The sequence below is a fragment of the Schistocerca piceifrons genome, chromosome 1, assembly GCF_021461385.2.
Source record: "Schistocerca piceifrons isolate TAMUIC-IGC-003096 chromosome 1, iqSchPice1.1, whole genome shotgun sequence".
Lineage (NCBI taxonomy): Eukaryota > Metazoa > Arthropoda > Insecta > Orthoptera > Acrididae > Schistocerca > Schistocerca piceifrons.
The window spans coordinates 1,060,645,811-1,061,133,397 of record NC_060138.1 but is presented as its reverse complement, the minus strand read 5'-3'; the positions used below and the strand labels follow the sequence as shown (position 1 = coordinate 1,061,133,397).

The following is a 487,587-nucleotide window of genomic DNA, read 5'->3' as shown; positions in this document are numbered from 1 at the left end:
AAGAACACTTTGGCATGCCCTGGATGAAATCCAAGACATTTGACCTTGTATTGCTGAGCTTTACAATTTGTTTTTTGTCACTGAGGTAGGATCTGGTCAGAGATAGTTCTGAGCCTCTATAACCACAGCAGTAAACTTTTCTAGCAGGAGTCTATAGTTTTTGATCATAATTTTCACAATAATTGTACAAAATGCCTTCCAACATGCACTCTACATTAACTTATGGAGTATCTCTTTAGATGTGGATGAGGTGTTAATGTACTGATTCTTTTAAATTACTCTAGTGTAGAGAATAATGTGGAAGTTATGCAATAAAAAGTCACTTCCATTTAGTCTTGTGGCAAATAAATCCATAAAACATTCTATCACAGATGTACGGATTACGATTTTTGCTATTTAACATAATCTGTCTCTTCACTGAATCATCGCCACTTTATAAATTCTTTTACTAGCAGTGAATAACAATCTGAAGCTGGCGCAGGTAGGCTACTTTTCATGGAAAGATGTGGTGATGGTGGTGGTGCTAGTATTCATAGTAGTAGTACTGGCAGCAGCAGTAAGTGATTATTGTACAATTTGTGTCTGTAGATGAGTTATGATACCGGAAAGTTTCTGAGACAGGCTTAATTACATCTGAAGGAAACATAGATCCCATTTTTTATTGTACAATATGTATCAGAATAACAGTAAATAAATTTACATCTGGTAACAAAGTTTATCAATACATAAATCAGCAATCAACATATTATAACATCACTATACACAAACTTTTATAACCTAAACATATTTATACTATAAAACCTTTAAATAACAGGCCCATTTCTAGCATCATTCTGTCACTTTATGCTAAATATTTATAATCCTTATTTTACTATCTGGCTTTAAAATCTTCACATAAGCAATCCCCTATGTTAACAAAAACTCTGACAAGAATACATAACAATTTTTATTATGTATATATATTTCCAACAAAAAAAAAAAAAAAAATAGAAATCTTCCTGAGATGCTAACACTAAAGAACAGCCTTTACATTAAACTCTCTCAAAAGTTTTGTTGACATAAAGTAAAATATATTTCAGTAACAGCTATAATTTGGTGATGTCAGTAGAGAAGTTATTTATTTTTCCCATTTCCCACACCACTGCAGAAAAAGACGACTTAAAGTGAACCACATTCTCGAAGCTGCCTATTGCCAAGTGGCACAGGAGGCCTGTAATTTTTCACTACAAGGCCTTGAAGTTCATCACAAGGACATTGCTCTCCTGGTCCATAACAGCGCAGACTACGAAATGCTGAAAGCTGTAATAGAGGATAAATAATAAATATAAAGAAATTAACACTTAGTAAAGTAATGAATGATAAAATCTGCCATACGACTAAAATTACTTACATACATAAACATGCATGCTCTTACAAGCATGGAAGGAAAATTAGCAAATCCATTCTTTTGTAAATATACATTTTTTGTGTTTTATACATCCTTGAAGGTCTCATCACAATGGATCTATGGAATGAAGAATAGATCTATCTGTCCATAGCTCACATGTCCAAACAAAACTTCTGCATTTTTTTAACACAATAAATTTTTGAAGCCTGATGGTCAATAGTAGTCTCTACTCTTAGATGAAAGTGTTGCAAATCCCTATAGCAGCATATTATTGCCAGTAATTTAAATTTAGTGTAAGTGATTGCCACTTATAAGAGAGGTTGCAGCAAGGCACATGACATTCCTTCTGTGTATCACTGATAATAGTAGAATGTAGGATTTTAGAAGTTAAAAATAAATAATATAGTAATAATACAATGAAAAAAAGCAGTTACAACTGTATTAACTAAACAAATGCTTTTGTAGCCTTATTTCACAAATTTCGTTATTACTATATGACACGTATTGGGTTTATAAGGTCATTTATTATTGGCAACAATATTCTGAAGTCGGTGGATAAAGCTCACCAAGTTTTTCAAAGCATTCAATCAGGATCTATAACAATAGTCCCCTAGACAACTACTTCACAACAATGAGTACAATTTCTGCTGTTATTCACAAGAAGCATTGTAACTTGGAACATACGAACCAGCTTTACTGCCAGTGTTCTTACATTCTTAACTCATGCCATGGAATTCTGTTAACAGTATTTATTTTGTCTCCTAACTACTTGAACATTTCCCAACCTCTACAACAACCTGATCACTTCTTGCACCTTTCCAAACTTCAGTTTCTTGCCGTATTGTTGATGTCCTAATGACTACCTGTGCAAAACTTCTTATGTGCACACTTCTATCAGTCTATTCCAGCCTCATCATTGATTCAACTTACTTGATTATAGTGGTGGAGGGCCCCCTTATAAATGATGTATACAGGATGAGAAAAGTAAGATATGCCTCCCAAAATATATCTAGAATAAATCAAGGTGTGGTTTCTGCTAAGTTATAGCGGGCACTATGGTGAGTTTTCTAACACATGAAAGTAGTTTTTAAGGTATATGGCTGCCAGAATGACACTGCTTTTATTTTTTAAATGGAACCATACAATTTTTTCCTTAGCATTGGAAGGAGCCTTTGAGGAGAAGTTCAGTAACTTACTGTATAGAATCTGAGCTTCTTCTGGTGGTGTGACTGTTTTGCCACACCACTTATCTTTTTACTATTTGATCAAGATACACACATTATGTTTAAGTCTTCAATGAGTGCTCTTTCCACTGCCACAAAAAAGTATATAGTTCCATTAAAACATTAAAAAAGAACTCTTTCCTAGTTAGGGTGCAATAAATATTAAAAATTACTGATGCACATCAGTAATTCAGCACAATGTCTGTTATAGCATAGCAAAAAAGCACCCTAATAGAGTTGTTTGGGGTGTATTTGGGGTGGCCCATCTTAACTGCCACATGTTATGTGCAACTTTTCTTCAGCTTTCTATGCCTGCATGATGATTGTTGAGTATAATAAGTGGTTCTCTCAGTAATAAGTGTATGCTGCAGTGAAACTCGTACTGTGTGTCACATTGGGACCATAAACTTTCATATGAGCATACTTCAGTTGTAAAAAAACCATTAGGAGGATGCTAAGCCTTTCAACATGATGATATTTCTCTCAGGAAAGCTTTCCCAGCAAAGCATGCAGGAGAACATCCTAGTCCAATCAGTGAAGGAAAATCAGGGGAAAAATTCATATAGTCACAAATTATTGTACAGTCATAGGCAGATGTGCCATGAACAACGTGCTAAGAATCCTGAATGATGGAATGGGAGCAGGCATGTGGGCAGATGATTAAACGTCACTTTATGGGGGCAGATAATTAAAGGTCACTTTTTTGTTATTCTTCAATAATGCCAAAATCACAGCTTTTGGTGAAAATGTTTCTTGGTACAAAACTAAAATACATTAAATTTCCTACAAAAAAAGGGTACCGTTTTTTCTGGGACTAACAGTTTTCCACATTTCAGGGGAAATAAATTTTGCAGATTATTCAAAAATAGCAGTTTAGTCATATAAATTGTTAAATGAAATGGGTTAAGGACAAGTATTTAATGTGTGTAACACACAAAGATGCAACAGAACTTCATTAAGGAAAAAAATTGTGCTTTGGGGGTGTGACAGGCTGGATAGGGGGGAGGGGGGGGGGGGGGGAGGGACAAATGTGTGACGGAAGGTAGAGTAGATCACCAGATTGTGCTCATGCACTCGCTTCCTTCATAGATCTGCAAACTGAAGAGCGAGCAAGAGTGTCCCCATCTCCCTACACAACTAGTCACAAAAAACAATGACAGGGTGTTTCAAAAGTTATACCAAACCTCAACCTCCACCTCAACTTCACCCCCCCCCCCCCCCCCATGAACCATGGACCTTGCCGCACCATAGGTGCAACCACAACGGAGGGATATCTGTTGAGAGGCCAGACAAACGTGTGGTTCCTGAAGAGGGGCAGCAGCCTTTTCAGTAGTTGCAGGGGCAACAGTCTGGATGATTGACTGATCTGGCCTTGTAACATTAACCAAAACGACCTTGCTGTGCTAGTACTGCGAACGGCTGAAAGCAAGGGGAAACTACAGCCGCAATTTTTCCCGAGGGCATGCAGCTTTACTGTATGACTAAATGATAATGGCGTCCTCTTGGGTAAAATATTCCGGAGGTAAAATAGTCCTCCATTCGGATCTCCTACTCAAGAGGACGTCGTTATCAGGAGAAAGAAAACTGGCATTCTACGGATCGGAGCGTGGAATGTCAGATCCCTTAATCGGGCAGGTAGGTTAGAAAATTTGAAAAGGGAAATGGATAGGTTAAAGTTAGATATAGTGGGAATTAGTGACGTTCGGTGGCAGGAGGAACAAGACTTTTGGTCAGGTGATTACAGGGTTATAAATACAAAATCAAATAGGGGTAATGCAGGAGTAGGTTTAATAATGAATAAAAAAATAGGAGTGCGGGTAAGCTACTACGAACAGCATAGTGAACGAATTATTGTGGCCAAGATAGACACAAAGCCCATGCCTACTACAGTAGTACAAGTTTATATGCCAACTAGCTCTGCAGATGATGAAGAAATTGATGAAATGTATGGCGAGATAAAAGAAATTATTCAGGTAGTGAAGGGAGACGAAAATTTAATAGTCATGGGTGACTGGAATTCGTCAGTAGGAAAAGGGAGAGAAGGAAACATAGTAGGTGAATATGGATTGGGGGGAAGAAATGAAAGAGGAAGCCGCCTTGTAGAATTTTGCACAGAGCATAACTTAATCATAGCTAACACTTGGTTGAAGAATAATGAAAGAAGGTTGTATACATGGAAGAACCCTGGAGGTACTAAAAGGTATCAGATATATTATATAATGGTAAGACAAGATTTAGGAACCAGGTTTTAAATTGTAAGACATTTCCAGGGCCTCTGACCACAATCTATTGGTTATGAAATTATAATTACAGATAAAAACAGGTACAGTGTTCTGTCGAATAGTAGTGATGCCTGCAATAAGGATATTCAAAACGCTAGTGAAGTGATGCAAGACAGTGAAACAACGTCCGAGTGGATAAAAGTGTCGCTAAAAGGTAATCCCTTGTCCACTAAAAGAATAACAAACTCTGTAAAATCTGTCACATTATGCGATAAAAACAAATACGACATTTTGCAACAAAGTGAAAATACAAATAAACAAAAACTGACGTGTGTGACAAAGAAGAAAGAATCAAATTCGACGTCTTTGGAGACAGTCACGCCAAAGGAATTTCTCAAGAACTGCAAGTAAATAGTAAATCAACGACAGTCACAGGCATGGTTAAACCAGGTGCTGGTTTCAAAGAAGTGATGAAAAACATCGTAAAATATAACTATGACAAGCAGGACAGTGTTGTAATCTGCACAGGAGCTAAAGACATTTACGAAAACTATGCTATGAAAATGTATAAACAGCTCTTGAGTCTTTTGCGAGTACTGTCAAATACAAACATTTTACTGGTGAACTTTACCCACATGCATGATTTACCTGAATGGTCATGTGTGAATAAGGAAATTCACAGAATTAATGTGAAACTTAAAAGTAGTTGTAGGCTATTCAGCAATGTGAAATTAATTGACTCAAGCACATTTGACAGAGAATGTTTTATGAAACATGGGCTGCACCTTAACAGAAATGGAAAGGCCAGGATAGGAAACTTAATAAGGGAAGCAATTAAATGCAATTACAAAGTGACAGCCGCTGAACTGGGATGGTATAAATCTCCAATAGCAAAACACCAGCAAAAACAGGAGCAGCACGCAAATGGACCATCGAAAAAACAGTAGCAACAGAGGAACCTACTACTGAACCAACATTAGCAGCAGCAGAACTAACAACAGAAGCAATAGTTACAGCATCAAAAACCAACCAACCAGAATCATTAGCAGTCACAGCAACATCAGAAGCAGTAGTTCCAACATCAATAACCAAGCAACCAGAATCACTGGCATTCACTGCAACAGCACATAGCAGCAGCAGTGGTAATAGGAGCAGTCATCACACCAGAAGAAGGCAGCCACCCTTGAGAAGCCAGGATTTTTGCTGGGGCAAAGCAGTGAACAACAGCACATAACAGGGAAAGAGATAAATGCTTGCAAGCGGAGGAATCTACAACAAGGATTTTTGGTACCCGGCCTCAGTTACAAGACTAACATAAGGCAGATACCTTTAGATACACCAACTTCCAAGTCTAACTGGCAACAGACTCACCTCCACTGTCATCAACAGAAGAATAATCATGCCACCAGCCCATCTAAAGGATTTTTTAGCATCAGGTCTAAAGGGAAAGGCGCCACCAAGATATGTGAAAACAAATGCCTAACAGTGTTTCACCAAAACATTCAAGCCATAAAGAACAAAGCACAACAGCTAGAAGTAGAACTGGAAAATTTTGATAGCCAAATTTTGTGTATCACTGAACACTGGTGCAAATGGAAGGAAATTGAACACATTGCATTAGCCTCATTTGACCTTGCTTGTTACTATAGTAGAATCTCAATGAATGGTGGAGGTTCATGTATCTAAGTAAAAGAAGGTATGTCATTTAAAGTTAGATATGATCTTTTAGATCTGGGTGAGGACAAACATTTTGAACTTTCCACTGTTGAAATAATAGGACCTGGCACAGCAAAAAAATTAGTCATATTTTGTGTGTACCACTCTCCCAGTGGAGACATTGATATATTCTTCTCAAAACTGAATCAAAGCTTAGACAAGGTTTCTGGACCAAAAGCAAATGTAATTATCTGTGGTGACTTAAACATTAATATGAAGCCTGATAAGGCTAGCAACATATATGTGAATATTCTAAGCTGTTATGGAATATCCTCCCTTGTTAATTGTCCAACTAGAATAACAAAAGAATCCTCCTCATCCATAGATCATGTAGCTACAGATATTGATAGTAAAAAATGTCATATTGTTGTCCAAAACCTGGGCCTATCAGACCACCTCTGCCAGATCTTAAAAACTAACATTCATGTAGAAACTCCTCCTAAACTTTGTACATACAAAAGAATGTTTTCCAAATCAGCCCTGTATCAGTTTAAATCCCAGCTAGAATATGAAGATTGGAGGGAAGTCTATGCAGAAACCAATGCAAATAAGAAATTTATCAAGTTCATTTCAATTTTTAAACTCAGATTTGAAGAGATTTTTCCCAAAACTTTTTATCAAATTAAAACTACAAAGAGAAATCAATGGGTGACTACAGGTATCAAAAAATCCTCAGAAACTCTTAGATATCTCAACTCCATAAAAAATAATCAATCTAACCCAGAAGTTCTGCAATTCTACAAAAAGTACAGGAAAATATACAGAAAGGTGTTGCTAGCTGCAAAAAAACTTTCAAACAACAAAATATTACTTGAAGCTGAAAACAAGAGCAAAGCAGCCTGGAACATCGTCAAACAGGAAACATCTAACTCTGCTAAAAAGGACCTCAATTCACATATTAAAAACAAAGATGTACCAGTAGGTAACCTTAAAAAATTAGCTGATTTTGTAAACTCATATTTCAGTAGTTTTACAAAAAAATTACAGCAGAAATTTCCAGATACGTATGATTTACCTACTCAGAACCAGCCAACAAACTCAATGGTGCTCTTGCCAACTACAGAAAAGGAAGTGGCACTAGTAGTACACCAACTAAAAAATAAAACTTCAGTAGGACTTGATGAAATCCCAGTCTGCGTAATTAAAGATTGTATAGACTCCATAAAGGGCCCATTAACAGACATAATTAATGAATCTTTCGAATATGGATACTTTCTGGAGTACCTAAAACAAGCAAAAGTTATACCTATCCTTAAAAACGGAGATGTGGAAAATGTAGAGAACTACAGGCCGATCTCTATACTGTCTATCATTTCTAAAATAATTGAAATACTAGTAAAAAAAATGCTAAATTACCTGAATAAATGTAATCTTCTTTCCAGTGACCAATTTGGTTTTAGGCCCGGAAAAGGCACACAGTCTGCTATAGCACAGTTCACTAAAGTAATTTTAGAAGCACTGGACAAAGGTGAAAATGTAAGTGGTATATTTTTAGACTTGTCCAAGGCCTTTGATACAGTTGACCACAAAATATTACTTCATAAATTAGGGCAAATAGGAATAAGAGGTGTGACAAAGAAGTGGTTCAAATCATACTTGGAAAACAGAGATCAACGAGTTGAGATATCACAAGTTTCAAACAATTCCCTTATAAAACACCTGTCTGACCCAGAAAATGTGAATATAGGCGTCCCACAGGGAAGTGTATTAGGCCCAATATTGTTTCTTATATACATTGACTTCCCACAAAGTATCGGACACGAAGAAAAAATACTTTTTGCTGATGACAGCAACATAGTAATAACAGGTGAAAATCCAACACAACTGTCAGAAAGAGCAAACGAGGCTCTCAATGATGTCCACAACTGGTCATTAAAAAATAAAGTAACCCTAAATGTAAAGAAAACTAACTATATTAACTTCCAATTGAACAAAAAACACAATGCCACTAGAATAAAAGTTAATAATAATGAATTAGAATGTGTAACAAGTACCAAATTCTTAGGGATGAATGTAGACAGCCAACTGAAATGGACAAACCATGTCAACATCTTGGCAAAGAAATTATCCACAGCATGCTATGCTCTTAGAATCCTTGCACCGGTATGCAATAATACCTGTCTTAAAATCACATATTATGGATATCTACACTCAGTCCTCAGCTACGGGATCATGTTTTCGGGAACAAGTGCCAGTAACATACAAACTGTGTTCAAAGTACAAAAAAGAGCCATAAGGGTAATAACAAACAGCAACAACAGGGCCCACTGTCTAGAATTATTTAGAAAGCTAGGCATTCTAACTGTTTCTTGTGAGTATATCTTTCAGAACATACTGTTCATTAAGAAAAATCTCAACATGTACAACACAAACAGCCTAATACATGACCATGAAACAAGAGCTTGTCACCACCTCCATCTAGATAGAAAGAACAAGGCAAAGACGCAAAAAAGTATATTTTATAATGGGATAAAACTGTATAACAAATTACCACAAGAAATTAAAGAAATAAATGAGCCTCTCACTTTCAGACAAAAGCTTAAAACCTTTTTAGTAAGTAAAAGTTGTTGTACTGTAAAAGAATATTTAACATAGATGTAGATTATTAGCAACATATGACATTATCACCAAAATATTATGTAATTATAAATGTGTGTATGACTAGTTATAAAAACTACACAAAATATGAGAAACCTATTCCATTGTAAATGTAAATGTGTGCTCATGTGTTGTAAACTGACGACATCCATACAATATTTATTGTTCCTCGGATGAATAAATAAATAAATGAACTGTAGATTAAAACTGAAGAAACTGCAAAAAGGTGGGAATGTAAGGAGATGGGAATTTAAGGAGATGGGACCTGGATAAACTGAAAGAACCAGAGGTTGTACAGAGTTTCAGGGAGAGCATAAGGGAACAATTGACAGAAATGGGGGAAAGAAATACAGAAGAAGAAGAATGGGTAGCTTTGAGGAATGAAATAGTGAAGGCAGCAGAGGATCACGTAGGTAAAAAGACAAGGGCTAGTAGAAATCCTTGGGTAACAGAAGAGATACTGAATTTAATTGGTGAAAGGAGAAAATACAAAAATGCAGTAAGTGAAGCAGGCAAAAAGGAGTACAAATGTCTCAAAAATGAGATCGACAGGAAGTGCAAAATGGCTAAGCAGGAATGGCTAGAGGACAAATGTAAGGATGTAGAGGCACATATCACTAGGGATAAGATAGATACTGCCTACAGGAAAATTAGAGAGACCTTTGGAAAAAAGAGAACCACTTTTATGAATCTCAGGAGCTTAGATGGAAACCCAGTTCTAAGCAAAGAAGGGAAAGCAGAAAGGTGGAAGGAGTATATAGAGGATCTATACAGGGGTGATGTTCTTGAGGACATATTATGGAAATGGAAGAGGATGTAGATGAAGATGAAATGGGAGATAAGATACTGCGTGAAGAGTTTGACAGAGCACTGAAAGACCTGAGTCAAAACAAAGCTCCGGGAGTAGACAACATTCCATTAGAACTACTGACAGCCTTGGGAGAGCAAGTCCTGACAAAACTCTACCATCTGGTGAGCAAGATATACGAGACAGGCAAAATTCCCTCACACTTCAAGAAGAATATAATAATTCCAATCCCAAAGAAAGCAGGTGTTGACAGATGTGAAAATTACCGAACTATCAGTTTAATAAGTCACAGCTGCGAATTCTTTAAAGGTGGATGGAAAAACTGGTAGAAGCTGACGTCGGGGAAGATTCAGTTTGGATTCTGTAGAAATGTTGGAACATGTGAGGCAATACTGACCCTACGACTTATCTTAGAAGAAAGATTAAGGAAAGGCAAACCTATGTTTCTAGCATTTGTAGACTTAGAGAAAGCTTTTGACAATGTTGACTGGAATACTCTCTTTCAAATTTTGAAGGTGGCAGGGGTAAAATACAGGGAGTGAAAGGCTATTTACAATTTGTACAGAAACTAGATGGCAGTTTCAAGAGTCGAGGGGCATGAAAGGGAAGCAGTGGTTGGGAAGGGAGTGAGACAGGATTGTAGCCTCTCCCTGATGCTATTCAATCTGTATATTGAGCAAGCAGTAAAGGAAACAAAAGAAAAGTTTGGAGTAGGTATTAAAATCCACGGAGAAGAAATAAAAACTTTAAGGTTCGCCGATGACATTGTAATTCTGTCAGAGACAGCAAAGGACTTGGAAGAGCAGCTGAATGGAATGGACAATGTCTTGAAAGGAGGATATAAGATGAACATCAACACAAGCAAAACAAGGATAATGGAATGTAGTCGAATTAAGTCGGGTGATGCTGAGGGAATTAGATTAGGAAATGAGGCACTTAAAGTAGTAAAGGAGTTTTGCTATTTGGGGAGCAAAATAACTGATGATGGTTGGAGTAGAGAGGATATAAAATGTAGACGGGCAATGGCAAGGTAAGCGTTTCTGAAGAAGAGAAATTTGTTAACATCGAGTATAGATTTAAGTGTCAGGAAATCGTTTCTGAAAGTATTTGTATGGAGTGTAGCCATGTATGGAAGTGAAATGTGAACGATAAATAGTTTGGACAAGAAGAGAATAGAAGCTTTCGAAATGTGGTGCTACAGAAAAATGCTGAAGATTAGATGGGTAGATCACATAACTAATGAGGAAGTATTGAATAGGATTGGGGAGAAGAGAAGTTTGTGGCACAACTTAACCAGAAGAAGGGATCGGTTGGTAGGACATGTTTTGAGGCATCAAGGGATCACCAATTTAGTACTGGAGGGCAGCGTGGAGGGTAAAAATCGTAGAGGGAGACAAAGAGATGAATATACTAAGCAGATCAGAAGGACGTAGGCTGCAGTAGGTACTGGAGGATGAAGAAGCTAGCACAGGATAGAGCAGCATGGAGAGCTGCATCAAACCAGTCTCAGGACTGAAGACCACAACAGCAACAACAACCAAACCTTCCACAGTTCACCTTGTGCCAGATCTGTGCAGTGTTCTACACTGATTCTTAGTTATCCTGAATGGCAGTTGTAGTGTTCTTTCAGAATAGGCAGCTTCCCCCACCTTGAGCACTGCTCGCTTTTCAGTTTAGAGACAGATCATATCTAACCAGCATTTGCTATCCATTTCTCATATGTGAGTAGACAAAATAACTTCACTGAACTTGTGTTTGTACAGTGGAGTTATTTTCACTTTCCTCTTTGCAATCCATTGTTTACATAGGTTGCTTTGGTCTTGTCCTGTCTGCTGTCAGTCAACTGTACTCAGTTCAGCTTCCGCTTGCTGTCACCTTCTCTTCTGCAAGTGATCCTTCTGGCTTTTGGTGTAAGGTGTTTCTCTCCTGGGCTCTGATATCTGTGCGGGCATTCAGCCACTCAGATATAGTATAGGTGACAAGGAAAAAGGTAGCTGTTGAGTAGCATAATGCTAAATTAGTTTGCCTGCTGGAGCAAAAGCAGCAGCAGCTAATGCAACAGCAGCAGCTTCAGGTGGACAAACTCTGAGCGCATAAGGCCACTTTGCTCCATGCCTCAGCCGCCCTGCAGTCAATGCCACTATTCATCGCTGCATATGTTCTTTCTTCTCCATAAATTGGTGCCTCTGTCTGACCTCTGTTGACTAATTATTATTTTCAGAAATATCATGTGGTACCCTCTAGGCTCAAGTTTCACCAACACTGTAAACAACATGTGGTGCCAGCCTATGTCTCCACACTGTTGCACCAGCAATTCCCAATTCCTTCCACATCCATGTGGATTGGTGGAACACCTTGGCACACCCAGCACCAACTATGCCTTAATGGACACCACTGAACATCCTCCCTTTCTGCAACTGGCTGTCAAGGAACCAGATCTTCAAACATGACTCTAGTCTACCCCCATGGCATTGTCTGGGGTGTTTCCAACTACGTGCCTGTTTCAGAGGGGAGGATATGGTATCTGGCTGCACAGAGGTTGAATGCCTGCCAGAGGAAATAATCCTAGATGGTTTCTAGAGGGCACGATCTCACCACAGCACTGCAATTGCAGCATGAGCAGCCCTTCATCTCGCCATGTGAATTCTCAAGCCAGTAGTGTCCCTTGTGGCTGCTATAAATATGGCCACCAAGTGAACAGTCAGTCAGTTACATACTTGCATCTGATGCCATCGGTTACTGTCACTGCTGTACTATGGACTATTCAATAATAACCTCGCTTGGCACTTGGTCTGGTCATGATTCAAATTGACTTTCTCTTTGTTCTTGACCATTGATATTGTTGTAGCAAAGGTTTCCACTTTGCACTTGATTGTTTGTGGGTTGCTGTTGTCTTCTCCTTCTCTGTGTTCTATCTAGTGTCAGTCAGCTGTGTTTGACTTGGCTACATCTTGATATCATGTCCACTTCCACATGTGACCATTCCACTTTGCAGCCTGCCTTAACAGGTATGACACAATAATGGTCTAACAACTTTTAATATTGTACTTGAGAATGGCATAAAAGCCAGACTCTGGATAAAACAAATGTAGTAATAAACAGTCAAATGGCAGTTTACTCTTCTAAACAGTATTTTATGACTGTAGCTCAACATCTTCGAAAAGAATTTCTTCACTATTTCTACTATGCACAGTTTTGAGGTTAAGTTTGTTAGTAATCTCATTTCTGTTGCTTCTCAGTAGTTTTTTATTTTTGCATTGCTCTAAGTCCATATTCTATGCTCAATCTACCGACCATTCCATTCAGTACACCTTGTTATTCCTCCTCACTTTCACAGAGAATAGCAATATCGATAGTGAATTGTATCATTGATATTCTTTTACTCTGAATTTAATTCCACGTCTGAACCTTCCTTTTATTTCTTTATGACTTCTTTGATATGCTGCTTAAAATATAGAGTAGGAAGAAATGTCAGTTTCCTGTTACCTTATCCTGATTTGTCCCTATGAGCCTAAATTTCAAATAGTGTTTCATATGAGCAGTCCAGTGTCATCCAACTAAATCCCTCTTTTCAAAAATACTCGATTTTCGCAAGTTGCTAAGGTGAATGCTGGGATGGTTCCTTTGATTAGGCCATGGCCAACTTCATGCTCTGTCCTTGCCTAGTCTTGTCTTATTTTGTTTCTGTTTTTTATTTGTATAGTTCTGAGAGGTTCTGTTGCTTTTGTTCATGTCTATAATCTGCTGCCCGGTAAAAAACAATTTGTGCTTTCCATGATGATCCACATAAGGTGTTGGTTTACTTTTCTGCTGAATGCTGTATTAAGTATTTGTCAGTTGTCACTTAATTCTGCTAAACATACCTGACTTCCAGATACTCGAATTGGTTGTTTCGGGATCATCCATATCACGCTTTCGGTGCATGGTGGGGTTGTCAAGGAGCCCTCATAAGTCCAGTACTGACTGAAATCTGAAAAATAAACAGGCATTACTTGTAAAGAAACTATTAACTTCAATAGCTGATAAAAAAAAATTGAAAAATGCTGTCAAAACAATTAACAGCTCTCAATCATAAAATCAGCGTTAGGTTAAATTGCAGGTATCATAATTATGATGGATATTGAGAAAGTATAGAAGAGTAACGTTTAACCAATCAAAAAGATACTACTGATTCAAAATAAAATCATTCACCACATTATGTGTTTGCTACCAAGATAGTAATTGCTCTATAAATGAAATAAAATAAACAGAAGAAATTCTAACTTTCCTAGAATTACTTTGAAGGTGGTATTGACTTACTAAAACAGAAATATAGTCTTCTCTTTTGAGTACCCTGTTTACCTTAATGGAAACTTTCTTTGTTACAGTGCTATGCATTTTAGCAACTTTATCACTTCACTAATTCCATATCAGCTCTAAATACAACATGCTTAAGCTCATGTAGTGCAGACACTGTGAATTGTGAATTATGGTTTATTTGTGTCATGACATACATTTGCAATCCATTTTGTTTGTTTACAGGAGACATGTCAAATATTTACAATACATTTACAATGATTTTTGCATTAATAAATAATAAATAACACTATAATGATTACATTGGGATATGTAAGTTGTATCCAGATCAAATTACCAGTTTGTCCTGCAGGAATTCATCCACTGAGAAATAGTTTCAGTATCTGTACCTCATTGTCTTTCTTTTGGGAACCTAAAGTCATCTGAATTAACCTACTCCATTTTAATCTGTTGTAAGTTGTTGTTGTTGTTGTTGTTGTGGTCTTCAGTCCTGAGACTGGTTTGATGCAGCTCTCGATGCTACTCTATCCTGTGCAAGCTTCTTCATCTCCCAGTACCCACTGCAACCTACATCCTTCTGAATCTGTTTAGTGTATTCATCTCTTGGTCTCCCTCTACGATTTTTACCCTCCACGCTGCCCTCCAATGCTAAATTTGTGATACCTTGATGCCTCAAAACATGTCCTACCAACCGATCCCTTCTTCTGGTCAAGTTGTGCCACAAACTCCTCTTCTCCCCAATCCTATTCAATACCTCCTCATTAGTTATGTGATTTACCCATCTAATCTTCAGCATTCTTCTGTAGCACCACATTTCGAAAGCTTCTATTCTCTTCTTGTCTAAACTATTTATCGTCCGTGTTTCACTTCCATACATGGCTACACTCCATACAAATACTTTCAGAAACGATTTCCTGACACTTAAATCTATACTCGATGTTAACAAATTTCTCTTCTTCAGAAACGATTTCCTTGCCATTGCCAGTCTACATTTTATATCCTCTCTACTTCGACCATCATCAGTTATTTTGCTCCCTAAATAGCAAAACTCCTTTACTACTTTAAGTGTCTTATTTCCTAATCTAATCCCCTCAGCATCACCCGATTTAATTTGACTACATTCCATTATCCTCGTTTTGCTTTTGTTGATGTTCATCTTATATCCTTCTTTCAAGACACTGTCCATTCCGTTCAACTGCTCTTCCAAGTTTCTGTACAAATTGTAAATAGCCTTTCGCTCCCTGTATTTTACCCCTGCTGCCTTCAGAATTTGAAAGAGAGTATTCCAGTTAACGTTGTCAAAAGCTTTCTCTAAGTCTACAAATGCTAGAAACGTAGGTTTGCCTTTTCTTAATCTTTCTTCTAAGATAAGTCGTAAGGTTAGTATTGCCTCACGTGTTCCAACATCTCTATGGAATCCCAACTGATCTTCCCCGAGGTCCGCTTCTACCAATTTTCCCATTCGTCTGTACAGAATTCGCGTTAGTATTTTGCAGCTGTGACTTATTAAACTGATAGTTCAGTAATTTTCACATCTGTCAATTGGAATTATTATATTCTTCTTGAAGTCTGTGGGTATTTCGCCTGTCTCATACATCTTGCTCACCAGATGGTAGAGTTTTGTCAGGACTGGCTTCCCCAAGGCCGTCAGTAGTTCTAATGGAATGTTGTCTACTCCCGGGGCCTTGTTTCGACTCAGGTTTTTCAGTGCTCTGTCAAACTCTTCACGCAGTATCTTATCTCCCATTTTGTCTTCATCTACATCCTCTTCCATTTCCATAATATTGTCCTCAAGTACATCGCCCTTGTATAAACCCTCTATATACTCCTTCCACCTTACTACCTTCCCTTGTTTGCTTAGAACTGGGTTGCCATCTGAGCTCTTGATATTCATGCAAGTGGTTCTCTTCTCTCCAAAGGTCTCTTTAATTTTCCTGTAGGCAGTATCTATCTTATCCCTAGTGAGACAAGCCTCTACATCCTTACTTTGTCCTCTAGCCATCCCTGCTTAGCCATTTTGCACTTCCTGTCGATCTCATTTTTGAGACGTTTGTATTCCTTTTTGCCTGTTTCACTTACTGCATTTTTATATTTTCTCCTTTCATCAATTAAATTCAATATTTCTTCTGTTGCCCAAGGATTTCTACTAGCCCTCGTCTTTTTACCTACTTGATCCTCTGCTGCCTTCACTACTTCATCCCTCAAAGCTACCCATTCTTCTTCTACTGTATTTCTTTCCCCCATTCCTGTCAATTGTTCCCTTATGCTCTCCCTGAAACACTCTACAACCTCTGGTTCTTTCAGTTTATCCAGGTCCCATCTCCTTAAATTCCCACCTTTTTGCAGTTTCTTCAGTTTCAATCTGCAGTTCATAACCAATAGATTGTGGTGAGAATCCACATCTGCCCCTGGAAATGTCTTACAATTTAAAACCTGGTTCCTAAATCTCTGTCTTACCATTATATAATCTATCTGATACCTTTTAGTATCTCCAGGATTCTTCCAGGTATACAACCTTCTTTTATGATTCTTGAACCAAGTGTTAGCTATTATTAAGTTATGCTCTGTGCAAAATTCTACAAGGCGGCTTCCTCTTTCATTTCTTCCCCCCAATCCATATTCACCTACTATGTTTCCTTCTCTCCCTTTTCCTACTGACGAATTCCAGTCACCCATGACCATTAAATTTTCGTCTCCCTTCACTACCTGAATAATTTCTTTTATCTCGCCATACATTTCATCAATTTCTTCATCATCTGCAGAGCTAGTTGGCATATAAACTTGTACTACTGTAGTAGGCATGGGCTTTGTGTCTATCTTGGCCACAATGATTCGTTCACTATGCTGTTTGTAGTAGCTTACCCGCACTCCTATTTTTTTTATTCATTATTAAACCTACTCCTGCATTACCCCTATTTGATTTTGTATTTATAACCCTGTAATCACCTGACCAAAAGTCTTGTTCCTCCTGCCACCGAACTTCACTAATTCCCACTATATCTAACTTTAACCTATCCATTTCCCTTTTCAAATTTTCTAACCTACCTGCCCGATTAAGGGATCTGACATTCCACGCTTCGATCCGTAGAATGCCAGTTTTCTTTCTCCTGATAACGACGTCCTCTTGAGTAGGAGATCCGAATGGAGGACTATATTACCTCCGGAATATTTTACCCAAGAGGACGCCATCATCATTTAATCATACAGTGAAGCTGCATGTCCTCGGGAAAAATTACGGCTGTAGTTTCCCCTTGCTTTCAGCCGTTCGCAGTACCAGCACAGCAAGGCCGTTTTGGTTAATGTTACAAGGCCAGATCAGTCAATCATCCAGACTGTTGCCCTGCAACTACTGAAAAGGCTGCTGCCCCTCTTCAGGAACCACATGTTTGTCTGGCCTCTCAACAGATACCCCTCCGTTGTGGTTGCACCTACGGTACGGCCATCTGTATCGCTGAGGCACGCAAGCCTCCCCACCAACGGCAAGGTCCATGGTTCATGGCGGGGGGGGGGGGGGGGGGGGGGAGAGGGGGCTGTTGTAAGTATTCACTCCCATATCCCATATATTGAGGTGCCTGGGCATACAGTTCAAGGTGGAGGGAAGCATAAAGTTCTCTCTCTCTCTTTTTTTTGTGTGTGTGAGCAAAATGGTTTCCTCTCAAATAATTCCAGCCTAGTTTACCTCCTAAGGGCCAATGGCTTTGCCGCAGTGGATACACCGGTTCCCGGCACTTGGATGGGTGACCATCCAGCTGCCATGCACTGTTGCCATTTTTTGGGGTGCACTCAGCCTTGTGATGCCAATTGAGGGGAGCTGCTTGACCGAATAGCAGCTGCTCTGGTCAAAGAAAACCACCATAACGACTGGAAGAGTTGTGTGCTGACCACACGCCCCTCCTATCTGCATCCTTAACTGAGGATGACACGATGGTCAGATGGTCCCGATAGGCCACCTGTGGCCTGAAGACTGCGTGTACCTCCTAAAAGTCATCAGGTGCGTTTTCTTTAATGTTTCAGCAGATATTTGCAATTTTGGTTTTACATTGTGTAGATGGAGTCAGCCCAAAACAATACTGCTCATTATGTATTTCATGTGATGCCCATTGTCAATAGAAAGTGTCAGTTTGGTCTGCAGTCCAAACAAAATCATTTTTAAAGTAGATTTTTACATATCCAGTCAATAGAGCAGACCCACATTAGTCTAGTACTATATTTGTTTTATCTGTATTGGCAGGGACAGTAAAAATTAAAAATAATCAGTACTACAGCTGCACTGGCCCATGCTGGTTGCTACTGCCATGCAGCACTGTTGCTCAATTGCTGCTGGAGTATTGGTTATTGTTCATATTTTTATGTCCATGTCAATAAATATTGATAAGCAAATATCACACAAGACTAATTTGAGACCTCTAAGGAATAGTCACATAAAATTCCACTTCCTGTGTAGTCTGGGGGAACAAACCTAGCCTCGCTCTTTAAGATTTGGCAGTCTACACACATGTTCTGTGCTAATGGAAAAGCAGAACCAACACATGGTTTTAGATGTAGATCCCTTGAGTCATATTCAAGCCCCATGATGGGCTAACAATAGCTTCCTCACTCATTTGAAAACAAGAGAAGAAAAAACAAGCAACACACACCACAAAGCAAAGCATCTGGTAGTGGCTGTCATACTGGCTGGTCAAAAATTTGGTGTGTAAGCCCAATCTTTATTTTGTCTTATGCAACCTTAGTTTAAAACACCTGCTGTCTAAAATTGTTAGAGTGTAGCACTATCTCTCTTTTTGCAAACACCTGGTGGATTTGAATCTAGCACACTTGCATGAGCCAACCTTGAACCATTGTGCACATGCGTGAATTTTTTCCCGCCTGTTGATAGCATCAGTTTCTGGGAAGCAGCAGTTGAGTGAGGTAGTGTATGGTGCTTGTGTAAGTTTTTCATTGCAAGTGAAATGACAGAACGACTGGAGGAGCGCTACTGCATTAAATTTTGCCAGAAACTCAACAACTGCCAGGTGGAAACCATTCAGAAGATTCAGACGGCTTTTAGTGATGATGCTATGGGCTTCATGTAGATTAAGGAGTGGTACAACCGGTTTGAAATTGAAGAAGTGGTGAGAACCAGCAACTTTTCAACACATTCCATTACGATGAAAGATTAGGCCATGAAGAGACTTGACAAATTCCTGCCAAAGCTGCTGACAATGGAGCAAAAGCAATTTCACATTGAAGCCTCACAGGACATGCTGGCCTCCACAAACAGTGACCCTGACTTCATGAACACCATAATCACTGACAACGAGTACTGGGTGTACGGAAATGCTCTGGAAGCCAAATTCCAGTTGTCACAGTGAAAGCATTCAGCATCACAAGACCAAAGAAAGCCCGCCAAGTGTACAGCAATGTCAAAGTGATACTGGCTGTTTTCTTTGACTCAGTGCGATAGAGCATGAGTATGCACAACAGGGTCAAACAATCACCAAAGGTCACCACTTTAGCTCTGAAGAAGTCTCCCATAGTTGGAGAGGAAATGTTATGAGAAAGTTTTATACATTGACCACGACCTATTAGCCTGGAAGTCTGAAGTGAAATCACAAAAGATTACTACAGGGGTGTTCTCCATTGCCTACACGATGTTGTGTGGCACAAAAGACCGGGCTTGTGGTCAACAGGAAATTGGCACCACTGTCACGACAATGCTCCAGCACATTCCTCACACTTGGTTCAGAATTTTTTGGCAAAAAAACAGATTCCTGTTCTTCAACAGGCTCCTTACTCTTCTGATATGGCCCCCCTGTGACTTGTGGCTATTCCCCAAACTCAAGAGGCTATTGAAAGGATGGCGATTTCAGACAAGAGGATGTTGTGGCAGCAACAACAGCTGAACTAAAAAGTCCTTTCCAAAAGATGCTTTTTTGCCATGCTTCCAACAATTGTGGCACTGCTGGGAGAAGTATGTGGAGTCACAAAGGGACTACTCTGAAGGTGATAGGAGACTGGAACACCCCTCAACCTAGGGTGAACTTCCCCTCCTTTCCAATCTTTCTCAATTCATTCATTATGTACTGTAGCTCCCATCAAGAAGGAGAACCATCAAGGTTGTGGAATAAATGAAGGTATACTTTGACATAAGGCAAAGAGATCATAGAAACTTAATCTGTATACTGTATAAACAATAAACTATTACTAAACTGCACATATGCTTTTCATACTTACACCATTTACATTAGACCAAGTGAATTAGCAGGGACGCTGCTACTTCACAAAAGGCTGCTGCTTTCTCAGTTTTATGAAATAGCTGCTACTAGTAGCTTAATATGCATACTTGACAGCACAAAAAATGCAAAAAATGGCCATGGCTGGTATTTGAATTACCCGCCATGTTACACAGGAGCCAAGTACATTACAGGCTTTACAGATCTGTTCACAAAAGTGACAAAACTTCTAACACACTCACAATTATGAGTGTTAACACCTTTCTGACACTTAGCATAAGGGCTTACCCTCTAAAAACATGCAAGAAAACTGTGTGACATCATTTGTAGGATTGCAAACCTGGTAAAGGCACTTGATTTTGTGACGAGGAGTCAAGTAAGAAGTATCTAAATGTCAGCAGCTGTATCATAATGCATTTGTAGCTCAGTGATAACATTGGTGGTCTGCCTGACAGTAATGTTTGGTTTGTATCTGGCTTAGTGCAACTTTTCACAGTATTATGAAAAGGAAAGTTGCTGCTCACCATATAGTAGAGATGCTGTGTCACAGATAGGTGCAAAAAAGACTGTCAAACAAAACTTCCGAGGAGGAGGCTGGGGAGGGGATGGGGAGGGATAACACGGTAGGGGTGGCAAATGGTAAAGTGCCACTTGTGTAGTGCTGGAATGGGAGCAGGGAAGGTGATAGGTGGGTAAAGGACATTGACTGATGAAGGTTGAGGCCAGGAGGGTTATGGAAACATAGAACATATTGTAAGGAGAGTTCCCATCCGCACAGTTCATAAAAGCTGGTGTTGGTGGGAATGGTCCAGATGGTACAGGCTGTGTAGCAATCACTGAAATGAAGGACGTTGTGTTGGTCAGCATGGTCAGCAACAGGGTGCTCCAGCTGTTTCTTGGCCACAGTTTGTTGGTGGCCATTCCTGCAGGCCAACTGCTTGCTGGTTGTCATAGCCATATACAGTGCAGCACAGTGGTTACAGCTTAGCTTTTAGATCACATGACTGGTTTCACAGGTAGTCCTCCTGTTGGTGGGATAGGTGATGTTTGTGATCAGACTGGAGTAGGTGGTGGTGGGAGGCTGTATGGGACTGGTCTTGCATCTACCTCTATTACAGAGATATGAGCCTTGAGGCAGGGGGTTGGGAGCAGGGGCTATGTTGTTTGAATGGACAAGGATATTGTATAGGTTTGGTGGGTGGTGGGAAGGATAGTGGGTAGGACATTCCTCATTTCAGGGCACGACGAGAGACCGTTGAAACCCTGGTGGACAATGTCTTTCAGTTGCTCTAGTCTTGGGTGGTACTGAGTCACAAGGTGAATATTCCCCTGTGGCCAGATGAAGGGACTTTGGGAGGTGGTGGGTGACTGGAGAGATAAAGCAAGGGAAGGTAATTACAGTCTGTGAAGACCTCAGTGAGAACCATGGTATATTTCGAGAGGGACTGCTCATCACTACAGATGCAACTGCCATGGGTGGCAATTGTTGAAGTGGAGGTGGTGTTGATGGTTAGTAGATGTGATATGGACAGAGGTACTGATGTAGCCATCTTTGAGGTGGATAATAACATCGAGGAAGGTGGCCTGGTGGATAGAGGAGGACCAGGTGAAGCAAACAGGGGAGAACGTGTGAAGATGCTGGAGGAATGTGGGTAGGATGTCCTTCAGATCACGCAGATGTCGTTGCTGAATCTGAACTGTGTGAGAGGTTTGGAATTCTGGGTGGTTAGAAAAAATTCATGGAGGTGTTACATGAATAGGTTGACATAGGATGGTGCCAAGCAGGTGCCCTTGGCCGTACCCTGGATTTGTTTGAAGGGTGATATCTTCACAGGAGAAGTAATTGTGGGTGAGGATATAGTTGGTCATGGCCACTAGGAAGGAGGTTGTAGTTTTGGAATCCATTGGTCTCTGGGAAAGGTAGTGTTGAACAGTGGCAAGGCCATGGGTATTAGGGATGTTAGTGTATAGAGGGGTGGTGTCAATTGTGACATGCAGGACACCATGCGGTAAAGGAATAGAAACTGTGGAGCATCAGTGGAGGAAATGGTTGGTATCTTTTATATGAGATGGTAGGTTGTGAGTACCAGGCTGAAGATGTAGGTCTATAAGAGAAGAGATTCTCCGTTGGGGCACAGTAACTGGCCATAATTGGATGCCCTAGGTGGTTGGTTTTATGGACTTTAGGAAGCATGTAGCAGGTAGGTGTGTGGGGAGTGATAGGGGTGAAAGGAGAGATGGACTCTGGGGAGATGTTCTTGGATGGGCCTAGGATTTGAGGAAACACTGGAGATCATGTTAGACTTCTGGAATGGGATCACTGTGGCAGGGTTTGTAGGTGGATGAATCAGACAGCTGGCAGACTCCTTTTGCCAGGTAATCTTTGCAGTTGAAAACAATGGTGGTGGAGCCTTTGTCAGCAGGTAGGATTGTGAGGTTGGGATCAGTTTTTAGGTGAAGGATTGCGGTTCTTTCTGTAGATGTAGGATTAGCATACAAAGGTGGCATGCTGCACTACTTCCTGGAGGGCAAAAATTTCAGTGTGTGATATGGGATCCAGGGGAGACTTTACCAGATGGGATGCGTTAGTCTCCCCTGATCCAGAGTTGTGGGTGGCTTTTCTGAACTGTGCCTTTTTACCTAAACCTCTACAGTCCTATTCCTTCACCTCTCTTCCTTCCCCTTCAACTCTTCTGCCAAAAGAAGGAGCCACTGGCTCTGAAAGCTTGTAAAAGTTACACTTTTGTGCGTGTGTTCCCCTGCCATGGCTTGGTGAGTAGATTTTTGATTTATCAATAAATTATTATTTCTGTTATTATAAAAGTTCTCTCTTATTTATGCCATTTGTTCAAAGGAAATTATACATACAGTATTATGTGCTTTATTATACATGATACATAACTAATTCTTTTTTACTAGGAAGCTATCTATAGTCATTTGTTTCTGCTTATGATTCAACACTTGGCGAAGTAGTGACACAGCATATTGTCAAATAAATTTGTAGTGTGTGTAGCCACTGCTTTATTGTGGTGATGATTTTCAATGTACAGTGCACCTGATTCCCATGCTTTCAGTACTGCACCAGAAGGTTGCTGCTTTGCTGTTACCCCCTGACCCCCTGCTGTGTGTGTGTGTGTGTGTGTGTGTGTGTGTGTGTGTGTGTGTGTGCGCAGCTATACTTTTCATAATATTGTTACATTCCTCCCAGATTTTCCATTGTTTTATCTTTAAGACACATAAATTTCATTGTTCAAGAACATTCTGTAAGGATAATCTTGGTGTTCACCCATGACCATCTTGCAGACATCTGTTTAAGGAGTTACCAATTTTGACTATGTTGCTTCTTTATTTCATCATAAAGTTTGTTGTAAATGTCCCATTACATTTAAAAGGAATGATGATGTACATAATAATAACAACAGAAGAGAATAACATTCATTATTTCAAATTAAGGTCGCCTTTAGCACGGAAAGGGCTGCACAATGCTGACACTAAAATCGTGATCTCTTGCACAATGATATGAAATGTCTGACAGTCAGCAAAGCTAAATTTGAAAACAAACTGAAGAGATTTCTGCTTGACAACTCCTGTCTGATAGAATAATTTTTATTTATGTAACATGTCAAAGAAAGATGTAAACAACCATATAAAAGTCAACACATTTACATGTGAATGTATTATGATTAATCATACAAATTGTCCATGTCCATTATTATATGTATATTATTCAACCAGTATTTACTGAAACTGCACACAACATTGTGACTGCATAGGCGTTGTGAGCATATTAATTCTTGGTAGTCTCCTCAGGTTTGCTGCCAGGTACTAAAATCTAGATCACTCATTATTTCAGCAATGTATCTGTCCATCTTCAGGAGAAATGCTGCTGCTAAGTCCTGCTGAAAACTGAATTTAGTGGGACTCAGCAGCAGCAAAGGCACCATCTCTCCTGAAGATGGGGGGATCAGGTGGATCACCAAAATGTTAATTTACATCGATTTTAGGATCTGGCAGCAAACCTCAGCAGACTACCCACAAACAACATTTTCAGGTAAAATTTGTCAGTCAGACATTGTATTATTAAAGTGTTGTTATACAACATTAAGTGCTTCAAAACGTATAGACGAAGCCTGATGTGACTTACAAGAATAACTGAAAATACTGACCAGGTAATAATTTGTTGGGATCCACAGGATCACTTAGTTCAGTCTTCTGCCCTTTTAAGGTGATCTTTGGCAGAGCATCAACTATCTTCTGAAACTCCTCATGAACATCACCTTCCTATGCAAAAGAATGACTATGTTAGTCGATGAAATCATATTTAACTTAATAACAAGAAATAACAGATAACTCGTGAAGATGGTAAGCATTACATGGACACAATACTTTTAAGAGTGTACATTTCAGTTTGAGAGCAACAGAAGGGCATGTAGGCAAATGTTTAATAAATTAAATATCTTACCTCAACAAATATCCCAAGAACACCTAATCCATCTGGTTGCCTAGCTGCTTCACTGAAGCTTTGGTATTTGCTTATGTTCCAGTGTACAAGATGCAACTGTCAACAAAAAAGTTTTTTTTGGCAATGTTGAGCTGGTGGTATAGAGTAAGTTATGAATGGATGACTCAATTTCATGCATAATAATGCAAGATTAATGCTTTTATGAAACAAGTAATTAATTATGAATATTATACATTTCTCCATCATAAATTGTGTGATGATGCAATCATTTTCAATCACTAAGGCAGGTGGTGATTGAATGAGTAGTGAATGAAGTACTGTTCATTCAACTGCTTTGGCTGCTTTACAATGAATTTATTTATTTATTTTACTTATCCATCCGTTGACAATGAATGTTGTATGGATGTTGTCAAGGGTACATGTAAGCCATTTCAAAGAAATGGGACACAAACAATATATATGTAAAAAAGTGCAAAACAAAATAATACAATGAAGTTAATAATAATACTACAATGAAGTTAATAATAATACTACAATGAAATTAATGTAGTCTATATAAATCACCGCTTGTTATTTTAAATGCATAGTCTGTTTTTCATAAGGCTTTAATTTTCTCCTCCCTCAACAGCAAGTCCTCATATACACAACACTGCTTAAGTATATATTTACATCACACAACAGCTGTCCTTTAAGTATGTAAATGTAATGAATGATTAGGCACAGATAGTGTTTTCCATTTTGCCTTTATAAATATCATCAGAAAGAATACATAGTCATTTACAGAATAAAAACATTGATCTACTAGAAATTTTTTAAATTCTGTATTAAATTTGTTATCATCATCTAACTGCCTGATGTTGACTGGCAGTGCGTTGTACAGTTTTGCACCAATATGGCTCACATGCCTTTGTGTTTTCGTTCTTTTTGTTCGCTGAGTATGGAGTGCTGCGCTATTACGGGTATTGTAGTTATGAAAGTTGGCATTTGTCTGAAAATCTGCAATGTGGGTCCTGACATACAAAACACATTTGTATAGGTATAATGATGGTACAGTAAGTATTCTAAGCTTTTTGAATATGGGTTTGCAGTGTGTCTGTGGATGACTGTGAGTTATTATTCGGATGGTCCTCTTCTGCAACAAAAAATTTGTTTTAGGCGCCCTGTTGTGGAACCCCAAAATATTATTCCGTATGTGGCAAGAGATTAAAAATAGCCGAAATATGCCATTCTGGCACCCTCTGAGGTACAAACATTTGCAATAATTCTGAGGGCTATAATTCTGACATTAGGTTACATGGTGTCTTATTTTGTTCCTAATAATACATGCCTATATGGTGACACTTAACTTTGAGGCAATCAGCTTGAATCCTCATAGCAGAAGGAATTTTTGTCATTAGTATTTGGCTAGAAACAGCAAGAGGGGTCATGGTGTTAAGTTGTTGATCACCTTATTTTATGCCAATTCCTGGATTAAATCCCAAACTTCTCCAATGTCTCAAAATGAGAGACACTTCATTTCCTCACTCGCACTCCCACACACACCATTATGCAACATAAAAATGACAACTTCATACCACATGCACATTTGTTACAATCATCTATACGGACAACAGACTTAAGAGACAGTGCTCACACAATGTGTGGAAAGGGGCCTTTGTCACAGGGGAAGTAAACCATTCTAATCAGGTGGCTGAGCATACCAAAGTTTCCCAGTCAAGAATTCCATATGACCTTATTCTCATTGGCATCAGAACCATAGATGAAATGTGATTGACAGAATCCATATCAATATCAGACAACATTTTAAACACTAATTACAATAAAATAAAGAAAATGACAGAAGCTGATTGCACCTGAGTGCCATTTCTGGGAAAGTAAACCTGTCCTGGATCAAACCCCCTCTGGAATTAATGGTGCGGATTGTTGAGCTGGCCATCCTAAATGTAGTTTTAGGTGATTCCCCACATCCAGCTAGGTAAATGCTGGAATGGTACCCTTGTGCCACATTGGATACATGCTATACAAACAGATATAAAATGTCCCCACACTCAAACATGAGATTTACACAGACCAATAGGGTACCGGTACACAAATTCTGTTTTGGGGGAGTGGTAACATCAGGAAAGGCATCTGGCCACATACTGTCACTAACACTGCCAAAATCCATATAACAATTCCCTAGAGAAGCTGGAACAGGGAAGAAAGAAGAATAAGAAGAAGACTATGAAGTGCAATTCTGCTATCTTAACCTGTTTGTTTTGCAAATATGTTACACAATAATTTAAGTAACTTTTTTAGATGCACATATACTTGCATCATTCTAATTCTATTGTAACAATTTGGCTGATTTCACATTTTAAAAAATAAATAAACTAAAAGGACAATACTGCAGTTAATGTGACAATGAACATACAATCACTAGCATTACTGACTGATCTTAACTAAGTGAACAGTTACCACAATACAATTATTCAATAATTATAAGATCAGTTTTATGTTTGTGACATTCAATGGGATGCGCAAGTGAGAGCTCAGGAAGACATGTTACCTCGCCTGCATATCCACGACCATCGACTGTGTGCTCTGAGCAGCCCCAGTGGCAGTGGAACTGCTCAAGTACATAGGTATCTGCCAGAGGTCCTCCTCTGAGCTCTGAAACACAAACACACTTATATTCAAGATTTTTTTTCTTCTATGCAATAATAGAGACTGAAAACTGATGCGTGCACATGGGCTTTGCTTACTCTAAGGACATCTACCATGACACTGAGTGTATGTTCCCATTTGATTGGTGGCCATTAATGGCGTATTGCACTGGGAAACTTTTGAGTAAAACCCTCTACTTTGACAAATGTTTTGTCAGATATTCTACAGTGCCACTTAATCTGTCATTCACCTGAAGAAAATCTGTTAATCAAACCAGTTATCCCCAGATTGAGTATTACTATGTGACTATAATTTAGTGGTCTCCGGGCATTTTCATTAGACATAAGTTACCTTATTACATTAGACATATCATATAGAGCTGTATATTTGTTTAGTTTTAGAATTATTTTACATTAATACAGATATAAAAATAATACAATATCATTGGAAGCCTCCCAGGGATGAGTGTCTGCTGCTAATCTTACAGAATACTGTAGATATCATTGTTTGCCATTTCAGCCACATGTAACATGACTCCATACACTAGGCTTATTCTCTGTGCTGTCTGTTTCCTACAGTGTGGAGCAAAAGTAAAACATTTGTCATGCTGAGTGACTTAGTGGAGATTCTACGTTGTTTATCATCAAAATATTCGTTTTTCTGTCTCTGTTCTGATGATGAATGTGTGGCCTGCAATATAAATAGAAACAGCTGATTGTGGATTTGACATTTTATTTGCAACTGATTGAAAGAGTTGTGTGAGAAACCCAACCTAAACCTAATGAAAACCAAGTTCCTGAAAAAGCTCAAAACATAGCTGTGCAAATTAAGAAACAAACCACTGCACAAATTATAAATGGAGATCATAATGCAATCAGTTATTTTAAATCCAGGGTGATTTGAAATATGAATATGGCATGTGAGACTTCCTTTGACTGATGACCACCTTACAAGAATTTAGACAAAAGTGACACCAGAAACAAAACAAAAATGACTGAATTAGAATTGTGAAGTATCACAGACATATCTTCAAACTCAGCCTAATGAATTGTTTTTAGCCACTTCTGACAAAAAAAAAAAATGTCATAAATAAGTCTAAAATTTAACCATATAAAAACACGAAAGATGAAACGGAGAGAACAACAGTATAACTGAAGAGTAACACAGCATCAGGTGGAGACTTTGTGCTTACAGAATTTTTCCTGTATGCAGGGGAACTATTAGTCAGTTAACTGGAAGTAATGTTTGACAAGAATCAAAATCAAATGAACATTTTAAAGTTTATAACCTATTTTCCCACTTGAAGAGTATTAATCAGTGACATATTAGGATGTTGTTTTTGTTAATAAACAACAGGCTTATCTAAAGTTTTCAGACTTTTTTATGTACTCCAGATTCTTAGCTTTCAGGGCGAGACTCATGTAACTGGTATAGGCCAAAAAATATCTGTTCCGAATATTTTGATGTTTCTCTTATAATTCATTGCACATAATGAATTTAACCATATGGGAATTTAATCATATAGGAGATGCAATCTCTGTTAAACTGCAAATGTGGAATCTGCATTCACATTTATTTATTTGTCCATATAAATCTCTTTTTAAGTACATATGTTGTACACATACTGATAACATAAGAAGATGTACTTTGCACATTTGATCTGCCACAAAATGGACTTCAGTTGCGTGATATCCCCAGGAATTGGTTACTTCTGGAGCACTTCAACGTGGGTGGACATGAAGAGAATGACAGAGGTGCTAAAGATATGGCCTAAGTATTCAACTTGTTAGACTAAGAATTCATAATTATCAAGATTGAAGTGCAAGTTTACCTTCTGGAACATCAAAAACAAGGCCCATAAAGCGGCAGTTTTCCCTGTGATCAAGATGTCATCAAGATAAGTGGCCTCAAGTCATCGAGTAAAACAGAAGTAATATCCGGCGTTTCCCAAGGAAGTGTTATAGGCCCTGTATTGTTCCTGGCCTATATTAACGACGTAGGAGACCATCTGAGTAGCCGTCTTAGATTGTTTGCAGATGATGCTGTCATTTACCATCTTGTAAAGTCATCAGATGATCAAAACTACTTGCAAAATGATTATAGATAAGGTATCTGTATGGTGCGAAACGTGGTAATTGACCCTGAATAAAGAAAAGTGTGAATTTATCCACATGACTACTAAAAGAAACCCACTAAATTTAGATTACGCGGGAAGTCAGACAAATCTGAAGGCTGTAAATTTAACTAAATACTTAGGGATTACAATTACAAATAACCTAAATTGGAACAATCACATAGATAATGTTGTGGGTAGAGCAAACCAAAGATTGCGATTCATTGGCTGAACACTTAGAAGGTGCAATTGGTCTACTAAAGAAACTGGTTACACCATGCTTGTCCACCCTATTCTAGAGTATTGCGTGTGCAGTGTGGGATCTGCATCAGGTGGGACTGACTGATGACATCGAAAAAGTTCAAAGAAGGGCAGCACTGTTCCTCACAAGCGTCTTCTAACCAAACTGCGTGCCTACGGAGTATCGCCTCAGTTGTGTGACTGGATTCGTGATTTCCTGTCAGCAAGGTCACAGTTCGTAATGATAGACGGAAAGTCACCGAGTAAAACAGAAAATATTATCGCAAAATAGGGAAATAGTGCCACAGACATGATACGTGAATTGGAGTGGAAATCATTAAAACAAAGGCGTTTTTCGTTGCGACAGAATCTTCTCATGAAATTTCAGTCACCAGTTTTCTCCTCCGATTGCGAAAACATTCTCTTGGCACCCACCTACATAGGGAGAAACGATCATCATGATAAAATAAGAAATCAGGGCTCACACCGAAAAATTTAAGTGCTCGTTTTTCCCGCGTGCCGTTCGAGAGTGGAACGGTAGAGAGACAGCTTGAAGGTGGTTCATTGAACCCTCTGCCAGGTACTTTATTGTGAATATCACAATAATCACGTAGATGTAGAGAGTTATTCCTTCTCATTTTACTGATGACACTTGCTGCATATCTATTAGTTTCAGTTTTTATTGTTTTCATAATTTCGTCTGTCATAAAAATGCTGAAACAATCTTAAGCACTTGAGTTCCCGTTTATCTGTGCAGTAACTCCACTATGTTCCCGAAAACAGTAGCATGCGGCAAAACATTGTCTTCTGTCCACACTGTACCTTCGTCTTCATTTCGAGAGGGCCGTACCTTTTTGGGTGGCGGAGGAGTTTCAAATTCGGCAGCAGTTTTACGGCGTTTTTCTTGTTCACTTATTTCATCAGCATCGCTATTCTCTGCAAATTACGATATATGTATCTTAGCAGTGTTGCCTGCTATATACACGTAAAGAGAAAATCAAATAAAATCTCAGTAAATATATTTTTTTCACTTCGGCAACTTATCAATAGTAAATGTTTCATCATTATCTGAAACACTTCCCCATTCTTCAATATCTCCTTCAGAATCAGAATCGTCTTCTTCTAAAAGAGCTTAAATATCTTCATCCTAATTCGCTTAGAAAACGATCTTGCACACTTGCTGTCACTAGATACACATGCAAAAAACGCAGGAATTTTCGTAGTTGAAATTCAAGCTACACGCACGCAAAAAGTGCGAGAAACACTCAACAGACGGCAGCATATGATGCAGGAAGCTCGACGGGCACAATAACATGTGACGGAAAACTCTACCAACTTAGAAGGCAGTGAAAAATAAGCAGTTGACTGCCTCCTGAGTCACACTCGGGCGCAGGCCGCTCGGCAATACCAGTAAGCCCGAGTCAGCACTTGAGCGCCGCCACGAAAGTGTTAATGTTGTACTTGCCACATGTAAACTTTTTGGTAACTATAGTGTTAGGTTACTACACTGTAACAATCTCATTACAGGACATCTACTGTGTGTCCTAGCTGTTTATCGGCGTATAAATTATAGTAGTTGAGACTCAGTTTGGCCATAAACTGTATGTTATCTCATATCAAAGTGCATTTAAAGTATTTGGACTGTAAATCTGGGCTACATCATTTAAAACAGCCTACACTTTTAATCCAGATTTGACAGTCACAGCTACCGAGTGCATATTAGCACAGGTAGATACAACTCCACTTCAAGTTCCCTTCCTTCATTTCCTGCGTACTCTTCTATAGATCCAATGAAATAACTTGGATACTGACAGATTACAGAGGTGTTGCTGATGTGCCGCCAGCCCCTCTTTACAAGGCTTTGCTTCAGCTTGCAACACAGGGCACATGTGCAATTCAGAAAGAACTGAGTGGGTAACAGCTGGCGCCTACCATCAGTCTCTCTGAAAGATCAATCATAAATTTATTTTAACCCGTAGTATAATTAAAATAACTTGCGACTTTTTATGTTTAGTTCATATTAGGAGAGATGGCGTTGGCACAGTCCTTCTAATGGTGAGCCAGACTCCTCTCCCACACTACTGATTGTTTTGTTGGTGTAGTACTGTCTGTTGCCAGTCTACCAATAAGTAGGCACACCTTCTGTCACCCATGCAACATAACATGTGTTGTGCACTCAGTGAGTGCTGACAACAACTCACTCTCCCTCTCCCCCCCCCCCCCCCCCCCCGCCACTGTTTTTTTAATCATACTCATAAGTCCAGGTTATCCTCGTATTATGTTCACAACTTTTAGACTCAAGTAATTCCAAAACTGTACCAGATAAAGACAACTGACTTCCAACATGCGACAAGATAGCTTGTAAATTTTTTACATTCTTTTTGTTTTCCAGGTGCTGCAGATTTGCTGAAAAAGTCAATACCACAGGATAAAGCTGAGTATCTAGCCTGATTCAATGAGCCAAATTGTGATAACTCAAATGTAATGAAACTGAAGGACGCAATGTGGAAGGGAATCACCATACTGAACAACTATTCTGACTCTGCTCATGTCATTTATTGAAGCAGTTAGTGTTCTTTATAAATAGGAGTCAAGTTTTCCATCCATTATATATGCCAGCGTGGACAAGATATATCAGTTGTGTACAAGGAATCCAATAAAATCAGTGTGTATGGCAGCTGGAGAGCAGGAAATGCCATGATCAACAGTACATAAAGTCATGCATAAGAGGTTATGTCTGTATGATTACATGGTGTATCTACTTCAGATACAAAAGCCAATGAACCAACCCCAGTGCCAATAGTTCACAGTGAATATGCTAGCTGAGACTGACACAAACAATGACTTTTTTGAAAAAGATTTGTTTCTCCTATGAGTCAATTTTTCCATGACAACATCCATGTATGGAGATCAGAGTGTTATCGTGTTGTACATGAACTGATGAAGTAAAAAGAGACAACCCTAAGGTCAATGTGTGATACAGACTTGTGCACAATTGCTTTATTGGTCCACTGTTTTTTTTCCATAAAATGTGCCATCAACAGTGATGTTTTCCTGGATGTGTTACAAGAGATGGTGTGCAACAACTGGAACACTTGTAATGTGACATCTTCAAGCAGGATGTGGTACCACCTCATTGGTTACTAAATGTCCAGTTCCTGGATGAGAAGTTTCTGGATAGATGGTCTGGGCAAGATGGTCCAATTCAGTGGCCGCCGTGATCACCTGCCCTCACACCACTGGACTTCTTCCTACAAAGTTTTATAAAGAAGTAGAAGCAGTGAACCAAAGCTACAGATACACATGACTTGAGGACATACATTCTAAATGGCTCTGAACATGTTGGTGTAGTGTTCAGAGAGGATAAGTGGAGAAAAACTGAATATCAATTGGTTGTTGTGCCACAGCAGGTGCATGTGTATGAATGATGAAACAAAACTTTTCAAGTTATCTTGCCACTAATTGAAAACTAGTTGTTAGGATCTATTATAGTTTGAAAGTCATGAAAGTCTAAAGTTGAAACATAATTTATGGACACCCTGTATAGTAGTGTGCATATTTGCACATACAAGAAGACACATAGCGTCTCTCAGAGTTGTGGCCACTTCACCGAAGCCTTTGGTGATTTTTAGGCTGCGAGCTACTTCCCAGAAAACTGTATGTGCACTATCAAAAGTATCTGGACAACAATTAATGGACATTAATATGAGGCGTGTTCATCTTAGCGTTTATGACGACTTGAACTGTGTTGGTGACACTTTCAGTGAGGTGTCTGAATTTCTGTGGATGAATGACGGCCCCTGCTTCCTGAAGAGCTGAGAGAAGGTTGTGATGTTGGATATTGGGATACAATGTAACTCATCCCAAAGGTGTTGCATTGAGTTCAGGTCGTAACTCTGGCTAGCCCAGCCCATTTCAGGAATGTCATGACCAAGAACCATTGCCTCAGAGATGCTGCTTTATGACACTGCGTCGTCATGCTGATACAATCATTATCTCCGAACTGTTCCTCTACTGTAAGCAATACAGAATGTTGTAAAATATGTTCATATCCTTTCGCTTTTAACGTTTTCTTGAGCACAATAAGGGGAATGCACACTAACCACAAAAAATACTCTCATAGTAACACTACGCCCTCTGTACTTCACTGTCAATAATATATACGAAGGCGGCTAATGTTCTCCAGGCATTCGCCAAACCCAAAACCTTTCATTCGATTGCCACAGGGTATAGTGTGATCCATCACTCCAAATTACCCATTTTCAGCCATCTGTTGGGCAGTAGCATCACTCTGTACATCACCTCAAGTGGTGCTTAACAATGACTACGGAAATGTGTGGCTGCTCGATTGTTATACCCCATTCTTTTTAACACTGTACATATTGTGTTAGCTGTACTGCCGGAATAACTTTGGAACTAGTAAGTGTTTTCTTCCGCTGATTTCATGTGATTCTTTACAACCACCCCTTACCATCCACGATGGTCGATGTCCGTCAGTATGAGAAGTCTGCCTGGTCTCTGTTTAGCTGTGGTTGTTCGTTCGCGTTTCACCCCACAAAAACATGACCAACAGTCGGCTTTGGCAGCTTTAGAAAGGCTGAAATGCCCCTCATGGACTTGTTACTCACGTGACATTCAATTATCAGTTCTACATCTACATTTATACTCCGCAAGCCAGCCAACGGTGTGTGGTGGAGGGCACTTTACGTGCCACTGTCATTCCTCCCTTTCCTATTACAGTTGCGTATGGTTCGCGGGAAGAACGACTGCCGGAAAGCCTCTGTGCGCGCTCGAATATTCAGTTTAGGTGCTTTCTATCAGCACTTGAAGTTCCGGTACTTCACCAATGCAGATTCGACAGCTTACAATTACAATACCGAATGCTGCTTGGTCCCCGCATGTCCTGACTTTGCCCCGCACCCTTTGAGGTTGTTCCCCAGTTGGTACTTGCCTGAGACCATCTAACCTAAAAAACCGCCCAGTCCATGCCACACAACCCCTGCTACCCATGTAGCCGCCTAATGTGTGTAGTGGACTCCTGACCTATACAGCGGAACTCGAAACCCCACCACCCTATGGCGCAAGTCAAGGAATCTGCAGCCCACATGGTCGCAGATACGTCTCAGCCTCTGATTCAGACCCTCCACTCGGCTCTGTACCAAAGGTCCACAGTCAGTCCTGTCGACGATGCTGCAGACGGTGAGCTCTGCTTTCATCCTGCTAGCAAGACTGGCAGTCTACACCAAATCAGATAGCTGCCGGAAGCCAGAGAGGATTTCCTCCAATCCATAGCGACACATATCATTGGTACTGACATGAGCGACCACCTGCAGATGGGTGCATCCTGTACCCTTCATGGCATCTGGAAGGACCCTTTCCACATCTGGAATGACTCCCCCGGTATGCACATGGAGTGCACATTGGTTTTCTTCCCCTCCCTTGCAGGTATATCCCTAAGAGGCCCCATTACGGGACTGACGCTGGAGCTCCCAACTAGCAGTAAGCCCACCCTCCGCGACCGCCCAGATCTTGCAGACTGAGGGGCAACCTCTGGAACACAACAAGCAGCCATGTCCGGCCGAAGATCAGTATCAGCCGGAGACAGAGCCTGAAACCAGTTTGTCAGACAAACTGGAGAGGCCTTCTGTTCAGCCCTCTGGAATGTCTTTCGCCCCTGCCACACCTTGAGACGATCTCCCACTCTACCACGGGTGAGGGGTCAGCCTCAATGTGGGCAGTATCTTGGGCAGCCACAGCCGTAGTCCGATCGGGGCATGCGTGGGATGAGCTGGCTGTCCCCAGCCAACCCCCGTCCGGACCCCCCACAGTGATGACCATTGGCAACAGCCTCAAGCTGTGTGACCGAAGCCAACACTGCCTGAAGCTGGGAGCGAAGGGATGCCAACTCAGCCCACATCCGAACACAGCACCGCAGTCCCTATCCGTGCTAAATACTGTTGTGCAAAGAACGTCTGAACTAATTGACAGAGAACACAAACAATTCAACACAAAATTTAAACGGTTATTAAAATACAAGTCTGTCTAGTAAATGCAGTAATGCTGCTACTTGCGCACTGCTGACACACTGCTCGGCGGCAGAAGGCTAACTGTACTGTCAGTAACGTACAAAGACTATTTGAAAGAAATAAACAAATGACAGACGACTACACGACTTTACACATCACGGATATTAAAATGCAAATCTGCCCCTGCTAATTACGAAACTACACAATGATTTGACGGATTTAACTAAACACGTGCGCTAAGAACACTCAAACAAATTGGAAGCTACTGTTACTGATTCTCTACTGACAACACAATACTCCCTGCCTGCTTTCCTTTTATTCTAAAGCCTAGTTTACATGACGACATTGGGTTGCGCCACTCGTGTGGAATGAGCTGCAGGCAGGTGGTTTCATATATGCCTGTAGACACGGCGACACCAGTATACACTTCAGTTTCGCCGTTTTGTGGGTCCCTGAGTCGTGTCTAAAATGAAAGTTTTGGCAGCTGCACGTCGTACGAGTTGTGAGGGAGTTGAAGCTTGTTGCGTCGAATCACTGCAGAAGAAAATAAATAAGAAACTTGTTTCGATTCGTGACTGGATGGAGAAAAGATGTCAGCTCGGTTGCTCAGTATCCCTGCTGAAATAATTTGTAACTGAACATCCAAGAAGTTGTTTTAATTATATTAGAATGTCACCAGAACTGTTTAAGTTTCTTCTAAATAGAATTAACTATGCGATAAGGAATAAAGGTATTGTAATGCATGAAGCACTGTCGCCAAAACTGAAATTACGTATATATTGCGTGCATTACAATCGATTTTAGTTGGTGATGACGCTATTTTCTTAACACAATAATTATTACTGTTAATGTTAATAATTACTGAACATTAGCAACAATAATTATTCGAAGCAGGCCACATTAAGGAAAGAATGGTTTGCAAATTACTCTCTTTAAGATAGATCTGTACAGTGGCAACATTTCCAAATTCTAAGATATGTGAACAGGGAGCACTGCAGCAACGTTTTAAATAGATGAATATTGAATAAAGAATGCAGCTTCTTAAATTTGTATAGCCTTCCCTCCTGTCAACAATATTCCTTAACAAAGAGTTGGCCAACTCGAACGATGGAATTTTAGTCTTGTAGACAAGAGCATTGCCACAGCTAGAATTACACTTGCTTGTATTCTTCTTAATTCAGTTGTATATATGCTGCTAACTCAATAAATTTTGCCCTGCAGCTCAGATATTGTCAAACCGTCTATGTTATGATCGCATATGACGGTCTCAACGGCAGCAATATGTTGCTTATTTTTGTAATCAGCCTCACTGAAATCCCACCAACACCTATGCAAACCACAGATATCCAAAAAGCGAACATTATTCTCCATTCTCCACATCACATTTCAATTTGTCTACACTCTATGAACACACATAACCTCAAAACTCGTGTAACTAGTGTCGCCAAGGTTGGAACACGCCTAAAGTGTTTAGTTTCACCAACGAGTTGCGCAAACGCAGAGCACGCATGCGCAGTGGCTGGTAGCGCAGTTGCCTGCAACCTAAACAGTGTTGTCGTGTAAACTAGGCTTAAGGGGAGCCAGAGGTGCCTATGCTGCCCATGTTAAAATCACTAAGTTTGAGGAACATTTATGAATAAACTACCAAATAGAAAAATTTGAATTTTTTTTTACATATAGAGTGGTTTAGTATTGCACTTATGACAGAGGGGTTTTGGAGTATCTTTTCTAGTTTCCTTCCAATTATTTTTTTTTATTAATGACCCAAATTTTTTTTACAAATAATTGCTTTATAATTAAACTGAAATGAAACTACTGAACATATTGCCAAATGGCTGTGTTACAATGTAAGTTTGACCACTAGGAGTGCTGTATAAAAATTTCATCTCTCTAGCTTGAGTGGATTTTGAGAAAATGTTCCTTATATTCGAAAAATTCTAATTTACAGGAAATGGCTATCAAAGTTTCCCAATACATTCCTGTACTATAGGATGGATTATCAGGGTCTTCTTCTTCATCCTCCAAAAGCTTCCTCTTCTGTCTTCTTTTCTGGCCTGTTGTTCCATCATACTTCATATGCCTTCCTCTTCTTTCTGCTCCTCTTATCCTTTCTCTGTCAATATTTCTTAGTGCTCGTACAATGTTCACCCCAGCTGTAAATCCTAATGCCTTCAGAACTTCACACTGTTCCCTTGGTTGTAGGTTGCTATTGCATCATAAATGTGAAAGTGCAGTGTTTTTATGCTTACAAACACCCTTTTAAAAATCACTTTCCAAATCAAATTGTTTACACTCTCATTAGGATTCTGTGTCTTTCCGTGTAGGCATTTGTGTAACAATTCTGGCTGTGCTGTCATGAAAAATTGGTTTTATTGCATTTATCACAGCTGCTGGCAAACCATGTTTGTGATCATAGTCCTTTTTTGCATTACATTTGCACCAGGAATCTTTTGGGCACAGACTGTGTTGAGGCTATTCATTGGAAGAGACAGTATGAAGGAACAATGCCCACACTGCTTTTCACATGTCACAAACATTACTAGTATTTTGCCTTATAGCATACCCATAGTATCTCTGTAGACGTTCAATCACCTCATCAGTAAGCCTGCGTCTCCCTCCTGTCTTTCCATCACTGAGCTTACTTGAACCCAAAGTTTGTTGGAGCCTTCGAAACCGTGCACCCTTACGCTTTTGTACATGCCCAATGCATTCCCACTTTTCAACTAAAAATTCATTTCCATATGGTTTCAGTTCCTCTATAGTCTTGAAACCTTTGGAGTCACCATCCCCAAGGTAGTATTTGCTAGAAGATGTCACAGCGCTATGGCCGGCCATGTGTTGTTTAGTAGAAGAACGCACTGTTTCAGTAATTGTAGTATCGCAACTTGGTATTAGTGTTAATTTTCTTTTCCCTACGTTCTTCCTCTTCTTATATACACGGTTACTAAAACGTGGCATCGTAAGCAGAACAATGCTTTACACAAGAATTATAATACTACCAACAACAGGCGCAACACTGAACTAATTCGAAACGGTAAACAGCAAAGAGACGATGTTCCGCGCTCTTAGCGCTTCATTTGTCACAGAAAACAATGTAGCCAACCCTTGCACAATCGCTGTATGCGTAACATAAGGCGCTGTATGCGTAACAGGCCGAGAAAATCCCAAGCAGTTCGCCAGGAAGTCACGAGAGGGTGTGGGATGCATTCAGCGGCCGCCCATTTCCTCTGCAGGCGTGGGGGAAAATGGTAATAACTCCACTTCTAGGGCGAGTAGGACAATAATTCAAAGTTTACATTAAAGAGGAATGTTCCAATTAATTTTCGGTAGCAAAAAAAAAAAAAAAAAATCGTAATTTTTTGGATTTGACCACCTCCTGCTCCCCTTAAGAGTCCACCTCGCGTGACATCTAGTGGTCTGTTCCGCAGTTCTTAGGGGTGTACGGATACATCTGATGAGATAGTGGATACTTCTGGTGAGATAGTGTACACTGTACAGCGAGCACCGCGTGTGAACTCACCGGAGCCGTGATAGTCAAGGTCTGCGCGCCAGCCGTGGCCCGTGTTGACGAGCACGTTGGCAGAGCACGGGTAGCGCCAGGTGAGCGGCCGCGAGCTCAGCGACGCGTCCGTCAGGGTCCTGCTCGTGCAGATGTCGACGGGCGACTGCCGCGTGCCCGCCGCCAGCGGAAATTTCTCTGGCCATGTTTCTGGTCCTGCAGAGAGACCACAGTTGCAATTTATCACTGGAGCTTTACCGTTCTCCTCCTTCAACGTTTGGAATCTAAAACTGATCGACTTAGGACGACACCATAGAATGTTCATACTAATAGATTTACCATTCGATAATGTGTGACAATTTACGTACATGAAGAGTAAAGCAACATGTAATGCCTTTTTAAAAATAAGATGCTGCATTAGCATTAGAAGTAGGTAAAGCTGTCGGCTAGCCGGAGGTTAGTCTGGATATCCCTTGCCTTCCTGCCAAGTTATAACTGACGTACTAAGCCAGTTATAGGAGAACCTGAAGTTTAAGGTAGACTGAGCCACAGTACAATTTATACTATGAAGTTTTATTTCATTCAATACCTACGTAACCCGGTAGTTGCTATAACGGTTTCGGCTGTCAACTCATTAGCAACAGCCCTTAAATGTTCTTTGGCTGACGGCTGTGTCAAATCTTTACTGAAACTCGTACAAGAGGACTAATATATTCATTACCCAATATGCCTGACAACTGAATAAAGCTTTACAGGAGAAACTAATGCGCTCACTGATACTTTCAACCAAAAATATGGCAAATATGAACGGTAAAATTTTGCGTTTGGCTCTTCAACCAATCTTTCCCAGAGTTGAAAGACCGGTACCGATCGGAAGTTGAACCTTAGATGATTGGATTTATAGTCCGTCACATACCAAGTGAGCCACTGAGCCACATGTAAATAGTGTCGGAGGCTTTTATGCATGGCTAAGAAAATGGAGTTTCTGATATCAACAGTCAACCAAATGAGCCACATGAATAAACAACACTGCCGGTTCATAATTTTTTATTTTTCAGTTCTTCTCGACGCCTTTTCCAAAACCGACGAGGGTTCTCAAATTTACATTATAACTCACGGAGACGGGGAGGGGGGAAAACGCGGTAGCCGCAGTGATCAGTACCAGAATGAGATTTTCACTGCGCAATGTAGTGCATGCTGAAATGAAATAGACTCATGTGGTAAATGTAGAAATGCATACATCTTTTCAGTTATTCGACTTCGAGACATTGAGAAGTTTCTTCACGATAACAAGCTACTGCAGAAACTGGTAAACAACAGCACAGTCATGAAAGACTCACATTGGCACCTGTCCACAAAGTGGGAAGACCAATAATGCTGTTTTTCAACTTTTAGTATGTAAACCAGTGGTCTTTGTGGCAATAACGAAAATAAGTGAACAGATACAGGAAGAAAAAAATGGTCCAAATGGCTCTGAGCACTATGGGACTTAACTTCTGAGGTCATCAGTCTCCTAGAACTTAGAACTACTTAAACATAACTAACCTAAGGACAACACAGACAGCCATGCCAGAGGCAGGATCCGAACCTGCGACCGTAACAGTCGCGCGGTTCCGGACTGAAGCGCCTAGAACCGCTCGGCCACCGTGGCCAGCAGCACCTGCTTTACAGAGAAATATCGTAACACAGCGCTACAGATTAATTAAAAAAAAGAAGAAAAAGAAAGAAAGAGACAGCAGTTTCTGGGTATATATCGCACATGATTCCTGTCTCCTGGGATACTGTGAATGGCGACTTTAGTAACAGAAAGGGCATCAGGCTAGAAATTTAAAATAATATAAATCTGGAAAATCATGAAAATAGCAGAAAACTTCGTAGAACAGATAAACGCCAGGAAAGAGTGTGGCAGATAGTTTTTGGGGTAATCATCATAGGTTTTTGCGTTACCCTTCTGATAACTATTTTATTGTTCCATTTTCGCGAGAAAACTCGTCACACTATAGTTGCCAACATCTCTCAAAGGAATGGTTACCGGAATTTTAGCAATATGAAGTGACTTGCATTTCATGGAAAGCCTGTTTCATCATTACCTCTTTTTATTCAATTCCACAGAAAGCTAATTTCTTTCGCCAGACTGATTCTTGAGTTCCTGAAGCTGGCGTAAAGTTTTTTTATTATTAAAATGTTATACTGCGGGAAATGTACAAAATCTCCCAAGATCCATAACGTCTGACAGAAAGCTTACTTGAGCCTTGACATCACAGCAATCCACACGACCACTGTGAATGAGCGAGACGTTCAAAAGTGAAATAAAAAATTCGTTTAAAAAGAACGAATTTTAATATAACGATATTTTTTCCGGTAGCGACTATATTAAAACCACCTGAAAAAATTCAAGAAAATTTGTCAACACCCCTTTTACATCATTGTGACGGGTGCAACCGTTATGAAGATATAAGTAGCTTCGATATTATAGAGTATAGAGACAAAACCAGTTAGCCAATAAGATTATTTGAAACTTTCAGTTTAAGGGTAATTGATTAAAAATGCAGGTAACATTTTTTTTCGTTGTTGCATTAATGTTCCTATATTGAATGTCTCAGAAATTTTGATGTTTTCAACTTTTTTTATTTCTTAAATCTCGCCAACGTGAAGTGATGGGTTACAAGCTTTTAATAGAAATATTGCTCTTTTCACGTTAGTTATGACAAAATTTCTTCTAGTAAAGCCCGCATCGCAGATTCAGCATAGATAGTTATAGAACCTAAATACGGCCTGTCACACAGCACTTTCTTTATTGCACGCGGATTGGCTACGTCCCACACACGTGGAAAGTGAATTCCTCAGAAAATATCCCTTTCTTCTGGAAATCGCCATTTTTACCTAATCGCTGAAGAATGTCTACAGCATTCGTTGCGGCTTTCAATACCTGCAACAGTTGCAAGTAGTAAAAGGTCTCTCGGTCGCTGTAGGGATCTGGAGCTCCTGGTTCAAATGGCTCTGAGCACTATTGGACTTAATTTCTGAGGTCATCAGTCCCCTAGAACTTAGAACTACTTAGAACTTCTTAAACCTAACTAACCTAAGGACATCACAAACACCCATGGCCAAGGCAGGATTCGAACATGCGACCGTAGCGGTTGCGCGGTTCCAGACTGTAGCGCCTAGAACCGCTCGGCCACCGCGGCCGGCTTGAGCTCCAGTGAAGCTTACTAAGAGATACGTGCGAAAGACAACAGGATGTGCCCCGGCTAAGCTTTACTTACGTTGGACGACCAAGACGATATTACACATAAAAACTACAGTACACCTGCATATCGACGTCTGTGGGTGTCGTTTCTTCCCATACGAAATTTGAAAGTATCTTTGCATCTACATTACGGGTTTGATCTGAATAGTATATCCTATACACATCACTCTTGATATCATGTGGAGCACACACAAAGAAAGTTCTGAGTTTATGAATTACATAAGTCAAAAACTGTTCCGTGCGTGTTGCATAGTTCGAATTCTATAACTTGTAGTTGTGGAGTACCTATTGTTTCATAAGATTGTGAGAAACCGCTGAATGTGAATGTTCTGATGGTTCTGTGAGTCCACAGCCGATTTCCTATCCCATCCCTGTACAATTCTCTAAAGACATCAACGGCGGAATGTTAATCACTAATTTGCCTTCCTTTCTACCATCAGTTCAGGTATTGTAGTGTTGAATGCGACGTTGGTGGAGAGAATCTCCCATGTGCTGATAAAACTGAAGTCCAAGTTTGGTCTACTGCATTATCGTGTTACAGTGCCATTTGTCTTCTAGTTCTCACGTCAAACTTCTGCGAGGAAGATGCGAGATGACGGTCCAACAACCAAAGGGAACAATGCCTGAGTAAGTGGAGTTCTGTATCATGTACACCATCTGTGATACTGTCCATATTCAATTCAATATAACAAATATCCATGGCATGCTGCTTCTCTAAATAAATTAACCATCTTGCCTCTCTAAGACACCATTTCACTTGCTTTATGTTGTTTGTCTCTTGTTTACAAAGCTATGAATTTTCAGTGAAAATTTGTAGTCAACTAGAGAAACATGAGATGCACCCTATATTGGAAACAAGCTCAGTACCCTATGGAATAACATACGGAATTTTCTGGTCCACTTTCAAATTCTCTTGCTCGCCTAAACATTGCGTTGACAGAGGGATGCACGTTATTTTCGCCAATTTTGTTTCCTCTAGAAATCTATACTGAGGTGTCAGTCTTTGGCCAATGTGGGTAAACTTATGACAATATGCACTTTTCATCATCGCTCCCGCCTCAGTCCTGTTAATCAGTTAACCGTTCTGATCGGAGTAAACACTACTGTAAAAGAGCACGTGTCATCACATACTGTTGGGAGCAGTAAAAAGCGGGCTCACGAGAAAGTGTTCACCTCTAAGTGCCGACGTCCACTTCAGCGTGTGTGGGCGGGCTAATTGTCAGCCGTCAGCGTCACGACGCTCCGGATCTGTGGCACGGCTCCGTGCGCACGCTAGGTCAGCGCCTCCGTGACTCACCGCCCGCGTGAAATACGGTTCAGAAGATGCGCCGGCTCCCTAGCTTTGCACTCCGGCCACTGGAAACACCAGCGCCGACATTTCGAATGGGTGGTAAATTATTGTAATCGTACAGCGACAGTTGTCGCGTGAGCGGAGTAGTGTTCATAAATAGTCGTGAACTGTGAGTGAACCAGCATCTATAGGATGTGCTGAAACTCTTGCACCAGAGGGATTAATACCTGCCCCACTTGTATCTTTATTATACGCAAATGGTATAGCGTAAGAGATTAAAAAAGCTGAAATAGCTCTTTCAGTTGCTAACTTGAGTAATGTGATGTGAAGGAGAAAATTTCTCACCCTAGTATAGAGATGGTCTTAATTTTCAAAGAAAATAGTATCCTCTTTATGTTCGTACATGTTGTGCAGTGATGTTAGCCAAATGTCAGCTTGTTCTGCGGAGTAGTTTTGATTGTACGGTTTTTTAAAGTAGCCGTGTTGGGTATGTTTCATTCAAGTGGATAAATTGGAACTTTTTTTTGTTTTCGTCGATTCATAGCTAACGAGAACTTTCACTCTAAAGTCGACAAAAGTTGATAAGAAGTACGCTCCTAAATTTTCAATAGCGAGGAAATGGACAGCAAAATTCGAATGTGGTTCTACTTCTTCTGAGGACGATCCGTGCGAGAAAAGTTCAAACAGTGCAACCACAGATTAAGATATCACGAAAGTTCACAATACAGTACTCGGCGATCGGAAACTAAAATGTATGTGAAATAGCTATTGGCGTGTCAAAATGAAGAGCGGAGTACATTTGACAAATAGCTATGACAAAGGTTTGTACAAGGTTTTGCGTCGCATTGTTGAATGTTTATCAACAAAAAATTCGAAATGAATTCAGCAATTATTGGATCATTTTAAAAAGAATATAAATGTTTTTTGAGCCTGTTTGTTAAAGCGGATGGGATATGGGTCTACCAGATTAGGCCAGAAACGAGACTGCAAACAAAAAAGGCGCTGTTGGAAAGCTAATGGCACTGTGCAAGAGAAGACGAAGTCGATTTAATTTGACGGAGGGGTTATGACTATTTTTTCTAAGATGCAAAAAGAGCTGCTTCTTATTCACAGCAAAGGATAAAACAATAATAGATCATTATTACGTAAGCGTTCTGGACAAAAAGAATGGAAAGTGCTTGAGCAGAGAGCTGGAAACAAAAAATTATCTGCCAACAAGATAATGCACCTGCCCACTTAAGTGCGTGGCAATGGGAATCGAAAGATTTGAAGTACAAATTGTAGCCTAGTTAGTTAGCTTTATGTTCCGTGGATCATTTGCACGCTAAATCGCAATGATGTGGAAAGAGTCATTTTACAGTCACATCGCAAATTAATCTGTAAATATGGCTAAAGGCTGAACATTAAAAGCTTTTTTTTTAAATATACAGATGTGAGTTAGTAATATCTATCAATCATCTTTTACACATTACAATAACACAAATTATTCTATGGAATAGAAGGAGGTGTTATGGAGAAACTTCTTCAGTTTGTTTTCAAATTATATTTTGCTGTCAGACATTTCGTATCATTGAGTAAGTTATCAAAAGTTTTAGTTGCAGCATTGAGCACGCCTTTTTGTGCTGAAGACAACCTTAATGCGAATTAGTGAATGAAATTTTTCATTTTGGTATTGTAATTGTGTACATCTTTGTTCCTTTTCAAACGTAGCGCCCCCTTTAGAATCGTCGAATAATTAAAGAAAAATACTCATTCTTAAAATCATTTGAAGCACATGTTAAGAAAATAAATGTAGCTTACAATGCTAATAATTTACGTAAAGTGTCATGTTTGTCTAAGAATAAGCATACAGTTCGTTTCATGTTTTACTATGTACGCGACAATGACACTTTCATTATTCCTTCATTACCTTATCTGGTCTGATCTTAAGTTCGTCTGTACTATTGCTGCCTTTGTTCTGATGAATATAAGTGTAACTTCTGATTGAAATAATAATTACTGTAAGGATTCAGCAAACTACTCTTACGGCGTTTCCTATCCTTTACTATCCTGTAGTACCTAAATTTAAATGTGGCCTCTGAAATTTTACTAGCTGAATCTTGTGTGGTTTTGCGGACTGATACTGAATTACTTGCGGTCTTAATAGTCTTTACTTTTATCTTTCGTTTAATAGAATAGGTCTCATTTGTTTACCAAGTCCGATACTTAGGTTACGCGGTGTAGATCATTTATTCAGTAAAGATATTTTAAACGCAACCACACAAGCCGAAGCTACTCAGTAGCTTTGGTTGGAGCAGAATTTACTGTGTTTTCCTTGGAAAAGAAATTAATTAATCCAAATAGGAATGAAAATCATTATTACGGGCTGTCTTTGCTCGTAAGGAAGCGCATAGATCTTGTTTAACGTTGGATCACATTCCTCTCTGTTGCGATGAATTTGTAGCTAACGCGCATGAAATATTAATCCAAACCAGAAAAGAAAGATGTCATAATCTTCTTATGTTGAAATAAATTAAATCGATGTTAGAGGTCAGTTTTGCAACAAACTTCATGAGAGATTATTGTGACGCAGTACTCAGAACGCCCCACTTCTTAAACGGATGTGTTCAAGGTGTCGTGAATGAGCGTCACGTATTATTCTCACTGCACGTTTTTATCGCAATGAAGACTTTCTTTCTTAAAGATGAGTTATCCCAGAACATTATTCCATATGCCATTTTTGAATAAAAATATGCGAAATATGTTAATTTACTAATTTGTCTCTCCCAAGATTTGCAATAGTTCTACGCGCAAATCTGGTTGAACTAAGTTGTTTTAGGAGTTCCAAAATGTATTTTTTCCAATTTAAATTCTCATCAATATGGGTCCCTAAGAATTTTGAAGTTTCCAACCTATTTATTATTTCCCCGCCATGTGTTACACTTAGCATTGGTGTAGTACCTCTAGATGTGAGGAACTGAATATGTTGTATGTCTTTAAAATTAGGGTGAAACCTTTCGCATACAATCAGTCAATGATACTTTTAAGAACTTTGTTTATCATTTCTTTTGTTTCTTTATGTATGCTTGGATTGATTACAATACTAGTATCATCTGCAAAAAGATCTAATGGTGCTTATTGTATATTATGCGGAAGATCATTTATATGTACAGGGAACTATAGTGAACCTAAGATTGAGCCTTTGGGAACCCAATACGTGATTTCACCCCAGTCAGAACAATGTCCCCAAACTATAGTGGCTGAATTACCAAGTACAACTCGATATGACATCCATTTGTTGGTTATACCATCAATCCCCTAAATCTTCAATTTCTTTAGGAGGATACTGTGAGCCACACAGTTCAAATGCCTTAGACAGGTCTCAGAAAATACCAACCAGAGCTATTTTATTATGTAATGCTTGTAATATTGGTGAGTGAACGTGTAAATGGCACTCTCAGTAGAGAAACTCTTGTGAAAACCAAACTGTAAATTGGCGAGAGCATTATTGTTGCTCGGATGAGGTACTATTCCAGAATACCACACATCACTTTCTCAAAGTTTTTTGGAGAATTATGTCAGCAGTGAAACATGTCTGGAGTTATTGAAATCTCTTTTATCACCTTTCTAGGTGTCTGACATTGGCATTTTTCAATCTCTCTGGAAAACGTGTTGAGTTAGTGATGCATTACACACTTCAGGTAAGGCAGGGCTTATTATGTGCGCACCGCCGTCACCTTAGAAACCATATCTGATACCATTCTTCTGTCATCTAACCCCACATCTAAGGAAAGGGTTCGGCTGAAAGACATTGAGTCAAATGGAGAGAGAGAGAGAGAGAGAGAGAGAGAGAGAGAGAGAGAGAGAGAGAGAGAGTGAGAGAAATTTTGATGAATATTTTATACATTTTTTATTAAAAAGAGTCGCATTTTGGGGATGGGATTTACTATGTGGAAGGACCTTGTAGAGAGAGCATTAACCCAAAAGGATGCTAAGTCGAAAAACCTGGCAGTAAACTACAAAATGTGATGTCTGCACGGAACTGTAAGCGCCTCATCCATATACCGTTGAAGAAGACAGGAGCATTGCGAAAATGCTAACAACCGCCACCGCAACTCTCCAGGGACTCGTACTGCTTTCACTGCGAGCGTGTCTCTCACCACACGGGATGTTACTGGTGACAAGCCAAGGACGGTTCTGTGTACGATTAATTTGTTATTTCGTATGGCAGCGAAACGAGGTAGATATGCTAATATGTTAATGCAGAACCCATTTACACTGGAAAACAAATTAGTTCCAATTGTGGTCACTAGGTGCAAATCTGGCACTGTAAGACGGTGTGGCATCCACGCTATCGTTTGACAAACCACAACGTGAGTGAACTGTATGGGTATCGAGAAGAGAGACCGGGGGCTGTTAATGGAACTGTTTTATGTGAACGGCAGCAATCATAGCGCAGCACTGACAGTCTCGCCGACTCAAAGGTCTAAGGAAAGGCCCGTCATTAAACGGTCTAAAGAAGATGTAAGTGGAATTCGAAAACACAGATGAGCTTGGCGTGGCATACGGAAGAGGAAGGCGTCCTATACCGATGGAAGTTATTGACGAGGTTGCTGTTGCTGTAACAGACCATGCAGCTCGTGACTCTGATATTGTCAGTGTCCGTGCATTTTTCACGAGAATTGTCCATCCCGTGGTCAACAGTACGGAAAGTTTTGCGGTCTATTGTACACTGGTACCCGTACAAGATCGACACGGTGCAACAACTGAAACCTCATGATACGCAGCTACGTTCTGAATTTGCTTTTCCGTTTCTGGCACGGATCAGTGTGGTCGAACAATACTCTGTAGAGTGACGAGGCACATTTTACACTACACGGTGCAGTGAATACGCAGAACTGCCGAATTTGGAGTATGGTGAAACCACGTGCTGTGCACGAAGTGCATTGCACTCGTGGTAAGTGACTGTGTGGTGTGGATTCACCAGCACTTTTATTTTCGGTCCGTTCTTTTTAGAAGGCAATACACTCAGAGATACTGTCAGCTGTACCGTAACGTCTGCACGTCATCGAGACCACCTTGTAAAGCATATGATTCCTGCTTTGGAAGAGCGCAGCCGTGCGGAAACCACTGTTTTCATGCACCTCATACTGCTCGCCCAGTGAAAGTGCTTTATGCAACGTTCCACGAACATGTTATCTCCAGAGGCTTTCCAAATGCGTGGCGCGCACCATCACCTGACGTGAATCAATCTACCTTTCGGCTCTGGGGATGTCTGAAAGAACGCGATTACCAGGGACACGTTCGATATGTACCTGATCTGAAGGCCAGTAAACAGGAACGAGTTTCCACCGGAACTGCTGCGGCAACTATTGATCACGCCGTCGACTTCTCCGTTGCTCTTATTGAACAACCTGCGTAAGCAGTGGTTAATAATAAAATCAACATCATGCCTTTTTCAACTGTTTGACCTTTGCAGCTCACGTTCAGTTACTAATCCATTACATATAGAATCATTTCTATACCTCTTTCTTGCATTCACAGCGCCAGATTTGCACCTGGTGGCCAAATTTGGAAATAATTTTATCCTGCGTAGTTCGGTTCCACATTAACGCATTAGAATATCTCCCAAGTTGCGCTGTCATACGTAATTACAGCCCACACTGGACCTCTGCGAGTAGCCGCACTTTAAGGGGAGGTTTACTGTCTTTTGGTACAAAAAATCCATTTTTTTGAAATTGCATTTTTGGTTCCATAAAAGTGCTTAGAATCCTTCCCTGAAACGGTTTTTCCGAATACGGAACGGAAATGTTTGTTATTCGCGGTTGAACAAAAAAATGCACCTGCTTGAAATCGGCCTTTTTCACGCACCAGTTTTTTTTCTTTTGGAGGACGAGTTATTGTACCGGTGCTTGGGAGGAAACACACAAAATTCAAATGAAAGTTTGAACGCGTGTGTCTGGAAGTTAGCCCCCAAGCATTTGCATTCTGGTGCGAAGACTGTGGAGGTAGCGACTTTCCTGCCAGTGAGCAGCTTCAACGAAGGGTATTCAGCAATTCTGAACACCATGACGACGATGGACGACACCCTGGGACTCTATTCGACGCAGTTCGCCAAGCATTCGGACGACCACCGGATTCAAGCGGCCGAAAACCGCTTGTCACCGGCAGTGTGAGCGGCTCTGGAGCAGCGCAGAATGGCCCAGATCGAGCAGAACGCCCTCTGTGAGGAAGAGGAAGGACTAGATTATGGACCCGGAATATCAGATTGGACGTAAGTTGCATAATATTGCATTTATATGTAGTCAAAACTTCCAACGCGTTTTTCTCGAAATGCCTTTTTTATCGCACGTATGCTAACTTCAAATCTACTGAACCGATTGACGCGATTCTTTGTTTCCGACGAAGCTAACTAAATTGTCTAGGAGTTGTACCACTTTTATTCCGATTCATCGACTATAAATATTTTTACTTTGCCGACGAAGTTGAAAAATCGATGAAAAACCCTATTTTTTCAAATGGCCGCCATTTTGTTTCCTGTGGTCCAAATAACTTAAGCGAGGTACAACTCCTAAAGAATCTTATATACTTTGCTAACGTCAACTCAATTTTGACTTCAGTCGAGCCGGCTGACCTGTGACATACCGCGCGTGGAGGTCTACATCGAAATTTTGTTTCGTTCCGACGGCACTTCCGCCATTGCTGTTCGACATTTCCGGTCGAAAAAATTACAGTTTGTAGAGGGAATATCAATAAACATTTTGACCAAATTTGACATTGATATCTATAACACATAGCGAGAAAAAAATTCCCAAAGAACATGCTTTTTCCGGGCCAAAGGTAGTAAACCTCCCCTTAATTATAAATACCCCGTACTTTCCGAGCCGCGTAACCTGCTCTCGCCGTGGGAAGTGGTCGTAATATTTCATCAGCGCATTTGTTTTGCTAGCCAGTCAGTCACTTTTTTTTCAACTGTTTTAAATACAAAATTGAACTTGCCCTGTCACTTCATTTCTAATTTTAGACATTTTCGATGTGTTGGCTGCACAAAATTTTAGTCGTCTTATGGTTTTCAGGCCTCCTTTCAAACTAGCTTTATTAAATTCTCCTCAATAATATCTTAGATGCATTTACTATTAGTACTGACTACAAGAATGAATCGGGAAGTATAATGTAGCTGTGTGTTTCGAAATCATGTGATAATGTCCACTGTAATTTGTGGACACGTAAGTGAATTGGCACGCCGTGGACTGCAGAACCTATTCCTCGATGTGCATTGAAAGGAAATTAGTGCTTCTTATACCTCTCTGCTTAACGGCGTCGTTGAGAGACTGATAAGCTTTTCAAGAACCACGCGGCCCAATCGATTATAGTACTCAAGCGCACTGGAGTTCAGCTGAGCTTGCGAGTCGAAAGTGCTGCATCGTCCCTTTGTCGTCAGACGAGTATCGCTTGCTGCGCTATGGCTTCGAAAATAGCTGGCGACGCCTTTCTTACTCCTCAATATTATATCCAAAGACATCGCTAAACTTTTTATGTCACTCATAAGTATTGTGTCACATCGGGCACTCTCGTCTTATGTTGACAATAAGTATCGGAGTGTTTCTTAATTTTCGTCCTGTCTGAGCAAGATCTGCAAAAATATACACATGTATGAAGTAATACATTAGGATTTATTAGTTTTTAGTGCTGGAAAATTTTCTTGAAACAGCGCCACGGCCGATTAGTTGCTCTGTTTAACACTAATCATCCTCTTTCATCATCTTGACATTGGGAACATGAAATGATTGGGAAGGGATTATTCAGTCACTTTTTCGTTAAGAATGGAACCAGTGAGCCTTTCAGAAAAATGCGTCTCGCAAGGATACTTCATTCTTTCTACATTTTTTTTGTCTTTCTAGCAACGAGACTCTTAAATTCCACGATTCAATGTTCTACCAAAAACGGTTAGACTGGCTGAACCATTACGTCTGTGTCATATTCCTAAAACTGACTAGACTTTCGTTTTCTTAACTTTTTGTGAGTCAGGTAGGAGGCTATTACTCTCCATAAAGTTTCCGTTCTAATGCTATAAAGACTGCAGGTGCAAACATTCCTTTATCAATGCACATCTTTAAAATAAATGTTTCTCTTGAATAAGAAAAAACGGTTGTCAAAACTCATGCGCTGTTCTCAATGGTTTCCGGGATATAAATATTTGAAACTCATGTGCATGCAATGCTGGCCACTTGACTATATAAGAATGAAACCCTAATATTTATGTACACAGTAATTTTTGACGTTTCTTTTTAATCGGGGTATGGTGCGTTATCGTTAATCTAAATGGCCCGTTTTGGGCAAAAATTACATATTGTCAGACGAGATCGTGACTGACGGATTCTCTATTTTCTCATGAAAAGAATCACAAAAACGATTCACTATGCGGTAACCGGTTCGAACAGCCAGTGGTCATCAGACTGCCAACAAGAAGACGGGACAAAGAATTCTTATAGAATCTGTAGCGCATGTACTTTTACTAGGTATCTTTTTTTATCATTACGTTGATAATTACGCGACAGATTTTTCCAGATTCTATAATGATTCATTGTCTCCTCATTTTTCTACTGGCAGTCTGATGATGACTGCGTTATTAAAGGCTTTTGTGATCGTTGTAATAAGAAAGTAATAGAAGATAATTGCTCCCATTTTATCTAGAATATTTGAGAAATTCATAGCCGGAGCACTTACATGATGTTTGATTGGCGACAAAGCTGGAAAGCACTTGGAAAAAGGTTGGAGTCGTTCACTACCCGCAAACAACGGTAGGCGCCATGAAACCGTACCTGGAACCTGGACTTGTAGCGCGGTGTTGCATGGCCACCAAGCCACCCAGCTATTCCGCCCTTAGAAAACTGTTTGTGGGACTAGTCTACGGGCAAAAAGGGAGAAATTTGCTGCTAGCGTCTTATAAATGCTTGTGTGCGTGTTAAAAAGTACAGACGAGCTTCAAAATCATTAAAATAATGGGTGACTTTTGGAGATAGTTTGTAAAGGGATTCTGAAAAATAAATGCAGTATTAAAAGGTCTAAATGGTTCAAATGGCTCTGAGCACTATGGGACTTAACATCTGTGGTCATCAGTCCCCTAGAACTTAGAACTACTTAAACCTGACTAACCTAAGGACATCACACACATCCATGCCCGAGGCAGGATTCGAACCTGCGACCGTAGCGGTCACGCGGTTCCAGACTGAAGCGCCTGGAACGGCACGGCCACACCGGCCGGCATTAAAAGGTCTGTTGATGACGATCGCCTGTCCCATTTACGCTTTTGACAGTATCGAATAGCTGCACTTCGGAAGCTAATGACAGCAGCTTGTTGTACTGAAGATTTGAAATTCTGATCAGTTGTCAAACGCCACATGCTATTTATGCCCTTGATGCTGCTTCAATAAAGTTCAGCATTGTGTTCTATTTTTCCGCCGATCTTTCTATTTCTCTTTTTTCTTTATTCTTTACAGGCCACCTATTGACCATATTTTTCTTATGCTTAGTATTCTTAAAAAGATCTTCTTTAAGGTTTGCGGTATCTGAATACAGTATATTTTCATGTTATGAGATACAGGCGTAATAAGAAGTTATATTTTTCTGGTGATATGACTGTAGAGTCCAATTTGAACTTCTTTTGTAATTTTTTCATCATTCAGACCAGGGTACGCAAGGACTCCGGCCTACATTTGGCTGAGGGCTAATATAAATATTACAATTTCGTTGCCGGCCGCTGTGGTCGAGCGGTTCTAGGCGCTTCAGCCCGGAACCACGCGGCTGCTACGGTCGCTGGTTCGAATCTTGCCTCGGCCATGGATGTGTGTGATATCTTTAGGTTGGTTAGGTTTGAGTAGTTCTAAGTCTAGGGGACTAATGACTTCAGATGTTAAGTCCCATAGTGCTTAGAGCCATTTGAGCCATTTGAGCCATTTTGAACAATTTAGTTTCACAAAGAACAGTTTAGCCTGGCGTGTATACAGTTTTTTCAGAACCGTTTCCACCTTCAACTTTTTCATTCTTGTAATTCAAACCTGGTCCCGGCGGAGGTTCGAGTCCTCCCTCGGGCATGGGTGTATGTGTTTGTCTTTAGGCTAATTTAGGTTAAGTGGTGTGTAAGCTTAGGGACTTATGACCTTAGCAGTTAAGTCCCATAAGATTTCACACACATTTGATCATTTGTAATCCAAACATTCATATAATAAGAAAGAAACTTGTTCATTAGTGTTATGTACTTCTCAGCCTACATCTCATTAATACAGTGATAGATGCATGTGACTATTAAATACACATTGTGTACAGACGTTCAGAACACGTGGAACATAAACACTCTGTGGAAAATACACAAAATTATATGCGCAGGTTACAATTTTCCTTGCCTACAACATTTGTTATACAAACAGACGATACTGAATTATAATTGACATTGAAACAGAAGTGTTATTAAAGATGTACTGTTGATTCCAGCGAGATTATTTCACAAGGCGTCAGAGTAAGGGGCTCTGCTGCGTTACAAGAGCGTATTTTTACAGAATACTCTCCCTACAGAGCGGTCAATACTATCGTTTTATATAAGCCTGCTTACTTCTGAAACATGCTCATTGGGAACATCAATGTACTGTCAGACAATCGTCAATTACGATTGCAGTTGGATCGTCGGATTTAGACCGTGGATCAATGGAAATATGTCGCCTAGTCGGAAGACCCACGTTTCGAGATACGCCAGATAGATGGTAAGGTCTGGATGTGCTGTCATCCAGGTTAAGGCTGACCAAAACATGCACCACACCACGGACGCCGAATGATGGGGGCGGTATTATGCTGTGGGGTACATTCGCCTGGGCTTGAGTGGGACTTGTTGCAGTAATTAAGAGACACCATGGCAGCTGTGATCTACATGAACATAATTGCGGACGACCTGAATTCTTTCTTCATGCTTGATATCTTTCCTGACAGTGACGTAATCTTCCAGCAGGATAACTCTCCATGTCACAAGGCTAGAATCGTAGAATCGTGCTACAGTGCCTTGGCCACCAAATTCACCTAATCTGAACCAAATGGAACACGTCTGGGACGCTACCGGGCACCAGATCCGCCGCTACACGCCACGTAATTTACGGGAATGGCGTTACCTGTCTTGCTTAATCACATGCTGCCACATACATTCAGACACATAAGGAGGGCTTGTCGAATATGTGCAACGCAGAAACGCTTCTGTACTTCGTTCCATAAGAGGATCGACACGGTATCAAGCAGGTGGTCAAAGCGTTTTGGCTCATCAGCATAAACAGAAACGTAAAACTGGCACAGAGTATATTTGGCCAACGGATAGAATTATGAAAACTACGGTTCCGATGCGACGAAGATAAAGTTTCCAATCCATTGTTGGGTATTACAAGTTCGACATTGACTTTTTAATGCAAAAACCATTCAAAAGTGGAGAGATGATCAACAAGCGACGGAAAGATGTGTGTTGGAAATTGTCAGGAGACAGACAGAGAGAGAGAGAGAGAGAGAGAGAGAGAGAGAGAGAGAGAGAACGATCGAGGAACGAATGCGAGAGGCCGAAGTAATTATCATCATAATGGAAATGGAGTGGCGACAGGAGGAGCCTATACTACCAGCATCGGCAAATGCAGATACCTTGTGAAGGTATGGGGTAGAGGCTAGGAAAAAGAAGAATGAAAATGAAATGGAGATGGAGATGGGTAAACATGTAGCCAGACGAATGGAAGGTAGGTGGACCAAGGAAGTTCTTTCCTGGATTCCAAGAGATAAGAAAAAACCGAGACAACATAATGGAGGATGAAGTGAGAAAATATGCAGGAATACTGGGTGCATATAAGTGAAGACTAATGCATTTAACAGTCTTGAGGAAGTCTCTGTCCAGCAGTGGCTATCAAATGGCTAATAATGATGACACTAATGAGGAAGCTGTTGTTGATGGTGGGGAAATCTGCTCGTGACTCTTAGCGCAACGCTCTAGTTTGCAAGACAGGCTTGGGGGGAGAGGTCGAACCAGACCCAGATCGAATCCATGCAGAGTAAGTAACGATCGTTGGAAGTAACGATCGTTAATGTGGTACAGTGGTCATCTGGACTGTGGCCTCATGGAAGCCACAGTGGTTGTTCGTGGTAGTTTCAACATACGTTTTACTGTGCGAAAGTACACCAATGCGCCAAAACATTATGACCCCTGTTTAATAGTGTGTTGTTCCACTTTTCAACTACAGTACAACAGAGATTTTGAGGATTCCAGAAATACCGGGTGATCAAAAAGTCAGTATAAATTTGAAAACTGAATAAACCACGGAATAATGTAGACAGAGGTACATGCTTGGAATGACATGGGGTTTTAGTAGAACCAAAAAAAATACAGAAGTTCAAAAAGTGTCCGACAGATGGCGCTTCATCTGATCAGAACAGCGATAATTAGCATAACAAAGTAAGACAAAGCAAAGATGATGTTCTTTACAAGAATTGCTCAATATGTCCATCACTCCTCGACAATAGCTGTAGTTGAGGAATAATGTTGTGAACAGCACTGTAAAGCATGTCCGGAGTTATGGTGAGGCATTGGCGTCGGATGTTGTCTTTCAGCATCCCTAGAGATGTCGGTCGATCAAGATGCACTTGCGACTTCAGGTAACCCCAAAGCCAATAATCGCACGGACTGAGGCCTGGGGACCTGAGAGGCTAAGCATGACGAAAGTGGCGGCTGAGCACACGATCATCACCAAACGACGCGCGCAAGAGATCTTTCACGCGTCTGATAATACAGCTTCACTAAAAGCGCCTTTTCAGGTAACGTCAACATGCTGCGACTGCTGGCGCATCTGATTCTCTCTCTCATTACAGCTCCTATACACGATTGTCATGCACATTCACTGACGTTTTGCTGTCCAGCGCCATCCGTCGGACATTTTGTGAACTTTTTTTTTGTTCTAATAAAACCCCATGTCATTCCAAGCATGTGTGTCAGTTTTTACCTCTCTATCTACATTATTCATTGGTTTATTACGTTTTTAAATTTATACTGACTTTTTGATTACCCGGTATGTGAGACCTGTTGTCTACGTACAGGTCAAGCAATTCCCGCAACCTGTGGGATGGTCGTTTACAGGCATGCAGCTGCCGCCCGATTGTGTTACAGTGGGTACGTGTAAGGTACATTTGTTAGCCAAGGCATCCCTATAATGCCCCTCAAACCACTGCAGCACGATTCTGTTCTTGCAACACTGACATTTATCCTGCTGGAAGGTGTCATTGCCGTAGAGGGAGACTTCAAGCATGAAGCGATGCAGGTGGTCCGCAATAATGTTCTCTTAGTTCACTGCTGTCGTGATGGCTTCGATTGCCACCACAGACCCCACGGAAGCACAACTCAATGTACCCCATAGCACAATTCTCCCCTCATGTCTGCATGTGTGGCGCGGTGCATGTTTCGTGCATCCATTCGCCTGGATGACGGCGTGTAAGACGCAACCATCGACCTGGTGTAACAAGAAAAGGTGATATGTTTCTACTAATCTACGGTGAAAACTCAGTGATGCTATACCCACTGAAATCGTAACTGACGACGTCGTTGGATCAACACAGGAACTCGTAGGGGTCCTGTGATGTGGAGCTCCGTGTTGAACAATGTTTGAAAAGTATGCTCCGAAACACTTCGCCGTACTCTTCTGATCTGCCACAGATCGCTGCCTATTGTGGATTACACAGAGGGGGACTCTTCGACCTCTACGTTTTGATGAGACGTGGTCGTCCAATACCATGCGGTCTCTCGTTATTTCACCATCCTTCAACCACTTCCCATGTCCATTCGTCTCTGTTCCGCTTACAATCTTTCCTTACTGCGTCACGTGTCCGCACCACCACCAGGAAACGTCCAGTCTCGCGGTGGGCTCATCAATTGTGTGTGTGTGTGTGTGTGTGTGTGTGTGTGTGTGTGCGCGCGCGCGCAATAATATTCAGGTAGAACAAATAAAAACTTAGAAGTTTGTGAGTGACGTTGTTATTCTGTTAGAGTCGGCGAAGGACGTGGAAGAGCAATTGAAGGGAATGGATACCGTCTTGAGAATACGAGGTAAGATGGATAACAACAAAAATAAAACAAAGGTGATGCAGTGTAGTCGAATTAGATCAGAAGACACTGAGGGAATTACAAGCTAAGTGCAGAGGGACGATTTTTGTTATTTGGGTAAAAAAATAAGTAGGATGAGCAAAGTTGAAAGGATACAAAATGGAGATTAGCAATAGCAAAAAAATGTTTGCTGAAAAAGAGAATTTTGCTAACATCGAATATGTTGGGAAGTTTCTATTCAGACAAGAACAGAACAAACTTTTGAAATATGCTGCTTCAGGAGAATACTGGAGGTACTAAATAGAATTGTGGAAAAAAGAAACTTGACTAAGAGAAGTTATCGGTTGGTGGGACTCCTCACGAGGTATTAAGGAATCTCAGTCTGGTAATGGAGGGAAGTGCGGGTGGAGGAGGAGGGGGGGGGGAGTAAAAATCGTAAAAGGACCAAGACTTGCCTTTAACAAGTAGGTGCAAATGGACGCAAGTTGCAGGAGTTATGCAGAGATGGAGAGGGTTGCATAGCATATACTAGCGTGGAGAGCTTCTTCAGACCAGAACTCAACCTGTATACCAGAACAACACCAACAACATACGCCTGTTCATTGACGTCACTTTGTATCGTTTTGTATAACATTGCTTCTCATTTATTCCTTTCTTCATATATCTCATCCGGCCAGTGTGGCTGAGCGGTTCTAGGTGCTCCAGTCTATAACCGCGCGACCGATACGGTCGTAGGTTCGAATCCTGCCTCGGGCGTGCATGTGTGTGATATCGTTAGGTTAGTTAGGTTTAAGTAGTTCTAAGTTCTAGGGGACTGATGGCCTCAGATGGTGCTCAGAGCCATTTGAACCATACATCTCAGATCTGATGATGGCGTAGGCTAAAACGCGTTAAGTTGCTTTGTGTATGTGAATAGATGCAATCAAGAAGGAACATTGTGATAGTTGAATAACTGTGCTGTTATGATCGTGGACTAGTATTCATTGTTCACATCTTTTATGACATAATTATGAATAAGGGTAAGTAACGCATATACCAAAAACCTTCAAATGGCTCTGAGCACTATGCGACTTAACTTCTGAGGTCATCAGTCGCTTAGAACTTAGAACTAATTAAACCTAACTAACCTAAGGACATCACACACATCCATGCCCGAGGCAGGATTCGAACCTGCTCGGCTCCAGACTGTAGCGCCTAGAACGGCACGGCCACTCTGGCCGGCCCAAAAACCTTCCAAACATCTGCCAGGGAGAACGTGGATACGACCAGGAGAGGAACACAAAGGGGGCGCAGACACAATACGAGATGGCACGTAATCTCCCATTCTCTGGTGCTCATTAGCCAACGCTACCTGTTGCGCAGCTTGTCACTCGCAGTAGCGTAGTCTGCTTTCATGAAGAGACAGGTCCGTCACGGAGTCGTGATGTGGACACACTATCCTGCCGGCGTATGAGTAAGCACGCCTCGCATCGGAGTTGTGTAAGAGCGCGCCGTGCCGTGACCTTACCTGTCCACGTAATTCACAGACACTAGCGCCGACTCAAGGCCGTCTCTCTCTCTCTCTCTCTCTCTCTCTCTCTCTCTCTCTCTCTCTCTCTCCCTCCCCCCCGCCAGCCCCCCCCCCTCACTCACTCCCCCCTGTCTCTAGCTGCCTCTTCCCTATCTCTCTACACGTACCTCTTGTACATTTCAGTAGCTGTGTCATTAGCAGAGTTCGTTCAGCGGGTTTATGCTCCTAGATGTCTGCAACACTCTCCACTCAACACCCGTGGAGTGGCCATCGGCCATATGAACAACCCGCATGCAGGCGGTTTCCTCTTATCTCCGGCGATTTCGGTAGCTTTCAGGCAGTGTCTCTTTCTCGCAAGTGCAATGCTGGATTTCATCTCAAATTCCACCTCTTCTCTTTCACAGAGCATCAGAATAATGTTGAAAATCAAAACCAACACACACCAACACAGCTAGAAATACGCTTCTCACATATGTAGAGTTTTGGGGTTATCCAGGCAAAATATGTTACTGGAAAACTACTTTGAGGATATTTCGCAGCAGAAGCAGTAGCAGTAACAGTATATTCTTAAAATCTGCGACCTGTTTTCCTCGCTTACTAGTTCAATGCTATTTACCTCGTAGAAAAGAACAGCTGTTACAAATTTTTTACAACTGTATTTTGTTTTGTTTCTCAATCAAAAACGTTTCATTTAACTGCTTTAGGCATCTTCAACGGCATGCACATGCGTGTGGAGGTAAATGGTTGAGTTCAAGGCCGATCAACGGCTACGGTGCCAAAGAAGAAGAGGTGTAATACAGCAGAATTATTCCAATAATCAATTTCTTATTATACATACTTTGTTGTTATTTGACTGGGTCAAATCGGAGATAAGAAATCTGTTTACTGAAAATCGTTGATTCAGAAAAAATCCTTTATTGGTCAAGAGTCAACATCGTACATCCGTTCTGATGTCTTTTGAATAACATAGCGTGTCAGGTATGTGCTCACTATGAACGTGTGGACAATGTTTGATTCTATTATTAGTTGAAAACCGTCTTGGTTGCAATTTGTTTTTTATTTATCAACTACGCGTTTCACCTTTTTTAGGCATCTTCAGACTGATCTTAATTTGGTATTTCTTAGGACGATCCAGTAGACAGTGTAGCTAAAGGGCATCGTCGAGTACATCAGGCCAACATCGCCCTCGTTAACCTCAGTGAATACTTTTTAGATGGACATGAGTGACTCCAAGAACTCCAGGGACGTGAACGCGTTATGCAGGTCTTGGAGTCACTCACGTCCCTCTAAAAACTATTTAACGAGGTTAACGAAGGCGATGTTGGCCTGATGTACTCGATGATGCCCTTTAGCTACACTGTCTAATGTATCCTCCTAAGAAGTACCAATTTAAGAACAGCCTGAAGATGCCTAAAAAGGGTGAAACGCGTAGTTGATAAATAAGAAAACTAAAATTGCAGCCAAGAGTGTTTACAACTAATACTGTTAAAAACACTGGTTTGCTGATTCATGCCACAGATGGTGTAAGATTGATACTTTAATTTGCTATGATGAAAGCGGTACTGATGGACAATAAAAGCGGGTTAAAAGCTGTGAGCTGTCTGGGGAAGTTAATCGTGCATTACTGCGCAACTGTTTCACCAGGTAACTAGTCTAGGTTTACCAAATTCCCAATCAGACTAACATTGATTATAATCTTTTAATAGTCATACAACAACCGGTAATATATATATAAGGAGAACTTAAATAAAAAGAAAGAAATCAGTTTATATTTGGAAATTTATTTTAAGATTGATCATTGAAATTTCAGCATATTAAACGTGAGTTATAACTGAGCTGGTGCCTTATTTAGGATTGTGAAAATGTGAGATTGTAATCTTACCGAACACATAAAATATGGAGCCAAGATTGGGAGACTGCATACAACACTGCATTCATAAAATAACACACGAAGAACGTTGAAACATAAGCAAGAGGAAATTAACCACAACCAACAGATTCAGTTTTCACCCAAAGAAATTACGTTCATAGTACAATCCTGTCCGTCATGTAATTACCACACACTGGTATACTAAATTCATACTAACTCTCTGTGAAATCTTCCCAAAAAGAATAGCTGAGGGCTACTTTGATGATTACACCACATGCTTCACGTGGTCAACTTGGTTTACACAAAGCGTATAACTCCACAATAATTTTGATAATTAAAATAAATTAGATCGAAAAGCAATTTACAAAAGAAAAACCTCGAACTGGTTACTAACGTCTTACTATTAACCTGATGGGTCAAACAGTTATATAAGCACGTGGTACTGGTCTCGCAAAGTACACCCCACGTGGGTTGAACATAAAGAAAAGTTGCTATATTGAAAAATATTGTCGAGACGACACGTTATAATCACACAAGCATTCGCATTTAAGATTGATCTTAGTTAGAGTTACTGATCAACACGTGGTTCCACTTTACTCATAAAGTAGTGACAAAGCAACTACCGGAATATATTCTGAATTTCACACGAGAATTACACTGCGCTGCAATTTAAGATAACATTAGATATTTTAGAGCTAAACCTGAAATAAAGGTGATTAAATTTTCAGTTAGGCTGAACTTAAGAAATCCATTATCCTACGGACTTAACAGACACGCGCTTAGCCGGAGATCTTACCACTTCAGACGCTCGCCACGGTCCCTTTCTGAAGGTGGCTCACAAATACAAACGGAAGTGGCCAGAAGGGCAGCTTCCTATACCAACATGACAACGGACGGACAGAACCATACTAAGGATAGAAACCTCTTTGCTTTTAGAAAGCGTAGCTGCCTGTTCCGACGTTGGTCCTACTGTTCTCTAGCAGACAGCCTTGTCTGCTACCCTCAAGCATGCAACTAGAAATACATTTGCTCATTCATCCTCTCACACAGAAGGGAAGGGGGATGACAGTATCTTATCATATACAGTATATAAAAGAAAGCGGATGTAGGTTCCGTATGAGACTGTGTGACATGAATTACATATAAACTGTGTTTTAAAGTGTAGTAGTGTGACAGATAGTTCTTGTTTATGTGTAAAAGTAACACGTTCCACTACTCAGTCTCCTCCCAGATAGTCAGAAACGCCACAGTAAATTTAGAAGAGGAATTTATTCCATAAATGACAACAGATTTAAGAAATCGAACATGAAAGGAATCCAACAGAGACCTTTCAATGGACTAGAAGAATTTCTAATGTTTGATTCTATTATTACACTACATGGCACGCTACGATCGCGTAAACTGAGGTAAGACGTGTACTTTCAACTTACAGATTCTTGTGACGTGTTCATGCACTATATTATATCGTCATGTTGTAAGTCGTATAGGTAATTTTACATTGTTGTTCCATGAGGCTGTATGTAGTAATGAAGTTTAATCAAGGTATGACAATGTGGCCCGCTAACAGGTTACTTACACTAAACAAAAAGTTTTTGTGGTGTGTAATTTGTGATATAACTATTTTATTATAACAGTTTATGCAATAATGAGATTTTCGCTCTGCAACGGAGAGTGCGCGGATGTGAAACTTCTTGCCAAATTAAAACTTTGTGCCGGACCGAGACTCGAACTCGGGATCTTTGCTTTTCGCGGGGAAGTGCTCTACCAATCTGCTAGGAAGTTTCACATCAGCGCACGCTCCGCTGCAGAGTGAATATTTCATTCTGGAAACATTCCCAGGCTGTAGCTAAGCCATGTCTCCGCAATATCCTGTCTTCCAGGAGTGCTAGTTCTGCAAGGTTCGCAGAAGAGCTTCTGCGAAGTATGGAAGGTAGGAGATGAGATACTGGCAGAACTGAAGCTGTAAGGACGGGTCGTGAGTCGTGCTTGGGTAGCTCAGATGGCAGAGCACTTGCCCGCGAAATGAAAAGGTCCCGAGTCTCGGTCCGGCGCACAGTTTTAATCTGCCAGGAAGTTTCAGTTTATACAGTATTATTTTCCTAGATACAAGTTTCTATGTATTACACATCTGAAGATGCCTTATTAATTCAACCAGAAATTATTTATCAATAAAAAATTATGCTTACGATTTTGATTAATGAAGGTTTTTTTTGAATCCTCAACTTTCAATACGTATTTTCCTAGAAGAGGTTCAGTTTAAATACACTGTGTTCCTTAGGGGCACTTTCAGACTATCTGGTTGTTTACCTCAGTTATGAGTGACGTACATAGATCAATCACTTATTTTTATTTCTCCAATCTTCTACTGTTCCAATTGCTGATCTGTTTGCTATTTTGGTGAAGGAACAAAATAAAATTCAGTTTGCGGAATACGGGTAATAGTTTCCGTGTTATGCTGGGCAGAAATTGGTTCAAATGGTTCTGAGCACTGTGCGACTTAACTTCTGAGGTCATCTGTCGCCTAGAAATTAGAACTACTTAAACCTAACTAACCTAAGGACATCACACACATCCATGCCCGAGGCAGGATTCGAACCTGCGACTGTAGCGGTCGCTCGGCTCCAGACTGTAGCGCCTAGAACCGCACGGCCACTCCGGCCGGCGGCAGAAATTAGTTGCATCTCAACATCATAAGCAACTGTCAAATACCGGAACGCTCACATTTTACGGAAGCAATGTACGTGCTGAGACGCAAATACGAGAAAGCAACTACAGTTGTGAAACGTACCTTGTAAAGTGCACGGGGGAATTTACTAGGTTGTCCTCCTCTGCAACCGTTGTTAACTATTAAAGGGGAAATGTGTACGTAAAAAAAAAAAAAACAGGAAGAAATGCGAACTCGACTTCGGAGGCAGTATCTGTACACTTGCTGTAACATCAAGATGCTTGGGTACAACAGTTCATATAGTGAGCGGGGTGGCACTGTTCTGCATCGTGAGCAAAGCGACAAGATTGCCTACAGTAGCTCTCAAGCTTGGCTACCACCGGTCCCAGACAGAGAAGGAAGAAGATTAGAGATTACGTCAAGCCATCGTTAAGATAATTTAAGTTGAAGACTGGTTCATTAGGAAAGGGATAACAAGAAAACGGCCGTGCGGTTCTAGGCGCTACAGTCTGGAACCGAGCGACCGCTACGGTCACTGGTTCGAATCCTGCCTCGGGCATGGATGTGTGTGATGTCCTTAGGTTAGTTAGGTTTAACTAGTTCTAAGTTCTAGGCGACTGATGACCTCAAAAGTTAAGTCGCATAGTGCTCACAGACATTTGAACCCATTTGAACAAGGAAACCAAGACGTTATTTGTGTGAAGTGGGATAGGAAAACCATGAAAAATATAAACTAGAGAGGGCGAGACCGTTCTCAATCCATTCCTTTCAGAATACGGGTCAGGTTCCGTAATCACAACCCTTAGCACTCATCCATTGGTGGCTCAAGCTCTTTTTTCCGCCCAAGGAGACACTATGGGCTGCCTGGAAGAGAGAAGGATTAGCGTTGAACGCCCAGTTGATGACAAGGTACTTAGAAACTGTTACGAACTCCGATTGGGAAGGGATAGGAAAGGAAATAGGCGATGTTTTTTTTAATGGAACCATCCCAGCATTCGCTTTAAGTGTATTTTTGTAAGTCAAGCTCCCAACTGGGAATGTTTAGGAGAGGATTACAAATTCAAGCCCTTGATTGACAACCATGGGAAACCACCTCATAACCTTCGTTACAACCGGAGAATTGAACATAGTTTAATTGCTTGCTGGGTAATACTATCTCCGATGAAGATATTGCTTAGCAGAATACAAACAAAAATTGTCACATCTGAAAAAGCTTCGAATAAACGGATGTTAAAGTGGTAGCTTCCCAATGGAGAGAATCGTGATTCCATTTCCTGCGTGTCCATCTATATTTAAGATCTGAGTGCTTCGCTGCGACATCCAAGATCAATATTGAGATCTTCTTCGTACAAGGCCGCGAAAGTTTATCTTCCTCGATGCAAGGCGGATGTTCCGTCCAGAAATACTTCGAAATCGACAGACACAATATCCTGCCTGCCAAAGGAGTATTGCCTCCATATTCCATAAATAGAGAAAGAATAAAATTATCTCCTGCCTTTGGATGTTATTACTTCAGTAGAGTTCAACACCTTATTCGCAAGTAAAGCCTATTTCTGATAGTAGAGCGATACTCAGAATCAGTGATACACTCGATGACCACATTTTCAGATAAACTGGCCTATTATTTACAATAGGAAAGGTTAACTGTGAAGTTTCATATAATTTTATCGGAAAAAGCTGTACGCCTATCTCCTCCACAGGATGGGAATATTATTGTTGAAAAGGGTTCCACCTTAGATTCAAACCTCACATTTAACGCTAGACAACAAAGATTTGGTTTCTATATGTCCATCCTTGTGATCGATGGTCCGTGGGGCTTCGGCTGTTCACTTACTTTCACTATGTGTTCGTTTCAGTGTTATTTCATTATACGGCAACTAGTTTCGGTGATTCAGAAGCCGTCTCCAGGCCTTAACTGATGCTGAGGGCGTGAACCCCGATCGTATACACGATCCCATCAGTGGCCATCTTCTGTGATCTGGGTTCCGTAGCATACTGTATCAGCGATGATGTGTCAACAACCACCAACTGAATCGCCAGCCGGGGTGGTCGAGCGGTTCTAGGCGCTACAGTCAGGAACCGCGCGACCGCTACGGTCGCAGGTTCGAATCCTGCTTCGGGCATGGATGTGTGTGATGTCCTTAGGTTAGTTAGGTTTAAGTAGTTCTACGTTGTAGGGGACTGATGACCTCAGAAGTTAAGTCCTGTATTGATCAGAGCCATTTGAACAATCAACTGAATCAAGAAACATGTTACGTAGATGTTGGCCACTGATGGAGTCGTCTATACGATCGGAATTCGTCCCCTCAGCATCAGCTAAGGCGTGAAGACCGTGTAGTGAGATGCCGAAACTGGTTGCTATATAATAAAATAAAATCGAAACCACGGCAGCATGTGTTTCATTTAATTATGTAAGATTTGGTTCGGAAAAACGTGTCCTGATACAAGCTACATAGTGAAAGGGTGTCCTCTCTGGAGATGAAACACTTGGCAAATGTAAACGCCCGCGCTCTCGCGACTAGTGTTTGTTCGAGTAATTCTAAGCTCACAAAATTTCTATATTGTCTCCTTCTACATTATATTCATTAATACACTAAATTACAGGCCCATATCATTAACGTCGATATGCAGCAGGATTTTGAAACATATATTGTGTTCGAACATTATGAATTACCTCGAAGAAAACGGTAGATTGACACACAATCAACACGGATTTAGAAAACATCGTTCTTGTGAAACACAACTAGCTCTTTACTCGCATGAATGTTGAGTACTATTGACAAGGGATCTCAAATTGATTCCGTATTTCTTGATTTCCGGAAGGCTTTTGACACTGTACCACGCAAGCAGCTTGTAGTGAAATTGCGTGCTTATGGAATATCGTCTCAGTTATGTGACTAGATTCGGATCCCTGCCGGCTGCTGTGGCCGAGCGGTTCTAGGCGCTTCAGTCTGGAACCACGCGACCGCTACGGTTGCTCGTTCGAATCCTGCTTTGGGCATGGATGTGTGTGATGTCCTTAGGTTAGTTAGGTTTAAGTAGTTCTAAGTCTAGGGGACTGATAACCTCAGATGTTAAGTCCCATAGTGCTCAGAGCCATTTTGAACCATTTTCGGATTCCCTATCAAACAGGTCACAGGACATAGTAATTGACAGAAGGTCATCGAGTAAAACAGAAGTGACTTCTGGCGTTCCTCAAGGTAGCGTTACAGGCTTTTTGCTGTTCTTTATTATATATAAACGATTTGGGAGACAATCTGAGCAGCCGTCTTAGGTTGTTTGCAGATGACGCTGTCGTTCATCGACTAGTAAAGTCTTCAGAAGATCAAAACAAATTGAAAAACGAATTAGAAAATATGTCTGTATGGTGCGAAAATTGGCAATTGACCCTAAATAAGGGAAAGTGTCAGGTCATCCACATGAGTGCCCCGGAAGTAGCGAGGACTTAAAATTACTCGACGTTCCAAATTTGAATTAAAATGTGATAATAAACAAATGGAGTATGTTCTTGAAGTTCTACAGCTATCATTTGATTCTTACATCATCATAGTGGTGCTATCCTGAGAAGTCAAAAACCAGTTAATGAGTAAATAATAATACTATAGTTGTAGAATGTCACGAAGAGTTCCTTTTTGTTCATATCAAGATGTTCTGCCAAGAAACAATGGAGAGTTCAGTTAATGCTAATATCTGAACTTCGTAGGAATCTTCGTTAAAAATACCACAGAATCTATAGTGAAACAAATATATCTTACAATGGGCAGTAGCATGCATCCTAGTATTTTGTCTGTAAATTTATAACTTCTTAGGATGTATTTGGATCTAAGTTCGAGTTCCGGTCTGCTACACAGTTTCAATGTCGCATAGGATCAATATTGACTAGTTTTCTCGTTGAAATCTCTCACGCTGAACCGAACGTCTTCCATGATTCAGAAATAGATAGCCTACATAACGGTATCTTTGTAGCTGTTTACGGTGGCAGATAATTGTGGCATCCAACTAACATTTCGACAGTTACGGGGAAGATAAGGTGAGACAATAGATTGTCAATATAGCAGTAACATTCACTTCGCGCTTTTTATGTATAAGAGAGTTGTTTCTAAAGAGACAAACAGCTATGTGCGAGTAGGATTCGCACACTGAGGTTTCTGCACAAACTGAAATGAATGTTTTAATTTCAAGTTTGAAGTCAGATAACAAATGACAAAATAATTTTTTTCGTGTTATAAAATTACAAACATTAGCAATTTTCTATTTTTTCCTTTACTTGTGCTGTGAAACCTTTTTCCTTACCAAATTTCATAATTCTGGGTCAAGGGGAAGTACCATACAGGTTTTAGTGAATGAGTTTACGAGTATCAAAATACGTGACATAAATGGCCGTACTTTTGATTCCATTGACTTGGAAGTTTCACTTTTTTACATCGCCATGGGACCGTAGACTTTAATATTTGGCATAAATTTAAATTTGATACGCCGACCCATTCCTGAGAAAGAGAGTTCTGAGCATGAGGATGGACAGACAGATAGACGGACAACAAAAAAATGGCTCTGAGCACTATGGGACTCAACTGCTGTGGTCATAAGTCCCATAGAACTTAGAACTACTTAAACCTAACTAACCTAAGGACATCACACACATCCATGCCCGAGGCAGGATTCGAACCTGCGACCGTAGCGGTCGCGCGGTTCCGGACTGCGCGCCTAGAACCTCTCGGCCACACCGGCCAGCGACGGACAGCAAATTGATCCCATAAGGGTCCTGTTTTTACAGACTGATGTACGGAACCCTAAAGGGAATAATAATAATAAAATGGAGTGACACAGACCTAGAAGCACTCAATACACTTACACGATCACAATGCCACAAATATAGAATACATCACATACATTCAGCAACAGAAAGATTCACATTAAGCAGAAAGGAAGGAGGAAGGGGATTTATCGACATAAAAAACCTACATTATGGACAGGTAGACAATTTAAGAAAATTCTTTATACAACGAGCAGAAACTAGCAAAATACACAAAGCAATCACTCATATAAATACATCGGCTACACCACTGCAATTTCATAACCACTTCTACAACCCTCTAGATCACATAACATCAACAGATACGAAGAAAGTAAATTGGAAAAAGAAAACACTACATGGCAAGCACCCGTATCATCTAACACAGCCACACATCGACCAAGATGCATCCAACACATGGCTAAGAAAAGACAATATACACAGTGAGACGGAAGGATTCATGATTGCAATACAGGATCAAACAATAAACACCAGATATTACAGCAAGCATATTATTAGAGATCCCAATACCACAACAGGTAAATGCAGACTTTGCAAACAACAAATAGAAACAGTAGATCACATATCAAGTGGATGTACAATACTAGCAAATACAGAATACCCCAGAAGACACGACAATGTAGCAAAAATAAGACATCAACAACTAGCCATACAACATAAACTAATAAAACAACATGTTCCCACATACAAGTATGCACCGCAAAATGTACTGGAGAATGATGAATACAAATTATACTGGAACAGAACCATTATAACAGATAAAACAACACCACATAACAAACCTGGCATCATACTCACCAATAAAAAGAAGAAATTAACACAACTAATCGAAATATCCATACCCAATACAACAAATATACAAAAGAAAACAGGAGAAAAAATTGAAAAATACATCCAACTGGCTGAGGAAGTCAAGGACATGTGGCATCAGGATAAAGTTGACATTATACCAATTATACTATCAACTACAGGAATCATACCACACAATATCCACCAGTACATCAATGCAATACAGCTACATCCAAACTTATATACACAACTACAGAAATCTGTAATTATTGATACATGTTCAATTACCCGAAAGTTCCTAAATGCAATATAACATATACCGTACAGTTAAAAGGAAGTCACGCTTGATGAAAGTCCGCGTCACTTTCCATTTTTGACCAGACATAACGTCTGAGAAAAGAAAGAAAGAATAATAATAATAATCCGTGCCCTAACTACACTCCACGTGAGAAAACCTACGTGTTCGCTGCTAGTAATTTGTTTCATCTTGCATTTGCGACACACTTTGGTCAAGAATGTGCTATGAAGTTAGCAATGAATCGTGTACGAAAATGACCTCTTATTGACCAAAGGGACGATTTCGAACTTCGTGAGACTTATTTGACTCCACTGTGTGACAAGAGCAGTAGCTCTAACGACAGCATGTCGCAGAATCAAGACGACGTCAGACACATACGAAGAACTTTTCCTGTTCCTTGTTCAAGCTGTGTCGCTGCTTTCTGGAAAGTCGCGCTTCCAGGTACAGGATGACGCGGTAACGGTTGACCACAAGCGTGACTGTTGCTAAACTAGCTCGAGCCGTCCAACGCGTTATGCCATAAACCTCGCAAAATTCTGCACAGCGGCGTGGGTGCAGACATATGGCCTTAGGCAGTTTCAAGAAAAATACTCTCCCTTTTTCAAATAAAAAGGCAGCTTACGTTGCAGGAGGTAACTCTGTGTCACGAAGTATTTCACATCGAAATAAAAAGTATTGGCTCAGTCTATAAATATGGTCAAATAAGTTCACGCGCCCACACCTAGTTACAAAACTCGATTTCCTCATTGTGTTAACGTATCCATTTCAGACTACACCAAAGCAGAATGTCAAGTTTAGGTAGTGAGTCAATGTTTTAATTCAGCTTTCCTAGTCAAAGTAAAATCAGTGATTAGAAGTAGTTTACGTTCGATGATTTAATTTGTTTGGCCTTTTCTAAAATGTGATGTACGGTCGAACTAGAAAGGGGAGATGACAAGGGAATTAATGCTTCATAGAACGGAAATGACCACGCGTTTGCATGTCTATTCTTTATACCTTGTTACGCCGTATTTTATGATAGTAATATATATAAAGTCGAGTCGTTGAAAGTCCCCTGCAGATACACTGAGCCATTCTGCGTCATTAGCCGTCCGTAATTGCGAAAGTGTTGCCAGTGCAGGATTTTGTGCACGAACAGACTTCTCGATTATGTCCCATTTCGAGCGATCTGAGTGGCCAACTAACTCACTTGAATTGTGAGGAATGTTCTTCAAACCAATCACCGAACAATTGTGGCCCGATGATACGCCGCAGTGTCATCCATAAATATTCCAACGTTGTTTGGGAACATGGAAAGCATTTGCAGCTATTTATAGATTTCAAGTAGCCGAGCATAACCAGGAAGCGGTCCCTTCCATGTAAAAACACCCAGCCAGCCACCACCAGCTCGCACAGTGCCTTGTTGACAACCTGGTTCCACGGTTTCGTGGGGCCTGCGCCATTCTAACTCTACCACCAGCTCTACCAACCGAATCGGAACTCGTATGACTAGGCCACTGTGTTCCAGTCGTTCAGGGTCCAACCGATAGTAATAACTACTGTAAAAGAAATCAGATCCAGAAATATTTCAAGTCTATTATTTTTCCTTAGTCTCTGGACTCTTAGGTACTGTAAGGCCATCTTTTCATTAGTCTACAGCTTGTCATCTGCAACGAAATCGTTATTGAGAGATTAGCTGGAGAGCTCACAAATAATGTGATTTATAAATAGTACAGGGTGATTCAAAAAGAATACCACAACTTTAGGAATTTAAAACTCTGCAACGACAAAAGGCAGAGCTAAGCACTATCTGTCGGCGAATTAAGGGAGCTATAAAGTTTCATTTAGTTGTACATTTGTTCGCTTGAGGCGCTGTTGACTAGGCTGAAAACCAAACTACCCGAGGCAGCCCGTGACAGAGCACTTCATCACTGGCCTCCAAAAAGCCCTGATCTTACCCCCTGCGATTTTTTCTTATGGGGGTATGTTAAAGATATGGTGTTTCAGCCACCTCTCCCAGCCACCATTGATGATTTGAAACAGCAGCTATCCAAACAGTTACGCCTGATATGCTACAAGAGTGTGGAACGAGTTGGAGTATCGGGTTGATATTGCTCGTGTGTCTGGAGGGGGCCATATTGAACATCTCTGAACTTGTTTTTGAGTGAAAAAAAAACCTTTTTAAATACTCTTTGTAATGATGTATAACAGAAGGTTATATTATGTTTCTTTCATTAAATACACATTTTTAAAGTTGTGGTATTCTTTTTGAATCACCCTTTATTTTGCTGTGCGAAAATATTTCGCTGCTATGATTTGCTATTACTTAAGTTTAAGTTCGAATTGGAATATGGATCATGGATACGAACTTCGGAGGCAAACTGTAGCCATTGATCTCTTGTTTCTCCTGTCATCATGTGCCTTATAGTCGAACAAAGCCTGTAGTAATTTTTGAAATTTTGACGTAACTTGTTAACTTTCACTCAGTTTCAAATCACAAAATACGTTGGTTTGGCGAATCACAGCTTTAAATATTATGGGTGGGATGGAAACAACGCGAATACGAGCGCAGAGCGGATTTTCTGTGGTATGAGGAAACATAACTTATTCTCCGAGGTCTTCCTAAAGCAGTCGTTTAAAATTATAAAAATGGCTCTGAGCACTATGGGACTCAACTTCTGAGGTCATTAGTCCCCTAGAAGTTAGAACTAGTTAAACCTAACTAACCTAAGGAAATCACAAACATCCATGCCCGAGGCAGGATTCGAACCTGCGACCGTAGCGGTCTTGCGGTTCCAGACTGCAGCGCCTTTAACCGCACGGCCACTTCGGCCGGCTGTTTAAAATTATAATCAAGCTCTGGCAGAGTTCTTCGAACAATGAACAGACCGTTGATAAAGTGGAGATGGGCTCCGCCATTTTGATTTGGATCCTTTAGCGGCGTCCTATGCTACCGTGGCGCGAGGATTTCAACGTGTACCAGTGTACAGTCAAGTCTATAAAGTTAGCTGTTACAATGTAAGTTTCAGATTTCAATTTGCTTTTTTACACATTTCAGTTACTTTGGGTACTATCCGTCCCAGGTTTAGTGCAAAGATGCTATTCTGTACCTAGTATCGATTGCGAATACCTTGGTTACCATGGCGATAATCTGTGAGGTTTACGGGCAGTATCGTTTGGGCTGCCTAGTGAACGAAAGAAGCAGGTCGCTACCTCCCGCGCTAGGAACGCCAGGCTTGAGTTTTGAATGGACCTCTCTCTCTTGTCACACTGGGCGAAGAATGGACGCGTTTGTTGTCGAGTGCCACATACTGCTAGGCGCTGGTCGATTAGATGGTTGAGGTGTTGCTAGGACGCATGCAAGAAATGCACACTTGATGTGTGGTCTCGCTTATAATTTTTTGCGTCGACTGTGAGATTCTTGCTTAACTACTTTCTTCATCAGCTTCGCGAAGTTGCTTTACTTTCATGTACTGGGCACGCTTCCCACATGTGGATCTAAGTTCTTCGTGTCTCTGTGAGGCGAGTTCATTTCAAGGCTCGGTAAGAATCTGCTTGCTATTAAATCATCCGAAGTACAATACTGTCCATGGAGGCACTCAGTCTACTAGTGGATCTTTGTAAATGGTTTGCTGTCTGTTGGATCATACTTGTACTTTGGTTATCTGTAATGCTCCAGACAAACACAGTGTCTGTATAGTTGACTTATTCACTTTGCTGATATCAGTTATATTAATTTAGACGTTTTTTACAATCATTCTTCTTGTCATAAATTTTCCTATTTAAAAAATTAAGATGATTTGCTAATACACTCTCTCTTGATCTCAAAGCGTGTTACTTGTCTACCTCGCGTCGTATAACTTCATGATTTACTCACAGCATTTTAGATTAACAACAGTCGTAATCTTTACATTTCTGTGCATGCTTTCAGTAAACAAAGTTGGTTTTGGAGTTAATGCGGGAGGCAGAGATGCAATGCTTGTTCCACGGAAAGTGTGTTTATCAAGTATCTTATGTTTTATGTATCACTGCAACAAAGTGGATACCCATTCTCATTGCACTTGAAATGACTACAAGTCACGTTGCTTAAACACTCATGTTTTTAAGATATTTGGTGTGAATGCTCAGGCTTACTTACATTCAAATTTCTTTTTTGGTATGCGCACTGTAAACCGTTGTGCATATAAAGTAACGTTAAATACTTAGGTAAATTACTACATATTCTTTGTAGTCAGATTGCGTTCAAAAGTTTGATTCATGGGCCAAAATTTTGCATATGAGAGGAATAAGTTTTCCAGTGAGAGCATATTCGGATTTACTTTCAAATGTAATCCAAATTTAAAAACCTAGCAGTAACGTTACAATGATCCTCCGAAACAAAAAAAAAGTAAATTTTTTGAGGTGATAATTAAACCTTCATGAGTAGCCTTCGTATTTTTATGAATATGGAGGTTACGAAATTGCATTGGACATACACTGGGGCGACGTAAGTCATGGCATAGCGATATGCACATGTACTGATGGCGGTAGTATCGCGTACACAAAGTGCAAAAGGGCAGTGCATTGGCGGAGCTGTCATTTGTACTCGGGTGACTCATGTGAAAAGGTTTTCGACTTCATTATGGCCCCTCTACAGGAATTAACACACTTTGAACCCGAAATGGTAACTGAAACCAGACACATGGGACACTCCATTTCGGAAATTTTAGGGAATTCAATATTACGAGATCCTCAGTGTCAAGAGCGTGCCGAGAATACCAAATTTCTCGTATTACCTCTCACCACGGACAACGCAGTGGCCGACGGACTTCACTTAACGACCGAGAGCAGTGGCATTTGCGTAGAGTTGTCAGTGCTAACAGACAAGCAACACTGCATGAAATAACCGCAGATATCAATGTGGACGTACGATGAACGAATTCGTTAAGGCAGTGTGGCGAAATTTGTCTTCAGTAGGCTATGGCAGCAGACAGCCAACGCGAGTACCTTTGCTGACTGCACGAATTCGTCTGCAGAGCTTCTCCTGGGCTCGTGACCATATCGGTTTGACTCTAGACGACTGGAAAATCGTGGCCTTGTCAGTTGAGTCCGGAATTCAGTTGGTAAGAGCTGATGGCAGGGTTCGCCTGTGACGCAGAAACCACGGAACCATGGACTCAAGCTGTCAACAAGGCACTGTGTAGCTGGTGGTGGCTCAATAATGGTGTGGACTTTGTTTACACGGAATGGACTGAATCCTCTGGTCCAGCCGAGCTACCTGGAGACCATTTACAACCAGTCATGGACTTCATGTTCCCAAACAATGACGGAGATTTTATTGTTGACAATGCGCCATCTCACCGGGCCACAATTGTTCGCGATTGGTTCGAAGAACATTCTGGACAATTCGAGCGAATTATTTGGCCACCCAGATCGCCCGTCATGAATCCCATCGAATATTTATGGGACATAATCGAACGGTCAGTTAGTGCACAAAATCCTGCACCAGCAACACTTTCGCAATTATCGACGGCTATAGATGCAGCATTGCCCAACATTTCTACAGGGGACCTCCAACGACTTGAGTCCATGCGATGGCGAGCTGCTGTACTACGCCAGGCAAAATGAGGTCCTACACGATAATAGGATGTATCCCACGACTTTTGTCAACTTAGTGTAATTTGTTGCCGTTAGCAGTGGAGCGTCATCTACATCTATCTGCATTTATACTCCGCAAGCCACCCAAAGGTGTGTGGCGGAGGGCACTTTACGTGTCACTGTCATTATCTCCCTTTCCTGTTCCAGTCGCGTGTAGTTCGCGGGAAGAACGACTGCCGGAAAGCCTCCGTGCGCGCTCGAATCTCTCTAATTTTACATTCGTGATCTCCTCGGGAGGTATAAGTAGGGGGAAACAATATATTCGATACCTCATCCAGAAACGCACCCTCTCGAAACCTGGACAGCAAGCTACACCGCGATGCAGAGCGCCTCTCGTACAGAGTCTGTCACTTGAGTTTGTTAAACATCTCCGCAACGCTATCACGATTACCAAATAACCCTGTGACGAAACGCGCCGCCGCTCTTCTTTGGATCTTTTCTATCTCCTCTGTCAACCCGACCTGGTACGGATCCCCCACTGATGAGCAATACTCAAGTATAGGTCGAACGAGTGTTTTGTAAGCCACCTCCTTTGTTGATGTCCTACATTTCCTAGGACTCTCCCAATGAATCTCAACCTGGCACCCGCCTTACCAACAATTAATTTTATATGATCATTCCACTTCAAATCGTTCCGTAAGCATACTCCCAGATATTTTACAGAAGTAACTGCCACCAGTGTTTGTTCCGCTATCATATAATCATACAATAAAGGATCCTTCTTTCTATGTATTCGCAATACATTACATTTGGCTATGTTAAGGTTCAGTTGCCACTCCCTGCACCAAGTGCCTATCCGCTGCAGATCTTCCTGCATTTCGCTGCAATTTTCTAATGCTGCAACTTCTCTGTATATTACAGCATCATCCGCGAAAAGCCGCGTGGAACTTCCGACACTATCTACTAGGTAATGTATATATAATGTGAAAAGCAATGGTCCCATAACACTCCACTGTGGTACGCCAGAGGTTACTTTAACGTCTGTAGACGTCTCTCCATTGAGAACAACATGCTGTGTTCTGTTTGCTAAAAACTCTTCAAACCAGCCACACAGCTGGTCTGATATTCCGTAGGCTCTTACTTTGTTTAGCAGGCGACAGTCCGGAACTGTATCGAACGCCTCCCGGAAGTCAAGGAAAATAGCATCTACCTGGGAGCCTGTACCTAATATTTTCTGGGTCTCATGAACAAATAAAGCGAGTTGGGTCTCACACGATCGCTTTCTCCGCAATCCATGTTGATTCCTACAGAGTAGATTCTGGGTTTCCAGAAATGACATGATATGCGAGCAAAAAACATGTTCTAAAATTCTACAACAGATCGATGTCAGAGATATAGGCCTATAGTTTTGCGCATCTGCTCGACGACTCTTCTTGAAAACTGGGACTACCTGTGCTCTTTTCCAATCATTTGCAACCTTCCGTTCCTCTATAGACTTGCGGTACACGGCTGTTAGAAGGGGGGCAAGTTCTTTCGCGTACTCTGTATAGAATCGAATTGGTATCCCGTCAGGTCCAGTGGACTTTCCTCTGTTGAGTGATTCCAGTTGCTTTTCTATTCCTTAGACACTTATTTCGATGTCAGCCATTTTTTCGTTCGTGCGAGGATTTAAAGAAGGAACTGCACTGCGGTCTTCCTCTATGAAACAGGTTTAGAAAGAGGTGTTTAGTATTTCAGCTTTACGCGTGCCATCCTCTGTTTCAATGCCATCATCATCCCGGAGTGTCTGGATATGCTGTTTCGAGCCACTTACTGATTTAAAGTAAGACCAGAACTTCCTGGGATTTTCTGTCAAGTCGGTACATAGAATTTTACTTTAGAATTCACTGAACGCTTCACTCATAGGCCTCCTTATGCTAACTTTGACATCGTTTAGCTTCTGTTTGTCTGAGAGGTTTTGGCTGCATTTAAACTTGCAGAGAAGCTCTCTTTGCTTTCGCAGTAATCTCCTAAGTTTGTTGTTGTACCACGGTGGGTTTTTCCCGTCCCTCACAGTTTTACTCGGCACGTACCTGTCTAAAACGCATTTTACGATTGCCTTGAACTTTTTCCATAAACACTCAACATTGTCAGTGTCGAAAGAGAAATTTTCGTTTTGATCTGTTAGGCAGTCTGAAATCTGCCTCCTGTTACTCTTGCTAAACAGATAAACCTTCCTCCCTTTTTTATATCCCTGTTTACTTCCACATTCAGGGATGCTGCAACACAATCAGAACCTGACGCGGGTTCACGAGGACGCCAGCGGAGCCAGTTTGCGGGCTCACGCTGCCTACGCGGAAGCTACGGGGAACGGCGAGGCACGGCGCCGAGTTCCGCATGTGTTGCACGGACACGTGCGGCGTGCCGCTGCCGACTCGTGCCGAGGAATTATCTAATCGCCGCTGCCGGTGGGTGGGCGCGTGGCGCGTCACGGCCGCGACTCTCCACGATGCCCGGACATCGCCTGTCTGTCCGCTGCCTTCCTCGTGGCAGCTGCTCAGCCGAGTTCCAGCCTATCGCCCTCACAAACCAGTCTTGTTCGTATAAAAGTTTACTGAAGCCACTCCCGTGATTTCCCACTATATGATCCAAAGGATATGGACAAAAGCAAATAAATAAATAAATAAATAAAAATAAATGGCTCTGAGCACTATGGGGCTTAACTTCTGAGGTCATCTGTCCTCTAGAACTTAGAAATACTTAAACCTAACTAACCTAAGGACAGCACACACATCCATGTCCGAAGCAGGTTTCGAACCGGCGACCGTAGCGGTCACGCGGTTCCAGTTTGAAGCGCCTAGAACCGCTCGGCCACTCCGGCCGCCTGGGCGTAACATTGCGGAGCGATATGAAGTGGGACAAGCATGTAATGGCATTTGTGAGGAAGGCGGATAGTCGTCTTCGGTTCATTGGTAGAATTTTGGGAAGATGTGGTTCATCTGTAAAGGAGACCGCTTATAAAACACTAATACGACCTATTCTTGAGTACTGCTCGAGCGTTTGGGATCCCTATCAGGTCGGATTGAGGGAGGATATAGAAGCAATTCAGAGGCGGGCTGCTACATTTGTTACTGGTAGGTTTGATCATCACGCGAGTGTTACGGAAACGCTTCAGGAACTCGGGTGGGAGTCTCTGGAGGAAAGGAGGCGTTCTTTTCGTGAATCGCTACTGAGGAAATTTAGAGAACCAGCATTTGAGGCTGACTGCAGTACAATTTTACTGCCGCCAACTTATATTTCGCGGAAAGACCACAAAGATAAGATAAGAGAGAGTAGGGCTCGTACAGAGGCATATAGGCAGTCATTTTTCCCTCGTTCTGTTTGGGAGTGGAACAGGGAGAGACGATGCTAGTTGTGGTACGAGGTACCCTCCGCCACGCACCGTATGGTGGATTGCGGAGTATGTATGTATATCTAGATGTAGATCTTAGCGGGATTAATCCAAAGATTCAGTTTAACATGGAGAACGAAGCAGGCGAAAGATTGAATTTTCTTGGTGTGCTAGTTTTCAAGAAAGAAGATGGTAGCTTTGGACACACAGTTTCTGGAAAACCCACGCACACAGACCGTTACCTACACCGGGATTCGAACCAACACCCACAACAAAAGCGAGACGACATAAAAACGTTGGCGGACAGAGCAGGGAACATCTGCGGACCAGAGCTGCTTGACGCGGAATTGAAACACGTCACCAATGCACTACTCAAGAATGGTTATTCGCCCACTAAGGTAAAAAGAGTGTTAAGACCACAGCTCAGAATTAATAGCGATACACAAGCGCATGTGAAATCGAATGTTTTCCTACGTGACTTACGTCACTGACAGCATAGGAAAATTCTTGGAACAACGGAACATCGCGGTACCCTACAGACCCAAACGGAAGACAGAAGATCACTTAAAACTGGTTAAGAATGCTCGCAAACCGCTGGAAAAAGCAAGAATTTATAGGATTACACATAGTTGTGAGGTGTGCGTAGGTACTGCAAAAAAAAAAAATTCAAAAAAACGACTAGAGGAGCACAAGGGCAATTGTAGAAGAGGATAGACTGATAGATCAGCTGTTGGGGAACATGCTTTCCAGCTAGGGGACCACCTCATTCATTTTGATGGGAGTGAAGTACGTGCAGCCACAAGCGGATACCATGGCAGACTATACGGAGAGGCTATAGAGATTGTGAAACACACCAGGAATTCCAACAAGGAGGAGGGCATGAAACTGAATGATATTTGGATGCCGGTGCTGAGCTGCGCGGAGTGGCCGCGCGTTTAAGGCGTCATGCACGGACTGCGCGGCCCCTCCAGCCGGAGGTTCGAGTCCTCCCTCAGGCATGAAAGTGTGTGTTGTTTTTTGCCTAGGTTAGTTTAAGTTAGTTTACGTAGTGTGTAAGTCTAGGGACCCATGACCTAAGCAGTTTGTTCCTTTAGGTATTCACACACATTTGAACATTTTTTTATCCCGGTGCTGAAGAATGTGTGTACCAATCTTCCATCATGCATCATGGAGTGATAGCAACAGCTGACTTCGACAATCGACAAGGGCCATTTGCAGTTGGGTTTTCAAAACACGTAACTGCGAGGAAGAACGCATAAACTGAATTTTGCTGCAGTCAGTAGCGACACAGGTTCTGAACCGGACGCTCAAAGGTGTTTGTGAGAAATCGCATGAAATCAGTGGAAACAATGACTCGTGTGTTCCGAAGTGCTACCAGCAGTACACATAGTGCAATGACTGTACGTAGGGAGTTAAAGCGAATGGGAAAAAATGATCTAACAGCTCCTTATCAGCCATACATTTTTGTGGACAGTGCTAAGCGACGCTTTATGGTGGTGTAAACAGCGACGCCACTGGACAGTGGTTGACTTGAAACGACTGATGAATCACGCTACTTCCTCTGGCAATCCAGTGGAAGTCTTCGGATTTGGCGAATGCCTGGACAGTGTTGCCTCCAGTCACGTGTAGTGCCAACAATGAGGTACAGAGAGGCTGGTGTTACGGTACAGGGCTGTTTTTCGTCGTTAGGTTTAGGTCCCCTTATTGCACTTAAGAAAACGCTAAGTGCGGAAAGGTATGAACACATTTTACAGCATTTTGTACTGCATACAGCAGAGGAACAGTTCGCAGGCGCAATGGATCGTATTAACACGTCAATGCACGCTGTATAAAGCAGTATCTGTGACGAGTTAGTTTTGGACAATAACGTTCTGAAATGGACTCATCTGCCCAGAGTCCCTACTTGAAACCAATGGAATACCTGTGAGATTAGTTAGAATGTCGACTTCGCTTCCAAGCCCAATACTTAGCTTCGGCTCTCGAGAGAGAATGGGCTGCCAATTCCTCCACAGACTTTCGGACACGTCATTGAAAGTGCACCCAGTAGAGTTCAAGCTATCATAAAGGCCAAGAGTGGACACACGGCTTATTAATGTCTAGTAATAAATCTCCGGATACCTTGCATCAGTTAATGTATGCTGATAAGTAAACACTTCGTAACTACGTACTACACTTCATTATCTACTAATCTCGACGCGCTTCGGAAGGTTGGTCCCATTATCAGTTTGCAATTTAGGGTCTTGGCTCATATCTGTTCTGATGCTAAGCTCTCGAAGAAGATACGTTCAATAAAAATGAACTGCACATAAGCAACAGCACTTCCAGAAAGTATTATTTTGCTCTTTCTTCTAATGCAGATGTGATCGCAGAGTTAGGTGTCACTTATTTCTAAAATTTACATCGTTATTCTTTTCTTGAGGATCACGCGTCTGAGTTAACACTCAAAACGTTCACATAATTGTGCGCCTATATCGCTGACGTTAATCCATTTCAGAATTATGGAACTCATCTTATGCTTGCATGATACAACTTTTTGGAGGACGGAAGATCTCTTCTGTAGGAATCAGCATGGATTCCGCAAACAGAGATCTTATGAAACTCGGCTTGACCAAGAGATCGTAAGAACCATAGTTCATGACGCCCAGGTTGAAGTCGTGTCCTTTTAACTTCCAGAAAGCATTCTATGCAATTTCGCACTGTCGTTTACTTGATAAAATACGAGCATGTGTAACGCCGATGAACAAAATACCATCATATAGAGCGTTGTACCAGTTTGTGATTGGATTCAGGATTTTCTGGTAAAGAGAACTCAACAAGGTTTTCTTAACGGGGTGAATTCGACAGATGGGAAAGTATCTTCGTGGGTATCCCTCTTCCCCCCCTCCCCCCTCCCCCCCCCCCCCCGCCTAAGGATTGTTATAGACCTTTCATTACTCCAAAAACATACCAATACTCTTGTGGCCACCGAGTGAGACGATTGTAAGTATGAAAACGGCAATCCCAGAAAATACAGGAAGACCATCACAGGATCAAGGATTGGTTTGGGGACTGCCAGTCGATCCTAAACGTAAGTAAATGAAAGCCGCTTCGCATAAACATGCGGAAAACCGACTACTGTTCTATTCCTTCATTAGCGAAAAATTAACTTTTAACAAGAGCAAACTATCTAAGGGTACCCATTCGGAGTACCTAAACCGAACAACCATATAGATCTAGCTGTAGGAACAGTGGGTGCAAGGCTGAAACTTATTGAAAGATGCGCAATGGACTTTAATTTATCCGGAAAGAAAGTGGCTTACAAAACAGTCGTTCGATCGATTCTCGTATATTGTTCGTCAGTCTACGACTGGAAGTTGTAGTAGAGAAAGGAGAATCCAAAGTAAGAAGGTAACTATCGCCACCGGCATCTTTAGTCGACTACTTCATCAGGTTCCTTTAAAAAAATGGTTCAGATGGCTCTGAGCACTATGCGACTCATCATCTGAGGTCATCAGTCCCCTAAAACTTAGAACTACTTAAACCTAACTAACCTAAGGACATCACACACATCCACGCCCGAGGCAGGAGTCGAACCTGCGACCGTAGCGGTCGCGCGGTTCCAGACTGTACCGTCTAGAACCGCTCGGCCACCCCGGCCGGCAGGTTCCTTTATGTTAGGGGCTCTAACGCATATGGATAGTACTGGTAAACTACTTCTATTGACAACACTGGTAAACGTATTATTGTACACTTTATTAGATCACGTCAGTTTAAAATAAACTTTGATGTTATACTGCACTAAGAACTATATGACATGCTATACGACGAACATAACATGACAAACGACAAGACATGACAACAGCATGTACACACCGGTAAGCAGACAAGCAATCAAGTGGAGACGTAATGAGAATGACCAAAGCAAAGACACTGGTACATAAAAGCAAAAACATACAAAGATTACGGCTCACTAGAGTCCACAGATGTTCATTTGAGTGCTTTCGACTAAACTCCAGAGTTCAGTAAATGCAAGAGCATTACAGAGATGCTCATCAAACTCCAGTGGCAGATATTACGACAGGCGCGGTGTACTGCACAGAGGTTTAATCTTACACTTCTGAGAGGACATATTCCAAGAAGAGTCCAACAGTATATCATTTCCTCCCATATAGACATTGTGTGACTACCATGACAGGGAAACACAGAAATTAGAGCTCATTGGACGCTTGCCAACGGATGCACTTCCCAAGTGTTATTCGCGAATGGAACGGGGAAGGGGAGAAACGAAAGTAGTATTGACAGGACCCGCCCCCATCCTCTGTAAGGTAGCTTGCGGAGTACAGATGTAGATGCAAAATTGTCACCCAACACGCGTTGTAAATATAATAAATATTTAAGTCTAGTCGCTGGTCACGAAGTGTTTAGTTGGGGGGGGGGGGGGGGGGGGACTTCAAAAATTAAGTCGCACATTATTATGGCAGGCCAAGTAACTTCATCTGAATGCTGCATTACATTTCACTGACATCAGCACATGTCAATATTTTTCAACATAGTCACCACTTATCTGTAAACAACAGTCGGACAAATCCAGGACGACAGAAATCAGTTCCTTCCTCAGGGGGCCACTCGAGAACCGCTGTGTAAACGTCGTCATCGTTAGAAAAATCTCCCCCCCCCCCCCAGACGTTCATTTAGTTTACCGAAAATATGGAAATCGCGTTGTGCAAGACCTGAACTGTTTGGTGGGTGCTTCCAAACCTTTAATCGAAAACGCCTGAAGCAAAGCTTGTGTTTTTCTCGTCGTGTGCGCTGCTGCACTGTCGTGCAGAAGAACAACGTCTGCTCTTAATTTTCCAAGCATCTTGTTCTTCATGGAGGTGTGCAGTGACGTCATTGTTTCACAGTACGAATCAGCTTAATGGTTGTGCCCTTTGTCATAAACTCTATTTGCAAAACTCCTTCACAGTCGATGAAAAAGGTGGGCATGACCTTCCCTGCTGATGCCGCAACTTAGCATTTCTTCCGTGGAGGCGAGGTGGTGTGCGCCTATTCTATAGGCGCTCTCTTTGTTGCAGGCGTGGAGCGGTGGATCCGTGTCACATCGTCTGCAGTAAAGCTGCTAAGGAAACCAGTTTTCTACGGAGTAACGCGCAGGGAGGTCCAGAGACGCCACAAACCTTACGCCACTGTGCAGGTTACAGCTATCGCGCAATGCAGCTAGAGCGCAATTTAGGATATTGTAAACGATCTCTGACTAACTACAGATATGTCCAGCTGCTGAGCAAAGCCCACAAGAATCCAGTTGCGATTCCTGCGAACCAATTCCTCAATTCCCTGGACATTGTTGTATGTCTCTGTTGATCCACTGTGGACGTGGGACAGCAGCTGGTCAAATGTTTAACAAAGAAATTCGCCAAACATCCGCGAAAATTGAGAAGTTATTTTATTTAATTTCATTTTCACTACCAGTTTCGGCAGTTCAATATGCCGTCTTCAGGCCCCACATGCACCTCTCAAACTTTATCAATATTGGGATAATGGGGACATCTGTTTTTGGATGTCGTGAATTCTCAAGTCCTTCCTTCGAAAGCTTGACTGCAACTGTTGCAATCAAGTCATCACACAATCCGCTGCAGAAAGGAAGGTTTGCTCTGTAAGTAAAATATTTCTTTTTCTTCTCTACAATTTCCTCGAACGTTTTAGTGAGTAAAAGTAAATTTCAAGAATTAAAGTTAGTTTACTTTTGCTCCAACATGCAGCTATTCTCACATACTAATCTAAGGCATGAAAATAAATATTGTTTGCTTCTTCGCTCTTCTTCTATGCGTTCCTACAGCAGTCATCAGCTTACGATGGAACTTTGGTGAGTTGTTGTATGCGCGTCGGTGAAGATTTTTGTGCGTGTAAGAAATACTTACCACCCAGAGGGATGGGGGTGAAAAAAGGGTGACATAGAAGCTTAACTCGATGACGTCTGGATCAATTTCAGTCAAATTTTGTACGAAAACATTGTGCTGGAGAGAGGACGTGACGTGTCAAAATATTCGATAAGGACCGATAGTAGTTTCAAAGCTGTAGTTTTCGGAGTCGCTAGACTTGCTGGTGACAGTCAGCATAACGTTTCAACATTGTAGTTGCGAGAGGTACAGAGACAGTGACGTATCGGCATATCTTTGTAAGGTCTGAAAGAATTTCTACCAAAACTGGTACAACTATCTTGAAAAATTTTCTGTGCCACTAAGACATCCGAGAACCCTCATGGCTGAGGGTTTGTGGTGAAAAGGCATGACAAAAAAGGGCAACTCGGAAACGGCTGGACAGTTTCAACCAAATCTGAAATTAACATGACTCATTACTTACATAAAAAATACTGTGGGAGAAAAACACTCGTACTACTGCTAGGGGTGAGGATGACGCCGAGGAGGGGTGATATCTAGAAACTTTCGAAGCCAACTTATTGGTATTTCTTTCCTACCCTTAGCTGACGTGGAATACTTTAGAAGTATGAAGAGCAGTCTAACGCTTCTTTGCGTTCTTCAGTGCGTCAATTACATCGTGAGAATGAGCAGTGCCGCGAGGTAACACTTTCGGCAGCGTCTTTCGGAGCCAAAGATCATACCACAATGCTCAAAACCACAGATAAATTTAACGTCCTCTGTGGAGTCACCTGGTGTAAAACAGCGGGGTATCAGACAGTAGCCAGCGAAAGTCGTTTTTCTTGAAACGACAGTCAAGTAACTGCAGATTTACAATTTTCCTCAGAATTCAGATGAAGCTGCAGGGCGAAAATGATTACAAATACGAATGAAATGTGTGTGAAATACGTTACATGTAAGTGAAATATACAGGCTATAACTAGTATAAGTGCGGATATTTTTACACGTGGTACCTTAATATGTACACACTTCAGTAAATGATTAAAACAACTGTGCATCAGTCAGTCTTCCCGCAAACACATTACATAATTTACTACCTGATGTTTCCTGATCGGCCATGAGGGCACAACTAACTGGACAACTGTTAGTACAGATGATCCGTTTTGCATCCACGTGTCCCCCACTTCAACACATGAGGTATTGCCCAGGAGAAATAATCTTTAATGTTTGCTTTTGTGAAATATACTTTCTTTCTTTCCTTTGCTTGCGCCTTAGTCCCACAAAGATGCAGGGTCGGCATGGTTAATCGGATGTGGCTAGGTTAATTGATGGGGTGGCCGGATGCCCTTCCTGCCGCCCCCCCTTAACTCCCGGGACGGAATTAGTGTAGCCCAACTGCCTGCGACTAGTGTAATCCATGGAATAGTGCGAATGTGTTCAGATGTCTGCGAGCCGTGTAACTGAGGTGGGACGGGGGGACCAGCCCGGTATTCACCTAGTGGGTTGTGGAAAACCGCCTAAAAACCACATCCAGGCTGGCCGGCACACCGGCCTCCGTCGTTAAGCCGCCTGGCGAATTCGATCCGGGGCCGGCGCGCCTACCCGAGTCCAGGAAGCAGCGCATTAGTGCTCTCGGCTAACCTGGCGGGTGAAATGTACTTGGAGGCACTAAAACCAGAACTATCACGCAGCCTGCAACACACGACACGTGGTCAGAGCAACTTCCATTTGTCAGCGTCATCTACCGTGGCAACGATGCATTTCCGGACACATGTCAGAGGACCTTTTTCCCTCCATTTCCGTGTGTGTGTGTGTGTGTGTGTGTGTGTGTGTGTGTGTGTGTGTTTTATCCATAAGCAGATAAGCCGGAGGAAAAAAGCTCGTTAATTATACCAGAAGGGCTACTGTACGTCAGCAGAGAGTCATCTTCCTTGGAGTGACATCCGTATAAGGGAAGCCTGCAGTGGGCATCTCATCGCATTGCAAGTGAGTACGCGGCTGGAACGAAAACAACACTGTTACAAAGGAGAAGGCTCGCTGCAGTGCGGAGAGAATTAATGGACCAGAACCTGGCGTGAAGCCATTACTGGTCACTCACTACGTCCACCCGCCGTCACTCTAATAGAATTACTCTCGGGAAACGCAGCTGTGTCAACCTAAACGTTTGGATGGCGCATCTAGAGGGTATTTCCATGATGGTGATACAAATTCACAGAGATAATGAATTTAACGATTGAATCGAAAGCCTTAAGCGAAATGACATCACTGCTCCGCACCATTCTGCCACACCTGTTTGTATGTGTCCGCACGTAAAGAAAAAAGAAAAGAAAAAACAGTCTCTGTCTAATACTGTGATGCGTGTCCTCTTATAATCGTTAAAGAAATTAGACGCAATTATTTTGTGAAGACTTATTCGCTAAGTTCTTCCGTACAGCTTATTGGAATGAAGACAGCATTCACCTCTCTCAGGCACCGCGTTACCTCGCATCAAATTTCGGATGGCGTCCGGTCAGTGGCATGACACTTCAGTTGGCAAAGATGTTAAAACTTTTGCAAGAATTGTTAAAATAATTTTGGCGGTTTGAAATTAGTTGCATTTCTTCCATACCTTACTTCATTCAAATTAGTACCCATTGTTCCCAGGCGCAGTTTCTGGAGCTCCTTAAGCTTGGGAAAACCACATTCGGATTACTTTATTCGTTAACAAGATATTGCGGGAAGGGGCGGAACACTGACCTTAGTCCATTAATCTGCAGCAGGTTTCCTATCTTGCTACTCGTTGCCCCACAGCATAGAAGAAATGCATCCGGATTGGACTCTTCCTCCGATTCGCGAGCCGTATTTAGTCGGTGGCACCTGAAAGCTTTTGCTCCTCCAAGACGCTAGATATGTTACACCCCCTTAAAGACAACTTAGGTCTTAGAGTACCTGGGTTGTATGGTGTACCCTTCGAATGTGGTAGAATACGACAAACTCCTCGCATTTACATGGGGGGATACAATTCGCGCCGGCCGCTGTAGCCGTGCGGTTAAAGGCGCTTCAGTCTGGAACCGCGTGACCGCTACGGTCGCAGGTTCGAATCCTGCCTCGGGCATGGATGTGTGTGATGTCCGTAGGTTAGTTAGGTTTAATTAGTTCTAAGTTCTAGGCGACTGATGACCTCAGAAGTTAAGTCGCATAGTGCTCACAGCCATTTGAACCATACAATTCGCATCCACGCATGACAAACTATTCATATTGTTGCTGAGCGTTATGCTGAGCGCTCACTATACATTAAACAAAGGGACTTGAGAAGGCGGCTGTGGCTGAACAGTGCCTAGAATACGGACATAAGACAATTCGAAGAGACGAGTATCTTGGCTCATGCATCATCATTCCGTTATAAAAGAGGCGGCCGAAACTGGAGTAAACAGGATCGGTTTTAACAGAGACGATGGGTACACACTTAGCAAGACGTATGGCGCGCTTAGGATACGAGCGAAAGCGAAAGCGAAAACGGACGCTTGACGCTTGTAGTGTGGTGGGAGCGACAGTTTCATATGTGGCATCGGCCCCTCGTGGCATCTGACGTCACTCGGTCCTGCGGTTGGTCTGAGCTGCCACTGAAACCGCGAAAGACTCAGAGGGCATATTTTTATCTTAGTAAGTACTCTACTTGCAGTCTGAAACAACTTCATAAAGTTTGTCTACATCCCTGATAGTGTTGTGATAGCTGCAACAGTTACGAAGGTACTATAAGTAGCTTCTTTTATACGAAGTATACGTGCAAACCATTTGAACAACAACATTATTTGAAACTTTCAATTTAAGGCTGATCGTTTGGGAATGTGTTGTATTTGAATTAAACACAAGAAAAATTTGCTTGGTCCTTACATTCATTACGTTGTCTTCCATTTGCTTAATGTTTGCTTATACATAGTTACGATACGTCATTTCTAATAACAGAATACTGATTTTGCGTGGACATGATCAACTGCTTGTTCTTCCCTAAACAATATATTATTTATAGCAATGTTAATCATGTTGAATTATTTATTGATTTCAATTGTTTTCATTTTTTAAACTCATCAATTGGTTACATAAATTTTTTATGCAGTTAAATAATAAACTTTAAATGTTGCGTCATAGGCTTCAAATTCGATTATTATTCCAAAATGTAATTTTTTACGATTTACCATAAAAATTTTCCCGGGTAATGTCTGCGCCGAAGGTTCAGTCTACGGATCTATATCACATAAATACGGCCTTGACAACCATGGTGTCGTTCGAACGACTCCCCGGCGGCAGCAAGAAATGACAATAAATGTGAAAAAGGTAGCTTCTGAGTTGTGCATACTATTGCGACTACCATCAAGAGGTTTCTGTATGGTCGTTCTAGTGGTAAACGCAATTGAGATACTATGAAACGTGTAAGTTACTCTTGTGGTGATCAGTTTGGTTCATACTTTTTTTATTGGCAAGAACCAAGTCTCGTGTCAGTGGTAGCATTCTTAAATAAATCATAGCAATGGTGTCGACAGGATGGACTCAGTACAGTGTGTGCAGAAATAGACTGAGAAACTTGCAGCCTAAAAATTACCTTCTGCTTCCCCACACGACTTTCATTTACGTTCAGTCTGATTCTAATCATAATTTCACAAGTTCAAACGTTTTCTACAAGGGCGTTCAGGAATTATATTGCGTGTCTGTTTGGACTTAACCATTCCGCAAAATCATTTTGGCTAGTACGCTGCGTTTTGCTTCGCACCGCAATGTACTGATATGTAACTGTTAATGCAAGTGAACGGCGGCTCTTTGAAGAGCAACGGATCTGCAAACACCTCCATCAAGAAAATAAACATATCGTAAATTACGACATAATTGCCCAGGCTGTTTAGCTACGTATTATCAGATATCTGAGGATGTGTCCCGCTTAATCTTGCGGTAATTTGCCTGATGACGGGACGACGCATGGTATCTTCTACAAACACTACTTAATCCCTAAGCATAGGTATAGGCAGGTCTCTTGACTCAGAGGAGACAATACACCGATGAGCCAAAATATTACGACCACCTGCTTAATAGCTTGTTTGTCCGTCTTTGGAACGAAATACATCACTGATTCTGCATATCAGGGATCCGACTGTTTGTTAGTAGGTTTGTGGAGGTATGTGGCATTAGATGTCTACGCACCTGTCGTGTAATTCGCGTAAATAACGAGCCACTGATTTGTGTACCCGGTGATGGCGCCCGATAACGTCCAGATGGGTTCCATGGTGGTTTACATCAGGCGAATTTCGTCGACGAGGCGTCAAAGTGAGTTCATTATGATGCTCTTCAAAGGCCTGTAGAACGGTACTGGATCTGAGACACGGACATCTATGCTGCTGAAAGATGACATCGCCGTTTGGGATGCAGGTGGTTCGCAGCTGTCAGCGTGTCTTCGGTCACTACCACAGGTCCCATGCAAGGCCAGGAGAATGTCTTCCATAGCATGATACTGCTCACACCAGCCTCAGTCCGTGGTGCGTTACACGTTTCGAGTCGCCGTTGACCTCGATGATGGCGTTTGTGGAGACGACCTTCGACGTAGTATAGCAACAATGTGGTTCACCCGAACAGCTGACACGTTTCCATTGACTGATGGTCGAATCTTGATGGTCCCCTGCCCACTGCAATCGTAATGGACGATGTCGATAGGTCAACATGTGAACTCGTAGGGGCGGTAGCGGCGGAGCTCCATGTTCAACAATGTACGACGAACAGTGTTCTCCGAAACACTTATGCGCGCTCTTTCGGCAGTGATGCCGGATTACTATCTATCCTACTTTACAGAGCAGATAAGCCTCCAAGTCCCACGTTTTGTGAAGAGCCGAGGACGTCCAACCATTTAGCGCCTAGTGGTTGTTTCACTGTCCTCCTACCTCTTTCTGTAGATGCTCACGACAGTAGCATGTGAACATTCGATCAGCTTCATCATTTTCGAGATACTCGTTCACACGCTCTGCTTAATAATAACATGCCCTTTGTCAAAGTCGCTTATCTCAATGGACTTCCCCATTTTCAGCCCATGTCTCCGGTAGGGTGGTGATTCCCCGTCCGTGTCTGCTCCGCTTACATATTTTTGCTACCCCGTCACGCGCCCGCAAAGTCAACAGGCGGCAATTAACGTCGCGGTGGGCGGTGGACATTATGTTTTGACTCGTATTTCTACTTTACAGTTAACGAGAACGTAGAGTATACTTATGCTCTGATGAGCTGCATCAATAAAGTCAAGCTCATTTAAACACTCATGTTCTGGAGAAATACTGTTGATCACCCACGAGTTAATTTGGTGACATGAAACAGCTCAGCAAAATCTTAAAAACTGCTTAATGGAACAAGCCATTAAAAGAAAGCATAAAATAATGTTCACATCGTTCCTATTTCTCTCATTTTCGCGCTGCATTATTTGATGATATGGTAGAGCATAGTGAATAGATACCGCAAAAAAATTTCGTAGAAATAGAAGGAAGAACCGTATGGCATTGTTGACTGGGAGGCCCCTAAAAAAGTTCGCGCACAATTGCCGCTTTCCACGCAGGGTGTCAGTTTTGTCCCAGGTCTATCTGATGAGTGTATGTGACTAATGGGTTTTTGTATAGCGTGGCGTCATGTGTGTGTTCCATGATGATGAGAGAATGGAGAGGGTGAACCTCAGTGCCAGCACACCTCAGGAATAGCGCCAAGGGGGTCGCCGGACTCCATGTCTACATCTAACAGGAAGATCACTGTCAACAGTGTCATCAGCCCTAATTTCGTACGACATTGTGGACTGATTTGGAGACTTTAATTCAGGACAATGGAGCAAAGTCTGTGAACATGAACTTTACGTCACCACCTCTCCTGCCTTTGGCGGCCAAATACTGGTAGTGAAAGTTCCTTTTCCCTCAAGATTCAAATCCACTACCTCTGAGTCGTGCGTAACTGCACAGGCATGAGTTACCGACCTCGGCTACGGAGACGAGTTTATAGACGAAGATGTTAACACAATTTTCGCTCAGCGTTATACACTACTGGACATTAAAATTGCTACACCACGAAGATGATGTGCTACAGACGCGAAATTTAACCGACAGGAAGAGGATGCTGTGACATGCAAATGATTAGCTTTTCAGAGCATTCACACAAGGTTGGCGCCGGTGGCGACACCTACAACGTGCTGACATGAGGAAAGTTTCCAACCGATTTCTCATACACAAACAGCAGGTGACCGGCGTTGCCTGGTGAAACGTTGTGATGCCTCGTGTAAGGAGGAGAAAACCATCACGTTTCCGACTTTGATAAAGGTCGGATTGTAGCCTATCGCGATTGCGGTTTATCGTATCGCGACATTGCTGCTCGCGTTGGCCGAGATCCAATGACTGTTAGCAGAATATGGAATCTGTGGGTTCAGGAGGGTAATACGGGACGCCGTGCTGGATGCCAACGGTCTCGTATCACTAGTAGTCGAGATGGCAGGCATATTATCCGCATGGCTGTAATGGATCGTGCAGCCACGTCTCGATCCCTGAGTCAACATATGAGGACATTTGCAAGACAATAACCATCTGCACGAGCAGTTCGACGACGTTTGCAGCAGCACGGACTATCAGCTCGGAGACCATGGCTGCGGTTACCCTTGACGCTGCATCACATACAGGAGCGCCTGTAATGGCGTACTCAACGACGAACCTGGGTGCACGAATGGCAAAACGTCATTTTTTCGGATGAATCCAGGTTCTGTTTACAGCATCATGATGGTCGCATCCGTGTTTGGCGACATCGCGGTGAACACACATTGGAAGCGTGTATTCGTCATCGCCATACTGGCGTATCACCCGGCCTGATGGTATGGGGTGCCATTGCTTACATGTCTCGGTCACCTCTTGTTCGCATTGACGGCACTTTGAACAGTGCACGTTACATTTCAGATGTGTTACGACCCGTGGCTCTACCCTTCATTCGATCCCTGCGAAACCCTACATTTCAGCAGGATAATGCACGACCGCATGTTGCAGGTGTGGTACGGGCGTTTCTGGATACAGAAATTGTTCTACTGCTGCCCTGGCCAGCACATTCTCCAGATCTCTCACCAATTGAAAACGTCTGGTCAACGGTGGCCGAGCAACTGGCTCGTCACAATAGGCCAGCCACTACTCTTGATGAACTGTGGTATCGTGTTGAAGCTGCAAGGGCAGCTGTACCTGTAGACGCCACCCAAGCTCTGTTTGACTCAATGACCAGGCGTATCAAGGCCGTTATTACGGCCAGAGGTGGTTGTTCTGGGTTTTGATTTCTCAGAATCTATGCACCCAAATTGCGTGAAAATGTAATGACATGTCAGTTCTAGTAAAATATGTTTGTCCAATGAATACCCGTTTATCATCTGCATTTCTTCTTGATGTAGTAATTTTAATGGCCTGTACTGTAAAATGATTTTCTCCAGATACAATGAAAGAGTAAGAAGGAGGAAGAGGCGGAAATTAGTGATTATCGTCCCGTCGACAACGAAGCCATTAGAGATGGAGCACACACTCGGATTAGGGAAGGAATGGGAGGGAAATCGGCCGTGCCTTTTCAAAGCAACTATCCCGGCATTTGCTTGAAGGAATTTACGGAAATCAAGGGAAACCTAAATCAGGATGGCCAGACGCGTGTTTGAACCGTCGTCCTCCCGAATAATGCGCCACCTCGCTCGGTTATGAAAGAGAAGGCAAAACAGAGACAAAGCAGTGGATTAAATTTACCGTTACGAGGGCCGACAGCCTAATAAAGATGATCCCCAAGCTCTGGGTCCTGAGTGATTAAAATTATCTGTCCTACTTTCATTCTTCCTAAGCCTTCCACCGTAGAGAATCTGGTATCGTCTTCTTTGTTCCATACTGCATCGCCGGTGACAGTATACGCAGCGATTGTGGATGTGGGACTACCCGGCCAACACCATTCCATTTGTTAGGTAACATGACGTCATCGCTGACGTGGTCGACCGTTGACCGGAATGCCATTTTCCGCGTAGAACATGACTTAAATCACTCGCTCACAGAAAGATCCGTACCTAAAGACTGGAAAATTGCTCAAGTCACACCAATACCCAAAAACGGAAGTAGGAGTAATCGTTGAATTACAGGCCTATATCACTAACGTCGATTTGCAGTAGGGTTTTAGAACATATACTGTGTTCGAACATTATGAAGTACCTCGAAGAAAACGATTTACTGACATACAGCCAGCACGGATTCAGAAAATATCGTTCTAGTGAAACACAATTAGCTCTTTACACTCATGAAGTAATAAGTGCTATCGACAGGGGATGTCAAGTGGCTCCGTATTTTTAGATTTTCAGAAGGCTTTCGACACCGTTCCTCACAAGCGTCTTCTAACCAAACTGAGTGCCTACGAAGTATCGCTTCAGTTGTGAGATCGGATTCGTGATTTCCGGTCACATAGGTCAGAGTTCGTAGTAATAGACGGAAAGTCATCGGGTAAAACAAAAGTAATATCCGGCGTTCCCCAAGGAGGTGTTATAGGCCCTTTATTGTCCCTGATCTAAATTAAAGACGTAAGAGGCAATCTGAGTAGCCCTCTTGGATTGTTTGCAGATGATGCTGTCATTTACCGTCTTGTTAAGTCATCAGATGATCAAAACGACTTGCAAAATGATTTAGGTGAGATATCTGAATGGTGCGAAAAGTGGCAATTGACCCTGAATAGACAAAAGTGTGAAGTTATTCACATGAGTACTAAAATAAATCTGCTAAATTTCGACTACGCGATAAGTCACACAAATCTGAGGGCAGTAAATTCAACTAAATGCTTAGGAATTACAATTAAAAATACTCTAAATTGGAACAATCACAGAGATAATGTTGTGGGTAGAACAAACCAAAGACAGTGATTCATTGGCAGAACACTTAGAAGGTGCAACAGGTCTACCAAAGAGTCTGCTTACACCATGCTTGTCCGCCCTATTCTGGAGTATTGTGGTGCGGTCTGGGATCCGCATCAGGTGGGACTGACGGATGACATTGAAAAAGTACAAAGAAGGGCAGCTCGTTTTGTATTATCGCGAAATAGGGGCGATAGTGTCACAGACATGATACGTGAATTGGAGTGGCAATCATTAAAACAAAGGCGTTTTTCGTTGCGACGGGATCTTCTCATGAAATTTCAATCACCAGTTTTCTCCTCCGATTGCGAAAACATTCTCTTGGCACCCATCTACATAGGGAGAAATGATCGTCACGATAAAATAAGAGAAATCAGGGCGCGCACCGAAAAATTTAAGTGCTCGTTTTTCCCGCGTGCCGTTCGAGAGTGGAACGGTAGAGAGACAGCATGAAGGTGGTTCATTGAACCCTCTGCCAGGCACTTTATTGCGAATAGCAGAGTAATCACGTAGATGTAGACTGTACGGACATCTGTTGACAGTTTGTACGATTATACGGTGAATTAGACACAAGACGGGGAAATAGCGTTTGGTTGCTTTAATTTTGGCCGCCAGTATACATTATTCGCGTGGGATGCCAAATTACTGGTGATGATGTAGGAATGTGAGTTAGTGCGATGACCAGCGGCAGACGTCACACGGATCCACTGGCAGCGCGGCAGTGCGCGAGGCTAGGGCAAGACGCAACAGGTAGCGCCGCACCGAGGCCAGCTCTGCAGCGCGATGCGGCCCGCGTCGCCAGGTGTCTGTCGCCTCGCGCCGTGCCAGGAATCACTCGTTAGCGGAAGCGTGCGGCCGCCGCTTAGCGTGCCAACGGCCCGGGGCGCGGGGGCCTTAGCGGACGGCTAACTGCGGCTCGCCACGTGGGCTCCCCATTATCACCGCCAGCCACGCACTACATATAGAGCTGCCAACCACGGGACGTCACGGCCAAAGTGACGAGTTCGCGTCTGACGCATGCGGGCGCGCTAAACGTGTTACGATCTCACCCTGTTCCTATCCTCTCCGCACGATTCCCCTTTTTCGTCTCACTCTGTCTGACTCACTGCTCTGATTTTTTTTTTTATTGAATTTCGATTCCCCCCGAAGGAGGCGGGCTGGCAGCAGCTTGGTACGCTGCTCTGCAGCCTACAGACTTTTTAAAACGTAAGAAGTGAAGAAACAATAAAAGCAGGCGATAAAACGGTGACTTAAATTGTAAAACGGCGGAAAATTATGGAAAGTTAAAACATAAAGCAAAGGGTCGGCAAAGCGAATAAAATACACAGGAAGCAGACAGGTAACATAGTAGACAGACAATTAAAAAACGTGGCAACAGTCTGGTTTCTGTTCGCAAGAGATATAAAATCACACCCAGCGACAGTATGATGTCCATTCGCAGCACTTTGGAAAAGACTCACAACACTGAACACTCACTGTAAACACTGCACTAAAATGTCGGGACAAAGAGGACACACCATAGCCTAAGGCAGATGCGGGGGGGGGGGGGGGGGTGGACCTGGACAGATGAGGGGGAAAACAAGGCGGGAGGAGAGGAAAAACGAAAGGGGGGGCCAAAGGAGGGAGAGGACTCATAAGGAGGGGAGGGGCAGGGAAGACGCGAGAGGGAATGGGAAAAGGCAGAGGAGGGAAATACAAAAGGACTCTGCAGAGAGAAGGGGGACAGAGAGAGGGTAGGTGGCGAAAAAAAGAGGATGGAAGGGGGGGGAGAGGTAGCCCAGGAAAAGGACGGAGGAAAGGAGGGGGATGAGGATCAGCATTCATAGGAGGGATAAATTGAGGGAGAGAGGGCATCATCCGGGAGAGGGAGTTGATGGAAGCCACCTTGGGAAAGGAGATGAAGGGTGCAGAGATGGAGAGTTGGGGGGACACAACAGTGAAGACGTGGCAGGGGGTGGGGATGGGAGAGGAGAGGAGCAACCCGGGGGTGAGGGGGATCAAGGCGGCGGGAGGTGTAGAGTATGCGGATATGTTGGAGGAATAGGGCCAGATGGGGGAAAGGAATGAGGTCATAGAGGATCCGCGTGGGGGACGGGAGGCGTATACGGAAGGCGAGGTGGAGTGCATGACGCTCAAGGACCTGGAGGGATTTATAGAATTTAGGTGGGGCAGATATCCAGGCGGTACTGGCATAACAGAGGATGGGACGGATTAAGGATTTGTAGGTGTGCAGGATGGTAGAGGGGTGCAACCCCCATGTCCAGCCAGAGAGGAGTTTGAGGAGTCTGAGGCGGTTGTGGGCTTTGGATTGGATGGAGCGGAGATACTGCTCTGATTTTTTTTCTAAATATATACACCGCTAACCATTGAAGTTGTACATGCAACAAGCGTCAAATTGGTCTGACGAGTACCGCATGCTTGGATAGGCAAACGATTAGCATTACAGGACAACTGCGCCGTGTATATCCAGTATACAGGGTGGTATATTGACCAGGCCAAATATCTCACGAAATACACAGCAAATGAAAAAATTACAAAGATCATCTAGCATGAAGGGGGAAACCAGATGGCGCTATGGTTGGCCCGCTAGAAGGCGCTGCCATAGGTCAAATGGATATCAACTGCGTTTTTTTTTAAATAGGAACCCTCATTTTTATTACATATTCGTGTAGTACGTAAAGAAATATGAATGTTCTAGTTGGACCACTTTTTTCGCTTTGTGACAGATGGCGCTGTAATAGTCACAAACGTGTAAGTACGTGGTATCACGAAACATTCCGCCAGTGCGGACGGTATTTGCTTCGTGATACATTACCCGTGTTAAAATGGACCGTTTACCAATTGCGGAAAAGGTCGATATCGCGTTGATGTATGGCTATTGTGATCAAAATGCCCAACGGACGTGTGCTATGTATGCTGCTCGGTATCCTGGACGACATCACTTTAGTGTCCGGACCGTTCGTCGGATAGTTACGTTATTTAAGGAAACAGGAAGTGGTCAGCCACATGTGAAACGTCAGCCACGACCTGCAACAAATGATGATACTCAAGTAGGTGTTTTAGCTGTTGTCGCGGCTAATCCGCACATCAGTAGCAGACAAATTGCGCGAGAATCGGGAATCTCAAAAACGTCGGTGTTGAGAATGCTAAATCAGCATCGATTGCACCCGTACCATATTTCTATGCACCAGGAATTGCATGGCGATGACTTTGAACGTCGTGTACAGTTCTGCTACTGGGCACAAGATAAATTACGGGACGATGACAGATTTTTTGCACGCGTTCTATTTAGCGACGAAGCGTCATTCACCAACAGCGGTAACGTAAATCGGCGTAATATGCAATATTGGGCAACGGAAAATCCACGATGGCTGCGACAAGTGGAACATCAGCGACCTTGACGGGTTAATGTATGGTGCGGCATTATGGGAGGAAGGATAACTGGCCCCCATTTTATCGATGGCAATCTAAATGGTGCAAGGTATGCTGATTTCCTACGTAATGTTCTACCGATGTTACTACAAGATGTTTCACTGCACGACAGAATGGCGATGTACTTCCAACATGATGGATGTCCGGCACATAGCGCGCGTGCTGTTGAAGCGGTATTGAATAGCATATGTTATGACAGGTGGATTGGCCCGCACGTTCACCGGATCTGACGTCCCTGGATTTCTTTCTGTGGGGAAAGCTGAAGAATTTGCTATCGTGATCCACCGACAACGCCTGACAACATGCGTCAGCGCATTGTCAATGCATGTGCGAACATTACGGAAGGCGAACTACTCGCTGTTGAGAGGAATGTCGTTACACGTATTGCCAAATGCATTGAGGTTGACGGACACCATTTTGAGCATTTATTGCATTAATGTGGTATTTCCAGGTAATCACGCTGTAACAGCATGCGTTCTCACAAATGATAAATTCACAAAGGTACATGTATCACATTGGAACAACCGAAATAAAATGTTCAAACGTACCTAAGTTCTTTATTTATTTTTGAAAAACCTACTTGTTACCAACTGTTCGTCTAAAATTGTGAGCCATACGTTTGTGACTATTACAGCGCCATCTATCACAAAGCGAAAAAAGTGGTCCATATTTCTTTACGTACTACACGAATATGTAATAAAAAATGGGGGTTCCTATTAAAAAAAAATCGCAGTTGATATCCGTTTGACCTATGGCAGTGCCATCTAACGGGCCAACCATTGCGCCATCTGGTTTCCCCCTTCAAGCTATGCAAGTTTCGTTCTTTGTAGTTTTTTCGTTTGACGCTTATTTCATGAGAATTTGCCCCGGTCACGATCAATGGACCACCCTATATAAGGAAAGATCACGCAGCGTGTTTCTGATTAGGAGATCACATTGTCTGATCGTGTTACATGTCGTGTAAAAAGAGAAGCTACTATCAGCACATATCGGAATTCCACAGCGGCAGGATCGTGGCATATCGAGACTGCTATTTCTCGTTCCCTGATTTTGCAGCTCTCGTTGGTCGGGATTCCACGACTCGCGTACGAATATGGAAGCGATGGATTCAGGAGGACCATACTCAACACCAAGCAGGGTCTCAATGAGTCCCATGAGACTAGCGCCCGAGAGGACACACACATTTTACACTAGATCACAGTGGGTCTTAAAGCACCCCTCATGCACCTTCAGTCGGGAAGTAGGCCTGTCCACAGCAAGACCGTATTCACGCAGACAGTGTGGCGACGTCTGCAGCACCATGAACCGTCAGGATGAGAATCATTGGCGCGGCAGAGAGAGAGGCACACCATCAGTGATGAGCCCTACGACGCACTGTATGTACACAACACAAAAATTTCGTTATTTGCTATCCTTTCTGCAGTTCCAATTTCAGTGGCCAGCAGTGTAGATAAGGTGGAGGAGAAGGCCACGGCGACATCAATGAGGTTATTTTGGATACGGAGGCTTTGCAACAAAACCAGCTAATTGACAGGACTGCAATGCATAGCCGTAAAATTGGACTTGGTTTTGAATGTGTTAAAAGCGACTGAAGCTACCAGCAGACGGTAACAGTTGTTTAAGGATGAGTTCATGTTGTTTTGAAATTTTTTCCTAAACCAAAAGCGTGTTTTTATACGTAATGTGAATTTAAAAATGTGTTTCATTTTTATAAGTAAAGCCATCATCATCAAATTTTACCAGGAATAGTTTTACTGCAACTGATGTATCCTTTCTTCCTCATACTAAGCAGTTCAACAGGTGAAAGTCACTAAGTCACTTTGAGTGCCAGACATAGTTTAGTACATACTCGTGATCGAACGACAATCTATTGTTTGACGTTTACTCTGTGGAGCCAAAAAGGAAACAGTTACAGAAATGTATTACTTATCTTCTCAGAACCAATGCAGCTCTTAACCAGGTAATGCTATCTCAGAGATTATTTTAATGTAGCGGATTTTTATTTAGACCCACGCAAATTTCATGTAGCCATCTATAATTTCATTTTACTTCCTTCTCGTAACGGACATTTTCTCGTTAGTGAAATTTGCTTCTGCCGGCCGCGGTGGTCTAGCGGTTCTAGGCGCTCAGTCCGGAACTGCGCGACTGCTACGGTCGCAGGTTCGAATCCTGCCTCGGGCATGGATGTGTGTGATGTCCTTAGGTTAGTTAGGTTTAAGTAGTTCTAAGTTCTAGGGGACTGATGACCACAGATGTTAAGTCCCATAGTGCCCAGAGCCATTTGAAGCTTGCTTCTGATGAAAAATTTACACAAAAGCCAGCGAGAGAGGTGATGCGAAAGCTTGTGGTGTGGTAAAATGGGGATCAAATTCTCGACCGGCTCTCCTGAATGATGTTTCCTGGTTTCCCTGAATCACTTCAGGCCAATTCCTAGACTCTACAATCCAATACGGCCACAGCCATTTTCATGCCCTCCTTTCCCGTTATGGGGCACACCAGCTACTTCTCTGTTTCTGACACTGACGCCTATGAGTCAGTCTATAATATTTCTTTCATCCTTCATTCGACAGAAAATTCAGAAAATGAGCCGATCCTTTAAGGGGTACTTTTTGATAAAAGCCCTGTACATCGAAGAAAAGGATGTAAAACCAACGAAGAGAGTCACGAAGTGATTATCCCATAAACAGCCTAAATCATCTATCAAGCGATCCTATCTCCTCTAGCTGAGACTCGTCGGCCATTGCCGCTTTGTACGAAGACTAGACTTTCCTGGCACAACACAAATTGTGTGATGGAGCTGGACCTGGTGCATCATCCACTTTTCGCTGGAAGCAAAGCGATGTATATTGCACCGTGCGTGATTTCAGATCCCATTCACCCAAACTGCATTCGCGGATCTCTACTTTCTTCATATTCGAGGATATGCGTCAGGTGCACAGCGTCGATCTTATCACGAACAGTAATTTCGTCATACGAAAGTTGCGACTGTACGTCATTCCTCTTTAAATCTGCTATCCTCAAGAAGCATTTGCGTCTATCTCCCGAAGCTGGTTAAGCTGTTTCAAAAGTGAGACAGAAAACTTGCTCCTCTTTAATCTTCATGCGGGACAACATGGCCATTGTTCACATGCCAGAGTACGAATCTCTGAGCTAAAGACTCGGCTGCACTTTCATCATTTGCTCAGGTGCGGTCTAGCTGCACAGTGAGGCCAATGCTCTTGCGGACTCCATTTAACACCCCGTTACTTAGAACAAAAGCGACAAACGCGAGGGAACATCCTTCTTTGAGACTGTTAGCTCTTCTCTGGGAACGTCGCGCGAGAACAATGGTCTCGCCAGACCGGTGGCCGGCGATTACCCGCGAGTGTGTTGGCCAGGTGGCCGCCAAGTTTGCGTCCCTGGCGCGTGGCATCTGGTGACCAAGTTCAAGGACGCTGCGCCGCGTGCTGCGTGCGTGCTAACTGACAACTAGGACTAGTCCACAGCTGGCTGACCGCGTGCCAGGCAATGTAATGACACACGCCTACCACATTTCTGTCTGCCTTGTACTAGGTCCACGAAAAAGCGAGCGGGGACAGTAAATGAACCAAACGAGTGATCGCTTTTCACATCATCTCAGAGTCGTATTAGGAGGAGGAAGCGAACTATTACGAATCTACGGAGCGGAGAAAAATTACAGCTTGTGTAACACGCCGATCAAGACCGAAATAGCTTTTATTCTTGAAACTTCCAGGCAGTTTAAAATTGTGTGCCGGACCGAGACGCGTGCTTCGATAGTTCATTTCGTAGGGCATTTGCCCGCGAAAGGCAAAGGTCCCGAGTTCGAATTTCGGTGCGGTACATAGTTTTAATCGGCCAGGAAGTCTCATATCAGCGCACAATCCGCTGCAGAGTAAAAATTTCATTCTGGAAGCTTTTATTCTTGTTACACATCTTCCAACCTTTCAAATTACTTACCCGGGCAGCCGTTGGAGGAAATTAGGTTTAACGTGGGCTTCTAACCACGGTACAACTTGGCGTATCTCTGGGACCGAATAAACACATTTACACCACAATTCCGCGAGGGAGCATTTAAAGACCCGATATTGCACCGGTGATATTCGTTTATTCGCAAACCTTAACAGTCGTCCATTAGAGACTGTTGAGTATGCAAAGCAGAATTCGATCTTTAATTGCCACTACATCCAGCCGAGACGAAAGTGTGTTTGTGAAGTTATTTGTGTAGTGAAGCGTGAGATGAGTCGGTGATTGGTAATCAACACTGCTTATGTACTGCGAATGGTTACGATGAAGTTATGACGAACTCTTCTTCGTGAATATGTTACGGATGTAGAAGACTGATCATTCCCATGTTTTCTTGTATCTGTTATGGTGCAAATATATTATCTTGATTCTGATGCTAGTGGTGATAATGATGAACACATCACTGCAAGCGGTACTGAAAGGCAAGTTCGTAAAGGAGCGATGGAAGCAATGAAAGTGGATTCCAACCTTCTCCTATTAAGAAGTTTAAAGTCAAAAGCGTCATCACGGTATCTGATGACAATACACTAGAGAACATACACGATGATTATAATGTCAGAGGTTTCGAAGCATATGACAAGGTCCTGAACAGATACACTGTACTGTAGGCTAAAAGCAGTATTAAAAGCATACTGAACTATGTGACAAAGAAAAGAGAATGCTATACAGTTTTCAAAGGCAATGTTACGCTGCAGTTCAACGACGTCAAGAAGTGTGTAATGGGGAAGTTGGACGAAGCCAGAGAATGTAGTTCTTCCGTTCATTATTGACATTTACAACATTGAGCTTTGGACGTGGCCAAAAATCTCGGCTTTAAAAACTGTACAGCGTCACTGTAATTCATTACTAATTTGAAAAAGTAGTTTAGGATAATATCATGCCGTATAACTATGCTCCAAGCACGAAAAGATACGGACGATGAAGAGGAGAGGATTCAAAGAGCTCAAATATTTGTTGCTGAAGTCAGTGCGCATATCACGACAGTTTGCATCCGTATGGTTCTGTATGAAATTGCGATCAGAGTCAGTTCAGCTACGAGCTTTCTGCCGGAGGAAGGCTATCCATGAAAATGGAGAGAAACATGTCTCGACGTTGCAATCAGTTAAAAGTGCAATACACAGCTACAAGATCGATGGTCCTGTATTAATGGACGGACGACTGGCAGACAGCTTTCAAAAACCAAACAAAAATCTTGGACCCTGTGTGTCAACAAAAACAGGAAAACGGTACCCTCCAAATGTCTTCGTAGATGCAAGTGTGAGCAGGGAGATGACGAAAGAACATCCGCAAACGTTTCCTCTGTCAGTTTAGAATCCATGTTTGCCAACAAAGTCACTAGTACTTTGTGACTCACGGTCTGGACATAAGAATGAACAAGTACTACTGAAAGCCTTTTGAGAAAAAAGTGTAGTTTTAAAATCATGCCACCTAAAACTACAAAATGAGCACAACCTATGGAAGTGTATTTCTTTAGGAAATATAAAATATATGTCGAGAGAACAACATACTTCCTTAAAGTACGTTCCAGAAACATGAAGCCAAAATTGCATGACAGATTCTTTATCATGAAAATGCACTGTGCGTTTTGTAGTCATTCATTTGAGCATAAGTACTCACTTAAATTTACAATTAAGTTATCTGCATTGCGTTTGGCTTCTACGACGACATCTGTAGTGCACGTTTGCAGTCTTGCAGGAAAACGACACTCACCAGCACATTGAGAGGTAGTACCGGTCCTGCAGCCAAAATTTCATACACGTAAGTTCCTTCGAACGTAAATAGTTTCCTTCTCAGCTACGCTAATCACTGCCAAAGATGGAAGAAGACGTTAGCGACAGCAAAAATCCTAGAACAGACTGAGGGTTAAACCTCGTGTCTTTGGACTAGACTGGCACTTAATTATCTATTCAGACACTGTATGAATGATATCTCATTATCTATTGTTAATTACCAATTATTATGACCCAAGTAACTTAGACTGAATGCTGCAGTGCACATCAAAATGACACAGATACATACCACTGTTTTCCGCATCGACACCAAGTCTCTGCAAACACCAGTCGGAACGTTCTACAAATGGCTCAATTTCTCGACAATAGAAATTCGCTCCTTGGCCACGGGGCCATTCGAGGAACTCCCTGTGGACGTACTCATCGTCGGAAAATCTCTTTCGCTGCAGATGTTCTTTCAGCTTACCGGAAAGATGGAAACCGCAGGGTGCAAGCTCTGGACTTCCCGACCAGCACCAACGCGCCTGTGCGGCCCTTGTCACCTATCGTCACCGTTTGACCATGGCTGGTCACGACATTGTATTTGGTTCATTTACCGCCAAAATTTCACAGTGAATCTGTGTGCAGTTTTGCCCACATTGTCCCGCATACTTCAGCCACGCCATTTCACTCCCACAGTGTTATGCACCTGTTATCCGTACATCAGCAGAACTGTGTCCGCAGGATATCCGGAAGATGTACTCTCTTCTACGTACCACCCTTGTGCAATGGTCTTAGCGTGGGACGACGCGTGTAACTTACTTTCTGAAGTCTTTACGCATTAAAAAAGCGGTAAAGTTCTTCTTCTGGCGATTCAGGCATAATAATCTAATGAAGCCCGCCCGTATCAGTAAAGATAAACGAAATTTCGTTGAAGAATTGTAATTGGTTCCCTCAAAACTTTAAGAGAACGCAGTTCAGTCGACAACTGTACCAGATCTGACATCTTGATTAAAGTGGACGAGGACAAATCAATAAGTAACTATGAAGCTTTTTTAAAAATTTGGGTGTACATAATGATGAGAACTAAAATTGGAAGTTACATGTTAAATATATTGTTAGATGATAGTCTCGATAAATCTGCAATACAATCATTTTAAATGTAAATAAGTTAATGATTTTTATTGGATCTTGTTGCTTGATATTCTGTGTTTAATCCTTGATTGAAGAACGAAGTCTACATTGTAGAGGAACGTGTACCGAGGACAATATATGGTGTACGCCGTAAGACCTGTAGAAAATCTGTAGACGGCTGAGTATTTTTAAAGCAACAGCCTAACAGTATTATATTTACCCACTTTTGAGTTTCAGTATGAAACTACAACACCTTAAATGAGGAGGAATTCGAGTGCGAAAGTTAACGGCCAATAATGTGACATTCTGAGTTCTAGATTGCTCAGATGTGGATGTCATTTCGATCTTTGAGCTTCAGCGACCTCCTTACAGAATTCTGGTGTAAACTACTGAAATGGAGAAGCTCTATTTGATGAAGGGTCGACTCCCAGAACGCAAGAGTGAGTGAAGGGTCGCCTTATCATTGCGTTCACGTTTCATCTTCATTAGTTGAATGACAGACTTCGAACGCTGGATAGTATTTGGAATGGTCTTTAGTAATTTGTATAGCGCTTAAGGTCTCCAGTTACGAGCAGAGTCGGACGGAAGTGGAAAATCGAGATTCTTTCACATTGACAACGTGGAACAAAATCACACAGTCGAAGGACCGAAAAGGGGAACAGGCATTATAAAACGGCCACCTAATATTTCCGCAGCGACATCCCCGGTAGCAAAAGTATACAGTTTCAAGCGAAAGATTTTTCTGACAGCATGCGGCAAACTGTATAATGCGTGGGACTTTTTCTGCATGTCGGTCATCATTACGACTATCGATGATCCTCGAATACCGATACTTGTGACTGTAATGTCACTGTGAACACAGACAGTCGCGATCAGATTGCAACATGTTGTTTCTCCCGAATCATCGCACTTTTTGTCGAACAACCTTGGCTGAGCAGAGTACTGGATAACTTCATAGTGTGCGAGAGGTACCAGCAAGTATTCGTCACATCACGAAGCCAGCACAAAAGACGCAAGATTACACCTGTAGAGGTGAAGCAAATGTTCAAATTGAGGGAGGATGAGCAGTGAACTTGGCCGCGTGATGACCCGACGGAGATTTGAAACGCCATTCTCCAGAAAGCAAGTTCATTGTGTTACCACTCGTCACCTCAAGTGGTCAGATAGTAACGAAGGATGTGTGAAGTCCGCCTGCTTAGCTGCAGTGTCAGATTGCTAACCGACGGGGCCCGGGTTCGATTCCCGGCCAGGCCAGAGATTTTCTCGCCTCTAAGATTGCGTGTTGTTTTGTCCTTACATTCGCATCGTCATTACCGAGACGAAAGTAAATTCGAAAACATTGTTGTATAGTCTTTCCATTACTGAGATGGCTGCATGGGCAGGAAACTATAGTCAGTACATTGAAATAAACAGAAAGCAAGTGTGTGTGAATTTGTTAGGCTCATAAAACTGAGTGCGTTCTTTCTGATCGCAAGGGGGCACTAAACCGGCATGGGACAAGGCGTTCACATGTAATGTGAGAGCCAAATGAAGAGGTACAGCAAAAACCACTATGCTAGTGGTGGCGCCCAGCTGAAAGCGAAAAAAACCCGGCTAGTCACAAAGTTGTCAGCTGATAATCAGCCTGGAGGAATCTAGTGCGACGTTACAGCAGTTAAAAGTTGCAGGCTGAAACATTTGCAAGAATTTTACTGTCAAGGTCTACTACCTGTCACCGACTGATGATTCTGTTACTGCTTCCGGCAGTAAACATACGCAGTTTTACAAGGCCCGGTCAAAATATCCTTATTATACAGATGTTCAACAGAAAACACTATCTCTACAATTGTTCCATTGTAATCTTTAATCGTATTCGTGGATTCCCCACCCGTCTGATACATATCTTCGTAACCGACCACCTACACGACCAATTACCGCCGCTGTGACGTAATAGATGGTTCTAAATCAGCCTTGCGGTGCCTTTGGACTTCGAGCGTTTCTCAACTGATGGTTTGTTCATCACTCGACGAGTATACGAGGACGACTTTTGCTAGCAGAGTTTCCTGTAACACTTATCCCTATGTTTGCAATCTCCAGCAGATATTGCATAGCCAGCAGATACTGCTTATTTCGTGAACTATGTATTCACTCGCATCTCGCTGAGACATGAGACGAATTTGATTCTTCACGTATCCACGAGTTAAGCGTCAATACCGTTTCCATTGTCGATATTCGGACTCGTAGTGAAGTAATATGTAAAGTCACAAGAGGGCCTCTTCTTGTAATCGTCTATGCGATGTCATCGCACTATTTAGCAAGATCTGCTAAGATGAGTCTAAAACCGCCAAGAACAACATAGTATGAATCTAGTAAAAATAATCAAGAACAGTTTTTAGGTACCAGGAAGCTTTATATAAGATCTGTAACATTTCTACAATCAATAAATGATACTGTCGACCAAAGATTCAATTGTTGTTAAAGTGTAGAAATGGAGATAGAGGAGACATGCTTCACATGCACATACATAGCCTGACAAAGTGAAGCACACAGAAGACACTGTCGGATGTCAACCTAACTTCGTACAGATACACTCCATCAACGGGTATATCAAGTAATTCGAGTTGCAATTCTCTCTGACTGGTAGAATGGCCACCAGAGTGCATTAGTGTTGTTCAGAATTTGAAAGCGGGCCTCATTGTGGATCTCCAGTTGGCTGGCTAGTCGAATCGTGGAATGTCTAGATTTCTGGGGCATTCGGATGTGACAGCTGCCCGGTATTGGGCTGCATGCTCGTTGTCACAGTTATGATCGACCACTTCTGACCACCGTGAGATACTGTGCACCAAGCACATCGTAACATCTGAACTTTTCTTGCAAGAACAAGTAAGGGACACACTAAATGTTCTGTGTCATCCTGTACCATTGGTCGGAGACTAGCAGCACCCGAACTAGGGTATTACCGTCCGATGCTTAGGCTGCCGTTGAACCACAGCACAAACGGCTCTGTTTGGAGTGGTACCCTGACCGGGCAGCATGCAATGCTCATGAATGGCGTCGCATTGTGTTCGGCGACGACACACGTCATGGTCGGTGAGTATGGCAGCGACCTGGGGAGAGATCCCATTATTCCAGTGTTTTGGAGAGGGAAATGGCGGTATGATGATGTGAGGAGACTTCGGGTATGTATTCGATCACGGCTGATAGTGATTAAGGGAAATCTGATGACAACAGTACTTTACGGGCCTCCTGCGTTCTCATGCGACAGTATCTTGCTTCCACTTTTCAACAAGTCAGTGCCTTCAGCGTATGAGACGTGTCTATGAACATTCTCTGTTGAAGAGTTCCTGTGGCCAGCAAGATCCCCAGATCTGTTCCCGAGATAGCATGTGTGGGTACACCTCGGTTGTCAACGCCATCCCAGCGCCAGTATTCAAGATATCAAGCACCAGTTACAAAAGCTGTGAAGCGGCTTGCCTCGGGAGACGACGCAACATCTGTACGTTAGCTTTACCAGACTAATCAGTGCATGCTTTTAGGCCAAAGGGAGGCGAGTGGGGATGCAACATCACACTAATATCGGGGCTAATACTGCAAGATTATTTGTAATAATTCTGACTCAATTTTGTAACAACCGAAATAACATCACACACCCTCTCAACCCATGCATGAAGTTTCATTTAGTTTCTCCCTCTCCCTGTCGCCTCCACCCCTGTCGCCTCTCTCTCTCTCTCTCTCTCTCTCTCTCTCTCTCTCTCTCTCTCTCTCTCTCTCTCTATCTCTCCCCCCCCCCCCCCCTGTCTGGGCGCTTCACATTTTTGTCTGGCAGTTGAAATACTCAAATTAGAAGAAAATGATCACCTTATCATCTTACTATAGCAAATTATTCTGAGACTATTAAGTTATTTATTGTTTTTCTATTTTGTTGATCACTTTTGTTGAGATACATTTTATGAAAGTGGAACCCCACAACTCCTAAATAATCAAAGAAAGTCTTGTTTATGTGCTTCCTAGAGCAGCTGAGAAAATAAACCAGTTTCGATAGAAACTGGCAGCAAATCAAGTTGTACTTGAAACTTCGTGGCTGATTAAAACTGTGTGCTGGACAGGGACTCGAATCTAGGACTTTTTGTCTATCGGGGGTTAGTGCTCTACCGGCTGGGCCATCAAGAACTTTGCACAGCAGCGTGAAAATTCATTCTGCAAAATTTTATTTTATCAGCAGCTTTTGACGATACTAAAATACGGCTTACTTTCATTGATTCGTTGTGCCTTCTTCTTAGTAGCATGGTGTGACCGTAACTGCATTTTCCCCGCAAGAATACTGAATTTTTAACTGAAACTGATATTGAATTGTTCTTATGCTGAAATAAATTTTTGGTTCTGTCTCCAGTATGCCACGAGAAGATCAAGGGACAACCACGAAAATGTTATCACTTTATAAGCATACGTATGAAGATATTAAACTTTCACGTGTAAGCCGATGACTGGCATTCATGAAAGTGGCGAGATTGAATTGAGCAAAGTTGGGAATTTGTACGGGCGTTCATAACCGCGCAGATGAGCGCCCCACAAACCAAACAGCATCATCATTATCAACACGTGTAAGCCAAAACTTCGACATAAAAGCGTGACTTGGTATTGTTTTTACCTAATTTGTTAGTAACTTCTTTTTAAGTCTTTGGTAAGGCCGAACATAAATGTTTGCTTCCAAAATTATGGTGAGTGCTGTAAACATGAAAATTAATTTTCTGCTCACCTGTGTATTCCTCTTCCTACGCCACTATGCGCCGCTAGATGAAATTTAATTGGTACGTACAGTGATACGTGAGCAGCTACTTATTACAGTGCTACGAACGAGACGATGCCTTAGAGCGCGTTAAAAACGCATTAAGATTCCTACAACCATCGGCTGATAGGTTCAGGTCGACTGGATGTCCTCTTTGAATCAGGCGATGCACGGCCGTGTGCGCTGCATCGCAGGCAACGCAATCTGTCTGTGTTTTTCGTGGCAGAGCTAACGAGCCGAATGAGTGTCTTCCTCATCTGTGAGGGGGAATGGGGGAGACGCTACACTCGCCGCGTGTATCTCAGCGCCGCCGGTGTTTGCTACGGGCACACGTGTTCGCCTAACTTCCGCCAAGTCCCCCATACCACATTCCCAGTCTCCTAGAAAAGTTATGTATCTTTTACCATAGAAAGTTTATTTCATTCAATCCTCACGGTAATGCTCGCTGAACAAACTACCAATTCCAAATAACCCGTTCAAAAACTTAAAATTTAAGAGTCACTTGCATACTCCGATCTTTCTTATACCACAAATATAACTTTCAACTGCCGGCCTTATGGCCGAGCGGTTCTAGGCGCTTCAGTCCGGAACCGCGCTGCTGCTACGATCGCAGGTTCGGATCCTGCCTCGGGCATGGATGTGTGTGATGTCCTTAGGTTAGTTAGGTTTAAGTAGTTCTAAGTCTAGGGGACTGATGCCCTCAGACGTTAAGTCCCATACCACTTAGAGCCATTTGAACCATAACTTTCAACTCATGAAATGCACCCGAATGTGCCGCAATCGTTTCTGCATCCTTGCTATATTTTCCTATTTGGATGTTGCTTACCCAAAAAATACATACGACGTACAACCACCGTCGCTCCTTTAATTATCCAGACTTCAATCTCCCTTTCTAAGAGTTAGATGGGTTAGACAAGAAAGGAAACACCGCGAGAAATGCGTGCTTGAACACGAATCCAGATGCTAACTAATCCTGCTGGTTCGCTGTTGTATTTGACCACGAAAGGCACTTGTGCAAGTGTCCTTACGTTGCAAGTGTTGCGGTCAGAACAGTGATCTGTGTAGTTGTGAGCTCATTATATCTGAGATAAGTGAATTCGAACGTGGACAATTTGTTGGTACTCGTATGGTGGATGCTTCCACATCCCAGCTAAACAAACTGTTTAGTGTTTCAAGAGGCACCGTATCGAAGATTTCTACCACACACAGGAAAAGTAAAAAAAGCATCTTCTAATCATACAATGTAGGCTTTCACGGCGGTGTTTCTTTTCAGTTGAAACTTCCGGGCTGAGAGGCCGTGGTCAATGTATAAAATTTCCACCTAACGTTTCGTCTCCATCTGCGGGAGACATCTTCTGAGGTCGTCCGGCTACTGCCACTGAGGCTCAAGGTACTCTCGCATTGGTAGAGCGCATAGAGGGCACCATCATTCGTCGCGTGATGCCGACGGTATGCCGATCTTTGGCAGGCGTCATCATTCTCGATTAAGAGTAATCGATTGTCATTCTGTTGGCCCAACGTCGACATCCGCATTGTGTCTAACTTTAAAACTTCCTCTTTTCTATTGAAACTGTTATGATGTTGTGAATCTCTATTGCTTCTCTGTACATGCGCGCATGATAGTGGGATGCTCGTGCTAGAACGCTTTCTCATTAAATTTAATTTCGTGGTTCTCATCTCGAAAAACATGCTCAGCTCATCTTCTAATTCACAGCACAGCCCAAAGCGTGCGTAGTCAACGCACACTATATCTGCATCCTGGACCAAAAGGCGGACCTCGCCCTTTGCTTCTTCCCAGTCCCTAATGACTTGAAAGCTGGAGAGAACGGTGATCGCGGAGGTACAAATGCTGCCTGCCGACAAGAAGCACAGCGTGAGACGAATTTTATCCACACCTTTCCTTTAATTTAATCAGCGAACCATATGAATGGCAACAATGGGCTCAGCATATACACATATGTAAATGTAGAATGTGCTGCATGACGTAAAAATCGGACGTTTTTCAAACTTTATGTTGATATTCATATAACAATTATTAAATTATTAAACTTTAGATGCATCCAGATCTGATGTCCATCATCAACAGATGACGGTTGTATATGCCCGTTTATTAAATAGCCACCAAATTTGCCGCTACCGAAATAAATCCTTAGCAATTGTAGATATTCCTCTTGTGATTATCTCGCCGTAAAACGTATGTGGCGCAGACGTGGGATTATTTTTTCAGTTATTGTGAGGCAATGAGAATTAGTATGACGACAAATACTAAGCTATCCGCTGTACAAAGTTCCTTACGTAACTAATTATCCGTAATTACATAATCTTGTTATTGCTGTTCACATGCGAACAACTATGAGAAAAGTGGGTGATAAATGCAGCCTCTGAAAGCAAGCAACTTCTGTTCTCTTAATTATCTGCACGGCATCGCTTCTTCTCGACAAGCAGCTCACAGGATCCGCGCCTGTGCAGGAAAACAGCTGCGTAGTGGAGAATTCTGCAACTAGTATTGTTTCCAACATCCTGCACGCGATATTCCCTCTTGCCTTGCGTGCACGACGTGCGCCTCTGTCTAAAGAAGAGTCAACATAAGGCCTTTCGCGCACGTTACCGTAGCGCAAATAATAGTCGAGAGCGTATCTGACGCTGCGATTAAACGTTCTTACCAGAACGGTGTCACAGAAAACCAGAAGACTTTCAGGTTCACTCTGAAACCAGCAACTGGATTTTGCTAAACATCAATGGTGTTCATTACTGCCGAACTTCCTATCCCATGCCGTTACATGGCCCTGAAGTTCAACTACCGCTATACTTTCGGAAGATTTATTTTTGAGAAGATCAAATTCAAAGACATTTGGGTATCGTCTAGAAGCACCTTTCGTTTATACACAATATCTAGCCAGAATTGCGAGTGGTGAACAAACAATCAGTTGAGTAGCGTGAAAAGTCCAGAGGCACCGCAATCCACGACCGCTTTCAACATTTTTGCTGTTGCGAGACCGGTCTGGAACCCTCTTCTACTACATCACAGCGATGGTAATTAGTTGTGTCGGTGGTTGGTTACAGTGAGATGTGCTAGGTCAATGGAGAATATACGAATACCTATTAAATATTACAATGGAGCAGACTTGAAAATATAGTGTTTTCTGCTGAATATCTGTAGAATAAGAATACTTTACCTGGTTCTTGTAAAACTACGTATAGTTACAGGTGGAAGCAGTCGCAGAATCAGAAGTCGGTCATTTAAGGTATATCATCTCCATCTATATCTGCATCATACTCTGCAAGCCACCTAATGGTGTTTGGCAGAGGGTTCTTTCGGTACCACTATCTGATCCCTCCAACCCTGTTCCACTCGCGAAGAGTGCGTGGGAAGAATGATTGTCGGTAAGCCTCTGTATTGGCTCTAATTTCTCATTTTCTCCTCGTGCTCAATACGTGAGATGTATGTGGGGGGAAGTAATATGTTGTCCGACTCCTCCTGAAAAGTGCTGTCCCGAAATTGTCACTCTCTCCGTGATGCACACCACCTCTCTTGTAACGTCTGCCAGTGGAGCTTGTTTAGCGTCTCCGGACGCTCTCTCGCCAGCTAAACGATCCCGTGACGAAACGCGCCGCTCATCGCTGGATATTCTCTATCTCCTTTATCAGTCCTACCAGATAGGGATCCCAGATAGATGAACAACACTCAATAATCGGGCGAACAAGCCCCTCATAAGCCACTTTTTTCGTGGATGAATTACAATCCTTAAGATTCTTCCGATGAACCTGAGTCTCGTGTCTGCTTTTCCCACTATCTGTTTTATGTGATCATTCCACTTAAGGTCGCTCTGGATAGTTACGCCTAGATATTTTACAGCAGACGCTGTCTCTAGCTGTTTGTCATCAATAGTGTAGCTGTACAGCAGTGGATTTCTTGTCCTATGTATGCGCAATACGATACATTTATTTACGTTCAGGGTCGACCGCCAGAGCCTGCACCAATCATTAATTCTCTGCAGGTCGTTCTGCAAGTTCTTACTATGTTTTGGCGTTGCTACTTTGGTATAGACAACTACATCATCTGCGAATAGTCTTAAAGAGCATCCGACCCTTTCTACTAGATCATATACATATAATGTAAACAGCAATGGTCCTAACACAGTTCCCTATGGTACTCCGGATATTACCTTTACTTCTGTCGAATTTGTTCCGTTAAGAGCGACGTGTTGAGTTGTGTCTGCAAGGAAGTCTTCAATCGAGTCGCAAGTCTGCTCCGGTACTCCGTTAGCTCTTACTTTTTTCATTAAGTGGAAATGCGGGACGGTGTCAAATGCCTTACTGAAATCAAGGAACATGGTATCAACCTGAGCGCCGTTGTCCTCTGCGCTGTGGATCTCATGGAGGAACAGAGCGAGCTGAGTTTCGTAGGATCTCTGTTTGCGAAATCCATGTTGATTTTTATAGAGGAGATGATCATTTTCCAAAAAATGTCATAATTCTTTAGCATAAAATATGTTCCATATTTATACAACAGATTGACGTCACCGATATAGGTCTATAATTGTGTGGATCTGTCTTACGACCTTTCTTAAAAACGGGAATGACCTGTGTATTTTTCCAGTCGTTAGGTAACTTTCGTTGCTCAAGCGATCTACGATAAATTACTGCTAGAAGGGGAGCAAGTTCTTTCACATAATCTTTATAAAATCTTATAGGTATTTCATCTGGTCCTGACGCCTTTCAACTACTAAGCGATTTTAGCTGCTTTTTAATTCCACGATCGGTTATCTCAATATCTGCCATTTCAACGTTCGCACGACGATCGAAAATTGAAAGAAGGGACAGTGCTACGATCTTCCGTGGTGAAACAACTTCGGAAGACCGAATTCAGTATTTCGGCCTTCTCTCTGTTATCTTCCGTTTTGGTACCGGTGTTCAAATTCAAATGGCTCTAAGCACTATGGGACTTAACATCTGATGTCATCAGTCCCCTAGACTTAGAACTGCTTAAACCTAACTAACCTAAGGACATCACACACATACATGTCCAAGGCAGGAGTCCAGCCTGCGACCGTAGCAGCAGTGCGGTTCCGGACTGAAGCGCCTAGAACCGCTCGGCTACAACGGCCGGCTGGTACCGGTGTGGTCGATGAGAGAATCAATAGATGATTTTGACCCACTTACTGATTTTACATACGGCCAAAATTTCACTCAGGTCGGTTGACAACTTCTTACTGTCAAAATCATTGAATGCTTCTCACATTGCTTTCCTTACGCTCACTTTCGCTTCGTTTAGCTTTTGTTTGCCAACAGGACAGTAAAAATCTTGCAAATGTTTCAGCCTGCAAGTGTTAACTGCTGTAACATCACATTGCATTCCTCCAAGCTGATTATCAGCTGACTGCTTTGTGACTCGCCGTCTTTCTTCGCTCTCAACTTGGCACCGCCACAAGCATAATGGTTTCTGATGCACCTCTTGGTTTGCCTCTCACATGACATGTGGACTCCTGCTCCGAAGCCAGCTTAGTGCTCCCCTGCGATCGGAGCAGACGCACTCAGACCTATGTGCCATACAGCTGCCTAACAAATTCACTGGTGCTTTGTTGGTGTCTCACCATGCGAGGTGATGCAGTGGTAACACAATGGATTCGCATTCTGCAGGATGGTGCTTCAAATCTCTGCCTGATCATCCAGAGTCAGGCCTTCCGAGGTTTCCCCGGTACTTAGAGACTTCAGAAAGTAGGTTACATGTGTAGCCCCACGCTAAGACCATTACGCAACAAGAGTGGCACAATATCAGAGGGGAATAAATGTTACGGATATCCTGCATGTACAGTTCTGCTGCGGTGTGGATAACGGATGCATCACAGTGCCCGATTGAAATGGTGCGGCAACTGAAAAACTTGCTTCAGAGTTGAAGTACTCAGGAAGGTACGATTTTTGTGGGTAAAATGTCTAAATTGCACAGATTCACCTAGAAATTCTAGTGGCGCAAGAACCAAATGCAATGTCGCGTCCAGCCGCAGTGGAATGGTGTCAACGATTTGACCAAGGACGCACGGACGTTGGTGTTTCTGATGGGGATGTCCAGATTTTGCTCCATGTGATTGCCATCTTTTCGGCAAGCTAGAACACCACCTGAAGCGAAAAATATTTCCAACGGTGACGAATCTCACAGAGAGGTCCTTGAATAGCTCCGTGACTAAGGAGCGGTTTTCTGTTGTCGAGGAACTGAGTGACTGGTAAAACGTTCCGACCGTTGTGCCTATGTTGAAAACTAGTGTTACGTACCTATACCACTAAAGTGTAGTGCAGCATTCAAGAAAAGTTACTTACTCTGCCGTAATAATGTGTAGCCGCGCGGGATTATCCGAGTGGTCTTAGGGCTGCAGTCATGGACTGTGCGGCTGTTCCCGGCGGAGGTTCGAGTGCTCCCTCGGGCATGGGTGTGTGTGTGTTTGCCCGTAGGATAATTAAGGTTAAGTAGTGTGTAAGCTTAGAGACTGATGGCCTTAGCAGTTAAGTCCCATAAGATTTCACGCACATTAGAACAATAATGTGTAATTTACTTTGTCCCCTTGTAGTGTCGAGGTACAGCGCAACAATTTCTTTCCTAAACACAATACAAAATTTCAACGCCGTCTTCTTATTCGCTGCTAAGAAATGCTTTTATCTTTAACAACAACCTATTTTTATCGTGATATTTTGTGTGAACTCTGCATGGCACTGTTTTCGTGAACACCGGTACCTAGTAATCAAATCAAAAGACAGATATATAAAAGACCCACCAGATGTCATCGTGTATAATTTGGTACGATTTTAGGCTAGTGGCAATATTGATACATACGTACATTAATTTAAAAAAATACAGATACTTTTACATTTTTACTATGTTAATAACAGTCACGGAAGAAACACTACTATATTCTTTGCTGATTTCACTGCACTTTTATTCGCAGCGAGTAAAACTGCTGTAACCTCTCAGGCTCGAAGTGGTCTTAAATTGTATTCGATAGCGGAGTTTTCTTTGGTTTCAGTACTATCAAATCCTTTGGGATTTTAGAATTTAAACAACTGATACCGTCATGGATTAGTTCCAGAAAAGAAAATTAAACGAATAACCCATTGCCTTTCATTGATTAAAAACTGTCCCAGAATTTTTCTGGTGTGAAGTATTTCCGATCACTTGCTACTTGCTGCAAGCCAGTGGTTTCACAGTGAAGTGTATTCCTCCCAAAGTCACTGAAGGACAGCGGGCAAAATAACAGACAGTATTAACTCTCAGATTAGATCCACCCACTTACTGTTTAGTCTTGGAGTCACCTACAGGATTCGGAATAAACGGGTACGCTGTACACAGAGGATGTTGGATAATAGCCAATGCCTTCAACGCCTCTTGTCCCAAGTAATGCAGCATCTGTCAGGAACATTCTTCACAGATCCACTGATACGATAAAACGCTAAGAGCAAAACAATAACGTTCTATCCGATGAGAGCTATCATAATTGTACGAGAAAATATTAGTTTCTGATCTACAGTAATCTCTTTATGTATACGTGCATCAAAATTCTGCATGGTAGAGTGTGCTTGCATCACAAGTTACGGTTTTTCCCCGAGACACACGGAAAGGCCATTGAGAATAACGACTGCTTGCATGGCTCTGTGCAAGCTGTTACTCGCCTAATTTTACGCTCGCGGTCTCTACGGGCTGCATGTGGAGGGTGTACGTAGTTTCTGCGTCCGAAGTTCTTTTGAGTTTATCTCACTATGTTGTTTCGACACGTACGGCGTCTTTATTAGTGTATCTGCTCGTTAAGATTTTTCGTTTCTGCTACACTCTCTCTCCACTTAAACATGGCTGTGACCGCTCGCGCCGCCTATCTTTACAAACTTTCGATGTCTTCTGTCAGTTCGTCCAGGTATGGGTGTCAGACACTTAAGCATTATTAAAGAATGAGCCTTCCAGACGTTTTGGGTGCAGTCTCTTTTGTAGGCGAAACGTAGTTTCCCAGTATCCTGGCAAATAAATGGCAGTCTGTCAGCTGCTTTATCTGTAACTGTACTTAGGTTATGATTTTACATCATATCTTTTCACATTGTTAATTCCAAATCTTTGTACAACAGACAGGATCTGATTGTGATTCATTAGTAGTAGTCAAAAGATATTACGCATTTACATTTCGTTAAGAGCATTATTTGCGCTTCTCTACATTAAGAGCAAATTGGCAGACTCTGCACTTAATATCTAAGCTGATTCACTGTATTTTCTAAGCAGACGTTCCATCAACCTCTGTTTATTGCTCCTCCTCACCGTGGTCAGCAAGACGAGAATTTTCTAGTCACCATAACTCGACAAGTTTCGCAAGTATGCTACATTTTTAGAGCTGACGACCGCGAACAAGTTTATCTTGCTTGTCACGAGCGACCAGTAAGAACACAGAAAAACACTAAAAATATGAGGACTGTAAATATTTTGTAATGATCCTCCAGAGCTCCGTCCTCCTTGTACCAGCTCCGCAACAGTCAGAACCAAGTAATTTCCGAAGTGGCTAATATAAGAGGTAAGGATTACTTTCAGCGAAGTCCCTTGACCCTCGAAAAATGACATTTAAACTGTTTTCAAAGCGGAATTTCCTTTGCCTATTCAAAAGTGTGATAGATACCTGAAGGCTATCGCCATGCAGCAGCGCTGCCCAGTCGCTGTTGGAGTTTGTAAGGGGAAGCAAACCGACGCTTTCTGTGGACATAGGGCGTCGCATGAAAGATGCTATGAGCAGTATTTGCTTGGACTGACCTCAGCTACACACTGATTAAACGAAACTGCAGATATCTGGCGAAACATAAGAGGAAATGCCTCTGAAAACTCTTGCGAGGGACACTCAGTGTTTGATAATACGACGTAAAAAAAAAAAGGTTCAAATGGCTCTGAGCACTATGGGACTTAACAGCTATGGTCATCAGTCCCTTAGAACTTAGAACTACTTAAACCTAACTAACCTAAGGACATCACACAACACCCAGTCATCACGAGGCAGAGAAAATCCCTGACCCCGCCGGGAATCGAACCCGGGAACCCGGGCGTGGGAAGCGAGAACGCTACAGCACGAGCACGAACTGCGGACGACTTCAAAAAGTAAGTTACAAATTATTATGGCAGACCAAGAACTTTTATTCAATGCTTTGCTACACTTCAGAGTGACACAGATACGTGATACTTTGTTGTGCCATTTTGTTGGGAATGCAGGAGGAAGGCGATTTCAATACGGCTGGACATAACAGTGCATTTGGTCCACATATTGTCAGAAATCTGTGTGAAATTTTAACGTATTGTCCGCAAGAATCATACTGCTCTACGTACTTCAACTTTAGAGAACGTGTCCAGTTGTTACGCCATTTTACTCCCACCTTGTGATGCACTTTTTGTCCGTACCACAGCAGAACTGTGTCTGCAGGGAACTCAGCAAATGTACTCTCTTCTGACGACGCGCTACTCTTGTTGCACAATGCTCTTAGTGTCTGACGATATGTGTAACTAACTTTTTCAAGTCTCCTCGTTTATATATATGGTGTATTATAATCCAGGGCAATATTATGGAGATGAAAGGACATAGATGAAGATGAAATGGGAGATATGATAATGCGTGAAGTGTTTGACACAGCACTGAAAGACCTAAGTCGGAACAATGCCGCGGGAGTAGAAAACATTCCATTAGAACTACTGATAGCCTTGGGAGAGCCAGCCCTGACAAAACTCTACCATCTGGAGAGCAAGATGCATGAGACAGGCGAAATATAATTCCAATCCCATAGAAAACAGGTGTTGACAGATGTGAAAATTACCGAACTATCAGTTTAATAAGTCACGGCTGCAAAATAACACAAATTCTTTACAGACGAATGGGAAAACTGGTAGAAGCCGACCTCGGGGAAGATCAGTTTGGACTCGGTAGAAATGTTGGAACACGTGAGGCAATACTGACCCTACGACTTGTCTTAGAAGATAGATTAAGGAAAGGCAAACCTAGCATTTGTAGACTTAGAGAAAGCTTTTGACAATGTTGAGTGGAGTACTCTCTTTCAAATTCTGAAGGTGGCAGGAGTAAAACATAGGGAGTGAAAGGCTATTTAGAATTTGTACAGAAACCAGATGGCAGTTGTAAGAGTCGAGGGGTATGAAGAGGAAGCAGTGGCTGGGAAGGGAGTAAGACAGGATTGTAGCCTCTTCCCGATATTATTCAATCTGTATATTGAGCCAGCTGTAAAGGAAACAAAAGAAGAATTTGGTGTAGGTATTAAAATACATGGAGAAGAAATAAAAACTTTGAGGTTCGCCGATGACATTGTAATTCTGTCAGAGACAGCAAAGGACTTGGAAGAGCAGTTGAACGGAATGGACAGTGTCTTGAAAGTAGGATATAAGATGAACATCAACAAAAGCAAAACAAGGATAATGGAATGTAGTCGAATTAAGTCGGGTGATGCTGAGGGAATTACATTAGGAAATGAGACACTTAAAGTAGTAAAGGAGTTTTCCTATTTGGGGAGCAAAATAACTGATGATGGTCGAAGCAGAGAGGATATAAAATGTAGACTGGCAATGGCAAGGAAAGCGTTTCTGAAGAAGAGAAGTTTGTTAACATAGAGTATAGATTTAAGTGTCAGGAAGTCGTTTCTGAAAGTACACTCCTGGAAATGGAAAAAAGAACACATTGACACCGGTGTGTCAGACCCACCATACTTGCTCCGGACACTGCGAGAGGGCTGTACAAGCAATGATCACACGCACGGCACAGCGGACACACCAGGAACCGCGGTGTTGGCCGTCGAATGGCGCTAGCTGCGCAGCATTTGTGCACCGTCGCCGTCAGTGTCAGCCAGTTTGCCGTGGCATACGGAGCTCCATCGCAGTCTTTAACACTGGTAGCATGCCGCGACAGCGTGGACGTGAACCGTATGTGCAGTCGACGGACTTTGAGCGAGGGCGTATAGTGGGCATGCGGGAGGCCGGGTGGACGTACCGCCGAATTGCTCAGCACGTGGGGCGTGAGGTCTCCACAGTACATCGATGTTGTCGCCAGTGGTCGGCGGAAGGTGCACGTGCCCGTCGACCTGGGACCGGACCGCAGCGACGCACGGATGCACGCCAAGACCGTAGGATCCTACGCAGTGCCGTAGGGGACCGCACCGCCACTTCCCAGCAAATTAGGGACACTGTTGCTCCTGGGGTATCGGCGAGGACCATTCGCAACCGTCTCCATGAAGCTGGGCTACGGTCCCGCACACCGTTAGGCCATCTTCCGCTCACGCCCCAACATCGTGCAGCCCGCCTCCAGTGGTGTCGCGACAGGCGTGAATGGAGGGACGAATGGAGACGTGTCGTCTTCAGCGATGAGAGTCGCTTCTGCCTTGGTGCCAATGATGGTCGTATGCGTGTTTGGCGCCGTGCAGGTGAGCGCCACAATCAGGACTGCATACGACCGAGGCACACTGGGCCAACACCCGGCATCATGGTGTGGGGAGCGATCTCCTACACTGGCCGTACACCACTGGTGATCGTCGAGGGGACACTGAATAGTGCACGGTACATCCAAACCGTCATCGAACCCATCGTTCTACCATTCCTAGACCGGCAAGGGAACTTGCTGTTCCAACAGGACAATGCACGTCCGCATGTATCCCGTGCCACCCAACGTGCTCTAGAAGGTGTAAGTCAACTACCCTGGCCAGCAAGATCTCCGGATCTGTCCCCCATTGAGCATGTTTGGGACTGGATGAAGCGTCGTCTCACTCGGTCTGCACGTCCAGCAAGAACGCTGGTCCAACTGAGGCGCCAGGTGGAAATGGCATGGCAAGCCGTTCCACAGGACTACATCCAGCATCTCTACGATCGTCTCCATGGGAGAATAGCAGCCTGCATTGCTGCGAAAGGTGGATATACACTGTACTATTGCCGACATTGTGCATGCTCTGTTGCCTGTGTCTATGTGCCTGTGGTTCTGTCAGTGTGATCATGTGATGTATCTGACCCCAGGAATGTGTCAATAAAGTTTCCCCTTCCTGGGACAATGAATTCACGGTGTTCTTATTTCTATTTCCAGGAGTGTATTTGTATGGAGTGTAGCCATGTATGGAAGTGAAATGCTGACGATAAATAGTTTGGACAAGAAGAGACTAGAAGCTTTCGAAATGTGGTGTTACAGAAGAATGCTGAAGATTAGATGAGTAGATCACATAACTAATGAGGAGGTATTGAACAGAATTGGGGAGAAGAGGAGTTTGTGGCACAACTTGACAAGAAGGAGGGATCGGTTGGTAGGACACATTCTGAGGCATCAAGGGATCACCAATTTAGTATTGGAGGGCAGCGTGGAGGGTAAAAATCGTAGAGAGAGACGAAGAGATGAATACATTAAGCAGATTGAAAAGTATGTAGGTTGCACTAATTACCCGGAGATGCAGAAGCTTGCACAGGATAGACTAGCATGGAGAGCTGCATCAAACCAGTCTCAGGACTGAAGACCACAAGAAGAAATTATAATCGATAATGATGGAGCTGTTGAGAGTGTCACAAAAAGTTTTTTTTGTTTTTGAGTGTTGAACTCGATGAACAGTTTCATTTTCAGCATGGTTCGTACTTTTAAACGAAAGAAATAGTATTATCATACTGGTATTAATATTTAAGCGGTGTTATGCAGAATGTATCGCAATAATGGAATTATGATCACTGAAGCCGGTTTCTGTTTGACCTTACTTTAATGTGCAACGTCAGCCTCGTAGTATGGGTCATGCAAGAGTCAGATGGTAGTATACCATGTAAGCATTTTTTAATTGTTTTGTTTTTAGGGCAAAATGACAAGGTTGAAAATGAGGCATGCCAGTGCAGGTCGATGAGAGTGGTCTGATACTGCAATGAAGTTAGAGGTTTCAGGTGTTTTGGAGGGCGAAATTACCAATAAGGGCTGCTTCCGATAGATATGTTCTTAGAACTTCACTACAAAGGAGATTAAAGTCAGTTGTAGGTAATCGGAAAACATCTGTGACACTTCAGATGCGTTTTTCTGAAAGCAACTTTTGAAGAGAAGTACGAAGAAATGCTTGTAGCACACATGAGAGATTTAGATTCCAGATTAATGGCGCTAGCTAAGATTAAGTTTTGGAGGCTGGCTTGCTGTTAGGGGCAAAATTTAGAACTGCATCAGATATATAACAGAGAAAAGAATTTGGCAGGTAAAGATTTCTGTCAAAACTAGATGAAGGAGCATCCAGAACTATCTTTCAGAAAACCTCAATCCATAAGTTTAATGCGTTTTGTTTTGTACAATAGACGAGAAGTTGAAAGATGTTTTGACCAACTGTGTTTTACAATCTTTTACTTTTGATATATAAACAGATTAATTTGTTTGTGAACTACAGAACCACTATTTTTATTTAAAAAACTCATTTTCCTTTATGACCAATTTACGCAATGCTTTTCTTAACGTCTCTAATTGTAAGTATTAGAAAATCTTTTCTTCTACGTGTCTTTTTGGGTAGAAATATTTTTTCACCATTTACACCCCAACAGTCAAGAAAAGGTGTTATGGAATTCTACATTATTTCAAAACGACAAAAGTTTGACAGATTTTGGCCTAAGTGTGCCATACCAGCCGCCATTCGCCTACGTTCACCCGTGTCCATTTTCATTATTAATTCTGATAGCCACAACCCGTGCATGTAAGTATTCTGTCTCACAACTGAGACATGCAGTTTGAATGAAAGACAGCCATGTGGGACGGAGCCAGCGAGTGATATAGGTTTCAGTGTTAGCGAGATTTCCAGCCAATGAATCCACATCACATCAGTTACGTCACACTCGATAAACTACACTGGAGAACGGATTAAGTAGCGTACAAGCACCTAACGATGCTTATCGTGCGTCTTATAGGTGCTCTGAATGCGAAAAATCACGTTTCCACACTCGTCAGTGGATTAAACCATAGCAGTGGATAAGCTGCTTGAGGCAAATGAAGCTTAATAATCCCTGCATAAACAGAAAATCGTCAGCACGATTTACTTTACGTCTCAGAATTTGTAACTGTAGCATTTTTCTAGAAGAAATGCAGCAGCCAGCCATTTTTTGTACAGCTTTATTTGTGTGTTTCGGGTAGTCACCTGTCTTCAAATTTGCATAATACATTTACCCTGAGATGGCAACAGTCATCTGATAGCGACCTGCACATATTGGCAGAGCTGCCATTTGACCTCAGGTGATTTACGTGGAAAGGTTTCCGACGCGATTATGGCCGCGCGACGAGAATTAACGGATTTTGAACGCAGAATGGTAGTTGGAGCTAAGACGCACGGGACATTCCATTTCGCAAATCGTTAACGAAATAAATATTTCGAGATCAACAGTATCAAGAGTGTGACGATAATACCAAAGTTCCTTGTCACTACGGACAACCCAGTGGCCGACGGCCTTCTCTGAAGGACCGAGAGCTGCAGCGTTTGCTAGAGTTGTCAGTGCTAACAGTCAAACAACACTGTGTGAAATGACTGCACAAATCAATGTGGGTCGCACAACGAAAGTATCCGTTAGAACAGTGCGGCGAAACTGCCGCTAATGTGCTATGGCAGCAAACAACCAGTGCGAATCCCTTTGCTGACACCGCATCGCCTGCAGCGCCTCTCCTAGGCTAGTGGCCGTATCGATTGGACCCACTGGAAACCGTGGTGTGGTCAGATGAGTCTAGATTTCAGTTGGTAAGGGATGACGGTAGGGTTTGAGTGTGGCGCAGACCCCACGAAGCTATGGACCTATACTGTAAACAAGGCACTGTGGAAGCTGGTGATGGCTTCATAATGGTATGGGCTGTGTTTACATGGAATAGACTGGATCCTCTGGTCCAAGTGAACCAGTTGTTGAATGGAAAGGGTTATGTTCATTTACTTGGAGACTATTTGCAGCCATTCATGGTCTTCATGATTCCAAACTACGATGGCTATGTTACTGGGCCGCAATGGTTCACGACTGGTTTGAAGAACATTCTGGACAATTCGAATGAATAATTTGGCCACCAGGTCGTCCGTCATGCACCCTACCAAACATTTATGGGGCGTAATATAGAGGTGAGTTGATGCACAGAATCCTGCACCGGAAGCACTATCGCAATTATGAATGGCTGTAGAGGCAGCACGGCTCAGTATATTAAGACCCACTATATGCAGTTCAGAACTTCCAACAGATTTCCTTCTGGTATGTGTATAAAATACGATGATTTGGAAATAGGAAAAGTTGAGAGTGTAAAATTCTTGGGATTACAACTTGATAATAAATTCAGTTGGGAGCAACATACTAACGAACCGCTAAAGCGCCTAAACAAGTCTGTGTTTGCAGTGCGAATGATGTCAGACATAGGAGATATAAATATAAAAAAACTGGCATATTTTGCTTATTTTTACTCCATTATGTCATATGGTATCATATTTTGGGGTAACTCCACAAACAGAGAAAATATTTTTAGAGTACAGAAGCGTATATAATAAGAGTAATGAGTAGTGTAAATCCAAGAAAATCATGTCGAAACCTATTCAAAGAATTGGTCATATTAACCACAGCTTCTCAGTATATTTATTCCTTAATGAAGTTTGTTGTAAATAATACATCTCTTTTTCCAACTAACTGCGTAGTACACAGTATTAATACGAGGAATAAGAACAGTATACATAAAGATTTACAATCACTTGCTTTTGCCCAGAAAGGAGTCTATGCCATCCATGAATTTCTCAACAAGTGCAGTAGACCATTTTAATGAAAATTTATTATACTTTAATTTTTGACAATACTGGTTGTAACAGCCAAATAACTACCTACTGTGTGAATGATGGATGTATGGAAAGCAGCTGTAAGTCCCAAGTCTGTAAATAGTGGAAATTTTATTTTAAATCTTGTACATAATCTGACTGTTCTTAACTGAGGATCACTGAAATGAATAATTTACTTTAATTTTTGACACTACTTGGTTGTAATAGCCAAGAAACTAGCAAATGTCTGAATGATGGATTCAATGAAAGCAGATGTAAGTATTAAACCTGTAAATATTTGAAGTTTAAATTTAATTCATGTACATAATTTTACTGTTTATTGACCGAGGATTATTAAAATTAATGAAACTAAAGTTTTTCTAATTGCATTTTTGTAATGTGTTTATCTGACATGTTCCACACCCAGGAGGATTCCCTCTTTTATGGGTCTATGGAATGAATAATTAATCTAATCTAATCTAATCTGCAGGTACTTCCAACGACTTGTTGAGTCCATGACACCTGTAGATAGAGCACTATGCCGCGGTAAAGGAGGTGCGACACGATATTAGGAGCTATCTAATGACTTTTGTCACCTCGGTGTGTCTTACTGCACTGAGTCCATACAACCAAGTGGCTGCTGCTGCTCTCATCTTTTACTTTCCCCTCTTTGGGGAAGTCTGAGGGGGAGTTTGTAGCCTTTTGGCTTTTACTCCCCTGTGTACGTGTGTGTATGATTTTTACTGTACTTGTTTGGTGTCTGTGATATGTGATGGCTGTTCGGTATGTGTCTGGTATTTGTCTGGGGTTTGCGAGATGTTTGGTGTAATATGGGCAAGGAGCAGGATTTGGGATTTGGTAGCCAAGTGGCACAGACACCACTTCACTGCCATGACTCAAGTCAGTGGTGGAGCGCCACGTCACCGTCTGGTACCAAATGGTTCAAATGGCTCTAAGCGCTATGGGACTTAACATCTGAGGTCATCAGTCCCCTAGACTTAGAACTATGTAAACGTAACTAACCTAAGGACAGCACACACATCCATGCCCGAGGCAGGATTCGAACCTGCGACCGTAGTAGCCGCGTGAATCCGGACTGAAGCGCCTAGAAGCCTGGTACCAGTACCATTTAAAGACCTCAAAGTCAACCAGAGCGCTTTATTAAGTGGGCGAGGGCAGGGGGCACTAATATTTGTCCAGTGCGATCTGATCAGTTAAACTTTGAACAATGCCGAGCTGCACATCAGTGCCATAAACGAGACCACGAGAATTTCGGATGTCTGTTGAGAGAGCAGCTGTTGCAGCATGTATCACTCCCGGACAGCCTTGGATGACATTACAGAGCCAATCCTTGGCGAGGGGACCCTGCACGCTCGTCGAACCATTGCTCTGCTGGTGGCAACCTCGTTGTCGTTGAGACCCTCTAAACAGAAGAAATGGAGTGGCAGGCAGGCTGCCAGGGAAAGAGCGATTCTCACTTCTATTTATACGGTTGCGAGTGCAGCATCCGCCAAAACACGCAGCTTCTCGAGCGCGGGCCTACAAACTCTCGCCGGGCCCAGAAATAAGCGCAGCAGCGCGCTGTTGAGGTCTCTGTTGGGTAGAGAGACCCGCGCGCCGCAACTGGACCCCACAGCCTTGGCCGCCACATGGCGCCGGTGCCTCCCAGCCGAGACAATGCTCGGCCAACACTTTCCCTGCGCAAGGCTAGGCAGGCCGCTTTTTACAGCCGAGCGTAAGGCCGCGCTTGTTGTGGTCACCGCTCAGCTGTGTAAATTGTTGTCCGAGTTCCCTCTCAGAAGTAGGGCACGTCACAAAGTACGCTCGTCAAACTACCGCCCGATATGTGGCAGAATCTGGTCACGGCCCTTGCAATGTACAAGAAATCAATGGTTCTACAAGACCGAAGATTTATTTGTGTAGTATACAGAAGTCTACTACAAGAAGCGTTCAAAAAGTTTCTGATCTAAGGCTGTACAGTACTGATGGGTCGTTCGCGAACTAACGGGTCCAAAGGAACGGTTCACCAAGATGAACGGAACGAGCGAGGAACGAATTCAAAGGAACGGTCTTTCATAGTTCACTTCGGTCGCGGCTTTCTACTTACAGTTCGCGGGAACGGGGAACGGTCGGCCTCGTTCGCGAACGGCACGTCGGCCGGTCTCGTTCCAGCCTCGGTCCATGTTCCCCTCGGTCTAGGTCTCGCTCGGCCGAACTCGTCCTCCTTCGCAGTTCCACTGCCGACTGCTCGTAGTTCAGTATCGAGTTGCTGTTGTTCGTTTCGTTCGCTTCGCACGCCCATTCTAGATCTGTTTCAAACCTTTTTTAACTCTGAACTTCTGGTTCTTTTCGTATTCTATTCAGCTTCCACTACCTGTAATTAAAATGTATTTTATAATTACGTAAACTACACAAAAATTACGTGGTATGTAAAACACACATCTTTTCAGGTAACAAAACGGCTTATCAGCTTACTTCACTCTTTCGATAAACAGCAGAAGAAATACTTGGCAATATTTTTTGTTATTACACATCAAAGGACGTCGGCACGGCACACCCGAGTGGCCATTTTCCGTCTTTTTTTTGATGCAATGTAAAAGAGTATGTTCAGTGTTGTGGAAGGTAGACCGAGTTACAACCGAATGAGGCCCGCGCTTCGTAATCGAGTGTATGGTGTCACATTTTGTAAAGAGAACATGATAACTCCTACAATATTATTTCACTGGCACGAAAAATCGGCCCCGAGGACTAGACTGCTCATTGTCGCTTACCAATCGTCATCTATTGTTTCGAAGTTGTTTGCATTAGCTTGTTATTTCTTCACTGCCTAATTATTACTCGTTTAGCCGGTCGGAGTGGCCGAGCGGTTCTAGGCGCTACAGTCTGGAACCACGCGACCGTTACGGTCGCAGATTCGAATCCTGCCTCGGGCATGCGTGTGTGTGATGTCCTTAGGTTAGTTAGGTTTAAGTAGTTCTAAGTTCTAGGGGACTGATGACCACAGCAGTTAAGTTCCATAGTGCTCAGAGCCATTTGAACCATTACATGTTTATCTATTCTGCTCGTAGCGGTCAACAACTTGTGGATAACTGGCGAGCACTCTATACTCAAAGCCGGTTTTTGATGCGCCACCTTACATTATTTCACTGCGTTCAGCCACATAATGCTACAGTTGGCTAAACGAAATGTTTTGCAAAATCATGAAAATTACTAGTGTCTGAGAATCCTGTTATGAATAAAATCTCTGTACTCCAGGGAGGAGACAAGTCCCCCTCTTGGCGCATTCCATCTTCAGTCACCTATACTACTAATTTTCAATTTTTCATAAGAACCATATACGAAGCATAATGAACGATAAACGAGTAAAAATGAATGTTCTCAAAAAGAGCGATCACCAGTGAACTAGTTCCCAAGGATGAACGACTTTACCCATCACTACTGTACAGTCCAGAATCGGTATGCCAATCAGGCGAAATCGCCGTGAGCAATGACGCAATAACCCCACCGACGCACCCGGTTGAAGATACATGTGTATTAACACACCGTGTCCTGCTGCATGACGAACTCCGTAGCTACCTGCTGCACATCTTCGTCCGGCAGCAGTCGTTGACCCTTCAGGGCCTTTTGTAAGGCACCAAAGGCGTGATAATCGCTTGGGGAGAGATCAGGACTATAGAGCGAGTGCTCGAGTGCCTCCCATTTGCGTTGGCGTAACTGCTGCATTATATTTGCGATATAGGGACACTCGTGAAACAGAAGCACCCAGCACGAAACGTGGCGCACCATTCCACAACAGTGGTTTTTGACACACATGCTGTCCCATACACATTCTTCATTCTCCGATCGATGTCTACTGGTTTTCGTCCTTCGGCAGCCAAGAAAACAACAGTGCGTTGTTCCTGTGTGGACGCATTTGGCAATAGCGTCGCCATAGTCCACGTTTCCGTATTTATCGTAAGCACCTCGGAAAGACACGAATCCACACACATCCCTTGCCTACGTGTCGGTGCTTATATACCCGCATCGGAGTCTCCTTAAGTTGCATCTACGCTGCAGCAATGCCCTCAAACGGTAACTTTTTGATCGTCCCTTACAGTATCAAACATGCGGAAGAAATTTCTGAGAAAGTTCATCAAGCACAGCATTGTACGGGAGAGAATTATGAACTGCGGTAAAATCAGAAAAGAAGAGAATCAAAGTGATAGACATGTGATGTTATAGGATAATGAAATTGAAATGGTCTGGAAAGAGGTGACGAAGATCTCCGCATAATAGGCCAGGAAAGGACTACATGGAAAACAATGACCTGAAAAGGGACAGGATGATAGGACATACATTAGGGAACAAAATAAGTTACACGATAAGTAGAGAGCAAAAAGTGTGGAAGAGGACAGACACTGAAATATGTTCAACACTTGTGGATGTAAGGACTATTCTGAGATGAAGTTGACACAGGAGAGGAAATTGTGACGGGCCACATTTAACAAATCAAAAGACTGAAAAAAAAGTAGATTTGCTCTGTATATGATCACAAACGAAGACTGCTACTCCAGATGTACCACCGAACAAAGTGACGCAGTTGTAATAAATGGACTCGCAATTCGTGAGAATGGAGTTTCAAATACCCATCCGGACATGCAGATTTAAATTTTCTGTGGTTTCCGAAATCCACCCAAGACAAATGCTGTTTTTTTTTCTTTCAAAATCCTTGACTGGAAAGGGTCAAGTTCGGCTACTTTGAGACCATTTGCACCCATTCATCGACTTCATGCTCCCAAATAAGTATGGAATTTTTATGGATGACAATGCGCCATGTCACTGAGCCACAATTGTTCGCGATTGGTTTGAAGAACATTCTGGACAATTCGAGCCAATTGTTTGGTCACACAGATCGCCCGACATGAATCCCATCGAACATTTTTTGGGCATAATCGAGAGACCGGTTCGTTTACAAAATTCTTTCGGCAGGGGACTCCCGACAACTTGGTAAGTCCATGTACGTCGAATTGTTGCACTACGCGGCCAAATGGAAGTCCTACTGGATGTTCGGCGATATCCCTTGACTTCTGTCACTTCACTTGCTTAGGAGAGCTGTATTTTGGGAAGCCACTAACAAGCAGTGATGCTCGAATTTCCCTTCACCTTTCAAGGTCATTTTACATTATTCTTGTTCAGTCTGGATCCGAGCTTGGGAAGTGACTGTCACTTGTTGCAATGTAAGAAATGTCATTTTCTGCATTGATGAAATGTCCCAGCAGACAAATGCATGAGCGTAAATCACGAGAATTTGTATTATGTTTTTATTATACGTCTTATAGTGCCAGGAGCCTCCAAACAGGTTCAATGCAGCTCTTGTCATTTAAGCAGAGGAGCTGCATCTTTATGGGAGCTGGAATATGTTAGGAAAGAAAGGTACTCGGAAAGAATTGACTGTGGCCTACAGTGAGGGACCAAACGTAGCTTTTGCCCAAATTGAAAATAGGAAACCACAGAAAACGATTTTCAAGATTGCCAGCAGATGGACTGAAACAACCTCTCATCCCGAATCCAGGGAATCGTACCTCACCGATTCTATACGCAGAGCTACCCGAAGTCAATGGAGAATTTGGAAAACTGGTTGTTGTACACCGTTTTAAAATAAAACGACATCCGTCATTCCTTGAAGCTCTTGTGCCACTCTTCGACTTCAAAGACTGACATGCACCGCTCTTCGCATACTTGTTCCATTCTTTGATTAATTTGCGTTCCCCGCACTGTCAGCAAACACACGACACCCCTTTGCTCTTCTTTTGAAGCCTACATTTCTCTGTTTTCAGCGAGACTGAGTGTAGTAGTGGACGGTCAACGCATGCACGTGCTCGCTCTGTCCTCACGTGGGTGTGCGCACGTGTCCCTCTAGCGGCGAGTTTGAGGCCTCAGCGCTCTTATAGGGACCACACCTTCTTCCGTCGACAATGGCATTACAATCTCTTCAGAGGTTTTCATTTCACAGCCTCCGGCTTTTTTTTCCCCCTTCAACGCCCCTAACAGTTACGCGGTGTATAATTACATTGTATTATTTATCTCGTAGAAGTTTTGAGAAACATTAGTGAATCGACTTAAGGTCACTTATGCTTTGCATTGCAGCGTTTATCAGTTTGCCATATTATGAGAACATTCATAGTGTAGCGCTAACTAAATTTCACACACACTTCATATTCAGCCTGTCTTGTGTTTTGTGACCTGTGTTAAGGAGACGAAAATCTTTGTGGAGTTTATATTAGCAAAACAGACGAACATCGCTCTAGCTTGCCGAGTGAAACTTCGCCGGCCGTGATAGGGAAACCATTTCAGTTCGACAGCGAGCAACGACTGAAGTGGACACTCAAAAAATTGGAAATTTGTGGTAAGGACTTATGGGACCAAACTGTTGAGATCATCGGTCCCTAAGCTTACACACTACTTAATCTAACTTTAACTTGCGCTAAGGATGACGCACACACACACACACACACACACACACACACACACACACACGAGGAAGGACTCGAACCCGACGGGGGAAGCCGCGCGGACCGTGACAAGACGCCTCAGTGGTCACTCAGACCGATGGTTAAATGAATGCCAAGTACATCAAATGTTGTGTTAAGTGACATATGAGACACTGAAATTTGACAGTTATCTGCGACAATCACTCCCTGTACAGAAACGCAGTGCCATTCACGAATGTACTATTTCCACAACAGGTGGTTTCATGTTTTAAGACAGCTATTAATTTTCTTACTTCCGTTTGGAGGATTAGTAGGGGAGACATACAGTAGAAAAAGGGGATTTTTGGGGGGGGGGGGGGTAGGGGATGACAGGGTAGTCTGGAGCATATGCAATGGAGTAATTGACGAGATGCGATTCACAAATACAACATCCTGTGTATGTAAAAGTTAACCATAGCTTTAGAGTAAGTGCTGTAGTATGGTCAACGAAACAAGATCCATGACAACTGATAACGCTGTCGTCAGCTGCCAACTGCGAAGTGCAAACAGCTGCAAGGGAAGACAATAATCGTCTATAGAGCAGCGACAACACTGAGGCATTGCCATGGAAACGTATACAAAATAGTTTACGTGACTGAGGCAGGTGCGCAAAGCAGGTGCGCCAAACCCCCCTGCAACTGCCAGGGAGGGAATTTCATTCGTCAACTTTAGCACAATGAACATCTTTGGAGGTTGTTCTAAACTTCGATCACGCCCCTATATTTCGGGGAATAAAGAAGTGTAAAAAGAAGAATCACATCAGAACTAAGGGACGACAACGAGAACACTAAAAATACTGACCAGAATTACAATGCATGTTGAGTCGGAGAGAATGAAAATGCTGCTGGCTTTGAAATTGCCCAGACACCTGACACGTGGTAACAAGAATTGTACTTTTTCTTATCACTTTCTTATAATTCGGTTGATGAGGGAATTGACAGACTTGATAGCCATTTCTCGCATAGAAACTTAAAAATCATATTGCCTTCAAGTGATGTACTGTAAGCAGACAACGAAAGAAGACATCTATTGACAGATCTCGCAAGTAATTTTAATTTTATCTGACATAATTGCAATCGCCCGTGTATTGTGATAGCTGATGTCACAACAGAGGAATGCCAAGTACATCAAATGTTGTAGTAAGTGACATATGAGTCGTTGAAATGTGACAGTTATCTGTGACAATCACTCACTGTATGGAAACGCGATTTCATGCGATAAAAGCTGAAAAAAGTTCCTACAAATCGAACCGAAGATCCAATTGAAAAAATTATTATTTTGTTGCCATGCATCTAAATAATTATTACCGAATAAATTGCCTCGAAAATGAGTAAAACAATGAAGAAATTAAGACGGTGTGTGGTTCGCTGTTATTCATCGGAAATAAAATAGAGGGAAAGAAACACTTTAATTTAATAACTGATAATGTAAAAAGAAAACGTTAGATGCTTCATGATTTCAGCAGCATGTTATTGAACAGCTAGCCCAGGGAAGACCAAGAAGTCGGCTCACGGGGGGTGCTCGTGCACGCGTGCGAATCTCTCTCTTCGGTGTGCGTACTGCCCTCCTCCCCCCGCTCTTTTCACGCCAAGCTGTTTCAGTGAGAAGACGGAGAAGGGGAGGATACTGCGAACACGCTGCACTCGTTTGTGTTTCATATTTAACATATTTCTGGACATCGAGGATGTGCTGGAAAGTAATGCCTCCGATATTTTCATACGAAAACTCTTAAAGCCTCTTTACATAAAACGAACGTCATTAACATTCTACATCTTTATTCTTCATGACTATATATTTGCAGTCCTCTGCCGCAAGACGGCTCTGAATTATGGCGGGTAACGTGGCGGTGTGTAATGTAGCTATCTCAGTGCGTGACGAATATACGTGTATGTTGATCGAAAGATCTAAATCACTTTTGTAACATCATTGTGAAAACGTGGAAACTCTTCTCAAGGCGAACAACATAGAAATCCTGGACAGTTTTAAGATAATCGAATTCGTCTTTTAAACGGGAATCATACTGCAGTTCGACCAGTTCAATCTGCAGATGCACAGGGGCGCTTTCAGCTGAAATGACAAACGGTCTCGAAAACAACTCAGAACAGGTGTAGGACTAACAGTGTCCTCAAACGTTTACGAAGCTGTTATTATATTTCTTTCAACGCCAAAACGTATTGTTCAGAATCGCGTCGGGGGGCTATGCATTCCACAATACGATTTTCTTTTTAAATGCATCCACTCTGACCATGAAATTAGAAATAAGTTGCTTCTCACCTTGCAGTGTCTTTCTGAGAACAGTCTGCAGTCAACTCCATTTATAATACAAGACATTTCTTCTTATTCCGGCTTAAATTCAATAGTAGTGGGCCTTAAATTGAAAACTCGTTCCAGAAACATCCTTTGACTTCACTGACGCCGGCACCGGTGGTCGAGCGGTTCTAGGCGCTTCAGTCTGGAACCACGCGGCTGTTACGGTCACAGGTTCGAATCCTGCCTCGGGCATGGATGTGTGTGACGTCCTTAGGTTAGTTGGGCTTAAGTAGTTCTAAGTCCAAGGGACTGATGACCTCAGATGTTAAGTCCCATAGTGCATAGAGCCATTCGAACTTAACTAACGTACTTTGCAGCAATACGAGGTGCATTCAAGTTCTAAGGCCTCCGATTTTTTTTTTCTCTGGAGTGGAAAGAGATAGAAACATGCGCATTGTTTTAAAATGAGGCCGCGTTCATTGTCAATACGTCCCAGAGATGGCAGCACCGTATGGCAGATGGAATTTTACCGCCAGCGGCGAGAATGAGAACTGTTTTAAATACTTAAAATGGCGAGGTTTTCCTTACTTGAACAGCGTGCAATCATTCGTTTTCTGAATTTGCGTGGTGTGAAACCAATTGAAATTCATCGACAGTTGAAGGAGACATGTGGTGATGGAGTTATGGATGTGTCGAAAGTGCGTTCGTGGGTGCGACAGTTTAATGAAGGCAGAACATCGTGTGACAACAAACCAAAACAACCTCGGGCTCGCACAAGCCGGTCTGACGACATGATTGAGAAAGTGGAGAGAATTGTTTTGGGAGATCGCCGAATGACTGTTGAACAGATCGTCTCCAGAGTTGGCATTTCTGTGGGTTCTGTGCACACAATCCTGCATGACGACCTGAAAATGCGAAAAGTGTCATCCAGGTGGGTGCCACAAATGCTGACGGAAGACCACATGGCTGCCCGTGTGGCATGTTGCCAAGCAATGTTGACGCGCAACGACAGCATGTTGTGACAATGGATGAGATGTGGATGCCATTTTTCAATCCAGAAACAAAGCGCCAGTCAGCTCAATGGAGCACACAGATTCACCGCCACCAAAAAAATTTCGGGTAACCGCCAGTGCTGAAAAAATGATGGTGTCCATGTTCTGGGACAGCGAGGGCGTAATCCTTACCCATTGCGTTCCAAAGGGCACTACGGTAACAGGTGCATCCTACGACAATGTTTTGAAGAACAAATTCCTTCCTGCACTGCAACAAAAACGTCCGGGAAGGGCTGTGCGTGTGCTGTTTCACCAAGACAACGCACCCGCACATCGAACTAACGTTACGCAACAGTTTCTTCGTGATAAAAACTTTGAAGTGATTCCTCATGCTCCCTACTCACACGACCTGGCTCCTAGTGACTTTTGGCTTTTTCCAACAATGAAAGACACTCTCCGTAGCCGCACATTCACCAGCCGTGCTGCTATTGCCTCAGCGATTTTCCAGTGGTCAAAACAGACTCCTAAAGAAGCCTTCGCCGCTGCCATGGAATCATGGCGTCAGCATTGTGAAAAATGGGTACGTCTGCAGGGCGATTACGTCGAGAAGTAACGCCAGTTTCATCGATTTCAGGTGAGTAGTTGATTAGAAAAAAAAAATCGGGGGCCTTAGAATTTGAATGCACCTCGTATATAACGTCTCCATACTCTTCTTTCAATTCCATCAGAAAACGTTGGAACTGACGCTGTAGTAAAGCATGCGACCTCAGAAAATTTGCTGTATGGACTACCAATTCCATCATGTGGTCCATGCCCGCACAAAATGCTTTTTGTACAGAACAACGAATCCCGTACAATTCGTCTATCGATTTTCATAATTTTTAGCTCTTTCATCATCAATTAAATCTTTAAATTCTTTCTGCCTAGTGTTGTAATGCCGTTTCATAGCAAATTTGCGGTACCCATCGATTATGCGACTACGTAATAGATACCGACGGTTCTCATCATCCTTCTCTATTCTTACCATTCATCTTTAAACGCTTTGCGAAGATAAGTTGCTAGATAACCAAATGAAAGTAAACAGACTAGGTGACAAGATTAAAAATACTAGAGGACTGCAAGAACAGCATTTTGGGATGGCCGCAACAGCATAAAGACAACTTTAGCACGGGAAAAACATGTAACAATGTAGCAGTCTAAAATCCAACTCACAGTGCCAGAAGGTCATTTCAGATATCTTCAGGCAAGTCCTGTCTCTTATTAAATGGTTTATATTTCAAAAATAGTCTATTCTACCATTTAATAAGCATGTGGAAGATGCATCACGAAACAAAGCTTCCCAACATAAAAATGTTTTCATAGCCTAGTAAAATAGAACAAGTCTATACTACACACACCGTCCAGTTCCGATTTAATTTTTAGTCATTATGTCAATTTTCTATAGCAACAGAGACAGCTTGGAATATTAAGTGTTTTTAGGGACCTCCTCAGGAAGACCAGTATAAGAATGTAGTAATTATCAGTCTCGAGATATTTACATTTTATTGAGGTCATATATTACAGTACCAAAATTACTCTTAACAGTCCTGTAAATACCCACTCATGAATTTGTATTGAAGTGTCGCAAATACTCAGTTTAAAGTAGTTGGAGAGTGGTTTGGCAACCAAGCATTAAGTTTTCGCGGAACTCCTATCAATAAATAATCATTATCTCTCTTCTGAAATTTGTTACAATTTTAGAGTATCATATGAGCGATATTTATGATAAGTTTTGAACATGGCTGCGTTGTCAGCGACCATTTACAAAGTAAAATTAAAGCAATAACAGCCCTCGGTCGCAAAAATGAAGTCTAAAGAAGGAGTTTTTTCCTAGTCCTTTCTTGGGCCCCATCTCCTATCAGATTCAACGCCTTCTTCGTAATAAATACAACTGTAATGTCGCCTTTTCAACCAATAATAATTTGAAAAAATTTTTTATTCATAATTTAAAATTGACCCGTTAACCTTTGAAAAACTCCGGAGTCTGTAAGATTTTTTGCAACACTTGCTTTTCTTACTACATAGGACAAACAGGATGTGCCTTCACAGTCAGATACAAAGAACATCTTTTAAGAAAAAATGGTACTAGCACCCAAAATTCGTCTTTTGCTGACCACCTTTTGATTACAGGTCACGCGCCTAAAGCTGTTCACGAAATCAACATTTTGCACACTGAGAAGAAAGGGCTTAGATTGGATGTTCTGGAAGAACAGGAAATTTTTAAACATCTTTCTGGAAATGATGGCCTCATTCTTAATGAGCAGCTACAATTACCTTCTACGGTATAAAGCCGTTACTTGATATTTGATTTCGTGTTCCCTCGTGCAGTTACCGAAATATTTTTTCTGCCTAAGTTGATTCATAATTTTTTGTTCATTACATTGTTTATATTCAATACATGTCATGTTATACAGTTTGTCTACTCGCTGAGTTATTCAGCTTCCTTTGTAATTCCGTAATGGCCTTTTTCAGCCTTTAAACTGTACTTCTAAGCTCTTATGTTGACAAATTGTTACCATGTCTGCTGCTGTCAGATAAAATATTGCCTCTTACTTCACGTATTAAATAATGTTCATCATAATATTCGTCTGTCTATATTTTGAATGTTAAGTAGCCTGTTTGTATTTGCGGCTACTAGATGGCACTTTGGTATAATGTTTACCTGACCGCAATTGCTAACGCGGGCACTTCAGTCTGATGCTACCACAGTTCGGCATGTGTGAGCAGCCCTTCTATGTTTTCTATTTTAAAGTTTTGTGATGAAAGCCTTATCGCTTGATACTTATTTTATACATGACATGTAAGTACAATTTCTTTTCTTTTTTGTACTGCTAGTCAGTGCTTGCAATTAAAAAAGTTTCCTAAAATTTTGTACTTATGTTATCGGCCAGTTTGAATGTTTTACTTCTGATGAAGGCACTCTTAGTAGTTGCCGAAACCTAGGTCAAAAGACTTCATTTTTGTAACCGAGGGTTATTGCTTTAATTTTATTTATGTTGTCTATCCTATATTACAATTAGCAAGATTACTTCCATCAATGCTCCTATTTTCTTTTGAATATCTATGATGATTATTACAGCAGAGACCCCCCCTCCCCCCGCCCAATTGGGGAGTACATGAGCAGCATGTGTGAGGAAATGTGTACCTACAAGAATAAGCTGTAGCTAAGATGCGTACATATAATGTACGTGATGCATAACTTGCCCTCGAGCCAGAAACAGAGAAATTCGGCTCTTAGCATCATTTCAGTCCCAACAGCAGTCTTTCTCCTCCCTTGAGTATGAGGTGATACTTTTGGATTGAAGGGTGAAGCCTTACATTTTTTTTGTATGAGTCCACTACGTTTGACGGAAACCTTAACCTTGTTCTAAAAGCAGTCGGGATGGCAGACGTTATCTAACATTCTAATCAATAAAAGAACTGGCAGGATTCGTATCTCAGTCGAAAATGACAGATACTGCCGCACCATAGTTGTGGCACCGCTGTCTTGATAAAAGGTTAATCAGTCCGCTTAATGTCTTATGCCGAGATAAGCTGGGCATATGAGTTAAGTGTCACACGTAACAGTCACAATAGATGGAAACGGGCCGATTTAAGTTTTAGACACTATGTATACCTTCCTCGAATCCTTAGAGACGCTGTGTACACAGGAACAGCATGACGCGTTAAGTATGGCGGCGTTAAGGCGGGAGCGTGTGCACACTCGAGAGGCGGTGGGTGCTACACAGGAGACGAGAGGCGGTTGTGATACGAATAGCGCCAGATGCACCCTCCTCATCCGATGGAGATAGTAATGTACTACACCTTTCGCAGCTCGTGACTATTCAGTAGCGAAGATGATCCTGCTTGCATTCATTACAATTAAAGAAGGGGAAGAAATGTGCCACACTTGACCCAATGGAGGAACGAAATAAGTTTTCCGAAAACTTCCATAATTTTTGCATAAAATGTCAGAACTTTTGTCTTTATTATGTTAGACAAATTAGGGACAGCATTCAGAGAAAAGCAGTGAACTGGAGCCAAATGAGAGGAAGGAACGCACCCTTTCGTCACTCGGGGGAATCTGTCCAACTACGTCGGTAGTCTTAACGGTAAATACAAAGACTCTAGCATGTTCTGGGATCTGTTTCAGTGGAGTACAAACTATTTCTTGAGATGTGTTGTTAAGATTCGCAGACGGAGAGTGTTTACATGTACTAGTGGTTGTGAAAAAAATATGGTTGCAACAGCGATGGTCAAGCGTTTCGGAACAATAATTTCAGACGAACATTGTAGGAATGGCACCTTAATTCCCATGCAAAATGCAGAAGGCTCTTCTTTTGCCGAGTGGAAAGAAGTTTCCTTTCTTTACGAAGTGAGACTATAAGGTTTCTGTTTCTTGACACAAGGGGTCACATTTATAGTGAAATCATTCTCACTGAATCAATTGACAGACAAGGGTGAAAAAAACGAGCGGAATGTGAACTTGGTATTTTATCACATTCAGAGCCACGAATACGGCAGTGTATTCTAACTCTTCTAAAGTTGATATGATTCAAGCTATTTGCAAGTTATCTGGAATTCTGGTTCGAGATATCATTGTGGCAGCGTAATAAGAAACCAAATGAGCAATACATGACAATCAAAACTGACAACACCGCAATGTACAGGGTGGGCGAGGAGTACCCGTACCCCCGTAACCTCTGTTTAGTGCCAACTGTTATACAGGTTGGTAGCTATGTTACTTCTTACCAAGCGTTGAAATAAATAATTGGAATTCATGTTCACTTGCTTTCGTAGTCGCAGTCGAGTTTTAATTTGTAGCTATGGCAGATGTGAGCGGTCATAATTACACAATTGCTGTGTTGTTGTGGTCTTCTGTCCTGAGACTGGTTTGATGCAGCTCTCCATGCTACTCTATCCTGTGCAAGCTTCTTCATCTCTCAGTACTTACTGCAAACTACATTCTTCTCAATCTGCTTAGTGTATTCATCTCTTGGTCTCCCTCTACGATTTTTACCCTCCACGCTGCCCTCCAACGCTAAATTTGTGATCCCTTGATGCCTCAGAACATGTCCTACCAACCGGTCCCTTCTTCTTGCCAAGTTGTGCCGCAAACTCATCTTCTCCCCAATTCTATTCAATACCTCCTCATTAGTTATGTGATCTACCCATCTAATCTTCAGCATTCTTCTGTAGCACCACATTTCGAAAGCTTCTAGTCTCTTCTTGTCCAAACTATTTATCGTCCACGTTTCACTTCCATACATGGCTACACTCCATACAAATACTTTCAGAAACGACTTCCTGACATTTAAATCTATACTCGACGTTAACAAATTTCTCTTCTTCAGAAACGCTTTCCTTGCCATTGCCAGTCTACATTTTATATCCTCTCTGCTTCGACCATCATCAGTTATTTTACTCCCCAAATAGGAAAACTCCTTTACTACTTTAAGTGTCTCATTTCCTAATCTAATTCCCTCAGCATCACCCGACTTAATTCGACTACGTTCCATTATCCTCGTTTTGCTTTTGTTGATGTTCATCTTATATCCTCCTTTCAAGACACTGTCCAATCCGTTCAACTGCTCTTCCAAGTCCTTTGCTGTCTCTGACAGAATTACAATGTCATCGGCGAACCTCAAAGTTTTTATTTCTTCTCCATGGATTTTAATACCTACACCAAATTCTTCTTCTGTTTCCTTTACAGCTGGCTCAATATATAGATTGAATAATATCGGGGAGAGGCTACAATCCTGTCTCACGCCCTTCCCAACCACTGCTTCTTTTTCATACCCCTCGACTCTTACAACTGCCATCTGGTTTCTGTACAACTTGTAAATAGCCTTTCGCTCCCTGTATTTTACCCCTGCCACCTTTAGAATTTGAAAGAGAGTATTCCAGTCAACAGTGTCGAAAGCTTTCTCTAAGTCTACAAATGCTAGAAATGTAGGTTTGCCTTTCCTTAATCTATTTTCTAAGATAAGTCGTAGGATCAATATTGCCTCACGTGTTCCAACATTTCTACGGAATCCAAACTGATCTTTCCCGAGGTCGGCTTCTACCAGTTTCTCCATTCGTCTGTAAAGAATTCGCGTTAGTATTTTGCAGCTGTGACTTATTAAACTGATAGTTCGGTAATTTTCACATCTGTCAACACCTGCTTTCTTTGGGATTGGAATTATTATATTCTTCTTGAAGTCTGAGGGTATTTCGCCTGGCTCATACATCTTGCTCACCAGATGGTAGAGTTTTGTCAGGACTGGCTCTCCCAAGGCCGTCAGTAGTTCTAATGGAATGTTGTCTACTCCCGGGGCCTTGTTTCGACTTAGGTCTTTCAGTCCTCTGTCAAACTCTTCACGCAGTATCGTATCTGTCATTTCATCTTCATATACATCCTCTTCCATTTCCATAATATTGTCCTCAAGTACATCGCCCTTGTATAGACCCTCTATATACTCCTTCCATCTTTCTGCTTTCCCTTCTTTGCTTAGAACTGGGTTGCCATCTGAGCTCTTGATATTTATACAAGTGGCTCTCTTTTCTCCAAAGGTCTCTTTAATTTTCCTGTAGGCAGTATCTATCTTACCCCTTGTGAGATAAGCCTCTACATCCTTACATTTGTCCTCTAGCCATCCCTGCTTAGCCATTTTGCACTTCCTGTCGATCTCATTTTTGAGACGTTTGTATTCCTTTTTGCATTTTTATATTTTCTCCTTTCATCAATTAACTTCAATATTTCTTCTGTTACCCAAGGGTTTCTACTAGCCCTCGTCTTTTTACCCATTACACTAAGCGCTTCTTAATTACACAATTAAGAAGCGCTTAGTGACAAGTGTGTCGGTGCACGAACGACAACACACAGGGAAGAAAGCGAGACAGATTATGGGAGTATTGCAGGAAAGATGCAATAATGCTCCATCGCGAAAGACAATGCTTATGGTTGGGGAAAGACGTGCTCTGCTTTTGACAGTGTTAAAGACAGGTCTGCTGAGTAGAAGGAAGAAGACACGGGAAGAAACATTTGGCGACATTCTGCTTCAGTCGAATAGTTTCCTATGGAATCGACAAGTAAACGGGCTTCGGAACTCTATATACCGAGGACAATCCGAGATCAAATAAAAAAGACCTTAGGGTCAAACCTTTTCGACCGACGTTCGTAAACGAGTTATCGGACATAGACTGAAATCAGCCCGTTTTAGCATGTCGGGCTTTATTAACCGAATTTAAAAATGCGGTGTACTATTCCAAGGTTAACTTTTCAGATAAATGTGCCATTTATCGGAGCTCGTGTGCTAGAAATATTGTCATTTGTACTAGAAGAAATCCTTATTACACAGTCAAATTATAAAGGAACCCGCCTCACGTCATGATATGGGCAGTGACGACATACAATATCTGCTTCGAACGTTATTTTTTGAGGGGGCTGTCAATAGTGCAAACGATTTAGCCACGTTACAACATAGCTAATGCATCAGCTTGAGAAAAGGGACCTCGCAGAACGCATAAATTGCAGCACCTCCTCAGTTCGCTCTTGCAGTGTGTGAGTTCCTAAATGTACACTTTCGATGACGGATAGATTGTGGTTCATCAGCAGCAGTTTACCATAACTTGCACTCGTTACGAGGAGTCATTAAAGCGCATGTATCTGCACGTCGTTATGCTACAAACGAGGAACTGTACTGTGCCGTTGAGGATGCATTTCGCACTATAACACCAGACATATTCAGAAATATGCCAAGAACAACATGGAGGCGCATAGAAATGTGTTTACAGCATGATGGGAAATATACCGATACACTGGATACGTAATACATAGGTAAGTACTTGAACTAAAACAAATCTATTAGCATTAGATACTAAGGGCTGGCGGGGCGGGGGGTTACGGGGACTTCTCGCCGATAGTGTATTACAGAGTGGGTTTGAGAAAGCTTCGTAGAGCCCTGTACATCCTTATTTCAGGATAGATGTTGAATTCGCTAAACGCTCATAATAATAATAATAATAATAATAATAATAATAAGCAAAATAACCGTCAATGGACGTAGCGCGGGCCATGAAAAGATTGTCTGGGTGCATTGCTTTCTTCATTTGGTAATATGGATACGACTCCAGACAGCGCCATACCTTAAACCCCCCTGTCTAGACATACGCGCCACGCCTCATACATGTGCAGTGCGGTTTAGAGAGAGACCATTGTCACGCGAGGTTGGCATGAGACTACAGTACGGTTTCAGAAGGAGCACAAGGATGAATTTTAGAAGACATAGAAGGTAGGAAGAAAGGAAGTCGGCTGTGGTCTTCCTGGAACCTGGAATTGCCTTTAGTGATTTAATGAAATGACGAAAAGTCTGAATCAGGATTGCCGGAAGGGATGGGAATCCTGTTTATCCAGCGTAATAACCTTTCTCGGTAAGATGTAAATGGAATGATTCCAGAGAGGCCAAAATACGAATATGAATAGAGCGTACTGAAGGTTCGGCAAGTTGCAAATTCTCATATTTCTCTGCTCCTACCTTTATTTGTGCTAGGAGGGAGAGGGAGTCTGTGGTCAGCGCATATGAAGTGAGAGTAAAAGAAAGAAAGTAAGCTTTCCTGTTCAGTAAGTCAAATACTTCAGGTAGCAGCTGAGGATGACGACGAGGTACGTTGTAATATTGTGCCAAAACAGACGACATACGAGCCACATACGTTGTCTGAATATGAACGTGTGATGTTAATCTCAGTGAGAAAGTAATTCCATAATCTCGGCTGAAACGTCCTCACCAAATCACTGGAGTTCACTTGAAGCTGTTGACTATTGCACATAGCGACACGCGATGCTAGAGCGTTCCTTTTGCCGAAGGAGATTTAGGAATCGTCGATAAAAATTACTGGCTTTATGAAAGCTGTTTAAAAGGATACGTGACTGTGAGGAACCTTTTGACCTGACTCCGAGTCCATGGGCACTGCCTCGCCTCATCTGCATCGCAGCTAATATCCCCTTAATGTCTGCACAAGGACTCAATTACTGGTGAATAGCAGTTTTATTAAGGGCGCTCCGGTTACTCTGCCATGCGGTATTAACGTATTTACGCACCGCAGGGATAATTATTGTTCTCTCAGCGGCATTCGGATGCAGCTAGGTTTCAGTGACAGCGTATTACATGTTATAGTTTCCAGATTCCTCACTTTAATTTATTGCAGTACTTTAATACATTTTATGAAACCATTTATATTAGTATTCAGTGTTTTAATGGCGAGCTTTGCATTTTTTCGAAGTCTGTAGATTTATTTTAACTTTTGTTTTTGTGAGTTGCCACTCTATTTCTGAGCTGGAAAATTTTTTGTTTATTGACCAGCTCGTAGCACGTAGTTGCGTAGCTCACGAAGCAGGGAAGTAAGCCAGAATTGGATCGGAACCGCGTGTCATATTGACAAACATTTCTCTGATACACCCATAACCCTAGGTCTTATTTTGGACTCATCAAACATACAATGCCGTGACATAAATACACACAGCTCAAATTATTCACAGACAAGTAGAATGTACGGCTCTTGCCGTTGTTTCGCGATACTGTGACGTGCAGAAATGAAGAGTACTTCGCGAAACAGCGTTATATATACGGGAAAACGACCATAATTCACCATATTTCCCAAAAATGCAACAAAAGTGCTGAGAAAAAGGGAGTGATTAAACTTTATTTGCCCTTTGACTTGGATATTTTCTACCTGGATTTATCCTCGGCCTATTACCAGTCACACATAAGCAAAATGTCAGAATGAAGGAGTCATTTTTGTACAAGCTAATACGTACACTCAATACCTGGACGGCTTATAGTACTATGATGCGCTTTTTAAATGCCAGAAAGCGAAGTCCGCAGGACAATGGTTCGATTTCTTTTATAGAAATCATATCTGTTGGAAGTGTACCTCACCTGCAGTTGGCTTCAAACTTCTACAAAATTCCTTAGAAAATTATTATTAACTCGCAGTGTCTGTAGCCATGTACACTAGCTGACAATGGGGATACTTTCATGGAAAATTGAAGCATACTGCTGTTTCACCACGTAGTATGACATACAGAAATTTCAGAACCCGATTCAAAGAACATTTAGACTGCTACAGACTTGATAAATGTAACAAATCAGCAGTAGCAACTCACATTAAAGACACAGGCCACCCTTTGAAAATCGAAGACATTTTACACAAAATAGGAAAAAGTAAAAGAATGGATATCATGGAAGAAATAGAAGTTGAAATTTTCATACGCTCATAATACAAAGCATGGAAATAGCATTCTTAATGAAATAACCAAATTCAAAAACTCAAAATTCTTCAACAGTCTTAAGCCAGTTCTAACTCAATAGATTCAAGATATGTGAATGTAAATAATTGACTACAAATCTGAAACTTCCAGATTAAAGCTGTGTGCCGGACCGAGACTGTAACTCGGGACCTTTGCCTTTCGCGGGAAAGTGCTGTACCAACTTTTTTTTATATGTATATATCTCATTTTGTTCGCTTTTGTTCGCTGCATCTGTTCGGGACGGACGTCGTCAGACACCCGTTGTAAGTTAGTTGTTGATCGATTAACTCAATTTTTTTTATTACAGAGGGAAGCTAACCCTCTGACCGAACACGCTGAGCTACCGTGCCGACAGCAACTGAGCTACCCAAGCACGACTCACGCCCCGTCCTCACAGCTTTAATTCCGCCAGTACCTCGTCTCCTACCTTCCAAACTTCACTGAAGCTCTCCTGCGAACCTTGCAGAACTAGTACTCCTGGAAGAAAGAATATTGCGGAGACATGGCTTAGCCACAGCCTGGGGGTGCTTGGGTAGCTCAGTTGGTAGAGCACTTGCCCGCGAAAGGCAAAGGTCCCGAGTTCGAGTCTCGGTCCGGCACATAGTTTTAATCTGCCTGGAAGTTTCATATCAGCACACACTCCGCTGTAGAGTAAAAATTTCATTCTAGACTACAAATCTGTCAGTACCAGGAATATCGATACAAAACCTCGTTAATCGATACAGACTCACATGCTACAGTCCGCCATCTTGTCTTGTGCGCATAACGTCGAAGCAATTTGTGCAGTGAATTACGTTGGCAATCAGTGACAAAATACGAAGTGCAATAGTGTAATGTCAATCAACAGCTCCGCCACTACACCAGTGATGCAAGTGAAGCAGCAAGATGATGAAATCGTAAGTGATCAACTGTCATAACAGCCTTTCACACTATTCTCGTAACACATAACTGATGCAAGTCTGTCTGCATCCTATACAGGCTGTGATATACATAGTCAAGCACAAGGAACAAAACCAGCAGAAGACATCACTGATTTCAATTTCTAGCCGTACACTGCCCCCCCTCACCCCCCCCCCCCCCCCAAATGTCACACCAGCCGCTACAATAACAAACAATGGACAAAGAGTTCTAGATTGATCTAGTTTAAGACTGTTTAAGTAACATTTCTCTGTATGTATGTATGTATAAACTCCTGAAGATAATAGAACATGTTCGAAACGCGTTGCATTATGTTAGATTAAACATAAAGTAAAAAAGTGACTGGTTGCAGAAACTAGAAATAAATAATTACTTGTCTATCTCATTCATTAATAACTTATCAACACTATAATATCTCCGCTTACTTTCAGGAATAACGCAAGTATTTTGTATTATTTTTATGGATCTGAAAATGGCCGATGCAGACAAACATGCTACTACTGTGAAATAACTTGTAATTTTGCTAGTAAATAAAAATTTTAAATTTTTTACTGTGGGTGCCCTTTCAGTACCAACAGCCACGCCGCTAAATAACCTACAAACTCGAACAGACGCGTTCAGGAGCCAGATGACGGACGTACAGAGCGGGTTCCCATTGAGGCGGCAAACGCGCGCAGCCCACACAATCTGGGTCGCAAGAAAACCGCCTCGGCCGTGCTACGTGCCTCTGACGGCGTGTTGCCTCTTACCTCACGTCGCCACACGCACCTGTTTTTATTCGCAACATGCCTCCTCAGTACATGCCAATGGATTGGCATGTCACGCTATACACTACGTGTTGCAACCTGTTTTCCCATGACGCGCGGGATGAAACATCTGCGGTGGAGCAGAGCTCAACACTGGCGCAGTGACGACAGCGGGACGCTCGAACTGTTGAAGGGAATTTGTGGAACCCAGTTGTTGGTGTTCCAACCATAAAAAAATTATTAGTCCTGTTGCACGTCTACGTCTACAAAGTCTTACCTAACAAGTTAAGTATACAAGATGTCCATGAAGTCTCTTTACAATTTCAAAAAAAGTGGTAAACGCAAGCGGTATCTTCTTCGGGTTTGTACTGTGCACTCAGTAGTTATCGAAGTATTTAAATTTAAAAACACGAAACTGAAACCAGTCAGTTTTTTAAATAGTTATTTATTGATTCTATGACCCGGTTTTCGAACCTTTCCAGGCTCATCTCCAGATAGTTTTCCAGAAGTTACGTAGCTGTTTCAAGCATAATGCTGGGTGCTAGCTTGCCACAGCTTGGGTGGCTTTTTTTGTTAACACCCATCTGTCTGCTGCCGCTGTGATAGCCAGTTGGCTCCACGGGTACTGGATGCTGGCAAAGTTTCTTTATAATAGTGTATATGCATACAAGTTGTATGAAAGTGTGTGAGTGGTACCAACTGCCTATCAACGGTAGCAGTCGTTTAATGAACAAAGTAAAAGCATATGGATTATCAGACCAATTGTGTGATTGGATTGAAGAGTTCCTAGATAACAGAACGCAGCATGTCATTCTCAATGGAGAGAAGTCTTCCGAAGTAAGAGTGATTTCAGGTGTGCCGCAGGGGAGTGTTGCTATTCACAATATATATAAATGACCTTGTGGATAACATCGGAAGTTCACTGAGGCTTTTTGTGGATGATGCTGTAGTATATCGAGAGGTTGTAACAATGGAAAATTGTACTGAAATGCAGGAGGATCTGCAACGAATTGACGCATGGTGCATGGAATGGCAATTGAATCTCAATGTAGACAAGTGTAATGTGCTGCGAATACATAGAAATAAAGATCCCGTATCATTTAGCTACAATGTAGCATGTCAGCAACTGGAAGCAGTTAATTCCATAAATTATCTGGGAGTAGGCATCAGGAGTGATTTAAAATGGAATGACCATATAAAATTAATCGTCGGTAAAGCAGTAAAGCAGATGCCAGACTGAGATTCTGTGGAAGAATCCTAAGGAAATGCAGTCCGAAAACAAAGGAAGTAGGTTACAGTACACTTGTTCGCCCACTGCTTGAATACTGCTCAGCAGTGTGGGATCCGTACCAGATAGGGTTGATAGAAGAGAGGGAGAAGATCCAACGGAGAGCAGCGCGCTTCGTTACAGGATCATTTAGTAATCGCGACAGCGTTACGGAGATGATAGATAAACTCCAGTGGAAGACTTTGCAGGAGAGACGCTCAGTAGCTCGGTACGGGCTTTTGTTGAAGTTTCGAGAACATACCTTCACCGAGGAGTCAAGCAGTATATTGCTCCTTCCTACGTATATCTCGCGAAGAGACCATGAGGATAAAATCGGAGAGATTAGAGCCCACACAGAGGCATACCGACAATCTTTCTTTCCACGAACAATATGAGACTGGAATAGAAGGGAGAACCGATAGAGGTACTCAAGGTACCCTCCGCCAAACACCGTCAGGTGGCTTGCGGAGTGTGGATGTAGTTGTAGACAAATGGATGCTAACAACCAAAGCCGCCCAAGCTGTCGCAAGCCAACACCCGGCATTATGCTTGAAGCAACTATGTAACTTCCGGGAAACCATCTGAAGATCAGCCTGAAAAGGTTCGTAAACCGGTTCATGGAATGAATAAATAATTATTTAAAAAAACCTGACTGGTTGCAGTTTCATGTGTTTAAACCGAATAAACAATGACGGGGTCTAAAACACCCGTAATGGATAAGTTTAATAAGTTAGCGAAGTTTTTAACCACATCATTTGAGCGTTTCAGGTACGCTGCTCAAGGATGAGATATGAAGCAAACTTCATACAAAATGTCTACTACTCAAGAGAAAGCACAGTGTGTATCACGCATTACTAAAACATTATCGGACCTGCAGACTCAACGAAATTTCAGAACGAAGTGTGGGAAAGATCCACCGTAAAGTCCATCAAGTTGTGCATAACACAAAAATATATTTAGGCATGGACTGTGTTGGATAAAGAGACGAGTGGACGACCAAAATGATCCAAGAAAAACATCGATCGTTTAACACAAGCCTTCGATCGTTATTCTAGAAAGTCTGTCCGTACTGCTGCCATACAGTTACAACAACCACGTTCAACAGTTAACAATATCTCACACCAAAATTTGTGGTTGCATGCGTACAAAGAGCGAGTGTTACACGCAATGGAGCAAGGTGGTAAAACTAAAAGAGTATATAGTTAACATGAGGGAACGAACGTCTGCGGATGAAACATTTCATAGTGAAATGTGTGGTGTGGGATCATGTGTAATCGCAGCCCGTTTTTCTTCGGGGAGACGTCAGTAATTTCAACCAACCATCATGTTCCACTAAAACGGTACATCACAGCAAGGGGATTGCATGTTCGTGATTTTAAATATAAAGTATTTCCATGTCAGCTGACGAAAGGGAGGTCCAATTCCTTGGGCACCTAGTTTACCACATATCACACCCTTCGACATCCTTCTATGGAGTTGTTAAAGACATGGCTTATGGAACGAAAGTACGGGACATCACTGACCTTAGGCAGAATAACTGATGACATTATCACTACTGATGAGAGTGTGCTGCATCGAATATGGCAAAAAAAAAAAAATCTGGGACAGACTCGATTTGCGCCCTACTGTTAATGGTGCCGATACTAAAATAATTTTGCAATAAATTTCAAATATCTATCTTTTGATTTCTGTGTAGTAATTTTTTTAATTTGTACAGAGACTCTATAGACAACCGGTATATACGCACGTCTATTGCAGAGTCACAGTCAATTCAGGGAAGACCTTAGACCGAAAGACTGACATAATCAACCTTCGCACAAGTAAACACACTAATCAAGGCTCACTTGGGAAGCCATTGTATTCCACTTTACCTAAAACCCTCCACGTAAAGATAAGGCCCTCAAGTTCAGACAGGGACTTAATTCCAGAATGAGATTTTCACTCTGCAGCGCAGTGTGCGCTGATATGAAACTTCCTGGCAGTTGGTGGAGCACTTGCCCGCGAAAGGCAAAGGTCCCGAGATCGAGTCTCGGTCCGGCACACAGTTTTAATCTGCCAGGAAGTTTCAGGGACTTAATTCCTTGCCAAAGAGAACGCCAGACTCATTTTCTGAAGCTAGTGACTGCACTCCTGTTCGTCGATAGCAGGTAACGGTACTGGTTATCATCTTGGACAAGAATGTGAAATCACTGAAGTGCATACTCGAGCTCGGGTCTGCTTCGAGAGCAGCGGGGACGGGTTCCCATATAGCAATCCGAAACTGAGTATTACGTGCTTTTCCTTATTCCTGAAAACACTTGCTTGGTTCCTTCCTTTCCCATTCTTGTCGAGCCGATCTGGAGCTCGATCAACAATGAATCCGATCATTTTCTTCTGCGTGGGCGCCACAGCCTCAAATTTCAAGAACGATATTTTTCCGCCAGACTGTGTATATTTTTTTTACTTTTTACACAACCGATTTCGGGCATTGGCCATTCTCAAGTGTGTCGGAAAACAGAGCAACACAACGCAGCAAAAAACAGCAAAATACATATCATATAACTAACTGGACTTACCATTACACAAATATAATTTTTAACTCTAGTAACATATGTGGCTACGTCGTCGTTATTAATTTAAAAATCGCACGTCGTGCGTAATAGTGCAAAGCACAGTCATCTAACGTCCTAATCTAAAATATAATGGTGCATGACATGAAAGTGCTTATGAGAGCAAAAGTACTACCGCGTTATTTAAATGTCACATCCAGCGAGAACCACTAAGAAAACAAACCTTGCAATATTTCCTACGAAACACACTGTATACACTTACTCAACGAACTGTCACATCTGCAATTTGCGTGGGGAATTTTGATCTGTTACCCAGTCAGTCACACGCTGTGATTGTGAACGCTTTGTTTTACACTAAACATGTGGACAAACTTTCACATTTTTATATTTTACGTATTAAGATGCTACAATTGAGATTCGAGATTATATCAGTTAACAATATTACAAGGAATTTATACGAAGTAAATAGTTTTTGTCAGTCCATGAAACTCATCTCGTCATATGTACTAAAAATTCTGTAACGATGCTTATGTTGACACTTATTTATATAATACGTATTTCACATAACTGTTACTAAAAGACAGAGATATTTGTGAAATCGTATCAGTAGTTGTAAGATCCTTGTATTTTTATTGTGTAACTGACAGTTCAAAATTTCCCACACAATTTACATATGCGACAGTTCGTTGAATGTGTGTATACAGTACGTTTCGTAGAAAATATTGCAAGGATTGTACAATTGTACGCCGTACGCGATCTCTAAATTAATGACGACAATGTAGCCGCGTAGGTTATTAGAAGTACATATAATATTTATGTAATGGTACGTCCAATCAGTTACCTGATTTGTGTTTAGCTGCTTTTTACTACGGTGTACTTCTTTCTTTGCAGACACACTTGAGAATGGGCAATCCCCGAAATCCGGCGGCGTGAAAAAGTAAAAAGAAATTATACACAGTCTGGTGCAAAAATGTCGTCGTTCAAATGACTACTATGTTGACGGAACGATAAACTTGAAAATTCCTTTGTCCTTTTGTTCCAGCATGCAATTTAATTGAAGACGTGGATTCCAAACGATAAGGTTTTTTTCTGAGCCCTATAAGAATGGATATAGAAAATTTATTTAGAAATACCATTGTACCAACAGATATGGGAATGTGTTAATTCTAACTTGGGTTCACCAGCAACCTGCACTGAAACGAACTACCAGTTCGTGAACAGGATCACTCCTTTTCACATTAAATGAGTGTCTGCTGTTGTCTAGTTTTGCCAATCCATGTAATTACCGCTGAGGTAATTTGTTACGAAACCTCTCATCCCTTAAAATGGTACTGTCACGTAATGACGTTTTTTTTCGGACAAAAACCGTAACTGCTCTTACTTTCGTAACTGGAGTTTTTATAATTCGTTCGAGGAGAGAAACGGTAAGTTCTGCCCCAATGGCACCACTAAATAGATCAAAGAATAGATATAAAACAGAACTGGAAAGGAAGAACTTGGGATTCTTGGAAAGGCATGATCTTTTCTCGTGAGTTCTGCTGAAAGTAATTTTCTAGATTAGGTCGTTGCATTGAATGCACGACGCCAGAGCTGCACCTTAGGCACGTAATTAATTTTCTCCGCAAGTCGTGAGTATAATGGCTACCAATTTACGGTTCAATACTCTGAATCGTATATAGTATTCCTTTTGTGAAGCTCGCCTGGCTGGATATGGGGAGTACCTTTAAGGACAATGACGACTGGCTTGCCACTGTTCAGCATGAGACTTTCGGACTCTTGCAACAAGACGGTTTTCCGCTTCAAAGCTCCTGAGAACTCTCGGGTCCAACATGAACTTGTGATGTTTCGTACTAGCTGTTGGGAGAACACCATAGAAGACCGAAGGGAAGGTGGGAATAGTAACTTGTAGTAAATAGATTAAAACGGGAAGTGAACGAGAGGAAAAAGGTAAAGAGTGTGATAAGCTGACCCGCTTCTGTTCAGAGTGATCATCAGACGCAACAGCCTTTGTTTTAAGCAGGTCCAGTATTTACCAGCTGAGAGTTGCTGCCGATTCCGGTCCATTAAAAGTGGCAGCGTGGTGTCGATAACTACTGAATGCGCACGAGTAGCTTTTTTACGCCCGTTGTGCTAGATTGTTATTCTTCTCAGGAAAATAGGATTATAAGCCCTGCGCGCGTTAACGAGGATGAAGATCGCATTGCAGTTTTTTTGCATCTTGCGGGTGGTCAACCGACCATGTTGTGAACTGCAAGGGACTGTTGCCAGAGAATGTTGGACCAAATACAAAGCCAGAAAACGCACCAATGCGAGCAACAGAAACACTAGTCCGCAGTAAGAATAATGGTTGTTATTGTACCATCGCTGAGAACAAAACAATTCTACTCAAACTAGCAACAGCTGCCGAAAACGTATCCCCCCCCCCCTCTCTCTCTCTCTCTCTCTCTCTCTCTCTCTCTCTCTCTCTCTCTGTCTCTCTCTCTCTCTCTCACACACACACACACACACACACACACACACACACACACATTTATTTCTCACTTACACTCACGAAGGAGACCCTTGTGCCATAAGTAAGTTTCTTCTTATGTTTTCAGCAATGTTGGAGTCATTTGAAATTGTCCACTAGATGTCAACTTTTTCTTTATGAATGTTCTTTAATAAAGTCATTACTAAGACAGGTAAGTTATTCAAGTTTCGATGACTGTATTTGGCTTTATTAGGTGTGTCGAATACTGGTTCGTTTTGAGTATGCTGACACGAAAGCTCCGGAGCTCCAAACTTACTGCCGTTCAGAGTATGCTGATACAGTAGCTCCATACTTAGTAATAAAAAATCCAGACTCGAAGACTGGAAACTTCCACAATTCACATCAATACCTGAGAAAGAAAATAAGCGTAATCTGCTGAATTGCAGGACTATATCACTAACGTCGATTTGCAGTAGGATTCTGGAACATATTCTGTGCTCGAACATCATGAATCATGTAAAAACGATTTATTGAAAAATACCCAACATGTATTCAGGAAATATCGTTCTTATGAAACACAACTAGCTCTTTATTCTCACGAAGTACTGAGTGCTATCGAGAGGGGACTTCGAATTGATTCTATATTTTTAGATTTCCAGAAGTCTTTTGATACCGTTCCGTATCTGGTAATAACCGACGGAAAGTCGTCGAGTAAAACAGAAGCAATATCTGGCATTTCCCAAGGGAGTTGCATAGGTCCTCTGTTATTCCTGATCTACATACATTATTTAGGACACAAACTTCTTAGGGGGTTTGCAATGATGCTGTCATTTATTGTGATTTAGATTCAGCAGATGATCTAAACGAAGTGCAAAATGATTTAGGCAAGATATCTGTATGGTGCAAAAAGTGGCAATTAACTCTAAATAATGAAAAGTGTGAAGTCATCCATATGAGCACTAAAAGGAATCCGCTGAATTTCAGTTACACGATAAATTACGCAAATGTAAAGGCTTTAAACTCAACTAAATACTCAGAAATTACAATTACGAATAACATAAATTGAGACGATTACATAAATAATGGTGTGAGGAAAGCAAACCAAAGAATGATTTATTGACAGAACACTTAGATAAAGTAACAGGTCAACTAAAGAGAATGCTTATACTAAGATTGTCTGCCGTCTGCTGGAGTACTGCTGTGCAGTGTGGTATCCGCATCAGACCGGATTGAAGGAGGACATCGAAAAAGTTCGAAGAAGAGCAGCTCGTTTTGTATTCTCACAATATAATGGAGAGAGTGGCATGGATGTGATTCACGAACTGGGGTGGCAGTCATTAAAACTAAGGCGTTTTTCGCTGAGGCAGGACCTTCTCAAGAAATTTCAATCATCAACTTTCTCCCAAGAGTGCAAAAATATTTTGTTAGCACCCACCTATATAGAGAGAAATGATGATGAGGAAATAAGAAAAACCAGAGCTCGCACAGAAAGAGTAACGCGTTTGTTTTTCCCGCGTACTGATAGAGAGTGGAACGGTAGAGAAGCAGCTTAAAGGTGTATCGATGAAGCCTCTGTCAGGCACTTAATTGCGAAGTGCATAGTAATCATGTACATGTAGATGTACTGTTGTGTTGCAGCGAGAAATTTCGCCCCTAACTGAAAAGGTAGAACAGTACTTTTGTTTTAAAGATGAAGAGGAGTTCGAGTAGTACTGATTATATACTCGCAATTAATTATATGATTAACTATGTCAATCCTTTCTTCAGGAGACTTTCTACAAATTTCATTTCGACATTCATATGGTACGACCTGGCGAAAGTACATAGTGTATGTGCATCAGGATTGTTTGTCTAAATTTAAAAACAAGTCGAAGTTACTATATCGAGTCCCCACTACCTCGCTCATAAACTCCATTAAGACGATGTACAGCTACGAAAAGCCTGTAGGGTGAAATGCCTAAAGAGATGGCTAGGTACAAATTGAGAAAAGACTGCAGGTTATATTTGGACAAGTCGCATCCAGCTTCAGGGTTCCTTTATATCTGTCCTATATCTGTCCTCGTATGCATTATAATCAGTCTTTCCGTAGCTGTTGATCTGTTAGCATCAACAGACGTCGAGATTTGGAAAGTACATTTGCATACCATTTGTGATATAATAGTTGCCGAGGCAGACGACACATAAGAGCTTTGAAAGCTAGAGAAGACTACCTACGACGTCTTAACACAATACTGTGGTTAATATCGAAACGGCAAGGAATATGGTTCATGCGCCGATTGACTTACTTCGTCTTTCACTAAGCAAAATGTTGTTACACTACGAGAAACAGTTTAAGAAGGCCAGGATGGTCTAACCATCTGATAGTGTCACAATCTGTACCTTCGTGAAGACAGCATTGAAGTGAGTAATTGTGTTATTTTTGGGTGCTACTATCCTTGTGTGATGAACATCGCATCATACTCCTCAGTGATAAGCAATGGCCAATTTGTAAGGGTATAGCCCATTACAGGTAGAGAAATCTCGTTTTATTGCTATGATATTTCAACCAAATTACTGAGCCGGCCGCGGTGGTCTCGCGGTTCTAGGCGCTCAGTCCGGAGCCGCGCAACTGCTACGGTCGCAGGTTCGAATCCTGCCTCGGGCATGGGTGTGTGTGATGTCCTTAGGTTAGTTAGGTTTAAGTAGTTCTAAGTTCTAAGGGACTGATGACCACAGATGTTAAGTCCCATAGTGTTCAGAGCCATTTTTTGGACCAAATTACTGATCATAAATGAGTCTGTTTGGGGATTGAAAGTCGAAGCCGCAGGATGAGTTACTGGTCTGCCAGGAAAATAATGCACTTTGCTTCCTTGCTCCTCATAAGCTGTTGTTTGCAACTAAAACAGGAAGTGCTATAAATACGAAATGAGAAAATATCTCTTTCCAGACATTTCGTTTTTAATACAATCTGAGATCATATGACCTTGTGTTGAGCTAAGTAAACTCGTTGATTACGCCATCGAAGTCAATCTTCGCAGCTGTATCGTGTTCTATCGATAAGACAGGTAAATTTAACGCTGTCTTGCACCCACACTCGACCTTAAGAAGTTCTTTATCGACTATAATTTGCTGTAACTGCTTACACAAGAGTCCGCAGCCGCTGGAGCTATTATAAGTATCCTCAAAACAGTTTCAATGTTTGGATAAGCATATCTTCGAAAAAACTTAGAGAATATCCAAGCCGGCCGGTTTGGCCGAGCGGTTCTAGGCGCTACAGTCTGGAACCGCGCGACCGCTACGGTCGCAGGTTCGAATCCTGCCTCGGGATTGGATGTGTGTAATGTCCTTGGGTTAGTTAGGTTTAAGTAGTTCTAAGTTCTAGGCGACTGATGACCTCAGAAGTTAAGTCCCATAGTGCTCAGAGCCATTTGAACCATTTGAAGAATATCCAAACAGGAAGCCGTATCAATGCTCATCATCCGTTCTTTCGCCTGGAACTTCAAAGTAACTATTTTGTTCACTAGCTCCGCTGCTGTATCTGAAACCAAAATCAGCTGCATATTTTTCAAGACAAGCAGGCCTTTGCTTACAGGAAATGAGTCATTTGAAAATGCTGTGATATACGACCTGCAGCTGTGGCAGTTCCAGGGATGCAGGACTGCCTCGGTAAGGCTCTGATGTGATCTGAGAAAAGTGGCAAATTGGGTTTGCAGAATCGGTGCCGGATAGCACGGAGGAAGTCATTCTGTTCGAGGTAGCTTGCCTCTTGAGCATATGACAGAAAAATGACGCCTCCTGCGGAATTTCCCCGGCTGTGAACACAAAGTGGTCTGGCGGGAGAGCTATTTGGCGGTGCGCGAAGACCCGCTGCATAAGAGAGAAGCCGTTAGCCGAAGCCTGCGGCGCTAAGCCAGTTATGTAGGCTCGCCCGTACTGCGCCGTGTGCCCGCGGACACCGCTCACACGTCCGCTGCCGCTGCTCGTGGAATCCTACAGTGGAGAACTTACAACCATAACTGGCCACCGAACACCTAACCTTACTCTTAACAAGCCTAAGGTCCAAGAACTTTGTTCCAAACTTTTTGGTGAATCACCAGCCAATATCCACTTTCTATTTCAGGAGTCACTTTCGAGACGCACTGGGCACGATAGAGCATCGCTAAGATACCTGTACCGAGCTTGTGATTACCGAATTCATTGACTCAGGCCAAAGATTGGATTATTACAGACAATAGATAAAAAGAGCAGAGTTATTAACGTGATCGCCTGGCACTGCAGCATTGGATATCGAATTTCAGACATATAGTCATCATCATTTATTAAGCAGTATATAAATCAATATGGCTGCCAGACGTTGCAAAGACTATTTGATTGAAAACAGCCTTGTCCGTTTTTCACGGGCAGGTGAATTCCTGAGAGTTATTTTAGTGAGTGCAGCGTCGGAACTTGAGAAACCTTGCCGCCCAAAGAAGAACGTATGCGGTATCAGCTGAGCAAACCGGTATAGAGCACCTTCCGAGTCATGAACACACTTTCTGTTTTTAACGCTGAATCTCAGCGCCCCAGGACCACTCTTGTCTGATCTTTAGAAAGAGCAATACACTGTTGGATGCAAGTGAGAGATAATTCGGTTGGTGCTATCTTAGGGCCAGCAAAGTTTCCTTCGATTCTGGAGATTAGAATTGCGAACAACAAACTGGAACCGTCACACAGAAAATGTTCTGAAGAAGGCGAACCAAATATTGCAACAAGTGTGATAAAGAGATTTCCTGCACCGCGTTTGTCCATTTTCTTCTGTAATACTGCTGCATGGTATGGGTGCTTACAAGACTGAAATAACGGAAAACATTGAAAAAATACAAAGAAGGGCAACTCGCTTTGTATTACTGTGAAATTGGGGAGTTGGGAGAGGGGATATGATAAGTGAGTTGCGGTGGCAGTTATCAAAACAAACGTGTTTTTAGGTGCGGTGAACTCTATACACGAAATTAAAATCACCACCTTTCTCCCCCGAAAACAGATATATTTTGTTGACTGCCACCTAAATAGGGAGAAGTGACCATCATGATTAAATAAGACAAATCAGAGCTCGCCCCGAAACATTTAGATGTTTACGTTTCCCAAGTGCCATTCGAGAGTGGATCGGCAGAGAAATAGACTGAATCTGGTTTCGTGAGCCTTCTCCCAAACACTTAATTTGAATTGCAGAGTAATCATGTAGATGTAGACATGTAAATGAACCCCAAACATGCGATTAGATGAGACAAGATGCAGTGTTACAGACGATCGCAACGCGTTTTAAGACGACAGGCCAAGGCGAGACACCGTCTGAATGGCGCCGGACTCTTCGCAGTCAAAAAAGGCTTGAGCAACAAACCAGGTAATCACCTAACACCAAACGATTCTCTCTCTACGATCAAGTCATTGCTCACTAGTCGTCTTATGAAATACCTTAGGTCCGTAAGTGAATCAAGTTGCCTTGTTATTCAATGTGTGTTCTTTTTCGCAGTCTGGCCACCGCGTGGCAGATTAATTTTATTGGTATTGTAACGAGTGTTCCTGTTTCAACTGTTTGAAAGATGCAAGATCGTTGGTGTTACCTGCCTATATATCTGTCTTCCTGACTGTGCTAATTTTTTTTTTTGCAATATCGCTAGCCCTTACTAAACCTAAGGGTTAAATTATGTATTTGCCTGCCGGTAGGAGATGTATTCCGACGACTTATCTACTGGATACTGACAGCACCTCACTAGCGGCGGAACGTCATAAGAACCACAGGGCCTGGATTTGTACTAACATTAAAACTGTGTCCAGGGTTAAGCTAAGTAATAGCGAAGACACAAGAGACATTTCGAGCTGCAAGTCGTCCAGCGCCGGCGTGACTGCGCAATCTAAGTTCCGGTCCCTTAGACACGAACAAAGTACGTCCTGCGACATAATGTGACATGTCATGACTACAATGCAAGCTACGAAGTGGTCATCCTAAACTTTCCGTGCAGTAGTGTAAAATGAGACGAATGTTCTAACGCAGAATATTAGCTACAGTGTCCCCCCTTTGAACCGTAAGGGCCCAATAGACACTAAGAAAGGGAGCAAGTCGTACAGAAACTGCGACAACAGCCAGGAATAAAAAACGAAAGTGACTGTTCATAGCTTCAGAAAACATTTAGTCCAGCCGGGAATCTGAAAATCCTAAAGCAAATTCAAGACAACGGGAAGGTTCTAATACCAGTGACACAGGTGATAATTTTCTGATGGACTCAACTGTGAACAGACTCATCCACAACAAAACTTATCGTCGCTGACTTCCTCTGAAGCACTTTGCTGCCAATATTGGACGTACTCCATGGTCATGACATATGTACACGTCAGACTTAAGTTATTTATTTCATTTACTGTTATCGAGATTTCATTATTTTGTGCCCCACAGTTTCAACATTCATATTTTAATTATAATAAAATAGTCGTCGTTTAGAGGTTGGTTGGTTGATTTGGGGGAGGTGAACAAGCACCGAGGTCATCGGTCCCATCGGATTAGGGAAGGATGTGGAAGGAAGTCCGCCGTGCCTTTCTAGGGAATAATCCCGGCATTTGCCTGAAACGATTTAGGGAAATCAAGAAAAAACCTAAATCAGGACGGCCGTACGCGGGTTTGAACCGTCCGTCCTACCGAAAGCTAGTCCAGTGTTCTAACCACTGCACTACCTCGCTAGGTGAGCCCAGAGGTTGTAGTGATTAAAAAGGAAACGTGCTCTGCAGTTTTGTCCGCCAACTTCTACGATGATACATCCATTACGCTGCAAAGCTTGTTCTGGTACCATACTCATGATACATAACATAGAAGTATGTAGCGCACGATACAGCAAAAGGCAGTTTATACAATTACTTGTTTCTCTCTGGTCTAATGTTTTAGTGAATGGACCCAGGCAAAAATGATTATCCATGTTCCTCCTCCGTGAGTATGCTAATACCTTTACCTCGTTCTGAAGGTATGCAACGGAAGCGACAGAATCAGTCCAGAAGATACATCGGATAATGTCTCTCTAGACGTACAGAAGAGCCGTTAGCGAGTATGTGTTATTTCTTGAACGAATTCCATTGTAGTTTCCTAAGCACTTACACTGTCTCATCAAAAATATCCTGATATCCATATGTAATACGGAATTGACCACTAGATGTCACAAGAGGCGCACCCTACGGTATAAAAGGATGCGGGGAGTGTTGTGCTTTCATGAGAGAAACAGCAACGGCAGGAAGGGTCAGGCAGGAGAGCTCACTGACTCCCATGGCAGACCTGAGCAACAAATCAGTCTCAGACATTTCAACTTCTCCACTTTTAAGAAAACGCTAAATGCGGAAGTATAGGAACACATTTTACAGCAGTGTATATTTCGTACAGCAGGGAACCAACTCGAAGACGACGATTGACTCATCAGCACGACAATGCACCCTGTCACGAAGAAGCATCTGTGAGGCAACGGTTTTGTAAGCTTCATACAAAAAATTGTATGTGAGAAAACCGAATATATTGATTTCAGAAACTCTTTCTTCAAGTAACGTGTACTTCAATTTCTGAGCAAAACAGGTTGGCCCTGTGTTGCGCATGTGAAAGGCGTCGTGGAATAAAACTATAAACCTCATGACATATGAAGTGCAGTGTTTGATTTGGAATATCCAAATCAAACATTGCACTTCGTATCACCTAACGTTCATAATGTACGTCGGTACTGTGTTATAGTTATACAGTGGTTGGAATACCCACAAAAATAAATTTCCGCTCTACTCGGAAGAAAATAACTGTTCGAAATTAGCAATACTGTTGACTGAAAATCAGTGTTTGCTAGCACGACACCTGAAATTCCTGACTACACTCTCTTAACTCTAGGATGCAAGACGACATCTGCGCTGAAATAAAAGTGACTGAAATGAAATAGCGTGTGGCTAAGGCCCCCCGTCGGGTAGACCGTTCGCCTGGTGCAGGTCTTTCGATATGACGCCACTTCGGCGACCTGCGCGTCGATGGGGATGAAATGATGATGATTAGGACAACACAACACCCAGTCCCTGAGCGGAGAAAATCTCCGACCCAGCCGGGAATCGAACCCGGGACCTTAGGGTTGACATTCCATCACGCTGACCACTCAGCTACCGGGGCCGGACATAAAAGTGACTTACCTCTTGTTCAGCTTCATGTTTTGTGTCTGGGGTACTGACGTTTTAGAAAGCAAATGCGAATCAGTAGGTGCAGCAGTTAAAGATAAATAATCTACTCTAAATTTTGCTGTTTGCTTGACGGAAACGATCTGTTGCTGCGTGTCGCGTAAGGGGCAAAGCACACAAGACAGAACATTTAAAACTTTGGTATGTATGATGAAGGTGGGCTTTACTTTAAAGAAATTCGTTCTTGAGAATCGAACTCTGATTATTGACAAAAAGACTGCACGACGTAAGGATACTAACAATTACAAAATTCTCTTATTAGAAATAAACTATAAATATACCTTTGAAATTCCTCCAAAATCTTCTCCGTCAGTATAAAGAACAAGAAAGTATTATAAATGAGTTTTTATCTCCATAATAGCCAGTTCCAGATAGTTTCCCCAGACTCACAAGTAACAGATCTCTTACCCTGAAAAACTCAACTGCTCGCTACTATGCCTCAAATACGTAAGAACACCTCAGCGCTGCACAACTGACTAGCAAGTCAACCACATAGAAAACTAAACACAGACTCAAAGACTCAAGGATGTTATTCACTACTCAAGCTGTATGCTCATTCATCTTTGTGCCAGTACAGGAAAGGTGAATTATAATTTACAATAGCATAAAACTTTACAGTTTGTCGACAGTAACATTGCTGAATGGGCTAGATTGGTCAGAGCCCCGACCTGAACCGAATGCAACACCTTTGGGATGAGTTAGAAAGTCGAATTCGCTCCAGACCCCAGCGTACAATATCACTGCCTTCTCTGGTTTCGACTATGTAGAAAAGGCTGGCATTCTAACTTCTCTACATACATACTCCGCAAGTCACCGTACGGTGCGTGGCGGTTAGTACCCTCAATCACAATTAGCCGTTTCCATTCCTGTTCCACTAGCAGATTGAGCGAGGGAAAAACTACTATCTACATGCCTCCGTATGAGCCCTAATTTCCCATATCTTATCTTCACGGTCCCTATGCGAAATGTATACTGGCGGCAGTAGGATTGTTCTGCAGTCAGCTTCAAGTGCGGGTTGTTGAGCTCCCGAAGCATATCCGTAACACTTGCATGCTGATCGAACCTACCGGTAACAAATCTAGCAGCTCGCTTCTGAACTGCTTCGATGCCTTCTTTCAATACGACCTGGTGCGGATCCCAGACACTCAAGAATAGGTCGCACTAGCTTCCTATATGCGGCATCCTTGACAGATGAACCATACTTTCCTAAAAACCTCAAAAACAACGAAGTCGATCATTTGCCTTCCTTACCTCAATCCTCATATGCTCGTTCCAGTTCATATCGCTTCACAACGTTACGCCCACACGTTTAACCGACGTGACGTCAGCATTAAGTTACACTTTTCTACATTAAGAGACAGCTGCCATTCATCACACCAAGTAGAGATTCTGTCTAGGTCATCTTGTATCAACATACAGTCACTTATCTTCGACATCGTCCGGTGCACCACAGCATCATCAGCGAACAACCGCAGATTTGTTTCCCACCCTGCCCGCCAGATTATTTATGTATATAGAAAATAGTGATGGTCCTATCACAATTCCCTGGGGCACTCCTGATGTTACCCCTGTCTCCGATGAACGCTGGCCGTCGAGAGTAACATACTGCGTTCTATTACTTAAGAAGTCTTCGAGCCACTCACATATCTGAGAGCCATTCAGTACGCACGTACCTTCGTTAACAGTCTGCAGTGGTGTACCGTATCGAATTCCTGTCGGAAATCTAGAACTACGGAATCGACCTGTTGCCCTTCATCCATAGTTCGCAGTATATCTTGTGAGAAAAGAGCAAGCTGGGTATCGCACGAGCAACGCTTTCTAAATCCGCACTGATTCGTGGACATGAGCTTTTCGGTCTCTAGAAAATTTATTACTTTCGAACTCAGAATATGCCCTAGAATTCTACAGCAAACCGATGTTAAGGATATTGGTCTGCAGTTTTGCGGTGTATTATCGTATTAATGACTGTACGGATGATTATTGCGGTAAAGGGAAAGTGAGAGACTCGCTGCTAGCTACCAGAGGGCAGGAAGGGAGCGCTAAGTTTGACGTGCGAATACTATCGTACCGCAAGCTAACAGTCCACGCTTATATTTAGTTTATACTAAAAAAAAATTCTGTGAAATGAACTACAAATGCTAAGCAGTTATTTGTGACTATGGTGGCACAGTTGCGTAACATTCATAACAGCAGTTTCACTGATCATGTTTTGCTTATTTTCTTCTCATTCATTTCTTTCACTCGAAGTGTCCCTAGCAGCGTTCAAGCAGTCAAAAGGCGAAGGGTAGACTCAGTTCATCTTAATGTCTACTGATAGGTATCAGGATACTTTGGATAGGATAGCGACTTAAAACTGTCCTGTGTACGAAACACACTGTTATATCCCTAGCGTCACGACTTTGACCTGTTTCAGCCCTTCCTTTCATGTCTACTAGATCAACGTCAGCTGTAAGTCATACTCTAGAATGAATCGCACGACTGTGTCGTTTCCTCTGCAGATGCCGGCCGCTGTGACCGAGCGGTCTTAGGTGTTTCAGTCTGGAACCGCGCGACCGCTACGGTCGCAGGTTCGAATCCTGACTCGGACATGGATGTGTGTGATGTCCTTAGATTAGTTAGGTTTAAGTACTTTTAAGTTCTAGGGGACTGATGACCTCAGATGTTAAGTCCCAAAGTGCTCAGAGCCATTTGAACCATTTGAACCTCTGCAGATGCGTGTTTTTCTGTAATTGTACCTGTACTGTTGCTCCAACTGGTGTGTTCCGCTTCATACCGTTTTGTAGCGACACTCCTTGAAACTACTATGACGAGAAATTGTTAAAAGCTTTATGATTCCGAATATTAAATTTTGTAAAAATATTTAGCATTTTCGTACGGAGCTGTCAACTTTCAACGAAAGTATTTCGTTCAACAGGCTTTCAGTAGGCGTGAAACACGTACTGTACCTATATTCCGATACTTTCGTGTAAAGTAATGCGTATTTACTTCATAACTAGCTCAGCCTGTATGAAGACATTATGTGCAACGCTACATCCTAAAAATGGATTATGCATCTACGCTTTGCTAGCTGACTTCACTACTTACAAAACAATTTTGCTCTTGCTGTCTCTTATTACATTTAGCGGCTTCCAAATACCGAAAGCTAACAGTCCACACTTCCAGTTAACACATTTAGTCTATACCAACAAAAAAATTCAATGAACTCTACCACAGATGCTAAGCACGTGAGTCTAAGGTGGCACTGTTGCATAACATTCATAACGGTAAATTCACTGTTCACGTTTTGCTTATTTTCGTCTCATCCGTTTCTTAACGCTGTCACAGGTTCCGCACCGCGCTCCTTCAAGGATGTTTATCTCAGTTACGTCACCCCTTTCTCTTATGCAGGCAGCCCCGGCGATACCGTGAGGTTGAAACAGTTTTCTCATTCTTCTTTACAAAGGAAAGAAGTGCGAGAACTTCAAGACAAGATTTGTAGCAGATGGTCATGCTTGTAGGCGGTGAAGACCGTTGTTCAACAAGCGAGTCACTGAACTACGATTAACGATTCCTCATGTTTATGTTCATCGCCCGAAAATTTGTAAATGAGTCATTTTTGTGTAATACAGGTCTGTATTACTGGGCGTGATGCTAATGCATATAGCTCTGATCGTTCTCGCCACAAGGTTCTAATGGAGGTTTGCTGTTACCTTGCTCTAAACTATGGGCAGTTTGCAACTGTTTAGTGAGGATGTCAGTACAACGTACTTATGCTGTGTATTATCGTGTTTGTGACTTATGGATGATTACTGCGGTGAAGGGAAAGTTGAAGACCCGATGCTGGCTACTGAAGAGCACCGAAGGGACTGCCAACTTTTGACGTGCGAGTACTATTGACAGATCACCGTCCACCGTGTTCTGTATCTTTAATCCACGATAAAATACAGAAAAGCAGGAATGTTAACCCAAGAGATTAGAGGATTTATTGGTGATCATGAAATGTATGCCACTATGTCTCATTTCTTTACTGGGCATACATTTACTCCACGCCCAGAGAAGCGGCACATGTCATTAATAACAGAATTTCACAGAATGACGTATGAAACGCTTATACAAGAGGGTTTGAGTGTGGTATGGATACCTCAGCGGCAGTAAGTGGATGCTAAGAAATCTACAGTACTCAGAATATTTGGTATTCGGTGCGACTTGCTTTTCTCAACGAGATGCTCAAGCATTTAAATCGCATTCTTAATTGTTGTCATGTTCAAATGAAAATCAAAGAGGCAACCTGAACACCACACTGATGCTAATGCTGAACCGGTTCAGTCTCGCCGTCCTACGCCACTGAGACTGGCATAGCCATGCTTGTTCATCGTTGATTGGCCATAGTTCAAATATTCTTATGGAGACCTAGATGGTAGGCTACCGAAAAACATACGGGAACATTATTACTGTAAAGGCCAACGAAAACAGAGATGAGTGCGAGAAGTAAACTGCCATTTCGTAGCAATGAGAATAGAGATAAACCTCCAGAACTTAAAATGCAAATTTTACTTTACGCGGCTTACGTAACTAGAGCTCTGTGGTAGTGATTTACACTTGAGTGATATCTTCACAATTAAGAGACAAGGAAGTTACGGACACATTGTAATCACTTCCTGGAAACCTAAGAACCACATGAATTTCTCAAGTTCTTGGAACTGTTATAATAGGTGAATCACGGATTAACCTATTGATGCTGACACCGTGTACACGTTAGAAGATTAGATACACATTTATTTATTCTGTTCATTTCTTGAGACAGGTTATTCTCCATACTGTGGGATGAGAAAGGTCTCAAGTCCAAAGACTAAATGACAAACTGCTCTATCGTCAATGTAGCATGTAGCATCAATATTGGCAAGTGGGGCAACACACTAAAACAACTCACTGTATTCACGAAATGCAGCGTTCGTATTCCCGTCCGCCCATTCGGATTAACATTTCTTGGACCCATTCGGGCGAATACTTGAGTGGTTCCTCTCAATACACCAATGGCAATTTTCTGCCCCGTCCTGCCCCTTCACAACCTCTGTCCTTGTATAACGACCAATGAAAAACTTGACTCAAGTATCCTAGCTTGCTTTCTGAAATACAATTATTTTTCTGTTGAGGAGGCTCAGTTAAGCAGGTACTTTGTACACTCGTGTAGTTCCCAAACGAATTCGACGGTACCACACTGCCAACTGATAGAGATACTACTTACGAATTTTCTATTCAAATGTGTTATTGTCTCGAAGAATATTTGATAAACAGAACACAAATCATTGCACTGGTGAGTGAATGTCGCACAAAAAGTAACCTGTAATACTCCTAAAGAAAGCATAAAAGGACCACTAAAATTCTCAAGATAAATTCTGGTATTATCCGAAGATCGTAGTGCACACCAAATTCGGGAACGCCCATCGATACCTCAGACATTAGCGAGGGCTTCCAATCTGCAAAGACGAATGGGAGGCACTCCAAGAGACGCACCTTCTTTCTTGCACCGCAGCGCCCTCACACAGAGGTCAATATAGAGTTGAGATGCGAGGAGTTCCGCTCAGTTCGTGACCTCAGCCGAAGAAGTCAACGTTATCCCGTAGGACTAAAGAGTTTTTGAAGTCTCAGATGCAAACGTCCTTTTGTAAATGTTGAACACTGTACTTCAAGACAGGAGGTCGTTACTCAGCGCATCAAGTGATGGTTTTATAGTCAGTTACAGTTTTAAATTAGCAAGCACTCTTGTGGCAAAGGACTGAATCTAGTTAAGTAAATCTTATCATCATTCAAGCAATAAAATGAACTAATATTTCACATTTTATAGTTCCAATGAGCCATGTTCCAGAGCAATCAAAGAATCCACAGGTATGGTCATTGGTCTGCAAATTCCGTCTGGTCGTAACATAAATAAACTACAGGTTGTTTCAGATGATCCATCCACTTTTACAAAACGGTGTCTTCTGCACGAGACTTAGAGTGAATTTTAAACTACACACAGAACTATGAAGCATTTATTTTCAAGGGAAACATCAGATTTTACAATGATATGTCTTTTACCCACAGGCACGTACAACCTTGGAGTATTCTTTGAATTTCTACTGAATTTATCATGTCTCGTGTGGGTATTGTGAGAATAAAACAAAAGAGAGATGGAACAATCCAGTAGCAATTCAAAATTGCTATTTAGATAATAATTACAGTATAAAAAACACTCCGTCTTCAGGCCACGAGTGGCCTACCGGGACCATCCGACCGCCGTGTCGTCCTCAGAGGAGGATGCGGATAGGAGGGGCGTGGGGTCAGCACACCGCTCTCCCGGTCGTTATGATGGTATTCTTGACCGAAGCCGCTACTATTCGGTCGAGTAGCACCTCAATTGGCATCACGAGGCTGAGTGCACCCCGAAAAACGGCAACAGCGCATGGCGGCCTAGATGGTCACCCATCCAAGTGCCGACCACGCCCGACAGCGCTTAACTTCGGTGATCTCACGGGAACCGGTGTATCCACTGCGGCAAGGCCGAATACCTACGGTATAAGATTCCCCAAATGTCGAGCTATCGCGTGAATTCGTTTAGAAGCAGTTGAGAAACCCCAGAATGAATTTTCACTCTGCAGCAGAGTGTACGCTAATGTGTTGGACCGGAACATGAATCCGAGACTCGGGCTCGAGTCCGGTCCGGCAGACAGTTTTAATCTGGCAGGCAGTTTCACATTTGTGCACACTCCGTCGTACAGTGAATATTCATTCTGGAAACAATGCCACAGGCTGTGGCTAAGCCATGTCTCCGCAATATCCTTTCATTCGAGAATGCTAGTCTCGCAAGTTAGGCAGTTGAACTTCTGTGAATCTTGGAAGGCAGGAGATGAGGTACTGGCGGTAGGGTAACTGTGAGAGCGGTTCGACGTCGTGCTTCGAAAGCTCGGTTGGAGCACTTGGCCGCGAAAGGTAAGGTCTTAGGTTTGAGTCCCACTCCGGCATACAGTTTTCAATCTGTTCAAAATGGTTCAAATGGCTCTGAGCACTATGGGACTTAACTTCTGAGGTCATCAGTCGCCTAGAACTACTTAAACGTAACTAGCCTAAGGACATCACAAACATCCATGTCCGAAGCTGGATTCGAACCTGCGACCGTAGCGGTCGCGCGGCTCCAGACTGTAGCGCCTAGAACCGCTCGGCCACTCCGGCCGGTTTCAATCTGTTGAGAAATTATTTTACGTTCAGTACAGCTTAGCCAGGGAAGAAACAGTTGACTACCTGTGTTAAACTCATATGCAGAAATTTCACGACCCTCTTAAGCTTAGTTCAAATGGTTCAAATGGCTCTGAGCACTATGGGTCTTCACATCTGAGGCCATCAGTTCCCTAGGAGTTAGAACGACTTAAACCTAACTGACCTAAGGACATCACATACATCCATGTCCGAGGCAGGATTCGAACCTGCGACCGTAGCAGTCGCGCGGTTCCAGACTGAAGCGCCTAGAACCGCTCGCCCATACCGGCTGGCTAAGCTTAGTTGTTTGCAACATTGATAACTCGCGTGACGCAGTGATCATCGTCATTAACTGCCGACGCGTAGGTGCCTCGTGCAATGCCTTTTAACTGTCTCGGAAAATGGTGTTTGAAGCATCTGTACCAGGATCCACTCACATCCGTGATCGCACAGGAGAAGCCGTGCCATACATAAACAGCCAAACTGACACGCAAGTTGCCGAAATGGCGAGGAGTGAGAAAGCCTTTCAATAGGACGAACGGCACCTGGCCTGCAGTGTTTAACGCGATCTGTGTTTGTGATGCACGTCAGCGCTAACGGGGATAAATTTAACGAAGCTGACAGCGGCGAGAGGAGCGGTGCGCGGCGTGAGGCGCCCGCTGCCAGCCGACATCTGCGTGCTTTGGGCAGGCGCGCAGTGCGCAGCCAAGGCCGCCGCCTCCGCAGCCACAACCGGAGGCGCTTCCGGCCCGGCCGCGAGATACGCGGCCAGAGCGCTCATCACCCGCTCCTGTCACTGATAGCCAATATGACAGATAACAAGACTTTGCTGGAGACTAGAAATCTACTCTGTAGGAATCAGCATGGGTTTCGAAAAAGACGGTCGTGTGAAACCCAGCTCGCGATATTCGTCCACGAGACTCGGAGGGCCATAGAGACGGGTTCCCAGGTAGATGCCGTGTTTCTTGACTTCCACAAGGCGTTCGATACAATTCCCCACAGTCGTTTAATGAACAAAGTAAGAGCATATGGACTATCAGACCAGTTGTGTGATTGGATTGAAGAGTTCCTAGATAACAGAACGCAGCATGTAATTCTCAAAGGAGAGAAGTCTCCCGAAGTAAGAGTGATTTCAGGTGTGCTGCAGGGGAGTGTCGTAAGACCGTTGCTATTCACAATATACATAAATGACCTTGTGGATGACATCGGAAGTTCACTGAGGCTTTTTGCGGATGATGCAGTGGTGTATCGAGAGGTTGTAACAATGGAAAATTGTACTGAAATGCAGGAGGATCTGCAACGAATTGACGCATGGTGCTGGGAATGGCAATTGAATCTCAATGTAGACAAGTGTAATGTGCTGTGAGTACATAAAAAGAAAGATCCTTTATCATTTAGCTATAATATAGCAGGTCAACATCTGGAAGCAGTTAATTCCATAAATTATGTGGGAGTAGGCATTAGTAGTTGGTTGGTTGGTTCGTTGTTGTGGGGAAGGAGACCAGACAGCGAGGTCATCGGTCTCATCGGATTAGGGAAGGATGGGGAAGGAAGTCGGCCGTGCCCTTTGAAAGGAACCATCCCGGCATTTACCTGGAGCGATCTAGGGAAATCACGGAAAACCTAAATCAGGACGGCCGGACGCGGGATTGAACCGTCGTCCTCCCGAATGCGAGTCCAGTGTCTAACCACTGCGACACCTCGCACGGTGGCATTAGTAGTGATTTAAAATGGAATGATCATATAAAGTTGATCGTTGGTAGGGCAGATGCCAGACTGAGATTCATTGGAAGAATCCTAAGGAAATGCAATCCGAAAACAAAGGAAGCAGGTTACAGTACGCTTGTTCGCCCACTGCTTGAATACTGCTCAGCAGTGTGGGATCCGTACCAGATGGGGTTGATAGAAGAGATAGAGAAGATCCAACGGAGACCAGCGCGCTTCGTTACAGGATCATTTAGTAATCGCGAAAGTGTTACGGAGATGATAGATAAACTCAGGTGGAAGACTCTGCAGGAGAGACGCTCAGTAGCTCGGTACGGGCTTTTGTTAAATTTTCCAAAACATACCATCACCGAGGAGTCAAGCAGTATATTGCTCCCTCCTACGTATATCTCGCGAAGAGAGATTAGAGCCCACACAGAAGCATGGCGACAATCCTTCTTTCCACGAACAATACGAGACTGGAATAGAAGGGAGAACCGATAGCGGTACTCAAGATACCCTCCGCCACACACCGTCAGGTGGCTTGCGGAGTATGGATGTAGATGTAGATAAACTTCAGAAGTTACCGTTTCACGGGTTTTGCATCCAGTGTCTGGGTACACAAACTGCTGTACGATCGACTCCGCTTAACCCTGAAGGCGTAAACAAAAAGATGTGCTGCTGAGTCACAGCTTCATAATTATTGAACTATGTGAAATTAAATTTCATAACTTCTGACCGGTCTGCGATAACACGTTCAAACAGCACGGTTGGCCGCGAGGCTTGATGGGAATTACACTACTGGCCATTAAAATTGCTACACCACGAAGATGACGCGCTACAGACGTGAAACTTAACCGACAGGATGAAGATGCTGTGATATGCAAATAATTAGCTTTTCAGAGAATTCACACAAGGTTGGCGACGGTGGTGACACCTACACCGTGCTGACATGAGGAAAGTTTCCAACCGATTTCTCATACACAGACAGCAGTTGACCGGCGTTGCCTGGTGAAATGTTGTTGTGATGCCTCGTGTAAGAAGGAGAAATGCGTACCATCACGTTTCCGACTTTGATAAAGGTCGGATTGTAGCCTATCGCGATTGGGGTTTATCGTATCGCGACAATGCAGCTCGCGTTGGTCGAGATCCAATGACTGTTAGCAGAATATGGAATCGGTGGGTTCAGGAGGGTAATACGGAACGCCGTGCTCGATCCCAACGGCCTCGTATCACTAGCAGTCGAGATGACAGGCATCTTATCCGCGTGGCTGTAACGGATCGTGCAGCCACGTCTCGATCCCCGAGTCAACAGATGGGGACGTTTTCAAGACAACAACCATCTGCACGAACAGTTCGACGACGTTTGCAGCAGCATGGACTATCAGCTCGGAGACCATGGCTGCGGCTACCCTTGACGCTGCATCACAGACAGGAGCGCCTGCGATGGTGTACTCAACGACGAACCTGGGTGCACGAATGGCAAAACGTCATTTTTTCGAATTAATCCAAGTTCTGTTTACAGCATCACGATTGTCGCATCCGTGTTTGGCGACATCGCGGTGAACGCACATTGGAAGCGTGTATTCGTCATCGTCATACTGGCGTATCACCCGGTGTTATGGTATGGGGTGCCATTGCTTACATGTCTCGGTCACCTCTTGTTCGCATTGACGGCACTTTGAACAGTGGACGTTACATTTCAGATGTGTGGCTCTACCCTTCATTCGATCCCAGCGAAACCCTACATTTCAGCACGATAATGCACGACCACATGTTGCAGGTCCTTTACGTGCCTTTCTGGATACAGAAAATGTTCGACTGCTGCCCTGGCCAAGCACGTTCTCCAGATCTCTCACCAATTGAAAAAGTCTGGTCAATGGTGGCCGAGCAACTGGCTCGTCACAATACGCCAGTCACTACTTTTGATGAGCTGTGGTATCGTGTTGAAGCTGCATGGGCAGCCGTACCTGTAGACGCCATCCAAGCTCTGTTTGACTCAATGCCCAGGCGTATCAAGACCGTTATTACGGCCAGAGGTGGTTGTTCTGGATACTGATTTCACAGGATCTATGCACCCAAACTTCGTGAAAATGTAATCACATGCCAGTTCTAGTATAATATTTATCCAATGAATACCCGTTTATCATCTGCATTTCTTTTTGGTGTAGCAATTTTAATGGCCAGTAGTGTAATATCTGGGTACACAAACTGCGATACGATCGACTCCGCTCAACTCTAAGGCGTAAACAAAGAGATGTGCTGCTGAGTCACAGTGTGATAATTATTGAACTATGTGAAATCAAATTTCTTAGCTTCTGAACGGTCTGCGATAGCACGTTCAAACTGCACGGTTGGCCGCGAGGCTTGATGGGAATTAGTAAGCGCATGTATGGTTTGGTTTAGCGACGAAGCCCACTTTCATTTGCTTGGGTTCGCCAATAAGCAAAATTGGCGGGTTTGGGGAACTAAGAATCCGCATTTCGCGATCGGGAAGTCTCTTCACCCGCATTGTGTGGCTGTGTGGTGTGCAATGTCCAGTCATGGAATAATCGGTGCGATATTCCTTGACGGCACAGTGCCTACCGAACGGTGCATGAAGGTTTGGTTTCATCCCCATTATCAAAAGTGACCCTGATTTCGACAAGTTGTCGTTCATGCAAGATGGATCTGGACCCCATCAAAGCAGGGGAGTGTTTAATGTCCTGAGGGACCACTTGTTGACCGCATTCTGGCTCTGAGGTACCCAGAGGCCACTAGCATGGGTCTTGATTAGCTGCCATATTCTCCGCATCTGAATACATGCAACTTTTTTTGTGGGGATATATTAAAGACAAGGTGTACAGCAATAACCCCAAAACCACTGCTCAGCTGAAAACTGCCGTTCAGGAGGTCATCGACAGCATCGATGTTCCGACACGTCAGTGGGTCATGCAGACTTGGTTCAAATGGCTCTGAGCACTACGGGACTTAACTTCTAAGGTCACGAGTCCCCTAGAACTTAGAACTACTTAAACCTAACTAACCTAAGTGTATCACACACGTCCATTCCCGAGGCAGGATTCGAACCTGCGACCGCAGCAGTCCCGCGGTTCCGGACTGAAGCGCCCAGAACCGCTCGGCCACCGTGGCCGACCCTAAGATGGTTAAATGAAAATATATGGTTACTTGGCTCTCATTGGTTTGGTTCAAAGTCGCTTGGAGAAAAACAGATTTCCTGATCTCACGACAGTATGAACGCTACCCGCACAAAAGTAACTTTCGTCTTAGAGAAAAAGAGGACAAGACGAGGCAGAAGCTTATGTCCTGTTCTCAGACTTATTGCTTTATAGAAGAACGAATCAGAAGCTTGTGAATATACTGTTTGTTGGTCACATTACTAACCAGCTACTGGGCTTCCTTTTTAGTGCGCGACTGATTTTCGACCTTGAACTGTGTTTTTACGTTGCGACAGGTCTCATCAAACCAAACAGTTTAATAAAGGAGTGCTTTTTGAGCTCCACCAATTAACGAAAATCACTGGAGCTCTTCAGATCGTCGCAGAAAACGAAGAGCAGAAGTAATTTGAGCAGCGGAAGGAATATCCATGCTCAGAGATGAGTTTTAATTTGAAGTTGACCGTAGCTGGAACGTGGACAAATTAGTATACGAATACCGTTGTTGTTAGTCAGACCTTGTGTTCTACGTTTGATGGAGGATCACAAAAACACAGCCGTTGAGCAGACCGACTTTGGTGAAATAACTCACAGCTCAAGAACACAGTTCAAAGTAGGGAGACAGTCGTGCACTAATTACCCACGACAGCTAGTCACTTTGTAATGTGAGCAGTCTCATTTATTTGGTGTTGAGTATTAGCAAACCCACGAACACTTAAAGATGTTTGGACGCCAATACGCAATTCCATCCAGTACAGAAATAAAGAATGGTAACACAATATCTTCGAGCGCTTTCAGGATCAGTGACTATGATAACCTTGAAGCTGAGTTCACACACTTGATAGAACCACTGACAGGCAAAGCGTATGCCGGCAGATCCGCAGAGAAGGCTGCCGTATATAGGTGTAACGAAAGATCTAGTTAGACTCGCGACAAAGCTTCATATATTTAAGTGGTGTGTGTCGAACATATCCGAAAGAATAGGCACCACTCGCGATGACGCGGCTGGCGCATACATTTATATGAAATAAAGAATGGGAAAGAAAGGGAAGGGCTGGATGGACATACGTGATTTCCGCCGCAGAGGGCAGTGTGGTAGGGCAATGGCGGAAGTTGAAAATTTACGCCGGACCTGGACTCGAACCTAGATTTACCGCTTCTCATGGTTGGTTACCGTCTGGACACGGTCTCTAACCAGCTCAAATTTCCAGCTTATCGCACGCTGCAATGCCGTCCCTCGCCTATTAACCCCCTACTCGAAAATTGTAGATTCCCGTAGCAGTCCGAACTGCTACGGGAATCAACAATTTTCGAGTAGGGGGTTAATGAACTTAATATAAAGAGAGGTGACTGTTATAAATCCGGTTTGGAGTCTGGTTTGGCTAAATTTTCAACTTTAGCCATTGCATTACCACAATTCCCCGTGCGGCTGGAAGTCACGAATTCCCACCCATCCCTTCCCTTTCTTTCCCCATTCTCTATTTTAGATAAAAAAAGCGTTACGTTTCTCAGGCAGCCTCCCTTATGTCGTACAGGTCAAGTGTTCCGAAAGAAAGCGCAGGGAACTATATTTTTTGCCAGAATGAAAAAAAGCACTTCCTTCTGACCCCTCTGGGCTCGCACTATCACCTTTGCACGGTTTTCTGCTATAATGTATACAGCCACACCTACATTTACATGTAGCCCCATACTCTGCAAACGACTGTAAAATGATGGCAGAGAGTACTTCCGCTTGCACCACGAATCAGCGTTTTTCCCCGTTCCATTCGCATATGGAAAGTGATAAGAATGACTGTTATACTTTTCGTAGCATGTTATTAAAGCCATTTGAAATAATAGTAAAGCAACTACGAACATTATAGCCACACATACGGATATATATACACATACCCGCGTGCGCGAGAAGGTGCCGTAGCTGTCCTCTAGCGCAGTAAACATACCGCGCCGCCAGTGGTGGAAAGAGGCGAAAGAGAGATATCGCTGTCAAAAATAAAAAATTTTAAAAATTTTTATTCCGACGATTGAAACACAGACCGTTGTTTTTTTAATGTCAGATAACACCGGTTCCCAAGTCTTACTTAAAAGATGACCCTTGTCTCTATTAATAAGATTGTCAGATAAACGAATCTCTATGCATTCTTTTAAAACACAGTCCCAATAGCGAGATGCAGGGGCAACCATTTGTGTCGCGTCATATAGCATTCTGTGTCCCTCGGTGAGACAGTGCTCCGCCACTGCGGATTTCTCAGGTTGAAGCAGCCGTATGTGCCGCTGATGCTCAACACATCGGTCCTGAATGGTCCGGATTGTCTGACCAATATAAGCCTTCCCACAGTGGCAAGGGATCTTGTACACACCGGGCTTCCTCAAACCCAAGTCATCCTTTACAGAGCCAAGGAGCGCTCTAATCTTGGCTGGCGGACGAAAAATACTTTTGATATGGTATCTTTTCAGAATTCTTCCTATCTTCGAGGAAATGCTCCCAGCAAAAGGCAGAAAGGCCACCGATTTGCAGGTATCTTCTGGTGGTTCAGGCGAAGGTCCATACTGGAAAGCACGACGGATCTGTTTATCTGTATAGCCATTCTGCTTGAACACAACCTTAAGGTGGTCCAATTCTTGTGTCAAGCTTTCTCCATCTGAAATGACATAAGCTCTCCTTGCCAACGTCCGCAGGACCCCTGTAAGCTGGAACGATGGATGACAGCTAGAAGCATGCAGGTAACGGTCCGTGTGCGTAGGCTTTCGATAAACACTGTGTACACCAGAACATCCAGAAACGGAAGCTTTCCATCACTTTCCACCTCCATGGTAAACTTGATGCTAGGATGCAGGGAATTAAAATGATCTAGGAGGCGGTCAAGAGCTTCTCTCCCATGAGGCCACACTATAAACGTATCGTCAACGTACCTCCAGAAACAGGTTGGTTTTAAGGATGCCGTCTTCAGCGCCACGTCCTCCAAATCTTCCATAAAAAGGTTGGCGACTATTGGGGACAATGGGCACCCCATAGCCACTCCGTCAGTCTGTTCAAAATATTTGTCATTGAATAAAAAGTACGTCGACGTCAGCACGTGGCGACAAAGCCTGGTTGTTTCCTCATCCAGTTTGTCACCAATTAATTGCAAGGATTCTTCCAGAGGAATCCGGGTAAAAAGCGACACGACATCAAAGCTCACAAGCAAATCGCAGAGACTAAGAGACAAGGACTTCAGTCTATGAATAAACACCATAAAATTGGGAATGTGATGTTCGCATTTACCGACGTGAGGGCCAAGAACAGATGCTAAATACTTGGCTAGTTACTCACGATCGGACGAAGCGGGACCCCTTTCTTATGAATATTGGGTAGGCCGTATAGTCTCGGTGGCACGGCAGCACCAGAATGAAGTTTTTTGAGAACGTCGTCAGGTAAAGAACTCTTCTTCAGCAGTGAAAGCGTCTTCCGTTTTATCCGTTCAGTTGGGTCGTCCTGCAATGTTCTGTATGCTGAGTCCTCAAGTAAGAGATCCATCTTTCCCAGATAGTCATCAGGTGACAGAAGAACCGTTGCGTTGCCTTTGTCCGCTGGTAGAACTATCAGATCCTCGTCTTCTCTAATGGACCGGACGGCTGCCCTTTCGAGAGAGGAGATGTTACTCCGTGGAGGCGGCGCCCGCCGCAATGTATGTGAGACCTCTTGCCTAATCTCTTCAGCTTGGTCCTCCGAAAAGTTGGACACTGCTTGTTCGACTGCACAGATGAATTCGGTGATAGGCACATTCCTCGGTGTAGGGGCAAAATTCAGGCCTTTCTCCAACACTGACAGCGTAGCGTCGTCCAGTTCTTTACTCGTGAGGTTAATCACTGTCCGTCGACGGGTGTCGTCATCAGATATCATAGGTTGAGAACAAAGCCATTGAAACTTCGAAGACTGTTTCCTGACGGCGCTCCTATGCGTCCAATCTCATAGTGCCCAAGAAGAACTATCCACCCATTCCCAGGATGCATCCGACAGCAGCGACGATAACTCCAAGTGCAAGAAAAGTAAATCCTTGGATATGAGATCCAGTTGTCTTCTAGTGAAGCGAATGCGCTCCTTGACTAAGGCGAAACTGGCACGCTTCTTGATGTTGTTGGCCGTTTTCGTATCAATAAAATGCACAAATCTAGCAAACTTATGTATTACTCTTCCATCGCGGCATCTCAGCAAATAGGCGAGGGCACTCAGCAACTTGCCCTTCTTCTTACGAAGTTTATCAAACTTCTTCACAAGTTCCACCATCTCCTCCCCGTAGAGGCTTCTGATGTGACTACGAAGGCTTTCCCGGCGTAATAATTGATAATATTCTTCTCGGGTATGCAGCCGGATCATAACGTCTTCATGACACAATATTTCCAACTTTGTAGATTGATTGCCGGCCGGAGTGGTCGAGCGGTTCTAGGCGCTACAGTCTGGAACCGCGTGACCGCTACGGTCGCATGTTCGAATCCTGCCTCGGGCATGGATGTCTGTGATGTCCTTAGGTTAGTTAGGTTTAGGTAGTTCTAAGTTTACAGGTAAACCATTCTTTCCTAAAATTCTCCCAACAAACCGAAGTCGACATTCGCTTTGCCTACCACAGTTCTCACTTGCTAGTTCCACCTCATATCGCTTTGCAACGATACGCGCAGATATTTAAGCAACTTGACTGTTCACGCATGACATCAGCTAATTCTGTATCCGAACATTACAGATTTTATCTTTCTACTCAGCCGCATTAACTTACATTAATCTCCTCCTCCTGCAGAGACAAGTGTCCTGCGGTAAGGACAACAGGTGCATCACAGTGTAAAACTGGAATGGCGCGGCAATTGGGACCGTTCTCCAGAGTTTAAGCACGTGGGACAGTACGACTCTTGTGGGGAAAAAAGTCTAAACTGCATGCTGATTCACCGTGAAATTCTGGCGGTATTTGGACCAAATGGAATGTCGCGTCTAGCCGTAGTGAACTGGCCCAATAATTTGACAAAAGCTGTACAGATGGGGACGATGCTCATCTGCAAAGTGTCCAAATCACGCACCATGCGATTTCCATCTTCTCGTCAAACTGGAAGAACACCCGAAGGCAAAGGGATTTTACAAAGATGGAGGCGCACAGAGAGTGGTTCTCGAATGGCTCTGTGACTAAGGATCCAATTTCTGTCGTCAAGGAACTGAATGCCTGATAGAACATTCCGATCGTTGTGTAGAGACTTTATGACTACCTTGCAAGATAGCGTCATGTATCTGTGTCACTTTGAAGTGTAGTGAAGTTATTTGACCTACCCTAGTAATGTGTAACTTGCTTTTCGAAGTTCCCACGTAGATCTCAATCTTAAGAGACACGTTGGTTTCATTTTAGCAGTTTCGCAGCTTCCGACCGTTGAGTAAACAATTGGCGGTCTACATAGATTGTTAAATAAGTACACAAATGGCATCCGACAAGCTACCACTGTCGTGTAATGATAAAAATATGTTACAGTTATCGCCACTTCCCTTAAGTCTGATGTCAGTACATTATTTGTCTTATTTAATAAGAGCTGTATACAAACGAACCAGTAACAACAGCCTGTTCCGTAGTTACCTTGAGAAACATTGAAAGCCTTGTATACATCGCCGTAAAGCATAAAGCCAAATTTAACTGCCTAAGAAGATTTTCTTCAGGTATAAATGCTCTTTCAACAGTAAATAGTCACTACAGAAGTGCGAGGCGGCTCATTGGAAAGACGTTGCACTCTTATTCGGCGGTTCAAACCTCCGTGCGGTCACCCAGATTTAAGTTTGCGTGGTTTATGTAAATAGCTTAATGCAATCCTGGGATGATTCCTTTGAAAACGACACCTCGCATATCCTTTCTCGCCGGCCGCTGTGACCGAGCGGTTCTAGGCGCTTCAGTCCGGAACCGCGGTGCTGCTACGGTCGCAGGTTCGAATCCTGCCTCGGGCATGGTTGCGTGTTATGTCCTTAGGTTAGTTAGGTTTAAGTAGTTCTAAGTCTAGGAGACTGATGACCTCAGATGTAAAGTCCGATAGTGCTCAGAGCCATTTGAACCATTTATCCTTTCTCAATCGGAGCATATGATTCACATCTGTCTCGACGTCGACAAGAGGTTTCCCACTAATCTCCCTTCTTGCACGTTACCCTATTATAGCAACTGGAATGTTGTGGCTGTAATGATTTGAAACATGGCACAGTTTAATATGTTAGAAAATTTTAGATTATATTGTGCGTCTACCGCAGTCGATTACGGAACGTAAGTATACTTACACAGACTTATTCGTTCTTTCCTTGCGAATAAGATTATAGTAGTCTTTCATACTTCATCTTGGATAAAAGTTTCGCCACAAAGTGCAATTAGTTCATAGTAAGTACTTAACGTCACGTGTGTATAAAAATGTGGTGCCTGTCCGATGTACACTAAACGGGCAGATCTTTTGATATCTGTTTGAGAATTCGGTAACATAGGTAGCAATAAAACAATCCACGGTTCTCATTATAAAACAATGTGGACATAAGATTAGATTAGATTAGAGATTAGATTAATACTAGTTCCATGGATCATGAATACGATATTTCGTAATGATGTGGAACGAGTCGAATTTTCCAATACATGACATAATTAGGTTAATTTAACAACATACTTAAGTTAATATAACAACTTTATTTTTTGTGTGTTTTTTATTTTTCTTTATTTTTTATTTTTATTTTTTTTTATTTTTTAATAATTTTTGTTTTTTTTTCTTAATTTATATCTAAAAATTCCTCTATGAAGTAGAAGGAGTTGTCATTCAGAAATTCTTTTAATTTCTTCTTAAATACTTGTTGGTTATCTGTCAGACTTTTGATACTATTTGGTAAGTGACCAAAGATTTTAGTGCCAGTATAATTCACCCCTTTCTGTGCCAAAGTTAGATTTAATCTTGAATAGTGAAGATCGTCCTTTCTCCTAGTATTGTAGTTATGCACACTGCTATTACTTTTGAATTGGGTTTGGTTGTTAAAAACAAATTTCATAAGAGAGTATATATACTGAGAAGCTGCTGTGAATATCCCTAGATCCTTAAATAAATGTCTGCAGGATGATCTTGGGTGGACTCCAGCTATTATTCTGATTACACGCTTTTGTGCAATAAATACTTTATTCCTCAGTGATGAATTCCCCCAAAATATGATGCCATATGAAAGCAATGAGTGAAAATAGGCGTAGTAAGCTAATTTACTAAGATGTTTATCACCAAAATTTGCAATGACCCTTATTGCATAAGTAGCTGAACTCAAACGTTTCAGCAGATCATCAATGTGTTTCTTCCAATTTAATCTCTCATCAATGGACATACCTAAAAATTTGGAATATTCTACCTTAGCTATATGCTTCTGATTAAGGTCTATATTTATTAATGGCGTCATACCATTCACTGTACGGAACTGTATGTCTTGTGTCTTATCAAAATTCAGTGAGAGTCTGTTTACAAGGAACCACTTAGTAATTTTCTGAAAGACAGTATTGACAATTTCATCAGTTAATTCTTGTTTCTCAGGTGTGATTACTATACTTGTATCATCAGCAAAGAGAACTAACTTTGCCTCCTCATGAATATAGAATGGCAAGTCATTAATATATAATAAGAACAACAAAGGACCCAAGACTGACCCTTGTGGAACCCCATTCTTGATAGTTCCCCAGTTTGAGGAATGTGCTGATCTTTGCATGTTACGAGAACTACTTATTTCAACTTTCTGCACTCTTCCAGTTAGGTACGAATTAAACCATTTGTGCACTGTCCCACTCATGCCACAATACTTGAGCTTGTCTAGCAGAATTTCATGATTTACACAATCAAAAGCCTTTGAGAGATCACAAAAAATCCCAATGGGTGGTTTTCGGTTATTCAGATCATTCAAAATTTGACTGGTGAAAGCATATATGGCATTTTCTATTGAAAAACCTTTCTGGAAACCAAACTGACATTTTGTTAGTACTTCATTTTTACAGATATGTGAAGCTACTCTTGAATACATTACTTTCTCAAAAATTTTGGATAAAGCTGTTAGAAGGGAGATTGGACGGTAATTGTTGACATCAGATCTATCCCCCTTTTTATGCAAAGGTATAACAATAGCATATTTCAGTCTATCAGGGAAAATGCCCTGTTCCAGAGAGCTATTACACAGGTAGCTGAGAATCTTACTTATCTGTTGAGAACAAGCTTTTAGTATTTTGCTGGAAATGCCATCAATTCCATGTGAGTTTTTGCTTTTAAGCAAGTTTATTATTTTCCTAATTTCAGAGGGAGAAGTGGGTGAGATTTCAATTGTATCAAATTGCATAGGTATGGCCTCTTCCATTAACAGCCTAGCATCTTCTAATGAACACCTGCATCCTACTATATCCACAACATTTAGAAAATGATTATTAAAAATATTTTCAACTTCTGACTTAGGAAGAAGAGCTGTCACCATGTTCCTTAAGGATGCTCCTGAAGACAATCTAAATTTTAACTAGCTTAGAGAAAATACCCAAACGAGTTGTTAGGTGAACAAACCGATTTCCCCAACAAAATCTTTTTTGAAGTATTTTCTTGCCTGTTATGATGTTTCTTCTCCCTGTCTTGCCATTCTCTTTTGTTGTGGTTTCTTATTCTGCCGCATCACAACTTTCTAATTAGTACCTTGATGAGTTTTTCCACACTGGCTACTTAGTCCATTGGCGGCCTCTAGATACTAGTTTACAGTCGCGGATCGCGTCTGCAGACGTGCGTAATCTATATAGCGTGCATCTACTCTTAGCTTATCTACACCATTAGTTCAGTAGATTTTTACTAGTTGATACTCGGAGAAGGTTTGTCTCAAAATTTAAGAAAGCTTACATCGTGCATATTCTTAATCATACGTTTGCAATTTAAAAGTTACCAACTTTATGTTATTACGTAGTCAGTTCGAGACTTCAGTTCCAACAATCAGATCTTATCCGTTTACATTGTGAGTACCTGTTCAGTGGCAGAGTTCTTGTATAAAATACTGAAGTGCGTACTGTTGTGTATAGACGTTAATTTTATTTGTAATTCCTTGTATTTTAGCGTCGCCCTTTTCCCTCTCTTCAAACAGATCATTTGATCATGACATTGGTGCAAAATCATATCGGTCATGATATTCCTTCTGAGGCTGAAATATGCAATTTAAAAAAATCTTAAGTAACTACATAATACTTTGGAAAACGGCAGAGAGTCATAAAAATTTCGTTAGAATGAATGTCGAACACCAATCGTGAGAGCTACAAGAGCAATCGCTGTCCACAGTTCTGATCTCTCTGATCTTGTGCCGAGTATTGTTACGGAGAGCTCTGCCGGTGCACGAAGAAGTCTTGCTTCGTTAAGCGTGAACATCTCTCAACTGTGGCGTGGATGTCTCGAGAGTGTGAAGCGAAGTGTGTTTTTTCGCTGTTGCTGCTGTGATGAAGAATGGTCATAAGAGAGGTCTTTGTTTGTTTTTTAATTAATTTAATCTTTGTGTTGCTTCTACCAATTAATTTTACTTGCTTTACTCTTTCGCTGTAGACGGGATCGAGCGCAATAAAGTTAACGCGATGATATATTTGTTTGTTTATTTGCGTTACATTAGAGAGTAATACAGTATTAGATCCGTTAAAAACCTGGAATTACGGTTTTTAATCGATCTGACGCAATGCTTTTGTTTCAAGTTAAACTAATGGGTAAAGAACAAATTATGCGCCAACATGAATTTTGTAACTGAAGAACATAATTCGCTTGTTATTTTTATCTAAAGTGAACCTACATAAAGCCAACTCCTGGAAAACTTCGATCGACTATCATAAGGGCTTTGTAATTTAGCGGAAACACCCCTTATTAGAACGCTCCTTTAAATCTGACCTCGTGCGCAGCCATGGGAATGTTGCCATTCAAGTGGACACAAAGGCCGGATACATCATTGCTTGACATGCAGCACATGACCTTGTGCAGCCTGCGGCAGGAAGACGCACCGTGCCACAGATTACATATGAAGTAGGACGTTGCCCTGCAGGGGCCGAAGTGGCAAAGAGAGTGTCGGCCCTGAATGGAGCGTCCAGTGTTCATTAGCGGGGAGGAGTGCGCATCTCACGGGAAAATGCAGCTGCCATCAGTGGCCGGCATGGTAGCTCAGCGTGTTCGGTCTGAGGGCTGCGTGCTCTCTGTAATAAAAAAAAAACTGAGTCAAGGAATCAACGATCAACTTGAATGGATGTCTTGTGACCTCCGCCCAGACCAAACGCAACGAACTATATCGGAAAAAAGTGGTCAGCGCGACAGAATGTCAATCCCTTAGGTGCCCGGGTTCGATTCCCGGCTGGGTCGGAGATTTTCTCAGCTCAGGAACAGGGTATTGTGTTGTCCTAATCATCATCATTTCATTCCCATCGACGCGCAAGTCGCCGAAGTGGCGTCAGATCGAAAGACTTGCACCTGGCGAACGGTATACCCGACGGGAGTCCCTAGTCACACCACATTTGTTTTAGTGAAAACTGCACCAAGATTCAAATGTGGTACGGACCGGTCGGCATGAAGCTGATAATCTCTCGTGTGTCGAGGTTAGTGTCATACGAGCAGGAATGTCAAGCTATAAACATACTGTATAGTTCTAATTATGTGCAAGTCCTGCATAACAAGACGCACATGGTGTGTCACTAAAGCTGAGTATGAAATATAGAAACCAAATACAAAACTTTCGCTTTTATTCAAACAGCAGTGAAGTATCTGCGTTCCCTTCTCGGAAACTGGACATTGGAACTTCCGTGACAGAGAATAGATGACTCTTGGCGGAAACAGAGACAGAGAAGGAAATCCAGATTCTACGATTCCGTTGGCTGCTTCTAAACGGATGCCGGCCGGAGTAGCCGAGCGGTTCTAGGCGCTACAGTCTGGATCCACGCGACCGCTACGGTCGCAGGTTCGAATCCTGCCTCGGGCATGGATGTTTGTGGTGTCCTTAGGTTAGTTAGGTTTAAGTAGTTCTAAGTTCTAGAGCACTGATGACCTCAGAAGTTAAGTTCCATAGTGCTCAGAGCCATTTGAGCCATTTTTTTTCTAAACAGATGTGCTGTCTGCCTCCGGAGCTGAGTGGTGCCGGCACGGTAGCTCAGTGTGTTCGGTCAGAGGGTTAGCTGCCCTCTGTAATAGAAAAACTGTCTTAATGGATCGACGACGAACTGAAATAGGTGTCTTATGACGTCCGCCCCAAACAGATGCAACAAACGAAATAAACGATCAAAATGAAATTAAAAAACAAACAAACAAACGTGGTCAGAGTACATGACTGTCAAGCGGAGGACCCGAGTTCGATTCCCGATACTGCCAAATATTATTTTCTTAGTGGGAAGCCTGGTACGTGGTGCACTCAGTCTCGCGATGCCAGTTGAGTAGTTATTCGGCCGAACAGTGTCGGCTCCACGCTCCCGAAAATCCGCAAAACGGCCAGGGAACTGGTGTGCTGACCACATGCCAGTTGATATCGCAACCACACAACGTCCCAAGACAGAGAGTGACTCGGCGGCCGGTGTACATCACTTGCCTCTTCATGACCTGGACGAAGAGCTCCTTTTGTCACTCTGTGCTAGTGTTTCCACTGAAACTGCGTGGCGCATTAACAACTGTAGATCACAAGAAGTGACACTTGTTCTTACGAACTAAAACTTATTGTCCGCCCTGATATGACAAGAGAGATTGTCGTAGAAAATCTGAAAAGCGTGAATGTTATGGGTGGAAAGGTTACTTACAGAATACTCCCATTATCTGTATTGTATGTAATCTTTTTTTAAATTTAAGGGAGTATATTGTAGACAATAGAATGTGATATATTTGTTATTCATTTATGAATGAGAAACAGCTTGTGATTATTATTCAAATAAATGAGAAGCACTGTATGTTTTCATGAATTTAATTAGGGATAAATATTTTGTGGAAACAAATGAGCTGTAGTGGAAGTTGAGAAACACGCCTCTGCAAAAGTGAGCAGGTTTTGTATGGGGGCATCAATCCGTCATTTAATTACGAGGGCCGGCCGAAGTGGCCGAGCGGTTCTGGGCGCTACAGCCCGGAACCGTGCGACCGCTACGGTCGCAGGTTCGAATCCTGTCTCGGGCATGGATGTATGTGATGTCCTTAGGTTAGTTAGGTTTAAGTAGTTTTAAGTTCTAGGGGACTGATGACCTCAGATGTTAAGTCCCATAGTGCTCAGAGCCACTTCCACTTTAATTTCGAGGAACTTGCGCGGATTTATTGTAAGAAAAGGAGAGAGAGCAACTGTGGGAAGATTTCATCCGCAATAAATGATATTGGGCACAGAAATCTAAGCAAACGTCCACCTATTTGTAGAAACAAGATCATGCTTTAAAAAAATCAACCTTTCTTGTAAAAGAAGTGATATGGAACAGGGAGATTTTTATCTTTATAAAAGCTCAACGACCAATATTAATTTTGACTCAGTTTAGATCAGTGCACTTAGAAATACAGGATAGAGATGAAATTTAATTTTTAATGGAGCAATGTGTACAGAATGGTCAGCAATTTGAAAAAAAACCCTGCGTATCTGCAGTTATTTAAAAGAAAACGCTATATTCATTTATCAACAAATGTAAATGTCAATAAATATCAAACTTTTTTGATAAAAACAATATCTTTTATTTTTAATTACTTTTCATATGAAAATATTAAAATTTGATACAGACATGCGAAATGTCTTTTTGTGAGTTGAAAAACAATTATACATCAATGACACTATTCAGTCTGAATAAAAAATCGATTTTCTGTGTGGTATTTCGCTTTTTTCTATCTAATTTCAATATACTGTGTGTACTCGTTTATTCATATGTATAGTAATTAAAAATAAAAAGATGCTATTTTTATTAAAGCTCAATTATCATTTAAGTTTATTAATAAACGTGAAGTTGAGAAAAAAATTAAGGAAAATGGCGAACAACGATTTTGATTTCTTTTTCTGCTATAACGTATTTCTTTTATTTTTTATTTTGTGTTCAATAGTGCTACAACCTCCCGTTTAAAACCTTTAAAAACTCTCCTGTTTGAATACTTGAATAAAAACTAAAAAGTAACTTAAGAAGCGAACTTTAAAGGAAACAAATAGTCAAGAAAGTACAATAAATAGGAAGCCTTTGGCTTCTTCCAAATAATTTTTTTTTTGGGTCCTGCTATGTCTCTTTCTTCTGATATCCTTTCTCTTGATTGTGACTGTAATATAATGTCGATTTAATCTCACAAATTTTAGGAAATGGAAGCATTTAATTTCTCTGTTCGAGTACCAAGGACCTCATGTCCGGTTCAGCTGCACGTCTCGCTACCACCGTATTCGTTAAAAGTCAACAAATGTTTTATGTTAAACAGCGCTCGGAAATCATCAGTTTTTAAAAGACGCTGCTTTCGAGTTTTTAATTTTGACGTACTGCTTTAGGGGAAATTGATGCCCAGATGTGCGGCGACAGATATTCAAATCCTATAGTTATGGGGAAAACTAGAGAAGACAGTAGTTCGTAACGTCTCCTTGCAAGTTAAAAACAGCGAACATGCAGAAGGTTATATTCACATTTGCTAAAATTTTAAAATGACGTCATTAAACAGTTATAAATCTCTGTTACAAAATTAAGGATAAGACTCTTGCAGAGGTCGAATATGAAATGCAGACGCCTGTATGAGACTGAACAAGAACTGCACGAGATGATACATATCGATTGCATGTTTGAACGCAAATGCAGATGCTTTAAGCTTGCAGGTAGAGCTGAAAACGAACGGCACTTGTGCAATGTCCGCAAGTGTCAGTCGTGGTCAGAGAAATATTTGTGCAGTTGTATTACGTCGGGGTTATGACTTGGAATGTCGGCAAATTGTTGGTGCTCTTATGATGGATGCTTCAATAACCAAGGTAACCAAAGTCATACGCGGAAGAAAGTGTGTCGAGTGATCGCGACAGAGGTTAATTGAAGATGATTCTGACAAAAATCATAAAAATGACAGTTGCAAAAGTCGCTGCTGGACCGAGTGTCGCACTCACGAGCTCTGTCAGAACCAAAACACGAAGGGAGCTGCAGAAGTTCGGAACTGCAAGAATGTAAGAATGTCATTTGGTCGTATGAGTTATTTCACAATGTTTCCAACTTCTGCCCGAGTTTAGGTCTGAGGAGTGAAAAATGGCAGGGGTTCGGCGATGATTTTGGTAGCCATATCTTGGCATTCCAAGGGCCCCACGGGTGCTCTGCAACGTAGCATTACTGCGAAGGATTGCGTGACCATTTTGGGTGGTCAGGTCCATCTCACTGTACATCAACTGTTTCTCAATGGTGATGCTGTGTTCCAAGATGTTAGGACTCCTGTTCTCACATCGTCCAGAAGCGGTCTTGTGAGAACGAGTATGAACTGGCCACCGCAACCATCCAGATCTCAGTATAATTGAGCATTTGTGGTCTGCTTTGGAGAGAAGAGTGCGTGATTGTTATCCACCTCCATCGTTTTTACCTCAAATTGCCACTATTTTGCAGGAAGAATGGTATAAGCTTTCCTTTAAAATCATACATATTCTGTATTTATCCATTCCGAAACGACTAGAACCTGCTTTTAAAGCCAACGATTTCTCCACACCGTAGTAGTCGCGATAATGTGTTGCCTATTTTGATATTTCCACGTTTTCGTCCAAACTCCTGTATATCTATTACGACTACTTTTACACCTGTAAATTAGTATTCTAACAGTAATTTACGTTTTCCCGTGGATGAATGTTTTTACTGACTTTTTTTACCTCAGAATTGTATTTTTATTAATTTATATGTGAAAATTTACATCCTCGCGAGATTGCTAGCATGGAACCTAGCGGCATTGTCCATAGACAAGAATTCACATTACATAGTAACTGTTAGTAACATTCAACGATGTCTCTAGCTTTTGTTTAAATCGAAAATATATAGTCTGTAGTATCTGATATTCCACTTGACAATGAATTGAATAGTAACTAAAACATTTCTTCAAGTAATTCAATGGAAAGTTCAGAAGTTAATTTCCTGAATAGCCACTTCAGTCGGTATTTTCTGCTTCAATGGTTTGCCAGAGCGTCGTTTGGAAAACAACAGTTGACGATGGTACTTCATTTTTTAGATTACATTTACTTTAAAACAGAGTGAGACAGAGTAACTCGTCTGAGCATAGTACTGTCACCGTTATTTGCATGGGCTTCAGTATGTTTGTGACGGGAGACTGCCACTGATGAAGATTTTATACTTCATCAATTTTTTTTAATTCGATAGGGAAAGTTCGTAAATATAACATTTATTTTGCAAAGTCTCTTATTAAATGTATTCCCGTTAGCAATGCTGGTTTAAGGCCATTTGCAGTGCAGGGCGCATTTCACTTACACTCGAACTGATCTTGTATTTTAGCATGATATATACCAATTTCGCTTCTCTTTGCATATAGAAGACTGGAAGCGGAGAATGGTTCTACGCTGTCGACAAGCAGGGAATAAATTTGAATGTGGTAGTGCTACTTGAAAATACTGAACTACGGGAGAGAAGTGCTGCACAACTATATCCAAGTTCTAATGGTTACGTAGATATAGTAAGTGATCCGCCACTGAACAGAATGGGAAATGCGGAAAGGTATTAAAGAATGAAACAAGCTTCATAGTGAAAGACGTGAACAGCTAGGTACAACAAAACACGTTGCGCTTAGCTGCAGACGTAGAAGTTTTGTAAATATAACATTTTTGTCGCAAGACGTTCGAGGAATCTGCGCTGACGGACAATTTCACTTTACGGGACCAGAGGTAGCCTGAAAACTTTCTTCGAAGTATCACATACGAGGGTCACTCCAAAAGAAATACACACTATTTTTGTAAAAATACAGTTTTCATTCTGCATGTGTGAAAGATTTACAGTGTGTAGATACATCCTTCCCGCTTGTTTTCAAACTTAGTTCAACCTGTTCCCGTGAGTGGCGCCGCCACAGCATGTCTTCAAGATGGCTGCTACACTTGACGTTCGTCAGAAGCAACGTGCTGTCATAGAATTCCTGTGCTGTGAAAATGAGACAGCGGGAAACATCCACAAGAGGTTGAAAATGGTGTATGGAGATGCTGCTGTCGATTGCAGTAATAGTTAGTCGGTGGGCAAGCAGGTTACGTGATGAAAGCGGGCACGGCAATATTGAGGATTGTCCTCGCAGCGGCACGCCTCGTACTGCACTCACTCCAGACAATGTGCAGAGAGTTAACGAATTGGTGGCTGCTAACAGACTCATCACAATTAACGAGTTGTCACTCTACGTTAGGATAGGGGAAGGAATTGTTTGCAGAATACCGAAAGTGTTGGCGATAAAAGAGCTTTATGACAGTTGGGTTCCCAGGATGTTGACAGTGGCTCACAAAGAAACAAAAAAACGGTACGCAGCGAACTTTTGGAACAGTAAGAGAATCATAGAGATGAATTTCTTGGAAGAATTGTGACGGGTGATGAAACATGGCTTCATCATTTTTCACCAGAGACGAAGAGGCAGTCAATGAAGTGGCATCATGCAAATTCACCCAAAACAAAAACAAAAAAATTTAAACCACAACTTCTGCTGGAAAAGTTATGGCTACGATGTTTTTAGATTCCGAAGGACTCTTGCTTGTGGACATCATGCCAAGTGGAACCACCATAAATTCTGGTGCATATGTGACGACACTGAAGAAACTTCAAGCTCGACTGGGTCGTGTTCGACCACATCGGCAAAAGCAGGATGTTTTGCTGTTGCACGACAATGCACGGCTACATGTCATTCAAAAAACCATGGAAGCGATCACAGAACTCGGATGGACAACACTGAAACACCCGCCTTTCAGTCCTGTCCTGGCTCCATGTTACTATCATCTCTTTGGGAAACTGAAAGACTCTCTTCGTGGAACGAGGTTTGAAGACGATGACTTTCTTGTGCACGCTGCCAAACAGAGGCTCCAACAGGTTGGTCCAGAATTTTACCGTGCGGATATACAGGCGCTGGTTCCAAGATGGCGTAAGGCAGTTGGGAGGGATGGAAATTATACATCTCCATGACTACTCTGCAATTCACATTTAAGTGCTTGGCAGAGGGCTCATCGAACCACAATCATACTATCTCTCTACCATTCCACTCCCGAACAGCGCGCGGGAAAAACGAACACCTAAACCTTTTTGTTCGGGCTCTGATTTCTCTTATCTTATTTTGATGATCATTCCTACCTATGTAGGTTGGGCTCAACAAAATATTTTCGCATTCGGAAGAGAAAGCTGGTGACTGAAATTTCGTAAATAGATCTCGCCGCGACGAAAAACGTCTTTGCTTTAATGACTTTCATCCCAACTCGCGTATCATATCTGCCACACTCTCTTCCCTATTACGCGATAATAAAAAACGAGCTGCCCAGGATCCCACACCGCGCAGCAATATTCTAAGAGAGGACGAACGAGTGTAGTGTAAGCTGTCTCTTTAGTGGACTTGTTGCATCTTCTAAGTGTCCTGCCAATGAAACGCAACCTTTGGCTCGCCTCCCCATAATATTATCTATGTGGTCTTTCCAACTGAAGTTGTTCGTAATTTTAACAAATGGTTCAAATGGCTCTGAGCACTATGGGACTTAACATCTATGGTCATCAGTCCCCTAGAACTTAGAGCTAGTTAAACCTAACTAACCTAAGGACATCACACAACACCCAGCCATCACGAGGCAGAGAAAATCCCTGACCCCGCCGGGAATCGAACCCGGGAATTTTAACACCCAGGTACTTAGTTGAATTGACAGCCTTGAGAATTGTACTATTTATCGAGTAATCGAATTCCAACGGATTTCTTTTGGAACTCGTGTGGATCACCTCACACTTTTCGTTATTTAGCGCCAACTGCCACCTGCCACACCATACATCAATCTTTTCTAAATCGCTTTGCAACTGATATTGGTCTTCGGTTGACCTTACTAGACGGTAAATTGCAGCATCATCTGCGAACAACCTAAGAGAACTGCTCAGATTGTCACCCAGGTCATTTATATAGATCAGGAACAGCAGAGGTCCCAGGAGGCTTCCCTGGGGAACACGTGATATCACTTCAGTTTTACTCGATGATTTGCCATCTATTACTACGAACTGCGACCTTCCTGACAGGAAATCACGAATCCAGTCGCACAACTGAGACGATACCCCATAGGCCCGCAGCTTGATTAGAAGTCGCTTGTGAGGAACGGTGTCAAAAGCCTTCCGGAAATCCAGAAATACGGAATCAACCTGAGATCCCCTGTCGATAGCGGCCATTACTTCGTGCGAATAAAGAGCTAGCTGCGTTGCACAAGAACGATGTTTTCTGAAACCATGCTGATTACGTATCAATAGATCGTTCCCTTCGAGGTGATTCATATTGTTTGAATAGAGTATATGTTCCAAAACCCTACTGCAAACCGACGTCAATGATATAATGTGGAGAAATGAAAATATTGTTCCTAAAGGATGTATCTACACACTGTAAAACTTTCAAACATGTAGAATAAAAGATGGATTAAAAAAAATAGTGTGCCTTTCTTTTGTAATGACCCTCGTATATGATTTTTCTGTAGAAACTTAGCACTGATGCGAAATTTTTGCAGGCCACTGTTCATATCTGAACAGGCGGCGACCCACTCTCGTACCGCAGGTCAAGGAGCAGCTGCTCTGTGATGGATGACGAGGCACAGGCAAGAGCTCTTCCGAGAGCTGAACCCGGATAACGGGTCGGGCCGCAAGCGCAGCGCCCAGCGGTCCAGCGTGCTCCTGGGACTGGCCCGGCGAGTTACGCACCAGAATACGAGTAGAAAGCGCCGTAGTACACACAGCGCTTCGGGGAACTGTCGTGGTGCGACGTGCATCCGGTCAGGAGGCATCGCCAGACGGAAGCGGCTGTGCTGCCCGTATGGTCTAGTGGCGCAGAAGCTCTGCACTCCACCACAAAGTCAGTCTCGACTTCAGTCTGCGATTGCATTTCGCGCTATTGTACTGCGAACGACGTCCCCATTTCATTAATTCTCTGCATTTGCACACACCACTTTAATTATTACTGAGAGATGTCTAACCAGCTGCAAATGCTTTTAAAAAGTTTTATTTTGTTGCCATGATCTGTTTCTGGCTATTATGGGCATCTTCACATGTGTACACTTGTTTTATTAGTATCAAAATCGTCAGCAGCAGTTCGTCTGCTTCTGTAGTCCAGAAAAATATTAAAGTACTTAGCGCCACTTTACATTGAGATGAAGAAAGTCATGGGATAGCTGTATGCACATATACAGATGCCGGTAGTATCGCGTACACAAGGTGTATAAAAGGACAGTGCATTGACGGAGCTGTCATTTCTAGTCAGGTGATTCACGTGAAAGAGTTTTCGACGTGATTATGGCCTCACGAGCGGAATTAACAGACCCTGAAAGTGGGATGATAATTGGAGCCACATGCATGGGACATTCCATTTTGAAAATCTTTAGGGATTTCACAGTGTCAAGAGTGTGCCGAGAATACCATATTTCAGGTGTACCTCTCAGTAGGGCAACGCCAACGGCCTTCACTAACGACCGAGAACAGTGGCGTTTGCGTAGAGTTGTCAGTGCTAACAGACAAGCAACACTGCGCGAAATAACCGCAGAATTAATGTGGGACGTATGACGAAGGTATAAGTTAGGACAGTGCGGCGAAATTTGACGTTATGGCTATGGCAGCACACCATCGACATGAGTGCCTTTGCCAACTGCGCAATTTCTGCTGCAGTGCATGTGCTGGGCTCTTGACGATATGGGTTGGATCCTACACGAATGGAAAACCGTAACCTGGTCAGATGAGATATGATTTCAGTTGGTAAGAGCTGATGGTAGGGTTCGAGTGTGACCCAGACCCCACGAAGCTATGAATCCAAGCTGTCAACAAGACACTGTACAAGCTCGTGGTTGCTCCATAACGGTGTGGGTTGTTTTACATGGAATGGCCTGGGTCTTCTGGTCCAACCGAACCTATCATTGAGTGTTAATGGTTACGTTCCCAAACACCGATGGAATTTTTAGACGTGACATTGCGCCATGTCACCGGGCCAGAAGTGTTCGCAGTTGGTTTATAGAACATTCTGGACGGTTCTGGTGAATGATTTGACTATCCAAATCTCCCAACATGGATCAGATCGAGCATTTATTGGCCATAACCGAGTGGTCATTTCGTCCACAAACTCCTACATCGGCAACGCTTTCGCAATTAGGAACGGCTCAGTATTGGTCAGAGGACTCCCAACGACTTGTTGAGTCCATCCCACGTCGAGTTTCTGCGGTATGTCAGGAAAAAGGAGGTCAAACACGATGTTAGGAGGTATCCACGACTTTTGCCACCTCAGTGTATATACTGCATGGATGACTTGCGTAGTGCAGAGAAGTATGTTAACGTACAAGTAACTGAAAACAAAGCAAGCCAGTTACGTGCCCTTACATTTGTTATAGTGAACGAAGATTTCTTCCTTTTTTGTACTTAAGCAATCTCTTCCACTTCCCTGGTATAATTCTTTTGTCCTCGTACAGTCTGTTCCTCCGTCCCTTTCAATCGTGTTGCCTTACAAACTTTACTTCTGTATACATAGTTTTAAGATTTTCCTAAATCCAGGAAGGTCATCAGTAGATCATTCCAGTACTTAGTGTTGTTCCTGCAGCTGCCTCACTGCAAATATAAGATCTCTTGCGGACGGTCCTGACTTGAAGCAAAAGGCACGAGGTGAAGATGGAAGGCAAGAGAGACAATTTGAAGAAAAGGCAAAGCCATAACTTCACAAAACTTTCTAACAATTTACAACGACAATTTTCGACACTCTTAACTAACAATCAAATATTTAGGAAACACAATACTGCTGATGGTGCATAGAACATTTCTTTCACGATTATCTGCAAAAACGTAGCAGTTTTAATTTGCAAGGAAGTTTTCAAACCGTACCAGCCTGCATAACAGTATCGTAAAATAATCGAACAATGACGTTTATTGTATGTAATAAACAAATGATGAACGTGCATACTCCGCCAAGACTCTTGCTACCTCTTCTGAGAGTTTGTCTTCTAATATACCAAGCAAATGAAAGCGAAGATGTTGAAAAATGGCGTGGAATGAGTGAGATCTAACACAGGTACTGCACTCTGGTGGGTCATCTTTTTTGTTTGTTTTAGGGCGCAAAACATCTAAGGTCATAAGCACCCAGTATAGAACCATAGAATGCTTGGACCGCGAGGGTAAAAAACCGTTTCGAAGTCCAATACAGAAAGGAAGAAAAAACAAATATAAAACGTCAAGACGTTACGGAAGAGTATCTAAAAGACGTAGACAAGACACCGGAATCACCAAGTAGAAATCAAATCTCTTGTCATATTACTGCTTTTTAAAAAACCTTAAACGCGAGCCACAGCTCGTTCTTCATCCGCTAAAGTGTCCGGCAAAGCGGGCGGCAGCCCGACCCTGAGACGTAAGTGGCCAAAATAGGGGCAGAGGATCAGGAAATGCCTGACTGTTAATGGCTGGCTACAGACACGACAGCTGGGTGCAGGGCCGCCACTCAACAAGTGGCGTTGACTAAAGCGGCAGTGCCCTATTTGCAACTCAGCTAACATTACTTCCTCATGGCGAGACGGCCGCGAGGAAGTCGCCCAGGCTGTTGGGAAAAGTTTGTTCCCACGAAGGGAGCACCAATGGTCATGCCAAAGTGACGTGATACGCCGATAGAGAAAAGTACGAATGTCTTGCGAGGGAACAGAGTAAGAGGCGGGCCGACCGAGATGAACTGCGGCCTTGGCTTCAGCATCAGCAGAGTCATTCCCAGGCACACCAACATGGCCAGCAACCCACATGAACATCACTTGGGCTCCCCCTCTGGGAACAAATGGAGGCAGTCCTGGATCCTTCGAACGACGGGGTGGACTGAATCTGGATCATCCAGACTCTGAAGGGCACTGAGGGAATCAGAGCAGATCACACAGCGAATGAGCTGGTGCCCCCAGACGTAATGAACAGCCTGATGGAGGGCAAAAAGCTCGGCGGTGGTGGGTCATCTTGCCGGAGCAGAATCAGTATGCGTTGGAGGCCGCCACCAAGTTCGCAGGTGGTTGTGAACAACCTCAACACAATTCTCCTGTGACTCCGTTTTCAGATTGTCAACTTACCACGATTATCACAACCTATATGGAAACAGCTCACCACCACCACCACCACCACCACCACCACCACCACCACCGTCATCGTCGCCGTCGTCGTCATGATGTTCTCCCCATGGTGTAGAGCTTAGTAGAGCTTAGCACCACTGACTAATGATGGAGATTCCCGGTGACCAACCCGGATGTTCTATGTTGAAGAGCCTCAAAGGTAAATGAGAAGCTGCTGGCTTGAAGATATAACCGGCTATCGTCAGCACCAGGCTATAAGTCACAGACCTTTATTGTCATGATCTTTTCTTATTTGCCTCCTCTTATCCTCCGTGTAACATGCATTCATCTATTCTAAATTTATCATGTATGTCTGACAGTAAATGCTCTCGCAGTGGCAACAACGTTGCCTCAACCAGAGACGGCTGTAAGATAGCTACATGCTTCGTACTTTACTTGCAGTTCTAGAAATATTTCTCAGATCTAACACATTAGAAGGACAAAATCATGATAAGAAGTGAGCTTCGCATCGAATAGGTTACCTACGAGGCTTACAGAATGTCCATCCCCAAGGTGTATCACCAGACTATATGCCGTATATGCCGCTGTAGCCACACTAGACACTAATTTGGGAGTATCCAAGTTCAAATCGGCGTCTGACCCTCTAGCTGTACGTTATTCACCGTTTCTCTTAGTCATTTAACCCCAATTACTGTATAGTTTCCTTATTCAGATCAAGACCAATTACTTCTCATCCGTTTGTCGAACCAAGCGTTTGTTTATCCCCATCTTTATTTGTGTCATATTATTCTGTTTATTAAACTGTACCAGTGCCTAATGTATTTTCTCCCCCTCCCCTCCCCAAAAAAATGTCAATCGTTCTGTCTGGGACGAGTGGTTGTTAACGCTTCGTCACGATAATTATTTTTATAAGGAGAAATGGCTCAAATGGCTCTGAGCAGTATGGGACTTAACTTCTGAGGTCACCAGTCCCCTAGAAATTAGTTCCAGACTGTAGCGCCTAGAACCGCTCGGCCACTCCAGCCGGCTATAAGAAGAAATACACTGAGGGATAAAAGCGGAACTACAAAAGTTGACGTTAATTAATGAAATTTTGGGAATATATTTCTGTAGTTAACATACTTAAGAGATTACTATTGCAAGATCACAGGTTAATGTATTCGCAAGATAAGCCATTTGCAAATATGAAATGCTGGTACATCAATAACCAGTGTTACCATCAGAATGTAGAATGCAAGCATGCAAACCTACTTGCACTGTATTGTATTGTATTGTATTGTATTGTATAGGTGCCGGATGTCCGTTTGTGGGATAGAGCACTTTTTCAGTCAACGAAGGGACGGTTAATGCTGTTTGTAGATGACGCTAACTTGTCCGATGATGACCCGTATGTGCCCGATTGGAGACAGCTCTGGTGATCTAGCAGGCCAAGGCAACACGTTGACTCACTCTACAGCATGTTGGGCTACAACAGCGGTATGTGGACGAGCGTTATCCTGTTGGAAAACACCCTCTGGATCGCTGGTCATGAAAGGCATTACCTCAGGTCGAATCACCAGACTGAAGTATGATTTTGAAGTGAGATGCGTGGGATGATCACGAGAGTGCTCCGGTTGTCATACGAAAACGCACCCTGAGTATAACTTCAGGTGTAGGTACAGTGTGACTAACACGAAGACAGATTGGCTGGAGGCCCTCAATTGGCATCGTCCTAACCAATAGACTGCCGTTACTGACACTGAGGTAGAACCGGCTTTCATCAGAAAACAACACACCTCTGCTCTGCCCTCCAATGAGCCCTCGCTTGGCACCACTGAAGTCGCGAGTGGCTGTGGTATCGGGTCGGTGGAACACACGCTACAGGGCACCTAGGTGTGAGCTGTCCTTGAATTAACCGATTTGTAATAGCTTCTAGTGTCACTGTGGCGCCAACTGTTGCTCAGTTTGCTGCTGCAGACCCAGTGTGATGGGCCAGAGCCATAAACCGAACAGGAAGGTCTACCCCCTCGTTAGAACCACGTGGCCATCCGGACCACGGTCTTCTGGTGACCGTACATTCTCGTGAGTACAGCCACCAGGAATCACATACAGGAATCACATACAATGGCTATATTACTGTCACGTCTTTCTGCAGGAGGAACATCCAGTTTCTCGTAGCCCTATTACATGACCTCGATCAAACTCAGTGAGGTGTTGATAATGGCGTCTTTGTCGTCTTAAACGCATTTTTGACTAACATCAACTCACCAAGTTCACTCACAAAGGATACAAATCCTCACGATCGTTACAGCAAGTTTTTAAAGCAAACCTGATTTGCAACCTTATAATGGCGCTACTAGCGCCTCTCTTTTGCGACTGGCGCGAAATCTGAAGAGAGACCATCTTCCAGATGTAGATACATGCCTACCAACTTTCTTTTATGTAGCACAACTCCTCCTTGGTGTTGCAGTTTTTTCCCCTTTCAGTGTAAAATGTACGTCAAATACAGACTGTAACACTGGAACAGAAAACATTAATCATTTAAATTAACTAGATTTATATTAATAAGATGCGAAATCAATTAAGTTTTGACCAAAAACAGCCGAATTTCTTCATAATGTACGTCTTTAAAATCTGACCGACTTAGTAAAACATCCTTGTATTTCTTACCATAAATTGAATGACACGTTAGCCTTGATGACTATTCTGAACTAGTCCGCTTGCAGTTGTACAAGTTATGGTACCATATACAGATGAAATACGAAATCTACTGACTAACGCAAACACTTACGAAAACTAATTGACAAAAAAGATATTGTTACGTTTCCTAATTTTCTTTTACGTTTGAATCTGGTCCTACATATACACTCGCCTTCGGGAGGACGACGGTTCAATCCCGCGTCCGGCCATCCTGATTTAGGTTTTCCGTGATTTTCCTAAATCGCTCCAGGCAAATGCCGGGATGGTTTCTTTGAAAGGGCACGGCCGACTTCCTTCCCCGTCCTTCCCTAATCCGTTGAGACCGATAACCTCGCAGTTTGGTCTCTTCCCCCCAAACAACCCAACCCAACCTACATATACGAGGTGCGACAATAAAGTAATGAGTGATTTTCTTCGCAAGATGTGGCAACCCTGCAGGCTTGCGTAGGCACAATATCTTTGAGCTTGGTCTATAAGCTGCTTCTAGTCCAAGTGGCACATTGAGGCAACTGCTCAGTCGTGAGTTGTGCTGTAATAAGTTAACACGTGTTTGTGTCTCTCGTCACGGAAACGGAACCGCATAATATTGCGCAACAGTATACCATTTCTTTTGCTTTAAACTGGGTGAAAATGCGACGGCAACTTACGCTAAGCTTCAGAACGCTTTTGGAGAGGAGGTTATGTCAAGAGCTCAAAGGGATCACTCAGACCAAAAAAAAAGCTCGCATGTCAAAGTTAAAAGTGAAATGCATGCTTGTGTGCTTCTTTGATTCCAAGGGAATTGTTCGTAAAGAGTGGGAGCCTCCTGGACAAACAGTTAACCAATATTACTACAAAGAAATATTAGAAAGACTTCGTAGAAGAGTTCTTCGTGTCTGTGCCAACATTGCTGATAATTGGATTCTGCATCACAATAATGCGCCATCCCATACTGCTGTCAGTACAGCAATTTTTACCCTTAAAACAAATTTCAGTACTACCACAGCCACTTTATTCACCAGATATCGCTCCATGCGACGTTTTTCTATTTTCAAGAGTCAAAACGGCGGTCAAGGGACACCATTTTCAAACAATACAGGATGTGCAAGAAGTTATGACGAGGATCTTGGAGGATATTACAGAAGATGAGATGCAGAAATGTTTCCATCAATGGCAGAAGCGCTGGGTAAAATGTGCGCAATCAGAAGGGAACAACTTTGAAGGAGACAACACTAAACTTGACTAAAACGGTAAACAACATTTTTTTCACATCAGTCTCATTACTTTATTGTCGTACCTCATAAACCTGTTTTAAAATTTCTAGTTCTTTACACTTTCACGCACTCCAAACATAATGGAAGTCGGGCTATAAACTGGTTACAAGCAGCATGATCATTACAATAAATAAATGTGGATCAGCAACAGAGAAGCAAATTTCTGGTCCAATTACTAATTAGCAAACGTTACGAAGCGAACTAATTCATCCATCCTTTCACGCAGAAGAGGCGTGCGCTTCCTGCCTCTGCACGCTCAGCTGTGTGCTACAGTAGTCAAGATGCTGCGTTGCGAGACGGTAGAACCGACTACCGGTAAGCCACGACGCAGAGGCAGAGAGGCGAGTCAATTAGAGCAGCGAAAGCAAGCGGCAGTGATCAAGCTGCGTCCATGTGGGCCAAGGTTGCGCAGGCGCAGCGGTCAGCGCACCTGTTGCTGCAGCCGACACACCGCGCCGCACCCCACCGCTTTCTGTGTCGAGGCTCACGGAGTACGAGGACACCGGCGCCGAGATGCAAACGCCGATACACCGGCCTGGCTGGAAATCCGACACAGATGTTTATGGCTGCCGGTCCGCCGTGATCACAACCGGGTAGGTGACTCAACGCGGCAGGCCGTTCGCTGGAGCTAAGTTCACGGCGTCTAGCTGGACAGCAGCTGCTTGGAATAACAAGCAATACCTCGGGACACTTCAATGACAGCGCATTATCCAATTGTCCAACACGTCAAATTACACTGTGTAAGTAGGCTGTTTAGGTTTTTATGTTGGTAACGCCATGTAGCGCTCTATATGAAAATCACTGACTGTGCTGTGTACAGTCTGTGGCTGGTTTGCATTGTTGGAATTTGCTATTGTAGTGTTGGGCAGTTGGATGTGACAGCGCGTAGAGTTGTGCAGTTGGAGGTGAGCCGCCAGCAGTGGTGGATGTGGGGAGAGAGATGGCAGAATTTTGAGAGCGGATGATCTGGACGTGTGTCCATCAGAGACAGTAAATTTGTAATACTGTATATCATGAACTGATATATCACTTTTGAATATTATTAAGGTAAATACATTGTTTGTTCTCTATCAAAATCTTTCATTTGCTAACTGTGCCTGTCAGTAGTTAGTGCCTTTAGCATTTAGAATCTTTTATTTAGCTGGCAGTAGTGGCGCTCGCTGTATTGCAGTAGTTCGAGTAACGAAGATTTTTGTGAGGTAAGTGAGTTACGAAAGGTATAGGTTATTGTTAGTCAGGGCCATTCTTTTGTAGGGATTTTTGAAAGTCAGATTGCGTTGCACTAAAAATATTGTGTGTCAGTTTAGTAATGATCAGAATAAGTAAAGAGCGAAATGTCTGAGTACGTTCAGTTCTGCTCAGCTGTTTGAAAATCAAATAACGTAAGGGGTTTACCAGCACAGTAATTCAATAATTTTTCTAAGAGGACGTTTCATGTGTTTGAAAATCAAATAACATAAGGGGTTTACCAACAAAGTAATTCAATAATTTTTCTAAGGGGACGTTTTAACTGCTAAGCAGGGATACCTGCTCGTACAGATATCCTACACTGCAGGTAAAAAGACAACTGGAAAGACGACGTTGATTTTGATCCAGTGGCGGCATATGTCACCTGAGAGATAGTAGGCGTACTCAAAATGGTTTGAACGTCGTCCACCAACAGGCAGGGTAGTGGCATAGCTAACAGAGCGCCATCTGTGTCTACCCTTTAATAGGGAACGCTAACAGCCAGAAGACGCGGTGTGGTTCAAACGTGTGAAGTAAGCAGGCAACCATATCACGGAGACGCACTCGTGCTTCCTACAGCCAACTGAGGGAGTCAGAGGGGTCAAATTAGGCTTCCGAGCGACGGGATGGTGCTTTCGCAGAACTGCCACACACGTTGGACGTGCTGCGTCTGTTGTGCAAGGACGCTGGTAGCAGTGGTCACGTGCATATTCTCACATTACAAATAACCTAAATTGGAGCGATCACATAGATAATATTGTGGGTAGAGCAAACCAAAGACTGCGATTCATTGGCAGAACACTTAGAAGGTGCAACAGGGGAGGCTGCTTACACTACGCTTGTCCGCTTTATTCTGGAATATTGCTGTGCGGTGTGGAATCCGCATCAGTTGGGACTCACGGATGACATTGAAAAAGTACAAAGAAGGGCAGCTCGTTTTGTATTATCGCGAAATAGGGGAGATATTGCCACAGACATGGTACGTGAATTGGAGTGACAATCATTAAAACGAAGGCTTTTTTCGTTGCGACGGAATCTTCTCATGAAATCAGGGCTCGCACAGAAAATTTAAGTGCTCGTCTTTCCCGCGTGCCGTTCGAGAGTTCAAATGGTTCAAATGGCTCTGAGCACTATGGGACTTAACTTCTGAGGTCAGCAGTCCCCCCGTTCGAGAGTGGAACGGTAGAGAGACAGCTTGAAGGTGTTCATTGAACGCTCTGCCACGCACTTTATTGTGAATAGCAGAGTAATGACGTAGATGTAGATGTAGACACCTGTAGACGAGGTTTTGGACGTTTAAGCAGCACTGACGCCCGCCAGGATAATCGTATTGTAAGGGCAACAGTGGCACAGCGTACAGCTACCACGGCACAGATAAGAGGGCTTGTGAGCGCAGACGTGTCAACACCAACTGTTGCGAACCGGTTATTAGCAGCAGTGGGACTAGGGGCGCGCATACCTATAGCCCGCCTCCCGCTCACGCCGCAGCATCGACGTGCGCGGCTCAACTGGTGCAGTTGGAGGATCACTTTGAGGATGGCATGGCGCCCCGTGGTCTTCGACGATGAAAGCAGATTCTGCCTGCACGCAAGTGGTCATTTGTGCATACGGCGTAGACCTGTTAAGCGCTGTCTCGTAAAGCGCAGTCGTCCAAAACATACTGCTCTTACGGTCTGGGGTGCGATAAGAGACAGCTCTCGTTCACAATTGCTATTTCTGAAGAGGACGCTAACCAGCGCTCGGTACGTACATAATTTTCTTAGATACTTTCATCTGCCGTTCTTGCAACAGGAAGGTAATATGTCTTTGTAACAGGGTAATACTCCCCCACACACTGCTGGAAAACTCTAACAGCTCTGCAAGACATGCAGCAATTTCTCTAGCCAGCATTGGTCTCCAGTCGAGCACTTCTGGTACAGATAGGATGAAAAGTGACTCGTGGGATTCGTGAACCAACAGCTCTTACAGAACTACGTGGACAGTTTGTGCACGCATGGCATAACGTATCCCAGGACAGTATTCACCTTCTGCACGATCGACTGCATGCCGGAGTCAGCGCCTGCTTTGCCTGCTACACGACGTACTAATATGGATGTTTCATCACGGATCGATACCTGGTACCTCAGAACCGCATCTGCTATTCATCTGTAAATATAATCATTTCATGTGCTCCATATGCGCCGGCCGAAGTGGCCGTGCGGTTAAAGGCGCTGCAGTCTGGAATCGCAAGACCGCTACGGTCGCAGGTTCGAATCCTGCCTCGGGCATGGATGTTTGTGATGTCCTTAGGTTAGTTAGGTTTAACTAGTTCTAAGTTCTAGGGGACTAATGACCTCAGCAGTTGAGTCCCATAGTGCTCAGAGCCATTTTTGCTCCATATGCACTTTTGCAACAAAAAATTTTGAGTGAATTGGAAACCTTTAAACGGATAATTTTTCGGGCAGTGTAAATGACAGATACGGACAATTTATGTTATATCGTTGTATTTGATTGTAACTATATCATCGGAGAAAATATTTGTGGCACTGTGTAAAAGGAATGACAGAAGGATTTAACGGCCCACCTACGACAAGGTCATCAGAGGCGGAGCACGAATTGGTGTAGGAGAATGATGGGTGAGAAAATCTGCTGCGTCGTTTCGAAGGAACCATCCCGAAATTCGTCTTAAGCTGTTTAGGGAAATCATGGAAAATATAGTTATGGATGGCTGGAAGAGTACTTTAATCGTCGCCCTCCCGAATTCGAGTCCAAGGTCTTACATGACGCCTTCGTGTTCGGTGTGGCACTCCGTCTTCGAATTCGCACAGGTCCCGAGCTTCATATGAGACTGCCTCAAGTATCTGGTTTCGGGTGAAACTATCAGCTCTAGGGTCAACTGTCGTGGTCATCAGCGGAATTGTTACAGGGCTCAGTATTGGATGGGCTCAATTTTGTTGTTGATCGGGCAAAGGAAGTACGACAGCGCGGTAACAGAAAGAGTCTTGTAGGACTGAGGACTGTTAGTTGGCTGATCCCAAGTGGATGTTCAGCCGCCTAATCAGAAAAGGTGTTTATTCCGCACACAATGGCATCTTTCCAAGAGGTGTATGAGAGCTGGTAAACGGGGTATGCGAGACCCCATTTACTGCCGAAGCTATGAGGATAGTAGCTTCAATGAGAGTATTTCGCATAGTTTTAACCTGCAAACGGATAGGATTACAAAGTTTCGGACGATTCAGGTTCCGTAGTATAATTCCAATCATAAGGCGATAAGCCATGAATACAACAGTCTTGTTGAAACCGACTGCAAGGAAGAAAATAAAACAGAACGTAGTTGTACATACAACGTTTGAAATTATTTAAAATACAAAGAATATATTTCGAAGAAACAGTTTGACTAATGGTTTAAATGCTTTCCCATCGCAGTTAAAACTGACTGCAAGAAAGAAAACGAACCCGCAAACTCAAACAGCAAAGCATTTTCTTTATCGTAGTGTATTTCGACAGAAAACCTGTATGTTGTTGTTTAAAACAATGTATATAGGCTACGTGTGTGCGAATGTTTAGTAAAGTATCGTGTAAAAATTTTAAGTAACTTCCAACAACTTCTCGAGATTTTTTGCTAAGAATGTTTACCCTTTATATAAATAATATATGTATTTATATACAATTTATATCAAAAATATGTAGCCTACGTCCGTCCAACTGGTTATTGGAGTGTCGTATAAGAATTTGAGTTAATCGGTCAAGAATTTTTCGAAATTTTTAGTTAGTAACGTTTCCAATTTATATACCGCATATATTAAAAATATGTAGCCTATGTTCATCCGTACATTTATTACAGTATCGTGCAAAAATCTGAAGTAAATCGGCCAGGAACTTTTCGAGATTTTTGGTAACAACGTTAAACAACACTTATTTAGTAGTAATGATGATGATGAGAGAATCGAGAGGGTAAAATCTGGTGCTGGCAAGTCGCCTAGACCTCTGGATCACCACCAATGACACCGTCGTGATATAGCGATCCGACGGACAGACGAACAGTTTCACTTCGTGATACACAGCGGAGAGGTTTGGAATTTAATCCAGGACACTGGCACATGGTCTGGTGATAAGGAACTTGATACCACCACCACTACTCCACTTGCCGGCCAAATACTGGAACTGGTTTTTTGCCCATTAGGAAGATTCAAACTGCGCTACTTCAGAGTCTAGCGCAGACGTGCATTAGTGCCCTCGGCTGCAGAGATAAGTGAAAACGCGCTCGTGGTAAACAAATTGCAAAGTGGAATAAAATAACTGAGCACAAAGATAGTAATAAAATAGCGAATTGTCAGAGGAGGATAACGGCATACAAATGAGTTTGAAAATAAACAAAGAGCCAAAAATTAGAATGGTTTTAAAGTCTGCCATCTGGGGCATATCTTAATAGATCATTCCGAAAAATTTTGGTAGGATGTAGACACGGAGAGAGAAAAAACAGGGAATAAGTATCGGGCACATGAACGTCGTCACCGCGCGACTGCTACGGTCGCAGGTTCGAATCCTGCCTCGGGCATGGATGTGTGCGATGTCCTTAGGTTAGTTAGTTTTAAGTAGTTTTAAGTTCTAGGGGACTGATGAACTGAGATGTTAAGTCTCATAGTGCTCAGAGCCATTTGAACCATTTTTTGAACGTCGTCATCCAAGTCAGAGGGCAAGATCCGAGCCAAATCATCGTCTGCACTCAAGATTATAAAATGTGTCGAACAGCTGCAGATGCGCTATAGATACCGCACACAGGTGTGTCGTTTTGAAAGAGATGGGATCAATGGGTCAGGGAGCAGTTCCGAGTTCAGAGGCGTGTTAACAGGACTGCATTCCATGTCGGTGGCAGCAAGGAGGTACTCCACGGCTGGATAGGTATACTCACAAGCTCCTACTTCCTCTCTCACCAAGAGAGCTGGCGTAGTCGTTAGCACACTGGACTCGCATTTGGAAGGACGACGGTTCAAATCCCCGACCGGCTATTCAGGTTTAGGTTTTCAGTTATTTCTCTACGTCGCTTCAGACAAAAGCTTGCATGGTTCTTTTGAAAAGAGCACGACCGATTTCCTTCTCCATTCTTTCGTAATCAGAGCTTGTGCTCTGTCTCTTATGACCGCACTCTAATCTTATCTTATTCGATCTCACTTCCGTCTACTCTTACTCACAATGAAAAGCGGTCCATTGCCTCGAAACGGGGTCACTGCACGTGTGATGACGAAACAGTGTTTCGTAGTAGAGGTCATGCAGGCCTTCTGCGCTCATGCTCCAACAAGATTAAGTCCGTGGTACCAAATAATACTCAAATATCCATACCATCCAGAATAACAGCTCGCAGTGAGGTACCGAAGCCTCTGTCCCTTACGATTACCGTCAAGAGACACACAAATTAGTGTAGGTGATGTAACCCCTATCGGACGCCCACACCTTTAAAATGTATCCATGAAATGATAAGTGGCTATTTATTTTCCTACAAACCAGTTACAAGTTACGAATGTTTTGAAAGCCATATCGAAAGCGCTAAGGGATCTAGTGAGACTAAGCACGACCGTACCTGAGCCTTTTCACCCCAGAATTTAGTCAGGGTACGTCGATGAACACATCAAGAGCTTGAGGTTGCTAGCCTGCTCCAAAGGGCAAAATGAGTTGCTACATCAGCCTTCTTGAGTGTGTTTGTGGCCTTATCTACTGTCCGTCGGCCCTTCCCCGATCAAACTTCGACTGTTGGGGGAGGCTGCTGAGTAGAAATTGGCTGTCGGAATCTTTCAGTTCTGTCCCAAGACGAGTTTTCAACGACATCTGGACGGAAAAGGATGTCAAAAGCTACGGCAGAGATGCGTCTAAGCGACCACGGATTACTTTATAGCATCCACAATGTATTTTGTGCTGATGTTCACAGGTGCAATATGATTCTTCTTTATTCACTGCTAGTTTCGCTAATGCAATCTTCTGGTCGACCTATTAATACAACGTCTTAATTCAGAAACTGTGTACAAATACAACAGGTACGATATACAGACACATACGCAGAATCTTTATAGCGAAAGTACATAATTAAGAAAGTCACCGTACAATTTTGCCAGAAGTACGGAAAATCTTTACAATCTGTCATACGCTGACAACATGAAATTGTTGACGGTAATTTATCTGTTGGATAAGGAGATTAGTCTCAGTAGACCTTTCGGCGATTTTCGATTTCAGTACACTTGTTTCAGTAACAGGTCTCTTTATTTCTCACTAATGCAGATAAAAAAAAAAGGTTCAAATGGCTCTGAGCACTATGCGACTTAACTTCTGAGGTCATCAGTCGCCTAGAACTTAGAACTAATTAAACCTAACTAACCTAAGGACATCAGACACATCCATGCCCGAGGCAGGATTCGAACCTGCGACCGTAGCGGTAGCTCGGTTCCAGACTGGAGCGCCTAGAACCGCACGGCCACTCCTGCCGGCGCAGATAACACTACATTAACACTCACCATAGTCAGTAACACGATATATGTATACGCTTGACTCTTCATACGAATTTTAAAAAAGGCAACTTTCAACCACCTCCTCGAAGTGGAATTCCCCTATTCGCTTCCATATGGCAGGCCGCTAGGGCCGAGCGGTTCTAGGCGCTGCAGTCCGGAACCGCGCTGCTGCTACGGTCACAGGTTCAAATCCTGCCTCGGGCATGGATGTGTGTGATGTTCAAATAAATGGCTCTGAGCACTATGGGACTTAACTTCTGTGGTCATCAGTCCCCTAGAACTTAGAACTACTTAAACCTAACTAACCTAAGGACATCACACACATCCATGCCCGAGGCAGGATTCGAACCTGCGACCGTAGCAGTCCTGCGGTTCCGGACTGCGCGCCTAGAACCACTAGACCACCGCGGCCGGCCTGTGTGTGATGTCCTTAGGTTAGTTGGGTTTAAGTAGTTCTATGTCTAGGGGACTGATGACCTCAGATGTTAAGTCCCATAGTTCTTAGAGCCATTTGAACCATTTTTTGAGCTTCCATATGCGTTGACTAGTATCGAACTGTCTTGACATTCTAATAACAGATTATCTAGTACATTGTTGATGGTCTTGATAATTCTGCAGCTCTCGATGAAATAATTGTTTATATACAGTTTCCATTAGGTAAAGATAGTTGTGTGACTCGGCGTGGCGCCCACTGCATGCTGTATCTCATTGTCGAACAGAACGTTCGTTCGTCAGTGGGAACACGAATGGTGGAGGTGGTAAACAATGAAGTGCGGTCATGAAATCTACCTCCCAGACGTGGCGAACCTCATACTGGGCACATCTTGAAAGGAACTGATGGCCTCGAGACTAAAGTTCCTTCACTGGCGGGATGTTCCACTCATACGTAAAGCTTGTGGAATACCACTATTAGTACAACATATTTTAACAACGTGTGTTTCATGAACTGACATAAGGGCAAAGCTCTGGATGGCCTGCGACCTGTCTATCATCCTATATGACAACAGCGAAAGTATAACACGCATTTTAAAATTTTGTGAAGTGTCAGATCTCTTACCTAAAGAGCTGGTGAGAGGAAGTCAGTGAGCTCTGAGTGAATGTCATTGTTTTCTTGCTTTAGCCAGCAATCTATAAAAAGGTAGTGCGTCAGAGACGTCTTACCAAACAACTGGTGAGCTTTAATTCGAATGAGCCACATATTTGTGCCAACATAGTCAGATATTCTGAAGAAAACTGCCAACTGCGTTCCTGGGGAATCGCCGGAGCAATTTCGCTTGTGCGAGCAGAAAGTTCAAACTACGAGATAGGCCTATGTTAATTTCCAATAATGGCGCTGAAGACAGTGCTTTTGAGCGTTCTAAACCTAACATCATTATCCTCAGTCGCGACAGATGGTATGAACACGGGACAGATTCTCAATACTCAGGTTAAAAACAAACAATTAACTATTGGTCAATTGAGTATTAAAAAAAAGAAAAGAACCCGTCAAACATATTGCCCAAATAGTGCTACGCTTCGTACATACGCACATTTTCTGCACAAAGCTACGACCAGTATTATCTGTTGCGAACCCCAGCAATAACTGTCAAGAACTGGAAGGCGCCGAGCACTCTTTATCAGTGGACGACCTTGTCTGCTGCGAGCCGGTGTTTCTCGCAGCATTTTCAGCTGCACACGGAAGACACCCGCTGGCTAATTAATTTCGGCTGGTACTGTTATAACCGACTCGTCTGTTTCATTCTGTTCTAGATTCGCTGCTGGCCGTGTTTTCACTGGCAGGCCGCCCACTGCCCAACACAGACGTCTCGCGGAGTTTTTCATCCAGTTGGAGGAAGTCTAAAGGTGAGCTTCCCGTGGACATCGAGGTCGTTACGGACACAGCACGAGCCAAGATGGGGATTGTTCGATGCGAGGGGGGAGGAAATGGGCCGTGAACCCTTTGTTCGTGAGACCATCCAACCTTTCGACTTATGAGGTTTAGGGAAATAATCGAAAAGTATCAGAATGGTTCTATGAGCGACTTTAGGTTGCGATTAGGCGCTGCAGTTCGGACAGAGTCGATGAGAAGGTAACGTTCTGTTGAGTTGTCTGACGACAGTTTTATGTACGCTCTCGCAGCTGTAGGTAGCTAGTCATACGAGGTGACAGCTCTACGTTTTACGACATTCTGCTGATGGCCAGAAAAAATTAGAGCAAACATCGTTTTTCTTTGAGATTTAATTTGAAATGCCTCTCTTAAAATCGGGTCGACAACATAATTGCCATATACAGTATATTAGTTTGAGGCAAAGTATCAAAATTCCAACATTTTAATTTTAAAATACATCATCAATCTACTAGAAACTGTTATAGCGTACATTTATTCATGCACGACCAGTTACGGATAACACTGCAGCAAATTAAGGCTGCTTGGCGTCAAACAATTATTTTCAGATGCAGCATATATCACATATACATACATTACACTGAGGTGATAAAAGTCATGGGATAGCAATATCCACATATACAGATGGCGGTAGATCGCGTACGCAATGTATTAAGGGTAATGCAATGGCAGAGCCGTCATTTGTATTGAGGTAATTCATGTAATAAAGTTTTTAAAGTGACTATGGCCCCAGACGGGAATTAACAGACTTCGAACGTAGAGAGGAAATTGTAGCTAGACGCATGGGACATTCCATCTCTGAAATCGTCAGAGTATTCAGTATTCCGAGATCAACAGTGTGCCGAAAATACCAAATTTCAGGAATTACCTCTCAACATAGACCGCTGGCCGACGGCCTTCGCTTAATGACCGAGGACAGCGGCGTATGCATAGAGTTGCCAGTGCTCAGGGACAAGTAACAATGAGTGAAATAACCGCAGTAACCAATTGGGATGTATGACGAACATATCAGTGTGGACAGTGTGGCGAAATCTGGCGTTAATGGGCAATGGGAGCAGAAGACCGACACGAGTGACTTTGCCAACAGCACGACATCGCCTGCATCCCCTCTTCTGGTTTCCTGACCGTATCGGTTGGATCCTAGACGACTGGAAAACTGTGGCCTGGTCAGATGAGCCCCGATTTCGGTTGGTAAGGGCTGATGGTAGGGTTCGAGTGTGGCCCAGATCCCACGAGGCCATGGACCCAGGTCGTCAACAAGTCACTGTGCAATCTGGTGGTGGCTTCATAATGGTGTGGGCTGTGTTTACATGCACCAGACTGGGAAATGGTTAAGTTTGGCTTCTTGGAGACGATTTGCAGCCATTCATTGACTTCATGCTCCCAGACAACGATGGAATTTTCATGGATGACAATGCGAATGATTTGGATGACGAGCGAATGATTTGGTTACCCAGACCAGCCGACAGTAATCCCGTCGAACATTAATGGTACATAATCGAGAGATCATTTCGTACACAAAATCCTGTACCGGCAACACTCTCGCAATTATGGACGGCTGTCGCGGCAGCATGGCATTATATTTCTGCATGAGACTTCGAACAACTTGTTGAATCCACGGCACTTCGAGTTGGCTGCGCTACGCTGGGCAAACGGTGGACGCTATGTTAGGCAGTGTCCCATGATTTCTCTCACCTCAATGTACACTACTGGCCATTAAAATTGCTACACCAAGATGATGACGTGCAACAGACGCGAAATTTAACAGACAGGAAGAAGATGCTGTGATATGCAACTGATAAGCTTTTCAGGGCATTCACACAAGGTTGGCGCCGGTGGCGACACCTACAACGTGCTGACATGAGGAAAGTTTCCAACCGATTGCTCATACACAAACAGCAGTTGACCGGCGTTGCCTGGTGAAAAGTTGTTGTGATGCCTCGTGTAAGGAGGAGAAATGCATACCATCACGTTTCCGTCTTTGATAAAGGTCGGATTGTAGCCTATCGCGATTGCGGTTTATCATATCGCGACATTGCTGCTCGCGTTGGTCGAGATCCAATGACTGTTAGTAGAATATGGAGTCGGTGGGTTCAGGAGGGTAATACGGAACGCCGTGCTCGATCCCAACGGCCTCGTATCACTAGCAGTCGATATGATAGGCATCTTATCCGCATGGCTGTAACGGATCGTACAGCCACGTCTCGATCCCTGAGTCAACAGATGGAGACGTTTGCAAGACAACAATCATCTGCACGAACAGTTCGACGACGTTTGCAGCAGCATGGACTATCAACTCGGAGACCATGGCTGCGGTTACCCTTGACGCTGCATCGCAGAGAGGAGCGCCTGCGATGGTGTACTCAACGACGAACCTGGGTGCACGAATGGCAAAACGTCAATTTTTCGGATGAATCCAGGTTCTGTTTACAGCATCATGATGGTCGCATCCGCTGGTCGCATCCGTGATTGGCGACATCGCGGTGAAAGCACATTGGAAGCATGTATTCATCATCGCCATACTGTCCTATCACCCGGCGTGATGGTATGGAGTGCCATTGGTCTCTGTCACCTCTTGTACGCACTGACGACACTTTGTACAGTGGAAGTTACATTTCAGATGTGTTACGAACCGCGGCTCTACCCTTCATTCGATCGCTGCGAAACCCTACATTTCAGCAGGATAATGCACGACCGCATGTTGCAGGTCCTGTACGGGCCTTTCTGGATACAGAAAATGTTCGACTGCTGCCCTGGCCAGCACATTCTCCAGATCTCTCACAACTTGAAAAGTCTGGTCAATGGGGGCCGAGCCACGGGCTCGTCACAATACTCCAGTCACTACTCTTGATAAACTGTGGTATCGTGTTGAAGCTGCATGGTCACCTGTACATGTACACGCCATCGAAGCTCTGCTTGACTCAGTGCCCAGGCGTATCAAGGCCGTTATTACGGCCAGAGGTGGGTGTTCTGGGTACTGATTTCTCAGGATCTATGCACCCAAATTGCGTGAAAATGTAATCACATGCCAGTTCTAGTAGCAATTTTAAAGGCCAGTAGTGTATAGTCTTCCTGGTTTAGAGCGCGTGGCACAGCTGATGTACAAGTATGTTGCGACTCTTGCGCTACATTTTGTACAATATTAATAGTATCCTCACACTTTCTGCATGTGGTGCAGCATCTATAATTAAGTATTATCTGAAAGAAAACTAAAAAAGTTATACACTGAAATTTTGGTAAAATTTCAAAGTGGTGTAACTACCTTTATACGTACAGAAATGTAAATGTGAGCATTTTCCACAACGCAGAAATATAACGTCCTAGTGACTATAACAAGGTGTCAAGATTTCGCTCTGTCAACTCGTACGACGGTCTGTAGCGGCCTGAAACGGAGTGATTCCATATGCTCAATTCTAGGTGAGGCAAGTGGTAGCCTTCCTTGCACTGGCAAGAACTGAGGAAATGCAGTCATTCTGCAATGCAGACTTCTTACAAACCACTTGTGCCCCACATCTCAGAATATAGCTCAGGTGTGTGGGATCCATATCAGATAGGACTAACAAGGCTTGCTGAACGTATACAAAGAAGAACAGCGCAAATGGTCCCAGCTATTTACACAGTCCAGTCACATTAAAGTGACCACCTGTCAAAAGCCTGAATAACCACTTCTGCAGCGCGGAAGTGCGGGAAGAGAGTCAGTGAGGTTGTGGAAGGTATCGACGGGGATGTGAAGCCAAGCTGTCACAGCGCCTTGGTAAACTATGCTAGGTTTCTCGGTTGAGGACCTGTGGCGCGAACAGCCCGATCGACGTGGTCCCACAGATTCTCGACTGGTTCTAAATATTGGGCGTTTGATGGCCAGAGGAGTACTGGTGCGCTTCGAACCACACACGTGTGCTGTGAGCTCTTTGACACGTTGAATTGTCCTCCTGGAAGTCGCCATCGTGGCGAGGAAAAACAAACTGCATGTAGGGGTTGACACGGCCCCCAAGGCCGGATGCATACATGTGTTGATCTACATCTACATCTCCATCTACATCCGTACTCCGCAAGCCACCTGAAGGTGTGTGGCGGAGGGTACCTTGAGTGCGTCTATCGGTTCTCTCTTCTATTCCAGTCTCGTATTGTTCGTGGAAAGAAGGATTGTCGGTATGCCTCTGTGTGGGCTCTAATCTCTCTGATTTTATCCTCATGGTTTCTTCGCGAGATATACGTAGGAGGGAGCAATATACTGCTTGACTCCTCTGTTCTGTTCTCGAAACATCAACAAAAACCCGTACCGAGCTACTGAGCTTCTCTCCTCCAGAGTCTTCCATTGGAGCTTATCTATCATCTCCGTAACGCTTTCGCGATTACTAAATGATCCTGTAACGAAGCGCGCTGCTCTCCGTTGGATCTTCTCTGTCTCTTCTATCAACCCTATCTGGTACGGATCCCACACTGGTGAGCAATATTCAAGCAGTGGGCGAACAAGTGTAATGTAACCTACTTCCTTTGTTTTCGGATTGCATTTCCTTAGGATTCTTCCAATGAAGTCTGGCATCTGCTTTACCGAAGATCAACTTTATATGATCATTCCATTTTAAATCACTCCTAATGCGTACTCTCAGATAATTTATGGAATTAACTGCTTCCAGTTGCTGACTTGCTATATTGTAGCTAAATGATAAGGGATCTATCTTTCTATGTATTCGCAGCACATTACACTTGTCTACATTGAGATTCAATTGCCATTCCCTGCACCATGCGTCAATTCGCTGCAGATCCTCCTGCATTTCAGTACAATTTTCCATTGTTGCAACCTCTCGATATACCACAGCATCATCCGCAAAGTATCTGTATGGAGTGTAATCATGTATGGAAGTGAAACATGGACGATAAACAGTTTGGACAAGAAGAGAATAGAAGCTTTCGAAATGTAGTGCTACAGAAGAATGCTGAAGATTAGATGGGTAGATCACATAACTAATGAGGAAGTATTGAGTAGGATTGGGGAGAAGAGAAGTTTGTGGGACAACTTGACCAGAAGAAGGGATCGGTTGGTAGGACATGTTCTGAGGCATCAAGGGATAACCAATTTACTATTGGAGGGCAGCGTGGAGGGTAAAAATCGTAGAGGGAGACCAAGAGATGGATACGCTAAACAAATTCAGAAGGATGTAGGTTGCAGTAGGTACTGGGAGATGAAGAAGCTTGCACAGGATAGAGTAGCATGGAGAGCTGCATCAAACCAGTCTCAGGACTGAAGACCACAACAACAACATCCGCAAAAAGCACAGTGAACTTCCGATGTCATCCACAAGGTCATTTATGTATATTGTGAATAGCAACGATCCTATGACACTCCCCTGCGGCACACCTGAAATTACTCTTACTTCGGAAGACTTCTCTCCATTGAGAATGACATGCTGCGTTCTGTTATCTAGGAACTCTTCAATCCAATCACACAATTGGTCTGATAGTCCATATGCTCTTACTTTGTTCATTAAACGACTGTGGGGAACTGTATCGAACGCCTTGCGGAAGTCAAGAAACATGGCATCTACCTGGGAACCAGTGTCTATGGCCCTCTGAGTCTCGTGGACGAATAGCGCGAGCTGGGTTTCACACGACCGTCTTTTTCGAAACCCATGCTGATTCCTACAGAGTAGATTTCTAGTCTCCAGGAAAGTCATTATACTCGAACATAATACGTGTTCCATAATTCGACAACTGATCGACGTTAGAGACGTAGGTCTATAGTTCTGCACATCTGTTCGACGTCCGTTCTTGAAAACGGGGATGACCTGTGCCCTTTTCCAATTCTTTGGAATTCTACGCTCTTCTAGAGACCTACGGTACACCGCTGCAAGAAGGAGGGCAAGTTCCTTCGCGTACTCTGTGTAAAATCGAACTGGTATTCCATCAGGTCCAGCGGCCTTTCCTCTTTTGAGCGATTTTAATTGTTTCTCTTTCCCTCTGTCGTCTATTTCGATATCTACCATTTTGTCATCTGTACGACAATCTAGAGAAGGAACTACAGTGCAGTCTTCCTCTGTGAAACAGCTTTGGAAAAAGACATTTAGTATTTCGGCCTTTAGTCTGTCATCCTCTGTTTCAGTACCATTTTGGTCACAGAGTGTCTAGACAGATCCACCTACCACTTTGACATAAGACCAGAATTTCTTAGGATTTTCTGCCAAGTCAGTACATAGAATTTTACTTTCGAATTCATCGAACGCCTCTCGCATAGCCCTCCTCACACTACATTTCGCTTCGCGTAGTTTTTGTTTGTCTGCAAGGCTTTGGCTATATTTATGTTTGCTGTGAAGTTCCCTTTGGTTCCGCAGCAGTTTTCTAACTCGGTTGTTGTACCACGGTGGCTCTTTTCCATCTCTTACGCTCTTGCTTGGCACATACTCATCTAACGCATATTGTACGACGGTTTTGAACTTTGTCCACTGATCGTCAACACTATCTGTACTTCAGACAAAATTTTGTGTTGAGCCGTCAGGTACTCTGTAATCTGCTTTCTGTCACTTTTGTTAAACAGAAAAATTTTCCTGCCTTTTTTTAATATTTATATTTACGGCTGAAATCATCGATTGAGTAACCGCTTTATGATCGCCGATTCCCTGTTCTGCGTTAACTGTTTCAAATAGTTCGGGTCTGTTTGTCACCAGAAGGTCTAATATGTTATCGCCACGAGTCGGTTCTCTGTTTAACTGCTCAAGGTAGTTTTCAGATAAAGCACTTAAAAAAATTTCACAGGTTTCTTTGTCCCTGCCACCAGTTATGAACGTTTGAGTCTACCAGTCTATATCTGGCAAATTAAAATCTCCACCCAGAACTATAACATGGTGGGGAAATCTACTCGAAATTTTTTCCAAATTATCCTTCAGGTGCTCAGCCACAACAGCTGCTGAGCCAGGGGGCCTATAGAGACATCCAATTACCATGTCTGAGCCTGCTTTAACCGCGACCTTCACCCAAATCATTTCACATTTCGGATCTCCGTCAATTTCCTTCGATGCTATTGCACTTCTTATCGCTGTAAACACGCCTCCCCCTTCACTGTCCAGCCTGTCTCTGCGGTATACATTTCAATACGAGTTTACGATTTTATTACTGTTTACGTCTGTTGCGCCTTCCAGAATAACGAGATCTCCCAGGGAATGCCACGAAAACATTCCGCAGCCCACAACGCATGCAGGGTGTCTCCTTTCAGAGATTTCACGCCGTACAGGCCAGCGACCATCTGTCCAGTACATCCTAAAACGTGATTCATCTGAAAAGGCCACCTCTCGCTGCTCAGAGGACGTCCAGTTGGGGTACTGCCGTGGAAATTCCAGCCTTCGTCGCCGGTGAACACCAGTCAGCATGGGTGCACAAACCAGGCGCCTGCTGCGGAGGCCCATAAGCAGTAACGTTCGCTGAACAGTCGTTGAGGAGACCTGTTGGTAGCCCATTGGTTCATCTGGGCGGTCAGTTCCTAAACAGTTGCACGTCTGTTCGCCCGTACACAAATCAGCAGCCGTCGGTCAACCCTGTCATTTACGGCCCGTGGTGCACCACAGCTGCCTCAGTGTCGATTTCTGATGCGCCATTTTGCCGTACTTTAGCCACGGCGGCATGCGAACAGTTTACAAACTTAGCTGTTTCGGAAAGGCTTCGGCCCTCTGGGCTTTCGCCCTTGGGCCGATAGCCAATGATCACCCCCTTTTGGACGTCAGATGAATCATGCTGTTTCCGCACTGTTTTCCGCATCCCCCGTCGCGCTTTATATACCCTCCACTGCTAGTGCTGCCACCTGGCGTCTTTGAGTGGCTATCACACGTTGACGTCGAACATAGGCGGTGGTCACATTAGTGTGTCTGGACCGTTACGCCTCACAGGAGAACGTCTCTGAAATTCTGAAACACGCGAAATGGCAGATGCTTGAAGTAGTCACCAATTATCCCGCGAGAAATTAATGAAGAATCTAGAGACATCATTTAATCCCCCTTATGTATTGCTGTCACAGCAACCGCGAAGATTAATGACAGCACATACAGACACATTTAAACAGTAATTCTTTTGACGCTCCGTACATGAATGAAACAGGAAGAATTCGTAACATGCAAAAGTACCCTCTGCCATGCATTTCACATTGGTTTTTATAGTAGAAATGAAGATGTAAATGTAGCCGAATGTCATGAGCGGTTTTCTTTGTTGTGCATCCAACCGATATTCGTGTGCTGCCACCTACAGCATTAACACCGATTTATTTTACAATCCAGACAAATTCCCCATCAACTTCATTCCGATGACAGTCGCTTTCACTATACCATTAATAAAACTCGTTAACGTCTCTCGACTGTTGTGATTGTATCTACAGCATCCATACAATGAACGGTTTCGCATGTGACAGTGAAGCGTCTGTTTAGTCCATATGCAGCGGGTACAGGAACAAAGTATTGTAGCTCATTTCGGTGTGTAGTTTTCTGTGTGGAGGGACACACACACACACACACACACACACACACACACACACACACACACAGACACATCCATTGGAATTCAGCTCTTGAGAGAGTGGAACAAGTATATAAATCAGCACACAGGAAGACAGATGCCAGATTAAGAACGTGTAATTCATCCTCGGAGGTGGTTGTTTATAAAACTCTCGTCTAACGATTTTGTTAGAATTTTTCTTTGCTGTGGAACACTTGCCGACTTCCATGAACGAAAGAAAGAGAATATTTAGAGAAGATCTGTATATCCCGTCGTAGCACATTTTTTTTCGAAGAGAAAGAGCATGAGTGTTTCATTGGGAGCTGAGGGCAGAATGGAGACGAAGGAACTGTCTTATCCAGAGGATCGAGTCGGCCGAAGATAAAATGTGGTTGGTCTGGATATAACTTGATGTTATAATTAGATGGAAAATGGAGCAGGCGCCAGCTGTTATAGATTGTAACGCCATTGAAATGAATAGCTATTCTGAAGACCTGTCGCTATGATACGAAATGTCTTCAGCCTTAGGTAGAGGACGGAGGAACTGTTTCAGTGGAAGGGAGTACGATGAGATAAATGAGCTCGGTGTAAGAGGTTAAATTTGTATTTTGTGGAAAAGATGGGATAGAAATGGTTACACGTATTGGAAATTGGAGAGTACTCAATGCATTTCGCTAGTTTTCAGGAAAAAAATTGTTCACTTTTCGTTGAAATCTTTCGTCTTCGGTGAGATGGCCCGAGAGGAAATATCGCTTCGGTTTTGATACGATGGGGTGGAAGAACTCTTCAAGAAATAATTCAAACAGCCAGAAAAAAAAGCTCGGAAGGCTGCAACAGTACTTTTAGACCAAGATTCTCTCAGATACGAAATGCGGTGACGTTTGGAGCTGTCTTAAGTTCTTCGAATGGAAAAACAAGTGCAGTCCCGCAAACCATGCAACATTTGGCATGCGAACGTGCATCAAGAAAAAGTAATTCTACAACTGAAGAGACTAGCGGTGTGGATTTTTTTTTTTTTTTTTTTGTGGTTTTAGGGCGCACAACTTCAGCGGTCATTAGCGCCCAGACTACATTAGGAATGCACCGCGAGGCACAAGTTTAAAACAGCAACAAAAAGGGAAAACACGATAAAAGATCGACAGGCATAGGATTAAAAAAAACAGCATAATTAAATGTCCTTAGACAGGTTGGTCAATTTGATAAAATGAAGAACGCGAGCAGCTGCTCCTGGGTCATCCGCTAAAATGGCATCGAGAGTACATGGCAGGCTAAGATCAAGACGCAGTGGAGTAAAATCCGGACAGGACGTTAAAATGTGGAAAACCGTCAGCAAGTGCCCACATGGGCAGAACGGCGTCGGCGCAGCCGTCAGCAGATGGCGGTGGCTGAACCGGCAGTGTCCAATTCTTAACCGGGCCAAAACTACCTCCTCCCGCCGAGAGGGGCGTGAGGAGGACGTCCAAGCCGCGGGAAGAGGTTTCAAGTCCCGAAGCTTGTTGTCCGTAAGTGCAGCCCAATCGGCATGCCACAGCGATAAAATGCGCCGACAAATGACTCTGCTACAATCTGATGAAGGGACACAACAAGAAGCTGTCCGAGGCTGGAGGACCGCAGCCTTGGCCGCGGCATCTGCAGCTTCGTTCCCAGGGATACCGACATGGCCAGGAACCCACATAAAGCTAACCGGAGAACCGTCGTCCACCAGCTGCTGAAGAGAGCGTTGGATCCGGTGCACGAAAGGGTGAACCGGATACGGATCACTGAGGCTCTGGATGGCGCTCAGGGAAGCAGAGCAGATGACATAAGCAGAATGGCGGTGGCGGCAGATGTAAAGAACAGCCTGGTAGAGGGCAAAGAGCTCAGCTGTGAAGACCGAACAATGTCCATGGAGCCGGTATTTGAAACTTTGTGCCCCGACAATAAAAGAACAACCGATCCCGTCATTGGTCAGCGGTGTGGATGAGAGCTAGAAACAGAACCTGATTGATATGTGGCTCCCAGGTAGTATACAATCGACCTACATTCAGCTTTAATCCAAGAATCCAACTGGGACCATGTTGATTCCATGGCTAAATGTATGGTCTCTTAGCCGGTCCAGTTGTGTTGTCGACGCGATGCCAGTAGGGCAGCGTTAGGTGGGACGCTGGTCCGCCCACATCGCCGAGGACAGCGGACTACCTGTTGCGACACACAGCTGCAGCGCCTGCAAGCCATCAGGAACTCTACCTGCTCCGCGTGAAGTAACCTCTCGTAACGTTCTAGTAAAGGTAGGCGGGAATTATAGTCGTCCGATGCATAACGTAATACACATAACATTCTATAGTCTGGTTTAAACAACGATGGTTTATTAGGGGCTGATTGTTAGTTCCTAATTCGACATCTTTGCTTACTTCAGCGTATAGCATGCCACGTAAACATTTCTTTAAAAGAAACCTATGACCACCGAAGAACAGTACCATAAGTTACACAAAAGTCGCACATACAATAAATTCATGCCACATTAACCGTAGAACGTAAAGGGGGGAAATGTTGTTGCTGCCAAACCATCGTAACTATTGCTACTTCAGATTCTATTTAAAAAATGGTTCAAATGGCTCTGAGCACTATGGGACTTAACATCTGAGGTCATCAGTTCCCTAGAACTTAAAACCACTTAAACCTAACTAAGGACATCAGACACGTCCATGCCCGAGACAGGATTCGAAACTGCGACCGGAGCGGTCGTGCGGTTCCACACTGAAGCGCCTAGAGCCGCTCGGCCACACCGGCCGCCCAAATTCTATTAAAAGGAAGACCTAATGTGTAGGTTATGCATTAGTTACTTACCATTGTTAGATCTCCAGTAGTATGTTAGACACCAAATTAAGTATAAAATGTCCTTTTTTTATACCCTACTGCAATCGTAAATTTTACGAAGGTTTATTAATTTAGGGTTATCTAACATAAATCCATGTAATGATGGAGATGTGGTCCTCCGAAATGAATAGTGGAAAATTTGACATAGTAGACGCGACTAGTTACTGCAGTATATATTTTCAATTGATTTTCACAACGGCCACCATTAGCCAAAGAAAAAATGTTCACACTTGGGCAGGTAACATTAAAATTTTAAAACGAATGTTCTCCATAATGCTAAGCGTCCGTCTTTTAGCAATTTCCTGCAGACTTTTTCTCTTCTGTTTTGATATCTACCTCAGCCTTTCTCTGACTAAATGAATGCTCGAGAAATCCTGCAGTTGATTTTTTGAATCTCATCTTTCTTTCTCCTTTGTAAATACGAGGGTAAGTCAATTATTTTTCGCAAAGTAGTTATAAAATTTTATTGTAATCAAATAGGAAACTTACAAGAACATGATTTTTCGACATAGTCTCCATGCGTTTCAACGCAGTTTGTCCATCGTTGTACAAGCTTCCTGATGCCCTCGTAAAAGAAGGTTCTCGGTTGAGCTGCGAGCCGGGAATGCACAGCTTCTTTCACTGCTTCGTCCGAGGCAAATAGACGGCCCCTTAATGCCCATTTTAGTGGACCAAACAAGTGATAGTCAGAAGGGGAAAGATCGGGGACCAAATGGAGGATGATCCATTACTACAAATTTGAGTTTCTGGAGCGTTTCAGCAGTGTGGGCAGCAGTACGCGGACGGGCATTGTCGTGCAACAACGCAACACCTTTTGACAGCAATCCTCGGCGTTTGCTTCGAAATGCAGGCTTTAGCCTGGCAGTAGGCATCTCACTGTAACTTACACTGTTTGTTGTTGTGCCCCTTTCCCCATAATGTTCCAGTAGGCCGGCCGAAGTGGCCGTGCGGTTAAAGGCGCTACAGTCTGGAACCGCAAGACCGCTACGGTCGCAGGTTCGAATCCTGCCTCGGGCATGGATGTGTGTGATGTCCTTAGGTTAGTTAGGTTTAACTAGTTCTAAGTTCTATGGGACTAATGACCTCAGCAGTTGAGTCCCATAGTGCTCAGAGCCATTTGAACCATTTGAATGTTCCAGTACTGGAACTTGTGCGTCGCAAAAAACCGTAAGCATCAGTTTTCCTGCGGACGGTTGGGTCTTGAACTTTTTCTTGCACGACGAATTTGGATGTTTCCATTCCATACTCTGCCGTTTACTCTCCAGCTCGTAATGATGGCTCCATGTTTTGTCACCAGCAGTGATCCTGTCTAAGAAGTTGTCCCCTTCGTTACCATAGCAATCCAAATGTTTTTGCAGATGTTGAAGCGCGTTTGTTTATGCAACTGTGTGAGATGTTTTGGGACCCATCTTGCACAAACTTCATGAAACCCAAGTCTGCTGTGGATGATTTAGTAGGCATAACCGTGACTAATTTGCAGACAATGTGCCACTTCGTCAATAGTTAATCGTCGGCCTAAGAGAATAATTTTACGTGAACGCTCAATGGTTTCTTCATTTGTGGCAGTAAACGGTCGTTCGGTTCCTTCATCGTGCATAACACTTGTGCGACCATTTCGGAATTTTTCAATCCATTCGTAGACACTCCGTTGTGGCAAAACACTGTTACGGTACTGTACCGAAAGTCTTCGATGAATTTCGGCCCCTGACACGCATTCCGACCACAAAAAACCGATCACTGTACGTTGCTCTTCTTTGGTGCAAATAGACAGCGGAGCAGCCATGATTAACAGCACGGCATCGATAACGAAACTAACCTAGCCACTCGAAAATTGCAAAGATATAACAACAAAAAACGGATCATGCGTCATCAACGTAAAACGACAGTACTACCAAAATAAACAAAAATATAACTAAATTGTGGATAATAATTGACTTACCCTCGTATCCCAGACAGACGAACAATGTTAGACAGTTATTCAGGTAACAACTTAGTAAACAATGAAATCACGTAACTTTCTTAACTAAACGGCAAAAGACAAGCAAAATAATAAGTTGAGCAGGAATTCTCCAATACCGTCATTGATAAGGAACAAACAACCCGCTCAATATCAGTACTTTCAATATCTACACAACAAGTCATCTTATCACTAATTAAGAGAAAAGTTTGAAGTTCAAAGACGTAATAGACCTTTTTTCCGTCGTAATGTTTTCAAACTGAAATTGCATATGAGAAAACAATGAGACACTTGATTTCGATCTTGAATGTATGTGTTAAAAATATGTTGAAAATAATATTTATTACTTATTATCCTGTAAAAATTTACAGATAGAGACACTTAAAAGATAATGCGCAGTTTCATCACAACAGAAATAATTCAGTAAAATTTTCCACATGGCGGCGTAGCAATGTATTTGGTTTGGCTCTTATAGATAAAAGCCTTTGACATGCAATAAATGACATATTCTTTCGTTCTCATTTGATGTTCTTGTGCAGCATGAAGTGTCAGAAACAATATTAAGTCAGTCTGTCTTGAAGACATAACGACTTCAGAACGCCCGGGGTTTACAAAATACTCTGTGGTGCGGAGAGCCTTAGATCGGAAAAACAGTGTGTACTGCAGAAAAACCCAGAAAAATTTGATATAGCTGAGCATGTTTTCGGGTCGCCGATCGAGTTTGACGACACCTCTGTCATGGCTTTCGGAACAGTGTAATCGAAGAATCATTTGAAATAAAAATTGTAGCCAACACCTTTAAAACGGGCGGTGGTCTACAGCTTAGCGTGGGATCCGGTGATCGTGAAATTGAAACAGCTGTAGCGAATGCGGAGACAACAGATCACACACCAGCGAGAAAAGTGATTCGTCAAAAAAAAAGGCAATTTTTAGTTTATTACTGAAAAATACGTGTGAGGTGTCCCAACTGGCGCAAAAATATAATGGAATTTACTGTCAATAATACTTACTTTGAAATTTAATGGAAATGTACACTTTTTCAATGTTTCATAGAATTGTTTCAGTTGAGTTTTTTCACGTATTGCATTTTCGGGTTGTGCCAATTTCCTGCCGGAGTGCGATATAACTATACATGGCGATGCCGTGGGCGCCAATGACGTCTCAGCCGTCAGTTTGAGGATAAGGGGGAGTACTGGTAACCCTACAGAAGTTTGCGGTTCTTCGGTAGCAGCAATAAAATACTGCTTACAGCAGTGACAAGCATGAAGAAGTACCCAAAACCTGTCGGGCAATTCGACTGTAGCAAAAACACTTCGTGCTAAAGTTTCAACCCAAACTGGAAGAGATGTTCCAATAATGAAGCTCGCAGCAACAACCAACAGCAGTTATCCCAACTTGACAATGGCCGAAAGCTGGTGGCATTTTAATCACTTGAAGCGGCTGGAAGCCTGGTTAAATTTTAATGTGTGCCACAGTACGATTTTTCTATCAGTGCTCTGGTCATAATAAAATTAACTAATATTTTTCTACGGAATGTATCAATAAGAACGAGATCAAAACTTAACGTAGGGATCCCTACCTCAGCCTGAGAATTTACACTATGATCGAGGAGCTATATGTATACAGACGCACTTTACATACAATCGTTACAAAACTCTTTATAACGCCATTTTCTTACATCTAACTGCAAAAACTATTACCGCAAATCGTGGTCTCTGCTTAATCCGCACAGAACTTCACTGTTTACCGTAGTACAATCTTTCTGCACGGTATTAAAATCAAACACCACAATCCCAAAAAAGTTAAACGCTATTCTGAAAAGTTCTAGACCTTTACAGTTTTATGCAATCATTAGTCTGTATTTTTGTTCAGATAGAAAGATTTTTTTCTGCTACATTTTACACTCCATCGATGGCGGTAACCGACTTCTATTTGGCCAGTACATTGGAAGACATAAGTGGGCACGTTAAACGCAAGATTGAGGCATTCACTGGAACAGAAACTACGGGAGACGTGAATGGGTAGAAACGAAGCGGGGTGTAAAGGCGGCCTCTTTCCCAAAAGAGGCCAGAGATATCTCAGGATAATAACGAGGGCTGGAGCTTGGTGTTCCAAGTATCCGTCTGCAGTTACAGTTTGTAATCGCCACCCTCCCTCCTCCCCACCCTCGGCCAATTTAATGCTAGTTGTCAGTGGGCGTCTGTCGTTAATTACCAGGTCGCAGCACTGAAGGTCGCTCGTGACGTGGCTGAGTTAACAGCGACTCAGGTGAGTGAGACGATAGTGCCTGTTGGGAATATCGCCGTGTTCACTGTTACTAGAAAATTCTTACAAAGAGACTCAGGAGCTCAGCTGAGAATTCTCAGAGCACGGGTTTCTTCTAAGATATGTAACCTTACATGTAGTAACTTTTAACAATATTTGCAACACTGTCAGTGGCTATAGACATGAAAATTAAAGAAAAAATAGCTCTTCGTGTACAGTGGAGAAGCGTAGAGCTTAGCTGGTAATTGCCACCTACATCTACATCTACATGGCTACTCTGAAAAATCACACTGAGTGCCTGGCAGAGGGATCACCCAACCGCCTTCACAATAATTCTCTGTTATTCCACTCTCGAACAGCGCGGGGAAAAAAACAGACACCTGTATCTTTCGGTGCGAGCTCTGATTTCCCTTTTTTATGACGACGATCGTTTCTCTCTGCGTAGGTTGGCGGCAACAAAATATTTTTGGATTCAGAGGAGAAAGTTGGTGACTGAAATTTCGTGAGAAGATTAACCGCAGCGAGAAAGTCCTCTGTTTTTACAATGTCCACCCCAAATCCCTTATCATATCCGTGACACTCTCTCCCCTACTTCTCGATAATACAAAACGTGCTGTCCTCCTCTGAATTTTCTCGATGTACTCCGGTAATCCTATCCGATATGGATACCATATCGCGCACTAGTACACCTAAAGAGTACGAAGAAGTGTAGTATAGGCAGTCTTCAGAAGAGCTGTTGTATCTTCAAATTGTAGTGCCACCTAACAAGGCTTTTACTATATCATGTTTACCGCGAAACTCAACAGTAATATTACTGACCATCCACGAAATTATAGGATACAGATTAGTTGAATTTCGAGTAATTATTTCTTTTCATCCTCTATCCCCTCTTCTCTCACCATCTTTATACGCCCTTCTCTCTGAGAGAACTTCCTCAACAATTCAGGTCAATGCCACACCACAAAAAAGTAGCAACGGTTTTATTGGAACGACGACGATTTCAGGTACCTCACTTAACTTCATAACGCGATAGACACAGACATATTATAAAAACGAGACCAAAAATGTCTTTGACTATATTCGGGAAAAAGAAAAGATTATTGCAATGAAAATGCAAGATATTTCACGTATTTCAATTACCCATAATAGTAGACACATGTCCCATAGCGTCTAAAAGAACTCGGTGGTAGAACAGATTACAATCCTTTGTTAGCGACTGCCTAATTGTCTTCTTCCATCACGTTAGTGTCACATTGTACCACAACTATTCTCGCCGCTATAGCACGAAGAGGGTTAAGTTCTGGTCTGTTCTGAGGAACAGAACTGTGATCAAGGTTAAGATTTGTCTTAAATGCGCAATCGGATTTCCTTCAAAAGGGTAGTGCAACTGTATATCACTTTAAGTAGTGGTGCATGTCGAGATTACGATATATATCGCAGACAAATACGCAACAGCGCCGTGTCGCAATTATTTCGATAACATCATTTCGGTTGTGAAGTACTCGATATTATTTTATTACATTGCTCGGCAAAATATGAGAGTGATAGTAGAAGGTGCAAGTCTTCTCAGTTTACGTGAAAAGTAAGGAGGTACTACATGAACACGCGTTCTGCAACGTCACATGAACATAGCCTTCTAGTAATACGGGGTCATGCTCCAGATCTGCACGGCAATCGGAGTTTGCCTTGACCAGTGAACGTGCGTATTGGCACAGAGGTAGATAGTAGATATCCTGTATAAAAGATGTTATCTTTTTTTAAAAAAAACATCTTAATGTGTGTGAATAATTAGAATGGTGGTAGCATTCTCTAGATTAGCAAGCCTGCCAATAAATTTCATTTATTTCATGGGAGTAAGAAACGCACTGGGTGTTACGTTCGTTATGAATTGCTGAGTCAACTACTATAACTACTGATGATTAATAAATTTTAGATTTTAATTAACATTTAGTACATTTAATACATTTAGAATGTTTGGAACATCGAAAGGTCAGCCTCAGGCAACTGATTTTCGATTGCTTTTGGGTCATCTACGTTTTAGCGAACCTGAATTCCAGCCACTAATCTTTGCACACATTACGTTAAAAATAAACGACGGTTGTAAGATACATTAAGTGTATTTTTTAGCAAACGTAAATTGAGAACGGATTTGAACTAGTATTTGAGGTGATTGCATTCTTAGCGTCGGGTAACTGAAATTAGGACTGTAGATTGAGTTTGGTTAAAATAATACATGAGCATTTAATTTTTTTCTTTTGATTCTAGTAGTTTGACTCTTACCAGTGATAGCGTAACGGTTGTCACTGAATTGAAATGAATGGAATGATGGGATGAAATCGATGCAAATGCAGTAAGATGAAACTGAATGACGCCTGGAGGCGTGCTCACATGGCAAAGGTAAGGCACCTGCTCGCGAAGTGTAAGAATCGGATTTCTACACGATTTGCACTGATTAATTTCGTGCCATTTCATCTTCACTGATTTCATCCCCATCGAACAATTCAGTTTAGTACGTTTAATTCATTGCACATAAAACTCATTTGCATAGCGCTAGAGAAAGGGGAATGGGGTTGGACAGTAGGTAATATAGCCAGCACGTCTGTCTGATGTTTCACTAAGACAGATCGTTTTCAATAACCGCCACAGATAATGGCTCAGAACAACCTGTGCCGAGTACCTGTCAGTCAGACTGCTGCGCCCGATATTGTGTGCAACATGAAGGGTCATCTGCTGCCAGATAACTAAATGACTGTGTCTCCTCTCTCACTTCTGATAAGAATTTTCCCCGTCGGGATGACACGTGCATTGCATCTGCACTGCTGTTAAGTGCGAGAACACGGAAAACAGAATGACAGCAGCATCTCACTTCTGTAAAACAGCACGATGAATGTGTTTCGGTAAGGGCAATTAGCATGACTAGAAGTTGGCTAGAAGCACACAGCACTGCTGCCGAGTTTCGCTGAGTCTGGTGAGCTTGCTGGTATGACGTCTGCAAACAAAATGCGATTCACGTGACTCGACGAATGTCAACAATTCTGTTTCAGCAAAGAATTTTGTTGCAGTAAAATCAGATGTGATCATCAACCTTGACATTTGCGAAGAGAGTCGAGAAAAAGGACTTGTAATGTTTGAAACGACAAGCTATGTAGTGTCGTGTAACTTGCAAAATAGACTGCATTACTGTGCAAAACCACGGTGCGAAGCAACGTATAAGGGACTGCATTTATTATTGTAATCGGCGGCTTACGAAGAGTTAGATTAGGAAATAACGCATTAAAAGTAATGAATGAGTGTTGGTATTTAGGATGCAAAATAACTGACGATGGCAGAAGTAAACAGGATATAAAATGCAGACCGACAGCAGTAAGAAAAACATTTCCTAGAAAGAGAAGTTTGTTAACATTTCATATAAATTTAAATATAATGTAAACTGAATGTGGAGGGAGGAGAATGGAAACGGAAGGGAAGGAACTATTGATGTCCGCTGCATCGGAACTGTAGGCGGAATCAGCGGCGACGAGTGAAAATATGTGCCGGACCCGGATTCGAACCTACGATTTCGTGCTTACTAAGCAACTGCGTTAACCATTGCCCCACCTGGACACTGTGTTTATCACAATTGCGCAGGCTATATCGATACGGCCCACGGCCGACCCACATTCTCATCTAGCGCCATCTAACTGCAATCTCCATCCATGTTCTCCATGCTCGGTACTTTGAGATTCCCGCAGGAGATCTAACGTAGTTGTGCATCCGCATTGAAGGTGGTGGATTCATTGCCCACTGGAGCGAATCAATTGTATGTATGCTTGTAGTCTGTTTTTTCGGACATATCCGAAAGAACAGACGCCACGCGTACATATAACAAATTTAAATTTTAGAGAGTCCGTTCTGAACGTATTTGCCGGGAGTGTGGTCCTTTAAGCAAGTGAAACGTGAGAGATAAATAGTTCATACAAGAAGAGAATAGATTTTGTAATGTGACGCTACCGAAGAATGTTCAGTGTGACGGATTGATCGAATAGCTAGCAAGGAACTACTGAATTGAATTAGGGCAGAAGAAATGTGACACAAAAGAAGGAATCGCTTATTATAAGGGACTGTCAAACGAGGACCGAATATTCACCACAAAGGGACCATGGAATGAGTCCATTCAAAAGTAATTACCACACGCCTAAAGTCATTTACCCCAGTGGGAGACGAGACGATCAGTTACTGTTTTGTTGCATGCGGTCGGCCGCTGATGGATCCACAATTGCATCCACTCTTGCACATATGACTGAAACCGAAGTCAACGCATGTTTTTCTTCAGGTTGCCAAAAATGTGGAAATCACAAGCTGAAATATCCGGGCTGTCCAACTCAAGAAATACATGCGTGGCCCTCAATTCCATCCGGGCGAGGAAGTGCTACAGTGGGTGCAGTTGTGGATCCATCAGCGGCCGAAAGCGTCCTACGAAACAGGAATTGATCGTCTCGTCCCCTCGTGGAATGAATGTCTCAACGCGTGTACTGAATAGTTTTGAACGAAACCGTTCTATGGCCCCGTTGTGGCGCACGTTTGGTATTCATTTGGATACCCGAAGACACAGTCCGCCTGCTTAGCTGAGTGTTAACATGCTCGCCTATAATGCAGCGGGCCCACTCGTGGACTAGGTTTTGTGTGGTCCTCATCATCGTCTTATCATTACCGACGCGCAAGTCGCCTAATGTGGCGTCACCTGAAATGACTTGTACTCGGCCGCCGAACTTCCCCGGATGGAGCCTCCCCGCTATCAATGCCACACAATTTCTTTTTTTCACATGACACAATCTGAAGCGTAGAGAAATCGTCAGTTTCGTAATGTAAGGAAGTGTGGGGATAACTGTAGAGGGAGACTAAGACTTGAATTCAGTAAGCATGTTCAAATGGATGTACGTTGCTGTAGTTGAGTAGAGATGGGGAGGCTTGCACAGGACGGACTAGCATGGACAGAGTATAAAACCAGTTTTCGCACTGAAGACCACAACAACAACAACAATGAAAGAGTATTAGCGAATAGTTTGGTATAGGTTTCTGGACGTGGGCTAAAATGTAAATGTCGTGTGAGTAGGGCCTCCCGTCGGGCAGACTGTTCGCCGGGTGCAAGTCTTGCGACTTGGGCCAAGATCTGATAAAATAACTTTTCATAACTAGAGACATGAAGTAACGATGTATCGAAATTTTATAATGCGAAGGATATTGTCATACAAGTAAAGCTTTCAAATCTCTCCGCTTACTAATTTCGTTGTTTGTCATTTGATACAAATTACTTTCCTTCTGGTGTTGACATACTATCTATGCAGTATCTATGTATAAGGTACGACTGAATACATGCACGTCTTACTAAGTGAGTATCGTTTTATTTTGCGCCCATCGTCTGCTATTTGAAATGCATAGGCTTTTAATTACAAATTACATATTTAAATGAGGTCTTTCTTATATTTACAGTTAACTGCAAGAACTGCTCTTTTGATTATTACGATGCGTATTATTACGTTGGAAGAGGTTGGGCACAGACTGTAACAGTCCAAAGCGGAAAAACTGGAACCTGGTAACTTCTGTGTAAAGGAGATACAATTTCAAGCAGCATCTGAACATAGAATTTTCTTGCTAGATATACACATATTTCACGTCATTGATGATGTACTAACAAAATGATACGCATTTAATGCAACTGAAGTGTATTTAATCTTTGCAGAATCACAGATACTGTAACTAAGATCTCTGTGGAACAAATATATGAAACATAAGTAGTGTAATTAGAAAGTTTGAGTTTTCTAAGTTTCATTTTGATAGAATATAAGCCATGGTACTTCATTTAGACTCAGGTAGCGTGAATTGACGTAGTAAGCAGATCAATCTGCATTTACTTACCCTGTATAGAGAAGTATTTCCTAGTACTGCTATCCCAACCAGTGTGTTATGAGAAATCTCCTCTTTATCTCATTGTATCACCACTTCCTTTCGAATTACTTCACATATTTTCCTACTGCAAGTTTCAGTTGTTACACTTACGCCGCTGTATGGCGAGCTACAAAAAAATTATTCCAACTAATATTTCTCGTTTACCACGAAGCTTTCTTTCCAAAGAGCAGGCCGCGGTGGCCGTGCGGTTCTAGGCGCTCCAGTCCGGAGCCGCGCTGTTGCTACGGTCGCAGGTTCGAATCCTGCCTCGGGCATGGGTGTATGTGATGTCCTTAGGTTAGTTAGGTTTAAGTAGTTCTAAGTTCTAGGGGACTGATGACCACAGCAGTTGAGTCCCATAGTGCTCAGAGCCATTTGAACCATTTTTTTTCTTTTCAAAGAGATAGTAAATTCACATTTCGTAAATAATTAACCAAACTTTACTCGCTTGCATCGTAAGCGACGAGAAATTTCTCAAGATCAATTGACGCTAGTATGACTACAACACACGTCACAAGTTACGTAATCTCTCTATTTAATTTCATAACGACATCCAAGACACAGTCTAAATACCCGCCTAAGATTCAGCTCTTCCGAGAACACAACTAAATCTAAACAAAATTATTAAGCATGCTAGCTTTGGCTAAATAACATTTACGTTAAAAATTTGACGTAGTAAGAACGCAAACTTCGTATTAGCGAAGGATAGAAATTGTAATACTCAAACTTCCTTTTAGCGACAGGCTGTAGCTGCTGAGTATAAACTCACAACATTGAACGCCAATAAAATTTATTTCTATATTAATTTTATGGGAGTCACATTATAGCATGGCAACAACAAGGGAGTTTAAGATGAAATTTTTATTGCGACGGCAGTAAAATCAGTTTCACGTCTCTTATCATCCAGGATGATCGAGTTCATTCACCTCAATCGGAGGATAACTAATTTTATATTATAAAATGTGAAGGGCATGGTCATCGAAAGACAAAAGAAGCGTCGAATCTATCATAATTTCACCAATAACGAAGCATTCGGGTGATCCTGCGAGATTTCAAGGAAAGTTTGAAGCACCTGAGACAGTCAGATTTATATTTTAATAATTCCAACAGCTTCCAACGGCCACTTTGAGATCAATGTGCAAAGCGGCAGTTTTAGCCACGTTATACATGCTCAGAAAATAAACATTGTTTTGGACGAATATAGTAATCACGGTAGTTTTCACGCGATAAAAATATCGTACGTCATAAAACGGCCATTAAATTGATGCTGGGCGTGAGTGGTCTACACAAATACTCGTAGAAGCCGTAACGTCTATAATTCAGCCTCGCTAACGCAAAATTCATTTTATCGGGTTTCGCCGTTCCAGGGAGATTAAAGTTCGTCTCCGTCACGCCACGAGAGGCTCAAATGGCTCTGAGCACTATGGGACTCAACTGCTGTGGTCATAAGTCCCCTAGAACTTAGAACTACTTAAACCTAACTAACCTAAGGACAGCACACAACCAACACCCAGCCATCACGAGGCAGAGAAAATCCCTGACCCCGCCGGGAATCGAACCCGGGAACCCGGGCGTGCCACGAGAGGCATGTCTTGATACTTAGGCTTCCTACTGCCCCATAACACAATCCTTACGTTTCGTTGTAGCCTGCCCCGTCTACTTGCATGAGTTTTGCTGTGCGCAACTTTTTCGCCACTGTTCGAACGTAATTTCACGTAATTCCAACGAGGGTGATGTTGCTTTTCACTTTGTTGCAAACAACATTTGGCATAGATTCTTGGTAATCAGAAAGTAAACTGAGATGCAATATTCTTCCCACTACTCTTTATGTATTTCTTAAAACAACACAAAATATATGCAAGCTTTGAGGAGAGGCTGCCCAAAACGACACTTTTTTATTTTTTGCCTTGTACAGCTTCCAACAATGATTTCTGGCAAAAATTTACTTACAAACACACACACACACACACACACACACACACACACACACACATACACTGCTCCGAATTTACGAAGGTCCACAACTGTGTAATTATTTCATATAGAACACTTATTTGTCAATATTTTACGAATGTTTACATATTTTTGCATGGCTGTTCTACTAGTTTAATGCAACCAAATTTTTTTTTAATAAGCTGACGTTAGGAACACAGATAGAACTGTTTCCAAATGCGATGTCATTCCCGACGGAGATATGAAAATCACTGGAAGTATTACGGAGGAGTAGAAAATAACAGGTTTTCAGTTCTAAAGCAGACATGGTGAAGTCTGTAACAACAGGAAATGCGTATTACGAGAATTGTGTCGTGATTCAAACTAAGAAGCATACTAGAAGATCTCAAATACTGAACCGCTACCAGCGAAGCATTTTGATCTACGTCTGGGTCTTGAATATAACTTAAGAACCGACTCGACAGAGAGAAGAAAATTGTAAGAGATTAGTTGTAAATGCAATTTCCTGGTGGATTAAAGACTGAGCTCACTTCGAAGAGCTCACCAGCGAAAGATCCAACGTAGAGCCACGAGTTGTGACACCTCTGAAAGTATAGCCCGTAAACCAGCGTGGATGCTTCAGGGACGACTATCATTTCCTCCCTCTGTTGTTCTCCACTTGTGAAAGGCGTGCGAGAAGAATGGCTCTCTGTTAACCTCCGCATGAGATCGATTCCGTCTTTCTTTACAACCATGGTCGTCTGGCGAGGTATACAGTGCATCGCGAGAAGTGACATGTTGCTTAAGTTTTCTTGGAACGTTAAGTTCTAGGAATTTTAACGGTAAACTTCTTTCTGACGTACGTTGCTTTTGTAATGGTGCACGAGACCTTGCTCTTACGCTTTCTACACGGATCCGATGACGGAATACACTGCTGTTATTTGTATATTCTCTGTTTCCTCTGTTAATCCTACTTTCTAATGGTACCGAAAGGTGAGCAACACAACGATCGGCAGAACAAAGATTTTGTAAGCTTCCTTCTTCACAAGATCCTTCCTGTTCATTAAGATTCTGCCAGTGAAACTCAGTTTGGCATTTGCTTTCTGTAACAAGGCGACTTAAAATCGCTCAGGGCATATATACCGAAATATTTAATGGTTCTGATTATTTCGTGCATTCATGCATCAGACATTTAAGAATGTTAATTTCACTGCACTGCAAAGCAAATTGTGTTCGTTAGTAGATGATTCTCAGATAAGCTCCATTAATGTTAGGCTAGAAGGATATGATTCCTACAACAAGAAGTTAGTTTTACTGCCAGTATCAGAACAGAGCATGTAGAAACAAGAAAATAAAGAGGTGACCGCATCAGAGAATGAATGCCTCTTCGCGGGCGACTTCTACTTCGTGCAGAATAACACTACTGTTGGGCCTACTACCACATTATATTACTACTGCTAGACGTAGTTTTATTTAGACTTTGGTTGAGTTTGAAACATACATTAACTGTTGATAAGTTCAGTATATTTCGTTCTTCACATATCATTGGACGAACTTCTGCCTGGGTCTCTTCCTGCTGTTTTCCCCCCACAATGCCCTCCAATGTTGTCTTCACCAAGTTTTCAGCTCTTAATATATGTTTCCTGCGTTGATTGTGAAGTAGTTACTTTTTTTTTACAATGCTGAAGCGTTAACTGTTAAGCTAAAGAGAAAGACCGGCCGTAATTTAATATAATTATCATTTTAAGTAATCTTAGTGCGTGATTTTTGTCGTTTACGCAGCCTCAACTAGAATACTGTCCACCGATGGCTGTAGCATCTATAAATATCTCCTACTTTTATTGGTGGAGGTGGAGACGGATGCAAATTATTTTCCACGGAACGAGGTTTGTGTACTGAAGCCGCGCCTCCCCTTGCCTAGGCAGCAGGGAACAACTGGTGGAAGAGACTATCGTATCTTATGGCCTTGATATTTTGAAAATGAACTGAAGATTAGATTTACAGTCCCGTCCCGTTATATTTATTGCAATAAAACAATGAAGTAGATTCGACAGCACAGCAAGCAAACTTGACGAACCTTTTACAGCAACCGCGCCGTCACTTTATAAGATCACGCCGAAATTCATTTTCACTCTTCCCGGCTATGTAATCATACAGAAGTTTGCTGACAGATGAAAATTTCGAGGCTGTGTGGCCCAAACTGGTTCGTATTGTAAAAGAGAGGAGGGTTGAAGTTTGGCGTCCAGTCAACACGAAGATCCTTAAAGAAGGTGCGCAGTCGTTCTGTTGGGCAAGGATATGGAGGAAATGGACAGCGTTATTTTCAAAGGAACCGTCCCGCAGCTCGTCTCAGGTGATTTTGAGAAACGATTGGAAATATAAGCTTGGTTTGTAACACTGGGACATGAATCCCGCTGCTCGCGAGTCCGAGTGTTTGGTCTTAAGCAAGGCACCTACGCACTTGCTGCAAAGCTTCAGTTCGCTACTCCATCTGCAATAATTTCTCGAGCTCTGGTGGCTCACTGGGGGAAATTTCGGTACATGAATCCTCAGCCAATCACACGCTTCTATTCAGCTAGGGAGGTTGAAAGTGGCTCCTCCACAGAAGACTGTTCCCATAACATTGAAGAACTCAGCTAGTCGCTAGTCAAATTAACAATGACTCAAAGAAATACGATTTTTTTTCCAGTGAGTAATGAGACTTTTCTCTGCCCGTTAATGTAACATCATGATTACGTATTACGAGTTCCTTTTAAAGGCCGAAATACTCCTTCGCAGGTTCCAACACATATTTCTGAGGTACCGTAAGTGCGAAACTCAAGCTGTTATTTTCTTCACGAGCTCAATAAATACCTCGATATAGCTCGTATCTGTTTTCCAGCAAACAAAATACGAACTTATCAGGCCAGTTTTTTGATTGATATAAGATATTCTGGCAAACAGAACTTTCACATTCTTCTCAATAAGACATAGTCGTGAGATGTGGTAGTAGCTCCGAGTGCACTCCAAGGAAGTACTATAGCACCTCTACCTTTCATGATACATACATGTAACCTTCTGGCTAACAGCTTCAGCAGGCTCTTCGGGAATGATGCTGTTACATATGGGATACTTACACAAAACTGTAGCGAAATAGGAAACCAGCAGAAACTCAGAGTTAGCGCAGAGATTCGTTGCTAACCTTCACCATAAAGAGAGACACAGTTGAACACTGTTAGCGATTTATCACCGGAAAGACAACCATAAAATGTCTACAGGTGAGAGACTGGAATGATTTAAAGTAAAGTCGTATGAAATCGTTGTCTGGGACACACTAAAGGGGTAGGTTCAGCTGCCGAGTGGGAAACGGTTTTCTCTTCCTCCGCGTACAATGGGCCCTTTCCTCCCGGACATGTGGGAATTGTGTTCTTTGTGTATGTGTGAAGTGCAGGCGAACGTAATAGTTGCTTCTATGATGATGTCCTATGTTTGTGATGTATGCTGATAATGGGAAGGGAGATGATGAAACCTGGTGCCGACACATTGCCTACTCCTCTCGAAAAGCACCAAAGGGGCCGCCGGGCTTAACGTCTTCGTCCGACGAACGCATCACCATCAACACAATGCACAGGCCCTCGCTTCACGAGACACTCTGAAGAGGTCTGGAATTTAACCTAACACAATGACCCAAAAGCTGATGATCATTAGATCCAAGCCACCATTCGTCCTCCCCTTGCCAGCCAAATAATGGCCATGAAAATTTCATCCGCCACTACCATTGTAACCAGCTTACCTCCCAGTCGCGTGCCACCGCATAAATGATCGTTAGTGTTCACGGCTGCGTAGGCGGGTAGTGATTTAGCCTGTTCAGACTCTCTGGCTACAGCTGTTTGTACTAACTTTTATGCCGGCAGTTGTGGCCGAGCGGTTCTTGGCGCTTCAGTCCGGAACCGCGCTGCTGCTACGGTCGCAGGTTCGAATCCTGCCTCGGGCATGGATGCGTGTGATGTCCTTAGGTTAGTTAGGTTTAAGTAGTTCTACGTTCTAGGGGACTGATGACCTCAAATGTTAAGTCTCATAGTGCTCAGAGCTATTTGAACTAACTTTTATTGTGTGTCAACTGCAACAGAATTGTGTTTTCCCAATAGAAACCTAAGGGACACATTTGTGAATGTTCAACCTTTTCATCATGCGCAAGTGCTGCCTACTGTTTGGCATCACGATGAAAATATTAGCAAGTCAGTGCGCAGCAGGTCGTGACCACCATAATACAATGATGCGGTCGATTCGCTATATTCCACTGTATAATTGAATATTGTTGTCGTTATTTTGCATGGTAATTATTGAATGATAATTTTACTATTTATTACATTGGAGAATATTTCGCAATTAGTTATTTTAGCCCATAAATGAAGTCAAGTGTACAATGTTTTGAAAACGGGTACATATTTGTGTATAAAACCTGCATTTGAAATCATTAAAAAATCACGAGTATTACCACATAAACAAAACTTTTCTTTCCACCAGAGAAAACTCAGGTCTCATCGAGTTAAGGTGGAACGGACACACAAAATAAGTTCAAACATAGCCAGATTCTCGAAAGATTAAATTAAAGAATCGTGCAGAAATTTAATTTACGAACGAGATAAGTTATAAGACTCCCGTTTCACCAGTTAGTCGCCCGCCGGGGTGTCCGAGCGGCTCTAGGCGCTACAGTCGAACCGCGCGATCGTCACGGTCGCAGGTTCGAATCCTGCCTCGGGCATGGATGTGTGTGATGTCCTTAGGTTAGTTAGGTTTAAGTAGTTCTACGTTCTAGGGGACTGATGACCTCAAATGTTAAGTCCCATAGTGCTCAGAGCCATTTGAATCATTTGAACCAATTAGTCGTTCATAAGTTTGCAAACTTTACAAAACTGTTAACAAAAGAGATGGAGAAAGTTCAACCGCTGCGCGTTTCGTCACTGGTTTGTATAATTAGCGCGGCGCTTCTGTTCAACAAAGTAGTGATATGCCACGAGAAAACGGTTGTACATCCCTCAGCTATTTACTCTCAGATTTCGAGAGCCCACATTCCGATAGGAGAGAAAAGACATTTTACCCAAAATACGTGTAGCTAAATAACGATGATGGTAAAACTGGAGCGTTCGGAGTTCTTCCCACTAGGAGTTGAGTAGGAAGGCGGGAGATAATTATACGCTGAGGTGGCAAGTCATAGCCATATGCACATATACAGATGGTGATAGTATCGCTTACACAAAGAGTAGTGCATTGGCGCAGCTGTCATTTGCACTCAGCTGATTCATGTGAAAACGTTTCCGATGTGATTATGGCCCCACGACGGGAATAACAGACTTTGAACGCGGAATGGTAGTTGGAGCTAGACGCATGGGGCATTCCATTTCGGAAATCGTTAGGTAATTCAATATTCCGAGATCCACAGTGTCAGAGGGTCCCGAGAGTACCAAATTTCAGAAATTACCTCTCACCACAGATAACGGCCGAGAGCAACGACGTTTGCATAGAGTTGTCAGTGCTGACGGACAAGCGACACTGCGTGAAATAATCGCTGAAGTCAATGTGGGACGTACGACGAACGTATCCGTTAGGACAATGCGGCTAGCGTTTATGGGCTATAGCAGCAGACGACCGAAGCGAGAGTTTTTGCTAACAGCACGATATCATCTGCACCGCGTCTCCTGCGCTCGTGACCATATCGGTTGGACCCAAGACGACTGGAAAACAGTGACCTTGTCAGATGAGTCCCGATTTCAGTTAGAGCTAATGGTAGGGTCCGAGTGTGGCGCAGACCCCACGAAGTGGCAACTGACCCTTAACATAGACAAATGTAATGTATTGCGAATACATGGAAAGAAGGATCCTTTATTGTATGATTATATGATAGCGGAACAAACACTGGCAACGGTTACTTCTGTAAAATATCTGGGAGTATGCGTACGGAACGATCTGAAGTGGAATGATCATATAAAATTAATTGTTGGTAAGACGGGTGCCAGGTTGAGATTCATTGGGAGAGTCCTAGGAAATGTAGGACATCAACAAAGGAGGTGGCTTACAAAACACTCGTTCGACCTATACTTGAGTATTGCTCATCAGTGTGCGATCCGTACCAGGTCGGGGTGGCAGAGGAGATAGAGAAGATCCAAAGAAGAGCGGCGCGTTTCGTCACAGGGTTATTTGGTAAGCTTGATAGCGTTACGGAAATGTTTAACAAACTCAAGTGGCAGACTCTGCAAGAGAGGCGCTCTGCATCGCGGTGTAGCTTGCTATCCAGGTTTCGAGAGGGTGCGTTTCTGGATGAGGTATTGAATATATTGCTCCCCCCCCCCCTACTTATACCTCGCGAGGAGATCACGAATGTAAAATTAGAGAGATTTGAGCGCGCACGGAGGCTTTCCGGCAGTCATTCTTCCCGCGAACCATACGCGACTGGAACAGGAAAGGGAGGTAATGACAGTGGCACGTGAAGTGCCCTCCGCCACACACCGTTGGGTGGCTTGCGGAGTATAAATGTAGATGTACCCATGAATCCAAGCTGTCAACAAGGCGCTGCGCAAACTGGTGGTGGCTCCTTATGGTATGCGCTGTGTTTACGTCGAATGGACTGCGTGCTCTTGTCTAGCTGAACCGATCATTGGCCATTTACCGCCATTCATGTACTTGGTACTCCAAAACAACGATGGAATTTTTGTGGAGGACAATGCGCCATGTCACCGGACCACAATGGTTGACCTTTTTTGTCCTGAATGTTTGAAGGACATTCTAGGCAATCCGAGCGAATAGTTTGGCCACCCTGGTGAATCCTTTCGAACATTCATGGGACATAATCGAGAGGTCAGTTCGTGCAAAAACTCGCGCATTTTAACAAGTATGGACGGCTATAGAGGCATGCATGACTCAATATTTCTGCAGGGGGCTTACTATGACGCCACGTTGAGTTGATGCACCACGTCCGGCAAAAGGAGGTCCGACAGGATATTGGGAGATATTCCATGACTTTCGTCACCTGAGTGTAGATTTAGGAGCTGGGCTTAAAACTGAGTCAGGGGGAGGCCACAGCGCTGTTGGAGTACCAGTGGCAGGAATTCGCCTCGGACTGCGTGACAGGGCGCCTTGGCTGCAGTCGGCGATGCCGCCAGTCGCCGCAGCTGGCAAGCCGGCACGGCGCAGGCGACGCCACCTGATTTACGCGGCAGGCGCCAGTTCTGGCGTCGCTGCTGCCACGGCACCAGCGGGGACGTCCTTCGCCGGTTCTGTTCAGGCAGCATCGATTTTCGACAACTGCTACATGTTTACAATTTTTGTTGTCTACTGGGCGGTTGCATCGCGAGGAGACTGTGGTGAAATGCAGGAAGACTTGTGTAGTATCGTCGTTTGACGCCAGGCCTGGCAGTTGACGCTGGACGTAAATAATGTTACGTACTGCGCACTAGGAAGCGAAGGTATCACTAACCGTTCGATCCTTTCCGGACGGGAAGGAGCGCCGGTCCCCGGCACGAAGCCGCCCGGCGGATTTGTGTCGAGGTCCGGTGAACCGGCCAGTCTGTGGATGGTTTTAGGCGGTTTTACATCTGCCTCGACAAATGCGGGCTGCTTCCCCTTATTCCGCCTCAGCTACACTATGTCAGCGATTGCTGCGCAAACAAGTTCTCCACGTACGCGTACACCACCATTACTCTACCACGCAAACATAGGGGTTAAACTGGTCCGGTGTGAGACGTTCCTTGGGGAGGGGGGGGGGGGGGGGGGGGGAGGGGTCCACCGGGGACCGAACCGCACGATAACCCTGGGTTCGGTGTGGGGCGGCGGAGGGGTGAAGTCGACCACTGCGGCTGCGGCGGGGACGAAGCCTCTCCGTCGTTTCTAGGTCCCTGGTTAACATAACATAACCGTTCGATCACGCCATTGATGGAAAACACCGAAAAAGTCCAAAGACGGGCAACTCGTTTCGTATTATCGCGAAATAGGGGAGAGAGTTTCACGGATTTTATACGTGAGTTAGGGTAACACTCTTTCAAACAAAGGCGTTTTTCTTTGCGGCACGACCTTTTCACAAAATTCCAGTCTCCGACTTTCTCCGAATGCAAAAATGCACGGTGCTTTCGCTACTTTAGCCATTGTAGACGGAAAACTATTTACCGTATCTGTACCCAACTTAATAGGAACGATGTTCTGACCGTGCGCTGCAGGCTTTCCGTTGATAGTAGTGCTTGTGCTATGGCTCGCCGTTAGGCACCGGTACTGGTTCGGCGACGTTGGAGGGACTCTGACCCAAAGGACCGAGGATATTCTGCGTGAACGGCAAACGTTACTATGATCTGCTTCGCCAACATGTGATCTCTGCTCTGCGGAGGAGAGGTGCTTTCGACCCAACTGGTTTGATGCACAATGGAGCTCCATGCTTCGTGAGGTCACTCAGTCAGTAACACGCTTTGAGAAAATTGAATCGTTGGCTTATCGTCCCAAACTGTGTGGCCACCAGAATTACCAGACTGGAACCCGTGTGATTTCTGACTACGGGGTTAGCTGAAGAACAGGGCTTATCAACGGGATAACTAACACACGGCGGAGGTTGAAGATGAGCGTGCCGAGGGAGGTAGCCAAAATCCCACCTGAGATGTTTCGGGCAGCAGTAGGGCGATCTCTATTGCGGTTCCAGGCTGTCGGCAAGCAGATGGTCGTCTCACAGAGCAACGTTTGTAACCTGGAACGTGAAGTTGGTATGCAGTAAACAACTATTACCCTCTCATATCGAAATTAAAACCTGACTCTTCCAATGGTTTATTCGTTATTTATCTTCTGCATGCCCTTAAAAACGTTTCCACAAAGTTTCGATTTCCTACGATCATTCGTTTGCTTGAGGGCTCTCTCAACTAGCGAAAGTTTAATTATAACCGCCCCCCCCCCGTATTTTGTTGACTTATAGATGTAGACGTAGGTTTTGTGTCGACGGTATGCAACGCTCGTAAATCATTTAGGGAAATCAGTAACGTGTATCACCAAGAGTTGGTGACGAAACAAACCATTATTTGCTGCCAGTTTCAATCGAAATAATCATACGAACTGTGTTAGAAGAGAAGGAGTACATATTTCATCATCTAATTATTAATGGAACGGGATGTAGTGAACATGCTCACGAAACAAATTAAGTCCAACCCATTTAAATAAAGTTGTTGTATCCGCCTACTTTTATCATTACAACACAGTGTGATGACACAAAGTAATAGAAAGTAATTCTGTGTCACTGTAAATAAAATATTTAGTAATATAGTTAGTTAAAAACGCACGCTTTCATCTTGTATCCGAACTATGACAGGTACATCCAGCAGCGATTCAGACCAACAGAGCCATTGTACGCGAACGAAAAGGCGGTTCACAGGTGACATCCTGCCTTCTGAGTGACTCTCCCTCTATAAGGTTTCACGTCGATATCTTGATCTGATATTCGAATCGGAATTGGAGTCACCAAACAAGAAGCAACCTTACAAATGTTGGACGGACAGAAAGCAAATTTCCCGAAAAACCACGTTCATGTAACTGACAGCAGCTACGCTTCTAAACGAAAGGTAAAATCAGTCTACCGTTTTCCTGCTGAGTATGAATCAAATAAGGACCTAGAACGGAAACATCTCAATGGATACTTACTGAATTTCGATAGAGAACATTCAGACACAGGCCAAGCTGCTTTTGTACGTTGAAGAATAACTACGAAGTGATAAACACCTGACTACTGAGAATTCGTCACCTATTTTCTGCATGCTTGCTGCACAAAGTAGCATAATGTATAACTTTGGTGTCTCTAGACTGTCAGAAAGTTTATACGCTACGTAATGGGTCGTTTTTCTCATTTATTTAAGCGCCAGCATTTACGAAACATTGTTGTTATGAATCTATGAGTGGACAATAAAACAGTTTGCGATTTATTGATCAGCAGATATCGCTCTACGATTTTGTGAATCAAGCGTGCAGTGACACAGTTACTAAAGCTCTTGTGGTGTAACTGATAGATATAAAACATTCCATTTTTACTCACAATATTTCAACGTCTGAATCGAAAGTTTTCTTCGTCTGTGGCGAATTCTCAGTAGTCAGCTGCTTATTACTTCGTAGCTAATGTCATCGGGGTCAGGGATTTTCTCTGTCTCGTGATGGCTGGGTGTTGTGTGATGTCCTTATGTTAGTTAGGTTTAAGTAGTTCTAAGTTCTAGGGGACTGATGACCATAGATGTTAAGTCCCATAGTGCTCAGAGCCATTTGAGCTAATGTCATGATTCTTCAACGTGCAAAAGCAACTCGGCCGGTATCTGAATGTTTTCGAACGAAATCCAGTAAATATCAGTTGAGATATTTCCGTTCTAAGTTCTTATTTGAGTGTGAACTCAACAGGAAAAGGGTAGATTGATTTCACCTTTCGTTCAGAAGCGTAGCTTCTGTCAGTTACGTGAACGTGGTTTTTGGGAAATTTGCTTTCTCTCCGTCCAACATTTGTAACGTTGCTTCTTGTTTGGTGACTCCAATTCTGATTCGAGTATCAAATCAACATATCGATGTGAAACCTTACGGAATAAGGGTCACTCACGAGGCAAGATGCCGCTTGTGGACCGCCTTTTCGCTCGCGTACAATGGCTCTGTTCGTCTGAATCGCTGCTGGGTGTACCTGTCATAGTTCGCGTACAAGATAAAAGCGTGCGTTTTTATCTAAGTATATTACTATACATTTTACTAACAGTGACACAGAATTGGCGCGTGCATTCGGTCCATACGTACTGGTGCTAGACAATCGTTTGCAGCCCAGGACGAAGACATCTAGGTCAGCAGGCGAAATACTGAGCGTAACCGGAAAATGTAATCTTCTAGCAGGCTATCCACTGAAAATACGCCGTCCATTCAGATAGGAGTCTGTCATTCTTATCGAAAACCATAATAGAATGGCCCCATTACCAGGACGCTACGGAAAGCGACTGATGTAGAAATAAGTTTGATACTACTAATATTTCGCTAAAAACTTATATCGAGCAGCCGTCATTTATCGGCCCACTGGAGTATTACTTTATCTTTCCTCATAGTGTGAATGCAAAAATATTTCCGCGACAGTACGAAGTACGAACGTGGTGATCCACGTTGCGGCTTAGTTTTACGATAAGACAAGGTAACTGAAATTCCTCGTAAGACCATTTCATAACTGACAACTTACAAATCAGATAGGGCGAACGCTACTTGTTCCCAGAGATATTCCTCGAGAACACGTAAACGCTTTTGGGCCTTAGAGTCGAGTCTGAATTTTCGTTACAGGAGTAAACGCCCCACCTGTTCCGTATTCAGCTAGTCAGGGAATGATCTACCCTTACTGTACACGCCTCATATCTAAACTCTCCCAATCAATGTAGAAGCCTAGTATTTTGACAGTGGTGCAGTACTTCGGGTGCGTAATGCTTTTGTTTGTTGTGCCTTATCTGGTCTGCTGCAAGAAATCTGTTTAATATGAATTATTGCCTCCACTGTTAGTTATATACCCAGATTCCAGCAACTAATGCAATCTTCTATCGCCAATAGGTACGTAATAAGAAAATAAAAAACCAGAAAATGCTCAGTAAAGTTATATTAGAAAAGGCTCAGTTTTGTTGCAACCCGTGTTCACTCAGGTACGAGCAGCCCTTAGCGGCTCGCCATCTTATCTTATTTACAACTTGTCATGACGTCGCCTTCCGGCTTAGATTTTTTTAGAATGTGACTTGCAAGTACTGCATCTCTTTCCAGTCAGTACACACTTTAGTTTATTAATGTCTTATATACCTATTATGCTTTAGAACAGTTAGTTTAATTCTGAAGACGACGCTCATAGTAGCGTCGAAACCGGGTCAATTTTGACTTAATATTTGTGACCGAGGGCTTATTTGTTCTAATATAATTCTGACACGGTCACTGAATCTTAGCAGCTATGTTCAAAGTTTTGCTCAGTAAAGCGTCAATTAAAGAAGGATTTGCTGAAGATTGTTATAAAGGTAACGGTTTTGGCTGCCTGGACGCCTTCTTGTCAACTGAGAAATAATGTATAAAATGTTTCGTATCCCAGCTCAGTATACAGAAGAGTTCTTAACTAAAATCATCAACTTTAAGACTTGATCTCTGATTGTTTACTCTTGTTCGTTATTAAGAGCTGAAGCCAATTTTTTTTATTCTTCCGAGGGCTGGTTACATGTGTGATGTGTGAAATAGTACTGGTTACTGATTTCTCGTCCTTGATTCTTAACTTCTATTTTTCTTTTAGGTCTATCACATAGACGCAAAGTTAGTTCGCTTGTTTGGCTATGGCCTCCTTGCCTATGAAGTTTTGCTAATCTTTCTACATCACTTCGTTATTTGAAGGGTCTTAGACATCAGCCAAGAAACGAGCAAGTAACAGCTTGTCGACAATCGTTTGCTTTGTGCGGTTACAAACGGGACAGAGGACCCAGCGGCCGGTGAAGCACGCTGCCGTGTGTGTAAACAGACGCGCGCCTTTGAGGGGGGCAAGCGGCTCGCCGCCGGGGCCGGCGGGCAGCCAGCCTGCAGGCGCCAGGGGCACTTACCGTTGCTCTGCGCGTACCCCCAGTCGCTCATGGTTGCCTGCTGTGTGCTGCCCGGATCAGAACCCGCCGCGAACTGTGCGAGCGGAGCGCCCGGCCGGCCCGCGACGGTTCCGTCACGTGGCCGTGACGTCACGCCCCTCCCACCTCTGTGCAGACGGGCCTTCCGCGGCGGCGGAGGGCAGCCGACCACTTGCGCAACGCGGCGCTTCTGCTGCCGGCGCTGATTAGAAGCCCCGGCCGTCTATCTCTCTACTAGTTTATCTGTCTAACGCGCGGCGGGCGGCTCGGAGCTGCTCTCTGCGAAAGATAAAAATGACTGTAATACCCTGCCATTAGCATCAAGGAAGACACACAGTCGCCTAGTAAGATGATTACTTAAAGGAGTGGTAGCGCAGGTGACACTAAGAAGATGGCCCTACGGCAGCGGAAGCTACTGCTTCGACTCGTCACGGAAGGCCTCTGATGTCTCGCCTTGGCGGTGCAGCCTCTCAAAGAAGGCATCTCTGGTTCGAGTCCAGCCTCGGGCAACATGTATGTACGGTGGAATCTTGTGTACACGGTCTTAATTTATCCCGATCTCTCATTCATTTGGATCTTTTTAGGGTTCCGCACCTCCATCGGTAAAAACGGAACCTATATGGGATCAGTTACATGAGTGCATGGTGTCTGTTCTTTCAGACAAGTGAATCCACCACTTCCAGTGCGGATGCACAACTACTTTCGACCTCCTATGGGCCGGCCGTGTGGCCGAGCGGTTCTAGGCGCTTCTATCTGGAACCCCGAGACCGCTACGGTCGCAGGTTCGAATCCTGCCTCGGGCATGGATGTGTGTCATGTCCTTAGGTTAGTTAGGTTTAAGTAGCTCTAAGTTCTAGGGGACTGATGACTTCAGATGTTAAGTCCCATAGTGCTCAGAGCCATTTGAACCATTTTTGAACCTCCTACGGGAATCAGAGATTAGCGAGCATGGAGGACATGGAGGGGACAGCGGACAGGTAATAGCAGGTGGGAATGAGGGTCCGCCGGCAGACCTGCCGCAACAGTCCGCGCAGCTGCGATAAACACTGTCCGGATGGCGAAGTTGTTGACGCAACTACCTAGTCAGCAGGGGATCTCGGGTTCGAATCCCGGTCTGGCACGCATTCTCATTCGTCGCCGCTGATTCCGCATGAAGTTCCGATGCAGCTGACATCGATAGTTCTTTCTCTTTCCTTCCGCTCTCCCCCAACCACCCTCAAGTTGCATAATACTTACAGCATCACTTTGTTGTCCACCTTTCTGTCCGATTATTAAGACTCTTTTTTCGTAGGAATGGGTAGAGGTATCAAATGACATTCATATCACATACTAAGTTCTATGGCCCTTTGGCAATACGGAAAATGTAAGCTTCTAAGGCAATTCAATCAGATTTATTTAACATATTCCTATACTCAAAAACTCACTCATAAAAATGTGTAGGGTACTTCCACTTGACCTACAATCATGAAATTTGACAAGAAGCAAGGATTCACAGTACAGGTAAAGGAAAAAAAACGAAACATATTAATTTGTCATTAAAAGCATTCCGTCGTCAGGCCACGAGTGGTCTACCGGGACCATCCGACCGCCGCGTCATCCTCACTGGAGGATGCGGATAGGAGGGGCTTGGGGTCAGCATACCGCTCTTCCGTCGTTATGATGGTATTCTTGACCGGACAGGTAATAGCAGGTGGGAATGAGGGTTCGCCGGCAGACCTGCCGCAACAGTCCGCGCAGCTGCGATAAACACTGTCCGGATGGCGAAGTTGTTGACGCAACTATTCGGTCGAGTAGCACCTCAATTGTCATCACGAGGCTGAGTGCACCCCGAAAAATGGCAACACCGCATGGCGGCCCGGATGGTTACCCATCCAAGTGCCGACCACGCCCGACAGCGCTGAACTTCGGTGATCTCACGGGAACCGGTGTATCCACTGCGGCAAGGCCGTTGCCCATTAATTTGTCATTATATCAATTAAATGAAAATATTGTTTTTGCCATACTTTGCCCATCTGTCTGTCCTTCCGTTAACCCACTGAGTCCCAACAATATGAGAAATATACAGTTTTAAAATTTTTCAGAAGAGTTACTCTTATTGTCATGGTAAGCAACGAATACAAGCAGACCCCAATCGCTTTAAGGTGGTGGTTTCACTTTGGATTATAGCTCCAAAATTTCGCTCAAAATTAGCTTTTATTATCGATAGTAATCAACGAATATAAGAATAAATTGCCTCAAAGTAAACGGTCAATGGTTTTAAGGAGGTGGTTTCGCTTTGGAATAACTAGGCCATACAGTTATCAAGCACCCTTCATTTCATGTGATGTATTTGAAGGCTAATTCACATTTTTCCTAGAAACAATACGATATCTCGAAACTTAACGAGCTTATAATACCTAAAATTAATTATGAATCTAAATAAAAAACAAAAATTGGCATAAAATTTAAGACATTTTCTATAAAAACTACTTACTGCCCCAGTGATTTCATTTCGAAACCACACATAAAAGCAGTAGTAGAAACTCAAGTTTACCTTGCCGTAAGTTTAGGTACACTCACCTTCATTGTCAAATGGCTCTGAGCACTATGGCACTTAACATCTGAGGTCGTCAGTCCCCTAGAACTTAGAACTACTTAAACCTAACTAACCTAAGGACTTCACACACATCCATGCCCGAGGCAGGATTCGAACCTGCGACCGTAGCGGTCGCGCGGTTCCAGACTGAAGCGCCTAGAACCGATCGGCCACACTTACCGGCCCTTCATTGTCCATGACCTCCTTAATACAGACACAATAAAAAATAAGCACGTCACAATCTCCGTACTGACAGTTACTTTGCATGCTACATGTGACTGCCACAGTCCACTACATTCGTGGAAGTATCTCAGTGTAGCAATAGATGTCTCTGTCTCGCAGATACATTGGTGGTTTCATGCTAAAGGGACTGGTATTTCAAAACAAAATTAATAAAATGCTAGTTTCAGGCAGAAACCCCTTTTTCTAGGGGGCAGTTATGGATATAAAGTTGAAATTTATACCAAGTACTAAGACCTCCGGTCCCTTGGCGGTGTAAATAATTTAAGCTTCTAAGTCAATGCAGTCAAAAGATAAGGCAATCACATCTTTTGATTCTCGCAAATTAACTCATCAGAACCTATAGATGACTGTCTATATACATGTCGGGTCCGGGGGTTTAGCGAGTGTGTCGAAACCACGCATTTGTCAGTCTCCGTTTTAACCTAGCCTTCGCCTTTCAACGCTGTGAGAAGTCGGCAGGAACAATACATGTTTTGGATTCCACATTACACTGTTGGTTCTCTTCCCCAATTGGATAAGTGGGACAGAGTAGGGACAGGTAAGTAGTCGAAGTGGCGTCCAATAGAAAGACTTGGACCAGGCCACTGAGCCACATGAAATTATTATTATCATTATTACTATTTATATACAGTATATAATTTAGTTTATACGGAACTCTCAGTCTTAGTCGCTCTTGTCCGCTTTCTTTTAATTACTGTAATGGTACAGCATCTAATACTCCGGACGTAATAGCGGCAGCGACTGATGATGACAATTACTTAAGTAAAATTCAGCCAACCACCATATATCGATCGTGGCAGGGAGTCCATTAACAAGTTAACACTGAGTAATGTATTGTCCCTGTTTGTTCTCAGTATAAAATGACATCAATGAGAGCGAATGTGGTCGTGTCCACGGAGAAAAAGTTAGATGCACTGCTTAGAATGGGTAAATGAGAATTGTTGAAAAACACTGCTGCCAAATTTCGTTTTAATGTCAACGGCGTCAGAACGGAAGAATAACAGGAAAGAAATTGAAGGCTTTTGTTTAAAAATGATGGCCAAGGGGAGTTTAGACAGTCACAGGATAACGAAAAAAGTAAAGGATGAATGACTAGATGACACGCTTTTCATGTGGTTTAACGCAAAGACGCAGAGTACCATTGCGATTTCAGGTCAGATATTACTGAAAAAAGTGGTAAATTTAAACCAGAAGCTTTCTAATGGCCATCTTAACTTCACGGCCAGCCTGGGTTGGTCACAAATGTGTAAGGACCGACATGGAATACGTTATCTGTCACTGAACGAACGCGTTTCAAAGGATACAGCGGCTGCTGAACATTTGAACAAGACATTTGAAAAAGACATTTGAAAATCTTATTTCCTCTGGCACATTGCCTCCACATCAAATTTTCCGAATTTCCTGAAGTTTCATAATTGGGATGAGCTACGGTCCTATAGTCCGGATAAATGGGTTTCCACTGCATAATTAGTTACCATACGTAAATACGATGTGTGACGAGTATTTCCAAAAGGCGCGTCACATTTAACATGATATACGGCTGAGTTGTCTAACGATCTCAGAAAGAAGGCAGAGACTCAGTATGTATTAGTATACTGAAGAACATGTACATCAACCTACAGTTTCCAAAATATTTTATCAGGATAGTAATAAACACAGAATTGAAAGAAGAGTGAGGCAAGGAGGTTTCATATCACTAAATCTATTGTCAGTAGCCACTATTCGAAGGGGCCGATAGTTTATAGATTTTCAATATTTTTGAAAATTCACCACATACTCATTCGTCACCAGTTAAGATATGTATTTCTAGTATGTTGTTCGTGACATTCCCTCCCACCACTGTTCAAAAATTTCCGACTACGCGAACTATTCCCGATATTCGACCTCTTTTGGTCTCTGTTGATTGGGCTGTCACCTCACCAACATAGTCGGCAATTTCGTTAATATTATTAATTTAAACGTGTCCTTGAGAGTATTAATTTAAACGTGTACATGAGAGTAATAAAAAAAGCGAATTTGTAAACGTTAGGCTAGTATTAATTACGTTGAAAATTCATTCCAGACTTACCCCTACAAGAACACTAGTAACGAAGTCAGATGGTATGACGAATGCAACGATGTATGCTGTTAAAATTCGCAAAACTATTAGACAAAATTTACACAAACGTTAATTTCACAATTTGTAAGTGGTCAACTAAGCTTATGACGTAATAAGGTCAGTCAATGAAGGCCAACAAAGGTCGAGTGTGGGAAATCATTCGTGCAGTCGAAAAGTCTTATATAGTGGCAGTAGAGAGTGCCACGAACAACATACCAGAAATCCCGGGGGTTGAGTGGAGGGGAGGGAGTGGGGTGCGTTTGAAGGACATTTTTGCACGTTTTTCGTGAATAACTCTAAAACTACGACCTCTGTCGAAATGTATCCCAACAGGAAATTTAATGACGTTAAATTTCCTACAAAAAATCCTATTGATCGTTTTTATATAGGAGTAATAGTTTGCGCTTGGTGAGCGAACGAATCTGAAAATCTCGCGTGTGGTTTATGAACGCCAGCTATAACATTGTGAGTTAGATAAAACGACAGCTGTGGGGGCAGCTGAATCACGAAGTATATCTGAAGACGGTCTGTTGTTTGACCGAAACTGGTTATTTTTAATAAAGTCATATACAACCACTGGAACAAAAATATGGTTGCGCTAGCCACTCTGTAGCAATTCTGGACATGTGGGGTGTAGCATTGTCCTGCTGGAATTGCCCAAGTCTGTCAGAATTCACAATGTACATGAATGGATGCAGGTGATCAGACAGGACGTTTACGTACATGTCACCAGTCAGAGTCGTATCACTCCAACTTCTCACGCCACATACCATTACAGACCTCCCACCAGCTTGAACAGTGTCCTCCTGACATGTAGGATCTACAGATTCATGAGGTTGTCTCTATATCCGTACAAATCCATCCACACGATATAATTTGAAACAAGACTCGTTCGACCAGGCAACATGTTTTCTGCCATCAACAGTCCAATGTTGGTGCTGACGGTCCCAGGCGAGGAGCAAAGTTTTGTGTCCTGCAGTCATCAAGGGTACAAGAGTGAGCCTTCGGCTCCGAAAACCCATATCGTTGATGTTTCTTTGAATGGTTCACACGCTGACACCTGTTGATGGCCCAGCATTGAAATCTGAAGCAATTTGCGGAAGGGTTCCACGATTCAGTTAAACGATTCTCTTCAGTCGTTGTTGGTCCCGTTCTTGCAGGATCTTTTTCCGGACGCAACGATGTCGGAGATTTGATGTTTTACCGGATTCCTGATATTCACGGTACAGTCGTGTAATGGTCGTACGGGAAAATTCCTACTTCACCGCTACCTCGGAGATGCTGCGTACCATCGCTCGTGCGCCGCCTATAACACTAGGTTCAGACACAGTTAAATCTTGGTAACCTGCCATTGTAGCACCAGTAACCGATCTAACAACTGCGCCAGACACTTGTTGTCTTATATAGTTGTCTTATACAGGCGTTGCCGACCGCAGCGCCGTATTTCGACTGTTTACATAATTCTGTATTTGAATACGCATGCCTATACCAGTTTCTTTGGTGCTCCAGTGTCCAATCTCCGTTCAATGCGACGGCCTTACGCCACCTTACCGAGGGAGGGGGGGTTGTATGCCCTCCTGGTACCATTCTGCTGGTTGACGTCGGAGCCACCGTCTTGCTCCATCAATAACGTCCCCATCACCCATGCACTGCTTCCCGTGGAGTGCATCCTTCATTGGGCCAAGCAGCTGGAAGTCGGAAGATGCGAGATCCGGGCTGTAGAGTGGACAAGAAAGAACAATGCAACGAAGTTTTGTGAGCTTCTCTCGGACGCGCAGACTTGTGTAAGGTCTTGTGTTGTCTCAGAGAAGGAGAAGTTCTCTTTGCATTTATTTGGCGACGAACACCCTGAAGTCGTATCTTCAATTTCATTAGGATAGCACAAGACATTTCGTACTTGATCGTTGCACGATGAGGGAGGACATCAAACAGAATAATCCATTTAGGGTTCCAGGAGACCCTCGCCATGATTTTATCGGCTGAGTTTCGGCTTTAATTTATTTTCGGAGGAGAGGTGCTGCGGTGCCACTCGATGGATGGCTGTTTTGTTTCCGGGTCGAAGTCATGATGTTTCCATCGCCTGTGAAGATGTTCGACAAAAATTGTCAAAATCAGCCTCGTAAAGTGCAAACGATTCCACACAGATGGTCCTTTATTGTTCTTTATGGCCTTCCGTTAGGTAGGCACACACCTTTGAGTAACATTACTGGTGGACGAGTGTGTCAGCACTAGTAACAAAGACTCCAGTCGTGCAGCCAGTTGTTTGATTGTGATCCGTCGACCTCCTCAAATGAGTGTGTCCGCAACTTTCAACACTGCAGGAGTCACAGCTGTGTGCAGCCGACTGAGACGCGGGAGATAGGACAAGTTTGCAAGACCTTATTGCGTTGATCACAGACACCTCGCCCAACGGCTCACCGTGCGTTTGTTCACTGCCAGGTCTCCGTGAACATCCTGCAAGCACCTACCAATATCTGCGATGCTCATGTTTTCCGCCTTAAGAAATTCGATTACAGCTCTCTGCCTGGAACACACCCCCGTTACAGACGCCATTTTGAAGGCTACGTGTAGTGCGACCACCTTTCGAAACTTCTTGAACCACTAGGGACTGAAACGAAAATATTTCACGACTTTCCACAACAATTTCCGAATTTCTTCAACCGAAACTGGCCCAGAAAAAATGCGTCACCTTACTTATTGCGCAACAGATTTCTCTCTCATAAATCGGGTTTGGATGTTGGTTGTTTGTGACAAAATAGTGTTATGCTTCCTGGAAGAAGCAGATGCGTCCACGAACACGTACACTACTGGCCATTAAAATTGCTACACCACAAAGATGACGCCCTACAGACGCGAAATTTAACCGACAGGAAGAAGATGCTGTATTATGCAAATGATTAGCTTTTCAGAGCATTCACACAAGGTTAGTGGCGATGGCGACACCTACAACGTGCTGATATGAGAAAAGTTTCTAACCTATTTCTCATACACAAACATCAGTTGACCGGCGTTGCTTGGTGAAACGTTGTTGTGATGCCTCGTGTAAGGAGGAGAAATGCCTACCATCACGTTTCCGACTTTGATAAAGGTCGGATTGTAGCCCGTCGCGATTGCGGTTTATCGTATCGCGACATTGCTGTACTCGTTATTCGAGATCCAATGACTGGTAGCAGAATATGGAATCGGTGGCTTCAGGAGGGTAATACGTAACGCCGTACTGGATCCCAACGGCCTCGTATCACTAGCAGTCGAGATGACAGGCATCTTATCCGCATGGGTGCAACGGATCGTGCAGCCACGTCTCGATCCCTGAGTCAACAGATGGACACGTTTGCAAGACAACAACCATCTGCACGAACAGTTCGACGACGTTTGCAGCACTATGGACTATCAGCTCGGAAACCATGGCTGCGGTTACCCTTGACGCTGTATCACAGACAGGAGCGCCTACGATGGTGTACTCAACGACGAACCTGGGTGCACGAATGGCAAAACTTCATTTTTTCGCATGAATCCAGGTTCTGTTTACAGTATCATGATGGTCGCATCCGCGTTTGGCGACATCGCGGTAAACGCACATTGGAAGTGTGTATTCCTCATCGCCATACAGGCGTATCACCCGGCGTGATGGTAAGGGGTTACACGTCTCGGTCACCTCTTGTTCGCATTGACGGCACTTTGAACAGTGGACGTTACATTTCACATGTGTTACGACCCGTGGCTGTACCCTTCATTCGATCCCTGCGAAACCCTACATTTCAGCAGGATAATGCACGACCGCATTTTGCGGTCCTGTGCGGGCCTTTCTGGATACAGAAAATGTTCGACAGCTGTCCTGGCCAGCACATTCCCGAGATCTCTCAGCAATTGAATACGTCTGGTCAATGGTGGCCGAGCAACTGGCTCGTCACAATACGCTAGTCACTATTCTTGATTAACTGTGGTATCGTGTTGAAGCTGGATGGGCAGCTGTACCTGTACACGCCATCCAAGCTCTGTTTGACTCAATGCCCAGTGGTATCAGGGCCGCTATTACGGCCAGAGGTGGTTGTTCTGTGTTCTGATTTCTCAGTATCTATGCAAAATGGTTCAAATGGCTCTGAGCACTATGGGACTTAACATCTATGGTCATTAGTCCCCTAGAGCTTAGAACTACTTAAACCTAACTAACCTAAGGGCATCACACAACACCCAGTCATCACGAGGGAGAGAAAATCCCTCACCCCGCCGTGAATCGAACCCGGGAACCCGGCGCGGGAAGCGAGAACGCTACTGCACGACCACGAGCTGCGGACAGTATCTAGGCACCCAAATTGAGTGAAAATGTAGACATGTCAGTTCTAGTATAATATATTTGTCCAATGAATACCCGTTTATCATCTGCATTTCTTCTTGGTGTAGCAATTTTAATGGCCAGTAGTATATTAGAATTCAACAGCGGCTGGATCGTGACCTACAGAGACTGCATTTTATCAACTGAAAATTTCTCCTCGCATTGGTCGGGATCCCTCGACTGTTGTGTAGATACTGAACCTCTAGGCGCTGGATGTCCACTCTCGACGTCATGCAGAATTTCAAGGGTTCCATGCATGTAGCACCTGAGGAGGCATACGGTGGCAAGGGGCTTGCGCCATCCCAACTTCGGCGCGCTATCCCTGCGAGGTAGTAGCTGCTACCGGGCCGCCGAGCCCCACAGTTGCGTGCGCAGCCCTGGGCCATCACACCAGAAGGCGCTGTTCCATCGTCCCAGCGGCCGCCACCGGCGCTACCTCCGCCAGCACCGTAGCGACCAGCCCACGTACTATCTGCCGGCATTTAAGCCGCCTCTCCCATCGCCCAGCACTCACTTGCCAGATTTGATACTACCTACATTTCCACAATCCTCGTGTTTTGATATAACTTATAAGTAATAAACTCAACAGCTCGCCTCTGAACTGGCTTGATGAGGATACCAAACACTCGAGCAGTACTCAGCAATGGGTTGCACTAGTGTTCCTAACACGACTTTTACAGATGAACCACGATTACCTAAAATTCTCCCAGTAAATCGAAGTCGACCATTCGTGTTCCCAACTACCTACCTTACAAGCTCGTTCTATCGCTTCACAACGTTACGCCTACACATTTAAACGACGTTACTGTATAAAGAAGCACATTACAAATGCTGTATTCGAATATTACAGGATACTTATCTCTACTCATCTGTATTGACTTACATTTGTCTAGATCTAGAGCTAGTTGCCATTCATCACACCAACTAGAACTTTTGTCCAAGTCATCTCGTATCCTCCTACAATCACTCAACGACAACGCCTTCCCGTACACCATGGCATCATTATCAATAACCGCAGACTGCAGCTCACCCTGTCCTTCAGATCATTTATGGCCGCGCGGAGTGGCCGCGCGGCTTGAGGCGTGATGACACGGAATGCGCGGCCCCTCCCGCCGGAGGTTCGAGTCCTCCCTCGGGCATGGGTGTATGTGTTGTTCTTAGCATAAGTTAGTTTAAGTAGTGTGTAAGTCTAGGAACCGATGACCTAAGCAGTTTGGTTCCTTAGGAATTCACACACATTTGAACATTTGAGATCATTTATGTATGTAGAGAATAAGAGAGGTCCTGTCTCACTTCCCTAGAGCACTCCTGGCGACAGCCTTGTCTCTGATGAACACTCGCCGTCGAGGACAGCATACTGGACTCCCGTTACATAAGAAGTCTTTGAGCCACTCACGTATTTGTGAACCCATTCCCTATATTGGCACTGTGTCAATTGGTTTCCGGAAATCTAATAATTTGAACCTATTTTTTGCCCTTCATCCATGTTTCGCAGGTCTCTTGTAACAAAAGGGCAAGCTAGCTTTCGCATGGGCAATGCTTTCTAATTCCGTGCTGATTTGAGGACAAAAGCTTTTCCATATCAAGAAAATTTATTATATTTGAACTGAGAATAAATTCAAGAATTTCGCACTAAACCGATATTAAAGATAGTAGACTGTAACTTTGTGGGTCAGTTCTTTTACACTTCTTACGTGCAGGAGTCAAACCCATCCGTACCAAAGGCAATTTTATATTTTCGAACACACAATACGGTCAAGAACTCTACAGCAAACTGACGTTAATGATATTGGTCTGCGATTTTTCGGCTACGTTCTTTTCTCCTTCTTATGTACGGAAGTCAACTGCGCCTTTTTCCAGCCATTTGCGACTTGGCGCTGGGTGGGAGATTCGCGATAAATGCAATCTACACTACTGGCCATTAAAATTGCTACACCAAGAAGAAATGCAGATAATAAACGGGTATTCACTGTTCAAATATGTTATACTAGAACTGAGGTGTGATTACATTTTCACGCAATTTGGGTGCATAGATCCTGAGAAACCAGTACCCAGAACAATCAATCACCTCTGGCCGTAATAACGGCCTTGATACGCCTGGGCATTGAGTCAAACAGAGCTTGGATGGCGTGTACAGGTACAGCTGCCCATGCAGTTTCAACACGATACCACAGTTCATCAAGAGTAGTGACTGGCGTATTGTGACGAGCCAGTTGCTCGGCCACCATTGACCAGACGTTTTCAATTGCTGAGAGATCTCGAGAATGTGCTGGCCAGGGCAGCAGTCGAACATTTTCTGTATCCAGAAAGGCCCGTACAGCACCGCAAAATGCGGTCGTGCATTATCCTGCTGAAATGTAGGGTTTTCAGGGATCGAATGATGGGTAGAGCCACGGATCGTAACACATCTGAAATGTGACGTCCACTGTTCCAAGTGCCGTCAATGCGAACAAGAGGTGACCGAGACGTGTAACCATACCATCACGCCGGGTGATGACGAATACACGCTTCCAATGTGCGTTCACCGCGATGTCGCCAAACACGGATGCGACCATCATGATGCTCTAAACAGAACCTGGATTCATCCGAAAAAATGACGTTTTGCCATTCGTGCACCCAGGTTCGTTCGTAAGTACAGGCGCTCCTGTCTGTGATGCTGCGTCAAGGGTAACCCCAGCCATGGTCTCCGAGCTGATAGTCCATGCAGCTGCAAACGTCGTCGAACTGTTCGTGCAGATGGTTGTTGTCTTGCAAATGTCCCCATCTGTTGACTCAGGGATCGAGACGTGGCTGCACGATCCGTTACAGCCATGCGGATAAGATGCCTGTCATCTCGACTGCTAGTGATACGAGGCCGTAGGGATCCAGAACGGCGTTCCGTATTACCCTCCTGAACCCACCGATTCCATATTCTGCTACCAGTCATTGGATCTCGACCAACGCGAGCAGCAATGTCGCGATACGATAAACCGCAATCGCGATAGGCTACAATCCGACCTTTATCAAAGTCGGAAACGTGATGGTAGGCATTTCTCCTCCTTACACGAGGCATCACAACAACGTTTCACCAGGCAACGCCGGTCAACTGCTGTTTGTGTATTAGAAATCGGTTCGAAACGTGCGTTGTAGGTGTCGCCACCAGCGCCAACCTTGTGTGAATGCTCTGAAAAGCTAATCATTTGCACATCACAGCATCTTCTTCCTGTCGGTTAAGTTTCGCGTCTGTAGCACGTCATCTTTGTGGTGTAGCAATTTTAATGGCCAGCAGTGCAATTAAGGGACCATTGCCGTAGAGTTCTCTCTGTAACAATCGAGTGGGGATTCCATCCGAACCTGGTGACTTATTTGTTTTCAACTCTTCCAGTTGCTTCTCTACGCCAAGGTTGCCCATCACCATATCCTCCATACGGGAATCTGGGCGACGGTCAAAGGTCGGTATATTTGTACGAACCACCTGCGTGAATTATTTTTTAAGTGCGAAATCTAGACATTCAGCTTTCTTTTGGCTATCCTGTATTACCACATTAGAATGGCCAGCGAGTGACTGGATAGAAGCCTTCGACGCACTTAGCGATTTTACATAGGACCAGAATTTTCTTGGGTTCTCGGCAAGGTCTTTTGCGAAGCTATGACTGTGGTTTCGTGCGTCGATATTTTTACAGACGCACGAATTTCCTCTAACTTTTTCCTATCGTCATGTGTGTGTGTTCTTTTTGAAACAGAGTGTAGAACAGTCTCTCTTTCAGAAGCATTTTTCGAGTTCTGTTATTAAACCACGGGGATTTTTTTTCGTCTTTAACCCATCTACTCTGTCTATACTTCTCCCTGGCTTGTTTTACAGTTCGTTTAAACTTTGTCAATAATTCCTCTACGTCCATCATATTGGAACTAAATTATGGCCATTCATTGTCTAAGTCGGGTGCTAACAACTGTTTATCTCCATTTTCTAGTAAAAATACCCTCCTAGCCTTCTTGACGGATTTATTAACTTTCGTAACAATCGCCGCTATGATGACACCACAACCAAAAAAATGTGTCTCTATACTGAGCTGTCAATAAGGGCAGTCCTGGTTGTAGCAAGATCTAAAATATTTGCATTGGGTGTGGGTTCAAGACAGTTTTCGGAAAAGTACTTCACAAGACTGCTTGTCCGTACCACCTGCAATGAACGTATATACGTCACAGTCTATGTTCGGTAGGCTGAAGCCACCCCTGACTAATATTGTACGGTCTGTGTATTTCCGCGTTACTGAGCGCAGATTTACTTTGAATGATTCTGGGATCGGGTAGTTGGTAAAATTAGCCGATATTTAACTTAAGTTCACCTAGGCCTGCTTCTAGCGTCCAGACAACTTTACAGTCAGACTCACTTTCTACTTCGATAGATACAATATTTTCGTTGACAGCAATGAACGCACCCTTTTTTATGGCAGGTAATCTGTCTTTTCGACGTGACTGCCACCTGTTCACTCACAGGGTGAATGGGCAAGGCCAGACAGGCAGCCTGCACATTGATTCCCTGCCCCGAGCGAAGCGAGCGCGCTACAGCCTGTTGCTCATCCTGCATTGAGGGCGGATCCACCGCGTCGGGTGCACTACGAGGTGCCTCAACAGCAGAGCCAGTGGGCGAAAGATTCGACACCTGAGGTGCCTCTTGCGACAAGCCAGGTGCTCCGCCACCGCTACACCCCGAGCAAGCAACCTAAAGTCGGTGACCGTGGGCAAGAACGTCTTCAAATGCTCGCAAATTGCGGCCAGTTACTGCTGAATCTGCACGCGACATGCACACATCTTATCAAAAAAAGGGTCAAATGGGTCTAAGCACTATGGCACTTAACATCTGAGGTCATCCGTCCCCTAGACTTAGAACTACTTAAACCTAACTAACCTAAGGACATCACACACATCCATGCCCGAGGCAGGATTCAAACCTGCGACCGTAGCAGCAGCGCGGTTCCGGACTGACCCGCTCGGCCACATCGGCCGGCCCATCTTATCCAATTTGATATTACTAGACTGTACAGGGATACAAGGTGTCTTATACAAAAATTCTAGTTGGTGTGATAAATAGCAGGTACACTATATGATCAAAAGCATCCGAACGCCTGGCTGAAAGTGACTTAGAAGTTAGTGACGAATTACATCGGTAATGCTGGAATTCGATATGGTGTTGGCCCACCCTTAGCCATGACGGCAGCTTCCACTCTCGCAGGCATGTGTACAATCAGGTGCCGGAAGGATTTTTGGGGAATGACAGCCCATTCTTCACGGAGTGCTGCACTGAGGAGAGGTATGGATGTCGGTCGGTGAGGCCTGGAACGAAGTAGGCGTTCCAAAACATCCCATAGGTGTTCTATAGGATTCAGGTCAGGATTCTGAAGTCTAGTCCATTGCAGTGATGTTATTGACGTGTAACTACTCCGCCACAGGCCTTGCATTATGAACAGGCGCTCGATCGTGTTGAAAGATGCCGTCGCCATCCCTAACTGCTCTTCAACAGTGGGAAGCAAGAAGGTGCTTAAAACTTCAATGTAGGCCTGTGCTCCGACAGTGCCAGGTGAAGCAACAAGGAGTGCAAGCCCCCTCCATGAAAAACACGACCACACCATAACACCACAGCCTCCGAAGTTTACTGTTGGCATTACACACGCTAGCAGATGACGTTCACCGGGCATTCGCTATGCCCACACCCTGCTACCTGATCGCCACATTGTGTACCGTGATTCGTCACTCCACACACACTGTTCAATCGTCCAACGTTTACGCTCCTTACACCAAGCGAGGCATCTTTTGGCGTTTTATCACCTCCTGGCTAACTGTCGTACTACTTGCAGTGGATCCTGATGCACTTTGGAAATCCTGTGTGATGGTCTGGATAGGTGTCTGCTTATTACATATTACGACCATCTTCAACTGTCGGTGGTCTCTGTCAGATAACAGACGAGTTTGGCCTGTACGCTTTTGTGCTGTACGTGTCCCTTGACGTTTCCACTTCACTATCACATCGTAAAAAGTGGACCTAGGGATGTTTGGGAGTGTGGAAATCTCGCCTACAGACGTATAACACAAGTGACACCTAAGCATCTGACCACGTTCGAAGTCCGTGAGTTCCACGGAGCGCAACATTCTGCTCTCTCACGATGTCTAATGACCACTGTGGTCGCTGATATGGAGTAGCCGGCAGTACGTGGCAGCACAATGCACCTAATATGAAAACGTATGTTTTTTGGGGGTGTCCGGATACTTGTGATCACATAGTGTATCTCTAAACTTAGAAAAATGCAAGTTAATACGGATAAGTAGGAAAAACAAACCCGTAAAGTTCGTATACAGCATTAGTAGTTCCCTTCTTGATACAGTCGTTTGAACATCTGGGCGTAACGTTACAAAGTGCTATGAAGGGGAACCAGCATGTGAGGATAGTGGTAGGGAAGGCAAATTGTCGATTTCGGTTTTGGAAGAAATATGGGAAAGTGTGGTTCATATGTAAAGGAGACTGCATATAGGACGCTAGAACAAGAGTGCTCGAGTGCACGGGACCCGCACCACGTCGATTTAAAGCAAGAGGCGAGCTACTATATTTGTTCCCGTTAGGATCGAACAATACGCAGGTACTGAGGAGATGCTTCGAGAATTCAAATGGAAATTCCTGGAGGGAAGGCAACCTTGTTTTCCAGCAACGTTGTCGAGAAAATTAAGAGAACCGGCGTTTGAAGCTGACTGCAGAACGATTCTGCTGCCGCCAACATACATTTCACGTGAGGACCACAAATAAAAAATACGAGTGCTTGAGTGCACGGGACCCGCACCAGGTCGATTTAAAGCAAGAGGCGAGCTGCTATATTTGTTCCCGTTAGGATCGAACAATACGCAGGTACTCCATCGTATGGAGGCATGTAGACAGTCGTTTTCCCTCCCTCTAATTGCAAGTGCAACAGGAAAGAAAATGAATAGTAGTGGTACAACGTACTGAGGCTAATGGCGTATGTACGTAGATGTAGATATAGATGTAACTATAAATCTGCAAATAGACAGATAAACATGTGACTTGACACCCTCCTAATGTCTGCCTAATGCAGACTGACGCTTTAGTGAGCTGTGTAGCTTGCCGTTGAAATGAAATGTCAACCGTGCTACAGCCTGCGCGAATCTACACTTCCCAATTACACCTCTTAAACACAAAACCACACACGGAATTTACGAATTAAACTAAGAAAAACACAGATAAAGCAAAATACGTAACTTGCTGCTCTGCTGTGGTGGCACAGGCAGCAGCTGTAAACTCATAAAAAAATGTCAGTCGCTGAAAAACTTTCCTTGTGGTAAATAGCGCAGTAACATGAAATATTTTCGGATTGGATGCCTTCTCTTCGTTCAGACTTGTCTTTAGCGATTCAGTTAACCTTATTTCAGAAGATGTTCCTTTCCAAGAAGTGGAACAGATATTTTCCCGTGGCTAGGAAAAGTAAATACACAGGCGGAAAAATATTGCAACACCAACAAGGAGCTGGCCGGGGTGGCCGAGCGGTTCTAGGCGCTTCAGTCCGGAACCGCGCGACTGCTACGGTCGCAGGTTGGAATGCTGCCTCGGGCATGGATGTGTGTGACGTCCTTAGGTTGGTTAGGTTTAAGTAGTTCTAAGTTCTAGGGGACTGATGACCTCCGATGTTAATGTAATGACAGTGGCACGTAAAGTGCCCTCCGCCACACACCGTTGGGTGGCTTGCGGAGTATCAATGTAGATGTAGATGTAGATGTAAGTCCCATAGTGCTCAGACCCATTTGAACCAAGGAGTTGGTCGGCGTGTTTCTACATCTGAGAGATGATGTCTCTTTAAATTTCGCGCCAGGCGCATAAGAATGGTGCTGGTAGTGCCGCTATGAGGATGCAAATCAGGTTTACTTTAAATATACGCTGTAACGGCCATGAGCGTTAGTTACCTTAAAGGTTAAACATGATGAGCTGATCTTAGTCAAGAATGCCTTTAAGGCAACAAAGGCGCCACTAAAAACACCTCACTGAGTTTGAATGAGGTCGTTTAATAGAGCTCTGGATGTTCTTCCTTTGCAGAAAGACTTAGCAGGAATGTAGCCACTGTACGTGATTGCTGGCAGCGGTGATTACGAGAATAGACAGTCGCTAGAAAACCCGCCTCCGGACGGCCACTTGGCACTACCGAGAGGGAAGACTATCGTGTTCGGCATATGACTCTGCCGCATCCTGCTACATCTGCAGCAGCAATCTGAGCAGCTGTTGGCACCACAGTGACACAACAAACTGTCACAAACCGGTTACTTCAAGGACGGCTCCGAGCAAGAAGCCTGCAGCGTGCATTCCACTGACCCCAAACCATCACCAATTGTTACGTCAGCGTTTAACCAGTAAGGCAACACTTTAAATGTTAGCTGAAATGCGAGTGGCTCCCGGGAGAGTAGCGTCCAGCATCGGAAATGAGCTACACGTACTAGGTGCACGTGCAAAACGCCAATAGCAATGACGTTTATGTCCCGCTATGTGCATTAAAAATTGAGAAAACAGCAAGTATAGGTCTCAACTAAAATTTATTTATTCTGGTAACCGATTTCAGTGAAACATGACCATCTTCAGCTATCTGCATTTCTGCCACACACTACCGTTCGCTAATCAAGTAAATAGAATGCAATCTACCATTTGAGCTTTATCGTGCACTGGATCCCCGCTAGCTGCAGCTGTACAGGTGTTGCGTTTCTCCTGAGCTCCTAGCCGCCCTGAGTGGCCGAGCGGTTCTAGGCGCTGCAGTCTGGAACCGCGCGACCGCTACGGTCGCAGGTTCGAATCCTGCCTTGGGCATGGATGTGTGTGATGTCCTTAGGTTAGTTAGGTTTAACTAGTTCTAAGTTCTAGGGGACTGATGACCTCAGAAGTTAAGTCCCATAGTGCTCAGAGTCATTTCATTTCTCCTGAGCTCCGTCTCCTAAAGCAGGTCAACTAGATTAAATTGTTAGTTCATGCAATTACGCATAAAAAATTTACTTGACGTCTAGGTTTTGAAACGCTTAGCATCGGTCCTGCTCTCATTTATATCTGACAATATTGTGGACGTTTACGAGTTATCCCATTTTAGCAGCACTCTGATGCCGTCTTTAAGGCTCGTAGTATCTGCACTCTAAATAATTAAATGCTTCCTCCGATAAGTCGCCATTACTCAAGCTATTCTTATTGGTAACTTAACAACTGCGTTAATGGAGCTGTCCTAAGGCACCGCGGACTGAGTCTCAAACACTAGACCCGTATACGGAACATGCTGGGTTACGTTTTCCGTGATTCCCCTAACATACTGAAGAAAGACGCAAGAATTGTGCAATAATCTCGGCCATGAAATATTTTGTTCCCAATCCTTGTACAGTTCGGTACAATGTACGCTTGAAGTCCAGGAAAAAAGAGAATCCGCATCAATAATACCCAAATTTAGCCATAGAAAATCACTTTATTTAAAACGATAAAATACTTTTAAGAAATACAGCACTCGCAACTGAAGCTATAGCAGTTAATCTCAGTCGTCAAGTGGTCGGAAAATCAGATAAGCGAGATGCAGTAAAATCACAACGTATTTTACAAAAAGGACCCGTTTTCATCTTGGACGTACCGTATTTTAGAATAATAAATAGAGATATTATACCCACTAGACTCCTTCGTCGATGAGCACAGGTTTTTGGTATCCTGCCCGTTAACTCAATCTTGTCGAGTAGAGCTTACACATTATTAGCGGCAGAAATATACTAAACGTTAGTGCCACTGGCTGTGGCATGTGCAGTATTGTTTCTTCATGAGCTTTGCGTAGCTAGGAAATAACAGCCAAATATCTATGACAAGACAGAATGTGAATTTTATTGCCCTCGTTTAACTCGCAGTAATTTAAGCTACCTCTTAGCTTTCTATCTAACTACACACTCGGAAATCGCCAAATATTCGCAAATAAACAGCCAAATATTTGTGACAAATAATAATATGAATGTTACCTCTGGTCGTTTCACTTGCTGCAATGGAAACTGTCCTCTTAGGTTCCTACTAACCACACCTTGGAAAATCGCCACATTCGGAAATAAACATCCTTCGTTTTCTGATGAGACGGAAATGTAAATAACGTCGAATATTGCAGATCGTACTTGTATCCGATCCCAGATGTTATTCAGTCTGTGCACAGAGCAAGCAGCAAAAGAAACCAAAGAAAAACTTGCTGGAGAAATTATTAAATTTCAGGGAGAAGAAATAAAACTTTAAGGTTTGCCAGTGTCGTCGTAATTATATCAGAGACAGCAAAGGACTTGAAACAGCAGGTGAACAGAATGACCAGAGTCTTGAAAGGAGGATATAAGATGAACGTCAACAAAAGCAGAACAATGGTAACGGAATGTAGTCGAATTAAATCAAGCGATGCTGAATGAATCTGATTAGGAAACGATACACTTGAGGTAGTAGATGAGTTTTGCTGTTTGGGCAGTAAAATAACTGATGGTGGTCGGAGAAAAGGGGATATAAAATGTGAAAAGTTAATGACAAGAAAAGTGTTTCTGAAGAAGAGAAATTTATTAGCATCGAATGTAGATTTGAGTGTTAGGAAGTCATTTCTGAATGTATTCATCTGGAGTGTCGCCTTATATGGAAGTGAAAAGTGGACGATAGACAGTTCGGACAAGAAGAGAATAGAGGCCTTTGAAATGCGGAGCTACAGGAGAATGCTGAAGATTAGACTGTAGCTCGTATAACCAATGAGTTGCTACTGAATAGAACTGGGGAGCAAAGGAATTTGTGGCGCAGCTTTTTAGAAGATCGGATAGGTTGATAAGACACACTTTGAGACATCAAGGGATCACCAATTTAGTACTAGAGGAAACTGTGGGAGCTGTACTGTTCCTGTATTTTGTTCTGAATATCATAGTATCTCTTGAAGGCTTATGTCGTTAATGTGTCATTAACTGGCATTTAATGGTAATGGTAACATGTTTGTGATAAATCTTCAATGGGCCGTTGCCTTTAAACGGCATTATGCAGTTTATAATATAAGACAGTCAAATTTGCCAGAACTAATATGGCATCTGCCACATCGAGCCATAGATTGTACCAGTATGGTGTAATAGTGTCTGGTCCTAAACGGAAGTGATATAATCCTGCCGTTAACGTCTGCTGTACGGCTGAGCCTACTTACGCGACTATTTCAGTTTATATCTTTCGGAGTATAGGTGTTTAAGTAACATAGCTGTTTCCAGTCAGATATTTTAATTGTATAGTTGGAGGCTGTTAATAACTTAGAGTGAAAGGTGTACACTACAAGGGGCATTCATGAAGTTTAAATTATCACATCAAAAAAATTAATTTCCATAGTTAATTTTTTTCTTTTTTTGTTTTTTTTGTTTTTTGCAGGTGTATGCCTGCATGCCTGGTGCACATAGAAATCTCATCGCCACATTATTGTAGCATGCTGCAAGAGGAGGCAAAACAGAATAGTGCAGACCACTTGTAAAGAGGAGTATTGTCGGGTAGTTCATGTTCTGCGTTAAAAGGGGAACAACGCTGCACCAATCCATGGTCAATCGTTGGAAGTGTACGGCAACAATACATCAGTTGTGTCTGCAAGTTGGTACGGTACTGATCGCACACTTTTATTTGGCTGCTGAGTGGATGATGCTGGGAACGGAAGATTGTGGTCGGCTCGTAGCACGTTGGCTACTGAGACAAGCCCTGCCTTCTTTTCCCTGAGCAGCCAATTTATAGCGTAAAAAGAAACGAACTGTGATGGATTAATGCATCGCTGAGATGACACGAACGTTTATGGCGAACCGCTCATTTTCGTAAATAATATCAGTGACAACGCACAGCGTCAACACTGTATTCACAATGGGTACTTACTGTTAAGGCGAACAATACTGTTGCATAACTAAGGCTGGCGACGAGCGTAAACATTCCGGAACAGTACGGAATCAGACGATTTCTACCGATCACATAGGGGTCAAGCAAAAGTGTGTGACAGTAAGCAGTCACAGAGGCAGAGGGCGCCACAAAGAGCGACCCCTCTCAGCGTAGTGCGACGTAGTTACGATCAGACGCCGTATAGAGAGCTCATAATGGACTGGGTTATGCTCCCGTCAATCGTGATACAACTGGTCCTATTCATCCGACACAGTTATGATCCAACGCAGTAGATAGCGCTGACATCAGACAAATCCACTGAAGAGCCAAAAGAAACTGGTACACCTGCCTAATATCGTGTAGGGCTCCAGCGAGCACGCAGAAGTGACGCAGTACGAAGTGGCTTGGACTCGATTAATGTCTGAAGTAGTAATCGAGGGAATTGACAGCAATCCTGAAGGGCTGTCCATAAAACCGTAAGAATACGAGGTGGTGGAGATGTCTTGTGAACAGCACGTTGCAAGGCATCCCAGATATGCTGAATAATATTCGTGTCTGGGGAGTCTGGTGGCCAGCGGAAGTGCTTAAACTCAGAAGAGTGTTCCTGGAGCCCCTCTGTAGCAATTCTGGACGTATGGGGTGTCGTATTGTCCTGCTGGAATTGCCCAAGTCCATCGGAATGCACGATGGGCATGAATGGATGCAGGTGATCAGACAGGATGCTTACATACGTTTCACCAACCAAAGTCGTATCTAGACCTATCAGGGTCCCAGTCCCTTATCACTCCAACTGCACACGCCCCACACCATTACAGAGTCTCCACCAGCTTAAAAAGTACCCTGCTGACATGCAGGGTCCATGGATTCATGACTTTTTCTTCGTACCCGTACACGTGCATTGGCTAGATACAATTTGAAACCCGACTCGTCCGACCAGGCAACATGTTTCTAGTCATCAGCAGTCCAATGTCGGTGCTGACGGTCCCCAGGCGAGGCGTAAATCTTTTCGTTGTGCAGTCATCAAGGGCCTTCGGCTCCGAAAGCCCATATCGATGATGTTTCGTTGAATGGTTCGCACGCTGTCACTTGTTGATGGCCTAGCATTGAAATCTGCAGCAGTTTGCGGAAGAGTTGACTTCTGTCATGTCGAACGACTCTCTTCAGTCGTCGTTGGTACCGTTCTTTCAGGATATTTTTCTGGCTGCAGCGATGTCGGAGATCTGATGTTTTACCGGATTCCTCGTATTCACAGTACACTCGTGAAATGGTCGTACGGGAAAATCCCCACTTCATGCTATCTCTGAGATGCTGTTTCCCATCCGACTATAGCACCACGTCCAAACTCAGTTAAATCTTGATAACCTGCCATTGTAGCAACAGTAACTGATCTAACAACTGCGCCAGACACTTGCTGTCTTATACATATAGCTGTTGCGGACCGCAGCGCCGTATTCTAAAAAATGTGTGTGAAATCTTATGGGACTGAACTGCTAAGGTCATCAGTCCCTAAGGCTTACACACTACTTAATCTAAATTATCCTAAGGACAAACACACCCCCCCATGCCCGAGGAAGGACTCGAACCTCCGCCGCGACCACGCTGTATTCTGCCTGGTTACATATCTCTGTATTTGAACACCCATGCCTATACCAGCTTCCTTGGGGCTTCAGCGTAGTTCGCAAATGAACACACATCCGTGAATCGCGGCTAAAAGCGAACGCACAGCACCATGCAGCCGGAGTCAGTCCCAGTGTTGCAGCATCCGCCGAGTGTTGCAGTGAGTGTATCAGCAGACAATGCCAGGACATACACTGGATGTCCCAGGTGGGATAGTCAACAGTCAGGGATATGACAGGAACTATAATTCGAAGCAAAAAAAGTCTACTAACAAGGGGGTTAAAATGCATACCTTAAGAGTTATGAAAACTTGTTCATCTTCGCTGCTGTGAAAAGCATCTCTTTTACTGAACTAGTGCTCATAGCTCTTAAGGTATGCATTTGGATCCCATGTTTATTAGACTTTTTTGCCCTGAATATTGAGCATTCCTCTTGGGACACACTGTCACCTCCAGTAGAGGTCGAGTTGACCTACTACTAGTTCAGTTATTCCTTTTTCAAAAAATGGTTCAAATGGCTCTGAGCACTATGGGACTTGACTTCTGAGGTCATTAGTCCCCTAGAACTTAGAACTAGTTAAACCTAACAAACCTAAAGACATCACACACATCCATGCCCGAGGCAGGATTCGAACCTGCGACCGTAGCGGTCTCGCGGTTCCAGACTGCAGCGCCTAGAACCGCACGGCCACTACGGCCGGCATTCCTTTTTCACTGGAGTCAGGAACTAGACCAGTGTTCATAGTTAGACCTGTGACGAGACTCAGTTGCTGCATGCCTAAAAAGCCACTTCAAATACAATAATAGTTACTTGCTGTGGTAACGAATTGTTTTTCATGTCACCTTTACGTTGGACGCAAAGCGTATTTGGTGATCACAGGATAAAAGGGTGACAAGAAAAAATGCTATACCTGACGACGAGGAAAAACGCTGTAGCTGGTGGCGAGGAGCAACACCATAACTCGCAACAAGTAATAAAGTGTGACACAATAACTGGCGACAACAAAAAACCAACGTAACATTAATGGCTCTGAGCACTATGGGACTTAACATCTGTGGTCATCAGTCCCCTAGAACTTAGAACTACTTAAACCTAACTAACCTAAGGACATCACACAACACCCAGCCATCACGAGGCAGAGAAAATCCCTGACCCCGCCGGGAATCGAACCCAGGAACCCGGGCGTGGGAAGCGAGAATGCTACCGCACGACCACGAGATGCGGGCCCAACGTAACAGGCAACGAAGTAAAAACATTGCCAGCACAACATAATCGGCGAGTGCATGTGAACGTTTCCTGGTAACACATAAGACTAAAATTATTTGAGTGTAGCATTTTTGTAGATACTCAATACTTTCATTACTACCCCCATTTCTTTTCAAGAAGGTAACTGAGAATTTCATGAACTATTAAGAGTTTTATATTTCAGAAATACCTCAATCCAAAGTCTTGCAGCCTATCATACTGCTGGACTACTCGTGAAGTGGCTGTCCGAATTAGAAGTAGGGAAGGAACCTGACAAAAAAAATTTTAAGGCGTCGACGCCGCCATTTCATGTATCCTGAATGGAGTAACATTTCATCACGCACAAAATATAAGACGGCGTTGAGGGCTGAGCTTTTCTTGTCGCTGATTGTGCCAAGGAAATATTCAAATTAATTCAAAAGCTATGTCCAGAAATAGATCCGGTGAAACTGTCACATTCAGAATTTAAAGATAAGCTTGAATCTTATTTAGTGGCTCAAGTACATCTCGCAGCTTTTTTGGTGCTTTAAGACAGCCAGTCGAGATTACAAAGAGTGGATGGCACAATTACAAATGCTAACTAGAGATTGCAAATTTGAGTGTGAGAATGAGAAGTGCATAAAAGTCTTAATGCTGATTCTTTCTTTTGTCACATGATCATTGTGCATTCACCAGATAATAAGTTAGAGAAAGACCTTCTTAATTTGACTACTCCATCATTACAAGGGTGTTTGCCTTATAGCTTGGCGCATAAGCAGATGTTACTATCAGCTGACGTTCTTTAGTACGAATACTCCTGTGTGTTTACGATGCATACACAATCCACACGGAACAGCCATGAGCGCGACTGTGAGCAGACGTGACAGGACAAAAGAAGGCAACAGCAGATCGTCAACAGAGGAAAGTTACGTTCGTGTGAATGCTGTGGTGCGAATCCCAAGTACGAAGACTCTTACGTCAGAAATGCGAACTGCATTCACTGCTCAAAGACAGGTCATAAATTAGTGTGCAACACAAAGCAAATCAAGCAACATAATAAGACATTTAAGCACACAAAAGTGGTTCATAATAAAAATAAAAATGTATTCAAAACGAACATAACCTCGCGGTCTGGGATGTCTCGTCATGGTACGCGCGGCTTCCCCCGACGAAGGTTCCAGTCCTCCCTCGGGCATGGTTGTGCGTGTGTCGTCCTTAGCGTAAGTTAGTTTAAGCTAGATTAAGTAGTGTGTAAGCTCAGGGACCGATGACCCCAGCAGTTTGGTCCTATAAGACCGTATCATAAATTTCAATTTTCAAGAAAACGAACATACGCAAATCAATAAAATTTCATTGGCGAAAAGTAAAGTGAATGCTATCTTCTCAGCTAATGACAAGAATAAATAAAATGCCATTGAAATTTCAAACTTACACGGGCTCTTCCATTTATTTGATTTGCCTAAAGAGGTGTAAAAAATTAGGATATCCAAAATTAACTGAATTTCAGAGTTCACTATTTACCCGCAGCGACCAACTAATATCGGTCGAAGGTCAATCCATAACGGACGTTGCTTGTGAATAGTTTACTAAAGAGGTCAGATATGTAGTAGTAAATTCACACAAAGCTACCAATTTTCTGGGCCTCGGTTTATTGAATCAACTAGGCTTCACACCTATGAAGAGGCGGATTAGACTCATACTGACGTTCATAACGAAAAGCTGCAAAAACTGTTGCAAAGTATGATGTCTTTTTCTGATACAATTAGCATGAAAATGACATAATGCATATCACAACGAAACCGAATACCATGCCAGAATTCTGTCACCGCCAGCTGAGACTGTCTGGGCATCTTTTCTGCGATATCTGTATTTCATTTGGTATGAATTTGTCATCATATGCTCCTACAATTATGAACTATCCATCACCTCACTTGTAAATAAAATGATGGTGTTTCATTTTTTTTCTTATAGTGTATAAAGGAATAATGCAAGCAGTGGGAACATGTGGATTCACCACCACCAAAAATTGCGAAGACCCAACCATCATCGGGCAAGGCGATGCTGAGAGTTTTTTGGCACTGCAAAAATGTGGTACTGATACATTACGGCCGTAAGGAACATATTATCGAAATCTTCTCACAATGTTACGGGAAGATGATGTGACGGCTCACTGCTGAAAGCCAACATCAGAAGTTTCTAGTATGCTGATGACCTTGCTGTTGCCACTCAGAGCTCAGACTTCGAATCAGAGGAGAATACCTCCACGAATGCTTCTGAAGGTCTATCAAGATAATAGCACATATTAATTTAAACCAAACCGCTCAAAGACTTTAAGTGTGTGCTTTTCGTTTGAGAAGTAGGGAAGCTATTCGTAAGTTGATGATAGTATGGTCGAGAGTTGAGTTACAACATTGCTACACACCAAAATACCTAGGAGTGACGCTGTACGGATCTCTTACTTTCAAGAGACACTGCATGAATTGTAAGTTGAAAATTTCCACAAGGAACAATCAGTTAAGAAACATGGCCGGATCACGGGAGGCAGTCAACCTGAAACCATCCGAACCTCTGAATTTGCATTAGCCTATTCTGCAGCAGAGTAGGCTTGTTCTGTTTGGTATAATTCATCATATGCCAAACAGGTAGACGTAGCTCTGAACTATACCTGTAGAATTATAACAGGTTGTTAGAAGTCTGCTCCTGTAGAATGGATTTACCACCTTGCAGAAATAGCACCCCCTGCCATTCGAAGGGAAATTGCGGCGAATAAGGAACGGAAGAAAGTGAAACAAGAAGAAACCCATCCCCCGTGGGGGTATAAGCCGCATTCGCAGCGATTGAAGTCAAGTAAGAGTTTCCTTAGAATATCAAAGATACTTACTATCACTGTTGAAAATGCCAGTGCGTAACATTGGAGGGATAAGACTCCTCTGCCCTCTGGTTGGAAAAGAGCTTCTGAAGCTCTGTCTCCAAGACATGACGGAGAATGCATGACCTGGAAATCTTTGAATAGGCTGAAGTCAAGAGTGGGTGGATCAAGGTTTAATCTGGAAAGATGGGGCTACAGTACAGAAAGCGATATTATGTCTGATCGTGGAGAAGTCCAGACTGTCTAGCACATGTTTCAGTGTCGCCTCTGTCCAGCTTCCTATACTACAGAAGACCTCCATGAAATGACAGAAAACGTACTGGAACTGGCCAAATTTTGGCCGAAGATTGTATGACGCGTTAAATGTACACCTATGTACGTTTATGAGACGAGAATAAATAAACCGCTGATAACTTCTCAAGGAGATATTTTTGTTCCGTGACAGCGGCCCAGTTAATTCTGCACACGGGACACAGTCACACAAGCTGTTCCTTTGGGCTATCAAAAATTTACCTAATCCCCCATTATTCTCCCGACACTGCTCCAAGATATTTGTTCCTCTTTCCTCGGATGAAAAAAATATTACGTGAGAGACATTTCCAGGAAAATGACGACGTTGTTTTCGAGGTAGAACATTTATGGACAGCCAAATTACAGACTTCTGCAACCAACATCTCCCACAAATCATCTATCTCTGGGATAATGTGTCGTACTGAAGGGTGAGTATGTATGTGGAGTAACGGCAAACACCGTCACCACGTTTCTTGGTCACAGTTTCATTTTTTCGAGGTGATGATTAAAAATTTACTGTTACACCTCGCACTTTTTATCTTTACAGCCTTTCATGTCGCTGCGTCATCCAACTCGGACCGAGTGTCCATTCCGTCTTTTCGTGACAGTAGTATGTTTCAGATAACAGTAGCGTCTCTGACGCATGTGATCAAAACTTACGTTTGTTAACTCAGTGAAATATATTATGAGTAACAGTAATACTCTCTCAAAGATAAAGTTTATATCTCTTATCGTTTCCTCTTGCCTCTGAAGGAGTCTCAGTCAGATTAATCCTTGCCAACTTATTAACGTGTCATACAATCTTCTGAAATTACATAGTCATATCCTTCTTCGGTTATTAGTTTACAATTACTTAGAGTAAAGATGGAAGGAATATTAAGTTCTAACACCCCACCGAGAAGTGACTATTAGAGGTGGAGCAAAAACACAGATTGGGGATGCATAGGGAAGAAAATGTGGTGTGAAGTAAAACACTCTATATGAAAGAATATTTTGAAGTAAATGCTTAGGGTGCGATTTGATGACGCAATGTTACTTGCCATGCAGTCTTACAGTAAGCTGTCCAAACACAGGGGTTCTGAAGGAGGTTATCGACCATAAAGACTAGACTTCAAAATATATAATAAGCTATGAAATATTAGCATTTTTTTATTTCTGAGGTGCCTGATAGAAGACATATAGGTCCCTATAAGAGTTGGAACTGAGGAAGAAGGTCTTTGGAATACATGCCTGGAGCACAAAGTTGTGTAGAAGTGAAATATGGGCCATGTGATATCTGGGGAATAAGAAAGTAGAAAAATTCGAAATATGATACCGTTGCACTACTTACAGGGCAGACAAGGTAAGAAATGAAGAGGTACTAAAAACAATAACCGAGAAAAAAGCTTCTTTGCGAAACCTTTACCAGCAGAAGGGAAAAGCTAGTGGAACATCTGCTACGACATCCAGAAATAGTTAATTTGTTGTTGGCGGATAGGAATAGTAGAGAGAAAGACTGGAATAAGCAAAACTGTAACAATGGTGGGTGTGTTGGTTACACGGAACCAATAAAACAATCACTATATATTATGAGACAGAGGACAGCAATAAGTCAATCAAATGAAAGGAAAAGCGTTTGTACCTCCATTCTGAAGAGACTGGACTTTCATACTCGTTATCTCTTACAGCGGTGCGAGGCGTTCACAGTATTTCCCACTTCAGAAATACCACAAGATATCTTATAAGCAGACACATGTTCTGCTCTGGTGAGACCTATACAGATACTGGCAAGTTATAAAACTGCAAAAGTAGTTTTGAAAATTGGACGAAGGGTAAAGGAATAATTTGTCACTATCATCGTCAAAATGATTGTCATCGTCGTCATCATCAAAATCATCGTCATCATCTCCATCATCACCACCACCACCACATGAACGACTATGGGACAAGTTATAGTTTCTCCTTAACACCAACAACCACAGTGTGATGATATAAGAAATTATCATGTTTTTAAATATGCTTATACCCACTCCAATTGTAGACATTGAGAGGCAACTGCTGTAGGAAAAAACTGAACAAAACAAGAATTTTCCAGCAATAAACGATGTAGTTTTGAAAATATTGATCTAATCAAACCATGTAGAGAACTACAGAACATCTCATTGTCGAACGTATACCATCGAAGACAGTGCTGCTAAAGCAGAGTTACTAAACATAGCTTTCCTAAATGCCTTCACAAAAGAAGACGAAGTAAATATTCCAGAATTCGAATTGAGAACAGCTGACAACATGAGTAACGTAGAAGTAAATATCCTCGGAGTAGTGAAAAAACTTAAATCACTTAATAAAAGCAAGTCATCTGGTCCAGACTGTGTACCAATTAGGTTCCTTTCGGAGTATGCTGATGCATTAGCTCCATACTTAACAATCATATACAACCGTTTGCTCGACGAAAAATCCGTACGACAAAGACTGGAAAGTTGCACAGGTCACACGAATATTCAAGAAAGGTAGTACGAGTAATCCACTAAATTACAGGCCCATGTCGTTAACGTCGATATGTAGCAGGATTTTAGAACATATATTGTGTTCGAACATAATGAATTACCTCGAAGAAAACGGTCTATTGACACACAGTCAATATGGGTTTAGAAAACATCGTTCCTGTGAAACACAACTAGCTCTTTATTCACAAGAAGTGCTGAGTGCTATTGACAAGGGATTTCAGATCGATTCCGTATTTCTGGATTTCCGGAAGACTTTTGACACGGTTCCACACAAGCGGCTCGTAGTGAAATTGCGTGTCTATGGAATGTCGTCTCAGTTATGTGACTGGATTTGCGATTTCCTGTCAGAGAGGTCACAGTTCCTTGTAATTGACGGAAAGTCATCGAGTAAAACAGAAGTGATTTCTGGCGTTCCCCAAGGTAGCGTTATAGGCCCTTTGCTGTTCCTTATCTATATAAACGATTTGGGAGACAATCTGAGCAGCCGTCTTCGGTTGTTTGCAGATGACGCTGTCGTTTATCGACTAATAAAGTCATCAGAAGATCGGAAGAAACTGCAAAACGATTTAGAAGAAATATCGGAATGGTGCGAAAAGTGGCAGTTGACCTTAAATAACGAAAAGTGTGAGGTCATCCACATGAGTGCTAAAAGGAACGCGTTAAACTTCGGTTACACGATAAATCAGTCTAATCTCAAAGCCGTAAATTCAACTAAATACCTAGGTACAGTATTACAATTACGAACAATTTAAATTGGAAGGAACACACAGAAAATGTTGTGGGGAAGGCTAACCAAAGACTGTTTTATCGGCAGGTCACTTAGGAAATGCAACAGATCTACTAAGGAAACTGCCCACACTACGCTTGTTCGTCCTCTTTTAGAATACTGTTGCGCGGCGTGGGATCCTTACCAGATAGGACTGACGCAGTACATCGAAAAAGTTCAAAGAAAGGCAACACGTTTTGTATTATCGCGAAATATGGGAGAGAGTGTCACAGAAATGATACAGGATTTGGGATGGACATCATTAACAGAAAGGCGTTTTTCGTTGCGACGGAATCTTCTCACGAAATTCCAATCACCAACTTTCTCCTCCGAATGTGAAAATATTTTTTTGACACCGACTTACATAGGGAGTAATGATCACCACGATAAAATAAGGGAAATCAGAGCGGATTTAGGTTTTCATTCTTCCCGCGCGCTATACGAGATTGGAATGATAGAGAATTGTGAAGGTGGTTCGATGAACCCTCTGCCAGGCACTTAAATGTGATTTGCAGAGTATCCATGTAGATGTAGATATAGATGTAGGGACTTCAGAAAGTTACACATGTTGTCTCAGGGTAAGACTATTGCGCAATAGCCGTAGTGAAGCAGAGAGTACATGTTCTTGGTTTCCTGCAAATACTTTCTGCTGCGGAACGGATAAGAGGTGCATCACAGTGCGCAACTGAAGTGGCGCGGTAACTGGATACGTACTCTTAAAGTTGAAGTATGCGGGACAGTACGGTTCTTCTGGGCAAATTGTAAAGAGCAAGAGCGGTACAAAAATAAGCAGGCATTGTTCACCTGCACGACAATGCAGAACCCCACACGACGCGCACAACACAAGCTTTGCTTCAACGTTTCCAGTGGGAAGTTTGGAGGCATTCGCCGTAACGTTCAGATCTTGCACCATACGTTTACCATCTTCTCGGCAGTTTCAAAGCACATCTGAAGGAATGAGTTTTTCCAATGACAGGTTCATACAGAGCTTCTTGAATGGTTCCGTCACCAAAGGGTAGATTTCTATCGTCGAGGGATTGAACGCCTAGTAGAATGTTCCGAAAGTTGTCTACAGAAACTTGGTGACTATGTTGCAAAACAGTGTCTTGCATATGTGTCACTTTGAAGCGTAGTGCAGCACTAAATAAAAGTTAATTGGCTTCCCATAATAATGTGTAACTTACATTTTGAAGCCCCGTCGTATGTACAACATCTTGTCGATGGTGGTAAGCAGGTCCGAGGTTTCGTCAATGCGTACAAAGTAAGTTCAATAACACACAAACACATTAGTCTATCGTCCGCACCCGCTGCGATGAATTACAAGAGAACTGATTGAAGTTTCATGTGCTCCTTCCATCAGTTGGTTTATTTGTAGAAAGCGTCTCGAAACAACACAGCGTGCACAAATAATTTATTACTTTTGTGAGACAGGAAGACAAGGACGCTGAGGGGGTTGGACGTGGCCGTTGATCAATACACTGAAGAAGATGGACAGCTTGATCATGTCCGCCGCGTAAAGGATGGACAGGAATGGAGATAGGACAGAGCCCTTTGGAACTCCAGCAAGAGGATGGAAAATGTACGAATTCGCGTTGCTCATCGGCTCATAGTAGTAAAAAATGATCATCAGGATAGAGGGAATTACAACTGCGAAAGTGTGGAGTTTGAAGAAATGACAGAATGTCATAAACTTTTTCGAGGTCAAGGGACACAAAAAATTACCAACTTTTCTGCTATTATGTTGCTGAGATAGTAGATGGACGCACAGGAGTTGGTGGTCAGAGAACAAATGTTTAGATGCGCCTCGTACTGTTATTTTCTCCGCAGACCAGCATGACCCTGGTACCATCTTACTTCATTATCTCTCGAGTTCGCTGCTGACCGGACGTTGAGTGATAAGTAAACAAGTGACCAGATACTTGAGCGGCGGAGTGCTTTTTCACCGTGAACACTCACGGCGGCAGTGTTTTGTGAGCGCTCTATAATTGAAAGTCCTCTCTCAGCGATTGCTGGACGCAAACAAGGTCACTGGTAGCAAGCTGGCCGTCATGACAATGCATTAGACCGTTCCAGAATCACATCACTCGGCACTCGCCGCCACGTTACTGCACAGCAAGTGATACAGCAGATAAATACAAACGTCATGTTTGTTCTGATTAACTATGAAATGAGACTTATGGAGCTAACTAATGGTCATATCTACATCAATCTGACGTCAGTCAACTCTCCCACAAGGAGCAGCGTAGTGTAATCAGTCCGGACAAGAAACCGTCATCAATTGTAGCAATTATTGCATGTGGCCTTCCTTAGAAATCATATACAACCGCTCATTTGACGAAAGGTCTGTTCCTAAAGACTGGAAAGTAGCACAGGTCATAACAATATTCAAGAAAGGAAATAGGAGTAACTTGTATTACAGACCCATATCACTAACTTCAATTTGCAGTAGGATTTTGGAGCATATACTGTACTCGAACATTATGAATCACCTTGAAGAAAATGACTTATTGATACATAACCAACACGGATTCAGAAAATATAGTTCTTGTGCTTGTTCCCATGAAGCAATGAGTGCTGTCGACAAGGGATCTCAGATGGATTCCACATTCCTAGATTTCCAGAAGGCTTTTGATACCGTTCCTCACAAGCGACTATTAATCAAATTTCGTGCATATGGAGTATCGTCTCAGTTGTGTGACTGGATTCGTGATTTCCTCTCAGAGGGGTCACAGTTTGTTGTGATAGTCGGTATATCATCGAGTAGAACAGAAATGATATCTGGCGTTCCGGAAGGTAGTGTCATAGGCCCTCTGCTGTTCCTGATTTATATAAATAATCTAGGTGATAATCTGAGCAGCCCCTTTAGATTGTTTGCAGATGACGCTTTTATTTACCGTCTAGTAAAATCATCAGACGATCAATTCCAATTATAAAATAATCTAGACAGAATTTCTGTACAATGCGAAAAGTGGCAATTGGCGCTAAACAAAGAAAAGTGCGAGGTCATCCACATGGGTACTAAAAGAAATCCGATAAATTTTGGGTATCCGATAAATCGCACAAATCTAAGGGCTGTCACTTCGACTAAATAGCTAGGAATTACAATAACGAGAAACTTAAATTGGAAAGACCACATAGATAATATTGTGTGGAAGAAGAAACAAAGACTGCGCTTTGTTGGCAGAATACTTAGAAGATACGACAAATCCACTGAAGAGACAGCCTACATTACACTTGTCCGTCCTCTGCTGGAATATTGCTGCACGGTGTGGGATCCTTACCAGATAGGATTGACGGAGGACATCGAAAAAGTGCAAAGAGGGCAGCTCGTTTCGTGTTATCGTGCAATAGGGGTGAGAGAGTGTCACTGATATGATACGCGAGTTGGGGTGGCAGTCACTGAACAAAGGCGGTTTTTAGAATGAAATTTTCACTCTACAGCGGAGTGTGCGCTGATATGAAACTTCCTGGCAGATTAAAACGGTAAGCCGGACCGAGACTCGAACTCGGGACCTTTGCCTTTCGCGGGCAAGTGCTCTACCAACTGAGCTACCCAAGCACGACTCACGCCCCATCCTCACAGCTTTAATTCCTCCAGTACCTCGTCTCCGCAATATCCTTTCTTCCAGGAGTGCTAGTTCTGCAAGGTTCGCAGGAGAGCTTCTGTGAAGTTTGGAAGGTAGGAGACGAGGTACTGGTGGAATTAAAGCTGTGAGGACGGCGCGTGAGTCGTGCTTGGGTAGCTCAGTTAGTCTTCTGGTAAACCTTCCGGGATGTAAGGTCATGGTCCATGAAACTCTTCAGCTCCTAACGTTTCGTCCAGAGCTGCGCTGGACATCTTCAGAGGGGTGTTTCTCCTCCGGTGAGTCTTACCGGAGGAGAAACACCCCTCTGAAGATGTCCAGCGCAGCTCTGGACGAAACGTTAGGAGCTGAAGAGTTTCATGGACCACGACCTTACATCCCGGAAGGTTTACCAGAAGATATGTCATCCGGTCGTGAAAGCTTTCATACTAAGCTCAGTTAGTGCCGAAAGGGTAGCTCAGCGTGTTCGGTCAGAGGGTTGGCTACCCTCTGTAATAAAAAAACTGAGTGAATGGATCGATAACGAACTTTAACGGGCGTCAGGTGACGTCCGCCACGAACAATTAAAACGAACAATAACAAACAAAATGAGAAAAATAGTTGGTAGAGCACTTGCCCGCGAAAGGCAAAGGTCCCGAGTTCGAGTCTCGATCCGGCACACCGTTTTAATCTGCCAGAAAGTTTCAAATGCGGTTTTCTTTGCGAGATCTATTTACGAAATTTCAATCACCAACTTTCTCTTCCGAATGCAAAAATATTTTGTTGAGACTCACCTACGTAGGGAGAAATGATCATCATAATAAAATAAGAGAAATCAGAGCTCGAACGGAAAGATTAAAGTGTTCCTTTTTCCCCACGCGCTATTCGAGAGTGGAATGGTAGAGAAGTAGTATGAAAATGGTTCAATGAACCCTCTGCCAGGCTTTTATGTGTGAATTGCAGAGTAACCATGTAGATGTAGATGTAGCCGGACATCTTAAGCATTAAACACTACAGGAAATCCCATCTCCAGTGTGCGATGCTCTCCTTCGCCCTAGAACTCTAACTGACGAAGTAACGGCATCAGTGTTCCGCCCCTGTCCAGATCTGTATTCAAAATATGTCTACTATTTACTAAAACAGATTAGTTATTTCTTCCACAAGTAAACTTTTTTCATTTACACACAACAGCAAACGATGTTTACATTGGTTATTGGTTTCTGTCATATATCAAGCATCTTCAGAATATGTACGTAATAAGCAGCATTTAGCGATGAAGTAGTCGACGACAGTTATTGTCATACAACAGCAGTAGCAGATGTCCCAGTAGCTTGTCATTTTTTTTTAGAAATGATTTTCCACAAACAGAAATAGTTTGGGGGGCGACTTCTATTCCCTTCTCGGACACAAACAAAACTTCAGGGATTTATTAACAAACTTACTCAGCTAGACGACACGTATGCTGCCCTAAAAACTAGAAATGTAAGAAGCAAACCTGCACCTTGGCTATCCGAAGAACTAAAACAGCTCGTGAACCTCAGAGAAGCTGCACATTGTGTGTACAAACCTCGCCCCACGTCTGAAAATCGTTTCTCTTACAGGCAGAAGCGGAACAGAGCCAGCCAAGGCATGAGAAAAACAAATCTCAGGCATTCCCATATATTAACTGATAGCAGAACTAGACCAGCTGTCCTATGGAAACCCTGCCTGGTCTTGGTATAGGCAAAGGAAAAGCTGTAGCCGACCCTATCGTCCCAGCCGAAGAACGGAATCGGTATGTCACATTACCTACAACCACAATTCAACCGCAAACGAAACAGAGCCTCATACATTGCTTCATGGGATGAACGACTGCAGTCACGAAAAATTCTATCTAAACCATGTCACTTCCAATACCGTCAAAAATGCCTTCGTGCGTATCATATAAGCATATACTGGATACGATGGCAACAAAATCCAAATAACGAACTCTATTTTCGCCCACTACTGTACTCTGTAACAGATATCTATCTTTAACGACTCCTTGACCACAAGTGTTTCTCTTGAGGTCTGGAAATAGCCACTACCAAAAAGGATGTTGCCACAGCACCCTCTGATTAGAGATCTATTTGCATTCTTCCGGCACTGTCCAAGGCCTTACAATACATAGTCCAAGACTTGCTAACAAACTACTTAACTACAACCAACCTACTATATAAATAAAAATCATAAACGTCGCAGCAAAACATCTGTCTTAATAAAGCTAACAGATGACTTGAAGCTTGTCATGGATGAACAAAAAGCGACTATCATGCACTTCTTAGAATTCAGCAAAGCACTTGACAATGTCGACTTCGACGTTTTACTTACCAAGCTTGGCAGCCTAACTTTCTCGCCAAGTGCTCATACGTGACGTCTTGCTAGCAATGTGTCATGTCCTTCACCATAAAGTCACAATGGAGGCAGGCATTATCAGGCGTCCCCCGTGGTTCGGTATTTGGTCCTATACTCTTTTTATTGCACGTAAATGATATGTTATCAGTCTTGTCCTACTGCAAATACCACATGTATTCATGACCTCCAGCTGTATCTAAGTGCAAAACCTATAAGCGTGAAGACAGATATCGAGAATTTGAATAGTGAGCTGTATGCACCATCAAAATGGGCATGGAATATAGAGTTAAAGCTCAACCTAACCAAAACTCAAGCGCTACTAGTTAGTCGTCCTAGTTCATAGTATGCAACGTCGGGAATCTAAACCATCCTTAATCTTAAACGGATCAAACATAAAATTCTCTTCCTCAGGAAAGATTCTAGAAAAATGGAAATCTAAATTTGATTGAGCACTTAACTGCAATGTGTAAGAAGCCACCAGTGTCTCTCTATGCCTTACAGATGTATAAAAAATTTTCCCTCTTAACTCAAGAAAGGAACTTATACAATACTTATACTTTCAATTATTGATAACAGCGATGTTATCCTGCAAGGTCCTTCTCTGGAAAGCTCGAGGCGCCTGGAACTGGTTATGAACGTCTGTGTTCGATATGTCTCTGACGTTCAACTCACCATCATATATGAACAGCTATCCTGCCTGCGCACAGACAAGTGCTGTGATTTCCGTATATCCTGCCTCCTCTACTGTCTTATCCCACATACACTGTCCATCATATCTCTTCTCTACCTTATGCTCTTGTCTGAACAACATGATAGAAACATCTTTTCTGTCTCACTCCTTCGCTCTGCCCTTTTTCGAAGTCCTTTTCAGTAGCAGGAACCTGACCCTGCAGTAATCGCCTCATTACGTTAGAGAACTGAATAACATCTCCAATCTCAAAAGACAGTTAACGACATACCAACTGAAGCAATAATAGTGACTACCTTTGTCACTGTGGGCACTTGTTACACCTTTAAATCCTTGTTTCCAACCAGATCTTACGCATTTACCAGTGTTCTTAGCTAGTGCGGTCTCCTTAAATTTCGTTTCCCCGGAAATCGATATATCGCAAAATATCTATTTTGCACACCTATGAATTCTTTTCATGTCTGCGAGAATCATTATTGTTATTATTGTCATTATTATTATTATTATTGTTATTGTTGTTGTTACTGTTATCACTATTACTGGCAACAGCTGCAGTAATACAAGTACTGACGCTATTAACTTTATTAGTTAATAGTCAGTATTATTTACTTAGATAACCACTTCAGACATTCAAATCATTTTAATACTAGTTGTCATACTGAAATTAGTATTTCTTAGATAACTATGGTGTAATAGATACTGTATGTGTGAAACCCAGATCCGATGTAAGAGAGGACCTGAAGGCCCTAATCTGATCGGGTCAGATAAATAAATAAATAAGTAAATGTCTTTCTTCCTTGCAGTACCTCTTCATCTGGTAATCCACCTGCCAACCTAATTTAAACTTTCTTCTGTAATATACTTTTTTGCAATTCTCCCAGTTTCTCGTCTTCCACATTTCCGTAGTTCGAGTTTTCCCTTCCATTCAAACCATTGCTCTAGACTCTATTTAAAGGAACTTCTTTCTCAACACTGATACCGGTAATATAGGTCTCGTTGTTGAAAGCTCTCTTCGCCTGCACCAACCTTTTTTCTTGATGTTCTTTGCTTCACCTATTCTGGGTAAACTTTCCTTTTGTATATTTTGTTGAAGAGTCGCCTGTCTCTGAGCATTATGCCAATTCGTGACAGCATTTATGAGATCATATTTCGCCTTACATTGTCTTAGAGTTCTGAAGACCACAGTTGCTATGAAAATACAATAGTTTCTCTTATTTCTCCCGTCTGTTACTAAAAGTAAAGCCAATGTAGCTTCCCCTTTCGTTTCCTCAACTTTCCTGTCCTTTTGCCTACACATTAATTTAAACGTCACCTTAGAAACATGAGTGCCAAACAGTCTATTAAATAGAATTACAATCAGCTGCTTTTGGCATCTTCGGTAATGATGAAATGACTTCTGAAAATAAGATGTTACCTAAATCTCTTGTTTCATATACTGCCCAACCTTTCATATACTGCCTGATCTTTTATTCCCTATATCGAAAACTGACTTTAATACCTGCAAGGACGTCGATTGTCTCTTACTTGTTTCACATTCGATCGTTAAATTCTCTATAAAACTCTAGATGCATCACTGGATCATACAATTTTTTATACATCAGCCTCCTTCGCTCTTGAATATGTCTTTATTACGGTACAGAGCTTCTGTTTGCACCAGCTGTTTGTTTGTCTTTTCTCCCCAAATTTCCAACTACAACCCCTTAATCACACCTTTGCTATCATTTCTCCGAAATTACTGTTAATCTTCCTATTATTATTTCCTACGATGAGCAGTTTCTCATTTTTTATTACATGTTTATTTCTTCCATTCTGGTTTAGCCTTTATGCAGTTCCAGTTGATTTCATTCGTACATTCATCTGTAGATGATTACGTTAGATGTACTTATCGTTCCAGTTGATCCATAGTAAGGAGATCCTCTGGGGTTTGGAACATGTCAGAAAACAAGAATACGTAATAAATATTTACAAAATAAGAACTGATATGCTAAATACCTTCCACAGATCCCAAATGAAATTTCCCTTGTGGATGTGGAATAGGTCAAAAAATCGTCTTGAGCATGTTTTTGTTGTTGTGGTCTTCAGTCCTGAGACTGGTTTGATGCAGCTCTCCATGCTACTCTATCCTGTGCAAGCTTCTTCATCTCCCAGTACCTACTGCAACCTACATCCTTCTGAATCTGCTTAGTGTATTCATCTCTTGGTCTCCCTCTACGATTTTTACCCTCCAGCTGCCCTCCAATACTAAATTGGTGATCCCTTGATGCCTCAGAACATGTCCTACCAACCGATCCCGTCTTCTGCTCAAGTTGTTCCACAAACTTCTCTTCTCCCCAATCCTATTCAATACTTCCTCATTACTTATGTGATCTACCCATCTAATCTTCAACATTCTTCTGTAGCACCACATTTCGAAAGCTTCTATTCTCTTCTTGTCTAAACTATTTATCGTCCTTGTTTCACTTCCATACATGGCTACACTCCATACAAATACTTTCAGAACTTTCCTAAATCTCTGTCTTACCATTATATAATCTATCTGATACCTTTTAGCTTCTTCCATGTATACAACCTTCTTTCATGATTCTTAAACCAAGTGTTAGCTATGATTACGTTGCTCTGTGCAAAATTCTACCAGGCGGCTTCCTCTTTCATTTCTTAGCCCCAATCCATATTCACCTACTATGTTTCCTTCTTTCCCTTTTCCAACACTCGAATTCCAGTCACCCATGACTATTAAATTTTCGTCTCCCTTCACTACCTGAATAATGTCTTTTATCTCATCATACATTTCTTCAATTTCTTCGTCATCTGCAGAGCTAGTTGGCATATAAACTTGTACTACTGTAGTAGGTGTGGGCTTGTGCATACAGATATTAAATGTTTAATATACTTAGGTACATGCGATAATTCTTAGGCTATTGTAGCCATGCATCATCAAATAAAAGAAATAAAATAAAAAAAACATTCTACATCACTTATTTACAATGATCGCATTGCTGCACAAAATTTGTACAAAAGTCAAACTGTATCATATTAAGTGATATTATTAGTAACATATAGAAATCAATGGGTCTCTAAGAAATTCATTACTTGAGTAGGAGGAGTTGGGCACCAGTAAATCCTTTCAACTCTTCTCAAGTTGAACTTTATTATTAGTTAAACTTCTGTGGCTGCTGGCATTTTACTGAAAATGTGTATTGCAGAGAAGTGGACACCTTTCTGAAAAAAAGTAAATTACTTTAAATGTTCCTGAAAATTACTCTTATTTCCGGTACTGATCCCACGAACTGAGCTGTTGGTTTGAGAAAAAGATATATTTTTTGAGACAAGTTTTATTAAAGAATAAATATATTGGGAAGCACTAATTAGTATTCCCAGTTCTTTAAACAGCCCTCTGCAGGACGTTTTCGAACTCATGCCACAAATAATTCGTACTGCACCTTTTTGGGCTCGGAAAACTTTAGCTTGACCTGATGAGTTACCCCAAAAAATAATTCCGTTTGACATTATGGAATGAAAGTAAGCATAGCACGCTAGCTTTTTTAATTTTATATCACCTACGTCTGACAACATTCGCGTAGCAAATAGAAATTTGCTTAGGTGCTTCAGAAGCTCTATGATGTGCTCCTTCCAGTTAAATTTATTATGAAGCTTAATCCCAAGAATTTAACAGTGTCAAGTTCTTCTAGGTGCTTGCCATCATATTTTACGAGTTCTAAGCTGAATATAGTATGTTTCTTCAAGGTTTAGTGACAAAGAATTGGTTAAGAACCATGTATTAACGTCCGTGAAAATTTCTTTAGCTGACTTTTCTAAGGTTATACTTGTATCTACAGCCATACTCAGCAAATCACTGTCAAGTGCATATCAGAGGTTACCTATCATTGTGCCACTTATTAAGATTTTTATTAATGTTTTTCCCTTATGAAGCAAAGGAAGAATGTTTGTTTAAATATCTCTGTTGGTCTTTACTTTGTCTAATCTTGTGTTGCACCCTCTAAGAGCGTTAGGGAGGCGGGGGGGGGGGGGGGGGGTTGCTGTAACATATTCCTACATTCTTCAATAATACTGTCTCTTTGAAACTTTGTAAATATCAAAACTATCTGGACACCTATCAGTGGATATTAATATGGGGACGTCCACAATTCACCTTCATGATGGCTTCAACTCTGCTAGGGACACTTTCAATGAGGTATCCGAATGGCAAACCACTCTGCCTCAAGAGACGAAACCAGAGAACGTACTGATGTCGGAGGCTAGCGTCCCTAGCGGAATCGATGTTCTAACTCATCCTAAGGGTGTTCGATAGCGTTCAGGCAGGGGCTCTGGGCAGGCCTCTAAACTTCAGAGCTGTTGTTGCCCACAAATCATTTCCCTTTGTGACAGCGTGCATTGTCTTACAGATACAAGCAATAATCGTCTCCTAAATGTCATCTTCTTACGCACAGTAAGGGAATCTCTCGCCCTAACCACGGAAAACACCGCATACCGTAAATGCATATCGTCCTTACTTCACTGTGGCACTACACGTGACGGCAGGAAACGCTCTAGAGGCATTTCCTAAACCCAAACTCTTTCATCGGCTTGCCACCGGGCGTAATATGATTCATCACTCCAAATCACTCCTGTCCAGTCATCCATTGTCCAGGGCGTCGCTCTCAACTCCATCTCTTGCGCCGCTTTGCGCCGGCTACGGAAATGTGCGGCTTATGAGGAGCTGCACAATCGTTGTACCACAGTCTTTTTAACTCTCTACGCACAGTAATTGTGCTAGCTAAAGTACGGGTAGACAAAAGGCTCTGAGCACTATTGGACTTAACTTCTGAGGTCATCAGTCCCCTAGAACTTAGAACTACTTAAACCTAACTAACCTAAGGACATCGCACACATCCATGCCCGAAGCAGGATTCGAACCTGCGACCGAAGCGGTCGCGCGGTTCCAGCTGTAGCGCCTAGAACCGCTCGGCCACCACGGCCGGCTCTACGGGTAGCACTTTAAACTCATGGGTGATTCCTTCCCCTTACTTCATGCGATTTTTTACAACTACCCTTCGCAGTACTCGACGGTCCCTGTCCGCCAGTACATTAGGCTTGTCTGTTCTGGGTTTATCTATGGTCGTTCCTTCGCGTTTGAACTTCGTAATCACATCACCTACAGTACACTTGGCTATCCTTAAAAGGCTTTAAATGTCATTGATAGAATTGTTACTCAGATGACCTCCAATGGCTAGTGGAGGTTCGAAGTCATTGAGCTCTCCTGAGCGACGTATTCTGGTGTTACAGTTTGTTTACGGATAACACAATACTCCCCCCCCCCCCCTCCCCGCCCATCTTTTACTCTGGCGGGTCCATCTCTCGTGATGTCTAGTAACTACCTGCACATCACTAGAGGTGTCTGCTCACACAACGTACGCTTTCTCCTCATAATATGCATCTATCTTCAAGTGCCTCCCAATTTACGTTTTCCATCACTTCCGTGACGTTTACCCGTGAGTCAAAGAAACTTGTGACCATACGTACTGCTCTTATTCGTATACGTTCTACTCTGAAGAGCCAAAAGAAACTGGTACACCTGCCTAATATCGTGCAGGGCCCCCGTGAGCGTGCAGATGTGCCGCCACACGTCGTGACATGGGCTCGACTAACTTCTGAAGTTGTGCTGGAGGCAACTGACACCATGAATCCTGGGCGTGTGGGTTGTCGCACATGCTCCACACCATTACAGAGCCTCCATCAGCTTGAACAGTCCCATGCTGATATGCAGGGTCCAAGGATTCATGAAGAAGTCTCCATACCCGTACGCGTCCATCCGCTCGATACAATTTGAAACGACACATGTCCTACCAGGCAACATGTTTCTAGTCATTAACAGTCCAATGTCGGTGTTGACAGGCCCGGGCGAGGCGTAAGGCTTCGTATTGTGCAGTCATCATGGGTACAAGAGTGGGCCTTCGGCTCCGAAAGCCCATATCGATGATGTTTCGTTGAATGGTTCGCACACTGACACTTGTTGATGACCCGGCATTGTAATCTGCAGCAATCTGCGGAAAGGTTGCACTTCTTTCACGCTGAACGACTCTCTTCAATCGTCGTTGGTCCCGTTCTTGCAGGATTTTTTCCCAGCCGCAGCGATGTCGGAGATTTGACGCTTTACCGGATTCCTGATATTCACGGTACACTTGTGAAATGGTCGTACGGGAAAATCTCCATTTCATCGCTACGTCGTAGATGCTGTGTCCCATCTCTCGTGCGCCAACTATAACATTACTTTCAAACTCACTTAAATCTTGATAACCTGCCATTGTAGTGGCAGTAACCGATCTAACAACTGCGCCAGACACTTGTTGTCCTATATAGGGGTCGCCGACCACAGCGCCGTATTCTGCCTGTTTACATATCTGTGTATTTGAATACGCTTGCCTATACTAATTTCTTTTGCACTTCAATGTATTAGCACTATTAGTCCTATTCGCTAAGAGCCCCATTCATTTCAGCAATACTCTAGGAGGAGTTGCAAAAGTATTTGATGAGCAGTCTCCGAATTTCATGTACATGTATCTTCAATGAATGTGCAAACAAAGCTAACTAACTGGTGTACACACACACAAACACACACACACACACACACACAGACACACACACACCACACGCATACACGCGCACACACTGTGTGTGTGTGTGTGTGTGCGTGTGTGTGTGTGTGTGTGTGTACTGTGCACTGGATACGGCACACTGTCAATATAGTCTTACATAAAGCCCTCCTTCAACACTTTGAAATACAGAGTGTTTCACGTTCGGTGCTGTGAGGGAACCAATGGCAGGGGGACCGGCTCTGATCGTCGGTGAAGTTACGAGCCGTTCCTCGGTCTTTGGCAGGTTGCGTAACGGTTTTGGAAGGACGACCGAGAAATCCATTCTGCCACTTAGAATTTCAAAGAGGTGTGTCAGTAGGATCTGCGCACGGAGCTGCATAAAAACTAAAATTGATTCCTTAAAAAGTTACGGTAGTGCATCGGCTCTCCAATTAAGGTGCTGGTGATCCTGAAATGCCACACTTTTTTATGTGCATTTTTCTGGATACGTAACTGGCAAATCAATTTACGCTGCAGTTCCGAAAATCGTCATCGGTACTTCATATGATATGAAAATTGGGGTGAAATGTGGAATTAGTATACTCGACTTACTGAACCGATGTTTTTCCAACAAACCATAACTTCTGATATGCATGTAAACAATTTAATGGAACCTTTTTGAGAGAACTAACAACTAAAGAAAAGACTCACGGTTACAGTGCAACAGCATACAGCGGCCACACATCCATGACAAGAACTCTCTTTAGCAAGCACGAGAGCGTTATGAAAGCCCTCAGCAAATTCCATTGACAGACGTTACAAGACAGGCGTTGCGCGTGACGGAGAAAAACCGTTTTGCAAGATATTCTTTCGTTACACATACGTCTCGCGAAATGTACGTGACGAGAAAATCAGACATGCTTGACCTTTTAGCAACAAATAATCCAAATAGGGAGCACCGTGAAGAATACTGGAGTTGGTGAGCACAAGGACCTTGTAGCGAGACTGAATACCATAAGATTCAAATGCACCAAAAATTAACGCAAAATATATCTATTTAAAAAAGCAAATAAAAATTCGCCTGACGCTTTCCTAAGAGACGGCCTCCATTTCTACCGCACTCACAATGTAAGCGTAAACCAGATGTGGATTGGATTCAAAGAAATAGTATAGACGGCAATTCAGAGATATTTACCACATCCATCCAAACTTACATACTAATATTATAAATGCGAAAGTAACTCTGTCTGTTAAGCTAACTAAACCGTTGAACCGATTTTGATGAAATTTGATATGGCGATAGCTTGAACGCTGAGGAAGAACATACGCTACTTTGTAAAGTATGTAGTACAAGATATTTAATGATCTGAATAATGTAGCGTGAATTATGGAGCATCCATACTTCTATTCTAGCTTCAGTCACAAGCCCGTTGCATTCTAGCCGCTGAGCCTCAGGCGACTGTTAAAGCTTCACAACCACATCCTTTAAATGTCGTACGCCAAACAGAGAGACGTGCCTTTACATGTAGAGCGTGGGAGGCTGTCAGAGACGCTGCATTTGATCATGATATGCAAGCGCAGCCGCAGGTAATAGGCAGAAACGTGAGTGCAGCTGACGTCATTGCACGTACAAATGATTTACAATTTGTGCTTCGCCAAACTACAAATTAGTTATTTTCTTTCTTCGTCAGTTTAACGCTATTTAATTATTTTGAAAATTCCTCATTTGATTTTACTGCCATCACCATCACTCATCGTAACAAAACTACTCATAAACGGCAACATCTCGTGGTCTTTTGCTTAGCTTTATTGACCTGTGATCAGAGGGTCCCGAGGTCGATTCTCAGCCGGGTCGGATTTCCTTCGTTCGGAGCTGGGAGTTTGTGTTGTCTTTATCATCATTATATCATCATCAAAGCGCAAGTCATCGAACTTGTATCAAATAAAAAGGCTTGTACCAAGCGGCCGAACATCCCAAACGGGACTTCCTGGTCGATAAAGCCATACGCAAATTTCATTTAATTTTACTGACATGCGAGCGCAGATGCGGGTAGCAGATAGTAAGTTAATAAGAGTTGGTACAGTCCTCCATGGTACACAAAACGGGTCAGAACACTGTTGCAGAAGCAACGAAAAATGCATGCCAAGTTTAAAGGAACGCAAAATCCCGAAGACTGGGAAGTTTTACAGAAGCTGTAAATTTAGCCCGAACTTCAGTGCGAAATGCTTTTAATAGTTTCCACAATGAAATTCTGTCTCAAAATCTGGCGAAAATCCAAAGAGATTCTGGTTGTATGAAATGTATGCCAGCAGAAACACGCGGTCACTACCTTCACTGCACGACGGCAATAGTAATGTTGCCGATGACACTGTTACTGAGTACTGTTTTCCGAAGTTTCTCCACCAAAGACCACTAAGCAAATATTGCAGAGTTCGAATGAAGAACAGCCCCCAACAAGAAACGTCGGTGTAGCGAGACAACTTAAGTCACTTTATGAAAAGTCCCCTTAGAAAAATTAAGCATGACTGTGCTGGTAAACTTCTACATTATTTCATAAAAAGACAGCTGAGTAAAACTGAACGGACTCAGACATTTCTCTCTTTACTTATTCTGACCATCACTAAACTGACACACAAATTTTTAGCGCAACGCAATCTGACTTTTAAAAATCCCTACAAAAGAATGGTCCTGACTAATAATAACCTATACCCTTCATGAATCACTTCCCTCACAAAAATCTTCGTTACTCGAACTACTGCAATACAGCTGGCGCCAATACTGCCAGCTAAATAAAAGATTCTAACTACTGAAGGCACTAACTACGGATAGGCATAGTTAGCAAATGAAGGATTTTGATAGAGAACAAACAATGTATTTACCGTAATAGTGTTCAAAAGATATTTCAGTTCATGACATCCATCTTTACAAATTTCCTTTTTCTGGTGGACACACGTCCAGATTGTCCGCTTATAGCAACCTCTCAAAACTCTGGCATCTCTCTCTCCACATCCACCACTGCTGGCGGCTCACCCCCAATTGCCCAACGCTACGCGCTGTTCGGGATTAGCCGAGCGGTCTCGGGCGCTGCAGTCATGGACTGTGCGGAGGTTCGAGTCCTCCCTCGGGCATGGGCGTGTGTGTTTGTCCTTAGGATAATTCAGGTTAAGTAGTGTGTAAGCTTAGGCACTGATGACCTTAGCCGTTAAGTCCCATAACATTTCTCACACATTTGAACATTTGCTGTGCGCAGTTCACATCCAACTGCCCAACACTACACAAGCGAATATTCCAACAATGAGTCCAACCAGCCACAGACTGCACACAGTCAGTGACTTTCATACAGAGCGCTACGTGGCGTTACCAACATAAAAACCTAAACAGCCTACTTACAACTTAATAAAATCAGTCTCCCGGTCCAGGAAGTATACCAGTTAGGTACTTTTCAGGGTACGCTAGCAAAACAGCTCAAAACTTCTCAGTTATGTACAACAGTTCGTTCGACGAAAAATCCGTGCCTAAAAACTGGAAAGTTACACAGGTCACACCAATACACAAGAATAGAAATAGGAATAATCCACTTAATTACAGACCCAAATCGCTAACGTCGATTTGTAGTATAATTGTAGAACGTATACTGTGTTCGAACACTATGAATTACCTCGAAGAAAACGGTCTATTGACACAGAGCACGGATTCAAAAACAATATGTTCTTGTGAAACACAGCTAGCTCTTTATTCACACGAAACAGTGAGTACTCTCGACAGGGGATATCAAATTAATTCCATATTTCTAAATTTCTAGAATTCTTATGTCTCTGTTTCTCACAAGAGACTTTTAATCAAGTTGCGTGGTTATGGAGCATCGTCCCAGTTATACAAATGGATTTGTGATTTCCTGTCAGAAAGTTCATATTACCTGACGGAAAGCCATCGAGTAAAACAAATCTTATACGGAGATCCCCAAGGATGTGTTGTAGGTCTTCTGTTGTTCTTGATCTATAAAAACGATTTAGGAGAAAATCCGAGCAGCTCTCTTGGATTGCTAGCTGATGATGCCATCCTTTTCCGTCAAGTAAAGTCAAAAGAAGATCCAAACCAATAGCAAAAGGATTTAGACAACACAGTACATGTGTATGATGCGAAATATGGTAATTGACGCTAAATAATGAAAGTGTGAACAATAAAAAGAATCCGTTAAATTTCGGTTACACGATAAATCGCAAAAATTTGTAGGCTGTCAGTTCAACTACATACATTGGGATTACCATAAGAAGAACTAGGATCATATAGAAAATGTTATGTACAAGACGAGCCAAACACTGTTTTATTGGCAGAACACACACAAGATGCCAAAAATCCATTTCACTACCCACACTGTGCTTGGCCCTCATCTGATGGAGTATTGCTACGTGCTTTGCGATCCTTACTAGACAGTATTGACGCAGGACATCGAAAAAGTTCAAAGGAGGGTAGGTCGTTTTGTATCGTCGCGAAATTGGAGAGAAAGCGACTCATATTTGATACACAAGTTGGAGTGGCAGTTATTAAACCAAAGGGATTTGTCGTTGCAGCGACACATTTTCAGGAAATTTCAATTAGCAAGGGTCTCCTCCAAGAGCATAAACATTTTTTGACGCCCTCTTACATAGGGACAAATGATCATCGTAATTATATAAAGAGTCATCAGGCCTCGCACGAAAATATTCAAGCTATCATTTTCCGAGCTTGCTGTTCGTGAGTGGTACGGTGAAGAAATAGTCTGAAGATAGATCAATAAATCCTCTGATAGGCACTCAAGTGAGAATTGCAGAGTAGTCGTGTACAAGTAGATGTAGAAATAAGTACTGATCTGGAGGCTCAGCGAGTGATACTCGTTCTTGGTTCAAATGGCTCTGAGCACTATGGGACTTAACTTCTGAGGTCATCAGTCCCCTAGAACTTAGAACTACTTAAACCTAACTAACCTAAGGACATCACACACATCCATGCCCGAGGCAGGATTCGAACCTGCGACCGTAGTGATCGCGCGTTTCCAGACTGTAGCGCCCAGAAATCAATGTGGGACGTACGGCGAACCTACTCGTTAGGACAGTACAGCGAAACGTAGCGTTAATGTTCCATGGGAGCAGACGACCGACGCGAGCGTCTTTAAAAGCACAACAACGACTGCTGCGCCTCTCCTGGTCTTATGACCATTTCGGCTGGACACTAGACGATTGGAAAACAGTGGCCTGATCCGATGAGTCCCCATCTGAGTTGGTAAGAGCTGATGACAGGGTTAGAGAGTAGCGCAGGTCCCACGAAGCCATGGACACAAGTTATCAACAGAGCGCTGTGTAAGCTGATGGTGGCTCCATAATGACCTATCAATGACTGGAAATAGTTATGTTCGACTACTTGGAGATCATTTTCAGCCATTCAAGGACTTCATGTTCCCCAAACAAAAATGGAATTTTTATGGATGGCAATGAGTCTTCTCACCGGGCGACATATCTTCGTGACTGATTTGAAGAACATTCTGGACAATTCGAGCGAATGATTTGGTCACCCATATCGTCGGACATCCCATAGAAAATTTGTGGAACATAATCGAGAGGTCAGTTCGTGCACAAAATCCTGCACCGGCAACACTTTCGCAATTATTTACGGCTATAGAGATACCTTGGCTCACTAATTCTGCAGGGAATTTACAAAGTCTTGTTGCGTCCATGCCACGTCGAATCTACATCTACATCTACATTTATATTCCGCAAGCCACCCAACGGTGTGTGCTGGAGGGTACTTTACGTGTCACTGTAATTACCTCCCTTTCCTGTTCCAGTCGCGTATGGTTCTCGGGAAGAACGACTGCCGGAAAGCCTCCGTGCGCGCTCGAATCTCTCTGATTTTACATTCGTGATCTCCTCGGGAGGTATAAGTAGGGGGAAGCAATATATTCGATACCTCATCCAGAAACGCACCTGGACAGCAAGCTACACCGCGATGCAGAGCGCCTCTCTTGCAGAGTCTGCTACTTGAGTCTGCTAAACATCTCCGTAACGCTATCACGCTTACCAAATAACCCTGTGACGAAACGCGCCGCTCTTCTTTGGATCTTCTCTATCTCCTCCGTAAACCCGACCTGGTACGGATCCCACACTGATGAGCAATACTCAAGTATAGGTCGAACCAGTGTTTTGTAAGCCACCTCCTTTGTTGTTCTAAGGATTCTCCCAATGAATCTCAACCTGGCACCTGCCTTACCAACAATTAATTTTATATGATCATTCCACTTCAAATCGTTCCGTAAGCATACTCCCAGATATTTTACAGAAGTAACTGCTACTAGTGTTTGTCTGCTGTCATATAATCATACAATAAAGGATCCTTCTTTCAATGTATTCGCAATACATTACATTTGTCTATGTTAAGGTTCAGTTGCCACTCCCTCCACCAAGTGCCTATCCGCTGCAGATCTTCCTGCAGTTCGCTGCAGTTTTCTAATGCTGCAACTTCTCTGTATATTACAGCATCATCCGCGAAAAGCCGCTGCACTATATCGGGAAAAAGGAGGTCCGACACAATATTAGAAGACATCCCATGCATTTTATAATCTCGTTGTATATGAAACAGCATGAAAAGCTGAGTGACTGAGTTTCATTATTACTGATTGAGGTTACGCTAATGTTTATGGAGAAAGCGTTGTCATAAAGATAAACGGCTGGCACCACTGTAGCCTTATCTTTTCATAGCCTGCATTAAAACGGTAGTAAAAGCTCACATTATCTCCACTAAGGATCTGTAGAGGAAGTACGAGGGAACTTCAGAAAGCAAATTACACTTATTACGGCAGCCCAAGTATCTTTTACTAACTGCTACACTACGCTTCAAAGTGCCGCAGATACGAGACACTATTTTTCAACATAGCCACCAGGTTTCTGTTAAGAATGGTGTGAATGTCCTGCCAACCGCTCAGTTCTTCGATGACAGAAGTCTGTTTCTCGGTCACGGAGCCTTTAGAAATCCCATGTGTGAAGTCCTGATCATTGGAAAATCTCTCCCCCCTTGTTTTTCGGCGATCCCCTAGATGTTGTGATCTGTGGTCGTGTCGATCGCCTTCTTTCCTAATCAGCATCGCTCAGGTCTGTGCGGCCTTGGCCAAATTGTTGGCAGAATTTCAGTACGGTTGGACACGACATTGCATTTTTTCCATACACCGCCATAATTTCACGGTTTTATGAGCGTATTGCATTGGTGGCCGGGAGACCTCTCGCGGGGCGGTTCGGCCGCCACTCCACAAGTTCTTTAACGCCACTACGGCGACTTGCGAGTGAATGAGGACGAAATAATGATGAAAGACACACAACACCCAGACATCTCGTGGCAGAGAAAATCCCTGACCCCGCCGGGAATCGAACCCGGGACCCCGTGCGCGGGAAGCGAGAACGCTACCGCAAGGTCACGAGCCGCGGACCTTTCGCGGTGAATCTGTGTGAAATCTGGAAGTTGTGCTCACAAGAATCGTTCTGACCTGCGTAGCTCAACAGTGGATTAATTGTTCAGTCGCTGCCCCGTTTGATTCGCGCAGTGTTATGCAACTGTTATCCGTACCACAGCAGAACTGAGTCTGCGGGAAACCCGGAACATGTACTCTCTTCTGACATTGCGCCACTCTTGTTGCACAATGATCTTAGTGTGGTACGACATGTGTAACTTGTTTTTTTATGTACCTGCATACTAGTCAATAACTCATCTGAGTCGTGCAGGCGGCGTAATCACAGAACTACATCGGTAGGGGAGTGCATGTTGTTCCACTTCACCCTTCGTCCGAGACTTACATTTTCTATTGTCGCACGTTAGCCCATCTCTGAAGGAAAAATGGAGTCATTAGAGTCACATTATTTGAGCTGATGGACAACAATAGAGAATAAAATAATCTGCGATATTTTGAAGAAAGGAAGATAAATATTTAATGCCTCATTGACAACAACGTCCCTAGAAATAGACAATAGGCTCAAATAGGAAGAGGAAGGGAAAGAGAATCGGCTGTATACTTCTCAACGTAACTATTATACCTTACACTTTAATCAGTTTAGGTAAACCGCCGTCAAAGTAAATCTGGTTGGTCAGATGGTACTTGAAAGGCCTTCTCCTGAATTCCACTGAATTTCCACTGCGCCACCTCGCTCGTTATGCGCGCAGGCGCCACCAAATTACTAGCTTAAAGGCATTTTTCTGATCTCTGTTGCCGGCCGTGCGGTTCTAGGCGCTGCAGTCCGGAACCGCGGGACTGCTACGGTCGCAGGTTCGAATCCTGCCTCGGGCATGGATGTGTGTGATGTCCTTAGGTTAGTTAGGTTTAATTAGTTCTAAGTTCTAAGCGACTGGTGACCTCAGAAGTTAAGTCGCATAGTGCTCAGAGCCATTTGAACCATTTGATCTCTGTTTTGCATTAATGAAAGTGAAGTTAGTACTCTTGTGTTTACGTGCGCTAGTATTTCAAAACTGAAGGAATTGATGTCTTATTAATTAGCGTTTAGAAACCAGTCGTCACTTGAGCTGTTCCTGTCTCGCTTCTGGCGCGGAATAAGTGCGGATTTAGTCTTCTCGCCTGTGTTCCGTAATTGAACTAAATAAAAATCGGTCACCTTTCATAAAATTTCTTCTCCTGGCAGTTTAGGCTGCGCTCTAAAGCTAAAAGAAAAATGCTGTTATCTTCTGCAACCTACTAAATGACGAACACCTTTCTTCAATTAACTGTCCATAGCACATAAAAAAGTCAAAACATCCTTCGGTGAAATTAAAAGCAAAGGCGCTAACATTAAGAACGCAATGGGAATTCAACAGTTAAATCAAGAGGGGAGAGTTGACAGGTGGAGAGGGCCTCTTTGAGGGGAAGGACTTATCTGATGACGTGACAAAAGAAGAAACAGGAATCGATAGGGAACAGACAGGGGGTCTAATATTCGAATCAGAATTTAGAAGAGCTTTGGAAGCCTTAAAATCAAATAAGGCAGTAGGGATGGATAAAATTCCATCGGAATTTCTATAATCAAAAATGGTTCAAATGGCTCTGAGTACTATGGGACTCAACTGCTGAGGTCATTAGTCCCCTAGAACTTAGAACTAGTTAAACCTAACTAACCTAAGGACATGACAAACATCCATGCCCGAGGCAGGATTCGAACCTGCGACCGTAGCGGTCTTGCGGTTCCAGACTGCAGCGCCTTTAACCGCACGGCCACTTCGGCCGGCGATAAGACAAGAAATGAAGGGGTTTTCCGTAGGATCGGCGGGGAAAGGAACACATAGAAAACAAGAAGAAGGAACAAGTACATGGGAGTGTCTTATTTCACGAGACTAGATCTGATCTTCTGCTACGCAACTCATTAATCATAACAGGATTATATAATTTCCACTGGGCTGCACTTTCCGCAAGTGGTGACACCAAGTTCGTCGTTCTACCCAGCCGATATGCTACGTACATGAAACCCACGATATCTCCTCATAGCAGCATACCTACACAGTGGGCTTTTCTTGCCTTAATTCTAAAATAAAACGAAGAGTTAACTTCACGATCACCTTTTCTCTTCTGGAAGGACATAGGTGTGACCTACAAGGTCCCCTGAAATGACATGTCACACCTCACACTATTTTGAGCATTTTGTTGCTTGCAGATACTTTCTTGAAAAAGTGCACACATTTTCTATTGGATAAATTTTCACATCGGCTAGAAAAATTAGTCCTCCCAGGTTTCATCACGCTAATATCACGTAACACCACGTGTAGTCTTGATAACGACATCATTCCACTAGTTTATTTAGCTATGCCAATTCCAGACGAAGCAACTCAATGGTATTCATCCCGAAGAGCTATCAAATGCCGAGGTTGTTGGTTGTTGCGTTTCACCCGCTGTTACAATTGAAACGTCCCCTTAGAAAAATTATGAGTGACTCTGCTGGTAAACATCTACGTTATTTGATACAAAGACAGCTGAGTAAAACTGAACGTACTCGGACAGTTCTCTCTTTACTTATTCTGATCATCACTAAACTGACACACAATATTTTTTAGCGCAACGGGCAATCTGACTTTCAATAATCCCTACAAAAGAATGGTCCTGACTAACAGTAACCTATATCTCTCATGAATCACTTACCTCACAAAAATCTTCGTTACTCGTACTACTGCAATACAGCGAGCGCCAATACTGGCAGCTAAATAAATGATTCTAACTACTGAAGGCACTAACTACTGATAGGCATAGTTAGCAAATGAAAGATTTTGATAGAGAAGAAACAATGTATTTACCTTAATAATGTTCAAATTCATCATATATATATCTATCAATTCATGACATCCATCTTTACAAATTTCCTTTTTCTGGCGGACACACGTCCAGATCGTCCGCTTATAATAACCTCTCACAACTCTGGCATCTCTCTCTCCACATCCAACACAGCTGGAGGCTCACCTCCAACTGCACAACGCTGCGCGCTGTTCACATCCAACTGCCCAACACTACACTAGTGAATATTCCAACAATGAGTCCAACCAGCCACAGACCGCACACAGCGCAGTCAGTGGTTTTCATACAGAGTGCTACGTGACGTTACCAACATAAAAACCTAAACAGCCTACTAACACAATCATATATATTATTGTGCGACCTGAGTTTCTCCTGGCGTGTACAAATTTCAAATAACTACCGGGAATTCAGCCAGATAACACATTCAGCGACCGCCGATATTTCGGCGGGATAACACCGCGCCATTTTCAGGGCAAACTGCAACGGACAGGCGACGTACATGCAAATTTAAAATCTCGGTTCTCGGACTGATGCAAGAAAGATAACACACACACTGAACACTAGTACCACCAAAGATGACCAAAGTCAGAGATATCGATAGTGAGACTACGAACTCGCAGGTGAGGTAGCATTAACTCTGTTCCTCTGTTTCTTGACAAGGGAGAGAGCCGGATTCCAAACAGTGTTTAAACAAAAACTTCCATCCCTGTTAACGAGGTTGTTCGCTAATTTAATCTCAACTGCCTCCTTAATAACACTGCCCCAATAGCTGTACGTGCATGCGAATATCTCGGTGTTATTATATAACATGGGGTGACCAGTATCCTAACAATGTTCGGCAATAGCAGATCTACTTGGCTGCTGTAATCGTGTGTGCCGTTTATGCTCAGTACATCGGTCCTTCGCGGTCTTGATAGTTTGACCAATATATGCCATGCCGCAGCTACAAGGAATGCGATTAATCGCCTGTGATAAATCTCACAGAGAAATCTTTTGACGACGCAACCTCATCCGTGCTTGGGAAGGGTTTAAATTTTGCACCCTCTCTGAAAAGTTTGCCGGTAGTTGATTTTATTAGTTCAACTGAACAGGCAGTTTGCAAACTACCTCCTGACGCTACATAGGAGGTTAGGATGGAGGCATGCCGAGTGTTGACTAGGGCTCGTCCACCCAAGAGTAATGTAACAGCAGCAGAGAGGGCTGCTTTGCGCTCTCTCAAAGCTGATCCTGATATTGTTATTTTACCTCCGGACAAGGGCAATGCCACCATTGTTTTAAATAAACAAGATTATGTACGTTTACTATCTGATTCAGCGTATCGCAGAATCGATGCTGACCCCACAAAAAGTGTTGAGAGAAAGACCAACAGCCTCCTGAAGAAAAGTGGTTTGCCGCAGGACACTATCAAGAGTCTTAACACCTATAGTGCTGTTCCCCCTAGGTTATGTGGCCTTCCGAAGGTTCACAAGGAAGGGGTTCCTTTCCGTCCTATAGTGAGTAATATCGGCGCTCCGACATATCGTGTAGCCAAGCATCTTGCTTCTTGCTTGCCACAAGTAGTTCGGTGTGAACATCATATCAGGAACTAAGCTGATTTTTTACTTTGTTTGGAGGGACTGCGGTTGAATGACTCTGATATTTTAGTGAGTTTCGATGTGGTCTCTCTCTTCACTGGTGTTCCTCTGTCTGATTCGTTGCGTTTAATTGAAGCCAGGTTTGGTGCTGAATTAACTAATCTCTTTTGGCATGTGTTGACATGCACTTACTTTTTATTCAATGACCAGTATTACGAGCGGACAGATGGAGTTGCGATGGGTAGTCCGTTGTCTCCTGTGATCGCAAATTTGTTTATGGAAGACTTCGAGGAACGTGCATTGGAGTTGGCGCCTTTGAAACCCGCATGTATCTTTAGATATGTTGACGATACCTTTGTTGTTTGGCCTCATGGTGGGGAGAATTTGAATATCTTGCTAGAACATCTGAACTCGATCCACCCGAACATTCGCTTTACGATGGAGGTGGAACAGGATGGTTGTCTTCCCTTTCTTGACGTGTTGGTTAGGAGGAAGGATGATGGATCATTGGGACATGCAGTCTGCAGGAAACGTACTAACACCGACTTGTACTTACAGGCTAATAGTTGTCACCATCCGGCTCAGCGTGAAGGAGTACTTCGTACCTTGGTACACAGGGTACATTCGTTTCCGACGGTGAGACCTTGCCAGCTGAGCTGTCCCATTTTGAAGTTACGTTTCGTCAAAACGGTTATAGTGATAGACAGATTGAACGTGCGTTGCACTATCGACCAGCTGTATATCGGGTGATTGATGATAATTCTGAGTCGACAACTAAGCCTACTGCCTTTTTGCCTTACATAGGAGACACTTCCAACAAGATCGCTAGTATTTTATGGAAATACGATGTGAAATGTGTTTTCCGACCTCCATCTAAAATTAGAGTGCTTTTGATTTCTGCTAAGGAGGATCTTGGTCTGCGTAAGGCGGGTGTATATCGCATTCCTTGTAACTGCGGCATGGCATATATTGGTCAAACCATCAAGACCGCGGAGGACCGATGTACTGAGCATAAACGGCACACACGATTACAGCAGCCAAGTAGATCTGCTATTACCGAACATTGCTTAGATACTGGTCACCCCATGTTATGTAATAACACCGAGATATTCGGATGCACATCCAGCTACTGGAACAGTGTTATTAAGGAGGCAGTTGACATTAAATTAGCGAACAACCTCGTTAACAGGGATGGAGGTTTTTGTTTAAACTCTGTTTGGAATCCGGCTCTCTCCCTTGTCAAAAAACAGAGGAACATAGTCAATGCTACCTCATCTGCGAGTTCGTAGTCTCACTATCGATATCTCTGACTTTGGTCCTCTTTGGTGGTACTAGTGTTCAGTGTGTGTGTTATCTTTCCTGCATCAGTTCGAGAACCGAGGTTTTAAATTTGCATGTACGTCGCCCGTCCGTTGCAGTTTGCCTTGAACATGGCGTGGTGTTGTCCCGCCGAAATATCGGCGGTCGCTGAAAGTGTTACCTGACTGAATTCCCGGAAGTTATTTTAAAATATATATTACTTCTCACGTCAACGTCCTTTTTTCTCAACAAATACTAATCTTACAGGGATGAATGAGGTATAGTTAGCAGAGTTTTTTAACCAGCTTCTGACACTGCATACCGATTCTGCGCTAAACTTACTATTTGTGGAAAATTTAGAAACATAAAAAGAGACTTTTAACTGTCATAGGCGAAAGGGTATCATGGATGCCCAGATTCATACCTACATTTTACAAACCTAAGTTATTAATTATGAACTATAGTTTCCCCTTTTAATTTATCTTATTAAAAATACCATTTTATTTCTTCTAAGTTACTTAATAACTGGATAATTTATGTACAGCATTGCCATAGATATCACTACCCGTCGTACAAGATGACTTTTCTAAATGAATATACTCTCCGAAACGACAAACACATTTGTCATTGTCGCCTTGAATTTTGATTTACCTATCGAGCTTATAGTAATTGAATTTTGTTCAAAACTTTGTGCCTGGAAATTTATATACAAGGATGTGTCTTAAATTTATGGTTATTATTTAACGTCGATAGATTCACTTCTGGAGATGTTTTCTCTTCATTCTCACAATTACCCTTATCCTAATGATTACACATATTCCACGTACTGTCATTATTTAAAACCATAAAACGGCGAAAGTTTCGCCCGGATTCCCTGTTAAAAACTAATATTCAGCCGATTAACACCGGGAAAACTGTTGTATTCCCACGGATGAACTTAACACCATCTGATCCAAGCATGCCTTTTCAATTGACAAGAAAACAATCCCTACTAAAATTGCGTGTGTAATGACTGTAAACAAGTCGCAGGTGCAAACGCTTCAAAGAACCCGATTGTGTTTACCAAATCCCGTCTTTACTCACACATAATTGTATGTAGCCTTTTCTAGGGTAACTAAATCAACTAATATTTTTGCATCCCTTAAAGAAAAGGAAAAACGATGTTAGGTTTAAGTAGTTCTAAGTTCTAGGGGACTGATGACCTCAGATGTTGAATCCCATAGTGCTCAGAGCCATTTCTTATGTCAAATATCGTTTACACCGAGGTATTGTAATGCTCTGTAAAGAATTTTGTTCAAAATGATATGCATGGAAATGTATGCTCAAGAATGTATCACAGATTCATGTATATTATTTCACATCGTTCGGTTCATTTTTAAAGGTGTTTTCTCTTCATTCCCACAACTCTCCTTCTGCCACTGACTACTCTTATTCCAAATACTGTCATTATTTAAAAATACAAATTGCGAAAGTTTCGCACTGGTCCCCTTGTTACAAATATTCCAGGGCATTTTTAATAAGATTAAGATGGAGTATGTTTCGAGTCAGCTGAGATGCGAGACGGTGCGTGAGAGTTCGACAAGCAAGAACATTGCAGTTGTTATCTTAGCAAAGGGAATATCCAGACCATACTTACTACGAAGATATGGAAGAAAGGACTACATCTGGTCACTGAGAATGTTGAAGAAAACGTCCTGGTTCGTGTTAACGATAATCTGAATGAGTAGTCGTAAGTTATCGTACGAAGAACTCTTATGTGACTGTTCCCAGATCAGTGTAATACTTCCATAAGTTCTCTGGCCGAAATTATTCTTCATCTCTATGTTAAGAAGTAAAAGCCTGGATAGAACTTGACCATTATGTAGAACGCCATACTGTCTATTTGGGTTATCATTTATTTTTACAATACTTTTATGCTATACGAGTATAACTGCGTAGGTTTCCATAGCCACAATCAATTGACTTCATGGATTTCTCGGTGTGTTGCAGCATCATACTGTAAAAAACTATTATTGATGAATCAACGGTTTAGCCACGGTTACCGTACGCAGAAGGAGGACGCTGCAACCGTGGCCGAAACGTTGGTTCATCATTAATAGTTCTTTTTAACATGACGCGGACCAGATTTGACTAGATAGCTACCATAACAAGGGAAGAAATAACAGACAAACGTAACTTAAAGACGTGGCAGTCAGATAGCTGGCAACAGGAGAGATAAGAGCCGGACAGTTTATATCTTACTCTCCAACATTAAGGAACGGTTAAGAATGAGACACGCCGAGTCAAGCAGAGGCATGATCCACTTCCTGATTGGAAATGAGCGTTTGGCGTCGTTGGCCGGGAGGCCCCTTACGGGGCAGGTCCGGCCGCCTTGGTGCAGGTCTTATTACATTCGACGCCACATTGGACGACCTGCAAGCCGGATGGGGATGAAATGATGATGAAGACAACACAACACCTAGTCCTGAGCGGAGAAAATCCCCGACCCAGCCGGGAATCGAACCCGGGCCCGTAGGACGGCAATCCGTCACGCTGACCACTCAGCTATCGGGGAGGACACTTCCTGATTGAACATTGCCCTTTGCAAGGCATGCATCTCAGGGAAAGAGAAGTAAGAACTTGTGAGGAGAGGCGTTCCCCACACAGCATCGTGATACACTGCACACTTCTCCTGCAGGCCAGACGACTAAGGCATACGTACGAGGACATGTACAACGCGGTTAGAGACGAAACGAAAGAGATCATCAGGACGGCAGACTTGATCTCAAATGCCCTACACATTCAGTATATGAACGAACGACAAAATAGACCTGACATGGGGTCCAGGACGCGCAATGAGTCAACATGAAGCTACATCACAGGAAGCTGGCGAAGCTCACCCAAGAAACACCACAGACGATGAAGACAACAACTTCCCTCGTCCAATCACTTAGCATATAAGACGTGACAAGTAATTGAACCTAGAGTCACGTAAAACCTGTACAGCAGAAGTGGGCACATAGCACACACTGAGGTGACAAGAGGCTTGGGATCGTGTCGGATCTCCGTTTGCACGGGTAGTGCAGCAACTCGACGTGGAATGGACTGAATAAGTCGTTGGAAGTTCCTTGCAGAAATATTGAGCAATAGTGCCTCTATATACGATCATAATTGCGAATGTGTTGCACGTGCAGGATTTTGTGCGCGAATTGACCTCTCGATTGCGTCCCATAAATGTTCGAAGAGATTCATGTCGGGCTATCGAACTGTGCAGAACATTCTTCAAACCAATTCCGAACAACTGTGTGCCGGTGCAATGGCCCATTGTCATCTATAAAAATTCTGTCGTTGTTTGGGAACATGAAGTCCATGAATGGCTGCAAATGTTCTCCAAGTAGCCGAAAATAACCATTTCCTGTCACTGATCAGTTCAGCTGGACCAGAGAATCCAGTACATTCCAAGCAAGCATATCCTAAACCAATACGGAACCACCATCATCTTCCACAGTGCATCGTTGACTACTTGGGTCCGTGGCTTAGTGGAGTCTGCGCCACCCTCGAGTACTACCATCATTTCCTACTCATCTGACCAAGCCATTATTTTCCTGTCGCCTAGGGTTCAACAGATATGGCCACGAGCCCAGGAGAGGCGCTGCAGGCAATGTGCTGTTAGCAAAGACACTCGCGTCGGTCGTCTGCTGCCATAGCCCATCAACACCAAATTTCGCCTCACTGCCCTAACGGATACTTTCGTCGTACGCCCCACATTGACTTCAGCGGCTATTTCAGCAGTTCCTTGACTGACAACTCCACGCAAGCGCCGGTGCTCTTGATCGTTAAGTGCAGGTCATCGGCTACTGAGTTATCAGTGGTGAGAGGCAATGCCTGAAATTTGGTATTCTCAGCACGTTCTTGACACTGTGGATCTCGCAATACTGAATTCCCTAACGATTTACGAAATGGACTGTCCCAAGCGTCTATCTCCAGCTGCCATTCCGCGTTTCACGTCTGTTAATTTCAGTCGTGCGGCCATAAGTCTGAAACCTCTTCACACAAATCATAAGAGTACAAATGACAGCTCCACCAATGCACTGTCCTCTTATACTTTGTTAACGTGCTACTATCGCCATCTGTATACGTGGGTGCCTCTGCCTCATGACTTCTGTCACCACAGTGTAGCCTCTTTTTATATATAATAAAGAGGCTACACCGTCGTGACATTAGTGTATATATTTGGCCGCGCGGGATAGCCGTGTGGTCTAGGGCGTTTTATCATGGTTCGCACGGCTACCCCCGTCGGGGTTTCGAGTCCTCCCTCGGGCGTGGGTGTGTGTGTTGTCCTTAGCGTAAGTTAGTTTAAGTTAGATTAAGTAGTGCTTAAGCCTAAAGACCGATGACCTCAGCAGTTTGGTCCCATAGTCCTTCCCACAAATTTCCAAAATTTACAATATGACGCGGCCCAGGGTCAGAAAACTTTTATGGCAACTTTTATGGGATGTTTATGTTCATCTGAAGCCGTGCTATACAACATTGTATGTCTCGTATTCAACGAAGGTCAATGCAACACTTTGCAGTACACAGTCGGCCATAAAGAGCTCGCTCTTTCTTCGACTCAGAAACGAGCGTTGAATGATGCCTACTTACAGTGTAGAGAACGTACCTGACGAAAAACTGAATTTTCCACTATACGTGCTAACAAATGTAGTTTTCAAATGAGTTATTTTATGTCATTGTTAATTTAAGGTACGTACAATCGCGTTTTACTATAGGAAGTGTTTACACCGTCTGAAATATAAGGGGCAATGAAAAATTTTCCATTTGAGAACGTTGCTGTTGGCTATATGAACCGCAGCTCGGTTCCGATGCTGTTCTATAAGCACCGACACGTAGGCAAAGGATTAGCATGGTATTCTTGTCTTTCTGATGTGCGTGCACTAAATGCGAAACAGCGAACTACGGTGACGGTATTATCAAATGCGTCCAAATAGGACCAACGCGGGGGTCAGGGATTTTCTCTGCCTCATGATGACTGGGTGTTGTGTGATGTCCTTAGGTTAGTTAGGTTTAAGTAGTTCTAAGTTCTAGGGGACTGATGACCTCAGAAGTTAAGTCCTATAGCGCTCAGAGCCATTTGAACCATCTCTTTCATGATAACACACGTCCCCACATCACAAATGTCGTAATGCAGAAGTGACGCCAACTCAAATGGGAGATACTCCAGCAACCAAACTATTGTCTTGATCTCTACCTACGCGATTTTCACGGCTTTGGTCTCTTAAAAAGGGAACTGAAGGGTCGACGATTCCTATCGGACGAGGATATGAAGCAGACAGTTCCAGACTTCGTCACATAGCAGGACACAGTGTTTTACGAAACGGGTATCTTCAGCCTGGTGTGTCGGTGGGATGATGTCTCAATGCTGACGGCGATTTTGCCCGATTGGGATACGGATTCTGGACTGTATGGCCTTCGAACGGAAATTTCTTAATCGCCCTTTTGCAATGTGCCTCCTAGTATTCACCAACTGAAAAATTTCCAAACGTATTGGGCCATTGAAGCTATCTGGAAACCATCAAATTAGTAACCATAGATTTTTTGCGGGGACTTTTTGTTGTCTAATTCTGTTGAAACAGATGTTGGCAACATTTCAATATTACACTATGCCATTTCGTTTCTTAGTTCTGTGCACGAAACAAATTTGCCGATGTCAGTATTGTGTGGCCAAGCCTCTTCAGTCGCTGGATTTTCTTCCAAAATTCTATGCATTCTCCGACTTTCAATTATCTTTGTGCGTAAGGTATTGCAGTAAATGAGAATGTTAAAATACCGTTATTTCATGAACAAATGCCACACATTTCCCATCAAACAGCGACATGAACCAGTTACAAAACTGTGGGACACCACTACTTACTCAGGCGAAAGAAATGTTTAAATTTCCTACCAGTATATTTCAGCGGAAGGGATGAAACAGAGATAACGGAAAAGTTACTGCAGCAAATCATAGGAAGATAAGAGTAATGAACATTCTCAGCAGTAACAAAGTGGAAAACAACATTTTAGTAAGGCACACATGACCTCGTTTATTTTACGGCTGTAATAAGCAGCAACAGATATGTGAAATAACAAACATCTTTCGAAATTACGTCTATACCGTCACCTTTTAGCTCACACTGAACTATAATAATTCGCTCATACTAAGTTCATTCCATACGTGAACGTACGATTCTTCAACCCACACTCCTCTTTTCGTCGTCCACTATTCCCAGTAAGCATGCTAGCTCTCTAAGTGTCCATAAACACCGCTCACTGCACGCTCCTTTTAACTAAGGGAATGTGCTATTATCTGTTGCATTAAATAGTCATTAGGCTAATGCAAGTGGCAGCACATTAAACTGTCGTTAATCTGAATCTCAGATGTAGACGAATTATTCTGGAAGAAAGCGTGACTAAAGAGGCAAGACAAGGGCGTAAGATCCTTACCAAGTCACATTCGACCACTATGCTTGTAGAATTTTGGAAGTTCTAGACAGGTGAATGGCTATTAAGGTAAAGAGAAATACAGGATGTGAGCAAAGGCATCCTAGCAACAGCAGCCGTGCTGCTTGTTTCAATATTGTCACGACCCATTTCTTCCGCCTTTATCGAACTCCAGTAACACTGCCACTCTGCTGACCTAGTGGTCGAGAGGGCAAAACCGCTAATCAACGTTCCCATCTTTCTTCTTCTAACAACCGTCCCTAATGACCTCGCTGCCGACGGTACCTTAAACACAAATCTTCCTTTTTCTTCATTTTTCCAACAGTGGTAGCGTATGGCTTCTAATGACGTATATGTCAACAGGACGTTAAACTCTATCTTCCTTGTTTGCTTTCTTGTAAAATCACATAATAGAATTCGTATGGAGGCTGAGTTCTTTTCAACAAGTTTCCCCTAAGGCTTTAATACGTACAAACATCAGTGTGTTGGTTGGTTTTTCTCTGAGACGAACAGTGTTCCCGTAAACATGCCACAGTCTGCCCCTTGTAGCTGAAAAAAAAAAAAAAAAAAGGCCACAGCGACGGATTGTCATGTCTAACGGCCCGGGTTCGATTCCCGGCTGCGTCGGGGATTTTCTCAGCTCAAGGACTGGATGTTGCGTTGTCCTTATCATTATCATTTCATCCTCATCGACACGCAAGTGGCCGAAGTGGCGCCAAATCGAAATACTTGCGCCAGGCGAACGGTCTACCCGCCGGGAGACCCTAGCCACATGGCACTTTATTTTAACAGACCACAAACTTTATGATCTGATGTTTACTGCACCGCTAACGAGAACATGGCAGGTGCCATCACCAGATTTACCAGGAACTTCGTTAAGTGGAAGAGGTGTCAAAATAAGCGAACAAATGTGTCTGCTTATCCGCAGATACGCGACCGTTTCTGAAAAAGCGAAGGTCATAGTTTTCGAGATATTTTCGAGGCATTGTATACACGTTTTACGGCACAGTAGCGTCAGACGAAATGGTGGCTCAGTGGTTAGCGCCGCGGCTTCATAATATTGCGCCCACTGTTCGAAACCCGATTATTCTTTTAATTTATTTTTTTAATTTTAATCTTATTGTTTTTGTTCATCTACCCACGTCCATGGAAGGTTACTACAAGAATGTTTCTTATCAAATTATGGGATACAGGGGCGTTATATTAATTGTAAAATTACAATTGGATTTCACAATAAGCGTCACATGTTTATTATGTAACGAACGGTTGTATGGTATATTAGAGGTTGCAAACTTTTTAAATTCATATTCCGATTTTTCATTCTTGTACAAATTCTTATATTTCATTCATATATTCATTCTTCTTCCTCATGAAGAATGAATGTATGAATGAAATATAAGCATTTGTACAAAAATGAAAAATCGGAATATGAATTTAAAAAGTGCATTCCCTCGGATGATACCGATCGTACAAACATTCGAAACAGACATTCCGAACATCACGAGCATTGTGTGAAGGCAGGGTTACAACAGTGACATTTCTTCGTATGAGTCTCACTCGGTAAAAGAAGGTCATTAACGTTGATGAAGGGCTCGCACATGGGCAATAATTTCGCGGCAAATCACTTTTCCGAAAACTGGCGCTAGCAATTGATTGTGAAACAAGATGCACTACAGGAATTTCATCGAAAACAATTTCAAATAATATTCTCATGTTTTAAAAATTCATTCGTCTAACATACAGTTAGCAGACGAGTAAGGACAACTTTATATCAATATACACTAGAAATCATTCGTGTAGTAATCTTCTACAGAAATGGATATATAAATGGAAAGCAAAAATAAAAGTAATAATCGGGTTTCGAACAAGAGGCGCAAAATTAAGATGCCGTGACACTAACCATGTGTCATCATTTCTTACACGTGTATCATGCGGTAAAAGGCACATACAGTACCCATAAAAATACCTCGAAGACTTTGACCGTCGTTTTCTCAGAAATGGTCAGGTATCTACAGATAAGCCAAGTCTCATATTCACTTATTTTGACCGCTTTTCCACTGACTGAAGGTTCTGAAAAATCGGGTTGTGGCACTTGCGGATTCTCCTCGTAAGTGGACTACATCTGCCAGTACAGACTAAACGTTTTGCGTTCCCACGTCAACACTTCAGCCCATGACCTCTGTCCAGCGGAAAATAAGCATCTTTGTACATCTAAATGGAGTTACTACCAACCTAAAAATATACGACATGTAACAGCTATAAGTACGTCTGAAAACGACGTAAATTCTAGTGTGACATTGTTCAGTACACCGTCCTCAATCATCAATAGAAATATTTGCGCTTATACCCGTTACAACTTGTATATTATAAATTAACGACGGCCAGCGCATTTTTCTGTCGGGTAGTTGACTCTTAATCTGAACAACTACAGCAAAGAATTTGATATGGTTTTCACTAACAGATAGACTGATTCAGTAGGAAGGTTTGCGGTGTAATTTATTTCCGCTGCGGCAGAGAAATCGGCCGGCTACCCGTGTGAAGCTGGTTCAAAAATGGTTCAAATGGCTCTGAGCACTATGGGACTTAACATCTATGGTCATCAGTCCCCTAGAACTTAGAACTACTTAAACCTAACTAACCTAAGGACATCACACAACACCCAGTCATCACGAGGCAGAAAAAATCCCTGACCCCGCCGGGAATCGAAGCTGGGGCGGATCGATAGTTCTCTCTAAAATTCGATGTCGATGGCAGATTAATTGCTTAGAAAAGTACGATCCTTTACGGTCAAGACCAATCTTTTGATTGCTAACGTTCTCTGTTATAATAGAATATTCACTGATCGATAGGAAAATAGGAGAAACTGGAATTTCAATCTGAAAAACGCCTTTCCTTTCGCGTAGTTCTGCTTTTACTTGTCCGGAGCCACGCGGCAGCTACGGTCGGAGGTTCGAATCGTGCCTCGGGCATGGATGTGTGTGATGTCCTTAAGTTAGTTAGGTTTAAGTAGCTCTAAGTCTAGGGGACTGATGAACACAGATGTTAAGTCCCATAGTGCTTAGAGCCATTTGAACCATTTTTTCGCTTTTACTTCTATCCTGTGACATTATGTCCATCTGTTCAATTTATTACATCTTAGCTTCTGAGACATTCGTTTCAGTTTTTCGACATTTATGTTGTTTACTTTTACGTATTTCGTAGGAGGGAAATTCTTGTCCAGTGCTGATTTTAATTCCTGTAGTGCATGGTAAAATGGGCAGAACGTCACGGCGCGGTGTTATGCGGCTGCAAGCATCTGATATGTGACTAATAGTATTTCACAGAGAGAAGCATTCTGATAGATTTGAAACATATCTTTCGTCTGTTACCTGAAGAGTCTTGTAGCGTTTGCGAAGTGCCACACGCAGCCGTAGCCGGAATCATGCGTTGTTTGCGCACCAGGCAGTTATGCGACGTTATGCTGCGAAGATTAACTGGGGAGCCGTTTATCGACAGACCCGCATGAAGTCTCAGTACTGCTACATTTCAGAAAACTGTCTTCACAAGGGTCGCCTGCGTCGCTTATACTGTCCTGACAGCGTCAAACTCGTTACTATTCCAAAAAAACGATGCCTGTCCCGTAACTCTCCAACTGAATTCAGAAAGATTCAGAGACCCGACCACTGGACTAGAAAATTTAGACCGCAAACGGTTCGTACACCATTTCCAGTTAGTTATCAGTAACTTCCCCCAAGTATCTCCACAAGAGTACAGTTCAAAGTTAATTGGACAAAAGATGGAAAAAACACCCCACTTCACGTTTGCACGGAAACGAACAGTATTTATTGGTTTTAATTAGATCTGACAAAGCCGGCATCGTTCAGTAAACACCACCTCCAGCTAGTTACTGGCTCCACGATCCGGTACAAGGTCTTTGCCTACCGAACACCTGCACGATCACTAAACAGAAACACTTGTCCAAAAGACAAGAAAATAATTAATGAGAATCATTCGTCCACACACAGAATCACACTTGCAAACTTTTTTAATTTTTCCATATTGAAAAAATTACATTACGAATCTGTTTTCCATATTGAAAAAAATTACTTTGCGATTCACAAAGGACGACCCTCCTAAAAGGTCACGATAGCTCCACATAGCCCAACGCACATCTCCCGCAGCCACGAGGGCTGCCTGCTGACTCCTTGATCTCAATAGCTCCAAGCTGCCCCATGAAATTATTTCAAAATACAGGCCAGCCAGCCTCTGGAACAGAATGTAACCACGCTGACTGACCATCTCCTGCTACCACTTCTCTGCACAGCGCGCTTCCGGTCAGTACTTCTCAGAAGTTTATTTCCAACATGTGCTGAAAAAAATCTGCTTATTCTGGAATGTCATCGGCCCATTAAATATCCTAATATATTCAAAATACAAAGTGCTTAGATGGATTACGGAAAGATGAACCCTGCATCTCCAGGCTGTCCAAAGCCCCTCCACAGGGTGCCAGAAACGGAACTACGCCCATGGTGATGGAAGGAATGGTATGTCATCAACTTTACTGCGGGCATTATGGCGATGTAGTAACTGTTGGTACGCCATTATTACACGGCAATTTATGCCAAACTGTCACATAACCTATTTTATTATGTATTATGCTGATCCTGGTAATCAGTATAGTTAATTCTTTAACGTTGCATGAATGCTGCAGAGAATATTCACTATTTCCAGTGATTGCAGTGGTAATTACTTCTTCTTCACATTCCCTTTCATATCAATGAGAGAGGCCTGCTATTTTCTGCGACCTTGGAGCCTTCTTTAGCTGGCTCGTGACAGGGAAGTTAACTTAGAAGGAATGGAGTGTCATAAACTTGTTCAGCACTGAAAGCTGACCCCGAGCAAGTACATAATAGGGAAGTCTCGGTATCGTACGTAAGATAAGATTTGAAAGCCAGGCGAGAAACTCAGAGGTTGAGACTGTGGAACCGGTCATTGGCTGCAGCTGCACCACACAGGAACGTTTGTTTGCATCCGAGTAACAGGGACAATCATTCATTCACAGTAATTATTTCAATAGAAGGCACTATTTCCAACGTCTGTCTATGTGCAAGGCTTTTGGTTGGCCAGGGTTGGAAATCTACAAAGTAGTGAGAGAGATTTTCTGCCTTCCTTCCTGTTCCACACCATGAGAAAATCCATGATTTGTTAAATCTGTTTACAAAATTATTATTGGTTGGAACTTGCAAGGCGTGCTGCAGTTGACTGGCGATATTCCTATACTGGCAGGACCAGCTAAGTTTCGTAGAGTAGAATCAGAACACACCTGCCACAGAGAGGTCAAAGAAAACCCGCTTGAGGTAGAGATATCAGAGAGAGAGAGAGAGAGAGAGAGAGAGAGAGAGAGAGAGAGAGAGAGAGAGGTGTCTCCAACTTAGAGCAGACTAAAGACGTCGAGATAGACTCAGAATTTTCAGCCACTACTGGAAGCAATTTCCATACTCATACCATTTAAGAGTAGTAAGCATGAGCTATTGATGCTATCACTGAGTTGTGGGGGTCATGAATCTAGTTAATTTGCATCGGGTTTAATTGTACAATTTTAGTATGTGGTTCATGGTATGGGTTCCTGTAGTCATGTCCTAGTTCATGAACCATGGGCAACGTATGAGTGGCCAAGTAAGTGGTCCCGACAGTCGGGATACCAGTTACTTTGGAATAAGGCAGGGCATCTCGGACATATTCTGAGTCGTGGTCACCTTTGTGCTCATATGGCAAAGACTACCAAATCCACCGGTTAGTCCCTCAACCGTTAGGGGTAATACCCAATGGGACTCAGGGCAAGTAAGGCTAGCAACCTGCTTCCCTGGTACGTTAAATATGATGCTGGCAACAATCAGAGCAAAATGCCTCGGACCTTTGGAGGTGACGGAGTCCCACCTCTAACTGACAAACCAGGGACTCCTAAGATACGACTTGGCAAACAAATTGTAATGAGATGCGGAGCTATTCATATCTATGGGGGCTACTCTGGGAAGAAGGTAGAGCTGGCAGAGGCTGCAAGTAAGATGGGGCTGGACGTTTTAGCTGTTAGTGACATTCGGGTAAGGGGTGAGAAAGAAGAGGAAGTGGGAGAATACAAGGTCTACCTGTCAGGAGTCAAAGCAGGAATAGCACAATGGGGTGTAGGGCTTTACATCAGGAAAGAAATGGAACCCAGCATAGTTGCAATAAGGTATGTAAACGAACGACTGATGTGGATAGATTTGACAGTGTCTAGCAAGAAAATTAGGATTGTGTCAGTATATTCGCATTGTGACGGGACAGATCAAGATAAGATGGATAGTTTTTATGAGGCACTCAGTGATTTAGTTGTTAGAGTAAAGGACAAGGACAGTGTTCTGCTCATGGGTGATTTTAACGCCAGGATTGGGAATCGAACAGTAGGGTATGAAAAGGTTATGGGTAAATTTGGAGAGGATATGGAGGCCAACAGGAACGGGAAACAACTCTTGGATTTCTGTGCCAGTATGGGCTTAGTAATCACAAACTCCTTTTTTAAACATAAGAACATTCACCGGTATACTCGGGAAGGCAGGGGAACCAGATCTGTCATTGACTATATAATAGCAGATCAGGAATTCAGAAAGGCTGTGAGGGACACACGTGTATTCAGGGGATTCTTTGATGACACTGATCATTATTTAATCTGCAGTGAAATTGGAATTGTGAGGCCGAAAGTGCAGGAGGTCAGGTCCATATGTAGGAGGATAAGAGTGGAGAAACTTCAGGATAAGGAAATCAAGCACAAGTACATAACAGCGATCTCAGAAAGGTACCAGTTAGTTGAATGTAGTCAATTACAGTCATTGGAAAAAGAATGGACAAGGTACAGGGACACAGTACTAGAAGTGGCTGAAGAATGTCTTGGAACAGTAGTGTGTAAAAGTAGGAAGAAGCAAACAGCTTGGTGGAATGACACAGTCAAGGCAGCCTGAAAAAGGAAAAAGAAGGCGTATCAAAAATGGCTACATACTAGAACTCAGATAGACAGAGAAAGTTATGTTGAAGAAAGAAACAAAGCCAAACAGATAATTGCAGCATCCAAGAAGAAATCTTGGGAAGACTTTGGAAACAGGTTGGAGACATTGGGTCAAGCTGCTGGAAAACCATTCTGGAGTGTAATTAGCAGTCTTCGAAAGGGAGGTAAGAAGGAAATGACAAGTATTTTGGACAGGTCAGGAAAACTGCTGGTGAATCCTGTGGATGCCTTGGGCAGATGGAGGGAATATTTTAAAGAGTTGCTCAATGTAGGTGAAAATACGATCAGTAATGTTTCAGATTTCGAGGTAGAATGGGATAGGAATGATGATGGAAATAGGATCACATTTGAGGAAGTGGAGAAAATGGTCAATAGATTGCAGTGCAATAAAGCAGCTGGGGTGGATGAAATTAAGTCGGAACTCATCAAATACAGTGGAATGTCAGGTCTTAAATGGCTACACAGGATAATTGAAATGGCCTGGGAGTCGGGATAGGTCCCATCAGACTGGACTAAAGCAGTAATCACACCAATCTTTAAACATGGAATCAGAAAAGATTGTAACAACTACAGAGGGATCTCTTTAATCATCATTGTGGGTAAAATCTTCTCAGGTATTGTTGAAAGGAAAGTGCGAGTATTAGTTGAGGACCAATTGGATGAAAATCAGTGTGGGTTTAGGCCTCTTAGAGGTTGTCAGGACCAGATCTTTAGCTTACGGCAAATAATGGAGAAGTGTTATGAATGGAACAGGGAATTGTATCTATGCTTTATTGATCTAGAAAAGGCATATGACTGGGTTCCTAGGAGGAAGTTATTGTCTGTTCTACGAGATTATGGAATAGGAGGCAAACTTTTGCAAGCAATTAAAGGCCTTTACATGGATAGTCAGGCAACAGTTAGAGTTGACGATAAATTGAGTTCATGGTTCAGAGTAGTTTCAGCGGTAAGACAAGGCTTCAACCTGTCTCCACTGTTGTTCATAGTATTTATGGATCATATGTTGAAAACAATAGACTGACTGGGTGAGATTAAGATATGTGAACACAAAATAAGCAGTCTTGCATATGCGGATGACGTAGTTGTGATGGCAGATTCGATTGAAAGTTTGCAAAGTAATATTTCAGAGCTAGATCAGAAATGTAAGGACTATGGTATGAAGATTAGCATCTCCAAAACGAAAGTAATGTCAGTGGGAAAGAAATATAAACGGATTGAGTGCCAAATAGGAGGAACTAAGTTAGAACAGGTGGACGGTTTCAAGTACTTAGGATGCATATTCTCACAGGATGGCAACATAGTGAAAGAACTGGAAGCGAGGTGTAGCAAAGCTAATGCAGTGAGCGCTCAGCTACGATCTATTCTCTTCTGCAAGAAGGAAGTCAGTACCAAGACTAAGTTATCTGTGCACCGTTCAATCTTTCGACCAACTTTGTTGTATGGGAGCGAAAGCTGGGTGGATTCAGGTTACCTTATCAACAAGGTTGAGGTTACGGATATGAAAGTAGCTAGGATGATTGCAGGTACTAGTAGATGGGAACAATGGCAGGAGGGTGTCCACAATGAGGAAATCAAAGAAAAACTGGGAATGAACTCTATAGATGTAGCAGTCAGGGCGAAGAGGCTTAGATGGTGGGGTCATGTTAGACGCATGGGAGAAGCAAGGTTACCCAAGAGACTCATGGGTTCAGCAGTAGAGGGTAGGAGGAGTCGGGGCAAACCAAGGAGAAGGTACCTGGATTCGGTTAAGAATGATTTTGAAGTAATAGGTTTAACATCAGAAGAAGCACCAATGTTAGCACTGAATAGGAGATCGTGGAGGAATTTTATAAGGGGGCTATGCTCCAGACTGAACGCTGAAAAGCATAATCAGTCTTAGATAATGATGATGATGATGATAGTATGTGGAACCAACTAGTACTATCCATCATGCACTTTGGTAAATCTATCAGTGTTCATTCTTACTTTTCTGGGGCTCTGTCATCGCAAACCATTTATGCAATTATTGGCTGTGCCCTTCACATAGTTCCATATTATGCTCTCATGTATTCACCCACCCGTGATGAGGCTATAGTTCATAATTACTACCTTTCATCCATTTATTAAATGTTTATAGTCTTGATGCAGAGCGTAATTTATTTTTTTTTTATGTTTCATGGCAAGAAACCAAAGTGTTATAGTGATTGCTAGTTTCCTTTTGTATTTAGATGAGCCCCTTCGTTAATATATCCATGTGAGGTACAACACCCACACTTTCGTGCTTAATTGATCCATTCCTAGTAATTTTCATTGAATAAGACATTATTCCTTGCACGGAATTGTTTCTCTTAAATGTTCATGGTCTTGTGAGGAGCCTCCCTTCTCTGTAGATCACCGGGGTTCGGAATTATAGTATACCCTTATGTTAAACAGCTCAACCGACACTTCACACCACGTTATCAACGTTGTTAGCAAACTATTACCAAACTGCTCCAAGCAGTTCACTACAGTTTACAGGATACTTATTCTCTCATAATTTCTTCTGATATGCTTTGCAGACTTCAATGAAGCCTAAATTACTGGGATATCACTATCCATCACATGACGTAGTGATCAATACCGAACCACCTCTTCTCACCCATCAATTAAAGAAAAAAAGGTAGTTCTGAAAGATTCAAACCCATGCCATTATGTGTGTTTGCTGATGCAAATTTCATTTTTCCCTTATCACACTGGACTACTGACTATAGTGAGACAATGAAAGAAGTGACTGGTTACAAATATGGTTAACTGTTGCCTTATAATGAAGTATGATCGTGTTGCTCAGTTATCTGTTTGAAGTGAAAAGAGACACTTTACTTCGCATACTTGGAATGGAAGGGCGTAATATTAGGGTTCAGCGCTGTTTGGAATCAGTTCGTGCAGTTAGGAACAATTGTTTAACATCCATTATGCAACCCTGTGATGGTGTTGGTGTCGACGCATTATGGACGGATTCCAAGAGATTCCAAACGCTCTAAGGAACTATCCTGAGCCGAGATCGTTTACCTTTCTGAGTTTGGAAGGAGTCCCGTGGTATCTCGCACCAGCACCTGCTGTTGCGTTGGTGAAGGTCGTGCTTGGTGTCTATCCAGGGGACGGAATCATGAGTAAGCCATCACTTAGTTTCACACCCACGTCGACCGAGTTCAGACCGATTCAGACGCCTCACGTGTGCCCATGGGTGTTCGTAGATAATTTTCCAAGAGAAGGTAAGATTCTGAAACTGTCAGTTTTTCTGTAGCTGATTCAATGAGTTTGAAAACGTATAATGGCTGAAGATCGAGCGAGGTGCAGCAGTGGTTAGCACATTGGACTCGCATCCGGCAAAACGTCTGTTCAGATCCCCGTCCTGCTATCCACGTTTAGGTTTTCCTTGATTTCTCCAAATCGCTCCAGGTAAATGCTGGAATGATTCCTTTTAAAAGACACGGTCGATTTCCTTTCCCATCCTTTCGTGATCCGTGCTTGTGTTCGTCTTTAACGACCACGCTGTCTATGGGACGTTAAACACCAGTATTCCTTCCCTCCGTCCAACAACTAAATTTAGCAAAAAGTACACGAAAATTACTGTATGTCAAAAAGTTGACAATTGTCCTCGTACGTCTTATAAGATAGGTTACTCTGATACCAGTACCTAAAGGGAAAGTATATTTCAATAGCAAATGCAAAGCATATGTTTCTATGTTATTAATTTGATTATGGATTTCGCATTTTCTTATTCAATGTTTTGAAATTACATCATGTTATGATTAAGTCCAGACTATCCACATATTTATGATATAAAGCTAGAAAATGTTATATAAAATTTATTCCTATTTCCATAGTGTTTGGTTGAAACTAAAAATGTGAAATATAAAAGAAAGGTCAGAACGATTAAGAAAATCCTGTTGGGTATCAAGAAAAACAACCAACAAAAATGACATACTATCAGATAATTCATAATTCCTCAAAATGGCATAAAACTGCATAAGTTCCAGTTAACGTTGGTTTCAAAAATCCATGCTAAGGCGACAGCTGCGCGAAGGGACACTGGCGTTTCCGACGACTTGGCGCCAACACTGTGACGTCAGCCTGTCCGTGGGCGGGTTGGGCGACCCCTCGGTTGTAGGCCTAAGCGGTCCTCGGCATTCCCATACCACTCATGCTGGCAGCAGGGACCTTTTGCTCTCGGAGGAACCATACATTGTGCGTGGATCCGTTATTGCAAAACGGTCGGGAGACGGCCTCTCCGCCGTCCGCTGTGACCAAGCGGTTCTAGGCGCTTCACTCCGGAACCGCGCTGCTGCTACGGTCGCAGGTTCGAATCCTGCCTCGGGCATGGATGTGTGTGATGTCCTTAGGTTAGTTGGATTTAAGTAGTACTAAGTCTAGGGGACTGATGACCTCAGATGTTGAGTCCTATAGTGCCTGGAGCCATTTTCTGAAAGTCCTCTCCGACTCCTTTCGTCGCAGTACTTCGTAACCAGCACTCGCGCGGTAGTAACCATTATATTGCTATTCATCTGCTCGTTTCCATCGCCTTGAGAGTCACCATGCACAGTTACGTTCAAATGGCTCTGAGCACTATGGGACTTAACTTCTGAGGTCATCAGTCACCTAGAACTTAGAACTACTTAAACCTAACTTACCTAAAGACAGCACACACATTCATGCCCGAGGCAGCATTCGAACCTGCGACCGTAGTGGTTGCGCTGTTCCAGACTGTAGCGCCTAGAACCGCTCGGCCACTCCGGCCGGCAGTTGCATTCAGTTTCAGTCAATTCATTCATGGGAGAACTATCAGAGCGAAGCCGACCATATTTAAGATGCAAATATTCGTTTCGGTCTGCGAGAGTTCAGCTTCATTGTTTTATCAATGTTAGATCGGTAGGCTTTGTCACGCAATACTCTTTTTGAGCTCGCAACGTATTTCTACTCATGGCCCTTTTACCTTCATTTGTGTTTCTAATACTGGAATTCGTCTTTATTATGCTGCATTAAAATTAGTCGTCTTAGCCTCCACCAAGAATCCTCAACGTCTGTAAAGGGAATTTAGTTACACCCTGCTTATGTATCGAAACTGTTTCTCATTTCCATGTGTTTTCGAGAATATATCCGCTTTTCTTTTATTGGTCTGTAGTCTACCCCTAATTAATTTCAGTTAGCATTCTAAACCCCTGGAATACGTGAAGAAGAGCCCTACCCCATTACGATTCAGAGAGCAGCAGACTATCAGTGGAAGTTATTCTAGTGTGACGGTAGGGAAGACGGTGACAGGCTGAATTCATTTATTTGTTTCATTTCAGTTCCTTCGAACCACAAACCAGATACACCCAGGTGCAACTGAGTTAATGCTAGCCTCTAACTGAGAGCTCAATAAGCTCGATCTATTTTATGCTTCCGTTATACGTCATTGAAATAGTTCCCCATGTGGACATCCGATCGCCAGACGCGGAAATAAATGGACACACGGTTCCAATCAGCCAGTATCAGCGATAGTATCAGCAAAAGTACCTCAAAACAGCATCAGGGCCTTGTTTACAGTTGCCTTAAAGAAGCGCTGGTTCAAAATGGCTCTGAGCACTATGGGACTTAACATCGGAGGTCATCAAAAATGGTTCAAATGGCTCTGAGCACTATGGGACTTAACATCTATGGTCATCAGTTCCCTAGAACTTAGAACTACTTAAACCTAACTAACATAAGGACATCACACACATCTATGCCCGAGGCAGGATTCGAACCTGCGACCGTAGCAGTCGCGCGGCTCCGGACTGAGCGCCTAGAACCGCTAGACCACCGCGGCCGGCAGAGGTCATCAGTCCCCTAGAACTTAGAACTACTTAAACCTAACTAACCTAAGGACATCACACACATTCATGCCTGAGGCAGGATTCGAACCTGCGACCGCAGCAGCAGCGCGGTTCCGGAATGAAGCGCCTAGAACCGCTCGACCACCGCGGCCGAAGCAATTATATCTATCAGTCACTGGTTCCAGGACTAGATCAGAGTTGCAGACACATCAGTGCAAGTGAATTTTGAATTGTTGCCACGCACCAACTTCGTACTAAAGTTTAGGAGTATGAGGTTTCTGGAGATAAATTATTGTAAATTATTGCTTATCGCCAGTTCGGGTTTTACAAAGAGTGCTGTACGGTAATGTCGCCTTACTTATCTTCTATTTATCGTGAATCTCTCACCCAGCGCAAAGTCCCAAGCGAATGGAGAAAAGTGCAGGTGAGTCTTGTATATAAGAAGAGTAAAAGAACAGACTTGCAAAATTACGAACCCGTCTGCTTAACATTGGTTTGCTGCAGAATCCTTGAACGTATTCTCAGTTAAAATGTAACAAATTTCCTTGAGATGGAAAAGCTTTTTTCGACGAATTGGCCATTTTAAAAGGCATTGCTCGTGCGAAACTCAGTTTGGCCTTTACTCACATGATATCCTGCGAACCATGGCTGATAGCTAGCAGGTGGATTCCATATTCTCAGATTTCCGAAAAGCGTTTGTCACGGTGCCCCACTGCAGACTGTTAATGGAGCTGCGAGCATACGGAGTACATTCCTAGATACGTGAGTGGCTCGAAGACTCCTTAAGTAATGGAATGCAATATATTGTCCTCGATGGCGAGTGTTCGTCAGGGACAAGGGTATCGTCAGGTACGCCCCAGAGATGTGCGTTAGAACACAAATAAATAATCTGGCGGACAGGGTGAGCAGCAATCTACGGTTGTTTGCTGATGATGCTGTAGGGTATGGGAAGGTGTCGTCGTTGAGTGACTGTAGGGGATACAAGATGACTTAGAATTTCTAGTTGGTATGATGAATGGCAGCTAGCTCTCAATGTAGAAAAATGTACTTTCAAGCAAAGAGTAGGAAAAACAATCCTATAATGTTCGAATACGGTATTAGTAGTGTGCTGCTTGACACATTCACTTCAATTAAATATATAGGTGTAAAGCTGCAAAGCGATATGGAATGGAGCAGCATGTAAGGACCTTAAGAGGGAAACAGAATCGTCGGCTTTGGTTTATTGGGAGACTTTTAGGAAAGTATGGTTCATCTGTAAAAGAAATTGCGTGTAGAACACTAGCGGGGCCCATTCTTGTGGACTGCTTGAGTGTTTGGGATTCCCACCACGTCCGATTAAAGTAATATGTTGAAGCAATTCAAAGGCGACCTGCTAGATCTGTTGCCGGTAAGTTCGGTCAACATGCGATTACTACAGAGATGCTTTGGGAACTCAAAAGGAAATCCCTGAAGGAAAGGAGAAGTTCTTCATGAAGAACACTGTTGAGAAAATTTAGAGAACTGGCATCTGAAGCTGACTGTAGATCGATTCATGTGCCACCAACGTATATTTCGCGTAAGGAACACAAAGATAAGATAATAGAAATTAGGGCTAGTAAGGAAGTATATAACTACCGTTCTTCCTTCACTCTATTTGCGAGTGGAACAGGAAAGCAAATAACCAATAGTGGTACAGAATATCCTCTGTCACTAAACCCAGTGAGGCAGCAGCAACTGGCCGAGACACACGCAGCAACAGGGAAGTAATCGATTTTATGACTTTTACGAGTTCCTAACTAGAAGCGAGTTTTATAATATCATCTGTGTGCTTTAATAGTTTAGTTTCTTGAGTTTCTGCGTGTTAATTTAATATCTAATAGCCACAGATCTCGCATTTAGTGTGTGTCGGGAAGTAAACCGATTTTGTGGCATATTACAGGCTCCTAATCAGGGGCGAATTATTTAGTTTTCACCTGAGTGCTTCGGCAGTTACGTTTTTGAATCTCTAGTAATAATCTAATTTATTAGACACAGTTCCTCCATTTTCGTCAGTGTCTACAGTAAAGTTGCACAGTGCAGCCAATAGTCCACTTATCAGCATAGTTTAGTTTTCCACTGTCTTTAGTACGGACAGGGACTGCGATTGTTGTGTGTGGATGCGAGCAAGTTGGTGACACTTCGCTCTCAGCTCCAGGCTGTGATGACTTCGGTTACACAGCTTGAGGCTGCAGTGGATGGGCACCACTGTTGTGGGCCAGCTGTGGGGATCCAAAGGACGTGCAGCATAGCCGAGTCCTCCGATCGGTCCTCACCGGTAGCCAGCCCAGTTACTGGTCGCACTGAGGTTGACCCTTCACCTGTGGTCGAGAGGGAGGTCGCCCTGAGGCGTAGCAGGCAGCGAAAGACTTCCCAGGCGGCCGCACGTAAGGCCTTCCCCGTTTGTCTGACAAACAGGTTCCAGGTGTTGTCTGCAGCTGACACTGTTGCTGAGCCAGATGCTGTCGCCTGTCCTGTTTCAGAGGAAACCTCTCAGCCTGCAATGGGTGGGATTATTGATAGTTGGGAGCCTTATGGTGCCCATTAGGGACATGGCTGCCAAGAAAGGAAAGAAAACCAACGTGCACTCTGTGTGCATACCAGGTGGAATCATTCCAGACGTGGAACAGGTCTCCCAGATGTCATGAAGAGCACAGGGTACAGCCAACAGCAGGTGGTGGCTCACGGTGCTACCAGTGATGTGTGTCACTTCGGATGAGAAGAGATTCTCTCTGGTTTCGAGCGGCTAACAGAAGTGGTAAAGGCTACCAGTCTTGCTTGCAGGTTGAATGCAGAGCTGACAATTTGCAGCATAATCAACAGGACCGATTGAGGACCTCTGGTACAGAGCTGAGTGGAGTGTCTGAATCAGAGGCTCAGACAGTTCTGCGACCGCGTTGGCTGAAGATTCCTCGACCTGCGTGAAAGGATGGTTGGGTTTCGGGTTCTGCTGAATGGGTCAAGAGTCCACTATACCCAGGAGGCGGCTACACATGTAGCAGGGGCTGTGTGGCGTGGACTGGGCGTCTCTGGAAAACAAAAGAAGGGCTTCAGTCACAAAGGAAGAATGTAGATATAGAAATCGTCGATATAACAGTTGTAAACTGTCGTAGCTGTTTCGGGAAAGTGCCTAGCTCCAAGCGCTAATAGAAAGCACTGATGCACAAATCGTTATAGGAACTGAAAGCTGGCTAAACCTGGAGATAAGCTCAGCCGAAATTTTTGCGATGAACCTAACGATGATCCGAAAGGATAGGCTAAATACGGTTGGCGGTGGCGTGTTTGTTGCTGTTAGAAGTAGTTTATCTCGTCACAAAATTAAAGTAGATAGTTCCTGTAAGTTAGTATGGGCAGAGCTCATTGTTGGCAACCGGAATAAAATCATAATTGGATCCTTTTGCCGACCTCCCAATTCAGATGATAGTTTCTGAAAGGTTCAAAGAAAACGAGTTTGATTTCAAAAACGTATCCAACTCATACGATTATAGTTGGTGGTGAATTTAATTTGCCCTAAATATGTTGGCCAAAATACATGTTTAATTCCGGAGGTACGCATAAAACATCATCCGAAATTGTACTAAACGCATTCTCTGAAAATTATTTCGAGCAGTTAGTTCATGAGCCCACGCGAATAGCTAACGGTTGTGAAATCACACTTGACCTCTTAGCAACAAACAATCATGAGCTAATAACGAGCATCAAAACGGATACAGGGATTAGTGAACACAGGGTTGTCGTTGCGAGATTGAATACTGTAATCCCCAAATCTTCGAAAAACTGTAATTCCCAAATCCTCGAAAAATAAGCGAAAAATGTACTTATTCAAAAAATCAGATAAAAATTCACTTGACGCCTCCTGAGAGACAATTTCCATTCATTCCACATTAATAATCTAAGTGTAGACCAATTGTGGCTTGAATTCAAAGGAATAGTATCGGCAGCAATTGAGAGATTTAGACTAAATAAATTAACAAACGACGGAGCTGATCCTCCTTGGTACACAAAGCGGGTCAGAACACTGTTGCAGAATCTACGAAAAAAAGCATTCCAAATTTAAACGAACGCAGAATCCCCAAGACTGGCGATCTTTTACAGAAGCTCGAAATTTAGCGCGATCTTCAATGCGAGACGCTTATAATAGTTTGGACAACGAAACTATGTCTCGAAACCTGGCATAAAATCCAAAGAGATTTGGTCGTATGTGAAGAATGTTAGTGGCAAGAAACAATCAATGCCTTCTCTGCGCGATAGTAATGGAGATACTATCTAAGACAGTGCTGCCAAAGCAGAGTTACTAAACAGAGGCTTCCGAAATGCCTCCACAAAAGAAGACGAAGGAAATGTTCCAGAATTCGAATCAAGAACAGCTGCCAACGTGAGTAACGTAGAAGTAAATATCCTCGGAATAGTGAAGCAACTTAAATCACTTAATAAAAGCAAGTCTGTATACCAATTCGGTTCCTTTCAGAATATGCTGATGCTTTAGCTCCATAATTCACAATCATATACAAGCGTTCGCTCGACGGAAGATCCGTACTCGTAGGCTGGAAAAGACTGGAAAGTTACGCAGGTCACACAAATATTCAAGAAGGTAGTAGGAGTAATCCACTAAATTAAAGGACCATATCATTAACGTCGATATGCAGTAGGATTTTGGAACATATATTGTGTTCGAACATTATGAATTACCTCGAAGAAAACGGTCGATTGACACACAGTCAACATAGATTTAGAAAGCATCGTTCTTGTGAAACACAACTAGAACATTATTTGCATGAAGTGTTGAGTGCTGTTGACAAGGGATTTCAGGTTGATTCAGTGTTTCTGTATTTCAGGAAGGCTTTTGACACTGTACCACATAAGCGGCTTGTAGTGAAATTGCATGCTTATGGAATATCATCTCAGTTATGTGACTGGATTTGTTATTTCCTGTCAGAGATGTCACAGTTCGTAGTAACTGACGGAAAGTCATCGAGTAAAACAGAAGTGATTTCTGGAGATACCCAAAGTAGTGTTATAGGCCCTTTGCTGTTCCTTATCTATATAAACGATTTGGGAGACAATCTGAGCAGCTGTCTTCGGTTGTTTGCAGATGACGCTGTCGTTTATCGACTAATAAAGTCATCAGAAGATCGAAAGAAACTGCAAAACGATTTAGAAGAAATATCGGAATGGTGAGAAAAATGGCAGTTGACCTTAAATAACGAAAAGTGTGAGGTCATCCACATGAGTGGTAAAAGGAACTCGTTAAACTTCGGTTCCACGATAAATCAGTCTAATCTAAAAGCCGTAAATTCAGCTAAATACCTAGATATTACAATTACGAACAACTTGAATTGGAAGGAACATATACAAAATGTTGTGGGGAAGACTAACCAAAGACTGCGTTTTATGGGCACGACACTTAGAAAATGTAACAGACCTGCTAAGTAGACTGCCTACACTACGCTTGTCCGTCGTCTTTTAGAATACTGCTGTTCGGTGTGGGATCCTTACCAGATAGGACTGACGCAGTACATCGAAAAAGTTCAAAGAAAGGCAGCACGTTTCGTATTATCGCGAAATATGGGAGAGAGTGTCACAGAAATGATACAGGATTTGGGCTGGACATCATTAAAATAAAGGCGTTTTTCGTTGCGACGGAATCTTCTCTCGAAATTCCAATCACCAACTTTCTCCCTGAATGCGAAAATATTTTGTTGACACTGACTTATATAGGGACGAACGATCACCAAGACAAAATAAGGGAAATCAGAGCTCGTATGGAAAGATATAGGTGTTAGTTCTTTCCGTACGCTACACGAGATTTGAATAACAGAGAATTGTGAAGGTGGTTCAGTGAAGCCTCTGCCAGGCACTTAAATGTAGTTTGCAGAGTATCTATGTAGATGTAGACGTAGACGTAGATGGTAAGCCGGCTTGTGAAGTATGTACGTAGATGTAGATCTGTACTTCCATCATTTCTGCCATAGTGATGCCTAACCCTATTTGTGAGGCTGTATGATTGCTGCGTGCAAGCAAACCACGTCATCTTAGCAAATACTTTCCATGATAGAGGGTTCTCTTCCAACCACACGAAGTAGGTTGAGTCATCTAACTCGATTGTTTTTCTTGCTTGGCACATAGCGGCACCTTTGATGAGCGGTAAGTGGGACTTGTGTCTTAGGTCATTTGTTTAGTATAGGTGACTACGATGACTGAGAGAGAGAGAGAGAGAGAGAGAGAGAGAGAGAAAAGAGAGTGTGAAACCCGGCGCCGCTACACGGCCTGCTCCTCTCGAGAAGAATCAAATGGGCCACCGAGCTTAACGTCACCGCCCAACTGACGGTTCAAAATGGTTCAAATGGCTCTGAGCACTACGGGACTTAACTTCTTAGGTCATCAGTCCCCTAGAACTTAGAACTACTTAAACCTAACTAACCTAAGGACATCACACACATCCATGCCCGAGGCAGGATTCGAACCTGCGATCGTAGCGGTCGCGTGGTTCCAGACTGTAGCGCCTAGAACCGCTCGGCCACTCCGGCCGGCGCCAACTGACGGGTTACTATCAACAGGGACATTTGACATCACACTACGAGACACTGAGGAGTCGTTTGGAATTTTATCCAGGCCGTCGGTGCGAAGTGTGGTAACCAATAACCTTACGCCCCCTCCTCTCCTGATCTTACCGACCAGACACTGTCGGTGAAAATTTCTTCCACCATCAGAAGTCGAACTGGCTACGTTCAAGTCATGGTGTGCTTTGCAGACCACGGATACGAACGACCCTGAAGTCGCAGCGGTCCCGAAAGCCATTTGTCGAAGTAAAGGATAAGATAGTTGCTTCTTCCTCTGGCACGCGCTTTGAAAATATTTAAACTATTTAGCTGCATTGGGTTTTGAAATTCTTGAACGCCTTGTGTATAGTCATATTTGCTAAATGGCTTCCCTCAAGTGAACTATCAGTGAAAGTACAGTTAAGTTTCAATAAACAAGTGATTATGTAATTGAAACGTGCCCTTAGAAAAATTAATGAATTACTGTGCTGGTAAACCCCTTACGTTATTTGATTTTCAAACAGCTGAGCAAAACTGAACGTAGTCAGACATTTCTCTCTTAACTTATTCTGATCATCACTAAACTGACACACAATATTTTTAGCGCAACGCAATCTGACTTTCAATAATCCCTACAAAAGAATGGCCCTGACTAACAATAACCTATACCTTTCATGAATCACTTACCTCAAAAAAATCTTCGTTACTCGAACTACTGCAATACAGAGAGCGCCAATACTGCCAGCTAAATAAAGGATTCTAACTACTGAAGGCACTAACTACTGATAGGCATAGTTAGCAAATGAGAGATTTTGATAGAGAACAAACAATGTATTTACCTTAATAGTGTTCAAAAGTCATTATATATATATATATATATATATATATATATATATATATTATATATATATATATATATATATATATATATATATATATATAACAGTTCATGACATCCAGTCTCACAAATTTACTCTCTCTGAGGGACACACGTCCAGATCGTCCGCTCTCAAAACTCCGCCATTTCTCTCCCCACATCCTCCACTGCTGGCAGCTCACCTCCAACTGCGCAACGCTACGCGCTGTTAACAGCCAACAGCCCAACACTACAATAGCAAATTCCAACAATGCAAACCAGCCACAGACTGCATATAGCACAGTCAGTGATTTTCATACAGAACGCTACGTGACGTTACCAACATAAAAACCTAAACAGCCTACTTACATAATATAGGAATTATCACTGTGCTCGGATGCCGGAATAAGATTGCAATATAATGATTTGATCAGCGTTTTATATTGATGAAGAGCTGCAGACGGGAAGAAGAAATTATTTTTAACATTTACGTTATTGGGACTAAAATGCGAAATGCTGAACTTCGCTTCCAGGCTAAGTGTCCTGCTGAATGCATTAGACAATTCTGATACTTTGCTCGCCCTTCGCTGTAATCTCCACCTTACACGAGCACATCAGCTTTTCCTTCAAGCTAACCCACAGAGGAGCGGAGCTAACTACACGTTGTGGACAATTATGCTCTATTTGGTTTAGCATAACAACATGGAACCAAAATCTCCTATGTTTGCGTATTTACTTTCTGTGCCCAGTATGACAACGACAGTGCATATATGGAAGCACTCTTAGATCTCTTGGTGTAGGAACTTGATGGGTTATGATAATATTAATCAAAGGCGAAAGTATTCCTAACGGCTAGTCTCATGTAAGGTGTAAATGGAAAGAATGTTGAAATGCGAAGCAGGAAATAAATTCATTATGAATGCACAGCTCATCTCTTGGCGCTATGATGAACCACCCAAACTCAATACCGTCACTTATGGTTATTAAAGCAATTGATTCGTATAAAAGAACAGGCAGTGAATGTCGTCTTCGCGAGATGTACGTAGCGTCTTTGTGAGTGAGTGATGTATGGCTTAGCGCCTTGAATTATAAATGAACAACGGTATCGAATGGCTCTATTTTCAGGACGAGTACTGGCAAAGAGATGACACTTCTCATGCTGACATGCATTTTACTTGGCCGAAGTGAATCCAGATATAGACGAAGAACACACAAAGGGAACCTTGTAAATTGATTGCAACGCTGCAAGATGAAATCCATTAGCAAATGATCTACAATATGATCGACATCACTTCCAAACGATCACTGGTCCCCGTATACTGCGACTTTGATGAGGTAATATAGTTTCTTTCTTCACGTCTTCCGTTCTTGCTTCTTGTTTTCAGTAACTGTAGGAATACACATTGTAAGTCTACTATAGGATTACCAAACGTATGTTTCAGGGCGTTCAACGGTCCTAGAACAGAGTATATATATATATATATATATATAATGAAATTCTATCAGTTTTTAGAGATTTCGATCGACTGAACAGAATACGTCACAATAAATTAATACATTTTAGCTGATTGCTCTAACTTCCATAGTCCCACAGGAATCACAATATCAGTATTGATATTCTGGAACAATAACCTATTTTGAGCGGTGCTGTGGCTGAAGAGTATTTGTAACAGATCTAGGCGTTGCAACATGAGAAGAGTTACTAAAACTGTCCCGTTGTCCCGCGATTTACCAATCTCATTGTCAGAATAGTGCAGTTGTTGATGTTACGTCATACAAGCTGCACCGATGACTTCTCGTACTCGTCGCATTGTTGCCATTGAGTTGCAAAATGCAGAGTTGAAACGTGCCTGCAAATTCAAGACAGTTATTGTAAGGGGTGGAATTTTATCAGCAGGATCTACCTGATTACGATGCAGTGTTCGGTGTGTAACTGTTTTATTCGTATCAGTAAAGGTGGGCGTTCTGACGTAGCTGATGACATGACATCAAAGAAACACATCAGTAGATTTAGTGGACTGATCTGTGTTAAAACTCAACAAAACTATTTTGTAAAACATTAACCAAGCGAAGACACAAAAGTTCGAGCAGCCGAGCTTACATTAACCTACAACCCAGTAAAACATAAAAAAACAAAGATACGATCAACAAAGTTGGAAACAGTGAAAAATTCCCTTTTGTCCATGGGCAATCAGCCGCTTCTACTAGTGTTCAGTAACATTTAAAGCTTGTGTTAATTTTATTTTACTAAAAGTTCCATGGCTATAATATTTTGAAAAATAATAACAAATTTGTTTTCATTATGTATATTAAATATCATTAATTAAACAGAAGTTGTAGAGATAAATCAGAGTAAAGATTTGGTCGCCCTAGCTTAATCCTCTCCGTAGACTCACTATTAATTCCTTTGCCGTTACTGTCAATACTAACTATTATTTGAGGAACTAGATGATGATTTACTATACAATAACTACAAAAATGATGGACACAACTTGCATTTAACAATTCGCTATTAATTGTCTGATAATTTTTAGTCAATTTCTTTTTCACAAAAATCGCCGTGTGCCGTGCTCTTCTGGAAGACTTTTCTGACAAAAAAAACTTGCGTAATGTTCATTGTATGGCAATGATAAAACTATAATTCGCATGACAGTGAACTGTGTTGCATGAAAGTTCTGGTACCAACCAGAAAAATCAAGAGAATCATCAGCCTACTCGCTCTGTGGTAGCGTACAATCTGTGCAGTCAAAAATTTCGATAATGTTATTTAATATTACTGCCTCCGTTATGTTAGCAGACTTAAAAGCAGGACTGTAACGGGGCCGTGACGAGATAACCCCCATCTATGGCAGACACAGAGGGGGCAAAAAAACCGACGATAAAAAAAAAACAAGGAAGAAAGATTATTTAAGAATTTACTGAAAGAGGTACATGATATCTCCTTCCCCTTGTCTTCCCATCTTCTGCCTAAGAGAAGAATGATTTTCCTCGGCCGGCATCTGTAAACTCACGCTATTGTCACAGTGTTATTTCTACTGTGTGATTTCACTCAAAATGCATATAAAGAAACGACTACTGGTTAACTGACGCCTACCGCTTTCGCTGTTTGTGCGGCAAAAGTGCACTTTGTGACACAGCTTCCACCTGCACTGTGGGAATGGAAAAAACTGACCGGTTAAAACCGATATCGGCATTTTAGTTCTGAATAACCGGTATTTTTCGGTATCTATTTAGTCTCGGTTACAACAGGTGTTTTTATTTTGTACCAATATCAGGATAAAAACACCGAAATATCAATTAGCCGTAACAGCAGCGCTAAAATTTTACGTTTTTAAACAAATCTATTTTAAAGAACGAATAATTTTTATTCGTATTTTACATTGTTTTGAAATATTGCATTATTATAGAAAATGGGAAAAGCGGTCAGTGCTATTTTGATAAGACCGCCGACAGAAACGAGCAACGAAGACATGGCATAAGAATTGGTATAGCATTGCTCAGTCAATAGCACACACACTTACCAAACGGCGTGGCCTATTAGATGGTACGCGTGCACCTGCAGTGTGGATCTATATTGTAGTTTCTCGCTGTCGTAGCCGAACATCAGTCGTATTACAGGACAGCACCGTTCCTGGTCGGGGCGTATTTTACGAAATGCGGGATCACTGAAGTAAAATGTTCCATTTGTTTTAAAAGATTAAAAACGGAACAAGCCACAACAAATTTGAAATATAATGTAAGGAGAAAACTTAAAACTTATCAGTTCATTCATAGTTTACAATAAAAATAGAAAGCAGTTGATCTGCTGGCTTTATTTACATAACACACCACTGTCTGCCTGTAGCCCTTGAAAACGGACAAATTAACACGAAAAACAGAGTTCTTCAGCCGCAGTTTTCACTCTTTAGAAATAACTACTCACAATGTCCAAATAGTGGTATGATCCCCGACTTCAACAAGAGTTTTGAGCGGAGTTTCAAAAATAAGAATAAGTAGGAAAATACTGCTGATTTTTGTAGCAATCAACCACTTACCACTTTCTGAAAACAGTAGCGAATGGCGCATAGACTAAGTTTTCTTTTATTTGCCTATTTAATATTTTGATTCTATGTATCTTGAACTGAGGGAGTGGTAATTTTTGAATGTTTGTTCAACTTGTACGTTTCTCACAGGAAATAATGGGTACAAAAACCGAAAATTGGTTATTTCAGTAACCGGTTATTTTGATCGGTTTTAACAGACCGGTTAAACTGGCATTGAAGAAAAATCGATATAACCGAAAACCGACTGTTTCAGAGATAACAGCCATCCCTAATGCACAGATCGTTCACGTTCAGCGATAGAGTTCTTGCTGCTACTTAGCTACGGTACTACAGGAACTCAAAGGCCGGCCGTCGGTGAGCGGGTACTGAAACAAGTGTTCTGTCTGGCTGAAGGTTCCCAGTTTTTTTCCGATTTCTGCGAACTGAGCACTGGTGGGGGACACGACGTTGTAGGAAGCATGCAACAACAACGAAGGGTGTAGTTGAACCTTAAGTCAGTATTTTTGCTGCTCCCATGTTCCGGTTGGTAAGACATGCTGCGTAAAAAAATTAAAAATTAGCCTTTAGAAATAAAAACTGGCCTTAGACAGAGGGACGCCTTATCACAAAAGCTGTTTAAAATTCGATTTCAGTAAAAAATAGTAAAAATCTGGAGTATGGGGTTAAAAATGTCACAAAATTCCGGCAATAATTCAGGGAAAGCAAACAAATAGAAATTTGTGGTAAGGTCCTATGGGACCAAACTGCTGACGTCATCGGTCCCTAGGCTTACACACTAATTAAACTAACTTAGGCTAAGGACAACACACAAACCCATGCCCGAGGGAGGACTCGAACCTCCGACGAGGGGAGCCGTGCGAACCGTGACAACCCGCCCTAGACCACACGGCTACCCCGCGCGGCGAAAGAGAATTTAAGTAAATGCCTAAGTTTTGCGGACGATTTTGCAATACTTTGAGAAAACCTGACACAAGCAACTACTCAAATAAGTCTTCTGGGAAAACAGCGAATAGAACTGGCTTGAAAATATTAAGTGAAAAAAACGGAATTATTGACAAATATAAAAAATTCACCAAAATACATTGAAACACAGATAAGCAAAACAGAGCGAATTATTAAATTTAAATATCTCGGAGAAACTACAAATCAGAATGGACTAGAAAAATTTGCAATAATATAATAGTTAATAAAATGGAAAGAGTATACAGAGTGGTCCATTGATAGTGACCGGGCTAAATATTTCACGAAATAAGCATCAAACGAAAAAACTACAAAGAACAAAACTCGTCTAGCTTGAAGGGGGAAACCAGACGGCGCTACGATTGGCTCGCTAGATGGCGCTGTCATAGGTCAACTGCGTTTTTTTTATGTATGAACCCCCAATTTTTATTACATATTCGTGTAGTACGTAAAGAAATATGAATGTTTTAGTTGGACCACTTTTTTCACCATGTGATAGATGGCGCTGCAATAGTCACAAACGTATAAGTACAGGTATCAAATAACATTCCGCCAGTGCGAACGGAATTTGATTCGTGATACATTACTCGTGTTAAAATGGAACGTTTACCAATTGCGGAAAAGATTGATATCGTGTTGATGTATGGCTATTGTGATCAAAATGCCCAACGGACGTGTGCAATGTATGCTGCTCGGTATCCTGGACGACATCATCCAAGTGCCCGGACCGTTCGCCGGATAGTTACGTTATTTAAGGAAACAGGAAGTGTTCAGCCACATGTGAAACGTCAACCACGACCTTCAACAAATGATGATGCTGAAGTAGGTGTTTTAGCTGCTGTCGCGGCTAATCCGCACATCAGCCGGCCGCGGTGGTCTCACGGTTCTAGGCGCTCAGTCCGGAACCGCGCGACTGCTACGGTCGCACGTTCGAATCCTGCCTCGGGCATGGGTGTGGGTGATGTCCTTAGGTTAGTTAGGTTTAAGTAGTTCTAATTTCTAGGGGACTGATGACCTCAGACGTTAAGTCCCATAGTGCTCAGAGCCATTTGCACCATTTGAACCAATCCGCACATCAGTAGCAGAAAAATTGCGCGAGAATCGTGAATCTCAAAAACGTCGGTGTTGAGAATGCTACACCAACATCGATTGCACCCGTATCATATTTCTATGCACCAGGAATTGCATGGCGACGACTTTGAACGCCGTGTACAGTTCTGGCATTGGGCACAAGAGAAATTACGGGACGATGACGGATTTTTTGCACACGTTCTATTTCGCGACGAAGCGTAATTCACCAACAGCGGTAACGTAAACCGGCATAATATGCACTATTGGGCAACGGAAAATCCACGATGGCTGCAACAAGTGGAACATCAGCGACCTTGGCGGGTTAATGTATGGTGCGGCATTATGGGAGGAAGGATAATTGGCCCCCATTTTATCGATGGCAGTCTAAATGGTGCAATGTATGCTGATTTCCTACGCAATGTTCTACCGATGTTACTACAAGATGTTTCACTGCATGACAGAATGGTGTTGTACTTCCAAGATGATGGATGTCCGGCACATAGCTCGCGTGCGGTTGAAGCGGTATTGAATAGCATATTTCACGACAGGTGGATTGGTCGTCGAAGCACCATACCATGGCCCGCACGTTCACAGGATCTAACGGCCCCAGATTTCTTTCTGTGGGGAAAATTGAAGGATATTTGCTATCGTGATCCACCGACAACGCCTGACAACATGCGTCAGCGCATTGTCAGTGCATGTGCGAACATTACGGAAGGCGAACTACTCGCTGTTGAGAAGAATGTCGTTACACGTGTTGCCAAACACATTCAGGTTGACGGACATCATTTTGAGTATTTATTGCATTAATGCGGTATTTACAGGTTATCACGCTGTAACAGCATGCGTTCTCAGAAATGATAAGTTCACAAAGGTACATGTATCACATTGGAACAACGAAAATAAAATGTTCAATCGTACCTACGTTCTGTATTTTAATTTAAAAAACCTACCTGTTACTAACTGTTCGTCTAAAATTGTGAGCCATATGTTTGTGACTATTACAGCGCCATCTATGACAAAGCGAAAAAAGTGGTCCAACTAAAACATTCATATTTCCTTACGTACTAAACGAATATGTAATAAAAATATGGGTTCCTATTTTAAAAAACGCAGTTGATATCCGTTTGACATATGGCAGCACGATCTAGTGGGCGAACCATAGCGCCATATGGGTTCCCCCTTCAAGCTAGATAAGTTTCATTCTTTGTAGGTTTTTCGTTTGACGCTTATTTCGTGAGATATTTGGCCTGGTCACTATCAATGGACCACCCTGTATAGTTTGACAAAAAGTGCGTACAACAAGAAATGAGGATCTGGAAAAATAAAACTAAAACACTATACCATTCTGCTAATAGCAAAATGTCTATATGCATGTGAATGCTTAACGACGAATTATAAGCTGGACAGGGAAGAAGTACTTGAATGAGAGATTATTAGGAAAACAATGGGTACAATAAAAACTACAGATATTGGAAAATGAGAAGTAGCGAGTACGTTATGAAAATATAGAACAAGTATCAGAAAAGTGCCAAAGCGAAGACACCTCTACCGAATGAACCAGAATAGGCTAACGAAACAAATATTCCTGTAGTTTCAGAAAAAGAAATCGACAATAGCACGGATTACAAAAGTAAGAAAATAATTAGAAAGAAAGAAAGAAGAAACGTTTTTAAGGATAAAACACTACATTTAGAAGACTTTCAAGCTAGAAGAAATAAGAGGAGGAGGAGATTAATGTTTAATGTCCCGTCGACAACGAGGTCATTAGAGACGGAGCGCAAGCTCGGGTGAGGGAAGGATGTGGAAGGAAATCGGCCATGCCCTTTCAAAGGAACCATCCCGGCATTTGCCTGAAGCGATTTAGGGAAATCACGGAAAACCTAAATCAGGATGGCCGGAGACGGGATTGAACCATCGTCCTCCCGAATGCGAGTCCAGTATGCTAACCACTGCGCCACCTCGCTCGGTGAGAAATAAGAAATCGAGCACAGCATGGACATAATAAAAGAAAAGACAACATGCGGAGAAGATGGAGTACTTGAAAAACAGGAAACAACAAAGAAAGGAGAGGAACTGGCGGAGTTACGTGGTCCTAGTTGCTCAATACGAAAATTTAAAAAAAAGAAAAGGAATTCTGTGGCTGATTAACAACACTGCGGACGTTGTTAGTAATTGTGCCCATAAAGAGCTATATTGTGTTCATCTAACAGTAGGCTGTGCCCTGATATAAACAAACATATGTTTGGCCACTGGTCTTGGGCTGCATTGCTCAGCTTGGTTCTGTTAGACCACTGTAAGTATGCCTTACTTTCGAATGATGTATCTTTTGTTACTCTAGCGCGAGTGAAACTCTGACATGCGCTACAGTTTCTTTTCTAATCACTGTGTTGCACGCTTAACCCACACAGTTCTTGTATCAAATCCCAATGAACAGTCGCTCTCGCTGTATCTTTACCCATATGGACGCCTGCTCGGTTAGCCTTGCGGTCTAACGCACTACTTTCCGGGCTGGATTAGTCCGGCGGATTAGTGTCGAGATCCGGTGTGCCGGCCAGTCTATGGATGGTTTTTAAGCCGGTTTTCCATCTGCCTCGGCGAATGCGGGCTGGTTCCCCTTATTCCGCCTCAGTTACACTACGTCGGCTACTAACACGCAAACACTTTCTCCACTACTCGTACACCATCATTACTCTACCACGCAAACATTGTGGTTACACTCGTCTGGTGTGAGACGTTCCCGGAGGGGGGGAGGGGAGGGGGACGAAGCCTCTCCGTTGTTTCTAGGTCCCCAGTTCCATAAAATACAATACAACACAATATCCATATGGGCATGTAACCTAGCGTAGAAAATACTGCATAAATTTACTTTTCACAACTGGGATTCACAGTCATGTGAAATTTCTTGAAAGACATCATGTTTACGTCAGTGACTGTTAAACTTTTTATTTCCACTATTGCAATTTCGGCCTTAGGCCATTATCAGGTGCGGATGTTTTGGCTTTAAGTCACGTCAGCTTGTATAAAGTAGACATGGCTGGCTTAAAGCGATGTCTACTTTATACAAGCTGACATGGCTTAAAGCCAAAACATCTGCATTTGATAATGGCCTAAGGCCGAAATTGCAATAGTGGAAATAAAAAGTTTAACAGTCACTGACGTAAACATGATGTCTTTCAAGAAACTGCATAATTGTAGTTTTGTTGGTCGGAGGGACGGTAAGGGAGCAGATTCTGGGTGCAGTTTCACCTCGTCACGTCTCTGTTTACAGAAATAATGTTCACACATATTATAATTAAATACGCTGCTAACACGGCATGCACATAGTAGTACTTCTCCATCAATCTGGAAGTGTTCTCACTTATTGCTCTTTACTGGGAAGTCCTTTTGACACTGCTGCAGCGTGAAACAGAAATGCAAGCAACACCTCGAGCGCTAACAGTTACTACACATACATGAAGACGAGGTGACACAGTTCATTTGTTGTGCTAATGTTTTATCGCCACGACACCTGACTGTATAAGTGTCTGGTTAAAGGTTTGGATGACAAGGTCATCGACTGACTGCAAGGTACTCGTGTCTACTTCCAACTGGAGCCAGATAAACGTTAAAGGTACTCTGTCCGAAAAAAATGTGAAGCACCCAGAAAGGGGCAAGGAAACGAAATCAAAATTCAAGGGTTGCCAGGCTGCGAGCTGTTATACCAATGATTACAAAACGGAGACAAATTTATAAAACACTTGGCAACATAATTCCACTTAACAGTACGTCTCTGCACCCTCTCTGGCCTGGGTGCTTGCAGTGATTCGGTTGACAAGTGTCATAAAGCCTTTATTTCTTCTCCTGAGGCAAGCTAACACATGGCTGTTGTAACTGATTCTTGACGTCCTGGCCCTGGAACGGAGTTGACATCTGAGCTGGTCCCCCACATGTTCTATCAGGGATAGATCTGGGAATCTTGCTGGCAATGGGAGAATCACAACCTCAGACAGACAGTTCATCGAGAAACGTGCCATGTATGGACGAGCAATATTCTGTTGGAAAATGGCCACACGATACTGTTGTATGAGAGATGGTGGTGGTGGTTAGTGTTTAACGTCCCGTCGACAACGAGGTCATTAGAGATGGAGCGCAAGCTCGGGTTAGGGAAGGATTGGGAAGGAAATCGGCCGTGCCCTTTCAAAGGAACCATCCCGGCATTTGCCTGAAACGATTTAGGGAAATCACGGAAAACCTAAATCAGGATGGCCGGAGACGGGATTGAACCGTCGTCCTCCCGAATGCGAGTCCAGTGTGCTAACCACTGCGCCACCTCGCTCGGTGTATGAGAGATAAGACATGTGTGTATGTGTGGATTCCTAAGGGACGAAACTGCTGAAGTCATCGGTCTCTAGACTTACACAATACTTAAACTAACTTATGCTATGAACAACACACACGCACATGCCCGAGGGAGGACTCGAACCTCCGTCGGGAGAGGCCGCGCAATCCTTGACATGGCGCCTCAATCCGCGCTGTCTCTTCGCGCGGCGATAACACATGAAGATACCATGACTACACCCATGTGCCTCTCCAAAACACTGGAAAAAAGGGCCTCTACCCATGTCCATGCCATAATCATCGACGATGGTCGTCCGGGGATAAGCAGAATACGATTCGTAGCTGGACAGAATGCGACACCATTCATCAGCAGGGTATGCTTCCCTGTGTCCGCCCCGATAGTTGAGTGGTCAGCGCGGCGGTCTGTCACGCCAAGCGGCCCGGGTTCGATTACTGGCTGGGTCGGAGATTTTCGCCGCTCAGGGACTGGGTGTTGTGTTGTCCTCATTATGATTTCATCATCATCACTGGAAGGCAACGGAAACCACCACTTGAATCATTTCCCTAGACGCTCATGCGGTGGACCTCTCTGACAGGGCTCCCCCCATGACAAGACCTGCCGCAAGGCAGAACACAAAGTTTCATGCTTCCCGGTCACGGCAACACTCCAAATGCAGCCGGCTATGTCGTAATGTTAACAGCAACCTACTCATGGAACGGTAATTCCCTGGTCAGGCACCATGGTGCGGGATGACACAGAATGGCAGGCGCAGATGTGAAGGGGTTACGAAGTATGGCATTGCAGAGCCGGTGTTATTCTGATGACGATGCACTGCGGCGACCACAGCCGTTACTAAACACAACAGGTGAATTCGCAATAGCGAGTAATGACTACCATCAGCTATAGAATGGAATGACGACAGTGAAAATTCGTGCCGGACCGGGACTCGAACCCGGATATCCCGCTTATCGTGAGCGGTCGCCTTACCATTTGACTATCCGTGCACGACTCACGAGCAGACTCGCACTTCCACTGTCGTCATTCTATTCTACAGCTGATAGCTGTCATTTATTCGCAATTGCGAATTCGTCTATTGTGTTTATTAACGGCTGTGGTCGCAGCAGTGCGTCGTCGTCAGAGTAACACAGGCACTGTAATACCGTATTTATCTGCTGATACCGGGCAAGCGACTTTCAAGCACAACGTGTGATCTGTACGGGAATACACATAGCGGATGTGCGAGTCAGATAGTAGACGTATGGGTGACGACGTATGGAAGTTTGGGTCGGGCCGCGAGTCGTGCACGAACAGCCAAATTGTAAGGCGACCGCTCGCGATAAGCGGGATAGCAGGGTTCGAATCCCGGTCGGGCACAAATTTTCAGTGTCGTCATTCCATTCTACAGCTGATGGTAGTCATTATTCGCTACTGCGAATTCATCTGTTAGGTTACGATGTGCTTGGTGTACAGAACGGCGATCATCCCTTGTGGTGGTCAGACGTGATCGACCAGAAACTTGATGAAGAGTATGCCTGCCCTCGCGTTCGCATGCTGTCCAACAGGACGCCACTGTCACGTCCGACTGCCACACAAATCTGCTGACCAAAGGAGACACCCAATGAGGCTCCTTTCAAACCGTTTCAGACACTCCCGACGTTGTCTCTCAAGAATATGCGGCATCTGTTCGTCCTTCAGTGATCACTCGACAAGTGACTCTGTTCACGCCCCTTATAATACCTATCAGGCGTGGTAACAACACTAAACACGAAAAATACAAATGCACTCTGGTGGGCGCCCTACAAAGGATTGCAGCTCTAAATCATTTACATACCCACCAATGCTGTGTACGTGTACGAAGTTACACTGACATTCGACCATGTCATCTAGAGGCTTCACTTTTATTGTCAGGCAGTGTGTTATAACGTCCGCAAATTAATTCCATATTCGATAATATTGCTCACACCCCTTGTTTTGTTAACCAAAAAGCATAACATGGAAGCCTAATGTAATCGTCGATACGTTTCAGATATTTATCATTATGCGAGTTTCTGCAGTGAATGTCCAGCTACTAACAAGCGGAGTGATGCGGTGATTAAGACCTTGTTCTTGCTATAGGAGAAATCGTTAGCCAAATTATTGCTCAGTCCTGAATAATCTGTTCTAGTTTCTCAAGCGCACAAGATATGTGCTGCCAGTGATCCTTGAACAATACCATCAAACACAGCTTACACCGTTCCTTTCTTGTTAAGTTTCCAAATACTTTGTATACTTTATTGCCTTCTAACAGATTGAAGCTTAATTATCGTTCTGGTCAACAGTTGTAATTTATCATGAATTTTTCATTTTCATTCACACAAGAATGAACGCTAAAGATTTAAAACCTTCCCTTCTGCAAAAAGTGTCGAATAAGGTGACACCACAATTCCGGATTTCCGTGCATACACAGCATAATCCAAAGCAGTGTCTGGATTTAATCTGACGTAATTATTACTCATCGTCTATACAGGGTAATAGTTATTGAACTATACGAAAAAAACTTAAATTAGTTACAAACTACAGCGTGCACACACTTTATTCAACATATAAACGTCACTACAGATATTCGGATTTAGTTTATGACATATTCTGTATGCCTGCCATTCTTGGCGCTGATGTGGCGCAGACGAATAGCGAAATTCTGCATGACCCGCTCAAGCGTCGGAACATCGATGCTGTCGATGACCTCCTCAATGGCTGTTTTCAGCTCAGCATTGATTTTGGGGTTATTGCTGTACACCTTGTCTTTAATATAGCCCCACCAAAGGGAGTCGCATGTGTTCAGTTCGGGAGAATATGGAGGCCAATCGAGGCCCGCGTCAGTGGCTTCTGGGAACCCTAGAGCCAGAAATTGGTCCACAAAGTGCTCCTCCAGGACATCAAACACTCGCCTTCTTCGACGGGGTCGAGCTCCGTCTTGCATGAACCACATCTTGTCGAAATCAGGGTCACTTTGGATAATGAGGATGAAATCATCTTCCAAAACCTTCACGTACCATTCGGTAGTCCTCGTGCTATAAAGGAATATCGTACCCATTATCCCATGACTGGACATAGTACATCACACAGTCACCTGTTGAGGGTGAAGAGACTTCTCAGTAGCAAAATGCGGATTCTCAGTCCACCAAACGCGCCAATTTTACTTACGGACGAACTCATCCAAATGAAAGTGGGCTTCGTCGCTAAATCAAACCAAACCATACTAATTTGCATCATGCCCCGCGATCAACTGTACATTTTCAACGTTCTAACGCAAACCGTTCAGAAGTTGTGATGATTTTATTTCATATAGTTCAATAATTGTCACCATGTACATTACGTTGTACTTAGCGCTGAATCGTCGGGAAGGACCCGTTCCACGTCTGGAATGACTTCATCGATATGCACACGGAGTGCAAGCTGTATTTCTTCCCCTCTTTGGCACCCATGTCCCCAAGGGGCCCCATAATAGTGCCTAACAATGGAGCTCCCAACTACCATAGAATCCTGTAGAGCGTAGAATATAACGAACAAAAGGTCCGCAAAAACACCACGTATCCGCTTTGGCATAGAAGTTCCTGTGACCTCGTGTTACCACCACGAGGGAAGACAGCCGTATTGTACAACAAGCACATCGAAACACTTCACATCTGCGCCTGTCATTCTAGAATAAGTAACGGACTCACTGCAACATTCTATGTCATGCCACTCCATTTGCCAGAGACCAGCAGTTGCGGGACAAGGGAATTACCGTCCCGTATGTAGGCTGCCGTTAACACCACAACACAAATGGCTGTGTGTGGAGTGGTGCCGTCATCGGGAAGCATGGCCTGCTAATGAATGACATTACGTTGTACTTAGCGCTGAATCGTCGGGAAGGACCCGTTCCACGTCTGGAATGACTTCACCGATATGCACACGGAGTGCAAGATGTATTTCTTCCCCTCTTTGGCACACATGTCCCCAAGGGGCCCCATAATAGTGCCTAACATTGGAGCTTCCAACTACCATAATCCCACTCTCAGTGACTGCCCGCATCTTGCAGGCTGAGAGGATTTCTCCAAAATCCACAGATAGTATCTGGAACCTGTTTGTCAGAGTAACTGGAGAGGCCTTAGGTGTGGTCCCCTGGGAAGTCTTCCACCGTCCGCCACACCCTGTGTCGACCTTCTAGTCAACCACAGTTGAGGGGTCAACCTCAGCGCGAGCAGTAACTCGGCTGGCCACCGGTGCGTGCCGATCGGCAGACTCGTGAGTCGTTCTGGACGTCCGTTGGATCCTCGCGGTCGGCACACAACAGTGTTGCCCAGTCATTGCAGCCTCTAGCTGTGTAACCGTAGCCATCACAGCCTGAAGCTGACAGCGCAGTGTCACCAACTCAGCTCGCATCCGCACGTAGCAACCACAGTCCCTATCCACACTAAAGATTACTACCGGAAATCTACACTACACAGACAAACAAAGGACTATCGACACGTGCTACGGAACTCTACTGTAGACACTGACGAAAGCGCAAGTAAATTAGATTAACACGCAGAGATTAAAAAACTAAACTACCAAAGCACTCAGTTGAGACTAAATGATTCGCTCCTGATATGCCACAAAATCGGTTTACTTTCCGACACAAACGAAAACTCGAGAACTGTGTCTATTAAATATTAAATTAACACGTAGAAATTCAAGAAACTGAACTACCAAAGCACACAGAAAAAACTATATAGTTCGCTCCTGGTTAAGAACTCGTAAAATGTCACAACATCGGTGACTTTCCTGTTGCTGCTTGTGTCTCTACCGGCAGCTGGTGCCTGACTGGTAGTGGAGTTGCGATCTACCAAAAGTAGGGTTCGGTAGTTTTGGTACACAACATAAGTGACGCAGTAAATGGTAGTATTACCAGTAGTATTAGTAGCATTGGTGGAGAAGTTAGTTAAATGTTCTGCTGATCAATCTCACGGTAACCATTATGATTTGGAACGTGCCAAGTGCATAAGAAATGCACACTTGAATCAAGGGTCTTTCTTTTCTTTTTTTAAAGCTTAAAATTTTTATCACCTACCCCATTCCCTTAAATGGCACAAAATGCATATATTATATCTATAGATTTATTCCTATGCAAGAATTCATCTACTGTATAGAAGGAGTTGTCAAGGAGACATGATTTCAATTTATTTTTAAAACTATTACTGCTGTCTGTCAGGCATTTTATTTCATCTGGTAATTTATCGAAAAGTTTTACAGCAGCATATTTTACCCTCCTCTGTGGGAAAGATAGGTTAAGTAGGGAATAGCGTAAGTCTTTCTTTCTTCTAGTATTATAACCATGAATATCACCGTTGGTTTTAAACTGGTCCATGTTGCTGAAAACAAATTTTATTACTGAGTAATTACCTTTTAAACACATGTCTATAAGATCTGCGACTATTAACCCCTACACATTATTCTAACCGCTGAGTTACTCCAAAATATTATTCCGTATGACATCAGAGAGTGTAAGTATGCATAATACGTTAGCCTGCTAATTTCTATATCTTCAAAATTAGCAATTATTCTCATTGCAAAAGTTGCTGAACCTAGTCGCTTAGCGAGACCCAAAATTTGAATTTTCCAATTAAGATTCTCATCTATATATACACCCAAAAACTGAGTATGCTCTACCCTGGTTACCGACTTCTGCTGATGTGTTTATTGAAGTAACTATACTCCTTGCACTAGATAATTGGATGTACTGTGTTTTTTCAACGTTCAGAGCAAGCCGATTCGCAGAAAACTAATCAATAACTTTTCCAAAGACATTAATTGTATGATTTTCTATTGCGGTTTCTTTCACTGGATTTATAATGATGTTTCTATCATCAGCAAACAGTGGCAGTATACCTTCTTGTTTCAAGTAAGAAGGGACGTCATTCACATATATCAAGAACACAAGAGGATCCATGATCGAACCTTGTAGAACACCTAACGTAATTTCACCCCAGTTAGAGGAAGTGGGAGACTTCCTTAAATCACTTAAACCATATAAAGGAACTTTTTGCTTCCTTTTCTGTAGATATGACTTCAACCACCCATACGCTGTACCATTTATACCAGTTTCTGTAACATAATGTCATGGTTCACACAATCAAACACTTTGGATAAATTACAGAAAATTCCTATTCGTGACATTTTGCTATTTAAAAACTCTATCATGTTGGCAGCGAAATTGTATATTGCTGTCTCAGTGGAACAGCATTTCTGAAATCCAAACTGTGATTTCCTAAGTATCCCATTACTGTTGAGATGGCTGACTACTCTTGAGTACATTACTTTCTCGATGATTTTTGAAAACGCTGTAAGCAAGTATACTGGCTGGTGTCCCTTTTTGTAGAGAGGCTTCACAATGCCATATTTTAACCTGCCTGGGAAAATACCTTGAGTTAGTGATGAATTACAGATGTGACTTACAACATCAGCTGTAACTGCTCCACGTTCTTTTAATATCTAGTTAGAAATGTCATCTATACCTACAGAACTTTTATTTTTCAAAGATTTAATGATTTTCCTTATTTTACAAGAGGTTGTCGGATGAAAATTAATCTGACTAGGATTTCTCAAAATTGACTCCTCCATGTACTGCTTGGCTTTTTCTTTTGAACTATTCACACCAATTTTTTCAGCTACACTTAAGAAATGGTTGTTAAATACATTAGCTAGGGCCGCGAGGGGTAGCCATGCCGTCTAGAGCGCCTTGTCACGGTTCGCGCGGCTGCCCCTGTCGGAGGTTCGAGTCCTCCTCGGGCATGGGTGTGTGTGTTGTCTTTGGCGTAAGTTAGTTTAAATTAGATTAAGTAGTGTGTAAGCTTAGGGACCCATAACCTCAGAAGTTTGGCCCATAGAACCTTACCACAAATTTCCAAACAAAGTTAGCTACTTGCATACTATTGGTTAAGATTGTCTCATTCTCCCTAATAGTAATGCTACCTACCCCAATGGTTACTTTTCCTGTCTCTCTTCTAACAACATTCCATACTGATTTGACCTCATCGCCCAAGTTGTAAATTTCATCTCTAATATACAATTTTTTTTTATTTTCTGACAACTTTTCTCAGTATGTTAAAATAATTTTTATATTGTAAAATTACTTCTGGGTCTTTACTAATTCTTGCTGCCTCATACAATTTTCTTTTACAGAAGACACTCTAATACCTGTAGTAATCCAAGGTTTCTTTGAAGACTGTTGATGTAATTTTTCTAGGACAACAGCGTTCAAAAAGAGATGCAAATGTATCAAGAAATATGTAACAATTATCATTGGTATTTGGGTAATTACACAGGGTGGTCCATTGATCGTGACCGGACCAAATATCTCAAGAAATAAGCGTCAAACGAAAACACTACAAAGAATGAAACTTGTCTAGCTTGAAGGGGGAAACCAGATGGCGCTAGGGTTGGACCGCTAGATGGCGCTGCCTAGGTCAAACAAATATCAACTGCGTTTTTTAAAATAGGAACCCACATTTTTTATTACATATCCGTGTAGTACGTAAAAAATACGAATGTTTATTTGGACCACTTTTTGCGCTTTGTGATACACTACTGGCCATTAAAATTGCTACACCAAGAAGAAATGCAGATGATAAACGTGTATTCATTGGACAAATATATTATACTAGAACTGACATGTGATTACATTTTCACGCAATTTGGGTGCATAGATCCTGAGAAATCAGTACCCAAAACAACCACCTCTGGCCGTAATAACGGCCTTGATACGCCTGGGCATTGAGTCAAACAGAGCTTGGATGGCGTGTACAGGTACAGCTGCACATGCAGCTTCAACACGATACCACAGCTCATCAAGAGTAGTGACTGGCCTATTGTGACGAGCCAGTTGCTCGGCCGCCATTGACCAGACGTTTTCAGTTGGTGAGAGATCTGGGGAATGTGCTGGCCAGGGCAGCAGTCGAACATTTTCTGTATCCAGAAAGGCCCGTACAGGACCTGTAACATGTGGTCGTGCGTTGTCCTGCTGAAATGTAGGGTTTCGCAGGGATCGAATGAAGGGTAGAGCCACGGTTCGTAAGACATCTGAAATGTAACGTCCACTGTTCAAAGTGCCGTCAATGCGAACAAGAGGTGACCGAGACGTGTAACCAATGGCACCCAATACCATCATACCGGGTGATACGCCAGTATGGCGAAGACGAATACATGCTTCCAATGTGCGTTCACGGCGATGTCGCCAAACACGGATGCGACCATCATGATGCTGTAAACAGAACCTGGATTCATCCGAAAAAAATAACGTTTTACCATTCGTGCACCCAGGTTCGTCGCTGAGTACACCAGCACAGGCGCTCCTGTCTGTGATGCAGCGTCAAGGTTAACCGCAGCCATGGTCTCCGAGCTGCTGCAAAAGTCGTCGAAATGTTCGTGCAGATGGTTTTTGTCTTGCAAACGTCCCTATCTGTTGACTCAGGAATCGTGACGTGGCTGCACGATCCGTTACAGCCATGCGGATAAGATGCCTGTCATCTCGACTGCTAATGATACGAAGACGTTGAGATCCAGCACGGCGTTCCGTATTACCCTCCTGAACCCATCGATTCCATATTCTGCAAACAGTCGTTGGATCCCGACCAACGCGAGCAGCAATGTCGCGATACGATAAACCGCAATCGCGATAGGCTACAATCCGACCTTTATAAAAGTCGGAAACGTGATGGTACGCATTTCTCCTTATTACACGAGGCATCACAACAACTTTCAACAGGAAACGCCGGTCACCTGCTGTTTGTGTATGAGAAATCAGTTGGAAACTTTCCTCATGTCAGCACGTTGTAGGTGTCGTCACCGGCGCCAACCTTGTGTGAATGCTCTGCAAAGCTAATCATTTGCATATCACAGCATCTTCTTCCTGTCGGTTAAATTTCGCATCTGTAGCACGTCATCTTCGTGGTGTAGCAATTTTAATGGCCAGTAGTGTAGATGGCGCTGTAATAGTCACAAACATATGGCTCACAATTTTAGACGAACAGTTGGTAACAGGTAGGTTTTTTAAATTAAAATACAGAACGTAGGTACGTTGAACATTTTATTTCAGTTGTTCCAATGTGATACACGTACCTTTGTGAACTTATCAATTCTGAGAACGCATGCTGTTACAGCGTGATTACCTGTAAATACCACATTAATGCAATAAATGCTCAAAATTATGTCCGTCAACCTCAATTCATTTGGCGATACGTATAACGACATTCCTCTCAACAACGAGTAGTTCGCCTTCCGTAATGTTCGCACATGCATTGACAATTTGCTGACGCATGTTGTCAGGCGTTGTCGGTGGTTCACGATAGCAAATATCCTTCAACTTTCCCCACAGAAAGAAATCCGGGGACGTCAGAACTGGTGAACGTGCGGGCCATGGTATGGTGCTTCGACGACCATCCACCTGTCATGAAATATGCTATTCAATACCGCTTCAACAGCAAGGGAGCTATGTGACGGACATCCATCATGTTGGAAGTACATCGCCATTCTGTCATGCAGTGAAACATCTTGTAGTAACATCGGTAGTACATTACGTAGGAAATCAGCATACATTGCACCATTTAGATTGCTATCACCAATTTAGTATTGGAGGGCAGCGTGGAGGGTAAAAATCGTAGAGTGAGACCAAGAGATGAATACACTAAGCAGATTCAGAAGGATGTAGGTTGCAGTAGGTACTGGGAGATGAAGAAGCTTGCACAGGATAGATTAGCATGGAGAGCTGCATCAAACCAGTCTCAGGACTGAAGACCGCAACAACAACAACAACAACGATAAAATGGGGCCAATTATCCTTCCTCCCATAATGCCGCACCATACATTAACCCGCCAAGGTCGCTGATGTTCCTCTTGTCGCAGCCATTGTGGATTTTCCGTTGCCCAACAGTGCATATTATGCCGGTTTACGTTACCGCTGTTGGTGAATGACGCTTCATCGCTAAACAGAACGCGTGCAAAGAATCTGTCATCGTCCCGCAATTTCTTTTGTGCCCAGTGGCAGAACTGTACACGACGTTCAGAGTCGTCGCCATGCAATTCCTGGTGGATAGAAATATGGTACGGGTGCAATCGATGTTGATGTTGCATTCTCAACACCGACTTTTTTGAGATTCCCGATTCTCGCGCAATTTGTCTGCTACTGATGTGCGGATTAGCCGCGACATGGGCAGTACATGGGCATCATCATTTATTGCAGGTCGTGGTTGACGTTTCACATGTGGCTGAACACTTCCTGTTTCCTTAAATAACGTAACTGTCCGGCGAACGGTCCGGACACTTGGATGATGTCGTCCAGGATACCGAGCAGCATACATAGCACACGCCCATTGGGCATTTTGATGACAATGGCCATACATAAACAGTATATCGACCTTTTTCGAAATTGGTAAACGGTCCATTTTAACACGGGCAATGTATCACGAATCAAATTCCGTTCGCACTGGCGGAATGTTACGTGATACCACGTACTTTGTTTGTGACTATTACAGCGCCATCTACCACAAAGCGAAAAAAGTTGTCCAACCAAAACATTCATATTTCTTTAGGTTCTACACGAATATGTAATAAAAATGGTGGTTCCTTTTAAATAAATGCAGTTGATATCCGATTGACCTATGGCAGCGCCATCTAGCATGCTAACCATAGCACCATCTGGTTTCCCCCTTCAAGCGAGACGAGTTTCGTTCTTTGTAGTTTTTTCGTTTGATGCTTATTTCGTGAGATATTTGGCCCGGTCACTATCAATGGACCACCATATATACATCTTCCCAATTAACATTTCTTAAACTTTCTGTGAAATGCTCTGTAGATACTGCGTTGTGCAGCCTTACACTTTTACTTAATGGTTTCTGAATTGTACACCCTGCTAGGTTTTGTAAATCAATCAGAAAGGAACACAATCAGAAAGAAACGTAGAGTAAGAGAGAAACTATGAGCCGACAATTACTCTTTCTGTTTGTTTGTTTTGCACATAATTAGAACCGCACATCATTCAATGTTAGTCCACTGTGCATATCATATCCTTACAGAACATAAATTACGTTTTATGAGTAATAAAAATTAGTTGATCACGTAACTTCTGCGCTTTTATACAACCAAAGCAATTATTTTTGGTACAAGTGTAGTTTACAAGTACAAACATAAAGAAAAATATGTAATTATTCTTGTTAACTTGTACTCAACAGAACGCTCTTCATCATGATTGAAGTCAAGAGTTTCCCGTTATTATTGGTAAGCGCGAAAGTTGTTTATGATTAACAGAAACATGATTTATTTATATAAGTTCGACGAAGTATTGAAGTGATGTTTAATATATTGGTGTTTTGCGTTTTCTTTTATTTTACTTTTTGTTGGGAATATCACGTCTTCTACCACTGTATGAAAAGTCTGTGTTGTTTTCTTTATTTTTACTACAACTCGTTGTTTCACATTAGAAATCAACAGTTTTCGAGTAAAACCTGAATTAAACATAGACAAGTTCAATTTTGCTGTAAATGCTGTTTATTTTTAAATAACAGACCAGAGGATAACTATGTAGAACAAAAATCTTACATAGGTTATTCGGCCCTTTATATATCCTTACTCAGTTTCTAGACGGTTTACGGATCCGATTTTTAGAGTAATCTAGTACGACACTGAGCGCGTACATAAGGAATGCCGTCGTTATGAGGTAACCCCCGACAGGTATGTAACCCACATAACGTACAACACAAGTACGACCTTAAATGGCTAAAGCTACTAGGAAAACTAGCGTAGTCTGCGCTTACTTATGTTAGTCTACAGTAACCTACGATAGTTTTACAACTCCACAGAGTAACCATTAAAGACTTAAATCATACACAACATTCCCTTCATGACTGAATAATGCTTAATGAAGGAGTACATTGTTGGCTCCATTTTATGTACAATAAATCACGATAAGAAAACTTTAGAGATAACATATCTTCAATATAGCGAGAGGAGATGTTCCATGAGATACAGCTCACTGTCTGGTTATAGTCCAATCACCGACTACTTATAACAGTACAGCTGAGAACACCTGAAGAAGACGATTGGGTCGGTCTCCGAAATATTGCATATAAAATGGAAACAGCAACTCGCCCAACATCTGGAAGAACATTATTAATTAGTGTTGCATTTATTTATTTATTTAATGCGCTCTTCCATATTCCTGTACAGACATCGTGGCGTCGCCGTACCAATAAACCCAAGTCTGCCACCAGCTCTGTGATGCCCTTCTCTTTTGTAAACTGATTACATCCATTATTGTAGAAACCGAAATCTACCATCTATTTTATCTACTACTGAGCCTATATGACTGATCCATTTTATAACCCTACAAAGTGGTACACCCAGGTATTTTTATGAGTGGACCGTTTCCAAGAATGACTCATTCCTATGGTAGTCAAAGGTACTACGTTTTTTTCGTTTTGAGAAGTAAATAACTTTACATGATTGAACATTTAAAGCAAGTTGCAAATCTTTGCATCACTTTGAAATCTTATCAAGATTTGACTGAATATTTCTGCAGCTTTTTCAGACAAAACTTCATTACAGATAACTGCATCAACTGTGAAAAGTCTGAGGCTACTATTAATATTATCTGCAAGTTCATTAACCTATAACATGTGTTGTGGCGTAACAAGACAGCTACGCCACACTGAAGTAGCCGAAAGGCACGCGTAATCTCAAGTAGGCTAGATAGAGGTCTGAAACAGGATACTTATTAATGTTATAAAGAAAAGTATGTAGCTGCTGGAATACTTAACTTTTAATTTTTCCTTGTTGTATACATCGTTCTTGATGAGACATTTCATACGATAACTATCAAACTATGTAAGGCTAATGGCGCCTTGCTAGGTCGTAGCCATGGACTTAGCTGAAGGCTATTCTAACTGTCTCTCGGCAACTGAGAGAAAGGCTTCGTCAGTGTAGTCGCTAGCAAAGTCGTCGTACAACTGGGGTCGAGTGCTAGTCCGTATCTCGAGACCTGCCTTGTGGTGGCGCTCGGTCTGCGATCACACAGTGGCGACACGCGGGTCCGACATGTACTAAATGGACCGCGGCCGATTTAAGCTACCACCTAGCAAGCGTGGTGTCTGGCGGTGACACCACAACATGAACAGCAAGAGTCCCAGCACATTTCCCTAGGTGACAGCCGAAGTTAATTCAACATATTCCGAAGACTCTGCATCCAAGATAACATGTTGCGTCCTCCCTACCAAAAAATCCGCAGACCTGTCGCAAATTTCGATGCGTACCCCATACGATCGTCCTTTTGATAATAATCATGGATGTGGTACTGAGTCAAATGCTTTTTGGAAATGGAGAACTGCATCTACCTGACTACGTTGGTCCGTGGCTTTCAGGATATCATGTGAGAAGCATGCGAATAGCGTTTAACGTGATCAGTGTTACCGAAGTCCATGCTAGTTGGCATGGAGGAGGTCATTCTGCTTGAGTCATTACATTTACGCTTAGAATATATTCTAAGATCCTAGGATACATATATATGTCAAGTACACTAGCTAGCAGTTTTCTGGGTCACTGACGCTACCCTTCCTGTAGGCAGTTGTGACGGTACGTCACATAAATTGACATTTTAGTAAAAGAAAAAAGGTTTTTGCTTGTGTCACGCGTGAATTATAAATTATTTAAAGGCTACGTACGTGTGCGCGATGTATATGAAAGATTAACAAAGTTAAATAATACCACCAAAAATCACAAACAGCGATGTGATATAAAAAGAACATTCTTTTTATCTTTGTAATGAAAATGAACATGACCAGAGACTATTGCTTTATTGAAAGCTCTCCTGTCTCTGTTTCGTCTAGAAGTAGGCCGCCATTGGAGCGCTGCATAGTATTTCATGTAAATTTGGTTGTAATTTAGTAAAATATACTTACGATTGTTATTAGAAAGTTTGTATTACTGACTTAGTTGTCACCTCTCATGATCGCAACCATTAATTATAATTAACAAAAATTTTACAGAACTTCGTAGTGCAGGGAGCTCATCTCCCCTAACAGGATTTAGTCGGCCATTACGCTGAATGTATTATTTAATTAAAATTTCATGTCATAATATTAAATGTAAATGCGAGAGACTTCTCAATTTTGATCTTTCATTAATTTCAAAGCTAAAAAGAGTAATGATAGATTTTATTTACTAAAATCCACAACATTGAATGAGTTCAGTATGTTTCATTTTGGCCGCCTAATGGCAGATGAAATTCTCTCCAGTTTTGCCTTGCAATTGATGAACAAGAAATATTGAAAATAATTCCATTCAATAACCTCAGCAATTTCTCAGTTAATCTTTGTGTAGTTTGGTACATAAATAATCAGTATCCCCTGAGACCCATATTAATAATTACAGTTTGCCTAAGAATACGAATATTTTCTCTTCTAAATAGCAGCGCTCATACAAACTATTTCAACTATTTATTAGAAGGCGGTGAGTCGCGCGTTGTGCTTAAAAAATATTATATCGTACGTACTTTGGAGCAGCCGATGTCCTTACGAGTGTTATCGCGGTATAAGTTAATTAGAAGTCTCATGCTAGCCCACAATATTTAAAGACACCCCAACCAAAATCATAAAATATATAATTGTAAAAATAAAAATATATAATTATCCCTTGTTCTTTTTTTAAATCGCATAGTTGTTCGTGATTTTTGGTGGTATTATTTAACTTTTTAAAATCTTTCTCATACAATGCGCACACGTACACAGTCTTAAAATAATTTATAATTCACATGTGACACAAGCAAAAACCTTTTTTCTTTTACTAAAATGTCAGTCTATGTGACGTACCGTCACGCGGTTTTACTTGTACCTTCTTCCAACTCCTGGCCACTTTTTTTTTTTTTTTTCAAGGTATCTACAATAGATTTTAGTTAAAAGAGAGGTTAAATCAGCCGCAAATTCGGTATCTGATAGGGATTCCACTTTCTTAAATTTTACTGATTTCAGTTGTTTCTCAACACCACTGACACTAATACCTATACGTCTTATCTTCCTATACGTCTTACCTTTTCAGTGGTGTGAGAGTTAAACTGATGCAATACCTCTGGATTTTCATTTGTGAAGAAACATTTGAAAGCCGAGTTCGGCGATTCAGCTTTGCTGCCCTTAATTTTGCTTCCTGTCTCGTCGATGAGTGTCTCGACACTACCTTTGTGTGTGCTACCAATAGCCTTTACATACAACCACAATTTCTTTGGTTTTTGTGAGAGATCCTTCGATAATATTCTACCACGATAGTCCTTGAAGGCTTGATTCATTGCCTTCTAACGGCCAAACGCGTTTCACTTAGTGTTTTGAGATTTTGCTGGCATCGGAACAAGATCAGTAATTTCTTGCAGTGTGAGTTACATAAAAAATGTTGTCTTATTATTCAACGCGGCAAACGGCAGACATAATATTCTGCTATGGTTTAGCCAATGGCGTTGATCAACGGGCAAGCGTCAACTACGTCGAACGAAACTCTCAACCTATATTCCATCCGGAAAACTATTCAGTGGGATGTTATAAAGACTTTCAGACGCGAGAGCATTCACAATAAGGACAAGTGATCGTCGTAGACCTCGCATAATTCGCAGGCCAGATGTGGAGGACCGGATATTGCGACGAGTAAAATGTGGTGTGAAACAAGTGTGCCATGAAATGGAGCTGCTGAAAGCATAAACCACGCTCTTGCGAAATCAGTTCAATATGAACAGCTACTTTTGCCGTCTTCGTACTACTTACATCGTGTGCAAGCTCCAAGGCCACAATGCCTCCATAACGGATTAGTGAACTGCCAAAGGATTCTAAGACGGAGAGGTAAAAATCAGCAGTTCACAGAATACACGTTATTTACGGATGGCGCGTGCTTCGGACAGAGGTAAATGATAAATTACCACAATAAACATGTGACGGCAGATGCAGATCCACGAGCGGTCCAGGAAGTAAGGCAGCAGGTTCGCTTTAATATGAGTACATGGGTAGGAATTGTGGGTAACGGACTATTAGGGTCGTACACTTTACCATACAAATCTACAGGTACTATTTATCGCCAATTTCTTGGCGACAAATAACCGGCCCTATTGGCGAATGTTTCCGTTGAAGAAAGGCAGCGAACGGGGCACCATCTCATTGCCTACACCTCGTATGTCAGTACTTAACACCGACGTTGAATAAGCGATTAATTGGTGGAAGAGGTCTAGCGGCGTGCACCTCCCGTCCATCTGATCTTAATCAATTAGTTTTATGGCTGTATGGACGTTTAAAGGTTTTGGTGCATTCCGTATCCACCATCAATTTGGAGGCTGTATAGGTGCGTGTGACACTTGCATGCGACCAAATTAGAGGGCAACCATGTGTCTTCCCAGAGTTCTTTATTCTCTGCGGAGAGCTGGAGAATATGAAAAAATGACTCATTACATCGAGCATCTCCTTTAGTGCCCACAAATAGGTGCCTATCGTCAGACAAAATAGTACATATCTGAACAAATTTTTGCAACAAAAAGAGACTACTTTTGCAGACCACGTGCTTAAAGAAGGCCTAGTTACAAGGTGAAACATGAAGTACTTCATCACATTCATAAAGGCAGGAAGATGTTTTATCTTGAAATAATGGAAATTAATAAACGTAAAAACCCTAAAAGAAACTCGTTAAACTTCGGTTACACGATAAATCAGTCTAATCTAAAAGCCGTAGATTCAACTAAATACCTAGGTATTACAATTACGAACAACTTAAATCGGAAGGAACAGATAGAAAATGTTGTGGAGAAGGCTAACCAAAGACTGTGTTTTATTGGCAGGACACTTAGAAAATGTAACAGGCCTACTAAGGAGACTGCCTACACTACGCTTGTCCGTCCTCTTTTAGAATACTGCTGTGCGGTGTGGGATCCTTACCAGATAGCACTGATGGAGTACATCGAAAAAGTTCAAAGAAGGGCAGCACGTTTTGTATTATCGCTAAATATGGGACAGAGTGTCACAGAAATGATACAGGATTTGGGCTGGAAATCATTAAAAGAAAGGCGTTTTTCGTTGCGGCGGAATCTTCTCACGAAATTCCAATCACCAACTTTCTCCTCCGAACGCGAAAATACTTTGTTGACACCGACCTACATAGGGAGGAACGATCACCACGATAAAATAAGGGAAATCAGAGCTCGTGCGGAAAGATATAGGTGTTCATTCTTTCCGCGAACTATACGAGATTGGAATAATAGAGAATTGTTAAGGTGGCTGGATGAACCCTCTGCCAGGTACTTAAATGTATCCATGTAGATGTAGATGTAGATGTATCTTAATCAGTCCAAGCTTGGTGCTAAATGACTAAACAGAGTTTTAAACGTCCCCTTAGAAAAATTAAAGACTAACTGTGCTGGTAACCCCTTACGTTATTTGATTTTCAAGCAGCTGAGCAAAACTGAACGTACTCAGACATTTCTCTCTTTACTTATTCCGATTATGACTAAACTGACACACAATATTTTTAGCGCAAAGCAATCTGACTTTCAATAATCCCTACAAAAGAATGGCCCTGACTAGCAATAACCTATACCTTTCATGAATCACTTACCTCAAAAAAATCTTCGTTACTCGAACTACTGCAATACAGCGAGCGCCAATACTGCCAGCTAAATAAAGGATTCTAACTATTGAAGGCACTAACTGCTGATAGGCATAGTTAGCAAATGAGAGATTTTGATAGAGAACAAACAATGTATTTCCCTTAATAATGTTCAAAAGTCATTATATATATATATATATATATATCAGTTCATGATATCCAGTATTACAAATTTACTGTTTCTGGCGGACACACGCCCAGATCGTCCGCTCTTAAAATTCTGCCATCTCTCTCCCCCCACATCTACCACTGCTGGCGGCTCACCTCCAACTGCGCAACGCTACGCGCTGTTCACATCCAACTGCCCAACACTACAATAGCAAATATTCCAACAACGCAAACCAGCCACAGACTGCACGCAGCACAGTCAGTGATGCTCATACAGAGCGCTACGTGGCGTTACCAACATTAAAACCTATACAGCCTACTTACAAGTTCACCTAGTCGCCACTTCTAACTACAGATACTACCCATATCCCTATCCAAAACCGGTTGTAAATTTCCATCTTACTCTCATGCCCCATTTTCCTTTATTTCGGTTACTATAAGTTCTCTTGTGTTAAAAAAAAAACATCGTATAATCAAAGCTGCTTCAGGTACCTGATTGACCTTAATAGCATATCTTAACTGTACGTAATTTAGGATCTATTAACGACAAGATTATTTTGTTCCATCACCCCTTTGGAACAGATCACCAAAGTTTATAGTTTTATTTATTGCCTTCTATGAACAACTGTTATAATTTGTATATAGTTTAGGGGTCAATGTGTCACATTTTTTATCTTATTTAAATAGTCTTACATCGCATTTACACTGAAACAAGCAGTGAATAATTTCTAAATGAACACACCGCCATTTGACTGTATTGTTGTTTATTTAATTACGACCCATCTTCGGCCTTTTATGCCATTTTCAAGTGATCGAGTTTATGTCATTAACATATGCGTTCTGAATATATGTTAATGATATAAATAAAATCAATCACTTGAAAATGGCATAAAAGGCCGAAATCTGGATCGTAATTAAATTAACGACATTACAGTCAAAAGGCAGTGTCTGCATTTAAAACAGTCTGTTTTATTCCTAAAACTAACCTTAACATTTTTCATATTTGAAAATGAAGATGCACTGTAGATGCGCTAGTTCACGATCTCGCATCAAACAAAATTTCACTACACATATTTTGTTTTGTACCTGATGATGGCGTAACAGCCGAAAACTGGTTTGTGAAAAAATAATAAATATTGTAGAATTCATAATGTATAGAATATTCTACCAAGAACTGACGGAACAGTCAATCAATGCAACCTACTTTTATTATAGTTAACTTACGTGTATTAGGAGCCGGCCGAAGTGGCCGAGCGGTTAAAGGCGCTGCAGTCTGGAACCGCACGACCGCTACGGTCGCAGATTCGAATCCTGCCTCGGGCATGGATGTGTGTGATGTCCTTAGGTTAGTTAGGTTTAAGTAGTTCTAAGTTCTAGGGGACTTATGACCACAGCAGTTGAGTCCCATAGTGCTCAGAGCCATTTGAACCATTTTTGTATTAAGAGAAAATGAAATAAGTATTTACAGTCTTCGACACACTGTCCCAAATTTTTCAAAAGAAATGAGAAGATATTTTGAATAAAGCTATTACGGATTGCCAATGCATAGTAGTGGTAAGTGGTCGAAATATAAATACTCTGAAATATAATACAAAAAGTTCAGTGACCTGATAGGCTTTTACAATCTCATGTTAGCAGTACATGGCCCACATCAACGGATCTACAGAGCGGTCTGAAACAGTCTGGAAAAGCCTGTAAAGGTGTTGCAGGGTGCGTTGTGCTGAGAAATATTTGTTAAGAAGAAAAATTCGATGCGTTGCGCAGTTTTCAAGTTAATTTACGTTGAAGTTAGCCAATCAGGCAGTTGAGTACGCAAATTCTAGCGGACCGCGAGAGACGGTGTCGCCAAACGTGTTCTTCGTCTTGTTTGCTAAAATCGAACAAGAGAGCGATACAAAAATTGCGCATGGGACGGTAATAAGGATCGAACTCGAGCCAAAGACTGAGCTGTGTCGTGAACTATCATCTACGCTATGAAGGCAATTGACACTAATTGTATCTGGCGAACCGCTTGAATCTGCGCGCTCAACGGCCTGATTGGGTAACCTCAATGCTAATTTTCTCGAAAACGGCGCAACGCATCCAGTTTTTTCTTAACAATTATTTCTCAGTACAACCTAGACTGCAACACCCTTACAAGCTATTCCAAATTGTTTCTGACCGCCCTGCATGGTTTAAAGACAGTTAAAAACAGAAATTTCAGATCATTATGGTCGTTTTGCTGAAATACTGAATTGCAAAGTCAGAATAGAAAAAAAGATGTGGGGGGAAGGAAAACACAAGCAGAAAATTTAATCGAATTATCGTTTCAGTCATTTTATAAGATGTGCAAGGAAAGAAATAAACATTTGTCAAAAACATCAAGTTGTTACAATTCTAATTGCTCTACCGTACACAGATATGTAAGTAATGAGATGAGTAATTAGACGATTACAATAATTATTACATAGTTTAGGGAAGAATACAATAACCGGAATACTGCGGCATATGCAAAATACAGACCATTTCTCATCCTTACAGGGAAAAAAAAGCATATGCTAAGCTAACGAGGCAAAGTAAAGCCACGTTCCACCAAAAATGAACTTACAGTTTCAAATAATTCTTAGTAGATTTTGTGATCCCACAGAAATAGAGACAGCAAAGGTTCTGATAAAGGAGGTTCTGGAAAATAATGCTGGAAAAGGAAATGAAGGAGTGGAAGGACCCAAAAGAGCTCATTAAAATTTAATCATCATTATGATGAGAAACTTTACCAATGCGTAAGCCTCCAAAAGTAAGAGCCATAAATAGTACCAGTGTGGGAAAAATTGTTAGTTCTTGTTACCCACTAATAAATCGTAAATGTCAAGAATAATAATCCCTCCTACAAAAGAACACATTGTCTTGATGTTACAGCTATTGGACTAATAAGATATTGTTCACATTGACAGTTGAGGGCACTGGTTGGTTCGATACGTTCAACCGTGAAGAAAGGAGTATTTCCTAAACGACTTGGCACAGTACAGCTGTACAAGGACAATCCTGAAGTTTCGGAGCCACTTGCCACTACATCAGTTTTGTCTGAAACAGCGCAGACTGTTATAATAGATAACGGTATAATACTGAATGTTGTAGGGAGAGAAAAGCAGTTCTCCAGTCACTTGTAACCTCCCCCTCACTTATCGACCTTAATGACAGTGAAAAATTAAACCGCGTGTACCTAATGGAAATTTGGGAAAAGCAATCGTCACCGAAGTTAATCTGTCGGTAAAGAGGGAGGAAAGGGTTACATCTAAATGAAAGGAAAAATGCAAATGAAACTGGTGGAAATTAATTTTGAAAAGGGGTAAAGTTAATAAAGAAAGTAAATGTGCGGCCGTTACGTTAACAATCAACTAGCGGTGATTAGATATTTGAGATTTTGGGAAATTACGGTCGCCAGTCCTGTGGACAATTACTATAGTAACTGAAAAAGAAAGGTTAATGCACATATAATTAGCACTAAAAGCGTGGCAACTGAAGGTTGACACGTGTTGTGTGAAAACTGAATGTTTGTTAGAAGTAATAAATTTCGCTACACAAAACAAACCTATTATACATCGACATAAATGCATATGTATATACAAGTAGTAAAACAATTACAATATACAAAGACACAGAAATGTCATATCTTCAGGAAACAAAATAAGGAAAAAAATTTATAGTACAACAGATGTAAATAGGAAGATATGCATTTCCGGCGTTACACGTGCCCCACATTGTCTGAGGATGTTCGTGTAACCTAAACAGACTCAGAAAATGTCCCAAAAAGGAAAAGAAACAGCGGAAATGCATATGCTCAAAACAAGAAGAAAATTTAGCATTAGGCGAATTAACCATAAACCAAATTTTTAGACCATAGTAACTGAGTGGAGACACTCCTAACCTTATTCCACTCTGTCATCTTACACAAAAGAAAACAGGTTGACAACATATTAAAATTCATAGAAAACACAGAAAATGGTTTAGTTATTCTAAAATCATCAAAATTCCTAACAGTATCAAGAAATAGAATGCTATTTACAAAATTAATCAGAGTGCATGGTAATAAAAAACAGGTATATCAAAATACGCAAATTAATAATTAATTACATAGAATACACATTTTATATAACCTTTTCATAATTAATATTCTCGTCATGAGAGTCCACTTAACGCTAAACAAGAAAATAATATACAGCAGATCGAAAAAAAAACATACATATTGACAACAGAATTCTTTCACATCAGCTGTCCGGGAAGAAAAATAACTCCGTCTTCCGTACCCGCAAGTACAAAGAATGCCGACAGCGGCACAAGAGCCGACAGCGGCTCCGCCTCGCCAGTATTGTTGCGCCCGTTTGTGCGGCACGCTTGATCTCACTCGCCCTTGTAACGGCATTCCAGAACGTCCGTTTCACTGAATTCTTTTGGAAAAACTCACTCCCGAGTAATCTCAAGGAGTCCATTAACACTATCACAGTGGATAACTCAACACTGTCCATCATCACAGGCATGTACTAGCCTGAAACCTAAAACAGCGTCTAAGTACATCGGCAATGACTAGTAAATCACATATTTATGAAATCTTACAGCTAGTTACAAAATCATATTTACATTCCTTAATCTACTGTGACTCAGCTGAAAACTTAAACTAGCAGCTTGGATTTTTCAACTGATTAATAATCGTTACTCTTAAATCATTTAGTCAAAATTAATTACTTATTAATTACTACTTCTTTAATGTCCTCTTGGTCAGGCAAAAGCATGGCAATCTAACAAATCGTTAAATATTACACTCTATATTTACATACTGTACAAATTACCAATTGTGTAGTATTAATCAATCCTAGGTTGGTACAATTTCAAGTCTACAATGTTCCGTATACCTAATAGTTTTCCAGAGCTTGGATACTCTAAGCAATAAGCATTTGTGTGATGTAAACCAATGACTTTATATGGTCCATTATAAAAAAACTTAAATTTAGAGATTTCATTGTCTATCTCGCTCGATTTCTCATGAGCTTTTACAAGTACTAAGTCTCCGGTTGCAAACTAATCAAAACGCGCTTTAGCGTCACGACGACTTATGCGAGCATCGGCTTTTAGCTTCATTATTTCTCGCAAACGATCTCTTTTCACACCAATACTAATGTCAATCCGTGGAGGGAATTTGATAGTCTCTTCCACAAGCCCTGGTTTGTCTGAAAACACACTCTTATTCCTCATTATTACTTCATACAGGCCTCGTCTTTGTTCGTGTGTTGACACTCCGTCTACAATACTTCCCAGTTCACTTTCTACATTATTGACAATGCTGAGATTCCTCGCGTTATAGTAGTTCAAATTCATGCCTACGTCAATGACATCCAGCCAATTAAAAATGTGTATAGGCTGGTATTGCCTATGCACACCGTCTCCTGCCTCGTCAAAATTAACTACTATTGTTTTATCTTGTGACGTACATGTCAAAGTTTTGCTTTCGCAATTAATCACTGCACGGTACTTTAATAGCCAATCTAACCCGATAATTACTTCCGTAGTTAAGTCTGGCACGACGACAAACTCTTGCTCAAATCGTGCCCCACATATCTCGAAGTTGACAAAAATCTGTTTTGTGACCGGTTTACTGGCCTTCCCAGTAGCACCGATAATTTTCACTCCTGTTACTGGCATAACTACGATAGCAGGTCTGTCTTTCATTAACTCAAATCTTTTCCCGGATACAGCACTCAATTCTGCACCGGTGTCAATCAACTCGTATAGTTGCAGGTCGTGCATATTAACAGACACTACTATCTTTCTACACTTGTCCTCGACTGTTCCCTTATTTTCCCATAATAAATCCTCGTCTATATCCATGTCATTCCAGAAACAACCATCCGGCTTTGATCCTAAATCCGGCTTATCTGGCGGCTTTTTCAGCCTCTGTTCACATACAGTTTTAATTTCAACACGTTTGTCCTGAGGCTTAGTCTGTAGCTCCGCCTCCAATACCGAAATCTTTTCCTGTAACTCGTCAACTAGTGAGTGTTGCTTTGCTATCAATTCACTAATTTTCACCTTCGTTGATGCATCTTTGGCTAAATTGATCTCGTCTGCCAATCTAACTGGAGGAATGTGCCCAGCAGTATCTGAAATTACTTCCTCTGGATCTGCGCAACCCACACTGCTACCGTCTGACCGTATAACGTCAGCTCTAACCTCATACACGCTGTAATCTACGTGCTTTTCTACCAATCGTGTTCGGCTATCACTAAAATTCTCGTAATATTTCTCCTCAATACTTTCGCAATGTTTAAACTGGAGTTTTGCGTCGGATGGGTAGGCCACTTCTAACACTATAACTTTCGGTAAAGTCTGCCGGTCAGGGCCAGAACTTTCCGTTACTACTTCAACATCCAACTCTTGCGGTATGAAATACGACGAATCTTGCTCGTGCTCCCCATTAACATCAACTATTTCTGGTAAAGTCTGCCGGTTAGGGCCAGAACTTTCTATCATTTCACAAACACTATCTTCCTGCGGGACGAGAAGGGGCAAATCCTGCCCACGCTCCCTATAAACACTTCTTCCGCACAGGCCCCCATAATCTCTTAGTTCGTCGTATAAGCGACCGAACTGCCTTAACCAAACCTCATCCCTCTCTGCATCCCCTCGCTCGATGACGGACGTGTTATCCGACATCTGATCTTCTCTCAACAATTGCGGATCATTCTTAAACTCAATCTCCAGTTCCGCTGTGGGTGTTACAGCTGCCACTTTATAATCGATTTCCGGAACACTACTTAAATTGTTCTCAGTGACAGTGAATGTATTTTCTACTGCCGTGTCTACAGCTGATCTACTACTCGTGGGCGCACTCCTTTCTCCTAACACTGGCACACTCTCCCGCCGTTGATTATTCCACACGGAATTTTCATAACGACGACACCTGGGTTTTCTCCTGTTATTGGGCCGCCAAAATTTCTCCACCCCCGGTCGGCCCCTCACCGGCGCGGCTAATGGTTTCCCTGTCTCGTCCCAGCAGATCCGCCCCCCGGATGCTGCTGAGGCGGCTGATCACACCCTCTGCCGTTATTACTATTCTGCAAAGCCCTTATCACGTTAGTATGATAATGGTTTCCGTCATTCCTGGTATTATTTGCATTGTACCGATTGTTATTACGGTCCGAACCATTATTGTTATTGCTGCCATGGTTGCGGTATTTATCGTTGTTGTGGTTGTTGTGGTACCTGTTGTTGTTACCACGGCCTCTACCACTGTCCAATTATTGCACCAATTGTCCTCGTCCTCAACTCTTTCCAGGAAATCATTGATTGTCCTGTAATTGCTTCCTACGTAGCGTTTTGTATCATCTGGAAGCTTCTTGTAGAGTTCCCAGACTATTTCGGATTCCGTGCGGCGATCACGCAAATATTCCAACTTGCGGATCCAGCCCTCACAAAACTCCTTCATCGAACAGCGCGAATTCGCATCGAAAGGCCTCGATACGACAAATTCGCGCCAGACACTTTGTTGTTTTTGCTCTGACCAGTATTCAGCCAGAAACAAATTTTTAAACTCGTCAAAAGTCAGGTTCGTAATGTTGAGGTTTAGGCCCCAACGCTTGGCATCACCAGCCAACACGTCAATAACCGCATTAATTTTTCTCTCATTAGTCCATGATCTGCGTAAAACTCTTTCACAATTTTCAATGGAATCGGTCGCGTGTATACCGCCTTTTTTCAAGGGGTCGAACCGCTCCTCTTTCGTCAACAGTTCCGAACTATGTGCACAGATTGGCACATAGCTCTGTTTTTCGTCAAGTTTCTTTTCTAATTCCGACACTCTCGCAATTACTTGGCAAGTGGTTGTCGCAAGCGTTTCCACTTCCCTCTTTTTCTCTTCGCAGGTATTAGCCTGCTTCCTCACTTTAATATCTACTTCGGACACTAAAGCCTTTAAAGTTTCCACCTTCTGTTGATCCTCTTTTTTCACTAATTGAATTTGTTCCGTCACCTTATTCTCAATGATCGGAGCAACTGCTTCTCTTACACTTTTCTCGATTCTGCTAATTTCGGAATTAAAACGAGTATTTATGCTCGCAATTTCCGCCTGAACGCCTATCATTTCCTGTTTAAGATTACCTATTCCGGTATTAATTACAACAATATCTTCTTTGATTTTATCAACTTTTGTGTTAACAACTCCAACATTGTTGTTAACAACATTAATAGCTTTGTTCTGATTGTCTAGCTTCCGTTCAATTTTTTCAGACTGAGCTTCTTGCTTGGCAGACTGAGCTTCTTACTTGGCAGCCTGAGCTTTAATTTCTGCCGATTGACTCTTGATTTCGTTAATCAAAACATTCAATAAATCAGTTAAATTCCCGGAAACTACCGGTTTTACTTCCGTAGCGGTTTCCTCTTTAATTGTCCCCCCGTATTCGTCATCAAGGGTTTCAGATTTGATTTTCACTTCCGATTCCGAAACATTTTCTAAAGTTTGGAGTTCCATTTCTGCTCTTTGTTGCGTTTCGGCGTCTTTCATGCTAGCCGCCTGCCCCTGAACAATGGGTACCGCGGTGCGCGTTTCCCACTGTTCGACCATTTGTTCCGTATCCAAGTCTACCAAATTTTGGTAATTGTTGCCTTCACTCATTTTAATAATTTTCAATATAAATGCCAAATCTCAAATCTAATTAGGATTCCTCACACTAATATTCTCGCTGACGTATCGACCATTTCGTAACCAGTACTTTGTTACGAGATTTGCACAATGCAAAATTCGTGTCCAGAACAACCTCAAATCCGAAGATTGTCCTGTCACCAGGTCGCCACGTGTAACCTCCCCCTCACTTATCGACCTTAATGACAGTGAAAAATTAAACCACGTGTACCTAATGGAAATTTGGGAAAAGCAATCGTCACCGAAGTTAATCTGTCGGTAAAGAGGGAGGAAAGGGTTACATCTAAATGAAAGGAAAAATGCAAATGAAAGTGGTGGAAATTAATTTTGAAAAGGGGTAAAGTTAATAAAGAAAGTAAATGTGCGGCCGTTACGTTAACAATTAACTAGCGGTAATTAGATACTTGAGATTTGGGGAAATTACGGTCGCCAGTCCTATGGACAATTACTACAGTAACTGAAAAAGAAAGGTTAATGCACATATAATTAGCACTAAAAGCGTGGCAACTGAAGGATGACACGTATTGTGTGAAAACTGAATGTTTGTCAGAAGTAATAAATTTCGCTACACTCTTACTTAATTTAGCTAAAGAATTATTAAAACTGGAAAATTAAAAGTTAATTTAGTGACTGAAATTAATAGTGAACTTTGTTTTTGAAGCATTACGAAATTCAATAAAATAAGGTAGTCTTGGGATACCTCAACAATCATTTCAAAAGCTACTTGAATCTACGCAATTTAGAAATAAGAGATTTAACTTTGAACTTGGATTAAATGATTCTGGACAATTAACAATAGCAACATTCAGTACGTACCAAGCTGAGCTGCAGTCACAGGTAAGCTAAAATATGGTAACAAAAGTCGCACTCTTAGTTTGTGCTTGCGTAATCTAGATACTGTAGCCAGCTATGAATACATTAACTGAACTTTGAAATTAAAGCAGTGAAATGGATAGATATTACTTCAACGCTGGCGTCTGAATTTCAACGACGCTCGGGTTCATTTCGGAAAAGGAAGGGACCCTGCTTGGTAATGCAATTGGGACAATGAGCAACAAAGGTTCATGCTAAGTTGCTGTAATTTTGTGATGCAACAATTTTAAAAGCTGAGGTCTGCCATACAGTTCTAAAACTTTACGTGCTACCAGTCTTCCTTGTTGGTTGATTGATGGTTTGAAGTCGTCGATCGAGGAGGTGGCGACAGTCACTCATTGTCGGCCGTCGCTGTTGCAGAAGCTGGATGTTGGCGCACCTTCTTCTCGACACGGTCTCCAGCCGAAACGGGCTCTTGATGTGTGCCAGCTAACGCTTCCCGTCCGCGACACCATGTCAGAAACTAGCATAGCAAGTCGAGCGCAATTACATGCTGCCAAACCCCGAAAGCGCGGCAACTCGCGGGAGCGTCACACAACACACCTGCTCCACTGCCCTCCTCCAGCCAGACCCCCTCTGTCCGCACTCCACGCGACAGAGTTAACACTACCAAAGATCCTAAATACTTTGGTTCTCCACACGACCTATGGGATGTATTCGTTCGATAGCATAGTTTTCACTAGGCCAGACCCAGCGTATAAATACAAATAATATTCACAAAACAAACCAATTATACATCGACATAAATGTATATATATATATATATATATATATATATATATATATATATATATATACAAATAGTAAAACAATTACAATATACAAAGACACAGAAATGTCAAATCTTCAGGTAACAAAAATAAGGAAAAAAATTTATAGTACAAAAGATGTAAATAGGAAGATATGCATTTCCGGCGTTACACACTGTAAGAATAAATGTGTACTAAAGACCAAATGCAGTTCTTCCTGTATAAAGTTACATCAAATCAATCCATTTCACCAAAATTTAAGTTGAAATGATGTTTCAGAGAAACACATAACTCAAGCGATCATCGCGTCAATAACAAATGTATCATATTACTTATACACATAATGTAAATTTTTCCAAGGATTTGTTGTGAGAATGAATGCGTGTAGTTATATTACTGCGTGTCTGTCATCGTCTAGCAACAGAAAATGGGCAACACACCGGCCCAGTAAAAACGTTTTAGAGTGTAGACTGTTACCGGAACAACTAAATGCAATCGAATTTATACCACGATTGAAACGAACAGTGGAAGGGCAGACGGTTTAGTGGACACAATAGACAAAGAAATACGTCTACTGATGCCAAGATCAGATATAAATCTTCAACAATGCGGCGCTGAAACTGGCATCGCTCCATGGCTCGCCACTGACCACTTGACCTTTTACTGTTTTTTTCAGATGACAAAATGGGCTCATTACCAGTGTTGAAGTAGGGTGGCGTCGTACGACAAAGGCACCTAGACCTCGGGATTATGTGAATGACGTGACCCTGCACCAATGTATGGAGTCAGATACATTACACAAGATATTTTACTGCGCAATATTTCAAACGGTACTGCTTGCTCAAGTTGATAAATAAAAAATTTAAAAAATCGTTCTAAATGAGAACGATTCTCATAATGGTGTCACTTAACTGGTACTCGAGATTTACAGATTTCCTGCTGCTGTTCAGTTACCGACTATATCCATTACTACGATCTATCGTTAAGTTCTTTGAACCAGTGTTGTAATATCGCATACGTCAGGTGAAAGGTAATACAAACATCCAAAAACGAGATCGATAGGAAGTGCAAAATGGCTAAGCAGGAATGGCTAGAGGACAAATTCAAGGATTTAGAAGCACATATCACTAGGGAAAAGACAGTTACTGCTTACAGAAAAATTAAAGAGGCCTTTGGAGAATAGAGAAGCAGGTGGGTGAATATCAAGAGCTTAGGTGGAATACCAATCCTAAGCAAAGAAGGGAAAATTGAAAGGTGGAAGGGGTATGTAGAGAGTCTATACAAGGGAGATGAACTTGAAGGCAAGATAGAACTGGAGAGTACGTAGATAAGACGAGATGGGAAATGTGACACTGCGAGAAGAATTTGACAGAGCACTGGAAGACTTAAGCCGAAGCGACCCCCCGGGGGTAGCCGAGACTCCGTCAGAACTACTGATAGCCTTTGGAGAACCAGCCATGACACAAGTCTTCCATTTGGTGTGCAAAATGTATGAGACAGGCGAAATACCCCCAGACTTCAAGAAGAATATAATTCCAATTCCAAAGACTGCAGGTGATGACAGGTGTGAAAATTACCGAACTACAGATATCATTTTAATAAGTCGTGTTTGCAAGATACTAAAGCGAATTTTGTACAGAAGAATGGGGAAACTGGTAGAAGCCGACCTCGAGGAAGATCAGTTTCGATTGCGGAGAAATGTACGAACATGCGAGGCAATACTAACCCTACGACTACTCATAGAAGATAGGTTAGGAAAAGGCAAATATACGTTTATAGCATTTGTAGACTTAGGGAAAGCGTTTGACAATGTTCACTAGAATACTCTCTTTGAAATTCTGAAGGTAGCAGGGGTAAAATACAGGGAGCGGCCGTACGGTGGCTTGCGAAGTATCTATGATGTAGATATTTAAAACTTGTACAGAAACTAGACAGCAGTTGTAAGAGTCGAGGGCATGGAAGGAAAGCAGTGGTTAAGAAAGGAGTGAAGTAGTTGTTGCCTATCCCCGATTTTATCCAATCTGTGCATTGAGCAAGCAGTAAAGGGAACCAAAGAAAACTTTGGAGCAGGAATTAAAGTCCGGGGAGAAGAAATAAAACTTTGGGTTTGCTGATTACAATGTAATTCTGTCAGAGACAGCAAAGGATTTTGAAGAGCATTTGAATGTAATGGACAGTGACTTAAAAGGAGGATATAAGATGAACATCAACAGAAGCGAAACAAGGATTCCGGAATGTAGTCCTCTTACATCAGATGATGCTGAGGGAATTAGGTTAGGAAACGAAACATTTAAACTAGTAGATGAGTTTTACTATCTGGGCAGCAAAATAACTGATGATGGTGGAAGTAGAGGATATAAAATGTAGACTGGCAATGGCAAGAAAAGCGTTTCTGAAGAACAGAAATCTGTTAACATCTAATATAGATTTAAGTGTTAGGAAGCCTTTTGTGAAAGCATTTGTTTAGAGTGTAGCCATGTATGGAAGTGAAACATGGATGTTAAACAGTTTAGACAACATTAGTATAGAAACTTTTGAAATGTGGTGCTACGAAAGAATGCTGAAGGTTAGGTGGGTAGATCACGAAACTAATGATGAGGCTGATATGTTCCTTACGGAGTCACAGGAAAAACAGTGATCTTTTTTTTTCTTTTTTGTTATTCCATCCCATTCGCCCCATATGGGCGGGGGGAGGAGTGTCAGCAGTACAATATTCCACCCTTCAACCGAAAGATTTAAAAAAAATTAATCACACTTAGAAACAAAATATGCGGTTGCTTTTCTACTTTGAATTGAAAAACAAGTATGGACAGTTAAAAAACGAAAAATATGTATTTTAAAAACATATTTCAGGAAAGTGAAATTCTTCTGACAAAAAATTGAAGCACTACACCTTCACTTAAGATCTGAAAGACCCGCACTGGGTGAGAAGTATTGTCAGAGGAGAGGAGATGTTCCATAGGGTTGACGGGTGTGTGTAAAAAGATAGGGGTCCGTTAAGTAGAAAAATTATGGAGATGATAGGTAGAAGCTGAGAGGGATAGTGGTAAATACAGTCAGTGGGAAAGGCAGAGAGTGAGGACCGGTGTGATGTGTGGGACGAGACGAAAGGGGTGGGGATGAAAGGAGAAAAGAGCCTTGTTGTGTATTGGAATAGGTGGGGGAACAGTTAAAGTTGGTAGTAGGCATAAATATCGGGGCAAATTTTACGAGGGTGAGGCAAATAAAAATCTTAAATATTTTTTAAAATATTATTTATTGTGCAGAAGTGGTACAAAGCTGTATCACTTTTCAACATAATTTCCCCCGCGCTTAATGCAAGTCCTCCAGCGCTTACAAAGTGCACAAATTCCTTTAGAAAAAATTCTTTTGGTAGTCTGCGCAACCACTCATGCGCCGCGTGGCGCCCCTCTTCATCAGAACGAAACTTCTTTCCTCCCATTGCGTCTTTGAGTGGTCCAAACATATGGAAATCACTTGGGGCAAGGTCTGGTGAGTATGGTGGATGAGGAAGACACTCAAAATGCGGGTCTGTGATTGATGCAACTGTTGTCGGGTAGTCTGGGCCCTTGCATTGTCATGTTTCAAAAGGACACCTGCTGATAGCAATCCACGTCGCTTTGATTTTGATTGCAGGCCGCAGATGATTTTCAGGAGATCTGTGTATGATGCACTGGTGACGGTGGTCCCTCTAGGCATGTAATGCTCCAAAATGACGCCTTTTTCGTCCCAAAAGAGAGTCAGCATAACCTTCCCTGCTGATGGTTCTGTTCGAAACTTCTTTGGTTTTGGTGATGAGGAATGGCGCCATTCCTTGCTCGCTCTCTTCGGTTGGTAGAAGTGATCCCAGGTTTCGTCCCCAGGTACGAGTCTTGCAAGGAAGCCATCACCTTCTCGTTCAAAGCGCCGAAGAAGTTCTTCACAAGCATTAACACGTCGTTCTCTCATTTCAGTAGTCAGCTGCCGTGGCACCCACTTTGTGAAACTGGAGCACATCATGCACAATGTGGTGTGCTGACTCATGGCTAATCTATAAACATGCTGCAATGTCATTCAATGTCAGGCGGCGGTTTTTCTTCACTATGGCTTCAACTGCTGCAATATTCTGTGGAGTCACAACTCGTTGTGCCTGACCTGGACGAGGAGCACCTTCCACTGAAGTCACACCATTTGCGAATTTCTTACTCCATTCGAAGACTAGCTGCTGTGACAAACATGCATCACCCTAACGAACCTTCGTTCGTCGATGAATTTCAATAGGTTTCACACCTTCTCTACGCAAAAACCGAATAACAGAACGCTGTTCTTCCCTGGTGCAAGTCGCAAGTGGGGCGGCCATCTTTATACTGATACCGTCACGGTATGTGTGCATCTGCACTATGCTGCCACCTACAGGCCATTCTGCACGCTGTTTGTAGCACGCTTACCAACTTCCAGGATAACGACGTGAAATTTCGATTTGTTATTATAAATTTAAGGTTTTCATTTGACTCACCCTCGTATTGTCTGGGGGAGAGAGTTGATTGAAGTTTCATTGGGATAGGATATGGAATATGTGTAAGTGTGTGGATGGAGGGATGTGTTTGTGAAGGTGCAGCAGCATGCAAGGGTTGATGATCAGAGTGGAGGCAGTGGGGTTATTAGAATCTTGCCTGCGGGTAGTACAGCAGATGCGGAGGTGTTCGGTATGGGTGAGAAGGGGCGGGAATTTGATGAGATGGTAGAGGATTCATGTGGGGGAAGGTAAACGGATGCAAAAAGCGAGACGGAGTGCATGGGTTTCGAGGATTTGGATGGACTTATAGAACTTCGGTGGGGTGGACGTCCGTGCAACATTGCCTTAGCAGAGTTAGTAGTTTCAGTTGTTTAAAACATCGATCAAGTTTCAACAAGTTTCTTGGCAGCAAAGATACGTCTGCTTTTGCGGTAAGAACAAAAGGCACAAATGACAGCTTGTGACTAGGTACTGGTACAGAGGCTTGATAGAGCTGCTATTTAAAGTCGCCTGACTGTTTCTAGTATGTAGCAACACCACTAAGAGCTTCGTAGGAAAATAAACTTGCAGAGAAATAATCCAAGTTCCAAGAACGTTGTCCTGATTAAGTTCAACAAAGGTACAGAAAAGTCTATCATTAATGTACTCTAAGTCTGGGGAGGAAACAACAATGAAAGCTCAGAACAGTGGTGTTGGTCTCTACGATGGGATTCGAGAGCGTCCTGAGACGGTGAGATGAGTAGCATCCACCCAGAGGCCAGGGGATGTTCTCGAAGCTGGAAGAATTAACTCGTATACTACATGCGCCGGTGTTTATAGCTGCCGCCATGGATTAATCGTGGTACTGTTTTCTTGTCACGTGTTGTGCGGAGGCGAAAAGGACTCTCGGATGAGGCAGCCTCTGGCAGCGCATGTACGGCCGCCTGGTGATAGTCGTCACTGCGACATGGAGAGCTCGCGATGCTGAACGTGCAGGGGCCATGTAGACTTCACGCGTGCCCAAGGTGCCCAATAGGTTGCCGCTTCGTTTTTCGTAGCTCTCCGATAAGCGAAGGTACTTAATAAAGGAGAAAATAAATTGGAGGCGCAATCTGACTGGAAGACGGGATCTGTTTATAAAACTCATTCTGAGGCATCAAGGGCTCACAAATTTAGTACTGAAGGGTAGTGTTGGAGGTAAAAATCATAGAGGGAGACCAAGAGATGTATAAACATTTAATGTAGGCTGAACTCCGCTGCAATTCGTTCCCGAAGATGATCCTATTACAGGAACTCGGGAACAACCCTTGAATGCAACTGTCACCATACTATTCGCTCTATAGAAGGCTGCACTGACGAAACTAAAACGTTGCAAAATCTCATTGTGAACCGATATCCAACTGCAAAATCTTGGTTGGAGCGTAGTTACCAATTCCGATTATTTGCTACAGGTGGCCTCGGAGAAGTCCAGCATAGCACCACAATAAAGAGAGCGCAGTGCATTAGATCGGAGGCAGTAATGGAGTACTTGCAGGAAAGTTATAAAAGCTGAATGCAAGAAACGTAATTGCTGTTCGATGTAAAACTAATCATAAATCCAACACTTAAAACGTAAAGTCGGTCTCAAGGCAAATAATCTGAATATATTTACGAAGCCATCTAATGAATAAAAGAAATTTCGGATCCATACAAATATCACAGCAACAGTAGTTAATGTAAGTGTGGATAAAACCGAACACCTTCACATTATATACAAACTATCAGTCCGGGTGCTTAGGGCGTATCATAACGTCGTCTTTGGAACTATTACCACTCTTGCAGCCAGTATATGGGCGCATCACCGCTGATACTAGCGGTACGGAAAAGTATCGGTGCCGACTGCAGGGGGATGCAGAGCTTTCTGGCACCTTCCAGATTACCATTGTGAGTTCATCTATAGTAATCTTTTATACACAAAAATGGTCAACTCATTAGTTCTGGCGAAAATATACTACTATGATGTAGTTCAACAAGGCAGAAATAGCGAAATCTCGAGACGACTCGAGCTAGCCCTGCATGTTTGCAAAAGATATGGGTGTAATTTTGTTCGATCACGTCAATCCTTCCTGCGACTGGACTGGCGATGTCATTTTCTCGTGCTCCGTTTTCTCCACTGGTGACCTCATATCTCTCCTCGAATATCAAATATTACTCGTCATTCCATAACTGCAGTACAAGATCTGATACATTCACTTCAGACTCTACTATGCACGTGTAACACTGCTCTTCAGCCGAAGGTTACGTAAATTGTGCTTAAAAATCGTTTAAACATGTAAAAAGATGACAATAGCAGATTATTTTGTAAAAAAACTTATTAGTGGATGATATTTACAATTTTTACATAAAAACAAACGGGAATAAACGAGGTTTTCGTAAAATACACTTAGATGGAAAATATTGACCATTTTATATTATAGTTGTAATATGATCACTGATGAACGGGGATGGTGCCATGGTGTAATGGTGGTGCTAGGTGATGCATAAGAAAGAAAGTCGTGATGAAGGTATGATGATGAGTAAGACTATGGGGTTCTGCAGAACCGAAGGTAGCGACTAGTGGTCAACAAGGTGGATGGAGAGGGAAAGGGAAAATGGAAAGATGGTGTGAGGTGGAGAGCTGTGATTAGGGTTGGAAAGAGGGTATATCTCTGGATGGATTTTATTGTTGTGGAGTGGGATCTGGTTAAATTTCCGGCGGGAAAGGATGGATAAGGCATGACGGTGAATGGAGAGTATAATATTGATGTAGTGGAGAAGCAGGGTACCTGGACTGGTTATTAGTGGGTGAGAAATCGAGTGCTGGGAAAGGGTTTCGCGATTAATGTATCGGATGCGAAGGTGCTCTAGAAAGAGGAGTGGGAAGTTGAGTTGGTACAAGATGCGAGTTGGGGAAGGTAGACAGATGCGGAAGGCGAGGCGGAATGCGTGTTTTTCCATAATTCCAAGGGACTTTTAGAATTTAGTCGAGGCAGAGATCCTGGCAACGTTGGTGTAGATTAGGATGAGGTGGATGAGGGATTTATAGATGAGGATAATGGTAGAAGAACGTAGATCTCAGCTGCGGCCTATAAGCAGCTTATTAGTAGTTTTAGTTAGTTTCGGGCTTTATGTTGGCTAGTAAGGAGATGTGCGTTCCATGTTACTTTCCTGTTGAGAGTTAGTCCTAAATATGGTACTGTGATAGTCAGAGGGACGGGCTGGTTGTAGATGGAGAGATGGACTTGCCTGAAGTTTTCACGTGTTACACCACTCGACTACGAGATTCAGGAGGCGTTGAGGGAGGCATGGGAGAGTTGTAGGGTGTGGTATCGTCAACATATGGGAGAAGGTACATTGGGATGGCGGTTTGGGAATGTCTGCAGTGTATAGGATGTGAAGTTGAAGAGAAAGGACAGAGCCTTGAGGCACACCTGCAGCGAATTGAAAGATGCTGGAGCAGGCGTGGCCGAGTGTGACATACGTGGGACGATGGTGAAGGAAGGATGCTATAAAGTGGACATAGATAATTGGAAGTGCATAGATTTGTGGTTTGAAAATCCGTCCAAAATGCCATACCCGGCAAAGGCTCTTTGAGTATCAAGATTAACGAATACGGTGGACTTCCTTTTTTCAGTTGATGGAAGATTAGGTGGATAAGGTGAACAAGATGGTCATTGATGGAATAGTAGGGATGAAAGCCACGTTGGGTATTGCGAATGGGTGGGTGAGTTGCAAGGTGCTGATGGATTACTTGGGTAATAATGGTTTCAAAGACTTTCCTGAAAACTGTCGTGAGGCTGATAAGTGGATATAATGAAGTTTGCGTGGGTGGTTTATCAGGTTTCAGAAAGAAGAGGACTTTACACATTTTCCACCACTTTGGGTGATAATCTTTGTTGAGGATAGTGTTGTAAAGGATGGGCAAAGATTCCGTGGTACGCTCTGGGACACTCTCTGAGGTGGCATTAGCTAATTGTATCGTGATCGGGTGCAATGTTTCACTTTTTATCGAATGTTTGTGAAATGTCTTCAGTTGCTACTGACGTGTTTAGTTCTGTTCGTGGGGGGGGGGGGGGGGGGAGGGTGCATAAGTACTAGAAGTTTAGTGCGAAAAATGAGAATGAGATTATCATTTAACAGCTCTATTACAAATACCTTTCCTGGTCGTTACCAAGTGCAGATCGCATTAGATATATGTTTTATTTTGTTTTGCTGTTCTTGTAGCATTCTTGCTTAATTGTCTCCCCTCTGTTTGTGTGATGTATTTCATTGGTTATGTGGTCTTATTAACTGGCTAGCGAAATGGTTTGTGATCCTTTACTTGACGCGACGTACCGCGAAGTACGATGACTCTCTGACGGTTATGTTTCTCTTGTCCATACTCACCTATGGTGCATTCCGCTGGCTGCGTTGACAAAATGCTATGATTACTTATCCAGTTCCATTTTTCATCTGGGTGGCGTCCTTTAAGTAGCTATTCTATCATTTTATGCAATTTTGTGATCTACTCAAGTTTGTACATTGGTACTTGAAAATTACCGCAAGAGTGTTTCAACATCATATGTTGTTACTTACTCGTTTCCTTTTTACTAATTTTAATATTTTATTTAATGAGCTTTTTTAATGTATCTCATGTTATTACTGTAAAAGACTTAACAACAATCTGTAATCACAGAATAGTTCTCATCAGACTGAACGTTTTTACTGCATTTTGTATAATTGTACAGCTTTTTACTGTATTTTGCATAATTGTACAGTGATCAAATATGTATACAGTTCCAGCACTCAACGAGTTTATGACACAAGCATTTTTTGCAGTTGTACCCCCACCTGTATAAACTGTAGCGCCGTTCACATGAATGCTAGCTTTTTCTATATCTTTAGTTACTGGTATGTTCGGCGATGACTACCTCATTTTGCTTACATCTTCCTGACGATACCACTCTGCTTTATTGTACTAGGGTATCTTTTTAATAGGTTGCTTCATCACATTTTAAGTGTGTGTATTCTAAATCCATGAAAGCAATAATTTTCATTATGTCATAACTTACTATTTACATGATGTAGACTATCCATTAGTTTCATCTGATTTCTTCCTTTTTCTGTAGATCTGAAGATGGTCATCACTGACCGAAATTGATAGCCTGAGGACTAAAATTTTTTATGGTCATAGACCGAAATAAAAGAAATAAATTCTACACTTCCTGAATCAGCCGTTTTATTCGAGAGTACCTCGCAGCTTGAGATGTCTTACACTAGTTTACACTGATCAGCCAGAGCCTTATGACCACCTACCTAATAGCCGGTATGTCCATCTTTGGTACGGATAACAGCGGCGACGCGTCGTGGTATGGAAGCAATGAGGCCTTGATAGGTCGCTGGAGGGAGATGGCACCTCATCTGCACACACAAGTCACCTAATTCCGGGGAGGGGAGCGATGAGCTCTGACGCCTCGTTAAGTCACATCCCAGATGTTTTCCATCGGGTTCAGATCTGGCGAACTTCTAACGCTATAGACGGTGCGTGCCACCTATTCCCCAATAACACAACTTCTAGTCCTGTCACAGGAAAGCCAAGTATAACGCTACCGCCACAAAGTAAAATGCCAAATATAACCTTAACATGCAGCAAGCGTTACCCTCTGGGAGGAATTTTGGAAAGTGAATTTGGAAAGTGAATTAACCTAACGGGTAGAGGAAATCGAACATGAATTTCTTAAGGGTGTCAATTAGTAGAAAGCAGAAAGACTATAATTTATAAAATAATGAAAGTAGGCAAAATTTACATACATGAAACAAAAAAAAAAAAAGAAAAGCTCGCCAGCCTAATTAGGCATAATAATGTGCAATCATTATTGTCAGTGGATTGGTATATACTCTTGCAAAAGGAACTTCCATAAATTACTAAAGTGCAATGAACACCTACAACAACCAGACGAACTAATTTGTGGGTAACAGTAGTTATCAACAGCATAGGTTAGCAATCACAGAAACGTTAAAGACACTTTACCCCTGTTAACTACAATCATCACTTCAACCTTTGATTAACTCAGCACAAAATTTGTTCTCCAAGGCAACATGAGACTAAGTAGTACCTGATAAGAGTTCAAGTTTGACTAATACACATATACATATCACAAATGCAATACTATGACATTGAAACAACACTTTTCATATTCATTCCACTGGGGTATTGTTTCAGATTCATGAGCAATAACCATATTCAAATTAACTTTCACCTGCTAGTAAAGATTAAAGTGGGGCCCTTAAACTGTTCCTTCCTTTATGATCAACTATGCACACCTTACAGACATACTTTTCTTTACAGTAATACTGGTTCCCAATCCCACTTGATATTAATTATCTTGCAATGCTTTATAACCATTTTCACTGACGATATACTTAATTAACTTCAAGCTGATTTCAAGTTACAGTTAAATTTCAAATAGTATCAAAATTAAATGCCTTATAACACCACTTGTGAGGCAAGTGATTTTAACTGACCACAATTATGTTCATTAGTACTAAAACTTTGGTATTTTCAAAGTAAAAGCTGTTTATAGCAAATTAAAACTTTTCATAAGTTTAATATTATGTGCGTCTTTTACTACTTGTGAAGCAAGTAGTTTTAACTAAAATCATTTATGATCTTTAGCACTAAAACTTAGACTGATTTTAATTAAAAACAAGTTATTAGTTCTTCACAAACAGGATACCTTTTAGGATAGGACCCTACTTGGTATCATGAAGTGGTCAATTTCAATGGTCAGACACAAATTTTGCAACACTTGAATTATTATTGCAACAAACATTCACAAGCACACTGATTCACACTGGTATACATATTGTAAGTAGGCTGTTTCTGTTTTCTTATTGGTAACGCCACGTAGCGCTCTGTATGAAAATCACTGGCTGTGCTGTGTGCAGTCTGTGGCTAGTTTGCATTGTTGCTGGGCAGCTGGATGTTAACAGCGCGTAGCGTTGCGCAGTTGGAGGTGAGCCGCCAGCAGTGGTGGATGTGGGGAAGTGAGATGGAGGATTTTTGAGAATGGATAATCAGGAGGTGTGTCCATCAGAAACACTAGATATGTAAGAATGGATGTCAGGAACTGCTATATATATTATGACCATTATTGTGAAAGGTATAGGTTAATGTTAGTCAGGGCCATTCTTTTGTAGGGATTTTGAAAGTCAGACTGCGTTGCGCTAAAAATATTGTGTGTCAGTTTAAGCACAGTCATGTATAATTGTTCAAAGGGGACGTTTCGACCCTTAGCCGAGTATACCTCACTGGAATCTTCTGATTTTTTTCTTGTAGTTTGTGTAATTAGTGTAGCTATTGTTTATTGCCAACGCGTAATTGTAGAGAGAATCTCCTTTGTAGTGGCAGTCTTTCATTGTTGTTGTGGCATGCATGTAGATTTGCACCAAGTATTTCGCAGCTGCGCTTGCAGTTAACTAGATATTATTTTCAGTGCTAAGTTAATGTGTTTTCTTATTTTACTCTTACAATTGTGTTATTGTGACAATAATGGCGTGTGAAAAACGTAATACTAGGCTCCAAAGTAAACTGAGAAATGACAGTGAAGACGAAAGCAGTGTGTTAACGCCACCGAGTAATGAATTAACTAATGTTCAAAGTAGTAATTTGGTAATTGTGCATAGAGAAATGAAGCGGGCTGCAAATAATGGTGTAGACAGTGAAACAATTAGTGAACAGGGAAGCATTATCGATCGATCGGTCAGCAACAGTTCGCCTCAGGAATCCGAAATGACAGAACACAATCTTGCAAATACTGTAGATTCAGGTTTTGGGTCCTCACTGTTTTCTCAAATAAGTCAAGACACATTTTCTGCTTGTCAAAATGTGAATGTTGCCGGTGCAACTTCACTGCTGGAAACCACTGAGGAACATGTTTCAGACACCAGTGCATTGTTCTTACAGTTAATGCAACAAATGGGACAAAGGCTACAAAAGTTAGACACAACGCTTGAACAAAATGAGAAACAAATGGGACAAAATCTTCAAAAGTTAGACACAATGGAACAACACCAGAGACAAACACAGCAACAGTTAGACGCAATGGAACAAAATCTTAACACCACACTTGAACAAACACGTGAAGATTTAACTACTGAGTTACATAAAATCGAATCGAAATGTCAAAAAGTCTGTAATGACGTAAAAACACAAATTTGTGAGCATTTCCAACCTATTTTTTCGCGTCATGAAAATGCATTACAGAATCACGAAGCAGCCATAAAAGAACTGCAAACTATTGTTCATGAAAATCATGAGACCTTGCAAGCTAAAATTGACTCAGTTGCATCTACCGACTCGGTTACGCAACTTACAAAAACTTAAAGGACACAGTAGAAACTCTGAAAATTAGTTCAGAAAGACACATGGAGGAAATTAGTTCATCATCAGCTAAATAATTTATCTATGTAGGTAGATGATAATCTGAATGACACAAAACCGGTAGGTAGTCTTTAATGACACAGAAGAGTGCGAACAAATTAGGAAATTCAAACAAAATCAGAATCAAATTAATACGCAACACCAAAGAGAAATCCGGGAAGTACAAGATCAGCTGACACAGGTAATACAAGAATTACGTATTTCAGAGGACACTCGCGCCCCATTATGGGAAGAGGGCCATAGAAATACGGAACATCCACAAAATAATAACACAGCGCATTTCGGAAATTATGAAAGAAATTGGCAAGGTGCACCGAATTTTGAAATGGAACCGCCGAAACGACGCAACAATGACCGATATGCGACTTGCCGACATGATGATTTTGACTATAAGCTGTTCATTACTACACGTAAATTTAAAACATTTAAGAATTCTGGCAACGACATTCATCCACAAGCGTGGCTCCATCAATTCTCTCATTGTTTTCCTCCCAACTGGTCATTAGAGCACAGATCAGAATTTATGTGTGGCTATTTAGAGAATGAACCAGCTGTAAGAATGGGATCGGTCATTAACGATTGTCACAGTGAAGGAGAATTTTACCAAGCCTTCCTCTCAGCATATTGGTCTCAAGCTACACAAGATCGAGTAAAACATAGCATCGTAATGATGAAACATTTCGAACAATCTGAATTTTCCAGTCTTGTGAAATATTTTGAAGACATGTTGCAGAAGAATCAGTACCTGTCAAACCCATACAGCCCCTCAGATCTCATCCGCATTTGCTTAATCAAATTACCTGAACATTTACGACATATTATTTTGGCAGGACTTTGCAAAGACGACATTGAAGCTTTTCAGGGACTCTTACAAGAATTAGAAATTGACACTGTGAATCGCGGAACGCGAAAACAGGAGCACAACAATTATAGGTCACATCCGTCGCAATTCCGCGATGAAATAAATAATAACTGGACACGACGAGGCTATTCTCACAACACAAATCGTGACCAAAACAGACACCACCCATATGACAACCACTGGCAGAGTAGTAGTTACAGAGAAAGTTCGCATTTCCGTAGTAATAAATGTGACAGAGACAATCATAGAAACAGACAGTATGATAACCAGAACTATTATTATCAAGGGAGACAGAATAATTTCAGACGCAACAGTTCAGCGCGCAGTTACGATTCAGGGAGAAATTCTCCACCACATGACCGACAAACAAGAAACTATGTAAACTACCGACAAAACGACAGACCTGAATCCCATCAGGACTGGCGAGCTTCAAACAGGGCAGGGCCTTCTCGTCAAGGTGTATTTGTATAAGTTAGGACTCCTAATCCCAATAACGGCGCGCGCCAACGAAGAGACAGACAATGACTTGCACCGCAGGAAGCCACGTGCGCCGGCTGGCTCAGAGAAAAATAACATAGATGCTAACCTTGAGAAAAATTCCAGTATTCTTTACCGACATATACCACACGATGATTCCGTTGAAGCTGGAGCTCTGCATAGTCGTAAGAGTAAAGGTTTACACCACATTTCACATGTAAAACCGTTTATTGAAAGATAATTTGCTTTTTAACTTTGTCTTAGCCATATAACTTTTCACTTTACATTACTAGTATGCTTTGTCAGACTTACAATCTGTTAACACGCAACAATGTTTGAAGTTAAATATCCAGTCAAGAACCAAGAGAACGTATTTAAACAGAAATTACGAATGCATTGTTATTGTGAACAGACGACACAGTGTTATTGTGTGTGTACCTTCTTGCTTGTTAGTTGCACGATTACGTAATGACTGTAAGGCTCACATACTTAGAACATTTACCAGTACTGCTTATGAGATTTTAATGCAACATTTTGGTTCACTTGAAAATACATTCTGGATTTAAAGTACTTTCTGTGAGATACCAGATGACACAGTGGTTAGTTTATGTGACAGCTACACGATTGTATCACGACGCTACTAATGAGTGACAATTTACAATGTTGCTTTTGTGGTGTTTCTGTTTTATATCTGCACAGTTTTTCTGTATTATTCTGGAAAGTAAAACATGTTTTAGTAGTAACGTTTGTGGTATAGCTACAATGAGACTGCCTTTTCCGTAACACAACAATATGTTACAGCAATAAGCGTAATAACTAAGATATCTATATGCAAAGCATTTCACTTTTGTTTATCATGAGGTAAGTACATTGGCTTCTGCAGAACTTAGCTTTCGGAGGACAATAACTACGACACTTCCACAGAGATTATCTCACAACAAGACGCACAGTTTAGCGCTACAGTACACGTATTTGAGTAATTAATTTTGTACTTAAAACATTTATTTTTAAAGATATTTGAAGTACAATGATACAAAGGTTTTCTGTGATACATTTCATTCCATTGCTGTAATCTGTAACACCTGAGGGTATAATTACATTAATCCTCAGGGGGTACACACCTACTTTGTGTACCATGTGTTTGGCAAGCACAAGGAGCCATAGCTAATATGGTATTTGCTTATACAACATTACGCATCGGTACCATATTTCTCTAACATAAATTACACAGCTATCTGATTATTTAACAGAGAAACAAACATTTTTTTAGTATGTCAGTGACACATGTTTACGCAATTACGCAGTTGGACAACTTCACACTTATGAAATTGTATTTCGTATGCACTTTGTGAACTGTTCATATTTTTTCAGAACCATTGTGATACTATGAGAGCTCTGAATGATGTATTTGGTATGGGATCATGATTTTTAAAGTACGTTGGAGGCAGATGACACTGTTGAAATGAGCAGAGGTTTTTTATTTAGGTTTTGACATTATTGCAGAAAGCTACGACGTTTTTAAGATTTGACTGAGGTGTTATGATGTTATTATTACGATGACTATGTGCATTATGCTGTTGCGGTATGTTTATGATCAATAAGCTGATGCTATATGAGTTATTTGATTATGCTACATATCTGTTATGATGAAATATTGAAGAAGTGTCGACGAATAAGGTAAGGAATAATGAGAAGTGGTTAGGGACTCTGGTTTGTGAAAATGGTTGTTGGAAACCAAGAATCGTAATTTAAGAGTTATGAAATGTATGTGTATGCGTAATGTATCACAATGCCGGCAAAAAGTTTTTGGATGCTGTTATATTTATAGGATTTTGTTTCTACACATTCGTAACGCAAATTCTCGACCTCTGAAATTTTTTTATATGAGACTGTCACTCTAGCGCAAACTGCTGTCGTAAATATTTCGGTAAGGAAGCTAAGTGACCCAGGTGGCGCCCAGGTGTGCCAGTCGCCTGGAGAAATAGCCATTAGTGTGTGCCTTTCAGCGGCACGGGTGAAAAAAAAAGGGAGGCCATTATCCTCGCTATTGACATTCCTTTGTAGAATGCATCGCAAATACGACACGCTCAAACTTGGAAACGTATGATAACACTGTGGAGCTCTTAATTTATGATATTTACTGAAATGTCTAATGAAATGACGAGAAATATTTTATATCTATACACCTGATTATGACTACTGTCTTTCTAGTTGAGGGATTTTTTTTACTGCCATATGACTAATGAATGATGTTTCATGCCTTCCTTTGTACATATTTGCTCATTTTCTTTAATATCTAGTTTCTAGCTGCACTGCAGCATTGGTTATAAAATTTAATAGATGCACTAATATCACTATTTTCTGTCTACAGATCCAGTAAATAATAATTTTGTGATACTTCCAAAAAAAATGAGGAAGCAGAAAAAGACATTTCCCTTTACAGGAACTGCATACATAATTTTCTTTTCAAGTATTTGGTAATTTATTTCATAGAATAAGTTTTTGTGGTGCACCACTTTAATGACATAGACATTAAGATGTGAATAGACATTTCCCTTACCTGCATTGTTGTCTTTACTGTATTATTTTTCTGCTTGAGCTTTGTCATGTTTAGATATAAGTTATTGCATTTGCTGCTGCTGTTTGCCAGGCATAGTGCTACTAAATTTCACTTTGTATTACTCTGTTAAGCCAGTTTTACTACTGATATATTTTCCTTGTTGCTGCACATTGGCTCATATTAGTTGTAATGTTGCATTTGCTTGGTAATTTAGATTTACTGTAGCTTGCTTTGACAGTTTCCATTTTTTTATTGCTGTTTGTATTAATTGTTTTGTGCTGCTGCATTGCCTCGTCCTTTAGTTTAGCATCTGAGCTCAGTAGATTTAAGTTAGCTTAAGAGGGGGTAGACTATATAAGAGAATGAGTTGCGATGCATTGGAAGAAATGTATTGAGAAGTTCTACGAAAAAAGTATAGAAAGCACTTATAGATGGGACTTTTTGGAAATAATGAAGAACAAAGAGAGATCTCCGAGAAGTAAAGAAAGTTTTGTTAGCAAAATACTGCAGTAAAACAAACCTTGTCCTTTCCTTGCGTTATCCCACTATGTGTTTGTGTACCCTTGGGTATTTGTGTTCTTCCTGTCTGTATGTGTTTATCTGATGAGAGTTATGTTGCATAATTTTTCTGATAATATGTTATTTACTTTGTAAAGATGTTTAGACATTATTTATTCTGTTTTGTTTTAATGCTCATGTGTGAAGTTGATGCTTCAAAAGTTATTCTGATCTTTATGTATTTACTTATGTCATATTTCCTGTAACACTGATGTATATGTTATTTCGATTCTTCTGCAAAGCCTGCATTACCACAAATGTTATCTGTATTGTTATGTTCTTTAATGATGTATTTTGTACCTTTGTAATTGTATTCTTATGTTATAAAATTGTAATTGACACCAGGTCATCAGATTAAGTAACTTGTAAGTTACATTTCACTGCACACGTTTCTGTTGGTCATAGTATATGGACAATATGTGAGAAGTAGGGACTGTTAGTGTTTGCACGTGTGCTAATAATTCAGCAAGGAACTGGATAACAGCACTGCTGGTTGTAAGGACAATTCCAAAAACTTTGTGAGTGCACAAGTGATGGTTTATGGACTTGCTATATTGTCCGCAAGACTCTTTGATGGTGATTGTGCACCTGCACAGACGCAACAGATGGCTGCTGGCCGTCACTACAAGTACTACAGTGGGTCTGCATCTTTGATGACCCACCAATACCATTATTTCTCTAAGGACTGCAGTGGGTCTGCACCTCTGGTGGCCCACCAATACCTCAATCTCTACCAGGACTACAGTGGGTCTGCACCTCTGGTGGCCCACCAGTACCATGATCTCTACCAGGACTACAGTGAGTCTGCACCTCTGGTGGCCCACCAATACCGTAATCTCTACCAGGACTACAGTGGGTCTGCTCTGTGATGACCTACCTACCAATATTCTTCAAAACGTCGAATGACTCTGCTGTGGGTTTGCTCTGGTGTGACCCATTACCTGTCAGCATGTCAAGAGTCAGCACTGTCTTTCCGTTGGAAGAACAACACTACTTCTTCAAGACTGCATGGAAATCCACTACTTCCGTGTGCATTGTCTTTTACTGCTCAGACTTTGAGAAAAGAAACGGCAGTTTTACTGTGATGAATGATCAGGACTGTCTTTATGGACTGTGAGAAAATTTTAGCATTTGACCAACATTGTATCAATAAGTGTGTGCATTTGATTTCTTTGTTACTGTAATTGTGAAAAAATTTTTAATAAATATGTATTGGCCAGTGCCCAAAACAATTTGTAAAATTTTTTGTGGGGAGCATGGGGGCTATGTAAGTAGGCTGTTTCTGTTTTCTTATTGGTAACGCCACGTAGCGCTCTGTATGAAAATCACTGGCTGTGCTATGTGCAGTCTGTGGCTAGTTTGCATTGTTGTCTGCCATTGTAGTGTTGGGCAGCTGGATGTTAACAGCGCGTAGCGTTGCGCAGTTGAAGGTGAGCCGCCAGCAGTGGTGGATGTGGGGAAGTGAGATGGCGGATTTTTGAGAATGGATAATCAGGAGGTGTGTCCATCAGAAACAGTAGATTTGTAAGAATGGATGCCATGAACTGCTATATATATTATGACTATTAAGGTAAATACATTTTTTGTTCTCTATTAAAATCTTTCATTTGCTAACTATGCCTATCAGTAGTTAGTGCCTTCCGTAGTTTGAATCTTTTATTTAGCTGGCAGTAGTGGCGCTCGCTGTATTGCAGTAGTTCGAGTAACGAAGATTTTTGTGAGGTAAGTGTTTTGTGAAAGGTATAAGTTAATGTTAGTCAGGGCCATTCTTTTGTAGGGATTTTTGAAAGTCAGACTGTGTTGCGCTAAAAATATTGTGTGTCAGTTTAAGCACAGTCATGTATAATATTTCAAAGAGGACGTTTCAATATCTGTTCTCCAAAGTTTTTGAAGCAGTTGCGCAATAGTGGTGGCAAGCACGCACGTGGCGACTATCTGGTCCCATCCCTGGTGGTTTAACGTTCTATTTCAATTCTTCCTGGCGGCGAGTTAATCATTTTTAAGCACTACTTTACAGCCGAAACCACATCCGTTCCATCACAGATTTGGTTTCAGAACGCCTCACTTGGCACCTGCGGTGTTGACTATGCGACTGCTGGCCACTGACTGCCTACCGAGCTCTCTGTCTTGCCGCCCAGAATGACCGCCACTTCCACATTTTCTTGTGCGCCAAGGCCCTTCCGTAGTGGAGGGGGATCCCTACGCCTTTTAAGTCACATCATATAATTTAAGTATGAACCAGTTATTTACATACAATTTTGTTTTTACAAACAAACATATTTCATAAAATTCCATTATTTAAGCACACTGTTAAGTTAACAAATGATACATCATAAATTTCCATTTTCGTCCAACAATTCAAAGAACTTAACGCATAAAGAATAAACACCTCTTAGTTATACACACTCAATTTCTCTGCACTAGGTTCTCACAATCGATAATAGTGTTACAAACTGAGGCGCCAGCACATCAGTTGGAACTCACCATTGTGTTCCTCGAACACACTCTTGGCATTGTGACATGGTGCATTATCTTGATGAAGAATGCCACTGCCGTCAGGAAACACGATCGTCATGGCCTGCAACCAGTGTACGATTCTCCTTGGCCTTCACGGTGTCTGGCACGAACTACCCTAGATCCATGGATGCCAACGTGAATGTTTCCGAGAGTATAATGGAGCCACAGTAAACTTGTCTCCATCCCGCAGTATAGGTGACAAACAGCTGGAAGAAAGTCATATTCGCACCCTCTCATCATCATGATGAAAAATGTACCGGAATTCATCAGATCATGCAATGCTCTGCCACTGCCGAACGTCCGGTGCCGACGGTCACGTGTCCATTTCAGTCTTACTTGCTGGTGTCGTGATTTTAACATTGGCACATGATGGGTCGTCGGCTACGGAGGCCCATGTTCGGTGCAGTGTGTGATCAGACACATTTGCTCTCTGCTTAGCATTAAAGTCTGATATTAGTTCCGCAACAGTTCGCGTCCTGTCCTGTTTTACCAGTCTGCCCAGCCTACGACGTCCGACATCTGTAATGACGGGTGGGCGACCAACACCACGGCGTCTGGACGTGGTTTTACATTGGTTTGCCACGTATTGAAGACACTCACCACAGCACTCCTGTAACACCCGACAAGTTGTTCAGTTTCCGAGATGCTCCTGCCAAACCTCTGGGTCATCACAATTTGCACTCGGTCAAACACAGATGATCGTGCGCCTTATCCATTCTACAGATGGACAGCACGCTAATTAATACTACGTGCACCGTGCATATGTCTGACTAGCAGTCATTCCTAGCCAGGTGACGCTGCAGTCGCCTGGGTCGGTGGTGGTCATCATGTTCTGGCTGATCAATATACTCGTATATCAGTTACGTCAGATCCAAAAGAAGTTCAGATCATTAAACGAGATATACAGTAAACTCCAACCAAACCACTGGAAGGGAGATAGGTTGGAAGAACACCTTCCATTTATCTATGCGTGTATATTCAGCAAGCAACTGCAGAGTGTGTGCCGGAGAGTACTTCATGCAAATATTAATAATTTTCTGACCAATTCCTTTCGCGTATTGAAATAAGGGAAAACGACAGTCTATATGCCTTTACAAATGCCCTCTTCTCTCTTACTTTACTCTCGTGATCATAAGGCGAAATGTACTGTAGCAGGAGGAAAACTTTAGCACGGTCTTCCTCTAACACCGATTCTCTAAATTTACCGAACACAAACTGACACTAATCACGCTTTTAGGACGAATCAGTCATTTCACCCTAACTAGTTTCAGGCTTAGGCTCGTCGTCAGAGACAGTGAAGTCTTCTCGTGCAAATTTCACACATGTGTTGTGTTATATCCTGCCTGACAAAAAAAGTGGAGCACTTAGGTGAACAAAAAAAGAAAAATACTTCTCGAGGTGAGAGGATATCTGATGTTATTGCAGTGACAAAGAATCGCGTGAAATTTACAAACAGCTTAGGAGAATGAGCCCAGTTATAGGTATGACGTGCACACCCTCTGGCCCAAATGCATGCACTGATATAGTTGGGAGGGGTGTCATAAAGCCGTTGTATCCTCTCTTGAGGTAAACTGGCCCACAACTGTTGTGCTCGTAACTGATCCTCGATATCTTGTATAGTACCACTGGGATGTAGTTGATGTCCGAGCTGGTGCCACACATGTTCCATCGAGGGCAGATAACGAGATCTTCCTGGGCACAGGAGAGCCTCAACATCACGTAAACAGTTCATAGAGAGTCGCGCAGTTTGTCTAAGAGCACTGTCCAGTTGCAAAATGGACCAAGTCATTGTAGCATGAGAGGCAACACATAAGGACGCAGGATGTCCGTGACGTACCGTTGTGCCATCAGAGCTCCCTCAGTCACTACCAGCCGTGCCCTGAAGTCATACCCCACGACTGACCGCACCATGGCGCCATCGCTGTGCCCCTTCAAACATCGGAATAATGAGACCTCTCTCCAGGTCGCTACCAAACTCACAGACGATGGTGATCCGTGGTAATGCAGAACACCGAGTCATCACCGTTCATAATACGATGCCACGCCAGTCACGGCACCACTGCCGGCCGGAGTGGCCGTGCGGTTCTAGGCGCTGCAGTCTGGAACCGAGCTACCGCTACGGTCGCAGGTTCGAATCCTGCCTCGGGCATGGATGTGTGTGATGTCCTTAGGTTAGTTAGGTTTAATTAGTTCTAAGTTCTAGGCGACTGATGACCTCAGAAGTTAAGTCGCATAGTGCTCAGAGCCATTTGAACCATTTGAACGGCACCACTCCAAACATATCCGTTTGTGTTGTAGTGTTAGTGGCAGCCTACACATGGGACTGTAACTACATAGACCGGTTGCTGCTAGACTTTGACCAATGATGCGAGATGACACAGAATGTTGCAGGGAATCCATTACTTGTTCTTGGATGACAGGCGTATATGTGATGGGGTTGCGATGTGCTTGGTGCACAACATGACGAGGCGATCCTGCCTCGTCGTGGCCAGACGTGGTCGACGAATCGTGTGCCCGCTGTCCAACATCACGCCACTGTTCACATCCGAATGCCCCACACATGTGGTTACTGCACAATTCGACTGGCCGGTCAAATAGAGACCCACGAGGCCCCTTTCCTTTTCAAGTTCCTTATACTGTATCCTACCAAGCATGGTAACAACAATAAACACGAATAACGCTAATGCACTCTTTTGATCCCTCCACTCGTCTCATATAATTGCAACTCTAATCATTTACATTTTTGTACGAGTATGAAGTTACATTGATATCCGACCTTGTATTCCGGTGCTTCACTTTCTTGTCAGGCAGTGTATAACAGAATATTTATAATTTTGAAGTTTGCACAACCTTTTATATTGTATCTAAGGTCTATACATTTTACTTACAAGAGGGATAGTTTAACTTTATACATTACAAGATAGAGGTTTGCGTCATCAACGTGAAACACGTTGAAACATGAATTATTAGACCAAGGGCAACACATACGACACACGTGGCTACATCTGATATGTTTACACCTTTCGTCACGTCAGCTAAGTGATTTCATTGGTTACTGCAAAGATCCTTATTCCTAGATCGTGATGAAAGTTAAATATATGCATGTTTTTTCTTCTCTTTTGCAGGGTAATATTAAGCTTTTCGTGTTATGGAAGCTACCACTGTCCTCATCCAAATCATCCAACGACATCAAAGAGAGAATTGTTTCTTATTAATGTTTTGTTATTCGGGATTTTCTTGCAGCAGTCTCAGCCAAGTACCTACACGTACTTATTACTGTGTACATGTCGAGGTAAACATGAAAAGCTGCCTTTTTTCTTAGGCGACTTGCTGGCGGAAACTAAGATATTGATAAAAGTGGAAGTAAGAGAAATTATTTTTGTAGATGTAAATCGTCATTATCAAAGAAGTTGCCTTTTAACATTCAAAAACTTGTAGTTACTGTCGGTCGTGGTCAAAAAGGAACATCTGGGCGTTTATAGTGGCGTAAGCATACTTTCGGTCGAAGAAAATGTCGGTGAAAATACTTCAGAAAATGTTTCCCTAATCCACTATTCCGTGTGGGCGTAGAAAAGGTAATAAACGATGTTCATAACAGAGAAAGACAAAATGGCTGGGTATTAATGGTAAAAGAACCACACAGTCCAGATACGGGCGAACACGGGGCGGCCTCCCATCTGCCGTTGCGTTAAGAACGCCTCCTGCTATTCATCTTCTCTTCCTGTGGTGCCCAGTCGTATGAACTCTTAATCTGCTGAAGGAACACAATTATCAGAAGTTTGGCTCTTAGTCCTCTGACGAAGTACTTTCAGTACACAACCTAAAAGCCTGTTAGTTTATCTGCGCTTAATTCTGTGATAGTGTCACGTTCGGCTGATCCCGGCGGAGGTTCGAGTCCTCCCTCGGGCATGGGTGTGTGTGTTTGTCCTTAGGATAATTTAGGTTAAGTAGTGTGTAGGCTTAGGGACTGATTACCTTAGCAGTTAAATCCCATAAGATTTCACACACATTCGAACATTTGAGTGTCACGTTAAACGACTGAAGGACTAAGCATCTCCTACGGCATTTATTTTCTTTCCCAACTTCTCCATTTACACTTTCAAAACACTGAGCAATGCAAGGCAGAGAGTACTTTTTTCATTGAGCTGAATGATGTTTTCTCTCAGTCCAATCACAGGTGGTGCGTGGGGAGAACATCTCCCTTGCGTGAAGTGTTTAGAGTAATTTTATTTCCACATTTTCTAGTTAAGTAAGCAGAATATTCATAGATTACTGAAAATTGTTTCTTGAAATTTTCTGTTTCCGCGAGATACAGTACTAGACGTGTTCTTCGAGCGTCTGCCATTCGATATATACATCTACATCTACATGGATACTCTGTAAATCACATTTAAGTGCCTGCAGAAGGTTATGGTTTTTTCTGTTAGACTATGTTAATATTATTGCAGGATTAATTAATACAGAGGTAAGTTAATAACAACATTTTGTTGTATTCCTGTTATCTTCTGCCAAGCTTCTCTATTCGGTGACTCCTCCTTGCGTATTCCGCGAAGCTCCATTACTCCACTGACGTCGTCATTCCAAGAACGTAGTGGTCTCCCGCGTTTACGTCTGCTAGGTGCTTTCCATTCAAAAATTTCTTTTGGCCATCGATGATCTGGCATTCTCAACAGATGTCCATACTACTTTAGAGATTTTCTTTCAATTTTGTCTGTCAGTATTTCATCTGCCTTCATTCGAGTTCTCACTTCATCATTAGTTTTCTCTTCGATTCTTGGTATTCTGGTACTCCTTCGTAAATAATCCATTTCCACAGCTGTTATGCTGCTTTCCAGATCAGCATTTAAAATCTATAGTTCTGACCCAGCGCATAGAGTAGATTCAACTATAAACCTACCCATTCTTTTCTTACTGTTATTAGAGATGTTCTTGTCCAACCAAACAGAATTCATACACACTATTACTTTTCTGCTTTGTTGCATTCTGAATTTTATTTCCGTAGTATCCAGTCCATCCTTGTCAATATCTGTCCGTAGCTACTTAATTTTTTTTATCTGTTTCATAACTGCTCCATCATTGATGTGAACTTCAAGTTTAATGCCACTATTAACTACCATATATTCCGTTTTTGTCAGACTCATTTGCAGTCCCCATTTATCACATTCCTGACACAAACGCCGTAACATGAACTCAAGGTCGAATTCATCTTGTGCTAGAACAGCTTGATCATCAGCAAAACTTAACGATAACAGCCGTACATCGTTAATAATAACTCCCACTCCTCCACAGCTGTTCTTCCACCTCCGGAGAGCCACTTCCATATATAAACGGAACAAGATGGTGACATACTACAACTTTGTGTCAGTCCATAGGTTCTGATAATTTTGACCCTCTTCCGATCTGTAGCTTATTATCTCAGTACACTTCAATTATAATCTGTAAAAGATAGTCATCCATATTTAAATATTTCAAAGCTTTCCAGAGTTTTCCTTTAGGAACCGTGTCATAGGCTTTAACTAAATCTCCAAAGGCGATGAGTAACTCCTTCCCTACTGCTATGAAATTCTCCATTGTTGTTGTTGTGGTCTTCAGTCCTGAGACTGGTTTGATGCAGCTCTCCATGCTACTCTATCCTGTGCAATCTTCTTCATCTCCCAGTACCTACTGCAACATACATCCTTCTGTATCTGTTTAGTGTATTCATCTCTTGGTCTCCCTCTACGATTTTTACCCTCCACGCTGCCCTCCAATACTAAATTGGTGATCCTTTGATGCCTCAGAACATGTCCTACCAACCGATCCCTTCTTCTAGTTCAAGTTGTGCCACAAACTTCTCTTCTCCCCAATCCTATTCAATACCTCCTCAATAGTTATATGATCTACCTATCTAATCTTAGCATTTTTCTGTAGCACCACATTTCGAAAGCTTCTTGTTGTGGATTGGCAAGAGAGCCAACCCACTACGAGAGGAAGCCGAAAGGCACGCGTTTTAGCTCACGCAGGCTGGCGTGAGGTCTGGAACAGGTCAAGGAAAAGAGACTAACAAAAAACGTACATAGCTGCTGGAATACTTAACTTTAATCCACAATTGGTAAACATCGCTCTTGACGGTACATGTTTTACAGCATCAATAGTAACTTGTAATGGCGCCTTGCTAGGTCGTAGCAAATGACGTAGCTGAAGGCTATGCTAACTATCGTCTCGGCAAATGAGAGCGTATTTTGTCAGTGAACCATCGCTAGCAAAGTCGGCAGTACAACTGGGGCGAGTGCTAGGAAGTCTCTGCCGTGTGGCGGCGCTCGGTCTGCAATCACTAATAGTGGCGACACGCGGGTCCGACGTATACTAACGGACCGCGGCCGATTTAAAGGCTACCACCTAGCAAGTGTGATGTCTGGCGGTGACACCACACTTCTATTCTCTTCTTGTCCAAACTATTTACTGTCCATGTTTCATCATTTAACCATACAGTAAAGCTGCATGCCCTCGGGAAAAATTACAGCTGTAGTTTCCCCTTGCTTTCAGCCGTTCGCAGTACCAGCACAGCAAGGCCGTTTTGGTTAGTGTTACAAGGCCAGATCAGTCAATCATCCAGACTGTTGCCTCTGCAACTACTGAAAAGGCTGCTGCCCCTCTTCAGGAACCACACGTTTGTCTAGCCTCTCAACAGATACCCCTCCGTTGTGGTGGCACCTACGGTACGGCTATCTGTATCACTGAGGCACGCAAGCCTCCCCACCAATTAGCTGTTGTAAAATGAATAGTTTATCCGTATAGGATCGGTTCTGCCTGAACCCACTCTGATCTTCTCTAGTATGGTGTCCAACATTCTGTCTTATTCTTTCATACATAATATTGGCAAATAAACGGCTCAGTTCACACTGATGCCTCTGTACAGTTAGTATCTCTTTTATTTCCCTTCTTGAAAATGGAGACTATATACGACCTTTTTCATTTCGATGGAACTTCAATCCGTTGACAGCAGTTATTCATAAGGTATAGCATTCTTTTCTTCAAATGGTGTCCTCCAGCTTTCAATAACTCCACAGGAATATTTCCAGAAGCAAGTGATCGTCGTTCTTCATTTTAGCTAATGCGCTGTGTACTTCCTCTATCGTGATAGCCATATTTGAACCGTTTGTACAGTCCTACCTTCTTCGTCTCTAGTGTACTGGGTCTGTCTTCAGTTAGAAGAACTGTATAATGCGTTTTATTTTTGTTTAAAAGAATAAATTGTCTACTGTAATGTTTACTGGTATTTTCTTCATACCAGTGATTGTTCTCATTACTTCCGTCGTTTGTGATCCACCAATTAAACTCTCAGTTTGAATGCTGTCTTGTAATTTTCTCTATCTTGAGGTAATTTAGTTGATAATCATTATTGCATAAATTTTTCTGTTCCCAAATTTACTCCTTAAGGTCATGTGACATCCATAGAGGATCCATTTTGTCTACACCCCTACTCTCAGTCCCCAGTACATTTAGTTCTTATATTCCGTGTCAGCATTGTCATCTTCTGGCACCATTTTCAGTTCACACTCTAATCTTCGTTTAAATAAATCATTCATACTTAATTGCTTTACACGTTACAATATATTACAGCTAAATAAGCTTGTCACCATTTGCACGACTCTTCTTTGTACAGACTCGGTGACCAATCGAGTGAGAAACCAATTGGGGGAGGGGGAGGGGAAGGTGTTGATGGTCGTAAGCCCTCCTCCTCTTCCTCCCGCTCCCCATATCACATTTTACTTACAGCGTTTATGATTTTACATACATCTACGTATAAGTTTCTCATCGTATTTTCGGAAAATAAAATAGCTTGAAAACAACCTTAAAAATGAGAAAGAATTCTAGGAAATTACAAACTGTATTTAACGGAGGATACTTTTCAGTGGCTGACTTTAGGACTAGCTCCTATAGATGCACTTGCAGGGTGACCGGCTGCAGAGTACATTTCAGCCCGGTAAAAGCGCCTACTTACCTGCTGCCAACAACAAACCAGACTCGGTTCAAGAGTTCACAGGTAGAACGAGCAAATCACAGCAAGTTGTGTAAAGCAAAACTGCAAGGGAGAGACCCTCCACTCTTGCTGAGGCCTTCAGCCCGAAGACAGGTTTGGTGCAGTTCTCCATGCTAGTCTATCCTGTGCAAGCCTCTTCATCTCTGCACAACTACTACAATCTGCACGTGTTTGAGCCGGCCGAGATGGCCGAGCGGTTCTAGGCGCTACAGTCAGGAACCGCGCGACCGCTACGGTCGCACGTTCGAATCCTGCCTCGGGCATGGATGTGTGTGATGTCCTTAGGTTAGTTAAGTTTAAGTAGTTCTAAGTTCTGGGGGACTGATGACCTCAGAAGTTAAGTCCCATAGTCCTCAGAGCCATTTGCACCAGTTGGAGCCTGCTTATTGCATTCAAGCTATGGTCTCCCTTTGTATTTTTTATTTTCCATTACCGACTTGATGATTCCTTGATGCCACAGAATGTGTACTATCTCTCTTTTAGTCAAGTTGTACCACAATTTCTTTTGCCCCAATTTGATTGGGTACGTCTTCAATACTTATTCGATACATCCATCTAATCTTCATCGTTCTTCTGTAACACAACATTTGAAACGCTTCAATACTTTCTTGTGTGTACGGTTTATGGTCCACATTTCACTTCTACACATGGCTACACTCCAGGCAAATGCTTTCAGAAAAGATTTCCTAATATTTAAATTTATATTCTGTGTTCACGAATAGCTCCTTTTCACAAACACTTTTCTTGCTACTACCAGTCTGTATTTTATGCCCTCTTTACTTCGGCCATCATAAGTTATTTTACTGCCCAGACATCAAAACTTGCGTACTACTTTTAGTGGTGATATAGTGTAACATGTAAAGCAATTCAGTATAAAGGATTTATTTCAACGAAGATAAGAGTGTCTCCTAATCTAATGCCTTCAGCATCAGTTGATTTAACCCGAGTACAGTTCATTAGCCTTGTTTTACTTTTGTGGGTATTCATTTTATAGCCCCTCTTCAAGACTTAATCCATTCCGTTCAACTGACATTCCAAATACCTTGCTATCAGTAAACCTCAAAGTTTTAATTTTTTTTCTCCCTGAACTTGAATTCCCTTGATGCGTGGACATCGACCTAGCGGTTATCGATCACGTCTGGCATAAAGTTTGCCTATACAGGGTGTTACAAAAAGGTATGGCCAAACTTTCAGGAAACATTCCTCACACACAAATAAAGAAAAGATGTTATGTGGACATTTGTCCGGAAACGCTTAATTTCCATGTTAGAGCTCATTTTAGTTTCGTCAGTATGTACTGTACTTCCTCAATTCACCGCCAGTTGGCCCAATTGAAGGAAGGTAATGTTGACTTCGGTGCTTGTGTTGACATGCGACTCATTGCTCTACACTACTAGCATCAAGCACATCAGTACGTAGCATCAACAGGTTAGTGTTCATCACGAACGTGGTTTTGCAGTCAGTGCAATGTTTACAAATGCGGAGTTGGCAGATGCCCATTTGACGTATGGATTAGGACGGGGTAATAGCCGCGGCGCGGTACGTTTGTATCGAGACAGATTTCCAGAACGAAGGTGTCCCGACAGGAAGACGTTCGAAGCAATCGATCGGCGTCTTAGGGAGCACGGAACATTCCAGCCTATGACTCGCGACTGGGGAAGACCTAGAACGACGAGGACACCTGCAATGGACGAGGCAATTCTTCTTGCAGTTGACGATAACCCTAATGTCAGCATCAGAGAAGTTGCTGCGGTACAAGGTGTAAGTAGGCTGTTTAGGTTTTCTTATTGGTAACGCCACGTAGCGCTCTGTATGAAAAATCACTGGCTGTGCTGTGTGCAGTCTGTGGCTAGTTTGCATTGTTGTCTGCCATTGTAGTGTTGGGCAGATGGATGTGAACAGCGCGTAGCGTTGAGCAGTTGGAGGTGAGCCGCCAGCAGTGGTGGATGTGGGGAGAGAAATGGCGCAGTTTTGAAATTTGTAAGACTGGATGTCATGAACTGCTATATATATATTATGACTTTTGATGACTATTAAGGTAAATACATTGTTTGTTCTCTATTAAAATCTTTCATTTGCTAACTATGCCTATCAGTAGTTAGTGCCTTCCGTAGTTTGAATCTTTTATTTAGCTGGCAGTAGTGGCGCTCGCTGTATTGCAGTAGTTCGAGTAACCAAGATTTTTGTGAGGTAAGTGATTTGTGAAACGTATAGGTTAATGTTAGTCAGGGCCATTCTTTTGTAGGGATTTTTGAAAGTCAGATTGCGTTGCGCTAAAAATATTGTGTGTCAGTTTAAGCACAGTCATGTATAATTTTTCTAAGGGGACGTTTCGTATGTCGACCCTTAGCCGAGGATACCTCACTGGAATCTTCTGATTTTTTCTTGTAGTTCGTGTAATTAGTGTAGCTTTTGTTTATTGCTAGCGCGTAATTGTAGTGATAATCTCCTTTGTAGTTGCAGTCTTTCATTGTTGTACAGTAAAACAGTTGTGGCATGCATGTAGATTTGCACCAAGTATTTCGCAGCTGCGCTTGCAATTAACTAGATATTATTTTCAATGCTATGTTAATGTGTTTTCTTATTTTGCTCTTCAAATTGTGCTTTTCTGTGTTGTTGTGTGAAATATTGTGACAATAATGGCGTGTGAAAAACGTAACACTAGGCTCCAAAGTAAACTGAGAAATAATAGTGACGACGAGCGTAGCTTACCAGCACCACTGTGTAATGAATTAACAGACATTCAAAGTAGTAATTTGGTAACTGTGCATAGGGAAATGGAGCAGGCGTCAAATAATGGTGTAGACAGTGAAACAGGTAGGGAACAGGGAAGCATTATCGATCGATCGGTCGGCAACAGCTCGCCTCAGGAATCAGGAATAACAGAACACAATATTGCAAATACTGTAGACTCAGGTTTTGGGTTCTCACCGTTTTCTCAAATGAGTCAAGACACATTTTCCGCTTGTCAAAATGTGAATGTTGCCGGTGCAAATTCACTGCCGAAAAGCACAGAGGAACAGATTCCAGACACAAATACATAATTATTGCAATTAATGCAACAAATGAAACAAAATCAGAGACAAACACAGCAACAGTTAGACACAATGGAACAAAATCTTCAAAAGTTAGACACAGTGGAACAAAATCTTAAAAAGTTAGACACAATGGAACTAAATCTTCAAAAGTTAGACACCACGCTTAAACAAACACGTGAAGATTTAACTACTGAGTTACATAACATCGAATCGAAATGTCAAAAAGTCTGTAATGACGTAAAAATACAAATTTGTGAGCATTTCCAACCTATTTTTTCGCGTCATGAAAATGAATTACAGAATCACAAAGCACCCATAAAAGAACTGCAAACTATTGTTCATGAAAATCACGACACCTTGCAAGCTAAAACTGACTCAGTTGCATCTACCGATTCGGTTACACAACTTGCAAAAACTCAGGAAAACTTAAAGGACACAGTAGGTACGATTTCAACACAAATGGACACTCTGAAACTTGGTTCAGAAAAACACACAGAGGAAATAATTTCACCATCGGATAAAGTGGCCGAACTTTCAGATCAGTTCACTAACTTATCTACAAAGGTAGATGATGATCTGAATGACACAAGACCTGTAGCCTTCACGGACACTGAAGAGTATGAACAAATTAGAAAATTCAAACAAAATCAAAATCAAATCAATACACAGTACAAAGAGATTTCTGGGAAGTACAAGATCAGTTGGCACAAGTAATACAAGAATTACATATTTCAGAGGACACTCGCACTCCAGTACGGGAAGAGGGATATATAAATATGGAACAACCACATAATAATAACACAGGACTTTTCGGAAATTATGAAAGAAATTGGCAAGGCGCATTGAATTTTGAGATGGAACCGCCGAAACGACGTAACAATGAGCGATCTGCTACTCGCCGACACGATAATTTTGCTTATAAGCTGTTCATTACTACACGTAAATTCAAAACATTTCAGAATTCTAGCAACGACATTCATTCATAAGCGTGGCTCCATCAATTCTCTCATTGTTTTCCTCCCAACTGGTCATTAGAGCACAGATTAGAATTTATGTGTGGCTGTTTAGAGAATGAACCAGCTGTAAGAATGCGATCGGTCATTCACCATTGTCACAGTGAAGGAGAATTTTACCATGCCTTCCTCTCAGCATATTGGTCTCAATCTACACAAGACCGAGTAAAACATAGCATCATAATGATGAAACATTTCGAACAATCTGAATTTTCCAGTCTTGTGAAATATTTTGAAGACATGTTGCACAAGAATCAGTACCTGTCAAACCCATACAGCCCCTCAGAACTCATCCGCATTTGCTTAATCAAATTACCTGAACATTTACGACATATTATTTTGGCAGGACGTTGCAAAGACGACATTGAAGCTTTTCAGGGACTCTTACAAGAATTAGAAATTGACACTGACAATCACGGAACGCGAAAACAGGAATACAACAATTACAGGTCACATCCGTCGCAATTCAACGACGAAAGAAATAACTGGACACGACAAGGCTATTCTCACAACACAAATCGTGACCAAAACAGACACCACCCGTATGACAACCACTGGCAGAGTAATAGTTACAGAGAAAGATCGCACTTCCGTAATTATGAATATGACAGAGATAACCATAGAAACAGACAATATGGGAACCAAAATAATTATTATCAAGGGAGACAGAATAACTTGAGACGCAACGGTCCACCACATGACCGACAAACAAGAAACTATGTAAACTACCGCCGAAACGACAGACCTGAATTCCATCAGAACTGGCGAGCTTCAAACAGGGCAGGGCCTTCTCGACAAGGTGAATTTGTAGAAGTTAGGTCTCCTAATCCCAATAACGACGCGCGCGAACAAAGAGACAGACAATGACTCGCACCGCAGGCAGCCATGTGCGCCGGCTGGCTCAGCGAAAAATAACATAGACGCTAACCTTGAGAAAAATTCCAGTATTCTTTACCGACATATACCACATGATAATTGCATTCAAGTTCAAACTCTGAGTACTATGAAGAGTAAAGGATTGCACCACACTTCACATGTAAAACCGCTGTTTTTTAACTTAGTCTTTGCCATAAAATTTTTCACTTCACGCTACTAGTACAATTTGTCACACTGAGAAACTGTTAACATGCAACAATGTTTGAAGTTAAATATCCAGTCAAGAACCAAGAGAACATATTTAAACAGAAATTACGAATGCATTGTTATTGTGAACAGATGACACAGTGTTATAGTGTGTGTACATTCTTGCTTGTTAGTTGCACGATTACGCAACGACTATAAGGCTCACATACTTAGAACATATACAGCTAATGAGATTTTAATGCAACATTTTGGTTTACTTGAAAATACATTCTGGATTTAAAGTACTTTCTGTGAGATACCAGATGACACAGTGGTTAGATTATGTGACAACTACACGATTTTATCATGACGCTACTTATAAGTGAAAATTTACAATGTTGCTTTTGCGGTGTTTCTGTTTTATATCTGCACAGTTTTTCTGAATTCTTCTGGAAAGGAAAACATGTTTTAGTAGTAACTTTTGTGGTATAGCTACAATGAGACAGCGTTTTCTGTAGCACAACAATACGTTAAAGCACAGTACTTTCTTCATCATGGCAATAAGCGTAATAACTAAGATATCTATACGCAAAGTATTTCACTTTTGTTTATCATGAGGTAAGTACATTGACTTCTGCAGAACTTAGCTTTCGGTGGACGATAACTATGACACTTCCACAGAGATTATCTTACAACAAGACGCACAGTTTAGCGCTACAGTACATGTATTTGTTTGATTAATTTTGCACTTAAAACATTTATTTTTAAAGATATTTGAAGTACAATGATACAAAGGTTTTCTGTGATACATTTCATTCCATTGCTGTAATCTGTAACACCTGAGGGTATTATTTATTAATCCTCAGGGGGGTACACGCTTACTTTGTGTACCATGTGTTTGGCAAGCACAAGGAGCCCTAGCTAATATGGTATTTGCTTATACAACTTTACACATCCGTACCATATTTCTCTAACACACAAATTACACAGCTATCTGATCATTTAACTGAGAGATAAACTTTTTTTTTACTAAATCAGTGACACATGTTTACACAATTACACAGTTGGATAACTTCACACTTATGAAACTGTATTTTGTCTGTACTTTGTGAACTGTTCATATTTTTTCGGAACCATTGTGATACTATGAGAGCTTTGAATGATGTATTTGGTATGAGATCATGATTTTTAAAGTACGTTTGAGGTAGATGACACTATTGAAATGAGCAGAGAATTTTCTTTAGGTATTGAAATTATTGCAGAAAGCTATGACGTTTTTGAGATTTGGCTGAGTTTTTATGATGTTATTATTATGATGACAATGTTTATTATGCTCTTGAGGTATGTTTATGATCAATAAGCTGATGCTGTATGAGGAATCTGATTATGCTACATATTTATTATGGTGAAATATTGAAGAAGTGTCGACAAATATGTATATGTGTAATAAGGTAAGGAATAATGAGTAGTGGTTAGGGACTCTGATTTGTGGAAAAGGATGTTGGAAACCAAGATTCATACTTTAAGAGTTATGAAATGTGTGTAAATGTGTGAATGTACCACAATACCGACAAAAATTTTTTGGACACTGTTATATTTACAGGATTTTGTTTCTACAGATTTTTTAATGCAAATTCTAGACCTGTGAAATTTTTTATATGAGACTGTCACTGTAGTGCAAACTGGTGTCGTAAATATTTCAATAAGAAACTGAAGTGACCACCTTCACATAATAAGTTGTGGGCACCCAGCTGCGCGACAGTCACCTGGAAAAAAAGCCATTAGTGTGTGCCTTTCAGAGGCACAGGTGGAAAAAAAGGGGGCCATTATCCTCGCTATTGACATTCCTTTGTAGAAAGCATCGCAAATACGACACACTCAAACTTGAAAATATATGATAACACAGTGGAGCTCTTAATTTATTATATTTACTGAAATGCCTAATGAAATGACGAGAAATATTTTTATGTCTATATGCCTGATTATGACTACTGTCTTTCTAGTTGAGAGATTTTTTTACTACCTTATGCAATGCCATATGGCTAATGAATGATGTTTCATGCCTTCCTTTGTACATATTTGCTCATTTTCTTTAATATATAGTTTCTAGCTGCACTGCAGCATTGGTTATTATAAAATTTAATAGATGTACTAATATCAATATTTTCTGTCTACAGACCCAGTAAAGAATACGTTTATGATATACTTTCTTAGAAAGAGAGCACAAATAGACATTTCCCTTCACAGGAATTGCATAAATAATTTTTTTAATGACTTGGTAACTTTCTTGGAGAGTAAGTTTTGTGATGCATCACTCTAGTGTTAAGATGTGACATAGGTATTAAACATGGCCATTTTTTCTGTAATATTTTTTCTGCTTGAGCTATGTCATGTTTAGATGTAAGTTATTCCATTTGCAGCTGCTGTTTGCCAGGCATAGTGCTACTAAATTTCACTTTACATTACTCTGTTAAGCCAGTTTTACTACTGATTTGTTTTTCTTGTTTGCTGCTCATTGCATTATATTAGTTGTAATATTGCTGCTTGCTTTGCCAATTTTTTTGTCATTGCTGTTTGTGTTAATTGTTTTGTGCTGCTGCATTGCCTCGTCCCTTAGTTTAGCATCTGAGCTCAGTAGATTTAAGTTAGCTTAAGATGGGGTAGGCCATATAAGAGAACAAGTTGTGATGAATTGGAAGAAATGCATTGAGAAGCTATAAGAAAATGGTTTGGCCAAAAAAGTATTTTGAAAGAGGATATGAACCAAAAAAGTAGGGTTTAGGGACAACAGGTTTAGGTAGGATTTTCTTGGAAATAAATGATGAGGTAAGATAATGGAAAATAAATAATGAGGTAAGGAATGTGTGAACATATAAATACAGAAAGCATGTTTGGATAGAATTTTTTTGGTGGAAACAAATGTTGAAACAAGAGGAAAGATATATGGAATGAAGTTTTGGGGTGGACTGCAGTACCAAATGTCACACTGAAAACAAACCCTGTCCTGTATTTTTGTGTTATTACACTATGTGAATTTGTGTTTTTCTTGTCTTAATGTGTTTAGCTAATAAGAGTTTTGTTGTAGAATTTTTCTGATAATATGTTATTTTCTTTGTAAAGATGTTTAGACATTATTTATTCTGTTCTGTTTTAATGCTCATATGTGAAGTTGATGTTTCGAAAGTTATTCTGATCTTTTATGTATGTACTCATGTCATAATTCCTGTAACACTGATGTATATGTTATTTCGATTCTTTTGTAAAGCCTGTACTACAAAAGTTATCTGTATTGTTATGTTCCTTAATGATATATGTTGTACCTTTGTTATTGTATTCTTATATTATAAAATTGTAATTGACACCAGTTCATCAAATTAAGTAACTTGTAAGTTCCATTTCACTGCACACGTTTCTGTTGGTCATAGTATATGGACAATATGTGAGAAGTAGGGACTGTTAGTGTTTGCACGTGTGTTAATAATACAGCAAGGGACTGGATAACAGCATTGCTGGTTCTAAGGACAATTCCAAAAACTTTGTGAATGCACAAGTGGTGGTTATGGACTTACTATATTGTCCGCAAGACTCTTCGATGGTGATTGTGCACCTGCACAGTCGCAGCAGATGGCTGCTGGTCATCTCTACAAGGACTTAAGGACTGCAGTGGGTCTACACCTTTGCTGACTCACCAATACCATTATTTCTACAAGGACTGCAGTGGGTCTGCACCTTTGGTGGCCCACCAATACCATAATCTCTACGAGGAATACAGTGGGTCTGCTCTGTGATGACCTACTTACCAATATTCTTCAAAACTTCGACTGACTCTGCTGTGGGTTTGCTCTGTTGTGGCCCATTACCTGTCTGCATGTCGAGAGTCAGCACTGTCTTTCCGTTGGAAGGACAACACTACTTCTTCAAGACTGCATGGAAATCCACTACTTCTGTGTGCATTTTCTTTTACTGCTCAGACTTTGAGAAAAACACTGCAATTTTACTGTGATGAATGATCAGGACTGTCTTTATGGGCTGTGAGAAAATTTTAGCTTTTGACCAACATTGTATTAATAAGTGTGTGCATTTGATATCTTTCTTACTGTAATTATGAAAATTTTTTCAAATCTGTATTGACCACTGCCCAAAACAATTTGTAAAATTTTTTGTGGGGAGCATGGGGGCTATGGAAGTAGGCTGTTTAGGTTTTCTTATTGGTAACGCCACGTAGCGCTCTGTATGAAAAACACTGGCTGTGCTGTGGCTAGTTTGCATTGTTGTCTGCCATTGTAGTGTTGGGCAGATGGATGTGAACAGCACGTAGCGTTGAGCAGTTGGAGGTGAGCCGCCAGCAGTGGTGGATGTGGGGAGAGAAATGGTGGAGTTTTGAAATTTGTAACACTGGATGTCATGAACTGCAATATATATATTATGACTTTTGATGACTATTAAGGTAAGTACATTGTCTGTTCTCTATTAAAATCTTTCATTTGCTAACTATGCCTATCAGTAGTTAGTGCCTTCAGTAGTGTGAATCTTTTAGTTAGCTGGCAGTAGTGGCGCTCGCTGTATTGCAGTAGTTCGAGTAACCAAGATTTTTGTGAGGTAAGTGACTTGTGAAACGTATAGGTTAATGTTAGTCAGGGCCATTCTTTTGTAGGGATTTTTGAAAGTCAGATTGCGTTGCACTAAAAATATTGTGTGTCAGTTTAAGCACAGTCATGTATAGTTTTTCTAAGGGGACGTTTCAAAGGTAACGTTGACCACGTCACTGTATGGAGAGAGCTACGGGAGAACCAGTTGTTACCGTACCATGTACAGCGTGTGCAGGCACTATCAGCAGCTAATTGGCCTCCACGGGTACACTTCTGCGAATGGTTCATCCAACAATGTGTCAATCCTCATTTCAGTGCAGATGTTCTCTTTACGGATGAGGCTTCATTCCAATGTGATGAAATTGTAAACTTTCACAATCAACATGTGTGGGCTGACGAGAATCCGCACGCAGTTGTGCAATCACGTCATCAACACAGATTTTCTGTGAACGTTTGGGCAGGCATTGTTGGTGACGTCTTCCACCTACGCTCAATGGAGCACGTTATCATGATTTCATACGGGATACTCTACCTGTACTGTTAGAACATGTGCCTTTATAAGTACGACACAACATGTGGTTCATGCACGATGGAGCTCCTGCACGTTTCAGTCGAAGTATTCGTACGCTTCTCAACAACAGATTCGGTGACCGATGGATTGGTAGAGGCGGACCAATTCCATGGTCTCCACGCTCTCCTGACTTCAACCCTCTTGACTTTCATTTATGGGGGCATTTGAAAGCTCTTGTCTACGCAACCCCGGTACCAAATGTAGAGACTCTTCGTGCTCGTATTGTGGACGGCTGTGATACAATATGCCATTCTCCAGGGCTGCATCAGCGCATCAGGGATTCCATGCGACGGAGGGCGGATGGATGTATCCTCGCTAACGGAGGACATTTTGAACATTTCCTGTAACAAAGTGTTTGAAGTCACACTGGGACGTTCTGTTGCTGTGTGTTTCCATTCCATGATTAATGTGATTTGGAGATAAGTACTAAAATGAGCTCTAACATGGAAAGTAAGCATTTCCGGACGCATGTCCACATAACATATTTTCTTTCTTTGTGTGTGAGGAATGCTTCCTGAAAGTTTGGCCGTACCTTTTTGTAACACCCTGTATAGCGCGCGCCTGAGGCGAGGCACGTGAAGAGAGAGTGAACACGGAGCCGTTAGGAGGTGTGAGGCGCACAGGCACTGTGTATGGAAGCACGCTGGATGGCAGTATAAGCTGGCAACGGGTAGAACTGAGACTGTTGGACTGTTGGTACTGGCGTTGGTGATTCTGACGTTCATTGATTGATGGGACTCTGAGTGGATAGCCTTGTTTCTGCTCACGACGGCATTGGAACCATAGATAGGTTTTTTATATGATCAAAATTTCATCCCATGAACTGTGGTAACAACGTGGTTTAATGTATTGCTGCCTCTTGTTGCCTCATTAGAAATTCTCGTCAGCTACTTCAATCTGTGCTATGTATATTGCCAGCTGCCAGTACTGAACAATTTCCTTAGTAGTGAAATGCCCATGTTTTGATGGTTTATCAGTTGTGGTTAAATTTTTTTATTTAATTTACTGGACCAATTGGTTGCTTGAAGTTTTCCAGGTCATAGTTTAAATTGTCATTATTGTCTGGCCTGTATTCCCACTGAATTACAGACCCATATCACTGACCTCGATTTGCAGTATGATTTTGTAGTAGGTATATACTGTACTCGAACATTACGAATCACCTCGAAGAAAGTAATTTATTGATACATAACCACCACGGATTCAGAAAATATCGTTCTTGTGCAACACAGCTAGCTCTTTATTCCCATTAAGTAGTGAGTGCTGTCGACAAGGGATCTGACAAGAGGAAGGCCTCAGACACGGCCAACAGATTCGGCTCAAATTTGGCAGGTCGCTTGTGTACAACCTAAAACGAAGGACTCTAAGATATTTTGGGTCAACACACCCGCAATTTCGAGAAAATCACCCCTAAAGGTTATGACGAACAATTGACTCAAAATTGGCGGCATCGATAGATAAATGTAAATAGAGCATTTTTCATCATCAGGTATGGTGTCCGCAAACGCAAACTTTTCCAGAAATCGAGGAAAGAAACTTTTACAACTGCCGCTTCTGTACCCACATGGTAAACGCTATTCGTCGACAGCGCACAGCGCCGATAGTGCAACGGCCAAGGTAACTGGCTGGGAATCGGAAAACCCGGGTTCGAATCTCGAAGAAACCTAGCGGGTGTTACTCTTTTCGTTTGTATTTTTCCATATCTCAATTGATAGAGATAGGAGGGTTAATTATTATTATCCCTTATTGATTTACTGACATTATTAACCGTCCTATCGCTATCAATTGAGATATGGAAAAATGCAAAAGAAAAGACGAACATCCGATAGGTTTCTTCGAGATTTGAACCCGGGTTCTCCGAGTCCCAGGCAGTTACCTTTTTTTTTATCTCTTTTGTTCCACATTGTTCGTTGAATTTGTTTGGTGCGGACTTCCGATGGCACCCGTTTAGATTCTGCGTTGATCCATTTACTGAGTTTTTTTGTTACGGCCTCTGACCGAACCCGCTGAGCTACCGTGCCAGCTTTACCTTGGCCGTTGCGCTATCGGTGCTGTCGGCGAACAGCGTTTACTGTGCCACAAACTCCTCTTCTCCCCAATTCTATTCAATACCTCCTCATTAGTAATGTGATCTACCCATCTAATCTTCAGCATCGAGTAGAACAGAAGTGATATCTGGCGTTGCGCAAGGTGATAATCTGAGAAGCCCCCTTAGATTGTTTGCAGATAACGCTGTAATTTACCATCTGGTAAAATCATCAGACGATCAATTCCAATTACAAAATGATATAGAGAGAATTTCTGTATGATGTGAAAAGTGGCAATTGGCACTAAACAAAGAAAAGTGCGAAGTCATCCACATGGGTCTAAAAGAAATCCGATAAATTTTAGATACACGATAAATCGCAAAAATCTAAAGACTGTCAATTCGAATAAATACCTATGAATTACAATTACGAGCAACTTAAATTGGAAAGATCACACAGATAATATTGTGGGGAAAGCGAAACAAAGACTGCGCTTTGCCGGCAGAACACTGAGAAGATGCAACAAACCCACTACAGAGACAGCCTACATTCCACTTGTCCATCCTCTGCTGGAATATTGCTGCGCGGTGTGGGATCCTTACCAGGTAGGATTGACGGAGGACATCGAAAAAGTGCAAAGAAGGGCAACTCGTTTCGTGTTATCGCGCAATAGGAGTGAGAGTGTCACTGATATGATATGCGAGTTGGGGTGGCAGTCACTGAAATAAAGGCGGTTTTCTTTGCGGCGAGATCTATTTACGAAATTTCAATCACCAACTTTCTCTTCCGAATGAGAAAATATTTTGTTGACACCCACCAACGTAGGGAGAAATGATCATCATAATAAAATAAGAGAAATCAGAGCTCGAACGGAAAGATTTAGGTGTTCCTTTTCCCCCCGCGCCATTCAAGGGTAGAATGGTAGAGAAGTAGTATGAAAATGGTTCGATGAACCCTCTGCCAGGCACTTACGTGTGAATTGCAGAGTAACCATGTAGATGTAGATGAAGCACGTATGAACATGTTTTTGAGGCTTGTTGAATGAACACCATCTGTTTGTGTGTTTTAGAAGCTTGCCTTGTTAGTTTGTGTTCTCTCCCACGTGTACAACGACCTTCCTGAGGAGACGGGCGAGCTGGGCCTGTTGATTGCTTGAGAGTAAAAGGGCTCGTACCAAGAGCGGCAGTTCATGTGTAATGAAAGAAAAGCTGTGTGATTCTGCTTTAAGTATACGCCTCCAATTATAACCATTATTTCTGATGCATTTGCAGTTACGTGAGTGGTGGCTTAATTTTGTGAGGGCCACTCCAAAAGAAATGCACACTATTTTTTTTAATCCATCTTTTATTCTACATGTTTGAAAGATTTACAGTGTGTAGATACATCCTTTAGGATCAATATTTTCATTTCTCCACATAATTTCCATCCCTCTCAACTGCCTTACGCCATCTTGGAACCAGCGCCTGTATACCTGCGTGGTAAAATTCTGGACCAACCTGTTGGAGCCACTGTTTGGCAGCGTGCACAAGGGAGTCATCATCTTCACACCTTGTTCCACGAAGAGAGTCTTTTGGTTTCCCAAAGAGATGATGGTTACACAGAGCCAGGTCAGGGCTGTAAGGCGGATGTTTCAGTGTTGTCCATCCGAGTTTTGTGATCGCTTCCATGGTTTTTCGACTGACATGTGGCCGAGCACTGTCGTGCAACATCAAAACATCCTGCTTTTGCCGATGTGGTCAAAAACGACTCACTCGAGCTTGAAGTTTCTTCAGTGTCGTCACATATGCATAAGAATTTATGGTGGTTCCACTTGGCATGATGTCCACAACCAAGAGTCCTTCGGAATCTAAAAACACAGTAGCGATTACTTTTCCAGCAGAAGGTGTGGTTTTGAATTTTTTTTTTTTTTTTCTTGGGTGAATTTGCATGATGCCACTCCATTGATTGCGTCTTCGTCTCTGGTGAAAAATGATGGAGCCATGTTTCACCACCTGTCACAATTCTTCCAAGAAATTCATCTCTATGATTCTCTTACTGTTCCAAAAGTTCGCTGCATACCGTTTTTCTTGTTTCTTTGTGAGCCACTGTCAACATCCTGGGAACCCATCTGGCACAAACTTTATTTAACGCCAACGCTTTCGGTATTCTGGAAACACTTCCTTCCCCTATCCCAACGTAGCTGATAATTAGTTCACCGTGATGCGTCTGTCAGCAGTCACCAATTCATAAACATTGTCTGGAGTGTGTGCAGTACGAGGCCTGCCGCTGCGAGGACAATCCTCAATATTGCCGTGCCCGCTTTCATCACGTAACCCGCTTGCCCACCGACTAACTGCGCTGCAATCGACAGCAGCATCTCCATACACCATTTTCAACCTCTTGTGGATGTTTCCCGCTGTCTCATTTTCACAGCACAGAAATTCTATGACAGCACGTTGCTTCTGACGAACGTCAAGTGTAGCAGCCATCTTGAAGACATGCTGTGACGGCGCCACACACGGGAACAGGTTGAACTAAGTTTGAAAACAAGCGGGAAGGATGTATCTACACACTGTAAAACTTTGACACATGCAGAATGAAAATTGTATTTTTACAAAAGTAGTGTGCATTTCTTTTGGAGTGACTCTCGTAAGACCACAAATTTGTTCAATGTTGTTTAATGTTCCTTTGTTGAACTCTTGCAAAAGTTAACTCTAAAGTCATTTAGTTGTCAGCTTGAATTTGTTTTAGAGATTTCTATATTTAATTAGAGTGATGTTTTTATGAGAAACTTTGTCCTAGTATTTTATGCTCTCTGTTTTTTTTTCTTTTTTTTTTTTTAAATCGTGAGCTCATTAGTAGATGCCGGCTTAGAGTAGGACCAAAGGTTATATTCTGGCCTAGTTATTTTTCTAGTTGAAGTACCAGGCTTACTGGTTTCTGATTGCTTTGGTAGTCGTTGTTTAAATATTAGTGTGTGGTAAAATATATTTTACTCTTTTATTATTTTAACAGCTTGCCTAAAAGTTTAATGCTAAATGAGCTGATGTTTGTCTACCCTTGCTTAAGATCATGTCTGGGAGTGCAATGATTCTATATGTATATTTTTTTAATTAGTAAGTACCAAGGAATGAATCTTGCTCAGAGAGTTATATTGTAGTAAAGTCAATCATGTTTGAGAATTGGGGTCTAGTCCTTTCATTAACTGAACCTATCCTGTGCTAACGTAAAGTTGCGCTACATCCCTCTCCAGATTTTTCCTCAGTTTCCTTTACAGCTTACTTAATATAGAGAGTGAATACCACTGGGGATAGGCTACAACCTGTCTCAGTTATCTGTCAACCTCTGCTTTCGTATTCATGGCCTTTATTGCAATCATGTTCCTCCACGAGTTGTGGCTAACTTTTACCTCCTTCTATATTATCTCTGCTACCTACACACCAACTAGCTTCGCGTTCTGGGCCTTTGGGCCAAACAGGATCGACAGACCGCCGTGACTTTCAATGCCAATGGCGTCGTTGGATGCTGTATCGAGGATCGTGACATCAGCACATCTCTCCACCGGCCGTTGTCAGCTTTATTGACAATGTGCGCCTGTGTCTCCTTTTAACGTGACCTGATACGGATCATTCCTACTTTAGGAGCGTATTAGTATAGGCCAGTAAATGCTTTCGCAAGCTAAGGCACAGGTGAACTCAGTATCACAGAACCTGCCACTGAATCTAAGCGTGGCGATCTTGTTCAACCAACAACTGAGGCCATGTGAATGTTTGACTTGATGTAGCAGTAAACCATGTGAAATGGTTCAAATGGCTCTGAGCACTATGGGACTTAACATCTGAGGTCATCAGTCCCCTAGAACTTAGAACTACTTAAACCTAACTAACCTAAGGACATCACACACATACATGCCCGAGGCAGGATTCGAACCTGCGACCGTAGCAGTCGCGCGGTTCCGGACTGAGCGCCTAGAACCGCTCGGCCACCGCGGCCTAAACCATGTGATCAAAAGTATCCAGACACCCCCAAAAACATACGTTTCTCTAATTGGGTGCATTGTGCTGCCACCTACTGCCAGGTACTCCATATTAGTGACCTCAGTAGTCATTAGACATTGTGATAGAGCAGAATGGGGCGCTTCGCGGAACTCACGGACTTCGAACGTAGTCAGGTGATTGGGTGTCACTTGTGTCATATGTCTATACGCGAGATGTCCACGCTCCTAAACATCCCTAGGCCCACTGTTTCCGATGTGTTAGTGAAGTGGAAAAGTGAAGGGACAGTTATAGCACAAAAGCGTACAGGCCGACCTCGTCTGTTGACGAGGCCTACTTCGTGCCAGGCCACACCGACCGACATCGATACCGCTCGTAAGTGCAGCACTCCGTGAAGAATGGGCTGCCATTTCGCAAGAAACCTTCCACACATGATTGAACGTATGCCTGCGAGAGTGGAAGTTGTCATCAAGGCTACGGGTGGGCCAACACCATACTGAATTCCAACATTACCGATGGAGGGCGCCACGAACTTGCAAGTCATTTTCAGCCAGGTGTCCGGATACTTTTCATCACATGACATATGTCGTCCTTGCCAAGTATTGCATGGCGTGATTCAAACGATGAATTACACTACTGGCCATTAAAATTGCTACACCAAGAACAAACGCAGATGATAAACGGGTGTTCATTGGACAAATATATTATACTAGAACTGACATATGATTACATTTTCACGCAATTTGGGTGCATAGATCCTGAGAAATCAGTACCCAGAACAACCACGTCTGGCCGTAATAACGGCCTTGATACGCCTGGACATGGAGTCTAACAGAGCTTGGATGGCGTGTACAGGTACAGCTGCCCATGCAGCTTCAACACGATACCACAGTTCATCAAGAGTAGTGACTGGCGTATTGTGACGAGCCAGTTGCTCGGCCACCATTGACCAGACGTATTCAATTGGTGAGAGATCTGGAGAATGTGCTGGCCAGGGCAGCAGTCGAACATTTTCTGTATCCAGAAAGGCCCGTACAGGACCTGCAACATGCGGTCGTGCATTATCCTGCTGAAATGTAGGGTTTCGCAGGGATAGAATGAGAGGTAGAGCCACGGGTCGTAACACATCTGAAATGTAACGTCCACTGTTCAAAGTGCCGTCAATGCCAACAAGAGGTGACCGAGACGTGTAACCAATGGCACCCCATACCATCACGCCGGGTGATACGCCAGTATGGCGAAGACGAATACTCGCTTCCAATGTGCGTTTACCGCGATGTCACCAAACACAGATGCGACCATCATGATGCTGTAAACGGAACCTGGATTCATCTGAAAAAATGACGATTTGCCATTCGTGCACCTAGGTTCGTCGTGGAGTACACCGTCGCAGGCGCTCCTGTCTGTGATGCAGCGTCAAGGGTAACCACAGCCATGGTCTCCGAGCTGATAGTCCATGCTGCTGCAAACGTCATCGAACTGTTCGTGCAGATGGTTGTTGTCTTGCAAACGTTCCCATGTGTTGACTCAGGGATCGAGTCGTGGCTGCACGATCCGTTACAGCCATGCGGATAAGATGCCTGTCATCTCGACTGCTAGTGATACGAGACCGTTGGGATCGAGCACGGCGTTCCGTATTACCTTCCTGAACCCACCGATTCCATATTCTGCTAACAGTTATTCGATCTCGACCAACGCGAGCAGCAATGTCGCGATACGATAAACCGCAATAGCGATAGGCTACAATCCGACCTTTATCAAAGTCGGAAACGTGATGGTACGCATTTCTCCTCATTACACGAGGCATGACAACAACGTATCACCAGGCAACGTCGGTCAACTACTGTTTGTGTATGAGAAATCGGTTGGAAACTTTCCTCATGTCAGCACGTTGTAGGTGTCGCCACTGGCGCCAATCTTTTGTGAATGCTCTGAAAAGCTAATCATTTGCATATCACAGCATCTTCTTCCTGTCGGTTAAATTTCGCGTCTGTTGCACGTCATCTTCGTGGTGTAGCAATGTTTAATAGCCAGTATTGTATTATTCGTACAGTCAAAGCCTACTACGTTTTCTATGTTTCCTGAAACACCAAGCGTCACATCTTTCTTCATCAAGAGGTAATTGTTAATCTTAGCACCAGGCTGAGATTTTGCACAGTTGTAACCGGGTACTTCTGAAACATGTATCGGATAACACTTATCATCAATAACGAAGTGAACTACGAAATGCCTGGTTTTGCAGTTAACACTATCATTAATATAAGGTGTCACTGTAACGTTTCAGTAACACCTTTACGCCGCAATGCAGGAAACACTAGTGTGGCTGTGAGAGAGGGTCCGTCCGGGATAACGGACTGCGTTCTACCTGGCACGTTTCCCTCAACCCCGCAGTCCTGCCTGCATGTTGTTGTTGTTGTTGTGGTCTTCAGTCCTGAGACTGGTTTGATGCAGCTCTCCATGCTACTCTAACCTGTGCAAGCTTCTTCATCTCCCAGTACCTACTAGAACATACAGCCTTCTGAATCTGCTTGGTGTATTCATCTCTTGGTCTCCCTCTACGATTTTTACCCTCCACGCTGCCCTCCAATACCAAATTGGTGATCCCTTGATGCCTCAGAACATGTCCTACCAACCTATCCCTTCTTATAGTCAAGTTGTGCCACAAACTTCTCTTCTCCCCAATCCTCTTCAACACCTCCTCATTAGTTATGTGATCTACCCACCTAATCTTCAGCATTCTTCTGTAGCACCACATTTCAAAAGCTTCTATTCTCTTTTTGTCTAAACTATTTATCGTCCATCTTTCACTTCCATACATGACTACACTCCACACAAATACTTTCAGAAACGACTTCCGGACACTTAAATATATATTCGATGTTAACAAATTTCTCTTCTTCAGAAACGCTTTCCATCCCATTGCCAGTCTACATTTAATATCCTCTCTACTTCGACCATCATCAGTTATTTTGCTCCCCAAATAGCAAAACTCCTTTACTACTTTAAGTGTCTCATTTCCTAATCTTATACCCTCAGCATCATCCGACTTAATTCGACTACATTCCATTATCCTCGTTTTGCTTTTGTTGATGTTCATCTTATATCCTCCTTTCAAGACACTATCCATTCCATTCAACTGCTCTTCCAAGTCCTTTGCTGTCTCTGACAGAATTACAATGTCATCGGCGAACCTCAAAGTTTTTATTTCTTCTCCATGGATTTTAATACCTACTCCGAATTTTTCTTTTGTTTCCTTCACTGCTTGCCCAATATACAGATTGAATAACATCGGGGAGAAGTTACAACCCTGTCTCACTCCCTTCCCAACGACTACTTCCCTTTCACGCTCCTCAACTCTTATAACTGCCATTTGGTTTCTATACAAATTGTAAATAGCCTTTCGCTGCCTGTATTTTACCCCTGCCACCTTTAGAATTCGAAAGACAGTATTCCAGTCAACATTGTCAAAAGCTTTCTCTAAGTCTACAAATTCTAGAAACGTAGGTTTGCCTTTCCTTAATCTAGCTTCTAAGATAAGTCGTAGGTTTAGTATTGCCTCACGTGTACCAATATTTCTACGGAATCCAAACTGATCTTCCTCTAGGTCGGCTTCTACTAGTTTTTCCATTTGTCTGTAAAGAATTCGCGTTAGTGTGCTTTTTAAACGCACGAGAGGTAGTCGTGAAGTTTTAAATAAAACCTAGTAAAATAAACTTACGTAATTTTTTTTGTTTGTTTGCAAGTAGATGTCTGCAGACCTGGTACACATTAAAACAGTACCGCGGCGCATGGTTAAAGGAGCTGAAACGAAATGGCGCAGCGCAATGATGTAGTGGAGTATCGTGCGGTAATTCGGCATTAAAAGGGGAACAACGCTCAAAACAAATCATGCTGAGTTGGTGCAACTATACGCTAACAATACACAATCATACGACGTACTGGTTAGCTTGCCTAGACGCTTTGAGTACTGTCAAACAAGTGTGAATGACGAAGTACAAAGAAGTAGACCATCTCATTCTCAAGAATCTGGAATCGTAAGATACTTGCAAGCCCTGGTACTCGAAGACTAGCGCAACACAATCAAGGCAATAGTGGAAAAAGCGAAAATCAGTCATGGATCACTTTTCAACTCCTTGCTGCGTTCCGCGGCTGCTGACGTCCATTCAATAAGCCCAGCGAACCCCGGCAGGAGCGGAAATGTTGCAGCTATGTCAGGCCACACCAGATGGCTTCTTTAGCCGCCTAATCACCGTGGAAGAACGCTCGGAGTATAACTATTGACTATGATTCGAAAATAAAGGAGCGATGGAAGTAGTGGCAACATGTGTATTCACCTCTGCAGCAAAAGTCGAAGACGCAAACATCACCGAACAAGGGGGTGGTGAGTGTGTTTTGGGACTGTCACGATGTGGTACTAATAGATTATGGGGGTAAGGGGCAAACCGTCGTAGGAGCGTGCGGTGTAACTGCAACGTTGGGGATAAAAGAATGTAGTCCCAAAAAAGAAAATAAACAGAGAGTTACTCGTCTTTTCTTAATGTTAACGATCGCTGAGAAATTAAAGTCTAGCAGTTTGGTGGGTGTAACTCAGTATCTTCAGATTAATAATTGACGGCGTCAGCTTATCTTGCTCTTGAAGCTTAACTGCAGGTGAGGTTTCCTGAAAATTTGTTAAGTGAAAGCGGGCCGGAAAACGGCATGGTTCTCAGTAATCGTGTAAAGACGGTGTACTATTTATTACGTCACAGAGTCCTTGTTGAAAGCTTACATCGTACTGGCCTCCTTGCGTAATTTCTCGGTGGTCTTGTACAAAGACAATGACAATCGGAGCACTGTTACATATAGAAAATTCATTAATACAATCATAGTTGTTCAGAATTACAGAGAATGTTATCATTCAGTGGTTACAACAGAAATACGTGAAATTGGATACAACATCAAATGTATATCTGTCGTTTCCATGGAAAAATAAGTGAAATAGTTCAAGAAAGGATTCTTATTACATTTTTGTTAATTGCTCTGCAGCTACACCATCCCAGATCTTCCTAACGTGTTTTTCATTTCAAATGCACATATATTACTTTTTGGGGTGAACCTAATTTCAGTAAATATTACAGTAGTCCAAATAATCGCATTGTTTACATCGTCAGTAAGATTTCGCTTCGTGAGTTTCAGTAATTACTAACTAATTAGCAGTTTCATAGTGCACTGACAGTATGCTGTTACAGGTTTCAAGCATTACACAAACAATATTTTTGGTTTCTCTTTTATTATTTAATTGTTCGTAACTGCACGGTTCTGATTGTAATCAAGTGAATTTACATATTCCTAGCAATGAATGGAGGTAATATTGACGAGTAAGTGGACATGATATTATTGAAAGTTACATTTTGGTGTTCAGAAGATGAAATTACCTACATGGGTATTACCTATGATATAACAGTTAATTAAGCAACCTGAATTATCTTTAGTGTCGTGTGAGAGATAAGCGAAATTAGTTCCTGGAATCATATGAAGAATGGAAATGAGCGTTTGGCGTCATTGGCCGGGAGGCCCCTCGCGGGGCAGGTCCGGCCGCCATATCGCAGGTCTTATTACAGTCGGCGCCACATTGGGCGACCTGCACGCCGGATGGGGATGAAATGATGATGAACACAACACAACACCCAGTCCCTGAGCGGAGAAAATCTCCGACCCAGCCGGGAATCGAACCCGGGCCCAGAGGACGGCAATCCGTCACGCTGACCACTCAGCTACTGGGGCGGACATATGAAGAATGAGCTGTTACGTTTCAAGCGTACTACAAAAATTTGCCGACGAGATTACGGCAGACTGCCAAGATGAAGCGTCATTAAAGCTGTCCAAGGGGGTGTTTCGCTCTACGGAAACGCCTCGGCTCATTCGCACAGGACGCAGTCATACATGCTTCTTCTTCGAGCCATCAAATTTTGCTTCAACCTCCACCCCCCTCCCTCCACTGTCCTGTATTCTCCTGACATGTCAGCCAGTGACTTGTTTCTCTTTCAACCGAACACGTCATGTTTCAGTTATCACAGTTACGCACATTATTACATTTGTTTTGCGCACAATGGTCTTGATATCGCGATAGAGCCAGAAGTCTACAGTATCATCTGGCGAGCTTGTTTTGGTTGCCTTGGAGCGGTGGCCTTCTTTTCATCTCGCTCAACGGTTTATACCATGTGGAATCGATCAGACAGCTATCGCCAGGCCTCATTAGCAGACTGAGTCAGAGTAGAACGGATTACTCGTTTGCAAAATATTAGTGTTCCGCTTCTAAAGCCACTCTTACGTGAACGAATATTCATAACAACCAACACTCCACTGCAGAGTGAATGATTCATTCTGAGGACTAATCTCTAAGCAACAAGTGGAGTATACAGGGTGGTTCATTGATAGTGACCGGGCCAAATATCTCACGAAATAAGCGTCAAACGAAAAAACTACAAAGAACGAAACTCGTCTAGCTTCAAGGGGGAAACCAGATGGCGCTATGGTTGGCCCGTTAGATGGCGCTCCCATAAGTAAAACGGATATAAACTGCGTTTTTTAAAATAGGAACCCCCATTTTTATTACATATTCGTGTAGTACGTAAAGGAATATGAATGTTTTAGTTGGACCACTTTTTTCGCTTTGTGATAGATGACGCTGTTATACTCACAAACGGATAAGTACGTGGGGCACGTAACATTCCGCCAGTGCGGACGGTATTTGCTTTGTGATACATTACCCGTGTTAAAATGGACCGTTTACCAATTGCTGAAAAGGTCGATATCGTATTGATGTATGACTATTGTGATGAAAATGCCCAACGGGCGTGTGCTATGTATGCTGCTCGGTATCCTGGACGACATCATCCAAGTGTCCGGACCGTTCGCCGGATAGTTACGTTATTTAAGGAAACAGGAAGTGTTCAGCCACATGTGTAACGTCAACCCCGACCTGCAACAAATGATGATGCCCAAGTAGGTGTTTTAGCTGCTGTCGCGGCTAATCCGCACATCAGTAGTAGACAAATTGCGCGAGAATCGGGAATCTCAAAAACGTCCATGTTGAGAATGCTACATCAACATCGATTGCACCCGTACCATATTTCTATGCACCAGTAATTCCATGGCGACGACTTTGAACGTCGTGTACAGTTCTGCCACTGGGCACAAGAGAAATTACGGGACGATGACAGATTTTTTGCACGCGTTATGTTTAGCGACGAAGCGTCATTCACCAACAGCGGTAACGTAAACCGGCATAATATGCACTGTTGGGCAACGGAAAATCCACGATGGCCTCGACGAGTGGAACATCAGCGGCCTTGGCGGGTTAATGTATGGTGCGGCATTATGGGAGGAAGGATAATTGGCCCCCATTTTATCGATGGCAATCTAAATGGTGCAATGCATGCTAATTTCCTACGTAGTGTTCTACCCATGTTACTACAAGATGTTTCACTGCACAACAGAATGGCGATCTACTTCCAAGATGATGGATGTCCGGCACATAGCTCGCGTGCGGTTGAAGCGGTACTGAATAGCATATTTCATGACAGGTGGATTGGTCGTCGAAGCACCATACCATGGCCCGCAAGTTCACCGGATCTGACGTCCCCGGATTTCTTTCTGTGGGGAAAGCTGAAGGATATTTGCTATTGTGATCCACCGACAACGCCTGACTACATGCGTCAGCTCATTGTCAATGCATGTGCGAACATTACGGTAGGCGCACTACTCGCTGTTGAGGGGAATGTCGTTACACGTATTGCCAAATGCATTGAGGTTGACTGACACCATTTTGAGCATTTATTGCATTAATGTGGTATTTAGCCGCGCGGGATTAGCCGAGCGGTCTAGGGCGCTGCAGTCATGGACTGTGCTGCTGGTCCCGACGGAGGTTCGAGTCCTCCCTCGGGCGTGGGTGTGTATGTGTTTGTCCTTAGGATAATTTAGGTTAAGTAGTGTGTAAGCTTAGGGACTGATGACCTTAGCAGTTAAGTTCCATAAGATTTCACACACATTTTTTAATGTGGTATTTACAGGTAATCACGCTGTAACAGCATGCGTTCTCAGAAATGATAAGCTCACAGAGGTACATGTATCACATTGGAACAACCGAAAATAAAATGCTCAAAAGTACCTACGTTCTGTATTTTAATTTAAAAAACCTACCTGTTACCAACTGTTCGTCTAAAATTGTGAGCCATATGTTTGTGACTATTACAGTGCCATCTGTCACAAAGCGAAAAAACTGGCCCAATAAAATATTCATATTTCTTTACGTACTACACGAATATGTAATAAAAATGGGGGTTTCTATTTTAAAAAACGTAGTTGATACCCGTTTGACCTATGGCAGCGCCATCTAGCGGACCAACCATAGTGCCATCTGGTTTCCCCCTTCCAGCTAGACAAGTTTCGTTCTTAGTAGTTTTTTCGTTTGACGCTTATTTTGTGAGATATTTGGCCCGGTCACTATCAATCGACCACCCTGTATACATGGTCCAGTCACATTAACGTGACCACCTCCTATGTTCGACTTCAGCGTGGAATAACCACCCACAGTCGACTGGTTGCAAAACTAGCAGTGGAGGGTATATAAAAGCATGTCCGGGGGACTCGGAAAACAGTGCAGTCTTTGTCGTAATACGGAGACGGAGCATTTTGCCTAACGCCAAAAAGGGCATGATCATTGGCTTTCAGGCCAAGGGTGGAAACTTTTCCGAAACTGCTAAGTTTGTAAACTGTTTGCTGGTCGCTGCGGTTCAGTATAACGTGCCATGCAAAATGTCGCTGCCCAAAACCGGTGACAAGGCAACTGTGGTGCACCACGGGCCACAGATGACAAGGGTGAACGACGACAGCAGAGATGTGTACGGACGAATAGACGTGCAACTGTTGAGAAACTCAATAAACGTAAACATGGTCCATAGTAAGCCGTAATGCGATTTTTATTTAATCGTGCGTTTAGCTCGTTTCGACTACTTTTCATTGTCAAGCACCTGCAAAACCAACGTCGAAAAGGCAATGCATTTTCTGTCTATATCGTCACATATAAATAACACTTTACACACCTCTCATTAAGATGAAATGTTACTACACAAATTTCTTACAACCACGTGGTAACTGACAGCAGCTGGTAATTTGTTGTCGCAGATGCATATTCATCCAAAGACTTTAAGACTCTCGATCGCATATATCATAGGCACGTTACGTATATTGCTGGCGTGCTAGACTTGGTTGGGGTCATGTATAAAAACAGCCAGCAACCAAAGACTACATTAAGGGCATACAGATGGACATAAAATATTATATACAGGACTTAGCATATCATCGGGCAAACTGCATTATTATAAACATCATATTAACAAAAATATACGTACGAAATTCCACAAATAATAGAAATAGAATAGTCCATCAACTGCTGGCGTGTCATGTACAACGACTGCCTTATATCGTAAATCATCAGCGTCTGAAAGCTGTTTCTAGACACGCAGAAGCCAGACATGACAATTTGTACGGAAAGATAACCCATGGAATTTTTTTAAGTAACAACCAACATGCAATGCGTGCAAGGGTGGTAATCATATATCACCTGCGTTATAAAAAGTATCAACCAGTACTGAGAACTTCATGACTTACATTCTATGACAGTATCATAAAATAAAATACATTAAAAATCATGGGATCTGTTCAGTATAAAGAGAAATAACGTGGTATATAACTGTAAGTGGGAAGAAAAGAGGCCTCAAAACAGGAAGGGGTATAAGGCTACATGAAGTAAGCATAAAACCAAAATATAAAATGTGTAAAAATCAATATCATACTCCTAAAGGAAGAGCAGTTTGTTACTCAACACTCACTACATCAAACATTATTAGGTATGTAGTGTTTCCAAAACAATGTTCTCACAGTCATATACGTGCCTCTAATATTGAGCAATACATGGTAACATATCACGTTCTTTGAGGACAGATATATGATAACCAACAGCAGAATTAAGACGGGAATAGGTATACATTATTGTAAGATATATATCAAGTGAACAGATGAGCTATTACACACAATATGTTCAGAATAAAAAAGGTGTCAACAATTGTAAAATTTAGGGAGGGGCAGCAAACACATAATGCTTGCAACAAGATGTGTGGGAGCCGCCATTGGGTACACATTATAACAGGTATACTGTCGTCATGATATAAATTCCGTTATAAAATTATAAAATTCCTGTAAAACATTTTGGTCAGTTCAATAAAAATACTTTCTATTGCAAAATGACGTCGGAAAAATCGGCAATAATGCGAAAGTGTCAGAACTAGAAAGGTTATGAGGCCAAGTAAAAATGATATATGAACCATAGTCCTAAGGCAGAGCAGTCTGTGATGATCCATATTCAACATTACAAATGGTTCAAATGGCTCTGAGCACTATGGGACTTAACATCGATGGTCATCAGTCCCCTAGAACTTAGAAGCACTTAAACCTAACTAACCTAAGGACATCACACAACACCCAGTCATCACGAGGCAGAGACAGTCCCTGACCCCGCCGGGAATCGAACCCGGGAACCCGGGCGTGGTCAACATTACAACATCATACATTATCGGATACGTAAATATGCCGAAACATCGTTCTCACTATCATATGCATGACTATAATATTGAGCAGATACATGGAAACGCATCACATCCTTTGAGGAGAGATGTATGGTAACCAATAGCAGAACTAAGGAATGAACAGGTATAAATTATAGTATGTACATTGACGGATGAGCCAAGACAAACTACTTATTCAGAATAAACACTGTGGCAGTAGATACAAATGTAGGGAGGGGCAAACCACACTCACAATACGAAATGAAGGAGCATCTATTGTGTACACAATGTAATAAAGACATTACAAATATACTGTTGTTTCGATATACCGTACGTTTATAAGTTTATACAAATAAAAAAGACGCTTTGGGAGCCGTGCAATGTAAAGCCAAATTGTTAAAGACAAGAGCCGTTAAAAATGACACCGATTACACAGCAAAGGGGCAGAGGTTGCATTAAGACGAGAAAGCAAACACCGAAGTACAATGAAATAGAGCCTAACATAAAACCTTTTTTAAATTATGCAGGAAATTTCTGCTTTTCAACTCCGTTCGTTCATTTAGAACACGTCCTGAATGCTTATTAAAAGCGATATAAATTTCCATTTCTTCGTAAATATTATGAGTCTACCTTTACTAGTAACCCGTAAAACATCTAGTGCATTAGGGCCATTAGCAGTATGTTTGTTAGCACGTAAGTCATTGCTGAACGAAGATTTATTACTGGTACTAATATTCCTATGTTCCCTCAGTCTAGTTCCAGAATTTCTCCCCGTTTGTCCCACGTAATATTTTTCAGTCATCACAACTGACTTTATAGATCCCAGATTGCTTCATTACTTCCGCCTTGTGAGTATTATGGGGTGGAGATCTGCCAAATTGATTTTGTGTGCGAAAACTTATCAGTACCTCCGTATTACGGAAAGCCTTAGCTATCTCGTCAAAATCGCTCTCTTAGTATGGCAACGTAGCATAATTAGTTTTTCTTTAGGCTGCTCCTTTGTTAGTTAGTGTACTTCCTTTTCTACGAAGGTATTCAGTATTATACGGTTCATAGATGAAACCGTTGTACTATCCTAAGCGTTTCTACAAGCTATTTCCTTCAACGTGTCTAATTCTTTACTTACTACCTTACTATCAAGAGGAATGTTTGTCATCCTACTTATCATCCCTTGAAAAAAGGCACGTTTCTGTGAATCAAGATGATATGAATCGTTACGAGGCTGCCAAGCCTTTGTTCTATATTTTCAAATGTAAAGAAGGCTGTGGATCCCCACAAATACAAAATTTTATGTTGAGAAACTGATCGTCCGGATAAACGAAGGAGTGTCCCCTCAACGACCGTTCAGGGAACGTTGCTGCTTGTACGTGCTTGGTTCGAAAAGCAGCAGGATGAATTTAGCGTACTCCTCTGGCCACCAAGCTCCACGGATTTAAATCCAATTGACAATCTGTGAGACCACCTCGATCAGACTGTTCACGCCATGGATCCTCAATCGAGAAACCTAGCATAGTTCACCAAGGCACTGGAGTCGTCATGGCTCCACATCCCTGTCGGTACCTTCCAGCACGTCACTGACTCCCGCAGAGGTCCGCAATGCAAAAGGTGGTTACTGACAATTTTGGCGGTGGTACATTAATGTGACTGGACAGTGTACAACCCCAAAAATCGTCTGTACAACATTAACAAACAAGCAGCCATTAAATCGTCGTATTTCTGAAACTATTCCTGGAAGAAAAGGAAGGTGAAGAGAAATCCTAGACTAGATGCAGCGTGAATAACTCATTCTGAGGACTAATCACTACGCAACAAGCGGAGAATGTACGACCGTAACGATCGTATATACAACGTTAACAAACAAGCAGTTATTAAATCGACATTTCCCCAAAACGTATCGTAGGAAGAGTAGGGAGATGAAATGCGAGAGTAGATTCATAGGACACACGACGAATAGGCTAATTAAGAAATAACAATCAGTCTACAAGACACAAAAATCTACACTCTCAAAACAAAATGAGGAAATCAGCCAACAAATCTAAAATCGTGTACCACATTCCTCTCCTTGTTAATTGAAACAGAGATCATGGTACGATCTTGTCATAAAGTAGTGTGACAGAACTCTCATTTTCACTCGGCAGAAATCAAACCAGCATTTGGATCGGACTTCCTTAACTCTCAGAAAGGTGTGCAGTATACTGCTGCATCCATTTTCAATAAGCTACCATTCGAATTCAAAAAACTTAGCAGTAATCCACGCGCTTTCAAATCGAAACTGAAGAGTTTCCTCTTGGGTCACTCCTTCTATTCTGTCGACGAGTTCCTTGAAAAAGCAAGCTGATTCTTGTTGTATTGTTGATTGCGTTTACTTAAACTTATGGATTTACTTTCTTCGGGTTCATAAACATTTTATTTTTATCTGTTATGACTTTTATGTTGTAGTTTCATGTACTGACGCGATCCATGACCTTGGAGATTTGCTCCTCAATTTGGTCCTACGGAACATGACTTGTAAATAAATAAATAAAACCATCCTGCCTTCAAAGTCTGTTAGTTCCTTTCGTGCGGCCATAATCACGTCGGAAATTTTTTACATGAATCACCTCAGTATAAATGACAGCTCCATCAATGCTCTGTCCTTTTATACCTTGTATACACAATACTACCTCTATCTGTATATGCGCCTATCGCTATACCATGACTTTTGTCACCTCAGAGCACATGTTTTCTTAGGCAGAGCCAAAATCAAACACGAAAAAGTAGGGGCATTCGGAAATTAGTTTCAGAAGAAGAAGGACTTCAGTACTGGGTGAAAGGGCCGTAACGCCAGACTCTGATGTGAGCATCCTTCTGATTACAGCAGGTGGACTTACAAGATTTCGGATCGCGATGGGCGGTAACACTGATTTCAGATGTGATCTTGACTACTTGGTGGTAAGCTTTGTTTGCGATTTGCTTGATAAGTCTGATTAACTACTGTTCGTTCTTTCATCTGAAAAAATTCACTTGTTGTTGTTGTGGTCTTCAGTCCCGAGGCTGGTTTGATGCAGCTCTCCATGCTACTCTATCCTCTGCAAGATTCTTCACCTCCCAGTACCTACTGCAACATACATCCTTGTGAATCTGCTTAGTATATTCATCGCTTGGTCTCCATCTACGATTTTTACTCTCCACGCTGCCTTCCAATGCTAAACTGGTGATCCCTTGATGTCTCAGAATATGCCCTACCAACCGATTACTTCTTCTAGTCAAGTTGTGCCACAAACTCCTCTTCTCCCCAATTCTATTCAATACCTCCTCATTAGTTATGTGATCCAGCCATCTAATCCTCAGCATTCTTCTGTAGCACCACATTTCGAAAGCTTCTATTCTCTTCTTGTCCAAACTATTTATCGTCCATGTTTCACTTCCATGCATGGCTACACTCCATACAAATACTTTCAGAAACGACTTCCTGACACTTAAATCTATACTCGACGTTAACAAATTTCTCTTCTTCAGAAACGCTTTCCTCTACTTCGACCATCATCAGTTAGTTTGATCCCCAAATAGAAAAACTCATCTACTGCTTTAAGTGTCTCATTTCCTAATCTAATTCCCTCAGCAACACCCGATTTAATTCGACTACATTCCATTATCCTCGTTTTGCTTTTGTTGAAGTTCATCTTATATCCTCCTTTCAAGACACTGTCCATTCCGTTCAACTGCTCTTCCAAGTCATTTTCTGTCTCTGACACAATTACACTGTCGTCGGCGAACCTCAAAGTTTTTATTTCTTCTCCATGGATTTTAATACCTACTCCGAATTTTTCTTTTGTTTCGCTTTACTGCTTGCTCAATATACAGATTGAATAACATCGGGGAGAGGCTACAACCCTGTCTCACTGCCATCTTGTTGTACAAATTGTAAATAGCATTCCGCTCCCTGTATTTTACCCCTGCCACCTTTAGAATTTGAAAGAGAGTATTCCAGTCAATATTGTCAAAAGCTTTCTCTAAGTCTACAAATGCTAGAAACGTAGTTTACCCTTTCCTTAATCTTTCTTCTAAGATAAGTCGTAAGATCAGTATTCTCTCACGTGTACCAATATTTCTACGGAATCCAAACTGATCTTCTCCGAGGTCAGCTTTTACCAGTTTTTCCATTCGTCTGTAAGGTATTCGTGTTAGTATTTTGCAGCTGTGACTTATTAAACTGATAGTTCGGTAATTTCCACATCTGTCAACACCTGCTTTCTTAGCGATTCGAATTATTATATTCTTCTTGAAGTCTGAGGGTATTTCGCCTGTCTCATACATCTTGCTCACCAGATGGTAGAGTTTTGTCAGGACTGACTCTCCCAAGGCTGTCAGTAGTTCCAATGGAATGTTGTCTACGCCCGGGGCCTTGTTTCGACTCAGGTCTTTCAGTGCTCTGTCAAACTCTTCACGCAGTATCGTATCTCCCATTTCATCTTAATCTACATCCTCTTCCATTTCCATAATATTGTCCTCAACTACATCGCCCTTGTATATACTCCTTCCACCATTTGCTTTCCCTTCTTTGCTTTGAACTGGATTTCCATCTGAGCTCTTGATATTCATACATGTGGTTCTCCTCAATTTTCCTGTAGGAGTATCTATCTTACCCCTAGTGAGATAAGCCTTTACATCCTTACATTTGTCCTCTAGCCGTCGATGCTTAGCCATTTACATTTCCTGTCGATCTCATCTTTGAAACGTTTGTATTTCTTTTTGCCTGCTTCATTTACTGCATTTTTATATTTTCTACTTTCATCAATTAAATTCAATTTTTCATCTGTTACTCAAGGATTTCTACCATCCCTCGTCTTTTTACCTACTTGATCCTCTGCTGCCTTCACTACTTCATCCCTCAAAGCTACCCATTCTTCTTCTACTGTATTTCTTTCCCTCATTCCTGTCAGTTGCTCCCTTATGCTCTCCCTGAAACTCTGTACAACCTGTGGTTCTTTCACTTTATCCAGGTCCCATCTCCTTAAATTCCCACCTTTTTGTAGTTTCTTCACTTTTAATCTACAGTTCATAACCAATAGATTGTGGTCAGAGTCCACAACTGCTCCTGGAAATGTCTTACAATACAAAACCTGATTCCTAAATCTCTGCCTTACCATTATATAATCTATCTGATATGTTCTAGTATCTCCATGCTTCTTTCGTGTAAACAACCTTCTTTTGTGATTCTTGAACCAAGTGTTAGCTATGATTAAGTTATGCTCTGTGCAAAATTCTACCAGGCAGCTTCCTCTTTCATTTCTTACCCCCAATCCAAATTCACCTACTATGTTTCCTTCTCTCCCTTTTCCTGTTATCGAATTCCAGTCACCCATGACTATTAAATTTTCGTCTCCCTTCACTAACTGAATAATTTCTTTTATCTCATCATACATTTCATCAATTTCTTCATCATCTGCAGAGCTAGTTGGCATGTAAACTTGTTCTACTGTAGTAGGCGTGGGTTTCGTGTCTATCTTGGCCATAATAATGCGTTTACTTTGCTGTTTGTAGTAGCTTACCAGCACTCCTATTTTTTTTATTCATTATTAAACCTACTCCTGCATTACCCCTATTTGATTTTGTATTTATAACCCTGTATTCACCTGGCCAAAGTCTTGTTCGTCCTGCCAACGAACTTCACTAATTCCCACTATATCTAACTTTAACCTATCCATTTCCCTTTCCAAATTTTCTAACCTACCTGCCCGATTAAGGGATCTGACATTGTCCGCTCCTATCTGTAGAACGCCAGTTTTCTTTCTCCTGATAACGACATTCTCTTGAGTAGTCACCGCCCGAAGATCCGAGTGGGGGACTATTTTACCTCCGGAATATTTTACCCAAGAGGACGCCATCATCAGTTAACAATACAGTAAAGCTGCGTGCTCTCGGGAAAAATTACGACGGTAGTTGCCCCTTGCTTTCAGCCGTTCGCAGTACCAGCACAGCAAGCCATTTTGGTTAGTGTTGCAAGGCCAGATCAGTCAATCATCCAGATTGTTGCCCCTGCAACTACTGAAAAGGCTGCTGCTCCTCTTCAGGAACCACTCGTTTGTCTGGCCTCTCAACAGATACCCCTCCGTTGTGGTTGCACCTACGGTATGGCCATCTGTATCAAATGGGTCAAATGGCTCTGAGCACTATGCGACTTAACTTCTGAGGTCATCAGTCGCCTAGAACTTAGAACTAATTAAACCTAACTAACCTAAGGACATCACACACATCCATGCCCGAGGCAGGATTCGAACCTGCGACCGTAGCGGTGGCTCGGCTCCAGATTGTAGCGCCTAGAACCGCACGGCCACACCGCCCGGCCCATCTGTATCGCTGAGGCTCGCAAGCCTCCTCACAAACGACAAGATCCATGGTTCATGAGGGGGAAAACTTCAGTAATCTCAGTAAATTTTCTGATTCTTAGTTCAGAAATAGGTTGCGGATTAGCTTCTCGTTCCTTATGCTTTTCTGTCATGAACTGCTCATACAAATATCTAACGGGTGGCTTCGACTTCCTTTTGATCTAAGATCGTCTCTTAGTCATAATATGATGATAAGTGTGGTTGTTTCTCATATTACCTTATTGTATGAGCTTTAACCTCCAACTATTTACATTTCTTTCGTGTCTTCCGCTTTCCCCGTGTTTCACGTACGTGTTGTCCACGTAATATTAGCGCTCCCATACGGAGAATAATCATCGTTTAATATTGTGTTGTGCGTATGTTAATGTTAATTAAATGGTTTTAATACTGAACGTAGTAAGAACTACTTTGAATAACTATATTTAATAGGGATTAAGCGTTTCCTTTATGCAGTTACTACTCCCATCTTAATCTATTAATAGAGCGTAACATGTGTCATCAGTTGCAGATGCAGTGTTACTTGAATATCGGGTCCACTTCCCTTCTCAATTCGGAATATATGTGTATTACGGTCACTCCGTCTACCCGTTATACACGGAGGTTAAAATGCAACGACATACTGGATTAGATTAGATTAAATTAGATTCAGTTTTCGTTCCATAGACCCAAAAACGAGATGATACTAGTGAGTGTTTACATATCAGAAAGTATAACATAAAAAACATAGAACATTTGAAAATAGTAGTCACTTCCCTGATCATTTATGAGGAGATTGGCAAAATATGTCAATGCATTATAGTAAACTGGAACTGCTAGGCCGGCCGGTGTGACCGAGCTGTTCTAGTCGCTTCAGTCTGGAACCGAGCGATCGCTACGGTCGCAGGTTCGAATCATGCCTCGGGTATGGATGTGTGTGATGTTCTTAGGTTAGTTAGGTTTAAGTAGTTCTGAGTTCTAGGGGACTAATGGCCTCAGATGTTAAGTCCCATAGTGCTCAGAGTCATTTGAACCATTTTTGGAACCACTAATAATTACAGAATTAATACATTGTCAGGATGAAACATATTTACGAACTTTTCATAGATTTGTCATACACAAAGTACCTAATCTTGACTTTTGTGACCAAGTGCTGTCAAACTGAAATCTAGCAAACATTTTCACATAAGCTGGTCTAACACTCCCTGTTAAGATATTCATCTGTAGAACAGAAGGAGTTACCTACCTTCAGGCTCTGTTTAAACTATGGTTTATCTGAAACCAATTTTTTGATGGTTGCTGGCAATTTATTGAAAATGTTGACTGTGAATAACTGGACCACTTTTGGACCAAGGTAGTATGTGATTTTAGGTCTTTATTTAGATTGTTCTTATTGCTAGTATTGATGCTATGTATTGAGCTATTAGTTGGAAACAGAGACATATTATTTGCAACAAATTTCATTAAGGAATAAACATAATGAGAAGCTGTGGTTAGAATATCCACTTGCTTCAACAGATTTCTACGTGATGTTCTTGAATTTACGACACAAATGTGTCTTATTACATGCTTTTGCACTTTAAAAACTTTTTCTCGGTTTGACGAATTACCCCAAAATATGATCTCATATGACATAACAGAAGGAAAGTAAGCAAAGTATACAAGTTTTTTATATTTATATCTCTCGTATCTGTTGTCATTCTCACTGCAAATACAGACATGTTAAAGTGCTACAGAAATCTGTGGTATGCCCTTCCCAACCAAATATATTATAGAGTTGTAATCCCAGATATTTAGCACTGTCAACCTCTTCTACCTGCATGTATTAATATGTTATACATATGCTGGAAGGAAATCTCTTACAGGTTCTGAACTGCACATAGTGGGTCTTTCCAAGGTTTAATCACAGTAGGTTAGCTTTAGACCATTTATTAATGTCAGTGAAAATTTGATTAGAAATTTTGTTCCAGTTGATCCATAATGAGGAGATCCTCTGGGATGTATAACGTCTCAGAAAACAAGAATACACAATAAAAATATATAAAATAAGAACGAATATGCTAATGAACCTTCCACAGATCCCAAAGGAAATTGCCCTTGTGAATGTGGAAGCTGTAAAAAAAGTAAAACTTCATTTAAAAAGATATAAAATTTGTCACCAAGTATTAAATATTCAATACACTTTGGTGTATATGAAAATTCTTATGCTACTATAGCCACACATCATCAAATAAAAATAATAAAATAAAAAACATTTTACAGAACTAATTTTCCATGATCGCATTACAGCACAAAATTTGTGCAGAAGTCAGATTGTACGCAATATTCACATTATGTGATATTATTAATAACATACACGCATCAATTGGTTCTGCTAAGAAATTCATTAGTGGACTAGAATGAGTTGGCCATAAATTAATCCTTTAGATCCTTCTCAAACTGGACTTTATTATTAGTTCAACTTTTTATGACTGTTGGTATGCTGTTGAAAACGTGTGCCACTGAATAGTAGACACCTCTCTGCACCGAAGTAAGTAATTGTAAATGTTCAAATGTGTGTGAAATCTTATGGGACTTAACTGCTAAGGTCATCAGTCCCTAAGCTTACACACTGCTTAACCTAAATTATCCTAAGGACAAACACACACACACCCATATCCGAGGGAGGACTCGAACCTCCGCCGGGACCAGCCTCACAGTCCATGAATGCAGCGCTTAAGACCGCTCGGCTAATCCCGCGCGGCAGTAATTGTAAATCTTTGTGATGATCATGCATGAGCTAAGTTCATCTGTTGTTTAATCAACACCCCTTAGTAATGCTGACTGTTTATATTCACACCATAGAAGAGTCAAGACATCTGTGATTTTAAAAAGTTTTCTTACCATTGTAAGAATGCTATGCGCAACGACAAAGGATGCTTACTTGAGAAATAATCTTATTCTTCTTTACTGCTCATTTTTCCAGAGCGACGCTGTACGGTATGAAATATCTTACCTGCTGCTATTGACACTTTGTGCGGTACGAAATATCTTACCTGCTGCTATTGGCACTTCGTGCGGTGTGTGGGAAATACTGAAACTGAAAATCAAAGGGATGTCCGAGGAGAAGGAAAATAGAGCCCATAGGCGGCCTTCTGAGTCACAAAGTGTGGCATTCTGAACTTACAATATTTTTATAATCATTTCATAAGAACATTGAACATCACGATCCCCTCTGGCTACCGATATAAAAGTACATAGCCTATTTCACAATGAGGGACTGGTACCAAAGTGCATGCTAATCATGAGGAGCTAAAGGGTAATGATAGTTCATAACATGGGTAAAAACCTATTGAGAAATGTCTGCAGATTTAAATACACTCTGGTGTAGAAAGAAAGAGTACTTCGACTAGTATGTAATGGTCCGGACGTATTGGCCCATTTTCATAACCATGCTAGAATACAGAAAGGAAGCACAAATTACGTAAAGAGGGAAAGCAGAATGGGGAACCGTGCCAAAACCATAACACAGAACACTCACCATGACTCAGGTCCTACCTGCAGCTCCAGATAACCAACGAAAGAAAAGGAAATCAAATAACTTCAAGACACATAAATTAGCATCTGAATTCCAAAGATTCCTAGTACGTTCAGTCGAGCGTTAGTCACAAAGCGAGGACAAAGGACTTGAAAGTCGCTGTGCAAAGCACATACCAGAGGTGTCAATCAAGTAACGTCACAATTGATACTGCCGCTTTGTTCTAAGTCAAAGATTTCGGTAGCTAAACTAATTTCTATTTGTAGCCGGAATACATTCATTTCAGGGATTCAAACTGAGAGTAGACTAATGCATTAAATCCGTTTCGGGTGTAAAGAACAGTTTGTGTTTACCGGGCACTACTGTCCCGTCGCACCTGTTGCTGTCTCGTGTGTGGTCCCCTGAGACAACATCGTGAATCACATTAACGTCGATATAATTAAACGGTTAAACCTGGGGCACCACCCCAGTGGCAAGTTGCCTATCGAACGGCTTCCAGGTGCAGAAAATTTGATTTTCAATATTTCAAACAGTTATTGACCGAATTTAAAAATTTTAAATTGCATCATAATCCACTCATTAAGAGTTATGGAAATGGAAATGAGCGTTTGGCGTCATTTGCCGGGAGGCCCCTTGCGGGGCAGGTCCGGCCGCCTTGGTGCAGGTCTTATTACATTCGACGCCACAGTGGGCGACCTGCACGCAGGATGGGGATGAAATGATGATGAAGACAACACAACACCTAGTCCCTGAGCGGAGAAAAGCTCCGACCCAGTCGGGAATCGAACCCGGACCCGTAAGACCGCAATCTTTTTTTTTTTCATTTTGTTCGTTGTTGATCGTTGTGTTTGGTCGTTGCGGACGTCATGTGACATCCGTTAAACTTCGTTTTGTTGATCCTTCCACTCAGTTATTATTATTATTATTATTATTAAGAGGCCAACCGGCTCTCAGACCGAACACGCTGAGCTACCGTGCTGGCTTTATCGGGGCGGACATTAAGAGCTATAATCTTATATAAAGGTTTAACCCAACAAGTCAAGTGTGTTTCATAATATTTTGACGATTTCGATGGTCGTCATTTATCCGATGTAGTATTTCATGAGTTCAAAAGGTTCAAATGGCTCTGAGCACTATGGGACTTAACTTCTGAGGTCATCAGTCCTCTAGAACTTAAAACTACTTCAACCTCACTAACCTAAGGACATCACACACATCCATACCCGAGGCAGGATTCGAATCTGCGACCGTAGCGGTCACGCGCTTCCTGACTGTAACGCCTAGAACCGCTCGGCCACTCCGGCCGGCATTTCATAAGTAAACTTGAATAAATGATGTACCTTGTGTAAAATGTTTAACTTTGTTTCGCGATTAGTTTGTGTGTTATTCACATTTTAAATCATAAAAACATTGTGAAACATCCTGCGTTGCAGTTAAATCTATGTCTGCTCTGTGTCTTGAGCCGGCGTAACTCATGGTGTGCAAATTACCCAGACTGTATTCATCCAGTATTTGAGAATAAGAGCACTTAGCGACTCTCAAAAAACTTTACACATAATTTCGAACCTTTACGAAACTTTTTCTTTCTGAAAACCCTTACAAGATGATGAAAGAAAACGAGTTTATCGCTAGCCTCATTTTCTTTGTTGATGCAGTAAAACGTCGGCATCATTCGTGACGTCTTTATTTATTACTTCTTAACTACTAATTCTATCCGCCACATATTTCAGACAGTATACATATACACCGCCGAATGTACCTGCAGAATTGTATCACTGTACGACACGAACTTCAGCAGGTATTACGTCATAAACATTGAGATGCACGAAAATCGAACTTTTCTTGAAATGAAGTTAGATTGCTTAAGGAATCAGTGGTTGGAGGATAGGGCGTTACTGGTTATCGGATAATGCGCTCGAAACAATCAGATGTTTCACAAATAATGGCTGCCAAACGAGCAACCAATTCTTTTGGAGCGTCTATCGGTGTTTCGCAGGATACGCTTCATCTCCTCCTGCCAACAAAATCCGCAGGAGGTCAACAAAATGTCGAAAACAATATTCATCACGCGGCAATTTGAACACGTCTCTGGAGATCACTTGCGCCAGTACCTTCATGGGTCCTTAGCGGAGAAAGGGTGCACCTGTGACCTAGTGTTTCTTTTATCTCCTCTAAACATTCTAAAAGTTTTTACACGTAGTTTTTTACACCTCTTCAAGTGACAAAAAAGTAAAACTGCATTGTCTCTGCAGTTCTGAAGAACGTGCTGCGTCACTCGTCGTAAACATGATAATACGGCTTGTCTACACTTAAGTGGCTGTCAGTATTCCTCGAAGAGCCATTTAAAGCTTTGGATGTACGTGCGTTGTCACTTAACAGCAGATGGGTTCCCAGCACGATAAATATGGTCGTCAAATTGGCATACAACGCAGCGACCTCATTCGAACGTTCAGCCGCTATCGTCAGAAACAAAACACTGAAAATCTGTGTCGAAGTGGTCCTCTGTGATGAATAAAATCAGTTGATGACTGATACGTACAAATTACGGCTCGTAACTTAAACAACCACTACAAACCTTTATCCTCTCTTACGAGCAACTAGATGTTAATTATTCTCCGAAGTCCGGTCGTGGTGGCCGAGCGGTTCTAGGCACTTCAGTCTGGAACCGCGCGACCGCTACGATTGCAGGTTCGAATCCTGCCTCGGGCATGGATGTGAGTGATGTCCTTATGTTAGTTAGGTTTAAGTAGTTCTAAGTTCTAGGGGACTGATGACCTCAGATGTTAAGTCCCATAGTGCTCAGAGCCATTTGAACCATTTTTGAAATTGCAGGAGGAAAATTCAGGTCAGCCTACCTTCTGCCAATTCCCAAGAAGCTCAGTGTCACTACAAGTCTTTCATAATCACTTATCGATTTTCTCATTACAGTGTAATTTCTCCCTATATCCGTTGCAAGATACTGCAGCAACAAAAAGAATGTCTCTTCGTTCAAGGTAATTAAAACAGTCTTCTTTTTCAGTTTTTAGCTCCTTCAAAAGGTTAACACGCAAAAGTGTTACACGTTTTGTCCATCTTCTGCGCACTTATCTTTTTCTTATTATAACTCCCAAAATAACAGCATTAGACAGAATAATTATTTGTTTTGTGAATAAAAAACGCCTTCCCTTGCTTCTCTGTGTTTTATTTCTGCCATACGCCTTTCGCCTTTTTCTCACTTTAAGGCAACATCAGTGGGACCTAGAATGATGCAGTCTTGTTTCGATATGTGGTATTTACAGATTATAAAACAGTTCACGGATCTTTCTTTATAATAATTCGATTTCCTACAGTTTTTCGCGTTTTTGGTTGGCATCTGCGTTTCCTCTCATCTGGTCACAAGCTGGAGGTCGCACTAAAGCTCTATGTACGAAACATAAGCGTGTTTTTATGTTCCGAACTTTTTTCTTCCCACTTTTGATCTTGTTTTCGCTTACTATTTTATAAGAAATTTACTTAATGTGGCCATGGCCAGAAAATACTTTGCACCATCGTACTACTTACTCAGGACAGTGCCAAAGCTGCAATATGGTCGGAAGGTGTAAATGCGAACTGAGTGTTGCAGACTAGATGTGCAGATGGTCGGTGCAAATACGGTCTGCTCAGACAAACCCGAGCGTGTAAAGGGTCCTTTTACGGGAGGCAGACTATCAGAACGATCGAGGAGAGATGCAAGGGACGTCACCAACAGATCCGACTGAAACAACCAAGCAAATCAGCTAATGCCGAGCACTGCTTCGAATATAATCATAAAATGAAATACGATGAGAACAGTATCATCGTGCAAACGACAAGATTCTGGGACAGCATAACTGAGGACTCCACGGGAATAAAGGTTCCAGAAAACCTAATAAATAGGAAAGGCGGTTACAGTTCGAAAAACTCTTGGGCCCCAGCACTCATTTTATTAAAATATCGCCATCCATCACATCTACTAGATCAGGAAAACGCTGAGAGAAATTGCGTTCACCGAATATCAGTGCCAACTCCGAAAAACGAAAAGAGTAGCAAAGGACGTAGTGGGTGTCGGAAATCGAACTTAGCTACAAAAAGCGGCATGAGACCAATACTGGCTCACAGCCTGGTTGGAGTCCAGGCAGCCGCAAAACTCGTTGCGCCTGATGAAGACGGCTGGGTCGATCGTCGAAATATTGAGGTAAAGGAAAACAATAACTAGGGGGAACATACGGAAGCACACTATTAATTTATTTATCGTTTCGTCATGAAATATTCCTAGGAGCTTAACCACACCTGGAGTGGCGAAGCCTTATTAACAGCAATCAATTCGTATTTTAGCGCCAAAGTCGTGATTCTTATACTAGTAGATTAATATTTCCAGGGTATTTCCGTTTTAGGCCCCTCAAAGTGGTGGCTGATCCGAGGCAAACTACAAAACGTTAAGTTATGAGCTCGGGTTTGAAATCTATATTTTTTTCTTTTTTGAAAAGGTCCCGCCACAACGCAACTGGCGCAAATCGAGACTGACTGCCTTACTTTCCCCAGAGGTGGCGATATCACGAACAGGGGAAGCAACAGAACTGCGTGCCATCTTTTTAAAGGCAACAGGAAGGGCTATTTGGACGCGGCCGTTTCAACACAGTAAATTTGGCTTCCGGACGTCCATTACGAGCAAGAGCAGAAATCTTCCAGCATCGTGGTATGCGGAGAAATGGGTGAGAGTACACTTCTAATGGAAGCTGGTTCGATGGCTTCGGATTCTGTTCAGCAGCGAGTACATGATTTGTCACACGCCTGATGATGGTCATAGAAGGCCGAGAAGCGAAAAAGATACCAATGCACGTCTCAGGCACACGGTCCCACATATTCAGGGGGAACAGATGGCAGCCAGATTTTGGGCCATCCCATGGATTCAGTGGGATCAGGAGTCACCCAGATTTTGAGCCAGCCCACGAATTCAGAGAGAACAAGGGTCAGCTGGGTTTGGACCAGCCCACATATTCAGCCGGAACAAGGGTCAGCCAGAGTTTTGGTTAGCCCACAGACTCTGTGGGAACAGGAGTCGGACAGAGTTTTGGCCAGTCCACGGATTCAGTGGGAACAGGAATCAGCCAGATTTTGTGCCAGTATCACTTATGGATGTGGGGTGCCTCTCATGGCTAACGAAAGATTATGCAGTATTGGAACAAAATGCCAACAGGATTCTCCAAACTTTTATCCAACCCACACTCAACATTTGGGTGATGGGTTGACCTTTTAAGATGATAATAAGATGAACATCAACAAAGGTTCATCGAACCATTTTCATACTACTTCTCTACCATTCCACCCTCGAATGGCGCGGGGGAAAAAGGAACACCTAAATCTTTCCGTTCGAGCTCTGATTTCTCTTATTTTATAATGATGATCATTTCTCCCTACGTAGGTGGGTGTCAACAAAATATTTACGCATTCGGAAGAGAAAGTTGGTGATTGAAATTTCGTAAATAGATCTCGCCGCAAAGAAAACCGCCTTTGTTTCAGTGACTGCCACCCCAACTCGCGTATCATATCAGTGACACTCTCACCCCTATTGCGGGATAACACGAAACGAGTTGCCCCTCTTTGCACGTTTTCGATGTCCTCCGTCAATCCTACCTGGTAAGGATCCCACACCGCGCAGCAATATTCCAGCAGAGGACGGACAAGTGGAATGTAGGCTGTCTCTTTAGTGGGTTTGTTGCATCTTCTAAGTGTCCTGCCAACAAAGCGCAGTCTTTGTTTCTCCTTCCCCACAATGTTATCTGTGTGATCTTTCCAATTTAAGTTGCTCATAATTGTAATTCATAGGTATTTAGTCGAATTGACAGTCCTCAGATTTGTGCGATTTATCGTATATCCAAAATTTATCGGATTTCTTTTAGTACCCATGTGGATGACTTCGCACTTTTCTTTGTTTATTGCCAATTGCCACTTTTCACATCATACAGAAATTCTCTCTAGATCATTTTGTAATTGGAATTGATCGTCTGATGATTTTACGAGACGGTAAATTACAGCGTCATCTGCAAACAATCTAAGGGGGCTTCTCAGATTATCACCTAGATCATTTATGTAAATCAGGAACAGCAGAGGGCCTATGACACTACCTTGTGCAACGCCAGATATCACTTCTGTTCTACTCGATTATTTACCGTGTATCACTATGCTGAAGATTAGATGGGTAGATCACATAACTAATGAGGAGGTATTGAATAGAAGTGGGGAGGAGTTTGTGGCACAACGTGACTAGAAGAAGGGATCGGTTGATGGGACATGTTCTGAGGCATCAAGGGATCACCAATTTAGTGTTGGAGGGCAGCGTGTAGGGTAAAAATCGTAGAGGGAGGCCAAGAGATGAATACACTAAGCAGATTCAGAAGGATGTAGGTTGCAGTAAGTACTGGGAGATGAAGAAGCTTGCACAGGGTAGAGTAGCATGGAGAGCTGCATCAAACCAGTCTCAGGACTGAAGACCACAACAACAACAACAGTGCACTAGTGTACCATTATCCGCTTACCGAACACTTTCTGAAAGAGGTATGAATCGTCCAAATAGAATGGCGTACAATATCTAAGAACACCGTATGCGATTGAGCTTGTTTGGGATGAGCTGCAATTTGCAGGAGCTTCCTCACACGGTGGATGGTTTCAACAGGCCCGCCATAGAAGAATGGGATAGGCTAGTGCAGCACCATCTCAACCACCTCGTGGACAGCGGCCCAAAGAGCATCCAGGTGGCAGAGCAGCACGGTTTTCATTTATATCCGGCAGCAGATTTTGATTTCACAGATGTGCAAAGTTGTGTGCTTTCGAACAGACTGCCTTTACTTTGTTTTTATTGCACAGTAATATCATTTCTTAATTTAAGAGGGCTTCGAATAAAACAACAGGTTACTGTTACCACTCACTGTTAATTTAGTTCCACAATTCGTTTCAAGAGTTAAGCTTCCGTCATCAAGTGGATTTGTGGATATTAATTTCATGGCATGTATGAGTTGTGTTACGACTTTGGGGTAACCTGCGACACTGTCTAGACTCTAGTATCTAAATTATTAGATTTGTACACACACACACACACACACACACACACACACACACATCGCTCACCACAGACTGCCTCCATCCTCTCTTTCGTAATTACCATTAGTTAATAAATTATTTACAAGTTTCCATGATATTTGCTAAATGGACAGTGGGACGACCCTAGACTCACAAAACGCAACAGGTTCACCTACACACCAACCATTTGTACCCCCTCCCCCTCCTCGTCAGCTTGAGAATATGCGTATATTAGCTTATATTATAAAGAGTATATTTATCTACATGTTATCTTAAATTGCAATCAGCGTGTTAGCTCAAGCTTTATTTGGTCCTATATCGTACCATACGCAATCTCAAGAAACCCACAGCTCTGGCATAACCAAAACTTTGCCCTCCTTCTGTCCCTCCTTTCTTCCTCTATCTCTGAATCCAGGACGAAACTGTTACTTACGTATAAATTTTGTCGCTGTTGGCAATGCAATTATTACACTTAATGTTTTCGACATGTCACCTGATTACATAAATGTGTACGAAGTATAAGTTATATGAACTTAACGCAAAAGAATTTGTGTACCACTGGACATATTCACACAACTAACAAACTCGTATCTATTCATCTACATAATCAAAGATCTCCATAACGCTTTAAGACTTTCTCCAAAATAGTGTTTTTGTTTTGCTACGTGTTCTTTGCACTTTCAAATAGTGTTTCTGCTTTTCTACGTGTTCTTTGCACTTATTAATGTCTAGACACGTCTTCCTGTATGGAATTTGACAGTATAATGGCGAATCACATAAAACTTACACTGCAAAAATTGCGAAATGTTTCAGTGCTATTGATGTGCGGGTTTCACAGAATGGATTGGTAGTCAGGAGCTCGTGTCGTTTACCAAGAAATGGAGTGTAACAACACTTAGAAAGTGTCTTTTTGGTGCAAAAATGCACTTTTTTACATGGAACAATGCCTATTGGTACTAACAGACTAACATTAGAGTGAATTAGAGTTTTAGTGGCGTTTAGTGCAGGATTCTAGTGCGAGTCGTTTACGAGGTATCGTATCGTAATACTATTGTATTTGTTGTGGTGTTTTATATTGTTTTATGTTGTATTGGAATATTATTTGGACGAGGCTTTGGTTTGTACTGTTTGTTTTCAAGTGGTGTGCTGTTAACTAAACTTTGGTTAATATTTTGAGTGACTAAATCTGGTAAATTGCTGTTAATGCTATTAAATTACGAGTTCTTGAGTCTGTAAAAAAATCGCTATGTGATTGCAGGTACGTTCACCACGTCTCCAGTGTCTCTCCAAATGCACGTCAGCGTAGATACGCGGAACTCTCTAGATATTTATGAGAATGTAATTGTAGAAGAACAATTAATTTCGAGTCTCACCTATTAACAAGTTAACATGAGCTCTTTTATTTCTTCTGATACAATACAATATATCTATAGAGCTGTAGTAGTTTGAAGATAATCTTAACGAGAACAATAGTCCGAAGAACAATAGTCAGAATAATTAACATTCCAAGTAACAACAAAAATTATATATAAATCAGAGATAATAGTATTGTTCATATCTCTGCGAGATAATAGCGTCTTTGATTCCTACATATATCGCACAGTGTCAAACAGTCATTTCACTAATAAATTTGTTCATATTAAATTATGACATTAAATCATTTTGAAAAGTTTCCACATCGATACTTATTTGTACCATTCAACGTGCGTAGTTGCTAGGTACGATGTTGTTATGTTTGCTTACAGTGTGTTTGTGATCCTCAAGTGCAGTGCGACTTGATAGTCAGTTAGTATGTGATAGTCCAAGCAGTAGGTCGTGAGTGGACGATGGAATTTACCAATGCAGAAAAAGCCAAAATGCTCGTGGTTTATGGAGAGTGTAGAAAAATGCAGTTCGTTCTTGTACGGTGTATGCGGCAAGATATCCCAATGCCCATCTCGGGAGTTATACTAGTGTCCAAAATTATAGAAACAAACGAAAATTTTGCAAGGATTCATTTATTTTGCCACGAAACAGTATAAATATGTGGCAGTATTATATGAACAATGTAAAGAAAACAAAACGTAAACAGCTGTAACATGCGTAATGGTAGACAAAAATGTTCTTGGTTCTTTTCCAACTTAACAGATGTGCCCACACGTTCCGACAACTGGTTAATCTAAACAGTATGAGGTGTGACCACCTCTGGCAGCAAAGTCTGACAACATCGGGGAATGCTGTGAATGATGTCGTCAGTCTCACGTTGAGGCATAACGCCCGTTTTTTCTTGCAGAGCTGCTCGCAAGTCTTGGAGAGTGATTGGTGGATGGTGACGTGATGCAACCCGTCTCCCTAGTGCATCCCAGACATGCTCTGTGGGATTCAAATCGAAAGAGCGAGTAGGGCACGCCGTACGTGCAATATCTTCCGTTTTCAAGAAAACATCCGTAATCCGTGATCGGTCAGGTCGAGCATTATCATCCATCAGTGCGAAGTCTGCGACCACAGCGTCTCGCAACAACCGCACTTGAGGTCTGAAGGTCTTTTCACGATACCTGAGAACAGTTAAAACTTGCCAATTCATCCGTACAATTTCACGAAGAGCTGTTCGAATGGTCAACGTAATCCTTGCCTACACCATTACGGATTCTCCTCGATATCGGTCTTTTTCCACAATGTTTGGGTCCCGAAATCGTATTCCACGTTCCTTCCAGATGCGAATCCGTAAAGAATCACTTTCCAGACCAAATAGGGACTCTTTGAAAAGAACATTGGCCCGCTGTTCGACCGCCCAGGTGGCACGTCGACGATACGACTCTAGACGTTCCCTTCTGTGAAGACGCGTCAGAGGTAAACTTACAGCAGGTCTCTGACAGTATAGGCCACTCTGCTGAAGCTTCTGTACACCGTTTGCCTCGATACAACACGTCCAGTGGATGCTGCGAGGTCAGAGGCCAGTTGCCGCGCAGAACTAAGGCGGTACCGTTGTGCGCTTGTAGCCAAATAACGGTCCTCTCTGTCTTATGTTACACACAATCGGCTCTGCCATGGTCTTCGGGATACAGTTTTGGTCTCTATAAAATGTCGCCACATCCGAGAAGCAACAGAACAGTTCGCATTAAGCCATTGGGCCACATCAGCTTGCGGCTGTCCTGCTTCTATTCTCCCTATGGCCCTCCACCACAGAGAGTCTGGTAGGCGTAATCTCAGTGCCATACTGCACTGTCTGTGACTGTGTACACAGCGATTGTGGATGTGGGACTATTCGACAAACGCTATCCAGTTTGGTAGGTGCCCTGGCGTCATCGTTGACGTGGTTGCCCGTTGACTGGAATGCCATCTTCCATGCAGAACACGATCACACGGAGATCTGTTGACAATTTATATGATATATCGTGAATTAGACGTGGGACGGGCAAACAGCGGTTTTTCGCATTAATTTTGGACACCAGTGTATTTTTCAACCTCTTCAACCATTTACTTGAAAGTGGTAGTGTAACACATAGCCAAAGTAATAGAAGGAAGCAATTGAAGATAGACAACTGATGTGTATGTTACTTCCCGCGCAATCGCTCGAGGAAGTGGCAGGAGTCAGGCAAGCGTCCTACGCATTCGTCATCAACAGAAGTTCCATCTCTATCACATCTCTGTCCATCAAGAGCTTCATGGAAACGATGAAGCGTGTGAACTTCTGTACATGGACATTGAGACAGGATACTCCATATGTATCTTGTATCTTGTTTTGTTTTTCTCCACTAGGCAGTGCCACATGTTATCCCAAAGTTGAAGCCACATTTACCAATCATGACCAGGTAAATCGCCAAAACATGCACTGTTGATCTGTTGACAACCCCGTTGGCTTCTATCAGTTGGAACGTCAGCATTCATGGAATGTGAACGTTTGGTGTGGGATAGCGAATCATCAGCTCATAGGCCCGTTTTTCACTGAAAGTGCACAAGTATGGCAACCTTCCACGGATGCTAGAAGACGTCCCCCTGCAGGCAAAGAGGAACCTGTGGTACCAACATGATGGCTCTCCAGCCCGTAATGCACGAAGTGCTACAGCAAGTCTTCACGGATTGTTTCCAATCGTTGGACTGGACACAGAGGACGTATACCTTGCCCAGACCGTTTCCCGAATTTGTCGCCTGCAGCCTACTCCGCAGAAATGTTAGCACGTGTGTAGCAGTCGTTCCATACCAAACTCGAAGCGTATATTGCAGCTGCCGGTGGTCATTTTGACCACAACCTGTGATGGTCAGTTTCTCGTTACTGGACAGAATCCACATAACTAGAGTATGCACTTGTGTCGCACTTTAGTGTGTGCGACCACGGGTATTGTACGAGCGTCCGTGTGGAAAGTTTTCAAAATACGATATCTCGTAAACGATTCGCACTAGAATCTTACAACAAACACCACTGACATTCTAATTTGCTCTACTTTTAGTTTGTTAATGTCAACAGGCATTGTACCATTTAAAAAGTGTGTGTTTGCACAAAAATGAACTTTCTGAATCTTATTACAATCCATTGATTTGCTAACAATACGCGCGGGATTAGCCGAGCGGTCTCAGGCGCTGCAGTTGTAAGTAGGCTGTTTAGTTTCTTATATTGGTAACGCCGTCGCCATGTAGCACTCTGTATGAAAATTACTGGCTGTGCTGTGTGCAGTCTGTGGCTGGTTGGCATTGTTGGATAACTCGCCATTGTAGCGTTGGGCAGTTGGCTGTTAACAGCGCGTAGCGTTGTGCAGTTGGAGGTGAACCGCCAGCAGTGGTGGATGTGGGGAGAGAAATGGCGCAGTTTTGAAATTTGTAACACTGGGTGTCATGAACTGTTATATATATTATGACTTTTGAACACTATTAAGGTAAATACATTGTTTGTTCTCTATCAAAATCTTTCATTTGCTAACTATGCCTATCAGTAGTTAGTGCCTTCAGTAGTTTGGATCTTTTATTTAGCTGGCAGTAGTGGCGCTTGCTGTATTGCAGTAGTTCGAGTAACCAAGATTTTTGGTGAGGTAAGTGATTTGTGAAAGGTATAGGTTAATGTTAGTCAGGGCCATTCTTTTTTAGGGATTATTTAAAGTCAGATTGCGTTGCGCTAAAAATATTGTGTGTCAGTTTAAGCACAGTCATGTATAATTTTTCTAAGGGGACGTTTCATATGTCGACCCTTAGCCGAGGATACCTCACTGGAATCTTCTGATTTTTTCTTGTAGTTTGTGCAATTAGTGCAGCCTTTGTTTATTGCTGGCGCGTAATTGTAGAGAGAATTTCCTTTGTAGTTGTAGTTTTCATTCTTGTACAGTAAAACAGTTGTGGCATGCATGTAGATTTGCACTAAGTATTTCGCAGCTGCGCTTGCAATTAACGAGATATTATTTTAAATGCTATGTTAATGCGTTTTCCTATTTTGCGCTTCAAATTGTGCTTTTCTGTGTTGTCGTGTGAAATATTGTGACAATAATGGCGTGTGAAAAACGTAATGCTAGGCTCCAAAGTAAACTGAGAAATGACAGTGAAGACGAAAGCAGTGTGTTAGCCCCACCGTGTAATGAATTAACTAATGTTCAAAGCAGTAATTTGGTAACTGTGCATAGGGAAATGGAGCGGGCTGCAAATAATGGTGTAGACAGCGAAACAATTAGTGAACAGGGAAGCATTATCGATCGATCGGTCGGCAACAGCTCGCCTGAGGAATCCGAAATGACAGGACACAATCTTGCAAATACTGTAGGTTCAGGTTTTGCGTCCTCACCGTTTTCTCAAATAAGTCAAGACACATTTTCTGCTTTTCAAAATGCGAATATTGCCGGTTCAAATGCACTGCCAAATAGCACTGAGGAACATGTTTCAGGCACCAGTGCATTGTTATTACAGTTAATGCAACAAATGGGACAAAGGCTACAAAAGTTAGACACAACGCTTGAACAAAATCAGAAACAAATGGGACAAAATCTTCAAAAGTTAGACACAATGGAACAACACCAGAGACAAACACAGCAACAGTTAGACGCAATGGAACACCAGAAACACGTGAAGATTTAACTACTGAGTTACATAAAATCGAATCGAAATGTCAAAAAGTCTGTAATGACGTAAAAATACAAATTTGTGAGCATTTCCAACCTATTTTTTCGCGTCATGAAAATGCATTACAGAATCACGAAGCAGCCATAAAGGAACTGCAAACTATTGTTCCTCAAAATCACGACACCTTGCAAGCTAAAACTGACTCAGTTGCATCTACCGATTCGGTTACGCAACTTGCAAAAACTCAGGTAATCTTAAAGGACACAGTAGATACGATTTCAACACAAATGGACACTCTGAAACTTGGCTCAGAAAAACACACTGAGGAAATAAGTACACTATCGGAGAAAGTAGCCGAACGTTCGGATCAGTTCACTAACTTATCTATAAAGGTAGATGATGATCTGAATGACACAAGACCTGTAGCCATCACTGACACAGAAGAGTATGAACAAATTAAGAAATTCAAACAAAATCAGAATCAAATTAATACGCAACACAAAAGAGAAATCCGGGAAGTACAAGATCAGTTGGCACAAGTAATACAAAAATTACATATTTCAGAGGACACTCGCGCTCCAACAAGGGAAAGGGACTTAGAAATACGGAAAAGCCGCAAAATAATAATACAGGGCATTTCGGAAATTATGAAAGAAATTGGCAAGGTGGACCGAATTTTGAGATGGAACCGACGACACGACGTAACAATGACCGATATGTGATTCGCTGACACGATGATTTTGACTATAAGCTGTTCATTACTACACGTAAATTCAAAACATTTAAGAATTCTGGCAACGACATTCATCCACAAGCGTGGCTCCATCAATTCCCTCATTGTTTTCCTCCCAACTGGTCATTAGAGCACAGATTAGAATTTATGTGTGGCTACTTAGAGAATGAACCAGCTGAAAGAATGTGATCGGTCATTCACGATTGTCACAGTGAAGGAGAACTTTATCATGCCTTCCTTTCAGAATATTGGTCTCAAGCTACACAAGACCGAGTAAAACATAGCATCATAATGATGAAACATTTCGAACAATCTGAATGTTCCAGTCTTGTGAAATATTTTGAAGACATGTTGCACAAGAATCAGTACCTGTCAAACCCATACAGCCCCTCAGAACTCATCCGCATTTGCTTAATCAAATTGCCTGAACATTTACGACACACTATTTTGGCAGGACGTCGCAAAGACGACATTGAAGCTTTTCAGGGACTATTACAAGAATTGGAAATTGCTACTGACAATCGCGAGACGCAAAAACAGGAACACAACAATTACAGATCACATCCGTCACAATTCTGCGATGACAGAAATAACAACTGGACACGGCGAGCCTATTCTTACAACGCAAATCGTGACCAAAACAGACACCACAATATGACAACCGTTGGCAGAATAATAGCTGCTGAGAAAGATCGCATTTCCGTAGTAATGAATATAACAGGGACAATCAGAGAGCCAGACAATATGGGAACCAACATTATCATTATCGAGGGAGACAGAATAACTTCAGACGCAACAGTTCAGCGCGCAGTTATGATTCAGGGGGAAATTATCCTCCAGGTGACCGACAAGAAAGAAATGGAATCTACCGACATGACGACAGACGACATAATCATAACAACCGACCAGAATTTAACCAAAACTGGCGTGGTTCAAACAGTGCAGGGGCCCCTCGGCAAAGCGAATTTGTAGAAGTTAGGTCTCCTAATCCCAATAATCACGCGCGCCAACAAAGAGAGAGACAATGACTCGCACCGCAGGCAGCCACGTGCGCCGGCTGGCTCAGAAAAAAATAACATAGATGCTAACCTTGAGAAAAATTTTAGCATTCTTTACTGACGTATACCGCATGATATTTGTGTTCAAGTTGATTTGCTGCGTACTGAGGAAAGGTAAAGGATTACACCACATTTCACATGTAAAACCGTTTATTGAAAGATAATCTGCTTTTTTAACTTAGTCGTTGCTATAAAATTTTTCACTTCACGTTACTAGTACTCTTTGTCACACTTAGAAACTGTTAACATGCAACTATGTTTTAAAATAAACTATTCAGTCTAGAACCTAGGGAACATATTTAGACAGTAATTACCACTGCATTGTGATAGTGAACAGAGGACACAGTGTTACTGTGTGTGTACATTCTTGCTTGTTAGTTGCACAATTACGTAACGACTATACGGCTTACATACTTAGAACATATACTGCTGATGAGATTTTAATGCAACATTTTGGTTTACTTGAAAAGAGATTCTTTATTTGAAATACTTTCTGTGAGATTAAAGATGACTTAGTATTTGGTTTCTTTGACTGCTACACGGTTATATCATGACGCTACTAATGTGTGACACTATTTACGTTGTTCCTTTTGTGCTGTATCTATTTTATATCTGCACAGTTTTTCTGAATTATTCTGGAAACTAAAACATGTTTTAGTAGTAACTTTTGTGGTATAGCTACACTGAGACAGCCTTTTCCATAGCACAACAATACGTTACAGCACAGTACTTTCTTCATCATGGCAATAAGCGTAATAACTAAGATATCTATACGCAAAGCATTTCACTTTTGTTTATCATGAGGTAAGTACATTGACTTCTGCAGAACTTAGCTTTCGGAGGACGATAACTACGACACATCCACAGAGATTATCTTACAACAAGACGCACAGTTTACCGCTACAGTACACGTATTTGAGTGATTAATTTTGTACTTAAAACATTTATTTTTAAAGATATTTGAAGTACAATGATACAAAGGTTTTCCGTGATACATTTCATTCCATTGCTGTAATCTGTAACACCTGAGGGTATTATTACATTAATCCTCAGGGGGGTATCGCCTACTTTGTGTACCATGTGTTTGGCAAGCACAAGGAGCCCTAGCTAATATGGTATTTGCTTATACAACTTTACACATCGGTACCATATTCCTCTAACACAGAATTACACAGCTATCTGATTATTTAATAGAGAAACAAAAATTTTTTTTACTACGTCAGTGACAGATGTTTACACAATTACACAGTTGGACAACTTCACACTTATGAAATTGTATTTCGTATGTACTTTGTGAACTGTTCATATTTTTTCAGAACCATTGTCATACTATGAGAGCTCTGAATGATGTACTTGGATGGGATCATGACTTTAAAGTACGTTTGAGGTAGATGACACTATTGAAATGAGCAGAGAATTTTTTGTTTGTTTTGAAATTATTGGAGGAAGCTACGACGATTTTGAGAATTGACTGAGATGTTATGATATTATTACGACGACGATATGTATTATGCTGTTGAGGTATGTTTATGATCAATAAGACGATGCTACCGTATATGAGGAATTTGATTATGCTACATATTTCTTATGATGAAATATTGAAGAAGTGTCGACGAATATGTGTATGTATAATAAGGTAAGGAATAATGAGTAGTGGTTAGGGACTCTCATTTGTGGAGAAGGATGTTGGAAACCAAGAATCGTACTTTAGAATTATGGAATGTGTGCACATGTGTGAATGTATCACAATGCCACTGAAAATTTTTTGGACACTGTTGTATTTATACGATTTTGTTTCTACACATTTGTAACGCAAATTCTCGATCTGTGAAATTTTTTTATAGGAGACTGTCACTGTAATGCAAACTGCTGTCGTAAATATTTTGGTAGGAGATGCTAGTGACCTTCACGTAATGCGTGGTGGGCAACCAGCTGCGCGATAGTCACCTGGGAAAAAGCCATTAGTGTGTGCCTTTCAGAGGCACAGGTGGAGGAAAAAAGAGACCATTAACCTCGCTATTGACATTCCTTTGTAGAAAGCATCGCAAATATGACACGCTCATTACTTGAAAGCATATGATTACTCGTACTTTGTGTTACTTAATGAAATGCTTATGAATTGATGGGAAATATTCGTACATCTGCACACCTGATTATGACAAGTGTCTTTCTACGAGAATTGAGAGAATTTCTACTAACTTATGAAATGCCTCATGACTACTGAATGATTATTTTATGCTTTACTTTGTACACAGTTGCTTATTTTATTTGATATCTGTTTTCCAGGTGTTGCATCATTGCTTTTATAAAATAAAATTAAATGCGTTTGCTAATGTGAACACTTTCTGTCAACAGAATAATAATTTTATGATCCACATGCTTCAAAAAAACAAAAAAAAGGAGCACTTGGAAAGGAAAGAACAGTAAGAAGGGACTAATAACAGTAACTGCATACATAATTTACTTTTCAAGTACTTGGTAATTTATTCTGTAGAATAAGTTGTGGTGCACCACTTTAATTAATTACATAGACATTAAGATGTGAATAGACATTTCCCTTATCTGCATTGTTGTCTTTAGTGTACTATTTTTTCTGCTTGAGCTTTGTCTTGTTTAGGTGTATGTTATTGCATTTGCTGCTGCTGTGTACCAGGCATAGTGCTACTGAATTTCACTTTGTATCAGGTTGTTAAGCCAGTTTTACTACTGATTGCTGCACACTGGCTCATATTAGTTGTAATGTTGCATTTTCTTTGTTAATTTAGATTTACTGCTGCTTGCTTTGCCAATGTGCATTTTTTGTCATTGCTGTTTGTGTTAATTGTTTTGTGCTGCTGCATTGCCTCGTCCCTTAGTTTAGCATCTGAGCTCAGTAGATTTAAGTTAGCTTAAGATGGGGTAGACTATATAAGAGAATGAGTTGTGATGAATTGGAAGAAATGCACTGAGAAGTTATACGAAAAAAGTACAGAAAGCAGGTATAGATAGGACTTTTTGGAAATAATGAAGAATGAAGGGAGATCTCCGAGAAGTAAAGAAAGTTTTGTTTGCAAAATACTGCAGTAAAACAAACCCTGTCCTTTCCTTGTGTTATCCCACTATGTTTTTGTGTACCCTAGTGTATTTGCGTTTTTCCTGTCTTTATGTGTTTAGCTGATGAGAGTTATGTTGTAGAATTTTTCTAATACTATGTTATTTACTTTGTAAAGATGTTTAGACATTATTTATTCTGTTTTGTTTTAATGCTCATGTGTGAAGTTGATGTTTCAAAAGTTATTCTGATCTTTTATGTATGTACTTATCTCATTATTCTTGTAACACTGATGTATATGTCTATTTCTATTCTTTTGTAAAGCCTGTGTTCCTACAAATGTTCTCTGTACTGTTATAATCTTTAATGATGTATTTTGTACCTTTGTAACTGTATTCTTATGTTGTAAATTTATAATTGTATAGACACCAGTTCTTCAAATTAAGTATCATTTCACTGCACACGTTTCTGTTGGTCGTAGTATATGCACAATATGTGAAACAAAAAGAGGACTGTTAGTGCTTGCACGTGTGTTAATAATTCAGTAAGGGACTGGTTAACAGTTTTGCTGGTTCTAAGGTCAACTCCAAAATCTTTGTGAGTGCACAAGTGATGGTTTATGGACTTGCTATATTGTACGCAAGACTCTTTGATGGTGATTGTGCTCCTGAACAGTCACAACAGATGGCTGCTGGCCGTATCTACAAGGACTACAGTGGGTCTGCATCTTTGATGGCCCACCAATACCATTATTTCTACAAAGACTGCAGTGGGCCTGCACCTCTGGCGGCCAACCAATACAGTAATCTCTAACAAGACTACAGTGGTCTGCTCTGTGATGACCTACCTACCAATATTCTTCAACTTCGATTGACTCTGCTGTAGGTTTGTTCTGTTGTGGCCCATCACCTGTCTGCATGTCAAGAGTCAGCACTGTCTTTCTGTTGGAAGGACAACACTACTTCAAGACTGCATGAAAATCCACTACTTCCGTGTGCATTCTCTTTTACTGCTCAGACTTTGGAAATAAAAAAAAACGCTGCAATTTTACTGTGGTGAATGATCAGGACTGTCTTTATGGACTGTGAGAAAATTTTAGCTTTTGACCAACATTGTATCAATAAGTGTGTGCATTTGACATCTTTGTTATTGTAATTATGAAAAATTTTATCAAATCATTATTGGCCACTGCCCAAAACAATTTGTAAAATGTTTTGTGGGGAGCATGGGGGCTATGTAAGAAGGCTGTTTAGTTTCTTATATTGGTAACGCCGCCGCCATGTAGCGCTCTGTATGAAAATCACTGGCTGTGCTGTGTGCAGTCTGTGGCTGGTTGGCATTGTTGTAATGCTCGCCATTGTAGCGTTGGGCAGTTGGCTGTTAACAGAGCGTAGCGTTGTGCAGCTGGAGGTGAGCCGCCAGCAGTGGTGGATGTGGGGAGAGAAATGGTGGAGTTTTGAAATTTGTAACACTGGGTGTCATGAACTGTTATATATATTATGACTTTTGAACACTATTAAGGTAAATACATTGTTTGTTCTCTATCAAAATCTTTCATTTGCTAACTATGCCTATCAGTAGTTAGTGCCTTCAGTAGTTTGAATCTTTTATTTAGCTGGCAGTAGTGGCGCTTGCTGTATTGCAGTAGTTCGAGTAACCAAGATTTTTGGTGAGGTAAGTGATTTGTGAAAGGTATATGTTAATGTTAGTCAGAGCCATTCTTTTGTAGGGATTATTGAAAGCCAGATTTCGTTGCGCTAAAAATATTGTGTGTCAGTTTAAGGACAGTCATGTACAATTGTTCAAAAGGGACGTTTCACAGTCATGGACTGTGCGGCTGGCCCCAGCGGACGTTCGAGTCCTCCCTCGGGCATGGGTGTGTGTGTTTGTCCTTAGGATAATTTAGCTTAAGTAGTGCGTAAGCTCAGGGACTGGTGACCTTAGCAGTTAAGTCCCTTAAGAAAATGGCTCAAATCGATCTGAGCACTATGCGACTTAACTTCTGAGGTCATCAGTCGCCTAGAACTTAGAACTAATTAAACCTAACTAACCTAAGGACATCACACACATCCATGCCCGAGGCAGGATTCGAACCTGGGACCGCAACGGTCGCTCGGCTCCAGGCTGTAGCACCTAGAACCGAACGGCCACTCCGGCCGGCAAGTCCCTTAAGATTGCACACACATTTGAACATTTGATTTTTGCTAACAATACAAGTCCCTGACTACGAAGCAATTCTGTGAAACCAGCACCTGAATAGAACTTTCCATTTAGCAATATTTGCGGTGCAAGTTTTAGGTGATTCACCATGTATACATGATGTATTGCGAGAAGGAAGGAGCCTGTGAGGCCTGTATGTATTCTATTTCAATTATTTTACTTGACCAAGCGGTTCCTAGGCGCTTCAGTCTGGAATCGTGCTGCTGCTATGGTCGCAGGTTCGAATCCTGCCTCGGGCATGGATGTGTGTGATGTTTTTAGGTTAGTCAGGTTTAAGTAGTTCTAAGTTCTAGGCGACTGATGACCTTAGAAGTTAAGTCCCATAGTGCTCAGAGCTATTTGAACCATTCTTTTCTAAGTCTAGGCGACTGATGACCTCAGATGTTAAGGGGAGGTTTACTATATTTTGGTTCAAAAAATCGATTTTTTTTAATTTGCGTTTTTGGATCCATAAAAGTGTTTAGAATCCACCCCTGAAACGGTTTTTCCGAATACGGAACGGAAATGTACTTATTCGTGGTTGAACAAAAAAATGCACCTGCCTGAAATCGGCATTTTTCACGCAGCAGTTTTTTCCTTTCGGAGGACGAGTTATTGTACCGATGCTTGGGAGGAAACACACAAAATTCAAATGAAAGTTTTAACGCGTGTGTTTGGATGTTAGCCACCAAGCATTTGCGTTCTGATACGAAGACTGTGGAGATTGCGACTTTCCTGGCAGTGAGCAGCTTCAACGAAGGATATTCAACAATTCTGAAGACCATGACAACGATGGACGTCACCCTGGGCCTCTATTCGACGCAGTTCGCCAAGCATTCGGACACCCACGGGACTAAAGCGGCCGAAAACCGCTTGTCACCGGCCGTACGAGCGGGCGGCTCTGGAGCAGCGCAGGATGGCCCAGATCGAGCAGAACGCCATCTATGAGGAAGAGGAAGGACTAGTTTATGGACCCGGAATAGCAGATTGGACTTACGTTGCATAATATTGCATTTATATGTAGTCAAAACTTGAAACGTGTTTTTCTCGAAATTACGTTTTTTATCGCGCGGTGTGGTAACTTCACATCTACTGAACCGATTGGAATTATTCTTTGTTTCCGACGAAGCTAACTAAATTGTCTAGCAGTTGTACCACCTTCATTCCGATCCATCAACTATAAATATTTTTACTTGGCCGACGAAGTCGAAAAATCGATGAAAAAACTCTATTTTCTCAAATGGCCGCCATTTTGTTTCCTGAGGTCCAAATAACTTACGCGAGGTACAACTCCTAAAGAATCTTATATACTTCACTAACGTCAACTCAATGTTGATTTGAGACGAGCAGGCTGACCTGTGACATACCGCGCGTGGAGGTCTACATCGAAATTTTGTTTCGTTCCGACAGCACTTACGCCTTTGCTCTTCGACATTTCCGGTCGAAAAAATTCCAGTTTGTAGAGGAAATATCAATAAACATTTTGACCAAATTTGACATTGGTCTCTGCAACATATCCCGAGAAAAAAATTCTGAAATAACATGCTTTTTTCGGGCCAAAAATAGTAAACCTCCCCTTAAGTCCCTTAGTGCTTAGAGCCATTTGAACTAATCTTCCTTCTTTTCCAGTTTCTCGAACACAGTATCATCGAAAATAATGGCTGTATACGACTTTGTCTTGTCTGGTAACGACACTGATACATGGTTGCTAAATGGAAACAGCTCACAGCATGTCATTCTTTGGTTCAAATGGCTCTGAGCACTATGGGACTCAACTGCTGTGGTCATAAGTCCCCTAGAACTTAGAACTACTTAAACCTAACTAACCTAAGGACAGCACACAACACCCAGCCATCACGAGGCAGAGAAAATCCCTGACCCCGCCGGGAATCGAACCCGGGAACCCGGGCGTGGGAAGCGAGAACGCTACCGCACGACCACGAGATGCGGGCATGTCATTCTTGATGGAGAGAAATCTTCAGATGTAAAAGTAACTTCGAGTGTACTCTAAGACAGTGTTTTATCACCACTCCTTTTCACAATGTACTACCTGATCAAAGGTATTCCGAAATCGCTATGTAACGCGGATTGACCAGTAGATGTCATGAGAGGCGGATCTGCCAGGATAAAAGGGAGTGTAGAGTTTTGTGTCGTCCGGATACGGATCCTCTACACCTCCCATAAACTCGATCCTCCTCACCCGCTTGTCTCTCACATCCTCTCCCACCCCCATCCGCTGCCACGCCTGTATTTCCATGTCCCACCTGCTCTCCACCTCTCCACTCTCCTTACCCTCTCCTGAGGTGGCTTCCACCAGCTCCCCCTCTCTGATAATTCCCTCCTCCCCTCCATCTACCCCTCCTACCAACTTTGATACTCCCCTCCCACTTCCTGTGTTTGTTCCTATGGCTACCCTCTCTCCTTTCTCTCCCCTTTCCCTCCCTCCTCCCTTTTTTCCCCCCTACTCCCCCGGGCTTCACTTACCCCCATACCTTCATGCCTCCCACCTTCTCCTGTGCCATTGGCATCTTTGCTCTCCCCTCTCCCTCCCCCACCAACTTCTTCCCCTCTTGGCAGGTCCCGGACTCGCACGCGTTAAGTGGAAATTCGCGCGCCGGAGATCATCGCCATCGGTTTCTCGTGTGTGTGCCATCGTGTTTGTGATTTAGTGTTTTTCGCCGCGACGCTCCTTCGTTCACTTGTACCGTCTAAGTCATCAGTGTTTGTGCACAGTGCCGACAGTTTTTCGTGTTTTTTCGTCGAGTGTGAACGGCTTCGTGTTTTTCATTTTTGTATCTACTGTTTTTAACCATCAATCTGTTAATTTTCTCTCTTCCTTGTCTCTTTTATTGTAATGCTTGTGGCTGAAGAGTGGAGTAGAATTGTCCGCTGCCAGCCCACCTTTGTATGAGGTGAAAAATAACAATAAAGAAAAAAAAATGTGTCGTCAGTAGAGAAGCAGTAACAGCAGTATGGCTCGCTCAGGAGAGCTCAGTGACTTCGAATGTGGACTCGTCATTGAATGTCACCTGAGTAATAGATCCACGATGGACATTTCAACGCTTTTAAAGCTGTCCAAGTCGACTGTTAGAGATGTGACTGTGAAATGGAAACGCCTAGGAAGCTAAATGGAGACCAGGCAAACCTCATGTGCTGACGGATGGGAAGCGTTAAGCATTGCGAAGGGTAGTTGTAAAAAAATTGCAACACATTAGAGGAAGCAATCACACGTGAACTCCAAAGTGTTACCAGCAGTTGAGTTAGCATGATGTTTGTGGGAAGGCAGTTAAAAAGACTGAGTTATAATGGTCAAGCATCTCCTTATAAGCCATGCACTTCTATAGGCATTACTAAGCGACAGTTGGTGTGGTGTGAAGAGCTGTAAGAGTGGACAGCAGAAAAGACTAAAATGTAAATGTGGTGTGACTAGGGCCTCCCGTCGGGTAGACCATTCGTCGGGTGCAAGTATTTCGATTTGACGCCACTTCGGCGACTTGAGCGTCGACGGGGTTGAAATGATGATAATTAAGACAACAGAACACCCACTCCCTGAGCGGAAAAAATCTCCGACCCAGCCGGGAATCGAACCCGGACCCTTAGGATTGACATTCTGTCGCGTTTCTTTCATTTTGTTCGTTGTTGATCGTTGTGTTTGGTCGTTGCGGACGTCACATGACATCCGTTCAAGTTCGTTGTTGCTCCTTTCACTCAGCTTTTTTTTTATTACAGAGGCCAACCAGCGCTCTGACCGAACACGCTGAGCTACTGTTCCGGCGACCACTCGGCTACCGGGACCGGACTAGCGGAAAAGACTAATTTGAAGTTATAATCACGCTATACCCCGTGCAATCTGATGGAAGAGCTTGGGTTTGGCTTATGCCTCGAGAACGTTACCTGTCATCACGTGTATTGCCAGCAGTGAAGTACGAGATGGCGTAACTGTAGTGGAGTGTTTTTCGTGGATCGGGTGTGGTCCCCTTATTGTGCTCAAGAAAATGCTAACTGCGGTTGGATATGAACGCGTCTTACATCATTGTGTGCTGCACACAATTGAGGAATAGTTCAGAGACAATACGCTCTGTTATAAAGCAACATCTGTGAGGCACTGGTTTATGAACAATATTATTCCTGAATTGAACTAGGGTAACCAGAGTCCCAACCTGAACCCAAAGGAACACCTTTGGGACGAGTTAGAACATGGAATTCGATACAGACCCCAGCGTTTAACATCACTACCTTCTCTAGTTTGGGCTCTTCAGGAAGAATGGGCTTCCATACCTCCATAAACATTTAGACACTTTACTGAAAGTGTCGTCATCAGAGTTCAGGCCGTCATAAATGCGAAGCGCGCTGATACCAAATAGTGTGTGGGCTAGTACATGACGTCGGAAGTTCAGTGAGGGTTTAGGCGGAAGGTGCTGTTGTATATAGAGAAGACGCAACGCCAGAAAATTGTACCGAAATGCAGGAACAATTGCAGAGAATCGATGCATGTTGCATGGATCAACATAAACAAATGTAAGATATTGTGCACAAATAGCCCGAAACATCCATTACCGTTTGGTTAAACGACTGCAGAACAGTCACTGGAAGCATTCACATCCATAAAATATCTAAGAGTATGCGTACGAAGTGGTCTGAAGTGGAACGACCACATAAAACTAATCACATATAAGGCAGATGCCAGACTGAGATTCATTGGAAGAATCCTCGGGAAGTAGAGTCCATCCACAAAGGAGACAGCTTACTAAAACCACGTTCGATTAATACTTAAAAATTTCTCCTCAGTCTGGGTTCCGTGGCAGATAGAACGAGAGAAGAAATAGGGAAGACCCAAAGAAGAGCAGCGCGTTTCGTTACAAGTTCATTCAGCAAGCACGAAAGCGATACGGAGAGGCTCAGCCAAATCCAGTGGCAGACGCTACAAGAGATGCGTTGTGCATCACGGCGTGGTTCGCCGCTAAAATTTCGACATCGTACGTTCCCAGAAGAGTAAAAATATGTATTGTTTCCTACTACGTATATCTCGCGAAGAGACCCTGAAGCATCACGCGGAGATTGCGAATACATAGAAAGAAGGATCCTTTATTGTATGATTATATGATAGCGAAACAAACACTGGTAGCAGCTACTTCTGTAAAATATCTGGGAGTATGCGAACGGAACGATCTGAAGTGGAATGATCATATAAAATTAATTATTGGCAAGGCGGATGCCAGGTTGAGATTCATTGGGAGAGTCCTTAGAAAATGTAGTCCATCAACTAAGGAGGTGGCTTACAAAACACTCATTCGACCTATACTTGTGTATTGCTCATCAGTGTGGGATCCGTACCAGGTCGGGTTGACGGAGGAGATAGAGAAGATCCAAAGAAGAGCGGCGCGTTTTGTCACAGGGTTATTTGGTAAGCGTGATAGCGTGTCGGAGATGTTTAGCAAACTCAAGTGGCAGACTCTGCAAGAGAGGCGCTCTGCATCGCGGTGTAGCTTGCTGTCCAGGTTTCGAGAGGGTGCGTTTCTATAGGAGGTATCGAATATATTGCTTCCCCCTACTTATACCTCCCGAGGAGATCACGAATGTAAAATTAGAGAAATTCGAGCGCGCACGGAGGCTTTCCGGCAGTCGTTCTTCCCGCGAACCACACGCTACTGGAACAGGAGAGGGAGGTAATGACAGTGGCACGTAATGTGCCCTCCGCCACACACCGTTGGGTGGCTTGCGGAGTATAAATGTAGATGTAGATGTAGATTAACTAACAGTCGTTCTTCCCGCGGACGATTCACGATTGGTACAAGAAATGGGGAGCTGACAGTGATTCACGCAGTACCTTTCACTACAAACCAGAATGTAGTACAGCCGTAGATGTAGGTGTATGCGTTAAACCATCAATATATGACACAATATTTCGAAGCGTTTCGTGCATAGAGTGGAATAATGTTTCTTACAATACATAAACGTATTCAAAGACAATCCGTTGGGATGGATGAACGTCGTCACAGCCATATACCAAAATTTGAATGACGAATCACAACAGATCCCATGAATTCAATAAACATTTCATAATTCCTCTTCTCTTTTACTTTTACTGTAGTCCCTGTGCGGCTGGTTCCGACGGAGGTTCCAGTCCTCCCTGGGCCGTGGGAGTGTGTGTTTATCCTTAGGATAATTTAGTTTAAGTAGTGTGTAAGCTTAGGGACTGATTACCTTAGAAGTTAAGTCCCATAATATTTCACACACATTTGAACTGTAGACCATTAACATAAATTCGCTGTGTTGGAACTTCGTTCATTTCATCATTAACACTAATTCTATGAATATATCAGGTGTTTCGTAGGAAGGTACAATAAAGTATTGACAGACAGGTTATTATTTTGGACAAATATTTATTATTATGGTTCCTTATTATGGGATACAAAAGCTCTTTTACAAATAATTTTTAAATCATATTGGGACGACAGTGATCTTCTCAAGCAGTATAACAAGAACAGTCGGTCTAGATCGGAACTAACATTTATTCTGATAAACAGTTTCAGCCAAACATGATCACCTTTAGACAACTAACTCTGAAATTAACAAATGGGCCAAGTGTAATACGGTTAACGTACAGCAACATACTTACAAGACAAAATACGTACGTATCCTTGGTGAAGTGTAAACCCTTACACGGGCTCCTGTGAATACCAGAAAGTACCAGCCAACAACTAGTGACTAGCATATAGATGTTAGGGGGAGAAGCTCCGCCCACTGTTCGGCACATGATCGGCAGAGTAAACCAAAGAGCGAAAACATTAACAAATAGAAAAATTAACAATAGAAGGAAACCTCATATTGTACAGGCAAGGCCGCGCGGGGTAGCCGCGCGGTCTCAAGCGCCTTATCACGGTTCGCGTGGCTCTCCTCGTCGGAGGTCGAGTCCTCCCTCGGGCATGGATGTGTGTGTTGTCCTTAGCGTAAGTTAGGTTAACTTAGATTAAGTAGGGTGCAAGCCTGGGGACCGATGACCTCAGCAGCTTGGCCCCACAGGAACTTACCACCAAAAAATATTTTGTACAGGCAAACATGAAACAACATTGATTATAATCCATGAAAATATTTAAAAGGACATTAAAAACTTAAAAGGCCAATAAGTGAAGCTTGAATCTAAATAACTGTGTACACGGTCATAGCGTGTTTTTATGGCTCTGAGCACTATGGGACTTAACTTCTGAGGTCATCAGTCTCCTAGAACTTAGAACTACTTAAACCTAACTAACCTAAGGACATCACACACATCCGTGCCCGAGGCAGGATTCGAACCTGCGACCGTAGCGGTCGCGCGGTTCCAGACTGTAGCGCCACTCCGGCCGGCATAGCGTTTTTTTACTGTGAGATGTTTTTTTGTATATTTCTATTTTTATTTTCTCAAATATAAATACTACTACATAGGTGTCTATTAATACGATGTATTAATGTTATGTTTTTAGGCCTTACAATGACCCGTCATTTCCCTAGCGCTTGCTACCGACATACTTTCATGCCAGTTATGACTGTTTTCCAATACAACTTAATTAACTAAGCGACCAATGGACTTCCGTTTCTATTTTAAAAAAAATATTATCAACAATTTTTAAATTCTTCCGTGATTAACTGTCTTTAAGTGCAGTGGACACACCAATATTCAAGAAAGGTAGTAGTAGTAATCCACTTAATTACATGCTCATATCATTAACGTCGATATGCAGTAGGATTCTGGAACATAGATTGTGTTCGATCATTATGAATTACCTCGAAGAAAACTGTCTATTGACACACAGTCAACATGGGTTTAGAAAACATCGTTCCAGAGAAACACAACTCGCTCTTTATTCACACGAAGTGTTGAGTGGTATTGACTAGGGATTTCAGATGGATTCCGTATTTCTGGATTTCCGGAAGGCTTTTGACACTGTACCACACAAGCAGCTCGTAGTGAAATTGCGTGCTTACGGAATATCGTCTCATTTATGTGACTGGATTTGTGATTTCCTGTCAGAGAGGTCATAGTTCGTAGTAATTAACGGAAAGTCATCGAGTAAAACAGAAGTGATTTCTGGTGTTCCCAAAGGTACTGTTATAGGCTCTTTGCTGTTCCTTTGCTGTTCTTTATCTATATAAACTATTTGGGAGACAATCTGAGCAGCCGTCTTCGGTTGTTTGCAGATGACGCTGTCGTTTATCGACTGATAAAGTCATCAGAAGATCAAAACAAACAGCAAAACGATTAAGAAAAAATATCTGATTGGTGCGAAAAGTGGCAGTTGACCCTAAATAACGAAAAGTGTGAGGTCATCCACGTGAGTACTAAAAGGAACTCGTTAAATTTAGGTTACACAATAAATCAGTCTAATCTAAAAGCCGTAAATTCAACTAAATACCTAGGTATTACAATTACGAACAACATAATTTGGAAGGAACACATAGAAAATGTTATGCGGAAGGCTAACCAAAGACTGTGTTTTATTGGCAGAAAATATAACAGACCTACTAAGGAGACTGCCTACACTACGCTTGTCCGTCTACTTTTAGAATACTGCTGCGCGGTGTGGGATCCTTACCAGATAGGACTGACGGAGTACATCGAAAAAGTTTAAAGAAAGGCAGCACATTTTGTATTATCACGAAATATGGGAGAGAGTGTCATAGAAATGATACAGGATATGGGCTGGAAATCATTAAAAGAAAGGCGTTTTTCGTTGCGACCGAATCTTCTCACGAAATTCCAATCACCAACTTTCTCCTCCGAATGCGAAAATATTTTGTTGACATCGACTTACATAGGGAGGAACGATCACCACGACAAAATAAGGGAAATCAGAGCTCGTACGGAAAGATATAGGTGTTCATTCTTTCCGCGTGCTATACGAGATTGGAATAATAGAGACTTGTAAAGGAGGCTCGATGAACCCTCTGCCAGGCACTTAAATGTGATTTGCACAATATCCATGTAGATGTAGATGTTTTGATGTTAACCCTCGCACGGCGCTGAGTATGAGGCGGGACACGTTTCGCACTACTGGCTGGCCTGCGGGACGAGTTATCGCTGGGATGGCAAGAATGAATGGCAAGCGTGTGCCTCTATGGCAACAGTTTGTGTCCTACTCCACGTATTTTTCTTGGCTGCTCGTATCGCCTATTCTGCACTCTTTAGAAAGATGTACACGATGTAAAAGTTATTTGTGATGCAAAAGACAGTTACCTTAGATTCTACCAGCTAATATGGGCCTTTTAAGTTTTTACTGTACTTTAAAAAAATTTTGGATACAAGGCCGTACTGAAAAGTTATGCCTCTGAATTTTTTATTCTGTATCGGTTGAGGTATTATGTGTCATGTATAGTACTCGGCCGGCCGCGTGTGGCGGAGCGGTTCTAGGCACTTCAGTCCGCAACCGCGCTGCTGCTATGGTCGCAGGTTCGAATCCTGCCTCGGGCATGGATGTGTGTGATGTCCTTAGGTTAGGTAGGTTTAAGTGGTTGTAAGTCTAGGGGACTGATAACCTCAGATGTTAAGTCCCATAGTGCTGGGAGCCATTTGAACCTGTCATATTACTCGATCAACTTCCCCGTTTCGCTGACATAAGTTGCAAGCCTCTGCCGCTAGAGAGCTCCGAATCGTAGCGTGTAACATGGCGTTGTGTAGCGTAACTTTGTCACTGATTGAGACACGGCGCGCTGTAATCGAATTTCTAACCACAAAGGACGTTCGTCCACACATGGTGCATCCTCTCCATCAGCATGACAATGCTAGACCACACACGAGCACTGCGACAGCTGCAGTAATCCGACGCCTTGCATTCACCATTGATCATCCTACACACAATGCCGACTTGTCTACATCTGATTTTCATCCGTTTAAAAAACTTGTAAGAACCTCTTTGAGGACTTCGTTTGATAGTGATGAAGCGGTACAAGCAGAAATGAGGTTGTAGCTCCGTCAACAGAGTCAAACATTCCACAGTGATGATATCAACAAACTGGTCCACCGTGGGAGAAATATAGCCTCTACATCCTGGTTAGAGGTTGTTGACTCGTACCTTGTAGTATTTCCAGCAGCTCCGCACGCCGGCTTCACACGTCATCAAGGATAAAAACATATTTTATCTTGTAACTATGTTGCTGTATGTTAGTCTGTATGGTGATTACCTGCATTATACTTGGCCCGTTTTGTTATCTTCAGAGTTAGTCGTCTGAAGAGGGTCATGTCTAACTGAAGCCGCTTACTAGAATAAATGTTAGTTGCGATCTAGACTGAATATTTTTGTTATGCTCCTTTGCATGTACTCATACTGCAGAGGCTACGCAGGGATAATTCTTTTTGGCAACATATTTGATTGAATATTATTCAATATTAGATTGTATAGGGACAATAGAAAATTCAGAACTGAAAGCACATATAGCCTATGTAATGCCATACAACGTAAAAATTTCTCATTTTTCCGCAGAGGATATTTACATACTGCTAAGTTGGATGAAATGAAGAAGGAATATTTATTAATGGAACACACCTAAACCTCCTTCGTTTCGCCGACTACATTGTGCTTTTTGGCTCTACTACAAATGGACGTTAACAACTAATGGAATCACTCAACAAGCAAATTTGAAAATGACCCTAAAATCATTTATAATAAGACTAAAATAGTCATACCAGACAATCAATTCGCCATCGACAGAAGGCTTAACGCTAACACTGTGTAACATCACCTCCAGAATTCATAACGACGTCAAATGGCTCTGAGCACTATGGGACTCAACTGCTGAGGTCATTAGTCCCCTAGAACTTAGAACTAGTTAAACCTAACTAACCTAAGGACATCACAAACATCCATGCCCGAGGCAGGATTCGAACCTGCGACCGTAGCGGTCTTGCGGTTCCAGACTGCAGCGCCTTTAACCGCACGGCCACTTCGGCCGGCCATAACGACGTCAATTCGGCGAAGAAGAGAATTCTTAAGTTCCTTCGATTCTCTGCCGGGTCGTGGGTTTTCTCCGTCCGAGGATTGGGTGTTTGTGTTGTCCTCATCGTTTCATCATCATTCAGGAAAGTGACGAGACTGGACAGTCAAAAGACTGTAAATTTGTACGAGCGCCGATAACCACGTAGTTGAGAGCCCCACAAACGAAACTCATCGTCATCACAAGTTCCTTCAGCTATGCCGCATTCAAATTATAATGGTACTTGAATTACGTAACCATTACGGCACCTCACCTCAACCTCTCGATACCAGCAATATTCTACTGTGTTTCTGTAAAATAGTTAACATATTTCTGTGACAACATTCAGATTTGATTTCATTAATGTAGAAGTACTTCGATACATTGATATTAATCTTATGTGTATTCTTTCTTTTGTCACTATGATCTTTGACGTACTTGTAACTCTGATTTTTGGGCGCGTAAGCGGTTATTAGAGATTAGCTTTGAATGTCATGTTAAAAAGACGTAAATTGTAGTCAGTTTATGAAATGTGAACTTTAACAGTGAGGAAGATATTTTCAAGTATGTTTTATATTGTGTTGTTTTGGGACGAGTTACGTGATACTGCAACAAAAGTAATAAAAAAGAAGTGTAAGTTAAATTCGGAGTGCTGATTACTTTTTTACATCACCATTGTCCTAACTTGCAAAAGTTTAATCTTCAAGATTAGTTTATGAAACACATCTATAAAACATTTGAATATCGCAGAAAAACACCTAGGCCTCTTTGCATCCGAGCTTGGAATCATCACGACCTAGATTTTCGACGTTTGAGCCATGAGTTCACAACGAGACCAGCGTGGGAAACACGAAAAGATGAGTGCCTAGTTTATCCATTATTTCAAGAAATGACTTTATTAACTGTGCTCTAATGACACCTGCCACATAATATAACTTGTTGTTGCCCGAAACTGCAATAGTTAGCAGCGTGAGCAACACTACAATCATAATTAATTTTTGACCTTTGTTGTGGTAGGGTTATTAGAAACTGAAGCCATTCAGTGACGATTACAGCCTACAGAGCTACCAGATTCCGGGAATGTTGATTGCTACGTTTCACCATCCATAGTTTCAAATAGCTCCAGAAGTTTTCCGTGCGATTGAAATCGGATGACTCAGCGAGCCATTCGAAGTGCGATAAGCTGCCTAAGTGATCTTCAAACCAGGGCGGATGTGTGCAGCCTTGTGTCCTCTTGTGAGACGGAGTGTTCACTTCATACTCATCATGATGATATAGAAGGAAGGACAACAGCTGGTACAGACAATGTTGAAAAAAACTTTACGGTTCATATTAAACTTTACGGTTCATATTCACTGTAATCTCAATGAGTGGGTAGAAGTTACGTTGCGAATAACACTCTCAAAACATCGCAGCACCATTTCCGGCCGCAACTGCATGCCCCAAACACTTTTGGTTAAACGTTTCACCGGTCCACCCCGCGATTTAGACACCTTGCATCTGGCGCAGTGGTTAGACACTGGACTCGCATTCGGGAGGACGACGGTTCAATGTCGCGTCCGGCCATCCTGATTTAGCTTTTCCGTGATTTCCCTAAATCGCTCCAGGCAAATGCCGGGATGGTTCCTTTCAAAGGGTACTGTAGTACTTGTGTGTTGTTTGAATATCCCGGTAACAAAAATAGCAGCCCGCCTCCGAACTGATTCGATGTCTTCCTTTAATCTGACCTAGTGCGGATCTCAAACACTCGAGAAGTATTCAAGAAAAAGTCGCAGTAGTCTCCTGTATGGGGTCTCCTTCACAAAATGATTCAAATGGCTCTGAGCGCTATGGGACTTAACACCTGAGGTCATCAGTCCCCTAGAACTTAGAACTAGTTAAACCTAACAAACCTAAAGACATCACACACAGCCATGCCCGAGGCAGGATTCGAACCTGCGACGTAGCAGTCGCGCGGTTCCAGACCGAAGCGCCTAGAACCGCTCGGCCTCTCCGGCCGGGGTCTCCTTCACAGATGAACTACACTTTTCAAAAATTCTTCCAATAAACAGAACGGTTCAAATGGCTCTGAGACTATGGGACTTAACACCTGAGGTCATCAGTCCCCTAGACTTAGAACTACTTAAACCTAAATAACCTAAGGACATCACACACACCCATGCCCGAGGCCGGATTCGAACCTGCGACCGTAGCAGCAGCGCGATTCCGGACTGAAGCGCCTAGAACCGCTCGGCCATAGCGGCCGACCCTATAAACAGAAGTTCACCTTCTCTACCGCAATCCTCACATGCTTGTTCAATTTCATATCGCTTTTTAACGTTATGCCCATATATTTAAACTGTCCACTTTCTTTACTGTTTGACTCATTAACAACATTAATTTTTGTATACTACTGTGAAGAAAAAAGTCTTTTTTGATGTCTCCGAGCCTAAATGTCCACTGCATACAGTTGATATCGCAAAGTTTCCCTATACAACTGGTTGAGCTGAACGTGCACTCATCCAGCACCTATTTCTGTCGTGTTTAAGACCGACTGTCTTTAACAAGAGGTGACATTTGTCTCTGCTCCCAGTCGATTGGGATACTTTTACTGCCGCTACACTTACGCCTGTATCATCGCTGCGAGTGATGCAACATTCCTTGCAGACAAAATCCGCGTTGATACAGCAGCAAATGAGGGAACGCCTCTCACTGTAAATGACAAGGACACGTCCAAACGCGATGGCTCCTTTCTGTCATTTTGCCACATCTTTAAGTCGACCCATCTCATTGCGCTGACTACACAGAACTGACTGGCACACACAGACCATTCTGTCATTATGTCAGCGTTGGAGGGGCAGATGACTGATTGGTACCAGTTATAAAACCACTCATTCGCTCCAAAGCGATCGGTGTGCTCTGTTAAGGAGGTGACTATAATTTTTTTCCTGTAAGCTTATATTGTCAAAACATCTAAGAGACAAGCAGTTTAAATTGCTAAAATTCAATTAGGTTCTAGGGCCTGATGGAATCCCTGTCAAATTCTGCACGGTGTTAACCATAATCTCTCGCTTTTACAGAAATATGTTCACCATGATTAGAAAACAACGCAGATCATATCCATACGCAAATGGATGGGTCAATTCAAGCACTAAGGGTTCTGTAAAATCTTAATTATGTATTTAGATAGTTCCTTCATTCTGGGAATCGAGAATCTCGGCCATTTTTGCCTTTTATCGACATTGGTATTGACAACATATCAGTCCTAGGGATTCTAAGATTTTCGAGAGTGTTTTAATTTCAGTAACATAAATGCGACTTAATATCATGTGGGAGGCAAGCGACCACTATTATCGTAATCAGCAGTTCGGCATTCGGGCTGACTGGGTCGCAATAGTAAAAGTCAAACATGGGGTTAGGAATTACTTCATTGCTCATATGACGCGTTTCGGAATTTATCCATTGCTAGATATCCAGGAGCGATTACTGCACGTAGATATAGACTATTCCCTGAATGCTTTTCACAGAAAATTTGAAACGCAATATCTACGTGTAATAATCGCTACTGGATATCTGATTCTCGATAAATTGTGAAACGTGTTACATGAGCGATAAAGTCATTCCTTACCTGATGTTTAACTTTTACCATTGGAATACGGTCAGCCTGAATCCAGACCTACTGATAGTGTTTCATTTCAAGTTTGACGGTGGATAACAAATGACAAAAGAAATTCCCTTTTCGTGTCATATTATTATGAATCATCAGTTTTCGGATTTTTTCCTTTACTTGTACTGTGAAATTTTGCTTTCTGCCAAATTTCATGATTCTAGGCCTTCGGGAAGTACGCTATAGGTTTTGGTGAGCGAGTTTGCGAGTGCCAAAAAATGTGACATAAAACGGCCGTAGCTTTTGACTGCATTGACTTAGATGTTTACCTTTTCTTTTGATAAAAAATTTCAACCTGATAGATCTACCTGTTCTTAAGAGAAAGGGGTCTTAACAGACGGACGAACAAACACCGAGATAAGAAATGATAAAATATATTTTCGTGCAATATAACTACAAATTTACAGTTTTTGTATTTTTTTTCTTTGGTTGCACCGTCGAATTTCATGACTGTAGGACAGCGGAAAATACCATATAGATTTCGCTGAGTGAGTTTGCGAGTATTAAAATATGTGACATAAATGCCCTTTTCTTTTGACGGCGTTGACTTAGAAGCTTCAGTATTTTACACCAACAACGGACCATAGGCCTTAAAATGTGAAATAAATTTCAATTTGATACGTCTACCCATTCCTGAGGAAAAGGATTTTTCAATAGTCCGACAGATTGACAGACAGACAGACAGAAAACAAAGTGATCCCACAACCGTTCCGTTCTTACAGATAGACTACGGGACTGTAAAAAGAGAGTGTAGCTTATCTACAAGGCTACCGTCGAAAATCACTCACATATTTTTGTAGTAGAGTACTAGAATACATTCTCAGTTCAAACCTTGTGACCTTTCTGGGAAAAAATAGCTCCCTTCATGTAAATCAGAGTGAGTTCAGAACAATCAATCGTGCGAAACTCATTTCGCGCTCTTCACAGATGATAAACTCAGTGCTATGAATAGGGAAAACAAGACTGATTTGGTGTATCTGGATTGTCGCAATGTACTAATTCAGTACCATATCGAGACATTCTAAACAAAATATGTTCCTGTGAGATACATAGCCAAGTATGTATTTCATCAAAAATTAGCTCATAGGCCGATCAGAGAATATTATCTTGGATGGAGCAACATCTAAAGACAAGGAAGTGATATCTTATGTAAGCGAGGGAATGTAATGGAATTCTTGCTGCTCATGTTATACTTTAACTAGCTGCCTGCCAACTTCGCACGGGTTGAAACGTCCCCTTAGAAAAATTTATGAATTACTGTGCTGATAAACCTCTTACGTTATTTGATTTTCAAACAGCTGAGCAGAACTGAACGTACTCTGACATTTCGCTCTTTACTTATTCTGATCAACACTAAACTGACACACAATATTTTTAGCGCAACGCAATCTGACTTTCAATAATCTCTACAAAAGAATGGCCCTGACTAACAATAACCTATACCTTTCATGAATCACTTACCTTACAAAAATCTTCGTTACTCGAACTACTGCAATACAGCGAGCGTCAATACTGCCAGCTAAATAAAAGATTCTAACTACTGAAGGCACTAACTACTGATAGGCATACTTACCAAATGAAAGATTTTGATAGAGAACAAACAATGTATTTACCTTAATAGTGTTCAAAAGTCATTATATATCAGCTCATGACATGCAGTCTTACAAGTTTACTGTCTCTGATGGACACACGTCCAGATCATCCGCTCTCAAAAACTCCGCCACTTCTCTCTCCACATCCACCACTGTTGGCGGCTCACCTCCAACTATGCAACGCTACGCGCTGTTCACATCCAACTGCCCAACACATTCCAACAATGCCAACCAGCCACGGACTGCACACAACACAGCCAGTGATTTTCATGCAGAGCGCTACGTGACGTTACCACGTTACCAACATAAAAACGTAAACAGCCTACTTACAGGGTAACACTAAGATCTATGGCCGCACTACTTGTTCGGCATAGCAGTAATTTTGTTTATGGCTGACTATGTACAGATGTGATAAAAATTCAGAGAGCTGCGCTAGGTAACTAAATATCATCGCTGTAATATAACTTAAACGATTTAAGCGGCACACATCAGGAAAGTTCTCACGAAGCACAAATGTTGCATGTTCCATATTTATTGGCATTTGGAGTGACATCTCGTGGCAGTTATGGGAGATGAGAGCTAGCCCACCGTCCAACTTCAGCGCCAGTACGGTGTGAGCTACATTTTCTTGTGTGGCCCTTTTGCTTCACACACCTTTAACATTCACGTTTTATCAAAATTTCTGTTCTTATCAATTAACATCTGCCACATCCTGCATCGGCGGTAGCTCGTCCAGGCCTCCCAGTAGCGGTAGCTGGTGCGTGCCTGGTGCGGCCTGTATGGGCCATTCACCGCTAAGTGGAAATAGCATCGTTTTCACAACAGTGGAGAGTAGTCAGTTTGCACGAAATATTTGTAAATTATACACAAAATCCTTCATTACAAATTCTGTTAGTGAAAACAGTATCTGCACAGTAGCTCCCGAGGCTAGGTCACACATACAGACAGACTTTAATTTACACTACTGTCCATTAATATTGCTACACCAAGTAGAAATGCAGATGTTAAACAGGTATTCATTGGACAAATATATTATACTAGAACTGACATTTGATTACATTTTACGCAATTTGGGTGCATAGATCCTGAGAAACCAGTACCCAGAACAACCACCTCTGGCCGTAATAACGGCCTTGATACGCCTGGGCATTGAGTCAAACAGAGCTTGGATGGCATGTACAGGTACAGCTGCCCATGCAGCTTCAACACGATACCACAGTTCATCAAGAGTAGTGACTGGCGTATTGTGACGAGCCAGTTGCTCGGCCACCATTGACCAGATGTTTTCAGTTGGTGAGACATCTGGAGAATGTGCTGGCCAGGGCAGCAGTTGAACTTTTCTGTATCCAGAAAGGCCCGTACAGGACCTGCAACATGCGGTCGTGCATTATCCTGCTGAAATGTAGGGTTTCGCAGGGATCGAATGAAGGGTAGAGCCACGGGTCGTAACACATCTGGAATGTAACGTCCACTGTTCAAAGTGCCGTCAATGCGAACAAGAGGTGACCGAGACGTGCAACCAATGGCACCCCATACCATCACGCCGGGTGATACGCCAGTATGACGATGACGAATACACGCTTTCACCACGATGTCGCCAAACACGGATGCGACCATTATGATGCTGTAAACAGAACCTGGATTCATCCGAAAAAAATAACGTTTTGCCATTCGTGCACCCAGGTTCGTCGTTGAGTACACCATCGCAGGCGCTCCTGTCTGTGATGCAGCTTCAAGGGTAACCGCAGCCATGGTGTCCGAGCTGATAGTCCATGCTGTTACAAACGTCGTCGAACTGTTCGTGCAGATGGTTGTTGTCTTGCAAACGTGCCCATCTGTAGACTCGGGGATCCAGACGTGGCTGCACGATCCGTTACAGCCATGCGGATAAGATGCCTGTCATCTCGACTGCTACTGATACGAGGCCGTTGGGATCCAGCACCGCGTTTCGTATTACCCTCCAGAACACACCGATTCCATATTCTGCTAACAGTCATTGGATCTCGACCAACGCGAGCAACAATGTCACGATACGATAAACCGCAATCGCGATAGGCTACAATCCGACCTTTTTCAAAGTCGGAAACGTGATGGTACGCATTTCTTCTCCTTACACGAGGTATCACAACAACGTTTCACCAGGCAACGCTGGTCAACCGCTGTTTGTGTATGAGAAATCGGCTGGAAACTTTCCTCATGTTAGCACGTTGTAGGTGTCGCCACCGGCGCCAACCTTGTGTGAATGCTCTGAAATGCTAATCATTTGCATAATACAGCATCATCTTCCTGTCGGTTAAATTTCGCGCCTGTAACTCGTCATTTTCGTGGTGTAGCAATTTTAATGGCCAGTATTGTATGTATGTAGAAGATAAAGAGAATGGACAAAAATGTGGAAACACAAAAATCATAGTACATTATCATGACTTAAACGGAGTAGGAAAACTGTTGGCATTCAAAATTGCTTCCTGCCCTCTCTGAATGGATATAAACAGGTCCTGCGTGGTTTTGTTTCTGTAAAATAGTGGGAAGTTCAGACACCAGTGATGGAGATGGATAGCGGTCACACACGCTTCCCTCCAAAGTGGACCACAAAAGTTCAATAATATTGAGACCTGGTGACTGTGGTGGCCAGGAAAGACGCGAAAATTCATCCACGTGCTCACAAAACAAGTCCTTGACGATGCGACCTATGTGAAAGGTGGCTCTGTCATCTTGTGATTTTTTTCTTTTTTTTTAAATTTGTGGTAAGTTCCTATGGGACCAAACCGCTAAGGTCATCGGTCCCTAGGCTTACGCAATACTTAACCTAACTTAAACTACCTAACACACACACACCCGTGCCCGAGGGAGGACTCGAACATCCAATGGGGGGACCGCGCGAACCGTAGCAAAGCGTCCCAGACCACGCGGCTGCCGTCTTGAAACACACCACCACCACGGGGGAACAAACATTTTACTATGGGCTGGACCTGATCCCCCAAAATGGTTACATAACACTTGGTAGTAATGCAACCATGCAGAGTACCGATGGCGTCCATAGGATACCACGACAAGACTGCCCGAACCATCACCGAACCCCCACCATGTTTCAGTTTTGGGACGTAAACTAGGACAGAAGTTTTAAACAGTATAGAACAAGACTCATTCGATAAAACAACGTTCATCCATTGCTCCATAGTCCAGGTTATATGGCTTCGGCACCACGTTTTCCTGTTGCAGGTTCAAAATGGCTCAGAGTACTTTGGGACTTAACTTCTGAGGTCATCAGTCCCCTAGAACTTAGAACTACTTAAACCTAACTAAACGAAGGACATCACACACATCCATGCCCGAGGCAGGATCCAACCTGCGACCGTAGCGGTCGAGCGGGTCCAGACTGTAGCGCCTAGAACCGCTCGGCCACCCCGGCCGGCTATCTGATGTTAATCAATTAGATTTCTGGCTGTATACATGTTTAAAGGTTTTGGTGCATTCCGTATCCACCATCAATTTGGAAGCTGTATAGATGTGTGTGACCCTTGCATGCGACCAAATCAGAGGGCAACCAGGTGTCTTCCCAGAGTTCTTCGTTCTCTGCGGAGATCTGGAGAATATGAAAAAATGAGTCATCACATCGAGCATCTCCTTTAGTGCCCATAAATAGATTCCTATCGTAAGACTGAATAGTACCTATCTGAACAAATTTTTGTAAAAAAAGAGACTACTTTTGCAGATCATCTGCTTAAAGAAGGCCTAGTTACAAGGTGAAACGCGAAGTATTACATCACATACACAAAGGAAGGAAGAGGTTTTATCTTGAAATAATGGAAATTAATAAACGTATGTTCATCAGTCCAAGCTTGGTGCTGAATGACCAAACACAGTTCACCTAGACGCCACTTCTAACTACAGATACTACTCATAATTCTATCCAAGACATGTTGTAAATTTCCCTTCTTACTCACATGCCCCATTTTCCTTTATTTCAGTTACTCTGAGTTCTCTTGTGTTAAAAAAATTACTTTGTATAATCAAAACTGCTTCAGTTACCTGCATGATCTTTCCAGTATATCTTAACTGCCTGTTGCAGGTATTTGTGTCACTGTTGAGTAGTTTTGGAATTCCACCTTGGCCTGCAATTCACTGCTTATGGAGGTCTCTTCGTATTGTTTTGGTGCCGACAGAATTCAAGAGTGTAACATTCAGTTCCACAGTGACGTTTACACTTGCCGTCCTCTTATTTTTCGTCACAATCCTCTTCAATGGCCGTCCGTCACGATCAAGCAACACAAACTTTCGTCCGCGTTGTGTTTAGCGGATCATTATTTTCCACTTTCCCTTTATGCGGTCTAAAACTTCGATACGGTGCCTCTAGAAACACCAAACACTTCGGTTATGTTGTTTCCGGCTGCACCCACCATACGAGCACCAACTATTTGCCCACGTTCGTATTCACTTAGTTCTGACTAAATATCGTCACAAATACACAGAACACAGTTCTGACCACGACTGGGGCTTGAAACCTACTGACAACATTGCGCTGTCGTGGTCAAATACAGTAGCGCAACCTACCGTCTTGCCTAACATCAGAATTTATGTCAAAGCAGTATTTCTCACGGTGATTCCATATATTTGTCCGGCCCCTGTGCACAGACCGACTTAGAAGATAGCATTATTTGCAATCTCTGGATTTTCACAAATGATACAGTTATGTATGAGGACATTCTGGTTCAAATGGCTCTGAGCACTATGGGACTTAACATCTATGGTCATCAGTCCCCTAGAACTTAGAACTACTTAAACCTAACTAACCTAAGGACATCACACAACACCCAGTCATCACGAGGTGAGGACATTGTGTCCGATAAAAACTGCAGTAATATCCAGTTAGAACTCGACAAAATATCATCCAGGTGCAGAAACTGGCAACTTGACCTCAATGTAGAGAAATTCAAAGTTGTGCTTTCCACGAAATGTGAAAGTGTGGCTCCATTTGTGTACAAGGTTAATGAGTAACAAATAGTGGCTCTGAGCACTATGGGACTCAACTGCTGAGGTCATTAGTCCCCTAGAACTTAGAACTAGTTAAACCTAACTAACCTAAGGACATCACACACATCCATGCCCGAGGCAGGATTCGAACCTGCGACCGTAGCGGTCTCGCGGTTCCAGACTGCAGCGCCAGAACCGCGCGGCCACTTCGGCCGGCTAGTAACAAATAGAGTCAGTCGGACGATAAAGGTAATTTGAAAGTAACAGCATGTAGGGATATGAAATGAAACTTCCAAACAGGCTGAGTTGTAGGTAATATAAGTGGCACGCTTCAATTCATTAGCGGGACTCTGGGGAATTGTAGCTCGTATATAAAACAGATTGTTTTAAAAAAATGTACGGCCCGTACTGAACTACTGCTCGAGTTTATAGCACTCATCCCAGGCTGGGCTAACAGGATGTCATCGAGTGTGTATGAAGAAGGGCTGCACTACTAGGCGAGAAATTGTGAAAGAAATGTTGAAACTCTTAATTGACAGGTACAAGAAGAAAGGCGCCGTATGTTTCGGAACAATATACTTCAAGGTCCATCTTTCAAGGCAGAAACTACGAACATTGTTCTGACCTCTACGTATCGGCCCAGTAAAGATAGCGCCGACAAAATTAGAGAAATAACAGCTAGCACATGGGTTATAAGTAGCCATTCTTCCCAAGGTCCATGCAGTGCTACTTGACGGGAAAGAGACCCTAACACAGAGTGTTGTAAAAAAAGTGCCGCATATTCCTATAGGAAGTACTCGTAGTATTTGTCAATACTAGAAGAAAAGTACCTAGAATGATATGTCCGGAAGCCAATATCTGTTGAGATATGAGCCAATCTGTCCTTTCATTCCCATCTGTCTGTTATGTAGACGTAGATACTATGGGCAGTGCTGCATGTGGTTACAGTGGTTACCGCCCATCCTCACACATCTTCAGCGCTTCTTCGCAGTGAATCACACCCATTTTCAAATAAATCTGACTCCATTCCGATTCTCGTGCGTTCGTTGTATGTTCATGTAAAGTCTGCATATTGCTGATAGGTTGGGAATACAGCGATAGCTGTAAATTTCCCCGTAGCCAGAAATCCAACGCATTCAGGTCAAGTGAACGGTCAGACCACGCTACCGTACCCACCTCGACGAATCCACCGCACATGAACCGTTGCATTGCGGTATCGTCGCACGATGCCTAGAAAATTGGGTGGTGCCACGTCGTACACAAGTCACACTCGTTATCTTTGTGCAAGGCTAACGTTCTCACATGGCGCTGGCAAATCACGGCGCAGAAATCGGTGATACACAGCACTTGTTGATCTGTTTGGCGAAGTGTATGGCCCTATGAGTTCGCCCCCGACAATTCTTGCCCAAACATTGATACTGAAGCGATCCTAATCCTCACCTCCAAGATCTTTCGAATATTTGCATCTGCCTGCACGGTCGTATCGCAGTAACTTACTATGTCATTTCTTGTGAACCCTATCTTATCTGTAAATAAAATGCCGGGCGTGAACAGCGGTCCATACCTCTACAGGCTTTGGTTTCCAGGCGTATCATTATAGAAACTTTTCTTCTATTTTTTGACCAATACTATCGCTTTTTTAAACACCCTGTATGTGGCACATTAAAAAGTACTCGCTGTCATACAATTCCCAGTGATTCGCAAAGTATAGATATTACTGTTTTGATTTGTAGTAGCTGAAGACAACAACTGAACGAAAATCGAAAGATACAAACAAATAAATTTGGTGAATTCTAAGACATAAGAAAAGACCACGACACTGTTCTGGTAGAAGTTGGGTATATGCAAAAGCAAGTTTACGTGTGTTTGTAGTTCTACAACTACGATGGGCACAGTTCTTGAGAGCTGACATACAATATGCACATGGGTACTATTGCATGAAAATGCTGAACCACAAAAGCCACTTTGTTGCGAAATTTCTTGTCGCGTCAGCTTTGCACCCTCCGACTATAGTTCTCATAGAATCAGCACATATAAGGTTAGCAGTCGGTTTTTTTTTTTTTTTTTTCATTCAACACGCGCTAAATACCTTAGCTTACGTACATCAAATTCTTAGATGTCTGTTCCTGGAATGGTATCACTGGTGTTATATATTTTCACCGTCGCAGAGGTCTCTGAATAGCATGTAATCGTACAGTATCACATCAACAGTACAGTAGTAAACTGCGGACAATGCCACTAAACCGGTCGCTGTATCGAGAACTTTCAGAAATAACCACCGGTGCGAAATGAGATTCCAAGGACATATCCACCTCGAAACGCTTGCTCTTGCTAGATTTCATTTTAAAAATATTTGCGCTATCGCGAGCAGCGACCTTTACACAAACTGATCAGTGCCGAAAAAATTAAGAAGCTTGTTTATAAACATGGGATGGCAACAAGTTGATGTATGACGGAGGAGGACATCTGTCCACCACAACTGATCAGCCACTGTTAAGTAGTGCATTTGACATTTTTCCACCGTCTTAGGCTCAGTAACTGCACAAGTAGGCTATTTCCTTCGTTGTGGAGTCATTGTAAAAGTTTGCGATGGGAAACAAAAGCGACCTCATGATCACAATCTTGAATTTGGCGAGCCTATACGTCTTTTGCGACCGTGGTGAAACCCTTACTAGATAACTAATGCCGTGATTTGATTCCTCCATTATTCTTACAAAAGCAGTTTTTAGAGAACCTCCAACGTGCAGTGAAATGTGAGGATTGGGACTTTGGAGACAGTGCTTATGAAACGAGAATGCCAATTTACAACCATGGTTCAGATAGCCCAAAATTCAGATAGTAATTTCTGTACTAAATTGAGCTGTGATCGTGTTTTATTTGATAATATCGATTGCTGCTGCTACTGCAAAACGAATGAATTTTTACGTTTTTCATTTAGGCCATACAAGTCTTCCTCTACATGTATGCACGAGTATGAAGTTGATGATTGGGATTTAAACAAGTTTTATCGCAGATCTATGTTGGATTACAATTGATTAGATTGGAATTTACAGATCATGTAGCCATAATTCAACTGTTATGCTTATACCTACATTTCACTTCACGAGAGAACACTAACGTTCAATCTAATTCACTTGTGACTTAATAACAAAGAGAATTTTTTCTACAGATTCATTATACTGATTTCTGCTATATTCCCATAACTTGCACTGTGCATAATTCTTTTGTGCAGAAGTTAGTAATAGTTCAAATGGCTCTGAGCACTATGGGACTTAACATCTGAGGTCATCAGTCCCCTAGAACTTAGAATTACTTAAACCTAACTAACCTAAAGACATCACACACATCCATGCCCGAGGCAGGATTCGAACCTGCGACCGTAGCGGCTGCGCTACTCCAGACTGGAGCGCCTAGAACCCCTTGGCGAACGGCCGTCGTTAGTAATAGGTATACCAAATGGTTCAAATGGCTCTGAGCACTATGGGACTTAACTTCTGAGGTCATCAGTCCCCTAGGACTTAGAACTACTTAAACCTAACTAACCTAAGGACATCACACACATCCATGCCCGAGGCAGGATTTGAACCTGCGACCGTAGCGGTCACGTGGTTCCAAACTGAAGCGCTAAGAACCGCACGACCACACCGGCCGGCCTAGGTATACCATATTGATTTCTTTATTTCCTGAAGTGTTCCGATAACAGCTACTTGTTAAATATTTGTTTTAGAATTTTAATGAAGGGGCTACAGAACGGCCTTTTTTTAAACCTGAAACGCTTAAAATGAAGAAATCACGAGCCACAGCTATTTCACAGTACAGGAAATTCTCGCAGAAGCACCTGTTGCTACTTCTTGTCAGTAAATATGAATAATGAATAATTAATCATCATTTTGGGAAATGCACAACATGATCTACACATCTTTGGGTAGGAGTACAAAATTCTGGAAGTCCTGATTTATTCCTGCTGAGAGTAAGTGGGTAAGTTAGTTATTAACATATACAACGTCTAGTGAATTACAGAATAAATGTAATCAAATACGTACAGACTTTTCACTACATAAAAGATTGGTTCCGAACAAGTTAAAGAAACAACATGATTCTAGCAAATGGAATATGAAATTTGTAGATCGACTGTTGCGAACTTCCTAAACGAATATGGGTTTTCGAGTTTGACTTTTCGAGCGGTGTCCTATTAGGCTAAGTTCAGAATCGGTTTAGAACTGGTATTGTACACGCAACTTGCTTTGATTCGTTGGTCATTTAGTCATGTATTTCACTTGTGAGGAAAGGCTGAATTTACGTAATTACTTAGAATGAAGGTTGGAGAGAGGAGGGGGAATAGTATGCAGCTCTCATCGTTAGACATCCTTATTGGTCATGAGCAAGTCTGTATTGAACCTTGGACTTTTATTTCCAACCGATATATTTTTAAGATATGCGATATGAATAGTATGTCTTGATGTAAGCAAATGCTTACGCAGCAGGAAGGAAAGGGAGAGACAGAGATAGCGTTGCATGCACAGTTTATCATTAGAAGCACAGCAATCTGGAATGATGACAAGCAAATGAGTTTGAAGTATTTAGTCACAGTGAACAGCTCTGCGTTTGGTGTAATATCAGTTCCTTACGTAACTTCAGATAAATGGATACTACCCGTTAGGTTTCACAGCACCACTGGTCGATTCTTACCTCAACTGCAACAGCTTCTACTGCGCGCGCAATGCTGGTGTTCGAAAGGCCAATGGACAGTGAGGACGCTAAAAATCAGAGATAATACGTCCGTACACAAACACTGCCACAGCTTTTATTGAAACCCGATAATATCTACCACGAACTTCTTGTGTTCTCTTGAATAACAATGTCACGTGAACCTATACCTGCATTATGTAGTCTTTTCTTTGAAATTCCAGAAGAACAATTTTCGTAGTATTTAAAGTACTTTTTGAATTATTTGCAACATTTTAAACAATGCTTAGTATGGCAATCATTTATCACAACGGCATATAAGCCAAATATCAGTGCATCTGGAGAAATTCGACATTTTGCCCACATAATAGCCTCATACTGTCTTTAACTACTTGAGACTAGCACTAAAAATTTCAGAATATTTTCTGGTATATGAGTTTTTACATACGATGAGAACATCATAGAGTATAGCAACAGTGCTGGAATCGTTTTCTTCTTGCTTTATTGAAATTTAGTCTCTGAGAAAATTCCTTTCCTGCTCTTCTCGGCTTTGCAAACAGTTTGTTTTCAGAATCTGATGAACTACGACGTCAAAGGGTGACGACAGTGAATGATATGCCTGTAGGCGACTTGCCTACAACAAATAATTGCATAGCCGACCGGTATAATGAGTTAACGAAAAAAATATTTATTCGCAAAAACTCACAATGAGAAGAAGCTAAAAGAAAACAACAGAGGAGTAACAAAGACTAGGAGACTCTATAGTCTTACGGCAAAGATAAAAAACAACACATGACCAAAAAAAACTCTCGCGCACTTTTGATATCACTTTGCACCAGACATGAAAAATATCACTGCCACACAGACCCCCCCCCCCTTAAAAGTGGGGAGCCCCAGGGATATTTTGATACTTGAATTTTATTCGACGTCCAGCTCTGGTGTGCGTCGGGTGTCTCGGGGGCGGTGATGTTGTTTGTGGTTGTGATTCACCTGTCTCGGACGATGTACTGAGCGGTGTTTCGGTATGCTCTGCGTCCATCATGTGTTGATGCACAGGCGTGGTGTCAGAGGTCGGAGAGGGTAAAACCCATGCTGGCTTGACACGTTCAATCGAGACCTTTGTCGGAACACCATTGTACATTATGTCCACGGTATACTTATTTCTACTCAGTACCTGAAATGGGCCCGTATATGGTGGTTGTAAAGGCAATTTGACTGAGTCTGTTCGCAACATTACGTGAGAGCAATTGTATAAGTCTTTGTGTACAAACAAACATGAAAAATATCACTGCCACACGCCCAAGATCTTAGCGTGGAATTACACTTTCCTCTTTATAAGTGCAGCTTTATCACTTTCCAAATTCGTATACTGAAAATTATTTGAGATACAACTTACTGCCTCTAACATGAATAAATAATGATTCTTCAAACTTTGGAAATAGACTTTCACGTAATAGTCGACGTCTGGTTTCAAGTGCGCCACAGTTCAGGTTTTCAGCATTTCGATGATGATCTCTCGTGGGTCCAACAAACCTGTCACCATTCGTTCTACTCTTCTTTGCTCACATTCAAATCGTCTGTTAATCCTATTTAGTATGGATCCCACACTTTTGAGCAATGTTCTAGGATCGGGTGCACTAGTGTTTTGTGACATATCTCTTTATAGAATGTCTGTATTTTCCTAGTATCCGAGCAATGGTTCAAATGGCTCTGAGCACTATGGGACTTAACATCTGAGGTCATCAGTCCCCTAGAACTTAGAACTACTTAAATCTAACTAACCTAAGGACATCAGACACATCCATGCCCGAGGCAGGATTCGAACCTGCGACCGTAGCAGTCGTGCTGTTCCAGACTGAAGCGCCTAGAACCGCTCGGCTACCTCGGAATGCACCGGAAGCCTACCATCTGCACAACCTACAATTGTGGCTATGTGATCATTCCAATTCCTACCCCAAAAAAATGTTACACCATGAATTACGACTCAGTGATATTATATTTATAGGTTACTACATCTCTGCGTTTTATTAAGAACACAATTTTATTTTCCTGAACATTAAAACAACTTGTCAATCTTTGCACCACTTTGAATTCTTATCGAAATCGGATTAAATACTTGTGGAGCTTTTTTTAAATAATACTTATTTACATATATATGAATCATTCGCAAAATGTCTTTGGTTTCTACGAACATTGTATGCTTGGCTCTAAGATACAAAATGAACAGGTCTCACCCTTCCTTGTTGTAACTATAAAGCTACTTCTACATCTGCCGTTGACTCTCCAGCGAAGATTGCAAACTGCGCCCTCCCAACAAGAAATCCTCAAACACATACAAGTTTCGTTTGATACCTGTTAACAAACATTGGCTTGCCGCTGAGTCAAAGACGTTTTGGAACTCATGAAATACTACATCTACGGACCTGCGTTGATCCATTTTTAGAATATCATGTTTGAAATGCGTGAATTTGGTTCCGCACGACCAATATTGTTGGAATCATAGAGGGCTGGCGTGGAAGTGATTCTGTTTGAGATAACTCATTATCTTTGAGCTCAGCATCTGTTCTAAGATTCTAGAAAAAATAGTCGGATGGTAGTTATGAGGGTCATTTTTTATGCAAAGTCTTATAGACCGGTGTAACGTGTGCTTTCTTTCAATCTTTAGACAAAGGTTGTTTGTTTGGGTATCTTCGCTGCATTACTGTTAAACGTGGGGATAACTCACTTGCAAATTCTATGACGAGTCTGACGACGATACAGTCGAGTCCTGGAGCCTCGTTCAATTGTAACCATTTCAGCTGTTTGTAATCACTGCTGATATTACTATCCCTCTTTTGCTTGTCAGGATGTAATGACGAAATTGTAAGTTTTAAGTGTGGAAATATGGAGCAAAAACTTTTTAGAAGACTTGTCTCAAAATGAAAGCCTAAATACAACGAAGAATTTTTATGAAATATTCGAAGTATGAACGGGCCAAGACTTTAACATTGATTTTCCGCTTTAGTGGCAGCGCTATACTATCCGAACTACACTACTAGCCATTAAAATTGCTACACCAAGAAGAAATGCAGATGATAAACGGGTATTCATTGGACAAATATATTATACTAGAACTGACATGTGATTACATTTTCACGCAATTTGGGTGCATAGAGCCTGGGAAATCAGTACCCAGCAATAACGGCCTTGATACGCCTGGGCATTGACTCAAACAGAGCTTCGATGGCGTGTACATGTACAGCTGCCCATGCAGCTTCAACACGATACCACAGTTCATCAAGAGTAGAGACTGGCGTATTGTGACGAGCCAGTTGCTCGGCCACCATTGACCAGACGTTTTCATTTGGTGAGAGATCTGGAGAATGCGCTGGCCAGGGCAGCAGTCGAACATTTTCTGTATCCAGAAAGGCCCGTACAGGACCTGCAACATGCGGTCGTGCATTATCCTGCTGAAATGTAGAGTTTCGCAGGGATCGAATGAAGGGTAGAGCCACGGGTCGTAACACATCTGAAATGTAACGTCCACTGTTCAAGTGCCGTCAATGCGAATAAGAGGTGGCCGAGACGTGTAACCAATGGCACCCCATTCGATCACGCCGGGTGATACGCCAGTATGGCGATGACGAATACACGCTTCCAATGTGCGTTCACCGCGATGTCGCCAAACACGGATGTGACTATCATGATGCTGTAGGCAGAACCTGGATTCATCCGAAAAAATGAAGTTTTGCCATTCGTGCACCCAGGTTCGTCGTTGAGTACACCATCGCAGGCGCTCCTGTCTGTGATGCAGCATCAAGGGTAACCGCAGCCATGGTCTCCGAGCTGATAGTCCATGCAGCTGCAAACGTCGCCGAATTGTTCGTGTAGATGGTTGTTGTCTTGCAAACGTCCCCATCTGTTGACTCAGGGATCGAGATGTGGCTGCACAATCCGTCAATCCGTTACAGCCATCAGGATAAGATGCCTGTCATCTCCACTGCTAGTGATACGAGGCCATCGGGATCCAGGACGGCGTTCCGTATTACCCTCCTGAACCCACCGATTCCATATTCTGCTAACAGTCATTGGATCTCGACAAACGCGAGCAGCAATGTCGCGATACGATAAACCGCAATCGCGATAGGCTACAATCCCACCTTTATCAAAGTCGGAAACGTGACGGTACGCATTTCTCCTCCTTACTCGAGGCATCACAACAACGTTTCACCAGGCAACGCCGGTCAACTGCTGTTTGTGTATGAGAAATCTGTTGATCTGTTGGAAACTTTCCTTATGTCAGCACGTTGCAGGTGTCGCCACCGGCGCCAACCTTGTGTGAATGCTCTGAAAAGCTAATCACTTGCATATCACAGCACCTTCTTCCTGTCGGTTAAATTTCGCGTCTGTAGCACGTCATCTTCGTGGTGTAGCAATACTTCCAGCTCTTTATGCGTATGGTTTTGCTCAAAATCGTATTGTATAGTAAGTAGATTTTTGCTGTCTGTCTCGAGATAAAAATAATAAATGTAAAGATACTTTAACCTTTTCTTGCCACGCTGAAGTCATGAGAATTGCTATTTTCCTTTGCTTCCGAGAATATAATTCCTGGGTCCGTCAAAATTAACTTTAAATACACAAAGTGACCAAGACAAATTCAACAGAGATAATACGAGGGGCGTTCAATAAGTAATGCAATTTTTTTCCTGAAAGTAGGTTGGCTTTATTCAGGATTGTAATATATCATTTTATTCCCCTCTCTTTTGTCTACAAAACACTATTTCTCAACATAATCTCCGTTCAACTCGACGGTCTTACGCCACCCGCATGGCGCCACTCTACTGGTCGACGTCAGAGCCAGCATCTTGTTGCACCAATGACCTCTCCATCATCCACGTACTGCTTAGTGCTGAGTGCATCCTTCATAGGGCCAAACAAGTGAAAGTCGGAAGGTTAGAGGTCCCGGTTGTATGGTGGATGAGGAAGAACATCCCAATTTAAGTTTTGTGAGCTACTCTCGGATGCGCAGACTTGTGGGTGGCCTTGTGTTGTCACGGAGAAGAGGATTTTCGTTTATATTTTTTTGACGATGAATATACTGAAGTCGTTCCATCAGTTTCCTGAGGGTAGCACAACACGCTTCCTAGTTGCTCGTTGCAGCATGAGATACACAAGTCCGTCGTCCTGACTTTGCCGGCTGAGGATGCGGCTTTGAACTTTGTGTCCTTTCTCTCATTCCCTCATTTCTTATATGATCAAGTCGGGAAAGTCTACAGGCCCTTCTCAAGTGGTCCATTTCTAACGCTCTAAGTCTCTTTTTAATTCTTTCTGTGAGTGCCCAGCATTCACTACCATACATTGTTATTTGTTCCACAATGGACTTGTATAACTGAATTTTAACCTTTAAACTCATTTTTGAGGACCAAAATATAGTTTTTTTTTTGTATAGCCACCCTTCCCTGCCTTTTCCATTGTTGGCTATCTCTGTCACATGATAGGATACTACCCAGGCACTTAAACTCTTTACGTACTTTACTAAGATGTCCGTCAATGTCCGGGTTACTCCTCTTCTCCACAACGTAGAGATTAAATCTTCTCCAAACTAATTTTCAAACCCTACTTCTTATGTTCTTCTAACGACTTCCTACACATGTAAGATTTTGTGTCGCTGTTGACACTGTAGAGTTTTGTACCACGGGAAGCAAGGGAGAGGATCCAACGCCACTATTTTTCCGAGGCTTCTGACTGAGATCTAGAACCAAGAGATAGTTTTTACGAATGCTGGTGAGGTGGCCCAACGATTCGACACCCGCCTAGCGAACCGGACAGTATTTCGGGTTGCCACGCCCTAGGCAGACCGCCTTCCCAGGGGTTCGAGCTCTGCCCACCCGACAAATCAAGGAAAGGAAGCATCAGTACTGCATGTAGGAAAGATGGGACGTCGTGAGACGCGGTGGCTCCTCCGCAGAGGCCGGACCGGCTTGGGACTCTCTGCTAACAGCTACGCTGCCGCGGGTATAGCCCTCCAGTTCATTTAAACACGCGAACCCTCCCCCCGCCCACACGGGCAGTGCGAGGGTAAGGCTGTGTCTCCTGACAGGAAGAGGCCTGTCACTCATATAAAACGGATCTGTTGCCCATATTTGCATATAATAAAAAGCATCACTAATTCAGACTCAATAGTCCGAAATTCGCAATGATTCGTATTACTTTTTTTATCGTGAAATGCTGCCGTACTGTCTGGACATCATTGGCGCCAGTCTCATTCATTGTATGATGTTAAACACATTTCTTCCTTCACCCTTTGCCGATAATGAGTAACGTATGCATCATTGTACACTATGTGATCAAAAGTATCCGGAGACCTCCAAAAAGATGCGTTCTTCATATTAGGTGCATTGTGCTGCCACCTACTGTCAGGTACTCCATATCAGCGACCCCAGTAGTCATTAGACATCGTGGGAGAGCAGAATAGGGCGCTCCGCGGAACTCAAGAACTTCGAACGTGGTCAGGTGCTTGGGTGTCACTTGTGTCATGCATCTGTACGCGAGATTTCCACACTCCTAAACATCTCTAGATCTACTGTTGCCGATGTGATAGTGAAGTGGAAACGTGAAGGGACACATACAGCACAAAAGAGTACAGGCCGACCTCGTCTGTTGACTGACATAGACCGCCGACAATTGAAGAGAGTCTTAATGTGAAATAGGCAGACATCTATCCAGACCATCACACAGGAGTTCCAGACTGCATCAGGATCCACTGCAAGTACTATGACAGTTATGCGGAAGGTGAGAAAACTTGGATTTCATAGTCGAGCGGCTGCTCATAAGCCACACATCACGCCGGTAAATGCCTAACGACGCCTCTCTTTGTGTAAGGAGCGTAAACATTGGACGATTGAACAGTGGAAAAACGCTGTGTGAAGTGACGAATCACGGGACATGAACGCCATCTGCCAGCGTGTGTAGAGCCAACAGTAAAATTCGGAGGCGGTGGTTTTATGGTGTGGTCGTGTTTGTCATGGAGGGGCTTGCACCCCTTGTTGTTTTGCGCGGCACTATCACAGCACAGGCCTACTTTGATGTTTTAAGCATCTTCTTGCTTCCCACTGTTGAAGAGAAATTCGGGGATGGCGATTGCATCTTTCAACACGATCGAGCACCTGTTCATAACGCACATGCTGTGGCGGAGTGGCTACACTACAATAACAGCCCTGTAGTGGGCTGGCCTGCACAGAGTCCTGACCTGAATCCTACAGAACACCTTTGGGATGTTTTGGAACGCCGACTTCGTGCCAGGCCTCACCGACCAACATCGATACCTCTTCTCAGTGCAGCACTCCGCTCCCAATCCCCAAGAAACCTTCCAGCACCTGATTGAACGTATGCCTGCAAGAGTGGCAGCCGTCATCAAGATTTAGGGTGGGCCAACACCATATTGAATTGCAGCAGTACCGATGGAGGGCGCAACGAACTTATAAGTCATTTGCAGCCAGGTGTCCGGATACTTTTGATAACATAGTGTATGTCACAAGCAAGCAACAAGTCTTCATCTGCTCATTTCGCTTGCTGGAGTCCACATGACGAGTTTTATTAAATTCCATCTCTGCAATCGCTTAGAAGTATGTTAAAGTGTCCTACAGCAGAATACAGTAACCAGTATGAGTGTTGGGAGTAAATATGAATAGTTAAGATTGGTGGCGCGAAGCCGACATTTTAAGTTATCTGGATGTAAAGTGAGCGAGCAACGATTCACTCGTCTTTTATACGCTACATGGGACAGTCAAAACGAAAACGAGGCAGAAGGAAAAAGTAGGTAAACTGTTCATTATTTCAATACTACTCGACGTAACAGTTAACGCATTGGTCCCACAGTGAGACAAGACAGTCAGTGCCTTCGTGGAAAAATATGTGCGGCTCCTTACGGAACTATAATTGTACCCAGGTGTGCACCTCTTCGTTAGAAGCAAATCTACGACCACGAATGTCTTTCTGCAGGGCTCCAAAAATATGGAAACGGCGTGGGGAGAGATCGGGATTGTATAATACCGAGGCTATTTTGACTGCACTGCAGAAATTTCGCTGGGAAGTCCTTACACATCCTCCATACAGTCCTGTTGCCCTTCCCCCCTCCCCCGGCGATTTCCATATTTTTGGAATCTTGAAGAGAAACATCCGTCGCCATCAGTTTGCTTCAGACGAAGAGGTGCACGCGTGGGTACAATCATGGTTCCGTAGGCAGTCTGAAACATTTTTTCATAAAGTCATTGATCTCACAATGAGATAAATGTATTAACAACTATGGTGTTAATTTTTTAAATAATGAACAATCTACTTACTTTTTCCATCTGTCTCTTGTTCATTTGACTGTCTCTTATAACACATATGGTTCACACCGTTTAAAATCACTCGTAATTGGGAAATCTATAAGCCATAGAGAAATTAAATATATTTCGCGGTATCTCCAAGTCATGTATAAACCTTAGAAATATGCTTCAGTTACCGCACAGTTATTCTCTGGCTGTTTTCTGCTGTGCCCTCCAGATGATACGGAACACAGCCGTACACAGAAGAACGACGAGCTGCATACATTCAGGTGCAACTGAATTAAAGGATAGCCTCCAACAGAGGATGCAAGAAGGGAAAGACTATTTTGTGCTTCCACTGTACGTCACACAGATAGTTTGCAAGTGGACATCCATCCGTCAAACGTGGATACAAGCCGATGCACGGCTCCACTCAGGCAGTATCAGCTACGGTATCAGCACAATACCAGCAGCATCTGAAGTCGGCATCGGCGCCGTGTCTATAGTTGCCATCAAGGTGAGCCAAATTGGACTTTCTACAAGTCACCGTAGTTATCGTTCACTGAATTCAAGGCTAGACCAGTGTTACAAACAGACGAGAGAAAGTGAGCAATGAATTATTGCCGTGCCTTATCTTCATACTACAGTTAAGTATTTTAACATTTCTATCAAAAACTTATTTTATAACGGCGATTGAAAAGTTTTCGTTCCAAGGCCAAACTAACCCCTTGCCTACATGTCCTTGCTTATATACCTGCACCGGAGTCGCGGTGGGTTATACAGAGTGTCCACAATGAGACTCCAACATTTTGATATCCTATATCTTTCTCATTTGAGATGGTGGACCTGTGAATCCTGAAGGGGCAGACAGAGCAACTCAACAAGTTCGTGGTGTGCAAATTTGATATACACCAAGTGGCCGTAGTGGAGCTGCAATCAATTGTTTTAGCAAAATGGAGGATATGAAGGAGCGTGCACAAGTGGTCTGGTGGTATGCAGAGACAAAATCGGCGACCCAAGTGCAAAGAAACTTTCGTCGAGTTTACGACAAAGCGCCCCCGTCGTTCAAGACTATAAAGAAGTGGTGTGATCGGTTTTTGGCTACTGGGAGTGTTGCGAAAGGGCAGGGTGGTTATAATCCTGGGATCAGTGAACATCATGTGGAACAAGTGCGGCGGTCTTTCGAACAAAGTCTACAGAAGTCAGCGCGACAGGCAGCAAGAGAACTTCGTATGAAACGTTCAACAGTGCACAAAGTGCTTCATCAGCGATTACTT

The 487,587-nt window shown here is 42.4% G+C and overlaps 1 protein-coding gene across 1 annotated transcript; it reads right to left on the bottom strand.

Moving 5' to 3' along the window:
* Positions 1-623: 623 nt before the first annotated feature.
* Positions 624-245,582, bottom strand: LOC124797296 (carbonic anhydrase 13-like). Its single transcript, XM_047260776.1, has 7 exons — positions 245,490-245,582; positions 39,470-39,664; positions 27,473-27,576; positions 24,925-25,020; positions 24,629-24,743; positions 13,818-13,924; positions 624-1,299 (listed from the first exon to the last, which is right to left on the bottom strand). The coding sequence occupies exons 1-7, from the start codon at positions 245,518-245,520 to the stop codon at positions 1,159-1,161; spliced, it is 789 nt and encodes a 262-aa protein (XP_047116732.1). The 5' UTR covers positions 245,521-245,582; the 3' UTR covers positions 624-1,158.
* Positions 245,583-487,587: the final 242,005 nt, after the last annotated feature.

Coding starts and splice junctions, on each gene's coding strand:
- LOC124797296 (XM_047260776.1), bottom strand. CDS start 245,520: ATGAGCGACTGGGGGTACGCGCAGAGCAACG. Junction 24,744..24,924: donor TTCTTGGGATATTTGTTGAG/GTAAGATATTTA, acceptor TCTTTTGCATAG/GAAGGTGATGTTCATGAGGA. Junction 13,925..24,628: donor TCCCAACAAATTATTACCTG/GTCAGTATTTTC, acceptor TTTATTTTTCAG/ATTTCAGTCAGTACTGGACT.